The sequence below is a fragment of the Kogia breviceps genome, chromosome 2, assembly GCF_026419965.1.
Source record: "Kogia breviceps isolate mKogBre1 chromosome 2, mKogBre1 haplotype 1, whole genome shotgun sequence".
Classification (NCBI taxonomy): Eukaryota; Metazoa; Chordata; class Mammalia; order Artiodactyla; family Physeteridae; genus Kogia; species Kogia breviceps.
The window spans coordinates 190,970,955-191,505,000 of NC_081311.1; the positions used below are offsets into that span (position 1 = coordinate 190,970,955).

General features: G+C 38.5%; 4 protein-coding genes and 1 long non-coding RNA gene across 19 annotated transcripts in view; 3 read left to right on the forward strand and 2 right to left on the reverse strand.

The window, feature by feature from the left end:
• SLC19A3 (solute carrier family 19 member 3) overlaps positions 1-19,222 on the reverse strand; it is a 21,348-nt gene extending 2,126 nt beyond the window's left edge. Inside the window, exons 1-5 of the mRNA XM_059051772.2 lie at positions 19,083-19,222; positions 6,459-6,610; positions 3,395-4,208; positions 1,645-1,837; positions 1-133 (exon numbers count right to left, since the gene is read on the reverse strand). The exon at positions 1-133 is cut by the window's left edge and continues 9 nt beyond it. Of these exons, the coding sequence (XP_058907755.1) occupies positions 1-133; positions 1,645-1,837; positions 3,395-4,208; positions 6,459-6,608 (1,290 nt within the window). The 5' untranslated portion in view covers positions 6,609-6,610; positions 19,083-19,222. The remainder of the gene's footprint in view (positions 134-1,644; positions 1,838-3,394; positions 4,209-6,458; positions 6,611-19,082) is intronic.
• A 55,759-nt stretch (positions 19,223-74,981) lies between these two features.
• Positions 74,982-83,677, forward strand: CCL20 (C-C motif chemokine ligand 20). Of its 3 annotated transcripts, none has more exons than XM_067027561.1 (4): positions 74,982-75,060; positions 76,230-76,344; positions 77,073-77,150; positions 83,635-83,677. In XM_067027561.1, the coding sequence occupies exons 1-4, from the start codon at positions 74,982-74,984 to the stop codon at positions 83,675-83,677; spliced, it is 315 nt and encodes a 104-aa protein (XP_066883662.1). The 3 variants fall into 3 exon arrangements, with proteins under 3 accessions (XP_066883662.1, XP_058907769.1, XP_058907770.1); XM_059051786.2 differs by lacking the exon at positions 83,635-83,677 and adding an exon at positions 78,095-78,116; XM_059051787.2 differs by lacking the exon at positions 83,635-83,677 and adding an exon at positions 78,095-78,116 and having other exon boundaries at positions 76,233-76,344.
• Positions 83,678-118,656: 34,979 nt separating this feature from the next.
• Positions 118,657-155,448, forward strand: DAW1 (dynein assembly factor with WD repeats 1). Of its 7 annotated transcripts, none has more exons than XM_059051769.2 (13): positions 118,657-119,005; positions 124,811-124,883; positions 126,656-126,800; positions 128,100-128,158; positions 130,480-130,602; positions 131,227-131,326; positions 135,801-135,908; positions 137,432-137,538; positions 138,442-138,544; positions 139,344-139,458; positions 150,887-150,963; positions 152,833-152,995; positions 155,059-155,448. In XM_059051769.2, the coding sequence occupies exons 1-13, from the start codon at positions 118,966-118,968 to the stop codon at positions 155,091-155,093; spliced, it is 1,248 nt and encodes a 415-aa protein (XP_058907752.1). In that variant the 5' UTR covers positions 118,657-118,965; the 3' UTR covers positions 155,094-155,448. The 7 variants fall into 7 exon arrangements, with proteins under 7 accessions (XP_058907752.1, XP_066883179.1, XP_066883178.1 ...); XM_067027076.1 differs by having other exon boundaries at positions 118,919-119,224; XM_067027078.1 differs by lacking the exon at positions 126,656-126,800.
• A 21,830-nt stretch (positions 155,449-177,278) lies between these two features.
• Positions 177,279-378,249, reverse strand: SPHKAP (SPHK1 interactor, AKAP domain containing). 7 transcript variants are annotated; one of them, XM_067027070.1, is made up of 14 exons: positions 377,755-378,249; positions 354,238-354,681; positions 350,914-351,099; positions 283,571-283,676; positions 263,890-263,997; positions 207,756-207,815; positions 205,650-205,784; positions 201,508-201,763; positions 195,775-199,546; positions 192,346-192,531; positions 190,375-190,461; positions 188,174-188,226; positions 187,902-188,086; positions 177,286-179,172 (listed from the first exon to the last, which is right to left on the reverse strand). In XM_067027070.1, the coding sequence occupies exons 3-14, from the start codon at positions 351,072-351,074 to the stop codon at positions 179,029-179,031; spliced, it is 5,253 nt and encodes a 1,750-aa protein (XP_066883171.1). In that variant the 5' UTR covers positions 351,075-351,099; positions 354,238-354,681; positions 377,755-378,249; the 3' UTR covers positions 177,286-179,028. The 7 variants fall into 7 exon arrangements, with proteins under 7 accessions (XP_066883173.1, XP_066883176.1, XP_066883171.1 ...); XM_067027069.1 differs by having other exon boundaries at positions 350,914-351,102; positions 377,755-378,120; XM_067027072.1 differs by lacking the exon at positions 190,375-190,461 and having other exon boundaries at positions 177,279-179,172; positions 350,914-351,102; positions 377,755-378,120.
• A 77-nt stretch (positions 378,250-378,326) lies between these two features.
• Positions 378,327-486,903, forward strand: LOC136793632 (uncharacterized). Its single transcript, XR_010839235.1, has 3 exons — positions 378,327-378,469; positions 378,728-378,809; positions 486,825-486,903. It is a non-coding gene; the product is annotated as an uncharacterized lncRNA (long non-coding RNA).
• Positions 486,904-534,046: the final 47,143 nt, after the last annotated feature.

The following is a 534,046-nucleotide window of genomic DNA, read 5'->3' on the forward strand; positions in this document are numbered from 1 at the left end:
GATTGGCAGCCCCAATCCTCCCTGATCTACTACGATCACGGTTATAATGGTCTGAATCACCAGGGCAATGAAGGTGTTGATTCCAAACACCAAGGCATAACGTTCCACACTCAGATTAACTGCGATCTGAAACCTGTCATTCAACATAGAATAAGATTTTTAACGAGAACATACATGGGATTCTTATCTTTAAAAGAAAATGAAGAGAAAGCAGTGTCTTGTTAACAGCATTTTTTGTCTAAATCTCCTCCAGTATAGACAAATGGGCAGAACAAGGAAAAAATATATACTTAAAGGCTGAATTAAAATATACTTAAAGGAAATATGGCAAAATTCCTCCTATCCAATTTAATGTTCCAGAAATTAAACCTAAATATTCTTCCTTTGAGATGATCCATATTAAACTGAGGCCAGAATTGGAATAGGAATCATCTTCCACTTCTGACTTAAAACTCGTAAGAAACTTATTTTTTATAATTTTTTTTTTTTTTTTTTTTTTGCGGTACGCGGGCCTCTCACTGTTGTGGCCTCTCCCGTTGTGGAGCACAGGCTCTGGACACGCAGGCTCAGCTGCCATGGCTCACGGGCCCAGCTGTTCCGCGGCACGTGGGATCCTCCCGGACCGGGGCACGAACCCGTGTCCCCTGCATCGGCAGGCGGACTCTCAACCACTGCACCACCAGGGAAGCCCTATAATTATATAGATTTTGAAATCTTATTACAAAGCACTTTTGAAAGACTGGCAGATATATGTTATTTATAGTTCTTCCTTGGAATGCAGATAAAAGGCTTTGGGTTCTGAATATTCTTAAAGTGAAAAGAAACAATGTCATCCTACCATAATAAAATACTCGCCTTAAAAAAAACTCAAGACACATGAGTTTGATACATTAAACAGATACCCTATGGTGAAAAAAATGAACTTGCCTCAAGTTTCATCTCTTTCCTTTGTTTCATGATCTTTTCTCAGGGTCCACATTTCCATGTTTTGTCAATTACTTATCAAGCATTTTTCACAGACTAAAACTCAAAACTTTATAAAGCTTTTGGCTCTACTTCTTTCATGTGATTTGAAATTCAAATGTTTCTTATCTCTTTTGGTTAATACCAAAGCATATATCCTTAGTCAGCTTTCTCTGCACTTATATATAGAACCAAATGTTTTTAATCATTAAAAAAAGGATCTCTGGGATTCATAGTTTCTTGTAATCTTTGCATCTACTTTTTTCAGTATCCATCTTACTGAAAATATTTTGTTTCATACAAAAGTATATGCCTGGAATTACTCAAGCAACCAAGTGAAATCAGAGGTGTAATCTAAACGTAATCATTCAAAATCAAATTGCATTACACCATGCAAATTGGCAAACTGTTTGAAATAAAAATCACAACCTGACAATGTATCATTGCCTTTGGTTTATGAACTTACAGAACTTGTTTTCCTTGCTGATTAATATTAGCAATATTCGGTGAGCCATTAAATGAAAAGATGGCTAAATTGTGCCTAATTTAATATGAAGTAGTCAACATTTAATATTGCAATTGATTAAAATCCTTCCAAAGTTCTCAAAAGAATTATAGGAATACAGAAAAGAGAATATGGTTTAATTTTAGGACTGGGAAGAAATGCTTAGTAATACTTACACTGCTATGGTGATAAGAAGCATATAGACAGTCTTGAATAACAAATAGCCAGCATAGCATGCCCATATGTTGGTCGTGTAATGCATGAGAAATAGAGAGCCTGCATTGACAACCGAGAAGATGGCCAGAGCCAACTCTCCCAGAAGATCCCAGTTGACTTTCACATAACCCACTGCAAAGGCAGCCAGGGCCCCTAAAGAAGAAACATTAAGGAAGATCCAACATATTGACTTTGCCCATGGGAAACATCAACATGCTCTCTTAAGAACTCAGGTCTCAGGTAATTCTGAAAGATAAACATATTGCTTTCCCAATTCGTGAAAATAGTGTGATTCACCTAAGTGGGGATTTATCCATTTCTCAAGCATGTTTTCCTTTGGCTACTCTCTTTAATTTCTATTCGTTCAGTGATTTAGTTGTCACACTTTTAATTAGCATCAACTACACGCCAAGCACTGTTCTATGCAGAGGGACTAGAAAGGTTCTTAACCACCCACAGAGTGGGGAGAAATGATACATAAACTCAGTCACTTAATGCAACATGCTCAGGGCAGGGATAGATAAAGGTGAAACAATTGCTCTGGCAGTACACCTAGCCTGTTCATACTTGCCTTTCTTTATTGTTTTTCTCAGTGATAGGTAACAGATACGTTGCATCAGGTAGTAAGTTTTAGTCTTTATTACTAATCTTTCTTAATCTTACTTCTAATCTCCGTCTTAATGTCTTCAAGATCTGGCTTAATTTACTTGAGGATTTGGGTGAACAACTTACAGAGTTTAAGAGATTGAATAATTGACAGTAATTAGGGTTAGTAATTGTAGTTCTCTTTAACAAAGTGAGAGATATTTATGTTTCAAATTACTGAGATTTGACTAACTTTTCCACATGTCATCTAGGCAAGAACCACACTGCAAAAGAAATAAAGTTACTTTTCATTCCAGAATTTGGAATGTAGGAGAGAGAATTTCAGTGAAAAAACTCTAGTACAGTCTTGGTTTCCAGGAGTTAAACTGAAATCTCCTAAAAGGGAGACAATAATAAAACAGACACCACATGAGGTTTCTGAAAATTTATGTAAAAGAGGGTGTGGAAATCTCCTACTTCCTAGAAAAATACCTTCAAAGTCTTAGTTGAATTTAAGTTTCCATTAACCAGGATATAAATATTTATTGTAGAGGGAACTTCAAAGGCACATTTCCCTCTGATATTAGAATCCTGACTCACATAACATCTTCCACTTCTGATTTAAATCTCATAAGAAAGCTAATTTTGAAAATTTGTGGTGTAGAGCCTGGAATTGCCTAAAGATGGGCACTAGCGAAATCCAATTCTTTATTAACAAAAACCCTTCCAGTGGTAATTTGGGAGTCTTAATAGTTCAGTTCATTTTCTAAAATAATAAAAACACCTTGTTTATATGCAGGATGCTTATTTTCTCTTTGATATTAAAAACAATCCTGAAAGAACAGGGGGCATTATTAACACTTTTCTTGATGATGAAATGGAATCTTAGGAATCCGGCTAGAATGTAATCACTTGGTGCTGAATTCTGAGCTCTTGAGTTACCAGTAACTGCAACAGATTAAATAGAAATGTCATGTCCCTCTTTTTGCCCCACTGCCTTCTATTCCTGGAAAAGATTAATATGCCTTCTGAACAGACCTAATTTACCACCATGGAGAATTTAGCAACTGGAAAAATGAACTTAGTGGGGGGTAGCCCATCAAAGGAAGATCAAAGTTTACTTACCTCCAAAGGTTGCAATAGCTTCTACGGCTCCATTATATATTACGGAACTGTGGCCTGGTGCCTTGTAATCCCACAGGACTTGAACATAGTTCAAAACCTGGTTAAAACCTGCTGTGGAAAAAGCCCACCATAGGGACCAGTAAAAAAGACGTTTTGAGGCGTAACACTCCTTCAAATCCTGTAACCACTGCACAAAAACTCTCAAAGCTACATTTTCTGGCTTTGGGCTGCTCCACTGGCCATCATCCGGGTTCCCTGAAACAGTGAATACTTCTTGTCCGCCGGGTTCGTGATCCTTTTGAGGTTCCTCTAAGACAGCATCCTTTCCTGGTGGCTCTGGAGGAGCTTCTTTGCTGGGTTTTGCATGAAAAAACATGCTCTTCTTAGGCATTGGTAGGAAAAGTGAGAAAAGGAAGGCCATGGAGACAGAGGCCAAGGATATGACGTTGAGGTAAAAGTACGATAGGCTGGCCAGGGATACCAAGAGTTGGGCCAGCACTGAGGCCGCCGTGTAGGCCACCAGCGTGGCACTCCTGCAGTAGCCACTCACTTTCTGATAGTGCTCTGGGCTGACCATGCTGTAAATGTAGGCATAGTAGGCTACCTCGGTGGCAGTGACCATCCCATAGAAGAACTCCACAACCTGCATGGTCTTCACTCCTTGGCCAAACAAGAGCAGCAGCCAGGTAATGATGAAGCTAATCCCTTGCAGGATGATGACTGGCTTGTAGCGGACATAATCGGTGAGGATAAACACCGGGAACAGCAGCACCAGGTATGAGTATGTCCACACGGGGAAGATCTCATTTGTGATCTGCAGAGGTGAAAAATGGATCCCGTGACCATGAAGCACCAGGAAGTGAGGAGGGTTACCTTTCTCAGGTTTGTGGATTACTAAGGTACATGTCACTTGCCCGACACAAAACTCTGCATCCAATCAAATAACGTATGCTTTATATTATGAGAAAGCACAATAGAAAACCGATTTTAAAGGAAACCAGTAGGAAAGGAGAGCTCCCCTCTACCCCCCAAAGAACCCACTTCATATACTTACATGCATCTCCGTAGAAGAATATATTGGCTTAATGTGCAATCTGAACTATATTAAATTTATAATAGTATGTACCCTAGAGCCCAGGCATACCTCATTTTATTGTGTTTTGCTTTATTGTGCTTTGCAGATACCGTGTTTCGTTTTGTTTTGTTTTTTACAGATTAAAGGTCTGTGGCAACCTGCATTGAGCAAGTCTGTTGACACCATTTTTCCAACAGCGTTTGCTCACTTCATGTCTTTGTCACATTTTGGTAATTCTTGCAATATTTCAAGCTTTTTCATTATTATTATATTTGTTATGGTGATCTATGATCAGTAATCTTTGATGTTACTACTGTAATTGTTTTGGCATTTTTCTAGCAATAAAATATTTTTCAATTAAGGTATATACTTTTTTTAGACATAATGCTATTGCACACTTAATAGACTATAGTATAGTGAAAACGTAACTGTTTTATGCACTGGGAAATTAAAAAAAAATTTGTGTGATTGCTTTATTGCAATGTTCACTTTATTGCGGCGGTCTGGAACCAAACCTGCAATATCTCTGAGGTATGCCTGTAAACTAGTTAAAAATTGTTCAACAGACACTTGTGGGTTTTTCAGGCTATTAAAAAATACTATTCTCTTCTTGTTCAGAGATAGCAACACTAGATAAAGCGGCTACAGTGTTAGAATAATCCAGCAACCTTTACCTTTATGTGATTCATCATTATGACAAAAATCTCAGCCCTTGCAAGTCTGGATGAACACCCGCATGAAGACAGCACAGAGTAAATCATCTTGCAGAATTATGGGGTGGGAACAAGCGATGCATTTCATCTCCTTCCTGGCCAGATTTGCTGGGCTCCCAACCCCGTCTCCCTCCAATTCTACTGATTTGTCTCTGCTTACTCAATTCTGGCCTCAGTTTAATATGGGTCATCTCATGGATTTAGTCAGAAATGCATGGCACCTCAAGGTTCGTTCACAGAAAGGACTGAAGAAGTTGTTGATCTTTGGGGCATGATGGGTACAGGTGCAGGCCAGCTGCATTAGACTTTGTTCTGTGGCCCGCTGCTTTCCCCAGCAACCTCAGTGGGTTCCTGTTTCGATGACAGGGGAAAGTTCAGTGATTTGAAAGGCTAATGTAACTGGGCTGCGCCTTCAAGGTCCAGCTGGTCCACAGTGGTCAAGGAAGCAGACCCCTGGGACTCACTGGTTGATTCTGGACGTCTATCTGTTGTCTGCTTTGTCTTAATAGTGACATGCTTCCATCCGGGAAACTTTGAAACACACTTGCCCCTAAGTGATTTGACACTACAGCAGAATAAGCTTGTCCTTCCGTCCATACCACCTTATCACCAAATAAAGCAGCATCAGTGAGCCTTTCAGGTGAAGCCACCCACTCTACAGTGTTTTCTTAGCTATGGCTGGAGACTATAAAACCAGCCCAGGGTAATTCTCCGACTGGGTCAGTGCACTTTCTTGTTGCACTCGTCATAAAAAAAAAAAAAAAAAAAAAAGAGGTGGATCCTGTGAGTAAGAGAATTGGGACTTCTGGGGAAGATAAAGCTGTTAATGTCTCACCTGCTGATAAATAGGTTTTCAAAACGCGAGTTAGTGTCCTAAAGAAATGCTACAATTTTTAAACAGATTCTGCTTATACCCCAGCAGGCTAAAAGTTTATTAGGACTAGATCCTGTGCCTGGCATTGATTTTATTTTAGGATTAGTATCATAGACTCAGTGAAGACTTGACATGTTCCCACGCATTAAGCCTAATGTTAGAAGTCTACAAAAGTGAAAATATTTATTACACATGCAATGTGTTTTGGTTTCCCATTTTTGCAAGTGTGAGGAGGAGACAGTAGTTTGAAGAGCTCTAGAAAGTAACACATACTAGGAAGATGGGATTCATTGAGGTCGGTGTGTTAATCTTATTTCCACTTGAATGAAAACCTCACTCTAGGTCCTTGTTCGAGTCCTGTAAGACTAAGCCACATCAAGATATGTATGTATATTAACTCACCTCTTCACTGGTCAGGTTTTTCTCTGGCCCAGATAAATACAGCATAAGGAAGGGTTCTGAGGGTCTCATCATGGAGAAAAATCCAAACAGGCAGAGGATCACAGTGGGATAAATCCAGGAATGGCTCGCTGAAGTTTGGAAGCAACTCATGGCTGATCAAATGGAAACAAAACAAAAATTAACTGATGTTTATTCTTTCTGGCATCCTGGATGTCATGAAAAGCTCATTTCTAAATGCTTAATGAAAGGACAAAGTTTCATCCCTCTGAAGCTGACCTGAAAAGGTGACTGATGAATAAATGCTTTCAGATATTCCTTAGGAGAATCAGTCAACCCTCCTTTGCCAACGAACTTCTTACTCCTTATTGATGGGGGAAGAGTCCCACCTCTTTAGTGCTCTCCGTCATAAACGTGGTAATAAGTAGCTACTGATAATTGGTAAACAATGGGCCAGTGGATGTTTAAAAGTAAGTAAAACATTGGCTAGTGAATTACTGGTGTACAGGCATACCTCAGAGTTACTGCTGGTTTGGGTCCAGACCAGTGCAACAAAGCAAATATTACAATAAAGCAAATAGCACACATTTTTTGGGTTTCCCACCGCATATGAAAATTATGTTTACACCGTACTGTAGTCTATTAAGCGTGAAACAGCAGCATGTCTAACAAAGCTATGTGCGTACCTTCATTAAAAAATACTTTATTGCTAAAAAATGCTAACCATCATCTGAGCCTTCAGAGACTCGCAATCTTTTTGCAACGTTAACATCCAAGATCACTAGTCACAGGTCACCATGACAAACATAATAAAAATGAAAAAGTTTGAAACATTGTGAGAATTACTGAAATGTGACACAGAGACACGAAGTGAGCAAATGCTGTTGAAAAAGTGGCGTTGATAGATATGCTCCAGGCAGTGTTGCCATAAACCTTCAATTTGTAAAAACTGCAGTATCTGTGAAGGGCAATAAAGTCACGTGCAATAAAACGAGGTCTGTCTGGACATGACCTCCTAGGAGGTCGAAACCAAGGGAACAGAGACTGAGTTGGTCAAGGCTTCTTCTGTCTGCACACTTTATTTTGCACGGAAACTTCTGATTCAGAAATCTTAATTCACTGAATGTATTTATTTACACCTTTTCCCTCCATCAGACTCTCCCTTGCTTAGTATTGCGCTTGACACATAATAGATCTCCAAGTTATTTCTGTTAGGTGTCTATGATCTGAGGATTTATAATTCTTCAGTTAAAAAATTAAACTGGATAAAGCTCTGACTTGCCATCTTTCCCACATGTCCCCCCTTTTCCATCCTGGTGCTAACTCTGGGTTGGAAATAGAAGGTGTCACGTCTTAGACTGTTATTCCGCTTCTCTTTTTGACCGGGCCCATCTCATCTCTAAGTCTGAAGTTTCACACCCCTCAGTGGGGCAGGTAGCTCATTAACAGTTCATACCTTTTTCCTAACCCAGAAATAAAATTGCTTGAGCTTCCTATTTCAGACAAAAACTCCAGTAGAGGATCTCATTTATCACTGCACAGAAGAACAAGAACAACAAAGCCCTTATTTTATGGTGGCCACGTTTGAAAACATCTTGCTTTTTCATGTGGGTTACAACGTGCAACGGGAAAACTCACTCCCATGCCTTCATATTTTGGATTAAGCTTTACTCTGCAAAGGGGACACATTTTTTTTTGGTGGTCTTGGGCGTGGTTAAGTTCTCTGAGATAAGTCCTAGGAGAGAAACTAACCTGCTGTATGATGCTTTTCTGTAGCTAATCTAACTAAATCCTCATAATAACTATAACGCACAATAATCTCCCAGATTCCCAGGTGAGGATATGGGCGATCCAAGATGTCTAACAAGTGGTTTCAAACCACATGGTCAAGATTTGAATCCGGGCCTTCCTGGTTCCCAGCTCCAGGGTCCTGTCACCTGCTCCACTTGGCCTCATTCTGGTGGCCTTCCTCCTTGGCTGCTGTTATTAACCTAATGGCATCCTGTCCGCACAGTGAGGGAAGTGTTTTTATGAGCACATTTGAAGAGTATGGCCTAATACCCAGAGCTTCCAGGGACAATAACAGGTTGAAAGTGGGCCAGAGAGACGGGAGGCCATGCTTACTCCAGAAGAGCAAGTCACCTGGGTGGGGTGCGAGCGCTGCTAGGGGCCGAGGAGGTGGGGGGCCTGCTGAGCCCCACCACTGGCCTGCCACCCCCCCGACCCATTCACAAGGTGGTCCCAGACAGCTGCGTCGTTCCTCTCTTAAGTTGAAAAAGTTTGTTTCTGTCAACAAAACCCTTGATGAGGCTGCACAGAGGTCAGGGGAAGGATATGGATATGGAAGTGGATTACAACCATGGGAGCAACGCGACGATGTGAACTTCTTGCCCAGAGCACATTGGATTTGACGGTCCTCCACCTCCTGCCTCAGCCTAGAATGCACGGGATTTATCTTCTTCCTGAGTTGCTACCAGGGTTTGTGAGTAATGTTCTTATAGAAAGGGCTATCCTGGGTAGGCAGTTACTGAGGCTTGGCCATCTTTTTTTTTTTTTTTTTTTTTTTTTTTTTGTGGTACGCGGGCCTCTCACTGTTGTGGCCTCTCCCTTTGCGGAGCGCAGGCTCCGGACGCGCAGGCGCAGCGGCCACGGCTCACAGGCCCAGCCGCTCCTTGGCACGTGGGATCTTCCCGGACCGGGGCACGAACCCGTGTCCCCTGCATTGGCAGGCGGATTCTCAACCGCTGCGCCACCAGGGAAGCCCTTGGCCATCTTTCAAAGGGTAGTCTTAATGGGGTGACATCTGCTGACTCTACAGCTAGAACATTCTCTCCATCTGCTGACCATGGATTGTGCACTCACTCCACAAGTCATTGTCCTCTCTGTGCATCTCAGAGACCTAGGACTATGCCCGTGGTCCCTGGGCTGCTAAGAGACCCCTGGATCATCTATCTTTCCATCTGATAACTGTCCTCCCATCCAGGTATTGATATCAACCAGGCCCGACCCTGCTTAGCTTCCGACATCAGGTGAGATGGGGTGCGTTCAGCGTGCCAGGGCCATAGACAGACCTGTTCTAAGAGTGCTACCCCATTGGATTTAATTTTTTTAATTAAAAAAAATTTTTCTTGTGGTATGCGGGCCTCTCAGTGCAGTGGCCTCTCCCGCTGCGGAGCACAGGCTCCGGACGCACAGGCCCAGCGGCCATGGCCCCCGGGCCCAGCCGCTCCGCGGCACGTGGGATCTTCCCGGACCAGGGCACGAACCCGTGTCCCCTGCAAAGGCAGGCGGACTCCCAACCACTGCGCCACCAGGGAAGCCCTCCCCATTGGATTTAGTTGGGAAGGTGAAACAGAGAAAGACAGTATATGTAAGCTGGAGGGCAGAGCCTTTTGTCTGTTTGGGTCATTGCTCTATCCCTGTGCCTAGAAGAGCTCTCCACACAGTAAGTCTCGTAGAAGGAAGGGGATGAACCTCTGAGAAGCAGGAAAGCTCTGTCTGGATTTCCTGAGGGCCCTTCCTAGTAGCAGCAGGTAAAGGCCAAGGAGGTTTTCAACTGTACAAGCACCTTGCATTCAGTGGCTCGTCTGTAAAGTGGGATAACAATGTCACCTGCATGTGTGGGGTTTTTTGGGGGGTACCAAGGGCTTTGATACCTGGAAGGGACTTGGCGCCTTGCTGGGCACAGAGCTGCTCAAACATGTCACTTTCCCTCCCTCGGCTCTCTCTCCATGTGGCAGGCCCCATAGTGACTCGGGCTTAATGAGGAGAAAATGAGGGAGGGGGTCTGGTTTTAGCTGAAAACAACGGAGAAACACCTGGGTGGGGGGGTGGGGTCATGCGTGAGCCCGAGGATGCTGGGCTTCCTTCCCTCCTCCTTTTCCAGCGCCTTCCCGCAGAAACAGACACATGCGCAGAAGCTAGTTTTTCTGCCAGAGAAAATGAGAGAAGGCATCTAAGCTGACACGAGCAGCAGTCCTGTAACCAAGGAGGGCTGCGTACAGCAGCTGGAGTCTCCTGCTTTAGCTGCAGCAGGAGCTCCTAGGCCCTTTCAGAGACCCTGTCTCACCTGGTGGCGATTCTTCAGCCTCCAGGGCCACGGCCCCTGTCCCCGCCCGCTGCCTGCTGCCCCCTGGGAGACGCTGAGACTCTCGGCTGCTGATGTCTGGCTGTTCTTCTCCCACCCCCACCCCCTACCCAGGGTCTCCTCGTCAAGCACTTGCCTCACTGCACAGCCCTTCTCAACCCTGGCCGGTTACTACGACTGTGAACTTGACTTGCATCATCATCACCGGGGGTTTGGTGAAAATACGGCTTCCGGGACTCCAGCCCTAAAGTGTGATTCAGTAGACACAGTGAGGCCTAGGCATCTGCATTTATAGGCGCTGAGTGAGTCTGATGCCAGAGACCCCAAAACCCCTCCTCCCTTATCCACGCGCTGGGCTGAGCAGCTCCACGCCACAGTGTGGTGGGGAAGTGGAGGAAATCACCCGGGGAGCTTTCCCACACCTACACATACACCTATTACCGCCAAATTCTCTGCTGGACCTCTAGGCCCTGGAGAGTCCAGGACAGGCGGAAGAATCCTCAGAGGATTCCGACGTTCAGATAAGACTCTGCAATCCTGGCCCGCCCACTGTCCCCTTGACCTGCACACAGCACTCCGTCTGTGACCTGTTCTGTCCCATCCAACCTGAACTGCTTCGCCGACAGTGTCTGTGTTCAGCCCTGAACAAAGCACCATGGCTCTGGCTCCTTCAGTTACCACAGCGATGAATATATATTTAAATATGTATACATATTTTTATTATACATTTTATACATTTATATATAGTTTGTTAAATTATAAGAGAATGTTAATATATTTTATTATATATTTATGTTGTATCAAATTATATTATATATTTATAATATATAGTTATATTATAATATATATATTATATAATATATATAATATATAATAATATAATATAATATTAATAATATAATAATTATTATATTATATAATTATATATAATATATATAATAAATATATATTATATATAATATATAATAAATAAATAAATAAAATTATATAATTATATATAATAATATAATAATATAATAATAAATAATATAATATAATAATATATAATATTATATAATATATAATTATATATATTATATTATTATATGAGTTATTATATATAAATATAATTTATATATTATTAAATTTATAAATTTATAAATTTATGTTACACATAATATAGTTTATATGTTACATAAAATATATTTTTATATATTTACATATTACATATAAAATACAATATATTTATATATAATACGATAGATAATTAATTATAATTATATCTTATATAATACAGTAATGCCCAACTTATCAATGGCTCAACTTAGGATATTTTGACTCTACAGTGGTGCGAAAGTGACATGCCTTCGGTAGACCGTGTACTTTGCGCTCTGAATTCTGATCCTTTCCCAGGCTAGTGACACGCGGTCTGCCCCAGCCCCTCTCGCCGTGCTGGGCAGCGGCAGCCTCTGCACTCAGCCGGGCGCTCAGGGTGAACAGCCGACACACTTACCACCTTTCTGGACCCTAACAACCACCCTGCCTTTCCCTTTCAGTCGCTATTCCCTACATTACATGAGACATTCAACACTTTAGTATAAAACAGGCTTTATAGTCGATGATTTGCCCAACTGTAGACTCATGTAAGTGTTCTGAGCACGTTTAAGGTAGGTGAGGCTAAGCTATGATGTTTGGTAGGTTAGGTGCATTAAATGTGTTGTTGACTTAGGATATTTTCACCTTCCAATGGGTTTATTGGGGCCTCATCCTAACCCTTGTAAGTCAAGGAAGATCTGTATACAATATACTATATATATAATTTACATAAAATTAGGGTTGTTCTAAGGATTAGAGACAAATAATTATATAAAGCAACTATATTATAGATTATATATATATGGCCCCCAATTTCTCAGACATGGGAACGGAACCTCCCCAGAGCTCATGGCCACTCAGCTAAAAATGGTTAAAGCTGAGTTCAGGGTTGGGTCTGTCGGCTCCAAGTTTACATCTTACTTTTCTCTGAGGGGTAGAGGCACCATGCCCACCAACTCGACGTTTTCTTCTTCTCATTTCCTTGCCAGCTACCCCCAAAATCGCTGTCAATATGGGCTCTAGGAGTCCAACAGAACAACCTGGGTCCTGCCCAAATCCTCTCTCTCTCTCTCTTACTGGAGAAGCCTGAGGCTTCTGGCCTCACAGTGCTTGGCAGTACTAGTTATCATCTTTTGTTTTTATCTTTTTGAGGAGATGCTGCTCTTTCAGTCATCATGACCATGGCTATGATAATCAAATTACTTATGCAATTTCTTTCAACAATTTTTACATTTGGAAAATTATTTTAAACTTTAAATTGAAGTACAGTTGATTTACAATATTGTGTTAGTTTCAGGTGTACAACAAAGTGGTTAAATTTATATATATATATTTATATATATTTTTTCAGATTCTTTTCCATTATAGGTTATTACAAGATATTGAAAAGAGTTCCCTGTGCTATACGGTAGGTCCTTGATGCTTATCTGTTTTACGTACAGTAGTTTGTATCTGTTAATCCCATACTCCTAATTCGTCCCTTTCGCCTTCCCTCTCTCTTTGGGTAAAAACAAGTTTGTTTTCTATGTCCGAGGGTGTTTCTGTTTTGTATATACATTCATTTTTATTATTTTTTAGATTACACATATAAGTGATATCATATAGTATTTGTCTTCCTCCGTCTGATTTATTTCACTAAGCATAATATTCTCTAGGTCCATCCATGTTGCTGCAAATGGTAGTATTTCATTCTGAGTAATATTCCATTGTGTATATACATACCACATTTTTTTTTTTTTTAGCATGTTAACTTATCCTTCCTTCCTTTCTTTCTGGCTGCATTGGGTCTTCGTTGCTTCACGCGGGCTTTCTCTAGTTGTAGCAAGGGGGGAGGCTACTCTTCGTTGTGGTGCGTGGGCTTATCATTGCAGTGGCTTCTCTTGTGGAGCATGGGCTCTAGGTGTGTGGGCTTCGGTAGTTGTGGTGCGCAGGCTCATTAGATGCGGCTCGCGGGCTCTAGAAATCAGGCTCAGTAGTTGTGGTGCACAGACTTAGTTGCTCCGTGGCATGTTGGATCTTCCCGGACCAGGGCTTGAACAAGTATCCCCTGCATTGGCAGGCGGATTTTTAACCACTGCACCACCAGGGAAGTCCCATGCCACATCTTCTTAATCCAATTGTCTGTTGCTGGTTACTTGGGTTGCTTCCATGTCTTGGCTGTTATAAATAGTGCTGCAATGAACACTGGAATGCAGGTGTCATTTCGAATTAGCGTTTTCATTTTTTCCAGATATATCCCCAGGAGTGAAATTGCTGGATCATGTGGTAGCTCTATTTTTAGTTTTTAAGGAATCTCTATACTGTTTTCCACAGTGGCTGCAAATTATTTTAATTTTTCTTTGACAATTTTGTGAAGTAGATAGAGGAGGTAGTATTGTCCTTGTTTTATATATAAGGAAACTGAGGGCCAGAGGCAATAAAATTTGTGCTGGTTTTCACATTTAACCAACATTAAAACCTGAACTTGGACTCAGTTTTTCTAATTACAAGTTCAGCAATTTTTCCTCTTACACTGTGTTGAGAGTGCCTGGCTATATCCTCAAAATTCCAATTCAAATTTATTTTAGAATAATGTTTTTCAGTTTGTCAGTATCAAAAAATTTTAGTGGGTTGCCAACAGGATTAAAAAAAAATGTTTCAGAAAAACATTAAATATCAAAGAGCACTGCAGAGTATGCCTGTTTTTCCCAAAACTTCTGTTTGGAATATATCAATACAGTTGACCCTTGAACCACAAGGGTTAGGGGTGCCTACTTTCCTCGCCATTGAAAATCCAAATATAACTTAGAGTTGGCCTTCTGTGTCCGCAGTTTCACCCTATCCATGATTCTGGATCTGTGGATTCAACCAACCAGCTTGGGTACTTCTGGAGTATTTACTATTGAAAAAAGTCTGTAAATAAGCAGACCTGTGCAACTCAAAACCACGTTGTTCAAGGGTCAACTGTATAGATATATGACCACATTGTACATTATATTACTGTGGATACAGCCACTGGGTTAGAAGTTTCAGAGGAAAGAATAAGACTAAATATTGAATGACATCCCTCATAAGCACACCTGTTTACATCATCATAGAACACCTATTCTATCTGGACGCACCACATCTTTCAGGGCAACGCACCATTCTGGAACAGGCTGGTTTTTTTGCTATTTTATCACTTATCATTTCTCTTGAACCCCATAAAATTATCCTCCTCCTAAAGAGTACTCTAAGCTTCCCTTTACTTCACTGAATCTAACCTGAGGACATGAATCAGGTTGATTTTCTGAGTTGGCACTTTTGAAAGAAGATGTTTTTCTTTCCCCTTTCTGCATTTTCCAAATAAGATAATCCTTTCCAAAGTTGCTCCTGTGGCAGTAATTCTCACATTATTACTCACATGCTCCATCACTGTTTTAAAAAAGGTACAAGGACACTGTGAGGGCAATCGGTTAAAGGAGAAAAAAAAAAGGACAGTCTCCAAACAAAAGTCAGCCTATCTGGTTAGGTGACTCGAAATCTACAATGCAGCCTGCACAATAACATGAGAGGCCGTATGAATCAGCAGAGATTTGGAGGAGCTGCATCTACCATAGAGACTTCCTTGGTGGCCTGGGATGCCCTGGAGCCCTCTTCAGAGGGTGAACTCCTGCTGACAGCAGGTGAGCCCTGAGCTTTAGCCTCTGCGTCACTCCTGAGCCATGGTGGCCCCAGGCAGGTTGCTGCATCTCCCTGCTCCTCCTACCCCGCAGGCCAGACCCAGCTGTGCTATCTGCACACACAGGGGGCGGGCACATCACACCGGACCCTGGGCGTACACTGCCATGTGCACCACTGGGGTGACCAGCCAGCCCATGTGACCTGGAACGAACCCCAAAGACCACCAACACCTTTGCGACGGGAAGCGACCCACCTAAATTACTTTGGGATCTAGGTGTTCCTTTCTCTTTGTGCTGGCAGGGGGATAATGATTTTTTTTCTTTAAAATCCACAGCCGTCCCACCAAGGATCCTTTATATTCTACTGTTAAGTCTTCAGCATCTCTCAATCACTAATTTGGATCTAGTCCTAGAAGGTCCCACATTTTTACTGCTGCTTCCCTTTCTTCAGGGTATGTGGAGACAGTAACATAACACAACAATCCCCTTCTAATCTGACTTCATTCTGAGGTGCTCAGAGACTTTTCTTCATCTCCTAAAAAAATTAAGATTTACTTTCAACTATGCTCAAGTTGGGCTGGTTGTTTCCATCTGCCTTGGAAACATTTCTTTCTATGCAAACTCTTACTTGTTTTTAGTGTCTTGGTATCAGAGTTCAATTTTTCCTCTCCTCTTTTATTCCAATAATTACTATGTTGTTGACTTTTTCCATTTCTTTTGTTCTTTAATCACATCCTTAAATCTTTCCAACTGGTTTCAGGCCAACACTCTTTTCTATATGAATGTGCGTAGCTTTAGGAATAATCCTAAGTGTTTCCCTAATTTATAATATCATCCCTGAAACTCCCATTTTTCCTATATTGACTGCAAAAGAAGTTCGTTTGTCATTATAATTCTATGGTAGGCGGAAAATAAAACTTTTTTTTAAACGGAAAGCAAACAAAAATATTGACTTTGTTGCCAGGATCCCATTTTGAGTGATTTTCAAGGTTAACCTAGAATGCACATTTCCTGGTTCCTCTACCAGGGAGTCCAGAGCCCTCCACTTTGCTGTATGTCTTTCAGTTAGTCTTAACTTGTAGACTCATTGTGTGAAATAAACCTTTTCCATGTTTGTGCACATAAAAATTTTCATGTATTACTCCTGTATACCACAGGGACCCATATCGGGCCTATGACAACTTGGACTTCATCTAAATTTCAGGCATGGACAGTGTCCTATTTCCTAATCCATTGGCTGTGTATATATACATAAAAATTCTTATGGCCACAAATTTCTAAATACATATTTCCAGTGGCCTAGGACAGGCAGCTATTAAAAAGGAAGAACTGTGGAAATTGACTCACACCAGTAGGCTTCCTGGCTCTGGGATCTGGTGGATTTCCTAGCGAAAAAGGACCTTCGTTGATCACATCCCCCCACCCACTCCCAGAAGATGGAATTCTGCTCCCAGAGCCAAAGTTTTCAGAGCTGCAGGGCTCCCTGAGGCAGGGGTTAAGGTGACCTGATTAGAGCAAAGACCTTCCCCCAAACCGGTTTTGCAATGGTTCCCACAACAGAGGGCCTGGAGTATCAGGGAATACTAGGTCAGCAGAAAGGAATCATTTTATCATATCCTCTTCCATGCTTGTTTAGAAGATGCTGCCAGAACTCACTGAGATGCTAATAATTTTGAAGGAAACTATCTAGAAGCCTCAGTCTCCACTCAGTTCCTATCCACCCCTCCTTACTAATCATTCCATTCATCTCGGAGAAGGTGCTTGACAAGAAGACCAGCACCTGACAAGTGGGCTGGCATAATTTTCAGAACCTTCACGGTAGTCAAAACACCTATCTCAAGTAACAGAGCAAGAGATTGATAATTTAAAATAGTTATGACTCTCACAGCCTCTAAATTCCAAAGGGCTTGGGCAGCGGGGCAAGTAGATGACGTTTGCAAAAGGTTTCACTCCCCAAGGCCCAAAGCTTTTGTAAAAACAGAGGTAGAACCAATATTTGTTACATTTTCCAAAAGGCTCAAGCTCCCCTTTTAAGTTTTCAACACTGCCAGGCCAATTCTCACCAGCTAGAAGCAACTCAAAAATTTAATCACCGGAAGCTGAAACATTCGCTTTTTGCTGATTGAGTATAACAACTAATTATGCTTTTTAATTTACTTAACTACTAAAATAGAAGAAAATATGATTTTGAGTAAAACATCCAGATCAAAGAGCTGCAGTCTGCTTAAGTCAAGGCAAGGCAGTGCTGGAGGAAGGGAAGTGACTCCAGGGAATCGCTTCATTACCGTTCTCTGCTGCAAAATCAGGGTTGGAGGGTGATTGCACCAGTTTCTAGTGAGCTACTGCATTTTAGCTGTGACTTCATCGTATTTAAAATGCATTTCATTTATCGCTATCTCACTCTCTGCAGAAAAACTAATTTGACATCATAAACTCTAGTATCATAGAGTACCATCTAGAAGAAAACATATCTTTGTGACCTAAGGGCTGGCAAATATTTCATTGCAGTGACAGCAAGGACGCAACTTAAAAGAAAAAGAGTGATAAATTGAATTTCATCAAAAAACCCATATTTACTCTTCAAGAGATACCATTAAGAAACTGGAAAGAAAAACCACAGAGAACACTTCCCAACCTCTAGAAGGTCTAAGTACAAAAACACTAGATACCAAATGTTCACAAAGATTTAAAGCAACTGGGTTTGTACACATAGCTTGTGAGAATGTGAAATGGTACCAACTCTTTGGAAAACCTTTTGGCAATCTATACAAGAAAGTTCAAGTATTCATAATAGCAAAAGAAAAAAAAGGGAAGCAACTGAAATGTCTATTAAAAGGTGAATGAATAAACAATGCCGTATATTTAAGCAACCAATACTGATTTAATCAGCAATAGAAAGGAATGAACGATTGCAAAAATTTGGTTGAATGTGGAAAACATTACGCTGTCCCAAAGAATCAAGGCTTAAAACTGTACGATTCCATTAATACATATAAAGTCCTAAAACAAGCAAAACTAAAGTGTAGTGGTAGAAATTGGATCAGAGATTGCCTGGGGTAGGAGATGATAAGGGAGGGACTGACGGCAGTGGATTACAAGGGAAATTTCTGGAGTGATGAAAATGCTCTACATCTTGATTGTAGCGGCGATTACAAACTTACATGTGTCAAAATTCATTTGCATTTTATGTACATTTTATTATACCCAAGTAAACTATACCTCAATAAAGATAATTTGAAAAAAAAAAAGAACGAATCATTGATACATGGAATAAAGCAAAATAAATCTCAAATATTATGCTGCCTAAAAAGAATGCAGACACAGAAAGAACACCCTTATATGACTCTACCAGTGAGAGAAACCAGGACAGTGGTCCCCTCTGGGAGCAGGTGGGGTGGGAACTGTCTGTAAAGGGGCATGAGGGAATTTTCTGGGGTTGATGAAATATCCTATATCTTGATAAGCTATAGTTACATGCATGTATACAATTATAAACAATTATAAACACTCAAACTTAAAATCTATACTTTATCTTGTGTATACATTACACCTCGGTTAGAAGAAATACACCTCCTTCCCCCCCATCGGAGCATTTTACTGTGTAGGACTCCCCAAAGCCCTGGTGCAACAACTAAGATTTTTCCAAATTCTACATCGGGGGAAGGCCTCTATTTAATCCGAAAAAAGAACATCATCTTTGAAACTGGGTCTGTCCTAGAATATTAGACTGGAAACAGTGCCCATAAATCAAATCAGGCCAACAAACTTTGTAAGTCTGGGCACATATAACATCCTTCTAAATAATACAGATAGAATCAGAGTTACCTGTTCCTTCTGTGCCCTGAACCTAGTCCAGCTTCCTGCCTTCAGATCCAACTTGGGCTCCTTCCTGCTGCCAGCTGCTGCGAGTCCCTGTCACATGCCCCTTCCTTTCACTGGCGTTTCAAGCCCTCCTCCTTCAGAATGGAGCTGTCAGGAGCAATGGCTTTATATGCACCAAACCTCACCCCCCTTCTGATGGCTTCATACTCTGGAACCCACCCTCTTCCGTAGCCACCCTCTTTAGAATGCCATTGAATAAAACAGACAAAGAGATTCGGATCTCTCTAAAACACAGATGATTAGGGAGGTAAAAATAACAAAACACTTCCCTCTGAGTGCTATTACTAAAGTAATCTAACTTAGTCTCTCTAGAATTTTGTATGAAGTGACTTAGCATCTAAGGAAACTGAAGTAGCCCTATATCACCTACCACCCACTCATAATCCTTCAGGTATCCCCCTTCCCCCAAACCAAACCAAAATGAAACCAAAACCATGGGATCATCACTGAAATGAAGCACACACACAACTTCAAAACTCCACACAACTTTAAAAGGTAATTAGGTCCAGATATTCAATATGCAGGCTCGAATAATTCCGCTTTTGGTCAAAACCACAGCAAGAGCAGATACAGGTGACCTTTAAACTATACCCTTCGACCTCCATTTTATCAGATGTGGCACTCTTTTTTTACTTGCACGACACATATGCTGAGGAACTAATCTTCCCCTCCCAGATTGTTTATTCTCTGTATGGCTATGCTTAGATCAATCTGGTCTTAGTGCAGCTGGAGGAATAAGCCCATCAAACCATCACCCTGGCGACGTCACCCCATCACATCCAACCACTGAAATGCAGCGTGGTAACTAGTCAAAGGCACAGGGTGGGGTGGAGGTGGGGGGAAGAAGTGCTTCAAGGAAAAGCTAGGCATTGTCTGAGCTATTTTGCAACTCTGCACAGTAATTGTAGTAACTCACAGGCAATGTGAAATAACTCTTGTCTGTAGACATGAAACTGAGTTCTGTCCAAGGAAGATAGAGTCTTCTTCCCCTCACCTCCATGGAAAACCAGTTTTACCTCCATTTCAACATTCCTGATCTATAGATGCTACCAATTCTTTGGATTCTCCTTTGATCTGGTTCTAACAGCCTTACCAGTTTCCTCATTAATGAGTTAATAAAACCTTTAACATGTGTTTATTTTTCAATCTGTATGAGAGTCATGACTATCTCTTTCTGAAAAGTATCTTTTAATACTTGTTATGTATTCACTGTGCCTCCAGCCCATGCAAATAACCTCCAGTTTATTCTTCTGAATCTAAATGATTTGCGACTAGTTGTTAACTTACCGAATGAGCTTTGATCTTTTGACATCTCCCTGCAGACTACCCAGCATTAAGCTTGTTTAACTTTTTTTTATTGGGATATAGTTGTTTTACAATGTTGTCCTAGTTTCTACTGTACAGCAAAGTGAAGCAGAGTTCCCTGTGCTATACAGCACGTTCTCATTAGTTATCTATTTTGTACCTATTTTGTTTATTTAATTCTTTTCCCTAGGTTTGTGTTTGCGGTAGCCAGTGTGGTCCCGTGGAAAGAGCATAGGTTTAGAGTCTGAAGCCCGTGTTCCTCCTGGCCCCGCCCATTTATGGCAGGCATTTAACCTTTTCCAGTCTCTTAAAATGGGGATAATCACACCCACCCCATAAGGTTATTTCAGGAACTGCTCCATTTGGTCCTTGGCCCATGTGAGGCGCTCAATACAGCTTCCTTCCCGTCTCCCTCATGCAAACACGCATTGCATATCCAACCAGAATGAACACAGCTGGGCCCTCATAGTTCAGAGACAGTAATTTCAGAAAGGTACACAGCAGATAATTTCACCTAAACTGCTAAGGGGCAGCGAGCCAAATCAATTCATCTTTAAATACTTAGGCTTGAATCGCATTTGCCATTACCTAAACTTGAGAAACCACTGTTGGTCCATAACCAATAATGACCAAAAGAAATTAGTATTTTTGTCCATTTCAGCTACCACTAAGACAGTTTGAAAAAAAAAAAAAACATGTAAGCGTACTTCCCAGCTACTGTGGGTTTGGTCCCAGACCATCCCAATAAAGCTAATATTGCAATAAAGCGAGTTACAGGAGTTTTTTGGTTTCCCAGGGCATATAAAAATTATGTGTACACTATACCGTATCCTATTAAGTGTGCAATAGCGTCGTCTAAAAAACCCATGTACATACCTTGATTTAAAAATACTTTAGTGCTAAAAAATGCTAACCATCATCTGAGCCTTCAGCAAGTGGGGTAGTAACATCAAAAGTCACAGATCACCATAACAAATACAATAATAATAAAAAAGTTGAAAATACTGTGAAAATTACCAAAATGTGACACAGAGACACAGAAGTGAGCAAAAGTATTTAAAAAACTCAATAAAGGGAAGTATGTCTGTATTTGGAAGTTATGTTTTGGTCTACTTAAAATATGTACCTTAATGAAAACATACCTTTTGCCTTACGAGACACCAATATGTTCTGTTGTCTGGAGAAGCAAAACACTTCTGTGTATTTTTAGAAAACATTATTTCCTTCACCCTTTTCAAATTTTAAGCACTTCACAAGCTCAAACCTTTTGCATATTTACGGCAGCAACATGGACTTGACAAATAATTGTTACACGTTTTTAATGAATTAGGTATCCTTTCCAGAAATATTATCGTAAGATACGACTGTATTATTATTATTACTATTTTTTGCAGTACGCGGGCCTCTCACTGCTGTGGCCTCTCCCGTTGCGGAGCACAGGCTCCGGACGCGCAGGCTCAGCGGCCATGGCTCACGGGCCCAGCCGCTCCGCGGCATGTGGGATCTTCCCAGACCGGGGCACGAACCCGCGTCCCCTGCATCGGCAGGCGGACTCTCAACCACTGCGCCACCAGGGAAGCCACGACTGTATTATTTTAATAATTTCAGTTAAAGTAGTCTCAATAGGGTCCCGGATCTCTTACCTTTAAAGTCCCCTTTCTTTTCCTCACTAGGACCTTTTCAACATCCTTGGATGGGGATTTGGAATTGTGCGCTAAGATTTCTTTTTAGTTAAAAGCTGTGACCATGGATGTAACTATGAGGAATGTTGGCCCTTTACCAGAATTCAGGTTTTATTTAATCTGCTTTTCCAGAGGGTTGAAAGTTGCAATTCTAGCCAAACCTACTTGGGCGAGTCTCAGCACTGTGGATGGCGGAGCTATGGACCCGAGGGAGAGCAGCGGCAGGAAGAAGCTGGCTGGCCGCCAAGGGCCCCGGGATGTAACCCAGGCCAGAACCCCCCTGCTACAGCGCAGGTACCCACCCGGCTCAAGCTCCCCAAACTGGGGGCAGGAGTGGCGAGGCGGCCGAGGGATGAAGGTATTTCTTCAGTTAATTTACCTCCTGGAGACATTCTTACCTACAGGAGGGGATTTCTGTTCGCCAACTCGCTCACAGCCCGGGATATCAAGCCCCCGGGACCAGCACCCTCAGCAGTCAGGTATGATGAAGCCAGGCGCTAAAGGTAGCAGCGGGGGCGGGGCCGGAGGCGGGGCCAGGGCGGGGCCGGCCCTTCGGAGCCGGGGGCCCCGCCCCCAAGTTTTGTGTGGGCTCTTTACAAGCTTCCAGAACCTTTGAACTAGAGGCGGGAATCCTCGGTCTGCGGGCAAACAACTCTACCTGAAAAGACCAACTGAAAGTAGTATGTTGATACCCAACGAAATAAAGCAAGATGATAACTTCCTGGTAACACTCCCTGATAACAGGGAGGGGTCAATTGTGTCATTTGTTGCTGGGAGGCTGGATGAAAAGCCCTGTGGAAGGTGTCAACTATTCCCTTGGTTGGCTTATACAGGAAGTGAATTGAGTGTCTCTTACATTGGTACTCATCAAAGTGGTGGCAATAATGTACCCCCAAATCTATTTGAATTGCTGATATAGGATCAATCCCTGAGAAAAGGTGACCAGACAAAGAAAACTGAAATAGAAAGCTGTGTTGTAATTGACTCTCCATTTCCCTCTCTGATGTTGACTCCTTGAAGGCAAGTGATTAGCCTCAGACCTCTAGTGCTTGGCTGAATATCTGGCCTAATACAGCATGTATTTTCTGGCTGAATGACTGAGTAAAAAACACACAGAGTGAGGGAGTGAAGCTCTGACCAGCCACACTGGGGCTGTCAACTCTTAAAACCAGAACTCAGATGCAGTCACAGATGTCACAACAGCATCTGTAGGAGAGCACAGGAAGTTCCCTCAATGATATTGACAACGAAAGGTTGGGGATTTCCCCCCAAATTTCTATCTTTATTGTAAAACCAGATATAGGACAGTAGGTACCTGGGACAGGAAAAAGAGGGCAGGAGGGATGGAGGAGAGCCTTACCAAATGCTGTGAGCTGAGCTCCCAGCATCTCTTACCCTAGAGGCAGAGCCCATCCGCTAACCTAGCAGCAGCGTTGCTTCCGGGGGCAGCAGCTATCGTGCTGGCAGCAGCCCTTCCGCAGCCGCAGCCACACGGGCTGCAGCTCCGGGTGCGGCGCTGGCGGCAGACCGCGGGGACGCTGCAGCAGCCCCCAGAGCAGCCGTAGCAGCAGCTGACCCGGGAGCATCTGCACGGGGCGCAGCCGCCGCCACCCCAGCCGAGGCAGCCACCACACCTTCCACAGCCACAGCTGCCCGCGGTGTCAAGTAGAGAGGACGCGAGAGAGATGAGGAGGGAGACCCAGGAGGGGAGGGAGGTCTGGTGCCGCCTTCTGTGGGAGGAGGCCCTTAAATACTGACAGCCCCCCCCCCCCTTTTTAGCGCAATTTCCACAGAAGAATCTCACAAGACCTTTTATTTACTTCCTTCCTGAGTACCTGTGCCACGATAACTTGCTATTTTTAGCAAGCAGCCTCATAACCTTGAGTTTTCTGTTAGGGATGAAATAGTTGTGTGTTACATCTTTAGTTCAGAAGTAGAAAAGTGATGGCTGATGTGTAAGGAAGCAGCCCCAGGGGCCTCAGAACGTTGTCTGCATCTCAGACACGACCATCCTAGATGGTTCGAGTTCCCACAAGTGCAGAAGAGTTTCTCCACGATGCCGGGCACCCGAACTGGAGGGCTGGGAGAGAGTCCTGACAACCTGTCGGTGGGTGAGAAGTAGATCAAAGGAGGGCCTTTTCAGGCTTCTTCCTCTCGCTTTCAGAAGGTAAACTTGGGCTTCCCTGGTGGCGCCGTGGTTGAGAGTCTGCCTGCCGATGCAGGGGACACGGGTTCGAGCCCTGGTCTGGAAAGATCCCACATGCTGTGGAGCAACTGGGCCTGTGAGCCACAACTACTGAGCCTGTGCGTCTGGAGCCTGTGCTCCGCAACAAGAGAGGCCGCGACAGTGAGAGGCCTGCGCACCGCGATAAAGAGTGGCCCCAGCTCGCCGCAACTAGAGAAAGCCCTCGTGCAGAAACGAAGACCCAACACGGCCATAAATAAATAATTTTTTTTTTTTTAAAGGTAAACTTATCAAAGAGGTGCCAGTTGTCAATCCAGGGACAACAACATCCTGGGAGAAGCAAGGACCCGCCAAAGCCCGGGCATCTCGGATCCAGAAGCTGCAGTGGAAGTCTCAAGGGAGACTGTGCAGTGGGTCCCTCGCCTGTGAGCTGCCTGGAGCCCAGGGACCAGCCGGGCAGGCCTCAATTTTCAAGACAGTCAAGCAAGAGCATATTTCTATGGACTACTGTTCACACCTGCAGGCTACCTGGGGAGAAAGAAGAATGCTGAACAGGTAGAGCCAGCCAGATGGAGACCAGTCATTTCAAATAAACATTCCCCTGGGCCATGATGGGGCTGAAACGCTGGGCTGGACACGGTCTTAAACCTGGAGAGGCGTGAGAGAAGGCCAGCCACCAGATGAAATCTTTTTTATTTTTGTTTTCCCAATTAATTAACAGACAAACAAGTAGGAACTTCCCTCTCAGCAGATGACTTAGGAATAGGCTACACAAAATTATATTTTTAGCATCTGACATCACACAAGTTTTTTGTTGTCGTTGTTTTTTTGTAATGTTTAATGATCAAGCAATTCTTTTGGTGAACAAAGAATCTCAGGGAGCCAGAAAAAAACATAGCTGTGTTCTAAGGTGGGGTATAATATGAGATAGAATACATTTAGGGATGCTGACTCTTTCCCTTTTGGGTCTGGCTTTTCACTTATTTTTCCAAGAGGTTTTTGTAACTTACGGGTTAGTAATGAATCCCAGTACAGAGAAAAACAATCTTTTTTTTTTTTTTTTTTTCTAACCCGCGATGACTAAGAAGTATATGTAGAAACAGGGGACTTTTACCTGTCTCTAGATTCAGACTCTCACGGTTATACAAAATGAAGATTGTTTTAAAGTCTTCAATGCAGGCATTTAGTTAATTCAACAGCTGACAGCTGAACACTTAGGATGGGCCAAGCACTACTCTAGACGCTGTGGCAAAACATATTGTACATGCACATTTAAGTTCTTACGGGCACGCAACTGTTAGAAGTGTGTTCTAATTCAAATATAGATTTAAGAGACAGGTAAAGGTTAAAATGGCAATTTTCACTGGACAACACCTCAACAAGGAAGGACGTAAGAGGCCTCGTGAGGTCTTTTATAGGGAGTGGGATCTACAACAAGGCTGTATTCTGGGCTCAGCCCCTGAAGATGGCATATAACAGCCTCGCCAGCAGGAGGCGGCACCAGACCTCCCTCCCCTCCTGGGTCTCCCTCATCTCTCTCGCGTCCTCTCTACTTGACACCGCGGGCAGCTGTGGCTGTGGAAGGTGTGGTGGCTGCCTCGGCTGGGGTGGCGGCGGCTGCGCCCCGTGCAGATGCTCCCGGGTCAGTTGCTGTCCCTGCTGCTACGGCTGCTCTGGGGGCTGCTGCAGCGTCCCCGCGGTCTGCCGCCAGCGCCGCAACCGGACCTGCAGCCCGGGTGGCTGCGGCTGCGGGAGGGCTGCTGCCAGCACGAGAGCTGCTGCCCGAAGCAACGCTGCTGCTAAGTGGGTTGGTCTGCAGGTGCTGCTGGGGCGTCTGAACGCTCCCACTGCTAAGGCTTCCCTCCATCCATCCGTCTGCTGTGCGCTGTCTCTCTTCCACCTGGGCTTTATCACACTTTCCTCTTTGGTTCTTTTTGTTTGTTTGTTTTGCTGTGCGCGGGCCTCTCACCGCCGTGGCCCCTCCCGTTGCGGAGCACAGGCTCCGGACGCGCAGGCTCAGCGGCCATGGCTCACGGGCCCAGCCGCTCCGCGGCACGTGGGATCCTCCCGGACTGGGGCACGAACCCGCGTGCCCTGCATCGGCAGGCGGACTCCCAACCACTGCGCCACCAGGGAAGCCCTCCTCTTTAGTTCTTATTCTCTGACTTTAAGTAACTTTATCCATTTTTAAGATGGTCACGTGGATATTTATTTTATTCAATGTCATCCAAGAAAAAAGATGGAGAACATCTTGGTTATTGAGCTCAGAAAAATGAGGTAATGATTTACACTTTTGTTGTTAAATTCTTTTCTGTCTATGCGTTGTCTTCTTGTTTTTACCATAAATGTTCTGTCCTTCCTGTGGCCATACAGTTTCTTCTAGATGGTGCCCTAAAAATCTCTTAATAAAATACAAAAATAAATTCTGAACAGTTTCCCTTGTTTTATGATTAGAGTTATTTTTATTAAACTAGCTTTAATTATGGTCTTCCATGGGCGGGGGCTCTCAAGGATACACAAATAATTATGCCCTGGTGTGATTTACAATCCAGCCATACACAAATAACCATGAACACAAGACAGAATAGTAATAAACATACCAAAAGTCCATGATGTTGTGTATCATGGCAGGAGGGACTCCTCATGGTTGGATGGGAAATGGGTGCAAAGGGTAGAGTAGCTTCAAGAAAGCGATGACATTTTGAGATGTGTTTTGAAGAATTAGTAAGGTTTTGACAGGTGAAGATATTTGGAGGCAGATATTTTAGAAGTAGGGCAAACAAATGAGGGATGGGACGGTTCAAGACACATATGGGAAGTAGCAAGCCATGAGTTTGACCTAAGTACAGAGTATGTCAATACAAATAGTTAGAAACGAGCACTGTAAAGGCTAGGTCTGTCACTTACAATGACAGCACTGACTAGCATACACGTTGCCCTTAAAAGTCACGCATTCAGGGCTTCCCTGGTGGCGCTTCCCTGGTGGCGCAGTGGCTGAGGGTCCGCCTGCTGATGCAGGGGACGCGGGTTCGTGCCCCGGTCCGGGAAGATCCCACGTGCCGCGGAGCGGCTGGGCCCGTGAGCCGTGGCCGCTGAGCCTCCGCGTCCGGAGCCTGTGCTCCGCAACGGGAGAGGCCACAGCAGTGAGAGGCCCGCGTACCGCAAAAAAAAAAAAAAAGTCAGGCATTCTTCTAAGAATGTACTACATGTTTTGATAGAAGCACTATTATTATGCCCATTGCACAGAGAGGTTAAATAACTTGCTTAAAGCACACAGCAGCTGCTGGTGGTGGAGCTCTGACATGCAGCAATGCTGTAGGCCAGTGAAGGTTTTCGAGAAGGGACTTTTGTGCAGCAACCTGCAGAGTTAATTGGTTCATGGGGAAAACTGCAGCTATGTCAGTAATCCTGGGACAAACAATAAGGACTTGAAACAATGGCAGAGTAGGGACGGCCAGGGTATTTGTGGGCAAGTACAAACCCCAATAAATGTCTACAACGTCTACCATTACACATAGGCGATATAACAGTGGTGATTGCTGTGGACTGAATTGTATCCCCCAAACTCATGTGCTGAAGTCCTAACCTCCAATGTGACAGTGTTTGGAGATGGGGTCTTTGAGAGTTAATTATGTTTAGATGAGGTCCTGAAGGTGTGGGCCTCATGATAGGATCAGTACAAGAAGAGGAAGAGATACCAGAGCTCTCTCTCTGCCATGTGAAGACACAGTGAGAAGGTGGCTGTCTACAAACCAGGAAGCAAGCCCTCACCAGAACCCGGGCCATACTGGTACACTGAACTCAGACTTCCAGCCTCCAGAAAAATGTGAGAAAATAAATCTCTGCTGTGTAAGCTACCCAGGCTATGGTATTTAGTTATGGAAGCCTAAGCTGACTGACAGTATGATGGAACAGTATATGGCGGCCTTTATTCTTTTTTTCTGAGAGATATGGGATACTGTACAAGGTAGCCCATTTTAAAATTTGTATTAAATAGGGACAAGAATTAGGTACGGGACTGACCATTTCCTTTAAGGTTGTTTGTTTCACTCTGTAAGGCATAAAGGGAGTTGACAGCAACCTGAAAGAGCCGTCCAAGGAATTACGGGTTAAATTCTCTCATATATGATTCTGTTCCCCTTCATGGTGTATTTATTCTATTCCAGTGGCATGAGTGTTTCAAGAAGAAGCAGGTCTGCTTAATTTGCTACGTTGGCTAAACCAAAAAAGATCTAGGCTTGAAAAAAATCGCTGTTTTGGTTTACTTATCTAATCAAGATCTTTTGCCTTCATTTCGAAGAGGAATATTAGATCCAGATTGTAGACACCAAACATACTTTGTATGGATCATAGGGCTTGGCACATACTATAGTTTGCTAATAAATACTTTTTGAGTAGATACTGTGTATATTGTGTGAGAGTATATGTGTGTGTATGTATATATATATATATATATATATATATATATGTACACACACACACACCTTACACTTTGGAAAGGTGAAATTCGGTCTATTTAGATTTCTCTTTGGACTTGACTCATGGCTCTCTTTGCTGTCCAAGGAAAAAAGACCAATTTTCATAAAGATGCCTGAAGTTAAAACAGAGCCTTACTGACTTTCTGTATTTGTCGGTGACTCAGGTTTCGTCAACATGAGAGTATCTCAATAATTTTATTTATTTATTTTTTTGCGGTACGCGGGCCTCTCACTGTTGTGGCCTCTCCCGTTGCAGAACACAGGCTCCAGACACGCAGGCTCAGCGGCCACGGCTCACGGGCCCGGTCGCTCCGCGGCACGTGGGATCTTCCCGGACCGGGGCACGAACCCGTGTCCCCTGCATCGGCAGGCGGATTCTCAACCACTGCGCCACCAGGGAAGCCCCAACATGAGAGTATCTTTAGAACTTGGCAAGAACCTGAACTAATAGCACGGTTCCTTCAATCTACCCTACATTTTCAACTGATTTAAGTAATAACTGTTTTTTAATATTAGTTAGACTAATTAACCTAAAATAATATGATACTGAATTAAACCTCCAGTGATTAAAAAAAAAACCTCCAGTGATAAAAAAAACCTCCAGTGATAAAGAAAAAAGTATTATAATATTTAGTTTTTAATTACATAAATATCAAGAATCAATTATAAGAAATATTGTGTAACATACTAACCAATTTAACTAACTTCAAAGTCCATCATCTGCCAGGAGTACATACTACATTCATTTCCTAAGGATGTCATAACAAAATACCACAGAATGAATGGCTTGAACAACAGAAATTTATTTATTTTATTTAAATTTATACTTCCAGTTCTGGGGGCTGGAAGTCCAAGATCAAGGTCTTGGGAGGTTTGGTTTCCCCTGAGGCCTCTCTATACTAAGGCCTCTTGGTTTGCAGACAGGCCTCTTCTTGCCTTTTTACTGTGTGCTAACATCCCTGGTGTCTCTTTCTCTTCTTATAAGGACTTCTGTAATATTGGATTACAGCCTCACCCTTAATGACCTCCTTTATCTTTAATTACCTCTTAAAGGGGCCTATCTCCAAATACAGTCACACTGGAGATTAAAACTTCAACATATGAATTTTGAGGGGACACAATTCAGTTCATAACACATACTCGTACTGTAAACCCACCAAGGTGGAGTAGTTGAAGCAGAACACATAGTATTAAGGGACCCTCAAACTAGAATCAAAATTAACTTCTAAGAATAAAATTAGGAAGATTTCTAATATAATCGATGCATCCTACAGGGGCAAAATGATGTGTGTACCAGGATATTTGTTGCGTGATTTGTAGAAGGAAAAAAAATGGGAACCTTTAAAGATCCATCCAAGGAAGACTTAGTTAAGTTACAGTACATAGATGAAAAAGAATAAAATGTAGCAATGAACAAAAATGAAGCAGCTGTCTACGTATTACTTTCAAAGTGAGGAACAGACTGGCAAACTGCGCTTTAGAACAGGTGTCCACAACCCCAGGGCCTCAGACGGCTACCTGTTAGGAACCAGGCCGCACAGCAGGAGGTGAGCGAGCGAAGTTTCATCTGCTGCTCTCCATCGCTCCCATTACGGCCTGAACAGCCCCTCTGCCCGCCCTGTCCATGGAAAAATTTCCTTCCAGGAAACCTTGAAACCTGGTGCCAAAAAGATCGGGGACCGCTGCTTTAGAAAGATACTCAAGATAATGACAAGGGAGGGGAATTGGGTGGCTGAAGGACAGGAGAGGGAGGGAAATTTGTTTTTCACTGTTTGTCTTTTTTTGCACATTCAAATTTTTGCACCGTTTTTTTTTCAGAGGAAAAAATAAGTCATGATGATGTCAGTTCATGAAGAAATAATCCAAGCCAAGAAACTGCCTGGGGATGTATGATTAAGGAGATTCAGGAACACCTGAAATCTGATTAGGTAGTTATGGGTGTAACCTCAGGGAGGTATGACTGGGACAGTTTACAGCTAAGACACTTAAAATTGATGCTGTCTTTGAAGAACCAGTTAAAATGAGCTGTTGCCATCTTAGCCACACTTTAAAAAAATGGCACAGGTAGTATATGAATACAAGACTGGAAAAATGCAAATAGTATAGAAGTTTATGATGTATGAAGCAAGATGTCTGTCCCATTCCTGTCCCAGCAGACGACTGTCTTTTTTCATTTAAGTATAGGTATTTTCACATTCAGAAGCATATCTTATTGATTTTTATTTTTTTGGAATAGCAGTGAAATCAAGAAAGAGACTCTGGGCTTCCCTGAGGGTGCAGTGGTTAAGAATCCGCCTGCCAAGGCAGGGGACACGGGTTCGAGCCCTGGTCTGGGAAGATCCCACATGCTGTGGAGCAACTGGGCCTGTGAGCCACAACTACTGAGCCTGCGCGTCCGGAGCCTGTGCTCCGCAACAAGAGAGGAGGCGACAGTGAGAGGCCCGCGCACCGCGATGAAGAGTGGCCCCCGCACGCCGCAACCGGAGAAAGCCCTCACACAGAAACGAAGACCCAACACAGCAAAAATAAATAAATTAATTAATAAACTCCTACCCCCAACATCGTTTTTATTTTTATTTTTTTAAAAAAAGAGACTCCAACGAGAGTCAGGTCTCTTCTGGGCACCCCACCAATCAGCTTTGCTGACATTATTTGGTGATATTATTGTATTTTTCCGCACCCCTCAAACTTTGACATGAACAACGTGAATTGAATATTAGCATTTCTGTTTAAAACTCATTGTCATTTGAAGGCTTCTCCTGACCAAGTCTCTATGTGATCTGGTCCTTGGCTACTGGCTTCTAGTGTTCTCCCACACTCTGTGCTCCAGGCAGTCTGTTCATTAATCTTTCCTGCCTCAGGGCCTTTGCACCTACTGTTCCATCTTCCTAGAACACACTTTCCCTAGATTTTTGCACTTCTGGCCCCTTGTCATCCTTCAGTCAAAAGCTACTTCCTCAGAGATGCCTTCTGCCTTTGCTCTGTTTGACTGTCATCCTAGCATTTCTCACATACTGAAATGATAGGAATTTGCCTTTTATGGTCTAATCCCTCCCATATTTAGTGCAAGTGTCATGAGAGTGTGGTTCAGTGCTATGTCTCCAGAACCAGGAATAGCTTGTGCTGGTCACTCAATACAAATCAGTAGAGTGAAAAAAAGAAAAAGAATGAGTAACTGAATGTCTGTAGAGATTGGACTAGTGTTACCCAACTCAAGTCTGGCTGCTTGCTGCTTGAAAATCAATATCCAAGAGAGGCAAATATTGGTAGAAAGGAAAGTTGCTTTTACTCAGAATGCTGGTAATCTGGGGAGATGGTGGACTCAGTGTCCCCCAGAAACCACTTCCAAAGATTTTGCTCAGCCATGAAAGGTGGTTTTTTTTGCGATACGCGGGCCTCACTGTTGTGGCCTCTCCCGTTGCGGAGCACAGGCTCCGGACGCGCAGGCTCAGCGGCCACGGCTCACGGGCCCAGCCGCTCCGCGGCATGTGGGATCTTCCCGGACCGGGGCACTAACCCATGTTCCCTGCATCGGCAGGTGGACTCTCAACCACTGCGCCACCAGGGAAGCCCAATAGTTCGGCTTTGATCAGTAAAATAAATAATCTTCTGGATGCAGTTGGCCAGTGTGAAGACTATGTCAAAAAAGATTATATTTTCAGAGAGAGGCTTTTACATTTATATTCTTGACACATCTGAAATTAATCACTCCACAGCCCCATGTTGTAGATTTATTGGACTCCATTCAGGATACGGATCTTTGTCATATAGCTCCAGCTGGGGAAAAGATCGATGAAGCTAAAGATGAAAGATTCTATGAAAATAATGCTGAGTTTAACAAAAACTGTAGCAAGAATCTTAGTGGGGTAGATTGTTCGTCTTTAGAATGTTGTAGAACACAGGAGCGTGCGCATTCTGAAAACCCAAGCCTCACTTGGATTTTAGAACAGACAGCCAGTTTGGTAAAACAGCTGGGAGTATCAATAGACATATTACCGCACCTCAAACAACTATAAAAATTATCTTCACTTTAATAATGAAAACAATATTCAGAACATTCTTAGAACATTTTGTTTCTGAACAAGTTAACCAAAATTTGTACTGGTTTCTACACTGAACACTTCACTTGTAAGGTTATCCTTCATGGAGGTTTGAAATGTCTTCAAAATTAACACTATTTAATATAAGCCTATTTTCTTTGTCACTGGTAATTTTTATGTGGTTTCAGATATGCTCGGAAATTCCAGTTGTCATCATTTTCAAATTTCTGATCAAAATCAAGCAATTTTGGACTCATTATTAGCAGAAATGAACAAGAATCAGACTACAGTTAACCCTTCAACAACACAGGTTTTAGGGGTACCCGCCCACCATGCAGTCAAAAATCCGTATATTACTTATAGCTGACCCTCCATACCTGCAGTTGTGAGTCTCAGATTCAACCAACCTCAGGTTGTACTGTACTGTAGTATTTACTACTGAAAAAAATCCAAGTATAAGTGGACCCTCAGAGTTCAAACCCATGTGGTTCAAGCATCAAATGTTATTTTGTAAGGACTTAGCCCTACCTTCTGCTCTTATCACATTGTCTTGTGATTAGGACCTCATCAACTAATCAGACCAAAGTTACAAAAAATTACCTAATGGCTAAAGTTGTAAATAGACACACATAGATATATATATAGATATGTAGACATATATATATTGAAATTAAGAGGCTAATAAGTGTAAAGCTGAAAAAATGTTTACATTGATAATTAAAACAAAATACTAAAGCTTGTTTTAGTTTTTTTATTGAGGTATAATTGATTTATAATGTTTCAGGTATACAGCAAAGTGATTCAGTTACACATTTTTTTTTCAGATTTTTTTCCATTGTAGGTTATTACAAAATATTGAATATAGTTCTCTGTGCTATACAGTAGGTCCTTTTTGTTTATTTTATATATAGGAAGGTGTCTATGTTAATCCCAAAATTCTAATTTATCCCCAACTCCTTTCCCTTTTGGTAACTGTAAGTTTGTTTTCTATGTCTGTGAGTCTGTTTCTGTTTTGTAGATAAGTTCATTTGTATCATTTTTTTAGATTCCACATATATCATACTATATTTGTTAAAGTTTGTTTCAGTTTTGCATTTATTAAAAGTAAGGACACAATTCTGTGAAAAATACTGAAAATACATTTCATGCTAAAGTAAAAAAAAAAAGAGGCATGTACCACAATGTTCACTGCAGCACTATTTACAATAGCCAAGACATGGAAGCATCCTAAGTGTCCATTGACAGATGAATGGATAAAGAAGATGTGGCACATATATACAATGGAATATTACTCAGCCAGAAAAAGGAATGAAATTGAGTTATTTGTAGTGAGGTGGATGGACCTAGAGTCTGTCATACAGAGTGAAGTCAGTCAGAAAGAGAAAAATAAATACCGTAAGCTAACACATATATATGGAATTTAAAAAAAGAAAATGGTTCTGATGAACCTAGGGGCAGGACAAGAATAAAAACAGAGATGTAGAGAATGGACTTGAGGACACGGGGAGGAGAAAGGGTAAGCTGGGACGAAGTGAGAGAGTGGCATGTGCATATATACACTGCCAAATGTAAAATAAATAGCTAGTGGGAAGCAGCCGCATAGCACAGGGAGATCAGCTCGGTGCTTTGTGACCACCTAGAGGGGTGGGATAGGGAGAGTGGGAGGGAGACGCAAGAGGGAGGAGATATGGGGACATATGTATATGTATAGCTGATTCACTTTGTTATACAGCAGAAATTAACACAACATTGTAAAGCAATTATACTCCAATAAAGATGTTAAAAATAAAACCAAAGAAACACAAAGCTTTATTAGTTTTGAAAAAAAAATAGCTTATTACTTATATATGTTCACAACCTCCTTGTCACTGTGTATTCTCCATTCAATAGACAACTTTCTTTTTCTTGGCCATTATTTGGCGAAGACTCTAATCACAACGTTTCTTGATGTGTTTGGGGTTCAGTGAGCACGATTCCCATTTCCAGAACCTAAATTTACAGGTGAAGGTACTTCATGTAATTGAACTCAGGTTGGGCTGCTGGCCACTCAACAACCAATAAGTCGAGGGGCGAGCTTTGGTAGAGAAGGAAGATGCTTTATTCAGAAAAGCTGGCAATCTGGGGAGAAGGTGGACTTGCATCCAGAGACCAACTCCCAAGATTTTGCTCAGCCAGGACAATTTTTTTTTTTCCAGGACAATTTTTAAAGAAAAAAAAAGGGAAACAATTTCAGTTAACCATTAAGGCAGGAGGTCATTTTTCCATTGCATGCAGGACTGCTGACTTCTACCGATCTTCCTTTGGATGCTGTCTTGCTCATGTGGTCCACCTTTAGTTGAATGTTCTCTTGGCCCTGTGGTTTGCCTGCACCTACAGGGTCTGCCTGCAAATTTTCCTAGGCGAAGCTAGGGGTAGAGAGTCGGTCATTCTTTACTTAATTCTTCATTCTTATTCCTGCTTATCCAGGAAAGGAATCAACACGATAGGCAAGGTATTACGTATATTTAGAAATAAGGAGCTAAGTTAAACGTTGCCTAATGATCTCATCTTTATGATTAATGTCTAAGGAAAACAAGGATGAACAAACAGGAAAGGGGCAAAGGAGCTGCTTAGCAAATCATATAGACAGTCAGCTTCCTGGAGCATAGGATGTGGATGCCTCCACGTGCACAGGTGTGTGCAGCGATGCTGGACTATATCCCAATGATGCTAGTTTATGAGAGGCAGTTGGCTGGCGTTCAGGACGGTATTTTGGAGGGTCGGCCTGAGGAATTGTTGAAGAAGATCATGGTTGGCCTCGGTGTCCTCACCCCATCCCCATTCCGTGCTTTTAGGTTGATGGGGTGAAAGAGGAGGAGAGCTCATGCTTTCACCTGTATTCAGTGACTCATATGTTCCCTTTCTTTTCCAAAACCTACACCCAGGAACCATTTGATAGCAGAGGTCAGTTACTAAAATCTGTGTGACTACATGAAAGGCGGCAGGTCCCAGGTATGTTTTCATTTAACACTTTACTTTAAATGGGGTATGGTTTGCCTTTGAAGGTCCATCAGCTACGGTTACTAGTTGGGGCTGGAGCACTTTTGTGGTGTTCTGCACACAAGTTCTGGTCCACAGAAGAAAGCTGGCTGCATAGACAGCACAAAGAATGGTCACTTGCTTGAATGACAATTATGCAAAATAAGGGTGCCGGCCCTTTGCACACAGCACAAGAGAGTAAAGTGCACCAGAGGAGGAAAGGGCAAAGTTTCATAATTGTCTGTAAAGTATCTTTACAGCCATTTCCCCAGGCTCTGTTTTCACAGTGGAGAAAATAGCTTCTGAAATGACTAACACAGCCATAGCTATGTTCTTTGTCTTCAAAAGAGCATGAGGTATTTTGCTGAATGTGTGTGGAAACATGTTTCTGTGTGCATTTAAAATCAAACATTAACAAAAGCACAGAAGATGCTTTGTTTTCTTTTCTTGCACTTAGCCCCTTGCCTGCCACCTATTTCTAGGTAAAATTTCAGAAGTGGGATCATCATATACATATATATGGGTGTGCACAGTATCTTAGATAAGGTGTCGCATATGTTACACAGATAAAAGCGAGTTATAGGTAAAAATGACATCCTCCCCTCCACCCCATAGTTTCTGAGTTTGCCTGCTAGTTCTGAGAGCAGAGAATGAAAGAAGTTCAAAAAGACAAAGTTATATCTGGAGAACAGGGAAGGATTAGACAAGGAAAGAAAAGAGGTGGTTCATGAGAGACGAAAGCCCAGGCTGAGTTCTTTGGAAATTTGGGGGTAGTTTTGAGAGACGGGGGAGACGTGAGAAGTTTGGCCACACTCTGGTGTGGAGGGCACTGGAGAGTCAGGAGATGCAAATGTTTAGGGTGTTTTTTCCTGGCTTCTGTGATCCATCTCCCACGTTGAACTTTGCTAAGAGGTTGCAGGGAAGATTTATTTATTTATTTTTCAATATGAATGGATCATTCATATTGTCATTTTTCCTGGGTAACTGTGATTCTGTGCTGAGATGGACCACAAGGCAATGCAGCTTTTCTAAAAGGCACCCATCTTCTCCCAGAGCCTCGGAAGATCATGGCTCAGCTGTCACCTTGAGTTTCTTCAGTGAGACCCATTTAGACTTTGGAGCTCTGGGACTGTAAGATAATACATTTGTATTTTAAGCCACAGAGTTTGTGGTAATTTTGTCACCGCAGCAATAAAAACCTAATACAGTGGGTGTTCCCTATCTCTCCGGAGGATGATTTGCTGTTGGTTGAATGTGTAACCGTGGCTAGAAATGTCGTACCCCCAGAGTTATACCGGGCTTGGCATGTAGAGAGTCATCAGCAGGATCGACAAGGCTTTACTGAATGAGTGAGTGAATGAATGAATGATGATGACGTTTATATGCTTTTGACTTTATTGCTTCTTTGATGTAGGCAATGGCTGGAATCAAAATACCGGAGTTCTCAGCCATGTAGGTAATGCCTGGGGTGTCCCCGGTCAGGTCTACCCATGTATTTTGACTATCACCATCCAGCTCTGGACACCAGGAAGTGGCACTCTTCTGTTCTGTGTTCCCTTTCTTTTCCGTGATTTAACAATCATACCTTGTTACTTGGTCAGGGTCATATACTTAGATTTCACCTCTGACTAAAGTCTCAAGTTTAGATTTTAAGCACGCAGGGGGTCTGTGGGGCATAAAAATAAGTAAAATGAACAAAAATAAAAATTTCATAAAATTGTTAGTGTGCTTAATCAAATAAGTGCTATTTTTTTTCTTTAGCCAATCAATTTCTAATGGAAATGTAATACATTTTTAAATTTTATTTATTTATTTTTTTGCGGTATGCTGGCCTCTCACTGTTGTGGCCTCTCCCATTGCGGAGCTCAGGCTCCGGACGCGCAGGCTCAGCGGCCACGGCTCACGGGCCCAGCCGCTCCGCGGCACGTGGGATCTTCCCGGACCGGGGCACGAACCCGCGTCCCCTGCATCGGCAGGCGGATTCTCAACCACTGCGCCACCAGGGAAGCCCCATTTTTTTAAATGTAAAGAATTATCCTTAGGCTACCAATTTTTCTTTATTTCCATAGAAAATAGAAATAGTGAACTTAAAGCCAAATTGCAGGGAGTTATGTTCAGTTCAGCTCAATTTATTACATATTTAATGGGCACTGATGGTTTTCGGGGCTTGAGCTCAGAGGGGGACGAAAGGGCACCTGCCCTTGCCCAGGAGCGCGTCAGGCTAGTGCCAGATCTAGACACACTGGGTCTTCTAAAAAGTCTGCTTTCTGTGGACACTGACCACACGTCAGCCTCGGGCAGCCCTGCTCAGTCAAAATTCAGAATAGTCAGCAAGAGGCAAAGGTGGGAGTCTTCAGAAAACCCACTAGTAATTGAGAAGGTTTCTATTATCTACTGTTGCCTCACTGAAGCACCCCAAGACTTAGTGGTTTAAAACAACAGCTGCCTTATGACCGCCTGCAGTTCTGTGGGCTGGCAGGGCTCAGCTTGGTGGTTCTTACGTCTGGGTCCTTTGGTTGCACTCAGATGGCCAGTGGGTCCTCCAGGTTCCACGTGGCAGGAAGCGCCGGCCTCTCTCCCTCTCCTAGTCTCAGGCCTCTTGTCTTCCCTTGACCTCTTCCCTGCTGGAAAGGGAAGTGAAAAGGACCTCGGGGTTCTCTAGAGTTAATCCGGAACCCCGGTGGACCTTTGTAAGCTGAGCCGAGGTGGTCAGACTTTACCCTCCAGGCAACGGCGAACCAGACAGGACTTTGAAGCAGGGGAGTGGCACGATTAGAGCTGCTCTCAAAAGTTCCCTCCGATAAGGAAATAAAAAAACAAAGTGTTTGACCAAGCAGTTCACGGAAGGGTGGAAGGAAGCAGCGGGGGAGGGGAAGGAGGAGGGGTAATTATAACCGGCCAGGAAAATTCGCAAGTCATTTGAAAATGTGAAACCCCTAGGATAGAATTAAGCGGCTCCTATGAAATAGATTCTCTCCTATTCATGTTTAAACATGAAATACTAATCACAGGGAGGGGCAGGCACCTCAACAGAAAATTGAAATTTAACAGTTAGTTCTTACTGAGCATTTACCATGGAACTTTCTGAGCACTTTTCACATATTAACTCGTATGATCCACACAACGGTTTTATGAAGCAGATTCTGTTTTACGTCCATCTTTCAGACCAAAAAAAAAAAAAAGAAATGAGGCACAGAGAGGCATTAGTTGATTTTCCCAGGGTCATTTAACTAGTAGTTGACCTAACTGGTGGTTGAATTTAGGCAACTTGGTCTCTCAAACACATCCCTGTGCTGCCACCTTGTGGCTGCCGTTGGGAAGTGCAACAATAGAGGTGTGCCCCAGCCAGTCCGCCTGGGGACTTCAGAGCAGGCTCCCTGGAGGATGTGACCTTGAAGCAGAAATTAGGAAGGTTGGGCCGGAAGGCATTCCAGGCAGAGGCAGCAGCACGCTGCAAGGCACAAAAGCTACAGTCAAGGCGCCGTGCGTGGGTAACATGACAAATCTGTCCATCATTTCCTTTTCTTTGGGGAGAAGATTCTTGTATAGTTCTAGGACTGAAAGCGAAGCCGACCCTCCCACAGGTTCTCAGAACTTCCTGACGAGGTTGGGATACCGGGGTTACCAGTGCACAGAAGGCAGGACAAGATTTAAGACAGAGACATAGAGAATGGACTTGAGGACACAGGGAGGGGTAAGGGTAAGCTGAATGAAGTGAGAGAGTGGCATGGACTTATATATACTACCAAATGTAAAACAGGTAGCTAGTGGGAAGCAGCTGCATAGCACGGGGAGATCAGCTCGGTGCTTCGTGACCACCTAGAGGGGTGGGATAAGGAGGGTGGGAGGGAGACGCAAGAGGGAGGAGATATGGGGATATATCTATATGTATAGCTGATTCACTTTGTTATACAGCAGACATTAACACACCATTGTAAAGCAATTATACTCCAATAAAGGTGTTAAAAAAAATAAGTAGCAGAATAAAGAGGTGAAACGAACTCTCCTGCCACTGACAAACGCTCAAGTGGCTACACCTCCACATTCTTCCTAAAGGGAGTGATCTTTCTTTCATGGCTGCTGGGGGTGGCTGGAGTCTGAGGCCTGGGTGCCGAGGTAGAGACCGGAGAGTGGACTGGAGGTGAGAGCCTGGTTAAACATAGACTCTCTTGTGCTTTTAACAGATCAGGACCGGCGTGCCTCACTCCCGGGAGTGACTATCTGATATACGACTTTCAAAAGAAAATTCTGGAATCGTAAAATGCGGAACAGTGCCATTTTCTGACACTCTTTTTCTGCTAAAGGTCATGGGAAGATTCACTTTTGCTGAATACTGTTGATATTTTTAATTTTCTCATTATTTCAAACAGTATCTAAAGGGATTGGCTAGGAAATTGTTCCTCTGTTGTTTATTGTTTGTCAGTAACATTATATTCTGTGCTCATTTATTAATTTGGAAATCCTTACGTCCTGGAAACTTTCTTAGGGCACCTAGAAAAGAAGTGGGAGAAAAGTGTCCTGGAGTCTGTGCAAAGGGATTCTGAGTGAGGCTTCAAGGGCCAGTCCAGAGATGTGGAATTCCTCTGTGCCTTGTTCCTACTCTGTTTGTTCTGTTAGTTCTTACACGATAAAAGTTTGTTTCTATTTATGTTTAGGTGAAAGCAACCTAAGTGTCCATGAAGAGATGAACGGATAAAGATGTGAAATATATATGTATGTATCTCAGTGGAACATTTCTCAGCCATAGAAAGGAATAAAAACTTTGCCATTTTCAGCAACATGAATGGACCTGGGGAATATTATACTTAGTGACATAAGACAGGAAAGGACAAATACTGTATGCTTTCACTTACGTGTGGAATCTAAAATAAAAACAAACTAATGTAATAAAACAGAAAGAGGCTCACAGATACAGAAAACAAACTAGTGGTTACCAGTGGAGAGAGGAGAGGACTGAGGGACAAGATAGGGGAACGGGACTGAGAAGTACAAATCCGATGAATAGAATAAATAAGGCACGAGGGTGTAACATACGGCACAGGGAATATAGCCAGTATTTTATAGTAACTTTATACGGAGTATAATCTATAAAAATATTGAATCATGACGTTGTATACCTGAAACTAGTACAGCATTGGAAGTCAACTATATTTCAACTGAAAAAGAAAACATGCCCTGGCTCACTCTGTGGAGGTCAATTAGGTTTAGCACCTGTATTTGCACAAGTTTTGCCACAGTATCAAATAACCACTTGGCTTCCAACAACACACATCTATTCTCTTACAGTGCTGGCAGCCAGAAGTCTGAAATCAGCCTCACTGGGTTCACATCAAGGTGTTGGCAGTGCTGGGTCCTCCTGGAGGCTCTGCGGGGAGAAGCAACTTCCCTGCCTTTTGCAGTTTCTGGAGGCCTTATTCATTCCTTGACTCATAACCACTCCTGGAATCACAGCAACCTCTTGCTTCCATGGTCACACCACCGTCTTCCTCCTGTGTAGCGAAATCTCCTCTGCCTCCTTTTCATAAGGCCACTTGAGATTACACCTGGGGCCTGCTCTGATATCCAGGAGAATCTTCCCATCTCCAAACACTAAATCACATCTGCCAAGTCCCTTTTGCCATGTAAAGTCACATTCATAGGTTCCAGGGGTCAGAACCTGAACATCTTTGGGGCCATTATTCAGCAGACCACACCACCTTTTCTTTGAGGTTAGTCAAACTGGATAACTCAGGGGATCTTGTTTAGTCCAGGGGGAAACCTTAAAAGCTCTGAAAATGTTTGCAAAATATAAGGCCTACCCCAAAAGCAAATGTTTCAGCTTTAGGAAGTGTTATTTGGTCAGAGAAAATGCTTCCTTTAGAATTCTTTAGGAATTCTACCTGCTAGTAAACAAAACATTTGTTCGCTGAAAATACATTTTGAGCAGCAGCTTTTTATTCTACTTCACATTTTAATTTTATGTATCATCACAACTGGCACTCTGTCATTATGACTTCCGATAACTTCTGCCAGCCTTGTGGGATAGGGGTTTTCCTTAGCGTTTCCTCATTTCCGGAACTCCTTTCTCCCCACTGATCACGGGTCCCTGGCACTTTGGGCTTTGTCAAAGTTCTGTTTCGCTCACACGAGCTTGTGCAGGGAACACACTCCGCTGAAGAAAAAGGCTGCTGGGTTTCGGAGGAGGATTAATTCCCTCCATGTCAGAAAGAGTCCTAGAGAACATGGTGGAATGGTTGAAGGAGGTGGACGCATGTTTCGCAGTGGCCGAGTGGAGTTATTTCAGGGCTGATCTGAGTAGCAGCAGGTGGGGCTGTACTCCAACCAGCTGACCAATTCGGGGTCAGCCACGTGCCCTCTCTAACCTTGGGTGCCTCTCTATAAAGCAAAGGATTTGGCTAGGTTACCTGTAAGTTGCCTTCCTCCTTTCCCATGTTGGGATTCTTTTAAGTTAAGTCTACCCTTAAACGTTTCTCCTCTTTGTGGTGAAGGTCTCTGTGACGTCTTCGGGGTCATTACTGAGGTTCTCCTTTTGGGACTTTGCTCCTTGAGATCCCCAGAGCAACGACGATAGCACTCAAAGCGCGAAGCAAACCAGTAAACCCAGGACAGAAACAAAAGAAACAAAAGAAAGGAGAGAGAGCTTTTCAAAGCTGAGAAGTCATATTTCTTTGCTCCTTGGCCTGTGTGATGAAGGGGGATGATTACACTGTATGAATGAAATTCATACTTCTCAGCGACCTGGTCCAGCCCTGTAAACCACACAGTTCACACTATAGGCAGAACCCCCAACCCTCGTTCGCTAACCGCAGGCCACAGTGCATGTATTATATGGTGTGAGTCAGTGATTGCTTTGTTCCTTAGGTTCTAACTCAGTCTGCAGTGGGGTTCTCCAAGGTCTGAGGTCTTCACCAGGGTTTCTGACAATATCAGGGGTGTGTGTACAGCTAGAGTGTGTTTTTATGGTCACCCTACTCTCCTTCCCCTACTTTTTCATCATATCCAGGTTTCTGTCAATTTATTTATATTAAGACTTTTTTTTTTTTTTAGTTTTAGGTTCATAGCAAAATTGAGAGGAAGGTGCAGAAAATTCCCATATTCCCTGCCCCCCACCCCACAGAGGTTTCCTCACCATCAACATCCTGCTCAGAATGGTACCTTTGTTACAAGTGACAAATCTACATAGACACATCATAATCACCTAATCAACCAAAGTCCGTTGTTTACACTCGAGTTCATTCTATGGGTTTGGACAAACGTATAATGAAATTAATCCATTATTATGGTATCGTACAGAGTATTTTCTCTTTTTTTCCAGATTCTTTTTTTTTAAATTTTAAAATTTAATTTTATTTATTTTTTTATACAGCAGGTTATTATTAGTCATCGATTTTACACACATCAGTGTGTACACGTCAATCCCAATCGCCCACTTCATCACACCACCACCACCACCACTCCACCGCGGCTTTCCCCCTTCATGTCCATATGTTTTTTTCTCTACATCTGTGTCTCAACTTCTGCCATGCAAACCAGTTCGTCTGTACCGTTTTTCTAGGTTCCACATACCTGCATTAATATACGACATTTGTTTTTCTCTTTCTGACTTACTTCACTCTGTATGACAGTCTCTAGATCCATCCATGTCTCAACAAATGACCCAATTTCGTTCCGTTTTACGGATGAGTAATATTCCATTGTATATATGTACCACATCTTCTTTATCTGTTCATCTGTCCATGGGCATTTAGGTTGCTTCCATGACCTGGCTATTGTAAATAGTGCTGCAGTGAACATTGGGGTGCATGTGTCTTTTTGAATTATGGTTTTCTCTGGGTATATGCCCAGTAGTGGGATTGCTGGGTCATATGGTAATTCTGTTTGTACGTTTTTAAGGAACCTCCATACTGTTCCCCATAGTGGCTGTATCAACTTACATTCCCACCAACAGTGCAAGAGTGTTCCCTTTTCTCCACAACCTCTCCAGCATTTGTTGTTTGTAGAGTTTCTGATGATGCCCATTCTAACTGGTGTGAGTTGATACTCATTCTAGTTTTGATTTACATTTCTCTAATAAGTAGTGATGTTGAGCAGCTTTTCATGTGCTTCTTGGCCATCTGTACGTCTTCTTTGGAGGAATGTCTATCTAGATCTTCTTCCCATTTTTGGATTGGGTTGTTTTTTTCTTTAATATTGAGCTGCATGAGCTGTTTATATATTTTGGAGATTAATCCTTTGTCCGTTGATTCATTTGCAAATATTTTCTCTGATACTGAGGATTGTCTTTTCGCCTTGTTTATGGTTTCCTTTGCTGTGCAAAAGCTTTGAAGTTTCAATAGGTCCCATTTGTTTATTTTTGTTTCTATTTCCATTACTGTAGGGTATGGATCAAAAAAGATCTTGCTGTGATTTATGTCAAAGAGTGTTCTTCCTATGTTTTCCTCTAAGAGTTTTATAGTGTCCGGTCTTACATTTAGGTCTTGAATCCATTTTGAGTTTATTTTTGTGTATGGTGTTAGGGACGGTTCTAATTTCATTCTTTTACGTGTAGCTGTTCAGTTTTCCCAGCACCACTTATTGAAGAGACTGTCTTTTCTCCATTGTATAGCCTTGCTTCCTTTGTCATAGATTAGTTGACCATAGGTGCGTGGGTTTATCTCTGGGCTTTCTATCTTGTTCCATTGATCTATGTTTCTGTTTTTGTGCCAGTACCATATTGTCTTGATGACTGTAGCTTTGTAGTATAGTCTGAAGTCAGGGAGTCTGATTCCTCCCATTCCATTTTTTCCCTCAAGACTGCTTTGGCTATTTGGGGTCTTTTGTGTTTCCATACAAATTTTAAGATTGTTTGTTATAGTTCCATAAAAAGTGCCATTAGTAATCTGATAGGGACTGCATTGAACCTGTAGGTTACTTTGGGTAATATAGTTATTTTCACAATATTGATTCTTCCAATTCAAGAACAAGGTATATCTCTCCATCTGTTGGTATCATCTTTAATTTATTTCATCAGTGTCTTATAGTTTTCTGCATACAGGTCTTTTGTCTCTCTAGGTAGGTTTATTCCTAGGTATTTTATTCTTTTTGTTGCAATGGTAAATGGGAGTGTTTCCTTAATTTCTCTTTTCAGATTTTTCATCATTAGTGTATAGGAATGCAAGAGATTTCTGTGCATTAATTTTGTATCCTGCAAATTTACCAAATTCATTGATTAGCTCTAGTAGTTTTCTGGTGGCATTTTTAGGATTCTCTATGTATAGTATCATGTCATCTGCAAACAGTGACAGTTTTGCTTCTTCTTTTCCAATTTGTATTCCTTTTATTTCTTTTACTTCTCTGATTGCCATGGCTAGGACTCCCAAAACTATGTTGAATAATAGTGGTGAAAGTGGACATCCTTGTCTTGTTCCTGATCTTAGAGGAAATGTTTTTCACCATTGAGAATGATGTTTGCTGTGGGTTTGTCATATATAGCCTTTATTATGTTGAGGTAGGTTCCCTCTATGCCCACTTTCTGGAGAGTTTTTATCATAAATGGGTGTTGAATTTTGTCAGAAGCTTTTTCTGCATCTATTGAGATGATCATATGGTTTTTCTTCTTCAGTTTGTTAATATGGTGTATCACATTGATTGATTTGCATATATTAAAGGATACTTGCATCCCTGGGGTAAATCCCACTTGATCATGGTGTATGGTCCTTTTAATGTGCTGTTGGATTCTGTTTGCTAGTATTTTGTTGAGGATTTTTGCATCTATATTCATCAGTGATATTGGTCTGAAATTTTCTTCTTTTGTAGTATCTTTGTCTGGTTTTGGTGTCAGGGTGATGGTGGCCTCATAGAATGGGTTTGGGAGTGTTCCTTCCTCTGCAATTTTTTGGGAAAAGTTTGAGAAGGATGGGTGTTAGTTCTTCTCTAAACATGTGATAGAATTCACCTGTGAAGCCATCTGGTCCTGGACTTTTGTTTGCTGGAAGATTTTTAATCAGTTTCAATTTCATTACTTGTGATTGGTCTGTTCATATTTTCTATTTCTTCCTGGTTCAGTCTTGGAAGGTTATACCTTTCTAAGAATTTGTCCATTTTTTCCAGGTTGTCCATTTTGTTGGCATAGAGTTGCTTGTAGTAGTCTCTTAGGATGCTTTGTATTTCTGCAGTGTCTGTTGTAACTTCTCCTTTTTCATTTCTAATTTTGTTGATTTGAGTCCTCTCCCTCTTTTTCTTGGTGAGACTGGCTAATTGTTTATCAATTTATTTATCTTCTCAAAAAACCAGCTTTTAGTTTTATTGATCTTTGCTATTGTTTTCTTTGTTTCTATTTCATTTATTTCTGCTCTGATCTTTATGATTTCTTTGCTTCGGCTAACTTTGGGTTTTGTGTGTTTTTCCTTCTCTAGTTCCTTTAGGTGTAAGGTTAGATTGTTTATTTGAGATTTTTCTTGTTTCTTGAGGTAGGCTTGTATAGCTATAAACTTCCCTCTTAGAACTGCTTTTGCTGCAGCCCATAGGTTTTGGATCATCGTGTTTTCATTGTCATTTCTCAGAACCTTCACTCCAGTGGGTGGACTTCTATGGTATAAGTGCTCTCCAGTCTGTGAGTCACCCACCCAGCAGTTATGGGATTTGATTTTACTGTGATTGCACCCCTCCTACCTTCTCATTGTGGCTTCTCCTTTGTCTTTGTGTGTGGGGTATCTTTTTTGGTGAGTTCCAGTGTCTTCCTGTTGATGATTGTCCAGCAGCTAGTTGTGATTCTGGTGTTCTCACAAGAGGGAGTGAGAGCACGTCATTCTACTCCGCCATCTTGGTTCCAGTTCTCAGAGGATTTTCACTGCCCTAAAATCTCTCTGTTCTCTGCCTTTTCATCCTTCCGTCTTCCCCCCAACACCTGGCAACCACTAATCTTTTCACTGACTTCATAGTTTTGCTTTTTCGAGAATGTCATCATTAGAATCATATATTATGGCCTTTTCATATTGGCATCTTTCACTTAGTAATAGGCATTTAAGGTTCCTCCATGTCTTTTCCATGGCTTAGTACTGAATGATATTTCATTGTCTGGTTGTATCAGAGTTTATTTATCCATCTACCTACTGAAGGACTTTTGGCTTTCTTCCAAGTTTGGCAATTATGAATAAAGGTGCTGTAAATGTCCATGTGCAGGTTTTTGTGTGGACATAAGTTTTCAACTTCTTTGGATTAATACCAAAGAGCACAACTGCTGGATTGTATGCTAAGAGTATGTTTAGTTTTGTAAGAAACTGCCAAACTGTCTTCTAAAGTGGCTGTACCATTGTTTTGCATTCCCCTTAGCTGGTATCTCATTGTCGTTTTAATTTGTATTTCCCTGATGACCTACGATGTCGGGCATCTTCTCATATGCATATTTGCCACCTGTATATCTTCTTTGCTGAAGTGTCTATTAGGGTTTTTGGCTCATTTTAAAATTTGGGTTGTTGTTTTTTCTTATTGTGCTTTAAAATTCTTTGTATATTTTGGATAACAATCCTTTATCACAAATCTCTTTGCAAACATTTTCTCCCAGCCTGGGGCCTTACTTCTCATTCTCTTGGCCTTGTCTTTTGCAGAGCAGAAGTTTTAAATTTTAATGAAGTCCCACTTATCAAATTTTTATGGATTGTGCCTTAGTGTTGTATCTTAAAAAAATGTTGCCACGTGCAAGGCCATCTAGATTTTCTCCAATTCTATCTTCTAGGAGTTTTATGGTTTTGTGTTTTAGTTTCTATTGCTTTTTAATGCAAAACCCTTTAGCTTTGTCTTTTGTGTCTTTGTGTTTGCTTATGATGAATCTACCCACTGATCATCACATTTTGCTTACAAAAACAATTCCTTCTCTGAGAGAATTTCTAGCAGGAGGTGTTAAGATTGTGACATATTTGTATTCTGCATACTTAATTATTCTATAATATACATGGACAGGAGGGTAGAATATTGCCCAGAGCAAGAGGATTTTGAACTTGAACTGGAATGTAGTCTTGCTTTGAAAGCGTCACTTTTTTTTTTTCTGAACAAATAGTGCAAAATAAATACTTTATAACATAATGATTGAACAGTTTCTTTTCAATAACAGATAATTATTATCTCTGATTTCTCCTTTGGCCTTCTACTGTGGTTATGAATCCCTTTCCTTTTAATGTAATCATAAATAAATTGACCCTTTCTCCATATCTGAACACTTTATGCTTTTTTGCCCAAAGTGAGATCAGCAGAAAGAAGAGTGAGGGGTAGGTGAGAGACCATCGGCTATAACATTAGAAGACCTGGGTCGCAGTCTTGGTTCTTCACTTATTAGATAACTCACCCTGGAATACTTACTCAGTCGATCTGGGACCCCATTTCTCTATCTGAAACTCAAGTGGCTGTGCTAGATGACTCTAAAATTGCTAGAAAAATATCACTGAACTCTAAGTAGGTCACTCTTCATAGTAGATTTTTCCACATCTACATTGACCCTAGAAAGTCTCCAAATCTAGGTAAGCCATTTTAAAAGGGGAGACCAAGAATATAAGAGAGGAAATGATGAGTCTACTGTTTTCCATTTGTTAATTTTTAAAATAAAAATTCTGGTAAAATCTTTCAGAATTTCCATTAATCACGAAAAGGGCATTGAACTTCTCCTCTGACTCTGTCACTGATTAGAAACCTTTCATTTCTCTTCCACCTGGAATTATAGGAGTTATCTATGTTCTTACCCTTCTTGCTGGTTTGGTTATCATAGGGACACTGTCAACACTGATTTCCAAGAAATATTGTGTTCACATTTTATCCCTGGGGTACTGGTATTTTGCCTGCTCTGTTAGAAACTGGAAAAATTCTCTCCCACACCTTGAAAACTCATGTGAAAAAGGATGCCAACTGTAAAGGCCTTTCTTGCAACAGAAAAAAAACTGTTGACATTTACGTGTTTTGGTTCAACTTTTTCTTCCTGCCTCGGTGCTGACAGGTGCAATCCTGATGCACATGATTCATGTTCTACTTGTTCTTTACTTCGTATCACTTGAAACATGCCATTTGTTTAAGAAGAAAGAAACAATTCCTCTATCAATTCATGGTTTCTGCCTAGAAGAAGAGAGCTCTTTTCTAGGGAGAATGTCTAGAAAATCACTTTATTTTATCGAGAGTAAGAGTTCCAGGGGTACATCTGGAAGGGGGCTGCTTCTCCCCATCTCAGAGTTTTAGTAACTTATCCAAAAAAGAAGCATCAATTTCTTCAAGCCCTGAGCAGATAGGAAGGCAAGAAAAAGTTCTCTTTGCTCCCAGGTGAGCTGGGCATTTGGAAGGTTCGCAGTAACTCTTCTTTTTTTAAGCTTTATTAAGATTTAACTCACATACCATTTAAAGCATAAAATTCAATGTTTTACAAACATATTCACAGAATTGTGCGGCCATCATTACAATCTTATTTTAGAACACTTTTATCCGTCCCCCCACTAAAGAAACCCACAGCGCTTTGGCAGTCACTCCCCATTTCCCTCCACCTCCATCTCCTGGTAATCATTCATCTACCTTCTATCTCTATGGATTTGCCAGTCTGGGACATTTCAGATAAATGGACTCATGTATGATGTGGTCTTTTGTGTCTGGCTTCTTTCACTCAGCGTAAAGTTTTTGAGGTTTATCCATGTTGTAGTATGTATCAGTACTTCACTTTTTCATTTTTTTGCTGTTAAATATTCCATTGTATGGATATATCCCATTTTATTTTTAGTGATTGACTCCATGAAAAGGGGAGGAGAAAGATGACAGAGACTTCACACCAATAACAGTGTAGCCTGGGTAAACAGGAAAAAAAGGTGTAGCTGCCTCTTTGAAAGAAGCTGGGTTTCCATAGAGTGTACATTTCCTGAAAGCAGAAATGATGTTTCTTCTACGTATCATGCTCCTGTGTCTGTCTGGCCCTCCTCTGCCTTCCAGGATAGGACACCTGGACCCACACCCGCTGGCACAGCGTTGCTCCACTTTAAGGACCTATTTTCAATCTTGGGGGTGGAGAATGGATTTAAGAAACATTGCCTCATTGTTTCCCAAGAAGTGTTTTGATGTTTCAGAAAGTAACAAGAGATGACTGTTAAAAAACAAAAAAAAAGAAATTCTGAGATCAAATACATTTGGGAAATATCTTATGTTCCCTCTCTGGAGATTTGAAATGAAACTGAGCATATGAATGTCTCTTCAATAACATCAGTAAAGTATTTGGTTAAAGTATTTGGTGAGCCCAGGGGCATATAAGATTATCTTTCACCATCTCCAGGGACAATGTGGTCCACAGAAAAGTGTGGAAGTTCATCCTTTTGGGAACACTCTAGGACCACTGGCCCAGCCTGACCATATGCTGCAGCCAAGATTATGGGGCTTCTGCCCTGATTGCTGGGGCCCAAGCCATATCTCAGGGCTCAGGCCACAGACCTGGAGACTGCCTTTGTCTTACTCTCCAGGTCTTTCTGCTCTTATCAGTTTGCCCAGGGACCCCAACCATGCCCTGAAAACTCAGCCCGGGGGCTGGGGCCCTGTTAGCTCCTGGTCAATTTCCCCATGGTTCTTTGCATCCTTAGCCACTCTACTGGGTAAGTCTCTTCAGAGATTGCTTGTCATTCCTTTGGATACTCCAGGTCCTTTCATGCTTTGCATCCTGACAACACATTCTTCTGCTTGGACGATCAACAATTTGCACAGATCCCAATTTCCATCCCTCCCTAGGTCCTGGTCCCTGTCACCCAGGCTCCCCTACCCCACAGTAGTTTAGTGATCCTGAGATACCCAAGATACATTTGAGATATGGCAGTGCCCCTCTGGAGTGTCTCGCACAAGGTAGATGCACAAGGTTTGTTGCTGCAATTGCAGCAAGGTGGCATCAGTGTCATCATCCTCCCTTGGGGGTGGATTCTGTACCATGTTGTTGTCAAAGAAGCATAACGTTTAGAGTCAGGCAGACTCTGGCTTTGGTCTTAGCTCTGGCACTTAGTGGCCAGGTGACCTTGTGCGGGATACACATTTCTCTGCATCTCAGTTTTCTCATCTGTAAAATAGGGATTAATACACCGACCCCACATGGTGGTTTTAAGGATCGGTTTTGAATTGATTTAGACATCATCATTGTTAACAGGAATTCCATGATTCTGGTATGAGTAGTTCCCAAATATCATTTCGAGAGACACTGGAGTAGATAACAGATAGGAAATTCCTTAGCAGAGAACTTATGTATGTTGAGTTAATATCTGAAAATCACTAAGCACAAGGCCTAGTACATAAGGTGTCTAAGTTTTATGTAAGTGTTAAAAATGGAAGGGATTTATCTTTCTTCTTCCTTCTATATAATAAGGATCTATGAGTCATTGGCTTAGGGAAGAAATTAGAAAATCTCTCATATAATGCTGCTAGTCATAGCAGGATTTGGGGCAATGCCCCACTTTTGCTGGGTTCCATCATGGTAACCCTGGACCACAGAGGACAAGTAGAACGCCAGGCAGCATGGAGCAGCTGGAACTGTGCTGGCTGAGAGGTGAAACTTAAGTGCACTTTTAAGGAAATCTTCTTGAAAGAAAAACTATGTAGATATCAACATACTTCTGATTCCCAAACCGGGTAGCAATTCCCTATGTACTACACCTCATCTCAAGTGCTATCTTGAAGACCCCTGTCCTTCTTACTAGAATATCCCCTTTACCCTCCTTTGTCCACTCAACTTCGAGCCCAGTATCACAACCTTTCCCCCTTCACCTGCCTCCTGTCCCTAACTTCACTTTCCCAGATCCCTGTGACACCCGAGAGAGAGAATCCCCAACACTTAAGGACAAGTGTGTTCTGACTGTGTCTGTGCTTTCCTGAACTTGGACTCCGTGGGGGATTCAAAGAACAAAATGAGAAACTAGCCATCAGTTTCTCCTTTTCATCTCTCGTAGGGGAGCTGCAGCGGGGAGGCAGGTGGGTTTGGCAGAGTTGATAGAACTCGCCGCTGGATCTTTCCTATTGGAAAGAAAATGAGAGTAGCAAGGTGCTGGATGGAGAACCTCTGCCTTGCCTTTGGAAGCCCCTGAACCCCACAACCAGCAGAAGCTCTGCTGGCCTTCTGCAATAGAGCTGTCTTTGCAGATGTACTATTTCAGTGAGGGGCCGGGAGCCTGCTGCTGAGCCCAGAAATAGTCAGTTGCTAGACCTTGATCCATGAAGCCAGTAGGCACAACTTCAGTAGTGTTCCATTTATATGTGTCCCCAACTTTGGTCTTTATTTATTTATTTATTTATTTATTTTTCCATACGAGCACAATTCTTTTCCGAGAAGGTGATTGTCAGTATAGTTAATTTGTAAGTGTATCATTCAGCTTAGGCATTTAACCAGGAAAACTGCTCCCATGTAATGTACCCACATGTTCTTGGTGATATGACTCCAAAGTGCTGGTACATAAGCTTAGAAAGATATCGATTCAAACAAGAAAAAGAGCATGTGTTTATTTTGAAGTTGGCGGTGCAGATTGGTTTAGGAAAAAAATTCTCCTGACTCTTCAACTAACTAGTTTTAAGACTTTGACAAAACTCTTTGCTGTGTGGTTGACTTATTGGTTGAGTTGTTCTAAAGTCACAACACAGAAATTTTACTGTGGATTTGAACATTTACCCTCTTCCCTCCAAACCAATTTTACATTTCTAATTTGAAGCTCTGAATTGATAAAAATAGATGACAGGAATAAAATAGGCCCATATTCTTCATGTTTCCCAATAGGTCTGAGTTTTTCTTCTGGGGAATTATAGAAAAGAAAACAAAGCAACACCAGAATTAACTGGCTCTGTTCCCAGCACCAGGAAACTACCTGCTCAGCCAGGCAGAATGAGGGAAATCTAGAGATAAAGGGCCTGGGAACTGTATATCAGTGAGGCTTTTCTAAGAGGGGAAATCAAGTAGCACACGAACTGTGCAGCATGATTATCTGAATGCGGATAAAGGAAAGAGGAGCAGTGCCAGGCTGGGAAATTACCATCTCAAATAATAGGAGTCCTGTAATTCTGCCCAAGGAAACAACTAAGAGAAATTTGGAGCCCATTTTGTGTTACAGAAAAGACTATGGGGAAGTTGAAAGTCCTTTGCATGGTGGGCTCAGGGAAATGAATTTAAAGGAATAAGCACAGATTTTTTTTTTTTTCAGAGAAAAAAAATATTTGCAGAAATGCTCCAAGGCAGTGATTCTTCAACTTTTTGGAGTTAGAGGGTCCTTAAGGGCTCTGATGAAAACTGTAGCCTGTTTCCTCAGAAAAATCCACCTATGTCCATAGACCCAACATTTTTTTCTAAGACATTAGAAAAATGTCTTTTTCTAAAACATTTTTTTAGAGCAGTTTTAGATTCACAGCAAAACTGACAGGAAGGTATAGAGATTTTCCATGTAGTCCCTGCCCTGCAAATGCACAAGAGTGGTGCATTTGTTACAATCTATGAACACATATGGACATGTCGTTATCACCCAAAGTCCACTGTTTATGTTAGGATCCACTCTTGGTATTGTACGTTCTGTGGGCTTTGACAAGAGCATAGTGACATCCATCATGATAGTATTACACAGAGGATTTTAACTGCCCTAAAAATCCTTTGCGCTCCATCCATTGATCCCTCTCACTACCCCAAACCCGTGTCAACCACTGTCTTTTTACTGTCTCCATAGTTTTGCCTTTTCCAGAGTGACATATAGTTAGAATCACACAGTATTTAGCCTTTTGGCCTTTGGCTTCTTTCACTTAGTAATATGCATTTACAGTTCCACCATGTCTTTTCCATGGCTTCATAGCTCATTTCTTTTTAGTGCTGAATAATACAACTGGCCTTACATATTCTTGGGTTCAGCATCTGTGGATTCAACTAACTATGGATAGAAAATAGTCAGGAGAATATTTCAGAAATTTCCAAAGAGTAAAACGAGTTTTCTGCAAGTCAGCAACTATTTACATTGCACTTACATTGTATTAGGCATTATAAGTAATCTAGAGATGATTTAAGGTATGTGAGAGGATGTGCATAGATTATTAGCAAATAGCACATTAATTTATATATGGGACTTGAGCGTCCAGGAATTTTGGTATTCATGGTGGGTCCTGGAACCAATGCTCCTCAGGTGCCGAGGGATGAATGTATTCCATTGTCTGGATGTACCACATCTATTTGATGCAGTTTATGCAGTTATCCAGTTGAACTATCCATTCACCTACTGAAGGATATCTTGGTTGCTTCCAAATTTTGATAATTACGACGAAAGATGATATAAGCATCCAGGTGCAGGGTTTTGTGTGGACATAAGTTTTCAACTCTTAGGGTAAATGCCAATGAACATGATTGCTGGATCATATGATAAGAGTATGTTTAGTTTTGTAAGCGACTGCCAGACTGTTTTCCAAAGTGGCTGTACCATTTTGCATTCCTACCAGCAATTGATGAGAGTCCCTGGCGCTCCTCATCCTCTCCAGCAGTACAGTTAAAAACTTCTGCTCTATGAAAGACAATGGTAGGGAAATGGGAAGAAAAGTCACAGACTGGGAAAAACTATTCACAAAAGACACATCTGATAAAAGACTATTATCTAAAATCTACAAAGATCTCTTAAAACTCAACAATAAGAAAACAAAGAACCCAATTAAAAATGGTCCAAAGACCTCAACAGACACCTTACTAAAGAAGATATACAGATAGTAAATAAGCATATGAAAAGGTGCTGTACATCATATGTCATCAGAGAAATCCCAAATCTTTTATAGAACAGAGTTTTTAATTTAATGAAGTCTGGCTTATCAATTATTTCTTTCATAGATTGTACCTTTGGTGTTGTATCTACAAGTCATCACCATACCTAAGATCATTTATATTTTCTTTTATTTTATCTTCTAATAGTTTTATAGTTTTGCACTTTACATTTAGGTCTATGACCCATATGGAGTTAATTTTTGTGAATGTGTAAGGTCTGTGTCTTTTTTTTTTTTTTTTTGCATGTAGATATCCAGCTGTTCTAGCACCATTTGTTGGAAAGACTATCTTTGCTCCATTGTATTGCCTTTGCTCCTTTGTCAAAGATCAGTGCACTATATTTCTGCAAGTCTATTTCTGGGGTCTCTATTCTGTTCCATCTATCTATTTGCTGTTCTTTCACCAATACTACACTGTCTTGACTACTGTAACTTTATAGTAAATCTTCATGTCAAGTAGTGTCAGTCCTCCAACTTTGTTTTTCTCCTTCAATATTGTATTGGATGGATCCAATATTTTACCTACAGTTTCTGCAGTTTGATAAATATCTTGAAGACCAACCATGGGTTCTAGGGATCCACGATACTGAGGTTAATAATCCTTCAGTTAAGAAGTATTGTAGCAAAGTGCAGTAAGTGATAAATAATTATAAAACAAGGATAGTGAAGAAAGGCTTCATGGAAGACAGGTTTACTTCTAGCAATGCCATGAAAGATTGGGAAAGGCTATAAGGGATCGGAGAGAAACAAGGTTGCTAGGTGGAATCAAAGCAGAAAAGTTGAAGAAGCTTGAATTTCTTGGATCAAAGCAGAGCAGAACTGAAATTCAAATTCTACTACAGTATAGCCATGTGAACTTGGACAAGAGTGGCTTAGCATGCTTGACAGTAAGGTATGCAGTTATAACCCTCATCCTTCTCCTTTTCTGTTCAAAGAAGAGGCAGGTGATGGAGGAGCAGCATGAACTGTGTGTCTGGACTGATCTGGGTTCAAATCCCAGCTCTGATATTATTAGTTGGGTGATGTGGGGCAAGTTACTCAATTCCCCAAATCTCTTATCTCTCAGAAAGGTATAGAAATACATACCCAAAGAATGGTGAATATGTCAGTAAAGTGTTACCTAGAGAACGCTCAACAATTAATAGTCATTACTATGATGAAGGAGTCCAACTTAATTTCAAGGGAAGGGCCATCTTGAGAGGAAATAGAAGATCTATGGAGAGCCTAATGACAAATTATAAAAATTAAAGAGATATTAATTTTAATTTTTCCTTTTCTCTAAAATTTCAAATTCAGGGTTGCTGCCCCCTCCCCCCCCAAATCTCTTCACCTCACTTTCTATATGTAACCCTTCTATCATCATTCTTTTTTCTCCTTTATGTCTTCCCTTAAGATCTAGGTCCTACAAAGGGATGTTTCCTTTTTTTTTTTTTTCAAAAACAACCCCATAGGGAAGGTGAATTTGTCCAATCTTCTTTCCCTCTCCTTGGGAATCAACCAAATGGAACAACAGAGAACAAGTTTATCCATGTCAGTATCATAATAACCTTCAATTATGTGATGGGGTGACAAGGCTTCAGAAAACTACCATATAAATGCTGACATGGGGTTCTGAGACCCGAAGTCAGGGCAGCTGTAGTGGAAATCAGGGAAATGAGTTGGAAGCAAAGTATGTGAAAGAATTAGTGACTAATAGAAATGGAGAATGATGGGTGGGAATAACCAGTGGTGACTTGTGGTGCTGTACAGAAAAAGACTAGTACAGGTCCTTGTGTGATGTGAAATGCCAAGTCCTATGGGAGTTCAAAGTGAAGAACTATTTCATCCAATTGTGGAAATTGCCCTGGAAAAGTAGCCTTTGAATTAGGTCTTGAATGATAAATAGGATATGAACATCTAACAATAGTGATGGGCCAGGTGGCGGTAGAGGGGGTAAAAGGAGTTTACTCTAGGAATGAGGGCTGATAGGCAGGAGAAAGGCCCTTAAATCAATATGTCCATATTGCTGGGTGATCGACAAGACCAGAAGGACTCTTAGGTTTCCTAAAAACTTCTTGGGACAATAGCATTGTACATTGAGGGGTGAGGGCAGAACTCCAGCAAGTGAGGACCTCCTACATTCTGAGGGTCTCCCCAAGCCTGTAGATATGTATGGTGAGTGTTAACCACTTGGTCACCACCACCTTCATAATGAGGGTTCCTGAAGGCCTGGCTCCAAGAAGGGTGGGGCAACCCCCAGAGAGAGAAATACAGTCAGTCCCTTTGTCCTCCACTTGTGGCTCTGCCTTTTGTCGGAAGTCTGACATTAACTTTTCCTCTTTCATCTTGATCACAGCCCTGGTGTTGGTTCTAAGAAGCTCATCTAGACTCCTTTATTTGAGGTGTGAACCCTGTTCTCACGTCCTTGGAGAAGGCGATCAGGTAGTTCATGTGTGATCCTGCTAAGCTGCCTTAGTCACTTCTGGAACCTGGATTTGGTTCAAGTTCTAAAGCGCTGACTGTGACTTGATGCTGACAAATTACTTTCTACTCCCAAGATCAAGGTTCTTCCTGGCATACAGGAAATGGTAAATAGGTCACAAGAAAGGCAAAACTAAAAAGATCAGCAACCTTTAAACTGCAGGCAAAGAGGAAGCTGTGGAGTCCTTGCTACACCTCCTGGTGGAATGGGCCACATGTTGGGGAAATTGCCAGGTGGTGTCACACACACTGTGGGTGGGCTGCAATCTCTTTCAGAATGACAGGATGGGAGTGGGGTGTGGCTTGCTTTTTTTTTTTTAATTTGAGAAGATGCACACAAGAAATTTTCACAGGTGCCAGGAGGTGATCTTTACACATCTAGGAAATTTCAAAAATTTTTGCACCAATATCAAGTGAGAATGTTTTATTTATTTTTAAATACAAAACTTCATTTCTCCTTTTGTGTAAAGTGTCACGTGTTAGATTTCCATATCCTACCTTATTTTTAATAGCTTCTCACTTCACTCAATTCTTTAAGGACAGAGAGTAGTTCTTAAATATCTTTGTTTCCCTGAGAATGCTTCTCAGAGGAGGTCTTCAAAAAATTGTTGGTTATCTAAATAATAAACCTCCTTTAATAGCATACAATCTGAGACACAGAATTTAGGGCTTTGTTTTGTTCTTTTTCTATACCTTTCTTCTCCTTTCTTCTTCCATCTCTTGCTCCCGGCCCTCCCTTTATCCCCGCTTTAGTCCTGGGTTGAAATCTCACTTCTCTTACTACCTGTGACTCTGGGCAAGTTACTTTATATTTCTTTGCAGCAGTTTCCTCACTTGTTAAGTGGGAATAATACTAGTCATTCTTATATATGTGTGAGATACATATATATATATATATATTATAATGTTATTGTAATGATTTAACAAATTTATATACATAAAGTACTTGTAAAAGTGCCTGCAAGTAAGTTATTACATAAGTGCTTGCTCTTACTTCTTTTTCATCAGTTTATGTTTTTCTTTCTAACTGAATTATAAGCTTCTCAACCACCAAGACTGTCTTTTTTTACCTCTTTATCTCGACCGCATTGCTTCGTGTGGTGGAAACAGTATCAATCAATAATCGTTTGCATTTGATTTATACCTTACATTGTAAAAAGTGCTTTCACCTAGACTGCCTTATCCATCCTCTCCATGATACTTGGATACATATTTATTCCACTTTCTAGATGCAGAAACTGAGGCTAAAACTTAGTGGTTTAGTCAGGGCCACATGGCTAGTTTGTGACCCAGGTGCCACCAGGACTTAGTCCTTCTGACTTCTGGTCCAAGCTCTTTCCTCCAGCCAACCTGACCACATGACAGATGTCCAACAAATACTCATGGGTATTTATGTGCTTCCCTAAAATGGTTCTTCTTTTATATTCTATAGAGTAATTTGGTTACGTTTACTATTCAGTGCTGATTTCTTATTTATGTATCTGGCATGATTGGAATTCCTGAAAGATGAGGTTTTTCCAGTGTATTTTATTGCTATAAATTACAGGAAGCAGAACATTCAGTGCCCTCTTTTCCTCTGCTCTTCCTTCAATGAAAGCTCTCATTAGATTTAGTTTTCCAGTTGCTCCAAATAATCCCTACATTCCTTACTTATGTTATTTATTGTGACATTCAACAAGGGTCAGAATTCCTTGGCATTGGAGAGATGAAGAGCATTATGTCTGAATTATTTCCTTAGCTGTTCTCACTCTAAAATCAAAGCTTTCTCATTTATAATTATAATTTATAAAATTATGTGTCCATGCTACCACCTTATTCTAAACTCCCCAAAGTCTGTGGAAGACTCAACTAATGTATTTTCTCTTGGGGGCAGAGAAAGAAAGTAAATACATATGTGTTTAGTCAATAACTAAAAGGGCCAACATATTTTCTAGAGTTGGTTAAGCATATTATACTTGAATACCATTATTTGGTACAAAAGGTGAGAAGAAAAAAAGAGAAGTAGAAAGGCAGGACAAAATATATCTTATATTTTATATATTAAAAAGAATAAGAATGGGAAGGACAAGAAAGGAAGAAAAGGAAGATGGAGAGAGAAAATAAGCAAAATCTTGAAAGAAAAATGAAGCTATATTAAAATAAGATAAATTGAGATAACAGAAATGAATGAGAGAGACCCACATGGAGATGCTTCATGTGCTACCCAGGGTCCATGATGTTTTAAGTTCCTGTTTTCATAATTGTCTCTCTAAAATGATTATGTGTCTCTATCAATTAGTAACACATAGTTTTAGGATGAAGTCTCCAGTGGCTTTCATGGTGTGAGATAAATAATTTCTTAAAATCTTATAGGTTTTCTTAACTTTGTATTCTCCCAATGGTTCTGCTCATCCTTCAGCTTGGGCAAAAATCATCAGCTCCACTTGACTTATCTCTGGGAGAAAGATCTTTCCTAGAAAATTTAGTCTGTATGAGAAAGATGTTTGAAAGCATCTGACAGTTTTCACTTGTGCTTTTGAACAAAGGGAATGTAGTAGTCCTTAGGAAGGGTGGAAATAATTCAGAAGGGTTAAATTCAATCAACATGAAGGGTATATCCCTTTGGTTGACCATCACAAAAGATTTTGGACTTGTTCTAGAGATGCTGTACTGATTGTTATTCTGATACAGACCAAAGTTTGTACCAACTCATCTACCACAACTCACAAGCCCCCTTACAGTAGATGTACTGGGGTTAAGGTCTGTAGGAGGCAAATCAAGAAGCCCATTCAATAATGAGTCCAAAGCTTTGATCTTACTGATGTCATTTCCTGGCTAGCTACCATAGCACTCCACCCTGTAGCTATTGAAACATCTTTTGAACCAAGCCAATGATTCATTTAACCTTCTTGAACTCACATATAAACCCCAAGCAGATTGGCACCTCTTGGTTTGAGCTGGAGAGCATGGTGGTGCATTCTAATTATGTAACTGATTCCATCATTGGGTTCACTCCCAATGGGCACCTGTGAGCACTGAAGGAATGTGTCATAAAAGGTAATGGATGTACTTAGAAGTGACAAGGTTTCTTAGGATTTGCCTAACATACTGTGACAGGAAGGATGGTGGTGTGGTGTAACACAATCAAGAAAAATAACAAGATTCAGAAGGGATGCTTACTTAGGGTCAGACCATGATGAAACACAAGGAAGTGTTTGTAAGCCTACTGGTTACAAGGCTTATTATAAGCTAGTTACATCATAAGGCTATACAGAACTGGTAGAAACAGAGTAGAGTGGTGGTTAAAAGGGATGCTGGTTGGGGAGATGTTGGGAAGTGAGTACAAACTTGTAGATAGAAGATGAATAATTTCTGGAGATGTAATGCACAGCATTGTGATGATAGTCAATAATACTGCATTGTATACTTCAAAGTGGCTAAGAGAGAAATCTTAAATATCTTCACCACAAAAAACAATTGTATAATACTACAAGAGCTTATAGCCATTTCTTCTTATTTAGTGGAAATAAAGCTGCTAATTAATAAGGTCTATAAAAGAATTCTCTTGTATCACTGACTGGTATATTCCTTCTGAAAGAGAATTCAGAGGGCAGGTATTTGCACAGCACTCATTTTCTGATGGAGATTCAAGGACCCAGAGAACATAATGGTCTGCGCTATCACACAGCAAGTTACTGGTGTGGTTAATTAGTTATTCTTTATGGACACTTTTTCCTAACCTAATACAGCAACTTCACTACTAAATTTTGAAAAACCTACTAGCCCCTGTAAACTATTTCTAGTTAGCTTTCACCTATTTTATCTTGCAAATTCCAACACAACATATATTATTGATTTTCTCCTGGCATAGTATGTTGCTTCTAGGATTATCCATGAGACTGGGGTGGACAGTAAAAATTTTGTAAGACTTACTGTAATATTTTCATGAAAGCCTCGTATGAGGTATTCCAAGAAGTAAGATCACTCTTTCTCTTCCAGTAGCACTTTTTTAATAGAAAATATTAAAACCGTGTAAGTAGCCCTTTAAAATCATATTTCTAAGTTAATTACTGCATATACTATGAAATGGTGTTCTTTTTATATGCGGTTTTAGAAATAGTTTATTCTTTTCTGATTATAAAAATAATATTTGTTTACTGTAAAATATTGATAAAATAGAAAAAATATGAAAATAAGGGGGGAGAACTACTGAAGATCATTTCTGTTTCCATTTTGGAATTTCCTTCCAATCTGTTTATTTTTAAAAGCACGGATATAAATATACATAATTTCCCATAATGTGTTAACAGGTTATTTAAAATGTTGTATCCTACTACTCTCATTATCATTGTATCATTAGGATTTTCCCCTTACATAAAATTATTCAAAATTATTTAAATGGCAACATATTAGTCAATCCTTTGGATATCCTACAATTATTTTAATCATTACCTTATTATTAACTGTTTGGATATTTGCATTTTCTTTTCTATTCTACATAATGCTGCAATGAACAGTCGTGTGTAATTTTTGCAAAGATTTCTGATTATATTCTTAGTAGATACAGATTGCCTTAAATCAAAAATTAGGTTTAATCTTTCCTAGAAAAGCTCCAGAACATATAACAAATGGACAGTCAAATGATTCTCTACAGGAATATTGCAAAATTACATGATGTTGGAATATTTAAACATCACATATTAGAACTCGGAACATGTCACATGCTGGCCTTTTAGCTGATGCCATTCATCAAGACCAGATGAAAATTGGTGGCTCAAATGTGAAACTACTTGCTCTGAAAGAACTTGTGGCCTCACTCCCCATCTGTGACTTGACCTAGCAGCATTCCTTAGCAAATTATTCTCTGCCTAGTCAGGTTATTATAGCTAGCTCCTTCGTGTCAGCTTTGAGAAGCATGCAGGGGAATTTTCAAATTTACGATAGGGAGCTACCAAGATTTCATCATCAGAGCGATAACTCAGTTATGTATTTAAAACCTTTGATCTGTTAAATAAATATTCTCAGTACCCAGAGGCTTCTTTGGAAAGTACGGGAGTGATAGGAACTGCCCTCTTCCCTTCCATTGGTTCTTCCGGTTCTTCGATTTCCCTGGCAAAATATTTACTTTAAGAGTTCAGGGTGTGGCATGTACATTTCACAGGGCATTTATTTATTTTTTTTTTGTGCCAGAAAAAATAAAAAGTCCCCAACAGTTAATGAGATAGAGGATAAGACATGTCACAGTAGTTGATAGTGTTCTGGCTTTTGCCACATTTTAGACTCTAATGAAAAGCCCTAAGTAAATGCACTTATTTCTGGATGTTGTGAAATGTACAGGGAACTGGGTCCACCAAATCAGAGATTTCTAGTAGGTAGCTTTGCAGTCTCAAAACTATTAAGGATGTACACATTTCTTGACCTTAAAATTGCATTTCTTGGACTTTTTAAGAAAGTAATTAAGAATATGTACAAAGATCCATTCATAGAGTGTTCTCCATAGTACTGTTTGTAAAAACTGAAAAATTAGAAACCACCTAGGGAATTAAATCAGGGATAACCATGCAATGGAAAACTGAACAACAATTTAAAACGATGGCACAGAGAGTACATTTTTGATATGAATGGTTGATTTATCTGTATTCGTAAATGAAAAGGTTAGGTTTTTGAAAACATGTGCATTCTGATTCCATTTATGTTACGTATGTGGATTAGAAGTGAGTCTAGAAGTTTACACAAATTTTTTTCCCCACTGTAATCCTCTAGATGGTAAGTGTATGATTAATTTTTGCTTCTCTTTTGATGTATTTATATATTTTTTTCTTTCAACAGAGTATACATTATTATAATATTTTTAAGTGCAGAAATATCTTTAAAACTCTTCTTTCTGTATTATGTCTCATAGAATTTCTTCATCCTTTAAGAGAAGAAAAGGCACTAGAAGACATGTATTCAGCTTGACATAGACACTTTTGATAATATTTTTGCAAGGAAAAGAAGAAGTATTCAACCGTTTCTCTTAAACCATTAAAACAATTCAGGAGCAGATATTACTCCAGGGTCCATAAATATGCTGCCCTCAGGTCCTCGCTCCCCCCTCCTCACAGCAGCCGTTCCTAATACACAATGAAACTTTTTTCTCAATGTCCTACACTCAGCCTCAAAATCCTTCTCAGCATAGCAATTCACAAAAGGTTAACTTCTGTTTGTCACATCAGGAAGTTATCACAGTAAAATCAATCAGAAAACTGTTGAATAGTACTTATTGCATTTTCCACTGAATGTTGTTGTCAGGAACCTCTATTAAACCAAGAAGCATAGCATTTCATCAGCGGAGACCTTTTAATGAAAATATGATCGATGCTTCAGAATGACTAAAGAAAGAAGTGCAACCTAATTTTGGCATGATGAAATTTAAATTAAAATAAATGTTGTAAATACAGAAAATTAAGACTATTTTTGGAGTACAATGTGTCAATTAGTGTACAATGTACGCTAGAAAATTTAAATATCTTCTTGTATACATACACACATCGAGCATGAACACTGAATATTTTGATATCTTGTATGGTATTTGTCTAATTTCTTAGGAAATTTTAATTCCATGATGTTTTGTGTAGCCTTGTAACTCTCCTTTAACATGTATTTCAAGGCATAGATCTTGGCTGGACCAGCCAGGCTTGGGAACTCTATTAGTGATGGAGCAAAGAAAGGCCAAGCCCATTTGATAGTACTATAATTTGAAAAGTTCATATTGTATTTCCTAAAAGACTTGAAGATAAAAAAATCAGTCATGTTTTGAAGGGATGAAGTTGTCTCTGTAGATCAGATTCTTTATTTGAAAGGAAAATTTAGTCATGGGCAGTTGACTGGCTTGATGATGCAAATTATTTTGAAGTGGCAAGGGAGACTCACTGCCTTCAAAATTTATAGTGGGAAACTCTTGCTAAAACCTTCTGAGCCCTCATGTACATTGAGAATTAGAATTGTCTCCATTATCATGAAAGATTCCTTGAAAGGCAGCCAAATTCCCAACTTCTTCATTCAGAAGAAGCAAAATATAGACTTGGAAAAATCAAAAGAATTTCAAAGTGATGGGTCAGGAAGAATCTGTATTACTTTACACCATGTAGTAACAACAAACTTTAAAAAAAAATTAAACTATATTTGGTTTACAATATTGTTGTTAGCCTCAGGTGTACAGCAAAGCGATATATATAGGTGTATATATATATATCAGATTCAGATTCGTTTCCATTATAGGTTATTACAAGATACTGAATATCATTCCCTGTGCTCTACAGTAAATCCTTGCTGTTTATCTATTTTATATACAGTGGCATATATCTGTTAATCCCATATTCCTAATTTCTCTCTCCCACATCTTTCCACTTTGGTAACCATAATTTGTTTCCTATGTCTAACGACAAACTTTTTGATCACAAGAACATTGAATCTGAAAGTTAATATGAAAGAAAGAGAAGTATTTAAAAGTTTTTTAAATAACGTGGCTTATTTTCATATGTATAGGAGAAGTTTTGCATATGTATCCAAAGCACTTTTCCCCCAGACAGTAGCATATCTTCTCCTGTATGAGTTTTTGTGGCTTCTACTTCTTGTAGAAATGTCATCTTTCCTTTCTGACATGGGAAAGGAATTAAGCAATAACTAACATTCTGGAAAAACTGGGATTTCACAAAATAGTTTTGAATTACATAAAACATTTTCCCCTCAAATGTCCATCATTGCTTTAAAAATGTGTCTTAGACACGTAACAGGTAACACACTGTGTAGCACAAAGAGTGAAGATTCTGTTACACATGTTAGCGGGAAAACTACAGTGAAACAACCAATCCTGCTGGCCATACTGAAAGTCTGATTTTTTGTTTGTTTGAAATTTTGCTGAATTAAATACAATCTAATGTTAAAAAATGACTAAATGGTCTCTAAGGAACTTTATATTGGGTTCTGACCAATTCTTGCTTTTATATTGGTTCTAATCAATTCTTGGGTCCTCAAAATTAGGTTTGGTTTCAGCTATGTCTGAGCTACAATAAACAGAATCAAGCCTAGATTGTCATATGTGGGGGAAGAGACTTCTCCATTTGGATGTCCATTAGGCATTACAGACAGGACGGAACTCTGGATTCTATTCTTCCCCCAGTAATCCACTCCTCTCTCACCGCTCCCCATCTGATTAAATTGCACTACCGTTCCCTTAGTTATTCAAGACAGAACACTTGTAGTCGTTTCTACCTTTTCTTTCTCTTTCACATTCACTATCCAGTTCATATACAAAAACTGTTCTTTTTACCTTTAGAACATAGTCCTGATTCAACTGCTTCTGACCATCTCCACCATGTCCACCCTAGTATAAACAAGCTTCCTCACTGCCCTCCTTGCTTCTATTCTGTTTTCTTCACAGCAGCCAAGGAGCCTTTTAAAATCGTAAATCAGGGCACATTGTTTTCCTACACAAATCTACCCGATGGTATCCCATTCCATTTTTTTTTTTTTAACATCTTTGAGTATAACTGTTTTACAATAGTGTGTTAGTTTCTCCTTTACAACAAAGTGAATCAGTTATACATACACATATGTTCCCATATCTCTTCCCTCTTGTGTCACCCTCCCTCCCACCCTCCCTATCCCACCCCTCTAGGTGGTCACAAAGCACAGAGGTGAACTCCCTGTGCTATGCGGCAGCTTCCCACTAGCTATCTAATTTACATTTGGTAGTGTGTATATGTCCCTGCCACTCTCTCACATCGTCACAGCTTCCATTCCATTTAGAACACAAGGCAAACTCCTCAGCAAGGCCAACAAGCCTTCCTTAATCTTCCTCCTGGCTACCTCTTTGTCCTCATTACATACCACTCTGCTCCTCACTCCATATCCTCCAGCACACTGATCTCACTATCCCTCAAGAATCCCAAGCACTTTCTTGTCTCAGGGATGCTGCACTTGCTGTTCCCTTCACTTTGGATGCTCTTCCTCTAGACATCTGCAAAGCTCACTCCTTTATTCATTCACGCCCTTGCTCAGTATCTCCCCCAGAGATGCTTTCCTGATCTCCTTACCTAAAATGGAACACATGGATAGTCTTTTCCATTATCCCACTTTAGTTTTCTTTATAACACTTACATCATCTAATATTACATTACTTATCTGTTAATTTATTTGTTTCTTGTCTGTCTTATCTACTACCGTGCAAGTTGCATGTGGGTAGACACTTTATTTTGTTTACCACTCTGTCCTCATGCCATGAACAAATTAGGTGCACAGAAATCTTTGTTGAATGGATGAATTTCTCTCCTTCCTCTTCAGTGAACAGTAGGCATCCTCTCTGGATCTTTCCTTTGAGGGATAGTAATTCACATCCTTTGCCCTTCCCCCAGTACTTTTCTTTTTGTGTATCTGTATGCATTTGTGTGTGTGTTTGTGTGCGTGCATGCAGGACGTTTGTATATTTTAAAATTCAAGACCAAGCAGAGATGATTTTCCACAGCAGGAAAGAAGCGGCCCTCGCATTTTCGTAAATCAGAATTTCACTTAAAATTATGTGGGAGGGACTTCCCTGGTGGTCCAGTGATAAAGACTCCGCCTTCCAATGCAGGGGTCTCGCGTTGGATCCCTGGTTGGGGAAATAAGATCCCACATGCTGCGGGGCAACTAAGCCCACACGCCACAACTACTGAGCTTGTGCACCTCAACGAGAGAGCCCGCGTGCCACAAACTAGAGTCCACACATCCTGGAGCCTGCATGCTACAACTAGAGAGGAGACCGTGCTCTGCAGCGAAGACCCAATGCAGCCAAAAAAATAAATACATAAAATACATATATATTAAAAAAAATTCTGTGGGAAAGATTTATTCCATCTCATGGTGGCACAGCAGAGAAAATTTTTTCTAGGTGTCTGCAAAGAACGTTTCTGTTTTCCCAATGTCAAAAAGAAGCACCAGTGGTCCACCTGCTGTGCCCTCCGTGGGTTTTGGGATGTTATTTGTTTGACCTGTGTTAAGTTTTTATAATATTTGTTAGCAAGATAAGGGGAAGAGTGACTTCCTAGTTGGTCAAAACAGTGGAGAAGGAGATAGTGAAGGTTGTCAGTGGGTGATGAAACCTGGTCTTAATGTGATTTTTGGACCCTTGAGGGGAGGCAAATCCTCATTGTCGGGCATACTGGCTTGCAAAGGAGGAGACCCTCAACCTGCTAACTTCAAAAGTACCACAGGTTATGTAGCCCAAGATGATAGCAAGATGGGAACTTTGACAGTAAGAGAAAACTTGGAATTTTCAGCAGCCATTTGGCAAGTATGAGCAGTTAATCAAAAAACAAACACGTTAACAGAATCATTCAAGACCCGAATATAAGCAAAGTGGTGGACTCCAAGGTGGGAAACCAGCTAATCTGAGGTGTGTCTGGAGGAGAGAGAAAGAAGACCAGCTTCAGAATGAAGGTGATTTCAGATCCCCTTGTCCTGTGTCTGGTTGAGCCCACCATGGGCTTGGATGCTGGCACGTCAAATGCAGTTCTTCTCCATTCATCAACCTCATTACACTATCTTCAAACTTCTGATAGCCTTACCTTGCTGGTTTCAGGGAAGGTGAGGTTTTATGTCTGCGTACGGGAAACCTTGGTACAGTCTGAATCTGCTGGTTACGAGTGTGAGTGCGGAAATGACAACTCGTGTTACTATCTAAAGAAAACAACAGTGTAGGCTGATGATATATAATTCCACCTATTAAATAGTCAGATAATAAAACCTTGAGGAGGAAAAGGGGAATAATCTCTGACCTGGGGAGGAGGATCTGATTTCTAGATCTGGTCCTCATGGTTCAATGCTGACAAAGTCAAACGTCTCTCTTGCTTCTGTGTAGTCATCTTCAAAATTAAGGTATTGAACTAGATCGTCTCCACATTTCTCTATCTTAGAAATTTTATAATTTGGTACTCTTCACAAACCATGGTAAGAAACATGTTTGTTTCTTGAAGCTCAGCTATAGTCAAGACCCACTGTTGTGGAAGCCAGAAAGTTCAGGCCTGTCTGGTTCTTTGTCTTCTGCATTACATACAGCCCTGTGAGAAGTCAAATGTCACATTCTTTATTAAAATATCTGGTACCTAGTAGGTGCTCAATAAATGTTATTTATTGTTTGTGTGTTTGTTTTGGCCATACTGCACAGCTTGTGGGATCTTAGTTCCCAGTAAATGCTATTTTAAAAGGAACTTCTACCACCTTCCAAAAACTTTTCATGGAATCCCTATCAGAAAGAGAAAAGTTTTAGATGGTCAGTCCCGTTGCGGAGCACAGGCTCCGGACGCGCAGGCCTAGCGGCCATGGCTCACGGGCTTAGTTGCTCCGTGGCATGTGGGATCTTCCCGGACCAGGGCACGAACCCGTGACCCCTGCATTGGCAGGCGGATTCTCAACCACTGCGCCACCAGGGAAGTCCTAGATGGTCAATCTTTTAAGTCAGCATGGCATGTCTTGTGTTCATCCATCATAGAAATGGAAGAGGAATTAAGTAATTTTTAAGTGATCACTTTTGTTAATTTCTACGAACATATTTCATATAATATGAATATGGCACTTAACCATATTGCTTGGTTTTATAGTTATTTGTTCATTTTAATTTTGTTATTATAAGTTGCCTTGAATGCAGTCATCATGTTCTAGCCATCTGTATGTACCACTAAGTACCTTCCACATAAAACACCTGTCAAATGTTTTTTCTGGAAAAAAAAAAAAAGAGCAAGATGCTGAGATTCTACTACATGAGGGTATTAGGACTCATCAGGAATGTCTGAGATATTTGAAAAGAACGGCTAGAAGCTAAACACCAGTGTGCTAACGGCCTTCTAATAAATTAGGTTTTAAATAATTTTCTTATGTTAACCTTCTCATTAGAATGTTCATTGACTGAACAAAAAAATCTGTTGAAGGTCATATTTTAAAAAGTTTCTAAGTGACAGATATGAAATGACACATCTAGCAAAAGAAACAAAGAGGATCTGTGGGCTGAGTGTTGTATATAGGTGGGTGGAGAATTTTTGTTGTAGTTATGAAATTTATTGAGATGTAATTCACATACTATAAAATTCACCCTTTTAAAGTGCACAATTCAATGTGTTTTAGTATATTCATAGGGTTGTACAAACTGTCATCACTATTTTTAGATTAAAAAATAATAGGGCTTCCCTGGTGGCGCAGTGGTTGGGAGTCCGCCTGCCGATGCAGGGGACACGGGTTCGTGCCCCGGTCTGGGAAGATCCCACGTGCCGCGGAGCGGCTGGGCCCGTGAGCCATGGCCGCTGAGCCTGCGCGTCCGGAGCCCGTGCTCCACAACGGGGAGGCCACAACAGTGAGAGGCCCGCGTACCGCAAAAAAAAAATAATAATAATAATAAATAATAATAATAAGGAAGAAACCTCATACCCATTAGCAGTCATTCTCCCTTCCCCTGCCTTTCCCCTAACACCCCAATCTAGCCCTCAACTATCACTATTCTACTTCCTGTATCTGTAGGTTTGTTGGTTTTGAACATTTTATATAAATGGAATCCTAAAATATGTGGCCTTTTGTGCTTGTTTTTTCCCCCCTTATTTATAATATTTGCAAAGTTCATCCATGCTGTAGCATCCACCAGTACTCCTCATTTTTTTTGCCAAAGAATATTCCATTGTATACATTCACCACATTTTATGTATCTGTTCATCAGTTGATGGCATTTGGATTATTTCCACTTTCGGACAATTATGAATAATGCTGCCATGAACATTCATACAAGTTTCTATGTGGAGATATATTATTTATCTCGAATGTACTAGGAGTGGAATTGCTGGGTCATATGGCAATGCTACGATTAACCATTTGAGGGACTGTCAAACTGTTTTTCAAAGTGACAGCACCATTTTTAATTCCCATCAATAATGTATGAGTATTCCAATTTCTCCGCACCATTGCTAACACTCATCCATCTTTTTGATGATAGTCCATCCTTGTGGATGTGAAGTGGTATGTCATTGTGGTTTTTTTTGTGTGTGTGTGTGGTACGCGGGCCTCTCACTGCCATGGTCTCTCCCGTTGCGGAGCACAGGCTCCGGACGCGCAGGCTCAGCGGCCATGGCTCACGGGCCCAACCGCTCCGCGGCACGTGGGCTCCTCGCGGACCGGGGCTCGAACCCGCGTCCCCTGCATCGGCAGGCGGACTCTCAACCACTGCGCCACCAGGGAAGCCCGTCATTGTGGTTTTGTTTTACATTTACCCAATGACTAATGATGTTAAGTATCTTTTCATGTGCTTTTTGACCACTAATACATCATAGGAGAAATGTTTATTTGGGTATTTTGTCCATTTTTAAATTGGGTTATTTATCTTTACATTATTTAGATGCAGGAGTTCTTCATATATTCTGGATACAAGCATAAGTCCTTTATCAGATATATAATTTGCAAATATTTCCTATCTTTCTGTGGGTTGTTTTTCACATTTGTATAGTATCATTTGAAACACAAAAGTTTATAGTTTTGATATAGTTCAGTTGGTTTTTTATTTTGTTGCTTGAGCTTTTGTTCTTATATCCGAAAAATCATTGCCCAACCCGAGGTCATGAAGATTTACTTCTATGTTTTCTTCTAAGAGGTTCAGAGTTTTAGCTCTTATATTTAAGTCTATGATCCATTTTGACTTAATCATTAACATGATTAACACCGTTCTTTTGCATATGGATATCCAGCTGTCCCAGAATCATGCTGAAAAGACTGTTCTCTCCTCCATTGAATGGTCTTGGCACCGTAATAAACAACCTGTTGACCATAGATATGAAGGTTTATATCTAGACTCTCAATTCTATTCCCTTGATCTACGTGTCTACACTTATGCCAGTATCACATGTCTTGGTTAGTGTAGATTTATAGTAAGTTTTGTCATCAGCAGGCTGTTTGGGATCTCTTGTAATCCTTATGAATTTGAGTATCTTCTTTTCCATTTCTGAAAAGAACTCAGCTGGGATTTTGATAGGACTTGTCTTGAATATGTAGATCAGTTTAGGGAGTAGTGCCATCTTAACAATGATATCTTCCAATCCATGACATGGGATGTCTTTCCATTTATTTATTTATTTAAATTAAAAAAGAATTTTTTTCATTTGATATCACTTATACGTGGAATCCAAAAAATGATAGAAATGAACCTATTTACAAAATAGAAATAGACCCACAGGCATAGAAAACAAACTCATGGTTATCAAAGAGGAAAGGACGTGGGGGGGGGGTGATAAATTAGGAGTTTGGGATTAGCAGATACAAACTACTATATATAAAATAGGTAAACAGTGAACTACTATATATAAAATAGATAAACAACAAACTACTATATGTAAAATAGATAAATAACAAACTACTCTATATAAAATAGATAAACAACAAGGACCTACTGCATGGCACAGGGAACTATATTCAATATCTTGTAATGACCTATAGTGGAAAAGAATCTGAAAAAAGAATATATATATATATATATATACACACATATACATATAACTGAATCACATTGCTGTATACCTGAAGCTAATACAACATTGTAAATCAACTATAATCACTTGTTTGGTATGAAAAAACACCACTATAAGCATTTGTGGAAAAATTTTTGTGGGGGCATATGCACTCTTTTTGGGTGAATACCTAGGAGTAGAATGGCTGCGTCATCTCATAGGTGTATATTTAGCTTCTTTTATTTTTTAAAATTTAATTTAATTTATTTATTTTATACAGCAGGTTCTTATTAGTTATCTATTTTACACATATTAGTGTATACATGTCAATCCCAATCTCCCAATTCATCACACCCCTCATCTTTCCATTTATTTAGAAGTCTTCTTTAATTTCTTTAATAATGTTTTGTAGTTTTAAGTTACTTTTCACTTGTTTTGTTAAATTTATACCTAGATATTTTATTCTTTTATGCTATTGTAACAGTAATTGCTTTTTTATTCTATATTCAAGTTGTTTATTGATATTGTATAGAAATACAATTAATATTTTTTTGTATATTGATCTTGAATCTTGCAACCTCGATGAACTTATTAGTTCTAATAGTTTTTTAGTAGATTCTTTACGATTTTCTACATACAAGATTATCTCATTTGCAAATTAAGATAGTTGCTACTTCCTTTCCAACCTGGGTGCCTCCCCTTTTTCTTGACTAATTATCCTGGCTAGAACCTCCAGTACAATGATGAATAGTAGTGGTTAGAGTGGACACCCCTGTCTTGGTCTTGATCTCAGAAGGAAAGCATTCAGTCTTTCAACATTAAGTATGATATTAGCTGTGGGATTTTCATAGATAACCTTTATCAGGTTGAAGACGTTCTGTACTATTCCTAGTTCGCTGAGAGTTTATTATGATAGGGTGTTAAATTTTTGTCAAATGCTTTTCACACGGTTTTTGTTATTGTTCAGCTAATATTGTGTATTACATTTCCTAGTTTATGTCCTTTTTATATGTTGTTGGATACAGGTTACTAGTGTTTTGCTGAGGATTTTTGTGTCTATATTCATAAGAGATACTGGTCTGTAGGTTTTTTCTTGTGATGTCTCTGTCTTATTTTGATATCAGTGTAATACTGTCCTCATAGAATAGTTAGAAATTGTTTCCTCCTCTTCTACTTTTAAAAAAAGTTTGTGAAGAATTGGTTTTAATTTTTCTTTGAATATTTGGTAGAATTAACCAGTGAAGCCATCTGCGTCTGGACTTTCCTTTCTGGAAATAGTTTTAGTTACCAATTTGATATCTTTACTTGTTACATATTCAAACTTTCTATGTCTACTTGAGTCAGGTTCGTAATTTGTGTCTTTCTAGTAATTTGTCCCTTTCATCTATTTTACCTATTGTATTGGCATACAGTTGTTCTGTATGCCAATACAATAGATAAAATAGTCCTTTTTATTTCTTAAAGTTGGTAGTGACACCTCTTCATTCATTCCTGAGTTTAACAATTTGTCTTCTCGTCACTCCACCCCTCCCTTTTTTTTTCTTGGTTAGCCTAGTTAAAGCTTGTTAATTTTGTTGATCTTTTCAAAGAACCGAATTTTGGTTACTTTGATTTCCTCTATTTTTTGCTATTCTCTATTTCATGTAACCCTGCTATAAGTTTCTCTCTGAGCAGCTGCATCATATAAGTTTTTGTATGTTGTGTTTTCATTTTCATTCATCTCAAAGTATTTTCTACTTTCTTTATGACTTCTTTGACACATTGGTTATTTAGACATGTAATGTTTAATATCCATATATTTGTGAATTTCTCAAATTTTCTTTGGTCACTGAATTCTAATTACATTGTGGTTTGAAAACGTATTTTGTATGATTTCAATCCTTTGAAATTCATTAAGACTTGTTTTATGGCCTAGCATATGATTTATCTGGAAGAATGTTCCATACGAGCTTTGGAAGAATGTCTCTTCTATCGTTGTTGGGTAGAGTGTTCTATTGATGTCTGTTAGGCTTAGTTGGTTTATAGTGTTGTTCGAATCTTCTGTTTTCTTGTGCAACTTCTGTCTAGCTTTTCTATTCATTATTGAAAATATGGTATTGAAATGCCTACCTTTATTGTTGAATTGCTTATTCTTCCCTTCGATTCTGTCAGTTTTTGCTTTATGTATTTTGAGGTGCTGTTGTTAGATGTATATATGGTCATGATTTTTATATCTTTCTGATAGATCGATCCTTTATCATTATGGAACTCCCTCTTTATCTCCAGTAACTTTCTTTGGTTTTAAAATTTATTTTTTTAGATATAGGCATAGCAACTCCAGTTCTCTTTTGTTTATTCTTTGCATGGTATATCTTTTTCGATATTTTACTTTCAATCTATTTTTTATAGTGGACAGTTCTTTTTTAAGATTTTGATATCTTTAAACTTTATTTTTTAAATGATCATATAATACAATTCACTTTTTTCTTTTGATGTACATTTCTATGAATTTTAACACATGTGTAGTGATGTGTAACCATTCCCATAATAGGATAGAAAATAACTTCATCACCCCCCAAAAACTCCCTTGTTGTGTTTTTTTATAGTCATACCCTTCCTGTCCCTAGCATACAATGATATTCTTCCTACATTTTTCCTTTCTTTTTTCTTCTGAGGCTTTGTATTGATTTATGTAACCACATTTGCATGAAGAGTTATGGGCAGATGAGGGTCATTTTCTGGGCTGCAATGTTGATTAGGGTCATGTAAAATGTAGAAGATTTAGAAGAGTGAGATTGAAACTAAGATAAAGCTGAAACTTGAGCCTCACTTAAGAGCTGGTATTTTCCACGAAAACTGGGGACACTACTAAGCATTGCTATATTACCTGCTCTGCATAATAGCCCAGAAATTCAAGGTCTTTGGTGACAGCTGAGCACCAACGACGAAATTGTAAATGCCTGAGTATGCTTGGTGTCCTGCCTCATCCTCTCCCTCCCCTATTGGCTCTGGAAAGCAATCAGAGTGTAACAATAGGAGTTCTGGAATGTTCCTGAGTGGGGCTTATCTTTGTATCACTGTTAATCCTTGTCCTCTCTTTTCAGAGACAAGAGATTAAGTTAAAACAGGACAGACATCTTTTCTGGGACGCAGGGCTGAGCTGCTTTTCCTTCTTTGCAAAATCAAAGGATTTTACAGGATTTTCCCCTTCTTAACCCTCCCTCCCCCTCCATCCTGACCTTCACACCTTCCCAACATTAGGGAAAGGCAGGAAGTTAGTTTTCCCTGTGGTTTCTTCTTTGTGACGACATGATGGGGCAGGTTAATCAAATGGGGAAAACCCCATGTGAGAACACGCCTTCTATGTGCGTTCTCATATTTGCTATAAGTAGGGCCATCCCAGACCCAGGCTGCTGTCAAGCATAACAGCTCTCCCAGGGCACTAGGTACCCAGCACTAAGACATCTATTCTTTGAGCTGAAAATGATGTGCCGTAGCAAGAGTTTGCTCCTGGCTGCTTTGATGTCAGTGCTGCTACCCCACCTCTGCAGCAAGTCAGAAGGTAAGTGTCACTATTTCTGTTAGCAGAGGAGGAAGAACTATTTTCATTTTTCTCTAAGCCTTGAGCTCATCTAGGGGCCCCCAAGGGATGGAAGCCTGTTAGAAAATCTTCAGAAGGAAGTGATGGGGGCTGTCATCTCACTAGGGAGTGGAAGAACGAAAGGTTACTGCTGCCTGTCCGGATGTGTTCTCTGCTGTCAGTACCAGCAAATTTGGGGGGCGGTGGTGGTGGGCTCTTAGGGACCCTCGAACTCCAGAACAACCCAAAGTGCTATTCTGGGAGAGCTGTAAATTGTGTAACATTACCAGTGAATGGCGCCATTTTGAAATGTAGAAAATTCTTCCATTTCCCTAGCTTTCTCATTTCCCAGCTGAATAGTTTTAGCAGAATTCAAAACTCATCCTTTAGGGGTGGATTATGGCACCTGACTTCATCCTTACAAGGCCTTGGGGACATCACTTGTCAACTTTGGGATTACATTTATCCATTACAGCAGGTTAAGGATACAGTAGGTTGTAATTTAACTCAGGGGAGTGTCCAAGAATTGCTTTATGACTGTAAGAGGACATCACTTTTAGCAACAGGTGCATTCCTGAAAGTACATGTGTTGAAATTTTATGAACAAAATAAAAAATTCCCATTAACTAATATTACAATTTCAAAGTGTTTTAATTGTAGCTCTTATTAGCAGCTCCTATAAATCACATTTTCCTTTGTAACTTCTTGTCTTTCCCCTCCTCTCAATATTCAATAGCCAGATAATAGATTAAAACCTGCCAATTTACTTTTTTTTTCTGAATTTAGAAGGTTATTTATAAGGGTTTCTTCAAAGTGGAAGGTACTCATATTCTTGAGTGACTATAGTGAATGAAATAAAGCACTGTCAGTTTGTGTTTCTTACTAAAGATATTCCTTTTATGAGACTGATGTCTCATGTGCTTCTAAATTGTATTATTGAACCCAAATTTCCCAGTACACAAACTATTTTTTTTAAAGAGAACTGGAAGCTATGTTAAAATGGGTCTCAAAGATATTGGAGGTGTTCCTCTAAATAGTTTATTTACCATATAAATCAGATTCTAGGTTTTCCACAACTTCAAGTAGTTCCACCATACCTATCACAGAATAAGTTCATTCATGCGGACTCAATATCTTTCATTTCTTTTTAGCAGCAAGCAACTTTGACTGCTGCCTCCAATATACACAAAAAATCCTTCATCCCAAATTTATCGTGGGCTTCACACAGCAGCTGGCCAATGAAGCTTGTGACATCAATGCAGTCATGTAAGTTATTAAGGGATTCTAATTCATTTGTATTAGGAGTACATGAGAATTTCAAGTAGGAAAAGCTTTGCCTTTTTGGAGTTTCATTCAGAAATAACTCATGTGGCAAAAAGCTAGCTGTGTTTTAGTAGTACATTTATTCTTCAAAATTCACTTTAAAGGAACTGGAATAAGACAAAACTTAGTTTTAAAAAAATGAACATAGTTGAGGGCAAAATCACTTTTGAAGATAAACTTATAAGCTACTAAGTTTCTATCTCAGGAAAATATGAAAAACCTAAACTTTGAAATGAGCATCTTCTACCAGAAAGTGGTTGGGTTGTAAGCTAAAGCTCAGAGTAGTTACACTATCTCATATAATATTCTTGATTTATATAGGGTATTATATTTTGGAAGTGTATAAGTTATTGATCAGATGTATACATATTTCATGTAGCCACCAGCAACAAAATTAAATAATCCTGGGACTTTATCTTCCTGTTACTGCACAACTTTTTGTTAGATTGCAGAGAAAGTCAGGGAGAATCACTTTCATTTCTTGCATCAAACTTTATAAGAAGACTTTTTTTTTTTTTTTTTACATTTTGTTTCACCTCTGAAACAAATAAAATGTTTAGGGTGTAGAGTCACCAACTGGAATATGAAATTTCCATTGCATGGCCTGTGGAAAAAACATTTAAACAATAAATGAAATTGAAACATAAATCCAATTCCCTGACTTTTTTCAGCTTATACACAAAGAGAAGATATGCTGTGTGTGCAGATCCAAAGAAGAATTGGGTGAAACAAGCAGTGCATATCCTCAGGTATGGAACGTTTACAATCCACCAGCCTCTCTCCAAATATTCGGTAAAGAGTGGTATTCAGAGTGGTGCATCACAGGCTTGCTGGGATGCTCTAGTCTAAGCACTATGGCATTTTTAAAGGGTAGTTTGAATCGGACCATGAAAACAAAAAAAATCATTTTTTCAACCACTTACAGATCATTTTAATTAAAAAACATACATTTATTTATTTGTGGCTGAGTTAGGTCTTTGTTGCCGCATGCAGGCTTTCTCTAGTTGTGGTGAGCTGGGGCTACTCTTCGTTGTAGTGTGCAGGTTTCTTGTTGCGGTGGCTTCTCGTGGCGGAGCACGGGCTCTAGGGTGCAGGCTCAGTAGTTGCGGCACACGGACTTAGTTGCTCTGCGGCATGTGGGATCTCCCCGGACCAGAGATCGAACCGGTGTCCCCGGCATTGGCAGGCAGATTCTTAACCACTGCGCCACCAGGGAAGTCCCATTTTTAATTGTCTTTAATTTAATGATTTTTCACACGATGTATTAGATTCCTCTATGCATTTGATTCTTGTTGCAAAGATGTCTCCTATTTATATAATTTACAGACTACATGACATTCATTTGTGAAAAGCTAAAAAATAAACAGTTAAAAAGAGATCAATGGCTCTGATTTACACTGATGATAATGGAGTGACATTTTATTAATGGACAGAATCATCTTACACCAGGGTGCCAGACACTGAATATGAAGACACAACCTTAGTGTTCATATCCTGTTTCTGTCCTTAGTTAGCTGGTTATGTTGGGTAGGGTCCATTCTCTCTGAACCCTGATTTCCTCATATGGCCTCTGAGCTGCTTGGTATCCTGAGATGAGACTGGAGTGTCTGAGGCAATCCGTAGGCACCAAAGACATTCCCACCCGCCAGGCACCCCATCTTTGCTTATTTTTTTCTTCTTTTTCACTTTATAGTCAAAGAGTCAAGAAGATGTAAAAATGGATACTCCCTGGAATGGAACTGGACACAGCCCAAGAGCAGGAGGAGCCTAGCTGAGTTGGCAGTTTCACTTACACACTGTTGCAGGTTCAGAGCTTATCTGATTGTGTCTCATTGGACTTGTCCAATTAGTTTAGTGAAGTTGATTCATATTGCATCACAGTTTGCTTTGTTAAGCATCACATTATACTCTATTTTATGTTATGTTATTTATATATGTGGTTTTATTTGTGTTTTGCTATTTAATACTAGTTTTCCATAAGCTGTTTGGTTTAGTATGAGGTATAAAGTTGTGCTTGGAGGAATAAAATATATGGACTTTCTTGCAAGCAGAAGGCTATTAAAAAAATTAACATTCTTCTGTTTATATAGTTCTGTTTCCTAAATTGTTGTAATTACCTTGTTAAAGAGAAAAATGATAAGAAGAATAAATATTGAAAATAAAAGAACCAAAACTTATTTGTGGATTGAGTTAAATAGCATTTATTAAGAGGTGTATTAAGAATAGTTAAGAGTTTAGTAAATACGAAAATGTTGTGAAAATTGTATTCCCCATTTACTTCTTCCTGGTTTTTCCCTTTATCTCTATCTCTTGTGGTCCTGGACTTCATTCTATATTAATTATAATGGAAAGGGTTTTTTGAATTAAAAAAAAAAATTCAAAGTCATTTAAAACCAAAAATTAGAAAGATTCTATCTGTGACATAGGTCAATATTTCTTGATATAAAACTTGTCAAAATAAAAAAAAGTATGCCCATCTATTTTGAGACTGCAGGGACACAACAACTGTTTAGAAAATTCCTTGAGCAATCACCTAGTCCGTCATTCTGTCACCAGCCATGGTCCTAGGAATGGGCATCTCGGCAGAGGAACATTTCTCTACTTTATAAGTCCTCCTGAGTCATCTTTAAGCACTTTCCAAAAAGAAAGTGATTATGCAGAGGGTTTATTTTTTAAAATTAATTTATTTTATTTTTGGCTGTGTTGGATCTTCATTGCTGCACACGGGCTTTCTCTAGTTGTGCTGAGTGGTGGCTACTCTTCTTCGTGGTTCATGGGCTTCTCATTGAGGTGGCTTCTCTGGTTGCAGAGCATGGGCTCTAGGAACTCAGCTTCAGTAGTTGTGGCACGTGGGCTCGGTAGTTGCGGCTCGCGGGCTCTAGAGCGCAGGCTCAGTAGTTGTGGAGCACGGGCTTAGTTGCTCCGCGGCATGTGGGATCTTCCCGGACCAGAGCTAGATCCCATGTCCCCTGCATTGGCAGGTGGATTCTTAACCACTGCGCCACCAGGGAAGTCCTATGCAGAGGGTTTTTAGAAACCTATTGCCTCAGTAACCAGAAGAGAGACAACAAATGTGTGAAACCTAGCAAGAACCCAGAAATGAGATGAAAAGACCCTGTACCGGGGTAGTTCTTGTCACCGTAGTCATGCACTTAAGTTCACACAGTGCCCGACACAGCACTCTGGACAGTCTGCTTCAGATTCCAAAGGTCACGAAGGTTTAGTGGAGGCAAACACACTGATAGGATTTAAAATCCAGACATGCACATCTGTCACGCAGGCAATGGTGAGTCATTTGGTGTACAGCCAAATGCTCAGTAGGCTCTGAAGACATCTCTGTGCTCATAAATAACAACACTGAGTCATCAGGGAAAGTATGGTCAATATCCTGTCTGACTACTCATCAAACATGAGTTAGCACCTATTATGAGCCAGGCACCGAGCCAAGTGAAGTCGGAGGTACCAAGAAATTAAGTTAGCACTTGGCGCTCACTCCCAGGTAATCAGTGCGGAGCAGTGTGGGAAGAGAGTGGGGTGACTAGAAGATCAGCTATGACAACACAGGGTCGTAAACACTTGGATAAAGGAAGGCATGGGACAGGGCATTAGTAGCGAGGATTTCCAGAAGAAAAGAATATTCAGTTGAACTTTATTAAATAGCCAATATTCAATGCTCTTGAACTATGAAGGTGGCAATTGTGTATGGTTCAGCCCTTGTTTGAGTCGAGGGATGAAGGGCCAGTAGGAGACACCCAATTGGAAAAGGAGCAGCAGGGGGTGTTTGGAAATATCTGGGGGCATATTTTAGTTGTCACAGTGTCTAAAGATGGGATGCTAAGGTATTCAGTGGGCGGGAGACAGGGATGCTAAACCCACTGGAATGCACAAGATAGCTTGGCACAATGAAGAATTTTCTTACCCAGATATCAATTATGCTACCAGTTGGGTAACACTGGATGGAGTGGGACATATGCAAGGAGTGGGTGTAGGGTGAATCAGCTGCAGATTAAGTAAAACTGTTACCTCAACTAGGCATAGTGGTTTGAACTTGAACACGGAAACACAGGGGAACCATGGAAGAAGTCAAAGCAGGAGGAAAAGGAGGTGGGATGGAAGATGGATGCAGAGATACAGAGAGAGCTGCAATGAGTGAGCTGTGAAACGGTGGGACCTCAGTTAAGGCCATGGCAAAAAGAAAGGTAGCAGAGATGGGCTTGGAATACTTTGTGTGTGTGTGTGTGATACGCGGACCTCTCACTGTTGTGGCCCCTCCCGTTGCGGAGCACAGGCTTCGGACGCGCAGGCTCAGCGGCCATGGCTCACGGGCCCAGCCGCTCCGCGGCACGTGGGATCTTCCCGGACCGGGGCACGAACCCGTGTCCCCTGCATCGGCAGGCGGACTCCCAACCACCGCGCCACCAGGGAAGCCCGAGCTTGGAATTCTTGAGACTCATTCTAGACAACCCTCCCTCTGCTACCCCTCCCCACAGCCAGTCACCCTTTCCTGGAGCAGCACAGCCAGAGAGGACCACTGTCGGGGCAGTGGCCCATTTGGCTGACTGCTGCTGGGAGGCCTCACCAGGTGAGCTTTGCTCAGTCAGGAAAGTAGCACATTTTGTTAGTGCTCTGAATGTGCTGAATCGTTTGGGACTAGGAGTCCTCATACCTATCCGCTGAGTTTCTGGAGCCAATTTATTAATCACATGAGAACATTCCACTGTCAAGTCCATGGGTAAAAGCACATGGGCAAATCAGTGCGTTACCCCTGTGAGTTCAAATTGGAATCACAAAGCCAGATTGTTAAGCCTGGGATCAGAGTGCAGTACAGAGTCTCAGCCATACAACTGAAAGTTTAATTTATTAGTCTCACTGCACTAACCGTGTTCAAGGATTAGGGAAGTTGCTCCCAATTCACAGCTCTTCTTTTTCTTTTTTTCATTTTTGGAAAATGTATTTTCTACTTAATTTTTAAATTAAGGTATAATTTACATACAGTAAAATGCACAAGTCTAAGTGTACAGCTCAGCTGAATTTTTGCATATGTACATGCCCGTGTGACGACTCCGGGCCATGCAAGATATCAAATATTTTCATCACCCGGATGGCTCCCTCATGCCCCCGTACATCCATCCAGCCCCAGAGTAACAGCTTCAACCAACCAATGGCCATCTGGTTACATCTATTCTGCCCAACTTCTCCCCACTTACATACCCTGACTTACTCTGAAGCAATTCCCCGATATCAAATTGTTATATATGAATATAAATATATATTTACACACACATACACATATGTATATGTATTTTTTAAACAGGGACTTTTATTTTTTATTTATTTATTTTTTTTTTTGCGGTACGCGGGCCTCTCACTGCTGTGGCCTCTCCCGTTGCGGAACACAGGCTCCGGACGCGCAGGCTCAGCGGCCATGGCTCACGGGCCCAGCCGCTCCGCGGCATGCGGGATCTTCCCGAACCAGGGCACGAACCCGTGATCCCTGCATCAGCAGGCGGACTCCCAACCACTGCGCCACCAGGGAAGCTCCCCCAGGGACTTTTAAAAAGACACAAACAATCTCATTATCACAGATTTAAAGATCAACACTAATTTCCCAATATCACCAAATGTTCAGTCAATGTTCTAATTTCCCTGTTTGTTTCCAAAAAGGGTGGTATTTATTTTTTTATTTACTGCAGTTGACATGTTTGAATGAAGCTCCACATAAGTCCCCCACACTGCATTTGTGTGATTTGTTTCTTTTTGAGTTTCATCTATGTTTCTTATCCCTACCATCCTTCTCTTTTTCCTTTGTGATTTATGTTTTGGAGAAACCAGGAAATTTTTTCTGAGTTCCCACCTTCTGGGTTTTGGTGGTTGCATTCCTGGGGTGTCACTTAGTTTGTTTCCTGACTCCTAGTTGTAAATAGAGGCTGGGTTGGGGAACGGGACCAGACGACTTTATAAGTGGCATTGTGCCGCACGGTTATAAAGTTGCCTAAACTGAGGTTAGCAAGAGGAGTGAAAGAGGAGGTGGTGAACAGGGGCCAAATTCTTCAAGGAAAGTAAAGAACTGATCACGACCTTCGACTGACAGCCAGAAAGAGGAGAAGTAGATGGCCTAATGACACACGTGTACTTCAAAGAATGGGGAGGTGTGTAGAAATGAAGAAGTGCCATCGTGGAAGCACAAGAATGTTGGTTTCTACCTGCTTTTGGCTCTGTGGGCATCTTCAGAAAACCATAAGGGGAGTGCTGTTGCCATAGACTCAAGTTTCAACCAAGACAAGGAGATAGGGGAGCAAAAGCTGGAAGGACAGGAAAGAATTGTTAGGAAAGGCCAGAGCTGGACATCATGGAGATGGGTTGGAGGTATACAACAGTTGAAAGCATGAGAAATATGAGAAAGGGCAGATGCATGCAAGTGTTTGGGTAGTAATCACGTCGTTAATAAAATCTAGACTAGTAAGCAGCAAGTGATATGCTAATATCACTTGCCAAGATCATTAATGTATTATCTCATTTAAACATGAGGTAGGTACTATTTTTTATGCCCATTTTGGGGACAGAGAAACTGAGGGTCAAGGAAGCTAAGAAATTTACCTAAGGTCACACAGTCTTTAGAGATAGGATGGAATTAGTTGGTATCAAGTTTCTGACCAGGCGACTGGTATGAAGGTGTTTCTGTGTCAATAAGGCAGCCCTGTGGTGTCTAATGTTCCTTGACGTTGGTTCTCTTGTTGGTTCTTTGTCATCTTTATAATCATCTGTATGCTCTGCTGTTTTAGATGGTATCCAAGTGTTAGAACATAGAACATTTTAGACTTTCTTACTTTGGTATCAAAGACTTAAAAAGTTTGCCTTGTCAAGGAGTAAGCTCCAGTTGTGATGTGGTTACCTTCTTCCCCAGCAGTGCTAGGCACGTATCACAGGTTTTTTTTTTTTTTCTTGTGAAATCATGGTTTATTGAGTGAAAGCTATGTTCTCTACCCATTCATTCCTTCAGTCAACGGCTATTTATTGAGCACCTACTATAAGTCAGGCATTGTTCTGGTCACTGAGAATGAGCAGGACGAAGTCCTTGCTTTCACGTGATTTATGGAAGGAGAGGAAACCAACATATAACCGAATAAATGTATAATATGAAAGAAGAATAAAGGCACTTGGGGATGGGGATGGGGATGTAGAACTTCTCCATATCTGTGAAGAAGCTGTCACTATTTACCTTCTTTCTCTCAGAAGCAATGCCCATGTCTTCCTCTTGGCTGAGCAAGGAATCTAGATAAGGTAAGAAAGACAAACGTGATTAAACCTACCCAAGAGTATAGTCTTAATTTTCTGCGATGAAATAAGGTCCATGGAGGACTGGTGTACTAGGCCTTGGCTTACTCTGACTTTTTCTGACTGAAAGGATAGGTCATAAATTCAAATTACTCAGACTGTAAACTATTCCTCATTGTATTAACTCTTCCACCAAGCATCAAGGTTCCAACTGGGGACTAACGTAAGGTACTTAACTATGGCCTCAATTTGGTGATTGAATCAGCACAAAGCACCATTTATATCCACAGACTTTGCAAATTTGTTTTCTTTCTGTGGTTCTGACTTAACTGAAACAGATAAACAAGGTTGATGAATAAATCTGGTACAATAATGTAGTTATAGATAATGCTGCCCACGCTCTGGCAGGGTACAACACACTCTCCATTCCTCTAATTACTAGAATCTGGGCATTAAAAAAATATATATTTATTTATTTTGTTTATTTACTTATTTTTGGCTGTGTTGGGTCTTTGCTGCAGCACACGGGCTTTCGCTAGTTGTGGCATGTGGGGGGGGGCTACTCTTCATTGTGGTGCGTGAGCTTCTCATTGCGGTGGTTCTCTTGTTGTGGAGCACGGCCTCTAGGCACATGGGCTTCAGTAATTGTGGCACCTGGGCTCAGTAGTTGTGGCTCACGGGCTCTAGAGCGCAGGCTCAGTAGTTGTGGCGCACAGGCTTAGTTGCTCTATGGCATGTGCGCTCTTCCCAGACCAGGTCTTAAACCTGTGTCCCCTGCGTTGGCAGGCGGATTCTTAACCACTGAGCCACCCGGGGAAGCCCACAATCCAGGCATTTTTAACAGTCAGTGGTCACACGTTTGAAAGGCCTAACATGGAAAACTTTTTTCATGTTTCTTGTTCTTGCTGTCCTCCTTCTTCACTTGAATATCAGTTATCTTAACAGGAATATATTAAGATTTTTTTTAACATCTTTATTGGAATATAACTGCTTTACAATGGTGTGTTAGTTTCTGCTTTATAACAAAGTGAATAAGCTATACATACATATATATCCCCATATTTCCTCCCTCTTGCATCTCCCTCCCACCCTCCCTATCCCACCCCTCTAGGTGGTCACAAAGCACCGAGCTGATCTCCCTGTGCTATGCAGCTGATTCCCACTAGCTATCTATTTTACATTTGTTAGTATATATAAGTCCATGCCACTCTCTCACATCATCCCAGCTTATACTTCTCCCTCCCTGTATTCTCAAGTCCATTCTCTAGGTGTATGTCTTTATTCCTGTCCTGCCCCTAGGTTCTTCAGAACCATTTTTTTTTTTAGATTCCATATATATGTATTAGCATATGGTATTTATTTTTCTCTTTCTGACTTACTTCACTCTGTATGACAGTCTCTAGGTCCATCCACCTCACTACGAATAACTCAATTTTGTTTCTTTTTATGGTTGAGTAATATTCCATTGTATATATGTGATACATCTTCTTTATCCATTCATCTGTCGCTAGGCACTTAGGTTGCTTCCATGTCCTGGCTATTGTAAACAGAGCTGCAGTGAACATTGTGGTACATGACTCTTTTTGAATTATGGTTTTCTCACTGTATATGTCGAGTAGTGGGATTGCTGGGTCATATGGTAGTTCTATTTTTAGTTTTTTAAGGAACTTCCATACTGTTCTCCATAGTGGCTGTATCAATTAACCCACAGCCAACATAGTTCTCAATGGTGAAAAACTGAAACCATTTCCTCCAAGATCAGGAACAAGACAAGGTTGTCTACTCTCATCATTATTATTCAATATAGTTTTGGAAGTTTTAGCCACAGCAATCAGAGGAGAAAAAGGAATAAAAGTAATCCAAATTGGAAAAGAAGAAATAAACCTGTCACTGTTTGCAGATGACATGATACTATACATAGAGAATCCTAAAGACTCTACCAGAAAACTACTAGAGCTAATCAATGAATTTGGTAGAGTAGCAGGATACAAAATTAATGCACAGAAATCTCTTGCAATCCTAAACACTAATGAGGAAAAATCTGAAAGAGAAATTAAGGAAACACTCCCATATACCACTGCAACAAAAAGAATAAAATACCTAGGAATAAACCTACATAAGGAGACAAAAGAATTGTATGGAGAAAAGTATAAGACACTGATGAAACAAATTAAAGATGATACAAATAGATGGAGAGATATACCATGTTCTTGGATTGGAAGAATCAACGTTATGAAAATGACTATACTACGCAAAGCAATCTACAGAGTCAGTGCAATCCTTATCAAACTACCAATGGCATTTTTCACAGAACTAGAACAAAAAATTTCACAATTTGTATGGAAACACAAAAGACCCCGAATAGCCAAAGCAATTTTGAGAAAGAAAAACAGAGCTGGAGGAATCAGGCTCCCCGACTTCAGACTATACTACAAATTTCCAGTCATCAAGACAGTATGGTACTGGCACAAAAACAGAAATATAGATCAATGGAACAGGATAGAAAGCCCAGAGATAAACTGATGCACATATGGTCACCTTATTTTTGATAAAGGAGGCAAGAATATATATACAATGGAGAAAAGACAGCCTCTTCAAGAAGTGGTGCTGGGAACACTGGACAGCTACATGTAAAAGAATGAAATTAGAACACTCCCTAACACCATACACAAAAATAAACTCAAAATGGATTCAAGACCTAAATGTAAGGCCAGACACTATCAAACTCTTAGAGGAAAACATAGGCAGAACACTCAATGACATCAATCACAGCAACATCCTTTTTGATCCACCTCCTAGAGAAATGAAAATAAAAACAAAAATAAACAAATGGGACCTAATGAAACTTAAAAGCTTCTGCACAGCAAAGGAGACCATAAACAAGATGAAAAGACAACCCTCAGAATGGGAGAAAATATATGCAAATGGAGCAACTAACAAAAGATTAATCTCCACAATTTACAAGCAGCTCATGCAGCTCAACATCAAAAAACAGGAGTATATTAAGTTTAAATTCACCTGAATTCCAGGTGATGAGGAAAGTGTTGGATTTAGATTCATTCCGACTCAGGCCATAACGAGCTCAGTGCTTTAGAGGCCCAAATCTGGGGAAGAAAAGAACTTCTGGATTCCTAAGAGATGAAGGTTAGAGCACGACCCAGGTAGATACAGGATCCAAGGTGAAGGGCTGTTATGGGCTGAACTGTGTCACCCACCCCCAAAACGCATATGTTGAAGTCCTGACCTCCACTGCCTCAGGTGTGACTGTATTTGGAAATAGGATCTTTAAGGAGGTAATTAAGGTTAAAGAAGGTCATAGGGGTGGGCCTTACTCCAATATGAGTGGTGTCGTTATAGGAAGGGGACATTTGGACACAAATATGCACAGAGGAAAGACCACGTAAACACACAGCAACATGATGGTCATCTATAAGCCAAGGAAAGAGACCTCAGAAGAAACCATCCTGCTGGCACCTTGATCTTGGATTTCCAGCCTCTAGGACTGTGAGCAAATGAACTTATGCTGTTCAAGCCTCCCAGCCTGTGGTATTTGTTCCAGAAGCCCTGACAGATGGATAGAGAGGCCAAAGAGAGCGAATGGAAGCTGATCTTGAGAACTTTGGGATTTATCACAGGTGTTGATAAATTCACTCAGCGTGGTTCATAAATAGGTTTTCACACAAGATCTTCAGTTCCTTGGGTGGTATCTTCTGTCACAGAAGTTTTCTCACATCTATCTCAGCCATGTTATTGGGATGGGACTACGCTCATTGGGAGGAAAAGTACTGACAAAGCTTAATAAATGAAGGTTCCCATCTGCTCTGAACTACCTGGCAGTGATTGATTCACCTCTCAAGGCAGAAGCTGCCACACAGTTGTTCTGTGAAAAAGGGAAGGTTGTCATTGAGTCCCCCCAAATCTGCTCCCAATCACAGGAGAGTCAGGAAGCTATTTTTTCTTTGTTCACAGACCCCAACCGCCTGCCCGTGGTTCAATACATGTTGGATAGAGGCTCCAAAGAGATAGGTAAGTTGGCATCTGTCTCCCTCAGTAAATCGAGTCTTAGGCAATTGCAGTGAATGCCTTGACCTTCCCTCACCCTGTTCGTGGCTCCCTGGATTCAGCACATCTGGTGCGGTTTCATCTGGCCTGGATTCCATTTGAGGCAGGGATTCCATTTCCTCAGTTTCCACACTCAGGGCTCCCCGCTGCCTCTTCCGGCCACCACCTCCCTGCTCACTCAGCTCTGACTTTGTCTGGGCCTGACCGGCCCTCCACTCCTCTCTGCTCCACTGTAAAAATCGGCTCACAACCTCTAAATGCAAAACCAGCCTGCAGATGAGTCAGCCCACGTGGAAATGTCAGCGCGAGTAAAGGGATGTTTTCCCTTTTATGATTACTGGGGTAAAACTATTGTCTCCCCCCAAAAGTAAAAGAAACTACGACAACGAAAAAATTGCACATTTGAACCTACAACCGAGGAAGGGGCTTTTTTTTTTTTAAACCCGTAAAAATCACTGTGGGATAGAAATGCTATGGACGTTAAGGGGCAAACATGGGTTCTGCGTGGGACTTGACGAAGGCATCTGAGATCAAGAAGCACAGGAGCTGAGCGGCACGTGAGGACGTGTTTCAGGTGGGGAGAAGGACATATGTGCACAAACACACACTCGCTTCTGTCTGTGTGTGTATGTATGCTGCAGAAGCGGCTGGAGAGGAGAGGGGAAGAGACAGTAGTCACATGAAGACAATTAGAAATCTGCAAAGGGATTCCAGCAAGGAGTGACGTGGTCAGACCGAGGTGGCTCCTCTCTGAGGACAGCTGCCTCTCTTCTTGCTACTACTCCCATTTCCTTACATCTGCTTTGCTTCATTTCTAAATCCCACACAGTCCTCTAATTTCTTGATTCCTCCCTTTTCTTTCCATCTATCTTCAGGCTCCAATTATTTCCCCAGCCAGCCTAAACCCCATGATGTGCCACCAAAATAACTCTCCTGCCGACATCCTTGTCCTTTTGCTTCCTTGTGCCACATCCAAGCTACAACACTGCATGTGGGATTCAGTCCAGCCCTTCTTCTTCTTCATCTGCAGATGGCTAAGCCCTGGTGGCAGACTTCCACCACCTATAGTCTGGTGTTATTGCAAATTCATGGTTTTCGAAATCAGCTGGGCTTTCACTATGACTGTCAAAGCAAAAAGGGCACCGCACAAAGTTAAATAAGCAAAGATGACTTTGTTCGAGGCCATTGCAATAGGGGAGCGAGGCCAGAACTAAAGTCTGGACCTAATTCCCCTGAAACAAAGGGCAGGAGGGTTTTTCAGAGCCGGGGTAGGCTACAATAGTCCATCTGTGCTTGCTAATTGGCTTTACCCATCACTCCCCTGCCAAAAAGAAAAGGGAAGTTTCTTGTATCTTCATTGCATAAAGCAGTTTTGTGACTTGGTGCAAGGTGCCCACTGGGGTTAGGCTTGCATCCTTCCCAGAGGCTGGGAGGTAGCGTCACTATTGTCTTTGATGATTATATTTCACAGGGATGGTTCCTAGGTGCTTGAGAAAGACACTCCTGAGTTGTGAAACTGGCAAAGACTTTAAAAAATGATTTAAATTTCAAAGGGCCAGAGAAAGAATTTATAATGACAAGTTTTCTATGATAGATGCTCTAAGGAAAGGGAGGTCCACCTAGAGGGAGGAAGACACAGGTCTAAAGTTTAGTCAGACTGGCGGAGGTGGGGGAATGGTAAGACCATCTTAGCTCATGGCCAAGTGCTCCCTTTTAGGTGAGCTCAGCAGCTTCTCCTTGGTGTGGACTCCAGGCTGGGGCTTGTTTTGGAGCTGCCACAGGGTGTTTATTCTCACTGCCCTCACCTTCTTTCGGCTGCTTTCACCACCACCTAACAGATTTTCCAGCCTCTAATCTCTTCCCATTGGAACACACCTTGCATATCATTGCCATATTTATCCTCAAGAATTGATTTTTCCCATTATAATTGGGTTATACATTTCTCCTGGGTTCCCTTTACCTATCAAGTCCCCAGCCTGGGATTCAGGGCCCTCCATGATCCAGTCCCTTCCTGCTTCTTGGGGTAACTTGTGTTCTACGTACTGCGGGCACATTGACTTCCTTTCCATGGCTTAGGCAAACTCTGTCATTTTCTGTTTTCACATCTCTCTCTACAGCTTCATTTAGAATGCTGCCCTCATCCCCACCTAGAGCAAGACCCCCTTCATGTGCTTCCTTCTTCATGGACCATTCCCAGATCAGTCCGGTCCAAGCTATGCCCTCATCCCTGTGAGCAGTCATAGCATGTTGTGTCTCTCCCAGTGGTGGAGTGTTCACGTTGTTCTCCCATGAATTGTACCTACTACATGTGCTTCATCTGTGCACGATGCTGGGCTCTCCTTTATGAAAAAAGTGTTACATTGCTTCTACCTCTTTGAATTTTTTGCAGTGCCTAACATAGAACTTTGTACCTAGAAGGTGCTCTTTGGATCACTTTGAAAGGTTAGGATCTATATCAAACTCTGAGATCCTGCTAGCCTATTTATCAGATGCAGAATATATATGAAGTTGTTAACCATGAACTTACTTCTGAACAGACCCAGATGAATCTCATGTTTATTTATTTACTAATGTAAATTCTCTACCCTAAAGGTCAGATCAGACTCTTTCTATGATATTTAACTATCATTTAGCCACTTGGATTTACAATTTTCGGAAAACAGTGTAGTGGATACCCAAAAGAGGGATGAGAAATTAAAAGGAATTTGGGTACAGCTGTAGTCTACCTCTGTCACCAGTCCATCACCAATTGAAAGCAACACTCAGTGTCACTATCAGAGTCAGAACCTTGGAGTGTTTGGCTTTCATTCTCAATTATTTTTCAGGTTCTCAAAGGTGATGTTGGAAGAAATGTGCCCCTCCACCTTTGCTTTCCAATTTGGGTTCATTGTATACATATCCATAATCACTGGGCTCTTTCAAAATTACAGATTTTTGTTATTTTTTTGTTACTTTATTTTGCTCTGTTTTCTTGTCTATCTTTAGTCAACTCTCCAACTGTTTATGTTAAGTTGGACCCATAGAAGGGGTGAAGTTAACAAGCATCTTGAGGTAAGACCCCAGTGAAAATTAAGGAATGATTAAGTAGGGAAGTGAACATAAATTGGCATTTATTTGAAAAGAATCCTGAATGCTATGTTAAATACAGTGCTCTTTGCTCAGCCAACAACTGAGTAAAAGACCAAGGTCAGGGCCTCTGGAGTCACTTTTTTTCAATGTCATAATTTTTAAGCTGTGCCTTCTACTCTAAAATAGGTCGCTGTTTTAAAACAATTATCTTTAAGATTGCTTCTAATCTTGTATCCAGCAATTCCATGATTCTGGGAGATATTACTTTGAGATCCTATTCTGGCATACTATACAGAATGTGCTTTAAGCTGATAACAATATTCTTAAAGAGTTTAATAGTATATCACATACCATTAAAGTTTAATATACATTCTGTAAAGTAAAATGTGGATTTTTCAAGTCACAATGTAACTTGGGCATTTCCTTTATTGCGTAGTTTTGGAAGAAGTTATTTCATTGTGAAGTGGTTTTTCTTAATAGAGAGTTTCTGCTAGGTTGGTAAATTGCAGCAGACAATAACATAATCTGCAGGAGAGGAAGACTGGGAAACATCCAGACGTCAGCATTGAGATTCTTGCATCACATGGCAGATTAGGCCTCATGACCTCTACAAGCCTTTACCCCTTAAAATCCAACATACCTATCTGTGGACTTCCATGCTAGGCAGGTTGCATCATAATCACCTGGACAGATTTAAAAAATATATCGTAGGCTCTACCTAGGGAGATTTTTATCCTGTAGGTTTGGGGTGGAGTCAGGAAATCTATTTTTTTCTCAAGTGTTCAATGTGGTTTGATGTTCCAGAGTTTGGAATCCCTGCCCAAGTATAACATCTGGTTATTTCAAAATCTCTTATTTTTTAAGATACTTATTTCTCAGATTCATGCAATTTTATCAGGGTTCAGTGTGGACAATGAAAACCACTCTAGGCATTTTGATCAAAAAAAGGTTTTAATACAGGAAATTAGGTCTTAGAAAATTATTGGAAGGGTTGACGGACTAGGTTCAAAGTTGGGCCTCTGGGAATAATTCTAGAAACAAACAGAAATGACCCACCATGGGACTTATGCTAGGATCAAGAATATTGATTGAAATCACCAACTGCTAGTGGTGGCCCTGTTGCCACCATTTCAACCACCTCTGGACTATCCAGAAACTGGAAAACAGCAGCCCATAGCTGCAATCCAGAGATTAGAAAGACTCATCAAGAGGTCTCAGTAACTCATTACCCCTTGAAGCTAGAGATGGACGTGGAGTGCTAGCAGAGAATCCTCATGTATTCGTGGCTTTGCTAGATAGCAAAAAGCAGAAAGGAGGCATGTAAAGATGACCCTGCCTTATTTCTACATTCCAAATCTTGAACAAATACATCCAGTAGGCAGATCACATCACATCCAGCACTGTAGCTGAACAGCAGTTTGCAAACTGTTGCTTTCACTTTTTACCCTCTCCAGTAAGAAGAAGGAAGATAGAGAGGGGGTTGAGTCAGCCATCTTTGGTCTCCATCGCTCTGGGAGAACAAAGGAGCCTTTGGTACAACAAGAGCAAAGTCATCTGTCTGACTGTTGTGAGGAATATAAACAGGAGTCTGTCAGAAGGAATGCAAACTTAGGACTTGATTCTAAACCTCTGAAGGATGAATAACATGACCTGATCTTTTGGGAAAGCTCACTTTGGCTGCAGGGCATAGGATGGATTAGAGTCGACCAGGAGTCAAGGCCAAGTACACCTGTGTTATTCACTGTAAATAGAAGCACGGTTTTGTTCATATCTTCAAATAATATTATTTTACATGTATATTGGTTTGATACTGTTATTGTTATTTTTATTTTATTTCTTTTTTTTTGGCTGCACCACATGGCATGTGGGATCTTAGTTCCCCTACCACAGATCAAACCCGTGTCCCGTGCAGTGGAAGCTCAGAGTCTTAACCACTGGACCACCAGGGAAGCCCCCAATACTGTCATTTTAAAATTATACTCTATTTTGAGTTTTAAAAGATTGTTTTATTCATTACTATTCATTCTTTTTGTTAAAATTTTTAACTAAAAAATTTTTCAAGCATACGGAAAATTTGAAGAGCTAGTATGATGAACACCGTATACCTAACAATTATTTTCAAGACTTCTAAACATCTGGCCATGTTGTTCTCTTGTGTTCTCGCTCTCTCTCTCTGAATTATTTTGATGAATTATTCAAAGTAATTTGCAAACATGATGCTACTTCACCCTAAGAATTCAGCAAGCATCTCTTAAAACAATGAAATTCTCCCCCGTAGGTCAATATCACAGCTAATAAAATTAACAAACATTTTCTAATATATCTAGTGTCTAACACACACATTATACGTTCCTAAATTGTGCTCCATATCTTTTTACTGGCTATTTTTTTCTTCCAGATTAATTTCTGACAAAGGTTTACACATTCTACTTCTTCTTCTTCTTTTTTTTATTGATGTATAGTTGATTTACAACGTTGTGCTAATCTCTGCTGTGCAGCGAAGTGACCCAGTCATACACATATATACATTCTTTTTCATATTCTTTTTTATTATGGTTTATCACGGGATATTGAATGTAGTTCCCTGTGCTGTACATTAGGACCTTGTTGTGTGTCCATTCTAAATGTAATAGTTTGCATCTACTAACCCCAAACTCCCAGTCCATCCCTCTCCTTCCCCACCTCCCCACTGGCAACCATAAGTCTGTTCTCTATGTCTATGAGTCTGTTTCTGTTTTATAGATAGGTTCATTTGCGTCATATTGTAGATTCCATATATAAGTGATAGCATATGGCATTGGTCTTTCTCTGTCTGACTTACTTCACTTAGTATGATAATCTCTAGTTGCACCCGCTTCTTGATTGAGTCCTCTTTTAGTAGAGAAACTGTGCCAGACCTCTCCCACTTTTTTTCATCATATTGACAGAATAATTACTTTATCAAATTGTACATTCTGAATTTGATGATTGTTTCTTTTAATTTAACTTGTTCCCTGTCTTCTATATTTCCATTAGACTGGAAGTTAAGTCTATAAATTGGTTAGATTCAGGTAAAATTTTCTGACATAACTTCATAGCTGAGGTTTACATTATATGCTTCCCTTCCCCAAGCACAAAATGCCAGTTTGTTTCACAATTAGTGATGCTAATTTGGTCACTTGGCTAAGATGATGACAGACATCTCTGGTATTCACCTATGAAAACAATAAACAATCTGTGGGGTAATGCGTCAACATCATGCCAACATTACCACTATAATTTACCTAGCAGTTTTATATCCACTGAAGATCTTACATGAATCAATTATTTCTTTTGTGGTTGTAAATATCTATTATTCTTTCTATATTATTAGCTGGAATTCTGAGGTAAAGAGCTTCCTTGCAGCATCTGGCACGATGTATAGTTCTTCCCTCATAGTTACTAATTTTCAGAGCGAGGATTTGGTATGCTAGACACTGCCAGTGATAGCAAGGGTCTGCTTTTCTCTTTCTTTGAGTAGTAGTATGGGTTTTTATTTATTCCATGTGTCACAATCACTGACCTTCTGTGGAGCCCATATTGTCGTAAAATGTGACACACGCCCACTCATCTGTGAGCATTCCTTGCTTTCTGTAGCAACATGTCCCAGGCCTGTCTTGCTCTTTCTCTGCCTGAGACCTAGAGTCAGCTGTTTCTCCAAGAAGCCCTAGTGATGTTTGCTGGGCATGGATGGTGTATAGAAACAAAGGCCTGCATTCTGTTAAGGTACTGAGTATAACTAGGGGCACTGCTTCTAACCCCTTCCAGGGAGGAAGAACTAGGAAATGTATGAATTCACATTGATATTTCCAATTAAAATGTAAGATTACAGAGACTTTACTCAACCTCTTGGATTTTAGTTTTGATCTGTTATCTTTTCACGCTATCTAGAATGTGCACCATCAGAGCCCCAGCCCAGTGCTCCTTCTTTTTATTTTTTTAACAACTTTATTAGAGTATAATTGCTTGATGATGGTGTGTTAGTTTCTGCTGTATAACAAAGTAAATTAGCTATACGTATATGTATATCCCCTCCCTCTTGCATCTCCCTCCCACCTTCCCTGTCCCACCCCTCTAGGTGGTCACAAAGCACCGAGCTGATCTCCCTGTGCTATGCAGCTGATTCCCACTAGCTAGCTATTTTACATTGATAGTGTCTATATGTCCATGCTGCTGTCTCACTTCATCCCAGCTTACCCTTCCCCCTCCCCGTGTCCTCAAGTCCATTCTCTATGTCTGAGTCTTTATTCCTGTCCTGCCCCGAGGTTCTTCAGAACATTTTTTTTTTTTTTTAGATTTCGAGTGCTCTTTCTATCCTACAAAGTCTCTGCCATTTGATCATGTTTCTTCCCCCCTTAGTGATGACATTCTCTTCTTGCAAAAAGTTGCTTATTCCTGACTTTTAAAAAAATAGCATGGCTGGCCAGGTGGGCAAATATGCTCATTTTGAGTGACATTTTAACCTCTTTTTTGTTCCATTGACTCATAATTATAATTCACTAAGAAGGATTCATTCATCAATTAGGAAAGAATTTGAGGAGGTTTGATAAGGGGCTGATGGCTGGACAGATTGAAATGTGGAACATCTTTCTTTTTTCATATCTCAAACATCACTTTTTGAGAGTGTTAGAACAATTTACAAAATTTTTCTAATGACAAATAGTTTCCTTTCCTATCAACTTTTGAGGAACTTCTTCTTAAAGGGAATAAATTCTCTGATAGACATCTACTTAACATTCAATTTGAAGAACACTTTCAAATACACATTATCTAAAAGAGGAAATATTAAAGGTGAAAGCAATTTAAAGATGAGAATTTTTTTTTTTTTTCCGGTACGCGGGTCTCTCTCTGTTGTGGCTTCTCCCGTTATGGAGCACAGGCTCCGGACGCACAGGCTCAGCGGCCCCGCGGCATGTGGGATTTTCGCGGACCGGGACACGAACCCGTGTCCCCTGCATCGGCAGGCGGACTCTCAACCACTGCACCACCAGGGAAGCCCTAATGATGAGAATTTTAAACCAACTTAGCACAGAGGCCCTAACCAAAAGGCATTTATAGAGTGTTAACTCGTACATTCCGTTCACATCTGAATTAAGGGAAACATTTGTTTGTAGGTGGGGAAATCTTTATTAGTAATACTTCATTGCATTAAAAAACTCCTTGAATATGAGTTTATAAGCGGCAGTTCTTTTGTGCTTTATAACTTCACTCCATATCACTTTTACTACCACTCTAGTAAATGATCTCCAGAGAAGTATAAAGACCCAGTGTTAGATCTGTCCAGAACTTTCCTTTTTTACATCTGTTACTAAAAAAAAAAAAAAAAAAAAAAATCAACCTGTAAAGACTTGTAATTTTAGAAAAATTTACTGGTGGGCATCTATTAATATACTGGGGTGGGAGTTTAAGGGGGGCGGTACTCCATGAGACAGGTAGGGATGCAGTTTGTATCCTGCTTCCAGAGGTAGGAGAATTCCACATAGGGCCCTGGCAAGTTCAAGTCTCCTGAATCCAGAACTGCGTTGTGAGGCAGGAATGGAAAGTCCCCTCCTGAGCTCAGGAATGTGGAGACTCAGTGGGCACCCTTCATTCTCGTCTTAGGGTTGAAGGCATGGGCCGGGTGATGTACTGCAGTGTCCCGCATTCTGCTCTGTACAAACCTTGCCCCATATACGAGCGGAGTAAATCTTTTTCCACGTTAAAGAAAAAGAAATGTTCGGAGTAGATGTAGTCCACGCACACTTCACCACAGTCCTCCTAAGGTAGATCCTTGGAAATTTTTTCAGACATGGAATAAATCTGTGATGATTCATAAACAGAAGGGAATTTTATGAATTAACAAATGATTGGGAGCATCTTTTAAAAGCCAGACAACTAACTGGATAGCTCCGGGCATACAGAGAAGAAGATGCCCATCCCTGCCCATTGGATGGGCCAAGTTTGGAGAGGCTGTAGAGCAAAAGGAATTCCTGTAGACGGCGAGTCGGAATGTAAATTGTTACCACCTCTTTGGAAAACAGCTTGGCATTTCTTTCTTTCTTTTCTTTTTCTTTTTTTTTTTTTTTTTCGCGTTACGCAAGCCTCTCACTGTCGTGGCCTCTCCCGTTGCGGAGCACAGGCTCCGGACGTGCAGGCTCAGTGGCCATGGCTCACGGGCCCTGTGCGATTTCCCCCCCGGACCGGGGCACGAACCCTCATCCCCTGCATCGGCAAGCGGACTCTCAACCCCTGCGCCACCGGGGAAGCCCACAGCTTGACATTTTTTTACAAAACCCGAACATAAGCACACGCTGTGACTCAGCAGTGCTGCCCATTCATACCCTGGAGATATGTGGGCACACATGTGCCAGGATTCTTGTACAAGAATGTTCTCAGCAGCACTGTTTATAGTAGCTCCAAAATGGTTCATCAACTTTAGAATGGATAAATCGTGGAATATCGCATGCAATGGAGATCTAAATGCAGCAATAGCTTAGAATTTATTTTTAAATTTTTATTTTATATTGGAGTGTACTTGATTTACAATGTTGTGTTAGTTTCAGGTGTACGGCAAAGTGATTCAGTTATACAAATACATATATCTATTCTTTTTCACATTCTTTTCCCATTTAGGTTATTACAGAATATTGAGTAGAGTTCCCTGTGCTATACAGTAGGTCCTTGTTGATTATTTATTTTATACATAGTAGTGTGTATATGTTAATCCCAAGCTCCTAATTTATCTCTTCCCCTGACCTTTCCCCTTTGGTAACCATACTTTTGTTTTCTAAGTCTGTGAGTCTGATTCTGCTTTGTAAATAAGTTCATTTGTATCATTATTTTTAAGACTCCATATATAAGTGATATCATATGATATTTGTCTTTCTCTGTCTGACTTACTTCACTTTGTATGATAATCTCTAGGTCCATCCACGTTGCTGCAAATGGCATTATTTCATTCTTTTTTTATTGAATAGCCTCAACTTCTGAACATAGCATTGAGTGAAATAAAAAGGACAAGAGAGAGCGATATATAGGATCTGTTTACAGATGATCCCATTTTTATGAAATTCAAAAACAGGAAAATATTAAACCTTACTGTTTAGGAATGCATGCAAAGGTGGTAAAACTAAAGAAAAGTGAGGAAATGATTAGCATAAAGGCAAAGAGTACACTTATTTTCAGGAGAGAATAAGGAGAATGTGACCAAAACAGGGCACTGTGGGGTTTTGGGGAGTCTAACCTGGGTGGAGGTTCTATGAATTAAAAAAAAAATATTTGTTCAGTACACTATACATTTGTTTTATGCATTCGTTTCATATGTTGTTATATCTGACTTCTTTTTTAAGGTTAAATTTATAATTCTGCTTTGAATTTTGATTGATCAGGAGGTTAAACCCATGAGGTGAGAAGATGATATAAGCGGGAGAACTGTTGCATTATAATGATGGGATTATTTTTCTTTAATTTATTTTATTTTTATTTACTTATCTATTTATTTTTATTGAGTATAGCTGCTTTACAATGTTGTGTTAGTTTCTGCTGTACAGCGAAGTGAATCAGCCACACATATACATAGATCCTCTCTTCCTTGGATTTCCTTCCCATTTAGGTCACCACAGAGCATTGGGTAGAGTTCCCTGTGCTATGCAGTCAGTTCTCATTAGTTATCTATTTTATACATAGTAGTGCATAGATGTCAATCCCAATCTCCCAATCCATCCCACACCCCCTTCTCCCCTGAGGACATTTCTTTCTTTTTTTTTTTTTTTTTTTTTTTTTTTTTTATGAAGCAAAACCAGGAAGACGAAAAGAAGAGGAATAAGGAAAACTTAGAAGGGAAAACTGAGGCACAGATAGAAAGGAGAAGAGAGAGTAGGGAATGAGTCAGGAGGCAGAGAGAAAGATATTAAAGACATAAAAACTAAAATATAGGCAAGAACTAGGGTGAAAAAAGGGAAGAATAGACAAAGAAGGTCTGAGAAGATGGGTTGTTACCACCCTGTCTCTCTCAGGTGAAGGAAGGGAGAAAATAAATGAAAGAGAAGTGAGAAACAAAGTTTTAACACAAAAAACAAAAGAGAAATTGATCAGAAATGTCTAATGGGAATGTGAAAATTAAAAGTTTACAAGGCAAGAATAAAATGAGGCTTATTTTTTTTTGTTTTTGTGGTACGCGGACCTCTCACTGTTGTGGGCTCTCCCGTTGCGGAGCACAGGCTCCGGACGCGCAGGCTCAGCGGCCATGGCTCACGGGCCCAGCCGCTCGGCGGCACGTGGGATCTTCCCGGACCGGGGCGTGAACCCGCGTCCCCTGCATCGGCATGCAGGCTCTCAACAACTGTGCCACCAGGGAAGCCCGAGGCTTATTTTTAAAAGAACAATATTTATAGAAAACTAAGAAGGCCCAAATTTCAAAGATCAACAAAACCAAGTAATGGAAAAGCCTTTAGAAAAGAAACAAGAAAGGCATAAGAGAAAAAAGAATCCTAAGAGTTCAATCATATAAAGATGTTAAGGGAAATAATCGGGTGAAAGGAGCAAAAAATATTTAAGTTATGATGCAAGTGAAAATATAGAAGAAGAAAAAAGGGTAAAAACTGTTAGATTTTCTAAATTTCAGGTCTCTTTGCATTTACTCTAATAAAAGTAAAAGAAAAATGGAAGGAAAAGATGAAAAACACCACAAAGCCATCCCTTTTGAGTCACTTCAAGTCATTAAACCAGGGGAAAATGAACCATTGCAGGAAGGAATGGGGAACCTGATGAAAGCTGGGAGAAGGATGGGAAAATAAAAGTAGAGGGATGTCAAAATCATGAGTTCACTTTTCCTTGGGGGTGTGACACTCCCTCAGCTGGAAAGTCAAGTTCCCCTCAAGCTAAGGGAGCAGTTAGGAAGTGACTTCATGAAAATCTTCCTTTGCTCTGGGGTAAGTTTTGCCTTTCATGATTTAACTCAGTCTACCACATCTTGACCTAGTTGAAAACTGGGTCAGACCATTTTTTTTTAAGCGGAAGCCTAAAAACCACCCTCCTTTAAACAAATTCATATTTTGCACTATTTTCTATGTTTAGTTTCTTAGTTCTATCTTTTGGGAAATGTTCACAAAAGCTGCTTGAGTCAGCTGAAGACCCTGGCCTCTCAATCCAGAAAGGACTGAAAAGAAACCTGGGATTTCATAAAATATTCAATAGTAGGAAGACTCACAACCCCTCTTTGTATGGCCCTGGGCGTTAATTTATATGACACTCGGCTCATTTTGGCCCTGACATTTCTCTTTTTCTGAGCAATTATGGAGGTCCAGTTGAATTTCATTTTGGCTCAAAGATTTATATGAGATGCTGAAGGAAGACAGTATGGCAGGAGTTGGGAAGTGTGGAGTCGTAAATGGGGCTGCGGAAATAGGTTAGGGGCCCGATTCCTAGGCAACGTAAATGTGTTTGGGAGGATTATAAACAGAGTGGTACTGTGCACAGATTGGCATTTTGAAGCAGATTAGGAAGGGGCTAGAGTGGCGGGCGGAGTGACATGGGAGAAATTGTCCTGAGTGTAGAGCTAGTATGCGATGCTGCTCATCGGTGAGCAGACTTTCATCCTGGCGGGAACCGTAAATGCCCCTTAGAGAATGATTATCCATTTTTGCCATCTGGCTGGTTGGAATGGATATGATCCCCAAGGAAGTTTGCCGGGTAAAATAGAGGATACCCAGTTAATTTTGAATTTCAGATAAGCAACACACTTTTTAAAGCATTATTATGTCTCATGCGATATTTGGAGCATACTTATACTAAAAGCATGATGTGCCATTTCTCTGATATTCAAAATGAATGGGGTGTCCTGTATTTTCATTGGCTAAATCTGGCAATTGTATCCTGAAGGCAGTTTTGGCAGCCACACGTAGAAGAAGATACAGTCAAAAGATGGAAAGAGCCTGGGTCCCTGAATCAAATACATCTCTGAATCTAAGCCTGCATGACAACTGCACAGGAGGGCTGCTTAGATGTTAGGACTTCCAACCTCCAGAACTGTAAGAGAAAATAGTTTGTGCTTGAAGCCAGGAAGGTGGTGGTAATTTGTTACTGTGACCATGGTAAAAAAAAATACATAGTCTAATACTTTGGAATTACTGAACCTCTTTTCATCTCGTTTTTTTGTTCTTTTTCTTCTTCTTTGTGTACCTCATACACACAAAGAATGTCAGAAATGGAAAGGACGTTGGAGATAATCCAAATCAATTTTCTTGTTTTCAGAGGAGGGAACTGAGGACAAAACCCCCATTTAATCCAGTTGCATAGTAACTCTCCGCATGTGTTCCCTCGATGCTATACCTACATCTATCTACTCTCTTATATTTCTCTTCCTCTTTCTTCTCCTCATCTAATTCTCTCTCTCTCCCCAGTTCTTTCTAGCCTTCCTATCTCCAGCCCCCTCCCTTTTCTCCATCAGTTATCCAAACTCCATCCATCCAGCTGTCCATCTTTCTACCCATCCATCCATCCAACATTCTCTTCCCTGCTTTGTTCATTATTCCAAAGAAACACTTTTCAAATTCATGATTCCCTGCTTCCCCCAAATACTTAGTCTTTTTTTTTTTTATTTGTATTTTTAGTGGTACGCGGGCCTCTCACCGCTGTGGCCTCTCCCGTTGCGGAGCACAGGCTCCAGACACACAGGCTCAGCGGCCATGACTCACGGGCCCAGCGGCTCCACGGCATGTGGGATCCTCCCGGACCGGGGCACGAACCCGTGTCCCCTGCATCGGCAGGCGGACTCTCAACCACTGCGCCACCAGGGAAGCCCAATACTTAGTCATTTTGATGTGTTCCTAGTTATAGATCCATCTGAGTAAAGAAACTTCCTTTTTAAAAACGCAGTATCTTTATTTTGGTTGTCGAGTTTTCTTAGGCAAGAAACGTCTGGGGCACTTGTTAAGATGCCAATATTTCGGAGACACTCATTTTTGTATACATGTATTTGTATACTGTTTAAGTACTTTGTATATTGTTTAAATACAGAAGGTCCATGACTTGATGGTTGACTTGAGAGTTTTTTGACTTTACAATGGTGCGATACTCATTCAGTGGAGACTGTACTTCGAATGGAATTTTGGTCTTTTCCTGGGCCAGTGAAATGTGTGGTACAGTCCTCTCTCGTGATGCCGGGCAGCGGCAGTGAGTCTCAGCTCCCCACCAGACATGCAATCATGGGGGGAACCATGTGTGTTGTGGGGAAGGGTGGGAAGGGATAAGTTGGGAGATTGGGATTGACATATATACAGTATAGTTGACATACACACACAGTAGCGTGTATATTGACATACACACACAGTAGCGTGTATATTGACATATACACACTACTATATATAAAATAGATAATAACATAATAAGAACCTGCTGTATAGCACAGGGAATTCTACTCAATACTCTGTAATAGTCTATGTGGGAAAAGAATCTAAAAGAATTGAGAGTGGATATATGTATTATATGTGAATATACATTCAGATGTACAGCATAGTGAATCAGTTATACATATACGTATATGTATAACATTCACTATGCTAACACAACATTGTAAATCAACTATACTCCAATAAAAATTTTTAGAAAAAGGTGTGGGAGATGCACAGTGAAGGGAGGTTGATGAACGGAGTTACCAATCCTTTGTTTTTTCAAAGCAAAGTCATTAAAAGCAAATGAGCAAATACACCGTCCTTTCATTAAAGAAAAGATATTTTCACATCTTAAGCATGGGAAGAACAATTTCAGAATACAGGGAAATTCATCTTAAGAAGCATAAGAAGTAAAGTTATGTTGATATCTAAATGTCTTTTTTTTTTAAAAAGGAATATATTAAAGAATTTAGATAGATAAAAACAAACAGCAACATGAAAGTTTATCTTACTTTATTTTAGTGTACTTTGTTTTATACAAGCTTGTCAACTTGCACTTCTATATTTCGTGTGGTGTGAAATGAAGTGACAATATCCTACTTCTTCTTGGATTTAATCTTTATCGGTTATTGTTGAAAATCTGTTCTCACATACACATATTGACAGAAATAGACACAACTTTCTTAAGGTTATTTTACTCAATCTGAAATGTTTGGGATAAATATGAAGAAGGGACCTCGTGGCGCCAACCATTTCTCCCGGCTTTCTCACTCTCAGTGACGGCAGCTGCTCTGGTTGGTGATTTTCCTGATTGAGAAGGAAAGACCCAGAGGCTGCAGGGCTTTGCCCTTCCTGGTAGCACTTCCTCGCAGGGCTGTGGCCCCGCCAGGAGCTGAATGCGAGCATCTGGGTCCAGATGAGAGGCGTCTGCACTGGGGAAAACGTCATCCCTGACAGATACCACATCTCAGACTTCTGTTTGGGAGCCAACTTTTCTTCATCACCTCTGGAAAGGTGATGAAAACTTGCTGACCAATGGTTTTCCAAAGCGCATCAGAATTACCTGTATAGCTTTAGAAGCATAGAGGTACTTGGTCCCACTTGAAACCTGTGGGATCAGAATTTCTGGGAGTGATGTCTTGGTGTATACACACACACACACACACACACACACACGCACACACATATAAAACCACACAAGTGATCTGATGTCCACCCTCATTAAGAAACTTGCTATGCATTACTGATTCTCACCCATGGATGCCCATTTGACTTATTTGGGGAGCAATTCCTGGGCCCTACCCCAGGCTACGTATACCAGAATATCTGATAGAGGAGGGACAGCCGGGGCATCAGTCGTTTTTAAAAACTTTGCAGATGATTCTACTGTGTAACCAAGGTTGAGAATTTCAGGAAAAAAAATTATTTGTATCCACATAATCTTGCATACCATTGCAGGAGTCCTCTATTAAGGAATCCTGCCGTTGACGCTTTGGAGCCAAGAGTCAGCCACTCCTTGGCGTGACGTGTAAAACTCATGGGCTTTCTTGGGAGGCAGAGGCAGGGTAAGCTTTATAATAGTAGCTAATGCCTCCCGAGGGCCTGGCATTGCTCTTCTGGTTTACATGTATTGCTGTGTCTCACGAGGATACCAGGAAGTTGGCACTCTTATTCTCCTTACTTTACAGTAGGAGGAATGGAAGTGAGCTCGGTTGCCTGGGTTCATGCAGTTGGGTCTTGATGCAGCCTAGCTCAGCATTCGTCCGCTTTGCCAGAACGCTGGGCAGGAGGAAGCAGTTTGGCTGGGAAAGGGTTTGGAGGCAGATTATTAAGGAGGGCAGCTAATGTAGAGGCTTGCGACAGGCTGGCAGCTGGAGTGAGTCCAGAAAGACCCTTGACAATGGCAGACGCCGCAGGAAAAGAACACCGAGAACATCCCTGGTGGGAAGGAGAATTGGCGAGTGAAGGGAGCTGAGACTGAGCTGAAAACAAACGTCCTTGTCCCGTTTCAACAACTTCCCACAGTTTTGTATCCTGAGAAGGGGAGGGAAACTGCTTTTCGTGTGAGGCGTGTAAAATGAAAACTGCTCTTCCTGCTCTTCTTCGCCCAAAGAAAAGTCATTTGACTTGAAGGTACAGCATGAGGTTTGTGGGCTCAAGAACGAGTGACATAACAGTCCCTCTCCTTTGCGCTACTCAGACCACACCAAGAGGATGGGCCATACTTTGAAAAGAAGAAGAAGAAGAAGAGAATAATGTTTTCAGAGGGCAGGGTCATCATGAAGAGGGGACCGGACGGTGGTGTGAGGAGCAGTGGGGCGGCACGGTGGTCACGTACGACCCGCTTCTGCTGGGCTGTCCTATAGAAGACAACCTCGATTTGCTGGGTCCAGTGTCAAGGGCTGAACTGGTGGTGGACACCAGCTGAGAATTTATCCTATTAGAAGAAAGTTCTCCCTAACTGCCCCGAGAAAGGTATTCTTCATTACCAGAAGGAAGCAAGATAGGCTGTACAACGACCAGGGAGGGGGGCGGTACCTGTCAATGTCTTTGCAACTGACCTTCTGTTCTGGGATGATTTCCATCCTCATTCAGTGATTGAATAGGGCTTATTGTCCTTGGCCTAGGCACGAGGGATACAATGGTGAACACACACACTAGGAAAGCAGCGGGTGGGGCGGGGGGAGAGAAATAAACAGCTTCACTCCTAGACTTATGATCACTTGCTCCAAAACCTTGAATCGGAATTCAGATTATTTAGTTTCCTATTATATTTTAGACTTACCATCTCTCTCTCTCTCTCTCTCTCTCCCTGGCTTTGTTCAAATGCCCTATATTTTTCTCTTCCTCTTTGTCTGCTTTATTTTTTCTGTTTCTTTATTTTTTTTAACATCTTTATTGGAGTATAATTGCTTTACAATGGTGTGTTAGTTTCTGCTTTACAACAAAGTGAATCAGTTATACATATACATATGTTCCCATATCTCCTCCCTCTTGTGTCACCCTCCCTCCCACCCTCCCTATCCCACCCCTCCAGGTGGTCACAAAGCACAGAGCTGATCTCCCTGTGCTAGGCGGCTGCTTCCCACTAGCTATCTAATTTACATTTGGTAGTGTGTATATGTCCGTGCCACTCTCTCACTTCATCCCAGCTTACCCTTCCTCCTCTTCATGTCTTCATGTCCATTCTCTACATCTGCATCTTTATTCCTGTCCTGCCCCTAGTTTCTTCAGAACCATTTTTTTTTTAGATTCCAAATATATGTGTTAGCATACAGTATTTGCTTTTCTCTTTCTGACTTACTTCACTCTGTATGACAGTCTCTAGATCTGTCCACCTCACTACAAATAACTCAGTTTCATTCCTTTTTATGGCTGAGTAATATTCCATTGTATATATGTACCACATCTTCTTTATCCATTCATCTGTCGATGGACACTTAGGTTGCTTCCATGTCCTGGCTACTGTAAATAGAGCTGCAATGAACATTGTGGTACATGACTCTTTTTGAATTATGGTTTTCTCAGGGTATATGCCCAGTAGTGGGATTGCTGGGTCATATGATAGTTCTAGTTTTAGTGTTTTAAGGAACCTTCATACTGTTCTCCATAGTGTCTGTATCAATTTTCTTTGTCTGCTTTTAATGCCTCTTTTCCTCCTTTTTAACCATCTGTCTTAGTTATTTTTTTCTCTCTTTTGTCTGCCATTCTTCCCTTTACCTCCTTCATATCCCCCATTAATAAATAGGTGGAATTATTACATTTATTAAACAATATCTAAGTATTATACTTACATAGGTATATACCTAAATATCAGTTCATTGTTTCAATATTCCTGGTTATATTAGAAGAATCAAATGAATGTAGTCTGCAAATATTTAAGTATGACACACAACTTTGATCAGGTTCACGAAGTCTTTTAATAAAAGAGAAAATAAGTTCCTTCTCTCCTCCAAACCACTTATCAAATGTGAACTTCCTCCCTTCACCTTGGGCATGGGAAGTACTGAGCAGTTTACAGCAGAAAATTTATCACGCATTGTATATTTTGTTAGCTGACAGTGAATACCTTTCTTGTTCTGCTCTGGATTATCAGATACCAAACATTTATAGAACAATAGCCTCAGCAAGACAGCCAGCCCTGAAAGCTAACTTCACTTTATTGTTTCAAAAGTGGTGGTTTCCATTGTGAAGAAACACAGTTTGAATTTCTATACTTTTCACCTCTGTAGGTTTAAGTCATGGGTGAATTCTGAGAACAAGCAATTCAAACAGTTCTGCTTTCGCATGCAAGTGAAGAGCATGTAACAACATATTTTAGGAACTTTGACCTGGAAAGTACTAAAAAAATAAATCACTCTAGGCAATTGCTAGGTATTAAATAGCACCTTCCTGCTCCAAGAGAGGAGTAAGCCAAGGTGTTAGAGGAATCGGGGCAGTGGGGCTATGGGCTGCAGCAAAACACAGCCCTACCCCTCATAAAACACTTACCTAGCACATCTGGTTTCGAGAGCGATGTGGTCCAACGTCTTAAAGTGTTATTGGCCCTAGTTTCTAATGGCGTCTTTTGTCCAGATAACTTTCTACTTCTAAAAAGAAATAAAAAGAAAAAAAGAAATCAGATCCTTGTTGGAGTGATGTTTTCTCTGGCTTTATGCCCAGTATCATAGACACTTTTCTTTTCCTTCCTGCAGTGTTGCACATTTTTCACTCGTTGTATCTGGGGGAAAAGATATGACCAGTTACCAAACAGATCTGTCAATTGTTAGGGGATGAGGAACCAACCTTTGGTGGTGTGTGCCAGTACTGTACTAGGTGGTTTACACTCATGATCTCCCTTATGTCTCATGGTAATTTTCCCAGGGAGGGGTTATCATTATACCCACGAGATGCTGAGAAGGTCATGAAATTGCCCACATTCCCATAGGATGCAGTAGCCGAGTAGGGCTTCAAACTCCCATCTTTCCAACTCTGTCTCCAAACTCTCTATCGTAGCTGAGAACATAGTCCAAGACTGGGTTTAAGCACTTCTTCCTCCATTCTTTTTTACAGACCGCTAGGGTGGCAAGGTCATCTGGGAAACCTGAGGTAGAAAGATGCCTGGGAAATGTAGTCTTGGGTTTCTCAGCCTCCAGCTTGCAGTAAAGCCTCATACCACCAATACAAGGGGATTGGAATTTCTTGGTTTGAGGAATATTTTCCCATTGTCTGCCTAATTTAGCAGGAGTTCCATTTCCCCTTGATGTACTTGCCGGAGCCAATATCCAATTCTTGCCATAGATGACATCTTTGGCTATCGGTGATACCCATGAATTCCCTTCTTCCCTCACATACTTTCAAATCACAACAACTGCAGCAAAAAAATGCACCCATTATTGTAATGAAACCATCCCTCGTGCCAATGAGAATACATTCAACTTCCTCCTAAAGCAGAGACTCCAAATGTTATCTAACACATGCAGCATTCACCTCTGGGTGTCCGTCTTTCCCCCTTTAGTTTAACCACAGTTTTGATTGCTATACTATAACATGTGGAGAAAAGTAAGCCCTATGTAGAACAGAAGAAAAAAAGGAGAGAAAAGATAAAAATATGACATAAAATGGAGAAAAGGAATATGTTAGCTACAGCAACGTACATTTTTTGCAACTGATCATGGGTATTTGTTACTTGTATCTTTCTTACTCCACTGCCCACTCTATGTTGCCTTTGTCTTCTGTCAGCCCCTCACCAGGTTAGGGTTCTTTATGCAGGGGGTAACCCAAACCTTCACTCCTGAAGTATATGAATCATGGAGGTCCTTTTTATGTTGGTTCTCATGGTCTTCCAAGGATTTTTACCACTCGACATGGCATGAAGTGGGGTCCGCATACAATCTCTTGGTTTGAGGAGTATTTTCCCATTGTCTGCCTAATTTAGCAGGAGTTCCATTTCCCCTTAATAACCGATCTAATCTCCTCAGTAAATGTGGTCACCCTCCTTTCTTACCTGTTTATCCAGGGACACAGGAATCTGAAATAGCCAAAGGGCAGCTCTTAGCTATGGGAACACTGTTGTGTCTGATGGAATAATTTTGTCCTAGGAATTCAGACGTCTAAATCGGCAAAACCACACTTGAAAAGATGATAATCAAACTTTTGTGAGTGAATTATTAGGTGGAATATTAAGAGATGCCACTCTAATTTCCATCCTTTGGATCCCAGAACAATGGATTCTAACTATGGGAAAATCAGCACCCAGTATGTTTGCTGGTTCAGGGCAAATGACCACATCAGGAGCAAACGCCACAATCTCACCAAGCACTGCTTTCCACCTGGCCCTGGAACTAAGTGCTCTGTAGGCCAGTGGTTTCCAGGTAGTCAGGTTATGGTAAGAAGAGCTGAGAACTCTTCGACCACCTTAATTCTTTTTCTTTTTTATAAGGGAAATAATAGTCAACTTCTTTATTTGTTTGTTTGTTTATTTATTTATTTTTAATATTTTCTGGCTGCACCACGCAGCTTGCAGAATCTTAGTTCCCCAACCAGAGATTGAACCCCAGGCCCACGGCAGTGAAAGCGGGAGTCCTAACCACTGGACTGCCAGGGAACTCTGACTGCCTTAATTCTTGACCATGTACATGGTGCTGTGCTCAGTAGCAACATTGTTTGGATATTGTGATGATGCATGTCTTAGTCTGTTTGTGCTACTATAACACAATATCACAGACTGGGCAGCTTATAAACAACAGAAATGTATTCCTTACAGAGCTGCAGGGTGGAAGTGTGAGACTAGGGTGCCAACATGGTTGAGTGAGGGCCCCCTTCCAGCTTTTTGCTGTGTCCTCACATGGGAGGAGGGGCTAGGGAGCTCTCTCTCTGACTTCCTTTTAAAGGCATTAATCTCATTCATAAGGGCTCACTCTCATGACCTAATCACCTCCCAAAGTTCCCGCCTCCTGATACCATCACACTTGGCTTTAGGATTTCAACATATGCGTTTTGGGAGGGCACACACGTTCAACGTACAGCAATCCTCGTGGCAGGAGGGACCATGGTAGGCAGAGAGGGAAAATTCTTATCCGGCATCAGTGTCTTTTCCACTGAGGGCAATTTTCTGTCCCCTTCATCCTACCAGTAAGAAAAAACAGAACTGAGTGAGCCAAGCTGTCAGCACTGCCCAAGTGGCCAAGTAAGAGTTTCGGAAACAGGAGGACTTATCAGCTGATTAAATATGAGAAAAAAGAGAACAGGAAGTCTCTGAAAAGGAGTTGGTTTGGGACAAGGAAGCTGTTACGTAGGCTGTGTTGGAGATGGCAAAGTGGGACTAAAACATGAGAAGGGGAGAAATAGATCAGAAAGACAGGAGGAAGCAAAAGAAGTTTCGAGAAGGAAGCGTCAACGGGGTCAAAGAAAGAGAAGTGAGAGAGCAAAGATGTGGGGCTCCACCTATGGCAGATCAGCTGAGATAGTCAGCTATACCTTCCCAGAATTACCCACAATTATTGCTACTCTGAGATGCTGGGAAGGGGATTTAAGTCCTGGGGAAAAAAATAACAACAGCAATGACAGCAATAATAATAGCACCATAGGTCTCAAAAGCTTTTATTTTCAAAAGTGTTTTTGTATATATTCCCATGGAAAACAAAACAAGAGCAGTTTGATTCTCTTTCTGTTTTAAAATATTACTTTTTAGCAACCGTGTATTCAATTCAATAGGCGCACGTGAAGTCAAAATCTTGGTTGAGAGACAGCAGAGCTCTCATGGTCATGGAGTTTATTAGGCACCGTACCATGAGCCCTGCAGGGACTGTGGCTCTTGAGTTGGCACAGACTCATCTCAGGAAAGCAGTATTATACGCAGTTCTTCATTCACGATAAAAGTTCTACATTCTTAAAAAAGAGAGGCAGGAGACAATATAATTTTAGTTCTTTTTTTAAATAAAAATTTTAGACTAAAAGGCAAGCAAAAAAGTTGGTTAAATAAAAGAACTACTTCAAAAGGCCATAAACGGGGAGAAGGAATCTCAAACTGTCGTATCCTCTCAGAACCTCAGTTTCTCATCTGTAAAATGGGCATCATCCTTCCTTCACAGAGGTTTTGTGAAGATTAAATCAGGTAATAATCGGCGTGATTCACTTAACCCGGTGCCTGGCATAAAAAGTCACTCAGTAAATGTTAACTATTATTGTCGCCATTGCTAACATATTTGCATGTCATTAGCATGGCTATTCAAATCACACGTTTTGATTTCTTATAGCTATGCCACCTAAAATTATCATTATTTTATTATACATTCAAAAATTATGGGTTTTTTGTCACTCTCAAATATATTAAATTATGATTAAGAATACTGCAGTAACTCATAAGGAAAGTTAAATGCAATAGAAAGCAACCACAAAAAAAACCAAACCAATCTTGAATATGCTCTCAAAACAAAAAGAATACTTTCAAATGACAAAACCTCGACAAATAAATACAAAACCGTAAAAAGATAAAAGAAATAAGAATCTGTCTTCTGGACTCTTTTGGTATATCCAGGGAATGACTGTCAAGACAGGTTTCGGGAAGACAGAAGAAAGGCGTGTTCTCGGCACACACCTTACACTCTGCTTGGACCCCGGCTCTGAACTTCGAAAGGCAACAAGTGAAACTGCTCATCTAGAACATATGTACACTGCTGCCCCCTGCTGCCAATGGGTTGCTTAGCCGCTAAATAACCATAACAGGATTGTAAAATATCCCTCAGTGATATTTTACTTTGAACAAATGGCTAGCTATATCACGCATGTAAGTGTTCCAGAGTTAGACAATTCAGTTATAGAGGCAGATAGCTGCAGCATAAAGTTTCAAAAAATGTAGGTGCCTGCAAATTTAAAGGGGTACACAGTGCACTTCATATATTTACATCATTGAATCTCTGCAAGAATCCCATGAGGCGGATACTATTACTATCCCCACTGTAAGTGAAAAAACTGGGGTTTGAAAAGTTACTCAGCTAATAAGTGGGAGAACTGCCACTCAGCTTCCAAAATCCTCTGACTCCTATTTGCATCCTTTCTAGGCCACGAAGTCTCCCTGAAGAGAATATCGTCCCCAGCTATGTTCAACCAAAGTGTGACTCTTGGAAAGTCTAACCGAGTCATGTGGCATATGCTATCTCGCCCCACTTTCTTTTGCACTGAAAAGGAGCTTACAAGCAAATGCACTTCAGTAGAGAACGCACCACATAGGGAGGTTTAGAGGGGTCAGGGCTTTTGTGTGATCAGCAAGTCCCTGGACTTGAGTGGAGAACTGCAGGAAGTCTGGACAGCCCACTAAGCCCTGCCAGGGGCCATGAGTTGGGGGAAAACCTGGACCATGCTCATCTTGGGTCTGCCAGCTGTGGGAGTGCCCCTTTAAGCCTGGCCCTAGAGGCCCAGGACCGGTGAAGAGATACCTTTATAAACCTCCAGCCCAGAGGTGACATCTTTTTATAATTTGTCCAAAGGCATGGCTTTTGCTGGTGCTGGCACTAAATAAAGCTCTGCTGGATGTGTTTACCTGCTTGCTGATAATTCACAAGACTAATAGGGGCCTTTTCCTCAGGCGGGCAGAGGGCATCAGCTAACTGACTGGAAACCAATCCCACCACCTAACCCCTAGCACCACTATCACCAGCGTATTTAGAAAATGACCCTTTCATCTGGGTCAAGAGAGGAAGCATGGAGACAGTTCCTTACGGTGAGAGGTGTGGTGGGGGGGGTGGTGAGAGAGAGCGTCTTTGGAGTTTCGGTAGCCCAGAAGAATGACACCAAGCTTCCCTGAAATAATACTGGAATCCTACAAGCAGGGAGCTTTCACGAATCACAGAAATGGGTGGCAATTGGGTAGAAATGGCCTCTCGATGCAGACTGGAGAGAGCCCCCTAGCTTCTCCTGGTCAATCTGGTGATTTTAGATAACTGAAAGTTTGCAAGACCCCTTAGTGATGCGTGGAAGTTAACAAAGAGCTAGGGAGACTTCTAGGTCCCCTGGCCTAGAGGAGGAAATACAAAAGGTGATATGCAGTGGACGGTCCAGCTGGGGCCCAAAGCAGGACATAGTTACATCTTTTTTTTTTTTGCGGTACGCAGGCCTCTCACTGTTGTGGCCTCTCCCGTTGCGGAGCACAGGCTCCGGACGCTCAGGCTCAGCGGCCATGGCTCCCGGGCCCAGCCGCTCCGCGGCATGTGGGATCTTCCCGGACCGGGGCACGAACCCGTGTCCCCTGCATCGGCAGAAGGACTCTCAACCACTGCGCCACCAGGGAAGCCCCATAGTTACATCTTGAAACTTGGCTTCATCAAGGTGGCAGGGTGAGGGTTATAAATGCAACTAGGAGCCCAGGACCAGGGATAACCAAAACTGAGAATTTCAGGCCTTTTCTCCATCAAGCCATAAAATGTGGCTATTGTGTAAGACCCCTCACTAGTTTAGAATAAACTCCACTGGAGGAAGAAAAAAACAACAGCTCCTAAGGTAAGATTGTTTTAAACATGAAATGATTGAGGAATCACTGGGGTCACATGAATTTGCCTGAGAGGGTCCAGATGCAGTCTTCTGAATGGGGGCTTAAGGCAGGAATTGCCTGGTAGGAATAATTCAGGGTCTGTGCTGTGAAACCTTTCCTTACCACACACTGAACTGAATTGAATTGAGCCTGTGGAGAAGGTGATTCTAGCCTGGAAAGATTTCAGAACAGATGAAGTGGGAGGCTTATCAGGTGGAAAGAATGACAAGAATAAAAGCTCAGAGCATGAATAAGCTCGTCGTGGTATGCTGAAGCTGCATGGAATGAAAGAGAGTCATTTACAAATGAGTGACCAAGGGTTGGAAGGACAAATGACTTTCTTAAAGGTAGTTCATTGATGTGAAGGTCAGGGTTGGAACTTCCATCTTCCAACTAGCAATCCACTGTTGTTCACCTTTCCACATTTATTCTCTTCTAGAAACACAGCACAAAATCATGGAATCGTAGCACCCAAAGGGAAATCAGACCTCTCTTATCTAGCCCTGTCCCTCAGCTAATTTAGCACTGTGTTCTACAATAATTCTGGCAGCTGAACAAACTGCCTCAGCTAGAGCACTTCCCGTGCTGGGAAATTCTCAGTACTTTTTGACACATTACTGGACTCACTGGCACAAAATCCTTTCTCTTGAGCTGAAATGTGCCTTTGCGCGTCCAGCTCTTCTAGCCCTGTCCTCTACGTGCACTTAATCAGCTCCTTCCCCTTCCAAAGGCCTCCTCCAGATTCTTGAGCATCAAGCATTAATGGAGGACCTGCTATGTGCCAGACATGGAAGGTAGCATCGTGCCCACGCCAGGTCTCCTTGTTCATGTTCCGGACATTCTCAGGTCCTTTGACATCTGTTGTTCATTGTTCTGTTCAGTCCAAGCCTGGACTATCTCCAGACTTGTTAAGGTATAGAAGAACCCTCCCCATGCTTCTATTGACCCCCCCCCCCAGCCATTTCTTTAAGAAGACAAATCTCTTTAGATCTACAGAGAAAATAGTTATGTCTTAAGAGATGTAAGCTAGTTTTAATATTTATACCAACTATACTAATACTAATTCACATAAGTAGTAAGGTACACCTGTTGTTAGCTATCATACAAAGGACTCCAAGTTGAATGTAAGCGATTATCAGAGTAATTGTTGATCCAGATGATCAGGTTCAATAGGAACACTGTGGACACACCCTTTCCCCAGTTTGAAACATCGTAGGATAATAAAGGCTGTTTGTTAACATTACCATCCTTGATACTTGAGAAGCATTTTGGATTGAGCCAGACTCAGTGGGAACAACTCAATTATTCTATACTGCGATCATTCCTTTCTTTCCAATGATGAAACCGAAGCCATAGCGTTTACAGACCTTGCCCAAGAGCACACAGCTGGTAGACGGCAGAGCCAGGCTTCCAGTCAGGCAGTCTGCTCTAAGGAATTACAAGTGGCAAGTCTATGTCAATCAGCCCTGCTGGTGGGATCTGCATGTCTCACTAGTAGCCTTTCTGTGAATGTAAATGTGGTCTCACCTAGAGACGTGCCCCCCTCTCCAGAAACGCAATCGTTTCAAACCCACCTGAAGTCTGATTCTCTCTATGAACGAGTCCCCTGAAATATTTTTTTCAGAATCAGATCCCTTGTACTTGGAACATGCCTGGGACTCACAGGGCCTCAACACATACTGAGTGAATGATTCAGTCAGTGGACCTTGGCCCACCAGTTTTCCATTCCCAGGCAAGGTCAGAGGCTTTGTGAGCCCTTCAGTGGGATGGAGGCAGGATGGGAAGAAAATAAAAAGGGACGTGTCATCAGTGTGTCTCTGCCCTGATGCAGCTCCTTGCTTGGGGGCTTGCGGGGGCAGGGCCACCGTTAACTGGGCTGCACAGCTGACCTCTCCTGCCAGGCTCTGAACCTTTTTCCGTCTTTGTCTCCAGGAAGAAACTCTACTTCTCTTTATTGTCCACTGCTCTCAATGAGGGCCCAAAGGACTAGTGATACAGCTTTTCACTGATGCCATGACTCTCTCCAAGAGAAACTGGGTCAAATGGGAACGATCAAGCTCCGCTGTAGCTGGTACCCCTCCTGCACCGCCGGTCCTTTGTCAGTGCTGAATCTGGGTCCCCCAGACCGCCTCCCGCCTCCCTCCCTTCACCCTTCTCCCCTGCTTCTCTCCCTCTCGCATGTGTAGGGATCCTCTTCTCTCCCCATCTTCCTTCCCAGCAGCCTTCTCCCACCCTAGTCTGATGTCCATTGGTCTCTCTCAGTGCACTGGAGCATCTGAAACACAAGTATGCAAAGAATTCCAGCCTCTTCCCACGTTGTTTCTGGGTCTTATTCACGTCATCTGAGCAACTGGTCTACTGTCCCTGACAATCAGGGAAGACTGTTTAGAATACACAAAGGGCCTGATTGCAGGGAGAGGGTATCCAATTTCAATCAGGCCTGGCCAAGCCAATGGAACCTATTATACTAGTGCAGGGGCTTTCAAACTTCATCATTCAGCAGCATCACCAGGAAAACTTATCCAAACACGAATTGCGGAGCCCCACTACCAGCACTTCTGATTCTGCAGATGGTGTGAGGTAGGGCAAGAATTTGCATTTCTAGCGAGTTCCCAGGTAATGCTGCTACTGCTCGTTCCGGGACACACTGTGAGAACTGAAGTTCAGCGTGGCTTCCGTGCATTGGACTGAAGTGATTTGGGTGAATAACATTAATGCTAACTTTTCAGTTTCTGATTGGTCAAGGCAGGTGTCAGTGGGAAGAAACCCAGGGTCAATATTACATTTACACGCACACATCCATATGAATTGCAATTGTTGATCTAGTGAGTCAACGTTCAGATCAACACAGGATGCCATGAATCGATTAAAAGTATTTTACAACTTTTAGGGAGGCCTCTAAAAGCCCTGTGAGAAAGTCCTACCAAGTGCTCTACACGCCGGGATATGCTCCCATCACCAGGATAATGTAGGAGTTTTGTTTTTGCAAATTTTTGTACATCATTTGCAACTAATGGCCCTCCCCTGGGGGTGATTTAAAGTGCAACAGTTATTTGCTCAGGCTGAGAGATTCATGCAGGAGCTTCCAGGAATGAGGAGAGGGTGAGTCAGTTAAGCCCAGCTTTAACCCCATCTCCTGCCAAGGCCAAAAGAGAAATCTGCCTGCACTCAGGAACTTTGATGACTTCTCTTTGGATCACCATCTCATTTGCATATAACCCTACTGCCTTCCTAGAAAGGGGGATGGGGACATATTCGGTACCAGGATTCTGGGCTGTTAAGTCAGAACACTAGGAGTCTTATTAGCAGCAAGGTCCTTGGGAGAAATTGTGAGAAGAACTTTAGAAACTGAATGGACGGTCAGGGTGCTCGGACATCCAGATAAATGACACGCAAGCAAAGATGGAGGTGAGGGCTGTGGACCCCTGGTGGGCATGGGCTATGGGAAGAATGGACCTCATTTCCAAGGAACTGTGCTCTGAGCTCTGGATAGGATGGCACGGGGATGATTAGGAGGTTCTCTAACCTCTTACGTGGGAGAACTTGGCTCATGCTCCTTGAGCAAAGGGAGAGATGTCAAAAGCTGCAGAGCTGGAATTTTTTTTTTAAAAAAGCAAAGGACAACACTTAAAAGTTTGGTTCGAGGAAGTAGGGAAAAATCCTTCACCTGGAACAGGAAGAAAAGAGCCACTTAGGGAGGACAGGAACTCGTGGAAATGGAGGGAGTGGTGAAGGGTAGGCAACAATGATGGAGGCTTTGGGTCCTATAACTAGAGGAAGATGGAGGTGGAATTAGGGGTGAAACAGGGAGTGTACTTGAACTTGGACTCTCTTAACAGAACAAAAGTGGAGCCAAATAGTTCTGCGATTGCCACTGATATCCCAGAATATTCTGAAGCTGGCTTGGCCTGTGGGAAGCAAAGGCCTCTTTTTATTTTGCGATAATTTCAAATTTATGGAGCAGTTACAAGAGTCCTCAGGGAATACCCCAAAAGGAACCCTTCGCCTGGATTCAACATTTTGCTCATTGGCTTTACCAACACACGTCTATACTTGCACATAAATTTTCAAAACCATTTGAGAGTTGATTGCAGGTATCATACCCCTTTATCCCTAAATAAGTCAGTGGGTTTTTCCAAAGAACAAGGACATTCTCTTACATAACCACAGTACAATGATCAAATTAGGAAATAATATTGATATAATATTAATAAAATATACTCCAAACCTCAATCCCTATTCAAATTTCATCCAGTTGTCCCAATCATGTCCTTTATAACTATTTTTTTTCTGGTCTAGGAGCCAGGATCACTCAGTGCATTTAGTTGTTCAACTTCTTTAGTGTGCATTAATCTGGAGTAGTTTTTCAGTCTACCTTTTTCTTTCTTGACCTTGACAGATATTTTCTACAGGTTCTTCAGTTTTTGGCTGTTCCGATGCTTCCTCATGATTAGAGGCAGGTAATGCATCGTGGGCAGAAATTCCAGAGAATTGCTCTGTCCTTTTCAGTGCATTGTAATGGAGATAACAGATGTCAGTTTGTCCCAATATTGGTGACGTTAGCTTTGATCAGGTGGTTAAATGGTGTCTACCAGATTTCTCTACAGTAGAGTTATTGTTTTTCCAAAGGCCTCATTTTAAATGGCACAAGAATAAGCAATAACATGCTGGAGAACCCCTCATTTCTACAGATGAGGTCTTTGCCTCTCCCTACTTAAACCCTCTCCAGAGTCTGAATCATGAGGGGAAAGTTTGAGCCAGAAGGTATCTTAGATTTCATCTGGTTCCCCGCTTCCCAAGTGTGGAATGCTTACTGCTGGTGGGATGGGGTAACTTTTTATGTGCTGTCCATTTGTATTAGGTTTAATTGTATCACTTAGCAGCAGAGGCTTTCTTATTTCAATGATCTTTCCAACATTCTGAGTATATGAAGTAAAAAGGTTCAGTTGTGTGCTAGCTTGTCTTGAAAACTTCAAATAGTTGCCAATTTTTCCCTTTAAAAAAAAAAAGAAAGGAAAGGCCTTTGTTTTGCAGTCTGGCAGGCAACAGTATAGAGTATTTCAATAGTATTTTTAAAAATTGCATTTATTTTTATAGTTACCTGCAGCTCCTCATTGAGAATTATATCACAGTATTGACAATTTTCTTTTAAATTACATTAAAAAATGTTAAGTAAAACAAGTGAGCCAGTTCAGAGAAATTGTAAGAACGTAAAGAAAACCCTTAGGTATGCAGCTGATACAGAGCTGTGGCCCAAGCCTATGCAGAGAACTCAGGAACTGCTTAAGTTTGGGAAATTAATTTAGGGATTTAGGCCAAATTCCTGAAAGGAAATTGACAATCTGGCTCGTTGACTCTTCCCGTCCAGTCTTCCTGATGGAGAAACTCAACTTGTCAGGCAGAGAACCCGTGCTGGCAAGAAACAGAACAAGTCAAAAGAAGGCCTCCAAGGCCTTAAACCCACGGTTAGGAGCATAGGTGGAGGCTTCCAGGTATAGGCTTCTGACACGTCTGCCTTCCCACCTGCTTCTCTGTGACGTTGGGTGGTTCTGCACTTTCTCTAATGCTCAGTTGTCTCATCCTTGAGACGGGGTGGACATAAACGGTGCGTAACTCATACCTTGTTCGGACTGTGAGTATAGTGGATAGAGCGCTTGGCGCAGTGCATGGCACTGGAAATGTAGGCGATTACGTCGAGGTCATTTTTCTTTTGTGGGGACAGGGACAGGGCATGAGGGGCCGAGAACAGGAACGGAGCGCGGGATATTTCTCCCAACCTTCCGTATTGGAAATCCAATGGGTTAAAGTGCGTGTGGCCCAGACTGTAGCTGAGGCCCTTGGTCCTCGGCCGCGCCTCGCCCCTTGTGAGGTCTCCCTTACTGAAGACACGAGTGGCCCTCGTCCCACCCACCCCAGACACCAAAGGGTGTAGATTCCGGTGGCCGCGGCGCGGGCAGGAGCGCGCTCCTTGAGCGGCTCCCGGAACCCGGCGCCCATCCTCGGAAACCCCGAGGCAGATGAGGGTGGTGGGGAGGGCAGGGCGCACTCTGCTCTCGAGCATATCTAGGAGCTCCCCCCCTCCCCCCACGCCCATCCCGCCAGCCCCCGGACGCCTGAGCTGCAGGATGCACCCAATAAGCTCGGCTACAGGTCCCGAGTTCCGGGAGCTGTTTGTGGCGCGCGCGCATGCGCGCCGGCGCCTTCCGCTGTTTGGCCGTTTCCATGACGACCAAGTAGGTCGGCTGGTGGTTCCCCGGCGAGAGAATGAAGCTCAAGAGCCTCCTGCTCCGGTATTACCCGCCAGGTACAGGCCGGGCCCCGCTCTGCCCTCATGTGAGGACCTGTACCAAGAGGGTCTGGGGCAGAGGAGGGTGCGGGGACCCGAGAGGTGGGGTCCAGAACGAGTGATCCCCGTGGGACCGGAAGCCTGGTGCTTCCTAACTTGGGCCCCTCACTGCTTCGGATGCTGGACTCTGTTCCTCAAAAGTTTTAAAAAGACTCTTTCAGGAAGTCTTTAAAATTGGTGAGTCAGAGCTTCCCTGGTGGCGCAGTGGTTGAGAGTCCGCCTGCCGATGCAGGGGACACGGGTTCGTGCCCCGGTCCGGGAGGATCCCGCGTGCCGCGGAGCGGTTTGGCCCGTGAGCCATGGCCGCTGAGCCTGCGCGTCCGGAGCCTGTGCTCCGCAAGGGGAGAGGCCACAGCACTGAGAGGCCCGCGTACCGCAAAAAAAATTGCTGAGTCATAATGCTTTCTGGTTACTTAGGGATGAAGTGGATGGGGAGGGAGAGAGAGGCCCGCGTACCGCAAAAAAATTGCTGAGTCATAATGCTTTCTGGTTACTTAGGAATGAAGTGGACGGGGAGGGAGGGAGAGGCCCGCGTACTGCAAAAAAAATATTGCTGAGTCATAATGCTTTCTGGTTACTTAGGAATGAAGTGGACGGAGAGGGAGAGAGAGGCCCGCCTACCGCAAAAAAAATATTGCTGAGTCATAATGCTTTCTGGTTACTTAGGAATGAAGTGGACGGGGAGGGAGAGAGAGGCCCGCGTACCGCAAAAAAAATATTGCTGAGTCATAATGCTTTCTGGTTACTTAGGAATGAAGTGGATGGGGAGGGAGAGAGAGGCCCGCGTACCGCAAAAAAAATATTGCTGAGTCATAATGCTTTCTGGTTACTTAGGAATGAAGTGGAAGAGGAGGGAGAGGAGGTGATTAGGTGTCATGGAATATTGGTTTCTGGAAGGGAAGACACCGACAAGGACCACATTGATTTTTATTTTAAACGCACCAGAATGACTAAGTCAAGGTGTGTTGAGTATGAAAAGAAAAATGCATACTTAATAAGCATATTACCTTAGTGACTGAATTCCAGACTGCATATATCAATCAATCAGCACATTTACTGAAGGCCTACTCTGTACACACTTTGTGCTGCTTGTCATGGGACTTTTAAAAAGTTCCAATGACTTAAGGAATTGTGAAATAAACCCAGAGCATTCTAGAATGCTCCAGTTTTAGAGTAGGACAGCATTGCCTATCCTCTTGTTTTATAGGTGAGGACATGGTGACCTTTAGAGAATAAGTGTAGTCCACTGGTCACACAGGTTATCAGGGACAGAAATAGGAGCAGAATTCTTGGCTTCTAATTCAGTACTCATATTAAAAATAAGAATATAAAGTAAAAAGTCTGCAAAGCTTGCCACAAGGCAGTAGATGACAAAATACACTTGCCCAATGAAAAGTTTGGACAAGAACTGTCACTAAGATGTCAAAGGAGTGTGAGATCACTTTGGACTGGTTTGATTTGGGGTAACTTTGTGAGGAGTGGGACTTGAAAAATCTTAACACTGAATATGCCTCACTGTTCACAGCAATGCATCCATCTGCTTAGTCAGCATCTCCATCGAGATGTCTCATAGGCATAGACCTCACGATTCCTTTTCTCCAATGCCATCCTAATCGTCTAGCTGCTTCAGGCTGTGCCCAGTCCATAGATGGTATCACCACCCATCCACTTTTTCTGGAAGAAACCTCGGTCATCCTTTATTTCTCTCTTGTGATCATTCACTGCCCCTCTCTGCACTCCCTTATCCAGTCCATAAACAAATTCTGTCAGCTCTACTTCCAGACTCTTCTGTGCCTCCATCACATTCTCTCCATTTCCTTGGCACACGTTTCTTGACCCAACCCTTCTTCCAGCTATCACCTGTACCCTTCCCTTATCTCCATCTCACCCACCATTGCCTCTACTTCAACCATCCCTGGGCTTGTCAACTGGATTCCTGGTTTAACTTCATCCTCTAAAGTCTTTCTGTCACTAACAGCAAGCAGAATCTGGACTAAACATCTCCAATAGTTTCCCATCATGTTCAGAATAAAATCCACCCCCTGCAGGATTTAACTTCTTCTCTCAAGTATGTTACAATCTCACTGGAGAGAGAAGGCATAAATGCAATTTAAGCAATACAAGGTGACCGTGACATACAAGAGTATGTCAAAAGGTAGCATTTGATTAATAGCTAAATAATGAGCACTGTTGAGTAAGACTTTATGTATGCCAGGTGCTTTATATACAAGTTATTTAATCTTAACCAACAAACTGAAGGTATTATCTACAGTTGAGAAAACTGAGATATAAAGAGATTACTTTACTAGTATCATGAAATGAGTGAGGAGTTGGGTTGGAACTCCAACTTGGATCTGTTTGATGCCAAGTATAATACCTGCCTTTTCAACTCTGCATGTGCTGTCTCAATGTTTCAATGCTTTTGAAAAGTAAATACAGTGTTTTGACAGAGTTTCCTGTTCTCTCTTGATCCGAAATGCAGCTGGAATCGTATCTGTTATATCAAATTATAGTCTGTTGCAGTGATTCTCAGAGTGTAAGGGGACTCTTGGGGCCCTCAAATCCTTTCACTGGGGGCCTCAATGTCAAATCTCTTTTTGTAATAACACTAAGATATTTTCTCTTTTTCACCGTGTAGAGATTTGCCCTGGTGGTGCCAAAGCAATGGAAGGTGAAACTGCTGGTGCCTGACTACAAATCAAGCATTGGCACCAAAACTCTAACACTGGCCATTGTATCCCTCACTGACACGCTTGCAATAGGAAAAACAGAAACAAACACCAAAAAGCCCTCAGTTTTACTTAAGAATGTCCTTGGTGAAGCAATAACTCTTATTAACGTAGTGAAATACTGACACGTGGGTACGTGTTTTCTGGGTGATGGAAGTAGAAAGTTCTAAGGTGCTTCTGCTTCAAAGTGATGTACAGTCCTTATCTTGAGGAATGTGCTTGTGCATGGGTTTGAGCTGAAAGGTGAACTAGCCATTTTGTTCATGGAACACCGTTTTTACGTGAAAGACAGAAATAAGCATGGTTTTCAGACTTGTATATATGGCAGACATTTTCTTGAAAATGAACAAAGTGAGTCTGAAATTTTCAAGCAAAACTGTCGGTATTTCTTGCCAGTGATAAAATTTGAGCTTTCAGAGCGAGAATTAGAACTTCAGGAAATTTGTATCTAACATCATAAGCTTAACGGCTTACCAACAGTAAAAGAGTTTTTCTGATGATAGATATTGGTAGTGGTATTAACAAATGTGATTTTTTGGATATTGTATGATGAAATATGCCCACATTTAGAACTCAGTAAACTAACATTTTTCAAATATCTGACACATGATGTTGTAAATCACCCGTGGTAAAAGAAATTGAAAGTGTGAGATAGACCAATGGGTTTTAATGTAACCGGGTCTGGAGAGTTCATTGAGGTGGTTTCAGACTCGGAATTGCAACCAATCTTTATGAAACTACCATTTGTTGAGTTTTAAAGTAGTATCAAAGAAGAATATCCAAGATTACACAAAAAACTGATTAAAATATTCCTGCATTTTCCAACTACATATCTGTGTATGACCCAGACTTTTTCTTATATTATATCTAAAACAACCTATAGGAACAGCTTAAATGCAGAAGCAGAGATGAGAATCCAGCCGTCTTTAGTTAAGCTAGATATTAGAGAGATCTGCAAAAGTGTAAAACAATGCTACTTTTCTTACATTTTTTTGGGTGAGAGGAATAAATATAGTTATTTTGATAAAATATGCTATTTATATTAACATGCTATGAATTTATTATTGCTATTTTACAACAATTTAATAAATATTTTTAAAAAATTTCCATTTTAATGTGGAAAGTATTAGAAAACCCAAAATTCCCAATAATTAAAAACGTGTAAATTGGTCCTGAGGCCAAAACATTTCTGTTCCAGTGGTCCATATCCATAGAGGTGGTATGATAGAGGCTCTGTTCAAATTTTTTTCCCTCTATTATCTCTCTCTCGTTCAGCTTGAATATATTCTGTTGACTAGTCTTCAAGTTCACTGATTCTATGCTTTGTCCTCTCTGCTCTACCATTGAGCCTATTCAGCATGTTTTTCATTTTGGTTATTGTATTTTTCATAATACCATAATTCCCACTTGATTTATTTCAATTACTTCTATTTATTTTCTGAGATTTTTCATTTATTTGTTTCAAGTGACTCTGTAAATGACTGCTGAAGCTTTTTTTTTTTTTTTCCTGGCCACGCCGCGTGGCATGTGGAATCTTAGTTCCCTGATCAGGGATTGAACCTGCGCCCGCTGCATTGGGAGGGTGGAGTCGTAACCACTGCAAAGCCAGGGAAGTCCCTGAAGCACTTTTATGATACCTCCTTTAAAATCCTCGTCATTAGTTCCAGTATCTGATTCATCTCCATATTGGCATTTATTGATTGTCTTTCTCTGGTTCTTAACTGTGATGAGTGACTTTTTATTGCACCCTGGAGACGCTTCACCCCACATTTACACCTGTTTTGGCACGCCGTCACCCTGTTTAGGTTTAGCACATAGGTTCTGGTCTGCTTTTGTGGGCTTTAATTACAGTGATACTTTAGTTTTCCGAGCCTTTGCCATGTTATTCTGGTCTAATTTGTTTTTCCTGCTCAGTCTTCTCTGGTGCCACCTGCAGGGGCAGAAGGGATGCCCCCAGTGTGCCTGTTCTCACTGTGTGACCTTCTGGGGGAGGAGGACAAGCCCCTCGGCCTGGTTGTGCCACTGGTTGAAAGGCAGGGAGACGCTGCTTTGCTGCTTTGCTGTGGAATGGGGTCTGGGAGGTCCTGGGACTTCACTGATGCTGCTGTAGGCGGATCAGATGGCCCCTCAGACACCAGCCAAGGAGCAAGGATTGTGAAGGTCTGCGGCTTCGCTGCTCCAGCTGTTGCAGGCCGATGAGACTGCACTGGGGCCCAGCTTTGCAGTGGGGACTGGAGCAGCCCAGGGCTTCCACGGGTGGGTGGGTGGGTGGGTGGGTGGGTGGGACTGCCTGTGGGGGCCCCCGTGGTGGAGCAGTTTAGGGCTCCTCATCAGTACTTTGTTTGACTTCTCTTTTCCTTGTCTGTTGGCCGCAGAAAGCAAGCTTTTTTGCTGTGTTTTTTTTTTTTTTTTTTAATTTTGTGTGTGTGTGTGTGTGTGTGTGTGTGTGTGTGGTACGCGGGCCTCTCCCGTCGCGGAGCAGAGGCTCCGGACGCGCAGGCTCAGCGGCCATGGCTCACGGGCCCAGCCGCTCCGTGGCATGTGGGATCTTCCCGGACCGGGGCACGAACCCGTGTCCCCTGCATCGGCAGGCGGACTCTCAACCACTGCGCCACCAGGGAAGCCCTTTGCTGTGTTTTGATGTTTTGTTATCCGTGCTTTTCCGTGGTTCCAGGCTGCATGTCCTTTGGTCCCCACTGTTGGGATACATGTGAAATGAAAAGAAAACCCAAGGAACTCACCATGTTGTCATCCCTCAAATCCTGAGGCCCCTATCCATCCACCTTTTTCTATCCAACTTTCAATTATTTTAGCATTGCCTGCTGAATGAGTTCAAGTGTATTTAGAGGACAGACCAAGGAAAAGTGGGTCTACACCATCTTGTTTTGAAATCAGACATCACTGCATATGTTTTATGTAGAAAAATTTCAAAAGTGGAGAAACAAAAATAAAAAAATTATGTCAAAGTAAGTTAACTTTTGTCATAGGCTGTGATCATAAGTGTTTTATAACTTAATATTTGTTTATTTCTTAGGAATTATGTTGGAATTTGAAAAAAGTGGACAGCTGAAGACCAAATGCATAGATCTGCTCGATCTCCAAACCGGGTAAGCCAGCTATATAATGCAATATGTATTTCGTATCCAAAATTGTGATTGGGAGACCCTGACATAGGATGGTGTGTGGATGAGCTGCATAAGCTGCAGACAGTGCGTTACGAATACAGTCGTTCCGGGGTACGTTATTCCCTTTTTGTTCTGTTGAATTTTATTTGAATGTCTTGCTGAATGAGGAGGAAGTGGAAAAAGGATCATCAAGCTTTCTTCTTCTTCTTCCCAAACGAAGCTTCTTTAAAAAGAAAAAAAATAAGCCTTTTCGTTTGGAAATCTGTTTTGATTCATAACATTTGTTGGAAACCTTTCCAAGAGGCATTATTATCTTTTTAATTCTTATGAAAGTATAACTATTTTGACAGCTGAGTTTTTCAAAGTCATCATTGTGAAATATCTCTGATTCATTTCCATTTCAAATATTCCCTCTTGTTCTGAAAGACTGTGTTTCTTGAAAGCTGGGACCATACCTCTGACACTCCCAGGACTCAACCTATGGCAGGTAGTAAAGGTTAGTTGAATGTAATGGTCTCCAAGCTCAGTGCCTTGCACAGAACTGGAGCTCAGCATGTTTATTTATGAACAGGAGGAGGATGCTTATCAGATTTCACAGTTCTGGGAAGCAGATGCTGAAACAGAAGTAGGTGGGGACAAGGTTACTGGGAAGTGACCCCTGGGACAGATCAGAGGCTGAGGCACATCTGGGCAGGAGGGGACATCAACCTTGATGATGATGCAGATTTGACAAGAGTCCCTCCAGCCCGTGGGGGAGCTCGGAACAAAGCTTGCGGGTTTGGTGACCCCCTCACGGGTCAGAAATGGCCAGGCTCTTGCACAGCCCCGTTGCCTAGCCAGCGAGCGAGGGCTGTGGATTAGAGCAAGCCGTGGGCTCAGACACTAACATGGATCCTGAAGAAGCTGCAGCTGGAGGCCGTCAGCCAACTACCACCTCCTTCACGGCAGCTGGGCCCCGAGTCCTTTCTCGATACGCATTTGTGACATGCTTTGCAAAATGACCCTGTTTTGGATGTTTTGTGGTATAGAGACATTAATATTTGTCTTGAATTAATATTATTCTGGACTAGCAAAATTTACCATGATTGCTGTAGATTATTTGAATACTGGGGAAAACTTGAATCTGTACTTTTCACACCAGTTCTCTTTCAGGGAAATAATGTTATAGCCCATAAGAAATCTAATAATAATAATAATAATTCTTTGAATGTTTGTTTTTGGTTAGGTACTTTCTCTTTCCCTAAAAATATTACAAATCTAACCTTTCTGAGCCTCAGTTTCTTCATCACTAAAATAGTTGTGAAAATGCTTTGAATTAGAGGGTTGTTACAGGATTAAATGACAGAATGTATGTAAGGTGCAAAGTATAGTAGGAGTGGGCACATTTAATATATGTTCATTTAAAAGAAAAAAGAAACAGGAAAAAAATAAATAAAAAGAGCTGTTGCTCAGAAGCAGTATGCACTTGGCCTTCTTAGGTAAGCAAATGAGAATCTTTGTACACCTTCCTCAGGAGAAGTCTCAGTTAACGGAGAGGCATTGGAGAGAACCCAGGCAGCTTTCGTCGGGGACACAGTGCTCTTCAGTGATTTTTGCGATTTCTTTTCCCCCAGAAATCTCTTGCTAAAAATGATGGTGTTGTTGACATTTTATAAATCTTATGCTTCATAAAGCTATATATGATCCTTTATGTAATAAATGTATATGCAATTTTTGACATAGACAAAAATAACTTTGTTCTTGGTGAATTTCAGTACAGATGTCAATGCCTTAGTAGAAGAGATACAGAAAGCAGAACCTCTAATCACAGCTTTACGAGCAGACCAGGTCAAACTTTTAATACAGAGGTTACAAAATAAACTCGGACAGTATAGCAACCACAAATTCTATCTTTTTAAGGTAATGTCTGTTTTAAAGATACTAAGTAGAACTTCAATGAATTAATTACTTGATGTTCTATTAATCTGAGGTAAAGTACAAATCATGTTTTCTCTTTCCCTCAGTTCCTCACACAGTTTTGCTAAGACTGAGTCTTAATAAATGTTTGTTGAATGAATGAATGAAATTCAAAAATTTACTTCTTAACAGGTTCAATAAAGATTTGTACTAGTAACTTTAACTCTTCTTTATAATGATAAATCTAAAGGATAATCTAAGTCATTGAATAATTAAAATTTTTTTCCAGTTAGAGTAATATTAAGACGTATTTCATGGTATATCAATATTTCAAAATTTCTGCTTCCATGTGAACTAAACTATATTTTATAAAATTATTTATTGATATGGATCGCATAATAATTTTAATTCAATGAAAATATGCTTATTTTCCTCTATTATTTTGGTGACTAAATTAAAACAAATGTAGTCATTTATTCAAGAACAGCTTTTTGTTTCTTTATTATTTAACAAAATTTAATGATTTATTCTAGAATTGCTTTATATTATAGTGATTTTATTTTTTCTGACTTAAGTAGACTTATTATTAAATACTCAGCTTATTTTGTCTGATGCAAAATATTCAGGCAATCTTCTGTATTCATCCGTTCCGTTTACGAGAGGACGGTTATTCTTGTAATAGTTCTTTGTCCAGCAGGTGGCACTATTTAACTTCAAATATGAGCTCTATAACGCATGACCTTGTGATTTATCCTCCAAAGGGAGCATTTTTGATAGTGAAAGAAGACACTATTAATAGTTACACTCTGGCAGTAGACATAATAAGTGTCCACTATGTGCTAGACAATGTAGGGATGGAAAGATAAAAACACGATGTATCCTGACCCTCCTTCTGAAGGAGCTTTAAGATTCAAAAAGTAATGATACATTGTAAATCTGTATTTGAAACATAATTAGTTTATTTCCTATATACACTGTTTATGCATATATACAAAACCATGTGAAAGAAGATATAAATTAGTGCTATTTGGTATTTTATAGCCATAATCTATCTAAAGGTAAATTGATGGAAAACACAGAGCCTATTATGTTTCTGAAATTAGTTGTAACCACCAAATGTGTTATTGGTCTTAATAATAGAAGGTCCAATGTATTTTTCTCATTTGTTCAGATATTTGATATTGTCCATTTATTATGTATAATGAAGACACATTTGAGTGTCTTCATTGGTTTGCAGTTAAAATGAATGAACTGAAAAATTTTGTTTGAGTTTAAAATAAGTGGTGTTTTCTTTCATTGAAGGTTCTCAGAGCACATATACTGCCGTTGACTAACGTTGCACTTAATAAATCAGGCTCATGGTAAGGTTCTCTGTTTATTTAAAACAGTTTATTAGACTTTATTTGCTAGAGCAGTTGTAGGTTCACAGCAAAACTGAGCAGAAAGTACAGAGGTTTCCTGTAAAGCGTCTGCCTTGCGCCCCTGCACACAGCCTCCCTAGCCATCGGCGTCCCCCACCGAGACCTGCATCTGTTACAGTTGTAGCCGATATTGATAGCGACACATCATCATCATGAAAAATTCCTAGTTTACATTGGGGTTGACTCTTGGTTTTGTACATTCTACAGGTTGGCAAACGTATAATGACATATGTCCACTGTTGTGGGGTCACACAGAGCAGTTTCACTGCCCTGAAATCCTCTGCGCTCTGGTTCTTTATTTCTGTGTGTAAATCTGTGTCTATTTCTATTCTTTATTTCTAATTTTTAATAATCAAGGGATAAACGTTTTAAAATAAAAGTATGCATGTAAGGAATACAAATAGTGATTTGATATACATATACGTAGTGAAATGATAACTACAGTCAAGTTAATTAACATCTCATCTCCATAGTTACCATCTTGTGTGTGTGTGATGAGAGCACCTGAAATCTATTCTCTCAGCATATTTCCGGCATTCGATACGGTGTTACTAACTGTGGTCATCATGCCTGTACATTAGATCTCTACGCTTACTCGTTCTACGTAACTGCAACTTTGTACCCTTTGACCAATGCCTTCCCATCTCCCCTCCCCAGTCCCTGGTTAACTACTGTTCTCCTCTCTGTTTCTGTGGGTTCAGCTTTGTGGTTGTTGTTGTTTAGATTGCACATATAAGTGAGATCATATGGTCTTTGTCCTCCTGTGTCTGGCTTATTTCACTTAGCATCGTGTCCTTCAGGTTCATCCATGCAGTAGCAAATGGCAGGATGTCCTTCTTTCTCATGGCCGAATACTATTTCATTGTAAACTTACATATGCACCACATTTTCTTCACCTATTCATCCTCTGACAGACATTCAGGTTATTTCCATATCTCGGCTATAGCGAACAATGCTGCAGTGAACATAGGAGTGCAGGTATCGCTACGAGATCCTGATTTCATTTCCTTTGGATATATACGCAGAAATGAGATTGCTGGATCATATGGTAGTTCTGTTTTTAATTTTTTTTGGTAACCACCGTACTCTGTTCCATAATGACCATACCAATTTACATTCCCCAAGAAGCTAGGAGGAAAATGCCTAGAAGAGAACCACAGATATACCGCCTTGTCAGCCTTCCTGTTTAGTTGGATGTAGATCAGAATTTGTTTCACCTTTTATCATAACCACTTGACATTAAGACTGGCTTTTCAATTTTGTGCATTTTTTTTTCTGTGCTTGGGAAATACTTTTCCTAATGGAGTATTTAAGGAATAACTAAGATACTCTTAAGTTAAGCTATTAGAGGTCAGTATATTGATACTAACGATTCCTATAGTAGAATAGTCACGTTAAAGGATTGTTAAATGTTAAACAAATATTTATGGAACACTTAGTGTGTCAGTCATGTTGCAGGGCCTATGATGGTGGTAAACCAGATGGGTAGAAGAACGAGCGTGTATGAAAGAAACAATACAGTTCTTCAGAGACTAGTGGGAAGGGGAATGTGGCCGACCAGGGCGTGCTTCGGGGAGAAGTTGAGGTCCCGGGTGTAGCCAGGACTGCTGGCCTTGCGGGCCACAATCAAAGTTTGAATTTTCCTCTAGATCACTGGGAAGCCATCTGAGGAAGGTTAAACAAAATAAATCCAATTTTGGTGAGGGAAATAGATTTGTAAGGGCCATGTGTGAGTCAAGCCCTATTAGAAGGTGGTTTTATTTGTTTGGGCCAGAGATGGAGGCAACGGAGCTAGTGAGAAGTGACCATTACTAGGGATGTATTCTGAGACTGGGCCAATAGGATTTACTGATAGATTGTGTGTGCGCTGTGAGGGAAAGCGAGGAATCAAAGGTGATGCTAAGACTCTATGGTCTGAGCAACGGGAAGAATGATGTTATTTGTTGAGCTATATTAGAGTTTCAGAAAATGTTACTGACTATTAACATTCTTTAATGATATAACTATTTATATTGTAAGAATGATTATTGGAAGGATTACTCTTTATTTTATTTAGTAACTCCTTTTTGGGTTTGGGATAAAATTGGAAAGTTTCCAGGTCAAAGGTTAGATATTGTTCCCAACTTGTTTGTTCTGCCTTCACAGCTTGCATTGTAAAAAGCAAGGTCAATGGGGTTACGATTTTGCAGGCGAAAACAATGAGGTCTTTGTTAACACATTGCTAGTTTCACCTTGTGATGTATTTATATGGCTTGTGTTAGCTTTATCACAGGAAGCTATGATCGGACGTGCAAACTCTGGGACACTGCCTCTGGAGAGGAACTTCACACCCTGGAGGGTCACAGGAATGTGGTTTATGCCATAGCATTCAACAATCCTTATGGGTAAAAAGACATTCACTTGCTCACTTACTCCTTAGTAATCCGTTCATTCTTTTATTCACATCTCCCTCTATCTATCGGCGAAGGAGAAGAGGAAGACAAAGAACTAAAAGTTATTGAGTGCCTGACGTGTGCTTTGAAAACCTTTTAAATACCTTCTTCAGTGCTTCAGGGAGCTTTGGGATAGGTATTACCGGTTTCATATAACATATATAAAGTTCACATACCCTTCCCAGGTTCACACAGTAGTAAAGAGGTGAGCGAGAGTTCAAGCTTTTGCAGGACTGACTCTGCCCCTGGGAGTTCTCTGACAGGAAGTTCCTGCTGATGTTTATGGCACTGGGCTGAGCATATAAACGGATACTATTCAAAAATTAGAACTCTATTTTGGTATAGAGTTCACTGAAATAGATATAAGATGGCTTGTTATTTTATTTCATTTTTTAAAAAAATTTATTCTATATTGGAGTATAGTTGATTTACTGGATAGGTTATTATTTTAGAAGTGAAATAAATTTCTGAGTAGATAGAGATCCATGTATTAATATCTTTTCTCTTAATTCAGTATATCAAATACTGCGGTTGAATTTGTTTTCAAATTCCGTATATATTCTTCTTAAATCTTAGTGACAAAATTGCCACCGGGTCCTTTGATAAGACTTGTAAACTATGGAGTGTAGAAACCGGAAGCTGTTACCATACCTTTAGGGGTCATACAGCAGAAATAGTGAGTATATTTATTTTATTATATGTTTATGTTGTCATTCTTTTTGTTTTTGTTTTGTTTTGCCTCACTCTTTTTTCAGTAGAACTTATTTTTTAGAGCAGTTTTAGGTTGACAGAAATCGAGTAAAAAGTACAAAGATTTCTCGCCTTTCCTCTCCGCTGCACCTCCGTTACCAGCATTCCTATCAGGGTGGCACGTGTGTTACAGTTGATGAACTTACCCTGGCACATCACATCATTGTTATTTCTTTTTAGAATTCCATTGTAAAAGTAGTGGCTATACCTTTATAATTAATTGTAAAGTCTATCTGATATGTTCAGTTTCTGTATGTCATGTATGGTGGTATTGATATAATTTATAAACTACTCTCTAGTCTTAATATCTTTGCCGATGCTGTAAGAGACCCACATCCTGCTTTGACTAAGTAGACAAATAATGGGATAAGTATATGAATACAATATCCAACCTGACTTTTACTTTTTCACTGACTTGTGTTTAGAGGACTGACTTGATGAGGGTTGACAAAGTTCTTAAAATAGCTTTTAAAGTAAGTTTTTTATATCATGTAAGACATCTAAGCTGATTGTTTTCTGGATATAGTTAGAACTCAAATTTGCATAAATAGTTTGATACTCTAAATGGCTTTCGCTATTGGGAAGCCCTTGTCCTTGGCCAATTCTGTGTTACATCTTATAACTATTAGTGAGGTAATTGGCACCCTATGGAACAAGTGATAGCTTTTTTTTTTTTTTTTTTTTTTTTTTTGAGGTACGCTGGCCTCTCACTGTTGTGGCCTCTCCCGCTGCGGAGCACAGGCTCCGGACGCGCAGGCGCAGCGGCCATGGCTCACAGGCCCAGCCGCTCCGCGGCATGTGGGATCTTCCCGGACCGGGGCACGAACCCGTGTCCCCTGCATCGGCAGGCGGACTCTCAACCACTGCGCCACCAGGGAAGCCCAGTGATAGCTTTTAAAAATAAACAGTTTACTTATTTTAGGAATAAAAATTTATTTATATTCATCCTTCAAATTCATTGTATGTTCATCCAGCAAGAGCTCACGCTATGTTCAAGGTACTTTGCTAAACACTGGGGATCTGCAGTTAGAAATTGTAACTGACCCTTCAGTGGCACTCAACATGCCTGAAGCGCCGTCCTAAGCCCTTTACAGATATGAGCGTAGTGGTCCCTCATAACAGCCAGAAGGGGTAGCTGTGTCCCCATTTTACAGTTAAGGATGCTGAGGCATAGAGAGCTTAAGTAATCTGTCCAGGGTCCTAAGAAAGACAGAACCCTCATTCCCATAGTGTGGCCATGTTTTCACACTCCCTTGGAATTTTGAAAGGGTTTCTTTCTTTATAGTTCCTAGGAAGACATTCGTATCTTTCATAGTCAACAACATCAATCCAATGAATATTTACTAGGTGTTGACTGTGTGAAGCCCTGGCCTATGTGTGTGGGGTACCAGGCAGAATCAGATGTAGTTCTTGGTCCCCCAGGGATTCTGCAGTTTTGTAGAGGGAGTAGAGGTGTCCATGGATTCGTTTAGAGATGTGTTGTAGGTGAGCTAGAAGTTGGCGGGAGTTCAGTGAGGGCACAGAGGGAGGGGCCAAGCCTCCGTGGCCGGGGCTGGCATTCAGGAAGGACTCTGCAGAGAGGTGGCAGGTGCGTTCCAGACAGAGGGGGCTGCAGCAGCAAAGGCCCAGAGGAGGTGTGTAATCGTGGTTTGTGCTTAGAGCTCAAGGGGCTCTGAGTGTCCAGAGCAGCGCTTCCCAGCCTTCCCCGCACAGAAGGTGCTCGTACGGAGATGCAGACACTGGGAAGAGCTGCCCCCACAGTTGGAGGTAACTGACGGGGGTCTCTGGTGCTGCCCAGCTGTCTGGGCTCAATGTGCCAGTGCCTGGCACACCTGTAACCCTGCAAAGCCACACCCCGGCCTTTGTGTGATTGAAGTGAGGGAGGCAGGGGAGGCCTGACTGTAGATTTCTAAAGGGGCTTAGATGCTGTGCTAAGGAATTGGGACTTCATCCTGGAGATGGTGCCGTACTGTTGAGACTTTTCAGCTGGGAAGGGGCATGGTCAGCTTTGCACTTGGGGAAGATCATTGTTTTGCCATTGTGAAGGAGAAATGGGCAGCGGATAATATCAGAAGTTGGGCCAGTGGGGACCTTGTAGCCACCCAAGCAAAGATGGCAAAGCCCTGTTGTGAGGCTGGCGAGGAGGATGTGAGAGAGGTTAGGGGTGGAAGGAGCAGGACTGGGTTACCAAGTAGGCCCGAAGGAAACAAAGTGTTCGGGGCGATTCCCTGATTTCAGACTCAGGCAACTGGCAGTGCCATTCGCCAAGTCTGTACATAAGAGAGAAGCAGGGTTCTTTGTGTGATTTGCATGTCTGAGACTGAGTGATTAAGGCCTCCCTGTGTGATGGCCAGACAGAGGCATCCATGTGGCAGTTGGCTCTTTGGGGCTGAGCCGAGCAGTGAGATCTGGGTGAAAGACGGGGATGTGTGAGTCACAGGCATCTGGGTGGCAGTAGAAACCACTGAACAATTGAAATTTCCCAAAGGGAAAGGTAGGTTATAGGGAGAAAGCTGGCGGGATCTTGGGAAGATGGAGAAGAGAACATTTTAAAAGATACAGTAAAAGAGACAAGAAGTCAGAGAAGAAAAGCAGAGCACTATCAAAGCAGTGAAGAAGGAAGAAAATATCGAGAACCTCAGGAATGTTAAGTGAGATGACCAAGACCGACCAAGCCTCTCAGCTGGACATTTATCTAGAGCGGGTCCAGTAGAGCTGAAGAGTGGAAGATGGGCAGTGCGTGACGGTAGAGACTCTTTTCCCAAGGAATTTGGCTGTAAAGGGAAATAAGGGTAGTTAAAAAATGGGTGTGTAGAGTCAAGGGAGGATTTGTTTTCATGTGGGAAGAGCTCAAGCATACTTATAGGCCACTGGAAAGGATCTAGCTCCTTCTAGAGGGAAGGAAAAGTTGGTGGGCTCATCTCTCCTAGGTGTACAGGGAACATAGTGTCTTAAAATGGCAAAGTGATCCCTCTGAATCTGAGACTGGAGGAAGGGAAAGTGAGGGCCAGGGGAGGAAGTTCTCAATGGATAGGTAAGTTTTTTCAGGGAAGTATTAGGAGGCCAAGTTATCTGCTGAGGAGGAATGAAGATGGGGGTGGAGGCAGAAATGGGGAATGGGAGAATATATATATATATATATTTTTTTAATATGGAAATGTAGTTTAATTTGAAAGAAGAAAGATAAACACCAAAAAAATGTAAAGTATAAGGCAAGGCAGGATTAAACCACTTCCATTTGAAACTCCCTTTCTTTAGTATCATGACTTTGTATAATTCTTCTTCTCGTAATACATCTTCCTCATTTCGGGAGAATATATTGAATCAGAGGCGTGTTAGACAAAATAGGGGAAGCTGCTGAGGCCACAGCTGAGGACGGAAGACATGAACGAGTATCACTGGTATCTGCTATCCTGTTTTCTTCAACTGTCTTGGTTGTTGAGTGTAGGGCAGGCAAATGAGTGGGTAAAATCCCAGATTGATACAAGTTTTTAGGAGTTATATGAAGGGTGCAGGTGCAAAGACAGGGACTAGGAGTTTGGGGGATGCTGGCAGGAGTGATGCTTCCAGGTGTCATTTGAATGGGGGATAATGGACCAGGAGAAAAGAGAGGGGTTTACATGAAATGGAAGGTATCCTATGGGGAGGTTGGAGGGGAGGCTTGGTAAGGAAGAGAGAAAGTGGAAGTATTGGGAAATTGTAACTAGAGACTGGTGTATTGGTAGTGTATCTTCTAGAGAAGGTGACATCAAGGTAAGGGTGTTGCCATGGGAGTGATTATGAAAAGGAGTCCAGGATGGTGGGTCTGGGGGTATTGGACGGATGGTGCACACGAAGGCCCCCTGGGACTCGGAACTGAGAATGTGAGCCAATAGCCAAAGTTCTAGGCAAGTGAGGGGGCGTGATTGATAGGTTGATGAACACATCAACAAGGAAGATGGGAGCTAGAGGGACTTCCCTGGTGGTCCAGCAGCTAAGACACCACACTTCCACTGCAGGCAGCACAGGTTCGATCCCTGGTCGGGAAACTAAGATCCCACATGCCCCGCGGCCTGGCTGAAACAAAAAAAAAGATGGGAGCCAGATAGCATGAAACTCAAAGGAGATGGGCTTTGCTCTTGTTCTTGTTCTCCTATGGTCTGGAAGTGATTAAGGGGAGCCAGTGCCTCTCCAAGGCTGAGCCGTGTGATGTGGGAGAACAGCAGCCTCTTCTCGAGAGGAGAATGCTTCCGGATCAACCTGCAGATAGACGGCTACTCATATCTGGTATTTTGCTGTGTGTCTGTACAAAGAATTAGGCTGAATCTGCTGAGAGAGTTACATCTCCAAGCTTTTCTATATTAGAATTAACAATGTAAAACTCTATCTTTCTAAAATCTCTCTCATTTCATGTAATTCAGGTGTGTTTATCGTTTAATCCTCAAAGCACATTGGTGGCTACTGGAAGTATGGACACAACGGCCAAACTGTGGGACATTCAGAATGGAGAGGAAGTGTTCACTCTCACAGTATGTTACTAATGTTAATAATATCAAGAGTTTTACATTTTCATTAGCTATTCCTTTGGGTAAGCCTTTTACTTGTGGTTTTTTAAAAAAATTAATTAATTAATTAATTTTTATTTTTGGCTGCGTTGGGTCTTCATTGCTGCGCACGGGCTTTCTGTAGTTGCGGCGAGCGGGGGCTACTCCTCGTTGTGGTGCACGGGCTTCTCATTGCGGTGGCTTCTCTTTTTGCAGAGCACGGGCTCTAGGCGCGCTGGCTTCAGTAGTTGTGGCACGTGGGCTTCAGTAGTTGTGGCGCACGGGCTTAGTTGCTGCGCAGCATGTGGGATCTTCCCGGACCAGGGATCAAACCCGTGTCCCCTGCATTGGCAGGCAGATTCTTAAGCACTGCGCCACCAGGGAAGTCCCTTGTGTTTGTTTTTATTTGTATTTTTATTACAAAATGAACTCTAAGTTAGAAGATGTTTTTGAGCGATTGCTTTCCAGACTGTAGTAAAAGAATATTCCAGCTGGTTTGCTGACTATTCCCAAAGACTTAAATGGACATGCTGGGGAAGCCAGATGGGCTTTTTATTTTTGACTAACTTCAGTCTGTAAGCCGTACCAACTATTGCCTAAAACCTATGGTCACCCACCTGGCTAAAAGCAAAGGAGATGGAGGCTGGCACCATTTGGAAGAGGCAGAAGTGGAGGAACCTGCCCAAAGATTTCTTAAAGAAACTCCCTTCTTTTCTAACCTCCAGCCTAAGAAGCCTCTGGTATTACAAAGTCTGAAGTATAAGGGGCAAGTGGCAGGAAGTGACAAGGCCAGAGAGCACTGCCCGCAGAGGGGATGCTGGTGGTGTGTCTCGGCAGGGGCCCCTGTCTGTCGCCACCACACGTCCGTCCAGAACCATCCTATGACCGCTACCCTCCACTTCTTCCCGCCTCAGCGGAAACTACCACGCAGAAAAGCGTGATGCTCTGTGGCAATCGGTGGGGACAATTAGATGGGAAATCACATTATCTTATTCTTTCAAATTATAAATGGATTTAAAAAATAGGATCCATTTTCTAGGAGAACTTTTTCTAGAAGTCCTCCTTCTAGAAAAAGTTAAAATGGACTAGAAAAAAAGAGGAAAATCAGTGTTTTTAACTAACACCAAGAGTTTTTCTTTCTTAAATCAGAGAGCCTCGTTTTATTCATGTCAGTATAGTTTTCCTGATCTTCGTACTCATCACTTCTGTGGGTCACGCTTCTTCACTGCCTCTTCTTTCAGATAAATGCCTAAGAGCGTTGGAAGGTGCGTGTCCTGCTCTACACGTGTCCTTTATTAAAATTAAATGGAGCTGAACATTAAAATTTCTGAGCACATAAGTGTATTTCAGCTTGTTTGCAGTCTCCCCCTATCCAGCCAGCCACTGATCTCTCTTCTCCCTGTAGAGCTTTGCCTTTTTTAGCGTTTTCTTTTAGACTATTATGTTATACTTATGTAGAAATTGTTTCATCTTACAGGTATGCATGATGATATCTGCTCTTTTTCTAGGGACACTCAGCTGAAATCATCTCTCTGTCCTTTAACACCTCAGGAAACAGAATCATCACGGGGTCTTTTGATCATACAGTTACAGTGTGGGATGCTGGTACTGGAAGGTATTCTTGATTTTTGAGAATTTTTTTTAACCTGCATCAGAAGATTAAGAAGATAGTCTTTGTTATTTATCAGCTTTATGTTGAATCTATTAACTTTACCTTGGATTCCATAGGAATAGGACACATTGAAAGCAAATTAATTCATTCTTTAATGATATTTCTGATCCACCAAAAATATATGCTTTCTTGGGATTCTGAGGAAATAATGCCAAACAGTAACATAAAAGGAGAATGTTAACAATAGCCTGGTTACACAGCTATTATTTATTCCATGTACTATGTAATCAAATTTCAATGGCTTGTCATTATGGTAGGCCTGTATATCATGAATAAATAAAATCATGCCTAATGATCCAAATTTAATTTTAATTTCAATTTCCTTCCTAATTATTTTTGGTTCTAGTTGCTAAGAAGTTAACTAAATTAGCCTATTTTTGTTGGAAAACTCCACTCTTGGACTTGTCTGCGTTTTGATAGAGGGGCCAATTGTCAGGGGTACTGATCAACATGGTTGCAACAAGAAATGAGAGAGAAGGAAGGGTTCTTAGACGATTGATGGGTAGTTTCTGAACAACCAAGGGGTCCGCCTATCTGGTATAAAAATAGTTCTAGAATTTCAGATTACCTTTATTATTTTTTATCCATGCCTTTCTGAAGTGTTGTCTTAAGTAATGTTGTTAGCTTGGGTTGTTTAAAATTGAAGTATATTTTTTGCTGAAATGAAATTAGCCGCCTAGTTGACTCTTTTTGGAGCTACAGTTAAGCCATCTTTGATTGGTCATCATAGATATTATTTTGTGAAAAGTAAAATTCAGACTCTTATGCCAATGGCTTGAGATCATTCTTTGTACACATTCTTGATTAAGGACTCTTTCACCAGTCTGAACCATTTCCATTTTGTAGGAAGGTGTATACCTTAATTGGGCATTGTGCTGAGATCAGCAGTGCCTTATTCAACTGGGATTGCTCTCTGATATTAACTGGCTCTATGGACAAAACCTGCATGGTGAGCTCAAGAAATATCTTTGCTTTATAATTCTTAATGTCTGTACTTTATACTGTGTCAGGTATTCATTGCAACATTAACACATTTTAAAGGTGCTATAAAATTAAGATATTCATTTATCAACAGTTGGTAATTTTAAAATTTCAAGCTTCTGGTCCTCCAAGTTTGAAGGAATTATGATGTAAAATAGTTTTAGTTGATTTAAATGTGTTGAAAGGTCTTATTTTTTTTAAAAGGCGCGTTATTTTTGTTTAATGCCCCTCTATTACTTCATTAAACTTCGATTAGAGTGAACTTCACGAAGTCTCAACACAATGCCTCCCTGCCTTTACGTTTCTGTTGCTAAGAGTTTATGTTCTAGAATTATTATTAGATATATGGGTTATATACCAAATGTATTATGATCTTAATGTGCTTTTCATTTTCTGGCATTGTAGTTTTAGATCAAGTGCTTTACCATTGATGCCCTTTGCATGAAAAGAGGATGCTTCCATTCCAATCAGAGAAGCATGCACTTTGAGATTTTTTTCCTAATGTAGTGACGGATTTGTGCTACCCGTTCTAAATGTCTGTCTTTGGTCTTCTCTGTGTCCAAAGTGTGCCTTGTTAGATGGTTGGCTGTGGTCTCCGGTCATGAATCAAGGTAAAATGAACAAACATGTGAAAATTATACACAAGATTTCGGCACAGTTATTTAGCCAGCCGTAAACATGTCGTGAAGGCTACTTCTGGCCATCTTTGCACTTTAGATAGGAAGTCATAGTCTTCGTCATCTTCTTCTTTGTTTAAAAAATTTCAGCTGTGGGATGCTACAAATGGAAAATGTGTGGCAACATTAACAGGCCATGATGATGAAATACTAGACAGCTGTTTTGATTACACTGGAAAGCTTATCGCAACTGCTTCGGCTGATGGTAGGTAATCTGTTGGTACATTTAATTTATGGAGAGAGTTATGTTTTGTTCGATAAACACGTGTGATTCTACACTATAGGTCATCTCCCTGGTGACCAGCTATGACAGAAACTACATGTGCCTCATCTCTATGATGTCCATGTATGTCAGTACACTATGTCTCTATCATATTCTTGATAATCACATGTGATGCTATAGAATGTCTGCATCACCTTGTATGTGACAACCACATATGATGTTAAACTAGATCTTCATCTCCTTGGTAACTATATATACTGGTGTATCTTGGGTCATCTCCCCCTAATGGTCATGCATTGTGCTACACTCTGTGGTTCTCATCAGCTTGACTACCAGTGATGGTTCTGTAATCAGTCTGCATTGTCTCCTTTCTAACGTGCGTCTCGTGAATCATCATGACGCACATATGTAACGTGGTGCTATACATCATTTTCTGGAATGCCACTTTTGATTCTACACCATGTCTGTCTCGTCTTATTGATAACCACGGTCTGATGCTACCCTGTGTCTAATCATCTGCTTGACAGCACTGTATAGTTGTATACTTTGCATCATTTTCTTGACAATAACAAATGAAGTTATGCTATATCTACATCCTTTTAAAGTAAATATGTATGTTGTTATGCTATTGTTTATCTCACTGATGACACTGTATGATGCCGTGATATGTCTGTGTTGTCACCTTTACAGCCACATATGACGCAGTGCTATATATGCAAGGTCTGCTTGGCAGGCACATGTGATACTATATTATATGACTGCATTATCTCTTTTTTTTAACATCTTTATTGGAGTGTAATTTCCTTACAATGGTGCGTTAGTTTCTGCTGTACAACAAAGTAAATCAGCTATACATATACATATATCCCCATATCTCTTCCCTCTTGCGTCTACCTCCCACCCTCCCTATCCCACCCCTCTAGGTGGTCACAAAGCACCGAGCCGGTCTCCCTGTGCTATGCGGCTGCTTCCCACTAGCTGTCTATTTTACATTTGGTAGTGGATATATGTCCATGCCACTCTCTCACTTCATCCCAGCTTACCCTTCCCCCTCCCTGTGTCCTCAAGTCCATTCTCTGCATCTGCGTCTTTATTCCTGTCCTGCCCCTAGGTTCTTCAGAACCATTTTTTTTTAGATTCCATATATATGTGTTAGCATACGGTATTTGTTTTTCTTTTTCTGACTTACTTCACTCTGCATGACAGACTCTAGGTGCATTATCTCTTTGATAACTATGTATGATAAGATTTTTCTCTGATAATCCCATATTATGAATGTCTGTGTGCATATAATCTCCTTGAAAACTAAATGTAATGCTATACCATGTCTATGTCATTTCCTTCACAATCATGTGGAGTGCTACCCTATTTTGCATTATCTCCTAGACAACTGTGTGTGATGATATAGTTTGTTTCATATCCATGATGGCCATGTATGGTGCTGCAATATATCTGTGTCATCTGTTGATAACCACATATGTTGCTACCCTCCGTATGTGCCATCTCCCTGTAGTCCACAGATGACTATACACTATGTCTCCATTATCTGCTCGCTGGTATGTATTGTTGTATGATGTTACACTATGTCTTTTCATCTTCTTGAGAACCACACATCATGCTATACTATGGCTGCATTATCTCTTTGATATCCTCACACAGTGCACACTGTGTCTACATCAACATTCTGACTACCATGTACGATCCTACATTGCATCTGGATCACCTTATCAACGGTCATGTATCATGCGACACTATGTCTTTCTCCTTGATTCTAAACTCTGTCCATGTCATCTTCTCATCAACAATGTAAGGCACTCTGCTGTGTCTAGGTCATCTCCCTGATGAACACATATGATACTATGCTCTACCTTCATCATCTTTCTGAGGAGCACATTTGATCCCAGACTATGTCTGCGCCATCTCCCTCATGACCATGCTTGACGCCAGCCTATGTCTACATCATCTCTGTGATAACCACAGGTTGACACTGTATCTGTGTCACCTCCTGTGAATGCATATCATGCTGCTCTATGACTGTGTCATTTCCCTGACAACATGAGCAAGCCTCCACTCTGTCTAAGTCACCTCTCTGATAATCACATATGATGCTACACATATGTTTAATTCTCTTAAGGACCGTGTGTGACTTTACATCATGCTTGTGTAAATTCCTTAACAGCTCTTTAAGAAATTCTGGCAAAAATGGAATGCTTTTTCCAGGCATGATTTGTTCACTTGTTCTTTGCCTATATTTGCTTCTGGTGACTAACATGCTTTTAAGTAGTTACTTTGTGTTATAATCAGTTGAAGAATTTTGCCAGTGATTCTTTTTTTTTTTTTTTTTTTTTTTTTTTTTTTTGTGATATGCGGGCCTCTCACTGCTGTGGCCTCTCCCGTTGCGGAGCACAGGCTCCGGACGCGCAGGCCTAGCGGCCATGGCTCACGGGCTTAGTTGCTCCGCGGCATGTGGGATCTTCCCGGACCAGGGCACGAACCCGTGACCCCTGCATCGGCAGGCGGACTCTCAACCACTGCGCCACCAGGGAAGCCCTAGTGATTCATTTTAATTACAGTCTTTATTATTGTCTCCCTTTTCAAAATTATATTTGCATGCTTGTTCTCTTACTCACTAGGACTTTTCAAAGGTGGTCCTTTAATCATACATACATGTCCTTTTTACATCCTGGAATATAAACACCCTGAATTTGGAGAATTTTATATTTTAAACTAACTATTTACTTTCTCATCTTCTCACAGATCTTTGCTTTTAAAAATCATCCCTTAACTGTAATTAGCTGCCCTTTCATTTTAAATATCATTCTCATTTATACAAAAAATCTATTCATTAAATATATATGGAGTACCTACTTTGTGCCAGGAATAGTTTTAGGAGCATAGGATATATCAATGAACAAAAGAGATGGGAATCTCTTTCCTCCTGGAGCTAAGTTGTAGACAGGGGGACAATAAATGATACTATGCATGTGTTTCGTATAGAATATTAGATTATATAGAATGTCAGGAGTTGGTCAGTGCTATGAGGGAAGAAACAAGCAGGGACAAGGGATCAGGATGCTGACAGATGGATGAGAATAATATATAAGCTTGATTCTTTTAGTTTTGTCCTTTCTATCATCTGTTATTTTCCCTAGCAGTGATACTTTCCTTGTTCGATAACACATTACTTCCAAAAAACTCTTTTTCTTTTCTGTGTTTTGTAAACCTCTTCTTATTCTGTCCCTCCTAAGTCTTCATGTTTAGAGCAGCTTTTTTTTTTTTTTTTTTTTTTTTGCGGTATGCGGGCCTCTCACTGTTGCGGCCCCTCCCGCTGCGGAGCACAGGCTCCGGACGCGCAGGCCCAGCGGCCATGGCTCACGGGCCCAGCTGCTCCGCGGCACACGGGATCCTCCCGGACCAGGGCACGAACCCGCGTCCCCTGCATCGGCAGGCGGACTCTCAACCACTAGAGCAGCTTTTTAAAAATTTATCTCTGTTCTTTGCTCCTCATTCCCTTCTTAAAATCAGACCTCATTCAACAGAGTTAGTTGCCTGTGCAGCTACAATCTGTTTTTTCATATTTATTGCCTTTTTCATTTTCATTGGAATTACTCTCAAGGCTGAAATTTTTGGTGTCTTATTCATATTTCTATCTTATAAAAAACTACAATTTCAGGCTATATTATTTTTATGTTTTCTGAAGTTTAAAAATGCTTTTGTAAAATTTAATGCACTAATCTATACTGGATATTTTTGTCTTATTAACAAACTTTTAAAAAATTTTTTCCCTATTTTAAAAATTTTTTAAAGATTTTATTTTTTTTTATTAGTTATCTATTTTATACATATTAGTGTACATAGGACAATCCCAGTCTCCCAGTTCATCCCACCACCACCTTCCCACCAACCCCGCTCTCCCCCCTTAGTGTCCATACATTTGTTCTCTACATCTGTATCTCTATTTCTGCCTTGCAAACCAGTTCATCTGTACCATTTTTCTAGATTCTACATATATACGTTAATATATGATATTTGTTTTTCTCCTTCTGATTTACTTCACTCTGTATGACAGTCTGTAGGTCCATCTATGTCTCTACAAATGACCCAATTTTGTTCCTTTTTATGGCTGAGTAATATTCCATTGTATATATGTACCACAACTTCTTTATCCATTCATCTATTGTTGGACATTTAGGTTGTTTCCATGTCCTGGCTATTGTAAATAGCGCTGCAATGAACATTGCAGTGCATGTGTCCTTTTGACTTATGGTTTTCTCAGGGTATATGCCCAGTAGTGGGATTGCTGGCTTATATAGTAGTTCTATTTTTAGTTTTTTAAGGAACATCCATACTGTTCTCCATAGTGACTGTATCAATTTACATTCCCACCAACAGTGCAAGAAGGTTCCCTTTTCTCCACACACTCTCCAGCATTTCTTCTTTGTAGATTTTCGGATGATGCCCATTTTAAATGGTGTGAGGTGATACATCATTGTAGCTTTGGTTTGCATTTCTCTAATAATTACTGATGTTGAGCAGCTTTTCATGTGCCTCTTGGCCATCTGTATGTCTTCTTTGGAGAAATGTCTAGGTCTTCTGCCCATTTTTTGATTGGATTGTTCATTTTTTGTAATATTGAGCTCTTAGTGCTGTTTATATATTTTGGAGATTAATCCTTTGTCCCTTGATTCGTTTGCAAATATTTTCTCCCATTCTGAGGGTTGTCTTTTCATCTTGTTTATGGTTTCCTTTGCTGTGCAGAAGCTTTTAAGTTTTATTAGGTCCCATTTGTTTATTTTTGTTTTTATTTCCATTACTCTAGAAGATGGGTCAAAAAAGATCTTGCTGTGATTTCTGTCAAAGAGTGTTCTTCCTATGTTTTCCTCTAAGTGTTTTACAGTGTCCGGTCTTACATCTAGGTCTTTAATCCATTTTGGAGTTTATTTTTGTGTATGGTGTTGGGGAGTGTTCTAATTTCATTCTTTTACATGTAGCTGTCCAGTTTTCCCAGCACCACTTATTGCAGAGACTGTCTTTTCTCCATTGTATATCCTTGCCTCCTTTGTCGTAGATGAGTTGACTATAGGTGTGTGGGTTTACCTCTGGGCTCTTCTGTTTTTGTGCCAGTACAATATTGTCTTGATTACTGCAGCTTTGTATTATAGTCTGAAGTCAGGGAGTCTGATTCCTCCAGCTCCATTTTTTTCCCTCAAGATTGCTTTGACTACTCAGGGTCTTTTGTATCTCCATACAAATTTTAAGATTTTTTTGTTCTAGTTCTGTAAAAAATGCCATTAGTAATTGGATAAGGATTGCATTGAATCTGTAGGTTGCTTTTGGTACTATAGTCATTTTCAAAATATTGATTCATCCAATCCAAGAACATGGTATATTTCTCCATCTGTTTGTGTCTCTTTGATTTATTTCATCAGTGTCTTATAGTTTTCCAAGTACAGGTCTTTTACCTCCTTAGGTAGGTTTATTCCTAGGTATTTTATTCTTTTTTGTTGCAATGGTAAATGGGATTGTTTCCTTAATTTCTCTTTCTGACCCTTCATTGTTGGTGTATAGGAATGCAAGAGATTTCTGTGCATTAATTTTGTATCCTGCTACTTTACCAAATTCATTGATTAGCTCTAGTAGTTTTCTGGTAGCATGTTTGGAATTATCTATGTATAGTATCATGTCATCTGCAAACAGTGACAGTTTTACTTCTTCTTTTCCAGTTTGTATTCCTTTTACTTCTTTTTCTTCTCTGATTGCTGTGGCTAGGACTTTCAAAACTGTTGAATAATAATGGTGAGAGTGGACATCCTTGTCTTGTTCCTGATCTTAGAGGAAATGCTTTCAGTTTTTCACCATTAAGAATGATGTTTGCTGTGGGTTTGTTGTATATTGCCTTTATTATGTTGAAGTAGATTTCCTCTATGCCTTCTTTCTGGAGAGTTTCTATCATAAGTGGGTGTTGAATTTTGTCAAAAGCTTTTTCTGCATCTATCGAGATGATCATATGGTTTTTCTCCTTCAATTTGTTAATATGGTGTATCACATTGATTGATTTGCATATATTGAAGAATCCTTGCATCCCTGGGATAAATCCCACTTGATCATGGTGTATGACCCTTTTAATGTGTTGTTGATTCTGTTTGCTAGGATTTTGTTGAGGATTTTTGCAGCTATATTCATCAGTGATAATGGTCTGTAATTTTCTTTTTTTTTTGCAGTGTCTTTGTCTGGTTTTGGTATCAGGATGATGGTAGCCTAGTAGAATGAGTTTGGGAGCTGGTCCTGGACTTTTGTTTCTTGGAAGATTTTTAATCACAGTTTCAATTTCATTACTTGTGGTTGGTCTGTTTATATTTTCTATTTCTTCTGGGTTCAGTCTCAGGAGGTTATACCTTTCTAAGAATTTGTCCATTTCTTCCAGGTTGTCCTTTTTATTGGCATAGAGTTGCTTGTAGTAGTCTCTTACGATGCTTTGTATTTCTGCGGTGTCTGTTGTAACTTCTCCTTTTTCATTTCTAATTTTATTGATTTGAGTCCTCTCCTTCTTTTTCTTGATGAGTCTGACTAAAGGCTTATCAATTTTGTGGATCTTCTCAAAGAACCAGCTTTTAGTTGTATTGATCTTCGCTATTGTTTTCTTTGTTTCTATTTTGTTTATTTCTGCTTTGATCTTTATGATTTCTTTCCTTCTATTAACTTTGGGGTTTGTTTGTTCTTCTTTCTCTAGTTCCTTTAGGCGTAAGGTTAGATTGTTTATTTGAAATTTTTCTTGTTTATTGAGATAGGATGGTATTGCTGTGAACTTCCCTCTCAGAACGGCTTTTGCTGCATCCCATAGGTTTTGGATTGTCGTGTTTTTGTTGTCATTTGTCTCTAGGTATTTTTTGATTTCCTCTTTGATTTCTTCATGATCTCTTGGTTATTTTGTATTGTTTAGGCACCATGTGTTTGTGCTTTTTACTTTTTTTCCCTGTAATTTTTAAAAAAATTATTATTTTTTTTCTTTTGCGGTGCTGTGGCCTCTCCCGTTGTGGAGCACAGGCTCCGGACGCACGGGCCCAGTGGCCATGACTCACGGCCCAGCCACTCAGTGGCATGTTGGATCTTCCTGGACCAGGGCATGAACCCGTGTCCCCTACATCGGCAGGTGGACTCTCAACCACTGCGCCACCAGGGAAGCCCCTTGTAATTTATTATTAATCTCATAGCGTTGTTGTTGGAAAAGATGCTTGATATGATTTCAATTTTTTAAAATTTACCGAGGCTTGATTTGTGACCCAAGCTGTTATCTCTCCTAGAGAATGTTCCATGTGCACTTGAGAAGAAAGTGTAATCTGCTGTTTTTGGATGGAACGTTCTATAAATATCAATTAAATCTATCTGGTCTATTGTGTCATTTAAAGCTTGTGCTTCCATATTAATTTTCGGTCTGGATGATCTGTCCATTGGTGTAAGTGAGGAGTTAAAGTCCCCCAGTATTATTGTGTTACTGTCGATTTCTTCTTTTATAGCTGTTAGCATTTCCCTTATGTATTGAGGTGCTCCTGTGTTGGGTGCATATATATTTATAACTGTTATATCTTCTTCTTGGATTGAACCCTTGATCATTAAGTAGTTTCCTTCCTTGTCTCTTGTAACATTCTTTATTTTAAAGTCTGTTTTACCTGATATGCATATTGGTACTCCAGCTTTCTTTTGATTTCCATTTGCATGGAATAACTTTTTCCATCCCCTCACTTTCAGTCTGTATGTGTCCCTAGGTCTGAAGTGGGTCTCTTGTAGACAACATATGGGTGGGTCTTTTTTTGTATCCATTCAGTGCACCTGTGTCTTTTGTGTCTTTTGGTTGGAGCATTTAATCCATTCACATTTAAGGTAATTATCGATAATTATCGGTAATGGTAAGGTAATGTTCCTATTACCATTTTATTAATTGTTTGGGGGTTGTTTTTGTATGTCCTCTTCTTCTCTTGTGTTTCTCACTTAGATAAGTTCCTTTAGTGTTTGTTGTAGAGCTGGTTTGATGGTGCTCAATTTGCTTAGCTTTTGCTTGTCTGTAAAGCTTTTGATTTCTCTGTCAAATGTGATTGAGATCCTTGCCGGGTAGAGTGGTCTTGGTTGTAGGTTCTTCCTTTTCATCACTTTAAATATATCATGCCACTCCCTTCTAGCTTGTAGAGTTTCTGCTGAGAAATCAGTTGTTAACCTTATGGGAGTTCCTGTGTATGTTATTTGTCATTTTTCCTTTGTTGCTTTTAATAGTTTTTCTTTGTCTTTAATTTTTGTCAGTTTGATTACTATGTATCTCAGCATGTTTCTCCTTGGGTTTATCCTGCCTGGGACTCTCTGTGCTTCTTGGGCTTGGGTGGCTCTTTCCTTTCCCATGTTAGGGAAGTTTTCAACTATAATCTCTTCAAATATTTTCTCGGGTCCTTTCTCTCTCTCTTCTCCTTCCGGGACCCCTATAACATGAATGTTGTTGCATTTAATGTTGTCCCAGCGGTCTCTTAGGCTGTCTTCATTTCTTTTCATTCTTTTTTCTTTATTATTCTGTTCCATGGCTATGAATTCCACCATTCTGTCTTCCAGGTCACTTATCTGTTCTTCTGCCTCAGTTATTCTGCTGTTGATTCCTTCTAGTAGATTTTTCATTTCAGTTATTGTATTGTTCATCTCTCCTTGTTTGTTCTTTAATTCTTCTAGGTCTTTGTTAAATATTTCTTGCGTCTTCTCAATCTTTGCCTCGTTTCTTTTTCTGAGGTCTTGAATCATCTTCACTATCATTCTTCTGAATTCTTTTTCTGGAAGGTTGCCTATCTCCACTTCATTTAGTTGTTTTTCTGGGGTTTTATCTTGTTCGTTCACCTGGTACATAGTCCTCTGCCTTTTCGTTTTTTTTTTTTTTGCGGTATGTGGGCCTCTCACTGTTGTGGCCTCTCCCGTTGCGGAGCACAGGCTCCGGACGCACAGGCCTAGCGGCCATGGCTCACGGGCTTAGTCGCTCCGCGGCATGTGGGATCTTCCCGGACCAGGGCACGAACCCGTGTCTCCTGCATCGGCAGGCGGATTCTCAACCACTGCGCCACCAGGGAAGCCCTGCCTTTTCGTTTTGTCTGTCTTTCTGTGAAAGTGGTTTTCGTTCCACAGGCTGCAGGATTGTAGTTCTTCTTACTTCTGCTGTCTGCCCTCTGGTGGATGAGGCTATCTAAGAGGCTTGTGCAAGTTTCCTGATGGGAGGGGACTGGTGGTGGGTAGAGCTGGGTGTTGCTCTGGTGAGCAGCGCTCTGTAAAACTTTAATCCACTTGTCTGCTGATGGGTGGGGCTGGGTTCCCTCCCTGTTGGTTGTTTGGTGTGAGGCGACCCATCACTGGAGACTACCAGGCTCTTGGTTGGGGCTAATGGTGAACTCTGGGAGAGCTCACCTCAAGGAGTACTTCCCAGAACTTCTGCTGCCAGTGTTCTTGTCCCTGCAATGAACCACAGCTGCCCCCCGCTTCTGCAGGAGACCCTCCAACAGTAGCAGGTAGGTCTGGTTCAGTCTCCCCTCGAGTCACTGCTCCTTCCTCTGGGTCCCGATGTGCACACTACTTTGTGTGTGCCCTCCAGGAGTGGAGTCTCTGTTTCCCCCAGTCCTGTCGAAGTCCTGCAATCAAATCCCACTAACCTTCAAAGTCTGATTCTCTGAGAATTCCTCCTCCTGTTGTCGGACCCTCAGGTTGGGAAGCCTGATGTAGAGCTCAGAAACTTCACTCCAGTGGGTGGACTTCGGTTGTATAAGTGTTCTCCAGTTTGTGAGTCACCCTCCCAGCAGTTATGGGATTTGATTTTACTGTGATTGTGCCCCTCCTGCCATCTCACTGCAGCTGCTACTTTGTCTTTTGATGTCAGTTATCTTTTTTGGTGAGTTTCAGTGTCTTCCTCTTGATGATAGTTCAGCAGTTAGTTGTGATTCCAGTGCTCTTGCAAGAGGGAGTGAGCACACGTCCTTCTACTCCGCTATCTTGAGCCAATCTCTCTTATTAACAAACTCTTAAAACAGTTGGATCACTTTTCTTTAAGGCTTTTGAAATGTCCAACTAAGTTGCAAGTTTTATATTTTAATCATATTAATTCTAACATAGCAATTTTTGTCTACTTCTTCCTGAAGTTGACACTGTCAGAAAGATAAGTAAAAATAAAATTTATTAAGATATTTTGCTTTTCTCCACATTAAAGTTAAGTAACCAAAATTCCCTGTCCTTGCTAATTTTACTCTGATGTAATGCTATAATTTGTGGTGAGACAGCATCCTTCACCTGGGCAGATAAATTTTAATTTTTTTTTCTGAGAACAATTTCACTATTTCTGTTTTTCTCCTTCTATGCTTATTTAACTCCTCTATTCCTTTTTACTGTTTTAAAATAAATTTATTTGTTTATTTATTTTTGGCTGTGTTGGATCTTCGTTGCTGCACATGGGCTTTCTCTAGTTGCGGGGAGCAGGGGCTACTCTTCGTTGCGGTGAGCTGGCTTCTCATTGTGGTGGCTTCTCTTATTGTGGAGCACGGGCTCTAGGCGCACGCGCTTCAGTAGTTGTGGCACACGGGCTCAGTAGTTGTGGCTCGGGCTCTAGAGCACAGGCTCAGTAGTTGTGCTCACGGCTTAGTTGCTCCGCAGTATGTGGGATCTTCCCGGACCAGGGATTGAACCTGTGTCCCCTGCATTTGCAGGCAGATTCTCAACCACTGTGCCATCAAGGGAGCCCCAACTCCTCTATTCCTTAATTCTAAGGAAATGTATATACTATTGTACTTCATCCATCCATCCATCCATCCACCCATCCATCTACCCTCCATCCATCCATCCATCCTACATCTATTTATTGTGTTTACTATAAGTTTGGCACTTCTGGGCACTGGGGATCCAATAGGGAACAAACCATTCTATTAGCCTTTTCTGTTGAAAAGGGTTTCTTAGTGCCTGTTCTTCATTCATTGAGTAGTGAATGCTGTTCCTTCTCAGGAGGGCCTCTCGATCTTCTGTAGACTTAGACTTATATTTGGTGTATGATGTTAGTCTTGCTGTTTATTTCATCCTCAGCCTCTCAGAACTTGTTTTAATTCCCCTTTTTTCTCTTAAAAATTTTATTCTTTTTGGATTCCTGTCTCCCCACTCCCATCTACCTTGGAACCCAGTATCTCTTCTAATAAGCTTGGGGCTGGAGAGACACTCCTTTTCACTCTCTTCTCCTGCAGTGGAACCAGCTTGCATTTTAAGTATTAAGTGGCTGGTTCTCACCGCAGGCGAGAAGACAAACTTAGCACAAAGTGTGTATGTCAGAGGGATAGATATTTAGATGATTCAAGGCATGTGGTCAAAGTTCTGTGTTTCAGATGAATTTATATATATCTCAACTCCTCTCAAAAAGGAACAGCAAGAATTTTCAGTGCAGCCACAAGAAAATGCATTACCAAATTGGAAGGCCATGAAGGTGAAATTTCCAAGGTGAGTTGCTTTCTCATTTGGAGCAATTTATTTTTTTTCAAAGAAAATAGGCAGCTGGCTTAGTATAAATAGGTCTGTTGGCACTGATGGTACCAAGGCTTGGCCAGTTATCTCAATTTTCTAGAAATCAGTTACCTAAAGACTTTATTTTTAAAAGTGTCCTGAAACTCAGCATAATAAATGATTTCTAAAACCTTTCACGGAGTATAAAACAGCATTCTCCTCAGCCATGAGCAAAAGATTCTGTTATCTAAAAATACTTAATAAAGCTATTAAGAAGCTAATAAAGTATTTTTCCTGGTTCTAGTAAACACACAAGTTTATATTACGCAAAAGACATGCTGCACAGCAAATATCAAGTGTCCTGTAGATTAGATGCAATTGAGGAAGTAGTTCCTGGAAATATTTAACACTTAACAAAGTTAAAAATGACCTGTTTTGAAACTTGAAAGCTGTAGTTTAGGATTTTATATCAACTCCTCCCAAAAGCTTATGCACAGAGCAGGGCCATCCAATCAGGGATCTGAGGTTTAGATGTGTCCTCAGAATATTGTATTGAAGGCTGGGACTGGTGACTCTCACCCCCCTAGTTTGGCCCAATTCTTTTGTCTCATACCTGAGATAGATTTCTCGTTCCTTGTAAAATATCAGCTTGATGGCTTCAGGTCTCCGCAGGCTCCTGCTGGACCCGGGGCCACGCACTGCTGTGCTCTCTCCCCATCTCCTGCCTTTGCACCTGCTGCTGGTGGCCATTGCCCCCTTGTCCATTAGGGTTGGTCTCTGAGACTGTGCAGGGCACGTCCTCTTCACGGGCTGGGAGGCCTTGGGGACGGGCAGGAAGAGAGATGGAATGCGTGACCACGGGAGACGGGCCGCAGAGGGAGCCCAGGCCATGTTTCTGAGAGTCTGGTGTGTCACACTCAATAAGCGCACATGTTTTTGTGTGTGTGTTTGTGTGTGAATGGAAAGAGTTCTCAAACTATATTACTGCGTTTTATGCTTGTTGAGTATATATTACGTGTTGGATTGCCATCCGGTAATGGCATTTCTATGGGGTGCCAAGCTAAGGTATTCATTCATTCATCCATTCACTTAGCAAATACTTTTTGAAAGCTCCCACTGTGCTAGGCGTTATGCTAGGCCCTAGTGACACTGTGATGAGAGAAGCCATGGCCTTGGGACTTGCCCTCATCAAACCTTCAGTTACAGAGGAAGTGGCCCAAATTGTCATCTTCTGATGCTTTAGAAAAGGTTATAAATAAGCATGATGTCCAGAGGAACTGAGGACTAACACTTTTCCCTGCTGCTCAGATACCGTGTGACAATGCCTGGCGTGTAGGGGCTCTCAGGACACGTTGATGGAAGGTTCTGTGCTTTAAGTAGCAGCAGACAGAAAGTCCTCCCTTAGTGGCCCTGACATTCTGTGCCACAGATTGAAGGACGATCCCTCTGCTTGTGACGACAGAAAGTTGGTTTGCGGAGGTGACATCGAGGTTTGGGTATGAACATGCCTGGCTTGTGTTCTCATCCACACCAGGGCTCTCTGCCTCTTGGTTTGCGTGGGGAGATTGGCATCTGGGGCCTTTGGAAAGAAGCTGGGTAGGGAACACTCAAGGTATAACGGAGCTTTTTATCCTTAGAACAGTGTGTGACGTGTGGGCAATCGAACTTTACCGTCTAGATTTTAATTTTCATGTGTTATAGTGCCTGCAATATTTTTCCCATCCTGAAGGAACTGTTCTATGTAAGAATAAATACCAGGCTGAGAAGGTGACAGGTACTTAGTAATGTCCCCTTTCTGCTGATTAAAAATATAGTGGGAATCAAATTACACAAACCTGTGATCCTTTGCTTCTTTCTTGCTTGTAGATTTCTTTCAACCCCCAAGGGAACCGTCTACTCACGGGCAGCTCTGACAAAACAGCTCGACTCTGGGATGTTCAGACTGGTCAGTGCTTGCAGGTTCTTGAGGGCCACACGGATGAGATCTTTTCATGTGCTTTCAACTATAAAGGTGACATAATCATTACAGGTAGGGGAGAAGTAAACACCATCGACTCAGATTTCCTTTCAAATTGGCTGTTAGAGTTGCGAAGCTGGGTACCGAAAGGAGACACCCCCATCCCCACCAGGGTCCCTAGCTCATCTTGGGGCCTCTTATGTCCATTATTTAATTTTAGTTGCATTGCAGAACCACAGGAGTGAGCTCTGCCACTGACTGTAAGGCTTTATGAATTCTTAATTTCAGTTGCTCCAGGCAAAGTAAGAACTCAGTAGCCTGCCTTCTTCCTGTTTACGCCTTTCCCCAGGCATCATCCCTCAAACGGTCAATATTCAGTTGATGGCAGTAAATGTTAGTAACTAAAACAAGTCAGGACCTGAGTTCTTCACAGTGGGAGTTACAGCCCATTAGAGATCTGTTCTTTGAGTGAGATTGTTTTCTCCTTGGATGTCCCCTCGTAACACATTAATATAGGGGGAAAAGAACACATACTGAGCAATTTTTCAATGATTAACGATTTATTGTGAATACATCATATTAGCGATATTTTATAAGAACTGGATTGAGATCAGGTTAATTTAGATTGTGGAAAGGGGAAAAATGACAAGAATATGGCCCTACGTTAGTGCACTGCCTCTGGAGGACACCTTGGCGGGGAGTGGGGTGCCACAGTGGTGTTGGGTCGGGGTGCCCTCAGAGGGCACAGAGGAGCGAATCTTCCTAACTCTCAGCGATTCTCATTGTGTCCAGAAGATTTTTAAATTGCTTCACTAGTCTAGTAAGTGAAATGTCACATATACAAAGTTGGTTTTATATATTGGCTGATTAGGTAGCTTCCTAATCATATAACTTTAGAGGTGCTGAGAATAATCTCCCCTTTGCCCTGAAATACCACCCCTTTCCACCTAATTATGGATAATTTCTAAAATTGCAGATTACTTCCTTTGGGCTTACGGTTAGCGAGTGTTACTAAAACGTAGGTACCCCTAAGACAGTGCCATAATAGAGAATGTTGGATCCTTTCTCACAATGAGGAAGGAGGTGGGAGATTGTGACGGGTGGCCTTCAAATGCCTGAGCTCTTTTAAGATATTATCGATTTATTTAGTATTTCCCAAAGCACCAACATGCTAAATACTGACCCACTAGATGCCAGCGCTTATGAGAGTGGGGGTGACACGTCTGCCTGGCCGTCAGCAGAGCACTGTGTTCGAACTGATCTGCCCTATTTTCTTGTCAGACCCCGGGGTGATTAACTGCATGCATTTTTTTAGTGGACCGCCTGAGGGTTTAGAGCCACTACATGGAAGGAAACTGTCCGGTGTGGTCATGACACTTTTAAAAATACGAGGTGCCTTTGCGGGGAGTGTGCGGTTTTCATAGGCTTTCCCGATGCGTGCAGCCCTCACACTTACTCTATCGATGGTACCTGCCTGGCCCCTGAGGTGGAGAGAAGCAGCAGCGCCCAGCACTGCTCCGTACCGGGGCCGTCCTTCCCACAGACAGAATGTGAATGGCGTCCCTGGGGGAGGAGTTGTATCAAGGCTGCTTTGGAAGAGTGTCGATCATGGTCGTGGGGAGGGCGGGAGGATGCACATTTCACATTCTGGATGACGCTGAGAAACATCTGTTGACGTTCTGAGACGTTCCGAAGTGGGATGGGAAGCCCCCTCGTAAGCTAGTCTCTCAGACCTGGAGATGTTCACAGTCACCATATTTCCAGCTGGTGGCGCTGTGTGACGGTGGGGTGGGGGGATAAGCAGAGGGGCGGCCGATGTGGCTGCATTCTCCGGTCCTCTCCAATTCTCAGATGCCATGAGTCTCGCGAGGGAATCTCGCGAGGGTGCGCAAGTAGAACGTGAACTTGCCCAGTTTATGACTGACATGGAAAAATGCAAAAAAAAAAAAAAAAAAATTCCCACCCCCCCCAAACGCCTGGGCTGCTGAGGGGCTCTGCAGCTGGGGGCATCAAGGCTCCAGAACATTAAACATACTGATCATCGGCAATGACCCAGAAAATGTCAACCTGTAAAAACAGAGAGAGTTAAGTGAGTAAAATAAAGAAAACTAATTTTGTGAAATTTGCTTTATTAGGTAGTAAGGATCATACCTGTAGGATATGGCGCTGATTGAAGAAAGCCAGTCCATGAGGAAACTTGCCCCTTGACATCACAGGCAGACAGCAAGCTACTGTGATAGTTCATGTTTCCTCTTTGTCCACAAGTCAACCTTTTATAGACTGTTGTTAGCTTCACAGATGTGACCATTAAAGCTGATGGACTTATATCATTCCTTGATATTATTTGGTAAAGATGACAGGAACAAGCATACGGTTTGGCAAGTGTCACGGGTTATCTCAATTTTCTTTCTTGATAGCGTCACGCTACTGATAAATGAAACAAGAGTAATGTAACAACGTGTCTCCTAGATTCCACTTTGAAGGCTATTATTATAATTTCTGTTGAATAAAGTTTTTGGAGAAAATTTTTTGTGAATTTTTGTGAAAATTTTTTTGTGCATGTCTATGTTTACAATGTATGTTTTCTTCCTTGTGACGAGAACTTTTAACATCTACTCTTTGAGCAGCTTTCTGATATGCAGTACAGTTTTATTAACTCCAGTCACCATGCTGTGCATTACATTCCAACAACTTAATTCTTTTATAACTGGAATTTTGTACCTTTTGACCCCCTTCACCAATTGAGCCTCTGTTCTCCATATGAATTCAGTGTTTTTCGTTTGTTAGTTTGTCTAGATTCCATACATAAGTGAGATCACATGGCATTTATCTTTCTCTGTCTGACATTCAATTTTAGTCTAAGGCCCTCGAGGCTCATCCATGTGGTGGCAAATGACAAGATTTTTTTCTTTTTTCTGGCTGAGTAGTATTCCATTTTTTGTGTGGCAGACTAGAGTCCTAGAGAGGCATCATCCCAGGGTCTGGATGCTAGTTCTTCTACAGAACAGGGAGAGGGGGAGGTGAGGAGGTAAAGTAAAAAGGGCCATAAGTTTTGCAAATATCTCCTGGTTTTGCCAGACTGGGGGAGGTGATAGGTTAATTTCTTCTTTCCTGCAGCCATCTTCTTGGATTCCAGCTTTCTGAATTAAGTCATTACTCCTTGCCCCAACACCTCCTCCCCTGATTTACTGGCCTGTTGAACGAGCTTGCACTTGGTAGCATGATTGCAAGAGCACCTCAGCAACAATAATTAGGGAACTTTGAAAAAAAACAAGGTTTATTACACACAAGTCCTGTAGAGTACAAGTCACACCCAAGGGCCACACAGGAGGTCAGGCGGAGGGAAGGAAGCAAGCATAGGGGTTCACGGGTTCACACTTCATTGGTGAATTTAAAACATAACGGTGGGAATGAGGACACGGGAAGGGAAGAATCGGGGTCACTCAGGTGTTTCGTTCTCTAGGTCACCCAGGGCTTTCTAAAAGAGGAAGTCCATGGGTGAGGTGGCCTGGCTCCTGATCCGGGTTTTTTAGCAAGTGTATGTGCCATACAGCTGGCAATACATTTGTTTGAGATGGATGTCTTTGAAATGGATGCCTTGACAATCAAAAGCTTATTTTCTGGCCCTTTCACTACATATACCAGCTTTATTTTCATCTGGGTATTGTAAGGTACAGTGAAGTGTGTGTAGGGTCTGGAGTCAGACTGTCTATGTATATATTCTCATTCCAACTCTTCATTCTTGTACAAGGTACCTTGCCACTCTGAGGTTTCTCATCTGGAAAGTGCTGACAATAATAGTTGTTGTTTTGAGGATTAGGAATATCTGGCACTTAGCAAGCATGAGGATAATGTTTGCTGTTATTATGATCAATAACTTAGCAGTCATCTTTAAAAAAACTGCGCTTCATATATAAACACGTTTTTCAGGAAAGAACAGTGTTGTTTACTCAGAAATCATAGTTGAAATGTAACTTGTTTAATGTAGTAGAGGTATCTTAGGGAGGATTGTAAGTCAAATTTTTATCAATTAACACTTAAGAGTCTTGGAATAATTGTCCTTTTGTAACCAAGCAGGACCCTATGGGGCCTTCCCAGGACAGGCCTTCTCCCGCATCCTCTGCTTTAGCTCCTCTCTGAAGTGCCTAGATAGCAGTATTTGATGCACATTTCCTGAGCTGTTTTACAGATGTGACCCACCTCCCTCGCCCCGCCTCCACCAAATGGAAGACACTAACTACTTGATGAACTTGACCACAGAGCCCCAGGCCTCCTGGAGCCTAAGGACCGAAAATGTGAACCCCTAGGACACCACCCTGTTACCGCACCATGAGCCAGTCAGAGAACTGTGCATCAGCTGGTCACATACGCTTTGACACCTGCCCCCGCCCCAACCTGGCTTTTAAAAGTGCTTTGCTGAAACCCTTCGGGGAGCTCAGGGCTTCTTAGGGCATGAGCCACCCGTCTCCATGCGTGGCCCTGCGGTAAACTTTTCTCTGCTCCAAACTCCGACGTTTTGGTTTGTTTTGCCTCACTGTGCCTTGGGCACACAAAGTTGCACTAACGCTTTTAAAGGTTTTCTTTCAGACAGAGGAGCTGAGATGTGAGGAGATCATTAATATAGATGATTGATTATGGCTTAATCTATCCTCATATATTTAGATTTCATATAGAATTTTATGAGTGAATTGTACTCATAAAAATGGAATATCTTTTCTAGCAACTCATCTAAAACTGCAATAGCTCATGATTTAGCATAATGTCTTATTTAAAGGCAAAATAAATGCTTTTAGAACTAAGCAATGCTCTTTATACATCAAAGTCTTACATTGCCACTTAAAAACACATCTATAATCGTTAAATTACAAGTGAATTTATTATCCTATGTTTTTCCACTGCTTCTGTTACTCTTAATTTACCTTTTCTGGGTCTCTAAAGGGATGAGATTTGAAGTAAAAAAAAAAAAAAGCTATTACGATGTTAAAAGACATATTCCTTTTCAAAAACAGGTTTGTAAACTGACTCAGAATTCCTACAATAATTTTAGTTATCTTACCAAGATTATTTTATGTTTTGTTTAACTTCACTGTTATCTCAGTTTGGTCTGTAAGTAACAAAACACATGGTTAAAACAAGGTTAGTTAGTCCCATGGTTGGCTATGCAGTGACATGATGACACGAGGACCCGGCATTTGGGGGCTTTCCCCTCTGCCATCCTTGTTGGCTTCTGTGTTTTCTTCCTAGCTGCCAGATGGCTGACACTGTTTTCTTAGTTTCTAAGTATCTTGCTATCTCTTTTAATTTCATCAAATCCAGAAGAGAATTTCTTACTTCTCTCCCTGTTATTTCCACATGCTATATACCATCTTAGCAGTTCTATTTCTGCTAACGATGGAATCATCTCTCACTTTTTCTCCTTTATTTTCTCTATCCACCCACCCAATCATAAACGCTTCCCTCAATTAAAAAACAAATCCTAGCTCTCCAGTCTTACTGCCATTTTAATCTGTAATCTATAATCTCATTACCCCTGCACTAGAAACTGAAACAGTCTTCTACTTATATTGGCTTCCTTTTGCTCTATCAGATTATTCCTTTCTAAAATAAGCAGAAAAAAATCCACATGTTTATACGGTTTACAAGACTTTTGAAAAAATCAGTTCGTTTCTTGATGAGGAACAAAGTAGGAATAATTAGAACCTAAATTTAGAGCTGATAACACATGTTTAGGAGAGGGAAAAGGTGGCTTGCCCCAAGATCATATGATAATAATTGAATGATGTTAGGAAAACACTCTCTTACTATAACATAAAATCTGAACTAGAAAGGGAGTTGTATTTGATGCCCTTGAAATTAGGAAAGCTCTCAAATATTTTCTCACAAAAATTTATGGCTTGATGTTTTATGATTTTGGTTTGGTTATACGAGGGTAGTCTGTTTGGGAATGCCACTTTTAGGATTTCCCTGCTCTTTTAGGGTAAATCCAGCGGAATTTCACAGGCCTCTGAGATCAAGTCATCATAACATCTGGAAGACTCCACCAGGGAGTTGGTATAACTTTGAGTCTTTTACCCCTCTTTATTCCCCTCCCACACCTTCTTCTCCTTCCCTTTTAAACACCTTGGTATTTATAAGAAATCCCCAGGATGGATACCGGCTTAGAACAGGGAGGGGAATTGATAAAGTTGTGTCTCTGTGTGTGTGCGTATGCATCTCGGGGGCTCTTTAAATTCTGCAAGTCAAGGCAAAACCATCAGTTTCTCTCTGTTCCTAAATTTCCTCTTGAGTTTGGAGTTTTAGGCTGTATTACTTAGAACTGAAAAATGAGTTTTTCTGCAGCATGCAAGAGATGGAAATCCTAGAAAAGTTATATGGAAGCTTTAAATACAATGAGGACAAAGACTTATCTATTCTGCCTTTTGGGAAATGTTGGATGAATCTCTGAACAAAAGTTGCCTTTGCTACTATTTTCTTGCGACTGTGAGATCTAATCAAGTAATCACCACAACAAGTCAGATGACCTTGTATTTTACTGAGAAATGAAGAACGCACTTTTTACTGCTCTCACTAGTGAAAAGTAGGAAATGCTGAGGTTTTGTTTTTTTTAAAAATTAATTTATTAATTTATTTCTTTTTGGCTGTGTTAGGTCTAAGTTTCTGTGCGAGGGCTTTCTCTAGTTGTGGCAAGCGGGGGCCACTCTTCATCGCGGTGCGCGGGCCTCTCGTTGTGGAGCACCGGCTCCAGACGCGCAGGCTCAGCAGTTGTGGCTCACGGGCCCAGTTGCTCGGCAGCATGTAGGATCTTCCCAGACCAGGTCTCGAACCTATGTCCTCTGCCTCGGCAGGCAGATTCTCAACCACTGCGCCACCAGGGAAGCCCGAAAATGCTGAGTTTTAAAAGTGTATAAGCATACACACTTTTATTCTCTTATCTCAGCAGGTGGCAGTGTTTATCTTTTGGCAAATAAGTTCTTTTAGCTGCAAATGAAGAGTGTGAAAAGTAAACTTTTTATTCTTTGTTCTTTACAGATCAGGTTACGTGGGGCTATATAACAATGGTCAGAGTGTGGTGTGGCTTAAAGCTTAGGACCATGTTGACATATCTGAGGCAAATGACATAGCTCATTGATCCTGATGCAGTGTAGGGACATTTTTCCATATATTTATGAGAACACCAACCAGTAATAATAAATAAAAGATAGTTCTATTTTTTTCTCTATGGATCTCTCTATTGGAAACCAAGTTATAATGATTTATTTTATAGTGACACAATCTATCAAGGAATCCAACATTCAATTATGTCTTTTGATAGTAATACTTGATCTATTGTTTTAGGTTTTAATAAAGTTGATTGTAATTTCATTGGGTTAAGAGGCTAAGGATTGTGAATACTTTGAATTTTATTATTTTAATGTAACTGTGAATCAAAAGGGTCAAACTGGTTTGGTATTTGGTTATCAAAGACAAAAAAGTCTGAGACTAAATTAACAGAGGCTAATTATTAATGATGAGAAGCCATCTGCGGTCACTTTCGTTTCAGAAGGAGTTCCAAGTTTCAAAGGAGAGTCAGTTTCACAGAGTAGAAAGATGAAATACTGAGATAGTCTCTGGTTGACAAGTGCTCTATTAAGGTGGCAGCTTTGGAAATGGGGTGACTCTCTAACTGATCTTCAGGTATATCTGGCAGCCCTTGGTTAGCTGCAAAGGGGACAAGAAAGCGGTCTGGGGACATGTCCAAAGAAAGAAGGATTACTCAGTGTTGCGGGTGGAGGGTTTTCTGTGGTGGCCACTTCCTGGAAGATGTTGAGGGAGCAGGTGCTTTGTTGCCATTACACTGTCATAAAGATTCTTATTTGGTGGGGTGAGTGGCTGCCATTAGAGCCAGTTTCTCATGAGTGACAGTATTTTGGTGATTAAAAACATAGACTGCAATCAAAATGCCTGTTTTAATATCCTGCTCAACCACTTCTTGGATGTGGGACCTTGAGAATTCAAACACTCCTTGACTCAGTTTTCTCATCTAGAAAATGGGACTAATAATAGTGTGTGGGGAGTTTGTGAGGATTAAATAAGTTAATAGACACATAAAGAACCTGATACATCGTGAACATTTAATTAATGGGTAGCTAATATTATTTGTAGACACTGTTTCAGTGACTTGGATTTAAAGGACTTAAGAGTTGAGAAAGAATTTGCATATTCAATGCAAATTTTCTCATGAATTTATTATGGTTTGGGGCATCTCTGCAATAGATATAAAAATCTTCCAATTTACCTTCTCCTAGGAAACTGATGGGGAATAAAATAAATGCAGCAAATATTTTGAGTGTTCATCTCTCATAAATTCTTATGGATTCAGGAATGAGAATAAAGTGTTAATTCAGCTTGATAAACATGTATTGGTCATGGCTCTGAATTAGCCCAGTTTTTCAGTATTTTTGCAAAGCTGTAAACTTCTTTTTTTTTTTGCGGTACGCAGGCTCTCACTGTTGTGGCCTCTCCCGCTGCGGAGCACAGGCTCCGGACGCGCAGGCGCAGCGGCCATGGCTCATGGGCCCAGCCGCTCGGCGGCACGTGGGATCTTCCCGGACCGGGGCACGAACCCGTGTCCCCTGCATCGCCAGGCGGACTCTCAACCACTGCGCCACCAGGGAAGGGAAGCCCAAAGCTGTAAACTTCTAAGTGAAGTTTCATCCAGCATTCACAGCCATAGGAATCACTGTTGAGGAGGAAGAAGATGCAAATGCCATTCATTAAGTGGAATTTCTAAATTCTTCTTGAAACTCTCCTCTCAGTATTTGGGAAGATAAGATATTTGTATTAGAAAAATTCGAGGAAATTTATTAAATACTTCTTTCTTAAAAATATCTTAAAAGTGGAAATATTCCCCCAGGGTGTTCTGATGTGCTTATTAAAATTTCAGTGATTCATACATATTGGAGGAGTTGACAAATGCCCCTAAATTTGAATTTTAATTACCCATAGTATCGATCAAAGAAGCAAGCGCCCCTTCGTTAAGGGTGAGCACAGACACACTTCCCACTGGCACCTCCAGTGCGTTGACCTGTAATATTTTGGGTGTGGGTTTATGCTGCACGTGTAATGGTTCCCTTGGAATCTTTTGTGGTGTGGTTCCTGCTCTAGTACTTTTCTTCATCTTATACACCTTGTTATTTGCAACTATTTCTAGGACACACTCTCATCCTTAATTATGGAAATAGAAATTCAAGGGGGAATGCCTGAATTTCTGTTCAGTGAAGATGTGTTTTTTTCCCTGTTTTCCCAGAGGAGTGTGTATTCCTGGAGTGGAGGGTGACACTGGGTGTTTTCCCCCAGGCAAGTGGAGACTTGTTTTCGAGGTGTGCCTGGAACAAAAGAACCTGTCAAAGAAGGAAAGAACAATTCTTCTCTAGGCTAGAAAATCTCCAACATTAAGTAGAGTAGCGGTTATAGTTATTACCTCTTGGGTTATTACCATGAATAAACAATTAGTTTGAACCATATGAAATTTTGGCAAATATTGACTTACAAAAAGTAATTTCATATGGTTCAACCTAATAAATTGCTGTATATGTGCAGGTTGAGAGATTTTTTTTGTCCAGGTGTGTCCTCAAACAGATCCTTGATAGTCAGGCCTACAACCATTATTGCATCCTGGGGTCCTCCTGCAGAGGGCAGATGGTGGGATTCAAAGGCTGATGATACCTTAACCTACATGATCGTGGCAGAGAAAACCCACTTAACATGGTGTATGGCAAAGGGAGTGGACTTTGGAATAAGACAGTGTTCAACTTGACATTCTCTTCTTATGAGCAAGTCATTTTACCTTTCTGAGTTTGTTTCCTCATCTATAAAATGGAAAGAAAATAATAGAATGAAATGAGATAATGCACATGGAGAAAAACTAGCCCAGGGCTTGTGGTATAGTTGGCAGTTAATAAGTGTCCTTGACCTTCCATTTCTCCTTTGAGAAATGGAATCAGTGCTGCCTTGTGTGACGGAAAAAGCGATCTTGCATGAGTTGTCCTTGGTGAGAGCAAGGGCAGCCTCTCTGCCTTTGCGAAGGCCCTTTGCCCACATTGCAGCACAGAGATGTCCCTTCGAAATGTGCTTCTCTCAGCCACTCCCTCAGGTTGTACTGACTCCCTTGGGAAAAGCAGGTGGCCTATATTTAGAATAGCCTCAGCTGCTTTCTTAAGCATTTGAGCTAATGCTTACTTACCAGTATTAATCAAAAACATTTTTAAGCATTGGCTATATGTCCACATTTTGTTTCAAACGATCTTTTAAATATCTCTAGGGTCTTTCTACATTTGGTTTGAAGGAGGAGGATATAAATAGAAGTATATGAATCTATATATCTGAAAGGAAGCCTCTTTATAGGGAAGTCAGTTACTACAAAATATACCTTATGATATATAGAAATAATTATTAGTAAATGAGTCATATTAGCGGGTTTCGCCTTCAATTTTGAACAGTCCAGTGAGGTAAGGATATCAGGTCAGGCATTCATATAGTTCACTGAGTAAAAATTGGAAGTTCCAATTTCTTGTTCTTATGTTCCAAGGCATCTATGAGTTGGCCTTGACCTACATTTCTGGCCTTAATCTTCCCTGCTCCCCTGTACCGCAGGTGTTATGGGCTGAATTGTGTCCTCCCAAAAATGTGTATGTTGAAGTCCTAATCCACTTCAGAATGTAATCAGAATGTAATTGTATTTGGAGATAAAGCCTTTAAAGAGGCGATGAAGTTAAGGTTTTTAGGATTGTCCCTAATCCAATCTGACTGGTGTCCAAAGAGGACATTTGGACACACAAAGAGATACTAACACTGCTGGTGCACAGAGAAAAGACCATGTGAGGACACAGCAAGAGGATGATTATCTGCATGCTAATCTTGGACTTCCAGCCTCCAGAACTGTGAGAAATAATTCTCTGTTGTTTGGAACACCCAGTCTGTGATGTTTCGTTGTGGTAGCCTGAGCAAACTGATACAGTGGTTAACTACTCATCGGGTCTCATAGACATGCCAGACTTTCCTTTCCCTGTGATTTTACTTTTACCTACTGTCTTAGCCCATTTGGTCTGCTGTAAGAGAATGCCATAGATTGGATGGCTTATAAACAACAGAAATGTATCTTTTAACAGTTTTAGAGTCTGGGAAGTCCAAGTTCAAGGCTCAGCAGATGAGGTATCTGGTGAGAACCTGCTTCCTGGTTCACAGATGGCTGGCTGTTTTCTTGCTGTGTCCTCACAGGGCAGAAGGGGCAAGGGACCTCTTTGGGTTTGCTTTTTTTGTGTGTGTGTGTGGTACGCGGGCCTCTCACTGCCGTGGCCTCTCCCATCGCAGAGCGCAGGCTCCGGACGCGCAGGCCCAGCGGCCACGGCTCACGGGCCCAGCCGCTCCGCGGCAAGTGGGATCCTCCCGGACCGGGGCACGAACCCGCGTCCCCTGCATCGGCAGGCGGACTCCCAACCACTGCGCCACCAGGGAAGCCCTGGGTTTGCTTTTATAGGGGCACTAATCTCATTAATAAGGGTTCTACCTTCATGATCTAATTACCTCTTGAAGGCCCTACTTCCTAATACCAATCACATTGGGGGTTAGTTTTCAATACACGAATTTGGGGGAGACACAAACATTCAGTCTACAGAGCCTACCTACCCTAAACTTCCTCTTCCTGTATCTCTAGCTGGGAAATCCTCCCTCCAATGCTTCATATATACTCCACATATTATTTTTTTCTGGAATTATTCTTCTTACCCACCTTTACTCCTCTAAGGTAGAAAAGATCTTCCTCCCGATTCGATTCATGCATGTTTATTTTATAATTTTAAGTCATATTATTCTTGAAAATAAAGACCAGAGTTTCCAGAACATGTGCTGGAGATGAAAAAGATGAAGGAGCCATGGGATCATTGGAGGTAACTGTGGCTTGTTTTCAAGATGAAGGAGGCTTATGCCTGAGTCTAGACTGGGGAAATGATTCTAGTGGAGAAAGAAAGGTTGAAAAATTAGAAGAAAATTTGCTGGAACCAGGTATCAAAGGAGACAGAAGAGGTAGTCAAAGAACAGACAGAGGGAAGTGTTGACACTGAAAGGAGAACCAGCTCCTGTTCTGAGGCTGGAGGAGAGGATGTGGGAAAGAGAATGGTCTTGCTAACTTTGTAGTTTGTCATCTCTCAAATCCTTGAGAGTATGAGATCCTGAGCTGGACTCCTGAATTCCTTCACCCATTATGCTAGATCTATGACCTGGATGGCTTTTAAATTTCATTCAGTCTTAGTGTTTTCATGTCTACAGTGGGTAAAATAAAATCATCACTGTCATCAAAGAATTAAAAGGATCATACATGTAAAGCACATGTTAGCACAGAAACTAACAAAAGTGATAATAACAATAAATCTTATTACTGTTGTCAATGACAAAGACCAGCAAGGATATGCCTGTATTTGAACAATTTGGGATGGTTGTTCCCTGGAGAGAGAAGGCACTCCCATGGGGAAATATGGAGTGTTTCAGAAAAAGAATGTTAGAAAGGATTTATTATAAAATTTGGCCTGTGTTAGGTTCTTTTGGGAAGTGTTAAGGGACTTTTCTCTAGAATGGATGCTGTCAGGAAGTGGGGTAATTTGATGATTGGATATCTTCATAAATTTTATGCAAGGCTAAAGTTGTAATTGGTAAAGGAGCAGCTGTCATTCATATAACCTAGGACAAGGGGACATTTGGTTTACAACATTTTTGTGGCTCGAACAATGCTCATATAAGATTCATCCTGAGGCAGAATTCCTCTCCAGCTGTGAACCTGTGAAACCGGACAAATTGTATGGTTCTAAAACACGACGTTGGGACCTGTATAGTATAGACATTTCTATTCCAAAAGGGAGAAATAAAAAAGAAGGAAGGTGTGATGGGTCCCAAGCAAGGTCAACACCTAACAAGGCAAACTCCATGAGATACTAAGGCTCAAGAATGGTCCTCTTTGGCTTGATGCTCTGCCTTCTGGACCCACTGGATCATGTAACCTGGGCAGTCACACAGGCCTCACACTTAGAAAGGACTTGCACTTGGTTTAAGGCTCTGCTGTTACAATCTTGAAATTTTTAACGATTTTTGAACAAGGGGCCCTGCATCTTCATTTTGCACTGAGGCTTGCAAATTACGTAGCTCGTCCTGCTTCTTTGGTTTTAATTATTCCAACAAGTTGGTGGAAGGGAGGGAGAAGGAAAGGAACAGTCATCTCCTACTTAACTGGCCAATTTTGAAATCCTGTCTCTAGAAATGAGAAGAACTGATCTCTAGAAATGAGAAGAACATGGCTTCAGAGCTGTATTCCTCAAGCCACTTCAGCTACCCCCCTTTGTTCTTGGCTGCATGACTAATGGGTCATCAGCCTGTGCTTTTTTCCATGTCCCACTTGTGGGGAGGGTAATTTTCCTTCCTTTTCCTTGAAATCACGGGAGGGGGCAGCAAGATTAACCAAGATCACCCTGTAAGGAAGGGATTCTGATTTACTTACTTTTGATTGGCTGCCAGTTTGGAAAGCTGACTAGAAGATTTTACCCTAAGCACATCTGAGTGAAGAAGAAAATTCCAGAAAAGACTCAGCTTAGATGAGAGAGGAAGAGGAACAGCTTCAGAGCAGATAAGACTCTTACTGTTTGGCGTGATGAGTTCGCCTAAGTTTATTGCAGACATAGCGGTAGGTGACTGTGCTTGAGCTGTTTTGATGGTACCCAACCCATGGGGTTGTCTATTGGGTAAGAGGTATTGGGAACCAGGAGAAAAAGGCTTGGATGGTGGCCGGGAAGAGAGAGGGAGGGGGGGGAGGGGGAGGGGGAGGGGGAGGGGAGAGGGAGGGGGAGAGGGAGAGGGAGAGAGACGGAGAGAGAGACAGAGAGAGACAGAGAGAGAGACAGAGAGAGACCACATGGGGGAAGGCCACTGGCTGCAGGGAGAAAAGGTAAAGCTGAAACTATAGTTGTGTCTTCTATTCAGAGGCATATTCACAGTGACCTCACAGGGCTCTCTAAAACACTCACACATGTATCCCATGGGGAGAGGAAATGTTTGCGTTCCTGCCCCCAAAAGGGTATTATCAATAGGGTGATATTAACTAGAGAAACAATCATAGTCAGCAGAGAGTTGCAGTTGAACTTCCAGATGAAGAGAGAAACATTTGCCCTGCTTCCTTTCCATCCCCCAGTGCCCAGCATTGGCAAAGATAGAACCAGAAAAAGTAGGGGAGGAAGAACAAAAAAATAGCAGACACTGTCCCTTTTCTAAGTTCAAGCTCCTCAGGCCAAAGCCTAGCTGGTGCTTAGCAGAAGGGAATAAGAGCTTTAAATCACACACAAGAGCCAGGCTACAAATTGGATTAGACTGGCTGGAGATTTTAGTAATGAAAGAGAACAGAAACTGTGGGATCTGCTCTAGATTTGTAATTGGATGGCAAAAAGATATTTGACAAAACACAGTTGGCCTAGTAGTTGAAGAAACTTAAAAATGCATCATGTTTTTGTTTGCCTCATATAATTCAGATTGTTTAATAAACCATTTACATTTGCAAGTTGTCTGCCAGAAGCAGCCAGGGAAACGCTTTCCTGTTCAATTTTTCTTGAGAGACAGAGATAGAGAGAGAGAGAGAGAGAGAGAGAGAGAGAGAGAGAGAGAGAGAAAGAGAACCCTCTATACAATTGCTTCCCTTCGGTTTGGGCAATTTAGGTCCCAAATCTACCCTTGAACTGATAAGGATTCTAATCAGGGAAGGCTGGCCGCAATGGGCTTAGTGCAGCTTGTATCCATCCAAGCCCTGGGGTGGAATGTGGAGGAACATGAATTCCTGCATATAGTCAGGTAAGAAGGAGAGGAATGCTGCTGACTAGGCCACCAAAACTCTCCACTACATTGGGGCCACCATATGTGATACTCATCTGCTTCCATTTGGCGATGACCCAGGTTGCCCTGGGCAGTGTGGACCAATTGTCTTTGGGCTGCTCCGTGCCAAGGATCTCCCCCATTCCTCCATTCCACTGCACAGTGGAAGTTGCTCATGCCCAGATAAGGAAAGGACAGGTGTCACTTCCAGCATGTAATTGGTGACCAGTAGGACTGTATGCTGTGGTCACTTAGTCATTCAACCCTTCTCCTCATGGCCTGCCTTAAGAGGGATTCCTCTAACTCCCAGACCCATCATGAGTCAGCCTTGGCATCTGTTTCTTCAAAAACACTCTTCTTTCTTTCTTTCTTTTTTCTTGCCATCTTCCGGAGTCAAGCTCTACACACAGAATTAAAAATTCATCTCCCAGTGTGTCTCTGTGATGTTCATTCTTTCCATGCTGAAAATTTGGCCCGCACACAATTCCTCTGGGCTCCATTGAACAATTCTGATCTTTAGTTCACTAACTTTTATTTTGAACAGACGAACGGTATGGCATTATTGGTTGAGAATGTTTAACATAACATTTAAAAAGTTAACTATAACATAACATTTTAAAAATGCTTCTGAAAGCACTGTGAGAGAAGCCAGATACTTTTTTTCTTTTTTCTTTTTGGTGCCTTAAGAGAAAATTTGATGGCCATTTTAAACTTTTGGAAAACATCTTATAACCTGGTGTTTATCCAGATTGACGACATCTTTACATTTTGCAGTTAAATGATGTCTTTACCTGGAGGAAGCTTGTGTGAATGATCTAGAAGTACAGTCTCCTTGCATGGGGTACTCTAAATAGTTAACCCAGATTCTTGAATAGTCACCAACTCCACTTTCCCAGCCTTAATTTCTGTCAATGTCAAGTAAGTAACACGGAGTTTTGTTCGTTTGTTCTCTCTTTATTTGGGGGGTATAATGGTAGCTGAGAAAATATATGATTGAACCAATAAAGGATGACTTGTGGTTTGTGACTCTGCTTCTTTTCCCCTCTGCCTTGTCTACCTTTTGACCTTTCTCTCTTCTCATGCCTCCAATTGATGCCAATTTAAAACCTTGCAGCAGAAGTTGAGTGCAGGCTCTGGAGTTGATTTAACTAGGATGAATCCTGCTCTACCCGTTTCTAGTTCTGTGACATTAAACAAGCTAATTCTTCTCTCCATGTTCCATAGTTTTCAATAATGAAATGATAATAACAATACCTACTTCATAGGACTGTCGAGGAGCTTAAATAAGTTAGTATATGTAGAGCACTAAATGTGTGTCTGGCACATGGAGCAAATGCTCAGCAAATTTTAGTTGCTGTTGTTATTTTTGATATTATTTTGCTGTTGTTATTTTTCTTATTATTCTCTGATACCTTGATACCTCACACCTCTGAATCTCAATTTTCTCACCTGCAAAATTAGGGCCATAATTTTTTTCCATGCTCAAATGATTTACATGGACCTGAACAGGAAATAGAGAGGGAGTAGCCATTAGTAAAATGTTGGTGAGTTAACACCGGGGAGCTTAATGCCAAGGCTGCCCGCTGTTTCGAGAATCATAAGTTGAGGCTCAGACTTCAGTCAGATGATAGTGGACGTCTATCCTCCAACTCAAGGGCTTACCCAGACCTCTAATGTTGAGTCTGGAAAATTTATTTTCTCCCAAGGATAAATTCATTTATTTTAAAATGTTACATATTCATTAGTCAGGGAGTTCTGAGGATGACGGTATTGCCCTTGACATTCTAAAAGAGGAAGCTCCGTGCCTCAGGCAACAGTGTGCTCAGGAGTCATCCACCCATGGGCTCCTGAAGGGCAAGTAAATACAACATGCGCGGGGGTGGGGGTGGGGGTGGGGGTGGGGGTGGGGGGTGGCCAGCAAGAGCTGCAGACAGGTCAGAAAACGTCAGGGTGGAATGTATTGAGATCTTAATTGAAAGTGAAAAAATATATAGTCTGAGAAACATGGGGGTGAGAGGAAAAACTGCCCAAAGAATAGGAATATATTGGCTCCCGTCAGACTTCTGCTCTTTTTAAAAATAAATTTTTATTTTTAAAATTTTTCTTGAAATAGAGTTGATTTACCATGTGGTGTTAGATTCAGGCATACAGCAAAGTGATTCAGTTATACATATATATTTTTAATTCTGTTTATTTTTTAAAATTTAATTTTATTAAAAAATTTTTTTTTGGCTGTGCCGCCCGGCTTGTGAGATTTTAGTTCCCCAACCAGGGATCGAACCAGGGCCCTCAGCAGCAAGAACGCAGAGTCCTAACCACTGGACCTCCAGGGAATTCCCTATATATTCTTTTCCAGAGTCTTTTCCATTACCGGTTATTGCAAGATATTGAGGATAGTTCCCTGTGCTATACAGTAGATCCTTGTTGGTCATCTATTTTATATATGGTAGTGGTATATGTTAATCCCAAACTCCTAATTTATAACTCCTCCCCTCCCACCACCATGCTATCCCCTTTGGTAACCATAAGTTTGTTTTCTGTGTCTGCGCGTCTATTTCTGTTTTGTAAATAATTCTGCTCTTTGGAGTAAAGTTAACTCTTCAACCCTGTTCTCACCGTCGTCCAGTAGAGGCATTTGTCAACGTTGTGATGGTAACAGGTTAGCTCCGTCTCTCTCAGTTGCTGAAGTGTAGACAACAGCTGACTTTGTCACCTCCTTACTTAGTACAGAAATTACATGTTTATACTGACCAGTGAATAAATAAATGGTGAGGGAACATTACAAGTGATAATATTCAACTTCTTTAAAAACTTACAAATTTACCTAAAGAGGAACTTGGAACCTCTGGGGTTAGGCATGATCTAAACAGATACTTTCCATCACTCTTTAACTCTCACTCTGCTTTTTAATTATGTTTTTCTGGCACTTTTCACTGATGTTATATGCTCAATTAAATTTATTTTATATACTTACTTTTTAAAAATTTTTTTCATTTTTTAAAAATTTTTTGGCTGCTTTGGGTCTTTGTTGCTGTGCGCCAGGTTTCTCTAGTTGCGGCACACGAGCTTCTCATTGCGGTGGCTTCTCTTGTCGCACAGCACTGGCTCCAGGATGCGTGGACTTAAGTAGTTGTGGCGTGAGGGCTCGGTAGTTGTGGCTCACAGGCTCTAGAGCACAGGCTCAGTAGTTGTGGTGCACAGGCTTAGGTGCTCCGCAGCATGTTGGATCTTCCCGGACCAGGGATGGAACCTGTGTCCCCTACATTGGCAGGGGTATTCTTAACCACTGCGCCGCCAGGGAAGTCCCAATATATACTGTATTTTTATTATGGCTTGTCAAATGTAATCCTTGCTAGAATGGAAATTCTAAAATGCCAAGGAACTAGTCTTTCTCTGTTGCATTTCCTGTGTCATGTCCAGTCCCAAATAAATGTCTGTGGAATGAACACCTATCAGAATGCCAGACATTCTGCTGGATTTCTTTTCTTGGCTTTCTTTTCTGTGAGTGGGATATTGGGCCCAGAAAGGCCTATGATGGAATGTCAAGAAATGCTTAATTAGATACTAAGAGGCTGTTACGGGCATAAGAAGTTACAGCTTATTATCTTTTCAGAGCTATGTATAGGAGTTCTGTTGTAACTGATGCATTTTTGAATGGTTTTTTTATTATGGTAGAAAATATTAAATTTACTATCTTAACAATTGTAATTGGTGCATTTTTAATGAAAAGTAATACATTACATCTGCTTTGAGTGGCAGGTGGTTGAAACTGTGATCACTGTTTTCAGCAAACCTACATGAAGGAAGAACAAATTCACAGGATTTGATTGGGGTATTAACATCAGGCCCTCATCCCGTAGGAGCCGAGGAGAAACTAGAAGTTCTTGGAGTTGAATGGAAACCTCTTTAGGAGCCATGAATGGGGCCCCGGGTTTCGCTGAAGCATGAAACAGCCAGTGTCAACATTTATCTTGTTGTGCATTAGCCATGACATATGTTATGTGAACTCAACTCTGTACTTCTGCTGGATTTAGAATTTTTGTACTTTAAAAGTAGTATATTTCTTAAAGAGTTATATAGATTTCTTTATTCCTTTTCTCTCCTTCCCTTCCCCTTCTTTTCCCCCTCCTTCTTCCTTCCTTCCTCCTCCTCCCTCCCTTCCTCTTTTTCTTTCTTTCTTTCCTTAATGTGTACATATTCCATACAAAAAATGTCTTAAAAAGACATGAGGTTAGAATCTGAGTCTTTTATGGGCTTTTCTCAAAATACATGAGTTCCTAGAGGATGGGGTTTCTTTTAATGAACATGTATTAAGGATTCCTTAGACACCAGGATAGATTAGGCACCAGAAGAAAGGTCTAGAAGCTGATAGTAAATGGAGAAGACATGAGCTGTACTTTCTAGACATGTAGAGTCCAGAGCAGGATTATGAAAACTGCATCCCCCAAAACTGTACAGGTCATTCATGAATTGTGTATGTGCACTTTTCCTCAGATTTTCAGAGAAGCCTGTACCACAGAAATGTTAAGAGCAACAATTACATTTTGTCTTTGTCTCTCTGAATACTCTCAAACTTTTCCTTACCTCTTTATCCAGAATTGTTCAAAATTGATTTCTCTACGTATTGCCCGGAGAATTTGAGAATCAAAGAAACAAACTGCTGCCTGATGTTTACTAGGAGGCCTCTTCTAATCATCATTTTCCTGAGATACTGAATTTTGCACAACAATTGCTTTGCTCCTTACATTGGTATCACCTTTACCTTTCTCTCTGACAAATAGCAATTTGTAGACTATTACATTTGGAAGTGTTCTCATATATAGCATTATCTGCATCCTTTATTTGTTACATTAAAAAAAAAGACAAAATGTTTCAGAAACATTTAGTCATATGCTGGAGGGCACATAGCAGATGGGACTTAAGTTACTGCTTTTTCTACTATATCTTTGCACTTAAATTTTAAAAGGAGATGCTGATGTCAAAAATTAAGAAAGAAGGAAATAAGTGAACTAATTTGGTGAAGCTTTATTAGACATTTCTATGGGTTTCACGAAAGGTCAGTATGTGGTCTACTTCCTTTTTCACTAAAAATGTTGCTAGGTTTAAATGAACTGTCCTGTTGTTTGAAAGAGTAGGCAAGAGTAACCTTCACAAATGGCGTACGTGACCATGGAGACGAATCCAGTGCACTGAAAACTAGAGGCCCTCCTGGTATCATCCATCTTTATTCTATCTCAACCAATGGTGATTTGATTCATTCTGCTTTCCTCTGTAAGAAGGAAAACAGAATGTATGCTCTGTGCCACATGCTACTGTTTGTGATGTGACAGAGAAGGAAGGGTTGTGTGTGTATAACGATTTGGGCCCGGGGTTCAGCTCCGACACAGCACAGTCTGCCGTGAAACAATCTTTGCACCTGGGTTTTGTGGCGCTCAGAGCATCATGGTAGAATCTGGAGTTCCTGCAACGTTCTGTACCAGAAACAAGCAGAGCAGGGAGTAAAGGAGAAAATGGGACAGAGTTCCACAAAGCAGTGGGAACCTTCCAAAGGCAAACAAATAATTGTTGATACGTATTTAACGAAAAGCCATTCTGAAGGACAGAAGGGGAAGAAATAGGAAGGAGATACGAAAACTGAAAAGAAGTGAAACTGGATATGAGGCTTGGAAGGGGCATTCTTGAGGGCATTATTTCAGGAAATGAAAAATTGAAGTGGTCAAAGGATTCTTGCAACAATAACAGTGGATTAGCATTTTGTTTGTTTGAGCACAGACAATATTTCTTGATAGGAAGGGAGGCCCAAAGATTCTTCCTCCTGTGCATTTTGTTCAGATCTGTCTGCACTCAACTGGCCTTCAAGTCTTGCTGATAATGTCCTGGATATCACTTAAATTCATCCCAAAACCACAGAAGGAAAACATTCTCCTTTCTGTGATCAAATGTTCTAATGCAACTAAAATATAAGGCAAGTGTTTTTAGAACGTTTCACTTGCACAAGTCTAAAAGTAAGTTTATAAAATGTCTTGAGACACTCAATAAACCAGGTCCCTGGAAAACTAAGGAGAACGTTACAGTAAAATTGTGTTTCTTGAACTAATGGTTGAACATCACTGGATGTAAGCCAAAGCCTCAGTTACCCAAGGCCCTTTAGCTTTATCAGTTCAATTAGACATCTACCTTGGACAAGGCATTGTGATAGAGACTCTGACCAGATCCATAGGTGAGTTAAAGATGGCTCCAGCCTCAAAGAGCGTACAATCATCTATGGAGACCCAAGTATTCAACTTATCATGCTAGAAGGCAGATGGCGATGTGCTAGTACAGGAAATGGTTAACCTAGGAGGCCTGGCTGCTCACACCCTGCACACCTCTTTCTACAAGAGGTCTGTTTTCAGGTCTTGCCTTTGACTGGCTCCTAGGAGTTGAGCTCTGAACCTCGGACTCATGGACGCCCCCTTTGTTCACAAAGACCCTCCAAGTTTCCATTCTTTGTCTCATAAACGGTTAGCTGAAATATTTGCACCCACTGATCAACTAGAGCAAAACGCTTGTTAACCAAACTTTAGTGAAGTTTCTCCCCTTTCTCCAGGCTGCTGAAATTTAACCCATCCTCAGCTTGGTGCACCATACAGCCTCTCCTTAAAGAGCCCGTTTGGGAATAGGCTAAGCCCAGCATAACATGTTTTCTGATCTACTGTCCCATCATGCCCGCCACCTGCACTGGTTCACCTTGTTCATCTCACTTTCCACACTTGGTTCTCTCTAGTCCTTTACTCTTCTCTGTGAAAGAAAACCCCTTTTTTGCCAACCCCCGAGACACTCTTAGATCTCACAGCTGGAGCTTTATTATCTTTAAAAGAGACACCAGTCCTCCTTCCTTCCTGCTGCAACAGTCCTTTTCCCCTTCTTGTAATAACCCTTTCCAATAAAGTCTCTCCTTATTAATGTCCAGATTTTGTTTATTTCATTTTATTTATTATTATTTTTGGCTGCGCCATGCGGCTTCCCCAACCAGGGATCAAACCCGTGCCCTCTGCAGTGGAAGTGCAGAGTCCCAACCACTGAACCACCAGGGAATTCCCAGAGTTTTATTTGCCATTGTCCTCTGGCTGACTGGAGAATTCTTTACCTAAGCACATCCAAGCCTTCTTATTAGTGAATAAAATAAAGTTCTCAGGAATCTCAATACTTTCTTTTTATAAAATCTAATAATTTTTGTGATTGAATATGTTTTTATTTATGTGGGCTGGTGTTTATAATGGGTGTTTTTGTTTGCAAGCATAATTATCCTATAGAAAAAAGAAAATATATTTATTGTCTAAGTTTCTGAATATCAGTACACACACATGCTTATAGTCTCATACATAAATTAATCTCAATAAAATAATTTTGATTTTAAGAGATGCATTGTGATTTTTACCAGATATGACTTTGTACTTGGAAAACATCAGATTGTAATTAAAATATTGACACAATTGTTCAGCTATTTCTAAGATATCTTCCAGTTTTCATGTAGATATTAGGAAAACAGACTCCATTTTTGCAACTCATTGTTTTAAGCATTGTATGGATCATTTAGGTTCTCTGTATTTTAGTTCTCCCCTTTGGAAAATCACCATAAAAATTGCAATTAATAAAACTGTTGAGAATAGTAGATGTGTTATTATCCTTATTGTTAATTACCTGAATAATATTCCTTCTTTTCTTTTTTTGCTATACAATATATCCTTGTTGTAATAAATTCTATTGAGTTCAGAGAGCACTGGTCCATTTACTTCTAAGACTGAAAATTTATCTCTAGTTTACTTGCATCTAGGTTGCTTTACCCCAGGTCTGTAGACTCCTTTTTGTCTTGTGACTCATTCTCCTGTTGTTAAGACTTACTGTAAAGGCCACAGGCCATCGGTCTTGGGAGGGTAGGGGGAGAATGCCTGGTTTTCATGTTCCTACTGGGGTTCTCCACACTAGGGGCTACAGAGACCTCATCCTTTACCCTAACTCCCCCTAGAGCCTCAGGCTCTGCTTCTTCAAGGCATTATTTACACTAAAGGTCCTCAACCTGTGGTGATTTTGCCCCGCAGGAAATGAGATATTAAGAGACTTCTTAGAGGCCCGTGAGGGGCAGTTACTAAACATCCTACAATGCTCAGGACAGATCCCCACAACAAAGGATTATCCACCCCACATGCCAGTAGTGCTAAGATTGAGAAATGCTGATCTATGTAAATATTACTGATCCTAACTAATTTAGTCAAAGAATATTTTCTTTTTTTTTTTTCATTTGTTAGTTCACTTTATTATTCATTCAACAAATATTTATTGAGTATTATGTGGCAAACACTCTTCCAAATGCTTGGGATACACATTATTTACACAATGGACAAAATTAAATTTGTTCACCCACTGTGCCTAGGTGGCAGCTTGCCTCAATACAGTGGGGTGAAATAGCCTGCTAAGTGGTGTTCCTGCTATCAGTTGTGCACAAGATAACCCAATGTCCACAGAACAGAAAAAGTGAGTTTTCAAAGCCAAAATTAAAAAATATTAGTCCTTTGCTACCTTCAAATGTAACCTAGCCATCTACAAAGCTCACAATAATTTGGCCCTTCTTAGCTCTTAGCCTTACTCTTTTTTTTTTTTAACATCTTTATTGGAGTATAATTGCTTTACAGTGGTGGTTACTTCCTGCTTTATAACAAAGTGAATCAGTTATACATATACATATATCTCCATATCTCGTCCCTCTTACATCTTCCTCCCACCCTCCCTATCCCACCCCTCTATGTGGTCACAAAACATGGAGCTGATCTCCCTGTGCTATGCGGCTGCTTCCCACTAGCTATCTATTTTACATTTGGTGGTGTATATATGTCCATGCCACTGTCTCACTTCGTCCCAGCTTACCCTTCCCCCTCCCCATGTCCTCAAGTCCATTCTCTGCGTCTGCGTCTTTATTCCTGTCCTGGCCCTAGGTTCTACAGAACCATTTTTTGTTTGTTTGTTTTAGATTCCATATATATGTGTTAGCATACGGTATTTGTTTTTCTCCTTCTGACTTACTTCACTCTGTATGACAGACTCTAGGTCCATCCACCTCACTACAAATAACTCAATTTCATTTCTTTTTATTGCTGAGTAATATCCCATTTTATATATGTGCCACATGGGATTGCTGGGTCATATGGTAGTTTATTTTTAGTTTTTTAAGGCACCTCCATACTGTTCTCCATAGTGGCTGTATCAATTTACATTCCCACCAACAGTGCAAGAGGGTTCCCTTTTCTCCACACCCACTCAAGCATTTATTGTTTGTAGATTTTTTTGATGATGGCCATTCAAAGAATATTTTCTTATTCAAAAATTGAAAGTGGAACTGTAACACTTGTCTAAGGGATAAATTTACCTTCACCCAATTACACTGTGACTATTTTTTTCTCTGAGGCATTTAATTAAGCTCTTGGAGAAAAAATGATCAACCATTTGGCAACAAAAATTTATTGATTAGTTTGCAACTTTAGGTACAACAAATATAATTTCATCACATGATTACAATTCAGTATTTGTGCTTTGTAGGATAAGTAAACATTCATTTGAGCGCAACAAAAATCTACACACAGTATTCTGGGGTTGTGTAAAAAGTAAACACATCCTTTTCCATTTAGTACCATGAAGAACTTTCAGTTTGAGATGGTGGATAAACGTTAAAATTTGACATTTGTTTAATGTGTCAGATTAAACATGCAACCTAAATTTGGACTATTTTTAATAATAAATGCCTAAAGAGTCCTGGAAAGGATTCCTGGGGTGGGTGGTAGGGAGGAAATAGAGCTTCCAATGAAGCTTTCTTGACATTTCAAGAAATGTCAATTTCTTGTCAATGTGGATGACACACAAGGCCAGCATTGATGGTGTGGGATCTTGTTCACATTTAAAAATACTTCACAATCTTAAAAATAGTGTAAGAGCATAGTATCTCAGGAAATCTTTAATAAACACTTTCTTTGATCAAGAAAATAAAAGCCAGTCTAGCTCATTTAGTTGAAGGGAAAGAAGACTTACTGGGGAGAAGTTAAATGCCTTTAGTTTTCAAAAGAGTAAATCCCTGTTTTTAAAATACTTAAATGTGATAATATTTTCTTTTTCTCAAATTAAATGCTAATGTCCTTAAATCAGGAAGTCTATGATCCTAACTGGTTGTGTCGAATCCTGCATCCCTCATTATAAATGTCATAAGACTAGCTAGTCTGCCATACAGGTACTTTTATAATGAAACCACAGAGCTCAAGAGTCAATATATGACTTAAGACAATAATCTCTTCACATTTTATGAACCTCTAAGGCTAACTCAATATATTATTTAAGATAACAATCTCTTCATAATTTACAATAAAAATAAAATGAAAGTTTATATTTTATATAATTTAATATACAAGCAGATTTTACCTCGAAGGATGCTCTTTTGTAAGAAAGCTTCTTCCCTTTGCGTAAGAGTTCTGTAATCATTCTACTCATGTAATATACAGAAGGAAACAAGACAATCTTTGATCTTTCTCTCTCTCAGCTGAACACCAATAGTTTTCTGATTAGCTAGGAACCCAGATATTGTTGGGAGATGTGGAATATTTATCAGTGGGCTGTAGTGGATACATGAAATCACCTTGGTAGAGGACACTGATATACTCTTGCATTTCTGTTAATAACCACTGATAACGGTCTGAAACCGGAAAGCTTTTACATCAAAGTTTTGGAAATGTCTTGCCCAAACCTTAAGTATTTACCTGGGCTGACAGACCCCTTAATCTGCTCAAAAAAGTAAAATAAACACATTACAGCAGAGTTTATAAAATGATTTTTGACCCGTGACTTTGTTTCCAGTTGATTCACATAATTGGAGACATGACATAACATTTTATATTATTAAAAATACGTAAGCGCAACTTTCCTGGAGTTTGGGCCTAGTTATAGGTTTTTCATTTGGGCCCATTAAAATTCTGTTTTTTTCCAGCCATTCTAATGCAAGCCCCTTTGAACTCACCCACCGGTTGTATTGATTTGTACAGACTGATATTTTGCTTTTCCTCAGATGTATTCTAGGGGCAGCAGACTTGAACAGCAGAGTTTTTCATAGCTCTGTTAATGGGATGTGATGTTTTGAGAAAGTTGAGAGCAAACCACTGTAATGTAAGCTGGAATGAAGGAAAGGGGTGCTCTAAAGGCATAGCTGCCTATCCCAGTTCCAAGAGCCAGTCAAAGAGACTCGGGGTGCCACCCTTCTGACCCTCGTGCATTTTGTAGAACTGAACAACTGCATGGAAGATATCTCCCACTTTCCAGGCCTTCTGATGAACCAGCTGCACGACATCTAGAAACTAAAGTAAAGCACAGGGTTAGGCTCGCATATCACAGAGGGTCCTCAAAGTTATATCGTTCAACCACTCTTCCAAAGCCAGTGGCTCTCCAGGTGACTTTTTCATATCTCTAGTGACAGCAGACTACATTCTAGGACAGTCTAGTTCCCTTTTAGACAGTTCAGATTATTAGCGAGTTCTTTCAACTGAACTGAAATGTTCCTCACAGCGGTTGCTATCCTTCGATTTGGGGAGACTACGTGGAATTCTTCTTTCAACAGTCTATCTTTTAGATATTTGAAGAGTTTCCTCAGATCTGCTTTTCTCTGGGTTGGACTCTCTCTAACAGCACTGTATAACATGGTTCCCAGTCCCTTCTATCGGTGTCACAAATAATTTCTCATTGGGTGTATACATTTATGCCAAATAAATTGTGTTACACTTTTGGGTAGGGTTATTTACTGGTTCCTCATTCCATCTTGAAAATTTCCCTCCCTCTTCATCGAGTTTCAAGAGACACTGGCTTTCCATTGGAACAGGAAAAGGAAAGATTGAGGAAACATCCTAGATTCGTCACCTGGTTAATGGTATCAGCTTCAGTTGGCCACAACGTAGAAAGTTTAGGACTACAGGTGAATTGTGGGTTGGAGTACTGGAAGGTGGGAAAAGCATTATAGACGGTTCCCTTCATGAAACTTTGGGATGAAGCCCAGAATGAAGGCTTCTCAACCTTCTTCGTCAGATACGTATAAAGACAAGTAATGATTATAAGAGCCCAAACCTGCAGGAAGTATTTACTTTCATGCATGTCATCTCATTTAATTCTGTCAACAACCCTGTAAAGCAGGCATTTAAAGATGAAAAATTGTGGGTTTGTGAGATGAAAAGTTGGCAGCAGGGTGCATGGTCTTCTAACACTCCAGCCCAAAGCTCTTTCTACTATTGCACTCCATGCATTTTGGTCGTAGGAGAATAAGCCATTGATATTTACTTGGAACACTGGGAGAAAAGAGAAGCTGGGAATGTGGTATCGTTTAATGAGGAAGAAAAACCTATTCGTTAAGAAAGATGAGCGCTGTAGTTTAGTTACTATTTCTTCAATGTTTCCTTCTAGAATTTCTTTCCTCTGCTCATTTCACATTTGTTCAGACTTTCAAGATCAGCCAGAAAATGGAATGCTAATTTTTTTCTGGTCTTTTCCTCACCCCCTCTTCAGTTTGAATTTGCTAATTCATTTCAATTGCTGAGAAGTTGTCTTATAGAGAGCTACTATTAAATTATGTTTCTTCTCCCAGCTGTGATGGCACCAGCTACACTGCACAGTTACACAAATCAGTGCTTTATTGTACTGACTCGCCTTGTGTTGGCTTAATCAGAATAAAGCAATTTTCTAGGCTGGAAAATAAAATGCTTAACTTTTAATACATGGAAACATAAACATCATCTAACAGATGATGTAAAGACGGAGACCAATGGGAAGCCAATGGCAACTGTATTACAGATAGTAAATCTCCCAGGAGAGGACATCATCTTAGCCACCTCTTTATATCTAGTGCCTGCACCGAATAGGGGCTCAGTAAATATTTGCCGAATGACAGAAGGAATGAACAACCAAATGTGAGTCAAATGCATTCAAAATGATCAAGAAGACTATCTGAAATATGGAGTGACATCCAGAATCACTGAAAATGAACCTTGTCTAAATATTCATTTCGAGTTTTATATAATGTATTTGCACATATATAGTTAAAAATTAGCATGCACATCTTGGGGCTTCTTACTCAATAATTTTCTACTGATAGGATGCTCCAAAAAAAATGACTGGGGGGCCATGGATCCAGGCAAAGGCTGGGCAGAGCCTAGTCTGGTGCAATGGTAGTGGGCAAGGAGGAGAGTCAAAGCTGGTCATGGGGCAGGTGTCTCATCACACGGTGCCTGGGAGTGGACATGCACACTGTGGGGGTGAGGTGCCTAGCACCTTTCTTCACTGGTCACTGTAACAGCCATGGAAGGTTAGTGCCAATGAGCTCCATCAGTCTCAGTGATAGAATTTCAGAGACTATTAGTTGCCTGGTTTCCCTCACAATTCTGCCTAGCTTTCTGTCTGTTAGATCTGAAATTTTAGACAGCTTAATCCTTTAGGTTAAGGCTTTGCTCAAAACACAAATACCCTCAGAAAGGGGAACATTACAGGTGGTTACTAGTAATTTACGGAGAGGCGTAAAAATAATTTTGTGAGCTGTTACTTGTTTCTTGGTGTGTATGAAAGATCCCAGGCATGTTTTCTACTGGACAAAGTGGTAAAAACATAAGGCCTCAGGGAAAGGGGGAGAAAGGCTAGGATGTCTTTGCATGATTTGCTTAATCAGACTTTCCCAGCTCTTACTGGAAGTCTAGAAATTAGGTGCCCCTAGTGGAGAGGACTTGAACATCAAGTTTCTGAGGTCTCACTGAGAGAGGCTCATAATTCATTGACTTCAAGATTTCCCTCCAGGGTCATCAGTGGTCTTAGGCCAGACTCACCCCTTGAGGGTATTTGCTCTTCCTTAACATGTCTTATAAAGAAGCAGTCAATATAAAGTACACAGAAATAGAAAATTAGCCTTAGCACTCTTCTTTTTTCTTTCTATGCACACTGGTTCACTGGGCCACCATCTTATTCCCAACTTTTATCTCTCAGGTATTGCTCTGAGGAAGAATCAAAATTCTAGAGCTGATGCCAATATTAGCTAAACCTTTCCCAGAAGGCTGTCTGCTTCAGACCTTTCTGGAAGCCCAAGAGTAGCTACTTTCCATCTATTTGGGGCTTGCTGAAGCAGCGTCTCCCACTGCGGCGATGACCATAAGATGTTGTTGACTGGCCAAAGTTGTCAAAGTGTCCCATCACCTAGGCCACTCTGTCACTAGTTTGTCAAATGGTCACATGCTAGAATCTGTCTCATGATTTCTAAATCCAGGCCAATATCCCAATAAAGCAACTTTTAAAAATGGTCTGGCCCCACTAAATATAGCATGCTTTTAGGCCGTGATGACTTCATCTCAAATATTGAGACCTTGAACCATCTGTGGGGCTGATGAGCAGGGAAGGTCTTACACTTTCTTTTCTTCCTTCATTAAAAAAAAAATTCTAGACAAAAATGAAGCTAAGCTTGTGAAGAAACCAGAAAAGGACATTTCCAGCTCATTACTACAGCCTTGAAAAACTGCATTCTATTTAGCAGCTGGTTCTAGATCTTTCACTGTATCTGTCCATGTTTTTGACTTGGGAATTTCATAATCAGCTTCAGTGTGTCAGAGATCTGAGTTTTTCTTTCCAATACACTGACATATAAAAATCAAAAATTTTCTTTTCCTGCTATTTCACAGTCAATAATAATTAGGTTCCCTTCCCATGTATCATAGTTGGCATTTCATTGAACAAATGTTCCTTCTTAGGTAACTAGAAGAATTTCTATCCTGTGATGGTATATCATTGGTAGACTTGTTTGAAGAAAAGTATCACATGGTAGATGCCTTGTATATTCTCAGGTGCATTTACTAAGTTAGATTAATTGTTTACCAAATCATATGGTGGAATCTATGGGAGTTGTTGCAAGTCGCATGGGTTTTTGAAAACATTCAACTTAGATTTCTGAAAGCAGATACCTTCTTTTGCTCCATGGTGAATTCCATTTCATTAAGCACAAGTGAGCTGGTCTTTCTATTACTCCTGCAATTATGGCCTGTAGAGTCGTGATTCTCAGCCTTGGTTGTACCCTAGAACCCCCAGGGACCTCGAGAAAACCCCAAAGCCTGGGTTTCATCCCAAGAGGAGAGTCTGATTTAATTGGCTCACGCACTGGGGTCTATAAAAGCTCCCCAGGTGATTGTAGCACACACTGAATTTGAGAACAATGACAAAATAGTCAGTTCAAGGCAGCCATTTTCTTACGTTCACAAATGAAGAGACAATATCTGTTATGGACTGAATGATTGTGTCCCCCCCTTCCCCACTCCCATTCATATATTGAAGCCCTCAGACACAAATATGATGGCATTAAGAGGTGGGGCCTTTGGGAAATAATTAGATTTAGATAAGATGATGGGGATGGGCCTCCCGTGGTGGGATTTATGCTGTTATAAGAAGAGGAAGAGAGGTCAGAGCTCTCTCTCTGCCACATGAGGGCACAGAGAGGAGGAAGCCCGTCACCAGGAAATGCATCTGCTGGCACCTTGATCTCAGACTTCCTAGCCTTCAGAACTGTGAGAAATAAAAGTCTGCTGTTCAAGCCCCTCTCTATGGTGTTCTGTTAGAGCAGCGTGAGCTGACTAACACAGTATCTAATTCTTCCTTATTTTTCCTTCCTTTGTCATGTAGTGTTTTCAAAACTGAGGCTTAAAGTGTAGTATTTGGGGGAAAGTTAGGTTAACAGTAAATGCCATCAATATTTTCTCTCTCACTCTCTTCCCACTGCTTTGCGTATGGAAAAGAATAAGAAATTAAAGGCAAGGCGACGCCTCTTCTGACGCCCACGTTCTTAGGAAGGTAAGTTTACATCTGTTTCCTCTTTGCACATTCTGTTTTATGCACTGCCTTCAAGAAAAGGAAGTGATTCTCAAAATGAGCTTAAAGATGAGAAAGGCACCTGATTGATTGTGAGGTCAGTCATCAGCCCATTGTAGCTCACAGAAGCTCATTGAATTTAAACAGAAGTAAAAGAGCTAGAGGAAATAATGCTTTGGTTTCAAAAAAGCAGAGCAATTAGCTAATCGATATCTATTTTTAAAAACAATTGCTCTCATGATTCCCCCCATCCCTGCTTTGAATTAAGTAGATTAAATTTAATTGATGTCAAGGTCATTGTGAATTAAATTCACAAACTGTGTTACCTGTTCAGGTGTTGGAATTGTCAGCAATCTTTCCTCTGGAATTTAGCATACTTTAAAGCCACCTCAAATTCTGCCACTCCTTCAAGATAGTTCTTCTGGAAGGGAGTCTCAAATTTTGGTGTTCATTAGCATCACTGTACTTGAGCAAAGTTGTTAAAAATGCATATCTCTGGGCCCCACTCTTAGAAAGTGAGTTCCAAGAAGGGGTCTAGGAATATGAATTGTAAATAAGCGTCCCAGGTGATTCTATGCATTTGACTCGTGGTCACAGGGTGAGAAGTACTGTTTCAATGTGATTTCTCATTTGCCTTGTCCAGAATAAGCTCCCATCACTTTCACATTTGGTTTTTACAACCTGAGCCACTTGGTTTATGTTCTCCTTACCTTGGTTCCTTCCTAGACTGGAATGTGAACTCCAAAAGGGTAGGATATTGTGTCTCTTTTGTTCCTTGTGTCCCCAGAGCCTAGAACAGTGGCTGGCATGTTGTAAATATTCGATAAACTTTTCATGAATGTTCCGAATGTATGACATTCAAGTGGACTTGGAATTTTAATGTTTAGACAGAACACTAAAAGAGAAAGCTTGAAAAGTTGTCATTTATTGGAGCGGAGTGACAGTACGTTGGGCACCCAGAATGTTTGGAATTTGCCTTTTGAATAGAAATAAGGCTGGAGGTAGTTAGAAGCTGACATTAGGTGCCCTTCAACTCCAAGGCCAAGTTCACAGGCAGTGGTGGGAAGGATGAGCTGCTCCAGTATTCATTCATGATATCCTCTGCCATTTTAGCTCATGCTTGAGACCACCATCAAGAGAGAAGTGTTGGCTAAATTAATTTACCCAAAAAATTCAGAATTTACACAAATAGGGACTCAGGGTATGTATCTGTGAATGGTGTTTCATACTCTAGTGACAGTGGGTGAATGTCACTGCTGAATTTAACAGAGACATTTCTTTAATCTTCTCCAAGCCGATGAGGAGCTAATGAGACACTGCTGCTCTCAAGTGACACAGCCTCCTTGGTAGGAAGCCACAATCTCTCTTCCACACCACTTGAAAATGGCCACTTAACTTCCTGGCTAATTTAAAAACAATCAGAATGAGGTCTTCAAATGCGTTATCGATAAAAGAAAGGATGTCAAAATTTTGCATAAGGGTTTGCTTTATTTCACCAGTTCTGTCATAGAACTGGGCACAGGCAGTGCCCCTTTATGGAGAAGCCACTATATGGAGAGAACCCTAACTGACTCGGAACAAAACTGTTAGAGGATTCAGTCCATAAAATTACATTACTTGGAAATAACCTCCTTGAACTGATGCTAAATAGGAGTAAAACATCATTAATGTTTATCTTGATAACACTAGTGGAACATTTATATTCTCAGAAAAGCAGTTATGAGCAAAGACAGGCATCCTCTTTGAGAACTGAAAATCAGTGGGGATAAATAAATATCGTGTCAAAGCATCATGTACATAATTAAGGTGTTAGTGACATATTCCTTGTCCTTTCATCTAAGGGGAATTTATGAGACATATATTCACATAGAGTGTTACATTGTTTCTTCAAAATGGTGGATTGTATAAAAATCTACTCCATTAAGAGACCATCTGAAAATGCACCAGGTAATGATTTTATTCAGGGAGAGGCTCGAGATAAATTTGGAAACCAAACTGCCTTTCATTTTTCCAGGGAACTGAGAATGTACTCTGGCAGAGAATGTTCTTGCTCTCCTCCCCATGGCAGGGGGACTTGGGATTGTGTATGGCAGGAAGGAGGGGTCAAAAGTGAAGTGCTCTTTCACTGCACCCTTTGCACTAGGGGAGGCTGGAAGGTAAGGTGGAAGGAGAATTTATTAAATAGCAAACCGCTCATCACCTTGCATATAAAGGTATGCCAAGCATAGGATCGTATTCAGAGAGCGTAGAACTGTAGGCAGTTCTAGGCCTGAAGAGAAATATGAATTGCTGGCTGGAGAGAGAGAGGCTGAAGTGGAAGAGGGCATGGAAAATAAACTAGGTCTCCTTCTCGATTTTTTCAGTAGTCAATTCCATTGGCTGGGGATGCAGACATAGATACACTGTTCTAATTACCATGTGCCTGAGCAAAAGGGTAGAGGACCTTTAATTTCAGGCTGTTGGATTCTGGCAGTGAGGGTGAAAATACAGTTACACATTTTAAAAAGTCTAGATTGTAACTCAAAAGCAATCTTACTTGAGAGAGACTCACTACTGACAGGTATCTGTGGAGAAAGTGGGGTTCTACCACTAGGTCAAATATCACTACCTGAGGACTCTCTCATGGACTAGCCTCTGAGTACTGAGTTGCTCATCAGTAAAAAAGGGGCAATAATATCCATTCTGCTCTTTTCACAGCGTTGTTGAGAAACAAGTATAATGAGTATGTGTAAGTGAATGTAAGACATTAAAAAATGCACAGTGGCAGTGATAGGCAGTATCCTGAAGCAGCTTCCAAGATTTTCTGCCCCAATCCTCAGTTCCATGAATAGGATGAGATAATTATGCCCTTATTATGTTATCTTAAATGCCAAAAGGGATTCTTCAGTTAATTTTAAGTCAATCGAAAGGGAGGCTATCTGGCGAACCTAAGCTAATCCAATGAACCCATTAAAAGCAGAGAGTTTTCTCTGGCTAGTGGCAGAAGAAGTAAGAGAGACTGATAGCATGAGAGCATGAAGGGACTTGTGGTGAGAAATTGGGCGGCTTCTAGAAGCTGAGAGTGGACCTCAGCCAACAGTCAGCAAGGAAATGGGGACTTCAGTCCTACAACCACAAGGAACTCAGTTAGGACAGCAACCCTAACAAGTTCAGAAGCTCATTTCTCTCTACAGTTTCCAGATAAGTGCCCAGCCAGGCTGACATGTTAATTTCTGCCTTGTAAGTCCCTCAGTAGAGAGCATGGAATTCACCCAAACTTCTGACAACAGAGCTGGGTATTGTTGCTTTAAGTTAGTAAATTTGTGACAGTTTGTTACACAGAAATAGAAAACCAATATAGCAACATTATTATTAATTTGAATTTTTTAAAAAACATACTTTTAAATTATGGAAAATTGAGCTTGAAGACATTGGTAGATGGATTCTTGCTTTAATCTTAATAACTGAGATTCTACAACAGTAAGTGGTTGGTCTTAGAGAAAGGGAGTTAGAGCGAGAGTTGCTATTAATTTAGATGTTGGCGAGGGATCTATTTCTTAGCTTTATATTTCTAGGTGGAGAATAATAATGAGAAAGCCCATCCACTGCAAATCTGTCCCATAGGGAATTAAAAATGCCTTCTCTTTGACACCATGCCATAGCTTAATTATCAGGGTGGCCTCACATTGCTGACTATTGGCTGAGGTCCACTCTCAGCTTCTAGAAGCTGCCCAATTTCTTGTCATGCGGTCCCTTCATGCTCTCATGCTGTCAGTCTCTCTTACTTCTGCCACTAGCCAGTGAAAACTCTCTGCTTTTAACCGGTTCATTCGATTAGATTAGGTTCACCAGATAGCCTCCCTTTTGGTTGACTTAAAATTAACTGAAGAATCCCTTTTGCCTTTCCTTCTCTACTTTTTACTTAAAAGAATGTTATGAAGAGGTTGGTTCCAGAGTGAGGAAACACACACAAAAATAAGACTCTTAGAAAAATATCCCGTTTCCTCAATTTACTTTCTCATCATCACCAACTAGCTAAGACAAACTGACAGTCAAAGAATTATCATGATTATATTTATGCAGGTGGAAGGTTTCAAAGCTCTAATCACAATTTTAAGGTGAAAAGTCAAGGAAAAAATGGGTTTAAATGGGTTAACTGGGCATTTACTGAGTCTTAAGCAGGGATAAAACACAAAGCCTTATGATACACAAACAGGGAACACGGTACCTTTTCGATTCTGTTTTCTTGAGATTTCTTAAAGTAGATAGTGGGGATCCCGAGTTCAGAGGCAGCTATCCACTGCAGAGTGGCTCGAAGCTCAGTGTCAGGACATTCTGGCTCCAGGTCAAAGTTGATCACCAGCAGGCTCCCCTGGCAGCTGGCCTTTCCCACTGGCATTCCAGAGGCACGTTCTGAATACAGACACAACTGCCTTATTACACTTTCCATACGAAGCTCACAGGCAAATTGTGTCTCAAAATTATGGGAGCGTGGCTTACCCTCTATGTTTTCTGACTGTCCTTTAAGAATCTCGTTTTCTTCTACTAATTCACTTTGGGAGAAAACAACAATATATGGTTGGTAATGTTTAGGAAGAGCAAGCTGTAAATGCTAGATGAGGTGATGGGTCTTATTGATCTAAAAGCTTCTGAAGTTTCATATATTTATTGTTTTTGTGGAATAAACTAAACAAATACTAGGGAAATACTAACGTGGCTATTACGTAGGACTACTGGGTCTGCAATGAATAACACTACCCCTAAAATAAAGGCTAGATAAACTGCATGGTTTTAGTTGGGATAATTGGTGTGGGAGACTCTGAGAGGTGCAACCTCTTCTTCTTCTCAACCTCCCTTCCATAAACCTTCACAGGTTTGAACAGTCAAGGAAGGATTTTGTAGGTAACAAGATCAAATATGAGGACTTATCCTTCTTCTATATTTGCTTGTCATTTACAGGACGATATATTTCCATCTTGAGACAATGATATTTTTCTATACTATGATAGCAACATAAACTTGCATTTTCATTTAGGAAAATATTTTTCTACCTATACTTGGTTCTTTGACCTGAAAGAAGGGAAAAGACAATCACAAACTGTAGAACTTAAGAAAGGTGACAAAATATCTCAATTTGTTGAAAATTTTCTTTTTCTTTTTACTGGGAAGATGTAGTAGGCTGGGCGTTGTTTAGAACTAGATACTCATAATGGAAGTGAGGATTTCATTAAATATAGTCATGTTCAACATCTGAAGTGCTTTCACATAGTGAGTACTTATTAGGGAGACTTGTAAACAGTGGGAGGACTTAAAATAAGAGTATATGACCCAACAGCTGAAAGGAAGTGACCATCTTGGGAAGCTTATGGTTGTTCTGTATTTTTGTCTTGTCTAGAAATTAAACTGCAGGTGCTCTTAAAAATGTGTCTCTATGCGAGAGGATTCTCCCTTATATTCTCTGTTACTGCTAAGATCTGGCTAATTCCATTGTATTCCTGATGTCGAAAGAAAGTGTAATTGTTCTTTCATGAACACCTAATTATTTGTAGAAGAATGGCCAATTTCCCAAGGGTCTAGATTTTCTGCTAGATCTCTACCCAAATGACATAAGTGAAACGACATATGGTAGATACAATTTCTACTACTATGGAGCTGCAGGATGCTGATATGGGTAGAGGTGGTCTTGGTTTTCTCGATCTGTATTCTGTGGGGTCCTAGGCTCATACTGGGGAGAAAGATGGACAAAATACCTAAACAAATGTTTCCTGTAGGAGAAAAATAAATTTGCCCCAAAGTGTTTTTGTTTGTTTTGCCTCCTTTAAAAAACAAAACAAACCCAAGATAATGTTTATGTTCTTCTCTACCTGTGAATGGTGGCTGTGTGGAACAATAAAGAATGCACTGCAACCTTTAATCACTGAGAAATATTCCCTCAGGTAGGATACCTGATTAAATAGTGAAATAAAAATGATTTAGCTATAGATAATAATTGAAAAAATAGATCAGGGAGCAACTTTAGTCCTATACTTCATTTTCATTTTTCTGAAGTTTCAGAAATCTCCAAATAATAAGTCATAATGGTCAAAAATAGGTTTCAATTCATTTAATTTTCCAGGACAATCACAAACTCTAGATATAGTCCTGACCTCATGTTGCCCTCCCTTTACGCACCATATTTTAGGACACACATATTGTACTTTTTTCTCTTGGTCTTTTAGAAGGTCCTCATATTGTGGGGAGCATATATAAAAATGACACATTCCACCATGGTGCCATTTGGTATTAGACTCATTAGTGGCAATAATCCCAGGTGTCTACAAGTAAAGGAAAAGCCATTCACGCTATATTCTATTGAACAATAGTCTTTGCTGGTTGGCATAGTGCAATTTAAATGGATTTTTGTTTCTCTGTGTCCAACTAGGTAAAGTGACATATATGTCTGATTATAAGGATAAGCTTTATCCAAAACGATTATATTATAGGGGGCAGATTTGAAATCCAGAAAGCAGGTGGTGGGAAGGGTGAGGCTAGTGCAGACCTGAGTTCTTACTCCAGTGACATGAAACCATACATGTCTGGGAACCTCAGCAGGACAGACATGATGAAACCAGTGGTCAGGAACAACCTGAGTGATCAAAATGGATTGCCAGATGGAATCGGAGTAGTGGTCTCACAATCACTGCATCTCAGTGGCTACTTACTTAATCATGGGAGAAGATGGCATGCTTTCCTGATAAATGTCCAGGTCCATAATGCCAAGACTGCTAGTGGCACTACTGTTGCCATTGCTGACAAAGCAAAAGTTTACATATTAATGCCAGTCTCCACCACCTGGCCACACTGCTGACACTGATGTTCCACCATTCTAAGAGGTTCTTCCTTTGGTCCCCAGAAGAATACTGCTTAGTGTCTAGGACTCCTAAATTGATGTTTATTTCTGACCAAATCAGGGGAAAACACGACAAGAGACATTTTGGGCTCAAGCCAATCACCATCATCATCATCATCATCATCATCAATGTTTTGTAATTTCTGCAGTGGTCATACCTGGTGGATCACACCTAGTGGGTGACAATCAGCATGGCTCCTTTCTTCCCCATCCTAGTGACAGTAAGGATGTTTGTCCATCAGCCAGAGACCCCTTGGGTATACCTCCAGAGACTAAGATACTTCTGAGAATGCTGGCTTAGGGGGAAGATACGGGGATGCTTATCTGCCTGCTTCTTGGCTTTTGACAGAAACCAGCGATGCATGTTCTCTTTTCCCTTTGCCATTTAGGGGAATTTTGTCAGGGATATTCCATAGGATATCCATTTGTCTCATTTTTTTTTTCCTGAGGGACTACAGAATTTACAAGTACAAAGCTGGGCAATGTCAAAGTTTTATAACTCCTTTATCGTAAAATCTTTGAGAAGGGAGCAACACCTGATATGCTGTGTGTTGTAGAGAAGGAGGGATCACATATTGCAACATTTTTGTAGGGTGCACAATCAACATATGGTCTAGTTACTAGCCTGGAATTTGTTGACTGAAATACAGGAGAGTTGAGCCCTTTTGTAGGTTCTGTCTGTGCTTGCAAAATGGAATGCATCCAATTTCACCAAACTCACTCTATTTCATCATACCTCCTCTATTTTCCAATGACGTCTCTTCCAAGTAAGGTTTTCAAAGGGTGAGTGCTGGGGTGTCATGTAATGGGACAGTCTTCCCTCAGGAGTTCCACGAATAGCAACTAAATCCCCTCATTTCAAATTCCTGTCTTGGTTTTCGTGTGGGGTACTGAATGTATTCACTTATTGAAATCTGATGACTCAAAACATTGCTCTGGAGGTAATTAACTGTATAAACTTACGCTAAGTCCAGAGATTCAAATTCTCTTTGCTTTTTATCTCTATAGGATAACATTTCCCACCAGTTTTTGAAATTTTAGATAAGCCATTTAACATTGTGAAATTTTCCTAAGTCTAAACAGACTGAACCTAAGTCTAAACATTGTGAAATTTTCCTAAGTCTAAACAGACAGAAGTAAAATGTTCAAGGAGCCATACAGCCAGATGCATCGGAAGCCCATTTTCCAATTGGCCTTTCTGGAAAGTCTGTGGACTTGTTGGCCTAGTATCAAATAAGATTTTGGGTAGAAACATGAAGATTCTTTTCATTCTCACCTCACAAAGGACTAGTTTTTAGTTTATGTCTCCTGATTGGCTCAGGTCCTCCCAAATCTGATCTCTCTTTAGCACCTCTCTAGCTTTTCTAGAGCAACAATACAGAGGGCAGGCAGAGAAATGGGAGGAACAGTCAGAGCAGACAACACAACACAGTATGGAAACGCCTCATGTAAAACCCAGCCTGTGTTGCATCTGAAATACAAATGAACCAGAAAGAAAGTATCAAACACGCCAGGTGTAATAGCAGCTCTTATTTAAAAACTCAGTTGTCATCACTGAATGCACTAGCTGGAGCTTTCAGAGAAGGGAACACAGATGACTCTCAACCTTGGCCAAGCTAATTGAAACCACAACTGGATATTAAGATAGCTCTCAGCACAAATTATGACGAGCAGTCTTTCCTTTTTGCGCTATTAGGGACCCTTTGCAGAGAATGATTAAAATGCATTCCTGGAATCTGTGTAGAGACCTGTTTCCCTGGTAAGTCATTTAAAGAGCAGGTACCTCATGGATCGCTCACTGAGCTGCAGGAAGCTGCTGGTGTCATCTGGGTTGTCTTCCTCATTGGCGAGCTGGGACCAGCTGTCTGTGCTCTCTCCACTGCTGCCGGGAGGGTTGGAGAACTCATCGGGGGCTCTGCCTTCTGTTGAGACTTCGGCCTCTGCTACATCTCTGGCATCAAGGCTGTCACTGTAGATGGTAAGATATTACTAAGAGTGCAGGCACAAGACTGGCCTTTTCAGGGGAACCTCACTGCATGCTCTGTTGAGCATGGATCTCCACCATAGTGAGCAGGATGTCCTAGGACATGGATGGAATCTTTCTTTAGGCTAATCCTCTGCTGATGCCCTAGGTCCCATTTTGCCTTTTCAGGATGACTCTCTACCAGCTTTCTTATTTCTTCATTTGATCTCTTTCTACTGACTCCCTCCGTTCATTTAAAAAACATGTTGAAGCAACCCAGCCTGCATACATAAGAATTATTGAAAGGCAGTCGTGTGTAAAATAAAGATACCCAGAGCATCCTTCCCCTGAGGTTACGATTCAGGAGTTCTGCAGGAAGGCCCAGAAACCTGCATTTTAAACAACCACCTGGGTGATTCTAATGCAGGTTGTATGTGGACCATGCTGGGAGAACAACACCCTGCCCAGTTCTAGTGTTTTACCAAACCATTTTGCCTATAAATGCCTCTATACATATTTTGCACTTGCAGCCACCTTTTTTTTTCTTTTTTACCCCATCCTCTCCCTCTGGAACCTCTGATTTATATCAGCATCACTTTTCTGGATGAGCACCTTTTTATATCAAACATTTAACCCTTGATCTGACAAGCTTTTTTTCTTTTAAACCTTTCCTCGTTGGCTTCCCATGAATTTCTGCCTTCCTGGACACTCCGTGCCTGGAACCTGGTTCTCTCTTTGTCCTTTAAACATAGTATAGCCAGCTCTGATTGATTCGCTGCCCTCCTTTCCAGTCTGTCCCTAAGCAGTCTCATCTATTCTGCCTGTGAAAATAGCTTCCAAATCTGAGCTCCAGGCAGGGCCCCTCTTCCTGTTTCTGGGGCTCTTTTCCTCAGTTGGTCTCCTGAACATCTCCAATCTGTCTCACTAACATCTCAGAATCAATCTATATAAAACAAATTCTAATTGCCCTCCCATCCTCTTCCTGTATTTCTTATTTCATTGACTTTTCTGAGTGTCTGGGTTTAAAATCTTGCAGAAAACTTCTGATCTTTCCTTGACCTTTACATTCAATCATTTGCTGTGTTTTACAGTTCCATCTCTAAAGTACCTCTCACATACTTATCTCTGTCTCTGTGCTCAGGTAGTTATGTTAATTTAGGTCTTTCCAAATTTCTAGAATTTAGATTTGGAAGGAACCTCACAGATTTCCTGTAGATTAGGATGCCAAAGCCCAGTGAGGTGGAATGATTTACCTGAAGTTACAACAGAGTTGGTACCAGGCATCGGGTCTCAAGTTTTGAGACTCCTGGACACTGAACCTTAACTTCTTGCCTGGAATATATTGTGTCGGCCTCCTAACAGTTCAGCCACGACTATTCTTCCTCTTTCAAAACCTTCTTCACACATATGCCACGTTAATGTTCATTAACGATCTCAAGGCATATCTTTGGCCTTTCTTGTCAAAAATCGTCAAGAATTTCCTAAAGCTAAGCTCTTTCCTTCACGGTCTTCCCTTGCCTATCCAGTTTTATCTGTCTGACTCTAGTTCATTACTGAGTAAAACCAGACTCTCTGATGGTCCTCAAATGTACCATAAATTTCCTGCCTCTTGATCTTGCCCCGTTGCTTCCTCTGACCAAATGCTGGAGACCAGGGAGCTTTGAGCACTGTTCCTGCAGTCCAGTGCTGTAGCTTCCACTTCTACCACGTGTCATCTATTCAACTTGGACAAGTTAATAAAACTTTCCAAGAAAAATAAGAATACTAACTTCATAATGGTTTTTGGAAGAAAGAAGCTAGAAAATAAAGTCATTTAATGCATTTATCTTAGTGCTTGGTATGTAAGTATGTATTATTCTTTATTAGTAAATTATATAATTCATTAAGAATAATTAGTCTAATAACATTCTTTCCTGATCCTTGTTTCTTACCATTCCTTAGTCAAGATGCTCTCACCTCCCCGAAGTCATCCTTAATCTCCCTCACTAGGGCCATCTCTCTCTTGAATGATCAAAGCAATTTGTCTGTTTTTCTTTCTTTTTGGTAGCACTTAATGCTTCCTAGTTTGCAGTCTAGTGTATATACCATACATTATTAAGAACTTATACTTTTTTATGTATTTGGAGTAGAGCTGTGAACACATTAAATATTTTTTAGGGCTCCCTCTTGTGTGTAAGAGGGTAGGAAGTCTTTCACAGGGAATTGAGTTCCATGTTTAGCTATTTTGACATGTCAAATCCTCTGATAACAACTCTGAGCTTAGAAAATGTGATCTAAATATAACTAATTTCCCCTTTTGCAAATCCTGAGAATTCTCTGGTTTTAATAAAATTCTCACATGGCTCATAACAGGTTTCTCTTGAGGAAAAGATCTCCTGGAATAAAGGCAACCATATACCTTAACCCCAAACAACAGCAACCATAAAGTAAACATTTATTGAGTGTTTGTAATGGCCTAGGCACTGAGGTAAGGGCTTGTGTACATTTCTTTATTTAAACCTTGAGAGTCTTCTTATGATGTAATTATTACTATTATTACCCCCGCCCAACAGGTAAGTAAACTGAGGCAGAGATCAGCAAATTTGCTTAGAGTGATGGTTTCAAGGTTCTTTAGTGGAGATCATGTTCCATAACAATTCTTTATATTGCTCCACAAAGAAAAATATATTCAACACTCAGCCCTTATGTTTTGGAAAAAGATTCAGCTCTCAAATTTCTAAGGCTGATGATGTTGTTTTGCACTTATGCTACCATGGTATACCATGCATCTAAAGGGCCAGCACTGCAGGACATGGTGTCCTTGCAAAGACCTTTAGAATAAGACAAAAAAGAAAAACTTGAGCGACCCTGGAGAAAATGATACCAAAATATTTAATGTCAGATTCCAATACTAAAATTTATTTACATTTAACTGTTTTCAAATGGACAAGTTGATGTAATTTTCTTATTTTGCTTGAAAACTGCCATGAATTAATTTCAGAAGGTAGCATTCTATGGGAGATTAATTGTAATGGGGAGAATGATACCTCATTTCTTCTGTTATATACATAAATCGAATTTGTTTTAGAGATTTTTTTAAAAGACCTTCCATCTTTCTATTATAAGTGCATAGTAACCCACGGAGATCAATTACTATCTCAGAAATTCAGTTCTTGCATCAGTAAGTCCCTAAGATTTAGAATAAATACTAATTAAGATGCAAACTCCAGTCCCATGCACCCTATCTCGTCTAAGAGGTCATTGACTCACCTAGGGTTTTGGCAGGAACTCACAGTGGTGTCTCTACCCCTCGCCACACGTGGGGCCTTTTCTTCTTTCAAGCACTCTTCTGCTTCCTCTAGGGGGCTGCGTTTGGAAAGGACGTGTTCAGGTTCTCCAACACATTCTTCTCTCTGATCTGTTTCGATCTGAATTAAAGGCACTTCCCTTGAGCAAGGTGATTGCCTGGCGTGGCTTAGAAGGACAGCATCCTGGCAAGAGGACGTTTCCTTTCTCGAATCTAAACTGCTGTGATTTGCGAGAGGCGCAGCTTTGCTTGGAGACGACATTGGGGGATGTTTGCCTTCGGTAATGGAGTCTTTCCTCGGGTAACCAACAGACTCCCGAGCAAGCAGAGCTGGCCCACTCTGCACTCTGCTCGAAGCCAATCTGCTCGCACACTTCTCCACCTGCGGGGAGGAGCCGCCGGAAGCAGGCTCAGCATCAGCTGCCCGGGCGTCGTCCACTATAATTTTGTTCTTCCGCATGAGGGCTTCGATTGAGTTTGCCCACGTCTCATGAATTAACATGTTTGTGATCTGGTCGGCCCCACCTCTCCGATACAAGCAAGAGTCAGATTTGCAGAGACCCGATGAGGAAGCGCTACCGACCTGCTGTACGCTGGGGAAATCTTGCTGGCTGTTTTGAGCAAAGCCATCTAAGGAGTTGGCCTTGATGGGTACGTTCACCGTCAGCCTGGCGCCCAGGGATCTGCTGCTGGGCATGGATGACTGTCTGTAACACACCGAGGATCGCAGAGAAGGCGACAGCAAGCCCGTCGTCCAGTCCTGGCTGCTTCGTCCGGAGGAGGCGCCGTCTTTGCTCTCTCGTGCAATGTCCCTCAGCATGTACCTATAGAACTCCTCGGTGATGCTCTCGGTGCTGGAGTGCTTTGAGGGACAGCTTGGCCTCACACCGAGGTGGTCATTTTTCCGGCAGGCCTGTTGCATAGCCGAGTTCAGAATACTGCTGGCATTCTTGCCTGCGTAGTAATCCAGCAGTAACTCGAACCCTCTTCCTTCCTTTTCCATCTGGTTCACCATGAACTTGGAAAACTCATCGGTGATGCTCTCACAGCTCGACTGCTTGGAGACGGAGCTGGCCCTGCTAACTGGCTGGCTTAGCGTACTCATGAAAACCAGGCTATTCACAGACGCCCTGGCGTTACAGTCCTCCTCTGGAATGCTCTCACAGCTGGAGGCCTTCAGCCGGTTCCACCTGTCCCCGCTGAGTAACCGGCTCCGAGGACAGCTCTGCGCTTGCAAGACGCCGTCCACCATGCAGCACTCTGTGAGGCTCGTGATGTTGGCGGCCACCTCGTCTGCACAAATATTTACGGAGCCTGGGACGTCCTCAAGGTTCATCGACTCGTCCACGACCCTGTTCATCAGCTTCTCTTTAAGCTCCGGGCGCTCATCTGTTTTCCTCTTGATCTCGCTGAGTCGCGGTGGCTTGTGTTTCCTCATAGTGGCCCCAGCGGCCTGGCTCTCTTTCTTCCTCTTCAAGGATCGGCAGGATACGTTGGGGGTAACCAGGAACTCATTCCCTCTTTTCCACGCACAGAACCAGGGCTGTTTTCCATTGGAGTTGTCAAGGCAAATCGCTGCTATTTCAGTTGCCATGGAAACAATGGTCTCTGCTAATTCTTCGGCAAAGTCTGCAATGCAGTATATGTCTGGGTGTTTGGGCGGTAGCAGGGATTGAGCAGGAAGCAGCAAATCATTCCCTAACAAAGACAGGTTAACTTGAACTTCGTTGTTTAGAGGTGAGGCACAATTGTACTTTTCTTGAGCATTCGGATTGATGCTGTCCTCAGAGTCCTGGGAACTGATGTTGTACTTGTCAACGGTTGGCGTCATTTCTCCCTCTGAAGGGGCTCTGCCTTCATTCTCACTGTGACTGGATTGTCGACGAGGGCTTTTGGTATCCTCTTCCACCGTTCCTTTCAGATATATTTCCGTGGGGGATGTTTGAACAGACACTCTGGGAATATAGGACAATTCAGATTGCAGTGCGGGGTTCTGGAAGAGGTCTGGTTTCTCCGGGCCCTTGCCGTCTTGCTTGGGATGCTCATCATCTACAAGATCATTGCTAACAAGACTGGCGCTTTGCAGGTTGCTAAGCGGATGGCTGCTGGAGTCGTCAGTGGCTTTTGTCCGTGCTTGACAAGTGGCCTGATCAGTCGGCTGGAAGTCTAGTTCGGTTTCCCTCCATCTGACGGTCTCCTTAGAAAGGATGGTGGGACATTCACCAAGCTGTACCAGGTGGCTCATCTTCTTGAAAGTGACGCATATCACATTGAAAAGCAGCTGATTTGTACTTTCCATTAAGGTGTCCAGGGTTTCAGATGAGTGCCTGCCATCGCTGGGGTCCATTATTTTATTTCTCTGGTGAACTTCATCAATGGAATGCTTCAGGATAACATTAGACAGGGTCTGTGCCAGTTCATTCCCAAGGACGTTTTCCGAGCCCAAGGTCTGAGGCTTTGCAACGGTTTCTATGATTCTCCTAGTCATTGATTCCATGAGGTCCCCAATGCTGCTGTAGGCATTAGGTCTTGTTAAGACCAGAGTGGCCTCCTTGAGCAATGCCTCTGCAATGGCTTCATTCCCCAGCTCCATGTGCTTCTCAGTCACTGAGCCACGAGGTGGGGGGACTGCTGCAGAAACCTCAGCTGCAGACAAGAAGCCACTTGAAGCCATAGGGCCCTTCACCTCTCCCGTTTCACCCAGGCCACAGACGGCAACAGCACTTGCCACTTGAGTCACGCCACACAGAGCAGATGGAAAGGAATATTTGCTGGTGGAGTGTTCCTTGAACACTTGAGATGACTGAGTTTGCACTGGTTCATGTCCTCCCAGTGGATGGTTTGAAACCAGGGACTCTTGCTCCATTTTGAATCTTTCTGTGGCCCGTGGACTGGAAATGGTTCCAATCACAGTGGCTGCACAAGCTAATGCTACTTCTAGAGCACTCTGGGGGTGTTTGCTGGAGTTCTCTCCAGAGACGATGCCTGAAGTTTCAAGTGAGACTTCTGTCTTGGGCCGGGAGGAGATACCTGGCTCAGGGCCAGCATCGCTGCCTTCTGGACTCTGAACAATGACAATTTGGGGGAGTTCATTCGGTGACCGAGGGACCATGGTATCTTCTGTGGAACAACCACTGGGGAGCAGTGCACTTCCTGGAGAAACACTGACTGCAGATTCCTGGGGTAGTGTAGGCTGAGACTGAGATAATCGAATAAATGCATCTTGCAGCACAGATTCTGCTAAATTCGTAGCATACTCGCCGGTTGTGGCTTCTCCATCTTCTATGGGAAGAATAGAGTTTGTGCCATCTTCATGGTCTCCTGGGTCTAAACTGCTGTCATGCTCAGAGAAAGTACCACATGCAGAAGGTCCATCTCTCTTAACCATCCTTGAGAAATAAGCATTGCCTGGAATACATAGTGCCTGTGATTTTCCCTCTTGACCTTTAACATTTTCTGAAGAATAATAATTTGTGGTTGACTTATCATTCCCCACAACTGCACCTTTGCACTCTGATGGCTTGGTTGAGGGGTCTAGACTCTGCAAACTTGTATCTTCTGCCACTTTTCCCAGAGATCCTTCTGTTTTAATCAATGGTGTATGATATTTGCTAACATATTTATCTTCCAAAGCATAAAGTAACTTTTCCTTTTTGTAATTCCATTCCTCCTGAGTGGCTTCCTTTGGCTTTTTATTTTCCAAAACATTGTCTGAGACATTTATATTTTCATAACCTAGTGAAGAGAAAATGAGGGCCACTATTACTTTTTATTTATTTTCTTTGTTAAGACTTCATTTTTTAAAGAGCAGTTTTAGGTTAAAATTGAGACAATATACAGAGATTTCTCATATATCCCCTGCCTCCACACGTGTATAGATTTCTCTATTATGAACTTCTCCCGCAAGAGTGGTACATTTGTTACAAGTGAAAAGCCCATAATAACACATCATAATCACCCAGAGTCCACACTTACCTTAGGGTTCATTCTTGGTGTTGTACATTCTATGGGTTTAGACAGGTATAATGGCATATACCCATCATTATGGTATTGTGCCCATTTCACTGGCCAAAATAGCCTCTGTGCCCCACCTATTTATCCCTTCAACTACCATCTGCACCCATGCCAAACTCCTGGCAACCACTGATCTTTTTAACTGTATCCATAGTTTTGCTTTTTCCAGAATACAGGCTTTTCAGATTGGCTTATTTCAGTTACTAATATGCATTTAATTTTCCTTCCTATCTTTTCACGAATAGCTTGTTTCTTTTAAGTGCTGTATAATATACCTGCTATTACATTTTAGATAGCAGGTTTCCACGAGTCTAAAATAACATTTAATTCCTAAAGATGCCTTAAAGAATCAGGTATCCTTATTTTTTTTTAAATAGCATTTTGAATGTTTCTTTAAGAAAAATGAATCCGAAAAGTCTTTTGAGTTTCTTTGTGGAATGCCACTCAACAAAATGGCTTTCAATGCGGGGTACAAATGCAAGTGCTAGAGCGCGGGAGGGCATTTGGGAGCTGAGGGCTGGTCACCATGTTTCAGGGACAAAGTAACACAGACAATTGTGTCTTGAAGCTTCCCAGTGGGTACAGGAGGAGAAGGGAGGATGTTCAGGTCACCTAAATCATGGCCTTGTTGAAAGAGTTTTTCTAAAGTTGGCATAGGATTTTCCCCAAGGACAGTGGCCACAAATCTGGGGTATCCCCTTCCTCTGTGGGGAAGAGTAACCCATCGTTCACTGAGCTACAGACGTAGATGTAGAGAACGGACCTTTTGACAAGGAGGGGAAGGGGAGGGTAGGACGAATTGAGAGATTAGGATTGACATATTACACTACCATGTGTAAAATAGAGAGCTAGTGGGAACACGCTATAAAGCACAGGAAGCTCAGCTCAGTGCTCTGTGGTCACCTAGAGGGGTGAGATAGGGAGGGTGGGAGGGAGGGAGACACAAGAGGGAGGGGATATGGGGATATGTGTGTACATATAGCCGATTCACTTCATTGTACAGCAGAAACTAACACAACATTGTAAAGCAATTATACTCCAATTTAAAAAAAAAGAATGAATAAATGAAAGCTAAGCACTTTCCTGGGTTATTTCCTTCTGTGCTGACAACAATAATAGTTAAATATAATAAATATGTATGGTTAAATAATATATATAACAAACATATGGTTAAATATAATAAATATAATAGTGCTAAGAGCACTGCTATATTCCCAAATTGTGGGCAAGGAAACTGGGGCTCAAAGAGACTGGATAACTGGCCCCAGGTTTCACAGCCTCAAAGAGGCAGTGCTAGGATTCAGGTCAATCTAACTCAGTTTCAACTAATACATGGCTTTAATGGAAAACGTAGGGACGTTAACTTTCCTCCAAGTGATAGCCTCCATCTCTTGGCAGGCAGGAGGATTTTGTTTTAAAAAACATAGATTTCCTTCAGCATTCCTAAGGCATCTTTAGGGAGAATGGGACCATCTAACCATTCAATCTGTCAAAGTGCCTCCGTCAGCACCCCCACTAGTGTTTTCTTATTCTCTCTCCCTCTTTAAACTACTTAAGTGAAGATTGACTGCGATGTGTCAGCCAAAGTGATGTGGCCTGAAACTTTTCTGAAATTTAATCCAGACATTTTTATAAGGTGACTAATTTCAGGATGCACATTCATTTTATTGGAAAGTTCTCACCGTTCCTATATTCTTCTGCGTCACTTTCCTCCTCCAAGTGCTCGGATGCGGTAAGAAAGTCTTCCTCAATTGAAGACAAGGAACAGTTTGTGTCATCCTCCGCTTTTAAGATGTTTGTTTCCAGGTGGAGCTGCCGCTCCTGCACCAGTTCCAGACCAATCAAAAATTTGTTGATTTCAAAGATGATGCAATTGGTACTGTTTGGCCCGTTCCCTCTTGCACACTGGACCAAGCAGATATCTGACAACCAAGGACACTAAAAGCAGAGAGAGAAAAAGGCATTTGTTAAAAGAGAAAATATAAAACCATTCCCTCTCACCTTTCTTCTTCTATCAATCTCTCCTGTTAGAAGGAATGGGGACCTTTAAAATATTTGGAATATTTTCTGGGCTTTCATTGATGAACTGCTTGAAAAATATTCAAGTGGTGCTTGGGAACACAGGGTGCCCAGGAGAAAGTTTGACTTAGTGGAAAATAGACTAATTATATCACATATTTTTGTTCTCTCCTGTCAAAGCAAAAATTGCCCTGGGCAACATTTACCAGGCACTGAAGACCTTCTTCAAAGTTATTAAAATAGGAGAGAGAGAGGCCAGATCTGAGTTGGACCACAACTCTGCTGAAACAAAAGGCAATTGGGTTTTTAAGAGCTGGCATAGGAGGATTGACATTCATCTGTGTTTGGTAACGAAAAGTAAGCTTTCTTGTGTCTTCATGGCTGGAAGTAGTCTTGCAAATTGGAGCAAAGTGCGGGCAGAAGTTAGGCTCCCACCCTTCCACAGAGACAGGGACACTAGCTTCGCTGATAGTTACATTTCAGAGATGGGTCCTAGCTCCTTCAGAAAGACATTCTTGGGTTGTAAAACTGGCAAAAGGCTTTTAAAACAATTTACATCTCAATGGGGCAGAGGAACAATTTATAATGATAGGTTTTCTAAAGTAAATGTTCTGAGAAGAGGGAGGTTTAGGGCCTGGAGTCAGGAGGAAGGCTGTCTAAAGTTTAATCAAGCTGAGGGGAAAGTTAAGGTTGTAGGGCACCCCTCTTGATTAAATTGAATCCCACGTTCTCAGATCAATATCTTTTTCTGCCTTGGTGATACTCAGTACAACCTCTGCCCGTATTTCAGACGGATAGCGAGTATTTTCTCAATTACAGTTAAACTTTATAATGTGTACTGTTCATTTGAAGAAGTAGGCAAAATGAGATTTAAAGAAATCCCTTGGAAGTGAACGAATTCTGTCTAAAGGATGGACATATGGGGACAGCAGTGAAGGAGGTCAAATCATTGGCTGGTGTCCCCCCGAGACCTGTTAATTCTGTTCAGTTCCAGGGTTACAGACCATCTCCCTATTCTCTGCTACACATTTTCACTATTCATAGTGTTATTCATTAGAATAGCAGTTAAAAAGAGTTTCAGTTGCCCACGCACAGATTACTAGTAAATCACAGACATGTCTTGTGCATTGGGGTTTTCAATTTTTGTACGAGGAACAATATGCTGATTTATAGTAATTTTTAAGAGAAAATTATTTGAATGGAAACAACAGTTAGTGGACAAAGGGAAGCAAAAATAAACTGATCTCAAATGGAATTCAAAGTGTTTGGGAATATTTTATGTCTAAATGGGATTATTTAAAACATGCTGACTGTGGTTGGAGTTACTTAGGTCTCATCCTAGTTAAAGACATTTTAGAATCCTTGAGTCTGAATGTATGTGTGTGTGTGAGTGGGGAGGATGTGTATATGCAGAGGAGCACATACACGTAGACATTTATATTGTATCTCTGGAGTATATCTTTTTCTGACATAAATATCATTTATCAATCTCTTTGATTGCAGATTATAATTAGAGTAATTCTAGGACAGATGATTATAAGGTGAAAAATTCAGTAATTCTCTAAGCGTCCAGGGATCCCAAGGGGGCTCAGAAATAGAATTTATCTCTGTGCTTATGTGATTAGGTCTGTTCTCAAGGAAGGTGGTCCATAATCTGGCTTTTCAAAGCAAGATTTCTACTAGCAGCCTAGTTGTGTACTAGCAGCCTGAGCGTCACGTGGGAGCTTGTTACAAGTGTATAATCTCAGACTCCACTCCAGACCTACCGAATCAGAATCTGCATTTTCAAAGAATCTTTTGGTGATTCCAACATGCATTAACATTTGAGAAGTATTGGTCCATACCTTTTATGAAATTCACGAAGGATCTGTGGTCCCCTAAATGGTGAGGACCCACTGCTATACAGTAATGAGAGCTAGCTTGATTAATTTTCTTTCCACTGAATTCAGACCTAATATACTGAAGTGAAATTTGATAGATGCTTTCTGAGTGCCTATTATATGCAAGGTATGCTGGGAGGTACAAACATGAATCAAATAATTACTCTAAGGGATGGGGCATAACATACTCCCAGTAGATCAGACACGAATAAAAATAAAGTTGAACCGCAAGAAGCTGTCAGATTTGCAGGTCAAAATTATTGCATATTGTCATTTCATATCATTTAGACTAAATATAAGTAACAAAGTGAAATGGGGTAGGAATCCAAAGAAATGTTAACAAAGCAATATGAGCAGTTAAGTAATACTTCAAGACAGACTTAGGGAAAGGTTGTTATTAAACATTCAATGTTACACCGCTGTGGTACCCTTAGGAAGAAAATGTATTTTCTTTACAATCTTCTTGAAAGTAAATAAAACATCCTGAGAGTCTTAGGCAAATAATGGCAAACAACAGAGCCTGTAAAATAATGGCAGATATTATTATATAATTTATATGCTAGTCTACTAGGTGTTTGCTTGTCTTATTACCTTTAATGCAAACAATTTTCTATGAGGTGGCTGGCGCTACCGCCCTGTTACAGATGAGAAATCAGAAGCACAGAGAGGCTAACTGATGCTTTCAAAGTCACAGAAATATAACGTGGAAGAGCCAGCAATGCAATCCAGGTCTGCTGGATTCCAATTACTGTGTTCTTTCCAACTGTCCTCATGGAGAGTTTAATTAGAAATCCTTACTAACAGGCCTGGCGCAGAAAACCACTCTTAAAACTAAGCTTTGAAAATTGCTTTTGGTTATCATGGTTTTGCCCAGTATAAAGAGAGGGTACTTAGAGCTGTTTCTGTATTCTCTTTTCAAACAATTCATTTTCTCACTAAGGAAATGTGTTATTAGATTGACCGGGAAGAATTTTGTTCTAGGCTTGATGTGCAAATTGTAACAGGCTGTGTGTAGATTTTCATGAAGTATCTGGAGTACAGCAAGAAATAGCGGGTGGACCTCTGAATTTTTTTATATTTTGAAGGATTAAAGAATAAAAGATTTAAAGGCGTTCCAGCAAAACTAAAACACAAGGCAGAGCAATTTAGAGGAAAACAAATGCTCATCATTTTAAACTGTAGCTATCACTATCAACATATCTTATTTGAGAAAATTTGCGATCTTTTATACAGTATGTCTTTAGAAATCTTTTATGTGTTTTTCTGTAAGTTGGTTAAACAATTTAAAATTTTAAGGTTTTCTTCAGTGTTAGAATGATATATCTAATAATAATGAACATTAGTAGATTGATAATAATAGTATTTTAAATTCTACTTTATTTTCAGTAATATTCTTTTATTCTGGGAACTTCATTTTGGGGCCTAGGAAACTCCATTTCCATCTTTGGGGCTGCTATCCTATATTTATTATCTTGGCTGATTTGATATATCCTAAGAAACAAGTAGTATCCGGAAAGAAGAAATCGTGCAATTCTAGGACCACAAGGTATGAATTAGAATTTTGCTATTGTTCCTGAAACAGAAGACAATTCTGTTTTTGATTATCCAGTAGATTTGTAGAAAACCAAGCTTACCAACCAATGCCTAGTGTGTCTACTTTAGTTTAAGTGCAACTCAGCACCATAAACTTGAGAAGGTAACCTATGTCAGGAGTTGATGTAAGGGAAACTCTGTCAAGCTATGAGGGGCAATATTGAAGAGAAATACAAATAAAGCCTATTCTTGAATACAAGGACATTTTTGATTCTTATGCTATGGGAGTCTATGTATAGCGTCTATTTGGGCCTTGTACTTGTTTGTGTCAAGAGCTGACCACAGATAACTTATTACTAGTGAATAGGTTATCAAGAGCTTATATTTCTTACCTGTGAAACTTCAAAATCTGCCTGGAGATTTCCAGATGTTAACCCACTTAGGAGGACAATTTCATTTTCTTTTGGCTTTTGGACATTCATGGAGCTTATAAGTTTTGGAAGATCTGGTGAGACATTGCCCAATTTCTGTAGAACAAGAATCTTTATTAGCTTAGATGTTTTATTTTCACTTCCAAAATACTACCCCAAAATTATTTTACTTGCAAAAATAATATACTCAGTAACAATTCATAATATAGATTACTTAATCTATTAAGATTATTACTAGAAGAGATTGTATAAAATTGAAGCATAAGGTTTAGATGGGAATAGAAAATTTCCTAAACATAAAGATTTAAACATTTTTACTTCTAAGTTTTCCGAAGTAAACACTTAATGATTATTGTGACACCACAGTTATACATGATAGTTTGGGAACTTTTTCCTTTTAAATCCTTGAATAAGAAACCCTTTAACTAATAACCATGTGTTCTAATAAAGTCAATAATAATATTAATAATAAAATAATTACTAATATTGATTTTTCTGTATGTATTCATTACAAGGCACCATATTAAGGACTGTACATATGTTACATTACTATCTTCAGTCACTGCAACACCCCTATATGGATTGTACCACTATTACTTTCCTTTCACACATAAATAGCCTGAGATCCAAAGAAGATGAGATGAGTTCCTTGAACACCTTTATGTAGCTTAATCCGTTTATGTATACCCTTAGGCATAGCAGAAGGCGGTCTCAAATCACACCTAAGTTCGTTAGATACAATGTTCTATTTTTTTCTTTTTGCTTTAGGCTTTTATTGTGGTAGACATATATACTTAATTTTCTTTTACATATCAAACAAAAGAATATCAAAACCTGAGAACACAAGCAGGGAATACTAAGAGATTCATACACAGCACAGATTAATTAGAAATACACATCTACATATGCACTTTATAGATTCCAAAAATGTGATTTTCATAATATTACCAAATATCTGTTTCTCAGATATTTAAAAATTAATATCTGTCATCTATTTACATATTTAAATACTGTAATAGCTCTCCCAAAGATCACTGCTGAAACAGTTTTGTTTCCATGAAGATCACATTAATCAGAGAAATGAGTAGGAAAAAAATGCTGTTAAGTTATAATGCGTCTTTTCTATGTCATAAAGTTTGATGGAAACACAGTTCTTAAGATGCCAATTGCTTTGGTCCTTCCTGCTCTTTCTTTGATGTACTCTGCACCGTGATTCCATCAAATGAAATCATAGGTACAATTTCTTTTGAAGATCTCTCCAGTACTACACAGATGAGTGATATTTTGGAGCTCAGTGGAAGTCAATAATAAACAATCTGTATGGGCAGTTGAGCTGCAGAAGCTTCAGGTGCAGCATTGTCAAGAAAAGAACATTGCGGGAGTAACTGAGTAGCTGCAGGTCTACCATATACTGTGATAATCAAGTGGCAAATGGTGTGCTATTATGCATTAAAGACTGTTACACCAAATAGTGAAATCAAACCATCTTCAGCTTTGGGAATGAATCCTTGCCCACTGTACCCACAGGCTCTAGTTCCGAAGGACTGAGTGGGCCTTCAAGTTGTTGCGTGTTGTCAAGGATTTACATCAAGATCTTACAACCTTGGATGAGCTTGGAATATTTAGCTGCTGCAGAGTGCAAAAAGTTTGAGTCCCGGATGAGTGTAGGGCTAGGAAACTGAGATTAGATATAAAACATTTGATGGAAGCAGCAGGAAGGAGCAAACCAGAGGGAAGAGCTAGCTGGTATCAAGCGGGTTGTGCAAAAACCTTGGAAAAGTCATCACAGACAGAGTGTTTGAGAGTGGAGAAGGGGAGAGTAGAAAAGCCACTCCTAGGCCCTGGCAGGCAGGAGAGAGCAACTGTCTACTGGGGAAAGCAAGTTTCACAAATCTAAGGAGGGCAAACTGTGTAGGAAAGGGGCCAGGGAGATGGGCTGTGATGGAACCACCTAAGTAAAGAGTCTCCTACAAAGTGAGCGCCATTTAAGTGGACTCATGTTAGTTCTCTCGTCAGTACAGCCAGTCCTTGAAGCGAGTTCCCAGAGAGCCCAGTTCCCAGTGCTACCTGCTGCAGGTGCTCTGTAGTGCATGCATCCTTGTTCACATCCAGGTTCACAAAGCAGACCTGGGAAAGAGGGCAAATATTGTCAATTAAGTGAAAAACCTGAAAGTCATTTTTGAAGAAAGCAGGAATTAGTCTGGGGCAAATGGTTAGAGCGTCGTACCTATTTTGTACAGTTGATCTGGCCTAGAAACAGCCATCTTACCTTCGGGCGTCTGTGCCCAATTCCTACTCATAGCTCCAACTGATCCCATCAAATGCCTTCCGTCTTTCATGGCCGACAAACAAAACAAAGCCCCTTTGTAGAGAACCAGTGTGACAGTCCCAAGAAAATCTTCAGTTTTCTAAAGTGTTGTCAAATCTCATGAAATAGGAAAAAGACTTGTAATACTCTCAAGCTCTGTTTATAATTGCAACAAACACTTCTTGCTATTTCCCTCTTTCGTCTTATTTCCTGCTCCCTTTCTCCACCCACTTTTCATATCATGTACAATCAATGGATTTCTCTGTCTCATTGTTTTAGTTAATTTTAATGTATTTCATCTTGTTGTAGACTTTGCCTCTTCTGTAGCTATCTTAAATAAGTGTTTGAATACACAAGAGTATGAAAACAACAGCTGCAAGATTAAATAATAATTCAGAACAACAGTAAAAGAATTGTACAATTTAAACACAGCACATAGATTAAACAAACCAACATGGGCATTCAGATGGGAATGGTGAGAAGAAAATTTTAAGAAAATTTGCAAAGAGATGAGATACGTTATTGAGAGATGAATAGGATTTTGGTGGATAAGGAAAGAGGCTGACGTCCCTGGAAGGTCAGATAGTATGAGTTATATTTGGAGGTAGAAAAGTGCAATGCACTGTAAAGAAGCAGGGAGTCTGGTTGCAGCAAAGTCCTGGAGAAAGAAAAGTGTTAGAAATAAGGTCTTGGAAGGTTCATGTTAGATGAGGTCATGCAAATGAAGTTTTACAATATTTTACTAAAAATCATTCAAACGTTTTTATTCCTAACATGTTGATTTGATCATACAAAACTGGATGAGAACATTAATTATCTGGGTATTTAGTCAGACGTTTGGACTTAAGTAGATGCCTGCAAGCATGTGGGTGCTTCTGATTTCAGTTAGTCGTTTGAGGTCGTGGTTTCTTTGAGTCCATTCTTTTTCTTTTTGAGGGAAACAGAACCATAACTGAAAGATTTGGGGAAAGGCCTTAAAAACTAAAATAGTTATATAATGCTGAAGTGTAAAGATCTCTACTCTCTTCATCCCAAGTATTAGGAGATTTCTTCAAGTTTCCTGGGCTCAAAATATCCTTGCAGTGCATCCTATAGTATTTGCTTCTTAAGAATAACTCAATGGGCATTTGGAGCAAGGAAGGGCATGAAATGCCACCCTCACTCTCATTCAGAGGTTCTCTTCTTTTGGGTTAATAAGATGGGTAAACAGGGAGGATTCGGGCCTGAGTCCTTCTGCAGACAATGCAGATGGAAGCATAAATAGTAGGTGATGCTTGGAAGGGGTTCATGATCTAGAGGAGTTTGAGAATATTCATATAATGATAGTTACTTTGCCCTTGGAAAATTGGTTCAATATCCATTAGTACTCAGGGACTTTACATGCAGCTGGGATGACAGTTATTGAACTGATTAGACAATTTTCCATTCACCTTAAAGAAAGGTGCATTACCTGGGCCCTGGGCATCACAAAGCTCTATTATCTTATTTCCCAGTGGAAGAGGGCAAAGCAGAGAGACCAAAGAAAAGCATCTATCATAATATTTTATCTGCCCTATGATATTGTCTTTAGTTTATGAAGATGAACAACTTTTTCATTAATTTTCTGCTACAATGTGAAACTCAACCTATATTTGGAGGAAACCGCCCATACTTGCTAGCTAGGCCAAGATCAAAACAAAGCAAGACATAAATCAACCACTTGCTTATATTTAGTCTGTATATATTTCTGAATCTCGGTGGTAGGGGAGGTTTTTAGGGCCTGATGTACATCCAATTTTAGGAGACCTTCCTTTAGAAAAGGAATGATGAAATTCTAAATTCTAAATGAGATGTGAAAGTAAATATTTATTTATTTAGAAGGAGAAAAGAAATCACAAAAAAATCTCAAATTTAAAAAGACTGACAATAGAAAGCTCAGAGATAAACCCACACACATATGGTCACCTTATCTTTGATAAAGGAGGCAAGAATATACAATGGAGAAAAGACAGTCTCTTCAATAAGTGGTGCTGGGAAAAGTGGACAGTTACATGTAAAAGAATGAAATTAAAACACTCCCTAACACCATACACAAAAATAAAATCAAAAAGGATTAAAGACATAAATGTAAGGCCAGACACTAACAAACTCTTAGAGGAAAACATAGGCAGAACACTCTATGACATAAATCACAGTAAGATCCTTTTGAACCCATCTCCTAAAGTAATGGAAATAAAAACAAAAATAAACAAATGGGACCTAATGAAACTTAAAAGCTTTTGCACAGCAAAGGAAACCATAAACAAGATGAAAAGACAACCCTTAGAATGGGAGAAAATATTTGCCAACGAAGCAACTGACAAAGGATTAATCTCCAAAATTTACAAGCAGCTCATGCAGCTCAATATCACAAAAACAAACAAACCAATCCAACAATGGGCAGAAGACCTAAGTAGACATTTCTCCAAAGAAGATATACAGATTGCCAACAAACACATGAAAGGATGCTCAACATCACTAATCATTAGAGAAATGCAAATCAAAACTACAATGTGATATCACCTCACACCAGTCAGAACGGCCATCATCAAAAAATCGACAAACAATAAATGCTGGAGAGGGTGTGGAGAAAAGGGAACCCTCATACACTGTTGGTGGGAATGTAAATTGATACAGCCACTATGGAGAACAGTATGCAGGTTCCTTAAAAAACTGAAAATAGAACTACCATATGACCCAGCAATCCCACTACTGGGCATATACCCTGAGAAAACCATAATTCAAAAAGAGTCATGTACCCCAATGTTCATTGCAGCTCTATTTACAATAGCCAGGACATGGAAGCAACCTAAGTGTCCATCGACAGATGAATGGATAATGAAGATGTGGCACATATATACAATGGAATATTACTCAGCCATAAAAAGGAACAAAATTGAGTTATTTGTAGTGAGGTGGATGGAACTAGAGTCTGTCATACAGAGTGAACTAAGTCAGAAAGAGAAAAACAAATACCGTATGCTAACACATATATATATGGAATCTAAAAAAAAATGGTCATGAAACACTAGGGGAAAGACTGGAATAAAGACGCAGACCTACTAGAAAATGGACTTGAGAACAAGGGGAGGGGGAAGGGTAAGCTGGGACTAAGTGAGAGAGTGGCAGGGACATATACACACTACCAAATATAAATTAGATAGCTAGTGGGAAGCTGCCGCATAGCACAGGGAGTTCACCTCTGTGCTTTGTGACCACCTAGAGGGGTGGGATAGGGAGGGTGAGAGGGAGGGAAACGCAAGAGGGAAGAGATATGGTAACATATGTATATGTATAACTGATTCACTTTGTTGTAAAGCAGAAACTAACACACTATTGTAAAACAGTTATACTCCAATAAAGATGTTAAAAAAAAAAACTACTAGGAGAAAGAGGTTAACCTTAAACCCTATTAAAATAAGAAACAATAATTTAAAGTGGATTGTAATTCATAACAACTTTTGTAAGTTAACTGTATTTAATAGTTTTATTTCAATACAAATTAAGTTAAACAAAAGCAATACTAATACATAATGTAAAAAATTCATGTTTGACTCTGAATTGACCCACAGAAAAAGAACTGGTGATGATTGTCAGGCTCGAACTTATATTGTCTGTGGACAGTTTTATTTTATCATGTATTCATTTCAGTCAACATTTTGGATTGTTCAGAGAGTCAAATGCAACAGTTGAGAAATGCCATTGCATAATGCACTCACTAAAGGCAAATCCTGTGCAAAAGGATACATGACAATGGAGTTTTAGCCCAGCATGTGGGATCTTTGATTTTCTTTCCCAGGTATTTTTCATCTCTCCTGAATTCAGCTAAAATCTATTAAGGAAATCATTCTTATGGAGATCCTGCCCAGAAAATGTTAAAAAACATGATGTCAAATTGCCTTTGGCATCTAGACATTTGAATGTTTACTCTGACCAAATATATACATATGCATTATCTTAGAAGAAACCCAATTCCTTATTTCTGCAGCTGCTAGCAATGCAACCATCTGGCCACGTGGCAATGATAAGATCTCTTAAGTTGGTGGTATTAAAATGCTGAGCCACAAATCTTTCGAAGTAAAAATTGCTTCCTTTCTTCCCCCAACCAAGTCTTCAGCTAGATCCAGGACCAAAAGCATCTTTTAAAGAATATGGCTTTTTCCTTATTAGTACTTTAGGCTGATGATAACTAAGATGGCAATTTATACATCAATGTTGTTATGTCACAGAGCTGTCAGTCATTTTGGAACACACTTGACTATTTGGAATGATACTGCATTGGTATCCAGTTATTATTGCTTTGAAATGATTGAAGCAACAAAATGAAATACGAAGTTTTATTTACACTTGAGACAGTCAAACCTTTCTGCTTTTTTCATTGTCAATATTTTTAAAAAATAACTTTGCAATGCTGTTTGGGTGTAGCTATTCAAGAAGTTTGTGGTAAGAGACACAGGAAAAAGCATAGAGATTTCTGAACAGTGATAGATATTTTAACTAGCCATACATCAAGCCAATTTTATTGCTAACCTAAAAAATAAATTAAAAATAAGGATGCTACTCAAGATTAATTGTTTATTTTCCCACAATTTTTGTTGTTTTAAAAGACATTTCTTTTGGAGCAAGAAGATAAACTTATATGCAATATCTGATATACATTTATCAGATAAAGAACACATAGTATTTATTTTAAATTTCCATTTTAAAGATACTCTTTATTGAGATATAATTCATATACCATATGACTTACCCATTTAAAGTGTATGCTTCTATGTTTTTTTAAAATTAATTAATTTATTTTTGGTTGTGTTGGGTCTTCGTTGCTGCATGCGGGCTTTCTCTAGTTGTGGCGAGAGCGGGCTACTCTTCGTTGCAGTGAACAGGCTTCTCATTGCAATGGCTTGTCTTGTTGTGGAGCATATGCTCTAGACCCACGGGCTTCAATAGTTGTGGCTCGTGGACTCTAGAGCGCAGGCTCAGTAGTTGTGGCACACAGGCTTAGTTGATCTGCGGCATGTGGGATCCTCCCAGACCAGGGATTGAACCCTTGTCCCCTGCATTGGCAGGCGTATTCTTAACCACTGCACCACCGGGGAAGTCCCACTTCTATCGTTTTTAATATATTCACAGAGTTGTGCAATCATCACCACAATAAATGTTAGAATATTTTTATCATCCACAAAAGAAAATGTATGATTAGCAGTCAATCTCTATTTCTCCCCAAATACCCTCTCTCTAGCCCTAGACAACCACTCATCTACTTTCTATTTCTATATATTTGCCTAGTTTGAACATTTAGTGTAACAAGAATCATGTGTTTTAGAAACAAAATATATAGTTTTTGGTGACTAATCAACATAATGTTTTAAAAGTCCATTCATGTCATAGTATGTAAAAATAGTTTGTTTTTTATTGTTGAATAATATTCCATTGTGTGTGTATATATATACATATATACACACATATATATTGCATTTTATTTATTAATTTATCAATTTATGGATATTTGGGTTGTTTCCAAGGAAATATTAATTTTTCACAATCTCCCCTGGTAACTGAGGATTTGGGAATCATAAGATAAGATGATTTTTGACTGTAATTTTTTCATCTCTCATCTTGGCGATGAGAGCTTTCTCCCGTCATGTCTTCCTAATAAAAAGGGGTGATCTTAAGGAAAAATGATGCCCAAAGATGGTGGGGGCAGAGATGAGTCAAATTTCCCTTAGAACAGGGTTTATCTGGAAGTTTTATCTTTTTCGTATGTCAAATTGAAAGGAAAAGGAATACATTAGACTCGGCTCCATGTTGCTTACTTCTTCTCTCACAGATGTTATTTAGATTATTAATACACAAAGAGCTACAACACACTCCTGAACTCTCCGGAGTCAGGCCCTGGGATAATGCAGGCAAAGAAGAGTCAAATGCTTGTCAACTATCAAGTAGATGAATTCTTATAGACATCTTGGTTGATGGTGGGGTATCTTCTACTCATCAGCACACTTCTGTTGTCTTTCTGATCGAGATGATTTCTCAAGTCTTCACTTTGCCTACTGTAATTAAGCCAAGTTTCAGAGAGTCACACAGCAATCACTAGCATGTTTAATAGGGAAAATCTTTTTTTCTGGAGTACATGGAGCATGTGTAAGGGAGGGGAGTAGTCAGAGGATTTATGTCTTCTGATAGATGAACAGCACCTCAGGAGGTGGTAGATGAGATCTGTTTGCTGATCCTAAAACATGACTAGAACATGAAATTCTTACCTGTTATCAAGTTAAATATGATGGTTCTACACATCTCACTCTTTGAAATTCGTTATGCTCAAACTGCTGTTTTTTTAAAAAATAAGTTCTTACCACTCTCTTGGATGCCTTAAGTCCAAAAGGTTAACTCTACTTAATCTGGATAAGCATCCTCTGGCAAAAGAATGATTGAGGGAGCGGGGCAGTCCCTGAATCATGGAAGCCAGGAATAACCCAGATGGTCAAAGTCTATGAACAGCCATAATAAAAGAACGAACAACAAAGAACTGAAGAAATAAGTAAGCTATGCAGCAGAAAGCCACCTAATGTTCAAAGCTTTCAAAATAATCCTGTTTTCATGTAGAGGACACAGTCATTGTTCAGAATATTAAAATTTTATAGGTTTCACCAAATAACAATGGAGGAAATTCCAGACACAGTAAATGGGACCATATGCTCCCCATATCTGGCTGGACCATTCTCTCAGCTTTGCGGCACAGTAGTGCAGAAATGACAGGAGGATGTGCTCTGTCTACAGACAAGCTTAGCTTCAAATCCTGGCTTCACCCTTTAACAATTTGTAGTCTTAATAAACCATGGAAAAAATGGGGATAATAGAATATATCTGCTTTGCAGAATTTCTGTGAAGATTAGATGAAATACAAAATAAACAATATCGGAGCAAACTGGATGACACTTTATTGCTTTCTGTGTTATAGTCTGTAAGGGTGAACTATTTGAAATTGTTGCTCTTTAATTGTTTTCATACAAAAAAATTTCATAAGGTCTAATCTAAATAACCTAAATAATCTGAGGTAGAATATTTATAAAAAACAGCTATTTATGAGTGTAAAGCAATTAAAATTTGGTTCCTTGCATGTAGCTACTTCCTCTGCTAACCAAATCTTATTTACTTGGTATAAATATTTGTTTTAGTTCAATTATGTAAACATTTATTGATGAAAAACAAATTATTTTTTTCTAAACCTTTATTTCTTATGTTTGGAACCAAATATATACAAGTACAGTGTGTTACCTTATTTTTCAGGGCTATAAAACATTTAATTAAGAAATGCCTGCATTCTCGTTCCCAGAGGTGTTTATGACTTAATTCATCTAAATACCTGCAACTGTTATGGGTAATGTTGTTATCATGTGTCATAAAACCAGTAGATAATTGCAACAGACATGAAATAGGGAACCATTTCGTGAATATGAAAGTAAAAAAAATTATAATTTACAGCAGAAATGTAGACATGTTACAAACATTAACCACTGCTTAATCATCATCGCTTATTTAGTTCCTTAATAAGAATAGTGCTGTTTGAGAGAACTTATAGATCTGGAGAGAAAACAGCCTCTGTTCTTAGAAATAACGATCTGTAATGAGAATGAGTAAACACAAACTTTTACACATACCGATCAACCATTTGAAGCCAATGCAAGATTTCAATTTCTCAGTACAGCGTATAAAAGGATACATGGGGGCTTCCCATGGGGGCTTCCCATGGGGGCTTCCCATGGGGGCTTCCCTGGTGGCGCAGTGGTTGAGAGTCCACCTGCCGATGCAGAGGGCGCGGGTTCGTGCCCCGGTCCGGGAAGATCCCACATGCCGCGGAGCGGCTGGGCCCGTGAGCCATGGCCGCTGGGCCTGCGTGTCTGGAGCCTGTGCTCCGCAACGGGAGAGGCCACAACAGTGAGAGGCTCGCGTATCGCAAAAAAAAAAAAAAAAAAAAAAAAAAAGTCAGTTGAGAATGTGTTTTTCATCAGTATTGAAACGCTAATCAGTTAATTGACAAAAATCTTCCTCCAAGCATGATGAGACAGTTCAACTCTGACTGTGGCATTAAAATGAAATGCTATAGATTTGATAAGCTGAACATGAATTGCATATTGAAATATTGCCTGGTTTTAAATTTTGTAGAATTTTATGTTTTAACTCTTCAACTAAACTTCCATAAAATTATTTCTCATTTGTCACCTTTAAGGTAATAAAGTTACCTTTTTCCTCTTCTTAAAGTCATACAGCCCGTGAGCCATGGCCGCTGAGCCTGTGCGTCCGGAGCCTGTGCTCCGCAACGGGAGAGGCCACAACAGTGAGAGGCCCGCATACCGCAAAAAAAAAAAAAAAAAAAAAGTCATACATATTTGCACAAAGAAAATGTAAAAAGTGTAGAAATTGATGTTTGTAGTCTTAGTAGCTCAATTATTTTAGGGTAGATGAAAGGCAATTTACACACTTAAAATCACTGGGAATAAATGATAGTGAACTTAATTTTAAAATGCAAATAATTAAACCAAACTAATAAATAACTCCAAACTTTACCTCTCCAAGATGCTTCAGGGATACTTGAGCAAACACTTGTACCTCTTCAATAATTGAGATGCTGAACTTCCAATGGCATAAGTAAAATGTATGAAAAACAAAAACTCAATAGCAACTGCTAAACTTACATCCTGATTGATGCTACACAGGGAAGTGAAGTGATACTTTAGATAATTTAGTCCTCAAATCAAGCTGCTAATGGGACAACGGTACTTTTTCTTCTTTTGAAAAGAGCTGTCTGGATTGACCATCTATATTGATGAAAGGCATCAGAAAGTGGTTTTCAGTTCTATTTCATTGGGTCTCTAAGAACCACTTTATTTGGCCTGCTCTGTATCTACATATGAAGTCATTAGGTCCAGGCACGTATCTGAATTACCGCTCCCAATAGCTTGGATTCCTGGAGTCCTTCAGAGACTCATTAATGTAAAATGTTCTAACAGACTGGCAAGTGCTTAGATGTAACTTGCTTTTCAAATAAATGACCATTAAAGTCAAGCCTTTGAAAACTGGAATTCTGAAGTCTGTCATTTTCACACAATGAATAATTAGATAGTCAGATAAAGCAATTAGAAACAAACAATTTGAGAGAGAATACCTATTGTTCTGAAAAAGATAAAAACTAGTCTTTCACATTTGTTTCCTTTGACAATGATTCTGATTAATTATGAAAATATCCATGTTTCAAGCAGATTTTCTGCCTGATGAACACTGTTTTTTGTTTGTTTTTGTCTCTGTTGGTAAAACTGACATATATCCTGATTCCTGGCTCAGTTTCCAATTTGCTTCCTTGAACTTTTTTCATTTAAGGCAATGGCTTCTGGAAAAATGGCCTTTGTGATGAGGTGCTCAAATTAGCTCTGGCTATTAACAAGATTTGGCAAATCTCTGCACTTAAGCTTTGATTATGGGATCAAGTGTTTCAAATAAGTGACTCAGAAGCTCTTCAAACACTTTATATCCTCTAACCACTCCAGAAATCATTGACAGCAACAGAGCAGGAAAGTGTTTTTTGTTTTGTTTTTAGGCTTCATATTTCAAGGTTTCTGACTTCAATCATGGAGAATTAAAAATATATATATCATTATAGTTTCCTGTCTGAGATCTCAGATGTCAACTTTCAATTGAAGCATACTATGAATTGCTTACTTTTACCCTTTGGAAAGCCTCAAAAAGAAGCCCTTCCCTGTGCAAGAGGAGCTAGCACCATCTGGGCAAGGACAGTTTGAGCCTTGACTTTTGTTCCTTTGTAATGTACAAACCTCATCATTATAACATGTCTGTTGCCAGCTAACATTTTCCCACTTGAAAGGAAAGCAGAATAGAGCATAAAAATATTCTTGGGCTTCAAACTGGTCTTGTCAAACAAATTTTTATTTTACTAGGAGTAAATAAATAAAAATTGGAATTCTAAGTTGAAAAATCATTTCACTCAAAAATCTGAAGACATTGTTCTGATGTCTTCTATCAATTGCTTCCGACATTGCTGTTGAACAGTGTTATGATGTCCTCCTAGTGTGGCTTATTTATCTTATTAGAAGACATGATAATTCTCTTTGTTCCTGGTATTCTAAAATTTCATGATGTTAAGACTGGATGTGGATCTTTTTCCCCACTGGCATTAGCCTATTCTCTGACCTCCCTTAAGCAAAATACTCAAGTCTTTCAGATCTGAGATATCGTCTTATGTTTCGATTATTCTGTCTCCTCTACTTTCTGTGTTTTCACTCTACCACTTCCATTCGATGAATACTGGATTTCTTGAATTGATCTTCAGACTTTTTATTTCCTTTTTTTTTTTTTTTTTTTTTGCATTTCTGTTCTCCTTTCTGGAAGATTCCCTTGAATTTATCTTCCAACACTTCTATACTGAATTTTTAAATTTCAACTCTCACAATTTAAATCTCCAATCTCCCTCTCTTTTTATCATTGCTTAAAAGACAAAGTCTTGTTCTTGTTTGCACTGCTTTTCTTATTTGATGATACACATTCTAGGAGTTTACTTATTTATTTATGGAGGGATTACCTTTGTTCTTACACCTTTGTTTACTTCTTTTGAGTCCTACTTGTCTATCTTATTGCTCTTTCGTGTTAGAAGCTTTTAAAAATCTCTGTCCTCTGTTGTACATTTTATACTTAAGAGCGATGAACTAAAACACTGATTGGAAACCCCTGAGGGCTGCTTGTTAATTAGTGGATTTCTCTTAGGTTGATTGGATGGGGCCAATCATATCTTTGGAAGACCTGCTTACTACCAGAATGTTTAGGTTTTTGTCCTGCAATCCATCTATTTCTCCGAAGAGGAATTCTTTAATTTATTGCTGGGGTGTGTGTGTTACAGTTCTGGTTTCCTGTATTCTTGCACCTTGGTGGCACAAGTGGTTGGAAGGAGTGTCATATCACCTAGTGTGTGGACTTTTACTTAAACTCAGTTTTCAATACTGTGATTTTCCCTTGTATTTCTCTGGAGCCTGGCTTATTATCACTATGGAATAAACATTCAGTTCCATCAATTTATTGAAAACCTATTGGCTGAGTACCTACTATGTTAGGTACTGGGAGTACGATGAACAAAATCCTCTTGCTGAGATGGAAGGGATGGTGGGCTCTTGTATAGGACCAGAGAGGGAATTCAGAGTTCTAACTCTTCTTTACACAGACTGTCAATGAACATTCTTATTTTCGGCCCCTCTGCCTACTTTTCTCTACCATGTTTATTACCTAATTTCTAATTGCTAAATTATTTCCCTGATTTTAAAATGAGAATTGACTTGGTGTTCTCCTCTGAAGTCTTGGTGTTCAGCATTCTTAGTTCTCCTACAGTCAATTTGGTTTTTTATTTTCTGAAAACTTGGCATATCTCACCTATCGTTCCATTCTCTGTCCTTTTGGTTTTATACGTCTTTTATTCTACTTTCATTTAAGTGTGGTTTTAGGAGGGAGATAAATCCATGTATTTAATCATCTGTGTTTCATGTAAGCATTCCAGACACCTCTTTCCATCAAAGACAAAATTTCTCCAGAACTTAATTTTGGTGCCAGCTATTAAAATTAATAAAAATTTCTTCATTTATTGCATTGGGGTGATTGCTTTGGCAGCAGTGGGGAGAAAGGAATACAAAGGAAATCACTGGATACAGGCAGTAAAAGTGGCCAAGGTAACAGAATGGAAGGGAGTAAAGAGGCGTTTCAGAGACAGCCTGGAGAAGGTGATGATTACATGGGTGTGAGTGAGGGAGAAGTGGCAAAAAAAATTCCTATTGACTTTTTTGTTTTTACCCTGAGTTATTTGTTTAATAATAATGACTTTCAGATAAAATACATAAGAGGTTAAAGAACAAGATGTTTTCTTTGGAGGAGAGGTAGATGATACAGAGGAAAATTCAGGAAAGTTGTAAGAGGTGGGCCTTGCAATGGATTGAGAAGTGGTTAGGAGAAAGTAGTAGCAGGTATAGAATGATATATTGAGAAGTTTAGCAATAAATCACTTAATTATAAACTGTTATGGTTGGTAAATTTAGAGATTATCTCATTTAGTTGTGCTCAACTGGGAAAGGGAAAGGAGGGAAGGAGATATGAGAATTATCTAGGGAGCTTCATAAAATATGCATGTTTAGTTCCAGGCTAACCTCTTCACTGGGTTTTAGGCATAAGCATTTTGAAAAAGGTCCCAGTTGATTTTGATGTGTACTTGGAGTTAAAAGCCATTTATAGATAAGCAACTGGAGGTTCAGAAATGTTAAATATTTTGTCCAAAGTTCTTTGAGTATAGTGAGAATTAGATCTGGTAATTAACATATTGGAGTTTCAACTACCCTGTTCCAGGTGGGATACAAAGTTATTGTACAAAAAAATGACTTGCCAGGATTGTGGAATAATGGGAAGGGTAGAAGAGGATTTAATAGAAAGGAAATGGAAACCCAAATTTTTTGCTAGAGTGATCAAGTCAATGGGGAGGGTGATATGGAGAAGATGAGAAGGAGAGGATAAATGGTAGAGTAACTGGAGTAACAAGAAATGACCATACTAAAACTCAATGGTAAACAAGGCAAAAATGATAGTTGGACTATGAAATGTCAAATAATAGTGCTATCTATTGGCTCCTGGGATTTTCTGTTTCACATTGGGGAAGGTTCATTCTTTGTCACTGTTCTCTTACACCTGGAGGGGAAGCCTCAAGGAACAGGGTGGCTGGTAGGGGAGACTTCAATAGCTTACTGTTCTTTCTGATGGCAGCTTGGAGGCTCTCTCTTTCCTTGTATCTACCGTGAGTGTAGAGAAGATTAACAGTGGTGACAGCGGAATCTCAAGTGAGAGTTCCAGCTCAGAGGCGGGAACTGGGGCACCTTTCCTCAGCGGGTGCTATATGCATACTGATGACAGTGATGATGTCGGGGCTCCCAGTGATGGGAACTGAGGCTGCCACCTGAAATCTATTGCTCCCTTGCAAGCTCTACTCTATGGCAAACCTCTGTTTCCTGCAAACACCAACAGTACAATTTAAAGGCTTAAGCACAATTCTTGGAGATTCCGTGATCTTAAATTGCTTCTCCAGTTCTTTTGGGTATATTGCTATGTGTCTTCAACAGCCCAGAGATCACAGGTGTGAGAAACAGCCAATGCGAGTTTGATGAAATAGTTCTGATGCTGCCCGCTGGACAGAGTCTTATTTGTTTTGCATACTTGATCTCCACATTCAATCTTGAAGGGTAGGATGAAGGTAGGAAATGGGACTACATTTATTTCTTTTTATCTTTCGGAACTCTTAAGAACTACCTCCTCAAAGTATTTCCTGATCATCCTGTCCTTGTCTCTTATGGCACCGTGTAATTCTCCTTCATAGAGGTTATCACAATGTGCACAAGCTTTAATTCTTTCCTGTCTTTTTTCCCAACCAGAAGATAGATTCACAAAGAGTGGGACTGCTGTCTGTCAGTGTGTATCCTGCATCTATCAAAGTGCATGGCACAGCAAATGTCCAGTAAACAGCTGTTAAATAAATGAAAAACAACCAAGTCTAATTTGACTGGGAACTATGTTATAATGAATCTTGGCATAATCTGGTGGGACCTGCTTTCCTTAGGCACTGAAATAGCAATTCTCATTCTTTCTGACTTAAAAGCTTCTTAAAATGTTTCTTTTTCACTTTAAATATGAACAAGAGAATAAAGTAAATAAGTGAAAAATAATATCTCTAATCTTCAGGAGGTATTATATTGATATATAAGGACGGGCCAGAAGAAATCATATTTCCACAGGGAGTAAACACAGTACATAAAAACTTGCTTATGAAGTATTGGCAAGTATACTTTTAAGTCAATCATCAGGCAGCTTTGAAGTATGAGTAGACAGAATTAGCTTCACACTCCCTGTGGTTTGCACTAGATAAGCCTCTTTTACTTTGAATGGCTGCATGTGTGTATGTTCAGGAATATTTTAAGGTGGGCTGTTCTAGCAGTATTCCTGAGAGTATCTTAGATGGTCCCCATGGTTAGGAAAGAAATAAAATTATAAATAATCAATGCTCAAAGGCACATCTGACTTGTTCAGTGGACTAAGGAAGTTGCATCAAACATCTGCATTTGACAACATAAGCATATAGTCTGCAATACCACTGCACAGTTAGGAAGGCAGGCATGACTGAAAGTAGAAATTGACTTGACTTGATGTTCTACCTCTTTCTTTAAAATTATCTTATATACCATACATGCAGAAAATGTTCTGATGTTCTTTACAAGTATTCTAAATTATCTTTAAAGAGCATTTTATTGAAAAAAATGTGCTAAAAATTGTGCCAGAGGTAATGAATATTAAAGAAGCCTTCTTATTCATATAACTTGTGTTATTCACTCAAAATACCTTGACATGTATCAATGAATGTACAACATTTTTATTGAGCTAATAAGCAAAAAATTCTCTAATGCAAAACAAAATTCAATCAAGGCTGTCCCGTTCAAACTTATTCCTTTCCCAGTGTTCTCCATTTCTACATGCTTATTTGAAGTTCAAACTTATGAGATGTTTCATTCTTGAGAAAATATTTGAGTGCCTATGAAAGTAATAACTGAAATCAAAACTACAAAGAAGAGTCCATGGCTTCAGAAGGTGTGTGTCAGACAATATTAAACAGATAGAGGAGGAAGGAGAAGGCTTCCTGAGGAGGTGAAGTTTGAATAAAGATCTGAAAGTGTTAGAGGTGAGGTGAGGGCATAGATGGAGGATGGGGAGAAAGTAAGTTAGGAGAGGGTTCTGGGCAGGGAACAAGTAACATACACCAAGGTTTTATACCTAGAGGGAGCATAGTGCATTTAAGAAGTTGTGAGGAGAGCTTCCCTGGTGGCGCAGTGGTTGAGAGTCCGCCTGCCGATGCAGGAGACACGGGTTCGTGCCCTGGTCCGGGAAGATCCCACGTGCCGCGGAGCAGCTCAGCCCGTGAGCCATGGCCGCTAGGCCTGCGTGTCCGGAGCCTGTGCTCCGCAACGGGAGAGGCCACGACAGTGAGAGGCCCGCATACCGCAAAAAAAAAAAAAAAAAAAAAAAAAAAAGAAGTTGTGAGGAGAGTTGTGGGACGGTAGGGAGTGAGCAGATGAATGGTAGACTCTGAAGCCAGAAGAATGAGAAGGTTTCAGAGAATGCTGGACTTTGGAGGGAATTTTAAAGACCTTGTCTTTGTCTTGAATGCAATGGAGCCCTGGTGAAGAGAAAGACCCCCAGACAAGGAGAGACATAATTATGTCTTAGTCAGTTTGGTCAGCTGTAACAAAAACTATAGACTGGATGGCTTATAAACAATAGAAATTTATTGCAATCCCAGCAGCTGGAAATGTGAGATCAGGGCATCATCATGGTCAGTAAGAACCCTCTTCCGGGTGGGAGACAGCTAACTTCTCATTGTAACCTCACAAGGCAGAGAGCAGAGCAGAGGAAGCCAACAAATGCATCTCACCAGCACTAATTATCAGAGAAATGCAAATCAAAACTACAATGAGCTATCACCTCACACTGGTCAGAATGGCCATCATCACAAGATCTACAAACAATAAATGCTGGAGAGGGTGTGGAGAAAAGGGAAGCCTCTTGCACTGTTGGTGGGAATGTAAATTGATACAGCCACTGTGGAGAACAGTATGGAGGTTCCTTAAAAAACTAAAAATAGAACTACCATGTGATCCAGCAATCCCACTACTGGGCATATCCCCAGAGAAAACCATAATTCAAAAGGACACATGCACCCCAGTGTTCATTGCAGTTCTATTTACAATAGCCTGGACAAGGAAACAACCTAAATGTCCATCAACAGTGGAATGGATAAAGAAGATGTGGTACATATATACAATGGAATACTATTCAGCCATAAAAAGGAATGAGACTGGGTCATTTATAGAGACATGGATGGACCTAGAGACTCTCATACAGTGAAGTAAGTCAGAAAGAGAAATACAAATACTGTATATTAACACATATATGTGGAATCTGAAAAAATTGGTATAGAAAATCATATGTACAAAGCAGAAATAGAAAAACAGATATAGAGAATAAACTTATGGATACCAAGGGGGGAAAGGGGAAGGCGGGATGAATTGGGAGATTAGGACTGACGTATAAACACTACTGATGCTATGTATAAAATAGATAACTAATGAGAACCTACTGTATAGCACAGGAAACTCTATTCAATGCTCTGTGGTGACCTAAATGGGAAGGAAATCCACAAAAGAGGGGGTATATGTATACATATAGCTGATTCACTTTGCTGTACAGTAGAAACTAACACAACATTGTAAAGCAACTATACTCCAATAAAAATTAAAAAAAAAAAAGACTCTCATAAGGGCACTAATCCCATTCAGGAGGACTTCATTCTTATGACCTTATCAAACCCTAATCACCTCCCAGAGGCCCTGGCTCCTGATGCCATCACACTGTGGTGGTAGGATTCCAACATATGAATTTTAGAAGGACACATTTAGTCTATAACATCATGTTTCTGTTTTGGAAAGACCACTATGTGGGCAGTTTCTTCTCCCTAAACTCTATGCCTCTCCCTAATTTTAATCTCAGATTAAAAATTTGTTTCATTTAATCTCATTCCTTGTATATTTGCAGAGTTGCAGATATAGGTCTACATGTCTGTTTTGTTCCTGCTGCCATTGCTTGATTCAGAACTTCATTCTCTATAACCAGGAGCAAAAGACTGTAATTAACATCCCCAACTCTAGCTCCCTCAATTTTAGCCCACTCTGTGTCCTGCTCCTCCCAGACTAAGAAGCTTCCATTTTCCTTAATATCTAGAGAAATCTTAGTAAGTGGTATAAGTCATTCCATGCCCTAAGTGCTTATACATACATCATTATACATGCATTGTTAAATTTTGCATCCTTTAGTCTTCACTTATATTATACCATTATACGTGCATTATAGCATTAGATCATTTAATCCTCACCACCCCCAGACAACGTAGGTACTACCATTTCACTGCACTCTGCTTGTCAACCCTGCTCTCTAAGCTCCAGCCAAATGAGACCAATGGTGTTTGCTGAATATGCCCAGGGTTTGTTTATTTTTCCTCTGCACCTATGCTCACACCTTTAGCACTACTGGGGTGGGAAGCTGTTACCTCTGCTGTGCTCTCTACCCCCTCATCAGAACATCCATTCAGACTTGAACTAATGTGCTACCTTCTTCAATACCTTTACTTGCAGATTTTCTGAAGTGCTGTTCTCCCCTTAGCATTTGTTCTTAAGAACTGCTATATAGCATTAGAATATTCATGTGAATAAATAAAGGGGTTTCTTTTAATAGCTCATCAACTCCCTATTAGAAGGGTATTCTTATTTACTTTCTTTTTTTAATTCTTAAATTTTTGTATAGTAAAATTTACACACAGTAAGTTTCACTTTTTTTGGGTGTACATGTCTATGCATTTTTATACATACATAGAGTCTTGTAACCACTACAAGATATAGAACACTAGAGACACCCCAAAGAATTCCCTTTTCTTTCATAAGCTGACCCTCTCCCCATCCTTAATCACTGCAATCACTGACCTATTGTCTGTACCTATAGTTTTGCCTTTTCAAAAATGCTATGTAAGTGGGATTGTATAGTATATAACCATTTAAGACTAGGTTCTTTCACTCAGCAAGCTGCATTTGAGGTTTATCCACATTGTGTGTAATTATTGTTTGATCCTCTTTAATGCTGTGTAGTATTCCATTATTTGGATGTATCACAGTGTATCTATTCACCTGTTTAGTCACTGACTACAGGTTTTTGTATGAACATAAGTTTTGATTCCACTTGGGCAAATACCTATGAATGGGATTACTTGGTGGTCTGGTAAGTGCATGTTTAACTTCTAAGAAGAGGCCAAACTGTTTTCCAGAGTGACTATAACATATTTTATTCCTTGCTTATTCACTTCTGCAATTTTTTAATGTGACTGAAAAAATGATCTTCTCCAAGCGTTTTCTAAACTGATTTATACAAGTGGCAAGACTGAACTACCGTCATGGTGTTGCAAAAGAAACTGCATGTGCGGGCTAAATATTCCAGCCAGTGAGTGCAAAGGCTGAGAGAGAAAAGAAAATTTTTTTCTTGTGAAAAACAGAATCTGAGACATGGGTTCATTATTTGCTACTTTATCCTCCAATTCTTGTTGTTAGATGAGATGAAACTTAACATACAGCAAAGAACATTCATTCAGGTGCTACTACATGGACTGGATGGTAAATTTTATCTTATAGAAACTGAGCAAGAACCACCCACCCCCTTGTCCCCTGCATCCTGTGTGTAGAAAACCTTTAGCCTTTTAGGACTTCCCAAAGTTCCAAAGAGCAAATTTAATCGGAAAAGTGAGAAAATGCAGAAACGAAGGAAAACTATCAAGCAAGACAGAATAATAATAGTTTAGTCATAAAACAAAGTCAAGGACCTTTAGTTCCTCCTCAAGGTCTATAGGTAATTTTCTGAGTATATTCTTGAGTTGATTTGCAGATGCTGAAACCCCACCAGGTGAAAGAAGTTAAATGCATGCTGGCCACAAGCCAACTGATGTCAATGGTCTATACCACATTAACACACTGAAGAATAAAAATCATATGATCATCTTAAAAGATGTGGAAAAAGCTTTTGACATTATTTAATATCTACTTATGATAAAAACTCTCAACAAAGTGGATATAGAGGGAACATACCTCAACATAATACAGACCATATATGGCAAACAGCCAGCCAACATTATACTCTATGATGAAAAAAGCTGAAAGCACTTCCTTTAGGATCAGGAATGAGACAAGGATGCCCACTCTCACCACTTGAATTCAACATAGTATGAGACACTGTGATAAACTGCTCCCATCCAAGGTTTCTGTTTTCCTTTTTGATGATAAAAATAGTCCTTAGGAAGGAGGTTAATTAAATTTCTATAGAGCTTCAAACATTGATACTTAGACATAAATTAATTAGAAAAAAAGTTTTTTAAGCAATTTATACAGGTGTCCAGCTGAGACCTTCAGAGCTGATGCGGTAGCAGACACTTTCATTATGCATCTTCTCACACAGACATCTGGTCCTCATAAAAATCCTACAAAGAGGCTATTATGACTCCCATGTGAGGAATCTGAGACCCAGAACAGTTAAATAACTTGTACAGAGTCACAGAGCTGCTGAGTGATAGTCAAGATTCATTCCCAAGCAGTCTGTCTTAGAGGTCTGTGCCCTGCTATGCTTTTTAGCATAGTATTTACTATATGCTATATTATATAATATACTATGTAACATATGTTGTGTTACATACTCTATCATATATATCATATATATTTTATATGCTGTTTTTAAAAGATGATGAGTTGTATAGACTGTCAGCGGTTCTAATTTAATTAAGAATTGGATACATTTTCAGCACTTCATTCTAGTAGGTCTAAGGTGGTCTTTTTTTTTTTTTTTTTTTTTAAACCATGGCTTAGCGATTGGACTGTGATATTTACTTCCAGGTCTTTAATATATTTGTGAATGAAGCCATGATGGTTGTTGAGAATTTTTCTCTTCAAGAGGCATCTCATGTCAACCTCAGGTGTGATTTGGTTAAATCCACAAAGAGTTTGAGGTAGGAACCGAGATGGATGGCGGCACTTGGGAAAGGTGTTCCACAGGGAGAGGGTGACAGTTCTCAGGAAGTGCTCTGAGTTTGATGGATGATTGAGAAAGGACCAGGGGAAGAAGAGACATTACCAAGAGCAGCCCATGAGAGGGGAAAACAGTGGCCTCATCTCTAAGAGTGGAGCACGGGTTGAAGCTTGTGACAGAGGCTCCATAAACCACTCTGGATTTGGCACCAACCTTGGACAACCTTTGGGGCATCTTGAAGTTCTCCATTTTCATGGGTGTGTTTCAGATATGATATCTGTGGATATTTTTTTCTTAGTGTTAAGCTTTCTGCATAACAACATAATAATAGGCGATAATAGCAGCATGCATGACAGACTCTACTACTTCCAGTGATGTGCACCTAGGGATAGCAAGACCATGGATAAGAGCTTACGTCAATTAGCTTTACTTCAATAAAGCTAATTATTATTATTATAAATTATAAAGATAATAATTATTATTAATAATAATATTATTATTAATATTATTATTTCCAGTTGGAGTCTCAGTTTTACCCTTGACCTGGTAAACAGAAGTTTACAATATGTGATTCAAACAAGGATTTTTGCTTGGCGGTAGCTGTGATACTTGGGTCAAGGTATTTACACTCTGAATATCCAAGGCATGAATTTTTGGGAAAAGAGTATTAACTGTGGCTTCTACAAAAAAGAAAAAGAAAAGAAAAGAAAAATATTTTCCTTGAAAAACTAATGGATCTCATAGTGACAAAATGTAGACTCCGGCCTTATTAGCCCTGGTATAATGAATGTCACCCAATTCCTTTCACACGTTGCAAACTGGCACTTTCACTCCAGAATTAGACAATATAGCCTGGAAATGTGCTTTGTGTGCATTGGTAGTATTTTAAGTGAAATCAAGGTAACATGAAACAATTGAGTGATTTCTCATAAAAACTCTGGGTTTCCAACCTCTAGAGAATCTCTGGGACAAAAGCTTTCATTTCCATAGGACTGTCTCCCCCAGATCCTTTTAAGTGTGGCAAATCTTCCATCACTTCCTATTGTATCCTGAACAGTGAGGTAGCATGGTAAACACCATGTCATTTGTTTTTGCATGGTAATTTTTTTAAGAGTAGAAAAATTTATCTCTGTACCCATGTCTTTATTAAAAGTGGGGAAATAAAAATGCCAAGATTGTGAGTTTTAAGAAAAATGGTAGAGAGCCCATTTCTTTGTGAAAGTTAGTGCTAGATCCATGTTTGATATGCAGAGTATATCTGTGTTTAAAAGAAACAAAACAAAATCATAAAATAATATTATGAAACATCCATCATAAAGAACTACACAGGTATAAAAAATGCATGATGAAACAATTGGTGATCTGTTAAAACGGACTGAAATTTTAAAAGCATTTGTTTTGGATGTGAGTAAAATAACTGATGCTTCTGTGGAATTAGTTATGCATTAGGAGAAATAAGTTGTCTGGGCAATTGATTTTTACAGATGACAGGTTTATTAAATAGTCTATTGAGTGTAGCAGAAATCATGTGTTCTGAACAGAAACAAGTTTTACAAACAAAAGTCTAGCTGGAAATAATGTTACTTGGCATGCTGAAGGACTGCTATTTTACTATATAATTTACATGGAAAAAGTTATTTGTGGCGTCTGCTCAAAGCACAGATTGATTTTTATCTATCTATCTATCTGTCTGTCTATCTGTCTACGTAGTGCCAACCAGTTAATTCTATTTGTTCTCGGTATTGATAATTTTGATTTTACGGAGGACTTTTGGATATAGTGCTCCTGATGGCATAATACCAGGAAATGAGCTAATTTACTGAGAGAAGTTGAACAGCTTATTGTAGACTAGTCAAAACTGGTGAGACATTAGAAAACTAACGTACCGGCTGGTAACCTTTTTCAAGAATGTAGAATTTATTTCATGTGGTACATTATGAACTAGTTTTTGTTTGTCTGTTTTGGTTAAGAAGTTAACACTAGACGCCGTTATGAACATTGCAATTAACTCCATCAACTCAATAAGCTCCCATTGCTTGAGTCAAGATGAGATTTCTGGATGAACTGGACATGAAGTACTACACGGTTTTGATGGCTTCATATGACCAAGTGCTGAGGAGAAGTTTAACTGTTCAAAACATCGACTTATTCATGGGTTCATGACTGCGTTAAAGATTTGGCCATTTAAGTTGCCAGTACAACTCTTCCAATCACTGGATAGCTATCAAAATGTGCGATTTCACTGCTCCAGTAATCCTGAAAGTAGGTATATGCAGATGCCATTTGGGAAGGAGTAACCTGGCCCCCTTTTATATGCTAAACTCAGTTTCCCAAATGAAATAGAACCACATGCATCACACCATGGTTTTGAAGGCCGATGTTTAAAAAGATTTCTCTGGTTGATGTTAAACTGCAAGTAAATTTAATTAATTTTGCTCAATTTCTCTTTCTTAATATTTCCAATTGTGAAGGAAGAATTGGATATTACTGAAATGCAGAATCCTAAAATCATAAGTACTGGAATCTAAAAATGATGACTTTGGCACACGGTAATTCTATCTTTCCAAGACGGAATTACCTAAAGTCTAAGAAGCACAGGTGTATCCAGCCTTGGCAGTACCTGTGCTTGGGAACAGTTGTTTCCCATTATGGAAAGCAATAAAAGTAAATATCACACCCAGCTAGAGGAACCATGACTGAACTTGGTCTTGCACATTGTAAACTGAAATGTAAAGCCTGCCATTGGCATCTTGTGTAGAAGAAAAAGTTTCAGATTTTTAGTTTCAGATCAAGTTCTAATAACTTACGATAAAAAAACGTACTAATGGGATGTTTCTGTTTTTAGAGTATATAGTTTAAAATGTTTGACTTTAAAGTCATTTTCAGTAGCAATCCTGTTTCTTTAGGTTAAGTATTTTTCTCTCTGTTCAGTAAAAATAAATGGCAGATGATTCTATTTCTGGAGATGCTGGCTTTCCTCCTGGTGTGTCACTCGTTTACATTACCTGCCTCACCCCTGTAGGCATTTGAGTTTGTGTTCCCTCATACAGATGTTAATTAAAGCATGAAATCATGAAGAGAAAGTATGCGGGACAAGAAGAAAGGAGGAACCAACAGAGAACTCATTAAAATGCTCACATAGGGGCAGAGTAAGAGAACTGGGTGGCCTGAGAACCAGGAAAATGTGGGGTTACAGAGCTTGACAGAAGACACTGTTGGCAGAGCTGATCCGCCATGAGCCCTGAGCATCCTTGTATGCTCCTGCTGGCTACACCAAAAATTCAAGGCCCTGAATGCTCTTTGCCAGGGCCACTTCACAGACTTGTGTTTGTAGAAAGCAATCTCAAAAGATGAAGTAATGTCTCCCTTACCCACCGACAAAGAGCAAGCTGGCTTGCGGCTCACTATAAAATCAGTGGATTCTCCCCGCTCAGCAAACCCTGGTTGTGATGCAAACTCACTGTGAGCATGGCATATACCTGGGACCCACCTGTGTCGTCCCTGTGGTTCTTGGGAGGCAAGAAAAACTGACACAAACATTCTGACTCTGGCTACTGCTGTGCTGTGAGTAATAAAGTACTTTTTCTTTGACCCAGAAATCTCATGTCTTTTCTAAGCATTCATTTAACAGTAACAGTCAGCTTGAAAGCAGGACAAAATCTCAGCTCTTTCACAGTCGTTACAGACACTCATTCAAGAAAGGAGGTACCAGCGTTGCCAAGAGTTCAAGAAAGGTAAACACTGAAAAGGGTCTATTGGTCCTTGATTAACTTGGCAAAGAACAGTATCCATGGAGTGCTGAAGGCTGAAGAGATGAGTCTAAACTATTTCAAAAAGTTTGGCTATAAATGGGAGTACAGAGGGTAACTGCCAAAAGAAGAAATAGGTTCAGAGGTGAATTCTAATTTCTGGCAGTGATTTTTCAGTTATTTTATTTTGCCCCTCTCCCCAATTTTTTTTTTGTGATTCCTGTTAAGACTGTTGATATGGTTGTACAAGTGTGTCCTGTGATATAATTCCAAGGGGTACCATTTACTTTCTAGTTATAGAGCAATTGTAGGGTTATTATAATAGTCCTCTGGAGAGAGGCAGTATATTGATTTGAGGAAGGAATCCTCTTTGGATCTGTGGCAAAGCTGCCTCAGGAGACACTCAGGAGGAATCGGTCCCTGAGTAAACCAACCCCAGACTATAGAGATGACTTCCTTACTTGCACTCAAAATTCTCACTGTGAGTCAGCTAAGTACCAGGAGTAGTACTGGCTGATGATACATGGGTGTAGAAGGTACAGTTGCAGCCCTCAAAGTTCCAGAAGCCTTTCAGGGAGAGAGAGATAGATGCTGACTAAGATGAGACTTGAATATTGAAGAGCTATTAGCCACCAAAGTAAGGGAGAGAGGGTTTTGGAGAAGTGTGAAGAGTTTGTGTAAAGACTTTGAGTCAGAATGATACATGTAGGAGGAGCTCAGGAGCAGAGGGATAAAGCTTCGAATAGCATCCTTTATCCCAGGAGGCCCCTGCTGCTTAGCTTGGAAGGGTATCTTTCACAGCAGAACTTAAATATGCCTTTAGAGGCTAAGGACAAAATGAAAACCTGTAGTAGTACCAGAAAGAAAGAAAGAAGTATGCTTAACTTTTTTTCTAGTAATTAGGCAATTAAATAAAAGCCAGAGAAGCTCCAAGTGATTCTTTTTCATTTATCTCATGTTTTCCCTTGCATTTTGTCCCCAACTGTTTTTCCAATGAAGTATGGTTTATCCTACAGCTGAAATATGCCTGTGTTCAGAAACTTCAGAGACGTGTGATCCAAATGCTCACAGCTGGCCTCATCATCATCCAGAGGTCGCATCCTTTTTGCACCTTCCATTCTTGTCTCTCCCGTGGGTCTCACCTTGACACAGGATAATTCATTTTCTAGAAAATGATAATTTGGGTCTCTTGGAAGTTTATCCTCTTTTAAAAAGGTTATCCAATTACCCTCTGTCCCCTTAAAACTACAGTCAATCTGATTGAATCCGCCCATGCAAAGTTCCCCTTCACCTTCCAGAGAAAATACCTTCCAGGCCAGCTGGTGCCACCCCGAGTCCCACATTGTGTGGAGGCAGTAGGCTCAGATGGCAGGGCTGTGATGAGCACACCATTTCTAGTTTCTAGGTTGCACATCGCTCTGACAGAGACAACTCACGCTCATGTCTGCACCCTTGCGAAAGAGAGCATGTGTCTCAGCTAGTAGAGCTGTCTGGAGCAACACGATGATCCATCCTTCCATGATGAACTCTCTTTATAACACAAACTGACCAGAGAAGATAATCTCTTAAAATTCATCCCTTGTTTTTGGCACCCATTTAAACAAAGCCAGGAAATTGAAAGGATAATATTTCAGAGACTATAAATGTGTTTTTGATATGCTATCCTGCCTATTAAACACCTTTCATTTCTTTATTCATCTGTCCTGCTTCATTGAGCTTACCCCTTATTGCAAACATATCCAGAATTGCCCTTTTCACCTAATTTGAAAATTCAGGTCCATGGATGTGATTTCAAAAGCACAAACCACAGAATGTGCTAAAAGTTCCCACAAGCTTGGCCTCAGGGCTGAAGGGTCTTCTGCTTCTCTCTGTCAGCATAAGAGTTAAAAAACTAAGAAATGCGGGGAGCATTTGCCTTTTATATTTGTGCACTACTGAGGCTCAATTATTTGAATCCCGTTGACTCAATGATACCTGTGGAAATATTGATGGACCTTCCCAGTCACAGTAAAAATGGATCTGTTCTTAAAATCACAATGAAATAAACTTGATAGAAGCTAAATATCCAGCATACAAAGCTAAACATAGTTTACAAAATATAAAATTCTACACAACTGCACATGTAGAGCTAGAAATCTGGGAAAGGGAAGGTACTTCATTACATGTGCTCCAATTACGTCATCTTGTCTTAGTGTTGATAAGCCTTCCTGGGGACTGAACCAGCCATTAGACAGACAGCTAGACATCAGAGAGACAGACCGTCATTCTGTCATCTGTCACATAACTAAGGGCCTCTGGTTTAGAGCTGTAAGTGAATTTGATTCCAATCAGAGCTCCAGGCCTTCAAATGAACACTTAAACATTTCTTCTTGTCTCTGTTTTGTATACTGGGAGACAGGTGAGATTTCATTTGAAAACAGGGTTTTGCTGCTTAAAAAATGACACTGAAACAGGGCACATTCAAAGGTTGTATTTAGAATTATTTACAAATATATGTGCTTAATCACTGAAATTGCAGAATAGGTTATTAAATATGTAAGGAGACAGAAATCTGCATTTCTCTTTGGGACCAAACAAATTTTAAAAGTGTTAACTAAAGCAGGTTAGAATAGATTGGCACTAATATTTTGAGCACCTTAAAATTTTAAGTTCAGAGGTTGTTCAGTTATCTTTAGAAGATGTATGTTATTGCTTAAAGTTTCAAGATTTTTCTCTCACTTGTGGCATTTTATATTTTATTCCTTTGTATTTTAATAATACTAAGAGTTTCATTTTTTATGAAAATCAAATGGCAGATAATTAGGAAGCGATTGAGTTCTGGTTTTAAAATCATGGAACTAATACCTATCCTTCTCAAACTCTTCCAAAATGTAACAGAGGAGGAACACTCCAAAACTCATTCTATGAGGCCACCATCACCCTGATACCAGAACCAGACAAAGATGTCACAAAGAAAGAAAACTATAGGCCAGTATCACTTATAAACATAGATGCAAAAATCCTCAAAAAAATACTAGCAAACAGAATCCAACAGCACATTAAAAGGATCATACAACATGATCAAGTGGGGTTTATCCCAGGAGTTCAAGGATTCTTCAATATATGAAAATCAATCAATGTGATAAACCATATTAACAAATTGAAGGAGAAAAACCATATGATAATCTCAATAGATGCAGAAAAAGCTTTCAACAAAATTTAACACCCATTTACGATTAAAATCCCTCCAGAAAGTAGGCATAGAGCGAACTTACCTCAACATAATAAAGACCATATATGAGAAACCCACAGCCAACATTGTCCTCAATGGTGAAAATCTGAAACCATTTCCTCTAAGATCAGGAACAAGACAAGGTTGTCCACTCTCATCACTATTATTCAACATAGTTTTGGAAGTTTTAGCCACAGCAATCAGAGAAGAAAAAGAGATAAAAGTAATCCAAATCAGAAAATAAGAAGTAAAGCTGTCACTGCTTGCAGATGACATGATACTATACATAGAGAATCCTAAAGATGCTACCAGAAAACTACTAGAGTTAATCAATGAACTTGATAAAATAGCAGGACACAAAATTAACGCACAGAAATCTGTGGCAATCCTATACACTAATGATGAAAAATCTGAAAGCGAAATTAAGGAAACACTCCCATTTACCATTGCAACAAAAAGAATAAAATACCTAGGAATAAACCTACCTAAGGAGACAAAAGAATTGTATGCAGAAAATTATAAGACACTGATGAAAGAAATTAAAGATGATACAAATAGATGGAGAGATATACCATGTCCTTGGCTTGGAAGAATCAACATTGTGATAATGACTATACTACCCAAAGCAATCTACAGATTCAATGCAATCCCTATCAAACTACCAATAGCATTTTTCACAGAACTAGAACAAAAAATTTCACAATTTGTATGGAAACACAAAAGACCCCGAATAGCCAAAGCAATCTTGAGAAAGAAAAACAGAGCTGGAGGAATCAGGCTCCCCGACTTCAGACTATACTACAAATTTCCAGTCATCAAGACAGTATGGTACTGGCACAAAAACAGAAATATAGATCAATGGAACAGGATAGACAGCCCAGAGATAAACCCATGCACATATGATCACCTTATTTTTTATAAAGGAGGCAAGAATATATAATGGAGAAAAGACAGCCTCTTCAAGAAGTGGTGCTGGGAACACTGGACAGCTACATGTAAAAGAATGAAATTAGAGCACTCCCTAACACCATACACAAAAATAAACTCAAAATGGATTAAAGACCTAAATGTAAGGCCAGACACTATCAAACTCTTAGAGGAAAACATAGGCAGAACACTCTATGACATAAATCACAGCAAAATCCTTTTTGACCCACCTCCTAGAGAAATGGAAATAAAAACAAAAATAAACAAATGGGACCTAATGAAACTTAAAAAACTTTTGCACAACAAAAGAAAACATAAGCAAGACGAAATGACAACCCTCAGAATGGGAGAAAATATTTGCAAAGGAAACAACTGACAAAGAATTAATCTCCACAATTTACAAGCAGCTCATGCAGCTCAATATCACAAAAACAAACAACCCAATCCAAAAATGGGCAAAAGACCTAAATAGACATTTCTCCAAAGAAGATATACAGATTGCCAACAAACACATGAAAGGCTGCTGAACATCACTAATCATTAGAAAAATGCAAATTAGAGCTACAATCAGGTGTCACCTCACACCAGTCAGAACGGCCATCATCAAAAAATCGACAAACAATAAATGCTGGAGAGGGTGTGGAGAAAAGGGAACCCCCTTGCACTGTTGTTGGGCATGTAAGTTGATAAAGCCACTATGGAGAACAGTTTGGAGGTTCCTTAAAAAAATTAAAAATAGAACTACATATGACCCAGCAATCCCACTACTAGGCATATACCCTGAGAAAACCATAATTCAAAAAGTGTCATGTACCCCAATGTTCATCGCAGCACTATTTACAATAGCCAGGACATGGAAGCAACCTAAGTGTCCATCGACAGATGAATGGATAAAGAAGTTGTGGCACATATATACAGTGGAATATTCGCCAAAAAAAGAAATGAAATTGAGTTATTTGTAGTGAGGTGGACGGGCCTGGAGTCAGTCACACAGAGTGAAGTAGGTCCGAAAGAGAAAAACAAATATTGTATGCTAACACATATATATGGAATCTAAAAAAAAAAGGTTCTGAAGAACGTAGAGGCAGGACCAGAATAAATGCACAGATGTAGAGAATGGACTTGAGGACACAGGCAGGGAGGATGGTAAGCTTGGACGAAGTGAGAGAGTGGGAAGGACATATATACACTATCAAATGTAAAATAGATAGCTAGTGGGAAGCAGCCGCATAGCACAGGGAGATCAGATTGGTGCTTTGTGACCACCTAGAGGGGTGGGATAGGGAGGATGGGAGGGGGATGCAAGAGGGAGGGGATATGGGAACATATGTATATGTGTAGCTGATTCACTTTGTCATAAAGCAGAAACTAACACACCATTGTAAAGCAATTATACTCCAATAAAGATGTTAAAAAAAATCATGGAACTCCTATAGTCCTTTCTTTCAAAAATGCACTAGAATCTTTCTTTAATATAAATATTAAACCTGGTTTATGATTATATGTATTTACTGTTGGTCATACTTCTGCACTTGACTAGAATTCTCTTTCCTGCCTTCTTTGTTCAGTTAAAGTTTTCCTATTTTTCATGCTATAACTTAAAGACAAAATCACATTTTCTCAGAAATCTACTTGGGATGTTTAGTTATTTCCATCACCTTCTCTGACCAGAAATAACTCTTGCCTATCCTGTGACTCCACCTTCCTTCATCTATACCTTTAGTGCTAAGGTATCACACTGAAGTAGAGTTGGGAAAATCTAAACTTTCCCCCAGCTCTGTGGGGTGCCTGGTAGACATGACTTATCTAGCTTTATTTAATTTATTTTTAAAATGTTTTAATTTATTTTCTATAGGTAATATGGTCATTATAATAAATGAAACAAAAAAATAATAAGAGATATGTAAGGGTAAACCTGATCATTTCTACCATCTCTCACCTCTTCCTCCAATACCCACCAGTGTAGTAATCAATTTTAATAGCTTAATGGACGTTCTTCTACGTTTCTCCAAGCAAATCTATATCTATATATCTCCATGTCTAAAGATACAGATCTCTCTCCATATCTATCTCTACATCATCTTTATCTATCAATATGTATATGTATGTACATACAGATGTAAGGATTTTGTTTTGCAACAATAGAATTTAACTATAAATGTTTAACATGCTTTCTCTCATGGACACCCATATATCTAACTTTATATATATATTTTCTAGTGTTGCATACACACTCTAGAGTTTTCAATAAACACTATCATAATACATGTTGGGTTTTCCATCTGCAACACGTAAAGTGTACTTTTGCGGGGAGGTAATATGCTGAGGCGAAGTGCAATCTCTATCATATTCTTTTCCTTTCTACTGAATTTACCCTACTCCTTTCACTGTCATTTCCGTGTAAAATCCCTATTCTTTGATCTTAGGATTAGAACTTGGTATATAACTTATATTCGTGTGTGTGTGTGTGTGTGTGTGTGTGTGTGTATTTATATAAGGGGGATTTGGACATTGCTTTATAAAAATGAGATCATATTATAAACGTTTCTTTGCATTTGACTTTTCTTATTCAACAGTACATTTTGGTAATCACTCCCAGCATAGTGATAAACCCCAGCTCATTCTTCAAAATGACTGCATTCTAGCCTGTGAGCCTGGGTAGCATAATTTATCCAACCATTCTCATTAATGGGAATTTTCTTCCAGGTGTGTTGGTTTGTTTCTTTCTCTTGTTGTATATTAAAGATTCTCATTTTCAGTTACTTTTGTGGGTTCAATACAAAAAATGGGATTTTGGGGTCGAACAGCACATACGTAATTTAAATTTTAACAAATGTTTTGGTTTACTATTTAAACGGGTTAGAACAATTTAAATATCCATCAGCAATATGTGAGAGCATCCCTTTCCTTGCATCCATATCAGTAATATAGGTATATTGCTCTTTTAAACTTTTGCTTTTATCATTAAGTATCATAAATTGGAACATGCTTCCTCAGTGAAGTGCATGGTCTCCCTTGTTCTTTTTTTTTTTTTTTTTTTTCCTTTACAGTCTGCTTTTTAATGGAAGGATTCAGTTCACATACACTTAGTTTGCCATTTCATCTTTTATTAATCTTTCCAGTAGCTTGGTGAATCATTTCAACCTGTACAATCAGGTCTTTCTAAAATTCAGGTAAAGATTTCTTATTTAATTATTGTTTTCCTTTCATGTTCTTTTTCTCCTTCAGAAGCTTCTGTCATTCTCATGTTAGATTTCCTAGGTCTCTTGTATGCTTTTATCTTCTAAAATTAGTGGTTTGAGACATTTCTTTTGCTTTATCTCCTAGACTACAAATTTGAATCTCTATAGTGACTGTCTTACATTCAACCTAACTCTTGAATGTTTAGCTATAAAATGATGGTTTTCAGTTTTAAGAATTCATTTTTGTGTTGTCAGTAGGTTTCTTTAAGTGCTCTATACTTGAAGCCCAAGCCAGTCTAGAAACCCCAACGTCTGCCCCCGTCAAGAGAGGCAGCTCTGTTGGAGTGAGAGCTGGGTGAGAAAGTTCAATGGTACTCCTTAAACTACCTCTTCCAGGAATATTCTGATTATTATTCATCATTAGATTGTCAGCCCCTTGCATTATACCTAGTATATAGAAGTACCTTATTGACATGTATTAAATTTATTTAAAACCATTTTCTCATGTTTAATTACCATAACCATCAGAGTTATTGTTTATAAACAACTGAAATGGATTTTGGCTAATTTGAACAGAAAAATTATTTATTGCATGGATATTAGTAACTCAGAACCAGAAGGAAGAAATTCTGATGAATCAAGCCTGGAAAACAGATAGGAGCCACAGGAAGTTAAATGGCTGGATCCACTCCATGGGACGACTGATTAGGTGCTACTGCCATTGTCACATTGGTAGCTGTGACTTGCACTATTGCCACTCAATACTGAGTGTCACCAGCACAGAATGAGTTCTGAACTGCCACCACCTCGTGTCCCAGTTGCGACCAGGAATGTGTGATTGCCTAAGCTTTAGTCAGATGCCTGTGCATTCGTTGGAGAGTGAGTACCTATCTGTCCTTTTCACCTTCTAAAGGAATTGAACACAATAGATTCCCTAAATATAGGAAGAAATTTCATATGCTAAGCTGCCTAAGAAACTCCAATAGCAGTGTGATAGTTAATTTTATGTGTCAACTTGACTGAACCATGAGAGCTAGTTAAATTTTATTTCTAGATGTGTCTGTGAGGGTGTTTCTGGAAGGCATTAGCAACTTTCAAGTATACGATACAGTATTGTTAACTATATTCACCATGATGTATATTAGATCTCCAGAATTTATTCATCTTATATCTGGAAGTTGGTACCCTTTGACCATCTTCACCCATCTCCCCACCTCTAGGAACTACAAGTTTATTCTCTATTTCTATAAGGATTTTTTAAGATTCTACAAATAAGTGAGATCACACAGTATTTACCTTTTCTGTCTGTCTTATTTCACTGAGCATAATTCCCTCAAGTTTTATTTATGTTGTTGCAGGTGGAAGGATTTCCTTGTTCTTTTGTGGCTTAATAATGTTCTAATTTATATACACACACATACACAAACACACAACATACATTTTCTTTATCAGTTTACCTATTGATGGACACATATGTTGTTTCCATGTCTTGGTTGTTGTAAATAGAGCTGCAGTGGACCTGGGGGTCACATATTCTTTAAGATACTAATTTCGTTTCCTTTGGTTATATATATATATATATATATATATATATATATATATATATGCCCTGCGTGGAATTGTTGGACATATGGTAGTTCTATTTTTAATTTTTTTTAGGAAACACCATACTATTTTTATAATGATTGTCCCAATTTACATTCCCACCAATAGTGCACAAGGTTTCCTTTTCTCCACATCCTTGCCAGCACTTGCTATTTGTTGTCTTTTTGATGATAGCCATTCTGACAGGTGTGTGGTGGTATCTCATTGTGGTACTGATTTGCATTTCCCTGATGATATGTGATATTGAGCACCATTTTGTGTATCTGATGACCATTTGTATGTCTTCTTTTGAGAACTTTCTATTCAAGTCCTTTGTCCATTTTTAAATCAGATTATTTACTTTTTTTGCTGTTGAATTGTATGAGTTCCTTATAAATTTTGCATGTTAATTTCCCATAGGTTACATGATTTGCAAATATTATTTTCTATTCCATAGATTCCCTCTTCATTTTGTTGATCATTTCTTTTGCTGTGCAGAAGCTTTTATAGTTTGACATAGTTCTACATATTTATTTTTGCTTTTGTTGCTTGTGTTTCTGGTGTCATATCCAAAAAGTCATTGCCAAGACCAATTGTCAAGGAGCTCTTCCCCTACATTTTCTCGTAGTAGTTTTACAGGTCTTTTGTCTAAACCTTTAATCCACTTGGAGTTAATTTTTATGATAGTGTAAGATAGGAGTTTAATTTCATTTTGGGGGGCATGTGGATATCCAGTTTTCCCAACACTGTTTATTAAAGAGATTATCTTTTTCCCATTGTATATTCTTGGCTCCTTTGTCAAATATTAATTGACCATATACATGTGGGTTTATTCTGGATTCTCCATTCTGTTTCATTAGTTTATGTGTCTGTTTTTGTGCCAATACCATACTGTTTTGAATACTGTAACTTTTTAAGTATAGTTTGAAATCAGGAGGTATGACACCTCCAGCTTTGTTCTTCTTTCTCAAGATCGTTTTGGAAATTAGGGGTCTTTTGTGGTTTAATACAAATTTTAGGACTTTTTTTTTCTGTTTCTGTGAAAAATTCTATTGAGATTTTTGTTTGTTTGTTTTGCGGTATGCGGGCCTCTCACTGTTGTGGCCTCTCCCGTTGCGGAGCACAGGCTCTGGATGCACAGGCTCAGCAGCCATGGCTCACGGGCCCAGCCGCTCCGCGGCATGTGGGATCTTCCTGGACCGGGGCACAAACCCTTGTCCCCTGCATTGGCAGGTGGATTCTCAATGACTGCGCCACCAGGGAAGCCCTATTGAGATTTTGATAAGAACTGCATTGAATCTATAGATGGTTTTGGGTGGTATGAACATTTTAACTATACTAATTCTAATGGCATACTAATACCAATGGCATATCTTTCCATTTATTTGTGTCTTCTTCAATTTTGTTCATTAACATCTTACATTTTTCAGTGTATAGATCTTTGACCTCCTTGGTTAAATTTATTTTTAAGTATTTTGTTGTTTTTGACATTATTTTGAATGGGGTTGTTTTCTTTATTTCTTTTTCATACAGTTCATTTTTACTGTATAAAAGTAAAACTAAATTTTGTATGTTGATTTTGTATTCCACAACTTTACTGAATTTGTTTATTAGTTCTAACCGTTTTTTTGGTGGAGGCTTTAGGGTTTTATATATATATATATATATATATATATATATATATATATATATATATATGTCATCTGCAAACAGACAAATTTCCTTCTTTCTTTCTGATTTGGATGACCTTTATTTCTTTTCCTTGCCTGATTGTTTTGGCTTGGACTTCCATTACTATGTTGAATAGGAGTACTAAGAGTAGGTGCCCCTGTCTTGTTTCTGATCTTAGAGGAAAATCTTTCACTGTTAAGTGTGATGTTAGTTGTGGGCTTGTCATATATGGCCTTTATTACATTGAATTATATTTCTTCTATACCCAATTTGTTGAGAATTTTAATCATGAAAAAATATTGAATGTGCCAAATGCTTTTTCTGCATCTATTGAGATGATCATTTAATTTTTAAAAATGTGATGTATCACAGTTATTGATTTGTGTATGTTGACACATCCTTGCCTCCCAGGGATGAATTTCACTTGATCATGGTGTACATGTTTTCATTGTGCTGTTGAATTTTCTTTTCCAGTATTATTTTTGAGAATTTTTGCATCTATATTCATCAAGGAATTTGTTTGTACTTTTCTTTTCTTATAGTGTCATTATCTGACTTATAGTATTATTATCTGGCTTTCTTATAGTGTCATTATCTGACATTATCATTCAGGAATGATCCCTTTTCTTTGATTTTTTGGTACAGTTTGAGAAGGATTGACATTAATTTTTTAAATATTTAGTAAAATTCACTAGTACAACCATCTGTTCCTGGTCTTTTCTGTGTTGAGAAGTTTTTGATTTCTGATTCAATCTCCTTACTCATTATTGATCAGATTGATCTGTTCAGTCTTGGTAGGTTATATGTTTCTAGTTTTTTTCTAGGTTGTCCAATTTGTTGGCATATAAGTTTTCATAGTGGTCTCGTAATTCTGTGTATTTCTGTGATAACAGTTGTAAAGTTTCCTCTTTCATTTCTAATTTTATTTATTTCGGTCCTCTTCTTTTTTTTCTTGGTTAGTCTACCTAAATGTTTGCCAATTTTGTTTATCTTTTCAAAGAAATAACTCTTAGTTTTATTCAACTTTTTTACTGCTTTCTTATACTCTATCTCATTTATTTCTGCTCTAATCTTTATTATTTCCTTCCTTCTGCTAACTTTAGGCTTAGTTTGTTTTTCTTTTTCTAATTCCTTGAGGTGTAATGTTAGGTTGTTTATTTGAACTCTTTTTTTCTTGAGGTATTCATTTATAGCTATAAACTTCCCTCTTAGAATTGCTTCTGTTGTATCCCATAAGTTTTGGCATGGTGTTTTTTTAATTTTTGTTTGTTTCAATATATTTTTTATTTCTCTTTTGATTTCTTCCTTGATCCATTGGTTGTTCAGGAGTGTGTTATTTAATTTCCAGGTATCTGTGATTTTTCCAGTTTTCTTCCTTTATTTATTTCTAGTTTCATACCATTGTGGTCGGAAAAGATACTTGATATAATTTCTCCTTCTTGAACTTGTTGCAGTTTGTTTCATCGCTTAACATATGGTCTATCCTAGAAAATACTTCATGTGCACTTGTGAAGAATGTGTCCTGCTGCTTTTGGATGAAGTGTCCTATATATGTCTCTGCATATGTCTATTAGGTCCATTTGTCCTATGGTGTTGTTCATATCCATTGTTTCTTTAGTGATTCTCTGTCTAAATGATCTATTGTATTGCTGTTTATTTCTCCTTTTAATTCTATTAGTATTTGCTTTATATACTTAGGTTCCCTAATGTTGGGTGCATAAATATTTACAAATTGTCATATCTTCTTGATGAATTAATTCCTTTATTATTACTAGCTTCTTTGTCTCTTGTGACCATTTTTAACTTAAATATTCTTTTGTTGATATAAGTATAGCTACTTCTTCTTTCCTTTTTTTATCATTCGTTTGGAATATCTTTTTCCATTCCTTCACTCTCAGTCCATGTGTGTCCTGAAAGTTAAAACAAATCTCTTGTAGGCAGCATGTTATTAGCCATCAGTGTTTTTTAAATACTTGAATTCAAGAAGGTGGAAACCATGGCAGATTAATTCTATGCATACCAGACTAAACTTGTTGAGAAGCTACTTTTGCATGATATGATACTTCATTTTCCAGAGGTAGTCACACCAAAGTATACACCACATGCTTTTTTATGATGTAACACTAACACTCCTTCATTAATAAGTGGCATTGGTTTTCCTTCCCCTTTTATCTGAGGCCTGTGTCTACAGTACCCATGCTGGAAAGACCACTTGGGGAGACCACATAGACATAAAAAGAGACACACAACAAGGCCCAGCTGTTTGAGATCCCAGTTGTTTGAGTTTTTCCAGTTCAGATATCAGACATGAATGAACAAGCCTTCGTATGATTCCAGCCCCTAGCCTCTGGCTAACTTATCTGATGCTCAGTGGAGCCAGACTTCCAGTCTTCCAGCTGAGACCCAGACAGTACAGGGTAGAAGCAAGCCACTCTCTTTCCCCCACACCCCTCAGTTCCCACAGAATGTATGAAAGGTTGTTTGATGCTACTATGGTTTGGGGTGATTTATTGTGCGTCCATACTAACTAGGACAGATGACTGGAAAACCATAGACTTTCAGAGATGGAAAAGAACTCTGAGAATATCTGGTCAAAGCAGTTTATTTTATAGATGATAAAATTTGTTCAGAGAGTCAGAATAATTGACCCATCATCTAACAGCTCATTAACGGAAGAGCAATGGTCTTTCCCTCCTTGTGATGTGAGGAGAGTGCTGGTCTGGCAGGGAAAACTTACATGGGTTATTTATTTATTTATTTTATTTCTATTGGAGTATAGTTGTTTTACAATGTTCTGTTAATTTCTACTGTACAGCAAAAGTTATTGGATTGGGTAAGCCTTCTCTCTGAATGAATGTTGGTTCATATACAGTAAGTAAGTTCCAGATACAGTAAGTCCCCTATGTACAAACCTTCAAGTTGTGAACTTTCAAAGATGCAAACGTGAATTCGCATGTCCAATCACATAAGGCATGAGTGAAATTGCACCTTGCCCTCCGTCTCCTATTGCTGATGACCCTTCAGCTCTACCATCTCCCACCTCCTCCCCCTCCTCCAGTCAGTAACTCTTCTTGCCTGTTCACTCGATGCCAGCCCCTGGATGCCAGCTGTTGTACTGTACTACTGTACTTTACAAGGTTCTGTACTGTAAGCTTAAAAATGTTTTCTTTCTTTTTTGTGTTTGTTTGTTTTTTTATGTTTTATTTTGTGAAAAGTATTATAAACCTATTACAGTACAGTACTATATAGCCTATTGTGTTAGTTGGGCACCTAGGTTAATTTTGTTGGACTTACAAACAAATTGGACTTATGAATAAACTCTCAGAATGGAACTCATTCATATGTAGGGGACTTACTGTACTCAGGGTGGGTAAGGCAGGACCAATGAGCTCTGCGTTCTCCAAAAGTTACCACATGTCTTATAATATACTAGGCAGAGCCAGTCTAGAAGTGATCATTGCATATGTGTGAGTGAGTGTGTGGTGTTAGGTAGAGGGTAGGGGGATGTAGGAATTTTTCCAACTATGATTCAGCCAGATGTATGACTATTGAGAGAGCATATCTAGGAAATTTAGGTGGGTAATCTTGAAAAACTACATTATTAATGTACTGCTTAACATTCAGAAAGAACATATGCCACAATGCTCTACAAATTAAATCAACTTATCAATAATTACATAATTTCTGGTGCACTGTGAACTCAAACTATTGCCGCATGGCCACTTCACTTTATCAGTTAAGAGACAAACTTACTGCTCTCAGGACGACGTGGACTAAAGGTTTACATGCCTCAGTCACTCTGGAGTGATTTTGATATATGTTACTTTAGCAGGTACTCCTACCATCATTTAAAATCTTTTTCTTTTTTTTTTTTGCATAAAATTAATACCTTTGAATCTGAAGTTAACAGTGATGTGTTGTCATGGGAAAGACCAGAGGACCATTTCCAATGACCTATAGTTAACTTAGGAGAGAACAGCTGTATGAAATAGTAGAGACAATGTTAGGAAAACTAGGGGAAAAATCAAGGCAGATATCTCGTTCAGTTTGCAAAAATGATGATATAGGTAGACGAAGATAAACTTCTGGAGATTAACCTTAAGGCTGAAATTTCCATAATATGACCCCATGACCTTAAGCCAAGCAACTGTCTGCACTGAGGCAGGTGGTATTTTTTGACCATTTGAAAAGAGGTGTTAGCAATACAAAAATTACTGTAAATACATGCTGTGATTAAAAAGTGTATTTAAATGTAAAAAATGTTCTATAATGGGGTAATTGATATAATCTCAGATCCATTATCTATATTCTATGTTAATGCCCATGATAAGTTAATCTTGAGTTATTGAAGTCTTCAGAAGTACCCCCTATAGTATATGACTTTGCCTTCATTTTATTTAAGTCTGCCTGCCTGCCTTATTTCCTTTCTCCCTCCCTCCCTTCCTTCCTTCTTTCCAGCCCTCCTTCTTTCCTTCCATCGCTTTCTCTCTTTCTCTTTCTTTCAACAAGGATTCCTGCCAGTCAGTTTCTGTTCAGCATGTTATAACAAATGTTATCATAAAAAATGAGGCCATTCTATTCCAAAGCCAAGAAAATTTTGGATCCAGGAGGGCAGAGACTATGTCTATCTCAGTCATCACTATGGTTCCAGGGAGTAACATAATGCTCATTAAGGTAGGAAGAACATAATTATGGAAGTAAATTCAAATTACAGAATATCATCACTAAAATGGATCTCAAAGATGAAAAGATTTCTGTAACACCTGCATTTTTTCTCTTATGCCATGGATGTAGTAACCTTTTAGTACATTGTCTTTTGGTATACACAGATATGTCTGGTTTTCAAATTAATAATGACTTAGGTAGGGCTCAGGTGTGTATGCATATGCCCCTGCTAACTTACTTCATGAAATCTGAGGCCCAGACATAGGGACATGTATCCTCTGATCACACCCTCTTTTAATTATCAAGGACTTGCTTCCCTTTCTAAAGAGCTGACAAGTGTTTGTTCTTTTTTTCTGAACTGCCCAGCACACATCAAATGTTTCTCAAAGACCATGACCATGGCTTTTGTGACTTCTGGTAGGTTGTGATTAACAGGCTACAGTAAAATGGGATGGCAAATTAATGTTTACAGAACTAAACATACGATTAGTAATTACAGCTTTGAGAAAAAAAAAGCTAGATTTATTCAGGAAGCAATATTGTTCTCCTAAAAGATGCCAGATTACCCTTCAGAAGGAAAAGAAAAGGCAATATTTCTTTCTTATTCTCAAATGTAAGTCAGGAGAAAATGCTATGAAACATGTAATTTCTTAGGACACTTTGAGTAGTTAAATTGGAAGCCACTAAGAGGTAAAGCACAAAAAGGCTATACTAAAGTGAAACAAGAATAAGTGAGTTTGTGGGAAACAGTCATGGAAATGTCATTTTGATAAAAAAATTTCAAAACATTTCATGGTTTTAAGTAATGGGAAGCAGAGATCAATGAATTAAAGTCTTGATGGTGAAAAGTAATATCCTTCAAATACTTGATATATAACAGACCTTAGAGACTCCTCAGATAGAACAGAAATAATCTTGTTTTTATCCGTACTAAACCAGTAATGCAAAGAAGCAGTATTTATCTTGCAAAAGTCTTTGCTGCATTTACTCACCTCTTCTGTGGTGGGGGGGAAGGCAGCCATAGACAATACATAAAAGAATGGATGTGACTCTGTCCCAATAAAATTATTTACAAAAACAGACAGTGGGCCAGATGTGGCTTGAGGACTGTATTTTGTCAATTGCTTCTCTAGAAAATTAAGGATATGAAATCATAAGACTTTACTTTCCCAGTTAATTGTTGCTTGGCAAATGTAATTGGAAGACCTGATTTCAGTCAATAACTCCAGCACTTTATGTTCCTGGGCAAACATTTAACCTTTCAACACTCAGGCACATCTCTTTACTTATAATACCTATACTGGCTATTTCATAGGGTTTCTATAAAAACTTAGTGAAATATTATTTTCCCATTTCATCTTGCATGGGCAGTGTGTATTATTAATGGCTTCCTGGCATTGATAATTAGTATTAAAAATAAAAAAAATATTTAAACAAGAGATGACGTTAATAATAGTAGGACTACAAATAAGAAGGCAAGTAAATGTCTGCACAGCTGGGTTGGAAGGGGCTTAAAGCCTGCATGAATTTTTCCCATAACCGTCAACACACTAAGAAAATGTCAGTCTTTGACCTACGGGGGTGGGATAGGGAGGATGGAAGGGAGGCTCAAGAGAAAGTGGATATGGGGACACATGTGTGCATATGGCTGATTCACTTTGTTGTGCAACAGAAACTAACAGTATTGTGAAGCAATTATACTCCAATAAAGACCTATTAAAGAAATTAAAAAATAAATAAAATAAAGTAAAAAAAAGAAAACATCAGTGTGTTGGTATCACATTTTAAAAATATTCATACATAAATATTATTTATTATAAGCTACTCATATTTTTGGTTTTGTTTTCAAACAAATGATGTGATGTAAATTTTCATGCACCACAGGAATTCATATTTTTGTGTCATCTGAAATGTCTTGTGGAGCTTCATTTTAGGCAGTTTCTAAAATGTTCACCACTGATTAGTTGTGAAAAGTGCTTTCATAAACTAAAAACCCAAGTGGACTTTGCCTAAGCAAATCAATTCTCCCTTCAGTTTCCAGGCACATGAACAGGGCTCAAGTCCAATTCTTTGCTTTCCCACTTTCGAATAACCTCTCTTTAGATCAAAGAGATCTCTGCCCATATGAAGAGTGAGAAAGGGTTGTGATGGATAGAGGGAAGAGGGCATCTTTAAGACAAACTTACTGAAGGAAAAAAAAATGTCAGTAAAATTGAGTTGTCATAAGAATAGCTCAAAGCCCGTGACACTGATTGATGAATTCCCTTTGCAGTTACTACCGTAAACCAAATATACACCCCTAGTTCTTTGCCTCTTAAGAAATTCAGGCAGAATGTGTTTTCACGACTAAAACATTAGAACAACAACACTCTGCTGAGTTAACAGAACACTGCACTGAAGGTCAGTGGAAAAAAATAAAGGTAGGAAAATTATGCTGCCTTCACTAATCAAGCAAAATATCACTTTCTTCCAATACTGGACTGTCAAGGACGATGAATAAGCATTTGAAAAGAGGCTTCAAAATTGGAAGGAACCTTTGAGGTCACATAGGCCAAGTCACTTGAGAATTTGTTGTGATAAATAAAGTATGGCCCTTGATTTTAATATCAGTTTTTTTTAGCCTGCACCAGCCTCATATTATTAATGTTATTAGATGAAAATTGCAGTGACCAGAGAATTTTCTTTGATACAGATATATCTATTCATGAATTTCTGGTTGAAAATACACAAGATTCTGGTGATTTCAAGGATACATGATTAAATTCTCTTGTAGGTTGATAATATAATTTATTGGAACAAATGAGTGACATAAATAGACAATTGGGTTTGCTATGCAGTTAGTACTAGAGAGAACAACTCACTTTTAGCTATTTGACATTTATCATCCTTTGCCAGACCTCATTTAATGTCTAAGTAGCTTCCAGCCAACAACTATATTGTGAATCAATTCATGCAGTACCAAGGGGAATATTTTACAGTCTATTTTGTGGGCTGATGGTGAAATTATATTCCTTAAAGTTGAAAAATCAATGCTATTTAACAAGTTTTTAAGGGCTACCTTGACATTGAGTGACATCTGTTAAATGTTTTCAGAATAAGATCAACAAAAGCATCTCCTGAAGTTGGACTCCATAGATTAGAAGAAACTCTTATTTTTCCCTGAGGAAAAACTTGGCTCTCTCCCCAAACATTCACTTGTCAGCTTTATACAAAAATGAGATGCTCTTCCTTAGGGACATTAGATGCCTTAACGTTCGTGAAGATGGTCAGCTCTACCCTCCACAAGGCTGAATGTTAAAGGATATAAAACAACATTTAATTGGAGACATGAAACACCTGACTCTAGTTACAAACGCTGCCTGGGTCACAAATTCAAACACCTCCAAGGACCAGGCAGGTAACATAGAAATGGTAGTGAGTTCCAGGTCTGAGATGACAGTGTGAAGAGCTCTGTGGACCAACTCCCCAGTGAAGGAAGCAAAGCTGGAAAAAAACCTATAAAAACAGATGTTTTAATTCTCTAGAAATTGTCCTAAGAACATACAGAAAATGAAATATTTTAAAGGAAATCTACTAAAACTCAGAATAGAGAGAGAGTCTGTGGCATTTACACCACACCCCACTTTCTCCTTTCCCCTGCCTCTCCTTCCCCAGTTCAACTTGACAGAGGCTCCGTTTGGGTCTCCTCTCCCCTCAGCTCCCAAACAAGGGTTACTGTATCTCACTGAGAGTCAGAAACTGCCGGCATTTCTCATCCCCTCCAACTCCAAATAGAAGAGGTTAAATTCCCGGTGAGTGAAACCAAGAAGTTGGGGGGGCTTATGTCCTCTACCTGGGCCCTGCCCAGGTGCTACTCAGATGTAGCAGGCTGAATGTACTAGGTCCATGAACACCCTCACCCTAGCTTCTTGTAGAGTAGAGGTTCTAACTGGGAGAGGAAAGCCAAGAACATCAGAGGCTACTGCACCCAGTGCCCTGAGTGGCCACTTAGAGAGTCTGCCCAGGAGGAGAGGTAGTCTATAAGAAAAGAGAGCTTAGAAGCTTTCCCCCAAAGAACTGAGATTATTTAAGACAGTGTCTGGGGAAGTTCAAGCCTAAGGGCATCCTCCAAAAAATGGCTTCTATTAATTAAGAGCAACAAGTTAAACCTTAAGTCAGCTAGTTTACTAGAGAGAACTAGACAGAGAGATATCTAACAAGAGCCCTCATGGGGTCAGAACAAAATTCAGAACTGATTTCAGAAACTATATCTGCTCAACTTTAATCACATCAGACTGCTGAGCAATTTACACTCCAGGGCATTTTTAGAAGCAATAGAGTGATCAACTGGCAAATAGTGAAGTCTGACAGGCAAGGAAGTAATACCGAATTAAACAGGCAGGCAGCTTAAAAGAAAGATCAGAGAAAGACACAGTCCAAGAGAGACCTGCTAGGACGAGTGCCATCCTAGGTGACTGTGCTGAGGCCCAAGGCTGTGACTCTCTGAGGAGTGACACCAAAGACTTCACACTATGAGAAGGAAATAAACTTCACTATGTCAATCCAGTCAAATTTAAAAAAAAAATTAAAAAAACAACAAAATAAGCCCAGGAGAGTGGGGGTGGAATCAGTATCCAGAGTTTCTATGACATATTGTTTAAAATGTCCAGTTTTCTGAGATTTTTAAGATGCAGAGAATTTTTGTGCATATTTTTATATACCTCAGAGATTCTGGTAGAGTAGTTTGCACATCATAAGACCCAATAAATGCCAGCTCGAGCAGTAAGTGTAGGCACTGCCACTTGAGGTGACCAAAGGCTATGTTGCTTTAGTTGATGGTACAGACATACCAAACTTTAATGACATTTATACCTATAAATGATATAACTAGCTATATCTTAGATATAATCTGACCATATCTTATATACAAAATGTGACAAAGCTAAGGATCTTGGAACTTTTCAATAACTTAGTGTCTTCAGCATAGGTTAGTAATAAAAATCTTTTATGCTTCAAATAAAATAATCCTACAATAAAGAAATAGTACATTTTATTCCTTTTTAACAAAATTATTATATTTTCTGTGGTGGTATCTATCAGAATATTGAAAAAGTGCTGTACTCACTGTGCTAGGAGCTGGTGGATTTGGACTTTAAACCTGGCCTTGCTATTAATTTAATCTGTGGCTTGAAGCAATCTTCCTCCTCATTGCTATTTTGTTTTCTCACCTCAAAAGTGAACGGAGTGAGCAATATATCTTCTCAGGTTTATTCCAGCTCTTGGGTTCTGCAATTTCACCAATGGAACTGTAGTCACTTAGTTTGGCAGAATAGGAGAACTCTAGTACATTCTGTTTGCTTAACATGTGATGCAAATACACTCACCAAGAGCGATTTTATTTGGATGCTACCACTAGGCTCTGTCAAATCCATATTGTGATTGTATCCTCAGCGTCAAATAGTACCAATGTCAAGTGCTTCTTCATTGCCCTGTCATTTAGCACAGTGCTTTACAAACTAGGATAACAGTGGTGAATCATATTCATATTCCCTCGGAATTCATCTTCAATTCAATTAAAAATTAGAGTCATGGTCTTGAACTAGATACTGAATTGACTCAGCCATCCCTGGAGGAATTATATGACTCTGAGGGTGGTAGTAGGGGACTGGTAATGTAATTATTTGTACCACTGGAATCTTAAAGTAAGTCTAGGAATTGGATGCTACAAAGGAATTCAGGAGAAAAAGATACCAAGATATCAGTGGCCTTTTAAGGTTGCTAAGGACTTCTTTGTTTTTTTGATTTTTGCTTTCCGTGTTTGCTTTAGATTTTTGCACATTAAATATTTAGAAGAAATATGTGGGGCATTAAACAATAAAATAGTGACAGTGGGGCTGAAAAGGCACAGCCAGAACTGAAAAATAAAAGCAACTTTTGATAACCAGTTAGAGATGAAGCGTCAGGGAGAAAAATCAGACGAGTGTGATTCTGAAGATTACGACTTGGGAAAATGTGTAGATTACACAACCATCAATAGAAATTTTGGGAGGAGGAACATATTTTTGGGTATATACCCAAGTTATGTTGACCATGGGTTATTTTTGAGATTTTCAGGTGGGTGTATCTAACAGGCCCTTAGAAATAAGCCTGTAGTCCTGAGATGGTGGCCATTGGTAGACAGATGTGGCTGAAGCCATGAGGTAAGGATGAATGATCCAGTGAGAGCTGTGAGCAAGAAAGGACAGGCTTTTGCAAAGACCTTTGGGAAAAGCCACATTTAAGTGCAAGGGTGAGGGGAGCAGCGGTCCAGGAATCTGACAACAAAGAAATGATCCTAGAGGTAAGGAAATAGTTAAAAGAGAGAAGGATGTTCCTGAAGCCATGGCCAAAATAGCCAGTCTTCAGAAGCTGGGGGGGGGGGTATATGTTTAGTTAGTTCTGCTCGAAGCTAAGGGACATAAGCAGTGACAACATGTTAGTGGATTTGCTGTCACAAATAAGAACAATTTCAGCAGAAAGGTAAGATAGCCAGAGAGTAGCCAGAGACGAGAGACAATACACTTTTTGTTAGTTTTAAAGTCTGGTGGTCAAGAGAAGGAGGAACATAGGGTGAGTGGTTTCACAGGGAGATAGGGTCAAAGGAAGTGTTTTGCTTGTTTTAATATTTGCTTCTTAAGGAGGATTCGGAGTGACGTAAGTATTTATAAGAAGGAGGAGAAGTGTATATGTAAATATATGTGTACATGTAAGAATGCTGTGGTGAAGAGTACTTTCATTAAGAATGATGACATTTGTTCTCTTTTAAGACAAAGCAATTTGGAAGGAATACAATATTGAAGTAATTGACAAACTAGCTGTCAGTTCCCAGTGAAGTCAGTAATGCAGGAAATTACAGTAAGTCCCCCAGGAATTAATCTGAAAGAAATAATGCAATATTTTCCCCCAAATTGTCCTGAATAAGTAATGATTAAAAGTTGACAAAAATGTTGAAATGACTGTTTTGTATAAACACAGATTGACTGACAAGTCTGGAAGAATGTTTGAGGCAGCAGGCTGGGCCCAGGGCAGCCTGGGGTACAGAAAGAAAGGGGCAAAGCGACATTGGTGTTTGAAGAATGGCAAGTATTCTAATGAACCCAGGGAAAGGGTGGTGAGGGCAAGTGAGGGCTGAATGAGAGGCACATTTGGAAAGGGTAGATGGTGGAGGATCTTGACTTGGATGTTTGGGTGCAAATGTACTTACAGGATTGATTTTTATCTTTTGGACCATTCTTTCTTTGTTAGGTCTTCATGAAGTCAGTTGCTTACTTACCAGAACAGCATTTCAACAGAAATATATATATATAATATATATAATGTGTATATAGTGTATATATGTAATGTGTATTTATATATATATAATATTTCAATAGAATACACATTATATATTTATATACACATATAAATAAATTGGTATAATTCATGTCCACTGTCCTATATATTCCAGGTTAGTAAGACTGTATTTTCTAAATCATCCTCTGAGAATAATAAGGCCACAGAGGGTGGTATTGTCTACTTGTGGAGAGTGGTAACATTTTGGACAAGCTAATTCAGGTAATGAGAAAGGAAGTTCTAGTAATGTACTTGGTCCTGGACTCATACAATTTTTGAGCTGGAAAGCACTTGAGAGATTGTTTAGTGACAGAGATCCTAAATTCAAATGCAAATAGAAGTTAGCAGGTAACAAGAATGAGGCCAGGTGGACACAAGATGAAATGACAGAGGTCAGAAACGAGTCCCACCAGCTGATTCCATCTGATACGGGTGGTCTGTTTTTTTTTTTTTTTTTTGTGGTACGCGGGCCTCTCACTGCTGTGGCCTCTCCCATTGCGGAGCGCAGGCTCCGGACGCACAGGCTCAGCGGCCATGGCTCACGGGCCCAGCTGCTCCGCGGCATGTGGGATCTTCCCGGAACGGGGCACGAACCCGTGTCCCCTGCATCGGCAGGCGGATTCTCAACCACTGCGCCACCAGGGAAGCCCGGGTGGTCTGTTTTGAAAGAAAATTTTATTGCTGGCCAACATTTAGAAATCAGATTTCATGTAGAAAACTAGATTTCTGACTTATTTTGAAATATTAGAAGATCTTCAACCCAAGACCTGTATCAGCATTTGGAATCAAGGTGAATTGACAAGCCTGCTCTTTTTAGCTTGTGGGGAAAAGTGTGTGGAAGGAAATAACCAGTGTCAAAAGTAGATCCATTAACTAGTAGAGTTGGGGAGCTTTTCTTTCTTACTGCTTTCAAATGTTCTGTTATGAAATTGCATTATATTTGATAAAAGAAAGAAAATAAGTTATAAGTAAAAATAATACATCTCAGTCTAAAAATTGGTTGCCTGGGATGTCCAAGTGGTACTGAATTCTGTTTGCTGGTAGAAGCAAGAGCCATAAATTAATTGATCTTCACCTACAAGCAGGTGTCCTGAACCGGCTTTGACTGTCTCACGATCCTTTCACTTTCAGTCCTTCCTCCTAGTGCACGTGGCCTTTGATGAGAACAACAGGAAGACTGGGATCTTTCGGGGGAAGCAGAGCCTGTTTCCTTTCCATGTCTGTGCAAGAGTGACGTGGCAGCTCAGTTTGGAACACATGGTTAGGAGGTACCTTCGGGGAGACTAGAGATGAACATTTCACAAACTGGAGAGCAGCAGTCGCAACTGGGTGTGATGCTGTCCCTTGCCCGCCTTCCCCAGCCAGGGGAAGTTGGTGATACTTGGGGACATTTTTGGTTGTTACAACTGGAGAGTAGGTGCTACTGGCATCTAGTGGGTAGAGGCCAGGGATGTTGCTAAATAGCTTATGATGAACAGGAAAGCCCCTGCAACAAAGAATTATCCAGCTTAGGGCTTCCCTGGGGGTGCAGTGGTTGAGAGTCTGCCTGCTAATGCAGGGGACACGGGTTCGAGCCCTGGTCTGGGAGGATCCCACATGCCGCGGAGCAACTAGGCCCGTGAGCCACAACTACTGAGCCTGCGCGTCTGGAGCCTGTGCTCCGCAACAAGAGAGGCCGCGATAGTGAGAGGCCCGTGCACCACAATGAAGAGTGGCCCCCGATTGCCACAACTAGAGAAAGCCCTCGCACAGAAACGAAGACCCAACACAGCAAAAATAAATTAATTAATTAAGAAACTCCTATCCTCAGCATCTTCTTAAAAAAAAAATAGAATTATCCAGTTTAATACGGCAATGGTGCTGAAGGTTCAGAGACCCTCCCTAGAAGAATTCATCCCTGGGTACTTAGCAAAACTACCCTACTCACTGCTGACAGACTGTCTGCTTAACTGATTGTATACTATTAAAGCAAGCCTGAGGCATAACTTAGCAATAGGCAAAGTTTCCTTCACTCGTTTCAGCCAATTCAGATGGTTCTGGCAAGTACCTTGAATGACTCCAGATAATCCAATTAAATTCCACCAACATCACAGATGCTATGGCCCAGCTGACATGCCAGGTACTGTCTGGAATATACAGTGAGGGCTGTCTCTGGCCTTAAAAAGAGTGTAATATCCAAGGATCGAAGGGCAGGAATTCTGCTTGTAGCACTTTCTCATTTCCTAATAAAGGCCTAGGGTGAGCTTGTCTCATTGTTATAAAAGAGAGAAATAGTACTCCAGAGGCTTGGAACTGAAAACAGACATCCTATGGTGGCCATTAGCCAGGCCCACTTTTGTATTTCTTCCTCTTATTTATTTATTTATTTGTATTTAAACTTCAGTCTCTAAGTTGTGAAAAGAAAAATTAACGCTATTACTTCTAACTAGTTTTCCTGGGACTTTGGAAAAATTGATTAAGAAAGACGAGTGAAACCAAACAAATAATTCTGCTAAAAAGATATCTAAATTATGTAGTTAATATCCTTGAAGCTTAAAGGTATTTTAATGAGAAACACTGTTTATCGCTGTTGGTTTTTCTTGACTGATTGCCTTTCAACTCAAAGGAAATTTGCTGTAATTGCAGAAATTGTATGAAAATTGAAACTCAAACCAAGTCTGAGTTATTATAATAATGCGTTCTTCTGTCAAAACGAATTTTGAAAAAATTGAGAAATGGTTTGAACACCCAGGTTTAAAATTACTCTCAGGTCTATTCATCTGTCTGTATTTTTAGTGGCAAAAAATACCACTAAAATACTTCATTATGTACTTGAAACTCGGCTTACACGCTTAACAAATAATCTCTTGCTTTTGAGGGGACCCTGAAAGATAGAGATCCCCGTATGTGCACTTATCAGAACACCCCAGCTCTCAGTTATAAGCTCCTTTCTTCATCCACACATTCTTCCTGGTGTGACGGATCTTCTCTACTTTCTGAAGGTCACCCTGAAGACCCTCAAATCTCTTCTGTCTCTCCCTGATCTTGCCAAAAACTCCCACTTGTAATCCAACTACCAAGCTGGATTTCCACTTGGATGACTAAGAGACACCCCGCATCACCCCCCTCCTCCTCCCTCCAACCAGTTCCCCCTCCCTCAGTCTTCCGCATCACAGTAAATGAAACTTCCATCCACCTAGGAGCTTAGGCCAAAATCGTAGGAGTTATCCTTGACTTACCTTTCCTTCATTCAATACATTAACATGTCCTGTGGTTTTTTTTTAACATCTTTATTGGAGTATAATTGCTTTCCAATGTTGTGTTAGTTTCTGTTGTATAACAAAGTGAATCAGCTATACATATACATATGTCCCCATATCCCCTCCCTCTTGCGTCTCCCTCCCTCCCTCCCTCCCTCCCTATCCCACCCCTCTAGGTGGTCACAAAGCACCGAGCTGATCTCCCTGTGCTATGGGGCTACTTCCCACTAGCTATCTGTTTTACAATTTGGTAGTGTATATATGTCCATGCCACTCTCTCACTTCATCCCAGCTTACCCTTCCCCCTCCCCATGTCCTCAAGTTCATTCTCTACGTCTGTGTCTTTATTCCTGTCCTGCCCCTAGGTTCATTAGAACCGCTTTTTTTTTTTTTTTTTTTTTTAAGATTCCATATATATGTGTTAGCATACAGTATTTGTTTTTCTCTTTCTGACTTACTTAACTCTGTATGACAGACTCTAGGTCCATCCACCTCACTACAAATAACTCAATTTTGTTTCTTTTTATGGCTGAGTAATACTTCATTGTACATATGTGCCACATCTTATTTATCCATTCATCTGTTGACGGACACTTAGGTTGCTTGCTTCCATGTCCTGGCTATTGTAAATAGTGCTGCAATGAACATTGGGGTACATGACTTTTTTTTTTTTTTTTTTTTTTTTTTTTTTGCGGTACGCGGGCCTCTCACTGTTGTGGCCTCTCCCCTTGCGGAGCACAGGCTCCGGACGCGCAGGCTCAGTGGTCATGGCTCACAGGCCCAGCCGCTCCGCGGCACGTGGGATCTTCCTGGACCGGGGCACGAACCCGCGTCCCCCGCATCGGCAGACGGACGCTCAAGCACCGCGCCACCAGGGAAGCCCCCATGACTCTTTTTGAATTATGGTTTTCTCTGGGTATATGCCCAGTAGTGAGATTGCTGGGTCGTATGGTAGTTCTATTTGTAGTTTTTTAAGGAACCTCCATACTGCTCTCCATAGTGGCTGTATCCATTTACATTCCTACCAACAGTACAAGAGGGTTCCCTTTTCTCCACACCCTCTCCAGCAATTTATTGTTGTTATTTTTTGATGATGGCCGTTCTGATTGGTGTGAGGTGATACCCCATGGTAGTTTTGATTTGCATTTCTCTAATGGTTAGTGATGTTGAGCATCCTTTCATGTGTTTGTTGGCCATCTGTAGATCTTCTTTGGAGAAATGTCTATTTAGGTCTACTGCCCATTTTTGGATTGGGTTTTTGTTTTTTTGATATTGAGCTGCATGAGCAGCTTGTAAATTTTGGAGATTAATCCTTTGTCAGTTGCTTGGTTTGCAAATATTTTCTCCCATTCTGAGGGTTGTCGTTTCATCTTGTTTATGGTTTCCTTTGTTGTGCAAAAGCTTTTAAATTTCATTAGGTCCCATTTGTTTATTTTTGTTTTTATTTCCATTTTTCTAGGAGATGGGTCAAAAAGGATCTTGCTGTGATTTATGTCATAGAGTGTTCTGCTTATGTTTTCCTCTAAGAACATGTCCTGTTTAATATACAGTATGTACAGTTTTGAAGCATATTTTAAATTAATAATTACATTATGAGCTTTTATTTCTATTATGAGTTATTGGAAGTCTCAATCCACTTATTTAATGCTTAGATATACATTGTAATTCCTTGAGGCGGTAAACAAAGTCAATGGTCTTAATTTTTATTATGTAACATTTTACCTGCAACTTATAAGATAGAATTTGGACTCAATTTTCAATCAAAATAAACTTATAAAATGTTTCTCTTTAATAGTTTCAGCATCTAAGATATTGATAAATGTTATGGACTAGGTCTAAGACCCACCTCCAAATTACTACTGTATTATTTGGCCACACACTTTAGGTTCAGCCCTCAAATTATTTATCAAAAACTCCTTCTCAGTTTTATTGACCACTTTTCTAGGTTGTGGTTTCTTACCTATGACTTTCGTGGATATAGAGCCACCTAGTTTCTTTGGTGGCAGACTCTTTTCTCTACCATCCCTCCGTGTCATGCTTCCCAATAAAGTGTCCTTTCTAATTTATTGGCTTCTAGAAGCTTGGGAAGGTTCAGTGGAACTCTCATTTGACTGAGACTCAAACGTTTTCTCTGGGACTCTTGGATTTTTAAAATGTGGCCGGAGCTACTGCCCAGGGTGAGGTGAGGTCACATGGACAAGCTCTACTGCCCCAGTGCAGACTTGCTTTGTCTGTTTTATCTAGAGCTTCTGTTTTGTTCAGCCTGGCTGGCTCTGCCACAATTGTTTGATTTTTCACTTTTATGCAGGCAGCATTTAGCTTCTCCTCGAAAATCGTTGAATAAATATTTAAAGAATATTGCTTAGATATACGTTGTAATTCCTTGAGGCAGTAAACAAAGTCAATGAACTGAATTAGTAGACTAAACAAGGGTTTCTGCAACTCTGGGCTCAACCTGAGTTTAAAATATTTACATTTCACACTGAAGTATGTAGGGATAAAGGGGCATCATGTCATTCTCAAAAGTTTTAGAAAAGAATCATATATGTATGTTTACACACAGATGTATCAATAAATGCATGCACAAAGGAGAGGGTAAAGCTAATGCAGTAAAATTTTAGCATTTAGGGAATCTGGGAATTCTTTGCCCTCTTCATGCAATTTTTCTGTAAGTCTAAAGAATTAAAAAATAAGTTCAAAAGTTGATTTTTTTAGGAAAAAAACATTAAAAGTTGTTTGAAAGCTTGGTAAACATCTGGTCTAGATAATGTAAATGTCTCTTCCCAGTTCTATAATTATATATTTCCTTAATCATGTAAATCTAGATTTTTCCATAGACCAACTTATCAAGTGGGGTGTTTGTCTCCTCTTTAACTTTTCTATTAAGTTTCAGAATAATTAGGTCCAGACATATTTGGAGAAATAATATAAAATAAAAAGCAGTTATTCAAGATATCATTTTTCATTGTTGTCATTGGGTTGCCTTCATACTCAGAGACTCACTGAACAGCTGTCAACTATCTTCGTAGTTTTATAATATCATGTATGGAATGTTGAAGGCTGCTTGAGAATCTGATTCATTTATTTACAAATTTATGGCAAATGTTACACATTTTCAAATGCCATGATTCATTGATTAAAGTGCATTCTAGAGGCTATAATTTACTTGCGGGGTGACGATGGCCAAAAGTCTTAAAATGATCAGTAAGGAAAGAGTCTGATTATAACTATGAATAGCAACTATACCCCAATTTAAAAAAAAAAAAAGAAAACTATATGTTCAATTTCTTTTGTAAACATAAGTCTGTTCAAATTAAAAAAAAAAAAAAAAGAATGTGAATTGTCAAGGTAATTTTAATGAAGCATTAAACCAAAAGATGGTTCTTGAAATATAAAAAATTAAATTCTAGTAAAGAGCAATAGGGGCTTAAAAAGTAATTAAATTAGTTTTTAATTTAAAAAAGTCAAGGGTCCTGAAAAGTCCAAATCTTACCACTCATGTTAAGGACCTTTACTAAGATAATGTTTCTGCTGTTGGGTTTGAACATAGGCTTCCAATTTCATTATCCTCCTCCACATTTCCCTTTTAAATAATTAGGTTAAAAAAAGAACACGGTGAAGGTTGGTATATGATTTTTTTCTCAGAATGGCAAATCAGAAATAAAATAAAATTGTATAGTTTGATTGGAGAACTCTATTTACAAAAACAAAGCCACAGTTTTCATATTTGATATCTTTTGAAAAAAATGTAAGGGTAAATTTCAGGGGCCTTCTGAGTCAGACTTCATGTTTGTCTGGCCTATAGTATTTCTTTTTTAGAAATTTTATTATTTTTAAAAAATTTTTATAGGAGTATAGTTGATTAAAATGTTGTGTTAGTTCCTGCTGTACAGCAAAGTGAATCAGTTATACATATACATATCTCCACTCTTTTTTAGATTCTTTTCCCTTATAGGTCATTACAGAGTGCCCATTTCTGACAGCTTCAAACTGCTCTTCACTAAGACACCTCATTTTACCTGTGAAATGAAAGCAGGTCTCTATTGAGATAATGACCAAAACTTATTTTTGAAGCTTGTTTAATGCTTGAGAACAAACAGCTGTACTGACCCATGCCCATAACCCTCTGAAGGGTTTCTATGCCTGAGATTTTCCCTCAATAAAAATTCTAAATGAACATCTTGAATTCAGAAAACATTGGTCCTCGGAGGCACTTAGCTCTAAGAAACTGCAAATCCAGATACTTGGAGTTCAGAATGATGGATACCAAGCCAATCAAAACTGGATATAAAAAAGTTGGCTACTAAGTTTGATCAGGAAGAAATGAGTTAAAGAAGCAACAATGAACATAGGGTGGGGTACCCCAGAGTTATGAATAGAGTATAAAACAATAAAATATGGGACAGCTTTGCTACAGGTTCTTCAGAATCTGTTGTGATTATTTGTTAATAGATTTAGATTCGGGATTATTTCATTAGACTAATTTTTTAAATTAAACTTTAATGAAGATGTTATTTTAAAATAGTTCTATTTTTTAATTTAAATTACAACTTCATTGTTATCCTTTTGTGGATAATTTGTTTTGAAAAGGAATTAAGTACTTTTCCCCTGACCATTTTAGTGATTCCTTCCTTGTGTATGGCTGTTTTGACCAAGAGATCCTTGTCCTGTCAAGCATTGCTGTAGATCAACTCTATTTTCCTCTAGATAATAGCTTCCCCTCAGCAATGTGCAGCTCTGGATTCTGTTTCTTCTCCTCACCCTAGAAATCTGTGCCAAGTAAGAAAGAGAGAAAGGACTCATAAACTAAGAAAAAGTAACTACAAGATACTTTTTGAGAGATTAGGGTTCATTTTTCATAGGGATTCTGAAATGTTTTTACAGTTTAGAGTCATGGACAATTTTTAATATTTGTGTCAGTTTCACTTATTATAAACTCTTGCAGGAAAACTAACCTTCCAGTATGCCTTTTACTTGTGTTTAGATTTTTCCTCTTTAGGGAAGTACAGAAAGAACCATAACGGCAGTATGAATCAGTTAGCTCAAGCTCACTGATGTCTCTGAAACTATAAAGGGCCAAAGAATTAAGAAAGAAAGTCATACAGTTTTAAGTCCAAAATTGAGTTAACTGGGATTGGGGGGGTGTTGTGAGTAGAGTTTTCTTATACTTAGCAAGATCCAATGGTAATCTTAAATTTGGCTATAAATTTACCATTTCAAATTGTAGATCTGCAATACAGATTCCAAAACTATAAGGTTTAGAAAATACCTCTTTGCCCTTTATTACACAATTTTTAGTGCCCCAACTTCGGTGCCTTCTCCAAATGGCAGACTCCTTAATATAGGAGCTGCTTGGGTGTCAACTTTGACCAAAGTGTAGATGCTGATAGCTTTTACTCTCCATTTCTCTTCCTTTTACAATTCCAAGCTGTGTAATTAGAGATCCATATCAGCAAATACCTGAATTTTCCACCTCATCTCAGAATTGAATTTGCAAAGAAGGTATCGCTGTTAAATTACTTGCCACCTAAATCCTTTTTTCATTTTCGCCAAAGATTTTTAGCCATCTACTGGTTTTCTGGACAAGGGATTAAAAAGTCCCCAAAATAGCAGGATCAAAATCATTTTGCCGAAACAAAGAGATTGGATTAAGTCTGTTGAATGGACTCTGCTCTCCTGTGCTATGAGACTCTGCAGTGTGAAATGGTTTACATCCTCTGTCTGCGGGTTCTGGTTCTACTCATTATATAGAAAGAGCTCCTCCATTCCATTTTCAGCTTCCTGTTTTTTTCTTTTAACAGAAATGCTGGCATGCAATTTACCTCCAGGAATAGCTCAGAGCTGATGCTCTCAACTTAGTCATGAGAATTACATTTCTCTCCTCTTTGGAAATATTCTCCCCCAGTCTCTGTAATCATGACCCCATTAGAGCTAGGTGATTGCAGTTAAAATGAAACATATAGTTTTGTAGAATATATAGGAAGCAGATTACTTTATATGGGACGGAGAAATCACGTTGTTGATTTCTCATATCAACAATACGCCCTTACATTCTAAGCCACAAGAAATATTTATCTATAAGGACGTCTCTTCCTTTGAAAAGGAGGGTTTTATTTGTAAAGCTCAGATCCAGTATATAATATTAAACAGCATGCCTGTATATTTCTTATGTTGAAAATGTTTTCAAATAATGACTATAACTTATAAGAATGGTAGAACATTTTTACACAGTTTTCGTGTTGAGAAATACCTACTAGCAGGAGTTATAAAATATATTGAAAAGAATCCAAGAGCACTCTTGAATAGGCTTTTATTTCTCATCATACGATGCTATTTCTGAATCTTTTACACAGTCAGTTTTGAAAATGAAAATATCATTTTTTCCTTTTCAGAGAAATGATAAGATTAATTTACCTGTTGCAATGAGCAAAGCAGAAGAATCATGAGCTTCTGCCTGTTATTTTGTTAACACTGTATAAGCCAGTTATGTATTTTCAAAGGGAGGCTTTCCAAATCTTGTACTTAATGATTATGCCCTTGGTATGAGAACATATGCCCGACTCCCCACTTTTTCAGCCTGCACCCCCAGAGTTGTGTTTACTTACAGAAGCGCAGTTTTCAGACTTGTCTTCCACAAAACCAATTTGGCAGGGCGTCCTCTGATTCTGCAGCCAGTAGTCTGTAGATTCCAGCAGGCTGTTGCTGCGGAGAACCTGAGGGAACCAAGACAAACTTCTCAGTGTTATTGGCAAGATTTTCTATTTAAACAAGGAACTCTTTTCTCAAGAATCTGTAGGTGTTTTGTTTGCCTCAGAGCATCTGGATATTAGAAAAAACTTCCAGGATAACAGCACCTCTAGAATGTGTAAAATATTCAACCGGCAATCCACTTTAGAGGGATACCTTGAAGTGAATACTGTTGTTTCTTCTGTCATCTAATTCAACATCTGGAAACCTCAGTGTACCTGTGACTTCTGCATAATTTTCAGTCACGTGATTTTTGGGGGGTATGGTTCAATTGGCAATGGGGAATCAAACTTCATTTAAGTGTTGGAACTCTTTTACATTCTACAATATGAACATTTTTGATTAAAAAATGTAGTTTCTCCATTTGGTGCAATACTGTTACCGAAATTATGATTCTTTAGTTCTTCAGCTTTGCTAATATATCTGTGAAATAGGGCACAGTTCTTCTAGAACACTTAGGATACTCTATTAAATTATAAAATTATTAGGAATAAGTAAGTGTCTTTCAACAACTCTTTCCCTTGTAGAAGCAGTATGGTAAAGCAAAATCAATTTCAATACATAAAGGAACAATACGGACTGTGATTTACAAATGCCTTGTTTCTGGGCTTTGATTTTAAAGCAATGAAGAAAAATTGCATTTCTGAGCCCAACCATTTTGAAGATGCAATCTCATAAACAAACAACTGACTCAACTTCTGATGTGTCTAACTCTATTCAAATATTGTATAGGATTTTTCTCATCTTATATAAGATTTCCAGTGCTCTCCTGTTACCCTCAGCTTTATTAGGGTACATGTCTGCTACTATTTGACAACTATCTTCACTTAAGTAATATAACACATTTAATCAGTTTGGTTAATGCCACAAAAATAGAATGACACTTCAGTTACATTTCACTTGCATAGTGAAGGATTGTCTTCTTTTGTTCTATAAAGATAAAAGTACATTAATTTTTGTCTCTGCATGTTGAGTGAACCAAATATGTCTGACACATTTTTCTATAACATTTTTGTTTCAGCCTAGTGATATTATTACTTTTTAAATATTTTTTCCCACTCAATGTTTATTATTCCTGGAGATGACAAATTTTCATCATCTTTTCCAGAACAGTACAGAGAGACACTTTGATGAGAAGGTAATTGAATGACGAACTTCAGTTATCACTGCAGACTCAAGTTGGCAATGGAACCTCTCAGGTCTCTTCAAGATTTTATCTAAACTGTGGTTCTTAAAGTGTGAGCTGGGACCCCCTAGGTGTCACTGAGATCTTTCAGAGAGTCCAGCAGTCAAACTATGCTTATTATAATACTAAGATTTTATTCGCCCTTTTCATTCAAATTATCTCATGAGTACTCAGTGGAGTTTATCAGGGTCCACACGAGGTGTGTTGGTGTAACAGGCTGACTGCAGAAGCACATAGGAGAGTCTAGCTGTCTTCTTTTAAGTCAAATATTAAGAAGATTTGCTAAAAATATAAGATGAAATTACTCTTCTCACCAAAAATGTTTTGTTTTGGAAAACATAGATATTTTCCGTAAAAATATGTATGTTAACATGTAATGTGTTTATTATTATTTTTAAATTATTTTCAAATAACAAATTATGGTTATTTAAATTTTTACTGTTATTTTAAAATTACACATATTTAGAATTTGCTTAGCTTTTTTTCTATGAATTATAACTTTATATAGCTTCTTTAAGTTTCAGTATTTTCATTTCTTTCTATGTGGCATCAGACTTCATCAAAATATGCTGAAAATACAATTTTAGTATATAGCAAAAGCTGTTTCTTATAATTTTTATTTTATATTGAAGTATAGTTGATTAACAATGTTATGTTAGTTTCAGGTGTACAGCAAAGTGATTCAGTTTCCATGTATCTATTCTTTTTCAAATTATTTTCCCATTTATGTTATTACAGAGTATTGATATGTCAGCCCCAAACTCCCAATTAATCCTTCTCCGCCACCTTTCCCCTTTGGTAACCATAAGTTTGTTCTCTAAGTCTGTGAGTCTGTTTCTGTTTTGCAAATAAGTTTATTTTATCATTTTTTTTTCTGATTCTGCAAGTAAGTCAGACAAAGACAAATATCATATGATATCGCATATGTGTGGACATTTTCTTAGCTTTAGTTTATAGTATGGAAAATATCAATAAGTATAAACCCTACAGTCAGAAGCGTCATGAGGTCCCCCAACATTTTTAGAGTGCAAAGGAATTTTGATTCCAAAAAAATAAAATTGAGAACCATTGATCTAGACTAACTTTATTTAAAGAAGAAAATCTTCTCGGTCCACCTCCTCCACTGTCATTCACTTTTACTTTCAGCATCTTTAGAATAGAATTTAAGAGAATGGACATTAGTGATCTAACTGCGTTGAAATCTAAACCTGGTCATTAGTAGCAGGGAGACCTTGGGTGGTTGCCTAAAATCCTGAGTCTAGGTTTCTACACCTGTGAATGGAGAGAGTAACACCCACCTGGTGGTGGGATCATTGGGCTATTTGGTGAGATGACAAGTGTCAAACACTTCAGCCTGCAAGATGACAAGTCATCTTCTCAATACATGGTTCTCATTGTTACTATTTGATACTAACTTCAAAGGAAAATAGAAAATTGGAAGCCTCTGCCTGAAATTAGTGGATTAAAAGCATTTCAGATGTATGAAGACAAATTTTCTTCAGCAAATATTCTGACCTAAGGTGTAACTTCAGTTCAACATTTTGTAGTATTAATGGTTGCAGCTACTATTTTTTTGCGTGCTTAGAATGTGTTGGGAAATTTTTCATATATTTACTTATTACTTTAAAATGTAATCCTTAGTGCAATACTATAAGGTAGGAATTAAAGAGAAGGATCTTCAGGGCAATTGTCATTTTGCAGATGAAGACCTTGAGGTTCAGAGAGATTTGAGTTCCTGTCCCAAGCTGTTCAGAGCTGGACTTTGAATTCGGTTTTGAAGATATCAAGTCTGTGAGTGAAATCATTTAACAATGTTGCCTTGCATAACCCCTATAGATGGGTGTGATTTGGGGTATGTTTCTGAAGCGTTATGTGCCTCTAATTTTTGTAAACATAACTACGTTTACTCTGCATCATAATAATGTTAGAGATTTTAAATGAAAGCATCAAATGAACATACCAGTTAAGAATACTTTGCAATGCAGTTTAATAACTCCTCTGACTACAAATCCCTTCTTAGCCATTTCAAAGCTCACTCCACAGAAATTAGGCCCTGGGCCTTTTCTGTATTCTAACATCTTCAAGGCACATGTATCATGGTTGCAACAAACTGTGTGTCAACAGGAGAAAATGACTGCCACTTATCAGAGCTTATGAATTATTCCTGTCTTAAGTCAGCCCTAAGAGGGGGACAGAGTTCAGACACAATACACTTAGGTCTTCCAGAAAAGTGGTGGGCTGGATTGGCATATTTTCCAGGTGAAACACAGAGAGTCAGAGATGGAAATGCCGAAAGACATCAGCCTGACACTTCCACACTGCAAGATTCCCAAGGCCGTGAAAAAGACTGTCTCATGATGAGGCTGACTGAGAGAATTGTCAGCTACCTAACAGATTTCTCCTGTGTTGAACTTCTCTAATACAGGGAAATAGCACAGAAAGATTGATTTGTTAAGTCTTCTACTATAAGGGCATTATTTGCACCTATTTTAAACATAAATAATAACTAAACATATACAAAGATCTTCTTCTGCCCTATCCTAAGAGGGGGGAAAAAGTCGACAGCTTTATGGACCGGCTTACTCAGTGGAAAATGCTAGAAAGACTTCCCACTTGGCTATTCCATATCCTTAGGATCCTGAGTGTCTTCTCAAAGGTCCATCTTTGCTTTAGAGGAAACAGAAATGTCAGAGCAAGGAAGTGAGATTTAAAGTGCCACCTAAATCTTTCAATTGCTTAAGAGCAAATGTTTTCAGGAGAACATCCTTCATGAGAATATTTATTCATGGTGTAATTTTAAAATGTGAATTTTATTCATCATAATTTAAAAATAGTTTATTTGATCTTATCAATAATTAAAATACATTTCATTGATATTTAGAGATGATTAATTATTTAATATATTCATTCATTATTGACCAAAAAACAATACATTTAATTGAGAACTCTCTGGGCTAGGGCCCTAATAGATGTTATCTGAATTAAACTTCTAGACTTACGAGGTAGAATTTGAGGGCTAACGTGAAATGCACTTAAAACAGTGCTTGGCATATAGCAAGTGCTCAATAAACATTTGCAATTATAAAAATTATTATTCTGTTTGCCCAGACTTAGAGGGGTCAATAATTTTCTTGTTAGTGGAGAGCTAGCATTTGAGCCAGGCTCTCTGGTCCCAAAGCCCCCATTAGGCATGGCTCCATTGCAAGCTGGTAAAATTACATAATTTCTCATCCTTGGATTCTACCAAATATACGTCTATGTATTTATCCATCTCTCCCTCATGGGCCTTGTCTGGATGGTCAGGAGATTTGAGTTCCAGTGCTGACCCTACTGTCTGTGTGGTCAGGCTACCCACCAGCTCACAGCCTCAGTTTGTCCTTTGTACACAATTAAATCATGTGATCTGAAGGGCCATTCTACATGGAACATCGGTGATTCTCTGCCTTCCTCCTCCTTTCAAGCCTTCTGCTGATCCAATTCCCAAATACATTAAGAGCCAAATGAGCAAAGAAAATAAAAATGCAGGCTTCAATAAACCACTTAGAGTCATATGTTAAGCAATTTTAACCCTCGAAAAGCTTTTGGTGTAATGCTTTAGCCAAGCCATTAGAAAAAGAGGAATACTTGAAAGAAGAGTATGTGCTTGAGAATTTAATGATTTTGAAGCTTTATGAATATAATCTCCCTGCTGAGACAGTCACTTTCTGATGGGGGTAGGGAAAGAGAAAAACTCACCAGGCTCTCAGTGGCTCATTCATTTATCTGCTATTTTTATCTGCAGGTTCAATTATTTCAGATGAAGGGCTAATAACAAACATGCTGTGCATTCACTAGTTTGAAATAACAATAGCACATTTTCTTTTACAATTTCATGAGTGTCCTAAACAATGAAGAAAGATTGTTCTGATCTCTTTTACCGTGACTTTCCTTTTTTATATAGAGAACAAAGTTGTAGGAATTTAGTATTGATATGGCATAGGGAGGGGAAAATGGACTCCTGGTAACCTGGACACAGCTCTAAACATTGCTGGGCAGAAAAAAAAAAATAGTAATTCGATTGGAAAAGACAGTAATTTAAGGTTAGTCACAGAGGTTTGGAGGCAGAGCTGATATTCTCGTCCATCTCATCACTTACTGAGTGATCTTTGGCAAGTCATTTAGCTTCTGCAGGACTTAGTTTTTGCATTTATTACAGGAGGATGATTAAAGGCACTTCAAAAGGTTATTCCAAGGCTTAAGTAAGAGAAGGTTCATGAAGGACTACCCTCTTAACAGAGTAGGTGATTGATAGGTGATGGCTTTTATTATGAGAATGCAGTAAAATTTAGACAACACATTTTCCATCTTAACATTTTCTTGATCTCCGCACAGCCCCTGGCAGGTTCTCTTTATTTGTATTTGTGGTGCTCCATTCTCATTTTACCCCTCTTGCTTCTCTCATCTCCTACTTCACTCAATATTCGGTCAACAGAGGTTCATTGAACTCTTTTGATGTTTGACACTGGGAATATTAAGATGAACAAAATGACTGCTGTGCCTTGGAAATTAAACTCTAAGAGGGGAGAACAAGCACTGACAGAGCCGTGAGAGAGAAAGCAGGTGCTTTGATCAGGACGATCCGTGTCAGAGATCACCCAGGATGGAGTAGCCAGCTCAACCTGAGGAAGGTTGAGACCGTGCACTTGACCCTCATGTCAAGTTGAGAGATGCATCTGAGTTGTCTGGGGATGTTGGAGAAGGTTGGGAGAACATGTCTCTCTTTCTAACTAGCTTTCCTCTCTGATGCCCTAAAAGGGAGTATCCCCTCTGCATAGGGCCTCAGTATGTTGTTCTTTGCACCCCTCACAATCCTTTTCTTCGGAGATATTACTGACTCTCAGGGTACTAATTCCCGCCTGGGGGGATGATTTACTGGTCTATGACTTCATCTTTGATCTTTCTCTAGAGCTTGTCTTTTCACAGTTCTAGCTGTTAGTTGGATCTCCTGCTGTCACCTTGGACTCTTTGTGTCTAAACCCAAACCCTTGCCTCCCCAATTATGGCCCTTAAAAGAAACCTGACTCCCTGACTTCTGTATTTGCAGTTAATGGAAGAACAATTCTCTCTTACCCTGGCTTGAAATGTCTGTGCCATTCGGAACACCCCTTCATCTGTTTCGAGTCTTATATTCTGCTCTAAGTTTTTCTTTAATTCACTTAACATTTGAGTACATGCTATAGACTGGTCTCTGGGTAATACAATAGTGAATAATGCAGACCCGATCTCCACATTTATGGAACTTAAAATCTGGCATGGAAACCCAGCAGTAAATAAAGGAGCACTGAAATACACTCTTAATTATAAATCGTCGTAGGTAATATCAAGAAATTCAACATGGTGCAATGATAGAGGATAAAAGAGATGGGATGATACTTGGGAAGGGCAATTAGGGAAGGCTGGACACCCACAGTGTCCTTAACAATTACAATTGTTAACGTTGTAGTGGTCTGTCTCTTCTATCTCCTTCACCCCTTACCTCTCAAATCCATCTAGCTTACTGAAACCAGAATCAGAGATAAGTACTAGGCTTTGAAGACAAACCTGGTTTCAAATTCCAGTTTTTCCATTAATTAACTGTGCAGCCTAAGGCAGTCACTTAACCTCTTTGAGACTCAGTTTTTCCACCTACAAAATGAGGTCGGTGTTGCACTCACAATAAGGAATTTTTTAATAGACATTAGAAATACTAAACACACACAGTATCTGACTACTTCAGGTGTTCACAAGCAGTGAATAGTGAATAATAAATAGCTATTATTATCACAAATATGATTACTGATGTTATCAGTAATTATATTACTGATTACTGATGTAAGAATTACTGATGTAATTCTCTCCCAAGACCTTAACCTCAATTAATTTATTGACCCAATAAACATTAATGTTGTACCATCTACTCCTACTGGAAACCGGACCAGGCCCTGGGGAACATGGAAGGACATATTTGCTATCAGTGAGCCCCAAATTTTATGGGCTTATTCTCAAACTATGGCCTAGTATTCAAGACAGAACCTAATTCAGCTCCCACCTGTTAATCATTTCATGAATATGTATTAAGCGCCAATGTTCAGGATGCTGAACTATGCCCAGTTTAGGTGTTTTCCAGGTTTTGTCTCCAATACTTTCCCTGCACACACCCTCTGCTAGAATCTCCCAATTACTAAAAGAGCTCCACCTCCTAGTCTTTATAATGCACATGCTTTTCCTCATATCTTTCCACCAACTCCCTGAACTTTTCCCCAGAAGTTCCTTCCCAGCTATCAAGATATAATTGAAACCAACCCCTTTTCCCTATCAAATGTTTCTCTCTTCTTCATGAGGAAAACAATTTTTTATTTCAGAATTTTGGAATGTGCATGCATGTCTTGTCCTTCCCATTAGATGATGAGTATTATTTCTGCAAGACTTTTGTTTTCCTCAGAGATTTTATGGAAAGGTTTAAAAAGAATTTTTATGTTGAGCAAGATTCCCATTTTCTACTTCTGTACTATCAAATATTGTCAAATTTTATTTTCTGATAATTGTAAGTAAAGTGATGTTAAGAAGCATCAAAGCATTAAAGAGAAAAATTTCAAACACAAAATGCTACGTTTGCCTAATGTATGTATCATGATTAATGATGGAATGGTGCTTAAAATTAATTGAATAATGTCATCAGAACAATGAACTCATTCTTCAAAAGCAGAGATTTATCGTTCTCCCACCCCCAAACAGGTAGACTCAGAGAAGTTAAGATGTGTTGGCTGAGCAACCCTCAGAGAAGAATCTCCAGGCCCCTATTGCTGTTCTAGCCTTTTTCTAGGAAACTCAATTAGATTTTTCTTACACAAAGAGATTGTAATGTGAGCAAGGCAACTAGATTTGCATAGTGGGTGGTAAAGATGGCAGAGAGTTGATAAGAATGATGTTAGGGAAGAACGAAGGCAGCTGTTCACCAGATATTATTACCTATTTGCTCTGCAATAAACAGTGGCATCTCTACTGCAGGTAACATTTTCTTCATAGAGATATCACATCCCTATAAAATTCACCCTTTTATCAATTACAGGAAAAAATCTGTAAAAAATACAAACACATGGAGGCTAAATAATGTGCTACTAAATAACCAAGAGATCACTGAAGAAATCAAAGAGGAAATCAGAAAATACCTAGAAACAAATGACAATGAAAACATGATGACCCAAAACCTATGGGATGCAGCAAAAGCAGTTCTGAGAAGGAAGTTTATAGCAATACAATCCTACCTTAAGAAACAAGAAATATCTCAAATAAACAACCTAACCTTACACGTAAAGCAATCAGAGGAAGAAGAACCAAAACCCCCCCAAAGTTAGCAGAAGGAAAGAAATCATAAAAATCAGATCAGAAATAAATGAAAAAGAAATGAAAGAAACAATAGCAAAGATCAATAAAACTAAAAGCTGATTCTTTGAGAAGATAAACAAAATTGACAAACCATTAGCCAGACTCATCAAGAAAAAAAGGGAGAAGACTCAAATCAACAGAATTAGAAATGAAAAAGTAACATTTTTCATTTCATTTTCAAAAGTAACAACTGACACTGCAGAAATACAAAGGATCATAAGTGATTAGTACCAGCAACTATATGCTAATAAAATGGACAACCTGGAAGAAATGGACAAATTCTTAGAGAAACACAACCTTCTGAGATAGAACCAGGAAGAAATAGAAAATATAAACAGACCAATCACAAGCACTGAAATTGAGACTGTGATTAAAAATCTTCCAGCAAACAAAAGCCCAGGACCAGATGGCTTCACAGGTGAATTCTATCAAATATTTAGAGAAGAGCTAATGCCTATCCTTCTCAAACTCTTCCAAAATATAGCAGAGGGAGGAACACTCCCAAACTCATCCTACGAGGCCACCATAACCCTGATACCAAAACCAGACAAAGATGTCACACAAAAAAGAAAACTACAGGCCAATATCACTGATGGTCATAGATGCAAAAGTCCTCAACAAAATATTAGCAAACAGAATCCAACAGCACATGAAAAGGATCATACACCATGATCAAGTGGGGTTTATCCAAGGAATGCAAGGATTCTTCAATATATGAAAATCAGTCAATGTGATAAACCATATTAACAAATTGAAGGAGAAAAACCATATGATCATCTCAATAGATGCAGAAAAAGCTTCTGACGAAATTCAACACTGATCTATGATAAAAACTCTTCAGAAAGTAGGCATAGAGGGGACCTACTTCAACATCATAAAGGCCATATATGACAAACCCACAGCCAACATCATTCTCAATGGTGAAAAACTGAAACCATTTCCTCTAAGATCAGGAACAAGACAAAGTTGCCCACTTTCACCACTATTATTCAACATAGTTTTGGAAGTTTTAGCCACAGCAATTAGAGAAGAAAAAGAAATAAAAGGAATCCAAATCAGAAAAGAAGAAGTAAAACTGTCACTGTTTGCAGATGACATGATACTATACATAGAGAAAGTTTTAAGTTTTTATTTTGCTTGAGTGAGATTACTAGGTAGTGTGGTAACTCAATAAGAAACTGATAAACTGTCTTCTAAAGTGGATTTGCCATTTTCATTCCCATCAGCAGCATATGAGAGTTCAAGTTGCTCTACATCCTTGTCAGTGCCTGGTGTTGTCAGTTTTTGCTTTCAAATTAATTTTAGTCATTCTACTTGGTGCACAGTGGTACTTCATCGAGGCTTATTTTCCTCTTATTTTTTAAAGATTTTTTTTTTCCTTTTTAAGATTCTTTTATTTAAAATATAATTGGATTCTATATTGGTACAAATCACATTCATAAAACAATAAAGCATTAATTAGACTCTATATTTGATGCTAACTTCAGAATACCATTTCGAAGAGAAGGATAACACCATCCATATTAGGTTTTCATCCCCTCATTCATTCATTCAATGGCTGCTTGTTGAGCACCTGCTGTTTTTACTAGGTGTTGCTTATTTACTGTGTGGTCAGGGGTGGACCAAACAAAAATAATGACAAAGCAAGCAGTTTTCTTCTCATCTTGTTGAGGGAGGACAGACCATAATCAAATAAATTTTCCATATTTATATATGTTCTGATAATGAAGACCACTGTGAAAACTACTGTGAAGATAAAGCCACAGAAAGGGATAAAAATTAAGAGATGTATTTTGAAAAGCATTTTCTGGCCTCTCTGAGGGTGACCTTGAGCAGAGTTCTGAATGAATCAAAGTGCCAGTCACACAAGCACCTGAGGGAAGAGCATCCCAGGCAGAGATTACCAGCAAAAACAAAAGCTCAAAGCAGAACTGTGTTTGTTGATTTTGAAGAACAGCAAAGAGCCCATAATGGCTGCTGCAGAGTGAGTGGTAGGGGAAGTGATGAGAAAGAACTTTTTATGTTTCACTGGAAAGAAATCCATGGCTGAGCTGAGCCAGATATTCTTTAATGTCATGAAGCACTCTAAGATTCTACAAAATGTTTAATTATAATTTTTGGATGTTTAGTCACTGGCTTAAATAATGCTTAATTATTAACGTAAACTTCTATAATAGCTTAAAACCCACCCCCTGCCACACACTGAACTAGAAGTCAAAAGATTTTGTGTAATTTTACACACTTATTTTTTGTTGATTTAATCTGTGCCTTAGCGAACTTTTTGGAGAACTCTGTAATCTTTTGTTTTCCACTCTGGGATATACCTTTTCGTTACCTCACAGTGAAAATCTATTGCTTATTTAAAGCACACTGAACTCCTAAAAAGAGACAAGGAAACAAATTGGAAATGAAATTATTGTGTGGAGGGAAAAACGTGGCATAGAAAACTCAGTGGTTTCGTCTCAGTTTCTCAGAAGGTTGAATTAAATGTTAAGATAACATTTTCCTCTTAATGACGATTCTTCTGGCTGACTGCCTGACGTTTTGTGTATTTAGCCCCCTTTGACAAAAGGGGGAAACTGCTTCCAAAGTATGAATAATCATATTTGATTATTCACAGGACATATTCTGCAATATGATCATCTGGTTGGAAGTGAAACATTCTTGCATTACACGACTGACACATAGTACAGTTTGGAAATCTTGTAATTGATTATTACAAAGTATTGGAAAACAATGGAGTTCTTTTAAGGCCTTGGAACTAGCAATTCTCCACTGTCAAGGAGCAGATCAAAGGCATAGGTGGTTTGGAAGTTTGGGAAGGAAATGCTTAGCAGCGGATCTGCAATTCTTTCTCTCTTTACTGTGGAGAATGGTGGGAGGGAATACCCCCAGAGAAGAAAGGTGACATTCTCATATCTCATTATAAACATACTAACCTCTAGATAAACTTTACTTTTATAGCGAGAGAGTCCTTATCTATGGGATGCTTTTAGCAATCCTGGTCGAACTAAGCTTGCCTCTGGGAAATAAATATGAAATATACTGATTTATAAATATCTCTGACAAATGTCACACATGCAAGTAACTGAGTATAAAATGGAAATGTTTCACGAACAAAAGGGCTCTCTTCTTTGAAATTAATGTCCCCTTGTATGTAATCTGGAGACTTTGTATATTAACCGGGCACAGTTTATCCTAATGTGGCAAGAAATGAACTGGTAGACAGTTTCAGATCTCTCCCTGCTTTTCTTGTGCTGCACACTCTGTCCTGGAAGCTACATTGCATTTCAATGCAATCACAAGAAAGGTATAAGAGCACAGAGGGCCATTCAGCAGTATCAAGCCACGCTTGTTTACTTCTTCCACATCACACTTCAGCCAGTCAGGTGGCTGAAGAATGCTTTGAAAGTTGATCAGAGCTTTCTCCACATGAAAATGAAAACCAAGTTTGAGTCTCAAGTATAAAATACAAGAGTTTCAAACACAGATAGACTCAGGAAATGCAATTATAGTATAATTTATGAATGGTCTGATTTAAAGAGAGTCAAATTAGACATAAATGGAGGACAGCTGATTAATTGCTATTTAATTCCTATTTAGATGCAGTATAATGCTGTCATGTTGATATGACCAGTGATGGAAATGTGATTTTTAATGTTAGGAGAGGGAAAATATAAGAAAAAAATGCACGTGTAGGAAAACACATGATGTGTATCTAGACCTACCATTGACTTTGTATGATTTTTCTGCAAAGTGTAAGTAGCACAGATTTTGCTGTTCATCAAAGGGACAGCGGATTTGGCCACGTATCCCTTGAATACTGATGTGTGCCTTTGGCCTTTGGCAATTCTCAGCAAGTGGCAGTTCTCATTTCTTGACTATTCTTTGGAAGAAGCTGCTGGGAACAACTACCTTCTGAGATGTCAGCGTGTGGACACATAATTTGCTAAGATGTCAGCGTGTGGACACATAATTTGCTAAGGTTCACACCTGCTTCTTGGATGCTCCTCATTCTGAAGAGCGTGAGCCCTCGTCTGGATATTTTAGGGCAGGTCTCCTTCTCAAAGTGTAGAGATCAGCCCAGTAACTGGGCATGCACATGCCAGGGCTCATTTTCAGAGATTCGTGAGCCAGAAGGCCCCTATGGAGGACTCTTCAAGTTTATCTGAGCTAAATCTTTCCATCCCATTCTGGCAGAATTGAAAAGTGGGCACTTTTATCAGAAGGGTGAGCCTGGCCAGATACAGGGAAGGTGGATGCCGTTAGGATTGGTGGGGAACATGGTGTTTCCTGCAGGCTACAAGGCTGAGAGTGTTGTTTAGATGCAGGACTGAAGGGAAAGAGAGGAGAACCTTAAGGCTAGTGATGGGGAACCCTGGGATGGTAAGATATTTTAAAGGTCCACAGAGAAAAGAGAGTTTTGAATGCCAGATTAGATATTTAAAAATATTTCGACCCCTCCCAGTTTTGGATAGAGATATTGAATACCTAACATAAAGGTTTGGTGTAATTGCAATCATTCAGGAAAAAAGATCACTTGCCTAGTTTCAATAGTGCAACATCACCCTCAAATCCACAAAATGTTTGAAGCTCTTCTGGGTTTTCAGAGTCCTACTTTTTGGTTAAGAAAAAGAAAGAAAGAAAAGACACTGCAAAATCCTTCCAGGAGCTCTTCACACACGGCAAAAAGGACGCTCCGGGAACGGAGCTGTAGAGAACAGAATAAGACTAGCATATTGGAGTCTCAAATACTCTATATAGCAATTGTTGGCAGGAAAGAGAGGTGGTGTGGAGTCCTGAATAGAAGTCTTGACTTTTGAAGTAAGAAGCTGAATCATATTCAAACTGCAAAGTGAGCCATAATTGCTGGTTTTCAACAAAGTTTCCCATGTAAGATTACCGAATTGACATTTTCCAAAGAATAAACTCTCCATGTAGCACATATAGCCCCACCTCTCTAAAGTTCAGTGTGGACCAGGCTGCTTTAAAGGCAAGAGAAGACATTCGTCATTTCGACCTGCTTTTGGTGAAGGCAGAGGAAATTAGTCCCCACCAGAGCCCGCATCATCTTTGTTCTGGCCTCAGTGCAACCTTGAAGCCTCCTGGATGTCAGTGTGGCTCAGCACATGAGGAAGTTTCCTTAGGCAGTCAGCGAAATGGCCCCCAGAGGGAATTCTGTGGCTGGCTCTTTAGATGCAGCTTGGCTGAATCTGAACCTGTGAACTCGCTACCTTGTCTCCTAGCTCTTCTTCCTAATGATCTCAATGACACCACCACTCATGGACGTCTTGGTTCAAATAGTCAGAGTTCATGGTTCTGTTCAACTCTCAATGTCATGGAGACCTATTGACCTTGGCTTCCAACTGTGTCTCATCAGAGTTGGTTTTTCCCTCCTCTCACTGCCTGTATACAGGTTCTGCCTCTCTGTTCCCTGCTTCCCTATCCACATCAGATATGCTTCTCCTGGCATCCCAGGCTCCACTCTCCCTTTGCTCTAAGGAATTATCTTTAGAACTACTATATTAACCATCCCCAGCACCCCGCAGCATGTGGGATCCTAGTTCTGTGACCAGGGATCGAACCTGCGACCCCTGCATTGGAAGTGCAAAGTCTTAACCACTGGACTGCCAGGGAAGTCCACACTGTCTAATTCTTTTCTTAAAAATCTCCATTTCTTCAATGCCTCTGATTACTCCTGCTGGAGGGCAATAAAACAAGACACCTAGCAGTTTAACAAAATTTGGATAGACCATTCTCTGGTATCAAAATCTGAGCCTGAAAATCACTACCAGGTTGCTTGATCAGCAGAGAGTATTTATAGAGCTCTGAGTAGTTTACACTCCAGAGGGAAAAGACTTGTGTCTTCCTTCTATAGAAAGGTGGCTATGGCTCAATTATGCTGGTTTTGTTTTAAATTTTATTTATTTAGTTATATACTTTTAAAAGCCCTTCCTTCCTTTAAAGAAACAGTTTCTACAAATACAGAATATTATAGCTATTTCCCATCATGTACTTCCTAGAATTAATACTGGGGCTTTTGGCCAAGAGCAGTACAATTCTGACTAATAAAAATGTCTTTAGAGATATGGATCCGATTCTGAAGAAACTCAGTTTGTATGCCCATGGCTGCACGCATTAATTGAATTGCTTTTGTTCATTACATGTCATCAAAATGATATGGGCTTAGATGAAAATGTATATTACAGAGTAGGATAAAACATCAAGGGGTATCTGTTCTGTTCTTCAGATGTATCTGTGCCACAGTTGACAGCAAATTTAAGTCAGTTTAAAGGAGGCCAGTCACACCGAAGAATGCTCTTTAAACTTCAGAGAGCTGATCAGATGTCATATTAAGATCAAATTTTGCCGCTGGGAACCTGAAATGTTATCAGCCTGCTGCCTTTGATAAGTCAAAGTTTAAGGTGGATTTAATTAACATGACATAAAAAGAGAAGGATATTTGAGGTATTGATTCTTCTCCAACAATTCTTTCCTCACATAAATCCTATTCAGAGACTTGGTTCCACTATATCTCAAGTTACAAGTCTTCAGTCCATCAAGTAAAGCGTGCATCGAAAATGTCCAGCTATTGTGGAAATATGGCATTGACTATAATGCTTTCAAACTAGAGGAAAGTCTAACAGATACTCAACACAATGAAGGCACAATGCATGCTACGTCCAGATTAGTTTTTAAATTTTGCTTACATAAATGTTGCCCTTTTGTAAAGATTATTTACTTGGAACTAGTCATTATTGAGCACCAACTATGTGCCAAGGGCTTACACAAAACTTTCTGTATATAAACGTCACACCAACCCTAAGACATTTGACTCAGAGAAGTTACATCACTGGCCTAAGATCACACAGTAAAAAGAGAAAGGTGGAATTTAACTCAGGACTTTGGATTCCAAGTCCGGCTTTGTTACACAACATTTCATTACCTCCCTTTAGATAACAGATTTTGATTTATTATAGAGACAATATAAGGACCTTTCACTTAGTGTTTAACAGACATAAAAGGATAACATTTATAATAATTCAGCTCATTTAAAGGAAAGACCCTATGATTCAGTTTCACAAAGGTGTTTGCATTTGTCATGTAAGGAAGAATTGTCCTATGAGAGGAGGAAACATCAGGGAATGTCCGTGTGAGATACAATTTTAAGAGATACCATGGAGGGCTCCAGTGTTCCCGCTCCACCAGCAGCTCTCTTTCTTTCCCTCAATTTTTTTCTGGCAATATTTGGAATTCTATCATTTAAATGCATTATTTTACATTCATTAAAACTTCCCCTGTGTCTTGGTGCCCATTAAATTAGGGTGACATAGGGGCTAGCTTACATCCCAACTTGGATGGATTAATGCTTTGTGATGAATGGAATTCTGAAACCACGTCCAGGCTCAATAAGCTCAGTTGTCAATGTCAGTTAAGGGAGGGGGCAATCGAACTAGTTCAGCAGTAGTAGTAGTCAAGTAAAAATAGCTTTTATTTTTGCAGTCACTATTTTATTGTGATTGCAATTTTATTGCTTTATTTTAAGCAATCACTAACACCTCAGTGTGAATTTATCTGATAACTTTCTTAGCACTTAGAGGAAGGGGAGAAGGAAGAGAAAGAATAATTCTGAAGTTAGAGCTGGGATAATGGTATAACATTGTGCATTCCCAGGGAACTTTTGAGAGCAACAGGGGAGTCTATCCACAAAATTCCAGGAGAGTGTATATGGGCTGTGACTAGATGATATGGTAATCTTAGCTCTGGGGAAAGACTTACTGATAAAACATATATTAAGGAGTTAATAAGTCCTTCAAATAAGACCACCGAAGTCTTTTTCCTGATGACATGGCTTTTTCACAGCTATGGTGTCCAGTGATCATTTTTCCCTAACAAGAAAATTGCACCTGGGTAGGATTCCCAAAAACCTTAGAGATTCACTGTGAAGCACACAGCACCTGAAATACATTCGGTCAATTTGCAATTTTTCAGATGCTGATTATTCAACTAATGCATTATCTTCTGGACCCTTGTTTTATTTCTTCCACTGATTAATTTAACAATGTATCAGTTCCGATAAGAAGGTTTGATGGGGAAGAAGATGAAGCTGTTACATGAAATGAGTTTGGGGAATTACAGCTAGACTTCAATTATCCATGTTACTCTTACAGAAGGTTGACTGACTGTGAAGAGTGGTGATTCAGCTGGACAGCCTTGCTGTTCCTAAGACAGAGCTGTCCTTATTCTTTTTGTCACTTTTGTACAGAATATACATTATAGTGCATTTGTGAACATATAGATCCTCACTTCCCCAATCCCATTATCTGTGATTAATACAATTAAAAATATAATCATGATCACTTAAATCAGCTTGCAGTAATATAAAATAATAAAATAAAGGAATAAAGTCTCAATATTCATGCCTTTCACTGAGGGCCCATGTTCCCGATACAAAGAAAAGAAGAAACACTGGTGAGCTACTTTTTTGAAGGCAAGGAAAACAACTATAGCCCACATGGTGTATGACACGTGGCATATATGGCTACTAAATTGTCTTAAAATGCAATTAGTATGTAAGCTTAAGAGAATATTTAAAATGAAAGGAATGTGTTGTTATGAATATTAGAAAAATATTGCCAGTACTCAAAGGTATTGACTTCTCCTGCATTAATTTGTAACAATCCTTCCTAAATTTAGTTGGATAATATCTTTACTCATTCAAATCTTAATCATATTTCAAAGTCCAAATTAAGAAGCACTTGTCTATCTTGAGATATGCCTGTGTAGTTACCTTACATAATTATTTAACTTATTAATTATTGTTTGACTTTTCACATGAGAAACTAGTATTATCTCCCACACTAGACTGTAAATTCTTCCAGACCAGGGGCCATTTGTGATCTATCCTTGTATCTTTCCTCAGGATGTAACAAAATTTTAAAAGTATTTGGGTTGGACTGTATGGAATTACCCATATTTGATCATTTTTGATCCATATAAAAGTCAGTTTCATATGGTTCAACCTAATACTAGTTGTTCTAGAAATAATTGTGGAAAGAGTAGAATTATATTTAAAACTTTAAATTCATATATATATACATGAAGTCATTTAGAATAGATGACTGAATTTTTATTTTACTTTTTCTAGTAGCTGCCCAGTCCCAAACAGCTCTATTATTTCATTAGCTTCCAGACATGATTTTTAAAAAATGAATATGAGTACCTATTTCCTAGGGAAATAAGCATAATTGAGATCACAGATCATAAAGTACTAACTCTCTCAGCATAGTAATGCCAATATTGAATTTTTTTTCTGGCACTGCTTGCTTGTTGATCAAATCATTCTTTAGAATAATATTAGTTGTAGGTAATCATTATTTTGAGTGCTTACAATATGCCGGGCACTGTTCCAAACATTTCATGTCTATAAACTCATTGAATCTGCACCTCAACTCTGTGAAGTGGGTAATATTATCTTTTTTCAGATGAACAAATTGAGGCATGAAGAGGTAATTTGCTTGAAATCACACAACTAGTAATTATAGAACTGGGTGTCAAATTCAAGCAGTCTGGCTTCAATCTTTCTTTTAAATGCCACTGGAACTCTAATCAATAGAAATAGAGTTATTTAAAAATTAGAATAAATTAAAAATCATTTAGCCTTATGAAAGATATAGCAGCCAGTGAAGACTTTATAATTTAGAGTTACAAAGTTGAAAAGACCATACGTAGGACTTGAAAACCTGCTGCTTTAGTTCTTTCATAAGTAATTCAAAATCATTTTGAATTATAGTGCCTCAGTTTTCTACATTGAAAACTGGAATTCATAGCACTTAATACTCTATAAGAATTTTATGAGGATCATATAACACATGATAATAAGAATCCTTAATTAATCAGGCAGGTATATTTTTATATTTGGTTATGAACATATGCATGAAAATATTTTGTAAAATCATGTTTAATGCTACTTTTTAAATAATCAATATGTGTTTTCTAATGAAGATATTTGTTTCCTTTGATACTTAAAAACTATACAAAATCACACAAGCAGAGAATACATAAGGCTGCTTAACTGGGTACAGTAATCAATAAATTAAAATATATATACATATATAATGCACATTATGTATACGTAATTATATATACATATACAATATGATTACTAAAAGAATTTATCTTAATTTATAGCTATAAGTACTTTTCATAATTGAACTTTGTTTTAACAATAAATGAACTAATCCAGTGTGATTTCCTCTAAGTTTTCATGATAAGGAGTACACTTTCCTCTGGAATTCAGCATCAAATAGTCATAAAAGCATTAGATGAGGAATTGGGCATTTGGCTTTAAATTTCTGGGCCTGAAGTTGGATTGGCTGGAAAAATCGGACAATTAAATTAGATGATTTTATGTTGTTCAAATGACAACTTTCTGCAAGTGTCTTAAAGCAAGATTCGTTTATCAGTTCTAAAATCTAGACTCCAGGAAATGCAATTCTGTTCCTAATAAAATAACCAGGCTACCCTTCCCTTTAAGAAAATAGCAAAAGGAGAAGAGCCATGAATTTTTCTTAGATATAGACTTAGGAGCTTAATGTAATAAGTTGGGCCATTCAAAACCTGTGAAGATTTTTCTGCAAGGAGATCCAAGAAGCCGTTATCCATGGCTATGTTTGGAAAGGGTTACTAGAAAAAGTTGGAGGTGAAGTGAAGCACTGGAGGCTTGGAAGTTTTCAATCAGACCTTTCTGAAATGCTTGAGTTTTCTGATCGTTTCCATGAATTAGGTTTTTGAATGTCATCAGGGGGTTGTCCTGGAGAACAAATTGAGGGTGATTTTGTGGTGTGTTTTTGTTGCTGTTTCTGCTTGAAAAGAAGTGCTTGAAAAGTCAAACTAAAGTAGTGTTCAAGTTCAATCGGTGAGAAGAGAGCGGTGTTAGGCGGTGTTACCTTCTTACACGCAGTGATGGAGCTACCCAAGCTACTTCCCGAGCTGCCGCTGGCGCTGCCCTGCTGCAGTTCCGGAACCTCATACATCAGGGGTGACTCCAACTCGCTGTTTGTGCCCCAAAACACAAAAGAGAACACATTCTGGTGAATCATCTCCATGCGCAGAAAGAAAGAAGCATGATGTGGTTTTATGGAAAAGCATCTTTTCAGATTGTGCGGAACACTGCAAACCCTCCTGCTGACATTGATGTTCGCCTCTCTGTTGGTTTCACTTTTGTAATTGGTGGAACCACTATGACCTATTCCATTGTGAATGTAAAATTGCGACCCGTCACCTTCCAGTGTAGGTGGATGGACACATTGCATCTGCATGGCTTCTAGCAGGCTTGACATCTTTTCTTAAGCAAGAAGTTTTAAAACCCAAGTAATATCCTTTCAATTTTCACATTAATTCTGCTCGGCCAAAATGGACACATAAAAAATACTCATTTTATTTTTTAAAATGAGGGAAGAACATAATTTTAACTGGGAGGCAGGGTGGTACCATGAAATGAACATGAGCTTTAGAAAACACAAGTCATCTCTTTATCATCTCTGTGGCTGGAGATGGTATCTTAACTTCTCTCCATAATTCTAGACTAATATCCTTTTCCCCTATTTCTGTCAAATCTTGGTGGGCTTGACTATATACAGGGTTGTATAAATATTTTGAAAGATTTGAAATTATTTCTGCAGCCTCAAGATGTGATAGAAATTGAAATTATTTTTAGAAAATATTTTTAGAATACTTAGAAAAATTAAGATTCAGAAGGCTTTTTTGTATTTAAATTAGGCTAAATATTTTTCTTCTGAAAATATGCAAATTTGGGTTTAAAAAAAATGTACTGTTATCTCAAGTCTACACATTTTATTTTCATGGTTGTTTGCCACAAAGAACATGTACAATTCATTAAAATACATTTTTTGGAATACTGTCCAATGATTCTTTATGTAATTATCAACCCAAAATATAGAATTATTTTCTTAAGAGAAGCACAATAGAAAATCAGTTAAATAAACAACATATTTCTGAATAACATATAACCCTCATGCTTTAAGTTCTCAATTAGTCAACTTTCACTGCATTGCAATTAACCATAAGTCAAATATTGCATGTATGTTTATATTTCTATTATTAACTACTATGAATAATATTTCTACATGACTGCTGATGGTGCTATGTAACAGATCAGAAATTTGGGTAAACATGTCAAAGAATAATTCAAGTAAAATCTGCTTTATTTTAAACTTTATGTATTATTTTCTGAGAAATTGCCACCTTGAGGAATAGAATGGGTATAATTTAAATGAAAAGATAGCACCCATGTTATTTTTGTTGAACTGGTGAAAGGTTGCAGAAGGAAGGAAGGAAGGAAGGAAAGGAGGAAGGCAAGGGGAGAGAGGGAGGGGGAAAGGATGAAAAAGCTAACTGGCTTCAGATACTGGCTATAACTTCTTAGCCAGGATACTGCCTAGCTTTTCAGGGTCTGTCTCTTCTTTTATAGATGACATGTTTGGAGTAAAGTCTGTGGTCCCTGCTAGCTATGGACATTACTTTCAAAATATCATAGAGAGTCTGAGTTTTCAGCCGTAGTTTTACAGGCTTCCCACACGTGGGGGGATAGCTTTTTACGCTATTAAGTGTGATTCTCCCTCAAACGCAACTGCAGATGTCCCTCTGAATGCTTTCTTGGCCACAGGACAGTTTGACTTTTACACAAACACCAAACAGGTGAGGTTCCAAATCATTTTCACGGGGAAGACAGGACCACAGACCAAGCTAACTTTGGGCTGTAATAACTTGGCCCATAAGTCAGAGAAATTGTATGTTATTTCTTGTAGGAGCCAAAGCTCCGTGTGCAGGAGCTCAGGCTGAAGTCTACAAAGCTATATGTCCTGTTTGCTGCTGTGTCCCGTAGGCAGCTCTGGTGAGCTGGTGGATCACTTCCAACCAGGCTACCAAGGGACTTAGGTTCAGTGTTAGGACACCTCCCGTGTCTCTTTGCACGGTTATCGGTCCTGAGAGTGGGAAGTAGGCAGACTGAGAAGTAAGGTGGAGACAAACCTGATATAAAACAGAGTAGAAACAGAGCTTCAACAATCTGTGATCTTTCTAAAGGGGGATCACATCTAACTTAGGGAGAGTAGGTCCAAAATCAGGGAGTAATGGGAACATCGGGAACAGTAAAAGATCACCCATGGAAGTTCCTTGTTTTCCCTTGAAGCACACTGTATATGACTGCAGGTAGCCACGGGTGCTATGGTAATTACTATGCACATAAAAGTTTAACAGCTGAGCTAGTCTAGTGGGAAGAAGAAATGACAAGTCTACCCACATGTATCCTGAAAGCCCTTCGGCCTTTAAGATGATTGAGAGATCCTGGTCGGAGATGAAGGTGAAGAAGGGAATTTGAAACTGTTGTTTGCCTGTAGGGCTCACTCCATTTGTTCTAAGGCTAAGCATGTATAGCATTAAATATATATATATATATATATTTTTTGTTTGTTTGTTTGTTTATTGTTATAAGAATTAAATGAAACAATAGAGTCACATAGTGGGACTAAAATCTGTGCATTACTTCACAATAACTGTGAGGCAACTCCTTGCACCAAAGCCAATGCATCTTTCACTCCTTGCACCAAAGCCAATGCATCTTTCACTCCCCTGAAACACATTATGAATCAATTTATTGACACCTATATCCAAAATATATCTAGAGAGGCCTATCTTTTAAATCATGCGACATGGATGTAAATTTCCAGTAGGTGTGGCTACAACACAGCCCAATCTGTTCCCGTGTCTTTGGAATGGAAATGAAATTTTTAGAGTCTTTGCAAAAATGTTGTCTCTAGAGAAGCAGAACATTTGCTGCTACAGGGTGAGACAGGGATGGCAAGAATATGAAACTCATGCATTTATTAAAATGAGTTCAAACTGACATTAAACGAACTGCTGTCAAGATACAGTACAGCCTTATGACTTCCTCCTAATGGGTATGGCTTCAAATACTTTCCTGGGACAGTTTCGTTTGATTTTGACAAGTGTTGACAGTATTTATTAAGCACATCCTTTCAGACTGGTTTCATGCTGAAACTGCTAAATACATTTCAATGAGGAGGAAGATGAAGGTAGGAAAGAAGGTAAAAAAGCAGAATTTAAAGTAGTGACTTTAAAAATATTATAGGAAGAGAAGCAGACTGCTTCGTAGAGCAATGTTATATATGAATTGCCTGAGTCCTGAGCTGTCACCACACTGCAATCATTAATGATTCATGCGGTGTGAATAAGTAGGTCACCATCAGAAAATAGCTTAAGGAATATTCAGTTATTTCACCAGAGAGTGAAGTGTCCAGTTACTGGAAACTGAGTTGTTTATATGCTGCTACTCAAAGTTTGGTCTATGAACCAGCAGCATTGATATCTCTTGGAAGCTTGTTAGATACCCAGGAGCTCAGGTCATGCCCTAGAACTACTGAATAAGATCTGTAGTTTGACATTAAACTCAGGTGATTCGTATTCTCATTAAAGCTTGAGAAGCATTTATCTAATGTATTAAGTTAAATATAACTCTTTTTTGACCTTGAGTCGTTGCATATGATGTTACTTCTTTTAGAAACACCCTTCTCAGTCCCCTTTCTTCCTCCTGGATAATTCCTTCTCTCTCCTTTGGGTCTCAGTCTATAAATCACTTCTTGCACTTTCTCCCTTCCCTCTTTCTGCCAAGGAGGCCACTACTCCTCTCCAAACCTCCATTGTCAATGCACAAACACACACATACACTCTCACCTCTTCCCACCCTCTTCCCAACACTCAACCCAACCCAAGAAATGAGATCGACACTCTTCTTGTGTGTTCCAACAGCACACTGAACCTCATCCTGTTATAACATTTGTCAAAATGGTATATAATTATGTAATGTTTGTCTGTATCCCCCTTCAGGCTGTAAATACTGAAAGATTAGGGACCCCTTACAACCTAGGACAGTGCTAGGCTGTGATGGATGCTCAATTAGTATTTATTAAAGTTGTTTTTTCTTATCTTTCTGAGCATCCTGTTTGACCTCAAAAGATTATGCACAAAAGAGTGTTTGAATTCAATGCTTAATTTTCTGCAGTGGTGACATATGGTGAGATAAGCCACATCTGAGAAGATAATCTAAAGTATTTCCCAGGATAATTCTAACGAAAAGGGATCCTGCTGCTATTGTTGTGAGAGTCTGGTAAACGCAGTGAAAGGTAGACAATTTTAAGATTCGAAAAGGTAAGATTTCTTATCTTCTTCCCCACTTAAAGAATGCTTTCAGTGAAATATAGTAATTGGTTTGATTGTTTCAGTTCTGTTAAGGATATCCACTCTTGAGCTTTAATACTAAATCCTCTAATCACGACACTCAGAACAAAAATAAAAGCTCACATCTATCAGAAGGAATTTTGAGCAAAGAATCAAGTTGCTCTTGTTAAAGCCAGTTTAACAATGTGCCACAACCTAGAATTTAGAGGATTTAAAAATACACATTTGTGTGGTTCAAAATGAAAATTTGCTAAAGTGAATGTCCTTTTTTTACCCTCAGCTAAAGGGATTAACTTGTTAGATGAAGCTCAGGGGTTTAGGTTAGTCTTTCAAAAACTGACTTGTTTTTGGAAAGGTAAAAATCCTCTGAAAACCCACAAGAATCTTGAGAAAGAAGAACAAAGCTGGAGGCATCACACTTCCTGATTTCAAAGTATATTACAAACCTATAAAATAGTGTGATACTGGCATAAAAACAGACAGATCATTGGAATAGAATAGTCAGAAATAAATGCACACATATAGGGTCAATTAATTTATGACAAAGGAACCAAGAATATACAATGGGGAAAAGACAGTCTCTTCAGTAAATGGTGTTGGGAAAATTGAGCAGCCACATGCAAAAGAATGAAACTGGACCACAACCTGACACCACACACAAAAATTAACTCAAAATAGACTAAAGGCTTGAACATAAGACCTGAAACCATAAAACTCCTAGAAGAGAATACAGGCAGTAAGCTCACAGATAATTGTTAAAATCTGACACCAAAAACAAAAGCAAAAAGAGCAAAAACAAACAAATGGGACTGCGTCAAACTAAAATGATTCTGCACAGCAAAGGAAACCATCAACAGAATGAAAAGACACACTACTGAATGTGAGAAAATATTTGCAAATCATGTATCTGATAAGGGGCTAATATCCTAAATATGCAAAGAACTCATACAACTCAATAGTAAGAAACTGAACAACCCAATTAAAAAGTGGGCAGAAGATCTGAATACTGATGGCCAATGAAAAGATGGTACGTGAAAAGATGTGCTACATCATTAATCATCAGGGAAATGCAAATCAAAGCAATGATGAGCTATAACCTCATGCCTGTTAGAATGACTATTAGTAAAAAGACAAAATAACAAGTGTTGGAGAGGATGTGGAGAAAAGGGAACCCTTGTGCACTGTTGGTGGGATGTAAATTGGTGCAGTCTCTATGGAAAACAGTTTGGTGGCTCCTCAAAAATTAAAAATACAACCATCATACAATCCAGCAATTCCACTTCTGGGTATTTCTCCAAAGAAACCAAAACCACTCATTTGAAAAGATATATGCACCCCATGTTCATTGAAGCATTATTTACAATAGCTAAGATATAGAAACATCCTAAATGTCCATCAACGGATGGGTGGTTACACACACACACACACACACACACACACACACACACACACACACACACTGGAATATTATTCAGCCATAGAAATGAATGAAATCTTGCCATTTGCAACAACATGGCTGGACCTTGAGGGCATTATGCTAAGTGAAATAAGTGAGACAAAGAAAGACAAATACTGTACAATCTCTCTTATATGTGGAATCTAAAAACATATACATATGTGTGTGTATATCTATATCTATATATCTATATTTATATCTTTATAAAACAAGAGGGAGAGGTAGGTGGGAGAAATAGGTGAACTGTTTTTTGTTTTGTTTTTTAAATTTTAAATAAATTTAATTTAAAAATGATTTGTATTGGGCTTCCCTGGTGGCGCAGTGGTTGAGGGTCCGCCTGCGGATGCGGGAGACGCGGGTTCGTGCCCTGGTCCGGGAGGGGTCCCACGTGCCGCGGAGCGACTGGGCCCGTGGGCCATGGCCGCTGAGCCTGTGCGTCCGGAGCCTGTGCTCCGCAGCGGGAGAGGCCACAACAGTGAGAGGCCCGCATACCGCAAAAAAAAAAAAAAAAAAAAAAAAAATGATTTGTATTAAAAAATCACATGATATGTTAGTTTCTTTCACCTTCACTTTCTGACCAATCTATTGACAAACACTCCCTCCTTGACCAAACTTTAGCCAAGTTCCTCTGAACCATCTTTTCAACTAGATTTTGACCTTGGTCTGCTGAGCCCAGTTTTAGCAAAGAATCCTGCTAAGTCAGTTTAGTAAAATTCTCCCACCCTCGATATCTACTCAAGTTCCTCATCCTTCACTCTTAATATCTAAGTCCTTGGTCAGACTCTAACAAGAATCCTGCCAGGCCATTTTAGCAAGGATCCCCCTCCCCCTGATATCTCCTCTTAGTAATTTTCTATCCACTGAACCCCTCACCCTGCCCAATGGTTATAAATCCCCAGTTGTCCCTATTGTATTTGGAACTGAGCTCAGTTCTATAAAGAGTTATCTCTCTCCCTTACTGCAGTAGCTCAAATAAAATGTCTTGCATTTCTAACAAGTGTCTGGTGCAAGATTTTTCTTCTACACTGTGTAATCTTCTGTTTCATCTCTGGTAAGAAATTCACATTTTTTTCCTTCTGTAGTCATGTTTTTCTTTTCTGGGCTGGAGACATCAGAGCATGGCTTTCTCATCATGTCATCCATAAGAATTAAATATGTCACCAGCTTATCAGCAACTAGCAGACCTACAAACTCCTCATTAATTTTGTAGGATTTTACTAAAAGTATTACAGGAAATGAGTATTCAACCCTGGAAATATTTAAAAACTATCATTATGCCCTGTTTTAATTTTTAAAGGTGACCAAAGAACTGTAGAATGGTGAATTCCAGACTTTTTGATTTCCTGGACCAGTAAAATAACAATAACAACAACAATAATATTATAAAGCAACAAAGCTTTTATTTTCCCAAATAAGGACCTTTAAAGAAAATCCTTTACTACCTCTCTCTCACATTCATTCTTCAAAGAAGGGACATTTAAACAATGTAACGACACTATGATACATTATCAAAGAAGGAAGAATATTTCTTTTTAAGAAAAGATGGCTGACAAACTTTACTATAATTTTTGGTCCTCAGATCAGTGAAAATGTTGCAGACCTGAGTTTGTGTACTTTTTGTGAGGTACTATTAAAAAAATGACAATAAAAAGAGTATAAACAGATCATTTATTATTAATCATAAAACAAGTGGCTCAACTGAACAATATTCTGCGGGTCAGAATACTGTGCTTTGCAAATTCATATATTATCTCTGAGTAAATAGGTGACAACAAACAATGGCCTCAAGAATTTAATCACTACCTTAGGAGTTTATTTTTGTACCTTAAAAGGTGGTTTCACAATCCCAGCCTTCACCAAGACCCACAAGAAATAATTTTGAAATATAACTCCTTGTTCAGAAAAGAGGATCAAGCGAAAGAACAAGATCACTTAGCTTTTTCCCCCCTTCTGTTAATGAGGGCTAGGGGGAGACTTTTGAAAACATATGCCCTACAAATGGTGTGTGCAAAAATATTATTTTAATGTCAGACAAAAAGTACCCATCACTGTTGCTAAGTTAGTGTTGCATGAACATGCATTTATACATGAAGACCATTAGATGCTTTCTATTGATATATTTACCCCAAAGTGCTTTATTTCTAAAAAAAGATTTAGGTGATATTTGTTTGGAGGGTCAAAACACATCACATATATCACTGCATTCTGCTGCATCTAGATTTTAGTTCAGATACATTAATAATATATATTACAGTAACCACCTCCACTCCCAGCTAATTTCTGTTCTTGCACAAAACCACCTGGGCAAGTGCCTCATTCTGTTATACAATCTCCTCTATATTACTTCTGAACATATTACCATCATTTAATGCATAGCAGGTGCTTAGCATCTATGGACTGTTTTACACAGTCTTTTAATTATATCTGTTTTATAGATGGGAAGTCAAGGATTAGAGGTAAATGTAATCCAAGTTTATATCACTGGTAAATAAGTGATCTGAGACTTGCCCTTCTTCTCTTATCTCTACACCATGTGTTTTCCATTGTAACTTCTAATTTTCCTTCTCATCCTTTGCTTCTATGACCATGACCTCTAAATGAGTCCCAATGTAGCCAAATCCTAGTGCTTTGGTATTTGAGAAACCTAGGTTCAAGTTTCTATTTGTACCACTTGTTAGCTGGATGAAATTAGACATGTGACTTAAACCTCTCTAAGCATTCGTTTCCTCATCTGTAAGATGCAGATTATAATACAGGCTGTGTCATGGAACTGTTCTGGTGGTTAAATGGGCTTATTCTCGTAAAGCAGTAGCATAGTGTTGGCATAGGGAAAGCACTCAACATTAAATTGAGAAATGATACCGTGTTAAGCCCTGTAAATTTACTTACTCTTAAGAGTCTCCTTATTAGATTTTAAGTACATTTTGGTAGTAAATTAAACATAATACATGCAGGCCTTTTAAAATAAATGCATAAATACTTGTTATAGTGACATTTTTCTGTTCTCCGTTCTGAGTTTCTAAAATATATATATACTTATGCTGACTCTTGACTATTACCATGAGGTTATAAAATAAAGAATGATGAAACTTTTTTAAATCCAAGAGAACATAAAATTCATTCAATTAGTCTAAAGCTGTACAAATACATGGCCTGTTCAGACACACAGTCTTATATTTGTCAACATGGGGAGATATTCAGATCATTGAAGCAAAGCCCCAAAGCTTACAGAGGACTAGTCTGACTTCAGTGAAAATTTGAATTGAAAGTGTTTCTTGAGGAAAGAAGTTGTATTGCTTAAATGCTACCTTAATTGAAAAAATTTAGTAAGACTAATAAATACATAAGAATGATTTTTCTAAAGCATTTAATATATATTTTCCTCTGTGTTTCTGTTTGCCCTCTTCATTTGCTCGGCAAACCCTTTCTTCTGAGATGCTGGGAGTTAGGCTTCTGTGAAGCCTCTGCTTCAGGTATCATCAAAAATCACATTGAGGGGCTTCCCTGGTGGCGCAGTGGTTGAGAGTCCGCCGGCCGATGCAGGGGATACGGGTTCGTGCCCCGGTCCGGGAGGATCCCACGTGCCGCGGAGCGGCTGGGCCCGTGAGCCATGGCCGCTGAGCCTGCGCGTCCGGAGCCTGGGCTCCGCAACGGGAGAGGCCACAACAGTGAGAGGACCACATACCGCAAAAAAAAAAAATCACATTGAGGAACTGATATAAGAAATGTTAGGAGAGGGAGGAAAAGGGATGTATCCTAGGTTGAGCCATGCATGTTGGTCATTTACATTCAAAGTCAATTATATGAAAGTGGCTTAATGAAGAAAAAAGGAGTGAAAGAAGAAAGATAAGAAATGTGGCTGTGTGTGAAACATATGGGCCTGTGTCATTCTGATGTGTCTAGTGATTGTTGTACAGTATAGATTTTAAGAAGTCTTTGTTGATAAATAAGTGAGTGAATGAGTTTTGTTGGTCTCCTAAGTTAGGAAAACGGGCATACTATTCTGTCAATCAAGATAATATGTCATATTTTACATGTTGCTTCGGAGGGTATAAATGTATGTGGCTTTTTTGAAAAAACAATCTGGACATACGTTTCACAACTCTTATTCATACATGTTATTCAGTACCTCCCCTTACAAGAATCTATTCTGAAGAACAGACACTGAGATAAAGACTCACCTACCGGATGTTCAACTCAATATCATGAGTAGAGAAAAACTGAAAATACGTAATACATTCACTAATAGGTACATTGATGGAATTAGTATGCGGATATTAAGATGATGCCTCTTCCCCATAAATGCAAAACGACTTGGGAAAATGCTCCCTTGTTGAATGAATACAGTTGAACACAAAATGTTATTCGACATGACTACTGACATAGGTGGCATCCTTTTAAAATGTAAGATTAATCAGGTCATTTCTATGCTTAAAACCTTGCCATAGGTTTGCATTTCACTTCGAGTAAAGTTGTAAGTCGTTGCCACGGACTACAAGTTTGCTTGAGACCCATGACCTCTGAGACCTTGTGTCCTTCACACCCTTTCTGCCTCTCTCCACTCTGGCTACACTGGCTTTCTTGCTAGTCCGAGAACAGGACAGGCACACTGCTGTCTTAGTGCCTTCCCTAGCTGCCCCTCTGCTCTTTGTCTGCAAAATCCCTTCCTATTACCTCCTTCAGGTCTTTCCCAAATGCCCCTTCTCAACGCGGCTTTTACTGACCATCCTGTTGTCACTCAGGGCCCCCGTCTCTGGCTTTTCCATCTCTCCTACCCTGCCCTTATTTTTCTCATGATCAATATCATCTTCTAACATTCTATAGGATGTATTGATTTACTATGTTTATTATTTATTGTGGGTCTCTCCTCCCTGCGCTCCCCTGTAGGTTTATTACCTGCTGGTTATAAATTCCCAAAATGTGGGGATCTTTTTCGGTTTTGTATGAGGCATTCTCAGGCCAAACATAATACCTGGCATATAGTAGGAGCTCAGTAAATGTTTGTTAAATCGATGAGCTAATTAAAACAAATGTATACATAGTTTCATACACGTAGAAACATATGAAAATGTTAACAAAACTTATCTTTGAGTAAAGGGATTACTTGTGACATTTTCTTTCTTGTTCTTTTCTACATTTTCTAAACTCTTTACATTCTTTACACGTGCGTGTGAGAGACTCAAAAGAATCTTCATTTCAAAATGTGTGATCTCTGTAAGCTCTGAAAATCTAATGCTTATGAAAAAAAATTGGAAATGCAAAATCTATTATACTTACAGTCATAAGGAATTTCCCCGATTATTAAATATTTTTTTTCCTTCAAAATCAAATGAAATTTTCCATCTTAACATATCGGTTACCATTTTAGTGATGAGTTCTCATGGGTCCCCCCAAAGCTACTACAGTGAAAATAGATTAATGTGACTGTTAGAAGTAATAAAACACCAAAACAAGCAAATGCTGCCTTTAACCAAAGGTAACCTCCATGGCAAAGCTTTTATGCTGAAGAGTCCTTTATCATGGTCTACTGTATATGAGCCTACATCTGGTTTTCCTTATATCTCTGGGGGATAAGGCTGTTGAACGGCTTCATAGTTGTCTGTATAAATAACTGGCCAAATGAAATTAAACTTCGACAGTCCTGTGGAGCAAGTGCTGATTCTGGATAATGAGATTTTACTTAGATCAGGAGCAGAACATCCTGGAAGCTGCTGGATGGCATTACCTGCACAGTTTAAAATAGCATCATCAGGCCAAAATACCGATCACCTAGAAAGGATGCTCTCCTAATGGGTAAGGACAGCCAATGCTAATGGCTTCATTTTTCTGAAACTATCTTAATAGTTTAAAGAATTTCTAGTGAGGTCTTTTTTGGGTATATTAGATTATCTTTTAAAATATCCAAAGCCTGTAGGAAGCATCTCATGTGTTAGAATGCGGTTGAAAATCATTCCTTTAAAAGGGGCAGGGGGTATAACATTTCCCGGATCATTCTTGCTCTCGGACATGTGGTAAGCATATTAGGATTTTCTACATCTGAGTCACTCTGGAGCCCTACAAAATACTTAGCACCATGTCTGCCAATTAATCAGCACTCAATAAATATGATAGGATCAATAAATAGCACCACAAAAATTTTAGTGATTTATCCCCAATTGTCAGATAAAGGTGAACATGATCTTTTAATTCTATCTCTATGCTTTTGTCTGTGAGAGTCTATAGTCCTGAAATACAAATGTTAGTAAAACTAGCATTTAGCTACAAATAATGTATATAAACCATAAGTGGAACTGCCATTTTTTTATCAAGAAAAAATTCATGTAAATTATAATTGCAATATTTGAAACCAGTAGAATGAAGAAACATATAACAGCATCCACACACTAAACAATATGCCACATGAGAAGATTTGTGATTAATATAAATATATATGTCAAAATTAAAAGAAATCCTTATGACATGTGATGCAGTGAAGATACTACTATGCGCTGGAAGTTGGAAGACTTGAATTTGAGTCTCGACTGTCACTTTACTAGCTTTATATTGGGAAAGTTACTTAATCTCTCTGAGCCTCAGTTTTCACATCTGTTAAATGGGACTAATATTATTTACTTTACGTACAAGGTTTGCTATTAATGAAAGGAGAAAACCTCAGTCAATATTAATAGGTACACTTGGCTGAGAACCCACTCTTTCCCAGTTGTTGTGACCGGACCTTTACATTTGTCACTTCATATCTTCAGAGTAGGGGAAGTGCTATTATCCTATTGTATTCATAAGAGGACTGAGCCAAAGAGGTTCAGAGTTTGCTCAGAGTTGCACAGTTAAGTGGCTTAATTTGGGATCCAAGCCCAGATGAACCTGACCCCAGTCTGTGCTCTTTCCCTGAGGCCTGATGTCTTCACAGAGTGCCACCTGCTTTTGCCACATGCTAACTTTCTTAAGAGCTGTGCTTTTCTCAGGGTGCTCCCATTTTATGGGGACCCTGGGGTCCAGAGAAGAGCAAGGCGGACAAGGGTGAGGGTTTGCAGGAGGAGATGTGCTGCTGCACTAGACTGGATGGATGGTCTTCTTGAGGGAAGAGGGGGACTTGAATCATAAAGAGGCATCACCAAACACACTACCAGGCTTAGACCTCCCTGAAAATGAAATAGAAAAGCATCCTCCTTTTGTGAGTGGAGGAATGAGGAAAACTGTCTAACTAAAAATATCCACCACCTGTCTAATCTTGATGATGGAATCCCTACTAATGACTTGGAGTCAGTCATTTAAACTAGAAGAGCGTAGCGGGAACCCAAAGGGGTGGGTCACAGAAAGGGTAAAATTTGACGTTAAAAAAGAGGTCAGGTGCACAGCACAATTTTCAGTTTGGCACCATGAACCAGGAAGCCTGCAAAGTCACGGTCAAAATCTGAGGGTTGGGAGTCCAGGGGGCGGATGGAATGCTGGCACAAAAGAAGAGGCCCTGGTCATGACTTGGATGTATGTCCTCCTGGACACCACACCCCACAACCAACCTGGATTCCTGGGAGTGTCTCCTGGTGGACAAGGCAGCAGAGAGGTAGGTGGGTGAGTTTGGTTCAACTACCCACATGGCTGATGGAAAGGACCACACCCACAATAAAGCAGTTACAAACAGGAGCAGATTTGGAGAGGGAGCAGGAGAGGAGAAAGGGGCGGGGAAGGTAGCAAGTTTTAGTACCATTCAAGGGGAAAGACACAGCAGAGCAGGCTGTCTTTAAAAAGAACAAAAATAGCTAGATGATGAAGTTGTAATAATTTTTAGAAACTCAGAAAAGGGTTCAAAGATAGCAAGCATATTTCCAGGTAGTGCCTGTCCTGGGTAATACCCGGGATGTGTGTCTGAGATTGGGTTCCACATCTTAGATGCATCAAAAGGTAAATTAATCTTGTAGATAAGATTTTCGGAGACTTCCAACCTGGTTTATGGGTATCTATAGGTGAGGAGCTCAGTTTGTGCTACTCAAACTTATTATTTTAATATTAAGATTAATATTAAGAGAATAGTGGGGCAACAGATTTTTATGGACATTTGTTACAGCTTCATTGAAAGCCTTGTAATTAATTTTCTATACATTAATTAATATACATTAATTAATATATAAATTAATTAATATAATTAATTAATTTTCTGTAGGTATGCTGTAGCTCTTTGTTTATCAGTCAGAATGAATAGTATATTACCTCAAATCTCAAAGGCTATAAAGCCATTATAACTATGAGAAAACCAATAATATCACTATATGTTGGAGCACAAAATAAAGCAGAAGGAGTTGGTGAAATTATCGTCACATCTCCATTGCTGGGAGTTACTGGTACATAATTAGAATTCAAGGAAATTTTACTGTGTGGATGGGGATGCCAGAGAACAAAGGCAGTAAAACATCAGAGATATCAAAGCAGGAGATACCTGATTTGGGGGCATGGGGTAAAAGGCGTGAATGAGTGACCATTTGTGGTCACATAATGTCCAATCTACATCATTAGCTAAGGGTGATAATTTTCTCCAGAAATGTCTTGCATGTTTTTTTGAGCTTTAGTCCTAGAAAATTCATATTTATTGATACAATATAAATGATCTCAATAATTATCCAATAATTTATCTGCAGATTCTTTTGGATTTTTTATGCACACAATCAAAAAGCTGCAAATGTAACAAGCTGTAGCAAAAACAATAACAACAATAGTCGTAATTATTACCATGGATAATTATTATATAATACTATAATTAGGTAATAATAATTATATGTTTCCCTCAGAAGTTAAATAAAACCATCTTCATCTTAAAATAAAATTAAGTGTATAGCTAAAATGACTTCCACTTTTCAAGATGGACCTGATTTCAAATCATTTGCTGAACTGTACTTCAAAACCACGTACTTGGTAGAGTAGGTGTCTTGATCTTTAGTTTGGAAAACATGGTACTTATATATAGTTATGAACAGCACACAATCTCTTTCTTGGAAAGCAAGCATACTTTAGAAGTTTACTTCTACACGATATATCAAACTGCTCAGGCAGAGAAAACACAATATGTGAATTTATTAATAATCTTATTAAATCTTATTTTTTGTGTTATAAATTCATTATAACAATACTTTGTCATTGTGTTTGTAGATTTCTTTTTGCAGAAAAACCTTAAATAAAGTGACTCACATACAAAATTCAAGTAGCAACCATGATGCCTCCCTGCCAGATCTGAACTGCTTTCCCCACAAAAACATTTTTACCCTAATGGAAGTTGAGAAGCACAGTCCAGATTATTAGAGATGGCTCTTTACTCTAATTCAGTTTAAAAAAGCAACTTAAAAATGATCAGATTTTAGAATGAGACGTGAAAATGGAGGAAATAATCAAACATCTATTTTCTCTTTTCTCATGGGTTCATTCAACTAAAATAATAGTGAATGAATTCATAAAAACAGATAAATGAAGCTCATTATATTAGGTCCCAAGCTATAATGCTTAAATACGTTGAGCTTTCAAGAGAAAAAAATATATCTATATTTTCCACTTCATGAAAAATAGTATGTGAGCCAAGCAACATGTAAACCATTCTCAATGTGCAAAGAATATTAGGGAGATTTTTACAGTATACCTCTAAGCTTTTATATTTAAGAGGAAATCTTTAGTTAAAGTTTTAATTTGAGCAACACTTCAGAAATTGTAATAACAGATATTACTGGCTAAATTATATCTTTGCACAATTTATAGATAACATTTTAAGCCAATTATACCAGCATCTCTGTTTGAAGGTTAGCAGTGAATACTCTTCTCACTCATTCAGCTGTAGCTATTTCTGAGATAAAACCTGATAAGAGTAAAAAGTTTTTGCTTTCTAAAAGTAGATGATGAGAATAAAGTAGTTGGAACACAAATTATTAAATAGCTATAATCTATATGCTACTATTATTAATGAGAACCTCAAATATTAGGCTACATATGAATTATAGCAGCATAAAAAGGTTCTTCACTAAAAAGACCATAACATATGATATATACGCAAATATGCATTTCAGATTTTATAACTCTGTAGATGCTCAAATAGCCAAGATTCGAGAAAGTGTGGCTTGTTCTTAGAAATCACATTTCATCCTTTCTAGGGGAAGTGGAGCACAGAATTCTAGTGAGGCTGACATATATTAGGACAATATAGCCATTGGTGCAGTAGATTTAGACTATTGCTTCGTTAGATGTCACTGAGAAAAGTGACCTGAGAGCAGACAGTGAGAAAATCCAGCTAGAGAGGTTATGTAAAGAGACGTCCAGGCTGCTTAGGGGCTTAAAACAATTAGTCCCTGTTTCTAAAGTGTCCAAGAGTGCCATAAACGTATTTCGGAGAGAAATCCTGTAAATTTAATATTCATAACAAATTCTAGTTGCACACAGGAAATAGAACTTCTATGTGGCACACGCAAAGGGGGCAAAAGAAAGCCTCAAAGTTTAGGAGCACTTATTAATTGTAGCTCAGGGAGGGAACTCAGCAAGCCATCCAGCTCATTAGCCGGTTTCCTGGCAGAGCAGAACTGAGCGTGTCCTATATAGAAGATCTCCACGGCGAGGAATGTCTTCCCTTGTGAAAGAATTAAGCTAAGATATGCCGACTAAGAGAATAAGACTCCTTTTCCCCCCTCAAGACCTACTTTGAAATAAGATTACTCTCTTTTATCTATACTGTCATAGAGTCTACAGTATGATTTCCCAAAGAATCTGACATGCATGTCTCAAAGGTAGCTACATGTCGGTTGTGAGAGAACCACAAACGGGAATTATGAAGAAGCTTTACTTACGCTGGTATTCCTGATATATTCTTCTCCACTGCAGGTGGACTTAAGCTTATCCCACCAACCAAAATTACAAGTGCAAGAGCTAATTAACACCAATAAACACTTATAGTTATCTATTCCAGACCTTCTGGTCATCGACTCAGATTTACTTCAGAAGTTCTCATTTTCTAAGGTAAGATCTTCTAGAAACACACAAACATTTAATTTCTTCTGAAATTCAATCAAACTGAGCTATCTTTCTAATGATATGTTAACAGCTCCATTAGCCACTTTGTAAGCAGAAAAAGCAGAAGGAACATATTCATTCTGAGCAATTATAAAACTAAGTAGAAATCTGCATTCACTTGTTTTTATTCTTTCAACAAATAGCTACTGAGCACCCAGAATTGTGTGAAGTGCTCAAGATACTGCAGTGAATACAACATACAACACTCCTCACCACCTTGGGGTTTATGCTGTACTGGAGGAGAAAGACAGCAACGACAACAAAAGCAATATATAAAAGTAAAAATATGTAAGAGACTGAAAAAATCACACTTGACTATTACTTTTATATAGTGAATATTTTCACACAGGTTGCCTAGTTTTTTGTTATTTTTTTTTCTGCACACAAATAATGAGAAGTGATTCGGGAAACGTTAATACACAAGTTCAGGATAGTTAAACAATTTTGCCGAAGTCACACAGTATATCAAAGAATATGCTCTTATCCCCAAGTCTTCCAATTCCACGCCTTGGGATTTTTCCATTATAAAGCATTGTCTACACAGCAACAACAACAACAAAGTAAATTAAATGTTCGCAAAGAGTTGTGTACCGAATATCATGGAAAGAAAATAGCCACATGAACTGAACAATTGAATATATATCTGAATATTTCACGCTCTACACTCACTGTCTCAAAGAAAGCAGGACAATGAGAAAATAATAAAGCAGCTGGAAAACTTGCAATAAAACACCTGTTATCCTCTTTTTACATTTTTTTAATGGAAATTGCTTTCAGAGGAGTTTTGAGTTTATTTGCCTCATTGCATGTGCTTCTATTACATAGGCTTATTAATATGGGGGATAAGGAGGTATAATTTGGGGGGACGGCGGTGGAAGAAAGCTCAGGAGCAGTGTATGTATGTAAGGACAGGGATAGCCAACAGAGACCCCTGGAATTTGGGTGAGTTTGATTGTTTTACAATTGCTAGGACAGCTTCATTAGATTGACTTGGAAATAAACACATAGGCTGACATATTTTCACAGACTGTTTAGATGGTCACAGATGGGAAGTAGTTGTTCTGTCTAGGTTGAATAGTTACGATTCTTGAAAGGAAAGTAAAATTGCCACGAAAAATGAGAACCAACTTTTAAAGAGTTGCTTTTTATTAAGCAACAGTTATTAATCTGCTGCAAAATGTACAAGACCAATGTGGAAATGCCAAAGGCACAAAAACATGCCAAGCTTACCGAAGCTAATTATGACTGATGTGCTTGCAAAAGGTCAGGAATGAGGCGGTAGAATGGACACCACACTCAAGGATTTGTCTGTGACTGTGCAAAGGCCAAGCAACAGGGAGATTGTTAATCAGTGCTAATGTTCAGTATTGATCATCCGAGCAACTTCCTATTTATTGTCCAAATTGTCCACTAACTACATTCTTCACCTACTTTCTTCTTTTTCAGACCTCAGAAGGCTATGTGGAAATAAAATATGCACAAGTAAGATCATTGTGATTATATTTTACTTCTTTCTTTTCCAGCATAGTCTTTATTATTTTACCACTTAAAATAGGGCCGAGAGACCAACCACAGTCAGTTCCAGTCTGGAGGTGGGTAGAATAGCCAGGAGTGGGAAGAACCAGAGGCAAATTTAAGGTATATCCTAAGGAGCATGAAAAGTCAAAGTCCAAGAGACTGCATTCTATTGCCATTTCTATAGAGTGAAAATGGGGCCCACCAGGAAAATTAAAAAATATATATATTTAACAAGATATTAAAAATTCAGGAGGATGAGAATTGGGAGTGAGGAAAGGAGAACTATTCTTTCCTAACCAATTCACCCAAGAGATCTCATGCCTCTGATACATTGGTCTAGATTCATTCTCTCACTCCAGACTTCTCCTCGAGCTTCAGATTTGAATACTCAGCAGCCTGTGGGATGTCTCCATTGATATGTTCTGCATCTATCTCAAGGTCACCTTATTTCTACCTGATCTGCCTTTCCCCATGAATTTTCAGCTCAGCTTTTTCTGTTACAACCAACCCCAAATTTCCAAGCTAAAACAATTTGGAATTTATCTTTGAGTCCTTTTCCTCTTACCCCTAATATCTAATTGATTATCAAATCCTTCCAATTTTACTCTCTAGATACATCTGGCATCCTATCCCCTTCTTTCCATTCTTATTATCTCTGAAAGAATTCAATGCCTTCTCGTGTGTCATAGATGAAGAAACAGACTGAGGGGTGAAGTAAGTTACCGTCCTACTGACAACTTAGACATAATCAAGATTCCTAAGCGTAATCTCAAAGCAAATTTGTACCAAAGTTAAACAGGTAAGAAAGATTTTATTCAAGGTGATTACAATAGGGGAGAGAGACCAGAATTCAGTCTGAACTCAATTCCATTGAAACAAAGGGTGGAGATTTTTTAAGAACAGGGATGGTGGTAGTTGGTAGGGGGAGCAGAGGCCATCATTTTTGTTAATCGTCCTTACCCAAGGGAAAAGGAAACCCTCATATCTCCATGACATGGGATGGTCTAAGAACTTGGAGCAAGGTACCCACAGAATTCAGGCTCCTACCCTCCCAAAGAAATTGGAAGATAGACATGTTATGTCCCATGATGTTTATATTTCAAACAGAAGTCTTCCAGATCCTTAAGAAAGACGTCCTGGGTTGTAAAAGTGGCAAGAGGCTTTTGAAAAGATTTCTATCTCAGAGGGGCAGAGAAAGAATTTAAAAGTATAAGTTATCTAAAAAAAAAAAAAAAAAAAACCTCTAAGAAAAGATAAGTCTGGTCCTGGAGTCAGGAAGATGATGACTAGAGTTTGGTCAAGATGAGGGAAATGTTAAGTCCATCTTGGTCAATGGACTGTGGGTCTTTCATTGTCGAGCCCTTGGCTTCTTCTCCATCCTTATTTCTCATCACAGGAGACCACGCACCTCACTTCTATGCCATCCTCACTATATCTGAGGAAATAATTTTCATATAAGTGTGCATTTAAAATCTCTCTCCAGACTGCGGCTGGGAATGTGTTCTGGTTCTAGGAGCCTGAAGCCATTAGAGTCCTGTTCATTAGGAAAGGAAGCAAAGGGAAGTGGCGTTCACTACCTTCAGCTGCAAGATAAGGCTTTTAATATAAAACCATCATTTTAGGGAAGACAGAAATGAGTCAAAATATAGATTGGAGAGGAGGAAATTCAGCTTCGTGTGATGTTTTGAATGAATCTGAGAGTTGATACTGTCAGTGGAATGTGTGGGCTTGGAAGCAGGGGAGGTGGAATATTATATTAATCATGTTAGTCTTCTCCATGATCATGAAATTCAAATGGTCTTTAGGTGGATCTGTGTGAACCTTCTAAATGAAATATTGTAATATACAGACATACTTCATTTTATTGCACTTTGCAGATATTGCTTTTTATTTTATTTTTTTACAAATTGAAGGTTTGTGACAGTCCTATGTCAAACAAGTCTATTGGGGTCATTTTTCTAACAGCACTTGCTTGCTTCTTGTCTCTGTAAAATTTCGGTAATTCTTGAAATATTCCAAACTTTTAAATCAAAAATATATTTGTTATGGTGATCTATGATCAGTGATCTTTGATTTTACTCTTGCAAAAAGATTATGACTCGATGAAGCCTCAGATGATGGTTAGCATTTTTAGCAATAGTGGTTTTTTTTTTTTTTTTTTTTTGCGGTACGCGGGCCTCTCACTGCTGTGGCCTCTCCCGTTGCGGAGCACAGGCTTCGGACGCGCAGGCTCAGCACCCATGGCTCACGGGCCCAGCCGCTCCGCGGCATGTGGGATCCTCCCGGACCGGGACACGAACCCGTGTCCCCTGCATCGGCAGGCAGACTCTCAACCACTGCGCCACCAGGGAAGCCCAACAAAAGTGTTTTTAAATTAAGGTGTGTACATTGTTTTTTTAGACATAATGCTACTGCACACTTAATAGACTATAGTGTAAACTGTGATCTTTAGAGGAAGGTTTGAATTAGTAAAGGGAGCCCATGGAAAGCTTCACTGAGAATCTGGCTTCTAAAGAATGAATAGGAATTAATCAGGTAAAGATGAGGAAGGCATCCAGGCGAAGAGACCTGGTGTGTAGGAATGACCAAAAGTAGATCAACGCAGCTGGTGCTTAGACAGTGAGGGAGAACGTAAGCCAAGGAAAGATTGGATAGGAAGGTAAAGGTGAGTCTATGTGAGACATTGTCGGCATTCTCAATAGAGTAAGTGAGAGGCTACTGAATTGATCCAATCTAGAAACAATGCTACTTTGCTTCAGAATGATAGTGATTGAATTGTCACCTGCTACATGAATTTCAGCCATCAGTGAGAAAAAAAAGGTTTATGAGATATTTGCTCAGAAGCACAAATCCTCATGACACCTAATTCAATTTTACAAACTTCACCTGATTAGAACCTTTAATTCTTTGTTCTTGCCACCTTTACCTCTAAGCTTTTGTGCCCTTCTATTAAGTATGTGTTAATCAGGTGCACTGTCTTATTTGTAGGGTAGCCAGTACCATAGGCAGAAATGATTCTGGGTTTGCTATTTACTATGTTGTATTAAATCAGAGCATGGTTCAAACTCATATTCCTTCAGAAGTGCAATTTGTGAACAAAAATGGTGACCCAGGGAAGGAGTCAATAGAAGATGAAAGATGTTTAAAAATTACTCAGAATTCACTCTGGTTTTTACTTTTGATAGACTTTGGTTGTAAACCATTCATATTCTTTCTTTAAGAAATTACTCTTGAGCCATGTAGGGTCAGGCATCAGACTCTTCAGAGCCTGGGGTTGGCTGTTTCTATGCACTTTAATTCCAAACAGATGAGGTTAGGGGAAAAAAAGTAGGTCTCCAGAATGAGAAACTCTTTTCATGCTTGTTGCCTTTTAAAAACTGCATTTGAGAATCAGAAGAGTTCAGTTGGAAAATTTAGGTGAATTTCAGTAATTAATTATGACATAGGTACTACTTTATGGAAAAGTCTCTTAGATTTGAATTATACTAATTGACCAAATCAGTCAGATTCTTCCCCTTGATTATCTGTTGGTAAGTTTTATCTTAGTTTAAGCTTGAACAAGGCCACTAAATGGGCCATTTTTAATAAATTATATTCATGCATCCACTCAAAAGTTGTCAATATTTAGTGGAAAGAATTCAATAAAATAGTTTACTGTTAATATTGACAACGGGTATTGTGTTGCACACACATATCACGTGTTTCTATACTAACTCGACTTTGAGAAGCACCAGGAGTTAGGAAGGGTACAGAGGTTGGTCTAAACCACAGAGAGAGGGAACGTAGCCTTTCTTAGAGTAAATGCCATGAGAAGGTGGTAGAACTCTGGAAGGAATGGCTATGTTGAGCTGACAGAAGCTGAGTCATTAAGTATTAGGGCTCTGAGATAAAGCAAAAATCCTGTTGTCCCACTTTTAAAGTGCGCAGAGAGTGATTCCATGTCAGTGGAAAACAAGAAATCATCAGAAACAATGATAGATTGGGGATTACAGACACTACCCAATTTTTTCTGGTAGGTTTGGATTCTTGTGAGATCATAGAGAGGGGAAGAGAGTCCCTTTAATGACTGAGATTGATTATTAAGCTGATTGAGTCATACGGAGACTAGATAGATAGGGATTGAATTTTTAAAAAGCAAAGAAAAGTATATTTATTGTACACTTCGCACATGTTAGGGGCAAAATATTTTTGATTGAATTCCATCAGCTTTTGTGCCCACCATGTAAAATGCAGCTTAAGGTACCTAAGTGACATATTCTCACTGCCCCTCCCCATATTTTACATTTGTTTCTTCTCTCTCTCTCTCTCTCTCTCTCTCATTTTACCCCTCTCCTTTCTTTATTGAATAAGAGATACTGAACAGACAACTGTACCTAACGATAATGCGTATAATCGGTCAACACGAGTGTTTTCAAATGCGGGCAGTGTTTTTTTCCAGCTTTTCTGAAATATAATTGGTATATAACAATGTGTAAATTTAAGATGTACAGTGTAATATGATTTGATATATGCACATGTTGCCAAATAGTTACCACCATAAGGTTAGTTAACACGTCTGTCAGTTTACATAATTACCATTTTGTGTGTGTGTGTGGAGAGAACTTTTAAAATCTACTCTTTCAGCAATTTAAAAATATACAATACAGTTGTCTCTCGTTATCCGAGGGGGAATGGTTACAAGACCCACTTCAGATACCAAAATCCACAGATGCTCAGGTCCCAAGGTTGGTCTTCGTTATCTGTGGGTTCTGCATCTACAGATTCAACAAGCTTTGGATCATAAACATAGTACAGGATGTGCAGTTGGTTGAATTTGAGGATGCAGTAGCCACAGATGCAGACAGTGGACTGTCTGTGCTAAATAAATACATGAATGAATGTATTTTGTTTTTAAAGACTTATATCTGTCTTACATTTGACTCTAATCCTCCACAAAAAAACTTGCTTCTGTGGGAGCATTCTTTTTGCCCTCCTCAGAGGCATAAAGGGACTCATTATAGAGATTAGTAATTCGGTGACTGTGAGGGATTAGACGTGGATCTGTTTCATCCAGGCCTTGGTCCCCACAGACACCGTCAGAAGACCTACCACGTGGTTTTAATCCAATTGATATACTTGTTGCCTTTTAGACTTTGATCAACACGGTAGTCTTACAGAAAGGGAGAAGAAAAGGATTGACATTTATCCTGGAACACTGTTTGGTGTTTTTCATTCATTCAACTCAAATTACTTCTTGTATATTAAAAATGGACTAATAATTGTGAGATATTATGGAAACAGGAAGACCTCTTTAGCCTTAACTACAGTGGAGAATTTTCCAGCAGATTGTTTGAGGTTTTTGAAATAGTCAATTGTACCTGCATTGCTTCATTAGATAATTCACTCATCTATAAGATAATGTTTGGAAAAATGGAAAAGATTGTCAGCAGTGCCTTCACTGGAGAAAATCTGGTAAATTTAAAGTCATTGGAAATTGTCCCCCCTAAGATCAGGTGTCCTTGTTATTCATTTTCCAGTCTTTTCAGTTAAAAGGTTGTATAAGAAAGCAATGGACTGACAGCTCACAATTACTCTCCAGCGAGGACCCCTCCCTGCCTAACTTGAGTGTTTATCTCTGCCCGTGGCATCAACAGCTTTGGTAGTTGCCTGTTGGTGATTTAAGATGTCGTGAGTTTTATTTAAATAAAACATTAATAAATTGAAATGGCACATCTCGCATAAAATGCAGGATTTCAGAAAGGAGAAGAAAACGATGTGGGAGAACTCTTTATCACATATCAAACTGCCGGCAAATGAGAGTCTGTCTGTCTGAGCGAGAAAATCAGTGAGGTTTGTGACATGACAGATATTTCACAGGGCACTGATTTGAGAATCAGACTTAAAGAACAATTGGCACAACTGATGAGGCTACTGAATATATTTACAGAACTGACATTCTTTATGGTATTGTGACAGAAAGTGCCATGTTAACATACAACTTTAAAGGAAAAATTATGATTTTCCAATCGGATCAACACCAGATTCATTATTTTTTTATTACATAATTCACACTTTCTATTTTTAAAATATTGATAAATTGAACTGATTTTTATAAATTTTAATACTCTTAAAGATAAATTGCTAATCAAACAGATCTTGTTCACTATTTAATGACATTTAGTCTTCTTTGTAGGAAATTTATGTGCCCTTTTCCAGGTTCCAATTATCCTCACATGATGAAATGGTTTCATTCTTTCCTTTCAAGTAAACAAGTATTTTTTATTTTTATATGAGTTTTGGTCTGAATTACCCAGATAAATTATTGAATTCTTTTTTTTTTTTTTGTGTGTGGTATGTGGGCCTCACTGTTGTGGCCTCTCCCGTTGCGGAGCACAGGCTCCGGACGCTCAGGCTCAGCGGCCATGGCTCACAGGCCCAGCCGCTCCGCGGCACGTGGGATCCTCCCAGACCGGGGCACGAACCCGTGTCCCCTGCATCGGCAGGCGGACTCTCAACCACTGCGCCACCAGGGAAGCCCTGAATTCTTTTGTCTGCATAAATTAAGTGGAAGAACTGTTTGATCAAACTGTAATTGAACAGGTAAATCTAGCCATAGGCATAATGTATCAGAAGTCATTTATTGAATTCTTATTCTGTTCTTTTTATTATGTTCAAAATTATAAATTTTTAGGACAAAACAACTAATTATGTTGTTTAATTTATGTTAATACTGAAGTATGGGAGAAAATGATCAATTCTCCTTGTATCTTTGGAAGCAAAACTAAATATTTTAAAATTCCTATTATTTTATTTAATGCATTTTAATACCTGAGCAAAGTAGTCTGAAATGTAAAATGTATAACCTAAAAATGGCACTTTTAGTTAATAATACCCGTTATACAAATTGATATTCATTACGTATCCACATACATGTAAAATAAATGTGTAACATCATGTTTAATAAGTAATTGAGAATTACATCCCACAAAACTTTCACATTTTATTTTATTTTACATTTATTCTAAAACAGCCGGTTTTACTTTAATGTTAATAATCTAATAATCACTTTGAAGAAACTGCTTATGACTTTTCAGATACAGTCAGTTTGTCATCAAAGAAAGTCTAATTAAATATGAATAGACCATTGATCCATATGAGTTCCAATTTGTCACATCAATTTAATTCTTCTAATACAGAGGAACATTATTCTTTTGCATTGTTTATAAAGAAACTGATTGATTGACTGCATGATTGGTTTAATAATGGATATCCACCTTGTTCCACTAAAAATGTATGACAGCTAACAGAAAATATATATACAATAAAATGGTTGAACGTAAGTTAAAACTCAGGGCTAAGGAAAATAAACATTATGTCAAGAGGTTAGTATGATGGTTAAAAACAGATAGATATTTAAGTTGTAAACTCCTACACTGTTGTCATAATTAAATTTTTAACTTGTTTCTGGCATTTCTGGCAGCTGAAGTGAAATGGAGACATGAGCAATCATAAAAATATTATTTTTCTTAAGGAAAAATAAGGAAGGTATATAGACATAGGTGATTGATAAGTTCTGTTGTACCCCAAAATTCCAAGAGCTTGCAACTACTTTTTGGAGTTAACTGTTTTAAATAAATCCAATGCATTGGTAAGTATAGGAATCAGGAGGTCAGGATTTCATTCTTGGCCACATCTATAAATATTTGTACGATTTGATTAATTCATTTAACTTTTCTTGACTTCAGTTTTTTAATCTGTAAAGGAAAAGGGCTGAGCAAGGTGGCCGTTACCAATGTCCTCTGGAACTCCAACATCCCATGCTCGATGGGTTCCTATTTCCTTAGCACAGAGAGAAAGGGATGTGATATTTCAAAAGGCATATCTTGTAGGTAAATTTCTCATTAGGGAAAACTTGTTTTATGAAGTTAGGGGTCAACTCTCCTTCATGTCAATGCGCTGAGAATCAGAAAGAGAACTGATCAGTTTGGTTAGCCTGAGAGAGGTCACTCAGGAAATGAAAAGAGAATCTGGTCGTGGGGTGCTGGGTATCAACTTCCTAGTATGTCTCCTTCCTCACAAAGCCCAACTGCCACCAAGACGATATGCAAGGAGTGCAGGAACTGGCTCTTCCTCTATCCCAGAATCATGAAGGTGTCAGGAGAGGGTGCTGCCTGATTGACTCTCCAGTCTTCCTCTTCTTATGGAGACATGTTACCAAAATCAGTGTTTTGACAATCACTGTGAAACAGAGAAGCAGCTAATGTGGGATTTCAGGTCTAATGTCATAGTCTATCTTGAAAATTGTGTGGAGTCAAAATAACCTTTGAAAATCCTTTAAGAAGCTTATAAATCATGGCATGTTGGACTTTGCCCAAAAGTCTAATAAAGTTTTGCTTTTTGGTGTGTGCATACTATATAGAAATATACAATATGTGATAGAAATACAAGTTAAACAAAAGCTTACCATATTTTTAACAATGAAAGAGAGGTAGAGACATGGAGGAATAAAAAAGGAAAATGAACGTGTAGTATTGAATCTGCATGAGTTACATGAGTAGATGATGCCCTACTATGTCCTTCAATAGCAGCAGCTGTGTGAGACTGTGAAATGGGCAGTGTGTGAATTGATATCAGGATGAGTGAGATTCCTAGGTCACACTCCATGTCCTTAGGAGGAGAGACCTACAGGTCACTGTATTTATTGTTATTGCCTAGAACTGGTCTCTAAGGCCTGGTTCCTGACTGATTCAACAATTAGGGTGAATTCCATTCCTCCCTTTCTCCAACCCCATCCTTATATCACTACACCAGGAATATACTGTTAGATAGTGATGAGGATTTTTGAAGTTCAGAGCAAGAAGAGAATCTGTGAGATCCTTTGGAAGCCTTCACAAGCGAGTCAGCAGCCCATCAGACCACCTACCATTTCAACCATGAATGTGACAGTGGGCTAGGTGATGCAGCAGAATCAAACAACTCCAAAATCCCAGGGGATTAAGATGACAAAGGCCTATTTCTTTCTCATCCTATGTGTCCGCCATGGATTGGCTGAGGGCTCTGCTTCCCGTTGTGCTTCATTCTGAAACTCAGGTTGATGGGGATTTAAAAACAAACTAACCCATTCTCTGAACTGGGCTTTCTTTTGGATGGGTGAGTGTTGCTTCGTTTTTTTTTGTTTTTTTTTTTTTTTTTTGTTTGTTTTTTTTTTAAATGCCTTGACTTTGCCTGTATATTTCAAGAGACTGAGAAGCTCATCCATATCATGCCCAGTTGAGAGTCACTGCTACAATAAAGGTCACGGCATTATAGACGGTTAGAAGTGAAATGGACCCAGAAGATCAGTATATGTAGGGTATACGTATTGTAAACAGGAGGAGGCGGAGACTCAACAAGTCAAGCAATTAATTCCACAGTCACAACCGTTAAGTTCAGAACAGAATTAAGCACTACATCTCCCAATATCAAATACACCATTTTTTCCTCTTCCCCTCCTTACAATTCCTTATAGCCAAAACCTTCACTCACAGAGTAAAACTCCATTCAAATGAATAATACTAGATGAAGGTGCCCTTTGTGAATGAGATGAGTTCCAATAGTTCATTTGCAAATTGATTATCTGGCAGCAGATACATATTTTACTAAAGGAACCTCAGGGATGGAGATCAGGGGCCCCTAAAAGTGTCAGGGTGTGAAAAGTAGCATAAATGGTGGGTTTCAAGACTTCTTATAATGTTTCTATGGGAAGCCGCCTTCACAGTTTCCATCTCTTCTTCAGATATTTATTACGCTTCAGCAAAGTAGGATCTCAGAGTCCTGAGCACAGGACTTTCTAATTTCTAGTTTCTTTCTCTATAATAAATAGCACCTCCCGGGGGGAATGTGGCCATATCAGCCCTGGGCTTGTAAAGAACATGCATTCCAAGATAGAGAATAATCTCAAGTTTAGATTTAAGAGTGATAGATTAATTTTTTTTCTGAGAGTTTCTGATAAATAGAAATGTAAATGTGCTCTTGAATTTCTCTTTTTATTTAAATTTGAAAACAGATAATCTTTCAATAAAAAGTTGTTGATGGAGGACTTTAGTCTAGTTTACAACATTGGGTTGCTTGCCCCATTAAAAAATTTGTTTGTTTGGTTTTTTTCCCATAAAACTATCATTCTTAGAGACAAAATTTTGATTCTGATGGGCTTTAGTTTTATTGCTTGGTTAAACTTAGGCTTGGTTAAAATCAACGGATGGGAAATTTAAATCAAAATAGCTATTTTTCAAAAGTCTGTCTTTAATGATTTTTTCATTCAGAGTGCCATGGAGGGGGGAATTAGGTGTTTGGGTTTAGCATATATACACACTACTATATATAAAATAGATAATCAACAAGGACCTACTATATAGCACAGGGAATTCTACTCAATATTCTGTAATAACCTAAGTGGGAAAAGTATCTGAAAAAGAATGGATATATGTATATGTATAACTGAATCACTTTGCTGTATACCTGAAGCTAACACAACATTGTAAATCACCTATACTCCAATAAAAAACCTGACATTATTACTGAAATAAAATCCAGTAAGCCAAACAGAATAAAAAGAACAAAACTAAGTTATAAAAAATGCAAGTGATTTAGAAAATAAGAGAAGCCTTCTTTCTTAAATTTCAAATTCAAGCTTAGATATGGTCAAGGTGACAAATTATTTCTGTTTGCAAAAGTGGTATTTTCAGCATTTGCTGGCTTTAAATGAAGGTCTGGCTTTTGGACTGCCCCCATGTGTTCTAATGATATCAGTGTTTGTCCAAACTGTGCACCAGGATCTCTTCCCCCTCAACCCCATTTAAAATAAAGTGTGGATTTTCGATCAATACAAAAAGGAAAACTGAACTTGAAGTCAGAAGAACTTTGTAGACAACCTAGCTCTGCTGCATACTACTGTGTAGATTTTCAATCTAATTATTTTCTTCATTTAATTTCCTTTTACTTCATTTTTTTCAACAAGGAAGTAGTGACAGTTGTATCTGTCATAATTAACTCACAGGGATGTGATGATCAAATAATTTAATATACGGGATAACACTTAATAAAATACTAACTTTACTATCCACACACTAGTTAGCAATGTAAGTGAGGCCGACTTTCCTTTTGTAAGAGGTAACTATGTATTTTAGTAAAATGTACTACAGCAATAGAACACACTGGGTGAAAATCCTGGATTCTGTTTTATTTTCATAATTCCTAGTTAAGTAACCTTAGCAAATCAAATAAACTTTTTGTAAAAGGGATGACTAAAGAATCTTTACCCAAACTTTTAGATCTAAACAAAACAAAAACATCCCTCTTTTTTTTTTTTTTTTCCTTTAACTAAACTACTAGTCAGAAAACATTTGGGTTCTGGAGCTTTCACAGAGGTAAGGTAATATAGTGGGATAACTCAAAACAACTTAAATAATTCCTTTTTAAAAAACCATCCTTCAAAATTTCTAAAGTATATGAATCAAATAAAATTATAAGATCAATCTCCACAGAATACTGTGATTAAAATTTCAGTAATTTATATTTTTGATTCATTAAAAAAATTAAAATCTAAAATCCAACACAAAAATATATTCCATAATTAACTTGATATATTACAAAATCATTTTGTCATATCTGCCCAATTGTAGAGTGTCAAATTGTTTTATAATTCTTAAGAGAAACAGTGATTTATAATCACCAGCTTAATTTTATTAGATACTGAAAACATTTCAGATTTAGACAACACAGATATTGATTTATAACAATTTGATTTTCCCCTTGACTGCCATTTTCTTGAAAAGTTTGTATAAAGTATCGTCATCAATGATCTAAATTTCAAAGTTTTGTGGACAAGTGGTACAGTGCATATAATATTTCTACACACTGTTTTAAAATTCTAGTTCATTTTTGGCATATCAATTAAATATTATAAAAAGAAAATTGGATTTCTTGTAGTCAATGACATAGGTGATAAAATGAACTGAATCTTTTTATATGAATAAGGACCCTAATAAAGTAGCTGAATTATTACACTGAGTTGTAGAAATGTGACGTGTCTTGGTGAATGAACAGTCATATTCAAAAGGTTTAATTTGCTGCAGCTGATGTTAATTCTATATTAACATTTTTACAGGCTACTACAAGATACAGAGCAATTTCATTGCAGTTAGTTTGCTCTTTAGAAGGTCATTTTAGAGTACTGCAATAGAAATAATTTTAAGGAGTTATTGGCATAATGTATTTCTAATATTTTAGAAAATGTCTCAGCATTTCAATAGATACATAATCCTGATTCGAGCACGACAGTATTGATCAGCAAAACTGGATTTAGAGCAAGCACTCCCCTATCGAAAATGTCTCTATTGGGATGTTGGAACCACTCAGCTCACCGTTTCAATACTAAAGACCTCAGGCTGTAGAACAGACAGTGCAGAAAGTGAACCCCCAGTTTGCTTGACTTTCAAATGCCTCACACTTTAAACTAAAAATAATGACTGTCTATCTATCTATCTATCTATCTATCTATCTATCTATCTATCTATCTATCTATCTATCTGAAGTTTTAAGAAGTATTCCTGTGGTTCTTATTGTCCTTTTCATGCATTAGGATGGAATGGAATGACTTAGTGGTAGTTTGACCGTGTTTGGCTTCACAGAGATTTGAGCAGCTTCAGGCCATGCTTAGAAATCTTTTTAGAGCCTTCTGCTAGCCCGCCAGGGAAGGGATGCTCAGAGAGGAGATGCCTGTGGCCTTGGGAAAGCTCTATTTCCTTACGGCATATAAATACTTCAAGCCTCTAGATGGCAGTCTTTAACAGGGTTGAAAAGCGGTGTCCATCCTCCTCTACCACTCCTCACTCCGGTCCCACCCCCATCTCGACTACTCGGCAGAATAGTCTCCGCTCCGTGTGTGCTTTAGCCTGTGGACGTTGGATTTCAGTTGTCTCCAAGAATTCGAGCTTCGTATGTTTATCCCAGTGTCTGATAAGCGTCTGGAAGCTGCCTAAACGTTTGCTTGGGGAAAAGAGGAAGTAAGGGATGACAGAACGGTCAACACGAAGCCCCCGTGGCCTAGGAAGGGTGGGGCTGTGCAGGCGGCAGTGAGACACCCTCACCCCTGAGCAGCAGCGTCCTGTGCTCTCGGTGCGCACGCTCCGCGCGGAGCACAAGCGCAAAAGCCACCTGCCCGGCTGGCGGAACCCAACCGGTGATCGCCTCAATTCACCCCCGAGGTTTATGCGGGTAGAACTATTAAAATCTGTTTCTTCAATTCGCGAAGGACTGAGTTGGAAGGACCGCGGAGTAGAGGCAAAGGGAGAGGAGACGGGACGAAACGCAAATCAGGGAAAACATGTTGCTGCCACCTGGCAGCGTCTAAGGTGGCGGGCCTGACTCCCCCGTGTGCGGACCCCAGGGCTGGTGTGGTCAGGGAACGCGGGAGGCCAGAGATGCTAAGGAGGAACTCGCAGCCTGGCAGGAGGCTGGGGGCAGCTGAGGCGGGTGGGACTGGGGCGGACAGAGGTCTTTTCTATCCGGGGTCTCCGTCGGGGGCAGTCTGGGTCGGTCGGGCGTTGGGGGCAATCGCTCCCATCTCTATCTCCCCAGCCCAGCAACCGCAGCCACTCGCCCGGGTCCAGAGGGACGGGATGTAGGGGTCCTTTACCCGAGTCCGGCTCCCTCCTATTTTCATCCCTACCTTGGAACCTGTCTCTCTACAAGGCGCGAAACCTCTCCAGGCTGGGTCCACAGAAAGTCCAAGCTCCAGGCTTCCCCAGCGCCCCCGCCCTAGAGACGGACACGAGCTCTCTCCCACCCCGCGCTGCTCTGGTTCGCAGGCTCACCCAGCACCGCTCCCCGTGGGCCAGTTGACAGGGACCTCGATCTCCCTAGAGCTCCTCGCACAGCCGCGGCCGGACTTAATTGTAAGTTCAGTCCTCGGTTTCCTCGCGAACCCCGCAGAGACCGCGGCGCCCGCAGGGCAGGTTCGTGAGCGACTCGTAGCAGAGAACGGAGATTGATGGGCATTGGGTTGGGCAGAGGGGGAAGCGGGTCTTACCTCGGCGTGGAGAGCAGGGAGTTGCCATCCATTGTCTATGGGCGCGCTGAGAAGAAAGACTGAAAGTGCGGGCGAGGGATGGGAAGGCTGCGGTGCTAGGACCCGGTTCCCAGAGCGCAGAGGCAGTCGCGCGCGGGCACGGAGGCGCGCAGGCTGGGACCACCGCGGCAGGGTGCTGTCGGAGCCTCGCTCCTCCCGGGCGGGGAAGCGTTGCACCCTGCGACCGCCAGACAGTCTCCTCCCAGGTGTCCCCTCTGATCTTGCAAGTGCGCTTGGCCAAAGCCCCAACCCTTCTACCTTAGCTCCTGCCCTCCTCCAAGGCAACTCCAGTCTTCGTTGCCAGTGGCGCCTTCTGAGTTTTCCCTGCCTCTCCCTGTTCCCAACAGAGGTGACTCCGACAGAATTTCTCTCTCCCCGTCTCAAAGTCTCGTCCCCTTCTCCCCCCACCCCTCTCTCTCTGGGAAAGCAGTCTGAACCCTGAAGTTGTTCACCCACTTTCCCACATTCAGGCTCTACTCCTGGAAATGCTTACATTCCCCACTGGTCGTGCACCACCCCTTTGGCTGCTTCTCTCAATTTTATTTTTATTTGTCTTCTACCATGTAATGGTTCATCACTCAGAGCAATGCTCTTTGATCTGCCAACTATTTTGCCTTTGCTTGGACTAGATTCTATTCTCACAATTCTGCAACGAACTCAATTTGCTTAATTGTGACTCAGTCATACCTCATCTGTTAGAAGTCTGTGTGCACAGAGAGATTTCAGAACCTATGACAGTGGTCATCCATCAGAGGCCAGCACCAGGCCCTGGAAGGAAGGGCTGTCACAAAAAAATCTGTATTTTCTGCTTCAGCGTCTCCTTGAGCAAAAATGACAATTGTCTTAAGAAGGAAGATGTTGATAATAGCAAATGACTGTTAAGATGAGGGTACTGTTGATTATGATCTTTTTTTATTAAATAAAAAAAAATTTTTAAAGAAAACTATGGGACTTCCACAAATGGGAAGATGGAGGACATGCACTTGGCCCTTTTCCTCCTGGTAATCACAAATAAAAGCTCTGGAGATTGTAAAACAGGCATAAGAAGACAGAAGGATGGACAGAAGAAGGTGAGCAAGCTAGAGACCTTGGGACCTAAGAATGACAAGATAGTGAGTTCCTGGGGTTTTCTTTTGGCCTCAGATGTCCCAGACTTGGAGCTGCAGGAGCTGACAAAACCAGAAATGCCCGTGAATGCAGACAAAAAAAGCCTCTTCTCTTTAGCCAAAGGACCAGGAAAGGGACAGCCCAGAAAGACAGACGCTCTGTAGAAAATAACAGCTTCAGTCTGGCAGAACATCAAATTAAAAAATCCTGTGGCCCCACTCAACCCATGCCATCAAAGGCCAAGTGAGGCATCTAGATTCATGCTATTAATACCATTTCCTGGCTCTTAGGAGGTATCCCAACCCCCCAGCCCAGGTGGTATCAGTGAAAACTCCAGCAGGAAGTATCAGCCTTCCCTCCCTACCTTGGTGTCACCAAAGCCAACAGAAACAAATGAGATTCACAGTCTCCTAACAGTACCCTAAATGTGCAGGCTTTACAGAAAATTACTCATTCTACCAAGAACAAGGAAGATTTCAAATGGAATTTTTTAAAAAAATCAGTAAACTAAGATGACAAAGATGTCACAAATTTCTGACAAAGATTTTAAAGTAAAATGCTTCAATGAACAATTTAAAACACACTTGAAACAAATGTGAAATAGAAAAAGAAAGAAAGAAAGGGAAGAAGGAAAAAAAGGAAGAAAAAAGTCTTAACAAGTAAATAGAATGCATTAAAAATTGGAAATTTTAGAACTGGAAAATACAATAATCAAAATACAACACTAATTGGATAATTTCAACAGCATAATGAAGTGAATAGAGGAGAAAAATCAGTGAACTGGAATATAAACAATGTAGATTATCCAATATGAACAAAGGAGAGAATATATGCTAGGAAAAAAAAAAAAGAAGGAAAGGAAAAGAACACAGTCCCAAGAATATGTGAAGAAAAATGGCTGAAAAAGATCCCCCAATTTGGCAAAAGACTTAAAGCTATTGGTTCAAGAAGCTGAGCAAAATCCCAACATAATAAACCCAAAGAAATCCACACAAAGACATATCATAGTCAAATGTCTAAAAATTAAAGACAAAGACAAGATACTGAAAGCAATTGTAGAGAAACATCACTTTACCTATAAGGGAAAACAGTACAAATAATAGCAGGTTTCTCATCAGAAACCATGGAGGCAAGAAGTGACATAACATTTTTACATCGCTGAGGAAAAGAACTATCAACACAGAATCAAGTATCCAGTGAAAATATTGTTCAGAAATGGAGGTGAAATCAAGACATTCTCAGATGAAGGTAAACTAAGAAAATTTGTTGTCAGTAGATTTACCCTAAAAGAATGGCTAAAGGCGGTTCTCCAAACAGAAAAGAAACTATAAGGAAGGAATCTTGCAATATCAGGAACAAAACAAAACAAAACACGATGAGCAGTAATATGATAAAACAATAGGTTTCCTTTCTCCTCTTCAGTTTTCTAAATCATATTTGACAGTTAAAGTAAAAATTATAACATTGTCTGATGTACTTCTAAATATATGTAGAGGAAATATTTAAGACAATTGTATTATAAAGGAGAGGAGATACAGGGACATAAGAGACATGAAGTTTCTACACTTTGCTCAAACTGGTAAATTAATACCACCAGAAGACTTTGATAAGTTATGTGTATTTAATGCAATATGTAGAGAAATCACTAAGAAAAGCTATACAAATAGATATGCTCAAAATATTATAGATAAATCAAATTGAAATAAATAATGTTAAGTAACACATGGTAAGGCAGGGAGAAAGGAAATAGAAACAAAACAGATAAAACAAATAAAAAACAAAAAAAGTCAGTTTTAAGCTCTAATATATCAATGATTTCATTAAATTTAAATGGTTTAAATACAATAGTTAAAAGACAAAAATTGGCAGAGTGGCTATATTAATATCAGATACAGTAGACCTCAGAAAAGAGAAAATTACTAGAGACAGAGAGGGAGGTTACACAGTGATAAAAAGGTCAATCTACCAAGATGACATAGGTACTCTAAATGTGTACATGACAAAAAACATCTTCAAAACCTGTGAAGAAACAAACTCATAGAACAGACTGGAGAAATAGACAAATCTACAGTTATAGTTGCAGACTTTAACCACTTTTTCTCAACAACTGATAAAAAAACTAGACAGAAAATCATAAAAGATATAGAAGGACTTAACAACATAAACCAACAGGATCTAATGAACATTTATAGAACACTCCACCTAAAAGCAGCAGAATATATATATTTTTCAAGTGTTCATTAAACATATACCAAGATAGATCTGAAGCACAAAGCAAACCTCAACAAATGTAAAAGAATTGAAATCATACACAGAGTGTTCCCCAACCAAAATGGAAACAAAAATATCAAGAACAGAAAGATTAAAGGAAAACATCCAAACCTTTGAAAACTAAACACCATACTTTTAAATAATCCCTGGCTCAAAGAGGAAGTCTCAAAGAAAGTTAAAGAACACAATGAATTCAATGCAGGTGAAAATACAACATATCAATATTTGTGAGAGATAATTAACCAGTCCTGTTGGGAAAATTTATCATGATAAATGTATATGTTAGAAAAGTAGAAAATTCTCAAATCAATAATCTAAGCTCCCACTTCAAGCACTTAGAAAAAAAATGGCAGAATAAACCTAGAGTAAGAAAAAGGAAGGAAATAAGAAAGATAAGAGTACAAATGGATGAAATCGAAACAAAACGTAGAAAAATATCAGTGAAATGAAGAGTTACATCTTTGAAAAGATCAGTAAATTGACAAATTTTTAGCAAGATAGACAGAAAAATGGAGATGGTACAAATTACCAATACCAGTCACAATATGGAATATCACCACAGATCCTGCAATCATCAAAAGATTAATAAGGAAATACTATGAAAAACTCTGCACACATTTTATTTGACAGCTTAGATGAAATTGACTAATTCCTCCCCAAACTGAAACTACTTCTTATGTTTGGATTGCGTCCTCTCCAAAAAGATACGTTGAAGTGCTAACCCCAGTGTTTCACAGTGTGAATTTATTAGGGAATAGAGTCTTAGTGGGTTTAAGCAAGTTAAGATAAGGTCATTGGGGTGGACCCTAATCCAGTATAACTGATGTCCCTATAACAATGAGAAATGTGGACACAGACACACATAGAGCGAAGATGATGTGAAGAGACACAGGAAGAACGCCATGTGATGATGGGAACAGAGAATGGAATTACATGGTCACAAGCCAAGGAATGTCCGGGACTGCCAGAGGCTGAGAAAGTCAAGGATCCTTCTCCTACAGGTTTTAGAAGGAACATGACTTTGCCGACACCTTAATTTTGGACTTCTAGTTTCCAGAACCTGAAGGCAATAATTCTGTGATTCTAAGCCACCCAGTTCATGGTGTTCTTTTATGGAGGGCATAGGAAACTAATACATTACCTAAACTGACCCAATATGAAACAACTAATTTGAATAGCCCTATAATTGTTAAGGAAATTGAATTTATAATAAAAGAAATCCCTCCCTAAAAAATCTCCAGGCCCAGATGCTTTCACTGAAGAATTCTACAAACACTTGAAGAAAAAAAATTAACACTAATTAAACATAATCTCTCCCAGAAAATAGGAGAGGAGCAAATATGTCTCAATTTATTTTATGAGGTTGGTATGCCTTGATACCCATATCAGAGGGACACAAATAAAACTATGAACTAACATAGCACATGAATATAGATGTGGAATCCTTAACAAAATATTAGCAAACAGAATTCAGCAACAAGTAAACAGCATTATATACTGAGGACCAAGTGGGGATTATTTCAGGGATGCAAGGGTGGTTCAGTATTGGAAAATCAATCAATGTAATCCACCATATTAACAAGTAAAAAGAAAAAAAGCACATGATCATATCAACTGATGCAGAAATAGCATTGGACAAAATTGAGCACCCACTTATGATAAAAAATATTGGAGAGAAATAGGAATAGAGAGGGACTTCCTCAAGTTGAATAAAAATGCCTGCCCAAACCCTATGTTTAATGATGGGAGATTGAATTCTTTCTCCCCATACTTATTCAACATAGCACTGAAAATTCTGGCCAGTGCAATAGACAGGAAAAGGAGATAAAATGCATACAGATTGCAAAGGAAGAAATAAAACTGATCCTACTTGCAGGATACCTAATTTGCCTATGTAAAAAATCTCAAGAAATTTATGATAATAAAATTTGAAAAACCTAGAGAAAAAACCTTGCAAGGTTGCAGGATAGATGCAGAAACAAATTATATTCCTATTTACGGGTAATGAGCACATGAACATTGCTGTTAAGAATACAGTTCCAGGGCTTCCCTGGTGGCACAGTGGTTGAGAATCCGCCTGCCGATGCAGGGGACGCGGGTTCGTGCCCCGGTCCGGGAGGATCCCACATGCCGCGGAGCGGCTGGGCCCGTGAGCCGTGGCCGCTGAGGCTTGGCATCCAGAGCCTGTGCTCCGCAACGGGAGAGGCCACAAGAGTGAGAGGCCCGCGTACCACCACCACAACAAAAATACAATGCCATTTAAATTTACTCAAAAAAATGGAACACTGAGCTAAAAATCTAACAAAACATATACAGGAATTGTAGCTGAAAAGTCAAAATACAGATGAAAGAAATGAGAAAAACTCTAAATAAATTGAGAGACATACTTTGCTTATGAATTAGAAGACTCAATATAGTAAAAAGGTCAATTCTCCCCAAATTCATATGTAGGCTTAACACAGTTCCTATCAAAATCCCAGCAGGTTTCTTTTTGGAGATATAGACAAAATTCTTCTAAATATTTATATAGAAAGGGAAAGGAATTAAACAGCTATAACAATTTAGAGAAAGAAGAATAAATTGGTAGAAATCAGTCTACTTGATTTCAAGAATTAGCGTGTTACTATGTTAATTAAGACTGTAGTATGGGTGGAAAAATAGATAGATAAATCAATGGAATACAATAGAGAAACCAGAAATATACCCACACAAATATGCCCAAATGACGTTTAACAAAGCTGCAAAAGCAATTCAATAGAGAAAAGACTGACTTTTCAACAAATAATGTTGGAGCAATTGGACATTCGTATGTTTAAAAAAAAAAAGGACCATGACCAAGTTTCACACAACATGCAAAAATTAACTTATAACAAATCTCAGACTGAAATGTAAAATATAAAACTATAACACTTTTAGTACAAAACTTCACAGGAAATTTTTGGGATCTAGGGCTAGGCAAAAGTTTTTAGACTTTTAAAACTTTTTGTTCTGTGAATGACCCTGTTAAGAGGATGCAAAGATCAGCTAGACATTGGAAGAAAATATTTTCAAACCAGATATCAGACAAAAGACTAGTGTCTAGAATACATTTTTAAATCTCTCAAAATTCAACTTAAAAAAATAAACAATTCAACTAGAACATGAGCAAGAAACAGAAGCAGGCGTTTCACTGAAGAGAATTTACAGATAACAAATAGGCTCATGAAGAGATGTTCCATCTTACTATCCATTAAAGAAATGCAACTTAAAACCACAATGATATCTCACTGTATACCTATCAGAATGACTAAAATTAAAAAGAGTGACAAGACAAAGTGTTGGTGAGGATGCAGACAAAACGAGTCACTCATCCGTTACTGGGAGGAATGCAAAATGTAAACAATCACTCTGGAAGCAGTTTGGCAGCTTCTTAAAAAAACTAAACATGCTAGAGTCACAGGACCCAGCAATTTCAGTCCTGAGCATTCATCTCAGAGAAATGAAGACTTAGGTTCACACAACATCCTTACTTGAATGTTTGTAGCAGCTTTGTTTAGAATAATTGAAAACTAGACACAACACAGATGTCCTTCAGTGAGTAAATGGCTAAACAAACTGGTATATCCATACCATGAAATAATACTTAGAAATTTTAAAAGGGCAATCTATCAATATAGGCAATAACCTGGATAAATCTCCAGAGAATCATGCTGAGCGAATAAAGCGATCTCAATGGTTACATTTTTGTATGACTGTATTTATATAACATACTTTAAATAACAAAACTATAGAAATGGCGAGCGGGTTAATGGTTGCCAGGGAGGAGATGGGAGCAGGAGGGAAGTGGGTGTATATAAAAAGGCAACATGAGAGATCCTGGATGTTATGGAACTACTGTATATCTTTACTGTATATATGTCAATATTCTAGTTGTGATATCCAACACTAGTTTTTATAAGATGTTACCTTTGGGGTAAATTGGTGTTGGAGGAGGTTATCAAAAAGACCTGACCTCCGGTTAACCTGAGAACTTGACCTGGGCAATCGAACCCTCCTCACCCCCTCCCCTGTCCTTGGAATGTTTACTCTGCCCACTGTTGCCACAGTGAGAGCCTTGGAAGGATGTGGCCTTGAGAGAGAAAGGTATTGTTGAGACCATCTGGACTGAATATGTGAATGAACCAAGTTAAGGCTTCTGTATAAACTTTTAAGATTCTGGAGGTAAAGTGCAGAGATCTAGTCTTGAGCCCACTCAAAACAATTCTCATATGTAAGTTCCCTTGCTTATTAACACTGCCACCTACCAATCTATAATGGTCTGCCTCCTTCCTCTGTCTCTCCTTGCCCTGTGTGTAGGGGCCAGTTTCAGATTTCATCTGGGAAGCTCTGGAGGATGTGAACCAAACATTGGATAAAGAGTATATGGGATAACTCTCTTTTCTTTCTCTCTACTCTATGTGAAGGTACTGTTATATAAACATAAAAGTTTAATTAAGAAAAGAAAATATTGTGCTTTTAAAAAATTAATTTCTATTGCAATATAGTTGCTTTACAATGTTGTGTTAGCTTCTAATGCACAGCAAAATGAATCAGCCATACATATACATATATCCCCTCCATTTTGGATTTCCCTCCCATTTAGGACACCACAGTGCATTAAGTAGAGTTCCCTGTGCTATACAGTATGTTTCCCTCAGTTGTTTATTTTATACATAATATCAATAGTGTATACATGTCAATCCCAGTTTCCCAATTCCTTCCACCACCACCCCTTTTCCCCTTGGTATCCATACATTTGTTCTCTACGTCTGTGTCTCTATTTCTGCTTTGCAAATAAGGTCATCTATACCAGTTTTCTAGATTCCACATATATAGGCATTAATATACTATCTTTGTTTTTCTCTTTCTGATTTATGTCACTCTGTATGACACTCTCTAGGTCCATCCACATCTCTACAAATGAACCAATTTCATTCCTTTTTATGGCTGAGTAATATTCCATTGTATATATGTGCCACATCTTCTTTATCCATTCCTCTGCTGATGGACATTTAGGTTGCTTCCATGTGCTGGCTATTGTAAATAGTGCTGCTATGAACACTGGGGTGCATGTGTCATCTTGAATTATGGTTTTCTCAGGATATATGCCCAGTAATGGGACTGCTGGGTCATATGGTAATTCTAGAAAATATTGTTTTAATATTATCAACTGGTACTTTACATGGAGTAACTAGTATAGATCCTATAGGGAAATTTAGACTTTTCCTCTAGATTTTACTGTCTCCATTAAAGAAAGAAAAAAATTGCCTTCTCAGTGTCCATAATCATTGGCAATGCAGGAGTAAGAGACAGAAGGAGATAGAGATAGAGATAGATAGATAGAGAGATAGAGAGAGAGACAGAGACCCTCTTAACCACAGTGGAACAAAAAGATGTGCTATCATGGCTTTGCTCTTTAAATTCTTTCAATGTTTTAAACTAAAACTTGAATAACATAATTTTGGAATATTTTGTTGAAGAAGGTCTCTGAAAGATCAGCTCCATGTAACTTGAAACGCAGATCAAAGGACACATCAGAGGAATGGATGAGGGGTTAAGTGTCTGCACTCCACCACCACATGCGTACACTTATTTTACTTGCATTTCATTCTGCCATATTTTTCTGATTTAGGTTTGTTGTGATCAGTTTTCTATTGTTGCTGTAAAATATTATCACAAAATATCACAGAACAACAAAAAACCTGTTCCCAGTTCTGGAGGTTGGAGGTTAGATATTGATCTCAGTAGGCTAAAGTCAAAGTGTTGGCAGGCTTTGTTCCTTTCTGGAGATTCTAAGGGAGAATCTATTTCCTGGTGATGCAGCTTATTTGTAGAATTCAGTTATTCAATTCCTTATGGTCAGAGGGCCAATGTCCCCATTTTCTTTCTGCTGGAAACTCAAGGGTGTTTCTAATTCTAGAGGTTGCCACATTTCTTGGCTTGTGGCTCTGTCCCTCCATCATAAAAGTCAGTAATGCTGGGTCAAGTGTTTCTTACATGCCATCTCTCTGGCCCACTCTTCTGCACTGCTCTTCCAATTCTAAGGACACACACGATTAGATTGGGCCATGTGGATAACCCAGGATAATCTCAACTCAAAACCCTTAACATAATCACATCTCCAAATTCCTTTTGACCCTGTAAGGTAACACGGTCACAGGTTTTTGGGGATTGGGGCGTGAACATCTTTGGAAGGCTGTAAATCTCCCTACCATAATCAGCTGTTTTGGTGGGCTGCAGTGGTGGGTAGGGAAATGCATCTCAAATGCAGTGGCTTGCCAGGCTCTTCCTTTCTGAGACCTGATTTACTATTACAGTGATCCCCAAGTTGTCTCTGCCCCCGCCCCTCCGTATTATGGAGATTCTAAGGGACTGTACTTATTGACACACTTTCACTCTTTCCTCTGACTATTCATGTTCCCATTAATCAGTAGATACCCACCGTGCATACCCTGTGACCCAGGTACTCTTATAGGTAAGGTACATCTTCAGGAGTAACAGGAATATCAAGGTTCCTGCTTGCTCTTGTGGGGGTTATATTCTGAAGGAGGGAGCAGGCTAAATGAGAAACTTTTAGCTAATGATCCACAGTATAAATTACATCGAGGTAATTTTGGATTGAGTGGTTGGAGAACATAATTCTGAAAAGGGAACAATTAAGCTCATACAAGACCAGAAGGAGTCAGACATACAGAGATCTAGGGGAAAGAGCTTGGGCAAGAGGCCAAGGGGACAGTTACTGAAATTGTTCCTGACCCAGTCCCAATGTGACAATGGACTTAGTGGCTTGGGAGTGCAAAGAAAGTTGGAGCACATTTTCTTCATTGTGATGACTTTCCCTCTTCCCTATGCAGGATTTGCCCCGCTAAATCTTGCACTTCACAATTCATTCCCAGGTTGAGTACAAAGGCAAGGGCAAAATCTGAGAAGTGAGCATCAGAACAGTCTTTTTGCTTCTCCCCCCCACCCCACTCTCTGCTGAGTCTCCTCATGTCTGCATGAATATCTGCAATGTTTGTACCGATTACTGGCTGACTAACATTGAGGCTTTTCTTCCAAGATACGTCACAAGCATGATATACATTTCTCCACTTAAAAATAAAGTAAGAGAAAAGATAAAGTATCAGGAAAGAGATCACTGTTGTAGGGAAGTGGTTCAGTGTGTAATTTGTATGTCCCACAGTAGGGTGTAGAACTTGTTCAGAGACAAAGAAAATATCTATGCGCATGCAAAGTCCTAAAAATTCCTTGATTACTGAGACCCAGAGTCTTAATTTGTAAAACAAAGGAGAACATTCTCCTGTTTTGCAATTGCAAGTGATCATGACACCTGTTAAAACAACTAAGCAATGAAGTTCCAAAAGAATTAATGGGGGATATTTGTAACTTTTTGTGCGTCATGTTAAAATAAATAGTTGGGACGTTTATATTTAAAAAAATGTAAATGGAAGATATGGCATCATGGAAACCTCAAAAACATTAGTTTGGCTGAAATTTTCCTTTCCAATTTTCCTTTTCTTAGCTTTGCCAGTGTTCTCAATTCTGGTGCCTGAGGCACTGCTCTCCAAAATGTAGGCTTCTACCAATTTTTTTTTTTTTTTTTTTTTTTTTTTTTTTTTTTTTTTTTTTTGTGGTAGGCGGGCCTCTCACTGTTGTGGCCTCTCCCTTTGCGGAGCACTTGCTGCGGACGCGCAGGCTCAGCAGCCGTGGCTCACGGGCCCAGCCGCTCCGCGGCATGTGGGATCTTCTCGGACCGGGGCACGAACCCGTGTCCCCTGCATCGGCAGGCGGATTCTCAACCACTGCGCCACCAGGGAAGCCCAGGCTTCTACCAATTTTGAGAGCAAGAAAAAGGAGGTGCAATTAGGCATATGATGTTGGATGATGGCTATCAGAATTTGAGCTCCTGAGGGTGTGGGAGGGCGCCAGGCGCTGTTCTTTTAATGTGGTCCCAAAACACAGTCAGAAATCAGTTGGTGTGGTTCAGATTTCTGGAACAAGTCTGAGCAGCTAATTGTGAGGATTCTGAAGTTTCAGATTCAAGATTCGATCAATGGTAGTCATAGAACTTGAAAGGATTTTGTACAAGTTCTGCACAGTTCCTAGGAGTGCATGAAAATCACGAACATCCAGCTGTGTTGGCATAAGCAAGTAACCTACTTTGGCATAAGCAAGCAACCTACTTAGCTTTAAGGATACAGGTAGAGAAGGGAAGCAAGTGAGATGTGAGGTGTATTTAGCAGCTTAAGGAGTTTGGACATCAACAGAGTCAATGTCCCGAGAGGCAGCGGTAAAATGGGGAGACACCCACATAGAGCCCAGCTTCAGCCACTCTTGTCTGTGCAGCCTCTGAGTATCCCTCCCTGGTGTCTGCAGCAGCATTGGTGATATTGATCAACTCAGCAAGATACATCTCAATATGATCAGCTTACTGTGATCCACATTTAACTTTAACCTGAACACAGTAACATATCCATGGAAGCCTGTTCTTGAAGGTGGTTGAACCATGAGCTTTAGGTCAGTGGCTTCCAATCCTGGCTGCACATCTGTGCTTAAGCTCTACAAAGATCAATTATATTAGAACATTTGGAGATGATGCCTTCCCAGGCATCTGCATTTTATAGAAGTTTCTGATATGATTCTAATGTGCTAACTCTATAAGAATTTTTACTAACTCTACAGCAGCTCTTGAAAAGCTTTTTTCCAAACACCTTATTCTGTAGAACAGAAAACAGGTCTAGGGAGAAAATGACTTGCTTAAGATTTCATAATGAGTTAGATATAGAGCCAGGCTTAGAATAGAATTGTTCTAAAGCTTGCCATTTGAGACAGCCATGATAATGCTAGTGAAAGTGCCAGGTCATGTAGAACAAATATAATTTTGCTTTTAATGGGTCATATTCTTTTTTAAAAATTTTTATTGGAGTATAGTTGATTTACAATGTTGGGTTAGTTTCTGCTGTACAGCAAAGTGCATCAGTTATACATGTACATATATCTACTCTTTTTAAGATTCTTTTCCCATATAAGTCATTACAGAGTATAATGGGTCATATTCTTTTATACATTCTTAAGAGTTCCCAGTTAAGTCTTATAAACTTCCATAGTTTTCAATTATTTATTTGTTCCACAAATATTTATGAAGTTCCTATGAAACGGCTGAATCTTTTTTAGGTACTTAGGTTACGTTAGTATATAAAAAGTACCCAAACTCTTGTCCTCTTGTTGCTTACATTTTAGTATTAGGATACAGACAATTGACAGATAGAAATAAACAGAAATAAATCAATTAGTTTAGAAATAAATTAGTTTAGAAGGAAATAAATTAGTTTAATGGAAGATGATAAGTGCTAGGGGAAAAATCATTGAACAGGGGAATTGCAATTACTGGGTAGGGGCACCTTCTAGAATTAAATAAGTGTTCAAATTTGCCCTTATTGAGATGGTGATCATTGAAGAAAGCCTGAATGGGAGTGAATATTTGGGGAGTGAATATTTGGAGGAAATAGGGCAAAGGCCCCATGGCCAGAGAGTGTGTGTGTTGAAGGTGAGTCAATAAGGAAGTCAGTGACACCCGAGTAGGATAGGACACAGAAGCATCCTAGGAGAGCAAGTGGGGAAGAGCAAATCATAAAAAGTCCCTTGTAGGCCATTTTAAGTACTTTGGTTTTAGTCTGAATGAAATGGGCAGTCTTTGGAGGGTTTTGAGAAGAGGAGTGACATCTGACTTAACGTTTCTGAAAGTTTATTCTGTCTGTGATGTGGGAATAGAGTCTAGAGGGGCAAGAAAGAAAGCAGTTGCCCGATTTATGGTTGTAGCAATGCAATGGTGAGAAATAGGGGGATTCTGACTATATTTTGTGATTTGGTTGGTTTGATTTTAGGCACAGTTCTAAAATTGGTTTTTTAAATGTATATACAGTAAAATTCCCTTTCTTTTGAGGGTGTACAGTTCCATGAGTTTTGACAAATGTATCAAGTCAGGTAACAACCACCTCGATCAGGATACAGAACATTTTCCTACCCCCACCCCCAAACTTCCTTTCTTTCAGACCTTGGTAGTCAAACCTTCCTCCCAAACCGAATGCCTGGCAACCACTGACCTCTTCTCCATCTCCCAAGTTTATCTTTTTCCAGAATGTCACATAAATGGAAGTGGTATGTTAGTCATTTGTCTGACTTCCTTTTCTTAGCATTATGTACTTGAGGTTCATCCATGTGATTGCACGTATCATTAATTCACTCCTTTTAAGTCATAATAAGTCTTAAAATAGTAAGTATACTGAGTACCCTTTAACACTGCTTTTCATTATCAAAAGTGCTTTGGCTATTCTATTCTTGTTTCTTTGCTTTCCATACAAATTTTTAGAGTCAGCTATTACTCTTATGTTAGTCAGCTCGGGCTGCCGTAACAAAATATCAAAAACTGCATGGTTTAAACAATGGAAATTTATTTATCACAGTTCTGGAGATGAGAAAGTCCAGATCAAGGTGCTGACTCATTTGTGTTCTTATATGGCACGAGAGAGAAAAAGAGAGCGATATCTCTTATCTCTTCTTGTAAGGACTCTGGTTCTGTTGAATCAAAGTCTAACTCTTATGACCTCATTTAACCTTAATTACCTGCACAAAGACCCATATCTCCAAATAGTCACATTGGGGCTGGTGACTCAACATATAAATTTTGAGGAGACGTGTGCACTCAGTCCATAACAGATATCTACAAGAAATTTTGCTGGGATTATAATTAGGATTGCACTGAATTTATAAATCAGTTTGGGGAATGTGGTTTTAAATTACTCATTCTCATAAGGAAGATGTTTTCTTACCTTCTGGAATGCTGTATTTCTTATACTAGAGTTAAATGTACTTTGAATGTTTAATTCTTTATAACTTCTAAGTATTAGAAAAACATATACTTGTGGAATAGCTAAGGGGGTTTCTGGCAGTGAGTAAAAAAACCCCCATATCTGTGAAATAATTACCACATGATATTATGGACCAACTCAGAAAAAATGTGCAGGCTTGATATTGATATATACAGAAAATATGGTGAAAAATACTTGTGTGTTTATGAAATTGTATTTTTTAGTTATACAAAATAATTAAAACCATTCTAGTGAAAGTTCAACAATTGGACACTTGTCTTTTATTGTCTCTTAGTTAAATTTAGTACACTATTTTACAGAAGTTTCATATGACATGTGAAAAATATTGGCCTTTGTTGATTTTTCAAACCTTCCCTTTGAAAAGATCCCTTGAAAGAAAACCATGCATTCTACTTGTATTGAAAATAGATGAGGTGAATTTTGGGAGAGTGAATGGTGTTGTAGAAAAAGTACAGAACAAAAACCAAAAGATAAGCTGGAAGATCTTGTCTTTCTCTGTCTAACATGATGAATGATCCTATGTAAGGCCACCTTCCGTCCAGGGACACTGCTGACATGTGCTGTACCTGTGACAGTTCACCAGTGGAGGCCTCCAGGCCTTGTGTTCCAATAGTTAGTAACAAGAAACTTTAAATAAAACACGTTTTTATCTCTCTCTATATGATTAAAGCATTTTCATAATGCCTTGGAGGCCAGGTTCTTATATGCCTCCAAGATCCATGAAGGAACTTGTCAGGTGAAGAGAGAGCTGGCCCTGTCCCGCAGACCCTACCCCTTCCTCTGCACCCTGCTCGCTGGAGAATCCATCTTCAGATGCCTGTGATGATGCCCTGTGTTTAGGGCGAGGGCTGGTTTATCAGATGGCTTTACTCAGTGTCTCTTCCACCTTCACCTTTACATCTTCCCTTTGTTCTGACTTCTTACTGATCTGCTTCTTTGCTACTGCAATTATCCCAGCAGTATTTCACGTTCCTTGGTACTCTACCCTTGTTATTCTGGTGGTGAAGGGAGGGGCCGGGGGTGTTCTTTCACTTCTGATTAAGCCTCAGACTCAAGCAAGCACTGTGGCCCAGGGTCTCCTGGCTGTGACTTTGTCATTGCTCCCTCCCCCAGCTGTAGTTCTGAGCCCCACCATGGAATTCCTGTCCTTTCTTCAGGGGTGGAAACTTTTTCTGCTCATTTCTCCAGCTGCAATGGGTTACAATAGGGCATAAGCTTATAGTGGGTTTGTCCTCCCTCCTTCCCTCCCAATATTAAGATTTTTGTTCTCTGAGTCAGGTGTGGTGGGTTTCATGCCTTTTCTGCAGACATCTGTTGTTCCTCTCCCCCAGGCTTGTACCACAGGGACATTTTTCCAGACTCTTATGAAACATTTTTGTGGGATCCATAGAGAATAGCCTGCAGGAGGGTAAGAATTCTCAGCACAGCTACAATTCTTGGCGCTATACACTCTCTTGCCAGACCTCACTAGGCCTCCACCAATGCCTTAACTATTCCAGCTGGATTTTCCCTACTAGTGTCTGGCAGCTTCTGCCTCAGGTAAACAAATACTTTTTCCCTGTATATTTCTGAAGCACCTGTCTCTTCCTAGATTTTAGGATAGTTGGTTACCCAGTGCTCTAGATCTCTGATGGGTTGAATGAAAGTTGTAAACTTGCTATTTCACTGCTTTTGTTGTTGTCTTTATAGTGGGAATGAGGACATTTTCAGCTTGCTACAACTCAAGACGTAAAAAAAAAAGCCCTACTATTACTTTCTAAAGAAATAATATGTCTAAAAACTAGAATGATTTATATAAAAATGCTAATAATGGTTGTTTCTAGGTAGTGGGATTATAGGCAACTTATTTTACTCTGTGTTGATCTGTACATTCTAATTTTTTTCTAATCAGAAAAGACTAAGAAACATTATTTTAATGCAAAAATAAAGAAAATAATAAATAAGAGATTGTGCATTTATTTTATAGGATGAGTCAAATTTTGGCTCCTAGATGTACTGGCTAGCTAACCATGCAGTCTGGGTGTTTTAAAACTGAGCAGCTATCTTCTCCCTACCCCAAGGCTAGTAATTGCCATGCCCTGGAAGCATGGGTTGTACTTGGGTCAGTTTCCCCCTGGTTAAGTTGAGTTAAGCCCTGGAGGCCAACTTGGGAGGCAGCAAATTGGGACATGCTTGATCAACAAGCACAGCAGGCCAAGAAGACACAAAATAATACGTGTCTGTCAATTTTTTCTTTTCCTTCCATGCCTCTGTGACCCTCCCATCCTCCACCCCTTTTGTTTTTACCAGGCATCACTTCTGTCATTATTCAGGTCTAAGACCCAGCATCTCTGGAATACCTTCTCCATGTTCAGACAAATAAAGCCATTACTCAGAGATCCTCATGTACTTAATGTATGCTTAATTTAATTATTATTTACTATTAATTGATAAAATTTAAGATTAATTAACATGTCATTATTATATAATTTGGCTAGCTACTGTTATGTACTGATTTGCAATAAAATAAATTTCAGGAAGCAAATAACTCTTTTAAAAGTTATTCCCTAGTTTACATTCTTTCTTTCCTTTTTTTTTTTTTTTTTTGGTCAAGTCTATTTATAAAGAAAGAAGCTTCATGGTGCTAAAATCTCATGAGTTCTTACATTCCTCATCTACTACATCCTGTTTACTATCTTTTTATACAACTTTTTATATTGGCCTAGTAAATTGAGTTCTCATATCAGCACAAACTCATTTGGGGATGTGGAATCAAAGAACCTCTCAATCCATAAAAAGCTCTTGGTGAAGTATATTCTCATCATTCCTTACCAGCCTTTTTGTACAAGTTGTGCAGGTGATAGAAATGAGTGACTAAGGCTTAAAACAGAGGCAGAAATCCATAAACAAAATGAAGATTCATAATCAATGAAATGGTCACATGAGGCCCTCTCCTACCCAATCAAGGCAATGGACACCTGTTTTTATTCTTTTAGATTTTTTCTCTCCATTTTTTAATGAAAGAGGGAAATATGTTTGGGACGTTGTTGTGGAGAAAACAGTTTTGTTCTGAAGGTAGAAGCTCGAGCTTCATTCCTTTACTGCTTCCTAGCTGGGTGACTTTGGACAAATCTCATAATGTTTTTGAGCTTGATTATTCACCTAAAAAATAGTAGAAAATATAATCCTGGTAACAGTACTGTGAGGTAGGTATTAAGAGAGATTTTACAGAGAGACAGAGAGAAAAAGAAATGTATATAGCCTTGCTGTTTGCTTTTATGGAGTAGTTCTGAAAAAGACTCTGTGTAGTGTTTTTAACCCCCTCTGATTTGGAAAATAACTTGCATGCTGACAAATGAACAATGACTGTAACTTGTGAATAATTTAGTTATTGTTTTTATTGTTGACTACTTGAAATAATAGAGCTTAAAAGATATTGGCTATCAGTATTAATGGATGTGTTTTTCACATTTTCAGAGAAACCTTTATTCAGAAGAGAATTCTTCTAGACTTTTAGTTATAAGTAAAATGTCCCTTGTAGGACTTCAGAATATTTTGGAATCTGACTTTTCCCCCAAACAGATTTTGCTTATAGCATGGAATCTATGTTAGATGTTTTACATCTTTCAAATACAAATAGTTCTTTCACTGCTTCATCCAGAAGAGTTGCTAGTTCAGAACTCTTAATTTCCCATATGGGACAAAAAAGGACTAGCTTTTCAAAGTTTCTACAACTAAGTAGTTTCAGGATATGAATGAAATTCCAGTAAATATTTTTATCAATTCTGATAGGCAGAATAATGATCCCCTCCTCAGAAAAGATGCCCTTGTCTTAATTGCTTGAAACAGTGACTATGTTAGGTTATACGGCAAAGGAGAATTAAGGTTGCAATGGAATTAAGGTTGCTAATCATCTAACTTTGAGATGGATAAATTATCCTGGATTATCCCAGTGGGTCCAATGTAATCACATGGATTCTTACAAGTGGAAGAGGGAGGCAGAAAGGAAAGGGAGAGACTTGATGCTAAAACGCTGGTCTTGAATGTGGAGGAAGGGATCTTGAGCCAAGGAATGAAGGAGCCCTCTAGAATCTGGAAAAGGCAAGCAAATGGATTCTCCCCTAAAGCCTCCAGAAGGAACATACCCCTTCAAGGTCTTGATTTTAGCCCAGTGAGACCCATTTTGGACTTCTGACTCCCAGACTGTAAGATAAATTCATGCTGTTTGTTACAGCAGTCGTAGGAATATAATATACCAATAAATCACAATATTGCCTAAAACACTTCAGATTCAGGAACTTTAATGTTGAAAAGTTATTGTGATCTGGCAAGCTGGGTGTGCTTCTTTCTTAGATATAACTGTCAGGATAGGTTTTAATTTTCATCCCAATTGTGTGTATAACACAACTGATGAAGAAATAAATACTGTAAGAAAAAGAAATTAGATACTGCTAGAAATTAATGGTAGACTGAGTCAGCAAAGATCTATTTACAGGACATTCTCCGGAAAAAAGTACCAGGTGAGGGTGGAAAAATTACTTTCTTGGAATTATAGGATATGTGTTTGAAGAAGAGAGAAGTATGGTGAACACCTGAAATACCACTGAGAAGCTGGCAACTTTTCACTGTTGTAGAGCCATTGGTTGAATAAACCCACTTCTCAGCCAAGGATGGCTCACAGATTTTTCAAGAGGTAGAAATAAGTGGTACAAGAACCCAGGAGGTGGGCTAGTAGAGCAAAGAGAGAAGGTAGTTTGGCTTCAAAGATGAGAAGGCAGCTGTCAGGTTTCATTAAAAGTTTACAATTTATATAGTAAGTGTATTAGCTTCCTATTGCTGCTGTAACACATGACCACAAATTTAGTGGCTTAAAACAGCACACTTTTATTCTTTTATAATTTTCAAAGTCAAAAGTCAAATAAGAATCTCATAAGTCTAAAATCATGGTGTCAGCAGGGCTTGTTCTTTCTGGAGGCTCCAGGGAAGAATCTGAATCCATTCCTTGCCTCTTCCAAATACTAGAGGCTGCCAGCTTTCCTTGGCTTGTGGCCACATGATTAATCTCTGCTTCTGTTTGACATTGCCTTCTCCTTCATTTGACCTTCTTGCCTCTCTCATAAGAACCCAGTGGTTACTTTTTGAGCCCACCCAGATAATTTAAGATAAGCTTTCCATACCAGGCTCCTTAAATTACTCATATCTGTAAAGTCCCTTTTGCCACATAAAGGAACATATATATATAAGTTTTGAGAATTAGGACAAGAACTTCTTGGGGGTCATTATTTAGCCTACCACAGGAGATTATTCATACAAAGATTTTTTGTAACTTAAAAAATATAACTAAACTTAGGTTAAGAGTATATATGTATATATATAATATTTAAGATATTTTTAGAAGTTCTAGAAAAGGGGACTCTGTTGCCTGGAAATAGCTCATACACTATCTGAACAAATTCATAAAGTGTTGCATTAATGTATTAAAAGGGCTACATTTTCTCTAGACATAAGTACTTCATATAAAAACATAGCAATGTTGCTATACATTTTATAGGTATATATGTGTATAATACAACTATAATATATATGTGTATATAATATAATATATAATATGTATGTGCATAATACAACTATAGAAGAAATAAATACTGTAAGGAAAGGAAATTAGATACTACTAGAAATTAATGGTAGGCGAAGTGAGCAAAAGTCTATTTACAGGATATTCTCAGGAAAAAAGTACTAGGGAGAGAATGTATGCAAAGCACTTTGCATGTGGTTGACAACCAGTTGTCACCAGAGGTGGAATGACTGTGGTGTTAGTAAATCTTAGCCTTAGGTCTCCTCTAATTAGTGGTCCTTTTCACATCCTTGTAGAGATTTATGACATCATATTTGGGATAAAATAAGTAAAAGTAAAATATTTAACTGCAGTGTATTGCCTTCTATTTCTTTCCACTCTAGCTACCTTTCTTTTACATTTCCCTTTGTTTCAGAGGTCCTTATGAAGCCACAGAAATGCATCTCTAGGTGGGGGTGCTCCAAGGAGCAAGAGGTTCTTTTTTTCTCTGTGCAGAAAGAATTCAGCAAGAGGTAAAGTGATAGATAAGAAGTGATTTACTGGAATAGGATGCTGTGAGGCTTACAAGTGGGAGGACAAGGAAGTGTCATCCCAAGAACTTAGTGGGCTACAGTTTTATGATCAAAGGAAAAGTGGGGAGGGGAAGACTGCCTTTGTCCTCATTGAGTAGACATCAAGACTTACATCATTAGTTCCTCCTCCAAGTCGGGCCAGGGAGTTTTCCTGTCCATACATGGTCAAACTGGGACTGTCATGGTACAATGGAAATGAGCAAAAATGTGGCAACATATACTAAAATATGGTAAATCATCTCAGGTTTCAGTACAATGTCACCTTTTCCTTATATTTTCATTTTTAGTGTGCATAGAGGAGCATGTCCTGGGAAACATTAACTTACTAAGCTCTCTGAGCAGGATGTGGGTCTCATTCCACCATGTTTTATTGTTCTGGGGCATGTATCATGCTTCTGTTGCATGGTTTTCTTGCTAAGCAAGCCTGCTTGGTGTTGCGGTTAAGCAAACCTGCTTTCTTGAGTGATCATTAACTTACAGAAGTCTCTCATACTTTTTCCTTTACTTATGATGCCTTAGTGGGATTAACTATTTAATCACCAACTTTGTCCCTTTACTCTGTCCCTATCGTATAGAGTGCCTATAAGGAATAATTTGAAAAAGGATTAAAAGAAAGCAAACTATATCAGAAACATTAGGCTCAAAGAAAAACAGATTCCAAGGAAGATTTAATAAGGTATATCAAAGAAAGATAGAAAAAGAGCCAGGAGAATGAAAATTAAAGAGAGAAACAAAAAAGTTCTGAAAAAAAGTGGTTAAAATGGAAGCCAGGAAAAGAAGTTTCAACATACGTGAAATTGGTATCCTTGAGGAAGAAAAGCAAGCAAATAAATAAAAAAATAAATCAGAACTAATATTCAAAACTATAATCCAATAAAACTTGTTTTGGAAATAAGATATTGAAAGAGCTCATTTGAGAAAATTGACTTGGAGAAAATAAACTCTAAGACTTTTCTTAGTAAAGCTCATAGTCTTTAAGAACAAAGCATAAAGAATCCTCAGGGCTTAAGACAGAAAGATCAAACTACTCATAAAGGTAAAAAAAAAAAAAAAAAATTAGGCTGGCGTTAGATTTCTCAAGAACTGAATACAAGACAAAGGAACAGTAGAGCAGCATTTTTAAGATACACAGAGAAAAAGAACATGAGCCAAGAATGTAACACCAGTAAAGCTGTATCTGAAATATTGAGGCTATAGAAAGGCAGCTTTAAATAGTCAGTAACTCAGGGAATATTAAACACATCAGCCTTTTCCAAGGATTCTACTATATGATGAGTTTCATCCTACCAAGAAATAACTGGAGAAACTTCAGCTAAAAGACAAATGGAAAGGATTTAATATACATAGTTGTAGAATTATGACTACAGGGAGGTTGGTGACATGGGTGGGAGACAGCCAGCTAAATACATGTTCTGAAAAAGCGCAGTGAATGCAAGTAAAACATAGGAGGAAAAGGAAAAGTGAAGGGAGAAGTAGAATAAGATCATTGACTGTCGGGCTTCCCTGGTGGCGCAGTGGTTGAGAGTCCGCCTGCCAATGCAGGGGATACGGGTTCGTGCCCCGGTCCGGGAGGATCCCACATGCCGCGGAGCGGCTGGGCCCGTGAGCCATGGCCGCTGGGCTTGCGCATCCGGAGGCTGTGCCCCGCAACGGGAGAGGCCACAACAGTGAGAGGCCCGCATACCACAAAAAAAAAAAAAAAAAAAAAAAAAAAAGGATCATTGACTGTTTTACTGTTAATAGGTGGGAGTCAAAGCATGCTAGTTAAAACCAACAAATCAGACAGTAAAAAATTAAGTATGAAAAAGAGACATTAGAGATAATTAAAGGATTTAAATACAAATGTTTCCACTAGAACAAAAAAGAAAGCTTCCTAAATGGCAAATGACATTTTGAAACATAGGAAAGGTGATATACCACCTAGAGAAAGAAACTTAGCAAATATTACATAGTACACACAGCAATGATACCATAAAATACTGTGATGGGGGGAGAAGTATTCCTGGATCAGCTAAAGAAAGTTGCAATGCAATGTTGCTACCAGCCTATCAATGAAAACAAGTTGAATAATCTATATAATCATATGTTTTCCAAACCCCCCCAAAGAACTGAGGGCACAAGAAAAGCTAATGGACTAAACTTCAGAAACTAACATAATGGTTTTTTAATTGGTTATTTTAATTAATTATTTATTTAATTCATTTTTATTGGAGATAGTTGATTTACAATGTTGTATTAGTTTCAGGTGTACAAACGAACTTATTTACAAAACATAATCTTAACAGCAGAGAAAGAAGAAGAGATTTCTTATGACAGAAAGGGTGAGAAGAAGAGAAATCCACCCTAGGAGAGATAAGACGAAAACCAGCCTAATATGTAACATATTTTTTAAGTTGCATTGGGGCTGGCCTCACAGGCTTTTCATGCCAGGTCTAAGAATGACTTCCTCAATATCACTAAAAGAGTAACAGACTTCCATGAAGTACCTCTTCTTAGTGGCCTGAAAACACGATTCCTTGCAACTTTGATCGCTTATCAACCCTTTTATTGATTAGTGGAGAACGGAGTGTTCTTACTTCTTCATAATGTTCATGTAACCTTTTTCTTAAATCAGGTAGTTAGGCGGCTTCATTGAGGAAAAGCTTATTCTCTTTCTTTCCTTTTCTGTGTCATAATTTCCCACTGTCAACCTCTTGACATGAGTTTTAATTTCCCTGTGGCTGTTTCATAGGAGTGCTGTGAAGATTAAATGAGATAACCAGGGAAAAGTGTTTCCCACAGTGCCTGACATATACCAAGGGCTTAATAAATGCTAACTACAGAAATTATCATTATTAGAGATCTCATCGTTTCCCAAGTAGGAGCAGAGAGGATAATTCTTCAAGCCGTTACACCGCCTCTTCACAACCTACATTGCATGTTCATATAATTGGTGTCACTGTGAGACAGTGGGCTTCCTGGCTGCCATTCATCGTCCTCAAAATCCCACAGAGCAAGTGGGATTTTGCCACCTCTATTTGTTGGTTCTTTTTCTCCTCAAGCCTCCTGGTGGAGGAGGTGCTTGACCAGGAACAACTGATTTGAATTAGGATTAAATCATTTTGTATCAATAAATGACAGCAGGAAAATCAGGGTTGCTCAGGAGAAATGATCTGTTGTTTCTCTGCTCAAAGAAAATGTTTTGATGGTTTAAGTACTTTATAAAAGTGTATAATGTAAGTCATATTATTGCAGTTAACACCTTCCAATCAGCCTAGGGCAAATTGTGGATAAGTCATGTTTGGATTTCCCATTCTCACCTCTTGTTCTTATTATTTCCTCCACCTTTCTAGCTATTCTGCATTTCTTTTACCTCTACTCTTAGCTGCTTCTATCGCTCCTTCTAAAGAACTAGCTGATAAAGTTTTAGAAGTGTTAATCATTTCAGTTATGTTTGAACTCACACATATTTGTAAAAGAAAACTCTTGGGTCTGGACTCCAAGAGGACACCATTAACATAGTTGGTTTACATGTAAGTTTCTCTATCTTTCCTCCAGAAAATTAAACACAATGTCTGGGAATTTTGCTATAGATATGTAGTTTGCCATATCTTAAAATGCATCTCCATCACATTAGAAATGGTAATTGAATAAAGTTATATGGACTCAAGCAACTCTCTGAACTTCTTAACTTCTTCAAATTTCATTTTAATCATGTCTAAAAGAAGGTAGTTACACTAAGTGACTTTGAAGCCCCCTCACACCTAACTTTCTCTAACAGGATGATCCTTAAATATTCATTATCTCTAGATGGCTAGTTGGTGATCTGCATACCAGGTAGACATAAGACTTCTAAATCTAAAACTTTTTTTTCAAAGATTTGTGTGTGTGTGTGTGTGTGTGTGTGTGTGTGTGTGTGTGTGTGTGTGCATGAGAGAGAGAGGGAAGGAGACGAGGGAAGAGAGAGAGAGATGATGATGATGATGTCTGCTTATAGTTCCTCTTACTGGTGAAGAATCTTGCCTCTCATGGCCAGGCTTTTGTCAGTTCAGTTTCAGCACCTCTATAGGACATATAATGACAAGTGGAAGGCTTTCTTAAGAAGGACTCAACCCAAATTCTGGAATGAGAATTATGTGCAACTCCGAATGCTACATGATATTATTATCATGTTGCCCTTGATTTCCTCCTTAATTTGGACCTGGTTTGCCTTTAGTTACTGTGGCTAACAGGATAGTCTGGACATTCTCTGGATCCTGTGAAAATGCCAAGGTACTTACCTTTACAACAGGAAGATTATTTCTTGCCTGGGAACCAAGGTGAAAATAATCTTGCTATTCCCTGGAAGTGGCAGTTTGGGACTTTCATAACCATATCATGCCCATATACTTGAAGGCTGTGCTTGCTTCAGGGTGTAGAAGGTCCTTAGGTTGTGTCCGAATCCAATCTGACTGGTGTCTTTTAAAGAAGAGGAGAGGAAGGCACACGGGGTGCCAGGGGTGGGCATGCACAGAGGCAAATTATATGTGTGATGGTTAATGTTGTGTCAACTTGGCTGGACCATGGTGCCCAGATATTTGGTCAAACATTATTCTGTATGTGTCTGTGAGTGTATTTTTGGACAAAATTAACATTTAAATCAGTGGATTTTGAGTGAAGAAGATGGCTCTCCATTGTGTAGGTAATCCTCATCCAATCAGCTGATGACCTGAGTAGAAAACTGACTAACCTCTTCATAGAAGGAAGGAGTCCTGCCGGCAGACAGAATTTGGACTTGAACTGCAACATTGGCTTTTTCTGGTCTCCTGCCTGCTGGTCCACCCTGTAGATATTGGGCTTGCTCCATAATCTTGTGAACCAATCCCTTAAAATCTCTCTATCTCTCTCTATCTATCTGTCTATCTATCTCTATCTATCTATCTATCTATCTAGCTATCTATCTATCTATCTATCTATCATCTCTCTCTCTCTCTCTCTCTCTATCTATCTATTTATCTATCTAATCTATCTATCTACCTCTCTCTCTCTCTATGTCTATCTCTCTCTCTATCTGTCTCTCTCCCTCTTTCTCTCTCTATCTCTCTATCTATCTATCTACCTACCTATCTGTCTCTCTCTCTCTGTTTATCTATCTAATCTATCTGTCTATCTATCTACCTCTCTCTCTCTCTATCTCTCTATCTCTCTCTATCTGTCTATTTATCTCTCTCTCTCTCTCTCTCTCTCTCTCTCTATATATATATATATATATATATATATATATATATATATATATATATCTGTCTCTATCTATCTATCTATCTATCATCTACTGGTACATCCTACTTGTTCTGTTTCTCTGGAGAACTCTGACTAATACAGTGTGGTTCAGGAAGGAGTGGAGAACTGAGATCCTTAAATGCAGTTTTCTTCACTGACCCTCAAAAGCTAAAAGAGGAGAAGTCCTGGAAATAGTTTCATTAACAACCCAGTGCTTTAGTGTTCAAAACAGGTTGCCCAGGAAGAGTTGCAAGGGGGAAGAAAAGAAATAAAACATGCTAAGAAGAAAGAAATTGTGAAGACAATGAAGAGCAGGCTGGAGTTCTGTTAGAGAGTGAATTAACAACGAAGACAATACACTTTAAAATATTGAGCCCATGCCAGTTTAACTTTGAAGTAAAAAATTGGGGTTTTAACAAATAGCTTTAAATGAAGGAGATAGCTTAGGTAAAAACTCAATGCTTTTCCTTATCTAGGATTTTGATTTTCTTTTCTCTGAAACCATTAGTGAGTGTGCTAGATAGTGAAAGAAGACAGGGTACCATTGGAACGACTTGAGTTTGCTTGCACTATTGTGCGGATCGGCTAAGTACAAATAAACCTTCTGCTATTAATAGCCAAAGGAATCTAAGGTGATGCCATGAAAGGACTAGGAAGTTAATGTTTAAAATTCTTATCTATTTCCAAAACAACTCGTTTGATAAAGCTTGGAACTTTCTCTAACTCAAATATAATTCCTTAAGGTACAGAAAATGGTGAGAGAAAAATAGCATTCTAAGACTCTCTCTAGGAAGAATAAAAACTGAATAGAACATGAAACAGAACAAAAACAATAGTGGAAATAGGAAATACTTGAAGGTGACTTTCAATGGTGAACTAGAATTTCTAGAATGGATTCAAACTTTAAATATGATTCTAAGGAAGATGCAGCAGATTGACATGAAAGGGAGAATAATTCTTTTTTGTTATTTTTGGAAGACTGATGCTAGGAGTTGTTTCTGAAATATGCAAAGTAAATAAAAGATTTCAGAATGGCAAGACCTCTGTATATAGTCTATAGTGTTAGTAAACACAGAATGCATTTATGAAGATGAAGAGAGCAAGACATTTCTAACACAGGAACCCATAAGATAAATAACCTCTTGAAACAAAGATTCAAAGTTAAACGGATTAGTATGAAAGAAGTCTTCATTATTGACAGGCATATAAATATAAAGAGGAATATAATATTATATTATGAAAATAATAAGCCTGAGTCTATCTGTGAAGTTTGTAATAAAAAATAGTTCAGTTTACATTTCCTGGTCCTAAATCTTGGAGTAAAAGAACTGGGACTTTATGTATTCCTGCGAAGTTGCCAGTTAGATAAATATCCTGGTAACAAGATTTGTGTCATCTTTTTTTTTTTTTTGGTGGTACGCGGGCCTCTCACTGTCGTGGCCTCTCCCGTTGCGGAGCACAGGCTGCGGACGCGCAGGCTCAGCGGCCACGGCTCACGGGCCCAGCCGCTCCGTGGCACGTGGGATCCCCCCCGGAACGGGGCACGAACCCGCGTCCCCTGCATCGACAGGCGGACTCTCAACCACTGCGCCACCAGGGAAGCCCTGTGTCATTTTTTTAACTCTTGAAAACCCCACAGTCAGAATTTACTTCATACATCAAACATTTGAGAAAACAGATGAAAGAAAAGAGAGTGATGGTTTAACACACCAAAGAGGGCGATTTTAGCTTTCCTTTGCCATGGAAAACAAGCGGGGTCCTGTCTTCTAGCTGGTGGTATTAAAGCAGTGTTGGTAACATTGGTAACATCAAGCAGTTGATGGTGCAGAGTTTTGCCTGCTGACACCACACATAACATAAGAGGAATTGCCCACCAGAACCCACAGGTCTACTCAGCACATGGGCACACCGGATACCTCAGACATTTCAGGGCTCTGTTCAGGATGTAAAAAAACCAAATTGAATTTTAAGTCAATTTATTAGTCACCAATACAGAAAACAGATTTGCTTCTGTCCATTTTTGTTTAACATCCGGAAAGAAAGTTGGATTATACATCTTCTTGGAATTCCTCAGAATGTCCTTGCAGTCACCCTGAGATTTGGAATGTGCTGCTAAATACATAAGGTTACTATCATGAGTAGCAAGAGGTGGATTGTGGACTGTGCTATGCAGAAGTCTGTTATGTTGGACTTATTGACAAAATACACCATGATGGCTCTTGAGTCACACCATCTCTGTGCTAATAAGCAAAGCATTATACCTTATTATTTTCCCATTCTTTCCTCTTTTTCATCTTCCTTTTAAAATATTTGGATTCTTTGAATAAAATAACCTAGAAAAATGTTCTGATTGAAATATATGAACCATTCAGTTCACACAAATATTATCTAAAATGTAAATTTATTACTCAATAGTGCAAACGGCAGAGCTGAATAACTAACAAATGTAAATACAGTTATTTTTCTAGAGCGTTGATTGAAAATTCATTTTATGCTCATTACTGCTGGTTAACTATTCCTTCACAAAGACTTTCTGGATTTTTCCCGATCCTAAAAACAATTGTACAAAATATGGAACATGCTAAAAAAAAGTATAGAGCGATATAATAGAAACAATCTATAACCTTAACAATCAGAAAGAACAAATACCTATCCTAGATTAAAAGAGTGAAAATCAGGTCGGATGGAGGAAGAAAACACAGCAGCTCATAAATCAGGCCCCAGGACAGATGTAGATAAAGCCAGCTGCAAAGTTAACAAGAAACGTGGTTTCTCACGGGTCATGCATCAACTGTGAAATGCCATGATGACCCCCTCTTGGGGTCTATTTTCTTTGTCAATGATACCCCCAGACCTGCTTTGCTTTCCCATAATTACTGGAATACCATTGCTAAACTGCTCTCACGTGTTGGTATCCAGTTCCTAACTAATCCCACATCTATTGCTGCTCCAGAAATAGTAACCAGCAAAAAGTACAAACTTCCAGTTATAAGGTAAATAAGCCCTGGAGTTGTGACATGCAGCCATGGTGACTATAGCTAGCAATGTTTTATTGTATATTTGAAAGTTGCTAAGAGAGCGGATCTTAAAAGTTTTCTCACAAGAAAAATAACTTTCTAACTATGTGTGGTGATGGATGGTAACTAGACTTATTGCCATATTGTATATATCGAAATTTCTCAATATATACATGTATCAATTCATTATGTTGTACATCTAAAACTAATCCAATGTGATATATAGCAATTATATTCCCAAAACACTGTAGAAAATTTTAAAAATTATATGGTGTGATTGAAATTGCTATCATATTTGAGAGGACATTATGCAACTGCTGCTCTAACATTGCCTTTAACAAATTTAAGTCTCATCCAATATTAAAACATGCAGTGGGCACTTAATCAGTGTTGGACTTAATGAGTGAAAAAAATAATGAATCAGGAATGGATCCTGCTCCCCTTCTGACTCTTTCAGGGGAACTCAAACTTTACAATAAACACCTCCTTCTCTCTTTTGTCTTGGTTAACACTGAGGTTCTCCTGGAGTGTCCTCTCTCACTGTATTAAGTCAATAAGTCTACTTTTGCATTTTTTTTCCATGCAATGGCTTTCAGACTGATCTTTAATGACAAAATACAAAGTACTGATAGTTAACTGGGAATGTAATGCAGATTCTTTTTTTTTTTTTTTTTGCGGTACGCGGGCCTCTCACTGCTGTGGCCTCTCCCGTTGCGGAGCACAGGCTCCGGATGCGCAGCCTCACCGGCCATGGCTCACGGGCCCAACCGCTCCACGGCATGTGGGATCTTCCCGGACCGGGGCACGAACCCGTGTCCCCTGCATCGGCAGGCGGATTCTCAACCACTGCGCCACCAGGGAAGCCCCAATGCAGATTCTTAATGTCAGCATTAGCACGGTTTCTAGATAAATGGAAATCATACCTGGCTTTTTAAAACTACAGCAAGGTGAAATCTTATCATTAAGATATCAAAAAACAATTATGAGGAATGTATACTTTTGTAAATGAAAAAATATATAATTGTTTTTGTTATAATCAAACTAATTAACAGAAGGGAATAATGAGAAAAGGTATGGAAGAGTGAAAATGATGGCTGTGGAATTAATCAAACCTGCGTGCTATGGACTGAATGTTTATGTCTCCCCCCACTCCTGAAAATTCCTATGCTGAAGCCCTAATCCCCAACGCGAAACATTTGGAGGTGAGGTCTCTAGGTACGTCATGAGGGTTGAGCCCTCATGAATGGGACTAATGCCTTTATAAGAAGAGACACTACCTTGAGCCCCTCCAGGAGAGGACATAGTGAAAAGGTGGCCACTTGCAAATGAGGAAGAGAGTCTTCGCCAGAAACTGAATCTACCAGCACCTTGATCTTGGACTTCCCAGCTTCTACAGCTGTGAGAAATAAGTGTTTGTTGCTTAAGCCACCTGGTCTATGGTATTTCTTATAGCAGCCCTAACTCAGACACTGGATTTAAGTCATAGATATGCAACTCTGGAATGTGCTGCTAAATACATAAGGTTACTATCATGAGTAGCAAGAGGTGGATTGTGGACTGTGCTATGCAGAAGTCTGTTATGTTGGACTTATTGACAAAATACACCATGATGGCTCTTGAGTCACACCAAGATTCTGGGGGGAGTGATTCTGGGGGGAGTTCATTAATTTCTCTTATTCTCAGTTTCCTTCTAGATAATAACTGCCTCTCCAGGTGGTTTGTAAAGTAGAGAAAGAATGTGTGCAAAAAAGCTAACGTAGTGCAGTTAACCATTAGGGAATGGATAAATGGCATGTTTCCTATTGTTATAACCATCAGGTTAGCAGTCATTTGTGCACATTTACTCGCAGCTCTGTGTGCAGGCACACACACATATCAACACTCAGGTTTTGTTCTTCATGAGATCATTGCCTTAGCGTGCACGTACACACGTTTACATCTTCTTTCCAGCATTTGAAGACATAGTTCTCATTTCCATAAAAGTTAGGCTTTTAAAAAGCAGAGAGATGTGAAATCCAACACCTATTGTATAGCTTTTTGTACTTCATCTATTTAATGATGCAAAATATGTACTATAAGACAAAAGTTCCAGAAGGTTTTGGAATTTCTATCTTTAGATTAGTTTTAGAATCAGGAAACCTGTACTACTTGCCTAATTATTTCCCTTCAACTAAGAACTCACCTTGTAATAACAGAAGCATTATCAATGAAAATGTATTAACTAGACAATATTATACATTAACTATACATTAATTAACTTAAGCGGTCTTTATATTTCATACTAGATTGACAGTTTATTTTTTAGTTATTGTAAACACAAGTCTCGAAGTAAGTTTGGTTTTAGTTATAGATGATTAGATATAATTTTCAAGGTGTGTGGGGAAGAATCTTCCTTCCTCTCAGCATTGACAATTCTTTATTCTCTCAATAACTGGTGCCTACATGAGATTTGCTCATTTCTTTTAGAATTTTGGGATGTTTAAAATGGGAATCTCCGTGGGAAGGTAGCTCTATATGTTCAAAAATTCTTTATTTTGTACCCGAGAGTAAGCTTTAATTGAAGAAAAGGGAACTAGTGTGAAGATACTGGACATCAGAGAAGGGTGGACTAGTTCTCTGACTACTGGAAGAAAATTTTTTACCAAATCAGTCAGGTGATGACTCCAGAATACAAGCGTCACTATTTCATAATTTACTGGTGAATTTCTACTTCAAGAGGTATTTTCTGTCCAATGAACAGAGACGTTGGGTTTGTCCGTAAGACATGATTATTTATGTATAGCTGCCTATGTGTAATGCTGCAGACACCACCATAGGTTAATTTTCATCATTTAGAAATTTTACCAACATTATCTTCCTGGTAGGTGATATTTATATAGTACTACATTCTAGGCATTAGGACACCTGTGATGCAGATATTTTCTCAATAACACTACTTGCAAATAACTCAGTGAAGAAGGTATATATCATTCTCATTTTACAGATGTGGACCAGACACAGAATATTTACATAACTTGCTATTATTATCATGGATATAAAGTGTGAACACTAACCTAATTGTATATGAATACAAATCTTGTGTGGTTTTGTTTTTACCACCTTGATATGCTGTTTTATCCCCTCTGATAATTTCCTTCAATCTCATTTCATTTGCTTAAACCTGAAGCTCTGTCTCAGAGTTGATGCCTGGGAAATGGGGTTTGGAAATTTACCATTACTATGCCATCTTGCTGGGAAACCCACTTCATTCTTTTCATGATACAATACTACCAGATTTACAAAACACTTATTTGAATAAGTGTTTTGAATTTTCAGTGAACTGTAGACTATTTGAGACAGACACCAAGTGTTATTCATATGTATCTCACTTTCATCTAGCAAGAAGACTTTAAATTAGATGGTTCTGCAGAAATCCATTTCTATTTATTCATATGTATCCGTGTAAATTCTAATAATGTATGGATCTAGGTGAGTCTGAAATTTTGCCTAAACTGAGGCTACAAAACCTTACATAATGTGGCTTGATAACATTCATCTTCCTTCAGGAAAAGATCTCTAAATAAGATGGATAGAAGTTGCATATAAGTAGATGTAAAACAATAATTACTTTAAGGCCCTTTTTTGAAATGAAGCCCAGAGACTGACAGTGAGTTAGTTTCAATAGAACTAATCAGCCTTTTATAGAATGTATTAACAGTTTACTCTGATAAGACTCAGAGCGATCAGTTGTTCTTATGTATTTCCTAGAAAATTAAAGAACAAAATACCTGGTAACTTTGCCAAGAATGGTCTGTCTTTGAAAGACACATAGTTCATGAGTGATAAATTGTACAAAGAATGTTATGAATATACAATTTTGGCTTAAGATTTTTCAGAAATTAAAAAATATGATACAAGCCTTTTCCATTCATATATTCACATATCCTTAAACATGTAATAATTTTATAGGCACTAGGTACAATTTAAATCATAGAACTGGAAAGAGACCAGTTAGTATAATCTCTTCATTTTCAGATGGGAAACTGACATCTATAGAGTCCAAAGGACCGGCCCAGGGTTACAGGGCTAATTAGTGACACAACAACTCACAATTTCTGACTTCTAATTCCCTATGCTTTTGGCTATACCATACCAAATAGAAAACATTAATAAAGAAAATGTTTTTACTTGTAGTTTTGCTTTACTTTTTCTGTAGTACATTTTACCCCAAACTTGGTCCTGATCCCCTCTTGTATGTTACAGGCCCATATACCTTCCCTCAATGACACTCATTTTTGCGATCATTTGCTTGGTCTTCCACTGTCCTCTCTAAACTTTAAGCTCCAGGAGGGCAGCAAGTATGTATTCCATCATCTATTGCTGTGGAAATATCCTCTGAAAGCTTAGTTGCTTAGAAGACCAATTTATTACTATTCCCTGTAGTTTGGGGAATTGATGGACTCCACTGAGAAATTCATGCTTTGGGTCCTTCATACAGTTTAAGTCAAATGTCATGTGAGACAGACTCATTTGAAGACATCTTCACACAGTATGGTGCTGGTGCTAGGGTAGCCAGAGACTGACCAGGGCTGACCTCTGCCACCCCCCCATCCCTGCCCTTCTCTGTTTCTCTCTTCCCATGGTTTCTACACATGGCTAGCTTTGGGCTTCCTCAAGAATGGGAACCTCAGGATAGTTGGAATTCTTACATGATGGGCTCAAGATTCCACAAGCCAGTGCTCCAACAGGCAGGAAGTAGAAGTCTTCAGTCTCTTAAAGCCTGGGCCAGAATCTGTCACCAGATCAACTTTATTATATTCTATTGGGCAATTATTTAGAGCTTATCTCTATTCACGGGGAGGGGAAATTGATTCCATCTTGCAATGGGGAAAATGAACATGTGGGGAGGGAAGAAACTGATGACGGCCATCCTGAAGACGAGCTACCATAATCTGTTTAGAGTAATCATTGTATTGTTAGTACCTAGCACTGTACGGAGCCTGGAGAAGACGCTCAATGAATATTTGTTTAATAAGTGAATAAATGAGAATACTGAATACCAGAACATTTAGGTGAACAGCATAGGGTCTGGCTTCTGGTAAATGGTGGGGATAAGAAAATAAATCTTTTCACCTTAAATCTAATGCTATTTCCATGACTCTGTACTGTATAGCTAAGGGGTCAGTGATGTGAGGATGATCTGAAAGAGTTTAGAGACATTCCTGTGAGATAAACGCTTGAGCTGGGATTATCGTTAGACTATCCAGCACAGGAATAAACTAGAAAGAGGCATGGAGACAACAAGCAACTCAGGGAACACTTTAGCACAATACTCTTTTTTTTCAACTCTTTCTCCCCCTCAAATTAGTACAATAAGCACTACCCGCAAATTCCTTTAAATGGTTTCCCCCTCAAAGGAAATGGATGAGATATTATCTATTAAACAGTTCAAGTCTTCAGACTGGAACACTGAGTGAAAGCATTATTCTCAGACAGTGAAGGTAGCAGGATGTGTTACTCACTCTGAAATTCATATACTTGTCTATAAACCAACCTGGACTCCACAGGGGAAGAAAGAGTATAATGCACTGTTCTGACATATGATGCTGAGCTTAAGGGCTGCCTGTGAAGATTTTCGCAGTTCATTCAAATCTGGAAATGTGAGAGCCCTTTCCAAAAACCTGTCCTTGAAAGATTTCTGCCCTAGTTTGAAAAAATATTTCATTGTGTGCAACTTTCAGCTTCATGAGCTTTTAACCAAACCAAATTTACTCCCAGGAAATTGTCACATGGCCAATAAGCGTTCACTTTGGCCATCATGTCTTTCGTTGGGGATTTGGGGGTGATAAAGAGGAGATGTAAAGTGGATAGTGCTTGTAAATCACCACATTTGACACTTTAAAACATCCTCTGACTGATCATGCCAGATTTCTTTACAAAATGTAGGAATTAATCTCCATGAATAGCTGGGTTACCTGGGAATAGAGGTCTGTAGATGTTGCTCTACTTCACTCAATCAGAAACTCTTGTTAGTCTAAACGCTGACTGGGGAGCATTTCAACTGAGCCATTTATGTTTACTGAAGATGTGCAGATGCACCCATGGGAAACATAAAGCCCAGTGTCCTAGATTGGAAACCTGAAGGTCAATGTCAGCTCTAGTATATTTGTAAACTACTTTCATTCCCTAATTCACAACCTAGTTTTGCTTCAAAGAACAAGGTGTAAAATCCCGGATTTAGATTTTTTTTTTTTTTTGGCAAAGCAATACTCACCAGGGCATCAAACTGTCTTCTATGGCTAAAGAACAAGATGACACAGGAGGCTGATTTCCATGAGGCAGGTGGATCCTGCCTAAATGATTCACCCGCATCTTGAATGCAGTTTCAGATTTTTCAATAGCTGTCTGAGATATTCCTAATATCTGTGATGACATGAATAGGATGTCTCAGGAACACAACCTGCTGACCAACATAAAATAGCTTTTAGCACAGATGGTAGTCTGTTGAGTCAACAATGATAAAACTTCATACCGTGCACTTCTTTGTTGGAAGACCAGCATACAAACATTTGTGCTCCACATTGAAAGGTTTGCTCATATCACAGCTAAGCTTGGGCACTGCTGCTAGATATTTTCTTGGTAATAAGGATTTTAGTTTATATAGAAAGAAGTCAGAGAAATGAACAAACGTTCCCACTGGTTTACAGAAAAAAATTCTGATTGATATGCAAACTTCAATAAGAAATTTTATACTTTTTCTAAAGGCAGATGTAACTAAGGGGTTCTTTCAAATTGCATTCTGTGGTAAAAAGACGGGGGGTGTCAGTTCTTTAATTTATTCAGTCAACAGATATTTATTGAGCATCTAGTATATACTCACTGTATTATTTGAGTTGCTGGAAACTACAATGTGAATAAGATACAGTCCAAGGCAAGAAAGGGTTTATAATCTAATTAGATCATTAAATGAGTTACAAATTTAAAGTTAAACATTTATGAGTCATTTTAAAAAGTTGTTTCATACGTATGATTTCTTGTGATGTTCACTACCATTTTATGATCTTAGTTAAACAGATATAATTCCTATTTTATGGATGAGGAAAGAAAGAGAAATTAACCTTAATGGTGATACCAGAACTGGAGCCAAGCATTAGTTTTTCTTTTTTTAAAAAAATATTCTTAAGATTCCAAAAAGATAATTATATTACTCTAGGTTACATCAGGAATATGGTATTTTTTCAGGCATAATTATTTTCAGCCACTCTTTTTTTATTCTAAAGGTAAGAAAACCCAATAAATTTCATAAAATAACACAAGCATATTCCATAGAATCTGTCATCTTTATAGCTACTAATTTTCTTAACTTTAAAACTTACCTTTATTGAGATCTAACACATAGATAATATAACACTCTTTGAAAGGGTAAAATTCAATGGATTTTGGCAAATGTATACACACCCATCTAACCATCTCTCAAATCAAGGTGTAAAATATAGAACACATTTTAATCTTTGAGCTTTCCCACTGTCCTCTCTTGGACTTGAACTCAGTGCTTGAATGTAGGTTTCTGAGGGCCAAGTGGAGCAATAACTCTGGTTACCCATTGCTTAAAAGGAGATGAGCTCTCTCATTTTATCTTTTTCTGTTTGGAGACATAGATAACAGACAATTTTAGATAGGGAAGCGATAGGTAATTGAGGTGATATATCGCCAAACATAAACGGAAATATACCTGTAGGCAGGAAGTTTAGAATGTAACTGCTGACCTACCATCAGGAAGCTGCTCTGCAAATTATTCCTCCATGAAAATGGGAATTTCAGTCTTTTACATGAGATGTCAAATGAAAGTAATGTGCGAGTCATATTAGATGACTCACAAAGGAAAATTCTCCCCTCAGACCAAGTGAAGTCAACCAGAAACAAATAGCATTTCTATAATCGTAGCAATTGTCACTTAAGCAAGCAACATGAACGTTCTCCCTGTCCTTCCCTATGCGTGAAAATAAGATATTTCTGCTGTTGCAAATGTGTACTGCTGCTTGTTGATGAGGAGCAAATGAGGAAAACTTTGACTATCGATTACATTCATAGCGCATGAAGTGGTTGTTATTTACTGTGAAGCCAGGAGTGGGAAACACACATGAAGTATGAAAATAAAAGCCTTTTTTTTTTTTTGCTCCTTTATAAAATATACTAAGCCCACTAAGGGGATCATTTCCAAAGATGTGTCAAGCTGTGAACTGAGCAATTGAAACGAGAATTAGGAGATTAAAAATATCAGAGGTGATGTTCTGCATTTAAGAAGAGATCATGATGTGTTCTGTAAATAGAAACAATAGAAAGGAAGGTCTGTTTGAAAATTGATTACTTGGACTTGAAAAATTAGAACTTTTCCTTCCAATTATCTACCTGAGATATACTTAACCTACGTTTTCAAGAGATGTGATAGGATCCTTAAACCATAATTGATAGCTTTAGTTTTTAAAAGCAGTATAGGAAAACTATATGTAAATATAAATAAATATATATGTATATATAAACATATGTAAATGCACAACTATATATGAATATATGTGTATATATATATACACACACACACATATATAAAGATGCCTAAGAGGCCATATTATTATCGAAATAAAAAGAACACGTGCATTATTAAATACAAGCAACTATACCTTCATTTGATTGTCCATATCATGTTCTTTTCTACCCTTCTAATTTCAAAAATGAAGTGTCTGGGATAATTTGAGTGAAAAATCTCAGGAATTTCATGTATCTAACTATGAACACTCAGCCCAGCTAAAGTGACATTGTTGGGTAATTGAGAATCATCTTTGTCAGCCCTTCAGCCTGTGCACCCTCCTTCTTTGGGGGTAGTATTTTGTACATAGTAGATGCTCAGCAAGTTGTATAATTAGATGTGTTCTCCCATATAAACTTGCTCTCCCAATCTTTACACATTTTACCAAAAAAAAAAAAAAAAAAAAAAAACTTTTTCAAAACTTCTTCATTCTCCTTAAATCTACCACCCATTCCCATCTCCACTTGTACGCTTCATAGAAAGTCTCATCTTTTACTCCACAGAGAGAACAGAAATCATGAAACTGGAGCTCTCTCCATTCCTGCCTAAACATCCTAAAAGCCTTCCTGACTTCATACTTGTCCGACAGTCACTGCCACTCTTGTCCCTATGGGACAAGCCTCTCTCCTCCTTTCTATTGAATGCTAAGGTCCCAATGCTAAAAATGGTGAGAAGTTTTCCTCTGTGCTAATGTGACCGTGTAAGAGCTCACCCCACGGCATACTACAAGTTGATCATACCAATTCTGAGACTCGCCACCCAACTGGCCTAACCAGTAGAGAACAAACAGCCTAACGATGAACCCCCCTAAAAAAATGAAAAAACCCTGAGCAAGACTGAGATTCCAAGCAAGAATGAGAAACCAGTACTGTGCTACTGGATAGAAACTTGCGGTAGAAAATCACCCATGCATATTTGGGCCTGCTGTGGGGCCAAGTGCTGTGCATGGAATTTGGGGAGACCCTCATAGGCACATCCTGGAGTTGGGGCGTACATGAACACCAAGACAGGTACCTGATGCTCTGGAGAATTCTGTAAGCAGGAGAAGAAGGACAAGTAGCATCCAGGCAGCCCATATTCCTGCTATTTGTGATGGCAAAGAATTCATGGATTTTCCTTGGTCTTAGTGGACACAAAAATTGCAGCTGGTTCCCTACCCAAGAGGGTGATCTGCCAGCATAAGGAGACTCCAGCTTGGAAAGCTGTGGTATATACTTCCAAATACAAGTCAAGGTGGGAGAGTGAGAAAATAATGGTCACAAATCCCGTCGGCCACATCAGGAAATTGTCCAGATCAGAGCTCCAGAAGAGCTGCTCAAGGAAACTTAGTCCTGGAGCCCATGAAACTTCACTGTTTCCCAGAGGATATCAAACATGAAGCACGGACTCCAACAGGTGGACAGGAAGCAGTGAATTTGGGTCCTTTTCTTCAATCTTGTTTCTCGCCCCTTGGAGGTACTAGAAGTAATGAGATGGAAGAAGAAGTACAGAACAAGGAGGAATAATTCAACAAAAAAGAGGCACATTTTTGTCTGTGATATAACTGATAGTGACACTTGGACCAGATCCGTTTTTTAACACCATCCTCCATATGAAAAGGTTATTTTCAGTAATAATACTTTTGAAAAAAATTATATGGCAAGAAAAGAAATGCAGAAAGTGAAACATTTCTTTAATTGAATTTCATATATATATACATAATCATGCCAATTTAAAAAATTAAAGAAATTAAAAATTAAAAATAAATATTAAGATACCACAGAGGAAAAAGTAATGGATTGACACATTAAATTATATTACTGTATTTTTAAAAAGAAAAAACCTTCACCAATATATTAGTCTATCACCATAATGAATAATATTATAATTTCAGTTTTCTCCAAATTTTCAATGACTGTTAAAATTATTCTTTGCATAGATATGCTCATATCTGATTGATGAATGCACTTTATCATTTTAATTATGAAATGTTTCTTTCACATGTAGCAACAGATCTAAAAATAGTTAACAAAAGTCTTAAACATAAGTATGTTCAGCAGAAATTCATAAAAAGTCCAGAAGTTGCAACACTATTTAGATCTTTATTTCATCAGAGTCAATTCTAGAAGCAATCAAATATCTCTATAGTTGAAACATTTCCACTAAAATATCTTAGCCAAAAATTCGTTTTACACTTCTGTTATATTTGGAAGAAACCCCCACCTGTTCTCTCTTCTGCAAAAGGCAGAATAAATGGCTAAATGACTTGACTTGGTTCATTGATTGAGAACGTGTCCAGTTTTAGTGAAAATGATCAAAGCATTTAAACACTGTCTTTTTGATATCTCTGGCAATGCAAGGCCAGCACTTTTGTCATTTCTCCTGGCATGTTTGGAAATTATTTTCTGTATATAAATTCTGTTTCCTTACATTTTATTGTTACATAGTCAGTGACATTCTCCACAAGGAACATTTTTAAAGCCCAATGTATCACCGTACATCTTTCAAGTTTGATTCTGGCTGTTTGCAAATTTGTGTCTGAATAACTTCATCTAAAACTTCACACTGGAAGAACAAATAACTTAGAAAAAAATATAAGCTACCACTTATGGCAGTATAGAGCTACCACTATACTGAATCTCCTGCTCACACCCAAGAATATGTAGGGTTTGGAGATGTGAACTGTGCCTAATCAAGTTGGCAAAACTTCCCTAACTTACTCTTGTAACGAATGTGTGTCTCTGAGGCTGTGTGTGTTAGGAGTCGATGCCATAACTGGAAGTTCCCCAAGTCAGCTTCCACATAGAATACTACATTTATTAATACCATATTTACTAAAGGAAAGTAAGACACATGTGCTCATTTGAAGCTTATATGTGTATTATTAAAACTTGCCAGTAACCTTGACAAGCGTTTACATGTTGGAAGATTTTAGGGGGACAGGAATATTTAATTCCTGGTATTGTTTAAAATTGCTTATTGACGGTGATTAAAAAACTGAATTTTCATTGGTTGTATTATTGCCTGCATCCTGGGTGTACTGTTCTCATCTCCTTGATCAAAGTATTTCACTGCCTCAGCTCACTACTGGTCCTCATGCTGGACTGAGCTTGAGCTGCAGGTGGTGGAAGATTTCGACTGGATGTATAAAGGAAGTTTTGACTTAGATAAGTGCACCGTTTATATCTGAGATTTGGCATTAGCACAAAAATGAGACTACTATAACTTAGAGTGATCAAAAAGCTATAACATCTACCTGAGATGTCATCAAGAGATAGAGAAGAAAGTTACAATACAGCAGCGATGCATGTAGTGAAAGGGAAAAAGTGAAGGCTTTTCCTGTGAGTTATTATTATTCAATAAAATGATTACAAAACTATACTATTTTCTAGAGTTGCAAAGTATTTTCTAATCCTATATCAATTATTCTACCCACACGAAGCATAAAATAAATGTCAAAATTAAAACACATCGATAATGTTAACTGGAATGTTAGTATTCCCATTCTTAATTCCGTACTATTAAATCATGGTCGTATGGTTGCCTAGTAACAAGATATAAGTACAGAACTTAAAGAGCTTTCTAGATCTTTAGGGTCAGGATCAAAAGTAAAAGGGGAAACTATTGCTTAATGTGTGTCATAAACTGAGTATGTATTTTCAAATAATGGACCATAATACTTACGTATGTGCCTGGGAGAAAAAAAGGAGAGAGGGAGCACGCTTGATTGACCAATGACTGATTTATGGGTAAACAATATGTTTTTGTATAATAGTTATCTGATAAGGAATCTCTAACCAAGTTGTCTTCGGCAACTTTTAAAGATGCCTGTGCTGTTTACTCTCCATTTGTTGTTCCCTCTCCATGAGATCTGTTCTCCATCCTTCTCTGCCCTGGTCAGTGCCCCAAGGAGACTGACCCAAACAGATCAACTTATCCAGATCCCACGACCCTGCTTTGACCCTAGGGAGCTTTCTCACTATCCCACGTTGATTTCTTTGAGCTTTCCCATAACTCTTTTAACACTCCATTCCTTAAGGTTGAGCCACGATCTCAGCAGAAAACATCTTCTGTCTCCTGCTGGGACTCTGATGAATGCAATGCCTTTTGTTCCCTTTCAGCAATCCCTTTATAAGACCCCTGATCTGACTACCTAAAGGTCTCTCAGTTATAGCTATTCTGTCTGCTCCTTAGATGTCATCTCTGCTACATTCTGGGTTGAATCCTTAGGCAAAATAAACTCTTTGAATGTCAGTTTTCTTGTCTGTCCAATGGAAAAAGTGATATGTATCAAGTAACAAGGATTAAATTGAATAATACATGTAAATACATCTATCAGTGTGTCTGGTACCTCAGAGGTCCTGGGGATGGAGGAAAACTAGCTGGTAATATTACTGTAGAAAATCCCAAAGAACTATCATCAATACCTTACGGTGTCCTCAGTTTGAAACGCCCTACTCCATTTCTTTGTTTTGAGTCTTAGCTCCCTGAGCCCCTACAAGGATCATAGTGTTTCTTCTCCTTTGGAATTGAGGTGCACAAGAATTGGGTAATTATAAATTTCTTGGTCATGGCACACTGTCTTCATTTGGCCAATGTATGGTCCCCTTGTATGTATTTAATCCGTTACTTCTAATGGTATAATAAGCATCCTTAAGCTGACCACTCAAAAGTGAAGTTCTTGATGTAACGGTTGATATATCTAACCTTCCAGTCCATCCTGCTTCCACCCACCTGATACGAACATCATCTTCTTGAGTCTAAAATCTATCATTCCTTTGCTTCCACTTTTGTCTAGATTTAGTACATCTATCTATACCTCTGAAAAAGTTAGTATATTTTATTTTAGTTGTTTTTAATGTATAACAACGTATGTGGTATGTAATCTTTTGATCTTTTCAGATTCTTTTTTTCACTCACTTTAATTTTTCTAAGATTCTTCCATGTTGTCGCATGTCATTACAATTCATAAATGTTGACCATTATGCAGGATTCCAGAGTATGAACAGTTAATTCATTTACTCTCTTTGGGTGGACACTTGGGTTGTCTCGAAGTTTTTATCGTTGTGAACAGTAATGTTATTGATATACCGTTATTGACTCCTCTGGTTCTTGTGCAAGAATTTCTCTTGGGATATTCCCAACAGTGAAATTACTGGGCCTTAGGTATATGAATATTCAACTTTAGGAGGTATTGACATGATATTTTCCAAAGTACTTGCACCAATGATCACTTCTAGTAGCAATGCACAGAAGATTCTGTGATTCAAAATCCCATTCAATCTTTGGTTTTGTCAGCCTTAAAATTTACCAATTGATGATGATGGCCATTCTGACCGCTGTGAGATGATGTCTCATTGTAGTTTTGATTTGCATTTCTCCAATGATTAATGATGCTGAGCATTCTTTCATGTGTTTGTTGGCAATCTGTATATCTTCTTTGGAGAAATGTCTATTTAGGTCTTCTGCCCATTTTTGGATTGGGTTGTTTGATTTTTTGTTATTGAGCTGCCTGAGTTGCAGCTCAATAAGGAGTTTTTAAGGAGTTGCAGCTCCTTAAAAATTTTGGAGATTAATCCTTTGTCAGTTAATCTAGAAACAATAAATGCTGGAGAGGGTGTGGAGAAAAGGGAACACTCTTGCACTGTTGGTGGGAATGTAAATTGATACAGCCACTATGGAGAACAGTATGGAGGTTCCTTAAAAAACTACAAATAGAGCTACCATACGACCCAGCAATCCCACTACAGGGCATATACCCTGAGAAAACCATAATTCAAAAAGAGTCATGTACCACAATGTTCATTGCAGCTCTATTTACAATAGCCAGGACATGGAAGCAACCTAAGTGTCCATCGACAGATGAATGGATAAAGAAGATGTGGCACATATATACAATGGAATATTACTCAGCCATAAAATGAAATGAAACTCAGTTATTTGTAGTGAGGTGGATAGACCTGGAGTCTGTCATACAGAGTGAAGAAAGTCAGAAGGAGAAAAACAAATACCATATGCTAACACATATATATGGAATCTAAGAAAAAAAAATGTCATGAAGAGACTAGGGGTAGGACGGGAATAAAACACAGACCTACTAGAGCATGGACTTGAGGATATGGGGAGGGGGAAGGGTAAGCTGTGACAAAATGAGAGAGTGGAATGGACATATATACACTACCAAACATAGGGTGGATAGTGAATGGGAAGCAGCCGCGTAGCACAGGGAGATCAGCTCGGTGCTGTGTGACCACCTGGAGGGGTGGGAAAGGGAGGGTGGGAGGGAGGGAGATGCAAGAGGGAAGAGATATGGGAACATATGTATATGTATAACTGATTCACTTTTTTGTAAAGCAGAAAGTAACACACCATTTTAAAGCAATTATATTCCAATAAAGATGTTATAAAAAAAAATTTACCAATTGAATGGTATGTACTTATGTCTCATGAAATGATAACAAGTCATTGTGTTCATAATGTACTTTTTCACTAATGATGTTAAACATCTCTTCTTAGAGTTGTTTCTTAGCTTAATGGAATTTTTTTTCCTGGAACTGATTTTTTTAGAAATCCTTTTTATTGTGTTATTTGTGCTTTTAAAATTGAGTTTTAGTGTTCTTAAAGTTCTTGGAATTAGTCCTTTTTTGGTTATGTGTACAAGCTCGTAAGTCATGTGTTTTATCTTCTTTAAAGCATTTGTGATGCACAAAATTAATTTAAATGCAAACAATTGATTGCTATTCCCACTCAGTAAATGCTTTTGTGTCATGTTTAAAAAAAAATCTTTCTTTACCCCAAATCTAAAAGATATTCATCTATATTTCTACTAGGGGGTTTAAAATGTTGTTCTTGACATTTAAGCAATGACCATCATTTTAAAAACAAAAATTAGGGGTATCTGAATACACATTTTCATTGCACAGTAAGAAAGCTTGTAAAATGTAGTTTGAATATCCAAATATAATAGTTTTAGACACATGCTGATTTGAGAATAGAGCTGATTGTTGAAACTATAGTTATCACTGTTCCTATTTGTGAATGATGATAAACATTTGTCTAATTATTAAGCAAATATTTAAGATTTTAAACATTTATCCAAATGCGTCATATTCTTTCGAATTTTCCTATGAGTATTTTTATTTATTATGACCATCAGATTGCTCTGATTTCAGCTCACTTAATTCTATTGAGCACCAATTCTGGGTCATCACAGTTCCATTAAATGCCCATTAAGTCTTGTCTCATGGTTAATGAATACACCTGTATTTGAACTAATCAAAAATTGTGTATGAAAAAGAAATATATTTCCTTTCATAGATTTTCAAATTTGAAATGCAAATTTTTTTAATGCTGCAGCTGAACATATTTGAATATATTTTGGAAGAATCAGAAAATAATTACCTATCTTCCAAAAGATTTTCGTACTGCTTGTTCCTCCTCACTTCCTTTTTAGTTCTTATTTTTCTTCAACCTATATTCATATGTGCTTTTCTAATTGTAAGTTTGAGATGTACAAAAAGTTCTTTAATGCAAGTACTTCAGGATTTTTTTCATTTTGTTGAAGGTGATTATTTTAATCTACGTGCTACTGAGACTTGAGGAATCAACAATTATATTATATACATAAATAGATGCAGAGCATTTGTTTATGAGATTCCTTTTCTAAGACAAAGCATTCTTTTAAACAAGAATTCACTTTATCTAGTTACTGGTCTGAGTTCTGAGATAACTTTGAAATAGAATTAAATGAAAAAATAAATAAGGTTGTATTTCATTATGATATATTTAATGTTTATAAAGTCAAATAGTTTAATTTTCATGTCAAAAAATGGCAAGGTCAGACTATAGTTCGTACCAGGTACTGAACTTCTGAACCTAAACACGCATGCACACACACACACACACACACACACACACACACATTCTCAGAGGCTGAGATTGTTCTTGCCAATAATTTATTTAACACAGGTTCACTGAGGGAACTATAATAATTTCACAAGCCAGTAGCATACAGAATGATGGTTCTTAAGCCATAATGAAATAACATACTCCAAACAAATAATAGATTAATTATGCTATTATTGTTCCAGGCAAAGGAAGATGAAAGGAACACAGCCCAAATTTAATTCGAGGTGTATCTTTATATGATTTGAGGCTAGGGAGAGGCAGCTTAACCAACTAAAAGCTGACGTCCAGCTGTCGGGAAAGGAAACTGAAAAGCCTTCTGTTGCTAGAGAAAGTTGCTAAGGAACAATGACATGGGCATTGACTGGCAAGATGATCTTCATGGTTTATGGGGCTGCTGCACAGCTATCACCACTGCTGGTAAAAGAGTCACTTTTACCATGGCGGGAGCTAATGCAAGGTTTATAGAGAGTTATTTAGATTAGCAAAGGGTGGCCTTGCCCAGATTGGCCACTCTCAGATTGTCCTAACATCTCTGGGTATTTATAGGAAATAATGATGTATATTTATTGTATATATAAATAAAATTATTTATAGCATAATTTAAATAATATTTCTATTATAAATAAATATAAAATATGCTGAGTATCCTCACCATAGTTGCTTCTTCATGTTATTTTTGGTAAAATATATATATATATATATATTTTATTGAAGTATAGCTGATTTACAATGTTGTGTTAGTTTCAGGTGTACAGCAAAGTGATTCAGTTATATATACGCATATATGATATAGTTCCCTGTACTATCCAGTAAGTCCTTGTTGTTTATCTATTTTACATATAGTAGTATGTGTCTGTTAATCCGAAACACCTAATTTATCGCTCCCCTTTTTCCCCTTTGGTAACCATAAGTTTATTTTCTATGTCAGTGATTCTATTTCCATTTTATAAATAAGTTCATTTGTATCATTTTTTTAGATTCCACATATAAGTGATATCATATGGTATTTGTCTTTCTCTTACTGATTTACTTGACTTAGTATGATAATCTCTAGGTCCTTCCATGTTGCTGCAAATGGCATTATTTCATTCTTTTTTATGGCTGAGTAATATTCCACTGTGTATACATACCACATCTTCTTTATCAATTCATCTGTCGATGATAAGCCCCCAGCAGGACCTTTAGCATCTGAGCTACCACAGATGTGGGTGATGACATCTGGACACACAATACAAAATTAAAGGAATAGAAAAAAAAATTTTCTTGTGATGAGAACTCAGGATTTACTCTCAACAACTTTTATATATAACATACAGTAGTGTCAAATATATTATCATGGTGTACATTACATGCCAGTACTTACTTATTTATCTTACAGCTGAAAGTCTGTACCCCTCGAATACCTTTATCCAATTTCCCCTCCACCATGCCCTGCCTCTGGTAACCACAAATCTAATCTCTTTTTCTACAAGTTTGTTTGCTTGATTTTGAAGTACGATAGACCTACAACATTATGTTAGTTCCTGGTGCACAGCATGGGGATTCACTATGTCTATAACATTACAAAATGTTCACCACAATAAATCTAGTTACTGTCTGTCAACATACAAAGATATTACATTATTCTTGATTGTATTCTCCGCACTGTTCATTTCATCCCCGTTACTCATTTATTTTATAACGAAGTTTGCACCTCTTAATCTCCCTCACCTGTTTCTCTTATCCTTCCCACCCCTCCTACCCTCCAGCAACCACCTGTTTTAAATGTTTGTTGAATGAATGAAGTTAGGAGCTTAAGTGCAGAGCTTCTAGGGCAGAGCAAGCATGGCACGTTTGGAGACGTGAAAAGAGGCCAATATGGTGAGAATGTGAAGAGCCAGCGTGGTGCCAGAAGAGGCTGGGAAGGTAAGCAGGAAGCCCGGTCAGGGTCACAAAGTGGCATGATTGCAAGAAGGACCTTCCACATTATGGTTTATATAAATGGCACCCCTGGAGCACAGCTCAACTGTGAATGGTGCCCTCTGGGCTGTGTAATGCAGCCTACCTGGGACAGGGGATGAAGAAGGGAGAAGAGCTCCAGGTTACTTCCCGACCCAAGGAAATGAGGCAGAGAGATCTTTGTTGCAAGGGAAATCTCATAGGCTACTGAGGGCATCTTTTCCATACCCACCATTGTTTGTGGTTGACCCATTTATCCATTCTGAATGCATGCATAATCAGCAATTGCTACTGTCAGGAAACATCAACACATGTAATTTACTTTAGCACATACAGAAACATTTATGTATGCAATCCAGTTTTCAGAACTACAAGATGCCAAGTGTCCAGATGCAATGAATTCTCAAAAGTAACTAACTAAATAAAACCATTCTACATGCACTGCTACAAACTAATGGCAAGGCTCCCAGTAATGTTTTGAATTATTTTTTGTATTTTTTTGTTGAGAATATTTTTTCACACTTCACTTTCAACTCTTTTAGGTCTATTAAAATGAAACCATTTTATTGCCTCTCACCTTCCTTACAAATATTGCCAAAAAATCATAATAAAACCCACATGTGTTTCCTGAATGTTATGTAACTTTCTAGTAAATAAGCAGAGTAAGATACGCAATCTCAACTTTACTCTCTCCTGAAATTATTTGCCTGATGTGTGCTCTTCCATGAAAGAGCTTTTAAGCTATCACATGTGAGATTAGCACACGTGAAAAGAAGAGCAGAAGTTTGCTTTCCACTAGCTTAACAAAGAGTTGCCCTGGTGACTTAAAGAGAATTTCTCTTTGTTTTATATAACCAGTGATCTCTCAAAGGACATTCTTCACTCATTTACTCAGAGTAAAGTTAATTCTTTGGCTCATTTGCTGCAATAGCCAAATATATCTAGGTTCAAATTATGCCTCGGTCATGTTGAACCTCTATCACCTACATTGAATGCTGCTTAATCTCAGTGCCCTCAACTGTAAATGGGGATATCAATGATATTATTGTAGGGTTTTTAACAGATGTGAAAATATAAATACCTAATGTAGTGGTTGGTACAGATGTTACCATTTTATTACTGCATTTAATGGTATTTTATCTATTTGTAACTAAATTACAAACATATTCCATTTATATGTAGTACACCTGAAACTAACTTAATATTGTAAGTTAACTATATATATTTTAAAATTCCATCTATTATCTAAATCTTGCCCCCTTTGGGATATACATGTATCTTAGGAGGTCAAATCCTGTCCTTTTGAGCATATTCTCCCTCCCAACTTGATGTCCTTCTTCAAACTGCAGATTTTTAATTTTCTTTCAAGTGTCAACAATTCTTAACCATACTGATGCCTCCCTTAACATCTTTTTCTTTTTATTCTGAAATATAGAGCATGTCGAACCTGTCGTTCTATCCTTTGTGTTTCTTAATCTTGCATTCATTTTTTCCTTCGCTCTTTTTGTGCTACATTCTGTTAATTTCCTCAGTTATAGTGTCCAGTTCACTAATTTTCTTTTCTACTCTAACATACACATGGCATTTTAATTAGTCAATGGCAAGTGTATCATGAAGCTATTTAGAGATGGGCAAGGTGGTGGCTCTCAACCCTGATTACACATAGAACCTCTTTAAAAATTCTGATTTTAGGGTTTCATCTCAGACAATTAAACAGAATCTCTGGGAATGAGGACCCAGACACCAGTAGTTTTTAAAGCTCTGTGGGTGATTTCAGTGAGAATCCAATTGTGAGGATTCCTGGCAAGAGCAAAAGGGGAAGTCTAGGCTCCACATCATAGTTTCAAGGTGACCCAGTGGAGACTAATGACTAACCCAATAAAAGAACAAAATCCACTTAACTTGAGCTCTTACAGTTTTCAAACGATAATAACTGACTTCAAAAGTATTCATCATGTTTTTCAGCATGTAAAAGGAAATTGTTCAGGAAACATATATTTATAATTTAAATTCCTTTTACATCTACATTTCCCCAGATGAAAATTCTGTATTGGAACTACTTTATTGTGTTATGATTTTCTTCCTTTACCTGAGTGGGTAATGATGTTCTGCTATGTTAGAGGAAGTTTTAGGTACATGACTGGAAAGTTTAGGGAGATAGTAGTAATCATAGTGTTTGCGTATCTCCTGTATGTCTGACACTTTATATGATTTCTTCTAAGTTTTACAAGAAATTGAGTGTTATTATTATTGTCTTGTTTTAGAGCTGAGGAAACAAACATGCAAAAAGGTTCAGCTAATTGTTCGAGTTTGCACAGCTCGTGAATGGCAGAGCTCTGATTCCAAACCCAACCTTTATAACTCCAGAGCCACCTCCTACCCCTTCAGCTGGTATTGGCCTTGAAATAAGGCCAGTCTTGGTTTGAATCTACATGCTTATACTCATAAATTCTGTACATGTAAATTGTTCAGCTTTCTGAGCTTGGGCTTCCTAATCTGTAAGTGGGCTTAATAACAATGATCTTTAAGGGTTGTTTTATAGACAAAAAATCAGCATATGTAGACTGCCTGACATAAATAACTTCTCAAAATGTGGTCTCTATGTTCATGGTTCTGTTTTGACCTATGAAGTTAATAAATGTCCATAACCTGCTGACTTTTAAAACTGGAAGGAAATTGATGTATTTTCTGCAGAGATTTCCATCACAGATTCTGGATGGTCTTTTAGTAGCATTGAGCACACTGGAACTCTCACTGGAGCTAACCGATAACATAAAATATTTAAATTATATTATATATATATATATATATATATATATATATACAGTTAAAAATTAAAATGACTTCTGACTTTTGTTCAGAATTTTGTGCTTTTTTTGAGACTAATATTTTTTATTATGCTTATTTGCCTAATAAAATACCTGCCTAGATTTTCACTAAGTGATTTAAAATAAATATTTATAGAGAAAAGAATAGTCATGATCCCAGGTCTGGTAGATTAAGGATAATTTCCTGTGATTTTCTGAGCAAAAACAGGAGAAAAAACATTGACCTAAATCTGAGAGAAATACAAAGAAGATAGTTTAACCAGTGACCCCTAGCAAGTAAATACTTACGCCCTTGTTGCTTTTCTCTTTCTGCAGTCCAAGTTTTTTACTGCTAATCTTGAACCTGGGAAATGATTTATAGGTTGCTTTAGCAGATTTGCTCATAAAAAGTCTGACGTTTCAATTGCATTCTGAATATTCTAAACATTCCTGTTTAAGGCCACAGAAAGCTTTATTTTGTCTTTGGAGGAACTCCATATTTCCACATTCTATTATTTCAGTGACAGATGTTTCTAGCCAACCCAGTGAGTCATCACATGTTTTTTTGTATTTGACTTTCATCACAATGTGCATATTCTAAAGCAATCATTTATAATGGCAGCCTTGAGCCAGCATACTTTTAGTGGACTAGCTGCCCTTTGAAACCATGTGGCCTTCCATTAAAAAGTCAGCTAAAACACTAGGAAAATACTATCGTTTTAAGTAGGTTTTCTGGGAAGGCAAGTCTTTTTTCCCTGAATTTACTGGCATTTTTATACTGTTATGTCATGTGGTAGAACATGAGGCTAGTCAGATATGTCTACTTCCAGGAATAATTTCTTATTTTTATAGCATTTAGCTGAGTTTACCAGTATGCCTAATGGAAACCAACCACTAGCTCAATTTTTCTGTTTAGTTTAGGGATGGGAATCCAATATGTAGGTTTCTTAAGTGAGAGGGTTTCTTTCCTTGTAATTATATAATTTAGCTCTTTGAACAGCAACTTTCATCTGTGCATGGGTTCCTCATCTTCTCCCACTGCCTCTTTCTTAGCTGTAAGCAATATCTTTAATTTTGTTTATCCGTTCTCAGCTTTTAAAAATAATTGTATCATATATATTTATGCCTAACAACATAACAATTATTTTTTCTCTTTCTAATGAGTCATATGTAGTCTCCCATGATTTACATTTTTAACTCAGTATGATATTTCTAAAATTCATCTAAGTCATTTGTACATGAGACCCATTCATTTTTTTTTTTTTTTGTGGTACGCGGGCCTCTTACTGTTGTGGCCTCTCCCGTTGCGGAGCACAGGCTCCGGATTCGCGGGCTCAGCGGCCATGGCTCACGGGCCCAGCCGCTCTGCGGCACGTGGGATCTTCCCGGACTGGGGCACGAACCCGCGTCCCCTGCATCGGCAGGCGGATTCTCAACCACTGCGCCACCAGGGAAGCTAGAGACCCATTCATTTTTACCACTGTGTAGTACTCCATGGTGATTATACAAAATGTATTCGCTTCTTTTTCCTGTAGATGGGCTTTTGCCACCTAAGCATTTGGAGCGTTCTTGTACCCTGCTTATGGCGAACATATTCAGGAGTTTCTTTAGGATAGGAATTTCCTGGGCCATGTATATACATGTCTTCACACCTACAAAATGGAAAATGAGATGTTTTCCAAATGGTCGTACTGATTAGAACCTCCGCAAGGGTACCTGTGTTTTTGTCGCTCCACGTCCTCATCAGCATTGTCAAGTTTCTAAGTATTTGTCAATCTAATGGACGTAAAACCGTATCTCATTGTGATCTTGACTCACATTTCTTAGTGTACTAATGAGATTGAATGTCTTTCCATATGTCAGCCATATCTATTTACTCTTCTATATAAAGCTTTTTTCATGTCCTTTGTGCATTTTTCTGCTGTGCAACCTATTATCTAATTTTCATGTGTTGAATAATTGTTCCATTTCTTAATGCTCTTCAGTGCTATTTCTATCATATATCATAGTTATTGTTTCTGGACTCTGTGTTTGAACTATTTGGGAATTCCTATACCAAAATTAACTATATTAATTATTATAGTTTTATAAGCTTTTATTTCTGATAGAGCCACATTTTATTCTTTTTTTTTTTTAAATTTAGGAATGTTTTGAGTATACTTCTGCCCTTTGCTTTTCCAAATAAATTTTCAAATAATTTTGTCAAATTTCACATAAAATGCTATTGGTATTTTTATTGAAATTATATTGCATATTCAGATCAACTTGTGGAGAATGGAAAAATGATTCTACCTCTCTAATAAAATAGAATATCTATTTGTTAAGGTCTCTCAATATATTTCAATAAAACTATATAACTTTTTTCCACATCTTTATTGGAGTATAATTGCTTTACAATGCTGTGTTAGTTTCTGCTGTATAACAAAGTGAATCAGCTATACGTATACATATATCCCCATATCTCCTCCCTCTTGTGCCTCCCTCCCACCCTCCTTATCCCACCCCTCTAGGTGGTCACAAGGCACTGAGCTGATCTCCCTGTGCTATGCAGCAGCTTCCCACGAGCCATCCATTTTACACTTGGTAGTGTACATATATATCAATGCTACTTTTTCACTTCATCCCAGCTTCCCCTTCTCCTGCTGTGTTCTCAAGCCCTTTCTCTACATCTGTGTCTTTATTCCTGTCCTGTCACTAGGTTCATCAGTACCGTATAACTTTCTTGATATAGGTGATGCTTATCTCTTATTAGATGAATTCTTTGATATATTTCAATATTTGTTTATTATAAAGGCTAGATATTTTTTAAAATTTCTGTTTGTTGCTGCATTTAGAAATGCAGTTGAGTTTTGTATATCCATCCTATGTCCAGCCATGTTTCTAAATTATCTTTACTATTTTACTAACTTGTAGATTTTTGTGGGGTTTTATGTACATACTCATATCATCTGCAGATTAAAAGTTTACTTAGCTTCCAACTGTTTTTTTCCAATGTTTATGCTTTTAGTTTGAGGATTTTAATTTATCTTCCTGGATGGGTGTTTAGCATATATATATATATATATATATATATATATATATATATATATATATATATATGTCATGTTTTTCATCAGTTTAGAATATTTGCAGTTTTTATATTTTCAAATACTGCCTCTTTTTCCTCTCTTCCCTTCTTAAGAAACCTCAGTTAGATATACATACCCCATTCTCATTCTAGCCTTCATATCTCTTAAAGTGTGTTCACATTTGCCATTTTCCTCACTCTGTATGTGATACATTCTGTATAATTTCTGTTCTTTTAAAACATTGTTTCAATTACTACTCCCAAGAATCCTGATCAGTATTTATTCAATAGTCCATTCTTTAACCCATTGATTTAAAATGCCACCTTTAACATAAACTGAATTTCCATATATACATCAATTCTGTTTTTAACTCTCTATTCTGCTCCGCTTACGTGTCAACTATTTCTGCCTCAATACCAAAGCTTTTGTTATGAGTTTTTTTATTGTATATTTTTCTATTTGATATCATTACACTGTTTTTTTTAAAACATCTTTTTTTTTTTAAGTAGATCTTCCCCATATGAAACCTATGTTTTAATGTTATTTAGTTTGTTGTCTAGGGAACAAATATGCTTGGTGCTATATGCAAAAGGCACAGGAAGGTAAACAATGAGTAAATAAGACTCTCCTATAACCTATCCATTCAGTTCTGTCTCAAGAAGTGACTGATGTTACCAACTTCTTCTCTGCCCTTCTAGAAATAGTCCATACATATGAAGTTTATTAAGAATTCGATTAATAACCAAATAATTCAATAAAAATTTGATTAATATTGAGTTGAATTTATAGATTAATTTGAGGCAAAATTGACATCTATACAGTACCAAACCTTCTCAACAGGTAGAATGTCTTTCCACTTCTTTTGTTCTTCTTTTGTGTCCTTTGATAAACTTTTACAATTTTATTTATATCTTACATACTTCTGATAATATTTATGTCTAAGTATACTATTATTTTTGTATGTGTGGCAATAATGAATAGAATCCTGCTGAACTGATTTTTTATCTTTCTTATAAGTCTAGTAATTTCTGACAATTTTTCATTTGACTTTCTTGCATTTTCTATTCAGATGATCATCTTGTTTACAAATAATGACAGTTGAGTCCTTCCTTTCAGTCTCCATACTACTTTATTGATTTAGTAAGACTTTTAGTACACTTTAGAATGATAGCAGAGGTAGAAGATAATGCCCTGTTTTCCCTGTCTTTGTGGAAATACTACTTTTATATCAGTAAATATCATGTTTGCTGTGTGCTGTCAGTAGTTAAGCTTCTATTCCATCTACTAAGGTTTTTTCCTTCTTTTTACCTTTCGTCCCTCTTAATCCATTTCTCTCACTCCCACCCCACACTCTGACAAGCACCAGTCTGTTGTCTGTATCCATGAGTTTTTGTTTGTTTAGATTTCATACACAAGAGAGATTATACAATGTTTATCTTTCTCTCTGTAATTTCTGATAAATCTTCTGTTCTAAATCCTCTCTTTCACTAAATGGTTCAACTATTTCTAAACTGATATTTAGGATATCTACTGAATTTTTTAATTCAAAAATTTATTTTTTATGTCACTAAATATTCTATTTTTAAGTAAGTCTATCTGTTCTTATGATCTCTTATTGCATGCTCATCTTCGAACCCTTTATTTGTGTAATCCTTGCACACATAGCTGTTTGATATCCTGGACCTGACAATTCCAATATCTTTGATCCTTGAAGAAATAAGAATATCATTTTATATTGCTGTTGGCTCTCTCATGTATTGGGTCTCATGGTTTTTTTGGTGCTTGTTGATGTTTGCAGACTTACTGCTCGGACCTCATTTGTGGAAGATCATTATGCTTTAACTGGGATAACTTTTCTCTAAAGAGGGTTTGCGCCAGCTGTGTCAATAGCCAAGGAACATCCCCAATAAAGGTCTTTTTCCACCTCCCTCCCCACTGTGACTCAGTATGGGATTCTCAGGCTCAGATTTTTTACAACCTTCCTCTCAAGGCTCAGTTTTCATCTTCCTTAACTGAGTTACTGCTGGCCTCTGCCCTAAATATAACCCTTCTTCCCTCACTGTTCACTGCTCAGTCCCAGCTACTTGATCTGATTCCAGATCACATTAGAAAAATAAATCTTGTGTGATAAAATGAGGAGAAGGATTGGGGGTGAAAGTCCTTACTTCTTTTGAAACTATGTAGATATATATTTTCTGCCATAAGACTGTATCTCTATTCAGCCATACTATTGAACACAAAAGATCTACATGAGAATTATTTGAGCAAGTTTCAATGGTTTTTCCACATTTCAGTGAATACAGGTTTGTTTAGAAAATTATATTACAGTATAATAATAATAATTAGAATTTATTGAATGCTTCTTGTATGCCAGACACTATGCTACACACTTTTCATTATAGTTAATTTCTCCCACAAACTTATAAAAGAAGTGCAATTATTATCATTCCAACTTTAACAAAATGTGGAAAATGATACACAATGACATTAAATATCTTGCCCAAAGGACATCTCTAGTAAGTGGGGTGAAATGAAACCATTGTTTCAACCTGGGTAATCTGACTCCAGAGCCAGCTTTTTTAAAACATTGCAATACATTTCCTAAGAAACAAGTCAAAGTAGTCAAACATCTTGGGATTCTCCAGAGAGGGAGGTGCCAGCGTAGAGCTCATGCACACCCTCAAACCCCAGGAGGTGTGTATGGGCTTTTCAGAAGGGCTCACACCCAGGGCTCTGTCCATGGTAGCCTCAAGGGGTGGATAGGAGTTTCTGGAGCCCTTCAAGTTTCCACCTGGTGGACAAAGGCTCCTCTTCCATGCCCAGTGGTAACCCCAGTCTCTCTCAAGGGTTCACTTGGAGGCCCTCTCACTAGCTTGTGTAAGGTTCACAAAGAAACATGGTGTGTGCAACCACTTACCAAACAGTAAAACTGCAGGAGTACAGCAGGGACCGTCTTCCTTTTTTTCCCTCTACCTCTACTTTAGAAAATTAAGAATATGGATGGATTTGTATATTACTAGTTTTAGAACAGCATATTAGTTTGCTAGAACTGTCATAACACAGTGCTACAAACTCGATGGCTTAAACTACATAAATTTATTGTCTCGCAGTTTTGGAGGCCAAAAGTCTAAGATCAAGATGTTGGCAGGGCGGGTGACACCTAAGGACTGTGGGAGAGAATGTGTTCCATGTCTCTCTCCTGGCTTCTGACGCTTTGCTGGCAATTTTTGGCCTTACTTGGCTTGTAGATCATCACCGAGTCTCTGCCTCCACCTTCACATGGCATTCTCCCTGTACGCATATGTGTGTGTCCAAATTTCTCTTTTTCATGACTCTCGTTACAGTGAATTAGGGGCCGGCTCTACTCCAATACGAACTCAACTTAATTAATTATATCTGAAGTAATGCTATTTCTTTTTTTTTTTTAAGCCATCTTCAGGTTTTTAAAAAAATAAATTTATTTATTTATTTATTTTTGGCCGTGATGGGTCTTCGTTTCTATGCGAGGGCTTTCTCTAGTTTTGGCGAGTGGGGGCCAAGCTTCATCGCGGTGCGCGGGCCTCTCACTGTCGCGACCTCTCCCGTTGCGGAGCACAGGCTCCAGACACGCAGGCTCAGTAGTTGTGGCTCACGGGCTTAGCTGCTCTGCGGCATGTGGGATCTTCCCAGACCAGAGCTCGAACCCGTGTCCCCTGCATTGGCAGGCAGATTCCCAACCACTGCGCCACCAGGGAAGCCCTGCTATTTCTATATAAGGTCACATTCTGAGCTATGGGGGTTAGGACTTTAATATGAATTTTTAGGGAACTCAATTCAACCCATTACAGTCGATATCCTTCCTTTCTTACGTGTTTCTCCCCTGCCTCAGACATAATAATAATTAATAATAATGATAGCTATAAAAATAACTTACATTTAAAAAATGCCTATTATGTAATAAGCACTCTTGTAAGTGTGTTACATATGGTGACCAATTAACTGTTACCACCATTGAGGTAGGTGCTATTGTTATGCTCAGTTGACAAAGGAGAAAACTAAGGCACAGGGAGGTTAAGAAGTTTGATCAAGGTCATAGAGCAAGAAAGGCTCATACCTGACATTGGCTCCTGGCACTCGCTCTTCATCACTATGCAATACCACCTTTGTGCATCTCTCCCTCCATGTATAACACTCAGCTTTCTGAGGAAAAGGAGTTGTGGCTATGGCTGGCATACCATTACTGTCTTTAATTGTGGGCCTTGATAACAATCTCTTTTATGTGCCATAAGTGTTGCTGATCTAAATTTTTTTGGAATGCAAGAGTTTTTGAAATTAATCTTATTATGTTTCAATACTATCTATGAAAATTATGTGACTTTGGCAGCTGCTTTCTGTATTTCGATTTAGTGATGCATTTCCCTTTAGGACACAATACTCTTTAATCCTGGTTGAGGATTTTTCTTCCTAGTCTACTTTCCATTTATACTCATGTAAGGAATGCTTAAATTAAAAATCAGGACTCGATTCTCTACTTGCCCCCAAAATATGCAATTTTCTGAAATAAAAACGGTGTAAATAAACATATTGAAACCAGAAGTCTCATAAAAACATCTTAAGTTATTGATACTGTCCTATGTTTTGAAATACATATTGTCCTATGTTTTAAAGAAGGAAACTGAAATGAATTAGCTTTTTAACAGGTGCAAGTAATTAAAGCTGGAGACTGATGAAAAAAGAACTGCTCGCTATAACACTTAGGTGGAAAAATATTCATTTGAAGTAGAACTGTCCTTCTGAATTCTAGCCCAAATGTGATATATATTTCAGTGTGTGACTTCTATTTAATTTATTTTCCTATAATTTGATCTTAAGACCACAAGACATATTGAAAACATTTATCATAAAATTGAAAACATTTTTCAAGTCTTAAATTACGATTGAATTTTAAAGATAAAATCTAATCATTTTATGAGAAGAGATTTAAAACTAAGGTATAGCTATTTACTTTACTAGAGTGACTTGACCCAACCATTATTTGTATGGGAATAAAAGTAAATTTTTCTAAGGAAATATTCTAAATACATTTTTTTTTTTTTTTTGGCTGCTTTGGGTCTTCATTGCTGCACTCGGGCTTTCTCTAGTTGCAGCGAGTGGGGGCTACGCTTCTTTGTGGTGCATGGGCTTCTCATTGTGGTGGCTTCTCTTGTTTCAGAGCACCGGCTCTACGTGCGCAGGCTTCAGTAGTTGTGGCTCAGTGGGCCCCAGAGCACAGACTCAGTAGTTGTAGCGCACGGGCTTAGTTGCTCTGCGGCATGTGAGATCTTCCCAGACCAGGGGTCGAACCCGTGTCCCCTACCTTGGCAGGCAGATTCTTAACCACTGTGCCACCAGGGAAGCCCTCTAAATACATTTTAAAAAATTTTGACTAAGTATGTGATTTCAAGTGAGGGAATAATTCAATGTTTAAATAACTATAAACTTCAGCTGCCATTTCATATTTAACTGTAACATAAATACTCATATCATATTTTCTAGATCAAAAAGTTTATAAATTCTGACATATTTATCCTCAGCATAAATATTAGGGTCAACTAGAGCATCCCTAGAATTATTGTAATTTTGGTTTAACTCTACTTTTTGTTTTCTACATAATTAAAGAGACTTTACATTAAAAAAAATTAATGTATATGTTTTGGACACACAAAGCATAAAAGTGGAATCTTATGACTTTGACAGCTGAAAGGGAGTTGGGATAGAGCTGTATAGGAGTAGAGTTCTTTTGTATGTGATTGACATCAAGCTGGTATAAATTCAAATAAGAGTGTTAAAACTTTAGGATGTTGTGTCATTCCCATAGTAACCACAAAGAAAATAGCTAGAGAATATACAGAAAAAGGAAATGAGAAGAGAATTCTAAAATTTCATGATAAAAAATCGAATAAACACTAATAAGACAGTGATGCAAGAAATGAGGGACAAAAAAATCTGTAAGGTACATAGAAAACAAATAGCAAAATACAGAAGTAATTACTTTCCAAAACAATCTTCAAAAAGGATAAAGTAAGAGGACTCAAACTTGCTGATTTCAAAATTTACTACAAAGCTACAGTAGTCACAATGGTGTGGTAATGGCATGAGGAAAGATATATAGCACAATAGAGTAGAATAGAGAGAACAGAAATAAATGTTTGCATGTGTGGTCACATGCCAGTTTTTTGACAAGGCTGTCAAGACCAATCAGTGAGGAAAGGGCAATCTTTTCAACAAACAAACAAATGGAGAAAACTGGATATCCACACGCAAAAGAATGAAGACCAACAAAATAACAATCCAATTAAAAAAATTTACAAAGAATTTAAATAGACATTTTCCCAAAGAAGGTGTATAAATGGCTCTATACACACTTGAAAAGGTGCCCAACATCAGTAATGGTTAGGAAAGAGAAAATCAAACCCACAATAAAATCACCTCACACCCAATAGAATGGCTACTATTAAAAAAAATAAACAAACAGAAAATAACAAGTGTTGATGAGGAAGGATGTGGAAAAATTGGAACCCTTGGCATTACTGGTGGGGACGTAAAATGGTGTGTCTGTTATGGAAAACAGTATGGTGGTTCCTGAAAAAATTAAACATAGAATTACCGTATGATCCAGATATTCCACTGCTAAATATATATACTCAAAGGAATTGAAAGCAAGGACGTAAACATATATTTGTATATCCATGTTGATAACATTATTTACAATAGCCAAAGAGGTGGAAGCAACCCAAATGTCCATTGATGGATGAACTGATAAACAAAATGTGGTGTAGGAATAAAATGGAATATTCAACCTTAAAAAGGAGTGAAATTCTGATACATGCTACAACATAGATGAATCTTGAAAGTACTATGATAAGAGAAATAAACCAGACACAAAAATAGAAATACAGTACAATTCCACTTATTTGTGGTACCTAGAGTGGTCAAAGTCATAGAGACAGAAAGTAGAATAATGGTTTCTAACAGGTGAGGGGAAAGGGGTTGAAGTGTTGTTGTTTAATGGGTATGGAGCTTCAATATGGGGTGATGAAAAAGTTCTGGATATGGAGAGTAATGATTGTTGCACAACACTGTGAATGTACTTAATGCCAATGAATCGTACTATGAAAAATGGTTAAATAATAAATTTTATGTTATGTACATTTTACCCCCATTAAAAAGATAATATTTTTAAAAATTTCAAAAATAGTAAATGCTTGTTAAAATTTCCCAACAATACAGAGGTGCATAAAGTGAAGAGAGAAAGCCTTACTTCCCTTGCTCTCACTCCTCCGATTCTTTACTTTTGAAATGATAAGATGTAAACCAATTTTATAATATTAACCTAGATTTCTTAAGTAAAGAATACAGCCAATGTGTAGGCAGTACTAGTAAAAATTAACAAAAATATGGGACTTATAAAGAGGAAGATAAAAGTATCCATGACAAAAGAGCAATTAGTTACATGGGATCATAAATGTTTATGAAAATATAGGGCTCAGGCAGAACTTGAGTTCTTTCTAAGGTGGTTAATAGTATCTGGAGCACAGATGGGGCTACTTGGCTCCTAACCCATGTGAAATGTGCTGTGTGTTTATAAGATAATCCTTTATGGCATGGAAAAGAATATCTCTATTTTATATAGAACTTATTTTCACATTTAATAGCTCCTTAGTTGTGAATTTTAACCTTAGAAATTTACTCTGTGACAATGCTTCGTTGAATAGATTTTCACCATAAGTTTGTTTACTCACATATGTAGTTCACCAGGATAAGCATTCCGTTCAAAAGCCAGTGTGCTCTTAATTACTATAATTCTCATCCTTGAGTCAGCCAAACTTCATCCTTATTATCCAGAGAAAGTGATTTCTTCTTCTTGCATTGTTTTGCGCATATTTTTATGCCTCTCTATTGTCTTAACTTGGCATTTCTTCTCTTGCCCTTAACTCTAAATATTCTATCCCATCTAAGGCAGAATTTTCCTTTGTGAAAACTTCTCCATCTACTACAAGGGATGTGCATACTCTTTATCATAGTACTTGGGCCTATGGCCATTGAAATGTCTATTTCTCGTAACTTTGCTTGTTGCTTAGACACTTCATGTGGGTAAACCTTGTTGCCTCTACAGACTGTCCAGACACACACATAACAGGACATTATTGCCACACTGGATAATACATAATACATAATCAACAAGTACATGATGATGGTCTATGGTATTAATAGACATTCTTTAATAATGTTACCCACCACTTTCATATCTGCCTATTATATTAAAAAACTTATCCAAATCATTATTTGCATATGTTATATAGTCTCTTAGACATGTTCTCTCAATTCCCCAAAAATCTACCCATAAAAGTGTATTTACTAAACTTATTTTTCTACTCCTGTAATTGGTTTGAGATTGTTAATCCATGCTAAGATTCTATTTTCCAGGATGTAATATTTTTAGAAAATGTAAAGCATTATTATCCTTCTCATTTTACATATTCAGGAGTTTGGGAAAATGCAATATTTTACTGCATTTACATTTCTTAAAGTAATTCTTGATTTTTTGAATGATCTGGGCTGGCCAGCATTTTGAATTAAAGTTGATGTGTTTTATACAAATAAAGTGTTTGTTACTTTATAATTTGTTTCCCTATACATTAGACATGATGAAACACATCAAAAAAATTGAGTTTAAAATTATGAAGGTTGGCATTGATTCAATGCATGTTTCTACTCTGAATGTGAGGCCAGTATCAACCCTTGTCTACAGCTGTAGGTGAGGCCAGTGATAAACCTTGTCTATATCAAATGAGACCAACACTAACGCTTACCTATGACTGTAAAGAAGCCAGCAGTCAAACTTGACGTCACCTGGAACGTACGGAGTTTCGTGGCAGAAGCTGATGCTTGTCTTCCTCGGTAGTTCTCAAGGTGTGGTCTCCAGAGCGGCCACAGCGGCATCACCTGGGAAGTAGTTAGAAATGCAGGTTCTCTGGTTCCACATCAGACCTTCTGAAACAGAAATTCTGGGGATTAAGGCCCAAGATCTGTATTTTCATCAGTACTCTAGATGACTATGATGAACCAAATGGTGTCCGAACAGCTGACCTGCCCAACGTTTACTGCTCATGTAATTGCTACTTTGTTCAGTAGCAACAGGCTCAGGCCTTTCCTCCAGGCATTGAGACAAGTCCTGACTGGTCTAAGCCAGTCTTGTGTATGCTACTTATCTTTGGCAGGATTGTCTTAGGGGACTAACTACTTTTAGCCAATGCATTATAAAATAAGCTGACTGTTCTCTTGTGGGAAAGACTCTACTCTCTGATAAAAGCGAGAGTCAGCCCTGTGAAGAAAAAGCTATTTTAACCACCAACATATCACCTACCCCCTGCTTTCTGCATGAATATAGTTGTGTCTGGGATAGCAGCTGCCTAATTGCAGCTAAAAAGGGAAGGCTAAGAGAAATGCAGAAGTACCAACTCAGTGGCCTGATACTGTAGAGCTCCTAAGAAAGCTGGAAACCACCTGTCTCAGAGTTCATGGAAGGTAAGATATACTCTTCTTATCGTTTAAGCCACGGAGAGTCAGGTGTTCCTTCATTTTCAGTCAACAAATCTTAACTGATAAAAACTGTGAATGCTGACATTTTGGCAGACATCATACCAATGGCAGCAGTTTATAAACGGATTGCCAGCTGAATTTAGTTTTAGTTCTCTTATGGCTCATAAATAATTATGAAGAAAGCATCCAGATTTGGAGATTAATTTTAATATTCAATGTCCAACTTTTCTAACTGTCCTTCAGATTAAAGACATTTTAGGGCTGTGGCAGAGCAGTACATTTGTGAAGGCAATAGGAGAATGGAGGAGAGAAGCGGGCCCATCTGGTGAGTAGAGGCAATGCATGACTCTCTTCTGGGATGGAGATTATGGCTGAATTCCAGTGGGCAAGGGAACAAGGGAACTGAGGTGAAGTTGGGGAGGGAATAGGTAGATATTCATGAGGCATTGGAATCTTAAGTGCAGGGTTGAAAAGGCAGGTTTTTTTTTTTTTTTTAAAACATCTTTATTGGAGTATAATTGCTTTACAATGGTGTATTAGTTTCTGCTTTATAACAAAGTGAATCAACTATATGTATACATGTATCCCCATATCTCCTCCCTCTTGCTTCTCCCTCCCACCCTCCCTATCCCACCTCTCTAGGTGGTCACAAAGCACCGAGCTGATCTCCCTGTGCTATGCGGCTGCTTCCCACTAGCTATTTTACATTTGGTAGTGTGTCTATGTCAATGTTACTCTCTCACTTCGTCCCAACTTCCCCTTCCCCTTCCCCGTGTCCTCAAATCCATTCTCTACGTCTGTGTCTTTATTCCTGTCTGTCCCTAGGTTCATCAGAACTTTTTTTTTTTTTTTTTTAGATTCCATATGTATGTGTTAGCATATGGCATTTGTTTTTCTCTTTCTGACTTACTTCACTCTGCTTGACAGACTCTAGGTCCATCCACCTCAGTACAAATAACTCAATTTCGTTTCTTTTTATGGCTGATTAATACTCCATTGTATATATGTGTCACATATTTTTTATCCATTCACCTGTCGATGGACACTTAGGTTGCTTCCATGTCCTGTCTATTGTAAATAGAGCTGCAATGAGCATTTTGGTACATGTCTCTTTTTGAACTATGGTTTTCTCAGGGTATATGCCCAGTAGTGGGATTGCTGGGTCGTATGGTAGTTCTATTTGTAGTTTTTTAAGGAACCTCTGTACTGTTCTCCATAGGGGCTGTATCAATTTACATTCCCACCAACAGTGCAAGAGGGTTCCCTTTTCTCCACACCCTCCCCAGCATTCATTGTTTGTAGATTTTTTGATGATGGCCATTCTGACCGGTGTGAGATGATATCTCATTGTAGTTTTGATTTGCATTTCTCTAATGATTAGTGAAGTTGACCATCCTTTCATGTGTTTGTTGGCAATCTGTATATCTTCTTTGGAGAAATGTCTGTTTAGGTCTTCTGCCCACTTTTGGATTGGCTTGCTTGTTTTTTTGATACTGACCTGTATGAATTGTTTGTGGAGGTTAATCCTTTGTCAGTTAGAAAGCCCAGAGATAAACCCATGCACATATGGTCACCATATCTTTAATAAAGGAGGCAAGAATATACAATGGAGAAAAGACAGCCTCTTCAATAAGTGGTGCTGGGAAAACTGGACGGCTACATGTAAAAGAATGAAATTAGAACACTTCCTAACACCATACACAAAAATAAACTCAAAATGGGTTAAAGAACTAAATGTAAGGCCAGACACTATAAAATTCTTAGAGGAAAACATAGGAAGAACACTCTTTGACATAAATCACAGCAAGATCCTTTTTGACCCACCTTCTAGAGAAATGGCAAAAGTAAAGAAATGGGACTTAATGAAACTTAAAAGCTTTTGCACAGCAAAGGAAACCATAAACAAGACCAAAAGACAACCCACAGAATGGGAGAACATATTTACAAATAAAGGCAGGTTTTTAAGCAAGGAAGTAATGTATGTATTATGGGAGAAGAGAGGAAAAAGTATTGGCTCTGTCTCAGGAGATTGAAAACGGCAAACTTTATTGTTTTATTTTATACTAATGAGTATTTAATTTAATGAGGTAATTATTTCAGGGGTCTCCGAGACCCCTCATATGTTCAGTGATTTGCTAAAAGAACTCAGGGTCTCAGCACCGAGTCATGTTTTACCTAAGATTTATTACATCCACCCAGCAAACATACACAGCTGGAGCTGTAAGGGAAAGAACAATATAGGAGGTATCTGGATAAATATGCATTCACCTTTCTCTGCTCTCTCCTTCCTGTAAGTGGTCACGCAGAGCACATTCTCCCTCTGGCAGCAAAATGCAACCACACGTCTGTGATGTTCCTGCCCAGGAAAGCCCACTGGAAGATGGTCACATAGGCATTCTCTGCCTAGCAACTAGAAAAATTCCAGACTCCCAGCAGATGTTAAACATAAGTCACATTGTATGTACAAACTGTCTAGACACAATGAAACACCCCTGTTAGTTAGGGAAAGTGTCAGAAGCCTAGAGCCAACCTTGAAAGCAGAATCTTCTAAAGATAGCAGCCTAAGACCTGCTATGTCAACTATTTTCTGCACAGTACATTGTCATTTACATAATAAAATTAGGCAGGGTCATTCTCATTCATTACATATTTAGTTGGTCAAAATATTTCAAGTTTATTTTGTAATGATTTCAGGTTGATATGACTTGTTTAGTAACCGAAGTATGACTTGTATAGTAAACAAGAAAAAATTGACAAAATTTTAACATTTCTATCAGACACTAGAAAAGCACAATAAAATTAGAATAATAAATTTAACTTTACTGAGTGACATTCGTTTTGCTATTTTTAAAACATGATTTTAGCCCACATCAGCACAAAGGGTAGTGGTCATGGCATTAGGGTGGGAAATTGTATTTAAGAAGAGGCTGATGGAAAATAAAGAGTTAACATGAAAGGTGGATGTAATTAACTGTCAGACTTGAGGAAAGTGCTGGAGAAGAAGGGAGCCGGTGATATGGATGGAAGCCAATAATGTACATTTAAATTTGGAACTTTGTAAAGCAAAGCTGGTTATGTGGATACTATAAAGTGGAGCAAGGACTCCTTCTCACTTTTACGTTGGAAAGGGGACTATGTCTCCTTTTCTTTATGTTCCTTGGGTTTGCTCAATTTGGAGAAGTAATAGATATATCTAAGAAGCAGAGAATAGATTTTAGTAAGTAGTTACAAAATTAAATTAATGTAATCTGCTTTCCAGATTACATCCTTCTATACACCAACACAGCAAACATACATAGCTGGATCTGTAAGGGGAAAAAACAATACAGGAAGAGTCTGGATAAATATGCATTCACCTTTCTCTGCGCTCTCCTTACTGCAAGTGGTCACAGAGAGCACTTTCTCCTTCAGGCAGCAAAATGCAGCCACATGTATGTGATGTTTCTACCCAGGGAAGCCCATGGGAAGCTGGTCACATCGGCATTCTCTGAATTATTACATCCTTTCTATAATTTCTAACCAAGGCCCAGGTTTTGGATCACAGACACTTCAAAGAAAAATAGCTTTTCTCTGTATTCAGTGGAAGGAAAAGCTATTACTGTCAGGTACCAAGTATGAGATTATGGTACAAAGACAAACTCTAACTCCCTGGTTGAACTGGGCAATGTAGTAGCATGCCCTAAACCCATGATATTTTTTAATGTATCTTTACATATTGAATCATGGAAAGAGTCTGAACAAGCTCTCAGTCCTTCAATGAAAATATTCAGCCTAAGCTCTAATTGTGATCCTGGAATGTATGAACACAAGTTAAACAGACATACCATTGTCCACATGGTACCTACTCAAATGACAACTAATAGTCAAGCACAGTTTTGCTGTAGCTGCACATTTACCTCCAGCATATTCAACATCATCATGGGGAGAAAAAAGGCCATTATCTCAGTTAACTGTTTGAAATCTAGTTAAAACCATATATTTTTATAAAAGGTAAAAACTACTGTTACGAAATGGCTTTCTCTGCCATCTTTATAGGATGCTGTGTATCATTAGAGGAGGGCAGCCTACAAAGAACTAAGAGTGATAGAGACTTACAGCTGTGGTGTCTACAATGTGCCAGGGCCTGTGGTAGTTATTTTTATATGTAACCCAGTTTCGTCCTCACCATGAATCTAGGAAATAGTGCATAGTCTTATTTTATTATTCAGAAAAAATTAGACCTGAAGTGGTTGAAGTAATTATCTCAAGTTCATATGGCTTTAAGTGAAAGAACTGGAACTGAGTTATTATCTATCCTGGTCCATAATTTAAGCTTTTGTTTACAACAATGGCGGAGTACAGAGACCTGGCATTTATATGAGTGAAACAGAATTTTTATTCAATAAAACATGAATATGAAGGTTAAAATTACTCTTCAGAATAAGACAGAAATAAAAGACATTTTAAATCTCAGAAAATTTGCCATTTTGGAAGTCTTGAAGTATTCTGTGCTATTTTTCCACACTTTATCACATTTTTCTTTCCTTTACTACCCTATCATTCCCTTGATATTCATATATGAGACAACAAATAATCCAGCACTGTTTTACTATCATTTCACATTCAATAATTTTATGGAGAGAAGAGAATTATGTTCTCGTTTTACTTCATTCAAAGCTAAGTACTAGATCAACAGTATAATCAAAACTAAGAAGAAAATGTGTTTTTTGATTAAAAATAAAACAAAAGACAGCAACCAGATTTTTCAAGAATGTACAAAGGGTACACAGTTTTGGAGATTCCACTATTTTCTTTGGAGTGACCTTTCTGTCCTGATGCTCCAACCAAGATGTCATTATCTTTCATGGCATTATCTTTCTTACAATAGCATGATGGTCCAATGGGGAATGAATGTGATGAGCTTTCTCGACTTTTGAAAACTAAAAATATCAAATGTTCGCATGTGAGATTTCCAACTCTGAATGTTATTCTAGTGTGTAACAACAGTATTTGAGTCCATAGAAAGATTTTTTTAAAAGGTAAATATAGAAAAAGTCTAAAAATATACCTCTGCAGTTAAAAAAGAAATGCCTCAAGAAATAAGATTGATGTCTTCTGAGAGGCCTACTAGTAGCACCGTAATGTAAGGGGTCATATTCGGGATTTCAATTTTCACTGAAAGACCAACACAGCCGATTTTGATTCTGTTCTTGTCTCTAAAGGGTGATCTCTTCAGTTTCTCTTTCTGTCTCTCTCTCTCTCGCACTTTTAAAAGTTATTTATTTGGCAATATTAATCAAATCCTATACTAAGAAGACTTAGATTTCTATTACATATCCTTTTCAAAAAACCCCTAAGTTCTGAATTATGAATTTCCCTCCATGCTCTCTCTCATGTTTTATTTTAAATTAAATTAATTTCCTTAGAAATGAAAAATGTCAGTGGTCTCTCTGATATTAAAGTGCTCTTAATAACTGAGACCGTCAGTAGAATGAGGTTTGAGTGAGACAGTGAGGAACTGAATCCAGCACCCTAGGGCAGGACTTCAGTCCTTCCGCGTGCCAAATAATTACCTACATCCTAATTAAAAATGAATATTCAAATTGATACTAGTGGTAGATCTAGAAATCTGCATTTTTTGAGTAGCACTGATCAAGTCTGATGTATGTGATTGGTCAAGTCTAATGTATATGATTGGGCTATACTTTGAGAAATATAGTGTTAGAGAAATGAGCTATCAAAAGTTAGAGAAGAGGTTTAACCCAGACAGAGAGACTTAAAATGCTACTAAATCATTGTTACTTTAGCAGGGCGAACACTTTGAGAAGGGATTATGGGATTCCATAAATGTCCTGACATGTACAAAATCACTTCCACAAGCACCAAGATCTATTTAATTTGCTAGGGTCCCCATCCTCCTACCTGGTAAGGAGATCATCTAGATATGGGATAAGATGAGCTACTAGGTAAGGACAATGATGCTGGGGCTTACAAAGCTATTTGTGGAAGAAAGCAAAGTTGTTGATAACTGAAGGGAAGGCATTCATTAGGCAGTTTTAGCATACAGGCCAGTGAAATGCATGATGGGAGAATACGGTGTCAGCTGATAGTCTAAATAAGCAATCAGTTTATTCTACACAAATTTGGTAGAACTTTGGTCTAAATTCTATCCTCAAATGGATTATGGTATTGAGCTTGGATAACGATTTTAAAATTTTAACAGGGCTTTCACCTATTTATTTTAAGGGTCCTCAAAATTAAAATATTAGTTCATGTTTTCAGTTAACTGTTTGATATCTAATAAATATGAAAATAATTTTCTTTTTAAAGGCAAATTATTCTCTGTAAAAATGTAAGATGGAATCCCCTTAAAATAGTCACTCAGGTAGTAATTTTAAAGGATATTAAATGTGTGTGTGTGTATATATATATATATATATATATATATATATATATATATATATACAAAATATATACATATAAATAATATATATGTACATAATTTTGAGTTCTGGTTAATAGAAACCCCTTGGATAAAGAGTAGCTTTTTTCATGGCTTATCTTTGAAATAAAAATATGATAATGCTACTTTCACAAGTTCAGTTGCATTTTTATCTATTTTATCTGAAATATTTCAGGCTCCTCTATACTTTGAAGCACAGATTGACAGGGTCCTTACTGTATTTCAAGAATGTCACAAACTTTGAAAATTGCTAACAGACAACACGTGTCAAAATCTGATGCCAGACTGTAAAAAAAATCTTACGTAAAAGTTTTCTTCAAGACCTCCATCCTCCTGTTTGCGTCTTGCTACTAGCCAAGTTAAAAGAAAAAAAAAAGCAAAGTAAACACTACAACACCAAATAAAAGAAGTAGGATCAGCCTCTCATCTGTGGGTGTTATTTACATGGTATTTTTTCTTAAGTATAGTAACTAGGGTGTTAATATTTAGAGATGAACACCTGCATTTTATTAAGCTTGTTTTTACCTGAATTTTGTTAGCTCCAATTTACAAAAATTTTCTGTGAGGGATAGACCTGGCTAGGAAGAGCTACCAGGCAAATTGATATACACCTCCTAATATATACCTCCTAAAGCAGTATTTTTTAACCTTTTTTAAGACAGCTTTATTAATGAAGCAACTGACAAAGGATTCATCTCCAAAATTTATAAGCAACTCATGCAGCTCAATAACAAAAAAACAAACAACCTAATCCAAAAATGGGCAGAAGACCTAAATAGACATTTCTCCAAAGAAGATACACAGATTGCCAACAAACACATGAAAGGATGCTCAACATCATTAATCATTAGAGAAAGGCAAATCAAAACTACAATGAGGTATCACCTCACACCAGAGTGGCCATCATCAAAAAATCTCCAAATAGGGCTTCCCTGGTGGCGCAGTGGTTGAGAATCCGCCTGCCGATGCAGGAGACACGGGTTCGTGCCCTAGTCCGGGAAGATCCCACATGCCGCGGAGCAACTAAGCCCGTGAGCCATGGCCGCTAGCCCTGCGCGTCCGGAGCCTGTGCTCCGCAACGGGAGAGGCCACAACAGTGAGAGGCCCGCATACCGCAAAAAAAAAAAAAAAAAAAAAAAAATCTCCAAGTGTTTACTATGCACAAACTAATTCATTTCTGATTGACTTCTGAATTACAGAATATTGAAATTCTTAGGGCTTGAGTCCTTGACCTTTGTACTTTGGAGACACCAAGTATTAGAAATGACTTTACAATACTTTGCATTTTTAAAGATTTTTATACCGATGTAAGCATTACTACTGATAAGGTAACGTTTGCCACTGACCAGAGTGACAGAGTACTGAGAGGGAGGAAGAGCGGAGTTTCAATTCACAGTGGCTGTCTTCAGTGATGCACCCGCCCCCGCCACACACACACCCTGCTTTCCCGTCCCCACTTCCCAAGCCAACCAGCACTTTAGCATCTTTGCCAGGTCTGTCAGTGCAGTCAGCAGAGAGAGCTTTTCGGTGCCGAGCAGCCATCACTTCGGTTGGAGCTGATTCTGGTTCTTTGCCTACAATCCAGAGATGTGCCATCCATGCTAACCCCCAGGGAAGATCTTTGTTAAAATTAACAAAGGGTATTTTTTTTCTCCCGCCTCTCCACCTGTGACTATGATGGTCAAATCTCAGGCTTTTACTATGTTTTTGAGATGTTGAGAATTTGGTCTAGGGGACCATTGCATCAAAATTTTTTGTGACCTTTGGGGAACACAGATTGCCAGGCACAGCTACAGATCTATTGAGGTAGGATCTCCAGGGGTGAGACAGGTGAGCAGGATTTTTTTATGTGACCTCCCCGATATTTAAAATATATTTCCACGGGCATCAAAACTCTGAGAAATGACAGGAAAAAGAAGAGTTTGGCTTAATGATTAACAGAGTCAGATACTGCATTTCTTTCTGCTTCTTTCATCCACACAAACATGAAAAGCTGTGCTGTGGTTTCTGACACTTGTCAGATCTCACTTCTGGTACAAAGAACTAATTTCCTCTGTGAGTCTGTTTACACTGATGAGCTGCCCAGGAGTTTCTGCAGAAATACTCAGTAAAAAATCATGTTAAAATTGTCATGCTTTTCTTAGTCAAGAATTCTTTGAGAATTCAAGCTATTTGTAAAGATGTAAATTCAGCAGATTATGACACATTCTCCTCCCTCTTTTTTTGTGCATTCATGCTGAAAAATAAATCTCAGTATTTAATACTTATGAATAATTCACATACAGTTAAAAAATGCAAAAAGAAAAGAGTGTGCTGATATTTCCATATGACATAACTCCATGAGCTCCTGATTTGAAAGTCTCCCAATATCAGCCTTGGAATTCTACAACATCTGGATAGTCATGTCTTTAACTGCAAATAGAGAAAAGATTACCTGTTTATGTAATAAATCTCTCAAATTCATAATGTAATGAAGTCTATGTTTTTCAATTAAATTTGGCTGTTGAATTTAGGATTCATTTCTGTGTAGGAAAATAGAGATTGCTGCAGTTAGTAACTATCACCTGTTTTTGAAAAGAAAATTATAGCATTAAAACAAAACATAGCTGCCTTTATCCCTTTTAAATTAATCTGTTTTTTCCAGACTGTCTCAAGCTGCAGTTCAAAAGAGAATAGAATGTTCTATTGGGAAAGAAATATTATTAACTGTTAGGTCTGAGAAAAATTGTGAAGCAGGCAAAATTTTGTGCTGGCGTTGTCAGCAGCTCTTTTATAGTAGCTGTTTCTCCCATCAGAGAAGCCATTACCTGCACGCCAGCCTTCAAGCACTCAGTGGTTTCTTTCTTGCCTCAACTGTCTTCCAAAAAAAGGGGGGAGGAGAAGGAACAAGGGAGGGAGGGAAGGAGGGAAAGATGGATTTGGTATCATTCATCCATATCTTCAATCCAATTCCATTCAACACTTTGATTTTTTTCTCCAAAGATCACTTGTATTATACTCATGTTGAATTATAAAAACAAAGAAAAGAAAATGAAAAAATATTTAGTAGCCGTGAGGCAGGAATCTAAGATAGGAAGTAATATTTTTGTTGGGAGAATCTTCCTGGGGTCATCCTTTGATGGTATCTATTTTCATTTGTGCCTCTTGTGTCTGAACTGTCCAAACTCCTAATGAAAATAATATAGTCTACCCATCCAGGAAGACTGGGCATGGAAACAGAGATTGTTTATGTAAAATTATTGAAATGGTAGTAAGTCTTTCAGTAATTATCTTCCATCTGATTTCAGAGGCCAGCATTTATGAGGTGATACAATGAAGATTCCCCACAATGATTCTATTAAAGAGTTTTAAAAGGCAAATCCTAAGATGAAGCCTTTTTTTTTCCCCTTGGGAAAAGCTTGTTTGTTCTTTATTAAAATGAACCAATGGCCTAATGATTTTCTGAGCCTGATATTTTAAGTGCAGTTTTCTTGTTCTTCCTCCTGGCAAATGCAAAAGTGCTGACAGATATTGTGGCATGCATTATCACTGCTGGCTAGTTAAATATGCAGTTGTCAGAAACCTCAGCCAACCCTTTTCCATTGGCAGGCCTGTATTTTAATCATGCAGATTTAAATAAAGACGAAGCAAGCAAAAGCAGATAATTGTCAAGATGGGTGGACAGTCACCTCTCCTTTCAGGGGCCCCAGCATCTCCACACTTGCCCTACATACCTTGCCCAGGGCTCTTGACTACAAATTCAGAAGAAACCGGACAAACGTTTTCTTTCCTTTTAAAAAAAAATTTCAGTATTATAGCTAGTTATATAAATATTACATAACAAGGAGATGGGAACTCTCTAGGGTATTGTTCATTTTTAAGTGTATTTTTTCCTCAGCATCAGGAAGATATGATTTCACCATATGTATGTCTAAAATCTGCATACATTAGATGTTATGTGAATACAATTTTCTTTTTTTTTTTTTTTTTTGTGGTATGCGGGCCTTTCACTGTTGTGGCCTCTCCCGTTGCGGAGCACAGGCTCAGTGGCCATGGCTCACGGACCCAGCCGCTCCGCGGCATGTGGGATCTTCCCGGACCGGGGCACGAACCCGTGTCCCCTGCATCGGCAGGCGGATTCTCACCACTGTGCCACCAGGGAAGCCCGTGAATACAATTTTCAATTCACCGTCAGATACATTCATTTTTCCTAGCCCTAGATATTTATGTAACAGCTCAAAGAGAAAACATCAACCTGACATCTTCAACAGGTAAGGATGTTGAGCAAATTCATCACTTCGGGTCTAGTCATACTTCTTTTATTCTCAACCAAGGGGACTACTAAAATGATTATAATCAACTCTAGGTTAGTTACCAATAAAATGTTTTTTGACTTGAAGCAGATTTTCTGACAGTAAATACATTGGAAGGTGTGAGGTTTTATTTAACAAAAAATCTATTAAACATATAGCAGTACACTAGCTGTGTAGTTTTGGAACAAGTCATTTCTGTGTTTTTTTTCTCATCTGTCAAACAAGATTAGGATAGGTAATCTCTAAGATCATTTGCAAATCTTATTCCCTAATTATGTTAGTGATTATAAACTGGGACTTAGGTATATTTTTTCAATAAATATTTATCAACTATATCTGTACCTGGCTTTTCTATAGTAAATAGTGAAGCATTTATTGGCAATATTTAGCCTTGACAACAATTCTGTAAATGGGTATTTTATCCCAATATTATCAAGAAGAAAACGGAAGGAAACTGGGTGACTTTTCCAAAATTCCACAGCTCTTGATTGGCCCAAGTGAGACTCAAACCCAAATATGTGTGTGTGTGTGTGTGTGTGTGTGTGTGTGTGTGTGTGTGTGTTAAACTTTGAGATCACTTTTTATCAAGTGCTTGTTATGAGCATAATGGTGTCTTGGACTTTATGACAAATATAAATAAGTAAAATACAAGGTCCCTTTTCTCAGGAAATTTGTGTCCTAGCTAAAGAGACAAGACCTACAGAATGTTAAATAACATTGACAATAGATAATGCAAGCAGTTTCAAAAGACTGAGAACAAGTGTCAAATGAATGGGAGAGATAATAAATGTCATGGGTTCCTGTGGGTGGGAAGATTAAGGGGAGTTTTGGGGGGACCTAGTCAACCTAAGAGAAGAAAAACTTGCTAAGGGCTTCTGGCTCCTCCGAGAGGATAACAGAGGGATTTCCTCATTCTGGAGGTATGATTCTAGAATTAAAAAAACCTGTTGGTTGACTACATCGTTTCTTTTAAAACAGAGAATGCAAAGCTTTTCTCAGAACTTGGAAAATGCCATAAAATACTTCCAATAGTTCCAAAGCTGAGGCAATTGGCTTCATCCATTGCATTGCAGGATGCACCACAACTGCCCTCCCTTTAAATACATATTTTGTGTCTCCTCCTCGGCCTTCCTGAAGTGAAATCCATGGAAAGTCCATGTCTTTATATGTGTATGTGCTTTTGCTTCTAAATCTAGTAGATAGTAGTGCTTACTTCAGAAGGCTGGCATTAAGTTGAATGCTTCTATATAAATTATTAAAGCAATTATTGTTTGTATTGTTAAATTAAGCATGTGTTACTTTTCTAATTCCAACAAATGGCATTTAAAAAATGTTTCACTGCATCCTGTTGAATCTATTGAACACATTTCTGAACGAATATAAATATGTATCAAAGGAGTTCAGCATCCATTCTTATTTCAGAAAGTTCTAGGTAGCACAAAAAGAGTGAGGAGGGACTTGTGTAGAAGATACCCATGGCTGGTTAGCTCAGTTGGTTAGAAAAGAGAGTTACTACTGGCCAGGGGATCAGTTTAATCCCTTAGTGGCCTTTTACTTATGATCAGATCCAAGGCTCAAGCTGCCTGCCCAGACAAGCCCCAAACAGCCTCTTGACAAAGGCATGTCATTGTTCTTAATGGGAATCAAGTGACAAAATGTGGATGGTTCAGTGAAATCTCAATCAGCTGTGGAGAAAAGAATCCCCTGCACATTACGGATGGAAATCAGTAATTGCTTCATGCATGAAGAGAAGCAATATCTTTCTATGGTACAATTTATCTTTGAAATATTTCTCTGATGCATGAAGTGACAATCTATTTTTATAAATTATTTTGCTTACCCTTTACTATGAGAAGTATTATTTGAGAAGTCTTTGACCAACCTATTTTTCACAGAATGGATTGTTCAAGGTAGATTTTCAGACTCTCATTCCTAAATCCATCCCCAAACATAGTCAAGATTGGACTAGGGTGGATCCTATTTTGGCTTCAGTCTGATGACATTTTTATTAAGTTAAGAAAGTCACTGGAAAAACATATTTGACCATAGAATGAAAAATTCACTTTTGTAAAGATGAAGTTTTCCCTATGCTAGTCCATAAATTCAAAGCCGTCCAGTTAAAGTGTCTATAGGAATTTGTTCTGTGGGATTTCATAAAGAAAAATTGTAGCTAAAAGCTTTTGGAAAAATAATCATGCAGAAATATCCAGGATTGTGCTGAAAATGAGAAGAAAACAGAGCAGGACTCTGTTTTGACTAGACATTAGAGTGTATTAAAATTGTATATTAATTAAGACATTTGGAAAGAAGAAAGAGAAACAAGTCAATGGAACTGAATAGACTTCTGACTGTGATATGAAGATTTTACATGTAATGATTATGACATTTTAAATAACTGGTGAAAATTAAAACATTAATTTTATACTTTACACAAGTATATTTATTAAAGCCCTTTAACACAAACTAGAAGGTATACATTCATAAGCATCAGAAGTAAATATGAAAGTGTATGTCAAAATGTGAAGTCAAAGATTTGCAAGATGCTGGAAAGTTGTTCATCCCAATTCTTTATCTATTCTATCAGTAAGTATTTATTGCAGTCTTAGAATGTGTTGGTCATTATGCTACACAATAAGCCTTTGCAAAAACAAAGGTTAGCTTTTACTTGTCTCAGTAGTTAATATACATACAAGGGGAACACTCAGATATAGATGGTTTGACACGTTGTAAGAAAAAATATTTTATATATGTTTTATATTAAAATATGAGTCTTTAACCTTCTCAAAGGAAGCTGTTATTCCATCACTAGTGTTGTCAATGGCTATTTATACTCGGGGATTTATTTTTCTGAAAAATTGTAAAGGTATTTCTAATTCTAGGGACATAAATATTACCTGTATATTTAGAATAAGAAGAGAAGTTTGCTTATTTAGAAGTCTATGTGTTGTGTCCTCTCAAATGTCTCATCTTTCATATATTGATCAGTAGTGGGTGTATAGAGAACTAAGAAATTGAATTTTTCTGGAAAAGTACGTGATACACAAAGGGAGGTCAAACAGGACCCTTTCCTGGCAGTGCTGACCTGCACAAGAAGGGGCCTCAGACCCACGCAGCAGCGGGGTTGTGGTTGGGACTGGGGAGATCAGAAATTATGAAGAAGACCTTGGATGGAGGGGAGAAGCTAGAAGAATGCGAAGTAGGACTGCCTGGAGAGAGGGCCACCCTGTGCTAAATGATTTGGTCCGCCTCCCGCAACTTACAAGCCAAATGAGCACATTTATAAGATAAGTGAATTTTAGAATTAGGAGGGGCATTTGGCCTTACTGTTCCTCAATCTTCACAACCCAGAGAGTTTGATGCCTTGCTCCTACTCTCAGTAGGAAAAACCATCTTCAATTGCTTGCATGACTTCAAACAACATCTAGAAATTCCCTGCCTTCTGCAGGTAAATTTTTGTTTGTTTTTTGAAATCAAAAAACAGAAAGGTAAATTTATAGCTATAGCCACGGTTGTCTGGATTTTGTTTCTGGTTTGCTTGCTTGTTTGGATGATTCCAAGGCATTGGGGTTCTATTGATTTAAAACTCTTCAAGGGAAATGAGAAAATAGAACATGTGAGAGAGGAAAGAGAGTTACTGTTTATCTTTTCACAGTGGTTATTTTCTCACAGCGAGTAGCAGTTATTTGTCAACCATCCTCAATCCATCTAGGTCTTTCAGTCTGGACGGGGACAAGTGAACAAATTCCCAAGTTGAATAATTGTACCCAGAGAGCTTGAGAGCTTTGAAGAGACAAAGAAAGAAAGTGACAATGTTAGTTATCATATCATTCTCCTTCCCCCTAATGGGCCCAACACACCTTTTGTAAAATCCTCATAAATCTATTTTTATCAACTTCCTGTCCACTGTTCAGGGACATAGTACTTACCATACAGAATGCCAAATAAGCCTAACATATTGGGTGTTCCATAGAATGAAGAACTATGCAAGGCACTGATATTCCTATTGAGCAGCTAAATTTTATAAGTAAAAAGCAGAAGAACAATGGGTCCCCTAATCAAGGCTGACCTTCACATTCTGCCTCCCGTACTGAATTGTATGGAAATGAATAAGCTGTGTGGTAGAACTGTACAAACACCTGGGTATTTTCTCCATCACCAACTCATTAAGTTTGTTTTCCGGATGAGAAATTCAAACTTACCTACTCCGATTATATTTAATTTTGTTTATCCTAGTAATTTTTATCATGGATTGTCAAATAATAAAAGCTGAAACTTTACATAGTTTTAAAATACATGCATACATACATACATATATACACACATACCAAGTGATCGAAGACTTCAATGAGTAGAGGGGTTTTACTTCCAAGTCTGGAACAAGAGTCCAGACTCTGAGGATGAAGTTCAGGTTAGGAGAAACGAGGGAGGTCCTTTCTTTTTCTTTGAAATATAGTTGACATACTGTATTATTTTAGTTTTAGGTGAACTACATAATGATTTCGCATTTGCATCCATTATGAACTGATCAGCATGGTAAGTCTAATAACCATCAGTTCCCATACTTGTGTATTATCACAATTTATTGGACATATTACTTAGGCTGCATATTACATCCCTCCCTGTGACTTATTATGTAACTGCAGGTCTGAACCTCTTAATCCCCCTCACCTATTTTGCTCAACCCCCAACCTCCTCCCTTCTGGCAACACCCCCTATGTTCTCTGTTTCTGTGACTCTGTTCTCATTATTTTTTGTTTGTTTTGTTTTTTTTAGATTCCATATATTAGTGAGACCATGGGATATTTGTCTTTCTCTGTCTCACTTATTTCACTTAGCATAATACCCTCTAGATCCATCCATCTATTTTGTCGCAAATGGCAAGATTTCTTTTTTTTTTTTTTGACATTGATATATATATCTTTATCCATTCATCTACTGATGGACACTTAGGTTGTTTCCATATCTTAGGTATTGTATACAGTGCTGCAATGAACAGGGGGTACATATATCTTCTCAAATTAGTGTTTATTCTTTTTTTAGATTAAATACCCAAAGTGAAATTGCTGTATCATACAGCAGTTCTATTTTTAATTTTTTGAAGAAACTCCCTTCTCTTTTCCATATGTTTGCCTTTACCAATGAGGTTTTTCCTTTAGCAATTGTTATGCTTCTAGTTGTTGTCTTTTCTTTTCTGCTTAGAAAAATCCTTGTAACATTGCTTAGAAATCTGGTTTAGTGGTGTTGAACTCTTTTAGCTTCTGCTTGTCTGTAAAACTCTATCTCTTCTTCAAACCTGAATGATATCCTTGCCAGATATTCTTGGTTGTAGTTTTTTTTTTTTTTTTTCCTTTCGTTACTTTGTGTATTTTATGCTATTCCCTTCTGGCCTGCAGATATCTGCCTAAAATTCAGCTGATTGTCTTAGGGGAGTTATATTGCGTGTAATTAGTTGCTTTTCCTTTTGCTTCTTTTAAGTCTCTATCTTAAATTTTTGCAATTTTAATGAATGTGTCCTGGTGTGAACTTTTTGGGTTCATCTTATTTGGGACTCTCTGTGCTTTCTGGACCTGAATGCCTGGTTCTTTTCCCAGATTAAGGAGTTTTTCAGCTATTATTTTTTCAAATAAGTTCTCTGCACATTTAACTTTCTTTCTTCTCCTTCTGGGACCCCTGTAATGCAAATGTTAGTAGACTTGGTGTCACAGAAGTCTCTTAAACTATCCTCATTTTTAACCATTCTTTTTTCTTTTTTCTGCTTACCTTGGGTAATTTCTACTACTCTCTCTTCCAGGTGACCAATCCATTCCTCTGTATCATCTAATTTACTGTTGATTCCTTCTAGCATATTTTATTTATCAGTCTTATGTTCTTCAACTCTGTTTAGTTCTTATATTTTTTCTTTGTTAAACTTCGTGCTGTGTCCATCCATTCTTCTCCAGAGTTCATTGGGCAGCTTTATGATCATTACTTTGAGCTCTTTATTGGGTAGATTGCCTGTCTCTACTTTGTTTAGTTCTTTTTCTGAGGTTTTTTCTTGTTCCTTCTTTTGAAACATATTCCTTTGTCTCGCCACTTTGTATGCTTTTCTATATTTATTTCTATGCATTAGTTAGTTCAGTTGCATTTCCCCATCTTTGAGAAGTGACCTAAATAGGATATGTCTTATGGACCCAGCAGCACTCTCCTCTTTGGTCACCAAAGCTGTATGCTCTAGAGGTGTGTCTCTATGTGTACTGCTTGGACTCTTCTCTTGTGGTGGGGTCAACTAGTGTGGACATGCTGGTAGGTATGACTGGCTCCTGGCCCGTTTGGCTGTCAGGACCTGCCTCATGCAGTGGCTGCAAGCTCACTGGTGGACAGGTAAACCCCCAGCACTAAAAGTCTAGAGGGAGGAGTACATATTGGCACTTGCCAGCACCAACGTCCTCGTGGTAAAATGAGCTCCTCAACATAGCTGCCGCCAATTACTATGTCCCCAGGGGGAGTCCCAATTGCCTCCTGCTTCCCTGGGAAGCTCTCCAAGGTCAGTAAGTGGGTGTGACCCAGGCTCCTTCCAAATTACTGCTTCTGTGCTGGGTCTCAGAGCATGTGAGATTTTGCATGCACCCTTTAGGAGTGGAGTCACTGTTTCCTACAACCTTCCTGTTCTCCCTGCTGACCTTCAAAGTCAGATATTCTTGGGCTTGTCTTCTTGGTACAGGACCCCCGAGCTAGGGAGTCTGATGTGGGGCTCAGACCCTTCACTCCTTGGGGAGAATCTCTGCAATTGTGATTATCCTCCCATGTGTAAATTGCCTACCTAGCAGTGTGGATCTTGACTATACTGTGTCTCCACCCCATCTCTTTTAGGTCTTTTAAAGCCAAAATATCACAAACTTCTTGTATTAGGAAAACAGAAATTCTGGGCACTGACAATTAGCTGGCCATCTTTGGGCTGTGGTCAGATAGGCAGTGGCTGGCTGGAGACGCTGTGCTGTAGTCTAGAGGAGCCTCCCTGGGGTTGTGGTGACCAGAAGCCACTGCTGCATTCATATCATGTCTCAGTAAGTGTTATGGGGCCCAGGCAGGTCTGCACTGGTGTCAACAGGCTAGATGCCTGTTGACCTGGTCCAGGTTTGTCCGGGATGATCATGTGCCAGGCACTTCTCTGATACCTTTACATATATTTATTGATTTGACCCTCATCAGACCAATGGAATAGCTCTTTTTATTAAGCTTCATCTCACAAGTGAGAAAATTGACACATAGAAAGTTCAGAAATTTGCCCAAGGTCCCAATGCCGGTAGTGGTGGCTGCCTGGATTTAGCCCAGATAATCTGGTTGCAGACTCTGTATTCATATTTACTGTGTTACCTACATGTAAGAATAATAAATTAGATTTTTAACATTCATATGGCTAGTCTGTATTATATAGATGGGAAGAAAAAGAAGAGAATTTTTTAAGGAAAGAAAGCATGGTTTCTTGACACTTGAGTGGGAAATTATTCTCTTTGTCCTCCTTCCCCTCCCCCTCCCCATGCCACTCATTACCTTTTTTCCCCCTAGATTTGTTTTCTGGAGAAAATCATGAGAGGTTATTTTAAAATGGTTAACTTTTAGTTCCAGCGAGATAGAACTCTGGTTATATTTTTAATTATTATTGCTTCAGAGATCCTTGTGGGCCATTTAGTCCACTTCATAGCAAAATGAATGAAGAAGGAAAGCAGGTACAATTGCCTGTTAGTGGACAGAGTCGTTTTGAATGTACAGACACAGCAGAGACCTGGTGACAGATGGAAGTGCTTCAGGCAGCAATCGCCATACACATTCCTCTATCCGTACCTCCATCTGTCAGCACAAGTGTGTTACTATTTTGGGACTCAATTTATACATTGGGAGAATCTTTTTCAGGCTTGTTCTTAAGGTTAAAATGAAACCTGTAACTCACCAAGACTTCTTTTTAGCCACTGAATTCCTTCTCCTTTTCACTAGAAGCAAGAATTATTGGGGTGAGAAGATAAATATACATGGGGGGAAGGGTGTGCTTGGAGGGGATGGTAGGCTATTAAAATCTGACATTAATGCAAAATAAAAGTAATTGAAAAAAGGACTGAGTATATCATGCCTTCTGCAAGGAACACACTAACTTGAAAACGTAATCTGAGAATAATCCATGAATAGGAAAGTCCAGACTCAAAACTAAAGGTTTTCACCATATTTATAAAGTCACTGTGAACCTAATTCCTGAATCGTAAAAGGAATATTCAAGGAGTGAATTCTTGGCCAAAGGACATTTTTTTTTTTTTTCCTTCACAGCTGAGGAGCCTAGAAGTTAGATCAGCCATGGTTTTGTTTCAGTAAAAAGAGATGAACAAAATCATGTTTCGCCTGCTCCCTATAAGAGTGAAGTGTGTAAGTCTATAAGAGTGAAGACTCATTCTAAGATTATTTAGAAAAGGGAGTTCAAAAAACACTATATTCTGTGCTCCACTCAAGGTAACAGCTGACAAAAGTTGCCTCACTTTTGCCTGAAAAAACCCTCAGGTGTGCTTCCTCTTTAGAATTAACAAAGCAAATAAAAATCTTCCATAAATACAAAGGACGTAAATCTTATGTATTTAGACATTAAGGTGAGCCCATAATGATGCTCTTAGACCACGATGTCTTGATAGACATCTCAGACACTGGCTTCAGGGTTCACATATCACTTATTATGAAGACTTTTCATTTCTAACTTTCAGCAATGGAACTCCCCAAGGAAGAAGGATCTATTTCCGGTCCTTCGAGGATACGTTATGTTTGCCCCACCCTTTCTTGTGTTCCTCTTGCCAAAATTGCCCTGTGTTTTTTCTGCTGCTTATGTAAATCTTACACAGCCTCTGAACACACATCCAACTTCTTTCTCCTTCCATGAAGTTCTACCTAATTTCTCTATTCTACACTTTTCTCTACTTCTAAACCACATAAAGTCCAGTGGTCAGTCAGGCACTCCTAGTATACTGTCTTGTGCCAGTTCAACATGAAGATGCTGAGATGGGGTTAGGAATAGAGAGGTTTATTGGGGAGGGGGTGCCTGGGAAAGGTCATGAGGAAGGACTCAAGATGGTGCAGGAAATGCCTTCAGATTGTGATGTAGATCTGACATCAGTGAAAGGAAAGAAGGAAGAAAGCAGAAGTAGACAAGGAAACTCTCAGCTTTGATGCAGGTCTGACAGTCACACTCAGTGGAAAAGGGAATTGAGAGCAAAGATTGCCTATTAGAAGAGTCTTGTGTTGGGCAGAGATGTCTCTAAAAGCTCTAGTAGCCTTGTTGTGCTCAGTCATTGGCTGGAGATCATCCAGGAAGAGCCTCACATTTGCTCCAAAGCTGCGGTGGCTACGGAAAGTACTGAAACTAAAGGCTGTCAGTGAAGTGCACATCTTGCAAGTTCTTTCTTGAAGGGAAATCCTAATGGTATATTCCAGGTTGCCACGCTTATCACTTGCTCATTGTTGTTTTGCACTATTATCTGTGTCCCTCGTTCAACTTACCACGTGCAGTAGGCTCAACAATTCCCTCCCCACCAAACAATAGATGTCCATGTCCAAATCTCCAGAACCAGTAAATGTGTGAATAAGTGAAAGGGACTTTGCAGATGTGAATGAATTAAAGATGTTGAGATGGGGGATTTTCCTGGTTTATCCAGATTGTCTCCATTATAATCACAAGGATCTCTATAAGAGGAAGGCAGTAGTGTTAGAGGCAGGGTGGGAAATGTCAAGGTAAAAGCAAAATTGGTTTGATGAGTAGAAGCATTCATGAGCCAAGGAATGCAGATAGCCTCTGTAAGGCTAAGGAAGCAGAAGCTGGAAAAGGCAAGAAAGTGGATTCTCCTCTACAGCCTCCAGAACAAACAGTCCTGCTGACCCTTTGATTTTAGGACTTCCAACCTACAGAACTGTAAGACAGTAAAATTGTGTTTTCTTAAGCCACTAAATTTTGTTGTAATTTTTAATAGCATTAACAGGAAACTAATACACAAGGTATTTATGACTTTTTTCCTTGTGCAATATGACCCTCTTATAATAGCCCAAGGAGATGAATGCCTACTAAATTTCTGAGAGATCATGATTATACAGAATTTATTGACTCAGACAATAGCTCAATACCAGCTGCAAAGCTAAGGCAACCAGCTTTGCCTCACTGTTGGGTTATAAACGTCAGTTAATTAAACCATATTCATCAAAACTTTTGCAAGTGATTGGAATTATAGCCCCAGGATCCACTAGTGAAACTGTGTGGATCTCAGAGAGAGAGGAAAAGAGGCCTTTTGCCGAGTGGATGCCAGTCACATTAGAAAATGAAATCCACTAAAAGGAGCAGAAATTGCTACCCCAAAATATGCCCCTTTGGCAAAAGAATTATTTTAAAAGGTTATTGTTTGGAAATGGCAAACACAGGGAAAGCTCTGGAAACCATGAAGTTACTCTTTTGTAAGAGATATGTACATTTATAAGGGAAATCTCCATTTGTAAGGGAATCTTACTCTCTGTACCTGGAAGAGGAGGGTGACCACGTCTCTAGAAACTCTTATTAATGGAGAAAACCAGTATTTAAATCTGCATAATAACCATGTACTTGCTCATTGTGCTTTTTCTGGTTCCCTCCCAAAACTGGCCTCTCCCATGCCCATATTTTGGTTTTTAGCTGGAGACAGTCTTTAAGATGGTGGTTTGACCCATCTTGGGAGTTACTCAGCTATCAGGTGGTGGCTTGACCCATCTTGGGAGTAACTGAGTATCTCTGAAACTGAGTCTTTCTAAAACTGAGTTTTCCTGCCAAGTTTATGAATAACCTCTCTATCCAAAACTGTATTCCTTTTCTTGTCCCTCCCCTGTTCCCCTCAGGATTGAAGAGTATCAATGAAAACGGGGCATTGAAACTGAGCAGGACCCTGCAAGGTCCTCTTGGGTACAAAAGCCCCTCTGTGTCCCCTGATTCATGTTTATAGAAAAAGCCTTTAGTCTCCTAGGCCCTCCTGAGTTCCAAACAGCAAACTCAAGCAGATACAAACTAGAGAAGTGAGGGAATGCAGAAACAAAGGAAAGCAGGCAAGTAAGAAAAGTAATAATAGCTTAAATAATAGTTTAACAATAAGACAAGGTCTTAGTTCCTCCTCAAGTGATATACATGACAATCTGACACATATCTTTGAGTTTTTCTGTAGAAACTAAGACACCCCACCCCCGGCCACCCCGGTGAAGAATGGTGACTACACGCTGACCACAAGCACACAGACCCCAGAGTGGTTGGAAGCAGAAAGCTGATGATTAAGATTCTCAAAACATCACCCTATTACCTCATCACCAAGCAGTGAGAAAATCACACACCCTGGAACGCTCACTCTAAATGTTACCTTTAAAAACCCTTCCCTGAAAGCCATTGGAGAGTTCCGGTTTTCAGCATTAGCTACCCCTTTTTCTTGCTTGGTGCCTTGCAGTAAATGCTGTACTTTCCTTCAGCACAACTTGGTGTCAGTAGTTTGGCTTTGCTGTGTGTCAGGTGAGCAGACTCAAGTTTGAGTTGGTAACATCTCTCATGTATACAGGAGGTATACATGTTATTAAACTTTTGCTTATTTTTCTTCTGTTAATTTGTCTATTATTATAGGGGTCTCAGTCAAAACACAGAAAGATGGAGAGAAAATGATTTTTCCTCCCCTACACCACAAAGGAACACCAGAATCCAGTGGTCCTATCAGCAGATTCGAGCCAGGTTCCTACCCCACTTTATACAAGGAAGTGAACAAGCTCCAAAGCAACCACACTCCTTCATGGGTCAGTATCCACATTTCTTGCCCTAAAGGAGGCCTCTGAAAACGAATGCAAATGCAAATGTACTCCTTTGGTGTGGCTATTGCTGTTATCGTGTACAACCTGGATAATAAGGTTGCTAGTAGACCTCTCAGGCTTACCCCTGTCCCAGGAGATGTGCTGGAACAAATTCAAACAGGTGCATAAATGCACCCAGGATAACTGAGTACCAGGTGCTGGCAGGCTCTATTAGAAGGGTTTCAGCTAGAGTGCCACCAGGCTTGGATTCTGAACCAGAGTTCACATCCCTTTACATGAAATGATGCCAATGGAAATGATGCTTAAATGAGTCTCTTTCTCCTTATACTATGCCTCAAATTATATCCCAGGTGGAATGGCTCTCCCAATGTAACCAAATCATACCCATCTGGCTGGCAGTTTGTGTGTAAATAATCTTACTATAATTTTAATGGGACAATCTCAGGATTGTAAAGCTGCCATCCACAAAATGTCCTTAACCAATGTGCCCAGAATTTGTATGCATCATGGATAGAGTCCCCACAAAGCTCAGTCAGGGTGCCCAATGCTTCTTTGCAAGGTGAGTCCCTGAAGATTCAAAGGAGCTTAATGAGATCGGCTCAAACAGCGGTAAAGCCCATACTTGTAATTCCATCCTGAGCCAGGCTTCTCGCACATATCAGAACGTAACACCAGCCTGCTCCTACCCACTTTTCATGAGCCCCTACGTGGGAAGACAAGTCCCCCATCCCCTCTCTTGGGCTGCCTCTGACACCTTCAAGTACACAAGTGCTTCAGATGTTGTCACTCCAGCCCAAGAGAACAACAAAGGGAGACAACACACCACAACCTTATTAGACATTGTAATTCCTGCCTTCCCTACATTGCCTTCCCACCAGGAGGGAAATGACCTGGAGGCCAGCTTGCGACAATGCCTTCAACTGATCTACCCCGAGGACCCCATAGAATACGATTTTTCTGAAATTGCTAGCTGCTTATCCTGTGAACCTTTCCTCTATCAAAATGCTTGCAAAACCCTAAGTTCCCTGCCAACTGCCTGGCAGCACTAGATCTCATTTCACCTTTATGGCAAGTGAAACAATGTATTCTAAACCATACTTGGTATGATAAGGCACCTCCTTAAAAGACTGCTAGCTTAATCTGCTTAGCCCCATGGTTGGGGACCTTTTGCTGCTGTGTTCACTGCTCAGTGTCCTATATTACAGCTTTTGCTTTCCACCTCATGCATCCACAAAAGACTTTACTCCCCTAGATAACGGTTCTTACTTGGAGAGCATTTGAAGTCTCAACTGGCAACCAAGGATGTTCACCAAGGGTCTCTCCATCTACTTATATCCAAATTCCTTTACTTTCCCTCATGGTGAGATCTCTGAAATCTATGTTCATCTCTCCAAGCTCCCAGTGGCTGTTTCCTGCTAAGTCTTCCAAAGCTTTTCCCTGTACATGTGCAGGTGGGATTCATCCAAGGAACTGAAATAATTATTTTTTGGCAGATATTCAGGGCTCATTTTCTGCAGGTCCCCCCCTCTGTAGTAATCTGCTCCCAACTGCCTTAGCAAACCAAACTTTACTCTCTGGTTTTCTTTCCCATCCAGAATGACTTCTGTTCTCTTTCTGTGTTCTATTTCTTTGCACCACAGTTATGAAGAATATTCTTGAATGGGAAAGCCAGATGAATGTGGGTCACCTGTTGTGCATCTCTTCTCTCAAGGACTTTAGTGTTGATCGCTGTCCAACGCTTGGAAATATTCAAACAGTATTACAAAGCATACATTCAAATGTATTAGTTATTTGTAGCAGCATGGTAGGTCAGATATTAGCTATTCTATCATGGCCACAAAGTTTTTTCTAATTTGCATAAGTCTATGTACCTATGTTCATGATATCATTATAATGTTATATTCTAGCTGTCTTTTGTTTTAAGTTTTTTTTTTGATGTGGACCACTTTTAAAGTCTTTATTGAATTTTTTACAATATTGCTTCTGTTTTTTTTTTGTTTTGTTTTATTTTTCTTCCCAGGGTTATGGACCTGCCAGGTCAGACATTGCTGGTAAACTTTGCACACAATTTTATAGAAATCTTCCTACCAATGTCTATTTATAATTTGAGTTATCTTAAATGGGAGGGGGTCGCCAGAAAGCTGGGAGGAACCAAGGGGCCATCTTGGGTTTCTCATTGCCCCAGCTATTTATTTTATAGCTATTGTTTACCCATTTAACTTCTCCAATTCAGGAGCAGACTGGTGCTATGTTAAACGGACATCAGGATGGCAAAAGTCTGGCGATTAAGGATCAGTTTTGTGACAGAAGCAAAACAGACTTTATCCACACGTGCCACTATCTTTACAGATTCTTTTTTTGTTGCTGCCTGTGCATAAAAGTCAGCTTCAGTGTTTCCCTGATACTTGGGTTTAGTCCTTTTAGTGTGAGCTTCAATTTTGGTGACAGACAACATTTTATGCCAGGACATGTAAGACTTCCAGTAATTTCACATAATTTCTGGAACACTCATAATACCTACCTATACAGACACAACATAAAAAAGGCTTAACATTACTTCTTATTTGACAATGCTTCCCATGTAATTTAACATAACAAATACTCCTAATTAGTTTAACATTTCTCTTTTTATAAGGAGAGAGGACAAATCTTCGAGATATTGCAGGGGCCCTCTGAAATAAGTCATATATCAAAGTTAGTTCTAAGTCAAAAAGACTTCATATAGAATTTGATTTGGGGGAAGCTTGTCAAAAATATCAAAGAGGCTTTAAAACACTGAGTCAAATAGGTCACTGTGAAACAATGCTTATTTATCCATTTAACCAAAGTAACAATTAAAGACTTCATAGGCAAATATAGAGGGTTATATGGTTCTCAGCAAAATTTCACTCGTTTAACACCCAGAGGACTAGGTTTACTTAAGCAATCAAAGACCTGATAAAGATAAGACAAGACACTATATATATTTTCTGGTTAGATTCCTTCAAGGTAAAGAAAAACCTTTCATAATCTCTTCTTATCAAGATCAGACCAATAGAAAAACAAAAACCTTTGTCCTTTTAACAGAGATAAAACCAAATTCCAATTTTGTACCAGTATACTTTTGATACTTAAGCTCATTTACTTAATTAAATGGATTCCAATCTTATTTAGTCCTGACTACACATAAAATTCCTTTCCAAAGATTCCTTTTTTCACAAAACTTATAATTTTCTATGTCCATTTTAGTTTGTGCCTTGTTTTCTTTCCCATTTAGAAATAACCAGCCTTACGGAAAATCACTTTCTTTTTCCTTAACGAAAACATCTCCATACCCTATAACTTTTCTTACCCCAAAACACATCCTATTTCTATTGCTATATCTGGTAGCTTTAACCAATATATTAATTAGAATTCTTAGTCCTTTGAAATCTTAATTTTTTAGTGAAAATAAAGAAGTAAACAATTCTGAACTGTATTAACATTTTTTGGCTTGGAAAACAAAAATACATTTATAATTTCTAGAAATATATGTTACTTTATAGAATAATCTTTCAATAAAGCATAAGGTATATTTATTAATAAACCCAAACATACTTAGTCTCTGTAGTAAGATGTAAAAATTATGCAGCTTAGACTTGTTCAGCAGTTAATGTTTTAGTAGTTTATCTTATTTGGAAATGACTAGACATTCAATGAATTCTCATCATTTAATTTAACTTAGCAAAACTCTAAGAGTGTAAATCACCAAAGAGATTTAGGAAACTATTTAGGTAGACATACCACAAAACAATTATTTGCTTCTGTTTTATGTTTTGGTTTTTTGGCGGAGAGGCATGTGGGGTCTTAGCTCCCTGACCAAGGATTGAACCCTCACCCACTGCATTGGAAGGTAAAGTTGTAACCACTGGACCACCAGGGAAGTCCCTCTAGCTGTCTTAACTTTTCTAAAAACCACACAAACATGGTGCAGTGGCTTGTACTACAATAAATAAAGATACTATGTTTCCTTGTATGCAGCCTAAGACTTCAATTTTTAATGTATCTACATCATCTTCTTGACTTTAGCTAAGTTTTGAGTATCTTTTTCACAAGAGTTGATCTTAAAAAGGATCTTTCCCATTCAGTCCTCTATGATTCACTTTGAATCATCTTATTTTAGGTCTGTATATATACTACTGTTGAATTTCACCTTATTAATTTTGTACCAAGTTTTCCTAGAATAGGATTTTCTTAAAGCTTAGTCTGCCATGTGCTGAAAGGGAATTTACCAGTACTTAACAAATATGACCACTAATTTATATTTCAAACCAAAATACAGTTTGTCAAACTAACATATGATTAGTTTAGTCAGTAACGAGAACTGAAATTTAGCTATCCCCAAAGGGCTATGAAACTGTTTTTAACACTAAAACTTGCCATCTACAATTTTAGCAAGTGCTATTTCTGTCTAAATGTAAGGTCAAATAATTGATAATTATTTGATAATCTGACTGATAATGCTAAGGAATGACAGCAGAACAGAGGTAAGGCAATTAGTGAATGAAAACCATTAAAGTAATTTAGTGGCATACATGAAATTAACTCTGTTAATTAGTAGAAAATACTAGAATGGTTTGGATTTAATACTTCTTTTAGCAGCATAATTCTGTCCCTCATTAGGATCAAGTAAAGGGTCACTTATATTTTGATGATGAACATTATTAATATTTAAAAGTTATTAAATTAATAAATATTAATGTAATATCTAATAAATAAAAACTACTTGCAAGTACTGTTCTACAAAGTATCGTGATGTTGGAAAGCAAGAGGATGTATCAAGACATGTTATCCTATAAGTATATTAGCATTAGTTTGAGAAATACATTGTTACTCTCTACTTTTAAAAATAAACTCTTTAAAAATAGAGGTCTATTCTCTATAGAACCATGAAAATGGTTTCCATAAGGAAATTGCATTAACAATGTACTTCGAGAGTAGATAAATGGTGCTCTGTGCATATAACTACTTTCTCACTAAAGATGGTGGAAAACATAATTTTCAAAAACATGTTATAATAAAAGTTGTAAACAAGAAACATGATGTCATTTACTGCTTGCCAGGATACACTGAGGTAGGTAATACCCACACTTTTCAAAAGGGAAAACTGTCTTGGGGCAGAGTTGGGATCCAAACCGGATTCTGAACGACTGCAAACCTGATCCTTAAGCATTGGGCCTATTTTTTTTAGTGATTTATCTGCTTCCTCTAAGATGGCAAGACTTTTCCATTCTCTACTCACTGAGTGAGTTGGTCAACCCATGTAACCTCCTGCCTTTTACAGTCATTTCAGGGCTTAGCTTGTTTCGGGGAACACTGCACAGTAAGAAGATCTAAACTAAGAGCTCTGATTGAAGTGAAAGCCAATAAACTAGTTTTAAAGGAAACTATAGTTCATTGAACACTTAGATAGCATTTCCTTTTAACTGCAAATTAATTTGAAAATTATTGTGACATATGTTAAAATCCATACTGGAAAAGTATAAAATTTGTTTCCTGCATGAAATGAGTTTACTTTAGAATAAGTACTATTTGTCACAGATTTTATTGAATTCAATCGTTGTTGCTGATTGCATTCACATTTTCAGTGATATAACCTTGCTATTCACTATCAAAAGATGGAGTTTACTTTTCCACCCACTTGATGTCTGGGCAGACCGAGCAATTCCTTTGGGCAAAAGAATTGAATAAGCCTTAGGAAGGCTTCCTGCCTCTTGGAACACTCCATCTGTGGAACACTCCCCCTTGGAACCCAACTGCCATGCTCTTAGAAGCTCAAGTTACATAAAGAGACAGTGTGTATGGGCTCTGGTCAGCAGCTCCAGCTGAGCTCCCAAAAGGCATCCAGCAGAAGCTGACAGCCGCATGAGTAAGCCTCCTTGGACATTCAGCCTAATCTAGCTTTCAGATGACTGCGGCCCCATCTGTCATCTGACTCCAACTGTCAGCTTCTCATTTCATGAGAACCACCCTGCTGAGACCAGTCAACCCACAGAAACACGACAGATAATAAACTGTCATTTTAACCCACCAAGTTTTAAGATGGTTTATTATGCAGCAATGCATAACCGGAATAGTCCTAAAGACTTTCTAGGTTTTTGTTTTTCCCTATTGCCCCGAGGAATATTTGAATGGCTCTACATTCAAGTGCTTTGCATAAGGCTACTTATATAAGAAACCTAATTTTAAAGCAGCAGCATGAAATGGGTTACTATTTTTATCTTTAGTAGATGTTGAAAATAGATGTAGAAAAGCAATCACTAAACCAAAGTATTGGGCAAATAGTAACTAATTATATGCTAAATTTATATGAGGATTTAAGTAACCTGTAGATTCCTTAGACTCTGTGACCTCAGGATAGAGCCAAGGTTACAAGGCACTAGAATTTGATTCTTAGAGAATCATTTGAGGAATTCGTGCTTCCTATCCTTGCAATTCTAGTCTCTGAAGGTCTAGTAGTCCTGGTTCTCAGAGCAGTAATGATTTCATCAGGAAGCACAGCAAGGGTTTTATCAGTTGTAAGCTATAGATGCCACCTGGCTTATGCCACCTCCTGGAGGAGGTGAAGGAAGTGAGTGGATCTGAGTGGTGCAAGTGTTGGACAATAGTGAATGCTGTTCTATTCTATTCAGATTCCCCTGTCAAGTCTCAGTGACTCATTCCCTTAGATGCCAGAAGTGTTGCCCGCTGAGAGCTCAGAGCTGAGTCCATCCGCAGAACTTGCACATGGTCTAAAGGAACCTCATCCAAATATATTCCCGCTGAGGCGAGTCCAAACACAAAGGCTACTCAGTGCAGTTGAGATGAGTGAGATGAGGCCTTTTAAAGGCCTACCTCCTTGATTAAATTCAGTGAATCTCTGAAGGGCCATCTTAGCTTCCAAATTCCCCTTGGGATCAGCTGAAGCCTGTGCTAAAACTGCATTGAAGTATAACTTCTACTTCTGTGCAATACTGTTTCCCTCACTCCTTCACGGGTGCTGCTCTTGAGAACTCTCATCTATAAACTTCATTCAAGCAAATCTCTGTTTTGAGTCACTTTGTGGAAACTCTGACCTAAAACTTACCCTAACTGGACCCATTTTTTATACATCTCTAACCCTCTCAAAATCCTGTGCAACTTACAGACTGTCATTTGTAACATGTATTTATATCTTTAAATGTTTCTCTGAATATTCCCTTTACCTTATGGCTTTAATTAAAATGAGAGAATTTTTGGAGGACTCTGTTTGCTGGGCAGGTCTCTCAAGAAACGGCTGTTCTTATCTTCCCCCGCCCCCTATAATACAATTTACAGAGATTCTTGAGATTGGGTAGATATCTTCTTCCTCTTCCTACATTAACAATAAATAAATAAATGTAAAGGTAAAGAACAATTTCAAAAAGCATAATTCCATTGAAGTAAATGGAATAAGACTACCTACACATTATTCTCACTCATGCTGAATGCCTACCAATACCACAATATCTCTCTCGCGTCACTGAAGATCGGAACACCTGATCTCACCATCTTTCTTTTCATTACTAATCTTTTACACTTATATAAGTGAATGAAAAACACCCTACCCTAGATCCAATTCCAATCTTATATTTGATGTTTTATTGCCATGTCAAAAACCTCTATATTGACCATCTTACTCTTTTTTACCACACCCAGTCTTTCACTTACTCCATTATCTCTATTTGAACCGTCTTTGTTTCACTCCCTAATCCACGGACTCTTCAATTTTCCCATTGTCCATAACTCCCCACATATCCTATTTCATTCCTTAAAAAACTTGGATTCCATTATTCAACATTATTACCAATGTTGTGAAATCACTCTCAAATCCCTTGCCCCTCTCTCTCTTTGTGTTATGAAAGCGGCAAAACCTCTACCCTAAATAACTCAACTCTGACTGTTTTGCCTATGTTTAAAAAACAGCAGAACTCTGATATTCTCCACCCTATAGAAGAAGAGGAGCTAGACACAGAAATGGAGAAGAAACTGCCAGAAATGTAGAAGGGAACCCAGGAGAATGAATGGTTTCAAACAAAGAACTTCCCACAATTTTGTGTATTTAATTGGACATTTCAGTAACCCTATTTCTGGAAAGTTCCTCCTAAACAAAATGGTCGAAGCAAAAGGAGTGATCAGTGGTGCCAAATGCTCCTGAAAACTCAAGAAAGATGAGTCATGAAAATTGATCATTTGGTTAGTTCCCTCTCTCTTAGCCAAGTTCTCTATGTTGCAAAAATTGTGAATGTTTGCCTTGCCAACCCGGGAAGAATGGCTCTGCCCTTAATCTCATGCCTCTCCTTGTATAACACAGGGTCCTCCTGACAGGTCCAAGATCAACCTTTTGCAGAGTGAGGATAAGGGAGGGTGGGGTCGAAGTGAGATGCAAGAGCTGGGGGTGTTGCAGGAGTGAGATGATAAGGAGATTCCAGGACCACGTGTAGAGAGGGTGTATGAAATTGGGAAGGGACAAAGACAAAAAGACAAGAAGGGTTGGAGCAAAAACCAAGAAGGCCAAGGGAAACTGGTGACCAATATCTGAAATAACGATACGGCACCAAGAATAACCTTGGTATTTACCTGCTTTAAATTAGTGCTGATACTGCAATACTGGAGAGCTGAATATTGAAGTTCCCTCCACAGTATTGAAGTGAGACCTAGGCACTCTGAATTAATTTATATTGATTGTTTGTTTTACCTAACCAACTTTACAGTATCTAAAGCAAAATAGATGTTACTCTCTACTAGCTTATGTCCATAAAGAATTTGAGTTTCACTTTCATTTTCTTCATGTTTTTCTCCTATCCCTGAGTTACATAATTCAACTAGAATAAGGGGTGCTTTGAGCATTGAAATAAGCTGGTTAGCCTCATTTCCTCTACCATGTGAGTCAAGTCTCTTGTGACTGGTTAGCTGAGTAGACAAGAGCTAATGAGTTCATGACATAGGGTTTAATATATCTGGGGATCTGTAGTGATTACCAGATTTCTTCTTCAGGGATGACACACCCATTTCTTTCCCCCATCAACCTTTGGGAATATTAGCTCCTGATTATAGCTGCATCCCTCACTGGGAGTTGCCTGCAACCATAAGAAACTTCCTCAATCAAGGTTATAGTCTCTCTCTGGGATGACTTGCTGCTCTTGACCGGCTGATGCAAAGATACAAAGATCTAGCCACATTTTCTTCATTTGGGGCAATACCAAAGGTCTTTCCCAGCTCCAGAGCTCTGCATAGAATTGGCTAAAGAGTCAACTATGACAGCAGTGCAGGTCAGTTTGCCCTTTGCCCAGTCTTGCCTTCCTCACTTCCTTATAGGTATCATCCAAGAATAACCCCTAATCCATCTGCACAGGGTCCTTGTCTCAGAGTATGTTTCTGGGAAATTGTGTAAGGCAGGTAACAGGACCTGACAATCACTGACATGGTCGCAAACTACACCTGTAAAAACTTGGCTATTTTTCATGAGAAAGCTGGGAGAGATGCAAGCCCATCTTCTGCCATAGACATATTCTTCCAAAGTCAGGCAGGATATTCAGCATATTTCTCAGATGAGGAGAACAGAAGATAAGTTCCACTTGCACCCAAACAATACAAGGGACATTAACAACTAGGGGTATTTTAAATTATTATTACCACGTGGCATTGTTTGCCAGCAAAGAAATGTGGAAAAGTAATCCAAATTGTTGGTGCAGCAAATGCAAATGCAGATTCCAACACCTACTGGAAATTTCCAACATAGAAACTGCAGAAAATAAACTGCTATTTTAGATTTCAATCCATATGTTGGGCAAACTAAGGAAGAAGTTGTGAAGTAGTAAGTTTAATGTGTAGTAGAGATAAAAGACTGAGAAACTGGGAAGAGGCTAAATTCAACAATCTTGTTAGCATTCCAGGACTCCATCTTTTACTGACAAATTTCTTGTTTTCGTTGTCCTTGTTATTGCCCTTATGAAGTTACTTCTACTTTCTAAATGTTTGCTTGCCAGGTGAACAGGTTACACAAAAGAGATGTCTTCAGCGGAGCAAGAATTGCAGGTTCTCAGGCATGAGGTCACTGCTTTGTGGCTTTGAGGTTTAGCAGGTGAGGTGGGTGGGACAGGCACATTGTTATACTGATGAATTCCACCTTATCCACAATCTTGTTGGTTTATCTTCAGGACATTTGCTCATTATTTGACCTCTGTGCAGGTGAACCAGGAGCCCTCCGAAGCCAGGGAAGGAGATAAGATTCTAGATCGAGTTTATTACTGATAGTACAGTTCCAAGAACCTGAGATGTGTTACTACTTCACAAAGGCTACCTCATTTGAGCCTTATACCACCTCTTCTGAGATAAGCGTTGAGTCCAGTTATAGTTAAGGAGTTTGATATTATGAAATGTAATTTGATGGAGGTATTCTAATAAATGTGAACCCAGAATTTGAACCCAGGTCTCTCAGACTCCAGAGGTTATTTTATTATGCATACCCACAAAATACAAGTTTTTTCCCTCTCTATAGAGTTTACTCTTTGTTTTATGAGCAATGAAAGTCCTCAAACGTTTAGAGTAGGAGAGTAAACCAGTCAGTGAGATGATACAGTATTACTTCTCTTCCTAGAGTAGACAGTTGGGTGGGGAGCTGGAAAGAAGTATGTGGAAGTTATTCATTGTTCAAATGTAAGGTAAAAAGGTTCTGGTTGCTATGGTACTCACAATGTAGAAGGGGATACAGACATGAGAGGTATTTCAGAGTGAAAATTAATGTCTTAACTGATTGCATAGTGAGAAAGGCAAGGGTGATGGAGCTATATGGATGGTATTGAGTGAGAAAGAAATAGGGAATATAGTGATCAAAACATTTATTATTCTTTACACATGTTGATTTTGAGATGCTTCATGGACTTCAGGTGGAAAATAATACTAACCAGTTGGAAATTTAGAGAGATAGTAACAACTGTGTCTCTAAAAATGTACTAGATTCTTGCCATTTTGATGAAAAGAATTATCTTTAAAGTATTAAAACAACCAATTGACAGTACCTGGTTCAGTTAAATTTAATTACACAGAATATACAAAGCCTGATATGGATCTGGTAAAAAATTGGGCAATCATCCAGAGAATTAGATGGCATACATCTGAAAAATATACAGTGTCATCAAAGGTCTCTGAAGTCTAATACGGAAATATGGAAGTCTAGAATCTGGAGTACTAGAGACAAAGTGCCATTTTTTTTTTTCTGACAATAGATAAAGGCATTAAATAAAATCTATTTTTCTTGAAATAAAAATGTGATATGATATGTACTGTTCTTAGCTCAAAATCTATATCCAATGTTTAAAATATTGAGCATATTTTCTGTATAAAACTCTACAATTCTCTACTCTTTCCACCCCTTCAAAAAAATGGAAATCTGTCTATACTAAGCATTTTTTTTTTTTTTTTTTTTTTACTTAGCTGCATATGAGTAAAGTAGTTTCCTTTAGATGGGCATGGGCTCTCTCTTTTATTACAGTTCTCATCTCTTCCAACCTTCAACATCTGCCTGCCTCATTTTTTTTTTTAACCTTACTAGTACATGCCTATTCCTTGTAGGTGTTTGAATTTAAGATTCCAGATTTAGGATGAGGGTAAAACGTTCTGGTTGATTAAAAGCCTATAAACTAGATTTACATGAATATGGATTAAAAATAATTATTTAAGTTCTTGGCTAGTGGAAATACTTTCTTCTATGAATACATTTGAGTGAAGATAGAAATAAATGTACATCTCTGACAACTTAACCAAACTAATTACTATAATTTTGGCCATTGAAATATCAAGAAATAAGTAAAGTCTGCAATTATAGTTAGCAGGTCACTAGTGCACAGGAAAAAAAATGTAATTATTTTAACATTTACTGCGTAAGTTATGAAGAGCTATAGCTCTTGTCTGGCTTGATGAAAACATGCCAGGATTTAGTTAGGGATCTCTCCTGCCCAGATATTTTTAAGGTCTTAGCGGTTTGCTTCGAAATGGCCAAAATTTGGTGTTATTTTAGTGGGCTGAACCTAGACTTGCTTTGGGCCCCAGTTTCCCTAGAACAGACAGTTCCAAAGGGATGCTTACCATTGACCAGGGGTTTCCATTTCCATGATGCTAAAGCTCAGGGCTTCCAAAGAGTAGAGCTGTTACATAGAGTCATCTGCTGTGTGGGTAGCTCTGATATTGGGTCATCTTAATCTGTTCAAGCAGTGTTGGTTCCTCTTATCCTCTTGTCTTCAAACTTCTCCAGTCTAGTTTGTTTGTTTGTTTTTCCTTCATGGAGATATAGTTCATATACCGCAAAATTCACCCACTTGTAATGTACAATTCAGTGGTTTTTAGTATATTCACAAAGTTGTGTAACCATCACTACTCTCTAATTCCAGAACATTTTATCAGGCCAGAAATATTCTCTGTGCCAATTAGCAGTCACACCCTATTCCCTTTTCCCCAAGTCCCTGGCAATCATGAATTTATTTTCTGTTTCCATGGGTTTCTTTATTTTGGATATTTCATATAAATGGAATCATATAATGTATGGCCTTTTGTGTCTGGTTTCTTTCACTGGCATAAAGTTTTCAAGGTTCTTCCATGCTGTAACATGTACCAATACTTCATTTCTTTCTATTGACAAATACTTTTCTTTTTTATGGATATACCACATTTTGTTTCTCTATTCATCTATACATGGACATTTGGGTTGTTTCTACTTTTTTGCTCTTAAGAGTAATTCTGCCATGAACATATGTGTACAAGATTTTGTATGGATATGTTTCCAGTCTCTTGGATATGTATCAATACTTAGGAGTAGAATTGCTGGGTCATATGGTAACCCTAATGTTTAACTTTTTGAGGAACTACCAAACTCTTTTTTACAGTAGCTGCACAATTTTATATTCCTACCAGCAATGCACAAAAGTTCTGATTTCTCCACATCCTCACCAACACATATTGTATGTCATTTTGATTAAAGTGGGTATGAGATGGTATCTCATTGTAGTTTGTATTTGCCTAATGACTAAAATGGTAAGCATCTTTTTCTGTATGTATTAGCCATTTGTATATTTTCTTTGAAGAAATGCCTATTCATACCCTTTGTCCACTTTCTACTTGGATTTTTGTCTTTTTCTTATTGAATTGTAAGTACTCTTTATATAGTCTAGATTCAAGTGCTTTATGACACATATGATTTGCAGATGTTACAAATGTCACCCATTGTGTTGGTTGTCTTTTCACTTTCTTGATAGTATCTTTTGAAGTACAAAAGATTTAAAGTTTGATGAAGTCAACTTTATCTATATTTTTTCCTTTGATTGCTTGTGCTTTTGGTGTTATTTTAAGAAAACTATTGCTTAATCCAAGGCCACAAGTGTTCATGCTATATTTTTATTTAGGTTGTTGATTTATTTTGAGCTAATTTTTGAATATTATATGAGGTAGGGGTCAAATTTCTTTATTTTAAAAAAAATTTTAATTTTATATTGGAGTAAATTTAATTAACAGTGTTGTGTTAATTTCAGGTGTACATCAAAGTGATTCAGTTGTACGTATACATGTATCTATTCTTTTTCAAATTCTTTTCCCATTTAGGTGGTTACATAATATTGAGCAGAGTTCCCTGTGCTATACAGTAGGTCCTTGTTGGTTATCCATTTTAAATATAGCAGTGTGTACATGTCAATTTCAAACTCCCAATTTCATTCTTTTGAATATGATTATCCATTTTTCCTCACACTACTTATTGAAAACACTACTTTACTCATTGAGTGGTTTTGTCACCCTTGTTGAAAATCACTTCACCATAGATTTATGGGTTTATTTCTGGACACTCAATTCTATTTCTTGATGTGTATGTCTGTCTTTATGCCAGCACCACATTTTGGTGTGTGCTTAGAGGATGGATGAAGGAAGTTTTCAATACTTTGAATAGGAGGTCACAGACTTCTGTTTACCAAAGTCAGATAAAAGAATTAGATTATGATGAAAATTAAACAAGAAGGTGAGCTTCTATAACTCCCTTTGATGGACCTACATTAAATCCTTTTTTTTTTTTTTTGTAGCAACTATGGAAACAAGGATCAGTGTGGCCATAAGACTCTCTGGATAAAAACTCTGTATTTTACCCCACTTCCTTGCTGAAAATATATGGCTCTTAAGTACATACAGTCAGTGAATTTAAGATGATAACCACAAATTGTTAGGATGGTGATATCAATTCATTTGAAATGATATCAATGTTCACTTGGTGGTTGAGTGAATGTCAAACCAAGGGGAATACTAGAAGTAACTGTAGCGATCAACATTTTTTTAAATCACAGCATTAATAATTCTATACTAAGTTTAGGAACAATTTGCATATACTTGGCATTTTAAATAGGTAAGATAATGTGGTCTTATAAAATGTTTAACAGATTTGCTTTATCATTCCAATGTAAATGCTGACAAATTTTAAATTTTTGACATTTAGTTGAAAGGTGTGTAAGAATTGTACTAAATTTGTAAATTATATTGGAATGATAGAAGAATTTTAATTTTGTAGTTGATTTAATTTATGAAACAATGTGATTTTTTTAAAGAGTGAGCAATTTTGCTTGTAGTGAGGCTTGAGGAATTTTTATAAATTTATAAGTAGAAATAATTAATTAAGGGGATTAAGTTTGATTTGGTAAATATTAATCAAGGACACTGTGGAAATTAATTGTTAAAATTTACTAGATTTATGAATAGAATACTATTTATACAGTATACTTGAGGCTCAAGGAAAATTAAATTTTTGAATTTGTAACATAAGTAAGTTGAGTATTCAATTAAATCCTAATGGGTAATGAGTTTCAGTTATGCTAAACAAATAAGTTCTGTATATCTGCTCTGAAATGTAGTGCCTGTAGTTAACAATACAATAATTAAAAAATTTGTTAAGATGATAAATCTCATGTTAAGTATTCTTACAACACACACAAAACACACACACAAAAATGATACATAAGGAAACTCTGGGAAGGATTAGTTATATCTATTACCTTGATTGTGGTGATAGTCTTATGGGTGTTTGCATCTGTCCAGACTCATTAAGTAGTACAGATTACATGTGTGCAGTTCTTTGTGTATCAGTTATACCTCAACAGAACTGTTAAAAACCATCCTAAGTAGCAAACAGATTTTTCTGTATATAAATATCACATGTAAACATAAAAATATAGTTGTAAAATTATCCTATACAACTGCTTTTATTACCGCTACAGCAAATTTAGGGTAGAGACTGAAAATAATATATACTGCAATTTTTATTATTAACACTACAAAATACTTATTTCTCTGCATTACATATTGTATATTTTTAATGACCAGTGTGTTTCTGTCATTTAAAATGTTTGTTTTTAATATTTTTTATTTTTAGAAGTAGAAATATTTCTTTTCAATATTTTTCAATTCATTCACTCAATAAGCATTTCTCAAATACTTGATAGGTGTATGGATTGAAGACAAAAAATAAGGCAGTCATCCTCAACAGAATCTTGATTTTGACAGAAGAGTAACTGGAGAATTTGCTGGGCAACTTCCTCACTTTTGAGGACACTACCATAACCCAAATATTACAGAGGGGTTGGTGTTTCTTTCAAGGTTACATCATATTGTGACTTCAGCCTACTTCATTTGTTAACATTATTCTCCATCATGTCAATAGGGGAGAAAGATTGCTAATATATAAGGGTCTATCATGTTTTAGGAAGTTTAAGATGCATCTATGAGAGACTATGACAGGAGTCATTATCAAAGTAATTAACCACTGGCTTGGCTTAGGCACTGACCAGTGAGAGCAGACCCAGTTTGGCTGCTGGAGCCATCCTTACAGGTTCCCTACTGTGTCACATGTTACCTCTTTAGTTACTGGATTGTGGGGAGGTTCTAGAGAAATTGTGGAGTGACTAGGGTGAAAATGAGGCACTTGCAGAGTTATGAGTAGATGTTATTTGCCAACTGTTACAGAAGTTTTACACTATTTTGGCAAGAAGTTTGATATCATTGCATTCTGGCTGAATAGCAGCTCTGGATTAAGCCATTGCCATGGAGTTCTGACTATCTCCTACATTCTTCTATGAAGTACCATTGTATTGCAGGAATGTAAAATCACATAAATTCCTGTTTAGGAAGTAATATTTTTCATATTAATTAGCAAAGTGATGCCCTTGCCTTATAAATAACTCTGCTATTATGCTGAAGAGTCCTACGTTTTATTCCTCCTCTGACCTTGGCTTTACAGGAGAGCCTCACAAGCTTTGCTTTTAATAGCTCCACTCTCTGATATGTAGAGAGACATACTAGTGTAAATCAAAGTCCTCTACTCAGCTTTTCCCACCAAAAGGATTTAGAGCGATAGAGGCATAAAATCAAGTGTGAGGAATGATATATGGTATTGATAGAATGTTAGTGGGTAAAAGCTGTTGGATATTATGAAAGGCTAGTATTTTAATGATTTATTTATTTTTAAAATTTATACACTTGTAAAATTCACATTTTTGGTGTAGAGTTTAATGAATTTTAACAAAAATAGAGTCAAATAGCCACCAACATAATCAAGATATAAAACAGAGCTTTCAAATTATCTAATGCTATTCCTTTGTCATCAGATCTTACCCCTGGAAACCATTGATCTGTTCGTCATGTTTAGTTTTCACTTTTCCAGAATGTCATATAAATGAAATCGTACAGTATATAACCTTTGTAGTCTTTGAATCCTTATTTCTCTCTATGTAATGTGTCATTTTTTGGTATGATTTAAGATTTTTCTTTATATTTGATTTTCAGTAGTTCAGTTATGATATAACTGAGGTGATTTCTTTGAGTTTAACGAATTTCAGGTTTGTTGAGCTTCTTGTATCTGTCGAATTATGTCTTTCAGCAAATTTGGATGTTTTCAGACATTATTTCCTCAAAAATTGTTTCCTTACCAATCTCTTTTTCTTCTCCTTCTCAGATTCTAATGGCAACATGCATGCTTTAATATTGTCCCACAAGTCTCTGAGGCTCTTTCCATTATTTTTCAAACATTTTTTTCTTTCATATTAGTTGATTTTTATTGATCTCTAAGTTCACTGACTCCTTCCTCTATCATAATTTTTCTGCTATAGAATCCCCTCAGTGAATTTTACAATTTCCAGCATTGTATCTTTAGCAGTTATAAAATTTCATTTTGTTCTTTTCTATAGTTTCTATTTCTTTCCTGAGAGCTAATATTTTTACCTTTGTATCATGAGTGCTTACCCATACTTCATGGCCCCTGAGTACAATAGCTGCTTTAAAGTCTTTGTTGGATATTTCTAACATCAGGGCCATTTTGAGTTTGATGTCCTTCTATTGATTGCCATTTCTTGTGAGAGTTATTCCATGAAATATTTTCTTGGTTCTTTACATGTCAGGTAATGTTTTATTATATCCTGGACATTTTGAAAATCATGTCATGAAACCTTGGTACCTTTGTAATACCCTGGATCATGTTGTTTCCTTCTTTGGCATGCACTCAATCTGGTTAGGTTCAGGCTACGAGTCCCAATACTCATCTGTGCCATTTTAGTTTACAAGGCCCTTTGCAGTGCTGTCCTCACCTGATTCATGTTTGTGCCTTCGGGGCTTTCCTGGGACCTGGACAGTGCTTTACACCTATGAGGGTTAATTTTATGGCTCAGCTTGATTGGGCTATGGGCGCCCACGTACTCATCAAACATTCTTGGTGTTTCTGTGAGGGTGTTTTGGATGAGATTAACATTTACATTGGTAGACTGAAAAAAGGAGATTGCCTTCCATAATGTGAGTGGGCCTCATCCAATCAGTTGAAGGCCTGAATAGAACAAAAAGGCTGACTTCCTCAATGAAGAATTCTTCCTGTCCTGTCCAAACGCTTTCAAACTGAGACATCACTTTTCCTGCCTTTGGACTTGAACTGAAACATGGGCTCTTCCTGTGTCTCGAGTTTTGGACTGGAACCACACTATTGGATCTCCTGGTTGTTAGGCCTTCAAACTCAGCCTGGAACATAGTCTTAAGAGTTTTAGGAGCCTGGGCAGACACCAATTCCTCCAAACAAGTGCATTTTCATGCCTGGGTCTTGCCTCAGGACAGATTCAGCAGGGCAAAAATAGAAAAAAGTTAAATAAGGACTTTCTGCACTCTTCTTCCACAGGGGGACCACTCCTTATTCTCTGACCAGAAATAAGAGTTATTTTTGGAGAACTTTCTGTCCTTCCCACATATGCTGTTCTGGAATTTGGGTTCTTCTAGTCTAGATCAGGAGATAATAGGAAGGGGAAAAAAACAAACAAATCGGAAAGTCATTGTCATATCGGCATACTTTGAATTTTGAATTCCCTCCCTAATCTTCTTGCTTTTTATTTACTTTTCAGAGTTCTTAGATCTGTCTTATGCAGTGTTTCCAGAATTTTTATTTGTAATCAGTGAAACAGATTGGGTTCACTGTGCTTATTCCATTTTAGCAGATCCAGAAGTCAGTGTTGTTTTATTCTGACTCTGCCAGATTTATTTGTAGACTTTGCCTCCACATATAGATGAAAATCAAGGAACAGGGTGCATGACATAGCAGTTGTGCCATGACTGTTTGGTATTAGGGATATCTTTTCACAGCCCAAAATATATTGTGTCTTATTCTAAAGGAATGTTCACCACATGTATCCTTACCAATTATTAGAAATTAACCTGTTTCTGCATCTACTCTTGCCTCTCAGTAGAGCCTGTTGCTTCCCTGTGTTTTCCCTAAGTCCCTAATTTCAAACCATATCTGAACCTTACCTTCATGAGTTTCATATTACCCCTGAATCTCACCCCCTTGCTATCTTAGAAACTAATTATATTTATGATTCTCACTCTTTTGCTGAAATCACCTAATTTTTGAGTCTTAGCTCTTCCTAAGCTTCATCTCATTTCTTGTCCCATGTGATCATCTCATTTACCCTTGACTCAAGTGCTCATTCCAGGAAGAAAATTTGTTGTACATATTATGTGGTTACTCAAACAAAGTAATGTTTCTATATTTTTATGCACCTGGACCAAAAAAATGCAATAATTTGAAAATTTCATTAACATAAGAATAAGAAATCTGTTTATTTTTATTCATCAGTTCTTATGCTATTACCATTGCTGAATTATCAGACTGAATACAATAATGTTAGCATTTTGTGATTAACTTTTTACTTTTTTTTTTGAGTTGTAACAATAGGATACTATAATTATGTTTATTATAAAAATTTACTTGAATCTCTTTCCTTTTTTGTAGGTTAAGTGGTTCAGTGAGTTGTTGCTTAAAATAGAACAGTTATTTGGGAGTCTGCCAAGGCACTGAATTCAATTTTCTTCAGCAGTGCTTCATGATATATTAATTTTGCTTGTTCGCAAAAAAAGTGACTTTCCCAATAATTTATTCTTGGTCTCTGTCTTAGTTGGCTCTAGGCTACTGTAACAAAACACCATAGTTTCACTGGATTAAACAACACACACTTATTTCTCACAGTTTTGGAGGCTGGAAATCCCAGATTACAGTGCCAGCCTGGTGCAGTTCTGATGAGCACCTGCTTCCTGGATTGTGGACAGTTCCTTCTTGCTGTTTCCCACATGGCCAAGGGAAGGTGCTCTGGTCTTTTTCTCTCATAAGGACACTAATCTCATAATTGGAGCTCTACTCTTATGATCTCATCTAAACCTAATTAACTCCCAAAGACTTTACCTCCTAATACCATCCCACTGGGAAGTTAGCATTTCAACATATGGATTTTGTGGGGTGGGACAAAAATGTAATCCAAAACAGTTGCAATGTCTAGGAAATGAAGTGAAAGGTGAGGTATAAATGTTCTCAACAGCAGACTCAAGATAACATAATCTACAAACTGAAATTTTCGACTTACTGTTTACATTAGTTTAACTGCTCAGAATGGTGATCACACACTAGAGGAAAGTTTATTTCTGATGAATTGTAAAATTTACATATTATTATTTTTTCCTTCTTAGGGAACTTTAAGACAATGTAGGATAAGATTTTAATTAGAAGAATAGAAATACTTGATTAGAAAGGTGGATTTTTTAAAACAACTCTTTTTATCCTTAAATAGTCAACCTTTACATAGAAAAAAAATCACTTAACAGAAATATTCAATATATATGATCAATTCTATAATTAACTTTTAGAAAAAGCAGTAAGTCTGTCAGAGTTTTTTTAAAATTTGTTTTTGGTAATAAATTGTATTGAGAAGGTAACTTGGCATTTATTAGATTAAACATGACAATATACAATGCCAAAACATCAGTAATTGGTGTTTTAGAATGCAATCTTTATAAAAAGAATTTTAAAAATTTATGATACTTCCATTTAGTACATGTTGCCAAATCAACAATCTAATTAAATGTGACAGTCATCAAGCAAATGATTGAAATATTGTATAGGGACACATTAGTTTTCTGTATATTTTGATGGTGTTTTAACTAACTAAATAACATTAAATTCACTTTATTTATTTTGCATATTTTCTTCAAAACAATTGAAGAAGTAAAGCATTACAGATACATTTGAAGTGCACTTTGGTTCCTTTCCAGCATCCACTCCTTCTTCACTAGATGCCACTAATATTATTATTATTATTATTTTTTTTTTTTATAGCACAGGGAACTATATTCAATGTCTTATGATAAACCATAGTGGAAAAGAATATAAAATATATATATACATGTGTATAACTGAGTCACTTTGTGGTACAGCAGAGGTGGGCACAACATTGTAAATCAACTATACTTCAATAAAAAAAATTATTGCCTAAAAACACCAAAATGAAATAAAACAAGACAGTGATAACAGAGCATTAAACCATGTGTGGGGCTCTTCTGACCAGGGCATGGGTTGCAAGTCCATGAAGCCATCACTTCTATTATGGATCCTGTTTTTAGTATAAACTATATGAAACTGATTTAAATTTTCTAACAATCAGCAAAGGAGCCGCAAGATGGATGGCTTAGTTTATACAGCTTTTTTTTTTTTTTGGTTGAGATTTGATAATTTCTGGTTTCTCTAATGGGACTGGAGATGACTTTTCTCAAGACTGTACTTGAATCTCTAATTAGGTACTTTTCTTGAAGCAAACACTTCCCCCAAAATTGCAAAACTTCAAGCCTTTTTGGTTCTATCTGTGAGGATATTTTGGCCTTTTCATAACACTTTTTACATAAATTTTTGCATTTTTCTGGGTCCTGAGATACCTTGGGGGCTCTGAGATAGCTTGACCTTGGGAATCTCATGAATACACACTGATTAGAAAAGATTTCCAGTAATTCTTCTCTTCCTACTTTCAAAAAGAATTCCTCCTCTTTGACATAGAAACTAAAGTTTCTCCAGTCTTTTTCTGAAATAAACACATTGAGCTCAGTGCAGTATTTGCTTCTAACTGGTACCATTCAGTGTTACATGGCACTACCCCTCCAATTATTACTGTACATTAATTTTTTTTTTTTAACATCTTTATTGGAGTATAATTGTTTTACAATAGTGTGTTAGTTTTCCCTCTACAACAAACTAAATCAGTTATACATACACACATGCTCCCACATCTCCTCCCTCTTGCATCACCCTCTCTCCCACCCTCCCTATCCCACCCCCCCAGGCGGTCACAAAGCACAGAGGTGATCTCCCTGTGCTATGCAGCAGCTTCCCACCAGCTATCTAATTTACATTTGATAGTGTATATATGTCCCTGCCACTCCCCCACTTCGTCACAGCCCACCCCTCCCCCTCCCCATATCCTCAAGTCCATGCTCGAGTAAGTCTGTGTTTTATTCCCGTCCTACCACTAACCTCTTCATGACATTGTTTTCCCTTAGAGTCCATATATATGTGTTAGCATACGGTATTTGTTTTTCTCCTTCTGACTTACTTCACTCTGTATGACAGACTCCAGGTCCATCCACCTCATTATAAATAACTCAGTTTCATTTCTTTTTATGGCTGAGTAATATTCCATTGTATATATGTGCCACATCTTCTTTATCCATTCATCTGTTGATGGACACTTAGGTTGCTTCCATGTCCTGGCTATTGTAAATAGAGCTGCAATGAACATTTTGGTACATGAGTCTTTCTGAATTATAGTTTTCTCAGGGTATATTCCCAGTAGTGGGATTGCTGGGTCGTATGGTAGTTCTATTTGTAGCTTTTTAAGGAACCTCCATACTGTTCTCCATAGCGGCTGTATCAATTTACATTCCCACCAGCAGTGCAAGAGGGTTCCCTTTTCTCCACACCCTCTCCAGCATTTATTGTTTCTAGAGTTTTTGATGATGGCCAATCTGACCGGTGTGAGATGATATCTCATTGTAGTTTTGATTTGCATTTCTCTAATGATTAATGAGGTTGAGCATTCTTTCATGTGTTTGTTAGCAATCTGTATATCTTCTTTGGAGAAATGTCTATTTAGTTCTTCTGCCCATTTTTGGATTGGGTTGTTTGTTTTTTTGTTATTGAGCTGCATGAGTTGCTTATAAATTTTGGATATTAATCCTTTGTCAGTTGCTTCATTTGCAAATATTTTCTCCCATTCTGAGGGTTGTCTTTTGGTCTTGTTTATGGTATCCTTTGCTGTGCAAGAGCTTTTAAGTTTCATTAGGTCCCATTTGTTTATTTGTGTTATTATTTCCATTTCTCTAGGAGATGGGTCAAAAAGGATCTTGCTGTGATTTATGTCGTATAGTGTTCTGCCTATGTTTTCCTCTAAGAGTTTGATAGTGTCTGGCCTTACATTTAGGTCTTTAACCCATTTTGAGTTTATTTTTGTGTGTGGTGTTAGGGATTGTTCTAATTTCATACTTTTACATGTAGCTGTCCAGTTTTCCCAGCACCACTTATTGAAGAGGCTGTCTTTTCTCCACTGTATATCCTTCCCTCCTTTGTCAAAGATAAGGTGACCATATGTGTGTGGGTTTATCTCTGGGCTCTCTATCCTGTTCCATTGATCTATATTTCTGTTTTTGTGCCAGTACCATATTGTCTTGATTACTGTAGCCTTGTAGTAGAGTCTGAAGTCAGGGAGCCTAATTCCTCCAGCTCCATTTCTCGTTCTCAAGATTGCTTTGGCTATTCGGGGTCTTTTGTGTTTCCATACAAATTGTGAAATTTTTTGTTCTAGTTCTGTAAAAAATGCCAGTGGTAATTTGATAGGGATTGCATTGAATCGGTAGATTGCTTTGGGTAGTATAGTCATTTTCACAATGTTGATTCGCCACTAATATTATTGATTCGATATTTGTAATTCCAAAATTTTAAAAATAGTTATTACATAATAAAATATTTATTTCCCTGCTTTTAAAATTTTTAAAAATGGTGTTATTAAAAATGTATCATAGTACATCTAGCTTTATGCACTCTGCATTTTATTTTCAAGATGTCCATAGGTGTCTAATTTATTCATTTTAACTCTACACAATATTCCATTTTGTAAATGTCATATTTTAATCATTCATTCACCTGCTCAGGCATATTTCAGTTGTTTCCAAATTTTCACATTGTAACAATGCTGCAGTGAATATACTTTCGTACATATGTAAAAATACCTTGAGTTATTATACTTAGAAGTGGATTCTGGTCTCATTTTGGCAGAATAAATTGTTCTCTCACATGTCTGTGGTTCCTCCTCATTTCCCAGCCTACTTTGCAAGTTTTATTGTCATATAACTGAGTTCTAGCCAAAGGAATATATGTGAAAGTATTATAGACCACTTTCATGATGGCTCATTAAAATGTTTTTTTCATTTTCTTGCATTCTTTTTACTCATTGGTCAACTGAAGAGAGTTGAGTAGAGGAATTTAAAGAAGCCTAAAATAGGAGGCAAGGGGGTGATGATATTTGACTACTTTTATACACACACACACGCGTGCGCACACACACTCACAGCCCTAAACTAAACACTTTCCCACATCCTCACTGCTGTACGCCCAATACAAGCCATCACTATCACCCACCTGAACTGTGTAACAGCTACTTGCCTGCACTGCAACCTCCATATAGCAGTCCTGATGAACTTACTTTTTCTAAGATCATTTCCCTCCCAGGATAAATCTTTTTCCATTACTTTCTATTTCAAACAGAAAAAGAAATTCAAAACTTCTCATTATGGCACACAAGGCTCAGTGTTTCTCAATAGGGGCAATATTAGTATTTTGCAGTAATCTTTTTATGTAAAGGAACTGTCTCACACATTATAGGATGTTTGATATTTTTTACCTCAGGCACAAAGTACCATTGACATATCTCTTCCTCCTCATAGTTTATTACATCAATAAAGAAGCCCTGCCACCATCCTCTCTCTCTCTCTCTCTCTCTCTCTCTCTCTCTCTCTCTCTCTCTCTCTCTCTTTCACACACACACACACACACACACACACACACACACACACACACACACACGCTTCCAGCTCTTGGATGAAAAATGGTTTGGCTGTGCCTACTTTTCTGACCTCAACGTACCCTATTATTCCCCTTGTTCACTAAGCTGGAGATACAACAGAGCTCTTTCTACTCATTAAACACAAGGCTTATTCCACGTGTTCAAGCCACATATTTAGGCCTTTGTACTTGTCTGTCCTTCTTCCTAGAAAGCTCCTTAGAAATTTGCTTGTACTACCTCTTCATTATTCAGATATCAAGTATACAAAATAATACCCTCAATATAAAACCACCCTCTATAAAATGCCAACTCCTAAACCTCTCTTCCATTTCAGCTCTCTTGTATTGTTTACATTGTCTGCTTCCCATACTACTAGGGAATAGTAGTATAGGGAATAGTCCGCTTCCCATACATACTAGTGTGCATTTTTTAAAATTAAGACTTTGTTTTTTAGAACAGTTTTAGTTTTACAACAAAATTGTGGGGAAGGTATAGAGATTTCTTGTATATCCACTGCCCCCATAAATGGATAACCTCATCCATTATTAACGTCCCCACCAGAATGGTAAATTTGCTACAATTGATGAACCTACTATGACCCATTATAGTCACCCAAAGTCTGTAATTTACACTAGGGGTCACTCTTGGCGTTGCACATTCTATAGGTTTGGACAAATCTGTAATGAATGGCATGTATCGATCATTTGATATATATATATATATATATATATATATATATATATATATATATATATATTACAGTTAGAAGAATTTAATAATATGTTTATTCTAAAGGAGGTAACATTCAGACTTCCAGAAAACCAAAATCTGACTCATAAAAAAAGTAGGGAAACAGGAGGTAAAGGATGTGAATGGATGCTGGGGTACATAGGGAACCACAAAGTAAACATAGAAAACTGGCATCTTGTTTGAATTTTTGAGTTCTGTTTTGTTTGTTTCTTTATACAGCACCTTCTTATTGGTTGTCTATTTTATGTTTATTGGTGTGTAGGTGTCAATCCCCATCTCCCAGTGCGTTCCACCACCCCTCCTCCCGCTACTTTCCCCCCGGGTGTCCATAGGAGAAAACTGGCATCTTGATGGTTTCAAAGGGTTCCTAGTTTCTGGTATCCTCAGATGTTCCTTGGCTGGTAGCTGCCATTCTCCTTGTGTCTTCACATGGTCTTTCCTCTCTAGGCATCCGTCTCTCTGTGTAAATTTCCCCTTTTTATAAGGACTCAATCATATTAGATTAGGGCCCACCTAAGGACCTCATCTTAACTTGATCATCTGCAAACACCTTATTTGCAAATAAGATCACACTCACAAGTACTGAGGGTTAGAATACAACATTTTAGGATTATATAATTCTTCAACCCATCTATCCAAGAGGATAGAATGAAGAAGAAGGAGGAAGAGGAGGAGGAAGAGGAGAAGAGGAAGTTGAATACAGGGATAATAGGTATCACCCAGGGAGTTTTGTTTTTCTCCCCCCAAAATCATGGAAACAAGAAACTGCTGTGAAGTTAATTTTTGGGGAGTGATGCTGATACTCTAAAGATAAAGGGGTTGGAATATAATAATAATAATATGCTTATTGTTCTATCCTTAATGTGAATTTTTCTTTTTAGCATCTTTATTGGAGTATAATTGCTTTACAATGGTGTGTTAGTTTCTGAGTATAATAAAATGAATCAGATATATATATATATATATATATATATATATATATATATATATATATTCTCGTATCTCCTCTCTCTTGCATATCCCTCCCAGCCTCCCTATCCCATCCCTCTCGTGGATTGTTCCCTTGATCATTATGTAGTGTCCTTCTTTGTCTCTTGTAATAGTCTTTATTTTAAAGTATATTTTGTGTGATATGAGAATTGTTATTCCAGCTTTCTTTTGGTTTCCATTTGCATGGAATATCTTTTTCCATCCTCTCACTTTCAGTCTGTATGTGTCCCTACGTCTGAAGTAGGTCTCTTGTAACAGCATAAGTTCGGGTCCTGTTTTTGTATCCATTCAGGCAGTCTATGTCTTTAGGGTGGAGCATTTACATTTAAGGTAGTTATCGATATGTATGTTCCTATTACCATTTTCTTAATTGTTTTGGGTTTGTTATTGTAGGTCTTTTCTTTCTCTTGTGTTTCCTGCCTATAGAAGTTCCTTTAGCATTTGTTATAAAGCTGGTTTGGTGGTGCTGAATTCTCCTAGCTTTTGCTTGTCTATAAAGGTTTTAATTTCTCTGTCAAATCTGAATGAGATCCTTGCTGTGTAGAGTAATCTTGATTGTAGGTTTTTCCCTTTCATCACTTTAAGTTTTCCTGCCACTTCCTTCTGGCTTGCAGAGTTTCTGCTGAAAGATCAGCTGTTAAACTTATGGGGATTCCCTTGTATCTTATTTGTTGCTTTTCCCTTGCTGCTTTTGATATATTTTCTTTGTATTTAATTTTTGATAGTTTGATTAATCTCTCTCTTGACCTGTTTCTCCTTGTTTTTATCCTGTATGGGACTCTTGTGCTTCCTTGACTTGAATGACTATTTCTTTTCCCATATTAGGGAAGTTTTCAACTATAATCTCTTCAAATATTTTCCTAGTCCCTTTATTATTCTCTTCTTCTGGGACCCCTATAATTCGAAAGTTGGTGCATTTAATATTGTCCCAGATGTTGGTCTCTGAGACTGTCCTCAATTCTTTTCATTCTTTTTTCTTTAATCTGCTCTGTGGTAGTTATTTCCACTATTTTATTTTCCAGGTCACTTATCCATTCTTCTGCCTCAGTTTTTCTGCTATTGATTCCTTCTAGAGAATTTTTACTTTCATTTAATGTGTTGTTCATCATTGTTTGTTTGCTCTTTAGTTCTTCTATGTCCTTGTTATACGTTTCTTGTATTTTCTCCATTCTATTTCCAAGATTTTGGATCATCTTTACTAGCATTACTCTGAATTCTTTCTCAGGTAGACTGCCTATTTCCTCCTCATTTGCTTGGTCTGGTGGGTTTATGCCTTTCTCCTTCAACTGCTGCATATTTCTCATTTTGCTTAAATTGCTGTGTTTGGGGTCTCCGTTCAGCAAGCTGCCGGTTTGTAGTTCCTGTTGTTTTTTGTGTCTGCCCCCAGTGGGTAAGTTTGGTTTAGTGTGTTGTGTAGGCTCCCTGGTGGAGGGGACTGATGCCTGTGTTCTGGTGTATAAGGCTGTATCTTTTCTTTCTGGTGGGCAGGACCGCATCTGGTGGTGTGTTTTGGGGAATCGTGAACTTATTATTATTTTAGGCAGCCTCTCCTCTAATGGGTGGGGTTGTATTCCTGTCTTGCTAGTTGTTTGTTATAGAGTGTCCAGCACTGTAGCTTGCTGGTTGTTAGGTGGAGCTCGATCTTAGCATTGAGATGGAGATCTCTGCAAGAGTTTTCACTGTTTGATATAACGTGGGGCTGGGACGTCTCTGGTGGAGCAACGTCCTGATCTCAGCTCTCCCAGCTTAGAAGCTCAGGACTGACACCCGGCCAGAGCACCAATATCAGTTTTGAAGGCTAGGAAGTCTGAGTTAAGGTGCTGGAAGATTCAGTGTCTGTTGGGACACTGACAGTAGTCACAGACAGCAGTCTTCTCACTGTAGCCTCACATGTCAGTGACTGAAGCATCAGGGTCAATGTGAAGTGGTCGAAAGTGATCTGTTGCTGATCAGAGTTAAAATATTGAAGTGGTGCTCTATAACCATTTTCACACAAGTGCAGTCTTCCAGAACAGAGCCAGAGCCTATCCTATACAAGGTTTTGGTTAGCTTAGGGATTCAAGGATTGGCGAACATTTATAAGCAGGAGTGTTTAGGGACTGACAGACTTTCAGGGGTGATCCTGTGGTCACTAGAGTAAAGCTCCTATGGACCCACTGACTTCCAGAAGTGTGGCTCCCCTGACAGAGGATCATTTGATATTAGTGTTCTGAAATTTGGTCATTACTTTCCTAAAAAAGTTTCTTCTTTTGTCGATCTAGAATTTTGTTTGGATCATGTTGGATATTCCATAAATATTAACTGTATTGTACTGTTGGATATTCCATAAATATTAACTGTGTTAAGAATCATGAATGAATCTAAATCTCTACCTCAAAAAAACCATCCCTTATCAAACTAGCTAGAGTAGCTCCCACTCGTTCTTTATCGTATAATCCTGCAGCACATATTGATATCTAATCCGCTGTATTTATTGAAAGAATTTTGATGTCTTTCCCCACTAGAAGGCAAGCTCTTTAGAATAAGGATTAAAGTCTTATAATCACACTAGTTCCAACACCTAGAAATGTGTATAGATCATAGAAGATGCTAACAAATATCACTTGACTGAGTAGGCTTTTCCTACTCAATGTTTATTGGTTATAAGCTTGGGTTTTGACATATTATTTATTATTATTTACTTGGAAATACATATCTTTTTTAAAAAGAATTATGAATTGTATACATATTTTAATAATTACTTAGAATTGGTTCTATGTTTAAATGATTTCATTGCTCTCTGATAGCCCTAATATATTACAAACTTCCTGTTCTTTAATCCTAAATTTTAGTTCATTTCATGAGTAGTGGAGTAATATTTTAAGTGTTTTATTTTATGTTTTACTTTCTATTAGTCTTCTCTGGAGATCATACAAAATATTATCTATTCTATTCCATTCCATAATTGTGAGGGCAAGGCGTGGGCTAGGACAATAGCTTGAGCAGTTACTGCATTAAGAGATGCCTGCAGATCCCAGAACAGAAACAGCTGTTTCCTAAAATTACTCAGAAGGCAGCCCTAAGACCACAGAGAGGAAAGTGGTTTATTTGAACAGAGGAAAGAAACTTAGGTGGTTTTGAAAATTCACCTTGTCTTGGGTGCACCTAGGAATAGCAAAGTGATACTAGACCAAAGCAGACTATGTGCAGAGAGACAATAAACCTGACAGTAGTAACTTGTGCAGACTCATATCCAAGAATTGGGGGACCCCTTACTCAACTGAGCAAGATGACAGAACACAATGAAGGCACATCATCTGGAGATGTAGAGAAGGGAGATGAGGGGAACAAAATGGAGAGGGGAACAAAAAGCCATAGCTTATACAGGTTGTTGGAAGAACTCATTTCTTTATGGTTGTAGGGCTGAGGCATTTAGATCCTTGGTGTACTCCTATTCAGAGGCAGTTCACCACGTGACTGGTTGCTTCTCCTTAAAGCCAGCAAGAAGATCTTGTGGATGCTTTACCCTGTTTGAAAGATTTTACCCGATTAGCTCAAGCCCACTGAGGATAATCTCCCTCTTGATTAACACAAAGTCATCTGATTAGGGACCTTGATTACATCTGCACATTCTTGCCATCTTTGCCACATAACTTAATCATAGTGGTGACATCTATCAGATTCACAAATCCTAGTCACACTCAAGGGGAGAAGACTTTACAAGGGTTTGGGCCTTAGAGAGTCATCTTAGAATTCTGTCTACCACACAGTCTGTTCCTTAATTTATTTCTCTCTTCTTCCAGTTTATAATAAGCAGCAAGAAGAAAAGAAGTAAATCCTTCAACATTTTACTTGGAAATCTCCTTGCTTAAATCAATGTTTATTAGTCATAGTTCTGATTTCCACATAAGTTCAGATGATGGTGTCAATAAATTTTCTGACACCATATAACATGGATCTTTCTTTCTCCAGTTTTGCATAACATGTTTCTCACTTCCTTTTAAGCTCGCACTGACAATATCCTTAATGTCTATCATTTTACTAATATTCTGTTAAAGACAATTTGGGCTTTCTCTAATATGTCACTCAAAATCTTTTCAACCTCTGTCCACTGCCTCTCCTTCCAATCTTTGTCCACTTCCTGGTTGCTAAGCCAGTGCCATATATTTAGGTATTTGTTATGACATTACCCCAGTTCTATATTGTAACAAAATCTATATTAGTTATCTATTGCTGCACAACAAATTAGCCCCCAAATATAGTGGCTCAAAAGAGCAACATTTATTTTCTCTGTTTCTGTAGGTCAAAACTAGGAGTGTGGCTTAGCTTGGTCTTCTGTGTCAGGGTCTCCCACAGGCTGCAATCAAGATGTCAGCTGGGGGTGCAGTCATAACAACTTAATTGGGGAAGGACCCACTTCTAAGCTCACTCAATTGATTATTGTTGGGATTCATTTCCTCATGGGATGTTGGACTGAGAGCCTTGGTTTATGGCTGACTGTTGGCCAGAGGACATTCTCTGGTCCTTAACACTTGGTTCTCTCTAAAGATGAGCTTACCACATGACACTTTGCTTCATCATAGCAAGCAAGAAGAGCCAGAGAGAGAAAATATATCAGCAAGATGAAAATCTCAGTCTTTGTAACCAAATTTCAAGAGTGACATGCCATCACTTTTGCTATATTCATTTGTTAGAAGGAAGTCACTAGGTCCAACTCACACCCAAGTGAGTTATAAGGGTGTGAATGCTAAGAGGCTGGATCGTGGGGGCCATTTCAGAAGCTACCTACCACACCGGTAGTAAAGGGCAGATCTAAGATTAGAATTTAGGCAAGTTGACCCTAGAGTTTAGGCCTCAGCCTTTCTAATCCAAATCTGTTCTAAAAAATTAAACTATCAAATACACTCCATTAAATATATAGTAGCAATAAGAATAACACACTTTGACTATTATCAATGCACCCTACATTTTTAACATCAAATTTAAAGGTTATCAAAATGCCTTGTATGTTAGTGATGATAATGTGACAAATACAGTAATATCTCTTTAGAATATGCACTTTTAATCTCTCTCTTCTATTATATGATGGTGGGTGGATGTTTCTATCCATTTCTACCACCACGTAGCCATTACTCTTAAGTTTTCATCACAGATTTTTGGAAAATCTGATGAAATTATAAACCCTAACTTAAAAAAAAAATGATGTATCATGCACACTTCGTCATAAAACGTTATGGGCTTATGAACTTCTTGTTGTCAACCCATGCAGACATCTCTACCTCGAGGACTTCACAGTCATGCAAATTTGCTCAAATTTTTAGTGAAATTCTTGCTATGGTTCCAGTTTCACAGCCTTAGACCGTATCCATAAGACCCTACATAATAGTTCTCCGTAGCCTCAAATTCCATGCAGTATTAATCACTTTGTTTACATAGCTCTTTAATGTAGCTCAAATGGTAGAGCACACACTATGCTTTGTAATAATTAGCTCTGTAAATATATCTTTTTTCCTGCAGCCCGTGGAGATCCCAGAAACTGAGTCTTACTGATTATACCCCTAGTTACTGGCACTGATCTTGGCATATCATAGGGGATGGATGATACTAGATGAAAAATAATCAGTGCACGATTAACAAGGAATATTCATGCTTTATGTATATTGAATGGAATATCCTCTTGAGATAATATAAAAGCTGAAGTAAGTTATCAGTGACTCATCTCAATTGATTAGACTGCCTATATGAATAATAAGTAGAATAAATTTAGTGTAGTGGCCCTCATAGACAAATAACTGACTAAGAACCACAGAACAAAGCTTAAGCAACCTCAAATCTCACAGTATGAAGGTATAAGAGGGTGAACTATCAGATGACCTCCGAGGTTTCTTTCTGCCTTGAGTTAGATTCATTTATTCAAGCTTTTTTTTTCCCTGCAAAAGGCCAGATAGCAAATATTTTAGCTTCATATGCCAAGAGGACATATATTCTACCTTTGTAATGAGAAAGCATCCATAGACAATACATATCATGGCTATATTCATGGTCAATAAAAAAATGGATATTGGGCAGGATTTGGCCCTTGGGCTATAGTTTGAAAACCCTAGTTTTATTCAAACTAATAGAGAAGCTTTCATGAAATAACATTTTGGAGGACACAATGGAATATGAGAGAGAGAAAAGAAAGAAAGAAAGAAAGAAAGAAAGAAAGAAAGAAAGAAAGAAAGAAAGAAAGAAAGAAAGAAAGGGAAGAAAGGGAAGAAAGGGAAGAAAGGGAAGAAAGGGAAGAAAGGGAAGAAAGGGAAGAAAGGGAAGAAAGAAAGAAAGAAAGAAAGAAAGAAAGAAAGAAAGAAAGAAAGAAAGAAAGAAAGAAAGAAAGAAAGAAAGAAAGAAAGAAAGAAAGAAAGAAAGAAAGAAAGAAAGAAAGAAAGAAAGAAAGAAAGAAAGAAAGAAAGAAAGAAAGAAAGAAAGAAAGAAAGAAAGAAAGAAAGAAAGAAAGAAAGGCTTCCCTGGTGGCACAGTGATTGAGAATCTGCTTGCCAATGCAGGGAACATGGGTTCGCGCCCTGGTCTGGGAATATCCCACATGCCGCGGAGCAACTAGGCCCGTGAGCTACAATTACTGAGCCTGTGTGTCTGGAGCGTGTGCTCCTCAACAAGAGAGGCCGCACAGTGAGAGGCCCACGCACTGCGATGAAGAGTGGCCCCGCTCGCCACAAGTAGAGAAAGCCCTCGCACAGAAATGAAGACCCAACACAGCCAAAAATAAATAAATTAATTAATAATTTTTTAAAAAAGAAAGAAAGAAAACAAAAGAAGGTGCCCAGATAAGCCAGTCCTGAAAACCTGACCCACAGAAACTATGACAATAATATGTTTATTGGTTTTTAAATCCACTAAATTTGGGGATGATTTGTTATATAGCGATAGATAACAAATAATTATCTCAAGTATTCTTCAAACTAAAAATACCAAACCTATTTAAGTAAGTTTTGTAACTAGAAAAGCTTTGATAGTTTGGAATGGGACAGTATTACTCATGTGAAAGGATGAGCAGCTAATGGTGTCAGCTCCCAGATCCTAGTCCTATATACACAAAAGAATGTCATCAAAGCAACAAGAGCCAGGTGGCAAAGCAACATGAGTTGTGGAACACCCCATTGCTGACGACCCAATTGTATACTAAGTACAATTGTATAGTTGTATACTACTGCTATAGAGTTTTATAGTCTGCAACAATAGCTTGAGGGGACATGGCAGAAAGCATCATACTCATCAGAAATGGGAGGCAATAAGAAACTATCGCTTGATAGCATCCCAGGAAGTTAGGAAACAAGAGACAGGCAGCTCCCGTGAAGCTCCTCACAAACCCCACGTTCTTTTATGTTTCCAGAGGGTCACAGGTGTCCCACCAAGACTCAGATTAATTTGTGGGGCAAGCCTTTGCTTATGTGGCAAATATGGATATGTACAAGCTCATCAGGGCAGCATGGTGGAACCATTTCCCTATAAGATCTTTTGATTTTGGAGCCCACAATCTTAATCACAGCTCCATAAGTTTTAACTATATTATATAAAATACCTAAAAGGACAATAAAGATACTTCCTACTTCACAAAATGTACTTAAGACTAAATGAGGTACGTTTTAAATTAATTCAGTGATATCTGACATATAGTTAACATCTAATAATTGTGAGATATTATTTTTCTGTTAAATCAGCTGAAATTTCTAAAAATATTTTGGGACATAACAAAGTCAGAAATGTCAGGACTACCTTCTAGGCAAGATATCAAAATGCTTTCTGTATCAAGATGAAAACTAGATGCACAAATTTTAATGATAAATTTATTGATTATATTATAGCTCTTTTAAAAGATTTTCTTTTTAAGTATAACATTTAGGATACCTGGTAAATAAAACATTTAATATACTCAATTCTTGCCCGTGCTAGATACCTACATGCTTAATGTAAAGACATATTTATTTTGCAGCTTTTCTTTCAAAATACTTCCAATTTTCACTTCAAAAATCGAGTCATTTTATATTACCATCAGAAATATATTAAATATTCACCATTTAAAACTGAATTTAAAACAATTTTGAACACACTCTGCCGGACATGGTATTATCAGGCATTACAGGCATGGTATCTATTCATAGACCATAATCATGGGTATTATATTATGAATGGCTTATTACATTTTTCGAGGAGAAACTTAAAAATAAATTCACTATAATAAAAAATTGAATTTGTTTTAAAAGAGAAAGGAGCCATTAGCTTGGGTCCTGAAACCATAATTTTGAACGCCTAAGCCTGAGCAGTACTACTGCTTTTGTCAAGAAATGAGTGGGAAAATTATACCAGTGTTACTGCAAAGGGGTTCAGGTGTTATATATTTCTCTTCGCTGTCATGTTTCCATAGAAACGGTGACTGAGAAAAATCAATGTTAATTTTTGCTGCTTCATTGTTTCAGTCTTCACACAACATACATCTGTGTGTTTAAATATATGTGATTATATATGTACATACATATGCATATTATATAACAATGAGTATATGAAGACAATAACAATTTATTATTCATTTAATATTAATAATATTAATTTATTACTGTTAAAAATACATGGAAACTCAAATCCTATATATGGGTGTGAGCTGAGAAAGCAGACTAAAAACCCCAGGTCAAAGCAAGGTCCCTTTTACATAACTTTATGTTACCTATTCTTTCATTAAATTGATAAAAGTGGGTATGGATAGCATAAAGCTCTAGGTAATAGTTTTGGATTTAACTACATGTAAAAATAATATAGAAATTTGTTTTATTTAATCAAAAGTCTGTACTTCACAGATAAGTTAATATTAAAGTACTTAATAGTACTGACTTTTATACTTTATTTCTATTCAATTCTGTTATTATTTGAAAAGAAAGTGCAAAATTAAACTATCATTATTAAAATATTTATAGGCCATAATTTGGCATATTTAAAGACACTTGACATTTTAAACCTGGAGACTCCTAAAAGAATATGGTGAATATTGTCAGTTCATGTACAAGAAAATTTTGTGTCTTAAATATGGCACATAATGCGAGAGCATTATTGTATTTCTTTGGTTATTTTTCAAATGCTGGATTTTTTTTTTTTTTTTTTGCGGTACGCGGGCCTCTCACTGTTGTGGCCTCTCCCGTTGCGGAGCACAGGCTCTGGACGTGCAGGCCTAGCGGCCATGGCTCACGGGCTTAGTTTCTCCGCAGCATGTGGGATCTTCCCGGACCAGGGCACGAACCCGTGTCTCCTGCATCGGCAGGCGGATTCTCAACCACTGCGCCACCCAGGGAAGCCCAAATGCTGGATTTTGATGGAAAATTACTACATACTTTATACCACTTTTTCTTAATTTAATGTGAGGGTGTCAGCTTCCTCTGGGAAATAATGCATTTAACATTCTGAATATGGAAGTGTTGTAGCAATAATTTGAGCTTATGTGAAAAGTGAAGTTGGGAGGGGTTTAAGCTGAACGTTGCAGGTGCTCTGTTAACTTCTTTCTTAGGTGTTAAGCTGTCAGGAGAGCAATATGAATGAGAGGTCCTTTCCAGTGGATGTGTGCTTGTGATAATATATCTTTACCCTTTATAGGACCATCTAGATTTTCATATCCATAGAGTTGGTGGATGTTTCCTTTTCAGTTAATTAATGATATTCATATTATAAATTGTTACTACTTACTGGGCACTTTGTGCTAGACATCATGCTACATATACTTCATATTTGTCACTTTATTAAAACCTTATAATTCTACAATGCAAGTACTATCATTTTTTTCAGATATCACAGATGGTCTAGAAATCAAATACAGATAGTCTTACCCAAGAGCTTGTCTCTTAACCAATTTATATAGCACCTATTGATAGAAATTGCATTAACTCATAGTATTTCTACTCATTAGGCAAATTGACTATCTGTAGTTTAATCAGTACAGTCTGTGGAAAAGAATCAGGTTCTTTCAACCAACTCAACAAAACCCTCTACCCCAAATTACTTATTTTGTGTATAACATTCTACATCTATTCATTAATTGTAAATTTTAAATACAACAATTTATCATAAGCATTTATTTTGTACAGGGAAATATTCAGAAACACACACTTTTCAGTCTTTGAATCTTCTTAAATTTTGCTTTATTTGTTATCTACAAGTGAATGGCTTAAATTTGATATGGAAAATAATATGGGTCCTTTAAATATCCTTCAATAAAGTTTTACTATGTTTTCTAAAGGCTCATATATGTCTTTTGTTATATTTTTACCTAGGTAACTTCTAAAAACTATAAATTGAATATTTTAAAATTACATTTTATTTTTGTGTTTTGATTTTAATACAGCATGTATTATAACTTTCATTTTTGGTTTTCAGTGTAGACTATCTTGCTGCATGATTACAGAAACAAGAGCCCATACACTTCCAACTCCAACCCAGCACAATAGGGATTATTCTTACATTCTACTTTGGCTTTTTTCAATTTATTTCTCAAACCAGCTTTCATTGTCTACATTACACTTACTTGTTCAGTCCTTGAATAAAATGTAAAGAAGTTTCAGAATTGCTAACTTATACTCCATTTACCAACCAGAATACTGTGTGCACTCTTATTTTTGATCTTTAACATTCCAATGTCTGGTCAAATGTTGTTTTCCAAAGTTACTTAAGTCAGTTTCTTTCTTTACAAAATTAAAATAGTCATGTCACTCATTTTTAATATAGTTAGATTCTTTGTCACAGTTATACTTCATCTTGAGATCTCTTTCTGTCTTCGTTGACTTCTTAAAATTTGTATAGAGTAAAATCCATTCCTTGTGGTGTACATTTCTATGTGTTTTGAAATATGCATAGAGTTGTGAATTCCCCCCAGCACAGTACCACATAGAACAGTTCTATCATTCAGTCATTGGTTTTAGGATCCTGAATTCTTTGGAACTTTCATTGTAGACAATCATATTGTCTGCAAATAAAAATGCTTTCATTTTTTTCTCTGGAATCTATATTATTTAAAATTTCTTTTTCTTGTCTTATTGTATTGGCTAGGGCTTCCAGTGTGATATTAAAAATGAATGGTGAGAGGAGAAATTTTACTTCTTTCTTGGTCTTAAGAAAAAAACATTCCAATCACACATGCTTGATTGTATTTGTGTGTGTTTGAAACTCATTCTTTTTTCAAAATATGCCTAGTTATTACTGCCATTATTTAAGTATTTAGAAGTGTGTTGCTTGGAGGTTTAGGAGGTTGACATTTTTGTTCCAACTGTGTGAAACTCAATCTAATTATCATCTTCTTCAGAGTTTCACATTCTGGTATTTTATTTCCTTGTTTTATTAGAAAATTAAGAAAACAAAGTAATACTATAAAAATAAAGGTAGAGTCACAATTGATAGAAACAAAATGCTTGGCTCCTAGGGATTGGATTTTAAATTGTTGTTGTTCTTGGGGAAAAAAATTGATGATTCACCTGAATTTCAAGTAACCCTGATATTTCAATGTATGATTAAGAGGAAATAATAGATTTGGGTACACAGCTGTTAAGCAATTAGTGATATATGCAGAGAAAATCTAGTTCACTGGGAAAATCATAGTAATGTGAACAAATTTCCAAGAATAAAATTTTTATGATTATGAGCATTTACATGATAGTAGACATAGTTGGATAAGTTATTTTGTGTTTTGTTTCATGCTAACTGCATTTTTGTGTATGACTATATAATTCCTTTTTCATTAAGAGTATCTATATAACATCCAACTGTTAATTTAGGTAGTACAGACACTGAAGTAAGAATTTCCACCTATGAGGATTATATTCACTAAACTATGGATTCAACTTTTTACTCTAGTTTATCTAAAATACTGAAAAACAAAATATGAATACTAACAGCTTATAAAGAATTAAAAAGAAAGGCATAGAAAAATATTAATCACAATAAATCTTTTTTAAAAAACTGAAAATTTTATTTTCTTCATTTTAATATTTTATATCTCTACATTTTTAGAAAAAGCTACTTTAATACACAGACATTTAGGATAACTTTGTAATTTTTAAGGTTAGAACCAAAGAATTTTTATTATTAAATAGTAGCTTGGAACATCTTGATTCAAAATCATGTGTTTGAATATACTGGACATGACATAAGACTTTAAATAAGAGCCATTACAGATTCAACTTTCTTAAGATTTTTGTCCTTGTTAAAAAATTACACAAATTTAAATAATTATTCTACTTATGTTCTTAAAAGAAATATATATCATTTTTTGCTAAAAATAAACGAGCAAAAGTTTGATCTTTTCTCAAACAATACCTGTAATCACAATCTACAGCCCATGAGGGAAAACTGCAGAGCACATCAAAAGGAAGACTTGCTTTTCCCTTTTAAAGTCTCAGTTTTTAATCCACTGAATTAACAAGCTATACATAGAACAGAAACCTGGATGAAATACAGGTGACATATGATCTTGGGTATGCAATTCTCTGGATTTACTGTTTCATTAATTAACTCAACTGTTTTCTTAATCTGTTCTGAAGAGACAGCTTTCTCAGTCTGTGTGTCAAAGTTTCTTACAGTACCCTAATTGTCTAGATACTTTATGATGTCAAAATATCTTGATATACAAACTTTAAATTACCTACCTCCCACTTACACAAAATCCAACCACTATAATGTGTCTATGTATTACAGCATTTCTTCATGAAACAAGCCTCTCTCTCTCTCTTTCTCTCTCCTCTCCCCCTTCTCCAATTGTTTCTCTACTTTTATTAACAGTAAGTGATTTCTGTCCCAATTACTTTGATTATGTGATTATAAATTACAGCTCTTATGGTATTGTTTTCTATAATTGAATAAACTTTCTATTTATACTTCATACTTTTTTGCTCAAAGTTCTGCATTTCAGAATGCTGCATAGCAAAGTGTCTTATCTACATTCAAATTATTAATTGCTTCATAAGAATGATTTCCCTAGAAGTGTTTACTGTTTTATACAGCACATTGATGATGTTGTACCATTAACTCTTTTGTTATTCAATGGGAATTATTTGCTATCAGATTAAACAGGATAATTATAGAATTTTATATAAATCTTCCTGTTGCTTAACATATCATTTGTAACGTGGTGGTAAATGTAACAAAATACCCTCAAAAATTCCTCTGTATTTAAAACTGATAAATTATTATTACTTGAAGTGAAGGATAATAGTGCAATATAGATGTAATCTTCTCTCCAGTGCTTCCTATATCAACACAGTTTGGTATGATGGAAAATAGTATAACTAAATCATGATTTGGTTAAATTTCATGGCAATTATTTCTTTTATAAAATGCTGTCATCTTAAAATAGAGAACATTTGTTCATTTCCTTTCTTTGTCTAAACTAGTATTTAGTTATTTGTATTTTTCATCCTAAAACACATAAAATCACTGAACAGGAAAAAAATAAGATTTAAGAATCCTTTAAATTCCTGTCATTTTAGGAGTTATTGATTGTGCTCCCCTCCCTCCAAAAAAAAAATAAAGGCCAAAAATAAAATAATTGTAGCAAAAATTGTAGCCAATTGAGGAGGAACAAAGCAATATGTCACGGGCTTAATGCACAAATATTATTAAAACTGTGGCTCTTTTTACCTTTGAAATAAATTGCAAGCAATGTTAATTTGAGAGTGTTTTTCAAGGTTAAGACCAGTCATTGCCATTTCTAATAGATTGTTAAATATTGAGTAATTACAGCTTTATTTCCCATAGCCACTGGAAATTTCCTTCACTAGAAATAACAAATGGATTCTTTTCAACTAATAAAATCCCTGGGCAAGAGCACAGGAAGATCAAGTTTCAAGAGGCTGCTGTTGCTATAAACAAGGCATTTTTGCCATATGAATCCCCCAGACCAGATGTTGCTATTAGCTAAATTTCCAAATTCTTTCTACACATTTAACTTCTCCCTGTACCTTTAAATGTTTCATCCAGCCAAATTTTCAGATTCTTGCTTATCATTAAATTCTTAATACACAAAATTTCTTTTTACAACTTACAAGGTGTGGTGGTCGAAAGGACAGGTCTAGAGCCAGAATGCCTGGATTCAGGATGTTTGGTTCAGACTCTTATCTTGGGCAGGTTGTCAACCTTCTGTGCCTCAGTTTCCTCAGTTCTCTGTTAATAATTTTACTGCCCTCTTAAGTTGTGCAGGGGTTATTAAATGAGTTAATACACATGAAGTTCTCGGAGGAGTGCCTCCTGGCACATCACAAGCATTATAGAAGCATCCTTTTTTTTAAAAAAAAATTGAAGTATAGTTGATTTACAATGTTTCAAGTGTATAGCAAAGTAATTCAGTTATACATATATATTACATATATATATATATATATACTGAAAAAGATCTACATTCTTTTTCAGATTCTTTCCCATTATAGGTTATTACAAGATACTGAATATAGTTCCCTGTGCTATACAGTAGGTCCTTGTTGTTTCTCTACTTTATATATAGAAGCATTCATTTTTATTAAGCACATTTATTCTTATAAATCTCATGTCAATATTTCATACCCCTTTCTATTAACTCTGTCCAGTACTCATTGTAAAAAAAAAAATCCTCTATTTCTTTTATCTTCCGAAAACATTTTTCTATGCTTTGCTGTAACTGAAGCCTATCTTTCCCTATCTAACACAACTTCCAACCCATGTCCTGGATACGTTTAGTGAAATTAATCTATATTAGAGAAATTAAGGACCTCCCATACTATTATAAAAATTTGAACATGAATGTCTTAAAGCTGAGTTTACTATCCAGTGACCCATTATCTATACTTTTAGGTTTGACCCCTACGTTAGTGGAGGACTATACAGTTCTGTGTGGTGTAACATCTGTGTGGCACTCTTGTTTCCCCACCACTACTCAGTTCTCCCTGGTGAGAATGATTATTTGAGTGGTTTCCAGCAAGTTATAGACAGCATTCCCTAAAATACCTTTTCTCCTTTGGGCTGTTCCCCACATGGCTCTTCAGGAATCAGACATATGGGTCTTCATCAATGGTATATTTTTTTCAGTCCACCCTTTCCTAAATCAGCACAAGGATATGGGAGAGAAGTTACAAAACAGCATATGTTACCTTCTTACTTTAAAAGTGTAGACAGGGCTTCCCTGGTGGTGCAGTGGTTGAGAATCCGCCTGCCGATGCAGGGGACACGGGTTCGTGCCCCGGTCCGGGAAGATCCCACATGCAGCGGAGCGGCTGGGCCCGTGAGCCGTGGCCGCTGAGCCTGCGCGTCCGGAGCCTGTGCTCCGCAACCGGAGAGGCCACAACAGTGAGAGGCCCGCGTACCGCAAAAAAAAAAAAAGTGTAGACATTCTGTTACGTATAATAAATAGACATATTGGTAGATAGATCTATTCAATAGATTGAATGACCAGATTTACCAGCTTGGGGGAGATACTATACCTCTTTTTTTTTTTTTTTAATTTAAATTAGTGTCTCAAGCCACTATCTGTCCAGATGAACAGGCAATCCAATATTTCAATTTGGCGGCCTCCAAGAATTAATCAAGAATTCTGGATGTTTTCTAAAACCTTCGAGGCTTTTACCTCTCTTGCATTGGTATAGATATTTCAGAACTCAGAAGTACTGTTTTATTGAGATTGCAAACCTACAACTGCCTCTGAAATACCTACTTTAGGAGTGGCTGAGGGTATTACAGCTACCAGAAGGAAAGACCTCAGGGACTCTCCTCTCATTGTTAAGGCTGTTTCGGAAGTGTTATCTCTGATGGAAGTAGCTGTACAACTTATGTGACTGTCACTTGGTGTAGATCTCAACCTATTTTCTCAATTTCACGTTCAGTCAAGTTTGTTCCATGCTTGAGCTCATAAGTCTTCAACTTTAGTTTACACTCATATGCTCTTGATATTGTAGCCAAAGCACATTCTCAGCATCATGTAACTGGGTGTAAGTCAGCCACACAATGTGCCAGGATCAGCTCTCCACCAGCAATGAAAAAACAGTTTCACACAGTAAGAAAATATTTAGGTTGTTTCTTAAATTTTGTCACCTAGGTTGCCTCTCCCATCAGCCCTTTCGTATATGAGAACACATTTAGGACATAATTTCTATGCTTTTATTAGAAACAACACTGGAATGAACAGGCTTCTACATATATATTTATTTGTGCAATTATATTTTAGAATGAAATTTTAGAACCTCTATTATGGAAGCAAAATTGATATTTTTAAAGATTTTAGTACAGTTTTCCAAAAGGCTATTAGATTCATTATACGTTTCCCCCTTCTACCAATGTTATATGAGACATAATTCATATCAGCTTATCAGTTGCATTTTAGAAACATCTTACACTTTGAAACAAAACATTTGTACATGATTTAATTTCCATACCAATCTTACGAGACTGGAAATGATATTCTAGTTTTGCCTATAATAAAAAATGAAGCTTAGGAGATTTAACGATCATGATTAAGATGAAACAGATAATAATTGGTTGTGGTACTATTTGATTTGAGTAATATGGATCATATTTATTTATTGGCTCATTCCCTCATCCTGTATACATTTGTTGAGTACCTATAATGCATCAGGCCCTGTGCAGGGAGCTGCATATATCCCCATTAGCTGGAAGATATGCTCTCTGATACCACAGAGCTTACGATTTAGGAGACAAGCAGGCATTTAAAAAATAAATATTTACATATTTATTAATATTGAGATTCTGATGGGTACATATGGGAGGTCCCTCGTGCACTGAGAGAATATAATGGGGTGATTGTAGTCTAGGGAGGACAGTAAACATGGTACAGAAATATGGAACACGGAGGGAACTACAAGGAGGACACTGACCAGAGTTTAGAGAGTAAGAGGACATGTGGAATGAGATAAAGCTGGAGGAGTGCAGGCCAGGAGGTGCAGAGCCCACGGGTGGAACACCTCCTCAATTTTCCAAGGTAAAGAGCCAGTATTTGTTTTGCTTTGTTTCGCTTTTCAACTTTCAAGGTCTAATTGTTTTATAAAAATAAAATAAATTACCAAAAACATAAAATTAAAAAATAAAAAAATGCATAAAAACACAAGTCCCGCCCCCCATTTGTTTTTAGTTTCATCAGACAGAAAATTACTCTGAAACGCTGTGAAAGTGTTTAAATACTTGCCGTTGGTTTCTGTGCTGATCTCTCTGCAGGGCAGGAGCAGTCACAGGCACTGGGCTGTAGACAACCAATCGGGCATCTCCGCTTCAGGCCACAGCTGTCCTTAGGAACATTAGGAAGTGGGTAACACTATCAGGACTGTGTTTGGAGCTGGTCACTCTGGTTGTAGTGTGCAGAGACTAGGGAAGCAGGAAAGAGTGGATCTGAGAAGATGAATTAGGAGGTCAATTCTTGGTAGAGAGAGTGACGATAATAATTTGGGTCAATATTGTAGGAGAATTTCTAAAATGGTTTCCCAAAGATATCACATCCTATTCCCCAGAATCTGTGAATGTGAAGGGATATTACACCTTTGATTATGTTCTATGTTGTATGCACAGGTGACTTCGAGAGACGGAGATTATTCTGGTGGGCCCGATCTGATCACATTAACCCTTAAACATAGGGAGATTACTCTAGCTAGTTGCAGGAGGAGAAGTCAGAGAGCTTCAAAGTAGAAGAGTCACTGCATCTTTGCTAACCTGGAGTTGGAGGGGCTATTGTGGTCAGGCATGTGGGGAACCTCCAGAAGCTGAGAGCAGTCCTCTGGTGATAGCCAGCAAAGAATTGGGGACTCTGGTGCTATACCTACAAGAAGCTAAATTCTACCAATAAAATGAATGATTTTGTAAGGGGACCCTGAGCCCCAGATGACAATGCAGCCAGTTGACATCTTTTCTTTTTTAAAAATTTTATTTATTTAATTTATTTATTTGGCTACGTTGGGTCTTCATTGCTGAGCTCGGGCTTTCTCTAGTTCCTGCGAGCTGGGGTTACTCTTCGTTGCAGTGCACGGGCTTCTCACCACAGGGGCTTCTCTTGTTGCACAGGACGGGCTCTAGGAGCACGGGCTTCAATAGTTGCAGGAAGCAGGCTCAGTAGTTGTAGCTTGTGGGCTCCAGAGCGCAGGCTCAGTAGTTGTGGTGCACGGGCTTAGTTGCTCTGCGGCATGTGGGATCTTCCCAGGCCAGGGCTCAAACCCATGTCCCCTGCATTGGCAGATGGATTCTTAACCACTGTGCCACCAGAGAAGCCCTGCCAGTTGACATCTTAATTTCCTCCTGAGCAGAGAACCGAGCCACATACTCTGTGGGCTTCTGAACTACAGTACTGTGACCTAATAAACCTAAATCAGTGTTGTTTTAAGATGAGAAATTTGTGCTGATTTGTTACACAACAATAGAAAAACAATGCAGCCAGAATTGTGGCCGTAGAGATGTAAAGAAGAGGATGGATGGATTTTATCAATATCTAGTAAGTAAAATGGATAGGAGAGAGTGATAGTTTTCATATAGATGACAGAGAGGGAGAAGGGTCAAAGATGACCCCTAAGTGTGTGGCTTGTGAAGCCAGGTGGATGATGGTTCCATTTACTGAGATAGAACATGCTGGAAGAGGATCTAGTCTGGGAGGAAAGGTCATGATTTCATTTTTAGGTCATATTTGTTTTGAAGTGACCACGATTCATCTGAGAAGAGCTGTCAGGCAAGCAATTGTATTTATAGACCTGGAACCCAACAAGAAATATGTGCTTGGAATATAAATGTGCGAGTTCTCTGTGTAGAGCTGGTGATGAGAGCCCTGGATGAGGACAATACAGAATAAGAAGAAAGTGCATCTAGGAAGAGCAAATGAGGATTTAAAGGTTCAGGAGAAGAAGATGTGCTTGCAAAGGTGGGACAGCCTGAGGGGTGGGAGGGAAGCCAGGGGACAGTTAGATCAAGGAACTTGTATTAGTTTCCTCTTGCTGCTGTATCAAATTACCACAAACTAAGTGGTTTAAAACATCACAAATGTATTATGTTACAAGTCTCTCAGCTGGAAGTCTGGCGCAGATCTCACTGGGTTTGAATCAAGGCCATAAGAAAGGTTACATTCCCTTCTGGAGGCTCTAGATAGGGTATATTCTCTTGCCTTTACCAGATTCTAGAGGTTGGCTGCATTCCTTGGCTCAAGGCCCCTTCCTCTGTCTTCAAAGCCAGCAACATCAATCCAAGTCCTTTTAATACTGCCATCTGGTTCTCTGGTTCTCTCTCTTCTGCCTCCCTTTTCCACTTTTAAGGACCCTCGTAATTACATTCAGCCCTCCTGGATAATCCAGGATAATCTCTCTCTTTCAAGGTCATTTGATTACCAATTGTAAATCCCTCTGTTTTCTTAATTCCCCTTTGCCATGTAACATAACATAGTCACAGGTCCTGGGAATTAGAATGTGGATGTCTTTTGGGGGTCATCATTCTGTCTGCCACAAAAGTTAAGGATTGATCCACAGGTTGTGTAATATGATGATGATCTTGAAGACAGTTGCTTGGAAGGATGCTAGAGATGGAAGTAATAGTTCAGTAGGTACAGAGTGAAGTGGGTGATGAGAAATGGAGTGACTCTGGAAAACCATGAGAAGTTTGGTTGTGAGTGAAAAAAAGGAAGTAGCATGTAGCCGTGGGTGGTTTGGGACCTAGGAAGAGTTATTTTATGGGAATTCATGAAAATGTCTAAAAAACAATGTAAAGTATCAGATTGAGAGAGGTTGTCTATACAACAGAGAGACATGATACTCAATAGTTTAGGGTTCTTGAGAGAACAGGTAGGGGAAAAACCTTAAGCCTGCCTTTACCACTATTGTAAACATAAGAAATGAAGTTAAACATGTAGGGACATTTATACGTTTATTAGCAGAAATCTGAAAAGTTCACATTTTATGTCCTCTTTTCCACGTTAAATGCCGATAAGAAAAGTAGAATAGAGTTAGCAAACTAGGGACACGATTATTAAAAATAAACATAGTATATAGCAATCATATTTCCCCAGTGTATGAAAAGTCCTGCCTGTTAAGTGAAAACTTCCAGCTCACACTGTACATAAATGAGGTAATTCCCTGTTGTAGGAATGTTTTACATCTCATCAAGGTTGATGGAGTACTTTATACTATTTGGGAAACATAAACCATTTCCCACTAGTGCTATCATCTTAAAACACTTTGGATTTTTGACTGAATAATTGACTAGGCAGCAGATTGTTAGGTGAATGATGGAACCAAATGAGTTTTAATGGAGTCTCAGAAGAGTATGAGAAAAAGAAAATGTGCTGTTAACAGAAACAAACATGGATGTGGAATGTACCAATGCTTATTTCCACATCTCAGGCATAATTTATTATTAAACTAAGAGTCAAAATGCCCATTAAGATCCAGAGTCCAAGGCAATCAGTGAATCTGTTCTTTTATAATCAGGAAGCAAGATGCATCAAGAACTGGATGCTACCCTTTCCTGCTTCATAAATATGATGAATATTCTAAGTGTACCAATTAGAGGAGATACAGCTCAGCAGGATTGTCTGGTCAGGGTTGCCAGATAAAATACAGGACTCCCAGTTAATTTTGAACTTCAGATAAAGAGCAAAAAATTTTTACCCTAAGTATGCCCCAGATATTGCATCAAAACACTTACACTAATTTTTTGTTTTTTATCTAAAATTCAAATTTAACTGGGTGTTCTTTATTTTTATTTGCTAAATCTGGCAACCATAACCGTACTGAAAATCCATATACCTTCTATTTGCCTAGGGTAAACATATTTTATAGGAAGACCAAACTGGATTCATAGGCTAAAAAATATTCGAACCTCTTTCAGACTTGAGAAGTCTGAGCATATTGTCTGAAATCCAAAATACTAGCATTTCTAGAATATTTCACTGGTTCATAGCAAACTGTAGGTTTGCAATTGAAATAGGACTAAAACATTTATTCTGGGAAAACACTTGTAGCTGCTACATGTATTTGGGCCATAGGTTTCCTTGAAGTCTTCCCTGATAAACTTTCAGGAATAATTTTCTATTTTTTGTTTGTTTGTTTCTTTCAGTGTAATGCATGATACTGTAGAGAGGTAGGTTATATATTTTGTACGTTCATCAGTCCATCAATGAATTGGCCACATAAAAGTGGATTTATTGTAATTATAATCTTTTCAGAATAGACTACTCTTCCAGACCTATTTAGAAACCAGCAGCGACAAGACTGTTGACACCAAGCATTACAATCAGCTTGGATGACAATGCTTAAAATCTACCTTATGAGTACTTACTTACTCACTTATATAGTCCACAGATATTACTGAATGACTGCCTAGAAAGAAGTGAAGATAAAATGGTGAAAAACATAGACACAATCTTGTATTGGAGAGACTAATAATGTTAGAGAGAGACCAACATCAGGAAAGTGCCAATGAAAAAAAGCAACACAGAGAAAAAAATAGGTTGATGTCATGGAGGCACATCATGGCAGGACACTTTTGGTAGTCCAGATTTGGTCATCAGGGATGCTGGTCTGAGGGCATGGTTTCTAAACCTAGATTCGGAATTTTATATTGCAGAGGCCATCAGGAAATTGCTTGGTAAGAGTGAAATACAGAGAGGAAGTCCGTGTGGCTGGAGCAGAGTGGAGAGTGTCATAGAAGACAAGGTGAGAGCAGTTGGCTGTCAAGACCATGCAGGGCTCTGTCAATTAGAGCAAGGAACTTGTTTTATTCTGTCTTTGCTGGGAAGCTTGTAGGATACTTTAAGCAAGAGAATAACGTGATAAGTGCTGAATTTTAAGAAAACAAAGTGAAAATCTTGAGTCTTTTTAAAAGGTAAATTATCATTTACTTATTAAGTACTCTGTGTCAAAATAAAATGGTTCTAATCTGCCCATAAGGTAAAATATTGAAAAGGCTAAAACAATATTAGTAGATGTAGCTATAAATCAGGGCAAAGAGAAAAATGTGCAAAAAAGTTACAACAACATCAGTTATCATGATAAATGTAAATGAATAAACTTTCTTATTAAAAATAAAAATAAAAAATAAAATAAAATAAAAAATAAAAAAGTTCTCATAGTAGCTAAAAACAAAGAAATCCAATAAAATGATTACAGATTTGTTGACTCATAAAGAGTTGTACATAGATGTTGCTAGTGAGCTGTCATTTTAATTTATTGTTTAAATAAATAAAAGTATTATATATTAAAGTCTAACTTTTTAAATTTTAATATAAAATACTGATTTTCAGATACCCTGTAATAATTAAAATGCTAATTCCCAGATGTTAATGATATTAACTAGAATTATTGTAGTGATCACTTTGCAGTGTATACAAATATCAAATCATTATATTGCCCACCTGAAACTAATAAAAAGTACGCATTCCCTCATACTTGAAAGAAATAAACATTTTTTCTGTAATTATCTTGGAAAACATTTGAACGTTCAACTCTTGGACTGTTGTCTAATATGCAGCATATCATTACTAAAGGAGGAATATTTTACATTGGTAATGAGGAAGAGAAAAGAGAAATTTGTAGGGAAAAATCTATATATAACCCAGATGGTTACACAGAATTGAAATCCTAAAATATACCTGAGTCTGCCAGGATACTGAAAGCTAATTACCACAGTGAGAAGTACTGACCTAAATAGAAGTGACTTCAGTATCCCTCCACCTCCAAGATGCTGCAGATTCAGAGGTGTGTGTGTGTGTGTGTGTGTGTGTGTGTGTGTGTGTGTGTGGTACCTCATGATAGGGAAAACTGTGTTAAGACCACAAAGGGGTGATTCTTCCAAGTCTTATATTCTTCTGTAGTGAAATAATTCCTGTAGTGAATAATTGCATTATGATTTGTTGCTGATTGTACTCAGAAAGCATTTTATAAATGAGAAACACGAGATCCCTAGAGAGGGCTTGCAATTTGAATTAATCTACGTGAAAAAACTAAGTGTGGTTGTAAGAAATGACTTGAGGTTTCGGAGAAAGATTTTTGTGGAGAGGTAGCACATCTGCCTACGTCAATACTTTTTTAAGCCATTCCCTAGAAGACTTCTATGGTATGAGTTTGGACTTCCATTTTATCATTATGGGGAAAAACATGTACGCAGATTAGTTGGAAAGCTTATTATAAACAGACATTCTGCACTTGGGAATTTTTGTCTAAATTTTATAAATTGAGGTTATAAGTGATTGGCTGTCAATCTTAATATGAGAGTAAGGATGACCCTGAAACAGAAAACTGATCATTTGAATCTAACTTGCCATTACTAATATTTTTAATGGATCCCCAGCCTAAGACAGGTTCCATTTCAAAAATGAAAACTTGTTCCTTTTGTGCCATGTCAATGGCAGTTAACAGTCCTTAAAGCTTTTCACTGGGAACGATTTCCAAAATAACTCAAATATTCACTCCTTCTCAATATTTGCTTCAGTGAGACAGAAACAACTGCAAATTTTGTTGAGTTCTTGATCATCTGGCAAATCAAGACAAAGCACAAAGATATGTTAGTTGCTGAACAAGAGACAATTTATCTCATGAACAAAAAGCAAATTGTGGTCAGAGGACAAATCTTTTACAGTTACAATCATGCCTAAAAGGATGTCATAATTACAGTGCAATGTTCCTCAATCAGACCACATCGTTGCTCAGGAAAGCAGGTTCCTTGTGAGATTCTAATGACTTTCTTTCTTATCAACTGTGAATCATGTCTTTCCTCTCTATAATTAAGGCCTTTGATATGCTTGACAGTCAATAGCTTCGAGATAATGAAACAAATCAGGCCAAATATCCTGCTGTTAGTTAGAAAAGCTACAGCAAATGCTGATCTTCTTTTGCCTCAACTTGTGCATGGAAAAAAAGTATGTTATTCTAGAAATACTCCAATTTAGATTTGAAGGGGTTGACAAAGTCAAAATATTGCCCATTTTGGAAATATTGCATATTAAATTAATTGAAGGCAATGATTGATTCCTTTATTTGAAGATCTTTGATAACTTCAACATATAAGTTAAATATGCAACAGTATGTACTCTTTGGTCATTTAAAGAGTCTCTAGCCTTACTACTTATCTTAACAAACTGTTGGTTATACTGTACATAGTTCACATTGAAGTATTTTTCTGGTTTACCTCAATTAGCCATATCTTCCTGTCCAGAGATCAAAGTTAAGGAATCTCTTGCAAGTGTTGTCAAAGCAGAAACATTTGCTTCCAGATGTACTCAGCAAAATTGGTTCATATGTAAAGGTGGTACTTGCCCAGGTCTGCCATGAGTGGTTACATAAATGTTGGCTATTCAACCAGTATCTATGCAGGAACTGACTCTGTGAGCATAATCAGGTAAATCAGTTTCATAAAAGGAAGAAATGTACTCTTGCTTGTGATTGATAGCTGTTGCCTCTCATTTTCTCCAAAAATTCTCTTACTGATCACTACCATTTTGATTTAAATAGGCTCACTTAAAAACTGGACTCCAAATGGATGAGCAAATGCAGTGCAATTCTGTGAAAGATACTATATAGTATCAACTAAAACACATCAAACAAATTTTCATTCTTACATATTAGCGCAAAATCAAGTGAAGGCTACAGATGGGTGCATCTTCCTTCTCTACTATTAAATAGTAGTTGAAACAATGCAGTACATCTTTTTTTTTTTTGTAAGGAAAACATGTTTTATAGAACTTGTCGGCACTGACGCATATGGTCTAACGTAGGCTCAAGTGACTCCCTTTACATGTGGACCCAAGCTGACACTGGATTTGTCAATTATGTTGGAGAAAGAAATGTTCTCTCTCTCTCTCTCTCTTTTTTTTTTCCGTTTCAAGATTACCCATAGAGGGTAATATTAGTGCAGCACATCTTAAAGCAAGAGGACCTGAACCTGATGATTACGGCTGACACTGCTGTGGGATATATAGGAAAGCTGTTAAGAGAGTTAATCATAAAAGTTCCCATCACAAGGAGAAAACTGTTTCTCTTTTTTCTTTTTTCCTTTTTTAAAAAAAAAATCTCTATGGGAAGATGGATGTTAGCTGAACGTATTGTAATCAGTTCAAAACATATGTAAATCAAACCATCATGCCGTATGCCTTAAACTTATATAGTGATGTATGTCATTTATTTCTCAATAAAACTGGAAACAAAAAAGAGGACCTCCCCAAAGGGAAGAATTAAGTGCAGAATGTAGAAGAGAATGTTCCTTTGGCCATATGCTCTGTGGGTGAGCCACTGGCAAAGTACAGTGTTGGAAAGAAGCTGAACTTCAGTGTGATACACATTTTGTGTTCCTTGTACTGCAGGGAAAGAAGTAAGTGAGAGTGATTATTAAATTATATCATAGAACATAGAATATTTGTTACAGAAGGAAGATTAGAGTGTGGTAGCAATTTTCAAAAATTCCTCTTCTTGGGCTTCCCTGGTGGTGCAGTGGTTGAGAGTCCACCTGCCGACGCAGGGGACACGGGTTCGTGCCCCGGTCTGGGAGGATCCCACGTGCCGCGGAGCGGCTGGGCCCGTGAGCCGTGGCCGCTGAGCCTGCGCGTCCGGAGCCTGTGCTCCGCAACGGGAGAGGCCACAACCGTGAGAGGCCCGCGTACAGCAAAAAAAAAAAAAAAAAAAAAAAAAAAAAATTTCTCTTCTTTTAACCATTTTACAATAAATGACACCCTGATGCGCGCCATCAGCATACATTTTCCTTCCCCCACCAACCTCATATCTTTTGAAACAGCAATATTAATAACCGACATTAAGAAAAATATTTGTGCCTGGCACCTTGCTTAGTTCTTTATAGGCATTATGTCATTTAATCATAAGTACAGTCTACAGTATAGTAATTTACTGATAAGGAAACTGAGGCTTAGAGAAGTTTTGTAACTTACTAAGGTACACTTGACAAAGTGACAGAACTAGGATTTGAATCAAAGTCTAAGTTCATGCCTTGACCACAGCCACTAAACTTTCTCCAGTAGAAGTTCAAACTCTGCAGTCAATAATTTGTAGAGACCTATGTCCACATATAGACAGCCTCTGACTTGTGATGGTTCAACTTAATGATTTTTCGACTTTATGATGGTGCAAAAGCGATATGCATTCGGTATAATCTGTACTTCAAATTTTGAATTTTGATCTTTTCCCAGGCTAGCAATATGTGTCCTGATAGTCTCTAGTGATGCTGGACAATGGCAAGGAGTCAAAGATCTCAGTCAGCCAGACAATCATGAGGAAAAACAATGAAACTCGTACAACCATCCTGGACTCAGACAACCATACTGTTTTTCACTTTCAGTGCAGTATTCAAAGAAACGATATGAGATATTCAACAGTTTATTGTAAAATGGGCTTTGTGTTAGATGATTTTGCCCACCTATAGGCATGTTAAAGATGGGACACTAAGCTACGATGTTTGATAGGTTAAGTATATTAAATGCATTTTGGGCTATTTTCAATTTATGATGGGACATAATCCCATCAAAAATAGAGGAATATCTGTACTAATTAGGATGATTTTAAGCTAGGAACAATAAATTCCATCTTGACTGTATGCACAGTGATTTTTTGGGGGGGAATCAGATGCTATTAAAAAATATGTGAGGGCTTCACTGGTGGCGCAGTGGTTGAGAGTCCGCCTGCCGATGCAGGGGACACGGGTTCGTGCCCCGGTCCGGGAAGATCCCACATGCCGCGGAGCGGCTGGGCCCATGAGCCATGGCCGCTGAGCCTGCGCGTCCGGAGCCTGTGCTCCGCAACGGGAGAGGCCACAACAGTGAGAGGCCCACGTACCGCCAAAAAAAAAAAAAAAAAAATATGTGAGCTCGAAGTATCAGTCTTTCATGGATAGCTTGAGTGGAAATTCTCTTCACTTCTTGGTGTATGTTTGTGTATGTTTTTTTTTCCCTCCACTGCTAATGTTACATAGTATTTTATTATCATACAAAGACTGATTCATAGAAAAATAAAATGTTTCATAATTTAGAAGTCTATAATTTTCAAATTATTTAGTGATATTATTATTACCATTATGACCTTGATACTTTCCATTCAATTTATAAATAAACTTGCCAATATCCACTATTGGACGTTTTTGACCCAACTTTTAAATTTCATGCAGTATTATATTAGTTTGTAGGAATCAAAAGCTAACTTGTAGATATAATGAAAGAAAGATATTTTTTACCTTTTAATTTATGGTTAGACAGATGTTACTCTGTGGTAGAAATAACATACTTTTGAACAAGAGGGTATATTAACTTAATTCATAAATTTGTGTTTCAGCTCTTACATTTGCAAAATGATAATAAAACAGCTTCAATTTATCTAGCTGTTGTGAGGATTAAACGAGATTAAATGGAGCATGCCTTATTAAAAAATATATTTTTCAGCCTAAACAAGTAATACATGGCTACAATCTCATTGTACCAAATTAAAGCAGTTTCCTTGAACATTCAATTAGGAAGAAGCATGCAGAAATAAGTAAAAATATCGAGATATATATCCAAGAAACAGTGGATCTAATCCAGGTGGCTTATGAAGGAAAATCAATGCAGTAAAAAAAATGCAAAGTGGGTTTCAATTTTAAAAAGAAAAACTATCCAAATTAGAACAGGAGTTTGAAGGGTCTATCATTTAGGCATCAGTTAAGATAAAAGAAACTAATCTTGAGGCACAATAGAAATTAACATAGGAGATGCTTCTAAAACCCTTTGGAAGGGCTGGAGGAGGAGTATTTCTAAGGTAGCTGTCAAAAAGGAATCTAGAGGGCTTCCCTTCCCTTCCCTGGTGGCGCAATGGTTGGGAGTCCGCCTGCCGATGCAGGGAACACGGGTTCGTTTCCGGGTCCGGGAGGATCCCACGTGCCGCAGAGCGGCTGGGCCCGTGAGCCATGGCCGCTGAGCCTGCGCGTCTGGAGCCTGTGCTCCGCAACAGGAGAGGCCGCAACAGTGAGAGGCTCGCGTACAGAAAAAAAAAAAAAAAAGGAATCTGGAAAAATGGTACAGATGAACCTATTTGCGAAGCAGAAATAGAGACACAGACGTAGAGAACAAACGTATGGACACCAAGGGGAGAAAGGTGGTGGTGAGATGGATTGGGAGATGTATATATACATATATATATACACTACTATGTATAGAATAGATAACTAATGAGAACCTACTGTATAGCACAGAGAACTCTACCCAATGCTTTTTGGTGACTAAATGGGAAGGAAATCCACAAAAGAGGGGATATATGTATACATATAGCTGACTCACTTTGCTGTACAGCAGACACTAACACAACATTGTAAAACAAGTAGACTCCAATAAAAATTTTTAAAAAGTCTTAGGAAATCAGCGTGTGTCAGGGATCACAATAAACTGATGCCCACCATCTCAGCTGCCTACTGTTCTGAAGCAGCTATCCTCAAGAAAATGTCCAAAAGCCACATTACATTGTGATGTAATCTGGACCAGAAGACTGCTGGATGGATGTTTAAGAAAGGTATAGTTTCCAGACACCCAGCCTCTGCAGAACAAGAGCAGGTTTAGTAGAGCAGATTGGTGCTGAGTACCAGAAGGATTTCTCAGGAAATGAAGAGAGAAAATAGAAATATTGGAACATTGGGAAAAAAAACCTAAGTTTGTAATAAGAGACAAGAAAGGAAAATCCATTGGAAGCTGGTTACAAGAATATTTTCTTTTGAGTGGGGCGAGATTTGTGAAATTGAGTTCAGGAGGAAAGAAATGTATTGCTCACATTCTACTGGGCTTTAGATCTCCGTTTAAAATAATAAATGTTAATTATTGTTTTTAAAATTTAAAATTAGCTTAACCTAAGATGTATTGGCAAAATTAGAATATGGGAGGTAGAAGGAGATTAGGGGTGTCAAGGAAAGGTGGACGCAAGAGCATTGGCTAGAGTTATTGCTGGCTATTTTCTGTGGCTTCAATTAAGGCTAGAAAATCTTCTCTTTGTAATTGGCACTACATTTACATATTTAACATGGAGAGAACTACAGAGTTGGGATGTTAATTTTTTTATTTTACAAAATGAAAATAGCCTTCTCATTTTATTATCAAAAATAGATCATACTCAGTTAAAATGTAATTCAAACAATACAGAAAATATATCATGAAGAAAGGAAAATCACCACTATATCTACCACCCAGAGATAATATTCAATATATTTTGGTGGACATATGTTTAGGCATTTCTTCATGCATTTATATTTCTATAAAATCTATAAATGTATATAAGGTTTTTAAAATTAAAAGTGGGCTCATATTCTACATACTGTTTTAAAACATGCCTTGACAATCTGGTGTGGGCATTATTCCATGACACTGAATATTGATTTACATACTTTTCTGAGTTTTTTTGTTAGTTTTTTATTGAAGTACACACATAGAAAATTATACAACTCATAAGTGTGCAGCTAGAGGAATTTTTACAAAGTGGACATACCCATGTATACACTGCCTCAGCTGAGATATAGAACATTACCAGCAAACTAGAAGTTCCTTTGTGTCTCTTCCTAGTCATTACCACTGATAAGGCTGCTGTTCCAGTGGGTATCTTCTGGCATCCGCAATTCCTATACGCTGACTTTTCTCCTCCGAGAAAGTATCTTTACCCGCTGCGACCCATCCCCAGTTACTTTTGAGATTTTCTCTATTTTGTTTTTATTAGTTTTACTATCATACATCTAATTGTGTGTGTGTTTTACTTAATTGAGGGATATTTTTAGCCATTGGCTCTTCAATTATTGTTTCTTCCTTGTTCTCTCATCTCTTTTGAGAATCTTATTACATGTATGTTAGAACATTTTATCTAGATTCTTCTGCTGTTCTCTGTATTTTCCATTCTGTTTTTCTATCTGTTAACACAGATATTTTCAATTAAATTTCTTCCACTTTCCTCATCTTCATTTCTGTTAAAGCTAATCTGTGTTAAGTCTACCTACTGTGTTGTTAATTTCAATTATTACGTTGTTTTAGCTTTAGAATTTCTATCTGGTTATTTAAAAAATAGTGTTTAGCAATATTCTTCACCTTTTAATCTGTTTATTGAATGTTAGTCACCATTATTTTTACAGTCAGCATCTGGTAATTCCAAATAAGTCAACTGTGGTACCATATGATTAGATTTGTTTGGTGGTGGCGGGGGGTGGGGTGGGGATTGTGTGCTATTTCTTAGGCTGCCTTGTGATTTTTTTCATTTAAATGCTGGATGTTGTTTATAAAAAAAAAAAAAAAAATGAAGCAACTTTGGATATATTTTTTTCCAGAAAAGGTTTACCCTATCCTCTGGCAGGTAGCTTGAATGCAAGCAGTTCACCTTAATGCTATTGAGAATAAATCTGCCTTGAGGCTGGGTTGCAGTTTTTTAGTAAGGTTTAGTGTACATCTGTTTCATCCTATTTATTAGGAGTGAAACTCTCCATGGGACATAGCTGAGACCTAGAATTTTTATTAGAGACATGTTTTGGTGGATCCTAACTTCAATTTTTTGTCTTCTCAGACTACACCACTCTAAAATCTGTTTTTATGTCTAGCAGTTTCTTGCTTATATTCCCAGTTTCTCCTCCTGCTCCATTTAAGAATTTAGCAAATTCCATGCAGCTGAGACACACAGTGTTACACTCCCCATACTGTGTCTCCCATCTTTCTAGGATTTGGTGTCTCAATCAGGTCAGATAGGGAACCCCAAATACCACATTTACCCTCTTGATCCCCTTGGAATTTTTCAAAAGCTCCTCTTTCTTTTCCACCTTATAGTCATGGCCTTCTGCTATGCTTCTCAGTTTCTTGCCCTGACCTTCAAAACATTTTTGGAAAAAGCAGCTTGCAGAATGTCAGTTCACCCCTGTGATGTTCTCTTTTCACATGGATTTTGGCTACTTTATATCTTGGTTGCTTCATTAACTCTCCAATGTCTTCAAATAAATGGTATATGTGTTTAACCTACATTTTCTAATTGTTCTTGGCAAAAGCACTTGTCAGCTAAAATCTACTCTATCAGGATTGGTCATAAAAGTACAAAGCTATTTTTAGTGCCTCAATAATTACATATTGCCTGAATTATAGTGGGAAAAAATGATGTAACTTTTTCCCATTGGTTTGATTTCTAGTGAGATGAAATAGCTTTTTTTATGTGTAGAGACTATTTTTTCTACATTTTATTTGTTAACATCCTTTGCCTATTTTTCTGTTAGTAATTTTTCTTTATTTATTATAAGATCTCTTTTTCATAAGAGCTATTTTTTAATTAAGGATATTAACCTTCTAAACGTCATATAACTTAAAATTATTTTCCTAGTTTATTTTTCAATCCAATTGTGGCATTTTTGACGTCTAAACTTTTACAAAATATCAAGTATTGGGTATATCTGGAGTTATTTTCATGGATTGCTATAGAAATACATACTTCATTTTTTCTAATTTTTACAGAAATGGCTAGCCAATCATTTCAGAAATACTTAATACATTATGTATTCTTTCACATTTATTTTTAATTTCAACATTTTCTTATGTTAACATATATTAATATAAGTTAATTTCCCACATAATTTTAAATGTATTTAAAGACTTTTATACTATTTTATATCTACAATCTAGTTTTGTGTATCTTTAAAATATACTGATCTCTGAAAGAGTGTGTCTTTTTTCTTATTTTCTCAGAATATTCCTTGACATATTTGCATGCTTATCTTCTCAGATTAGCTTTATTTACTTTTTACATTTAAAAATAATCCTTTAGTAATGTTATTGGGGTTGTATTGCATTCAAATATCTAGTTTTCCCATTTGGTAGAAATTATTGCTTGGGGAAAAATATATTGGTCAATTATTTTGCACATGAATTCATTATCCTTCTGGATTTTAAAAAATCCATATCATGACCATTTTTTAGTGTGAGCCCACTGAGAATTATGACTATAAATTTCTGAAACCATGCTGAAATAATGCACTCTCCAAGAATAGCCAAAACAGGTCACTCAAATTTCATTTTTATCTTAGGAATGTTGGGTCACAGGTTAAGAAACTCTAAATAATATTGATACTAATGATGATGATAATAATAAAAATAGTAATAAAATAAGAATAATTATATAGTACATTAAAATCATAGGGCCTGTAGTAAGACTGCTTGAGTTCAAAACTTATGCCCACTGTACAATCACTAACAGTCTGGCATTGGGAAAGTTACTTCCTGTTCTGTGTCTCAATTAAGTCACCTTAAAATAAAGTTATTATTATCATTAAATGGAATGACACAGGTTGGTTTAGTTATTATTATTTTATCAATATTACTATAGTTATCAGTTGTTGAGCATCTATTTGACACTTGACACTATACCAGAGGTATCAAATAATTTCTCTTCAGCCGTCACACATTTATGTAGATGTCTTCGAAAACAAACTAGATACCTCACTCAGCCAGAGCTGTGGTTGTCTTTGAAAACAAATTAGATATCCCGCTCAGCCAGCTGTGGTGTTAAGACTTTACCACTCATGTTAATGCTTAGAATTTTCCTAAGAAAAGTAAGATAAAAGCAACTAATTTTTGGTGAATTTACCTAAGCTGAGAACCTGGCCATCAGTTTTTCAGTGTTATTAGCCTGATGTGGTGAGATACTAGAAGTGGCCTTATTACACAAACTTAACTTACATTGGACACACTCATGAAAATAATGTTTAAAATAGAATGACAACTGATGAATGTGCAGTGAAATTTCTCTAGTTTGCTCTATTAGGTCTGGGATTCCATATGCTTTGTTTGCTTTTCTTTCCCTCGTACCTGTCATGAATTTCTAGGCACATCATGGATACTTAACAGATATGCATTAACTTTTTGACTAATGATGAGAAAAAATTATTATAGGAACAATAATATTCAACACCATAAAAAAATTAGAGGGACAGGAGATAGTCTTTATAAGCAGTTGTTTCCCACTCTGTAGGGACAATTTCAGAGATGCCAAATTTTAATCATCAAATTGGCGAGGATCCAACCAAAATCAGAGAAGTTAATATAACTTCATGGCCTTAGAGTAAGATGACTCAATGCATTTTTCTCAAAATAGGTGTAAAATTTCCTGTTAGATATTGGAATGGGCATTTCCAACTTTTGCCTTTTGTGGTGTTTTTAGAACACCCTCTCCCATTTCTAACTGATACTTTATTTCTATAGGTAAGTGTTGCAGTTATATATCACAACATTGGAGCCATTTTGTCTCTTTATTTCTATTTTTTGCTATTATTTGTTATGATCCCTTTCAGATCAATCTTTTAGTTTATCTTTCAGAGGACATTCTTATTTCCTTAATATTCAGATCTCACAAGCATCTTGCTCTAGCTGCCTTGCAGATGTTAACATCTCCAATTTACATCTCAGGAAATTGTTTTAGAGTTTAAGTAACTTGCCTGAAGTCAGACAGTAAGTACTGGGGAGGAGCACTGAACTCAAAGCCCATACTGCTTTTGTTAGATGGCACTACCTACAGCTATTATTAATAATAATTATAGGTAATAACATTAGAAATTATCTCGTTCTTATTCCCTGTGCCTTTTATAAGGGGTGAGGGTGGTGTCCCTCTATTTCTATATGCAGAAAATACAGGAGTTTTCACGTTGAAAAGTTGATTAACTTGCCATTGACTTAGAAGTTTCACAAGATGGTACCACTTAATTGCCTTTTCCATAGTCCTATGTCTTATGTCTTCTCAGACTAACAGCTTCAAGAAATAAATTCTGTTAAAGCCTCAGAGTTGATTCATTCCAGGGAGGTTGGATGGCATTAAAACTTCCGCAGGACATTGGTGTATAAAAACAAGATGTACTTGATGTGCCTGTGAGACACAAAGGCATCCTTTCCATAAATGAAAGTTTGCTTGGTGAGTGTGGAATTATGGCAAGGGGCTGACTGACTCAAATCCATTATCCTCCACTGTGTGCTTCCTAACCACAGATGGGTATTTGTTGAAGAGTTCCTCATCCTTGGATATTTTCCATTCTGCTCTTTACCATCTCATTGTTCTGTGGTCCACTGCTGACCATTTTGTACTAGATTACAATATTTCTATACATATACACGTACACCGTTGATTAGATTAAGACATGGGCATCTAGCTAAACTATTTTCTCTTTCTGTTAGGATTGTGTGAATACTCTGATATTTCTCTCTCTGGCCCAAGGAAACATTTTCAACTTACATTGTTTTACATTAATATGATGTCCTCTGTTTTGTATTGATTTAATAGTTAGATTCTTAGAGTTTTTATAGTGCTTTTTTTCTTATTTGTTTACAGGCATGTAGTATGTGATTTCTGCGGTCAGTTACCCATGTATTTATCTAATGAACATTTCTGGGCACCATCCACACGTAGGAGACCCAATCTTTAAAAAGACATAATGTTTGTATTTGACGCATTTAGTGCTGGAGAAACGAAAAAGGGAAAAAGTTACAAAACAATGAGGAAATTGCTTTATATTAGATAGCTCAATGTACTAGGGTAAGTATGGCCAATGCGTTCTAGGGCCAGGGATATCAATTATTCTATACAACTTAAATGTTTAAAGTATATTGATTTTAAAGAAGTAGATTGAAGCCATATAGGCAAGTATACATTTCAAAACAAACATATAAGGCTCAAGAGTTTTTGTTAACCTATAAACATTTTAGAAAATAATACATACAACAAGTAAGGCAAGACGTCCTTTAGCTTCAAAGAAACACACATAGACAGCCTTCTGTACCCTTGGACCATGGTTGGTTAAATCTGAAGATGTGGAACTCAGGCATATGGAAGTTGCACTATATTCATTGTACTACGATGGACTTGAGCCTCTGTGGATTTTATGTGATGGACTTGAGCTTCTGTGGATTTTGGTATGCATCAGACCTCCTGGAATCAATCCCCCACAGATATCAAGGAACAACTGTATTTCAAACACAACTGGGGCTTAAGAACAAAACGACATTACAGAAAGTGTTTGGGATAATTAGGTTGATTTTGTGGTCTTGCCTTTATCTTCTATTGCTTGTTCATAGGTCATATTTTACATGTAGGGGCTACACCATCTGCAAATAAAGAAATTGAGAAAGCAGTACAATATAAATGTTTCTGGCCCATAGCAATGTTTTCCCTCCAAGGTATCTTGGGTACAAATCTGATCTCAGCCTATTTGTGTTGATTATAAAATTTAACATTAAGAGTTTTAGTGTTGTGGGACCCCTTACAATGTACTAGCCTGATTCCGATATAGGTTTCATTCTTTAACTATATTTCGGAATAAATGGCTTATATTATTAAGTACACAACTAATATACTAAATAGTTTAAATATACTATGTCACAATCATCATATAAGTCTTTATGATAGGCATTATTATTACATAAATTTTACAGAAGAGGAAGCAGATTCAGAGAGGTAACTGGCCTAAAATCACACAGTGGAAAATGGCAGGTCTGGGATTCAAATTCATGTGTCTAATTATGGAGTCCTTTCCTCTGACTTATCATGGTCAATATATGTAGATGTCTATATGTAGGAGAGAAACATTATACAAAGGAACAAATTCATCTGGAATCCAATATATACAAATGAAGGTGGAATAATTATGAAACTCCAGTGATATTATCTACATTTTCTGCACCTCTCTCTCTATTATTTCTTACTAGAGATATTTTGATGAAAACTCAATTGTCATTCCTTAGTTCCTCATACTGTCTTCTACCACCCCCTTTGCCATCATCACAGTTGGATGCTGAGGATAATGAGAAGCAAAAGGATTTAGTCTTCAAGTGGGGGAATAAGAGGCAGGAACAGGTGGAACATTTTAGAAACAGAGATTGTGATTTTATGCACTCTCCAAAGCCACATAAACTAAAGGAGGTTAAGAAGAAAGGAAAATTATTTCCCAATGACTTGTTTTTCTGAGTTTGTTATAATTGCTAAGGACAGAGCTATTCTACATCATCTTCCTTTCAAATAGGTACATTATGTAAGTGATTCAACTTTATTTGTAGTTTCATTACTCAAAGATGTGTTAGTCTTTTTTAAAGTTTATAGGTAAAATTTGGGCAAACTTCAAAGAAAGAAGCATGGAACTTAGACATTGTGGTTATAATGGAATGGTCTGCTATGTCCTTAAGAAGAACTTTTGGCTCACCACAGAGTACTGCAGTACTGCAGAAAAGTACTGTGGTATATTGTTGAGGTCACCATGATCATGGGACATACTTGTTTTAAAATCTTGATTTATTTCTGGTATACAGAGTATTTTAGATTCCCTAGTCAATGTTATAATAGATTAATACAGAAATCACAAAGCCAATTTAGTAATTTGTACTGAAAAATAGTGTCACAAGGACCACACCGTATAGTCTATCAGTCAATGTACTCTCTCCCTAGAGATTAGCTTGTGTGAGATGTTATTTGGCATTTAGAGGTTGTTGTTGGTTGCAGAGCATTTATCAGCTGCACCATCCAGCTGTCATACCCTTATGTCATTTTCACCAAGGCAATATGTCTACCTACCAGATGCGGTGTTGGGGTCATATTGTAGGTTACCCTTTGCCTTGGTATAGGCTGGTAGGAAAAGCATTTTGGAGCTCCCTTTTTCAAGCTTCCAAGCAGATAATCCTCCTTTTTCTAGTACCATCTTTTCTAATACACAGTAAAACTGAATGGATGAGATTTTGTTGCCATTTGTACTCCAGCCTTTCTTCTATTGGGTTGGCCAAAAAGTTCATTTGGGATTTTCCATAACATCTTACAGAAAACCCCAAATGAAATTTCTGGCCAACCCAATACATTAAAACACGATTAGAATAAATACATTTATCTAGATTTTTGCAGACTTCCTTATTGATTATTACTTAAGTGTGAGTCACTTCTACATTTAGATGACCGGATTCCTTATATTCCATTGTTTTCCTACAGTTTCATCACAGACAGTTACCTAATTCCAGTCTGGGATATATCTTGTTTTTATATTATAGTGTTGTACATGTAATGACAATTCAAGTGGAATCCAGCTATATTTTAGGAAACAGATTTAATAAAGGCACTGGATAACTCTTGGCAATAATGATGGGATCTCCCTACACCTGCTCACTTTTGACATTTCTTTATCTTAACTCTTACCTTCTCATTTTCTTTTTCACTCATTGTTTCTTTCTCCTTTTACACATTTAATTTATCCTTCTTTCCTTTCTATTTTCCTTCTCCCTTTCTTACCCTTCCTTTCCTTGTCCTTCTCCTACCCAATGCCTGCAAGTGGTATTCATAAAAATAGGTATTGGATAGAGAAAGTTGTTCTACTAATAATTAATCACAAGTGATAAACTATACTTTCTTCTCCACCATCTGCTAGGATGGAGGCACAAGAACCTTCAACAACATTTTGAAAGTAGAACATAATTATAACTTTTAGTCATCAGGAACACTGTGGTATATGACTCTTTTTGAATTATGGTTTTCTCAGGGTATATGACCTGTAGTGGGATTGCTGGGTCATATGGTAGCTCTATTTTTAGTTTTTTAAGGGACCTCCATACTGTTCTCCATAGCAGCTGTATCAATTTACATTCCAACCAACAGTGCAAGAGGGTTCTCTTTTCTCCACACCCTCTCCAGCATTTATTGTTTGTAGATTTTTTGATCATGGCAATTCTGACTGATGTGAGGTGATACCCCGTTGTAGTTTTGATTTGCATTTCTCTAATGATTAGTGATGTTGAGCATCCTTTTATGTGTTTGTTGGCAATCTGTATGTCTTTGGAGAAATGACTGTTTGCAGCCCATTTTTGGCTACCTAAGGAGACAAAAATCCTGTATGCAGATAACTGCAGACACTGATGAAACAAATTAAAGACAATACAAATAGATGGGGAGCTATACCATGTTCTTTGATTGGAAGAATCAGCACTGTGAAAATGTCTAAACTACAAAGCAATCTACAGATTCAATGCAATCCCTATCAAACTACCAATGGCATTTTTCACAGTACTAGAACAAAAAATTTTACAATTTGTATGGAAACACAAAAGACCTCAAATAGCCAAAGCCATCTTAAGGAAGAAAAATGGAGCTGGAGGAATCAGGCTCCCTGACTTCAGACTATACTACAAAGCTACAATAATCAAGACAGTATGGTACTGGCACAAAAACAGAAATATAGATCACAGGAACAGGATAGAAAGACCAGAGATAAACGCATGCACATATGGCTTGCCTCCTTTGATAAAGGAGGCAAGAATATACAATGGAGAAAAGACAGCCTCTTCAATAAGTGGTGCTGTGAAAACTGGACAGCTACTTGTAAAAAAAAAATGAAATTAGAACACTTCCTAACGCCACACACAAAAATAAGCTCAAAATAGATTAAAGACCTAAATTTAAGGGAGATGAATATTAGTAGTTTTATTTAATGATTCATTTTCTAGCAAATTCTCAGTACAATGAATGACCAATGGCACCTTCTATGAAAGTTTCAAATCCCAGAGGAAAGATTGAAAAAATAAACTGGTAACTTTTATAAAATTGGGCATCTGATGGCATCAGACTTCTAAATAGTGACAAATGAGCAAATGATGAAGCAATGTTTTCAAAATGGAAGAAATTATTTCTCACTTAGGCTTCTATCCCAATCTAAATGATCAATCAAATATAAAGGTAGACCAAAGATATTCAGATGTATCTCAGAAGCTATAGGAAGAATGCTCACTGAAAGAGAAGAATCAATCAAGATAGAGAAAGACAGGAAGGTAACATAGGCAGGATCACATGTACATGCACACATGTGTGTAAGGCCTGAGAATAAACAGACCATCATGAAGCAGAAAGAAAAAAAAAAAGAGAAAGAATGGACACAGAGTTCACCTGATATTTTTGGTTATAAGATTTAACGATGATAAAAGAAATTATAGGCATGAGCTACTTAATTTGTGACTGAATTAATAGTTAATCCATGTAATGTATGCATCTATCTATTCACACACAAACATATAAATATATTATATAAGTTTAAGAAATATACATATATGTGCATATGAAATATATATGTATATATAAAGCTAAATAATTTTAAAAGGTAATTGTTACCATCAAAAAACAATTTAAAAATGCACATTAATTTAGAAATAGTAATTTGTCTTTAAAAAATGTCTACATAATATAATAATGCAAACACTGAATATTGATTTAACAAATAATGTGTATTATTATATTGAAGATGGGAGGGGAATATGTGAGTGATTCAAGTAGAGAATAGTGTGCAGAAACCAATAGATACAATCTAAACCTAAGCTCAAGAGATATAGCAGTAGCAGGTTATTTGGAAACCTAGAGGTAAAGAACAGATGAGACTTGTAAGGGAGTGGAAAGTTTGCCTCTGGGGACAGGAATCCAAAATATGGAGGAGGTGGGAAAGAACTTTGCTTCTCTGTTTCTTATTTTTTAAAAAGTTTTATACTTTGAACATGGGATTAATTTTAAGAAACATAAAAATCAAGTTTTAAAAAGAACAATATGAGACCATTAATCATCCCAACTCATGGGATTCTTGGACATTTATTCCAGGATTGCATTAAGTGTGATGTGGAGTATGGAGAAGAATAAGCATAGACCCTGCCTATCTGTCATTCCACTGTAGTTCTCATATAAAGACTCCATTGCTTGGTTGTTACTACAGTAGTTGCATCATGGTCACATTTATACTGAATTTACTTACAGGCTCTATTTCCTAACCAACCATGAGCCCTTTGAAGAAAGTTTCTATATCTTATTCAGATCCTCTTTTCTGTACCTCAGATATAGTAGATGTTCAATAAATGTTGCTTGAAAGTAATTACCAGTTTACAAATTCAAGGCATAACCTTGAGTAAACCTACATATGCATCAGAGTTGCCTGAGTATCTCCTAAAAATATAAAGGTCTTCATATTAATTTGGTATCCTGCAACTTTACTGAATTCATTGATGAGCTCTAGTAGTTTTCTGGTGGCTTACTTAGGATTTTCTATGCATAGTATCATGCAATCTGTAAACAGTGACAGTTTTGCTACTTCTTTTCCCATTTGAATTCCTTTTATTTCTATTTCTTCTATGATTGCTGTGGGTAGAACTTCCAAAACTATGTTGAATGAAAGTGGCGAGAGTGGGCATTCTTGTCTTGTTCCTGATCTTATTTGTTCACCATTGAGTATGATATTAGCTGTGGGTTTGTCATATATGGTATTTATTATGTTGAGGTATGTTCCCTCTGAGCCCACTGTCTGGAGAGTTTTTATCATAAATGAATGTTGAATTATGTAAAAGCTTTTTCTATATCTATTGAGATGATCATATGGTTTTTATTCTTCAGTTTGTTAATGTGATGTATCACATTGATTGATTTGTGGAAATTGAAAAATCCTTGCATCCCTGGGATAAATCCCACTTGATCATGGTGTATGACCCTTTTAAAGTATTATTGGATTTGGTTTGCTCATATTTTCTTGTCTCTACTTTCTAAGAATCTGATTTGGTGATATACTATGGATATACCAGGGATGTGTATTGTTTCAAAAGCACAGCACGCACAATGGCCAGTCAGTAGCCATTGAAGTGGAGCATATGTGTGTCCTAAGAGGAATGCTATGTGCTGTGGGATTCTGAGGAGCGCAAGAGTCATTTTGGATGGGTGGATCTCGAGGAGCCAGTGTTGGAAGCAGAGGTCTCATACTGTGCTCCTGTAAAATACATCTTTGTTTTGGTGGCTCTGGACATTGTTGTCAGTGCCTGCTGCTACTTAAAGTGTGATCCTTAGACTTAGGGTTAACCCTGAGGCTTTACTCAAAATATCATGGTTTAATTTTTAAGGGTTTCATAATAGAATATTTTCTCATCATGCTTCTTATTCAGATGGATTGCAGCAGTTTTCTCCCAAGCCTCAAATTACTTCTATGCTTTTCCTTATAGCTTGAGAATTTTTTTCCCTGTGAATACCAGAGAGAACATGGGTTGGTGTTTAAAAGTTCATGAGCACTGCTCGTGGCTTTGTGCATCTCTCACTAACGTTATAACCTTAGGCACAAGCCATTAACCATTCCGAGCTTGTGTCTTCATGTCTTAAATGAAATAATAATGACTAACTGTTTGTTTTATAGGCTTATTATGAGTATCTAACGAAGTATGGATGGAAAAGCCTGGACTAACTACAAATTTTTATCGATCTCAGGGAATTGTGTTATTATAATTACTGTTTAAATATTGTTCATCTATTTTGTCATCATGCTACCATTTATTCTTTAAACTTGGTTGCCCAGATTTAGTCTGTTGGGAAGAGAACTGCTTGGTGATTCACATAAACATGAATGTAGATGATCAAGGTCAAAGTTGAGAAGGGAGACTGGTAATTTATCCCAGGGAATTTAAATGTCTTACCATTTGGGTTGGACACAGTTTTGCTAAAAAAAAAAAAGGAAAAGAATGGTAGATGTGGTTTATATTTCTCACCAGCAGGTGAGAAATATAGCTTTACTTTACATTTGGATACATTTTAACAAAGTTCTGAGAAATAAGTTTTGGAATAATGATACAGGAGACTCATATGCCTAGACCTAAAGTTCCAGAATATTGGAAAGATGTAATCTGGTGGGTAATCTGGTTTAGGAGGGTAATTTTATATTTACTTTTTCCTAATCTTTTTGTACATCTCAAAAGAATGGAAAAATCCTGTTTATTGTCATGAACAGTTATAAATCTTTTTAAAGATATAACAAAGAAGAATTCATTTCTCTATAACCCAATAGAAAAATATCAGGGAAAATAATTTAAAGTCAAATGGAAGCATTTGTTTAAGCTTCCAATTTAAAAGAACTTTGTCAATTACAAAGTACTAATTTCTGGCTCTCATCAGAAAAAAACCATAAAACTCATATTGTGAAGTTTTCAAGTCAAAAGAAAGCAAACGATAAGCTGCTGCAGCAAATATGACGACCTATTTTTCAATGGTAATTTTTATAACTATCATAAAAATGGTATTTTTATCACAGCAAACTTTAGACAAACCATTTTTAAGGAATAATTTAGTTCTGGGATGCAAGAGAAACACTTAGCTATGGCATATATATTTCACTCAGGAGGGCTTGTGGATAATATCACCCTATTTTTAAACCCAAAGTTGAATTGTGCTATTTTGATATCACCTGTTGATAGGTACTATACTTCTCTCTCTCCTGGAAAGTCTTTCTTAGGTGCAGGAAAAAGCAAAAAGTAATTTTATTACTATTCAAAATTGCTATCTATAGTACTTTTATAAATGTCAAAAATAAATTACACAAGGGAAAGACATTGTGGAAAGTACAGGAGGAAGAAAAAGCATTACTCAGAGCCATAGATGCCATCATCAAAGATAAAAGTCACTTTTCTATTCTTGACTTCTTGGAAAGGATGTATCCCTACACCATTTCAGGCCACAAAGAGTTGTGCCCTCAGGTACTGGCCTACACAGGAAGGTATTCCTTGGATCACAAAAGTCACTCTTAGAATCTCCAGATAAAATACAGGATGCCCAATTAAACTGGAATTTAAGGTAAATAACTAGTGATATTTTAGCATCATGTCATTTAGTATGACATGATTCTAAAAAAGGTATTTTTTGTCTGAAATTCCAATTTAACTGAGTGTCCTGTATTTCTATTTGCTAAATCAAATTATACTTTGGTTAGCATTGCTTTGGCAGAAATTAGCATTTAGGATATTAAATACTATTTTCTGTGGACTATCTCAACAAGCAGTTTTTGTTTTGTTTTGTTTTCCGGTATATGGGCCTCTCACTGTTGTGGCCTCTCCCGCTGCGGAGCCCAGGCTCCGGACACGCAGGCCCAGCGGCCATGGCTCACGGGCCCAGCCGCCCCGCGGCACGTGGGATCTTCCCGGACCAGGGCACGAACCCGCGTCCCCCGCATCGGCAGGAGGACTCCCAACCACTGTGCCACCAGGGAAGCCCACAACAAGCAGTTGTGATTGACACCCCCTCGTAAGGTGATTCCCAAATTCCAACCAATATCAATGAAATGTAAGGAAGTAGCCAGAATTCTAGACGAGTAGGTACTCCTAAGAAAAGCAGTAGGAAAGGGCTTTTTTTCCACAATAGTGAGGGGGCTTGCATTTCAGGGAATGGTTAGGAGGGCTCCTTCCTTCCTGAGAGAAAGTGGATGCGACCTCCTGTGGGTTGAAGTGTGGGCATCTCATGTGGACAGAGATCACTCACGGATGCCACGAATGAGACCCTGGGGGCAAGGTGCTGATGACAGAGTTTTAGGCAACTTCCGCATGCTGTGAAGTGCTTCCTGAAACCTGTTGCCATCTTATTAATGGACCGTTGCACTTTCAAGGCTTCTGAATTGACTGCTTTTCCTGTTTTTTTTTTTTTTTTCTTGCGGTACGCGGGCCTCTCACTGCTGTGGCCTCTCCCGTTGCGGAGCACAGGCTCCGGACGCGCAGGCTCAGCGGCCATGGCTCACGGGCCCAGCCGCTCCGCGGCATGTGGGATCTTCCCGGACCGGGGCACGAACCCGCGTCCCCTGCATCGGCAGGCGGATTCTCGACCACTGCGCCACCAGGGAAGCCCTTTTCCTGTTTTTCTTTCCTCTCTCTTTTTCTTTTACTTTATTAGTACTATTATTTTTTAATGTGACACCAAGTACAGCTAGACCACCAGGGAGAAGCCGACTTTGGAAACAAACAGAGCAACATTCTACCTCAGGCAGTTTAACTATCGACAGAAAGATGGCAAAGGATGAAGACGGGCCAGACCTCTGCTCGCTGCGCTCTTCAACGGTGACCAGAAAGCCCAAGAGATTTACAACGACAAGCACCGCGAGCAGATAAGCTTTGTTGTGAAGGATTCTAAGCAGGTGATTTGATTTAAACTAAATTAATCTGAAAACCTCCTATTAAAATAAGCAAAATTAAATTGTCAGTTAACTCAGCGTCTAGAGCTATCCAATTTCTTGAGAAATCGAAAATGGCCATTGTTGGCAGACATGTCCAGAAACATTCAAGGCGTTTGCTTATTCCAGCACGTAAGATCTGACGTGGGTCTTGGCTGCTGCTATAGAGAAATTAGTTCAGGCTTTGTTTTCAATTACGCGTTTTACTTTCAAGTAATTTTAGGTTTACAGAGAGGTCATAAAAATAGGACAAAGATTTCCATATCTGCCTACTGCTCCCTATTCTTACGTATCTACGGTGCATAACTACTATTGGTACATTAAAATCAAACACCTTTCAGAATTTATTTGGGTTTCACCAGTTTTTCCACGAATGTCCTTTTTCTGTGCCGGAATCCAATCCTGTCTGGGCTATCACACTGCATTTGTTCGGGCTTTTGCTACCAAATGCCGGAGAAATTCGGGGTGCGCTGTGCCAGGGGCAGAAAAAGAACTTTGAGGCATTGTGACTATCCCATACAGTAGCGTAAAGTACAGCTAGATTCCCATTTTGATTTATAACCACTTCTGAACAAGTGAGGAAAAGTTGTTTTGCCTAATGATTCTCAAGTGTGGCTGCATCCTGAAATCACCTAAGGGGAGTTAAACCATGCTGATGCTTGGGTTTCACCCCAAGTATGCTGATTTAATTGGTATGGGGTGCAACCCGGTGCATCCTGGGCTTTCAAAAGCTTCCCAGGTGCAGCAAAGCTTAAGAAGCTTTCTGCTGTGTAGCCAAATGGAGAACCACTGGTTTTAGCCTCAGAGCTAGGAAAAGAGAAGTCACTGAGCCAGCCTCTGCCAGGGGGTAATGGAGAGCATCCGAATGTACTCTACACTTCTGGGTCAGACTGTAGGAGGAAAATCCTGAAGGCACCTCAGAATTTCTGGTCTTCATGAAGCTTTTCAGGAAAAAAGAATACAGCTCTGGTGCACTCAGTCAAGAAGACCAAATAGAGCCATGGTCTGTGGGTCTGAAATAGCAATTAAACTTGGTGTATTTATTTCCTAATTATGAAAAATGTAGTGACCTGATAACAAATTTATTATCTCATCATTCTGGAGGTCAGAAGTCTGAAATGGGTCTTTCTAGACTAAAATCAAAGTGTCAAAGGGCTGAATTTCTTCTGGAGGCTTTCGAGTGGAATCTGTTTCCTTGCCTTTCCCATCCTTTGAAGGCCACCTGCATCCTTGGCCCCGGGCCCCTTTTTCCTGTCACTCAAGCTTCTGCTTCCATCAATACATCTCCTTCTCTGACCCTGACTCTTCTTCGTCTTCCTTTCACTTATGAGGACCCTTGTGATTACATTGGGTTTTCCAGGATAATCCAGAATGATCTTCCTATCTCCAGACCCTTAACTTAATCACAACTGAAAATTCCCTTTTCCATGTAAAGTGACTCATGCACAGGTTTCAGGGAATAAGACTTGGGCATTTTTGGGATGCATTGTTTTGTCCACCGCATTTGGGGAGTCAGAAATGAGGCAGGAGCTCACAACTACGTTTTTATATGCTAACCAGGCCAAGACCAGGCCAAGAAGAGGCACTGGTTTTATGAATCCTTCATATATGCTAGTGACTCTTGAGTTGCATTGAGAAGCTATCTTAGCCCAACACAAAAGCTTGGAGACTGTCTTTATCATAACTCTTAAGAACTCAAATTAACATACTGAGAGCCAGTGTCACTGGAAAATAGGGAAATATCTGAGGTCATTAGCATCCTAACTGTACCTGTAAGTAAAAGAAAAACTGAATCAAAATGACCTAAGTGATGATATTATTTTCATACATAATCAGTTCAGAGGAAGAGTGGGCATCAAGGTTTTTTTTTTTTTTTTTAATTTGGTTGTTTGTCCATTTTCCGTCAATGTTATCATTATAGTCAGTTTTGTCTAAAACTGGTTCCTCTTGCTGTCACAATAAACCTTCCGTGGCAATCAGGGGTGAGTGGCATATAATGGCTAGCTTGCTAGCTTAGGTTAAGCAGCTATTCCTGGACCAAAAATAGTTACCAGGGAAATAACGGCGGGGTGGTTTAAACTAATTAGAGGCTTCCTCTGGAGCTGGGTTGGAGCCATGTTCCTCTGAATCACAGAAGCAAAATTGGGGTTCTTAAAAAAAAAAATAAATAAAAAACTTTGGAAGGGAATCAGCAGTGTCTACCAGTAAAAACTAGACTATCCTCGTGTTTCTCAGATGCTTGAGAAAGGTGAAGAATTTATTTAAATCCAGCTGCTGCCATCGTGGATCAATCAAATCCTAGTCTAAATATTTGACTATTAGTTGCAATTTAGAATAAGTAGAGTTTATAGAACGCATATTATTTTATGTTAAATGTATTTATGTCAGATTTGCCATATTTCAACTGGAAACAACAGCTGCATTTTACGTGACTGTTTTCATTTGGTAGGACTGCAAACAGCAGTTCAAAGTATATTCTCTCCTATCCAAGTGAGAGCAGCTGGCCAATCTCAGTGTTATTTCATACTTCATTTAAACTTGCTAAGTGATTTCACAGTGCCAATGTGCTTGGAGAAACAAGCTATAACTAAATGAAAAAAAAAAAAATACTAACCACTACCAAAATTCAAAGCCTTGTTTTTTTTTTCCTTTCTAGAAGTGAAATCAAGACTCCTTCAGGAATCTTGTCTTTCAGAGGTTAAGTCACCTGATCTCTTAATCCTAGAGAAATTTAAAAAATATAAATTTACCAGCTAGGACAAAATCAAACTGGCCTGAAGTCTGAACTACCTGACCTCTTTAAATACTTCTGAAAAATCAAAATTGAATGAACCTATCCATCCTTCTCACTGCCTTTTCTTTACACTGTGAAATTTTTTTCTGCAGCTTGCTCTGGGAGTAGCGTGTATTAGTTTTCCATTGCTGCTATAACAAATTCAGTGGCTTACAACAACACAGGTTTATAATTTTAGCTTTCTGGAGGTCAGAAGTTTGAAAGGGGTCACAGTGGGCTAAAAGAGAGATACTGGCAGGGCTGTGTTCCTTTGGGACGCCCTAGAGCAGGATCTGTTCCCTTGGCTTTTCCAGCTTCTCTAGGCCTCCTGAATTCCTTGGATCCTGGCTGCTTCATCTACCTTCAAAGGCAATAGTGGTTCGTCAAGCTTTTGTCAAGCTACTTCACTCTGACACTGACTCTCTTGCCTCCCTCTTCCATTTATAACAAGCCTTGTGATTACATCGGACCCACCTGAACAATTCAGGCTAAAATCCCCATCCCCCGATTCTTAATTTAATCACACCTTCAAAGTCTCTTTTACCAGACAAGATAGAATATTTACAGGTTCTAGGAATTTAGACGTGGATATCTTTGGGGACCATTATTCTGCCTACCACATAGGATGGATCAAACATTTTTGTACCTATGTATACGTATCCTGACGTTTTCATTCCACCAACACTCAAGAAGCTACAGTGTGCTAGGGACCTAATATATGCCCACATTTTTTTCTGTTATTAAGATTGCAGATTTTTGCCTATGTACTATCTGGTGTCATATAGGTCTAGGTAGGAGTTCTTGATTTTTGAGGTTTACCTGTAGTTAAAGTCAAGCAAAAGCCCAATAAGCAGTGGTTTTCCACCTTCCAGTTTCCCATGTACTTTTGGTTTTAAGAATGGTCACACTCCCTTCTCCCCCATGAACTCACTTACTGAAGTTCATGTAAACTTTAGGGCTCAACTCAATTTTCATCCCCTCTGGGAAAATTTTGCTGCGGTTTTCTTCTGCAAAACTTAACTTCTTCCTCCTTTTTGCTCTCATCCCACAGCCAACCCTTGTCAAATTGCCACAGCTATCTTTTTTAATATCTGCCTTCCCCTTAGCTGGTGAGAACTTGCAGAACAGAGTCTGTGACTTAACTTTTATATTCACTATTTTGTATGTGCTGAACAAATATTGGTTTAATTCCTCAAAGAATAAATTATACATTTATCTTAAAATTACCCAAAATATCTAAAAAATTAAATGTTAAGGCTAGTGTCTATCTCCAACATTCCAGTTCTGGCCTCTAGTACACTTTGTTTTTAAACTACAGGTTACAGTGTATCTTCCCTACATTGGAATTTGAAGTCCAGATGAATAGAATAATATTGGAATGTAAATTATGGGCTCAGGACATGTATTATGTTGGGTTCACACTGTTATTTTGAGCACACAACGCAAAGCTTGATACATTAGAGTTCAACAATTATATGTTACAGGAAGAAATATTGTGTTTCTATGAAAGAAGTCTTTTATGATAGGATATGCTTTGGGGTTTTAATTTTTTTCTTTTTGTATTTAAAATATAAGTAAATATAATTAAATCATAAATATTTTAAAGTTTCAGAGCAGAAATTTTTCCAATACTTTTTATGTCATCTGCCATGAAAATACTTTCCATACATTTGTACTTTCACTCATTGACCATTGATTGATTGAGGCCACATGCTTCCCTAAGTGGCAAACACTTCAGACCCAGGTTAGCCTCAGTAAAGCCTTACCTGCCTGGTAAGGTCACAGCTTGGTGAGTGGTTCTGCTTAATTTGTTTGGCCTCTCTGTCTACCAGAATCTAAAGTAAGTAGACCAGAACATGTTATAGAAATTTATTAATAATTCTCAAGAAGACATTTTCCAACACGAGTTGACTAAAGACAACAGAATTTTTCATTTGTTTGTTTTGCCTATTTTAGAATGAGTGAACCCATACTTAAGCAGATATTTGGTATAATTTACTGTTTCAATCCAACTAGAACTATTTATAATGCTAGCATGAAAATTCTAGATAACTTAGTGATCATCCATAATTTTAAAAATCTTTATCAAAATTTGCATATCTCATCTATCTCTGTGGGCTATCTTCCCTGAATTACCCTAATTATCTTTTTTTATGCCATTTAAACTATGTTTAGAACAAGGAGTCAGTCTTCCAAATGAGCAATTACAAAAATGTGGTGGAGAGGAAATATTTCTCTTGGTAGGACCTAAGAGCATAAGATAATATTCTGAGGACATTACTCTCATTCAACATTTTCATTTTTTGATCTTCTACTTTGGCATTATTTGCCTTTTACACCAACACACAATGTAGAGCAGATTCCAAGAGTCTGCATTATTTACCAGTTTCATTACTGTTTTGGAGGAAGAAATTTTCCTCTACCTTTCTAAATTCTTCTGGATGATCCACAATTTAAATTGACATGAGGCATATTAACAGGAGAAAAATCAAACAAAAGTTTAATAACATGTGTATATGGGAGAGACCCAGAAAAATTGTGTAACTCCTCAGGATGGCTGCAAACCTCACCTTTAACACCATCTTCAGCAAAAGACAAAAGAGGATGTAGGGGATGGTGGTTTGGGACTTCAAAGAGGAGGAAGGCAATTCACATGGAGATGGAAAAGCAAATGTTTGATGAACAAATATTTGCTGGGTCAGGAGACACAACAGTGGGACACAAAGTGGACTCTGATCTCTAGACCCTGCTGACTTTGTTTCCCCAACCACCCTTAGCTCATGTTTTTTGCAGATCTCTCTGGTGATTACTCTATTCTAAGAACAGGTCCTTTATCAAATTTTTTTTAGGCAGTTAAGGGAGAAGTAACAAGACAAACTTCTGAATTTTGTTTCTTAAAAATAATCAACTGAAATTAATCCTCATGCCAAAGAGACACATTTTGGGGTGGTAATTTTGCTCCATTGTTGAGCTAAATTCCTGCAAAATGAAAGAAAGTGGATGAAATTTGGGCATTTTTGAAAAATATACAACTCATCCAAACTTTTCATTCTTCTTTATTTATAACCTGGCCTCTATTTTCTTATTACATGTTTATTCCTAACTCAGTGAAAATCTAGTTTTCCCAACTCTAATCAATTTTTATATTTGTAGATCTCATGAAGAATTTTTGTATATATGGAAGGGTTCTTTTTTTAGTGATTTAATACAAAAGCTCACAATAGCTGTACAACCAGTTAACAGTAATGAAATCCTTGATATCTAAAATTATATTCTTCCTCCCTTTGCAATTTTTTGGAAAAGTTTGAGAAGGATAGGTATTAGCTCTTCTCTAAATGGTTGATAGAAGTCACTGTGAAGCCATCTGGTCTTGGACTTTTGTTTGTTGGAAGATTTTTATTACAGTTTCAATTTTATTACTTATGATAGGTCTATTTATATTATCTAATTCTTCCTGGTTCAGTCTTGGAAAATTGTACCTTTCCAAGAATTTGTCCTTTTCTTCGAGGTTGTCCATTTTATTGGCATATAGTTGTTTTTAGTAGTCTCTTATAATCCTTTGTATTTTGATTGTGTCACTTATGATCTCTCCTTTTTCATTTCTAATTTTATTGATTTGTGTCCTCTCCCTTTTTTTCTGATGAGTCTGGCTAAAGGTTTATCAATTTTTTTTATCTTCTCAAAGAACCAACTCTTAGTTTTATTGATCTTTGATATTGTTTTCTTTGTTTCTATTTCATTTATTTCTGCTCAGATCTTTATGATTTCTTTCCTTCTACTGACTTTGGGGTTTTTTTTGTTGTTCTTCTTCTTTCTCTAGTTGCTTTAGGTGTAAGGTTAAATTGTTTATTTGAGATTTTTCTTGTTTCTTGAACTGAGATTGAATTGCTGTAAACTTCCCTCTTAGAACTGCTTTTGCTGCATCCCATAGGTTTTGGGTCATCATGTTTTTGTTGTCATTTGTTTCTATGTATTTTTTATTTCCTCTTTGATTTCTTCAGTGATCTTTTGATTATTTAGTAATGCAGTGTTTAACCTCCATGTATTTGTGTTTTTTAGTTTTTTTCCTGTAATTGATTTCTAATCTCATAGCGTTGTGGTAGGAAAAGATGCTTAATATGATTTCAATCTTCTTAAATTTTCTGAGGCTTGATTTGTGACCCAAGATATCATCTACCCTGGAGAATGTTCCATGTGCACTTGAGAAGAAGGTGTATTCTGCCACTTTTGGGTGAAATGTCCTATAGATATCAGTTAAATCTATCTGGTCTATTGTGTCATTTAAAGCTTGTGTTTCCTTATTTATTTTCTGTTTGGATGACCTGCCCATTGGTGTAAGTGGGGTGTTAAAGTCCCCTACTATTATTGTGTTACTGTCAATTTCCCCTATGAGGCCACCATCACCCTGACACCAAAACCAGAAAAAGATATCACAAAAAAAGAAAATTATGGACCAATATCACTGATGAACATAGACGCAAAAATCCTCAACAAAATACAAGCAAACAGAATCCAGCAACACATTAAGAGGCTCATACACCATGATCAAGTGAGATTTGTCCCAGGAATACAATGATTCTTCAATATATGCAAATCAATGTGATAGACCACATTAACAAATTAAGGAACAAAACCCATATGATCATCTCAATAGATGCAGAAAAAGCTCTTAACAAAATTCAACACTCATTTATGATAAAAAAAATCTCCAGAAAATGGGCATAGAGGGAACCTACCTCAACATAATAAAGGCCATATATGACAAACCCACAGCAAACATCATTCTCAATGGTGAAAAACTGAAAGCATTTCCACTAAGATAAGGAACAAGACAAGGATGTTCACTCTTGCCACTCTTATTCAACATTGTTCTGGAAGTCCTAGCCATGGCAATCAGAAAAGAAAAAGAAATAAAAGGAATACAAATTGGAAAAGAAGAAGTAAAACTGTCACTGTTTGCAGATAATATACATAGAAAATCCTAAAAATGCCACCAGAAAACTACTAGAACTAATCAATGAATTTGGTAAGGTTTCAGGATACAAAATTAATGCACAGAAATCTCTTGCATTCCTATACACTAACAATGAAAGATCAGAAAAAGAAATTAAAGAAACAATCCCATTTACCATTACCAACAAAAAGGATAAAATACCTAGGAATAAACCTATCTAAGGAAGCAAAAGACCCATACTCAGAAAATCATAAAACACTGATGAATGGAATCAAAGATGACATAAACAGATGGAGAAATATACCATGTCCTTGGATTGGAAGAATCAGTATTGTGAAAATGACTCAAGTACCCAAATCAGTCTACAGATTCAATGCAATCCCTATCAATTTACCAATGGCATTTTTCACAGGTTTAGAACAAAAAATTTTACAATTTGTATGGAAATGCAAAAGACCCTGAATAGCCAAAGAAATTTTGAGAAAGAAAAAAGGAGCTGGAGGAATCAGGCTCCCCAACTTCAAACTATACTACAAAGCTACAGTAATCAAGACAGTATGGTACTGGCACAAAAACAGAAATATGGATCAATGGAACAGGATAGAAAGCCCAGAGATAAACCCACACACACATATGGTCACCTAATTTATGACAAAGGAGGCAAGAACATACAATGGAGAAAATATAGCCTATTCAATAAGTGGTGCTAGGAAAATTGGACAGCTACATGTAAAAGAATGAAATTAGAATACTACCTAACACCATACACACAAATAAACTCAAAATCGATTAAAGACCTAAATGTAAGACAGGACATTAGAAAACTCTTAGAGGTAAACATAAGAAAAACACTCTTTGACATAGACCACAGCAAGATCTTTTTTGACCCACGTCCTGGAGTAGTGAAAATAAAAACAAAAATAAACGAATGGGACCTAATGAAACTTAAAGGCTTTTGCACAGCAAAGGAAACTATAGAGAAGTTTAAAAGATAACCCCAGAATGGGAGAAAATATTTGCAAACGAATCAACTGACAAAGGATTAATCTCTAAAATATATAAATAGCTCATGCAGCTCAATATTACAAAAACAAACAACCCAATTAAAAAATGAGCAGAAGACCTAAATAGATATTTCTCCAAAGAAGACATACAGATGGCCAAGAGGCACTTGAAAGGCTGCTCAACCTCACTAATTATTAGAGAAATGCAAATCAAAACTACAATGAGGTATCACCTCACACCAGTTAGAATGGGCATCATCAGAAAATCTACAAACAACAAATGCAGGAGAGGGTGTGGAGAAAAGGGAACTCTCTTGCACTGTTGGTGGGAATGTAAATTGATACAGCCACTATGGAGAACAGTATGGAGGTTCCTTAAAAAACTAAAAATAGAATTACCATATGACTCAGCAATCCCACTACAGGGCATATACCCAGAGAAAACCATAATTCAAAAAGACACATGCACCCCAATGTTCATTGCAGCACTATTTACAGTAGCCAGGTCATGGAAGCAACCTAAATGCCCATCAACAGACGAATGGATAAAGAAGATGTGGTACATATATACAACGGAATATTACTCAGCCATAAAAAGGAATTAAATTGGGTCATTTGTAGAGACGTGGATGGACCTAGAGTCTGTCATATAGAGTGAAGTAAGCCTTAAAGGGGAAAACAAATACCGTATATTAATGCATATATATGGAATCTAGAGAAATGGTACAGATGAACCTATTTGCAGGGCAGGAATAGAGACACAGATGTAGAGAGTGGACATGTGGACACAGTGGAGGAAGGGGAGGGTGGGATGAATTGGGAGATTAGAATTGATATATTTATACTACCATGTGTAAAATAGATAGCTAGTGGGAACCTGCTGTATAGCATGGGGAGCTCAGTTCAGTGCTCTGTGATGATCTAGAGGGGTGGGATGGGTGGGGGAGGGAGGTCCAAGAAAGAGGGGATATATGTATACATATAGCTGATTCACTTCATTGTACAGCAGAAACCAACGCATTGTAAAGCAATTATACTCCAATAAAAAATAAATAAATTTAAAAATTAAAAAAATAAAAATAAATAAAACAATATTCTTAATCAAGAGGACATAGATACAAGTACATTGTAAGTTTTGCTGTGGTTCCTGATGAAGGTCAGGTATTTAAGGCATACAAAGTAAATAAATGAATTTCTCACCCAGTTTTATATATTATTTTTGTACATATAAAAGGGTATTGGGATTAATCAGAGTATTTTTATGTGAATGGTAAAGGTTAAGATGGAGATTTGTGTTTTATTTTTTAGATGGAAACTTTCCAGAACAGAGGGCGAGCACTAACTGGAAGTTCGAAAATTCTCCCAACAGTTTTCTCAAGGATATAAAAACTCAGCTCTTGCTAACAATGAACACGGTTGAATTTTCATTCAGTATTTACTCAGTTGCAAAACTCTAGGAACCTCAACAAAGCCTCTGGTATTGCCTAAAGGCTTTTAAATTAGAGACAGTCCTTGAGTTATTCCCAGTTTATTTTAAACCGAAAGAATGCCAACAATGGATGTGCCACTGGGTGCCAACTTGATTGAATCACTTGACAGTAAATAACTTGGCAATAACAGTCTAATGGCAGAAAATGTATTTGATCACTGTTTTGAGCATTTAGAACTGCAGGGACTTAGAGATTCCCTAATGACAGAGTAACTTGTCAAAGCAACCCTTCTGCTGACAAAAATGACAAGCTTTAGACAAAGTAAAAAGCAATGATAAGAAGGTACTGAAGAGGGATGAAGGGAAGTCAGAAATCAGAGGGGTTGAAAACTTTGAAAGAAGGGAAAACCAGGGGGTGAGATTAACATTTAAATAGATTTCTCCCCTGAGAGCCCTTCCCAGTCCACTCCCCAGTAAGTGGAATAGAGTTCATACTCAAAGCAGCAAACTCAACGGGCTGAGAAGTTAGCACAGTTCAGGAGCTGCAAGTATAGTAAGAAAAGTAAGGGGAGATACCCCAGACATTTTTGGTGTTTCTTTTCCCAGATTTGATTAGCTCCGCCTCATGCATGTGCCAAGCTGTTCTCAGACCCCAAGCACCTTCTGCAGATCTCCTAGGCTTCCTCTCTGTGCAGCTCCCTCCTCTCCAGCGTTTTACCCTGTGAAGAGTACCCACCGGTGGTCTCCAGCCCTCCAGATCTGTTCTGTGGTCTTGAAACTCCTCCAGCAGACAGAAAACTGGGCCAGTAGGAGTGCTCACCTCATTTGCTTCCCTTATCTCAGGATCACAGATCTTCACTGCTAACTATCTAATTTCTAGTGCCTTATTCTCTCTCTCTTCTGCTTGTAGGTCACCAGTTACCTGTATGTTACACCATTACTCATTGTTCTACAATCTTTAGATGCCTTTCTTCTTTTTTTACTGCCTTGTGTGTGTGTATGTGGGAATGTGTGTGTGTTTTAATTTAGAAAATTTCTATTAATATATCTTCAAGTCCACTGATTATTTCTTCAGCTGTGTCAAATCTATTATGAGCCATTGAAGGAATTCATTTTTCTCCATTCACTCATCATTTTTATCCCTCTGCTGAAATTCTCAAACTGTCTGTGCATGATATCCACTTTTTCCACTAAATCTTTAACCTAGTAATCACAGTTACTTTAAATTCCCTCTCTGATAGTTCTAACAGCTGGGTGATCCTAAGTCTGGTTTTGTTGATGGCCAAGTATCTTGACAGTGAGTTGTTTTTCCTCACATTTTTGTACACCTCATAAGTTTTGAAGGAATCCCAGACATTGTGTGTAGTGTAGTAAGGACTGAGGTAAATAGCATTTACGCCCAGAAAGGGGGTTTCCTGTTCTTCTACCAGGCTATTTGTGTGGGGTGCTGAGTAGTCAAGAGTCGTGCTGAGTTTGGATTTTGCTGTTGCTATGGTAAATTTCAGCCGCACAAGCTTCACATTCCTCTAGGGTTGCCTTGTGCTTAGGCTGGGGGCTGAGTTGACGGTATTTGTGCTGGACCCTCACTGAATGACTATGTAACCAAAAGTGGAGTCTGGCTGCTTGTAGCGCAAAAGCCAATGAAGAGGCAAGGTTGGTGGAAAGGAAAGTTTGCTTTATTTCAGTTGCTGGCAACTGGCGCCGGGGGAGGGGAGGAGGGTGGACTCCAACTCCCCCTCCCCCACTGACAATCAGTGGGCAAGAGATTTATAGACAGAGGGAGGGGGCCACATGCAGAAACAGCACAGGCAGCTCTGACAGGCATCTTGAAATTGGTCATGTGGGGTCTGACCAGCCGCATCTTGATTGTTTTAGGTACAGTTAGTCTTCAGTTCCAGGGCTGGCTTATTTCCATTTCTTGGAGGCAGATTTTCAGAATTGTGGTAGCTTATGTCATGGCTACAGTCTGGTCATCATGTAGTTACCTTCTTCCACCTGGTGTGGCTTTCTGCACATATTGAATATAAGACAGCTCAGAGGATACGGCTCCGAATATTATCTGTAGCCCCTGAGGAGGACTTGACTTTGCTTAATGACTAAACTCTTATTATTTGGTCTCATTTGACTGTTTTCCTTTGTTTCTGTATTTTCTCACTTCTCTGATTAACCTTATTCTTTGGCTAAAGTTTTTCCCTGGACAGAAGGCAGGCTGAGGACATGGTGGGCAGGAGGGAAGGACCATAGGGTCCTGCTGTGTTTCATCTACACCTCAGAGAGAATCTGTGTCCGTATTCTTGGCCCCCCGCCCAGGGCTTCTTAGGCTGGTGTGCGGCATGCTCCAATTTGTATCTGTGGAATTTCTTATGCAAGAGAGATGCTCCTGCTTCCCCAGCTGCAGGCGATCACTAGTGATATTGGGCCCAGGATGCTTTTCCGCCCTTCACCCAGAGTTATGGGAATTTGTTTTCTTCTAACGTTGCCTTAGTAGCAATGAGTTAGCTGATTTCTTCTTACCTCCCTCTTTTACGATGGCCACACCCCTTCTTCCTGGGCCTGCCCTATGTGAGCCAGTCCCACCTCCCCTTTCCTTTGGGGGAAACCTGTGCCTCAGTGGAATCCATGCTACTTCCCGTGTGATCTCAGTTCCCTGAAGGCTTCCAGAAGGTTGTGACTTTGTAATTTATCTGGCTTTTTCTTATTGTTAGGTTGGGACAGCCAACCTTTCTAACTTTCTACATGTTGGACAAAGTGGAACTCTTTCATTAGATGTATTCTTAGATATTTAATTTTGTTTTGGATGCTCCTTAAAGTGTAATGTTTTGAATCTTTTATTGGTCATTTGTTGCTGGTGTATAAAAATACAAACGATGTTTATGTATTGATATTAGAGCTATTGCTAAGTTCACATATTAATTTTAATAGATTATTCTTTTGATTTTCTAAGTACTCAATTACTAGTCTTCAAATTAGTTCTTTCTTTCCAATAACCATAAGTCTTATTTCTTTTTTCTGGTCTTACACCACTGCAAAGACCTTTAATATGATGTAAAATACAAGTGGTGGCAAGGTAACATTTTAAGCCTCATGGAAAAGCTTTCAATACATCATCATTAAGTATGATTTTTGCTATAGAATTTCCTAGATGATTTTTATAAGATTAGAAAGTTGTCTTTTATTCCTAGTGTGTTAAGAGCTTTTCTGATGAATATAAATGCCTTTTCTATACCTTTTCAGATGATTGCAAGGCTTTTCTTTTTATTGAGTTAATGTGAAGAATAACATTAGATTTTAAAATGTTAAGGTGGCTTTGCATTTTACGAATAAACTCCACTTTGTCGCGATGTATTATTCTTTTATACATTGCTGGATTTAGTTTACTCTGTTCTTATGGTGTAATTTTGAAATTCAGAATCAATTTCTGTTTCATATATAAAGGTTTATTTATATTTTTATTTACTTTAGGTCAGTACTGCTGTTATCATTTTCTGGAAATTTAAACATTTTATCAAAAATTTAAAAAATATTGACATATAGTTGTTAATATTATACTCAAATGTTTTATATCACGTATACCCATATGTAAGTAGGAATATCTTCTTTAATATTTCTAATACTGATAATTGAGCTCTTTCTCTCTCTCCATCCATCCACTCTCTCCTCTCCCTTTTTTCCTCTATCTTCTCTCCTCTCTTCTTTTCTTAGATTAGCCTTGCCAGAGGCTTATGAAATTTATTAGTGTTTTTAAAATATAAAATTTTAGGGCTTCTCTGGTGGTGCAGTGGTTGAGAGTCCACCTGATGATGCAGAGGACGCGGGTTCGTGCCCTGGTCTGGGAAGATCCCACCTGCCGCGGAGCAGATAGGCCCGTGAGCCATGGCCGCTGAGCCTGCGCGTCCGGAGCCTGTGCTCCACAACGGGAGAGGCCACAACAGTGAGAGGCCCGCGTACCGCAAAAAAAAAAAAAATAATAATAATAATATTTTGGATTTGTTGACTTTTCTCCATTGTGTATTTGTTTCGTACTCCCTGGTTTCTGCTCGTATCTTCATTATTTCCTTCTGTCTACTTTCTTTGGGTTAATTTGCTGTTCCTTTTCTCAATTCTTGAGATGGATACCTATATCATTAATTTTTTTCAGCCTTATTTTCTATTCTTATTATGCACCTGAGGCATTTTCCTCTAGTATTATTTAGTTGCATCCTACACATTTTATTTTTTTCATAATTATGAATGTTAAGCATTTTCTAACTTTCATTTAATTGCTTCTTAAAATCCAGAGGCATCTAGATGTGTATTTCTTAGGGTCTAAACATTGGATCTGTTAAAATATCTTTTTGTTACTGATGTCTTATTTTTTCTGTGGCATAAAAAATATTTGGAATTATTATAATTCTTTCATACTCATTAAACTTTACTTTATTGAGCTTCATTGGATGATCTTGTTAAATACTACTTGGACACTTGAAAATAATCTGTATTCCTCACTATACAATTTCAATTGGGTCACGTTTATGAATGGAGATGTTCAAATTTTAAATAACATTTCTTGCTTTTCCTTTTTTACTTGAGCTCCCGGTTACTGAGAGAGGTGTGGTAAAATCTCCCAGTATAACATGAATTTGTCTATTTCTCCTTTTAGTTCTGTCAAATTTTATATATTTTCAGATTTGTAAACTTTAACATATTTTGAGGCTTTTTCATCATGTGCATAATAATTAAGACTTGAGTAATGTCAGTAGTGAGAGTTAATTATTGTCTTCAGCAATATGGAACTATCGATGACCTCAACAAAATTAATTTTATTGGAGTTATGGGAACTAAAGGCTAATTAGAGTGCAGTCAAGAGAGAATGAAAGGAGACACATGGAGACTGAGTTATAAACTACATTCAAAGATTTGTTCATTAAATAAGGGCATAGAAAGTTGATGGTGGCCGGAGAAGAAATGAGATCAAGGAAGGTTGTGTGTATGTGTGTGTGTATTTAAAGAAGAAGTTCTTAAAGCATGTTTTTATGCAGATGAGAATTTTATGCAGAGAAATTTGACAATAAAAGAAAGAGGAGGAGTAATTGCAAAAGCATGTCCCTGAGAGAGTCTGGAACCCAGTACACAATGATGAAGAGTTCATGCATTGTAATACTACAGGAAAAAGAGAGGAAAATGGACACACATATGAATAGATCAGTCAATTTTGTGTTGGAAACACGTGGAAAGTTTCCTCTCACTGTTTCTGTTTCTCTGTGAAATAAGAAAAAAGGTCATCATCTGAGAATGAATAGGGGAGGGGTCTTGGGGATTGTAAATAGAAGAGCATGTGGAATAGTTTTATGACATAGTGAAAGAATAAATTGCTAGGAAAATGTGTATAGTAAAATGGCAAGGCATCAGTGAGAGCCTCTTTGAGGAAGGTGGTTATGAAATAAAACTGGGATAAGCTTCATGTCCCACAAATAGAAAACCCTAAGCAGCAGAGGAGGTATATTCTAAATTAGGGGGTCAGTCACACGATTCTTTCCTTCTTTCTAGATGAACGTTCTGCTCTTTGTCTGGAAGCTTGTCTGGGATGATCTACTGCATGTCTCAATTTAGCGCCATTTGCTAGACGGTGAGTGTTTTGACTACGGTAAATTTCCTGAAGATTTTGGAAACAAATTAACTCTCAATCCCAGTTCTAAGTGTTGTAAGGTCTTGAATTTTTGTTTCAATTGGAAGTCAGGAAGGTTTGAGCAGGTGATTTTAACAGATGACACTGTCAAGCAGAAAGAAGTGAGAAGACTGATTTATTAGCTACCAGATGACACAGTCTTTGTGAAAATGTGCCACTATCTTGCAGAAATGTCATACATTCATATCATCGTTTTTTATATTTTGTACCTTCTTGTGCCCTTTTCACTGAATCTTTAAATACCAGTTTGATTGTGGCTCTCCCAGAGCTTCTGTCCACAGACTCAGTTGGTATGTTTCTCCATTCCAGGGTCATGTAAAAGTCAACTCTCCTTCACGGTGAGATAGCTCTATTTTGGGGCTAAGTTAAACTGTTTGAAAAACTAATTTATGTGATAGATTAAAGTGACAGAAAAAACATCCTAGGCACAGTCATTTCACTTAGTGCAACAGATTTCCTAAGTAAAACAGCTTTAATTTCAACATAGTATCCTCAGGAGGATCAGATACTGTTTGGCTATTAAGTCCTTCACAGATCATTAATTCCCAAGCAAGAAGATGATAAATCTCACCACAAAACTAGTTCAGTGTACATAGGAAAAAAATAGGACTGAGATGATATCTGACTTGATCACAGACTGTAGACACTGTTAAAAATAAATACTAAGTTTTTTTTTTTTTTTTTTGCGGTATGCGGGCCTCTCACTGTTGTGGCCTCTCCCGTTGCGGAGCACAGGCTCCGGACGCACAGGCTCAGCGGCCATGGCTCACGGGCTTAGTTACTCCGCGGCATGTGGGATCTTCCCGGACCAGGGCACGAACCCGTGTCTCCTGCATCGGCAGGCGGATTCTCAACCACTGCGCCACCAGGGAAGCCCAATACTAAGTTTATATACACATTTTGGTTGGTAAAGAAAATGTAATTCATGTGAAAGCTAACGGATATAAGCTCAAATATCACCTCCTAACTTGCCCCCATCTCTTTGTATCAACAAGTCCACGTGGGGCCTTACTGACAGCATTTCATCATGACAAACCTTTGTATTTCATTAATTCAATATGCATACTTAGAAGCAAGCATGGTTGTTCTTTATATCCTTCATAATTACTTGTTCTTGTAAAGGACTGTCTGGGTATAGTTTTCATTTTGGATCAAGTCAGAGACATCCTTGTGGCAGGAGAAATTCTGGATATATTCCAACGCATGAGACAATTCAGCACTCACCACTTCTAGTCAATAGCCTGGCATAGCTTGACCTTCAAAGCCTTTCCAAAGAAGAAACATTTGCTGGCAGTGGTGCTTGGGATAGAAGATCTGAGACCAAAACAGATGAGAAAGTCCAGGTTATTGATGACTTTGTGGATTTCTTTCTTTAGATGAGACTTTAAAGGGGTTAATGGCATCAAGAAAACTATCATCATTCGTCTTAGCAAAGAATGCCTTCAAAATATTATCCTTGAATATTTTTTAAGGGGCAATATGAAAAAAATGTTACTATCAGAACCTAGATTCAGATTATTTCTCACCTATGACATTTTAAAACCAAAACCAAAATTCAATATAGAAATGATTAAAAAAACCTTAAAGAAGGATCAACGTGAAAACTTTTCCATTTTACATTCAAGTAATGACTACCTAAATGGGAAAAATGTCAATTATGATGCAAGCAGATACATTTTCATTTTTGTAGCTGCTTTCTGACATAATGGTTGCTCACTAAAATATGATCAAGAAATATGCCCTGTAGTTCAAATTATGAGAATGAGCCTTAATGAGAGAGAGAAAGTACAAGAAAAATGAAAAATTCAACTGTGGAAAGTTGGTAAAAGTAATATGAGTTCACAAAAAACATTATTGTTGAGTTTATACTCATATCACTAAGTACAGTATTTTCTATCCCAATTCTGCAAATCGCTTTAGTACCATCTGTGTTACACCAGCTGTGGGCATCAACACAATTATTGATGATAATAAAAAATTATCCTAGCAGGGAAAATGCAAACCAAGTAGGTTGAAAAGTGTTAACTTATTTGTCTATATTATTCTTAGTGTGACACACACCCTACTGCAAAATGAATGACTTAGTGGATCTGCTATTGCCTGAGCTTAGAGAGACCATCAGGAGAATGATTTAAAGGAAGCTTTCAAGTTGACTTGCAGATATTGCAACATGAACATCCTGGAAGCTTTCCAAAGATATTTCATTATATTAACATGATTATAATTGAGGTACTGTTGTTCAATATTCACTTCCATCTGGGAAGTATAAGAAAGAAGCATCCCTAATGGTATGTGTCTTAGCAACTTGTTTCTGTGAAAATATGTTGCACTCTGTTAGTAATTGTGCACAACAGAGCGGAGATACTGTAACTCATATAAAATGTAAAGCAGCTACTGACTGACAATGGCATGTAAACAATGGAGCAGCCACCTACACCGTTTTTATGCAATTTGTTCCTTCATTGTGTTTTCATCAATGATTCAGCAAAACGTTGATTGATAATCTTTTCTGCTACAAGCACAATTGTAGGCACTCAAGGAAGCCATGGATCAGTTCAAAGCGGTTAACATTAAAATAAATTTGCAAGCAGGACTTAATAACTGAATGTACTAACACATATCTGTTCTTTATTTAGCGTCATTTTCCTTCATATGTTTTTATTAATTCTCATGTATATTTAAAATACACTGCTCTATACCAATTCTACTCCTTGTTAAATGTTAAACTCTTACACAATGTCACCCTTTATCAATCCGTTTAGTTGGTTTCTCATTTTATCAGGGTGTGAACGCACAAACACATTTTAAAAGCTTACAGAGGGCTCAAGTTGAAACACTGCCTGAAACCATAACAAAAACGCAATAAAAGGAAAGAAAAAAATACATTTGCTTTATGTCCCATCCCCCAATCCTCAGCTTTTTGTTTTTTCCCCTTTTTAGACAGACGTGTGGCCTTTGTAATTGGACTAATACCCTTTAGACTCCAGGCATTTCTGGCTAGTCTAGCATGTTGTTTTGTTATTTTGCTTTGAAGCACCATTTTTCTGAATTCAAGTGTAATATTTATTCCTTGTAGAAACTTTGCACAGTACAAGGAAGTAAAAAAAAAAAAAAAAGAAAAAAAAAGCTGATGATATTTCCTTCTAGCTTTTAAATACAATTCAGAAAGTTTTTTCCTGAGGTAATTGGTACTAGAAAAATGATGCAAACAAAATCCAGTTAAAATGGGAACTAGCATATCATTGTATTGAGGCTGCTAGACTTAGTAAATATAAATACAGGACCCCAAGATAAATTAGAATATCAGAAAAACAACAAATAATATTTGTAGTATCAGTACGTCCCACGTGAACATTGCATAAGACATGCAGGTGAGGTATACTGACACTAAAATTTTTTCATTGTTTATATGAAAATAAAATTTAACTGTCTTGTCTTTAATTTGGCAATCTTACATAAAGAGAAAGCCTGGTTGTGACTTGGCTTGAAAACTAAATGCAAGTTATAGCTTGTATCTAACCAAAAGCTAATTATAGCCATAATATTGCATTAATTCTTCTAATGAATTTTGTGTTGATTTTTTTTCTTTTCAGTGTAATTTTCAGTTCAAAATTGTATGTAAACATAACAGGACATCTTTTACTTTATATTTTAATCCTCAAAATACCACATAAGTAGATAGTATAATATTGAATATATGACTACCTTATACTTTTGATATTTAAATTGTTTACTTTTAATCACTGATACTTGTGTTGCCCACATCCTTTCTTTACTCCAGTGGTTATCTAGCCAAACTCTGCTAGATCTTCCCTTGTTCCTGATAATTGCTGCTGATTGGAACAGACATCACTATCATTTGCATTGATTTAGGAAGTCTTGTATCGTTTACAAGTTTTCAATTTCACCCTTCAATTGATTTGCTTTGTACGTGGCATTTTGGAAATGCCCTATAATAAGCAAGAGGCTGCTAAAGAAAAGTATTAATTCAATGGGCAGGAGGACCACTTGTTTTTTATTTTTTGGCTGTGCTGTGCAGCTTCCGGGATCTTAGTTCCCGGACCAGGGATTGAACCTGCGCCCTGGGCAGTGAAAACTCGGAGTCCTAACCACTGGACTGCCAGGGAATTCCCGAAGACCAGTTGTTTTAATCAAAGAGGAATGCTGAGAAGGTAGTAGTTTTATAAAAAATGTCATTGATGACTTTTTTCTTGGCATTAGGGTGACTTTTGCTTTACTTCAATTATCTGGTTTAAAATTTTTCTTAATAATGACAAAAACATTACCCAAAAAAAATTCCTCATACTGTCATTCTTGACAATCTCTTGAAGATCCTTTCAGAAAGTTTCTAAGCATATACAGCAGTGTGTGTGTGTGTGTGTGTGTGTATTTGTGTGTAGCTATGTGATGTTTGGCCAGCACATCTGTGTAGGGTGGGTAGCTGGGAGTGTTCATGTATTTACATGTGTGTGCATTTGTGTGTATGTATATTTATGCTTCTGTTTAAATTATACATCACAAATAGCACCCTCTTATACACACAGCTCTATATTTTATTTCTTTACCAAGTAATATATCATAGAGATGATTTCTTATCAGTCATTAAAAGGCAGCACCATTCTTTTAAACTGCTAATATATTAGATTAAAATGTACTATTATTTATTTAAACAGTCCTCTATGGATGGATACTTAAGCATTTTGCCCATTTATAAATGATAATATAATTACATACTGTTGGAATTACACACCTTTGGAATTGTATTTACATGATACTTTCCTAGAAATGAAATTATGTGCATAAATTTGGGTTTGCATTCAGCTGTGAATAATAACTGACAAAATACAGCTGAAACTCATAACAATTTAATCTGTCCCCTGGTATAAGTTCAATATACAAAAGGAATCCACAGGAAGGCAGTAACAGGACTGGAATGCTAGCATAACATTTTCATCAGGGACCAACGAGAAAAGACTGAACAGTGTGTAAGTAGTTATACACCTTTGGCATACTCTAACAAAGTATGGGTGGGTTTTAAATTTTAGAGATGCCATCAGCTCTCCGTATCTGTGGGTAGAATCCCTAGATTCTACCAATTGCATATCAAAAATATTTGGAAAAAAATCCAGAAATTTCCAAAAGGCAAAACTTGAATTTGGGCTGGCAACTATTTAAACAGCATTTACATTGCATTAAATACTATAAGTAATCTAGAGATGATTTAGTATATGGGATGATATGTGTAGGTTATATGCAAATACTAAACCAGTTTATATGAGGGATGTAAATATCTTTAGATATTTGCTGTGGTCCCGGGTACAACTCCCAGCAGATATGGAGGAATTATATGAGGAAGTATATTTTATAAGGGTGCCAGTTTTCTGGAAATTAAACTACCACCCATAATGCATGATAGTGCATATTTCACAATATCCTATAAACATGTTAACATCAAAAATTTTTTTGGTAACCTATTAGGAGAAAAGTGTTATTTCAGTGTGTGTGGTTTTTTTTTTTTTTTTTTTGCATTTCTCATTTCATTGATGAGAATGAATATCTAATGCTATAGTTAATAGCCATTTGTATGTCCCTTTCTGTGAACTCTGAGTTTACATCTGTTTGCCATGTTTCCTTGTAGGACACTGATCTGTTTCTTACTAGTTGGTGGGAGTTCTTCATATATGAGGGAAATTGTGACATCTGCTGCCAGTATTTCTGTATATATATGTATTATGAATGTTTTCTCTTGGTCTATGACTTGCTCTTTTCATTTTGGTGTCTTTTTTTGATGAGCAGTTTTCAGTTTTGATTATGATTATGACTAGTTTATCAATACATTTCTTTTATGACAGTGGTTTCTGTGATCTATTTAAGAAATTTTCATCTATTCCAAAGTCACAAAGATGTTTTCCTAAGTTTGCTGTTAGGATCCTCCCTAGGGTCTCAATTTAAGTAAATTTTATTTATGATGTGAGGTAAGGGTCAAGGTTTATAGTATTTTTCCCCCCAACATATATCCACTGTTTTACCATCATTTGTTATAAAGACATTCTTTCTCTCAGTGATGAAAATCAATTTTCTGTATATGTGAGGATCTATTTCTGGGCTCTATTTTGCTCCATTGGTCAATCTAACTATGTTTATGTCAATATCTCTCTCTCTTAATGACTATATTTATGTTTTAAAACTGAGATAGTTTAAGTCTTCCAGATTTGTTCTATTGTTAGAAAGCTTTTTGCATTTTCAGTGTTTTCTGGTTATAAATTTAATTATCAGGCTGTCAGTTGCTACTATAAATGCTAAACTTTTGAATATAATTTAGAATTTTGAGGAAATTGACATCTTCACATTATCTAGTCTTCCAGCCCAGAAGCACGGCATATCTGTCCATTTATTCAGTTCTTTAATTTTTCAGCAGTGTTTTGTAATTTTTATTATAGTGATCTTTTACATTTTTCATTATATTTATTTCCAGTTTTTAAATGTTCTTTGGTGATATTACCAATAGTACTGTTTGTGTAATTTCGGTTCTTATTTTTGGTATATAGAAATACAATTGATTTTTGTATATTGAACTTATATCAAGAGAGTTGCTGAATTAATTTATTAAACTACATTTTTATATTCCTTTTATCCTTTTACATATTTTCTACATACATGTTAATTGAGAATAAACTGTTCTTTTCTCAATAGTTATGCCTTATTTTTATAGCATTAGCATATTTTCAAGGATTCCTAGTATAATACTGAATGTAATTGAAAGAGGAAACATTCTTGATTTGTTTCTGATCTTAGGTGGAAAGCGTTCAACATTGCCCTGTTAACTATGACGACAGCTGTTGGTTTTTCTTAGATGCCTTTATAAGATGGAAGTTTTTTTAATTCCTAGTTTGCTGATATATTTTGTGTTTGTATGTGAACGTGTGTTAACTTTGCCAAATAATTGTCCTCTATTTTTTGCATGGTTATTTATTTTTCTCAGTTTTTTTCCCTGAACGAGAAATTATTTTGACAGATTTTTATGTTAAACTTGTTTGTTTGTTTGTTTTTTTTTTTTTTTTTTGCGGTATGCGGGCCTCTCACTGTTGTGGCCTCTCCCGTTGCGGAGCACAGGCTCCGGACGCACAGGCCCAGCGGCCATGGCTCACGGGCTTAGTTGCTCCGCGGCATGTGGGATCTTCCCGGACCGGGGCACGAACCCGTGTCTCCTGCATCGGCAGGCGGATTCTCAACCACTGCGCCACCAGGGAAGCCCTTTATGTTAAACTTGTATTCCTGGAATCAACTGTGTGTGTGTATATGTATTTGTGTGTATACTAATACAACTTCAAGAAGTTTAATCTGTTGGATCCAATTTGCTAATACATTGTTGAGAATTTTTGAGCCTATACTTATGAGGGGAATTTATCCATAATTTTATTTTTTCATAATGTGCTTGTTCAGCTTTGATGTTAGAGGTATGCTGGCTTCCTAAAAACAGTTGGGCAGTGTTTCATCTTTCTATGATTTTTTTTCCCCTCTTAACTTATGGCAGTGGCTTGGGCCTTAGAATAAATGTTTAACAGCATTGGTTAAGAGCAGAAACCTTTGCCCTTGTCCTTATGTTGAAGTACACAATTCAGTCAATACCATTAAGAATGATTTTAATGGTAGATTGTTGCTAGATACCCTTTATAATATTTAGGTACTGTCCTAGTTTGCTAAGAGGTTTTTATTTTCATCATGAATTGGTGTTAAATTTTTTGAAATGATGTTTCTTCATCTATTTAAATGACCATACAGTTACTGTCATTTACTCTTTCTTTAATATGGTGAATTACATTGATTGCTTATCAAATATTCAGCCAACTAACCTTTCATCTGCGGGATAAACCCTACTACATTATGATGTATTGTTCTATTTACATATTGCTGGATAATTTATCAATTGTAGTAGCAGTAGCAGGCTGCTGTAACTAAGTACCACAGGATAGGTGGCTTAAACAACAGAAGTTTATTTTCTGCCAATTCTGGAGGCTAGAATTTCAAGAGCAAGGCATCAGCAATGTTGATTTTTTCTGAGGATTGTGAGGGAAGCATCTGTTCCAGGCCTCTCTTTTTGGCTTTTTTTAAATTTTTCTTTTTTTTTTCGGTACGCGGGCCTCTCACTGTTGGGGCCTCTCCGGTTGCGGAGCACAGGCTCCGGACGCGCAGGCTCAGCGGCCACGGCTCACGGGCCCAGCTGCCCCGCGGCATGAGGGATCTTCCCGGACTGGAGCACGAACCCGTGTCTCTTGCACTGGCAGGCAGACTCTCAACCACTGCGCCACCAGGGAAGCCCAATTTTATTTTTATTTTTAAAATATATTTTTAAAATACATTTATTTATTTATTTTTGGCTGCATTGGGTCTTCGTTGCTGTGCGGGGGCTTTTTCTAGTTGCCGCGAGCAGGGGCTACTCTTCGTTGAGGTGCACTGGCTTCTCATTGCGGTTGTTTCTCCTGTTGTGGAGCACAGGCTTTAGGCACATGGGCTTCAGTAGTTGTGGCACACCGGCTTCAGTAGTTGTGGCTTGTGGGCTCTAGCGCACAGGCTCAGTAGTTGTGATGCATAGGCTTAGCTGCTCTGCAGCATGTGGGATCTTACCGGACCAGGGCTTGAACCCGTGTCCCCCGCATTGGCAGACAGATTCTTACCAACTGTGCCACCAGGGAAGTCCCTGTTTTTGGCTTTTAGATGACTGTCTTATCCCTGTATCTTCTCATTATCCTTCCTATGTGCATGTCTGTGTCCAAATTTCCTCTTCTTATAAGGGCAGCAGTCGTATTGGTTTGGAGCCCACTTTATTGACCTCTTTTTGACTTAATTACCTGTTTGAAGATCTTATCTCTAATTTCAGTCATATTCTGAGGTAACTGGGATTAGGACTTCAACGTATGAATTTCAGTGTGAACACAATTCAGCCCACAACACCAGTTCTTGATAATATTTTCTAAAAACTTTTTTCTTTATTCATAAGAGAAATAGTATGCAATCCCTCTCGCTCTTTCTTTCTTTCCTTTAATTTTTGGCATGTCTGTCAGGTTTTATTAGTTAGGGTCTGCTGATCTCTTATAATGAGGTTGCCAATGTTCACTTCTCCTTTGTTTTCTAAAAAACGTTTGTAAGACTGGTGTTATTGCTTCTTTAAAATTTGATAAAATTCCACCAGGCCCTGGAGTATTTTATTTGGGAAGGTTTTTAACTAAAAAAAAAAATTTTTTTTAATATTTATAGGGCTATTTAGATTATCTATTTCTTTGTGAGTTTTAGCTGCTTGTATCATTCAAAGAATTTGTCCATTTCATCCAAATGGTTGAATTTATTCCGTCTATTCCTTATTAGCCATTCAATATTTGTAGAACCTGCAGTCATATCACCTCTCTCATTCTTGATATTAGTAATTGTGTCTTTTCTCTTTTATTCCTGATTTTTAGTGAGGTAGGAGGTTTATCAATTATAATATTTTCAAAGTACCAGATTTGGTTTTATTGATTTTCCTTATGGGTTTTTTGTTTTCTATTTTATTGATTTCCACTTTGATCTCTATTATTCTTTCTTCTGCTTCTATTGTGCTTAACTTGCTCTTCCTTTGCTTTTGTCTTAAGGTGAATACTATGTTTTTCAGACATAATTTTCTGGACTCAATTATATTAAGAAAACAATAAAATATTATTATTAAGCAAACTTAAATTTAAGAAATCTTAGACGTGACACTTTCTTTTGCTGTTGCACAAGGAAAGGGACATACTAGTTACTCAGTATTACTGACTGATCTGAATTGAACTTTGCTTTTGGAAAGTTTGCTATTGGAAGCTTCAGGTTAGGAGTTTGGTCAAGGTTTCGTCTACTAAAATGTGTAGTGCTACCATGAAATCTATTCCTTTACATAAGGTTTTCATTTAAATTTCACCTTACCCTTTTGAATTACATATTGATTAATTTTAATGTATTTAATATTTATTATGTGTGGCCAGTTTGCTTAGAGCATTATCTGGACCATCTCATTAAATATTCACAATGACCTTTGAAGAGAGATGGTATGTATCTCTAGTCTAACTCTAGTTGGGAAAGTATTTTAAAATCCCCTTATGTTTCTCTTCCCTCAATAAACTTTCAAACTTTCATGTGGTTTCAACTTTGGAAAAAGGAAAGAGAAAATGAAAAATTAAGGAATAAAAAATAACACTTTCACAAAAATAATTAACTGGAATGTCATTTGCTTTATTCTAGTGGTCTTACTACAAAATTGCCTAAAATGTATCATACTGTGTTCCTGACAGGGTATCTGTAAAAATCATCACAAGTTAGGGTTCTAGTCAAAAGCAATTGATATCTTGTTAAAGCGTTTATAAGAGATACTTATCTGTGGCAATAAATCTGTGTCAATAAGGGGACATTTTAATATGCCTTTTTACATGTCTTAATGTACAAGCAATCTCATAGAGTTATATTGACCAAAATCAAAACCGAGAAAACTTCCCTTTAACTTTTTATGTCCTCAGTTTCTAAATTATCATTACTATCACTTAAAAATAAAGGGATTGTTCAATAATTTCAGGACAATGCAATTTCTGATATTTACCCCTTTCCATGGCCTGACCATGAATCTAAATAAAGATTGTGATCTAAAAGGACCTATGAGTCTCCTCTATGGCTTGGTGAATATTTATTGAATCTAAGCTTTGAAAACAGCATCATATTTAAACAACAACAGAGCCCATACTTGTTTTCTTCCCTGGGCCAGATGGTGCATCGTCATGGGAAATGGTGTAACCTGTCACAATGTATAAGTGTGATCTTGTGCGAAAAAATTCTGCAAGCTTGGGACACTATCTGTGGAGGCTGCATGCTGTCTCTCATTATCCCCAATAATTAAAATTTTGCATTTTCCTCAACAACACGCCACTGAGATGAACAATTAAGAATCACTGACTAGAGTCACAGAAGCATAAGAATTTGATGGTTAGAAAGGAACTTTTACTATTTCATTCTATCATATTTACATCCATCTATCTTAAGATGCTAAGATCCAGGGAAAGAATTTAATCTCATGTATGCCCAAACAAGAAAATACTGTAACCATATGGGTAGAGAAAGTATGTGCATTTGGGCTGATGTATAGATTTTCTTCTTATGGATCAGAAAAATTCATACAACCTAAGGATTTATGTTTTAAATGTGATTTTCTTAAATTAGTGAAGAAATTTTAAGAGAAAGGGCTTTGTTCTTGGAGAGAACAGAGTTAAAAGATCAGAGTTCAAGTTGTACTTCTGCCATTTTGTATATGACCTTGGGCAAATAACTTACATTCTCCATTAACTATGAAGCAAATGCTGATTTGAAAAAAAAATCGAAACCCCAGTATTAATGTGAGGATTAAATGAGACAATCTCTGGAAATAATTTATAAGCTACAAAATGATGACTGCATGACATTTTTATTTAAAAATGAAGGGAAGTAACACATTTTTCTTACATATCCTTTTGTTTTCCTGGTTTTTCTTAAAGGTATAGGGCAGATTGCTGAGAAAAATAGCTTGAAATAGTTTAATAATTTACCAGCTGTAACAGTCAGCATCCAGACAGAGGAATAGGAAACAGTTCCAGGTCTTTCAGGCAGGGAGGGTTGTAATGCAGGGAATTGCTTATACAGGTGTCAGAAGGGCTGGTGGAGTGAATGGGGCAGAGAGGCCACTAGAGGAACCCAAACAAGGAAGGGCTTATCCAGAGAAGTGGAATCTGTAGCTATCCCTGGGCTGGTGTCCAGCTCTCACTTGTCCCTGCTCCACGGGAGACAATGTCACTGCTGTTGCTGCTGCTTTGAAACTGCACCCGTGCAACTGAATAGAAGCTCAGAAGCCCACACACCTTCTTGTGCTCAACTCCTAGAAGTACTGCCATATTCATCCATTTTTTTCTTCTTCCAATGTCCTGCCAGTACCTCTCAAAGGAAAATCAAACCAGAACCTAACTGGCAAGGAAGTCGGAAATCCAATAAGAGATTATTCCTTAGTCTTTGTCTAAGACTTTCTGGAATCAGAGCCTTGAATGGAGCTGAGGGACAACGTGCCTTACATATCTTGGCAATCTATTTGCACAGCTCATGACATAATTTGGTAAGTCAGTCAGATCCACTTAGTTTCAGACTACCAATTAGTAGAGAAAACTTACTTTCTTATGCGTATTGTGAGCAAAATAAGTCTTCCCAAAATGTTTGCACTGTAATATGGATAGGTTTGAGACTTTAAACATATTTAAAGAAAGTCTTCTCAAAATGTAATCCATGGACCACCTCTATCAGAAGTCCCAGATCCACTTTATAATAAAACAAAAAATAATGCAGGAAATTGACTATACAGGTGTTATATACACTGGTTAGAGAAATGATTCACAGTGGTTAGATGGTGCTATGGGTTGAAATTAAGATAGATGGTGAGTGGGAGTGGGTATAGGGGTGCAGCAGAATCTTTAGACTAATCGCCTCTACTCTCTTGCTGCTTTCTCCTTCCCCGGGTGAGAATGTCATGCAGATGGGTTTCAGTACACACTCTGCCAATGCCTGAGCATCAGCTTTGGACACTTGTGACCCACTGCTGCTGCCCATATTATACAACCTCAGAGATGAAGCTACTGGTTGCTTTTTTTACAAAAAACAAAATCAAGGCACTAATAGCTAAAACAGCTTTCCATTATTTTTGTAGCTGCTCACTTGTTCCAATTTTATCTTTCCTCAAATTGCAAGCCTGGCACTGAATTTTAGTGTTGTGATTTTGACGTGCACTGACTTTGATCTTGGCTGTGCCATGAGACTGAGTTCTCTCTTACCCAACGATGAACTTTGTTTTTCTCAACCAAAACTTTTGTGAGTCCTGCTTTGTGAATTTTCATCTCAGGCTCCATTTATTTTATATTGATGTTGACACCATCAGTTCTGGAGATGTAGCTGGAAAGCACTCTCAGAAGTCTATGGCCAGGCTGCACTCATTGTTAGTTCTGTCTCTGTAGCAGCCACCCATGGAAACGCTGCAGCTTTTAGAGTGAGCTGAGGTTGTGCTATGTGTGTAGTCACCTCTCGTGGCTTGAAAGGGAGCCACTGGTATCACAGTTGATGCCCAAATTCAATCCAACCCACTGAGTGAATGAACAGTTGCCCAGCAGTACTGCTTGATGCTTAGTGAGATATTATTTTCTCACTCTAGCAACTAATATAATGATTGCACAATGAATGCTAAGTGTCTGGTTTTCACAAAAATACCCATTGCTATGGTCTGAATGTGTGTATCCCCCACCCACATTCACATGTTGATGTTTTAATCCCCAAAGATGATGGTATTAGAAGTTGGGAACTTTGGTAGTTTCTTAAGTCATGAGGGTGGAGCCCTCATGAATAGGATTAGTGCCATTATAGAAGAGACCCCACAGACATCCCTAACCTCCTGTACCATGTGAGAACACAGAGAGAAACAGGCAGTCTGCAACCAGAAGAGGGCCTTCACCAGAACATGACCATGCTCGCACATTGATCTTAGGTTTCCGGTCTCCAGAACTGTGAGAGATAAACTTCTGCTGTTTATAAACAATCGATGGTATTTTGTTATAGCATTCTGAATGCCCTAAGACATTCATCATCATCTGTTTACTTCTGGGGAAGGTGATTAAAAACTCATTGAAAAAACGCAAAGGTACACTGATGAAATGCCACTTCTGAACTTTATCCACGCTGCCTTCCTCTCTCAAAACACTGATGCCTCAGCTCCATAAGTTGCTCTTTTCTAAATGTCCTCTGCTTTTTTATCAAAGGTTTGTGTGCCCATATTCCAACTCACAATTAAGCAAGTATTATCAGAGTTAGATGATGCTTTAGGGATTATTCCTTAGTCTTTGTCAGTGAGAATTTTATGTGATCAAGGCATTATTTTCTTGACAAAATCTCTCAACCCCTCTTCCATTTTCAATGTTTTCCCCATCACGCAAGTGCGCTCTTCCTGGGAGAAAATGACTTCACAGGAAAACCTTTTGAAAACAGAATAAGGACATCATTGAGGACAACGCTAACTCAGAGGACAAAGGAGAGCAGCTTTGTTCTCTGTTGTCTACTTTTATCGAAGACCAGAAAGGTCCATGAGCCACTTCCCTTCACACCCTCTGGAAATGCCAAGGTAAATAGCACTGATAGCATAGCAACCAAACACTGCGAGCTCTGGCCTAGGTGGAGCAGCTGGGCTCAGGCTCTGTCCTAGGCACAGCTCTGCTTCCTTCTGGGTCGAATCTCCTTCATCCAGCAGATGAGGTGCTGGCACTGTAGGTTTTCTAAGGTACTGTAGCTCTCAGATTGAATAAACCTTTTGCTTCCATGGGCTCTGCCCGCTCCAACTCTAAGCACTTTTAGAACACTGTGTAACTAGAAATGTTTTAAAAACATTATTAAAGCAGGAAATACATACAGAAAAGTAAATGGTTATAGAATATAGCTTGATGAATTTTCACATACTAAACACCCCCATGTAACCTGTGCCCAGATCATGAAACAAAATATTCTAGCAACCCAGAAAACCCCTAATGGTTCCTTCCATACCTCCTCAAAAGGGGCTAAGCTAAGGTATTTTGCAATAAAATGTGTATTGCGAGAGGAAACAAAAAAAAGACATTTTATATTGATAAAAAGAGTTGAGTCATCGTTAGAATATGACAACCGTAATGTGAATATTTTATAAGTTTTAAAGCACAGGAAGTACTGAAACTCAGTCCTCTGGTCCTGCGAGTGCTCTATGGGAGTTTTAGTTGCTCTGCCTGCTGCTGACTGTAGCTGCCGTTAGATACAATCCATTAAAATACAGGAATCAGACACCATGCCGTGTTCTTTTTGTACCGGATTTCTCCCATTCAAAATCTGTTTTTGTTGCACTCCTGTGATTTCAGGCTTCTCCCTTCAGCACTTAGGTTTGTTGTCTGTAGGAAAGACCTTATTTGGCTATACCAGAAGCGAAACATTCACTAATGTTTTATATATTTCAGTGTAGACTTCTTACACATCTCTCATTACATTTATTTACTATTTATTTGATGTATTTAAACATTAGTGTAATGGAATATTTGTCGTTGTAATTTTAATCATACATGTCTAACCTACAGTCATACAATCGAGTTTTCTATACTGACCCTGTGACCAGTGACTTGCCAAATAAACGTATCCTAATGGTTAATCAGTAGATTGTTTTGTATGTCTGCATTATATCCAATCACAGGTTCTCTCGTGGTCCAAAAGGAAAGTCTCAGTGTTTAAACATATGGAATATTCACTTTTTGATCTTCTCAACATTATTATGTCCATTTCTCAGATTATAAAAACTAAAGAAGGGCTTCCCTGGTGGCACGGTGGTTGAGAGTCCGCCTGCCGATGCACGTGACACGGGTTCGTGCCCCGGTCCGGGAAGGTCCCACATGCCACAGAGCCGCTGGGCCCGTGAGCCATGGCCGCTGAGCCTGCGCGTCCGGAGCCTGTGCTCCGCAACGGGAGAGGCCACAACAGTGAGAGGCCCACGTACCACAAAAAAATAAATAAATAAATAAATAAAAACGAAAGAAATCAGAGGATAAAGAACTTGCTCAGGGTCACATGGCTAGTACATTGCAGAACAGAATTCGGAGACAGTTTGACTCCGTAAGCCATACTTTTTACCACTATGCCATACTTTAATTAAGATAAAACTCAGTAATAGTGGAGTATATCGTTATTTTCTCTTTAAATTAAAGATCTATGAAATCTCTTCAAATCATCACATTTGTGTTTCCAGGAAGTCAAAGCAAGGAGGAACAGGGATGGGGTGATATATGAATAAGGAAGCACCAATAAGAGGGAATCTGGGAAGGATCATATTTTGTGACTGTGCTCAAGTATATGACTAGTAGTTAAACAAAACAAATAAGCTTTCAGTTTGGATTTTAAAGCTGTCATGTATTCCCCTTTTCCTCCTGAGATAATTTCCAATATCCAATAAAAATAATGTAGATTTATCATCATCAGTCCTCCTGGTCCCATTCCTGCAATGCAGATGTGTTCAGACCAAGCCCAGATTGCCCCTGTGCGTGGCCACAGATGATTCACTGGATTTTAAGGAAACCCCAGAAGGCTGAAAATTATTTTACTTGTAATATTCTGTATGAATTTGCTTTATGCATGGAACAGTTTATGAAGACTGTACATGAAATGAAATAAGAACTATTGTTATATTGGGTTTGGAGATGCTTGAGGTTTTTTGCAGTTTAGTTTCCTAGATACTTAATAACACAAACACCAAAGATATTTAGGGGCATATTGACATCTTGCAAAATAATTGAAAGGTTAAGCCGACTCGAAAACTGTTGACTGTATCTCATTATCTATCATCTCACATGTGTGTAAATGTAGAAGTTGTCCACAACTGTTCAGCAATGCAGATAGGAAGGATTTGGCATTTTACGCTTTAGTTTGGGGGAGGGGATCAAGACCTTTGTAATAAGGCAGAACTTTTGTACTTAGACTTCTGTCTCTGCCACTAAGTAGCTTCAGAACTTTGAACAAATTAAGTTACCTACCCTCTCTCTGTCACTCAGTTTCCTATTTGTAAATGGAGATTAGGGTCTAGCTCTTCCTGTTGTACATAGTTTTTTTATAAATGTTACTCTACTCTCCTTCACTGCTTTGAAAATCTTTTTTTTTATTGGTTATATTTTGGGTCTTAGATGTTATCTCCAAAAATAATTAGTTAATATGCTTATGTAGAAAATAAGAGATAACAAAAGTAATAAATAGTCTGCTACCATTTAATGAGACATGAATATGAATATAGATCAAATCACAAAGGTGGAGCAACAAAATAAGCTCTATCTTGTGCCCTCAGCTCCCAGTGGCACCTCATGCGTAGTCAATGGTCATCTAGTGTTTCCTTGTTGTCTCATGCAAAGTGAGTAATGTACAGTATGATGCTGCGACCAAAGACCTCTAAACACTTTTGCTGAAATAGCTTTTCCAATTAGTGGTTACACTTGTGTTTTATTTCCACTTCATTGCATGAGATTTGTGTTACTAATATTTTAAAAGCTTTCATTCTTTTTCTCAGGCTGAGATAACTGATGTATTTATTCAAATAAAGTGCCAATATCAGAACTTTTTTTTGCTATAACCATATGGTTCCATTTATTATTTATTTATCTATTTATTTTTGCCAAGCAACTTTGCAAACTCAATGCTGACTCACAATATGGAGAAACATACAGCCAAACCACTGCCTGAAGTTAGCATTGCTATCACTGTTGTTCTTTTTATGACCATTATGCTTTTTACTTGAAAGGGTACCTCCCCATTCTTGCAGAGTGGCTTCATGGTGACAAGTTAATTCTAAAGTAGAAGGAATAATAGCATCAACTACATTTTTTTTTTGCGGTACACGGGCCTCTCACTGTTGTGGCCTCTCCCATCGCGGAGCACAGGTTCCGGACGCGCAGGCTCAGCGGCCATGGCTCACGGGCCCAGCCGCTCCGCGGCACGTGGGATCTTCCCGGACCGGGGCACGAACCCGTGTCCCCTGAATTGGCAGGCGGATTCTCAACCACTGTGCCACCAGGGAAGCCCCTCAACTACTTTTAACATTACCATTAAGTGAAACTGTGCCAGGTAGTGAGCTATTCTCTTTACCTTTATTATTTGTTATATTTTAACTTTTCTAAAAAGTTAATGAGGTAGATATTACTCCCCCATTTCACAGATGAGGAAACTGAGACTCACAGAGGTTGAATGTTGCCAGGTTCATTGATAATTTCTGTGACATTGCTAAGCTTAATTTTAATTTATACTTGTCTGACTTCACCATGGTCTACTGCCTCTCTCACTACATTCTGGTGGTTGAACTTGATACATCTCGAATCCTTAATAGAGATACCACAAAGGAGGAGATTTATGAGTAAAAGTGTGAATTATAAGCAGGTACCATCTACTTTTTGGCAAAATAGTTCCTATATTAATGTTACGAGGGCAATCCCTCATAGTAACTATCCCTTCCACTGCTTTCTCTTAACTTGCCCCTTCCCCAAATCACATTCATTATTTTTATCTGATTATGAATGCTATATATGAGCCATGTGAAAAGTTGAAAATTATATATACAAAAAATATTTCACCAAACAGAGATTACCATCACTTCCTTTAGTATATTTGGTTCAATCATTTTACTCATAATATAAGGAAGTATTATATTTAATTTAGCATGAAATATATAAAGACACATATATGCGTATTTGCAATTAAATAATATATACCATTTGTGTCCTGCATCTCCCATTAAATATTTCTTGGAAATGATTTACCACTTAAGTTTTTTAGAAAATTATTATGATGTTTGGGTTATATTATATCCATCATAAAAGTATATGAACATTTATTTAACCTTTTCAATTTAATTGGAGCATATATTTGTTTTAGAAAATTCTGATACTGTTACAAATTTAGGTTCTTTCCATTTTTTTCTATATTATGTTAAAATGCCTTCAGTGAAAACCTTTGTTTAAAAATGCTTGAGTGCCTGTTTGTTTATTATCTTAAGATAAAAGGAGATTTTTAGCTACATGATGATAAAAATGCTTGGTTCAATATGTCACTTAAAAATTTTAAAAATCAACTACTAAATGAATAGAAATAGGACATTTATCTTTCAACCTTAATGGGACTAAATTTAATGAAGAAGACTTCATCACAAGGGACCATACATGATGGTGTTGAACATCTTAAAGATAGGAGTAAGAGGAAGAGGCTGACAAATATTTTCAAGAAGGACTTTGCAAAATTCTGTTGCTGTATCCCCAAAGGACAGTGGGTGGTAATGAATTGAAGAAGGGACCCTCCCAACCCCACTTGGGGCTCTCATGTCAGTTTGGCACCCCAAGGACTCTAAATTGGAAGTATCCAGAGGTAACAACCTTGTTACACATTTTTTTTTTTTTCAAGTTAGGCAGTAGTAAATCTGGTTTCACCCAGTTGGCTTTTGAGCAGGAATTTGGAATTGAGGAATTTGAATAGAAGAGAAGTAGATATGGCATGGATTTATATATACTACCAAATGTAAAATAGGTAGCTAGTGGGAAGCAGCTGCATAGCACGGGGAGATCAGCTCGGTGCTTTGTGACCACCTAGAGGGGTGGGATAGGGAGAGTGGGAAGGAGATGCAAGAGGGAGGGAATATGGAAACATATGTACATGTCTAGCTGATTCGCTTTGTTATACAGCAGAAACTAACACGCCATTGCAAAGCAATTATATTCCAATAAAGATGTTTAAAAAATAATTAATTAATTAATTTTTTTAAAAAAGAGAAGAGAAGTAGAAAAAAGGGAGGGAGTAGAAGATGCAGCTGGTTCTAACTGGTTTTCAGGTTCATGTGAGAAATACCTAAATGACACTTTCCAGATGTTGAATTTCTGCTGCTAGATGAACTGGAGTGATCCAGGCAGTAAACATCTGGACTCGAATAGTGGGACTGGAAGTTAGTAATAACTTCCCAGCATGTGCATTTTGTGTAAATCTAAATCACTAAGGTTCCACTGATGTTCTACCGTTAAATGACTCTGATCCATGCAGTATTGGTACCAAATATTGGGATACTGTGGCTTAGTTAAGTTGACACATAAATTAACCATCATACCACCGATACACATGTAATTTCCTAACACTAAAAGTGCTTTCACACAGCTGAATTTTTCCTATCACTAATCTCAAGTTGGGACTGCCTTTTCTCTAATCTTTTGAATCACATAAGTCTATGGTTATGTGATTGAAAAGGTTTAATCCTGCTGCCACGTCCTTCATGAAACCTTTTCTGGTCTCCCTACTCCTGGGTCATCAAACATGCATCCATGCTCCCATAGTATTTTGTTTATACTTGACCTTTAGCAATTCTCAGTCCACATCGTGGATTCTAATCACTGATATATTAATATGTGAGGTCCCCCCAGTAGGGTTTATCCTGCGGAGTGGAGGGCATTTTGTTCTGTTTATATTAGTGAACAAGCGTAACAGTATTATATAGAGTCAGAAGTCAAGAAATGCAAGGTAGAGGCACAAGTCCAATACGAATTTGATTACTGAGAAAAGTTATTTCTTATCAGGTGGAACTGTATGCAGAGGTCGTGAGGTGGTGTAATGCTCCTTGCCTGGATACTGGAGTGAAACCCTTTCTACTGAACTGATAAACCTCCACTCTGAGAGTGCTCAGAGCCTGGTGGATTCAGTTTCTGAAGGCTTTGTGCTGGAGGTGAGCAGGAGGAAATGGATATTAGAACATGTCCTCCTCCTCTGCATGCGAGCTGGGGACTGCCCGCCACTCTGTGGGTGATGTATGTCCAGATATTTTACCACAAGTGCAGACAACAAAGTGAGGAGCGTTCATAGGTCTTACCTCTGTCTTTCTCAGGAACAGTCATGTAACTGTCTCTAGGGCTGAGGAGAGTATTGGGAGAAAATAGAACAAAATAAAACTTACCAAACAACCCAGTCTTCCTTTGTTGCTCATGTTTTGTTTGCTTTTTCTCTCTTCTCAAATAAATAATAAGTTCTTATAATTTTTATCTCAGGAAAACCCCCAGGGCATAACCTTCATTATGTTTGCATATATTACAGAATCACATGTATTTACCACTCTGGACCTGCTTCTTTTTATTAACCTGTAAAAATTATTGAGTACAAAAGTTTAATGAGGCAAAAGAGAAAGAAAACAGTGAGGAACAGAAGTACACAAGGCATCTTGGATTTTTTTTTTTCTGACTGAAATTTATCTTCATGTGGGAATGAAAGCCTCTCTCTAAGCTTGGATTACAAATCAATAGTGTATGAATGACTCTCAAACTTTTATCATGAGGTGGAGGGAAGGGAAGGACTCCAACTACTTATTATACAATCCATTGAATGCTTATGATAAAGAATACGTATCTCTCCCACCCATTTTTAAATAAGCAAATGTCTTTTAAAAATGAAAACACAAAAAGCAACATGCTAATTGTATGGTCAACATCAGCAAGTGTTACACTTATTTAACTATTTACTCTTGGAATCTTCGTATGAAACTTGAACAATTTCTGGCACTTCTGGAGGGATTGTCTAGCTTCTAAAGAAACATGGAAGGAGAGACAGGTCATCCAGATGTGGTCCAGTCTTCACCAGGTATTATTTCTGCCTTTTAGTGCAGATTTTCCTACTAACTCCCTGGAATGATCTGGAACTTCAAGATAATTTCAAGATAGAGCTTGGGACTTAGTAAAGACTGAATAAAAGTTTGGTCAAATGAGTTGCCTTTATCAGACTTTGGTTCTTGCCTTCATTTCAAAAAGATTTTGAAAGACTGGGGTGAAGGGGAGTAGGAAAGTTCACTGGGATTTCTAAATAACATGTTTTCAATCACTCATCATTTCAAAAGACAATTGCACAGTTGGAACTGTGGAACCCTGCCAAGCCCTTTACCTCAGTCAGCAAAGCCATCACAGCCATTCGTTGTTAAAGCAAAATGCCTCCAGAAACCGAGGACATTTTGCCTTTCATGTGCCTCCCCTCCATGTTTCCTTCCTCTTTACTGTATATTAAATATGCCTAATATTTGTGGCATTGAAACAAAACAAAACTATTCAACCCATCTAAATCCAATTAATCAATCTGTTCTCAAGGTTTATTAAGCTCCTTTCTTTATACCTCCTATTTGTAGGATGAGTGATATCAAGGAACCCAACAGAATGCAAACCTTAACATAAAATCATTGATGTAGGCAAATTAACTTACATAGTTTGTGGGCAGTGTGATAGGATTGCTCTCTGTTTTTAAGCAGTTTGTCCTTTGAGATAGGATAATAAATTTACTTGTACTTTGTCATTGAAATGTCAACTTGTGAGGTGCATATGGTATCACATGGATGCAAAAGAATAACAGCTGAGGGCTCAGATGGGGTCTGAGATGAATTAAGAATAGCCACTTCAGGAAACATGCTCCAATTCCGGGCTCAAACCAGGGACCTGACAACAAAGCAGGTCAGAACAAAATTTCTTTCATCACCTACTCCCCCTCAAAGCCGTCTTTAGCTCTTTCAAAAAGTTGACTCGTTTAGATTTCTCTGTATGCTCCATATGACCCCAAAGACAACTAATTCCATTCTGAATCCATTTATCTGTGTCTTTGGGAATCTTAGAGGTTGTTGCTGTTTGCAAAGTAAGTCTCCTAGGTGCCTGCTGGTTATCCGAAGGGTCAAATTCCCTTGGAGTACATAGCGTTTTCTACCTCAAATTATTCTGCAGATGGATGAACTGTATGCTATAGACCTTAAGCTTAAGAAAAACAAAGGATGTGGAGAGTGAGGTTATTTCTGCTATTCCTGTTGAGATAATGGCAAAGAGAGGCACCAGGCAAGTGACCAACACATTGATCTGATCATTTTCAGACTAATGTTTTAAAAGCAAGCTGGAACATCTGTTGCTTAGTCAAAGTTTCTCTATTTTCTGACTACCAGTCTTATTAAGATATCAAAAATGACATCTGTTAGCATCTATCCTTAGCATGTAAACTACATGCTAAACAAAAGATCCGTTTATCTTTTTGCTGCCTTATCTCCAGTGCTCAAAACATGAAAAGAGCTCAAAATATACTTATTAAATACATGAATAAATGAATGAATAATATGTGATTGTAGCTGCTGTCCTAATTTGGACGCTAAGCTGTCAGCTGCTGAGATTAAGACACATCTGTGTAGGACTAAAGAATTGGTGGGTCAGCTCAAAAAAAAAAAAAAAAAACCCTTTTAGGACTGAGGAATTGGGTAGACATGTTTCTAAAAATTTCCTCCTGAGATTTCTATCCTCTGGTTAGTCAGTTAAACATGAATCTAGTCCTGTTGAAGGAATTTGCCTGTTGGATTTAGCGTTACCACATAAGAGTTCTTAAAATAAGGGGAATAGCTGGGATTATCCAGGTACACCCAATCTAATCACAAGAGCCCTCAAAAGCAGGGAATATTCTCCAGCTGGTTACGGAAGAGAACATCAGAGGAGGTCCAAAGAGGAGAGATGAGGCCAAAGGAGATGCAGAGAGATTTGAAGACTAGGAAGAACTCACTGCTGGCTTGGAATTTGGAAGAAGGGGGCCAAAGCTGGGCCGTGTGAGCTGCCTCTAGAAGGTGATAATGACTCCAATCTGAGAGCCTGCAAGGAAACAGACCTCAGTCCTACACCCCATAAACTGAATTCTGTTAACAAACTTAATGGTCAGAATCCTTGGGAAAAGATTCATGCCCAGAACCTCCAGAGAGAACTTCAACTCTGCCAAAATGATTTCAGATTTGAGATGCCCAGAGCAGATATCCAGCTGAACCAGGTCATGCTGGGTACAGGGAACTAATCTGAAAGAATTCACCAAGAAAAAGAAAAAAAAAAAGAAACAGAGATGGCAAAACAAGCTTGATCTAGGCAGAATCGTGAATGATCAGGAGGGGTGATATTAAATTTGGCATACTGTTTGTAATTCAGATTCGTTAATACATCGTGACACCTAAAAACAGTGCTTTTGAACCTGATAAAGGGAAAGTAACAGCAAAAATAGAGATTTGTTCAACACCCATAGGCAGTAGAATATCCTGCCACCGTGATATGTAGGTGCCCAGCAGAGGCATAGGTGCCCAGTAGAGTTAGTAATCCCCAGGGGAAATATTAAGCCACAGCAAACTTGGAACAAGCAATGTAAATACACACTCCTCTTATAGCTACAGACTCTTTTACTGCTTAATACTGCCATTTGAATGCCTAATAAGTATACCATAATTTTTCTCTCCTCCAAAATCTAGCTCAATTGAAGTGTACACCATTTTGATAAATGGCACCGCTACCTACCGTGTTTCTCAGACCAGAAACCTTGAAATCATGCTCAGGTTCATTCTTTGCCTCATAATCTACATGATGTAGGGTGTATCCAATCCATCACTGTGTTCTTTTGCCTCTATTACATTGCAAATCTATCACAGAATTCATCACCTCTATTGCAGCAACCAGAGTGCTAGCAAACTCATCCCTTGTTTGGAGTTTCACAACAGCTTCTTCTCCAGCTTCTCTAACTGCATTCTTTCCCCAATACAACCACCACCAGCAGTTCCAAACAGTTCATCTGCTGCATAGCGGCCAGACATCTTTCTAAAGCATAAATTAGATCGTGTCATTCCTCTGCTTGGAATAATTCCCTGCAACCAGAAGAACATCTAAGCTCCATTCTGTGGTCTACAAAGTCTTGATCTTGCCTCAACCTTTTTCTCCACCTTTGCCTTCTTTACTCTCTCCAATTTCACTACATCCCAGTGGTACTGGCTTTTTGATGTCCACTGAACGACTCTCTCTTGTTCCTCTTTCAGGGCCTTGATATTTACTTATTCTGCTTGGAACTTTCACATTTGTCTTCTCAGGTCTCAAGTCAAATGTCACGTCCTGAGACAGCACACCCTTGATATTCTACCTAAAGTACCTCCCAAATACATTGGCTTATTTAAGTTTTATAACACATTTTACTTTAAAATATGTTCATTCTTTCATCTTGTCATCTACTTATTGATGGCTTATGTCCCTTTAAAGAGCAAATACAAGTGAAAAATAAGGGACTTAATTTATGCTGCTGAAAATAAGGGAAGAGACTCCTTTCTGCTTCTTAATGCATTTACTTTAGAAAACGTGTAGTTGTAAGCGCTTTCCCTGTTTCTCTGAAATGTATGTAAATCTTTTTATAAAGCTAAATTGATCTTCTGTTAATTTTACAAGTCAGGAATGTGTTCTTAAGGACCTGGGAATGATTTCTTTGAAATGTAATCATCGAGGAATATAATGCCTCAATCCATAGTTTCCTGGGGTGCTAAGACCCTAACTTCAGTGGGTGCTGGCTCCAGGTTGCAGACTGCTTCAGGTCATAGTGATGTGAGAAAATTATTTTTTAAAAGACTTTTGCAAAACAGGTGACTACTTTAAATACCAATAAATTTAGGATAGACTAGCTATGACGAATGATGCTGTCACATCCTTTTAGTTAAGGACTAGTTTGATTCTCTTGAAAGCATGCACGCAATAGGTTGTATCTGCTTAACTGCACAGGAGGATGAGATTTCTTTCTGTCTTTGCAATCTCTTTTTTGTGAATTGACTGTGCGACACATCACATTTTGGTTTAATGATTATTCAATAACAAAAATGTTTTCTACTTTTGTGAAGAGATTTTTCTGGGGTGATAAGGAGAGGTTTGTCTTTCATTATACTTTCCCCAGCACCTTACACTGAAATGTAAGACTCACAGGGGAAAGACATTTGCTATCATCTTTGATATGTACATCGGTGCTGGGCATTTTGTAGGTGCTCTGTAAATATTCGTGAACCAGCTGATCGACAAAAATGGTAATGCTTTAAGCAGAGGCAGGTTGCTGGATAGCTGGGAAGCTCTTGGAGGCCACAATAGTACTCCACAGATGAGAATCAAGCTGCAAACATAGATGAGGGTTAGGGGAACAAGGTATGTGAAGTGGTAGTGGGGCAGAGGGCATAGTGATCTTCTTTCAGAGAATATATGAGAGACTTCCGGGATAGCTCTGACATCGCTTTGGAAGGTCTCTGAAGATGCATTAGCAGGTAGCTGCAAGAGCCTGCAGAATGTCAGTTACAAAGTTGATATTATTTCTGACAAAGTTCGATAGGAAAGTGCCTTTAGATCAAATGATTCCTACCCAAGTGAAAGCAAGTTCAATCGGCTTCCCTCTCAATGACTATAATGTTATGGAAAATATAAAAGTAAGCAAAACCAGAAGTAGTAGAAAGAATTGTAAGGTTTTCCTCAGCAGGGAGTTGTGAAACAGAAAATAAGGGCCACGAAAATGTCAGGATGATTGTATTTGGTATACGCTTTGAAAGTTTAATTAATATGGAATTAGGTAAACTAGGAAAACAGATCATTTTTTCTTTGTTACATGCCATACACACATTTGTTTATAATATTACTTATAGGCAAAAACAAAATTAAATATCTGAGATTAAAAATACACAATAATATAGACAGTGAGCAAGCAACCTTCAGCTGTAGACTTAACTCAGTACTGAGACATTCAAATTGCATTAAGATTAGCAATATAATTGAGCTTCAAAGTACCTCTGGCACAGGGGTTCCCCGGTGACGCAGTGGTTGAGAGTCCGCCTGCCGATGCAGGGGACGCGGGTTCGTGCCCCGGTCCGGGAGGATCCCACATGCCGTGGAGCGGCTGGGCCCGTGAGCCGTGGCCGCTGAGCCTGCGCGTCCGGAGCTTGTGCTCCATAACGGGAGAGGCCACAGCAGTGAGGCCTGCGTACGGCCAAAAAAAAAAAAAAAAAAAAACCTCAGGCACTAGGCTTGTGCAGTGTAAAGGAAATCCTTACAGAACTTTCCATGTCCACTCTACCAAGTTGGGGATGGAGTCTGAGTTCAGAGAGGAGGGTGAAAGAGGGAAGAACAGGTGGTCTAATCATTATTTAAATGTTAAAGGACGATAAATGGCCTATTATCCAAGAATGTGCTATAATCAATTTTAGACATGCTGAGCTCCATAAAGTTCAGTGTTTGCTTTTATTAGTAGAAAACAACAATGTATTTCTCTTTTGCTGAAATATCCTTTCACCATTTTTCCATTAATACTTACAATAGCCAGTTGGAGGCTATTGCAGAGATGAAATGAAAATGGCGGTGATGCAGACCAAGGTAGTAATGGTGAATATGGATAGGAATAGATCTCTTTGAGAGAGATTTTAAAGTCAGAATCATCATGCTTTAGTAACTGATTAGAAGCAAAGGCTGAAGGAGTACAGAGTCAAGTATGACTTCCATGTTTCTGGCATGAAAAATGGAGTTTATGGTGGCATCATTTACTGACATAAGGAGTTCTGGAAGGAAAAGAAGCAAAGATATTTAGGGGAAAACCATGAGTTCACTTTATAGACACATTGAGTTTCAGGTGTCTGGAGACTTTGCTGTGGGTACATCAATAGTCAGGGTTACATACAGGCCTAGAATATAGAAGAGGAGTTTGTCATGAAAAACATATTTGACAGAAATATTAATATATGTGGTAGAAATATATGCTGTTAGCATAAAGATAGTAAATGAAGTCATAGGAGTTTATGCACTGTACTGAGATGACCTAGAAAAAATAAAATGAGAAGAAAAGGTGTTTGTGACTGAGTCCTGAAAAATTCCTAATAGTTTAAATTAGTATAGAAAAGGTAGAACAAGAAGATTGAAATATTGACAAGAGAAATGTAAGGAAAAAGCCAATAAAACAACAACACAAAACCCCAGTGTTTCAAGGAACACTCATCACTGTCAAGTTTGGCCCAAGAAATTAGGTTAAATGAAAGCTGAAAAGCCTCCATGTATTGAATCACATGGAGGCCACCTTGTATGGAGGTGCCCATGGAGGATGGGGACAGAGCCAGATGGTGTGTGGTGCAACTGGTGCAAAAGGTCAGTGAAGGGGGAAGTGGAAAAAGAGAGTTAGAGAAATCTTCTGAGCATTTGACCATGAAGGATAGAGTTACAGCCATATATTATGAGCTGGAGGTATGGTTACCACCCATGAGTTTTGGGTTTTCTTGTTAAGTGTGGAAAAGCTCAAGATGTTTTAAGTACTGATATGAAAGCTCCAAAGATGGAACAACTGACAATACAGAAGAGACATCGTCTCCATCAGAATGGGAGGGTGAAGCTACAGGTAGGTGTGTTATGTTTGATGACAGGAAGATCCCCCCATCGGTGTATCTTTTCCCTGGGAAAAAAGAGTCACAGTCTTCTGCTGAAAGTAAGGGAAGTAGAGGAAGCCATGTCGGGAAGGTGTCCAGCAAGGAAATTATAAGGGATTTGCAATACCTATTCAGAGAAGAGTGATCTGACTAAAGAATAGTAACTGTGTTGCTGGGGAAGTGTTGAGGGCCCAATTTTTCCTCCTGACCATCCCCCACTCCTCTCTTTCTGGCATTGCAATCAATCACTATAAAATCTAGACTCCAGAAAGCCACCCAGTATTTACACTGGAGTACAAGAGAAGTATGATACATGCCTTGGCTTACTCTTTTGCCCGGATAATTTGTATTTTACTAGGGATTCATATCATAAGCTCACTAATGACCTCCAGATTGTGAAAATATCAGAACTGATCAGCGTCTGGGAGATATTTGGGATTGGGAGTGTTGGCTGAAGTGTCTGTGGCTCAGGAACAGCACTGCACAGGCAGAATAGGAGGCTGGTGCAGCTAGTCATCTGTTCTACTGCTGCAGATCCAGGTTTGTCAACAACTATTACCACTGTTACCTTGTCAGTAACTCTGTAGGAGTCTCAGAGCATGGGGCACTCTTCAAGACAGACAAACCCTGTTGAAGTTTTGCAGAAGGACACACGAGGAAACCAGGGAGCATTTATATCCTAGAGGAGAGAGAAGCTCCAAGACAGGATGCAGAAATTGCTAAATGTTGCTTTGAATTTCATGTGCAGGATGATGTTATTTATTAATCTAAGTGTTACAAGTTCAGGTACAGCCTCAAGGATCTGATGAGACCAATTGTGCTTTCTCATTGCGGTGATTGGGACTGCTAACATCGTTCTCTCAAGTGCACCGTTGACCGTCATTTGGCCCCGCCAGCTCTGCAACAGGAATGTTCATAGTCCTGGGAAGAACTGAAGGGAAGGAAGACTTTCTTCCTGCTGTTCTGGTGGAGTGGGAGTCCAGAGTCCTGCATTAATCTGTGAAGGCTTTCTTCAGTCCTGGACCCTCGAATTTGTTTTGAAGGTTGAATTGTGAGACTGCACGATGGTCAAGATAGGCTACGTAATTTTCAGGGACCAGTGCGAAATGAAATTGTGGGGTTCCTTGTTAAAAAACTAAGAATTTCAAAAAAAAATTTTTTTAATAAAAAAATTATTCAGAATTTCATGACAGCACAGCTGAGTACTAAACAAAGTGCAAGGCTCTTCTGAGTCAGAGTCCTGTGCAACCGTGCAAGTCAAACACCCATGAAGCCAGCCCTAGTAATGGTAATGACTGTTCTAACATTGCTCTCTGGCTTCTAAATATGGCTTTATGTATCATGAACCCTGTGACCTATGGCAAGTCACTTAGCTTATCTACCTTTAATTCCTCAACTGTAAAATATAAAGGTCGAGCAAACATATAAAGTGTCTATTTTGTTCAGTGACTATACTGGTCATTGTTGCTATAGTGTTATGAACACGAAAAACACAACCATTACCCTCACAAAGCTTATATGTTATCTGAGGCAACTGAGAGTAAATAACTAATTTTAAAATTAGTGATTCGATTACAATACGATGAGAGCTACAATGGGGAAGTACTATGAACTGTGATACATGTTATTTTCTTTTTTTATAAAGTTATTTGTTTTTATATTTGGCTGTGTTGGGTCTTCGTTGCTGTGCACGGGCTTTCTCTAGTTCCGGCGAGCAGCGACTACTCTTCCTTGTGGTGCGCGGGCTTCTCATTGTTGTGGCTTTTCTTGTTGTGGAGCACAGGCTCTAGGTGTGCAGGCTTCAGTAGCTGTGGCACATGGGCACAGAGGTTGTGACTGGTGGGCTCTAGAGCGCAGGCTCAGTAGTTGTGGTGCACTGGCTTAGTTGCGCCGGAGTATGTGGAATCTTCCTGGACCAGGGCCTGAACCCACGTCCCCTGCACTGGCAGGCGGATTCTTAACCACTGTGCCACCAGGGAAGCCTGAACTGTGATACATGTTTACAAACGGCTTAAGGCAGTTTTAACCTGGTTTCAGCATTTGTCACTTTCAAATCTTTTATTAATAGCATTACCTCAACTAATAGAACAATTATTTTGTGCCAGGCATATAATACCTATGCTATATTAACTCAGTTAATACAATTACTAAACAAAGTAGGTACTCTTAATAGCCTTATTTTGCAAATGAGGAAATGAGGCACAGAGTTTTAAGTAACTTTTCAAAGATCTTATAGTTAATGAATGGTAGATCTGCTTTCAATTCCAAGCTGGTGTTATGGCCAGAAACTGGAGTGTTTATGCTGGTATCCTACCTCTCAGAACATTAAAATGATCACTTGGCAAACAATTAAACGAGGCAGCTCTCATAAATCCTAGAGAATGAATCTGAAGAGCTAGATTTTCTTTCTGGTTCTCCAAGGGCTGCTTTGTGACAGCCTCCCAATATCTTTATCCTTGCATTTCCTCATTTCTAAGGGAAGGGGTCAGCTTCCCAGGGATTGATATAGGTCAAAAAATGTAGATCAAAAGTGTTCCGTATCTAACAGCACTTGCAAGGGGAGATAAGGACGTTATTGAAAACATAAACCGTCATTTAATATAATCTATCCACTACTACTACCTATCAGCTATCTATCTACTTATCTACTATATATAGTTACATAAGTGATACTTTAATGTTACCTAAATCAGCTTTTTTTCAATATATAATTAGCATTTAGGTAAGAATATCCAATGAACAGTTAAACTAATGCCAGTAGTTGCTTTGAATGTATTTCTCTTTTTTAACCTCTACTTTTTCCTTCTTAACTTACAATTTTATTTCATAGTTTATTTATATGAAAAGTCCACTTTTTAATAGTTTTAACATTAAAAATTTTTTTCTGATTTAAATTGTACCTGTTTTAATATTTTTTAAAACACCTTTCAGTTTTGTCTTAAAATGCATTCAATCTTTGAATTCCATGTCTTGCGCATTTGAAATTTTATACAATATTAAATAATGAATTAATTGTTCACTCTTTAAAAATACTATTCTTGGTCTGCTTCCCTTTAGGATTGTCCAGTGCTACAAACAAAACTCTATTTCCCATTGGTGTTCACAGACAGGGCGTTATGTCCACAAGACATCAGTGGTGCTTTAAAATTTGAATGTTAATTCTTTTTCCATGTAATTGCTCTTTGCTTTTGACATTGGCTTGTGACAGTGAAAGTCTTTTCTCTTCCTTTGTTTATTAAGTCCTTTCCCATCTCTGTGCAATGGTTTATGTTACACTTCGGCTGAAAAATATATTGCACGCCCTTTACCAATTTATAATACTGTACTCCAGTGACAGATGTGTAGCTCAGTGGGAACATTATAAACATCACATGCCAGGATGAATAATTTCCTTTTTTCCCCTAGTATTCAGCATCTTTTATAAGATAGAGTCAAGAAAACAAAAACCCAAATCAGGAAATTTGCATCTCTTTTAATAAAAAAAAATTTGCATCTCTTGTATCTTCTTTGGTATCAGAAGATAGAAAAAATTGTTTCCTGTGTGCCTGACCTGCTACCTATGTCTTTTATGAGGCAGTTTTCAATGTGAAATTGAGATGGGAAAGCAGTCAGAAACACGAGCCTCCTGTTTGTGTTTTCTATGCCTCTGGTGTTAGATTGGTTTTTGAATAGTTTTTATAGCCAATTTAGCAGTTTCTTATCTAGATGGCATTTTTAAAATTTTCAGTTTGTTTTATGATTAAGCTACCCTCAGTGTCCCTAATGTTCTTCTGCAAGAAAATAGCCTGCTTGTTCTAGGAGAGTGGTGCTAATGGACAGTCGTAGGAAACAAAAGCAAAGAAAAGTGGAGAGAAGAAATTAAATTAGGTGTAAACTGGGGCTTTTTCATATTTTTAGCACATATGACTTTCTTGTATACTTTTCTTTCTGCAAACACAGCATCAACTGATCTCTAGGGTGTTTATTTTCCCAACTGCAAATCAATTTCATTTGAAATAACAAAAATGTGAAGCCGCTTCGCAGGAGGTCTCACTAGTTGACACGCGTGCTCTAAGTTCTTGCTAATAGAGCCATGAAGGGTGACTGAGTGAGAAGGGTCAGTGATGAGGTCACCAATCCTGTGATGACCTAATCAACTTAGTGTGGGGATTTCCCCAGGCAGGAGGTCCTATACCTCACCTTGCCAGCAGCCCCAGTGGGAGGGTAGACTTGGAACACCTTAGGTTTGTGGGATCTCAGCATGTACCAGAGTGGGCGAATGCAGAAAGAAAACAAGAAAATAAAAAGCTTTTTGCCTTGAGGAGGACACAGCAAGCATCTTCTCAGGAGTACAGAACACAAATGAGAAAATGCCAAAACAAAACCTGAAAATAAAATAGTGATAGCAATGGTCTGAACATTAGATGGAGAAGAACTGGAGCTACAACTGAAACTACCAAAAAGAAAAATCACTCCAGAAAAATCTTTTTTTTTTTTTTTTTTTTTTTGTGGTATGCGGGCCTCTCACTGTTTTGGCCTCTCCCGTTGCGGAGCACAGGCTCCGGACGCGCAGGCTCAGCGGCCATGGCTCACGGGCCCAGCCGCTCCGCGCGGCATGTGGGATCTTCCCGGACCGGGGCACGAACCCACGTCCCCTGCATTGGCAGGCGGATTCTCAACCACTGCACCACCAGGGAAGCCCTAGAAAAATCTTTTAGTCTGTAAGATGAGACTTATTACCAGCACCCCTCTTACTATTACTAGTTTTGTAGCTGGAAGGCAACCAGTCCATCTAGAATCAGCAAGGAGTCCAGAGACAATGTGAACCCGGAAAATAGCAACATCTGGTATGAAACTAAACTGGGCTAGAAAAGGGTACCATTTGCCATGTGGTGAGGGGATAGGAATTTGGGAATGGTTACATCAGATCTTAACTAATAAAACAGTTAATTCCTTATTTCCCCTTTATATTTTTCTTCCAGTTTCATTGAGGTATAAATGACATACAACACTTCATAAGTTTAAGATGTACAGTGTAATGATTTGACTTATATAATCATGAAATGATTATCACAATAGGTTACATGAACATCCATCATCTCATACAGATACAAGATTAAATAAACAGAAAAAGGTCTCTTCTTGTGATGAGAGCTCTTAGGAGTTACTCTCCTAAACACTGTCATATATAGCACATGGTAGTGTCAATTCCATTCATCATGCTGTACATTCCATCCCTAGTATTTATTTATCTTATAAATGGAAGATTGTATCTTTTGACTGCCTTCATCTAATTCCCCCCTGCCCCCAACACTCACATTTGATAACCACAAATCTGATCTCTTTTACTATGAGCTTGTTTGATTTTGAAATATAATTGACCTACAGCACGACATTAGTTTTTGTTACACAACGTAGTGATTCAATATTTCTATGCATTTTGAACTGATCATCACAATAAGTCTAGTTTCCATATGTCACCAAAGAAGACATCATGTAGTTATTGACAATATTCCCCACACTGTGCATTTTATACCCATGACTTATTTATTTTGCAACTGGAAGTTTGTACCTCTTAGTCTCCCTCACCTATTTCTCTCATTCCTCCACCACCCTCCCTTCTGGCAAGCACCTGTTTGTTCTCTGTATCTATGGCTCTGTTACTGTCTTGTTATGTTTGTTTCTTTGTTTTGTTTTTTAGATTCCACATATAAGTGAAATCATACAGTATTTGTCTTTCTTGGTCTGAATTATTTCATTTAGCATAATACCATCTAGGTCCATCCAAGTTGTCACAAATGGCAAGATTTCCTTCTTTTTTTATGGCTAATATTCATTATATGTATGTACCATATCTTCTTTATCCATTCATTTATTTGTGGGCACTTAGGTTCCTTCCATATCTTGGCTATTATAAATAATGCTGTAATGAACATAAGGGTGCATATATCATTTCTAATTACTGTTTTCATTTTCTTCAGATAAATATCCCAGAGTGGAATTGCTGGATCAAATGCTAATTCTAATTTTAATTTTTTGAGAAATCTCCATACAGTTTTCCATAGTGGCTGCACCAATTTACATTCCCACCAACAGTGCACGAGGATTCCCTTTTCTCCTCATCCTTGCCAACACTTGTCATTTATTGTCTTTTTTATAATAAAAAGGTAGATGTAACATCAAATATAAACACATCTATCAGATGTCTTTCTGCCAGATATGATGTGAAGTCTCACTGTGGTTTTAATTTGTGCTTCCCTGATGATTAGTGAAGTTGAGCATCTTTTCATGTGCCTGTTGGCCATCTGTATGTCTTCTCTGGAGAAAAGTGTTTTCAGATCTTCTGTCCATTTTTTCATGGGATTGTTTACTTTTTTGGTATTGAGTTATATGAGTTCTTGGTATCTTTTGAATATTAGCCCCTTATTTGATATATCATTTTCAAATATCTTCTCCCATTCAGTGGGTGGCCTTTTCATTTTATCAATAGTTTCCTTCACTGTGCAAAAGCTTTTTAGTTTGATATAGTGCCATTAGTTTATTTTTGCTTTTGTTTCCCTTGCCTAAAGAGACATATCCAAAAAAATATTTCTAAGACCAGTGTCAAAGAGACTACTGCCTATATTTTCTTCTAGGTGTTTTATGATTTCAGGACTTACATTTAAGTGTTTAATGCATTTTGAGTTTATCTTTGTATATAGTGTGAGAAAAGAAACCAGTATGATTATTTTGCACATAGCTTTCCAGTTTTCCCAACACCATTTATTGAAGAGGCTTATTCCCCATTGTATATTCTTGTCTCTTTTATTATAACTTAATTGTCCATATATGTGTGGGTTCATTTCTGGGCTGTCTCTTCCGTTTCATTGATCTATGTGTCTGTTTTTCTGTGCTAGTACCATACTGTTTTGATGACTATAGCTTTGTAGTGTAGTCTGAAATCAGGGATTGTGATACCTCCAGCTTTGTTCTGCTCTCTCAAGATATTTTTAGATATTCAATGTCCTTTGCTGTTCCATATAACTTTCAGAATTTTTTGTTTTAGTTCTCTGAAAAGTGTTATTGGTATTTTGATAAGGATTACACTGAATCTGTAGATTTCCTTGGTTAGTATGCTCATTTTAATAATTTAATTCTTCCAATCCAAGAACACCTTATATATTTCCATCTGTTTGTGCCATCCTTAATTTCTTTCATCAGTGTCTTAGAATTTTCTGAGTACAGGTTTTATTCCTAGATATTTTATTCTTTTGATGCAATTATAAATGTGATTTTTTCTTAATTTTCTCTTTCTGTTATTTCATTGTTAGTTGATAGAAATGCAACAAATTTCTGTATATTAATTCTGTATCCTGCATTTTTACCTAATTCATTGATGAGTTATAGTAGTTTTTTGGTGGTGCTTTTAGGATTTTCTATGTGTAGTATCATGTCATCTGCAAAGAGTGACTGTTTTACTACTTCCTTTTCAATTTGGATTAAATTTATTTATTTTCTCTGTCTGATTGCTTTGTCTGAGACTTATAATACTATGTTGAATTAAAGTGGCAAGAGTGGACATCCCTGTCTTGTTTCTGATCTTACAGAAAATGATTTCAGCTTTTCACTATTGAGTTAGCTGTCATATATCATCTTTATTATGTTGAGGTGTGTTCCCTTACATTGTTAAGAGTTTTCATCATAACTAAATGCTGAATTTTTTCAAATTCTTTTCTGCATCTACTGAGGTAATCATATGCTTTTTATTCTTCAATATGTTAATGTAGTGTATCACATTGATTGGTTTGTGAATATTGAAACACCTTTGCATCCCTGGGATAAATACCATTACATCCAGCTGTATGATCCTTTTAATGTACTGTTGAATTCAGTTTGCTTGCATTTTGTTGAGGATTTTTGCATTTATGTTCATCAGTGTTATGGGACTGTAATTTTCTGTTTTGTGATATCTTTGGTTTTGGTATCAGAGTGATGCTGGCCTTGTAGAATGAGTTTAGAAGTGTTTGAGAAAGACAGGTGTTGACTCTTTTCTAAATGTTTGGTAGAATTCATCTGACACCATCTGGTTCTGAACTTTTGATTTATTGGGATTTTTTTTAAAATTAGTGATTCAATTTCATTACTGCTAATTGGTCTTGTGTGTGTGTGTGTGTGTGTGGTACGCGGACCTCTCACTGCTGTGGCCTCTCCCGTTGCAGAGCACAGGCTCCGGACGCGCAGTCTCAGCGGCCATGGCTCACGGGCCCAGCCACTCCACGGCATGTGGGATCTTCCTGGACCGGGGCACGAACCCGTGTCCCCTGCATCGGCAGGCAGACTCTCAACCACTGCTCCACCAGGTAAGCCCAACTGGTCTATTTTTATTTTCTGTTTGTTCCCAGTTCAGTCTTGGGAGATTGTACATTTCTAGGAATTTGTCCATTTCTTCTCCATTGTCCAGTATATTGGCATATAATTGTACCCAGTAATCTCTTATGATTTTTCTGTGGTGTCACTTGTAACTTCTCTTTTTCCTTTCTGATTGTATTGATTTGCCCCCCCCCGTTGTTTTTTTGTTTGTTGTGTTTTTTTTGATGAGTCTGGCTAAAGTTTTATCAATTTTGTTTATCTTTTCAAAGAACCAGATCTAAGTTTCCTTGATCTTTTCTAATCTTTTATCTCTATTTACTTCATTTCCTCTCTGATCTTCATGATTTCTTTCCTTCTATTCACCATGGGTTTTGTTTGTTCTGTTCTTTTTCTAGTTACTTTAGGTGTAAGGTTCGGTTGTTTATTTGACATTTTTCTTGTTTCCTAAGGTAAGCTTGTATCACTATAAACTCCCTCTTAAAACTTCTTTTGCTGCATTCCGTAGTTTTGGGTCATTGTGTTTTCATTTTCATTTGTCTTCAGGTAGTTTTCTTATTTCTTCTTTGATTTCTTCAGTGAATTATTAGTGTTTAGCAGCCTATTATTTATCATTCTTGTGGGTTTTTTTGTTTTTTTTGTTTTTTTTGCAGTTTTCTTCTTGTAGTTGATTTCTTGTTTCGTAGCATTGTGGTTGAACAGTTACTTCTAAGAGAAGAACACCCCTGATATCCTGACTGCTAAGTCTTGGTGTTATTAGGAGCTGGTCTGGTCCTCACGGCTCTGCCATATTGTTCTCCATTTGGAAATAAATAATTTCACATGACACCGACATCAGACAAGGTCATTCTGCAGCCATGATGAAGTGAAACAAAGAACAAGACCACTTAACATTTTGTCCCAGCATAAACAAAAACCAGGTCATTGTGGAAGCTACAATAAACATCCAACTGCCAAATATCCCTCTCTCCTGCCTAATCTGAGTAATGGCTATCTATTTTCCATTTTTTTTCAATTACAGCTTTAACCTGGCTCTAGTCTTCCCTCCTATATAAGACTTATTCCCAGCCATAGAATTGTCCTTTTTCTGACGGTATCTAATATAGAGAAAATCCTTGCTTCCTTGAACTTTCTCCCAAATTACCCAACACAAACTCCAATCCCATAGGAGATCCTTTTTAGAAGAACTCACTCTTTTACCAAGATGTCTCAATGTTTCCTGTGATGTGCAGGCTTCCTCACTGAAACTAATGATAAACCCAACTTTTTGACCCTGGGTATGCCCCAAATAATCTTGGCTAGATGTGCATGTGAAACTTTCTTGCACTAAGCATTGTGTGTAGCCTTTAGGGTACAACAGTGAGGAAGATGGTGCCATCAAGTACATAAGCATCACCATGAATGGGAGTTTTTCCTATTTTGTTCACTGATGTTCCCCTTAGAGAGCCCAGCACATAGTAAGTTTTCAATAAATATTTATTGAAAGAATGAAGTAGCTTTCAATCTACCACCTAGCTCTGAATGTAAATCAATATGAAGTACTCAGCAGGGAGCCAGACACATAAAATATACAATTAAAAATAACTTATTTCATATTATATTATGTTCAACAGTAGTATATTTAAGTTAATTCCACTCTTTGCTTGTAGAGTGTTGAGCCAAATATTTGCTTATGATCTTTGTAATAAATTATTTTTTCTCCAATGTTTCAAGTCCATTAACTCGAAATATTGTAAAAGTAAGGTTTAGTGCAGAAAGTCAGCTCTTTTTATGCAGCTCCAATCATATTGTACTCAGCATTTCCTGACCTTCCAGGATTCTGTCATTTAGCTCACTCTTCTTTCCAGTTGAAATTGCCTTTATCTCCTTCTTGGTTAGGTTAACGAAAGCTTATTTATAATTCCCTCATCTGTTATGTTTCCTCTTAAGTAGAAAAAAAAACTTCCATTTTTCTGACCTACCTGAGGAAAACATATTCATACATTTTTCTATACACATATTGTTATTTTTGTGTGGCAATTTCTCACCCTCTGTCATGCATGGTGCCTTTGGAAGGTAATGTATCTATTCCTTTTCTATTCCAGACATTTACTTCTATGTTATATTCAATACATGGTAAATAAATAAATTTGTGGCCTCCCAATAAACATTTAATTATTTCCCCATTGGAGGATAAAATCCACACTTCTTTTCTTGACATTCAAACCTCCATAAAATATTGTCTTAAAATATATTTCAAGGGTATCTTCCCTTACTCCTCTGTGTGAACAATTTACTTCCATGAAGTTGGTCTCTGCATGTTTACTGGCATTTTTTTCCCATTCTTCTCTTCCAGAGTGATTTCCCTTCCTTTCACTTAGCTAAGACTTACTTTTCCTACACTTCTGAATAAATTACTACCTACATCATTAATTTTCACTGGTATAGTACATGAATACCAATATATAGATGATGTATCTCGAATCCCCAGGACCTTACACAACATAGAGACTTAATACATGACTGATGACAATGATGGTGGTGATTAGGTGGGAGCTCAAGAGCTCAATAGTCATAGAAGAGATGCTTCTACATAGTCTTAAGCCAGGATCTACTGCCAAGAATAAAATAGAAAGAAGGAAGAGCAGGATAGCAATAGAAAACAAAAATAGCTCCTGTTAGACATCAAATGGTAGTAAAGAGCATGGTGGTGAGGAGGTAAACCTAAGCTGTTGTCTTGAGTGCAGAAAGGTCATGTGGTTCTCTGGATTTAAAATGATTTATTATGACCTAACCAGACTTAGAGTTTGGGCTTTGAGCATGGGAATTTCATGCATAGAATTCAGAAAATAAATTACCCATGTACATGTCTCATTCTTTTTAGCATTATTTATCTGAAACCTCATAATACTATTCCTTCTCCTTTGTGATTTTTAAAAAATTGCTTGCATCATTTTCTTCGATTATTTACTGCTAGACCTTCATAAAATATGTCTATTTTTAGGTGCTACTGAACAAAATGCTCCTTATTCCCTGCTTGCACCCCACCATGCAACCACAGAGTAGTCTACAGATCAGTGGGGGTTGATTCTTCATAGAAATAGCATCTCATCTTGGGAGTATGAAATTTCAGTGAAACATCTTTGTAAACTACTTGACTTATTTCTAAATTTCTTCTTATTCTTCTCTGACAAGGCCTGAAGATTACAGAATTGTAAATAAGTCATATATCTATTGCCTTTGAATTCAGTTAGGGTTTAATATTTAAGGCAGAGACTTCAATGAAAACAAAATTGTCTGAAGTATTATGATTGTCACTGGGAATTCAAACAAAGGATGATGATAAAGACAAAAGGCCTTCACTATAAACTAACAAAAAAGGCAGCACATAAATAAGTGCAAAAACCAGAAAAAGTGGCAAATAAAAGGACTTATTCTCATAGAGGAGCTTGGCTTCATGGAGACCTCCTGGAGGAGGTCCAGTTTAATGTGGCCTTGATGGGTTAATTGGCTTTTGACAAATATTGACTTGAGAGGAAAATTCTAAGTAAAAATCAAATTCAAGAAAGCAAAATGACTGCAACGAAGAGTAGCCCATGCTCGCTGCAACTAGAGAAAGCCTGCTTGCAGCAATGAAGACCCAAACAGCCATAAATAAATAAATAAATAAATACAGTATGTTCTGTTATTTAAAAAAAAAAAAAATTGAAGGGAATTTTCCAATAGTTTACATTATCCAAAGTTGTAGGCAAAAAGTCTAATGACAATGTTTCTCACTTATTTGTGAATGACATGTCTCTCTACCCCAAATCCTAGAAAGTTTTAGTGTTATTATTCTACCCCTTGGTACAGTAAAGATCAGAAACTATATACCTAGGTAAGATCCCACTGTAAAGATTATGATTCAAAAATACTGAGAAAAAAAGTCAAGAGCAGAATACTCTATGAAAGACTTACTTTCTTGAACAGATAAACTACTAAATAATGAATCAAACAAGAAACATTGGATCTCCTTCCTCTGGCAGATGAAAGTGCATTGAGGATGAATAGCTGTCTGTTAAGCTCTGGATACTGACACAGCTTGAGCCAGCGCTGACCTCAACACAGCTGATTCCATGATGTATTTCACCAAAGATGCCCTTGGAATTTGGCAAAGTGAGTGAAAAGCTTTGGATTGAGGTGGGTTAAAATGAACTAACGATCTAATCCAGAACTGTCCAAAAGATACAGTGAGACACACAGGCAATTTTAAATGTTCTAATAGCGACATTAAAAAAAGTAAAAAGAAATGGGTGAAATTAATTTTAATAATACATTGTATTCAAACAAATATATCCAAATTATTGTCACTTCAACACATAGTCAATATGAAAGCAAAATTATTAAAGAGATATTTACATTCTTTCTGTTTGTTATACTAAGGACTCGAAATCCAGGGTATATTTTATACCAAAATAGCACATTTCAGTTCACACTGGCCACATTTCAAATGTTTGATAGACACACATGTTGGTCAGTACAGATCTAAACAAATAGCTATGATTTAAAATTGGCAACAATTTCATATTTCTTTACTGTGATCTCTCTGTGTCATTTTTAGACTATGTATAGATTTTGCATCCTCTGAAGACTTTTGATTTGATGTTAAAATGATGAAAATAAAGAAGAAGAGGAGGAGGAGGAATAGGAAGAGGGATAAGGGGAGGAGGAGGAGGGGGAAGGGTAGAAGAAGGAGAGGAGGGGGAAGCTTTGCTTGGTTCTTTGCTTGGTTCATACTGGGGTTCATCTCTCTCCCATCCTTAGTCTTTTTCCTACAAAGTTTACCTCTGGGGAACTTTGTATACGACACCATCTTAGATAAACATCTGTATGCTTATGAACAGAGAACCTAGCAGATAATCCATAAAATTTTTGTTGAATTGACTTACTTACGTATCATTAATTTAGCTATTACTAAGAAGGGTAAACATCTGGCTCATGAGTGGTTGTATTTTCGCTTTGGGTGAGCGGCGCCGGTCAGGACTGGCTTTAGTGTGCTCTTCCATCAAGTCCACTTACTATTTCCACACTGTGTAAGAGGCATCTAAAGTGAACCTAGATAATTCAGCTTGCTACGAAATTAAATGCATTGCAAGCCCTTTTGAGTGACTCGAGAAACCCCCAGGGAGCAGCATTTCTCAAACTGTGGTCCTAGACCAGCCACATCAGCACCTCTGGAGAACTTGTTAGGAATGAACCTCAGACCTTCGCAGCCCCGTCAGAGGTGAGTGGCAGCTGTGGTTTGACCAGCTCTCCAAGTGACTCTGCTGTGCACTTATGTTTGACAACCACAGAGCTCAGCACAGACTCATTGTTTTAAATTGTTTTATTTTATCTCATGTTGGAGAACAGCAGTTATTAATTTTGCCCACCTGGAAAGTAGCAAGGTACAGTATGTGACAAGTTTCCTTTGAGTCTCAGAATTAGTGAAAGCTTTGCCCTAGATAAAAACTAGTATATTTCCTTCTTGCCGTGAGGATTTGTCACAAAGACTCGTATTTTTACTTTGGCTGCTGACAATCTCAGAACTAAACATGAGGTTCAGTAACTAACAGCTTCTTCAGAGTAGAAGGATAAATAAATCAACCTCGATCCTTAGGTAAGTATCAACTCTGCTTAGATTATCATAATGGAAGAAAATTTGTAACACAGCCCAAAATGTTCCCTGTTATGCCCAAACTCATCAGATTCTGTAGGTCGTTCCTTTGATTGAGGTTTATATACTGGTCTGATGAAGAGCACAGAATAATGATCTTTTGAATTAATCTGATTTAGAACACGAGGAACCAATAGAGGCACAGTGCTTATTTCCCACCGCAAAGGCCTGGTCCTTTCACATAGCAACATAGATTATAATTTATAGAATACTTATCAAAAAGACAGTTTTAATGGGGGAAATAGAATTTGTGTCTGTTATTCAAAAACTGGCTACAAAGGAACCAAGCACAACAGCAAATCCACTAGTGAAGCCAAACCTCTGCAAACTTCATGTACTTTTGTCCAGAGCTGTCAGGAAGGCTTGATGATGATTAAAACACAGAGGTAGTTCAGAGATAAAAGGACTGTTCCCTTGAATTCTATATGTATCCAGGTTTTATGAGCCAAAACTCCAAGTTGATATTCAGAAGCACGAGTAAATAAACTTAATTGCAGGACACAAGGGGGTAACCCAGTGGCTCTTTGCTTACTGTGTTCATCACTATCAACTGTGAAAATCATTCTGGAACAGTGGCAGGGTCAAAAACGATTGGACTCCACAGCAAATGTTACTCAGAGAATCTCTCTAGCTGAGCCAGTGAGGAAAAGAGCCTAGAAGGAATGTTTTCTAATACCACGGCCACCTTAGTGGTACGGTGGTCTCTATGTGGCTGTTAATCTTGGGTTTCCTCCTCCACATCACTATAGCGGAACTGAGAGTTGAAGAATTCTATGAAAAAGGCAGGTTAAAGGGAATGGAGGACAGGCGTGAATTTATAAATTCTTAAAGTATTTTATATTCTCTCAAATAAAACAATAAAAAGTAACATCAATAAACAACATCAGTAAATAACAAGAGTTTCAAAGGCATTTTACATATTTTCTGTTGATATTATAAGGTACATGTTGTGAATCATTACTTGTTTCGGGGCAACTTTTGCAAATCTTCCTTCTGTGCAGTTTCTACGAGGTGCTTATACGTGTGTTTTCCTTTGCGACTGATCAAAAGTCTTCTAAGAAAGTTTTGGTCTATGTCTGGCCCTCCTTCCAAGTGCTTATTTTGCATCTAATTCTATGGCTGGGAGGTTATATTCCTGAATCCAGAGTTTTACTGTGGTCACAGAGACATGGTCACCCAATGCTGCATTGAAAGATGTTTGGGATTACTGCTTAGTCGGTTTGATATAGCCAAGAAGGGTACACCGATCATGCATGTAATCAAATAGTAGCTGGTTTAATTAGGAGTGGTGTCACAAGGTAAGTTAGTACCAAGTATCTCTTTCAACTTAACCACAAGAAGATAAAAAAAGTGCTAGGCCCTGTTCATAGTATCTCTGCACTTTTTTTCTGGAAGATTGGGGATGTGAAACACATGCATCTGGTGAACATTTGATGTATTGGCACTAAATAGGGAATATTTTCCCTGGAAAAAGTCCCTTTCCAGAGTAAAATGCCTCATCATTTATGAGACAATTAACCACCAGGAGTCATTTATATATATAAATGAATATATACACACACACACACACACACACACACACACACACACACACATATATTTGTGTATGAATAACATATTTGAGAAAGAAATCCTATGATTTGCAACCAACATGAATAGAGCCGTAGGGCATTTTGCTAAGTGAATTAAGTCAGACGCAGAAGGACAAATATTGCATGATACCACTTATAGGAGACTTAAAATAGGCCAACTCATGGAACCAGAGGGTGTAGTAGTGGTTACCAGCAGTGGGGGATGGGGGAAATGGGGAGGTGCCGATCAAAGTGTACAAAGTTTCAGTTATGCACGATGAATAAGTTCCAGAGATCTATTGTACAACATAGGACCTATAATTAATAATAATGTATTGAGTACTTAAAAGTTTGCTAAGAGGGTAAATATTATAACTGCTCTTACCACAAAAGGAAAAAAAAACCTTTTTAAATTACAAAATAAAGGGGGTGGAAAAATTTTTGGAAGTGATGGATATATTTACAGCATAGATTATGGTGATGATTTCACAGATATATACTTACCTCCAAACTCATAAATTTGAATACATTAAATGCATATAGCTTTTTATATATAAATCATGCCTCAGGAAAGTGTTTTATTTATTTATTTTTAATCTGAAATAGAGCCCCCAAACTAGATCTTAGAGAATGTTGTTCTGCTTATATTTCTATGTTACTTTTCTGTCTGTCACCCTCTATTACACCGGATGCTCACAGATGTCACAGCTGCTGGGTATTAAGACTGTGCTGCCTGCTCTTTGTAATTTGTTTCTGGCTTCAGAACATCCATATCTTCTTGTGGTTTGGGTCTACTCTATTTAACCTGTTTTTGTTTTTGCTTTTGTTTTTGTTTTTTTTTCCCAGCTCAAGCTGATAAGCCACTAATTCCCAAGGTTTAGGTATCACTCACACACCATGTAGTTATTTATGAGGACTCACTGTATTTCAACAAGCTCATCTGTTTCATTTAAAAACAGCCAACCTTTGACTTTTTTGTCCTATTACCCCAACCTCTCTCAATTTCTGGCTCACCTTTTGGGGACAGATTCTCATCGGAAACTTGCTCCCATCTCTGATTTTCTTGATTTTCAGAAGAAGCATAGGCTAGAAGACTCAGACATCTATGATTTTTAAGAAACCAGTCAATTTACAATACTATTAGTATGTATTTTAAATAGACTGATTTGATTACATTAATGTAAAGGGAAAGAAAAAATATTTCTTCACTGATAGTACCTATGAATTTATAGTTTGGTAAAAATGTGCACTTTATAGATAGTCCTCAATACATCTTTCAGGACCGTGTAAGACATTGTTAAAATCTTAGACCTCGAAGGTAGGGATGATAAATTTTCATAGATAATACCAATTTCTTAAATTTCTGTTATTTTTATAGCTCTTGTGGTACATCTACATACATTATGCCATGTAATTACCTCAAGAAACCTATAAGTGTTACTTTGATCTTACATAAAAGCAACATGAGGCTTCAAGAAGCCAGCCGGCTTGCCCAGGTTTCACACTAGCCATGCTCCAATATAGTGGTAAAAATAGGAAGAATAGACAATCATTTTGTTCGTGGGAGCTCCCACTTAATTATTACATAGAAGTTCATGCTTCTGGTAAGTACCCGGATGTCTGGAATAACAATTTATCCACCTTCTTGTACGTTGCCATGCCTAGGTGCTCAATAACCCTTGCTTAATTTAGTAAGATACTCGAATTTCAAAAATGAGTCAAAATATACATTAAAATGAAAAGGATTACATCAAAAAGTCATTTTTGGGTTTGCAAATTATTTTTAACAGCATAGCAATTATTCTCACGATTTAGGAAGTGTGTGTGTCTTGGTAATCTGTGATATACTTTCTAAAATAACCCTATTGCAGTTGTTATCTTTACTCTTTGATAAAATGTTTGAATCTTGTAAACAAGCAAAATTTACTTGCAGTCAAGTCTCATGAATAAGATTTTTGACAAAGGTAGATAATGGCATTTAGGGTTAAAAACTAAGTTTATCCAGTAATGAAACAGCCTTTCTTGCATGTTTTATTGACATGTTCTAAGGCAATTTGCCAAGAAAGTTATTAAAATGTTCTGAACAATGGTCATATGGCCCTTTAGTTATTAAGTTCCTATAATAATTTTTAAAAATAAATTCTATCACACTTTGTTTTTCTTTGAGTGCAATTTGGAAATATTGCATTGGACAAAATTTCTTTCAGGATTTTCCATAACATCTTATGGAAAATCCTGAACGAATTACTTTTAGCCAACCAAATATATATAAATATGCCTGTGCCCTTTGAATTGGAACTTCTGCCCTCGATTGGAATTTGTTTTAACAAAACAGAAATAATGAACACAGAGTTTATATATAAGGAACATGGCATAATTTATAAAATCTAAAAATAGTGATGCAACTTTAATATCTATGAAATTAAATTACAAATAATAAAGTAAATTAAATTATAAGGTGAACTAAAGTCATTAAACTTCTTACTGTTATTTTATTAAAATGGAAAAATGTACAATATAATATTAAGTAAAAAGTCAGAAAGTAAAAGGCTTTATTTAGTTTTTAATATCATAAGTAAATACTGACTGAATAAAAATACATCAAAATGCTAAGCAAGGTAGCAGATAAGTTTTAAGATCATGGAAGATTTAAACTATTTTTTTTGAAAACTGCAATCACCAACATCAACATGATATAGCCATTAGGACTGAGAACTGGGACCACCTGTGGCCACATGACTTTGTTACTTATTCCAGGAAACAATTATTGAGGAAAGGTAAGACTGTAAATCAATAAATGACTTCAGTGTTTGCTTAGAAAATCCCTGCAAAATTATTTATCTGAAACAGTATGTTCACCTGGGCAAACAGCTCAATTACCTAACCATGGTTAACTCATCAAGATTCACTCCAAGACCCTCACCTCACTATGTCCACCAATCCTAAACTATTATGTCTCAAACGTTGACCAATCCATTTTCCCTTCTTGAAAGACATGTCCTAATTCACTTGAACCCAGATGTCAAAGGCCTATAAATGTCCTGGCTGACTTCCTCTTCCTTGACCCATCTAAGACTACAGTTCATTCTAATATATAGCTTTGTTTTATTAACAGGCTGTCTGCTCATATTTCTGAAAATCAGCAATGGCATTATTCATCACATTTTTATATTAAAGATGTACTGTTTTTATTAGGCAAGTTTTTATTTTTCTGGGCTAGATATTGCCAGTTGAAGAACCAGTACCTGACATAAAATAAGAGTGAGTTAAGCTGTGTAGATCTTATGATTTATGTAAATCTAATGATTTATCTTATTGGGTAAATCTTATGATTTTTGGATGCTTAATGTATACCAAACATCATTCACAGTACTTTACATATATTAAGTCATATAAAGCTCACAGCGGCCCCCTATGAGATCAGCACTATTATTACCCGATAATATTACTATTATTGTGCCCAGGATCACACAAGTGGTGCTCAGCAGAGATTGGGTCAGACCTCAGGCAACAAGGCTCACAAGTCCACAGTGTTCACCACTATGTCATACTGCTTCTCATATACAGACATTATATTTTTCTAGAAAAAAAAAAGACAAAGAAGATTGAGACAGGTTCAGAGGATTTACAGTGTTGAACTAAAGAATTCTAACTGAGTTTAAAATATCCACAGAGAATCCAGTGGGGAAAATTTTCTTTTAGACT

Coding starts and splice junctions, on each gene's coding strand:
- DAW1 (XM_059051766.2), top strand. CDS start 118,966: ATGAAGCTCAAGAGCCTCCTGCTCCGGTATTACCCGCCAG. Junction 137,539..138,441: donor TGGGATGCTGGTACTGGAAG/GTATTCTTGATT, acceptor TCCATTTTGTAG/GAAGGTGTATACCTTAATTG. Junction 138,545..139,343: donor CTATGGACAAAACCTGCATG/GTGAGCTCAAGA, acceptor AAAAAATTTCAG/CTGTGGGATGCTACAAATGG.
- SPHKAP (XM_067027070.1), bottom strand. CDS start 351,074: ATGTCATCACAGATATTAGGAATATCTCAGACAGCTATTGAAAAATCT. Junction 205,785..207,755: donor CTACAGAGCACCTGCAGCAG/GTAGCACTGGGA, acceptor CTTGTTCTACAG/AAATTGGGCAATGTCTCACC. Junction 192,532..195,774: donor AGTTCCTGCCAAAACCCTAG/GTGAGTCAATGA, acceptor TACCATCTACAG/TGACAGCCTTGATGCCAGAG.
- CCL20 (XM_067027561.1), top strand. CDS start 74,982: ATGATGTGCCGTAGCAAGAGTTTGCTCCTGGCTGCTTTGATGTCAGTG. Junction 75,061..76,229: donor CCTCTGCAGCAAGTCAGAAG/GTAAGTGTCACT, acceptor ATTTCTTTTTAG/CAGCAAGCAACTTTGACTGC. Junction 77,151..83,634: donor CAAGCAGTGCATATCCTCAG/GTATGGAACGTT, acceptor TCTTTCTCTCAG/AAGCAATGCCCATGTCTTCC.